This window comes from Sturnira hondurensis, unplaced genomic scaffold, assembly GCF_014824575.4.
Source record: "Sturnira hondurensis isolate 20B ecotype Veracruz unplaced genomic scaffold, ASM1482457v3 Scaffold0014384, whole genome shotgun sequence".
Classification (NCBI taxonomy): Eukaryota; Metazoa; Chordata; class Mammalia; order Chiroptera; family Phyllostomidae; genus Sturnira; species Sturnira hondurensis.
The window spans coordinates 39,703,330-40,197,894 of NW_028087015.1; the positions used below are offsets into that span (position 1 = coordinate 39,703,330).

The 494,565-nt window shown below is 42.5% G+C and overlaps 4 protein-coding genes, 1 long non-coding RNA gene and 1 other non-coding gene across 12 annotated transcripts; 2 read left to right on the forward strand and 4 right to left on the reverse strand.

The window, feature by feature from the left end:
• The first annotated feature begins 69,341 nt into the window (after positions 1-69,341).
• On the forward strand, positions 69,342-72,884 carry LOC118998791 (uncharacterized). The gene is made up of 3 exons (XR_005068949.1): positions 69,342-69,887; positions 70,302-70,403; positions 70,885-72,884. It is a non-coding gene; the product is annotated as an uncharacterized LOC118998791 (long non-coding RNA).
• A 19,313-nt stretch (positions 72,885-92,197) lies between these two features.
• On the reverse strand, positions 92,198-92,360 carry LOC118998891 (U1 spliceosomal RNA). The gene has a single exon (XR_005068975.1). It is a non-coding gene; the product is annotated as a U1 spliceosomal RNA (small nuclear RNA).
• Positions 92,361-122,857: 30,497 nt separating this feature from the next.
• OSMR (oncostatin M receptor) lies at positions 122,858-163,980 on the forward strand. 3 transcript variants are annotated; one of them, XM_037063213.1, is made up of 18 exons: positions 122,858-123,096; positions 132,789-132,872; positions 136,843-137,015; positions 141,584-141,755; positions 144,165-144,500; positions 145,715-145,844; positions 146,375-146,526; positions 147,324-147,466; positions 147,740-147,893; positions 148,775-148,851; positions 150,453-150,678; positions 153,216-153,395; positions 154,477-154,581; positions 156,285-156,458; positions 157,360-157,527; positions 160,437-160,518; positions 161,012-161,084; positions 161,381-163,980. In XM_037063213.1, the coding sequence occupies exons 2-18, from the start codon at positions 132,800-132,802 to the stop codon at positions 161,954-161,956; spliced, it is 2,994 nt and encodes a 997-aa protein (XP_036919108.1). In that variant the 5' UTR covers positions 122,858-123,096; positions 132,789-132,799; the 3' UTR covers positions 161,957-163,980. The 3 variants fall into 3 exon arrangements, with proteins under 3 accessions (XP_036919108.1, XP_036919106.1, XP_036919107.1); XM_037063211.1 differs by lacking the exon at positions 122,858-123,096 and adding an exon at positions 128,463-128,858; XM_037063212.1 differs by lacking the exon at positions 122,858-123,096 and adding an exon at positions 128,464-128,858 and having other exon boundaries at positions 147,743-147,893.
• A 4,455-nt stretch (positions 163,981-168,435) lies between these two features.
• Positions 168,436-271,967, reverse strand: RICTOR (RPTOR independent companion of MTOR complex 2). 3 transcript variants are annotated; one of them, XM_037063214.1, is made up of 39 exons: positions 271,875-271,967; positions 271,658-271,705; positions 243,035-243,132; positions 233,688-233,752; positions 232,548-232,679; positions 226,863-226,926; positions 220,860-220,986; positions 217,168-217,337; positions 211,975-212,042; positions 210,096-210,163; positions 205,721-205,803; positions 203,888-203,975; positions 203,256-203,346; positions 203,078-203,144; positions 202,861-202,941; positions 201,091-201,191; positions 199,763-199,928; positions 199,357-199,458; positions 199,188-199,234; positions 197,136-197,271; positions 196,559-196,758; positions 195,647-195,773; positions 195,119-195,283; positions 194,875-194,951; positions 194,383-194,461; positions 193,245-193,354; positions 192,706-192,793; positions 191,399-191,491; positions 190,703-190,809; positions 189,959-190,188; positions 186,649-187,651; positions 186,295-186,366; positions 182,993-183,170; positions 182,096-182,180; positions 181,055-181,288; positions 175,157-175,312; positions 174,721-174,844; positions 172,894-173,032; positions 168,436-172,776 (listed from the first exon to the last, which is right to left on the reverse strand). In XM_037063214.1, exons 1-39 carry the CDS (start codon positions 271,921-271,923, stop codon positions 172,702-172,704), a joined length of 5,193 nt encoding a protein of 1,730 aa, XP_036919109.1. In that variant the 5' UTR covers positions 271,924-271,967; the 3' UTR covers positions 168,436-172,701. The 3 variants fall into 3 exon arrangements, with proteins under 3 accessions (XP_036919109.1, XP_036919110.1, XP_036919111.1); XM_037063215.1 differs by lacking the exon at positions 186,295-186,366; XM_037063216.1 differs by lacking the exons at positions 271,658-271,705; positions 271,875-271,967 and adding an exon at positions 262,243-262,856.
• An 18,009-nt stretch (positions 271,968-289,976) lies between these two features.
• FYB1 (FYN binding protein 1) lies at positions 289,977-442,743 on the reverse strand. 3 transcript variants are annotated; one of them, XM_037063217.1, is made up of 19 exons: positions 442,649-442,743; positions 378,148-379,309; positions 333,515-333,671; positions 322,527-322,573; positions 321,170-321,189; positions 320,698-320,729; positions 319,993-320,113; positions 317,155-317,314; positions 316,523-316,667; positions 312,875-312,897; positions 310,717-310,780; positions 309,773-309,910; positions 308,184-308,209; positions 306,200-306,266; positions 302,958-303,048; positions 301,603-301,765; positions 293,109-293,142; positions 290,966-290,997; positions 289,977-290,230 (listed from the first exon to the last, which is right to left on the reverse strand). In XM_037063217.1, exons 1-19 carry the CDS (start codon positions 442,649-442,651, stop codon positions 290,208-290,210), a joined length of 2,508 nt encoding a protein of 835 aa, XP_036919112.1. In that variant the 5' UTR covers positions 442,652-442,743; the 3' UTR covers positions 289,977-290,207. The 3 variants fall into 3 exon arrangements, with proteins under 3 accessions (XP_036919112.1, XP_036919114.1, XP_036919113.1); XM_037063219.1 differs by lacking the exon at positions 442,649-442,743 and adding an exon at positions 395,217-395,340; XM_037063218.1 differs by lacking the exon at positions 309,773-309,910.
• An 8,369-nt stretch (positions 442,744-451,112) lies between these two features.
• C9 (complement C9) lies at positions 451,113-477,313 on the reverse strand. Its single transcript, XM_037063220.1, has 10 exons — positions 477,176-477,313; positions 476,650-476,794; positions 476,248-476,395; positions 471,059-471,197; positions 467,130-467,408; positions 462,511-462,751; positions 460,124-460,249; positions 457,990-458,168; positions 452,614-452,842; positions 451,113-452,219 (listed from the first exon to the last, which is right to left on the reverse strand). The coding sequence occupies exons 1-10, from the start codon at positions 477,296-477,298 to the stop codon at positions 452,197-452,199; spliced, it is 1,632 nt and encodes a 543-aa protein (XP_036919115.1). The 5' UTR covers positions 477,299-477,313; the 3' UTR covers positions 451,113-452,196.
• Between the last annotated feature and the right edge of the window lie 17,252 nt (positions 477,314-494,565).

Here is a 494,565-nt window from a genome sequence, read left to right on the forward strand (position 1 = left end):
TGGTGTGGACACGGGAACCAGTTGTCCTCACACACCAGAGGAGGTGGCACGAAGCCATGCTGCCTGTCTAGAGAGCAACCCAGCAATACTTACGCCCAATGGATGGCCCCAAAACCCTACTCCTGACTCTTATCTACCTGAGTATTTAGACATGTTAGAGGATGCTCAGGCTAAGCTCTTGGTGAGAGCAAGGACTTGGGAGCAATCTAAATGTCCAGGAATTAGGGAAACTGATAAAGAAAAAGCATGACAGGATATGATGGAACCCAGCGCAGCCATTGGACATAAGATTTATAAGTGACAACATGGATGGATCCCCAAACAAAGCATTGAGTAAAAAAATTTTAAAAGGATGAGATCCAAAGCTTGATAGCATTTATGTAATTCAAAAACACTGATACAAAACAACATTACTTTTTTAAAAAGATTCTATTTGTTTATTTTTAGAGAGAGGGGAAGGGAGAAATATCAATGTGTGGTTGCCTCTCACATGGTCCCCACTGAGGACCTGGCCCACAACCTAGGCATGTACCCTGACTGGGAATCGAACCTGCAACACTTGGTTTGCAGACCGCACTCAATCCACTGGGCTACACCAGCCAGAGCCACTTTTTAAGGATCTACACATCTAAATAAACATTGGGAAAACCTATCACAAAGATGTAGATTAAGTCCACTGTAGCGTTCGCACATGGAGGAAGGGAGGAAGATGAGGGTGAAGGGGGAAACTATAAAGACAGTCAGAGGGGCCTTGACTGGATTGATGTTGGTAATGGATCAGGAAGAGAAGGGTTTTAATAGCTCAATTCTGCATACCTGAGACCTAAGAAAGACAAAGTAAAGAAAGGAAAAGAAACCAAGAGTGTGTTGGAAAAACCTGTCTGATCTCTGTCTCTCAGGGTTTGGAAACGTCTGTCTCATTTCTCTAGAAAAAAAACTAACCACTACCTAGGACCTAGTCAAAGAAAAGTCATCTTCCTTAGGACAGCCACTTACCTCTGAAGGCTTGGGGTTGTTACTTGGAAGATAGTGCCCATCTGCCAGGCTGGATGGATGCATAAACAATGCTGACCTTGCCCTCCCCACACAGTGTCTGGTTCAGAGTAAGTGCTCAGTCCCCAGGCGTCACTATTATTTGAAATCAGAGAGTCTTAGAACTTGACCACATCTGAGAGGTGAATGAGTCAACTCTTGATTCATTACTGTGAGACTGGACAATGAGATGATTTAAGTGACTTGCCTAGTCTGGGGACAAGGGGGAGAACAGAAAGGACACGCCCACTCAACTCATTCCTCACTGGGTCTTGTCTCCACTGCCACACCCCCACCCCGACAGCCCCCCTACCCCCCCACCCCCCGCCCCAGGCTTTCTCGAGAAGACTCACACAAACTCGTGTTTCTGGGAGTAACAGGAATTTTTATTGACAATGTTTAAATCCACTGGACGTCAATGTTTCTGGCCAATGAAGCACTGTGAAGAGAATTTCTTTAAAGAAATATTACTATAGTCCTAGTTTTTCCACTCTCATATTTCAACTTTATCCCAAGCTGCCGCATAGCATTAAAATCCTTATTTTCTTTCCTGCTTCCTGCCATTGTATATGCTCAACAACCACAATGCAACCAATTACTGCCATTCTTTAAAAGGTAATCCTTAAAAGGCTTGTTTTCAACACCCACTTTTGCGAATGAAAGGCCATTCTCCCAAGTGAAAGAATAATCACATAGTAGTAAAGTTCACTGATTTCACTTATAAACATCAGAATCTTGCATCGATGAAGAGCGTTTTAGGATAATGTGTCTTCTCTGAAAAGAAGTGTTATTTGAAATAAAATAATGATGAGAACCCCCTGGAGTAGGGGACTCTGAATAGAAGATGACTCTTTTTCCAATGAATGACTTTGGGAAAAATCGTGCTTGGTATTTGAGTGTGCATGGAGTTGGCGATTCGCCCTTCATTACCCTACAAAGACTGGGCCTTTCTCTGAATTTTCACGTCTCCTGAAAGGATGAAAACAGATTACCAACAAAAAATAATACATAAATGATAATAACATATCAATTTTATAAGTACATATAATCATTTACCTATATATAGCTAAATGGATAAAGTGTTGATAATTAAATAATTGGTGATCTTTAGCTACATCTCTAACATTTTTGGTGAGGAGAAGGAGAGGACTTGGAAAAGGGAAGTGGGTCTCACGTTTGGCATTGCCTTATACTAGGGCATATACGGTAGAGCTGTTGCCATTGGCCCAATCCTCAGCGAGGTTTGTGGGGGAAGAACAACCCACATTTCCACAACAAGTTCTTTTCTTTCTTCGTTGTGATTGAGAAAGTACGTTTACCTAACAGTTTTTCTCTTGATTTCTAATCCTCAGCAAATGGCTCTTCTCTACACATGACCAGGCTAGTTTGTGCAGAAAATCACTCTGCATTGTATAGAAGCAAGCGAGTGCCTGAAGTGCCCCTTCAAAAGCAGCCACTTTCGGAGGCTATACGTTTATTCCAAGAATGCTTGGGAACGCCTCTCCCAGGACGGCCTTCAAAGAGCCGGTTCACAGGCCCCGGCCCCAGCCGGCCTCCGCGCTGCAGCGCTGCGCTTCACAGGCGGCCTCTTTTCTTTTTCATTTTAACCCCAAATGGTTATGCTCACGCCATTTACCAGATTGGCCTCTGGATGACTCTTGGCTCTTTTCAGAAATCATTAACTCCACTCCCTCCCATGGCTCCCATCCCCCACCCCACCCCAAAGGACAGAGACTTGGCACAGAGCAGACTCTCAGAAAAATGCTTTGCAGGCTCCGAGGACAATTCCACAAGAGGAGTTCCACATGCTTACAGGCAAAACAACACAATCAGACTGAGTATATGACCTCCCAATGAGAATGTGCTGAAAAGAGACGACATTCCTTTGGGTTCTAGGAGATTTTTTTTAAAGAATCATTTTATACTCCTACCTCATGATTGGAATATAGAAGTCTTGCATTTCATACCACATAACCAAGTTTAGAAAGTAATTTCACTTATGTACTATTTAATTGAAATGAAAGCCTTAAGCTTTTCTTTTCTTTCTTCTTTTTTTTTTTGAGAATAACCCTATAAACAGAAGGGTTATTAGCTAATGTGCTAACGCACATTAGCCAGAATCAGTGAAGTACAATGAATACTCAATCTCGGACTCTTTAGCCAAACAGTGAAACCATCAGTCCAAGCAGCTAAACAAGGGATGGCCTGTGAGCAGGGATGCGGCTTAGGAGCAATGGATGAGCGTCTAGGGTTAGCCACCTGCAGAGCTCCTGAGAGCTGCAGTCATATGGACTTGGCTCATTTGCAGGCCTGGTGAATGCACCTTTCCTCTTCCCTTCTGGCTCCGGCATGTTACATTGTCTCCATATATCACACTCTGGCTTTAGTCTCTGGGTATTGATTTTGTTAGGAATTCATCACTGTGCAGTTTTCCATAGTCTTCCAGCATGTAAGCTATTCCCTGTTTGGAAATGAGGCTTCTTTTCAAAACGCCCTTTATTAACTCTTTCAAGCCGCTGAAGTATCATTTAGTGAGTTCACTGAGGCAGTAATTTCCCAATAGGAGTAGCTGACCCTTTAACGGCTGTCAAGCTTGCGAGTTGACAAGATCCAATAAATGCAGACAAAATGCAGCCCAAGCCAGTTAAGAAATAAGTTACTTTGGGAATTTCAAAAGAGAAAGTGAATCCAGGGAAATTTGCTAATTCTTTTGGACAGAACTTGAAAACTAAGGAATGAAGGAAAACAAATTGGACTTCACATATTTGGGTATCAGAAGAACATTTGATTCAGAAAAGCAATTTTACGCTTAGATTAATTCAAGCTGGGTTGACTATTTGGAGACTAGAATGCATTAATTCTAATATGATACTCATTAAATTCACATTTCCCATTACCTCTGGAGAGTGCACAGTGCCAAAGGCAGACATTTCAGATAAGTCCTCTGACTGGGCAAAAGTTTGAGGAAACTTTTTTCCAGGAATTTAACCCAGAGGAAAACCCAACAGAAACAACAACAATCTGCAATTTGTCCACCCTGCAGCATTGATCCGGGTCCTGCCAGGCACTTTTTAGGTATCTCCGATCTACTTTTCACCCCTACTTCCGGCGCCCACTGCAGCAATACCAGACGCGGGTCAAACGTTCGCAACCGTCAAATGCTTTCTTGTCTCTGACCTGCATGACCACTGTGTGGGTTTAGATACACTCTCCACCTGAAGGTGAGCTCCAGGAGGGAGGAATGTGGTCTCTCTGGTCCACACCCTTGAGCCCGGAGGAGCTCTTGTCACTTGGAAGGCATCAGCAACAGAAGTATTGACTTCTGTAAGTGAGGAAACTCAGGGACCTCCCGGGGAGTGACAATGACATGTTAAGCCCCTACAGTCTTCAGACAGTTGTCCTATTTATTCTGGTTTTGCAGAATCCCATATTTTATGAGAACACTACCTTCCTTTTTTTGCCATAATTACACATCACACACCCACCCACACCCCCTCACACATCTCATTGTGTGGTGGTGGCCAGCAGGAATCTGGCTTTTAAGAATTGGTGGAAGCTCGTTAATTAGGAACATTTAAAACCAGAAGAGATTCAACATCGAAAGGAAACAAAGCCAATTTTGAAGTAATAACACTTCATGCTTATTCCTCTCATAGTTCCAAAAGAAAGTCATGGGTGTGTTCTTATTTATTCGTTGATTTTTTAACCCTTCATTATGGTAATTTTCAAGCATACAAAAATAAAGGTAATAGTGTACTGAATCCTTATGGACACAAAATACAGTTCTTAAATATTAAAAATGGAAAACTCCAAAACACAGTCTCAACACAGTGTCTCAGGTCAACCCTACTTCACCTGCCACATGGCCACATTTCTGTCCCACCTTTACCAGGTTATCACAAAGCAAATCCCAGATATTATGTCATTTCATTGATAAATATCATTTAGATATATATGTGTCTAGATGATAAGAATTATTTAAAAATTACATGTAAAAGCATTTGAAATAATTCCTTAGTGTCATAAAATATCCAATTAGTGTTCCAATTTCCTTTGGGTTTTTTAATCATATCGTTTCTACAGTTGCTTTACTGAAATCAGGATCCAGAAAGTTCCACCCATTTGCATTTGGTTGATGCGTCTCAGGCCTCACAGTCTGTAGGCCCTCTCTTTTTCCTTTTGTGTTTTGCAATTTATTTGTTGAAAACGCCAGGTTACTCACTCTGCAGAGCTTCCCACTGTCTAGATTTTGCTAATTTTGTTTCCATGCCTCGTAGGAGGTGTTCCATTGCCCCCTTATTTCATGTAAACTGAAGGTTGGGGCTAGAGGGACCATCGGATTCAGGTTCGATTGTTTGGTTGTGAATACGTCACAGAGGGTGTCATGCATATTCTTTAGGAGGTACATCATCATTATCTCTCTTTCTATGAAGTGAACAGCCATCATTTATTCTTACAAACTCTTTACACCCCAGTTCTTTGGGGGTGATACTATACATATTTTAAAAGAGTCATTAAAATACCTGCAAGTTTTATAGTGGTCTTAGCTCATTTTCATTTCCATTAATTATCTAACACTTTTTCTGGAAGCATCAGCTTCCAAAATCCCATTGATCGTGCTGGTGTGTCATTTCTTCTGCAAGAAGGTGGCTCTTCTTCCTTCTTCCGCTTCCTGTGCAGCCCCCGCGCTCCCAGGAAGGGAACATGAATGTCATGATGGCACAGCGGATTTTGCAACAATTCTTTTAGAATGTTGTCTTGTTTTCGCAGCATTTTCCTCTGTCTTTCCCATGGTGCCTTATTTCCTAGGCCATTAAACTCGCCTTCAAAGATTCTGCTCACTAATTCCCATGGGTCGGGTTTCCCCTCACACCACCAAGCAATTTTCTGACACCAGCTGTGTGTCCCCAACTCAACTCAGTTCTGACAACATCTGACAGCATCAGAACCCACAGGTTAAGGGCTCAGTCCCGCAAGATTGCCCCCTCCCCCACTGCAGATGCCAACTGCATGTCTGGGTGGTCACCTGTCCTGCCAGTAGACTGACTATAAATCAGAGGTTCCAAGACCCATTCTTTGGTTTAGACTGATTTGCTAGTGTGGCTCTCAGAACTCAGGACGCCCATTTACTCATTAGATGACCAGTTTATTACAAAGGATATTAAAGGATACAAATCAACAGCCTGAGGAAGAGATACGCAGGGCAAGGTCTGCACGGAGGAGCGTCTCTCCTGTGGCGTTTGGGCCCAGCACAGTGGCACACTGCAGTGTTCTGGTTCACCAACCTGGAGTCTCCCCAAGCCTGGAACTTTGGGTTTCTGTGGAGGCTTCTCTACCCAGGAAGATTGGTCACATCATTGGCCATCAGCGATGTACTCAACCTCCAGTCCGTCTTCCCCTACCCTCACCCCACAGGTCTGGGGCGAGGCTGAAAGTTCCAACCCTTAATCACAGAGTTGGTTTTCCTGGCAACCAGCCCCCATCCTTCGGTGCTTTCCAGAAGTCACCTGACTACCTAAACTCAGGTGTAACTGAAAGAAGTTTGTTATGAATATCTCTGTTATCAGAAAATTCTAAGGGTTTTAGGAACTTTGCGCCAGAAATGGGATAAAGACCAAAAATAGATTTCTTACTATAAATCACAACACCACATCTTCCTTTATTATTTTTATGTTTTTCCTCACACAGTGTTGACAGTATAGGACTATGTTTCATTTCTTCCCAGCTGATATCGGAAGGCCCACGCATCAGAGGGTTGGCTGAGCCTTCTCTTGCTTATTACCAGATTCTTGACTAATCTAGTGCTGGTGACCACTCCCTCCGTATTGGAAAGCCCTTCCTTTTCTAGGCACCCCGCTCCTGGTTTCCCCCGACCCCTCAGATCCCTCCTTCTCGGTCTCCTTCAAAGCTGCCCCTTCCTCTGCCCGTCCCTAACGTGACTGCTGCACAAGTGTTTGTCCTTGGCCCTCTTCTCCCTTCACATGAGGGTGAGTGATCTGACCCACCCACTTGGCTTTGACCACTGACGTAGGAGGATGACTCCCAATTCCAGACCCTCAGCCAAGGCCTCTCTTGTTGGCTCTGGAACTGTGTATCCAACTGTTCACTAGAAATCACTCCCAGACAATTCCTCCTCTAGGTTTGGAGCAGAACCCATCACCTCTCACTTCCAGCCTGCCGTCCCCCTAACCCAGACCTGTCTTGCTTCATTTTCTCACTCTGTGGATTATCTCCCTGCTAACCACAGCCATCAGAGAAGAAACCTGGGTCCTCCTAGGCCCCTCCTTCCTCTGCCAGGTGATCCATCACCACCTGCGCTGATGGCTCCCATTCCTGCTTTCTCTCACCTGTCCCCTTTGCTGTTCCCATTACCTCACTGCTGCCTAACTTGTTTGCCTGCTTCCTGAATTGTGCCCCTTCCATCCATCCATCATTCTGCTGCCAGAATAATCTAGAACACAAATCTGATTTACAGCATTTTTTTCATTTAATGTCCAAAGTCTTTGATATGACAGTCTTCTGTCAGCCTCTGGCCATGGTCCTCTAGCACCTGCTATGTATAACCCATGACTCATATGCTGTCACACATGCTAATTTACTGACCCGGAGCCTAGCTCAATCGATAGCAACTACTTTCCATTGTTGGCCTAGATATTTTCTCTTCCTCTTAGGCCGAATGCCATTCCACGCCGTCGTGTGTCCACCCTCTCCCGTTCTCCCCTCTCCCTCCAGGTTCTGTCTTCCACTTTCCCAGCTGGGCAGTGCTTACTTCATCTAGCCTCAGCTCAAGCTCATTTCTTTCAGGAAGCCTTTTTTTTGAGATGCTATGTAATTAAACACCTCTTCCCTATGCTTCGGAAGGTCCCTCCATTGCCTCTGTCGTGGTCCCTACATGGTTTGGTGTTGGTTTACTTGCCTCATGGACTGTAAGCAATGTGTGGCAAGTCTTGGGGTTTAATATTTGTACCCCTAATAACAGACACAGTGCCTGGTCCACTGCGGGTGTTCGGTGAAGGCGAAAACGAAGGAAGCCCGGTCATTTCTACCTCGACACACTGCAGGTGAGTTCCGGCCCTCATCGTCTCTGCCTGGACAACTGTAATCACTGACAAGTCTCCATCCTGGTCATTTCACCCCCTGGCTCAGATGCCGCCATCTTCCTCCTTCCAGTTCTGATATGATCCCTCAGAAGGCCGGTGCCTATTGAAAGCCAGGGGTTTATATTGTGTTCATAAATGGTGTGGAGGCAGAAAGTCGGTTTGAGAAACTCTAGCTTATGGAGCAAAACCCAGATTCCTCAACATGGTTCCAAAATGCCACGCGACCTGGTTTCCCTTAAAACCTCCAAAGAACCGTGGACTTGGCCATTCCAGGTTTCCACCCCCCGCACCTGAACTGAAATGCCCCGCACCTGAACTGAAATCTCCCACCTCCGGGCTTCTCCTAAGAAGGCACGTGACAAAGTCTTGCATTCCCTTCTTTCACACAGTCCCCATCCTTCAACGTCCATCTGAAATGCCACCTCCTCTCTGAAAACTTCCTTGACTCTCTCCATGTCCCCCACACGTTATAAGTCCCATTACCCCCCCACTTAGGGTCCAAACTCCTATTTTAGTGACCCCATTTTATATTTATGCCGTTCTGTGTCATGGTATAGAGTGAGATAGCACTACCTCGTGAGGGTACAGACTCCTTAGTGAGGATGGCAGGTGTTTAGCTTACTCATTTTTGCCGCATTATTCCTACTCACTCCCTTCTCTAGACCCAAGTGCCCAGCGCAGTTCTTGACTGTCAATATTTGTGGATCTAATGTGTGCTTTTCTCAGAGAAAGAAGCTTTTCCACAGCTCAGGATTAATGGGACTCACCGTTCCCTCCATTTGCGAATACCAGTTCTCTAAGTCTCTTGCTTCTCCCTTTGTTCTCACAGTGGACCCTTGGCCTCATCTCATCTTCAATCCCCTAAGCCTTGACATTGCCTTCTCCTAGAATTTTCTTTTGCTGGGAAAGTAATATGCTGTCCCGTCTACTTTTGGAAATATTATCATCTTATAACATGCTCAAGATTTCTTTCATCTTATTTCCAGTGTGTCTCAGACCCTGTATCTGCCCCCTTTAGGAAAGCCCTCATATTTTGAGCCATTAATGCCTCTCCATCTCTGCCTCCCACCCCCAATGAATCACCTCCATCTCATTTTTAGGTCTTGACTCTTTGAAACCTCTTATCTTCCATCTATTCTTATGCTGTCTTCCCAGCACAAGCCTGGAAAGCAGACCGCTCTTCTCTGATTTAACGACCTTGTGCAGAGAAAGCCCTGGCTCCCACATTACAGCTTCCTTGGCCAGAGCACAAGTGCCCTCACGGCCTTTAATCATGTTTATTTTATGGCATCCATAAAGCAATAACGTATTTCCATCAGCCCACTATGCAAACAGTTGGCTGCAGCCAGCAATGACTTGTGAAGATAACAACTGGTTCCTGAGCTCTTTATGAGGCAGGTGGCAGAGGACATGTGTCCTGGGCTTCTCCTGCCACTCACCTTCTACATTACGGTCCCTCTGTCGCCTGGCTTTCCTACATTTGCTCTTGCGACATACTTCCTCACCGTTTGGCTTCTCAGCGGGCCTTCCTTTCCCTTTCGTGCTCTTTAACTTGCCTCCGCCTTGCACATCTCAGGTTGCACTGATTCTCACTCCACTCTCCTCTCTGTATGCTCACTGCACGTTTCACATGGTCCATTTACAGAGTACAGCGTGGAGAGCAAGGCTCCGGGCTGGGGTATCAGTCTGCATTTGGATGCTCTGCTCTGCCACGTTCTACGTGTGTAATCATGGGCAAGTGTTCCACCTCTCTGAGCCCCACGCTCCTCATCTGTAAAGCAGGGCAGTGGGATACTCAGCTCATACTGAACAGTGACAGTGGCCGTCATTATCATCAACAGTTTGGCTCCAGCATTTTCATAACCATATATAGGCTCTTATTCAAACCACCCCCAACACCACCGCTTTTAAAACCAATGGGTATGTATTTGACACTGGGCATCTCTCACAAAGGAAAACACAGTAGGTTGTACAACCACCCCTGTTTTGAACCAATTGACCCAAGAACTCAAGGGGTTCTGGGTCAAGGGGTTCTGTTAGGTTTCTGGGTCTATCTCCAAACTTTGAAGCCACCCAGGATGCCTTTGGAATTTGTGCCTGTTTTGCTAAGGTCTCCTGAGAGCACAGGGGGCCACCTTCGTGTTTATGAGCAGCAAGGCTGAATGTGGGTAGAAAGATCCAGAGTCCTCCTCCCTCAGTGAGGTGTCACTGGTTTGTTCCTGCAGGAACACACAGAACACTCACTTCCAGAGGGGTCCACACGCCATGAGAACCTCCAGAGCTGGGTCCAGAATAAACACAAAGCTGGGTCAACAAGTGTCCTCAGCCAGTTTTCCAAGGGCCGGGAGGCTAGGCCTTCAGTTGGAGGGGGAACAATTCAGAAGGTTAGGTGACCAGGGCATATGAACTGAGGGACTCCGGGCAGTCGAGTGCCCTCTGGACCTTGGTTTCCCAATCTGTGGGGACAGGGCTGGAACTAAGGGGAGACGGGATCAGTTTTATTTATGTAGCCAGCACATACCTGGCATTTGCAGTATGCCAGGCACTATTCTAAGACAATATTGACATCAATTCATTTCATGTTCATAACCATGTGAATTGAGAACTTTTATTATTCCCATATTACTGATGGGAGCCGAGACGCAGAGAGGTTAAATAGATGGCTCAAGTCACACAGCCACTGGGTAGCCGGGCCAGGTCTTAGCCCTGCACCGAGGCAAGCCTGCCACTAAGCCGCTGCTGTCCGCTCCAGGCACGTGGAAGGGGCAGTGGGCACAGCAGACACTCAGTCCTGAGTCGCTGTCCACGTCCCGTCTCACCTTGACTGTTGCCAGTTTTGAAGGACCTGGCACAGGGACTGTCTTCACAGAGCTCAGGCTTCGGCCTCTTGGGGCTGTGGTCCTCAGGGACCACGGTCAAAACACATCGGTTGCATCCCTACTGCACCTTTCACCGGGTCTGTGGCTTCAGGCACCTGTCACCAGCCTCTGCAAGCTCCTTTTAACGCGAGGCTGTTAGTACCTGCTCAGCCACAGAGGGAAATCCCCTGGGACCACAAGAGAGTAAAGTGTCTGGAAAACTACAAAGTAAAGTATGAATGAAGGGATAGGTGTCAGCATCTGGCACCTTGCGTGTCACAGTCACTTAGGACACACGTTGGTTTCACTGACTGTAGACAAAGACAGAACATGAGGAGAGCACACTGATGTGTGACAATGTCTAGAAGAAGCAGCAGCTCCAGCTCGGTTCACAGCAGGGGAAACTCGACCCGTGGTTTCCCTAAGCCTCTGTCCCTTTAAAGTGATGTGCTCCACACGGGCACATTTTCCACCAAGACACTTGGAAGTGGGATGCTCTGCAGCCCGTGCGCATTTCCGTCCGGCTGGGTGCTGAGTGGGGCCCCAGGCCTGGGCTTTGGGGAAGAAAGCAGAAGGAGCTGCGGGTATGGTCGAGGAGGGAGGTCTGTGAACACCGAGGGCAGCAGTTCCCTCAAGCTGTCCCATGGGCTCGGTGACAAAGACCAAAATTGGTGCCAGCCAGAGGCAAGCTTTAGCTAAATCTAAATAAGAGATTTCAAACACCCATCTCTTTTATCCCTGAAAACAGAAGCTCGAAATCCATAACCCCAACTCCCACTGAGTCTGATGGTAAGGTCAGCCCAGGTGGTCCCACCCGATGACAAGAGTGAGCGCCCCAGCCAGGGCCGGGCACTGGCAGGGGGCCACGGGCTTCACTAAGGCGCCCGGTTCTAGCAACGCACAACTCCACGGACTTGAAAGAATTAGTGAGTCTCTGAATGTGAACAGTGTCCCACTTTGAATGAAAAAAAAATTTAAATAATAAAATAAACATGTCCTGCTGGTTTAGAAGAATCCTTGTGAGCTTCCAGGAACCAACATTCCCCAACTGTAGTTCATGTTCAGAGGGAAGCCTGGGCTGGTGCAATAGTGGTGACTTGTTTAGACACATCTGGTCTGTGTAAAGTTAGCAGGAGCGGGCTAAGGGGCAGCTGGGGCAGCAAGGGCTACTGAGAAACCACACACATATTCAAAGAAGAGAAAGTGTGGGCTGGAGGTGAGAAATGTGGAGTCAGCATCAACAATCCCCAAATATTTTTATAGGGGGGTTGAACGCAAAAAAATTCACCCCAAACTCCCCACAAGCCCAAACAAAGCCACAGTGTGTTCCCATTTACCGCCAGGCCCACAGTCGCACCCTGCACATCTCCCGCGGCTGGGCTGGAACTCAGCGAGTGGAAGGCACTTCCTGTAAACAGAGGCCGGCAGAGATCATGGCCTTCCTCCTCCTGCTGCTGCTCTTGCCCTGCCCCCTCTGCCCAAGCAGGAGGTCAAGCAACTGCTTAACCTTTGATGTTAATTAACATTTGGCTCACTTTCACATATTAGGAGCCAGAGATAGATGACAAGTAGGGCGACAACTGGAACTCATGGGGGCAGGCTGAGGACTGCTCTGTATCACACCCACCTGCCCCCGACACTGGGTCTGTGCATACTTCGCCTGGGGCTGATCCCACCTTTAAGCCTACAAAGCTTGTCTCTCCATAGGTCTCGGCATCACTTAAGCAAGGGGCCACAGCCTTGGAAGACAGTGGAAACTCTGAATTCTAACCCACAGCCAAACTGGGAGGAGAACTGCAAGCCCCTTCTGAAGCCTTCCTCCCGCTCCCAGGCTGGACTCCCCAAGAGGGAGACCCCTCCCTCCATTTCCTTCCCTGGTAATTTTGTGCGTCCTCCTCCAAACCCCAAAGTTGAGCTCAGTCTCCAGCCTTCCCACTTTTGCGCCATCCCTGAGGGCCCTTGTGTTCTCCCTCACTTCACGAGTTGAGTGACGTGGCTCTTGTTTGAGACTTTGTAGATCCCTCCTGCCATTTCCAGTTGTTCCCTTTGTTGCTTACCTCTTACTGTGGGGGAGAATGATTTGCTTCCTAGTGCTTTGCTCTCTTCAACCCCCCCTCCCCACACACCCCCCCCCCGCCCCCGACAACTAGTGTGTAAGGTCTGTGAAGCTGCTACATAACAGAATGTCTTATCAATATATATGCCACAGCCTATAAAGTATAACAAAAATTTTAAATTGCTTTCTAAAATTGAATGCTTCTTCAATCAATGTTAGCCATCCATGGCCTCTCCTTTTCTCAAGGCCAAGTCGGATCTGTTGCCCCGCTGCCACCCACTGGTACCCATCTTCCATTCTCCTATCTACCTCATTCCTGACCTCCTCGGTGCATCTTATCTCTTAGGGCCTTGCAAGTGAGGGTGGGGGTGGGGAGGGGCGGTCCTTGGAAGTCTTCTCTCTGCCTCTCCAGCAAGCCATGGACTCCATGGGAGCCAGACACTCACCTGCTGCCTCACTCTCTGTTGCTCCACAAGGTGTGGGGTTTTGTTGTGACAGCTGTTTTCTGTGTGCCCAGAAACTGTGTTTCCCAGAAGAGTATATGGCAGTCACTGTCGATCTTCAGCATGTTTAGGTGTCACTTAGACGCTCAAACACAGATTTTGGCCACCACCCACAGAAATGATAAGAGATACTTGGTCGAGTTCGGGCCTAGAAACAGAGGCTGGAAGACTGCAAGCTCCTTTGTGTGGGCCAGGTCTTAAACTGCACCTGTGTCATCCGTGGGGTCAAACAGCTGAGCCACCAGCTGGCTGATTCAAACGATGTCTACCGTAAGGTGGTCTTCTGAGCCAGCCTACTTTCCACTGCAGGGTTAAGAACTGTCACCTGGGCCTCTCCGGATTAGATGACCTCCACAAAGCACATCAGGAAAATCCCTTGGATTCCAGGCTAATTGACAGAGATTCCAAGGATAGTTAGTAAATACTTCTCCCTTCTCCACTGAGAATCAGCAAGCACAATAGTTGGCTCTCAGCCCATCTAGCGAATATCATTCCACCAGAGTTCTCTGCAACTTTTCGGTGCCTTACTGCAACATCTAAAAGAATAGAATTTCTCTAAAATAGAATTCCAAGCCTAAGCGAGACAATTTTATGATACCTGGAGGCAGACCATTCAGATGTTTTAAGTCAACTTGGCCTGGCTGAAAGACCTCTCACATTCACAAAAATATCAAAGTTCATTTTGGCCTCCAAAGACCTGAAACATAGCTCTGTTTCCCAACTCTAATGAATTTGGCATGAACACCATTTCTCAAAATGTGATTTTTGGAAAACTAAAAAAATGGAGTGTGAACTGATGTAATAACAGATTTCAGAATCACAGAATGCTGGAACCTAAACAATGCCTAGTCCAGACCCAATTTTTAAAGGTGAGGAAACCAAGGCTTCATTAAGTAACAAGCTAACAATAAAAACCACAGTTTCCAAAGGCTACATATCCTTGGTAGAGGGTTTAAGCAAAATGTAAAGGAAGTCTGTGTAAAGTTGGGACAACGTAGGACAATATAATATGAAGTGCTTCTAATGGGACAAGAGGCTCTGTGAAGGCAAGGGGCTCACAGAGGTTGTGAGGGAGCCGAAAGAATGCTAGATTTGGAGACAGAAGACACGAGTTCCACGTCCTGTGTTGGCCAAGACGCTGGGCAAGTCATGACTGAGTGTTACCACCTTCAGCTGCAAAATCAAGGTGATGATAACATGGGTGGTTTTAAGGGTGAGGAAAAGCATGTCTGTGAAAGTACACTCCACACTCTCAGGTGCCGCGATCTCAGTGGGAAACAGCCCATGTGGAGTTGCATCCAGACGGTCCGTCTTAGGGGTGAGTCTTCGAGTTCCCCCATCTAACATCCCTTCTGCCTAGTCACCAACATTTGCCTCCAGTTTTTGGATCCTGGTTGTTTGTGGGTTTTTTTTTTTTTTGTCTTCTCTGATCCCACTCTGTCCAAAAAAAAAAAAAAAGAGGCACCCATCAGCTCAGTGAGGCCCATTTCCAGTCTGATCCTGGAGAACAGAGAACAGTGCCCTTCTTCCATTCCCATCTCCCAGCGCCTACCACAGTTCCCTGACCTACCACAGTTCCTTAGTAGTTATCGAATTGTATGGAAAGGAATGGAATTGAATGGGAAGGAGAGAACCTGAAATCCTAAAGTGAGTTAAACTCGTTCCCTCCCCAAACTGGGTCCACCTTAAAGAGCAGACCTAACTTCTAAGTAAGAACTCATTGCACATCACCTACTAGCACCCTTATTCCCCCTCCCCCACCCCATTTTACTCGTGAAGGGAGAATGCTCAAGCAGCTTGAGAACGGTGCTGAGACTGGAGCCTGAGTTTGTCTCTGAAGACCTACTTTGTGCCGATCTCATGTACTTTAGACTTCCCTTCTCCACTCCTTTTCCTCCTCTTGGACCTTTCCGCCTTGGGAGGCATCCCACTGTGCTTTGCGGTGTTTCTGATCCTAGGGCCCCTGCAGCAGAATGATCTGAGACTCTGCCCACATGGGCTGAGTCAGAATTTCTGGAGCCAAGACCCAGGACTCTGCACTCTCACAAGCAGCCTGGACGATTCTTCTGCACCCGTAAAGGTTACAAGCCTCTGACCCCGACTGACCTACACAGCCCCTGCCACTGTTCAGTCCTCCCACTGTCTCCCTCACCCAGGAAGTGGCCTGAATCTACCTGCCTGCATAGCCTTCCTCCCCTGCACACCAGCCTTATAGCAACTCAAGAGCTGACGCCAGCTCACTATGGGCACCCATCATTGCAACCCACTTTGAATGATGGCTGGCTGAAGCAATAGCTCCTCTTGCCTCAGAGTCTGGCAGGCTGGTCAGAGAAGGTGGGGGGTAGAGAGGAGGAAGGAGAGGCAGAGGGTTGGGCTACAACCGCTCATACACAAGACCCACCGCATAAAAAGATGCAGCAACTTTCCACCTAGAAAATCTCAAGCCGAACCAGCATCAGTTGTACAAAACTAAGAATCCAGCTGAGCAAGCAAACACAGAAGAGGAGAAGGGAAATCAATATTATTTGCGGTAGAGTTTTATCTTATCTCATAAGCACAGCAGATCGCTTTCAGGGAGGAGGCCAGGTGTCATTTACCATCTGCTTTCACTTAATCCAGTTTTGCAAGGAACACTCAGCCAACTTCTCCCATCCCAACCCCTCCAAGGCTGCTGATGCTGGATCTGAGCACCTAACCCCAAGGCACGCGTTTCTGGCCTTCCTGTCATGACAATTATTTTCTTTGCCCAGTCTTCTTAAGAGTAGACTTACTCTCTGGTTCTGTAAACAACTCAAGATACTCTAATTGCTGAGAGGACGTCAAAGCTCTGCACTTGAGTAGGAGAAGGAGTTGAGGGGGTGGGGAAGGATGGAAGGAAAACAAGGATTAATTATTAAACACAAGAGTCTAGAAGCCATATACTGTTTGGCACTGCTCCGCTCTGCGTACTGCATCCCCATGAAACGGGAGGAAAGTCGGGCTTCTCGCCATGGCAAATTTGCCTAATTATGTTTTCTCTCTCCTCAAGTGGGTAGGGTTGCCATGGCCTGGCTGAAAAACACACTTCCTCTGGGTGTGTCTGCTCCAAATGGGAATGCAGGGGCCCTGTCCGTGCTGATTTGCTGCAGTTTCTTATTTTTACAGACCAGACTCGGAACCACTTAACAGAAAGTGACATGAACGCTGTGCAGAGCAGACCCCACCCAGAATCCTAGGAGTGCTCTGATGCCAGGACAGAAACACCACTTGGGCTCTGTCTTGCTTGCTGGAGCTTAGGGCAGGGGGCAGTGCAGGGTCTGGGTGTCGAGGAGAGAGAGGGGGATGGAAATGAAGGCACTCCTGATGTTCCTCCCTCTTCACAAGAGGGTGGGTCCAGGTTTGTCCGCCATGTTTGCCACGTCGTTGAATTTCTGGGACAGATTTAACGTCACTGTTACTAGATGTATTGTCACCTACTGGTTCAGACGACGGGGGCTCATTTGGAATTGGTAATCCAGTCTTTGCTGTCAGGGCCGTTGTCCTCCTGGCATTCAGAGCCCAGGTGGGGACCACCTGGGGAAGTCATGTTGCACAGCCCCTCTCAGACCACGGACAGCCACCCACTGTCAGAGGCCAAATCCTCCTCGGAGACCATCTCATCCAACTCATTTTACAGATGCCAAAACTGAGGCCCGGGGGCCCAGTGTCACTCTGATGCAGTGAGCTGGTGTCCACACAGAGCTGAGAATCAGGGCTCTGCGACAATTGGTCTGGGGACTACCAGGCTGCTCTTCAGGAGTTCATAGAGACCAGAGATGATACGAACACATTTCTAAAGTCTCCATCATCTTAAAAAGGAGAGAGACCAAGAAGCTAAAGGTAGGGAAGGAAGCTATATCTAACAGAGGGGCGGGTGGGCAGGGTGGTTTTGAGTTCAGGCTCTGAGATAAGACAGGACGTGGACTGCCACTCAGCTGCTGTGTGGGCTTGGCAAGTTACCTTGCCTCCCTAAGCCTTGCCCCTCATCTTTAAAACAGAGATAATGCTGCCTCCTTCGAGGGGTTGTATAAGGATTAAGGGGGATAATGCGCACACAGGCCCTGGCACACACACCAAGTGCTTAATAAGGGCTGGCTCTTGCTACAACCCCAGTGCAGACATCCAAGGACTCGAATCAACTGCCAAGGCATCCGTCCTGGGAGACTTGTCCTTACGGCAAACTTCCTTCCTGCCAGCGACTCTCTTGCAGCCCTGGACCCTGGCTGGCCAACCCCCACCCCTCCGTCCCTCTAGACAAAAAACAGGCAGGACAACCTTAGTACTCAGCTCCATAGACCTTTCCAGAAGAGTGGCAGGGCACAGAACAGAAACAAAGATGCAAACGGACCTGGGATAAAGGGAGCTCGGAAGGCAGGGACCGAAGGGAGAACCCCAAGCAGGGCTCCTCTCACCCATCATCACTGAGCTGGACCAGGAAACCGAGCTGTGGTAAGTGCAGGGAATGCGAGACACCATCCCCAGGACCCTGTCCTCTGTGGAAATCACACAAGTAGCAAAGTCGCTTTCCTCTCACCTCACATGAGTCATCCAACAGCCTGGGTTAGAGCAAAAGCTTGTTCTTCTCCCCCCAGGACCATTAAAATCATGTCCCACCAAAGCTGGAGCCAGTGGAGCTCTGACTCTCGGCTTGGTTCGTGTACCATGGTCATTAACATTTATAAAGCTGACCCTGACTCAACAAAGAAAGATCAAGTAAGAGTCCCTGTGATTTTCGTGAGAAATACATTGGCTCTGAGTCTCTGAAACTCGGCCATACATCTTCCGTGTCCGTGAATCAAAACGCCCTATTTTCTGTCTGTATTAGAAAATACAGTTCACGCTCTTCCTTAACTCTGGGTCTGCACTTTTCCTTTCGAGTCCCCATTTATCTTCTTGCGAAACATGCACGCAAAAGAACACAGGATAACATTTTCTCAAGACAGTGTTTGTTTTGCAGAGTGCGTCCCTGACACTGGACACCACCCAGCTGCCTGCGACCCTAGACGCCCAGAGACTAAGGTTTGGATAGGCCGCTCAAACCCCTAGAGCCCAGCGGATCTTCGTCCTGCTTTCAGAGAAGTCAGTAGCCTCATTTTTCCCTTCTGGACCCTGGAGCTGAGCCCCTGGCCCCTCCCCCAAGATAAGGACAAACAGAACGGGTTCTCTCTCCCCCAAGATTGCTGCATCGGCACATATTTCCCACTTAAAGCTTTTAAGCATTTGACTTCCACGTTTGTGAACACCCCCCCCAGTGGACTGTTAGGGTTTGGTTTAATCTCCAAGAAAACTGGCGTTAAAATAGACCTTTTCCCAGCAATAATAATCTCATTTACGATAAATTATTCTATTCTCAGTACCTTTGAGACACATGAGAGCTTTTATGTAATAGAGAAGCCATTTATTTCCGAATATTTTAATGCATGTTTCCACATTTTTCTCATTTTTAATGCAAGGGCCATTGACAGTATTGCAAGAGAATGTCTTTTAAAAGCAAATTTATGGCGCATGTTGCAGCGGCGCAGAGGGCCACGTCACTGCAGAGCCGGTCTGCTGGAAGAAGCGGGGCGGAGATGTTCTCTCATTCACGTGAGTCACAGAGTAACCTCCACAGAGTGAGACACTGCTCTCGGGTGAACTGATAAGATGTGGGCCACCCCGCTTCCCTTTGGGCCCCATCCTGTAATTTGCTGTGTGCGCTTACTTATCGCTGCATCTCAGACGCCTCTGCTGAAATGCAGGGAAATAGAACTGGCGGCGGAGGGATCCCGGAGGACTAGTGGGCAGAGAAAGTGAAGGCAGGGCCCTTGTGCGTTCACTGGCAGGAGGGCTGCCCCGAAACGGCAGAGAAGCGAGGAGCTAGCGTGAGAGAAGTTGGAGTGTTTCTGTCCTTCCAAGGTTCATCGCGGGCTGCGCAATGGGACGCTTCTCTCTGAAAAGCCACCGGGTGGAGGCCCTCAATGGGGAAGGCGGTCGCAGGGTCTGCAAGGGCACAGCGTCACAATCAGAACATGCACGTCCCTGGTGCTGGGATGTAATCCATGCTAGGCTCTTGGGGCAGAAGGTGCTCTGAGAAATCGCCTCAGAGGTGTGATTCTGAGAAACTGCCTGACCAAAACCACTGCCTGGTGTGAGTATGAGATTTAACCTCAGTCATATGTACTCACCGGAGATAGGAAAGCAGGTCCTTAACATGAGCAAGATCGCCCTTCCGGGATAAGAAACCAGCTCGTGGACGGCTTCCTGGTGTTCTTTTGAAACAGTGTGCTGTACATTCGCCGACAATAATACGGCTCATCGTAAGGGTTTTCTGCTGCCTGTGGGTCTGGCTAGTGCAAAGTCACTCCGGACACACTAGACAGGGCTGGGTGACGGGGCCCCAGAGCAGGGATCGAGTTGTAGTTCTGGGAAGGTGAGCTGCTTTGGCCTCGGAGCCGTCGCCTTCCAAGCACCTGAAAGAGGGAGAACGGATATAACAAGGTACGAGGTAGAGAAGAAGTCGGCCTGAGCGGGGACGCAGGGTAATGCATGCACTGGCCTCCTCCCACGCACCCGGCTCTGCGCTGCAGGCTCGCGGGAGAACGCAGGCCTCCTCTCGGCACGTGCTCAGTTCCGTCTTAGGGGAGCCCGCAGCCTCGTGCACCCACTGAGTGCCTGACCCGCGGCCAGTGCGCCTGACGATGTGCCCTGAGTGTAAACCCCACACCGGATTTTAAAGGTTCAGTACCAATGGAAAAACGGTAAGTTATCTCATTAATAATTTTTATATTGAATATATGTGGATCTGGTCATGTGTTGGATATTAGGTTAAATACTGTATATTATCAAAATTAACTCTCCTCCATTTTTTTTTTTTTACCCTGTTAAAAGCAATGTCACAGGAAGCTTGAGACGGCAGACACGAGGCTTGCCTGTGCGGCTCTCCTCCCACTCCCGTTGGGTAGCACTGGCTCAGACTGTTAATAGAACTCGGTGTGAGACGAAGCTGAGGTGGGGAAACAAGCGCTTCTCAGTTAAGGTGATAACTGAATCCCCAACCAAAATCCGGGGAGTCCTTTTCAGGATAGCGCCAGGGGCCGGGACCATGAAAAAGGAGATGAAAGCGGAGAGCTGGAGTTGAGTCTGCATTTTGGTGACTTGGGCACAATCCTGGAACAACATAGCTACTTAGGGTGGGACCAGCTACCGGGGTTTGAATCATGGCTCAACCACTTCCTAACTATGTATCCAAAGGCACAGCTCCCCCAGCTATAAAAATGGTTAATTCTAGTGGCTGCCTCAGAGAGTCGTAAGAATTAAATGAGATGTGTGGAAAGCGCTTAGTAAGTATATACAGTGAGTCCAGCAATAAATATTGGCGGTTGCAGGATAAAGTTCTAAAGTCTGGCTCCCCATCACCTTTATGGTGGCCTCACCCCCATAGGTATGGTGAATGGTAGGGTAAAGTTCCAAAGTCTGGGTCCCCATGACCTTCACAGTAGCCTCCCTCATAGGGCAGCGAATCGGCGTGTTTAGCGCCTATGAAATGCAGAAGTACCCCAGAGGAAGCCGGCTTTGGCCTGCGGCTGAGAGAACAGAAGTGAAAGGCAGGTGGTGAAAGACAAATACCATATGATCTCACCTTTAACAGGAACCTAAACAACCAAACAAGCAAGCAAGCAAAATCTAACCAAAGACACTGAAATAGAGAACAGGCTGGCAGGGACCAGAGAGGAGAGGGGAGGGAATTTCAGGGGAAAAGGGGAAGGGTTTACAGGAATAAGTATAAAGAACACATGGACTAAAACTAAGGGGGGTGGAAATGGGAGGGAGATGGGGAGCACGGGGCGGGGGCCTGGGATGGGAGTAGAAGACAGAAAACTGTACTTGAACAACAATTAAATTTAAAAAAGAAGTGAAAGAAAAGGGCTGGAACCTTGGGCCTTCTTCCTCAGAGAATGGCAGGAAGTTGAGATATTTGAGGTCATCTCCTATTCTCTCATCAGTGCAAGAAGTTGCGGACAGTGTGACCCCCTTGTCCAGTGGTAAAGAAAGAATCCTTTGTCCTAAATGGATGAACCAACTTTGGAAGAAAGAGGAGGATGTCCCAGGTCTCCCAGGACAGCACACGAGGCCCAGCTCCACGGCCTGGCAGAGCAGGGTGGGCCAGCAGGGTGCCAGGAACTGTATCAGATGCCACATGGGCAGGACCAGCATGAAGAGCAGAGCAAGACTGGAGGGCTTCTGCTCGCAGTGGTCAGGAAGGGCACGGTCTCAGAGGCCACAGAGCAGGAGGGACCCTGGGAGCTGCTAGAGGCTTCTGAATAGAGACCCCCTGTCTTTCCAGTTCATTCACTGCCCTTCCCTGTGTTTGAAAGGGATGGTTGGAAGCCAGAGAGACGTACGTGTGATTTCCCAGGGCAGGTGCGTCTCCTGGGTGCGCCCCTGAAGCTCCTGCCAAGATGAGCGTGGCAGGAAGTTTTATTCGGGCCAGTGGAAGTCAAGAGCCCTTCAGAACGAGAGCACTGGCTGATTTGCTGCGTGACGGAGGAGTCAGGTGGGGGTCCACCTCGAGTCGGAGCTAAGGAGAAAGGGAGTTTGGGCTCAGACCTTGAGAAGTGGTCTTTCCTTCCTTCCTGTTTCTCTACCAAAGATTACGTGGGGCAGGCAGCCTAGCCTCTGAGCAGAGAAATGCAGGCAGGCGCCTGGCTACCGCTGGCAAGAATCGCCACACCCCGTGGAGGAAGGCTTCTCTACCACAACAGGGAGTCTCGAATTAGCCACAGTCTTGGAGTGTGTCCTGATAAGTGAAATGTAATCAATTATGATAGCTTCTTTGGGGGATGTTACACGTCCTGTTCCTTTCTCTTTGTTTACTTTGGATCGTCCCTGAGGTCAAGTGCGAAGTTGTTGATTTCACCCCAACTGCCCAGAATCCACGAGCACATCTGCAGCCCAGGACACAGCACTCGGACGACCAGATGCAAACCGTGGTGCTAAGTGAACCAAACCATTGAGGAGACACAATTTGGCAACAATCTTCAGCCATTATGATGTGATTTGTACTTTTTAAAATGACATTTTAATGTCTCTGGTTATATTTTGCTGCATTAAATAAAGAACAAACTGACAGTAATCAGAGGGGAGGTGGGATGACGGGCTGTCAAGGACACAAGGACACAAGGACATACGGACAAAGCCAGAGGGGTGGGAGGTAAGGATGGCTGGGTTGAGGGGGAGAGGTGAGGGGAAATAGAGACAACTGTATTTGAACAACAGTAAAAAAAAAGAGGAAAAAAGCAAAATATTGTGTACAACTATTTACAGGAAAAAACCAACATGTTAAACAATTTAAAAAATAAACTGACATTTAAAAAAGAGATGGCAACACAGAATGTTGAAGCAACTTCAGGGTAAATACACGGCCACTTTAGAAAATCGGCAGACCTCCTGGGGCTGAACGTGTACGTCCATTGTGCTCCAGCTATTCCACTCCTGCGACTATGCCTAACGAAGCTACACGCACACGTGTGCAGAGGCGCATGTACAAGAATGCCCACGGCCATACTGTTCCAAAGCCAATAGGTGGACGCTTCTTTTGCACAACTTCGAAATCGGCTTGGCCCCACCTTGCTGTCACTACTGATTTCCTGCAGGCTCTGGCTTCTAGCAGGAGCAATGTGTAATGTTTGTGAAGGGGCCTGCACTACACGCAGTGGACTTCCTGCAATGTGGCTTCTCTGACTGGGATTTCCCTGGAAAACGTATGTATGCATGACCTGGGAGAACAGGAGAATGTTCTTGAAGGAGTTCTGGTGGTATCATCCTTAGCCAATGGGAGGTAGAAGCCAATGAGCAACAGAAAAACTCTGTTTCTACTCTCTGTTCCCCTGTGAACAGTTCCCCTTAGAAGACACGGGTGTGACAGAATAGCTGCTAACTGGAGAAGTGGTTAACTTCATAGCACACCCATATATGGGCCTCCCTGCCTCTCCACTTCACTTTCCCTGCCCTGCACACCTGCACCCAGGAAAAGTATTTCCGTGTAAAGTGTCAGCAGGCAAACTTCCGTCTTGGGTCTTCCTTGGGGGGAACCCAGACCGAGATAGCTCAGTTTGGAAACCACCCAATAATAGCATGCATACATAAATGATCAATATTTATAGAAAAAACTGTGGAACTCATCCCTTCAAAAAATAGGTGGGTCTCACAAATACAATGTTGAATCAAAGAGACTAGACATAAAAGGATATAGAGTCTAGATTCTATTGATACAAAATTCAAAAGCAGGCAAAATCATAGTGTTAAGAAGTTGGGAGAGTGGTTTCTTTGGGGGGGGCAGGAGGCAGTGGATGGGAGAGGTTAGGAGGGGCTTCTGGGTACTGTCAGCATTCTCGTCCCTGAACTGGACAGCGGTGAGCGGAGCTCACTTTATGAGACCTCCTCGAGCTGGGCTTTTAGGTTGTGCACAACTGTGTGAGACCTGAATTTTAAAACAGGCTTAAAGGAGTTTGAAATCAAGAGAGAGTGGCAGCCGACTCTTTTTCCTTACACACAGCAATGTGCAAGCCTGCTTTAGGGAGAGCACCATCCATTTCCTTGGTCTATTATAAGAGATGCAACTCTGGCTCCTTCCTTACCCAGGAGGTAATATAAATGAGAGAAGATGGCCCAGGAGGACTGTGTTCTCTTTAGTTCCAGCCAGCGATAATCGTGGGAAACCGGCACTCCAAAAAAAAAGCAAGTAAGCAAGTAAGAGAGGGCGGATTAAAGAAAGATGAAGGGAGAGAGGAGAGGAGAAGTAAGGAAACCAAAAAGGAAGGAGGGAAAGGAGGGCAGGAGGGGGAAGGGAGGGCTGGACAGGGAGGGGAAGGGGACGGAAAAGCCCTAATTTGTTGTTTGGCCAATGCCCATGGTGTAAATAATCTAGTTACGGCAAATTTCAGACTATCAACTGTTTAATAATTGGCTCACAACATTTCTGAACACTTTATAATTGGCTCCAGTGAGCCGCTCTGAGCTGGTCTCAGCACACCGGCTCCAGCCAGTAGCTGGCATCTGTGAAAACGTTTGCAGTGCGTACTCACCTTGGAGCTTTTCCAAAGAAGCCAGAAGTCTGGATTTGTATGTGAAAACTCCTGATTTTTAAATGTTATCAGCTAGTTTAAATTTTTCAAAAACACTTTACAAACCAGAGGTAAAAAACACATCTGCAAATTAGATTTGCCCCATAAAAATGCCAGTTTTTGAGCTGTGGTTTGCAGACGAAACCTTTTCAGCATGGACAGTGTCTCAGGCTGTCTGGTGCAGCATCGCCTTCGCATGGAATGGCGACTGTACTCGGAGTGCCAGCGTGGTGCAGTGACTGGAGTCCTGCCTGGGGGCTGGGAAAAGTGGGTTCAGTCCCGGCTTTACTACAGAGATTGTGTCAGTTACCTGGGCCTCAGTTTACCCATCTGTTTCAGAATGCCTTTTGTAGGGGTTTCCTCATACCAGAACTTAGCGGTTTGTGTTCATGGCTGTAAAAGTGTGGGAGGCGGGCCTTTGGGACCAGACATCGCAGCACGGCAGGAACATGTCCGGGGTGCTGGCACGGGACAGCCATTGCAGGGGGGGAGGTCACTGCTCAAAGAGGAGGTGAGGCCACCCATCTGACAATGTTCGTGGGCCTGCGGGGACGTCCTGTCCGGATGCTCTGCAGTGCCCGGGCTTCCCGTTCACCAGGCAGAACACACCCACTTTCTGAACACATCCTGGAAGGAAACGGGCAGCAGGGGACTGCAGCCTGGCAGCCCGCCAGACCTGGGCTCGTGCCGTGGTTCTGCCCCCTCCTGACCAGGGACTTCAGCCCCACGTCTGTGGGCTCCTACCTCACAGGAGTTGTAAGAAGAAGCATCAGCTGTTTAAAGTGTCTAACTCAGTCTCTGGCACACAGTGTCCAATCAATGCTACTCGCCATTGTCATCATTATGATTTATCAAGGCATCTATTTAGAGGTGCTGCACAGCAAACAGCCCATATAGTCATTAAAATTTAATCCTATGTCTCGCTGTGTTTCATTTGGTCTCCATTATGCTGTTATTTTAGATATCCAGCCAGAGCTAATATTTCTGCAAGATCCAGGCAGGTCTGGACATGGATACTCTGATCTAATACAAATTTACGAGCTCAGGAATGCTCACAGAGAGATGCTGTCGTACTCTGCTGGAGAAAATTCACATGCCGGGAAGAAAACCATTCAAACTTTGAATATCTGAGGAGGAAACTAGGTAGCTTAATCTGCACTATTAATTTATTTCAGAGTAATATGGGTAAGCTCCCTAAAGACTAAATCAGTAGCTATATTGGAGTTTGAGATAAAGGGAAAAATCAGTCATACTGAGCCTGTTTTCATTTAGATTTTGATATTTCCTTCATCAATAATTTTTTATTAACTTTGATTTTTAAAGCATTGCATTAAAGTATTATGTTGACCCCTGCATGTTTTCACAACCTTTACATTTGGTTACTTCCTCCACCTCCTCCCAGCTCTGCTCACAGGACTGTGAGGACCCGAAGCAAACAGTCACTTTGTACAAGATTTTCTAAATGTTTTTGAGAATTTCTAGTTGAATTGAATCAAGACTGTGACTCAAGTCTCCTTGTCTAATGAGGCAGGTTTTTGTAGAAAAAGAACAGCATGAGGAGCCAGAACACCTCGTTCTAGCTTTAATCTGGGCGTAACGCATCACTTGAGTATAGTACTAGGTCTCTCTGAGGCTCTGTTCCTGTAACTTTAAAATAAAGGTAAGCACATGTATCCATTTTGCCGGGTTGGAATTCCTAAATGCTCATTGAAATATTCATTTTGACCACTGACTTTTGGGGGCACCCCTATGTGTGCAGCGAGTATTAGCAAGAGTTCTTGGTGGTTCGTTGTAGCAGCCGCAGTTGTATTCACTGAGCTATACCAGCCAGGACACAGAGTGCCTGGAGGCCACTCGGCAGGACCGACACTCTAATGCCCTGGGAGAGACACTACTGTCACAGTGCTGCAGGGGACGGCCACTGGGTCCACCACAACCTCCGCAGCGTCTCTCTGTCACCCCCATTGGAAGTCTCCTACTGAACACTCTTGACTCTGTGAACGCTTCTCCTAATCAGAGTCCTGCATGGGTGCATCAGAGAGGGCCAGGCCTAGGCCTCTCTCTGGTTGCAAAGGAATTTGTGAAAATGCATTTCTGGCTCCTTCCTGGGGAAATAGAATCATAAATCTGAAAGTTTTCAGACCAAGGAAGTGTTCTGGAAAGTACTGGGCAGCCATGTGGCATGATGGACGTGCACTGGGTTTTACAGGCCTGGGCAGCATTCACGGGGATATGTGTGAACACGGAGGCAGGGGATTAAATGTACGCTTGGAAAATCACCTCCCTGTTCCCTGAAGTCACACTCACGCTTGAAGCCCTGCTCTTTCCCGGCCTCTCCTGGAAGCAAACGTGTGCACAAGGGACTCGGCTGATGCTCACTCCTGATGTCCCCATCGCTCGCTCACACCCATAGATTTCCCCATTTCCTTACCACCATCTGGTAATACTGTGACTGCCCTGCCCCCGGGGACGCTCTCTGCACTCATTAAGCCTGAAAATGCTTGGGAAATGCATCTGCAAAGGCCCACAGCCAACCGTCATCACAGTCAGCGTCCAGACACTGGGGCAGCAAACTGTTTTCGAGTTCTAAGCTCCAGGCCCCAGCCCATGCTTTTATTTCCACTTACCTAGGCTGGCTAGACCCTCTGCCTAGGCCTCATGCACTCAAAAGAAATGTCCTGTTGGCCTCCTTCTTAAAGGCAACAGGGGCCCACAGCACCAGCACAAGGAGGCGTGCCGTGAAATGAGACCGTGAGCTCCGTGGGGGGGTTTCCTCCTCTGAAGGAATCGGACTTCAGCTCTCCGAGGCTTTTCTCTTCTTTGGCTCCTGAGAATGGAGTGCAGGCCTGAGAGGCAAGGTCTTTTCATTGGTGGAGCCGTTAGTCTGAGTTCAAACAGACAGCTGGCGTTCACTCCGGTTTGAAATTTGAGGCTGTTGCATGTGCATGTGTGTGTGTGTGTGTGCATGGGTATGCACAGGTATGCATGGGTGTGTTTAGTTGCTCTGTCCCCTCTTTTGCATTGTGACTTGATCGACACTGGGGACCAGGACTTATCTCTGCCTTTCCCCCAACAATGACTCAGGAAAAATGCAGTTTAATGAATATTTTTGGAAATAACTGCAATTTTTATGTAATAATTTTTATTTGCTCCTTCCTTCCATCCTTTCATCATAAATTAGGTGGTTTTTCCACCTAAACAATGTAATAAGTGCTGATCATATCCTAAGGGTAACATCACAAATGGCTATGTAATGAATAGTATTGGTGAAAGATGTTTATTACATAGGAAATGAATAAGAAAGCCCTTTAAAAAATACTACTTAAACAAAACGTGTAAACAATAACCTCAAGGAAGACATTGTTTTGGAAATATTCTGTAACATGAAGGAGCGTGGAACTTGCAAAAGAGCAGGTGACTCCTAGGAGGAGAAAGTGGCAATGGGAACACCCGTGGGGACGCTGCAAGGACTCTCTCTCAGGCATGAGGTCTGTCCAGCCAGAAGACACCAGTGCTGGTTCTTAGCTTTATCTCATTTCACTCCTGACACAAGGGCAGTTAAGTGAGAACACTATTTATAGGTTTGTTAGACTTCACACAGCTTGTCTCTGGCTCACATATGAGACCAAGAGAGGAAGAGGAAAAAAATCACACACATTTCATTATGATAGGCAAGAGTTGAAAGAAAGTGGGAAAAAGATCAAAGTGTGCGTCTCACCACATACAAGGCAGAAATGAGCTGGGTGGCACTAACCAAAGCAGGAGGGTTACCATCATTCTTCTACTGGGTGTCTGGGCTCTGCCTGGCGTGGGCCAGGGCCAGGGCCAGGGCCTGCGAGGCCTTGCAGAATGTGGGCAACGAAAAGAGCGTGGGTGATAGGTGGTGGTTTACATTCTTGAAAAGATCCTTCTGGCTGCTGTGTTTGTTGGGGGTCAAGAGTGGAAAGGGCAGTGGCCTGGTCAGTGGCAGGGGAGGTGGCAAGCTCTGGTCATCTGCTTCATATATCTTCCAGGTACAGCCAGCAAGATTAGCTGGTGGTTGGTAGCACCTTCAGCTCTGTGGCTTGGTTAACTGCAGAAGGGTAGAAGGTAAAATAAGGAGGAAGCTCTTTGGCTGGGGTGTATGGAAAATGTGGATGCTGGGAGTCCTTGATTCAGGGGCCTGTTGTCCTTACTGACTCTCAGTGGCCTGGGGAGCTTCAGGGTTGTTAACTGGACCCATCCCCTAGCATGAGAGGAGAGAGAATACTCATCATTCTAGACTTTCACTCAATAAATACAGGGTGAGGTAAAAGTAAGTTTAGAGATGTTTGTATGAAAAATACTGCAATAATTAACAAATAATAATACAAGAATGAAAGCTGTTTTGTGTACTCACAACTGTGAACTGACTTTTGCCCACCCTGTATTTATTGCACGCCTCCTGCGTACCAGGCACAACGCTGAGGAAATGGCGCTGACACACAAGGTTTCTGGCCTCGTGGAGCCTACACTCGAACTACTAAATTGCTTTATGGGTCCGAGTATAAAATTTCCCTGCCTGACTTGTACCTTCTTACTTCTCAGTTTTTCTCATGTCATTTCCTCCTGTTAAAATGCTCATCTTCCTCTGAGGTCATTTTCACCTTTCAGAGAGGCCAGTTGCCTTCTTCATGAAACCTCGATTTTCTATCTTCAATTTCAAAACCCTTTTTGATTCTTTGCCTATAGTTCTCATTATTCTGGAATATGCTCGTTATATGAGCTCTGTCCATGGCTCTACCCAGCCATGTACTATGAAAAATAGATATTTATTGAAGAAGATACAGGACACATTGTACATAGGATAATGATGCCTCAGTTCTTTTAAAAAAGTAGGCACTTTGGGACCTCACACAGTTCTCCCAGTTACCATCGGCTGTCCATCATGTTTTCCCGAATCACATCAATGTTCTGAAATCTCTTCCCTTTCAAAGGCGATTTTACTTCTGGGAAAAGCAAAAAGTCACAGGGTGCCAAATCTGGGCTGTAGGGAGGCTGAGTCACCTGGGTGATTTGATGTTTCACCAAAAAACTGCACGAGATGTGATACATGAGCAGGCGTGTTGTTGGGATGAAGCTGCCGATCACCAGTTGCCCATGGCTGTGGCCTTCTGAATCATCTGAATAGTTTCCATGAAGGAGTGTTCAGGCTTAATGCAAAATTTGATGCAGACTCATTGCTCTACTGGACCAGTCATTTTGAATGCAATGGCCACACAGTACACATGCTCACTCAACAGTGTCTACCGCCCCCACTGACTAGTACAGTGAAGTCATCACTGTTCACGCATGTGCACTCCAGTCCACTCTCCTTGGCTGCCAGTTTACATCAATGTGGTGCAAACCATTCTCATTATATTAACAATGGCTGGGCCTTTTTCCAGACAGACCTTGTATACCTGACTCATCTCTCTTACTAAATAGTAAATTCCTAGAGTATAAGTCTGGCCGCCCACCTTTACATGGACCGTTCACATACCTGATGACCAGGAAGTGACAAAAGAAAGAAAAAACACACTTTCCTGAAGGACAGAGTGCAAAAATAAAAGTGCAAAGGGTCAAGGCTTAGGCAGTTTGATAGGGCAGAAGCAAAAAGAATTCAGAGGAAAGAGAGACAAGGAACAGTGCGAAAAGAGCAAGTACAGGAGAAACGGTGCTAAGGAAGGGAAGAGCAGTCACTAAGGTGAGTCCCTGCAAGGACGAGGACATTGGATATCAGTGATAGGACATGGGTGATGGAGCAGAGGCCAGCTTGTTGGGAGGCTAACAAACGAATGCAGCGAATGTGACCATGACCAAAGTAGCTGAAACTTTCTCCATGTACTATTTATCTGCAAGAGTTGTTCACTGCCATTCAAGACGTCTCTATTTCTCAGGGGCCAGTGCAGGACACAGAAACCACGGCAGACATTTCGGACCAGCAGTGCTGCAGGAGCAAAAGTCGGGGAGCTGCCACAGACTTTGGGTTTCAAGATCAATCTGCTGGTCGCATCCAGGGAACAGGCTGCTACAAGCTGCGAGCTGCTGTTCCAACATTCACATCTGCTGGAGGTGACTTGTCAGCCACCACCAGAGAGGACAGCTTCTGCTTCACGTCTCCCGTCCAAACCTCATGCCTGGGCAGCTCCCAGGAAGACTCTAATTCTCATGTAGAATTCCAGCTGCAAGGAGGCCCAGAAGAGTTTTTTCAGCCTTCCAACCTCTCCTTATGAAAGAGGGCAAAATGGGGTTTAAGAGTGCTCATCCAAAGATATTTATTATGCAGCACAGCATCCTAGGTGTCAGCTGAGAGGTGAGGGCCACTGCCAGGCTCTCGCCCCTTTGAGGGGCAGTTGGCTGTGCCTGGGCTGCTGACACAGACCTTCTTCAGGAAGCCTTTCCCATCCCTGCCTCCAACTTCAGGATTTACGTCTCCCTCTTGTGCAAGCTCGTCGCATGTTTTTCTTATAATATTGATTATATCCTCCTACACTTTATTGTTAATTAGATATATCTCATTCTTTCTTGCCAGATGACATTTTCCAAAACATACAAGGGCTCGCGTCTTAGTAAGTTCGGGCGGCTCTAACAAGAGTATCATAGACTGGGAGGCTTATAAACAACAGAACTTGTTTCTTGCGGCTCTAGAGGCCGGGAGCCCAAGGCATGATGCTGGCGGGTTCGGTGCCCGACGAGAGCCACCTCCCCTGTCGATGGCTGTCTGCTCACTGTGTCCGTACATGGAGGAAGGGACAAGGGAGTTCTCTGGGATCTCTCCAGCAAAGGCACTAATTTCACTAATGAGTGCTCAGCCCTCATGACCTACTCGTCTCCCAGTAGCCCCGTCTCCTAATACCATTACCTTGGGGGTTAAGTTTTAACCTATGGATTTTGGTGGGAAAGAAACACTCAGACCACAGCAGCTTGGAATGGACTTTAGTCACAGAAAGTGCTCTGTTATCATTATTAACATTGTCTCAATTCACCCCTTAATCTTAGTAGTCCTGTGGGTGCTCAGTCTTGGCTTGCTGCACGAATGAGTGGATTCCTAAGGCTCTGTCTCTGTAAACAGTGACTCTTCCTTCTGGGGTTCCTCCCCGACTCCCCAACAGCAACACACACACACACACACACACACACACACACACACACACACAACACTGTCTCCCAGAGCTTCCCTCCCATCAGCTCTCCTACCCTATGTACACGTTTCTGGGAAAACAATGGCGAGCATTACTTTACAAAGAAAATGAGCACATGTGTTTCAGTGAAATAAGATGCTTGATTTTCCCTGAGTGACCAAAACGTTATCGGGCCGCACTGACTCCAGAGAGTGACCCACTCCGAGTTGCAGGGCTCGACTGGCACAGCGGGACTTGCCGCCGCACAGCTGCTCCTTACTCTGCATTTGGGGGATGTTGCTAAGATTAACGAAGGCTTTATTGACATCAACATCCTCTCCCTTGTTCCACGCAAGACCTTGGTTTGGCGGCTAATATTTCTCAAATTCGCTCTCAACTGAGTTGCTGCAACATGTTTATATAAAACTGAATACTGTTTACTGAAAACTATATGAAAATGTCATACTCTGAAGTTCAATCAGATCAAACACATATCGTTCGCTGCCTGTGTGGCTGCCTAAGATGATCTTCCACGTGGTGAGGAAAGCAGAGAGCCCTTCGGAGGGTGGGGCCAGCCCTTGTCTGGTACGAGAGAGGCAGGGTGGTGTTTTGTGCATTCCGACTGCCTCGAGGGTGTTATGGGATGCAATGACAATACGCTGGCATCTGAATGCGGAGACAAGTCCAGACAGTTTGATCAGTGTGTCTGACCGAGGTGGCTGCTGTGCCAGTGTATAAATTTAGTTCCAGCTAAAAGTGGGCACTTGCTGTGTTTGAGGGCTCTTGACATCTGCTTCTTCAATGAAAATCTAGAGCAAAGGTGAGTCCATGGGAGGGCTGCTGGGAGAGTGGGCTTTGTCCTCAGGGAAGAGACTGAGTCCTCTGAGCAGGGAAGGGAGCCCACAGCCAAGCCGTGCAGGCAGAAATGAGGTCCAGCAAGTCCATGGGATTCCCACGCCAGCCGGCCCTCTTTCCTGTGACAGTCCCGCTCCTTTGTCCTCTCAGGTCAATGCAAATGCCAGAGAGGGAGTCAGCTGGCTCCTTCTCGCCTGCCTGTCTCCAGCTAGGTTTTGAAGGTCTTCCAGGGCCTTTCTGCAGCCGACATTCATCCCCTGGTCTGAAAAGGCGCATGGCTCCAGGGAAGCCCAGCAGGATGAGTGCCAGAGACGCTGAGGAGGATACGAGTTGGAACGAGAACTCAGCCCCATGGTAAGCCACCCACCAGGATGTTGCTGCTCTGAGCTGGCCTATCCTACAGAGCCCACTTACTAACCATTGCCTTGAATTATTTATCAGCTCTTGCAGGGAAACAAAAGGCAGAGTCATTTCATCTTCCCCAGAACTGATTGTCCTAGACTTTGACCTCAGGGAACCTTAAAATTCACCACGGGCATCCTGAACTCTCCCAGGCACCTTGGGAGGGGACAGCAAAGGGCTATGTCACCTTCCCCTTCCACACTGGCTGAGTCCTGCTGAGTGGGTGTCTCTTCCCACTTGGTGGTGCAGGCTGAGCTTTGTTCCTCTTCTCATGGCATGCCCGGTCCCCAGGTCTCCCCTTGGATGGCCTGGCACCAGGAACCGGGACAAATGTCCAGCTTTGACTCCAGGGCCATGCTCAGCCTCCCGCCCCCACCCCTAGCTTTCCTTTGGAGAAGTCCAGCACTCCTGGTCCTGGATGGCCCCACTTCACAGAATGACAGAAAAGGGAGAGACAAAAGGAACTTTGTCCCCATCGCTACTGAACTTAAGCACTCTCCCAACCCCACCCGCTTCTTCCAACCCAGTTCCTTGATGTCTACTTTACCAAAGACAGAGAATCCACCAGGCAGGCCCCGCCTTCTCCCTTTGCCTCGAAATTTACTTGAAGAGGCGCCCAGAGTCTTTGCACCATCACCCACTCTGTTCCTGACTCGAAGGAATCGTCCCTCTGGAAACACCACTGCTCCCCACTACGCCCAAGCACCCCGCCCTCGCTCACACCTGCTCACTGTGTTCCATCTCCCCTTAGAAGCAAGCAGTGCACATGCCACTTGTGGGGGGGGGCAGAGGCTTAGGGACAAGCACTGGTGTGGCCACCTACCAGCCGTGTGACATGGGGCTGTGGCACGCAGCACTGGGGTAGACAATTGTCTGGATCTCTGGCAATCAGAGGGGCATGTCACCAAGACAGAAAGTCTTAGACCAAATTCTACAGGGGCAAAGGTTTATCGACAAGCAGGCACAAAAATGTGCCCTCCAACCTGTGTTTCAAGCCCCGTGCAGCTCTGCTCCAACAAGCGCCTTGCCTAAGGGCCATTTGGAGGTGAACAGAGCAGGACCAGCCACCAGGGCTGGGGACAGAGGTCTGGGGAGCAGGACCACCTCTGGGGGGGTGGGTTCCTGAGTAGCAGACTTCAACCGCACCTACCCACCCAGGGGGGCAAAGTTAACTTACACATGCAGACGTCACACGCAAGCCTATATCTTAAAGGAAGTCATCATGCAAACATCCTAACAGGAGAAGGCTCCTCCCTGTGCTTCAGGCTGCTCACCCTGGTGAATGGCAATGTTGACGATACCTACCTTACAGGGGTGCTGGGAGGAGTGAGTGAGTTAACACATATAAAACATTCAAAATAGAGTTATACACACAGTACACACTCAAATTTTCTGTTATTATTACCTTTCTGTGAAGAATTCTTTCTTAGACCCTGCCTTTCCCTCAGTTACAACCTCTTTGCTCCAAAACTTCTCCAAAGACTACCGTTCCCCGTATGTCTCTACTGGACCAACTCTGTATCACTTTCCCAGTTGGTTCCACCTTTTCATCCCCGTTTCTTATTTAATCCCTCAAACATCTGTTGAACTCCCAGCACACCCCTGGGACGTGCTGTCCTAGCACATGCTGTGTGTGTGCGTGTGCGGGTGGTGCAAGAGACACATCTGATGCAACGTGACCCTCTAAGAAGCTCAGGGTAGCGCCAGGGAAGAACAGAATGCATGGCTGTAAGTTCCTCGGAGGCCAGGGCCTCGCCTTCAAATGTGATTTTAAAGTAGAGGTAGGGCCGTTCACTGTCACAGGCGGTAGTGACTCACTACCCTCGGGGAGCACACACAACATCTTGCTGTTCCTGAGTCGGGCGGTTCTAAACCAGGGGAGAGCGAACAGGGCAGGACTCTCTCACTTCGAGGGTGTTTGTTTGACATCAAGAACTTCTGCATATCTGAAGATCCAACAGAAAGCAAACCCCATCAAATGACCAGTTTTAGTGAAAGTTGACATTTCCTTAGAGCAGCAGCAGCAGAATAGTTACTGCCTGACTTGAGTGGAAAAGCCTCGCCTGGGATGCCCCGTGGAGGGTCCTTGATGTCAGGGCCCCAGGCCAGGGTCCCGTCGGGTTCCAGGCCACATGCACCTCTAGCAGGTGGAGACTGCAACCCCCGAATTCCATGGGAAGGCTGTCCCCAGGGTTTGGTAGGGTGATCTCCCCAAAGCATTCCCTAATTTGTCTTAGGTCAGAAAGAGTTAGAAATGAACATGGAAATGTTTAAGATTATCAAAACAATAAGTATTAATATTTTGCCTTGGGAACCTATGCATATTTGGTATTTTAGATGTGTGAACATTTAGGATAATCTGGCCTGAGTTATAAACAGTAAGTATTGAAATTTCAATTTAAAATGAGTAACAATAATTAGACTTTTAAGTTGAAATCTCACTGTTTTATATACTGTTGAAGCATCTAAGAAAAATGGAGCTTTATCACACTCATAAGACTGTGAGTTGTTCATTCTTTAAGAGGTTATTTGCATACTCAGGATGTTAAAAAAATTTATTCATTTATCTTTAGAGGGGAAGGGAAGGAGAGAGGGAGAGAAATATCAGTGTATGGTTGCCTCTCATGTGTCCCCCGCTGGGAACTAACCTGCAGCCTAGGCATGTGCCCTGACTGGGAATCGAACCACAATACTCTGGTTCGCAGGCTTCTGTTCAATCCACTGAGCTGCACCAGCCAGGGCTCAGGACTTTTTTGAAGTCAGGCAGCTGAGTTACTTAAAAAGGTAATCAAATGTGTTAAATTTATACATGCAGTTTTAAATGTTCAAAGTAGTTTAACTGAATTTGTAAGTGATACAACATATTAATCTAAGGTCTTCCAAAATGACTTTAAAAATTTTCCAGCTTCACCAGCCTTAATCTGTGTATAAGTAGAATTTAAGATGAAAAACATGGGTTTTAAACGTGTAGCTTGATTAGTGTCACAGCTGAGGCCCGAGACATGAGTCCCAACAGCCCTGGCCTGTGCCCGTCTGACGGTCCCCTTCACTCAGACTGCGTCTGCTCAGCACCAGTCCTCCTTGCCCAGAGCTTCAGCCTCGCCCGCTCCTGTCCCAACCTGACCCGCTCTGGGCTCCATGCAGAGAAACCTCGCGTCCTTCAGAGAGGAGCACAAACAAACCCTCCTTTGCCAATTTTCCTAATATTCGTGGCCTCCCGTAGAGTTGTTTTGCTGTGTGAGTCTCATATTAAGAGACCCCCTCCTCCCCTGGGTGGTGAAGAGGGAGGCAGGAGGTAAAGGGGCAGAAAGCCCCTGCCCCATATAATTGTAGAGAAGTAAGCCCTTGTATGAGTTTCACTGCTGTGGCCAGTGGTTAATGAGCAAAGTGACCTGGGCAGTACAGTGTGGACAGCTTTCTTCCTGGCCCTGCCTCAAGCTTCGGGTGACCTTGAGCAACTCACCCCCTCTCTTTGGGACCTCTTTCTCCAAATCCACAAAACAGGTGCTGAAACGTAAGCTATAAGGCTGCAATTCTCAAACATCTTGGTCTCAGGACTCTTTAGCACTCTTAAAAATCATTAAGACTCCCAAACAGCTATCATTCCATCTATGGGGTTGAATCTATGCATCTTTACCATCATAAAAATTAAAACTGGGATGTCTTTAGAACGTATGAATCAAAAGCACACATTCTCTTTGTCATCGGAGCAAAGATGTCACCATATGTCATGGGGCCTCTGGAAAAGTCCACAACACACTTGAAAGAAACCAGAATATGTCACCCCAGAATGTGCCTCCTTGGCATAAAACTTGCTTTCAGCTAAAGGCAATGAAGAGCAGTAAACACAGAAAAACTCCCCTGCGTCCGCCTAAAGGAAGGCTGTAAAATCTCCTTGGCCCGGAGACAGTCATCAGCCCAGGGAGGCCTCCAGGCGGGTCTGCGAAGCCTGCTTCAGCTACCCCTTCTCTTCCTAGTCACTTCTCCAGCGTGCCTGCCCATAGCTCAAACACCTCTGCCCTATCAGTCCTTTGCAAACGTCCTGTTTCTTTGTCTGAGAGGAGTAAGAACTTCTGCTGTGGTCAGTTCTTTGGGCTTTATTCTCTCGTGAAGGCTCCCATGCACCTAGGACAATTCAGCATCATGGGTGGGCCTTTCTCCTGTTAATCTGTCTGTGTGAGTTTAATTTTCAGACCCAGCCAGAACCCCTCACTGGAGAGGGCGGATGGAAGTGTTTTCCTCTTCTCCGCACTCTTAGAGAATAAACATTTAGGAGAAAATCTTAATATCATTATGGAAATAGTGTTAACCTCACAGACCTCACACCGGTACCCTCCCATCATAAATGCAACTTGGAGTTTCAATACGGAAACAGCAAACTGAGAAGGTTATTATTTTAACTTCTAACTGCAGAGGCCGCTTCACACACTCTCATGCTTTCTCTTTGACCTTCAGAGCTGTGGGGACCACAGGCAGAGGTTGTCCGAGAACTCCCTTCTTTCCACTTGCCAACAGGGTGTCTCAACAGGCCTGAGAGAGTCCCTCCCACCTGCCGTTCCCGCCAGGCCCCGCCCAGAGTCAACACTCCAGGACACAGCTTGTCCTTGTGAGAACTGAGCAGACCACACGGAATAACTTCTGGAGCCGCTGGGAAGCGACTGGCATTTACTGAGACCCAGAGGGCCCAGCGTGCCTTCTGCCCAAACAGCCTTTGCTGGCAAACATCTTAAGCCAGAGCTGATGGCCTGGATTGCTCCAGGAGGAGAACGAAATGGACCACGTGGGCGGTGCTGGCAGATGGGAGACAAGGTCACAGCGAGGGGCAGCCATCACCACTGACAGGGGACTGAGCCCCTTGCTGCTGGGGCGCCTGGGCACCTGGCACCGAGGCGCCTGCTCTCCGGCTCTCTGAGGGCTCTGCACCCCGAGGGCAGAGAGGATGACCCATGTCTCCTCCCCGTCCATCACCCACTTTCCACACCACATCTTTTCACTGAAATGCCGTGCCTCCCAGATGCTGGCACCCCGGGGGCTGATTAGCCAGCCCGAGCCACCTCCCACTCCAGCACCCGCCTCTCTAGTGGACCTGTGGCCACTACAGGATGAGCGGCTGGGGACACTGCAGTGGGGACACCGAGTGCAGGCCGTCGTGACGCCAGGCACACCTGAGCACACTCTGGGGGATGAAGTGTCATCTAGCTGAGGGTCTCTCTGTGTCACCTTCTCTTGGAGAGTGAGTCAAGACTTCCTGACAGCAAGGCAGAGATAGGCCAGAAGTGACGATGGGCCCAACGCTGCGTTCATCTCCCACCACCTAGGACGGACCCACAGAAAAGCTCTGTTCTCGGCTCGCCCGATGTGTGTACGACCTCTGGGCCCTCCTCACACCTTCTCGGGTTAACATGCACAGTTCCTACTATAAGTTTAAGTGACTGATAAGTATACACCTTCTGACACACTGACTTTCAAAACTGTTAAATCACTTGATTAAATGTACTGCATACACACCTTCATTCATTCAAAAAGCACTTTATCAGGAATAAGCTCTTTAACAGCCAGAAATCTTCCATCATTTATTATTCCTCTTGGTACCTATATTCCCATCTGTGTTACCCACAGAATTTTACCTGAGCATGATATACTTTAAGCTAAAAAGTTTTTTATTGGACATCATTTCATAATTCTCAGCAGTAAAATTCTAGACGAATTTACTATTACAATTTATATTAGTATGTAATTGGGTAAAATAATTATAATATAAAAATTTAAAAATAATCATTACACATAAAAAAGGAAACTTTTTTCTTAAACATTAATTTATATATCATGGATGGATATAGCTTATTGCTACAATAAGACAATGTTTTGTGGAAATATCAGCATTAACTGTGCCGAAAAGTTGAAGCAAGCAGGAGACTGCTCTCCACATTTAAGAAACAAATATGGATTTATAATTCAGGACAATTTTTGGTCATAAAGCTGAAGAAAATTGTTTCCCCATGAGTTTGAGTAAATGTCTAAGAAAATACTCCAGCCCTGGCTGGTGTAGCTCAGTGGATTGAGTGCGGGCCTGCGAACCAGACGATCGCGGTTTGATTCCCAGTCAGGGCACATGCTTGGGTTGCAGGCCAGTTTCCGGCAGGGTCAGTTTCCTGCAGGGGATGCATGAGAAGCAACCATTGATGTTTCCTTCCTCTCTCCTTCCCTTCCCCTCTAAAAAAATTAAAAAAAAAAAAAAGAAAATACTCCATACAATTTATTTTGAAACTATAATCTTAATCTTTCACCTCCTCCTACTCAAAATCAATGCAAAATATGGACTTGAGACACAGACATCAGTACTTCAAGGTGACCCTCCATGTGGCACCTGGAGGACCTCAGGGTGGCTGCCCCCATCAGGAGAGGTGGCCCTTGGGATGGGCAGCCCTCCCTCTTGAAAAGAGCCACGCAGCCTCGGCGAAGGGGGGAGATGGGAGATGAGAAGTCTCCTGGCACCGGGCTGTGCCTCTGAGGGGTCTGTTTCAGGAGTGGGCACATGTGGACAGGAAGTTGTCTCAGAAGGCCAAGCCAGAGCCGGGACAGGACGGGGCTGCCCAGAGCAATGGACACAATGGACTGTAGTCCTGGCGAAGTGCACCCGGCCCTCAGCACAGGAGACCTGAGAGCATGAGCCTGGAAGAGTCCCGGGCCTGCCATGCACCTTCTTTTAATTTCCTTTGAGAATGGCAGTGTTTACTACAACGGTCCCGTCTCTGTCTCCAGTGGTTTGTTGCCGGTGTGCAGAGCAAAATAGCTTGTCTCATTTACAGGTTTGGGATCCAGAGGGACCCCAGTCACCAACGTGTCTCACCTGCCCTTGGAGTTTGTAGAAATCACAAGGTCTGAGGCTCTGAACCTCACACCATAGTTGAATGAGACTTGTGGGGGGCCTTGGAAAAGAAAATGTATTTTGCATATGGGAGAGGCATTAATAATTAGAAGTGGGAGGAAGGCTGTGTTCTACCTCTGTGGTAATGGCCACCAGTGATTCATACATTCAGGTAGCTACTTCCCACATTGACGTTGAACTTAACCATGTGGTTTACTTTGGCCAGTGGGATATCAGCAAATGCAAAGCAAAGAGAAGCTTGCAGAGCTATGTGTACATTAGGGCTTGCCCTCTCTTGCTGCTTCCGGAGAATCTTTTCACCGCCACACAAAGAAGCCCGGTTTGACCAACTGGAAGATGAGAGATCACGTGGAGAGGGGCCCCAAGCTGTCCTGGCCACCTGAGCTGAGATATCAAAGATTGGAGTGCGTCCCACTCCAGCCCAGCTGGTCCAGACCAGAAGAAACATCCAGTTGTTCCAGAGAATCATGTTCGTTGCATCAAGTCATTGAGTTTTAAGGTGGCTTTTTAAACAGCTCATACAGGGAGGCTCACGCAGGGGTGAGTCCAGCATATGAAAGGCAAGGGGAGGCGTCCCTGAGGTAGAAAAACCTCGGAGAAGAGTGGACCCAGATTCACACAGGGAGACCGTACTGTGGTCAATGAGGAGCCAGGAAGAAGAAAACGGCCAAAAGTCAAGTCTAATGGGAAAGTTCAAGATGGAAACTGGAACCTGAGCAACAAATCTGGAAGTCTGAGGGATTAAGAAGAGGCAAAGCAGTGGGAGAAATGAACAGGTCAGGACAAAAGGTTCAGAAACAAAGCTCTGAATGGCTGAAAGACGCAGGCCCCTAACAGAACGAGCGTGATGTGCAGCAGAAACACTGACTCAGAGGCCAGGACGGCGCGACCCTGACATCTGCGTGCTCACCAAGAGCCCCAGGAATTCTCAATGTGTAATTTCTGTTCTGTGACCCAGCCTACACACCAAGGGGTGCCGGAAGGGGTAAATGTTGTTAAATTGACAATTCCTGTCACGTCCTTTCCCCAGGATAATGGGTACTCATTCACCGCAAACAGAACCAAGGAAGACCAGCGATTCTCAAACCGAGGTGATTAGAATCATTTGGAAAATGTGAAGAAAATATGAAGGCAATGCGGGCAGACTCTGGAAGTGTTGATGTAATCCCTAAACCAAGAGCCCATCAGGTTTCTGAGAAACGAGTAATAAATCTCTGTGAACTTCCTCCTTTTCATATATTTGGCCATTGATCTCAACTGATATTACCCTCAAAAGAGCAATGCTAGGAATTTTTGTGACTAACGGCTATTTCTGAGTCAAAAATGAAATAGCACTTATTTTCATGATGTAATAAAAGTCAAGGGAACATTAATTCAGACCCTATGAATCAGTGAATGTGATCATCTGAAGAATCTGAAATCATCTATCAAAAGCTATTTTGCTTAATTTGTTGAACAAGATTTCAAGATGTGTGTAAAAATGTTCAAACGATAAAAAAAGATTTGGTAACAGAAATGAGCAAACGCCAACGTGAAATGTGATCAATAAGGAGTAGTGGGGAGCGGTGGCAAATCAACCTGGCAGGGGAGAACTTCTGCAGTGGCCACATGTAAAAAGGACTGAAGGTCAAGGTAGCCCACAAGCTGCCAGAATGTAGACGTCTGAGTCATAACAGAAAGCATTTCATACAGAAGTGAACATAAACGTGGGGTCACAATAGGTGAGGGCTTAAGGGAAGGGTGACCATGGGAGTGTTTCAAAGACTGAGAATTTTATTTTCACATTTTAAAATAATTTTAGAATATTTCAAAATTTCTATTGAAATGACTTCACTTGCAAATACATTACAAATATAGTACAAAACTTTGTGTACTCTTCACCCAGATTCTCCAAATGTGTTAATATCTAATATAACTTCTGTAAAATAATCAAATTGAGACATTTTTCTGATATAATACTGTTATGCAGTCCTTACTCAAGTAGTAGCTATTGCCCCACTAATGTCCTATTTCTGGTTGAAGACCTAATCCAGGCTCACACTTTGCATTTGGTTGTCCTATTTCCTTAGTTTCCTTTAATCTGGAATTGTTCGTCTTTGTCCTTCATGACCTTGACATTTTGGAAACTGTCGATCACTTATTTTGTAGAATGGCCCTCAATTTGGATTTGCCCAATGTTTGCTCATGATTTAAAATTTGGTCATGTATTTTGGAACAAACACTACAAAGCTGTCACATGTCCATTCGAGTGCATTGTGACTGGAGATGTATGGTGACGAGCTGGACCATTACAGGAATGAAAAACTTTGACCACTAAATTAAGCGGCACCTGCCACATTTCTCCATTATAATGTTGCTGAGAGATACTTCGAGATGATTTAAATATCCTGGTTCCCATCATAATTTGTCCATGAATTTCAGCACTTATTGATGAATCATGGTACTGTGGCAGTTGTCAAATAGTAAAAATGGCTCCAGCAGTTTCTGTCTTCACACCCTCCCCCTCCAGTTCTGAGGGAAGAGCAGACGAAAAGACCTCAGATACCCAGACTTCACATCAGAGTCCCCAGGTTTACCCTGATTGGATTGTTTAGGTCATATGACCATTCTAAACCAATGGAGGATGGGGGATGTTCCACCTAAGGCAACCCATGCTCACCCATATGGGTGGTGTGTGGCAACAGTAGACAACTGATTGAAAACAGCATACGCCCTTAGAAAGGGAAAAGTGGATTCTAGCTAGATGAGTAATATTAGTCCATTACCAGGCCTTTTCAATTCAACTTGTTACCTGCCTTTTAAAAATAACTGCATGCCACCTTTTTTTAACAGCAGTAATCTCTATCTGAAATTATTTTATGTATATGTCTCACTTTAGAGAATCTAAGGTTCGCTGAGAACAGGGACCTTGTTTGTCTTGTTCATTTCCCTTGTAATGCAATGCCTGACATTCAGTAAAGATTTGCTTAATGGATGAATGAATGTATTGTGTTTATCCTGCATGTCTGAGACCTTTCCGCGTAACGTCCCAAACCTCCAGGGCACAGATACTTCATTTGAGATGCTTGGGCTTAAACCTCCACAGCTGGTAGGTGGGCGTCCAAAACCTGAATTCATACTTGCTGACTCCACACTGTGCACTTCCAAGTATTCCAAGATGATCCAATGTGTTAAAATAAGTCCTCAGGGCTTTAGCACAGCTGTGTTCAGAATACATGAAGGAGACACACAAAATATGCTGACAGTGTCCAGATAATAATTTGGAAGATTAACAGAAGCCTAAGACATGAATGGAGATTTGCTTTTCTGCTCTTGGGCTATCAACATCCTCCGAGTTAAAATCACGTTCTGCCTAACAGTATATGAAAGGATGGGACTACTCTGTTGCTGGTCTAGTTTCCCATTTTGGGGATAGCGATAATATAAGGCACAATATAATTTTTTTTTATTGAATGTTGCCTTTGTTGAAAAGAAACCCTTTTTATCTGACAGTGTTATTAGAGAGGCCTGATCAGCAGTAAAGAGAACATTAACGAATTGTCTGGATACTTCATTCACTCACTTCACTTACATCTTTTCATTTGTATCCACTCATCGGACACTACGGAGTCCCCGCCATGCGGCAGGCATCATGCAAGCACGCAGCCCAGGCAGGGGAGACGCTGTAGTGCACTAAGATAACGAACTCTGGGGTCAGAAAGACCCCGTTGTGTTTATTACCAGATGGTCCCTATCCTCAAGTTGCTTACAATGAGTAGAGGAAACAGACTTAATTTTCCCCAGAATGCTCTGAGATGTGTTATTTCTCCCATTATACAAGCACGAAATTTGAGAGTTTCAATAGTTTACTCAAGTCCCCAGTGAGCGAGTAAATGAAACAAAATTCAAAGACATCCTAGTCTGAAGCCCAAGCTCTGTCTGATGACCTGGGTGGGAACTGGAGAGACAGTGGTTCAGTCCCTGTTTAAGACCAGTGGTCCTCACCCCTTGAGAAGCTTTCTAAATTACCTCACCCCAGGACCCAGTGCTAATTCAGTTAACTCGGCCTCTCAGGATTGAGTTCCCCAGGGGAGTCTGATGGGTGTCCAGACTTGAGACCCACTGCTCAAGACTCTTCCAGGCTTAACAGTCTGACCCCTCTGTATTCAGCAGCATGGTCAGAATGAAGTCAGTGCTGTAGAAGCAGGGACATTCCAGAACTTTCCTCCACTGGGGCTCTGGTCGTCACTGCATACTTCAGGGAAAGGCCAACGCAGGCAGTGCTCCCATGGCTCAGGCTGCTTCCATAGGGCACACCCCACAGCTGCCCGGGTACCGGTGAAGGAGGGTGGTGGGAAGCCAGTCCCCGTCTTAGTACCGAGTTCACAGATAACAGCATCCTTCATACATGGAGGAAGGAGTAGCCTGGGACATGTCCCAGACAAATGCAGCTGTTTTTTGTTTCTGGAGAGGATGCCAATAACATTTTGTTCCTTGGGGTTCTCAAGAATGAAAATGTGTGCATAGTTATAAAAACAAACAAACCCACAGGGATAACAATCACACTAACCGATATGTCATCCTTAGTTAAGTAAATTAAGTGATAATATATATTCAGGTCTGTATCTTCTAATGGATTTTATATTGAAATCTTCCATACAAAGGGAAGAACAGTTCAACCACCACTGGACATCCTCTGTCATTCTTCAGTCACTCAGAGTCGAAGCTTCTGCCCCTCTCTAAACTCGGTTATCTTCAGGAAATCATCTCAGAGTCTGGTCCACATAAATCTAATCTCCTACCCTCTGATTTGCTCCTCATAGCAATTCTTTGAAATACAGAGTTGAGCAACATCATCCCCATTCTACTGAGTTGGAAACTGAGGCTTAGGAAGATTAAGCAAGTTGTTCAAAAATCAGAAAAATGCACAGCCTATTTTCAGGCGTGCATCTTACACATGTTACACGCTCAGTAGCCACACGGGGCAAGTGGCCCCTGCACCGGACTGTGCGGGTCTAGAGCATCTCGAGACAGACGTCAGGCTGGTGTGGTTCCTCTGTGAATTTGGTCTGATGATGCTTCCTCATTGTTTGAGGCTTAATTTGCAGCAAGATAGGTTCTGATTAAACATGAAAGGTACGGTTTTGAATGATGAGACAGCAGAGATTTTTACTGAATTCTGCTAGTGCCAGATGCTGTGTTTGGCTCTGGGAGCACAGAGGTGAGCAAATACAGAGCCCTGGCATCCTCTCAGTGGAGATATTTAAGCATAATGAGCCATCCATCGGAAATTCTCGGAACACAATTCTAATTGAGAGCTTGTGGAGATTTGGGGAGAGCTACTGAGTAATGGAGATAACTTAGAATTAAAAATCAGCCCTGGCTGGTGTAGCTCAGTGGATTGAGTGCGGGCTGTGAACCAAAGGATCGCCAGTTCGATTCCCAGTCAGGGCACATGCCTGGGTTCCAGGCCAGGTCCCTGGTACAGGGTGCACAAGAAGCAACCACACATTGATAATCCTGTCCCTCTCATTCTCCTTCTCTTCACCTTTCTCTAAAAGTGAATAAATAAAATCTTAAAAAAAGAAAAGAAATCAACAAGCACTTGATCTCCTTCTGCAAGCTCTGCACCTCCTATAGGTTGTGGGTGACACAACGAACATCTAAGACAATGACTATAAGGATCTAGGAAACTTACACACACAATAAAAGAGCTGTCTTAGTTTTGGTTCTCCCAATGCCCCCCATTAAAATAAGGATTAAGCTTATGCCATTTGTTTTGGAGGCGATCTTAGAAAACTGATGAGGGAGTGAGGAGGTGAGACAGAGAAGGGAGGCGAGCCAGTATACGGTGTGTGAACGCACGGGTGAGTGCTATAGACAGGCGGAGCTCCATTCCACCGATGGTCCTCCCCAGAGCATGCAGAACACGCCTCAGAATTCACCCCCTGAACAGCACGGGAGCTGGGGCACTTGTCCTCCAACCTCGGCCCTCACTGGTTAAGAGTTCCTTCTGGGGCACTAACTCCAGGAGCTTTTGACCTGCCTTGCACTAGAGCTAAGCTCACTGCTGCTGCTAGGAAACCTGCTCAGGAAAGGAAGGAAGGCACAGGGACCATGGGTATGCAGGGGGACGATCGAAGGCAGTTCTGGAGCAGGGATCTGACAGTGTCCGTGACAATGATGAACACTTCTAAGCGTGGACCACATAAGATGAGGTTCTAAACACTTACCCGTGTTACCTCACACAGGTCTGTGAGACAGGTACCCGTCACTACCCCCATTTCTCAAAGGACAAAGTTAAGGCACAGAGTGGTTATGCAGTTTTCTCAAGGTCATATAACTAAGAAGTGACAGAGCCTGGCTCCGGGTCTGACGTCTGCATCACTGTGCTCTTGGTTACCAAATACCAGGGGTTTGATTAGAGTCAACCCCGCCCATCAGAGAAAGGCTCCCCAGGAGCTTTCATTTCAACAGAAAACTTGCCTTTCAAGGTCCCACAGTACAGTCTGGACCATCTCCACAGCGCTGAGCGTCTGAGTGTCTGCGGAGTGAGTGGAGGAGAGCTCTTCAAACCCAGACTAGACCAGACCGTGTTACCAGACTAGGCAGACAGAGGTCTGCCCAGGTGTGTGCAACAGAAATGGAAGGAACAGTTTTACACGTCAAGAACCAAGACAGCTTGTCTCCAAAACTGAGCAGGCCCCTTGGGCAGGATCCTTTCAGGGCAACTAGAGCCCAGCTTTCATCCGAGATGTCCCCCTTGACCCAGGGATGACAGGATGACACCCACTCTTGCCAGCACAGGGGGGAGTGTGATTTGCTGTCCCTTCAGCCTTACTGTCAGGAACAATTCCATCGCTCTTTCCCCTGTAGACTTCTGCTGCCTCTAAGCCCTCCCACTTCTGCAGAACAATTGTGCAGCTACCGTAAGCATTCTCTCCAAATCCATGGCAGCCTTGGGTTTCTGCAGGCATGCAAGCAACTAGTTTGGGGGCGAGTGGGCAAGATTTAGTCTCCTCTCCTGGCCAACACCCCCATATCCCTACCCCTTCTCACCTCCTGTTACACGTGTCTTTTGAGTGGGAGGAGGGGAGGAGATATTCTGGGTCCAGGGAAATCCTCTCTCATTATCCTTCTTTCAGCATTGCTATCCCCTCGTCTATGTGAAGGTGAAGGTGGACGATGCACTGGTCCCAACTGCTACAGAACCAGTCTGCTGACGGTCCCGCAGCTGCTGCCCTTGGCTTTGGAGCCTGAGCCGTGAGGACCATCTTATTTCCTCTGGAAAGTTGTGGCTACACCTTTGGGCTGGCTTAAATGCAGTCATACTGACAATAATTAGATTATGTCAGGATGTCATCCACATTTGGGTTTAATATTCATAAATGTAAGCATTATTTGCTGTTTTTTCTAACCACAGAACAATTCCTAAAAATGCTTGAAAAGTGGGAAGAATACTTTTAATAAACTTTAAGTATATGAAAAAATAAGCCAAATATAATACAAAAGAGCAAATCAAGGACCCATAGTTCTACTACTGTAGAACCGTACCAACCAACTATAGTGCCAATCATTTAATAATAAATGATACCAAAATGCCAATCATTTAATGATAAAGAAGTCTTTAATGATAAAAAGTCTTTAACGATAAAAAGTGTGATCAGAAAATAAGCTTTTGAAAGCAGTCCTTCCCTCCCCCACTAGTGTTTAGCCACAGGAGAAACTTAAACTACTCTGAGTTCCCACACTAAATAATTTCTATTTCCGCCCTGGCTGGTGTAGCTCAGTGGATTGAGCGCGGGCCTGAGAACCACACGAACGCAGTTCGATTCTCAGTCAGGGCACATGCCTGGGTTGCAGGCCAGTTCCCAGCAGGGGACTCACAAGAGGCAACCACACATTGATGTTTCTCTTCCTCTCTCCTTCCCTTCCCCTCTAAAGATAAATAAATAAAATCTTTAAAAAAATAATTTCTATTTCCATTCCTGGGGAAAGGGAGGAAAGAACCAAGAGAATATGTTTTCAAGTGCTTAGTGAAGCTTCAAATTCAGAGAAATATAAATCTCCCTCTCTCTGATTTTATAGGTAAAATCTCCTCTATTTGAGTAGGTTGATCTCAAAGCCTTTTTTTTTCTGTGTCATGTTCCCCGCTGCTTACCCAGAATCCGTGTGAATCATTACCGCCATCAAAGTCTGTGACTGAACACTGATAACTGCATGAGTGTTAACTGGAAGAGAACAATAGCTTCAGTTTCCTGATGGTGCCATCCTACTCAGCCATAGATTTTGCTGTCAAAGTGCAGCCAAGAGTTGGGCTGTGCTAGTTAGAAGGGTTGACTGTCTGTCTTTGGGGGAGATTTAGGCACAGCCGACAAGACTCAGGGCCAGCGCGCCGCAGCTTCCCAGAATCCTGTTCAGACTGGGCTCCTGCCTGGCCACCAGGGCAGCCCTTTCCCGGAGCTGGCGGTGCCCCGGACTCCTGCCCCCCATGAGCTCCCCCCACCTAGAGCCCGATTCTTTTGCCTGAGCCTGGATGGCGGCAGGATGCCCAGACATGTAGGGACAAACCTTCCTCCCAGTGCTCTCACACGGCATCAGTCGGTACAAGAAGTACCAAAGAGCAGGAGATTGGTTCAATCACTGTGACTTAGTCTCCTCCCCCCAAATAAAAATGATGTGCCTTCAAAGGATAGGTTCCCTGGATCATACCGAACAGAATATTACAAAGCAGCAGCTCCAGCTGTGGTACCCAGCACAGTCCCCTCCTCCATGTGCTCTTACACACCTTAGCTCACTGCCTGCCTCGCAGGCCTGTCCCTCCTCCTGCCGTCCTGTGTGTAACAGGGGAGACTGCACCGTCACTCTGGCCCCTCTTTAAAGCCAGGACCCATGACAGTGGCCGTGCTGCTGCATGCGATGTGCCTGAGTCACAAAGCTAGTCCTATTCAAGGTCAGCACTGATGGCCGGGTTTCCTCACACTCAGAGACCTTGATTGAGGGGAAAGCTGCACAGCAACTGTTAAAAACTGGTTTATTATTTTTCAATTATGAAAGTAATTTGTATTTGTCAAAACAGTTGGAAAAATGCAGAAAGCACTAGGAAAGAAAGAAAACCCACCATGCCCGCAGGCAGACATGATGGCCGCTACTGACGTGCAGATGTGCCATCTCACATGGACACAGTTAAAAAGGGTTTAGTGCTGTGAGCGCTGTTTTTTAGTGATGTTTCTTTCACCACCTTTGCAGCTATAAAGGTAATCCAGGCTGGTACAGGAAAACCAGATAACAGAGACCACGTAAGGAACACTGAAATGCCCCCGGAGTTCCACCCGCCAAGAGGCAAGCAACAGAAAGTAGAGTGATCTAATCTGACATTTAGAGAGCCCATAAAGTTGCAACGTGCGGCTAAGGCAAGGGTAGGATGTTTTGGGGAAAATTAAGGAAATACTCGGCCATTATCCTTATTTAGAATCTAGGCTGATTTGTCTAGAATGAATGTCTCATTTCGGCTTTCCTATTCATAAGCATAGGCAAGAGTTTCCAATGAAGTTCACAAGAATATTTGGGGGATCAATAACATGTCATTGATTGGCGATTTTGAATGCTCGGAAAGAAATCAGTGATCTCCAGGCCATGACCCACACTCATGCAGTCTGAGCTTCTCCTTGCCAGGCCAGACCGCATGAAATTCGGGCCCCACGAAAGGAGGAAAAGGTGGTTTGGCCGGAGACACACCCACTCTTCAGCTCTGTCTGGGCCAGAGGATGAAGGGAGTGGACAGCACAGAGGAGAACTCGGGCGCTCCCGTCCCTCTGCACAGTCAGACCCACCCAGGCTACGTCCCCGTGCAGATGCTCCCGGTTGGGGGAGGGACAGCTCTCTTTGCTAGGCCATTCGTACTGGCTTTTCGCTGACATCTGTTTTTGCTTTTCATTTTGTTTTTTGAGATGTCTCTAAAGTGCCCTGAAAATGGTAGTTGGCGTGTGGCAAGGTCCACTGTCTGACTCAGTAGCTGTCTTCACGCTGTCCCTGTGTAAACTGAGAAGACACAAGGGCCGAACCAGCCAAGTGGTGGCGGCACCAAGCAGGAAGATGCCACAGAAGCTGAAGTCTCAATTGTAACTTGTAAGACAGGTGCATTTTGACCTTGGCCGCAGAGGGGCCCCAGGATCGAGCACTCTGGTGGGTGCCGCCCAGCTGAAACAGGGCAGACCAGTCAGACTGATGAGAGTGTCAAGTGCACTCACGCTGTGTGTCAAGCCACGGTCCCCTCACGCTGTCCTCACGCCACGTGCCTCGCAGGCCTGTCCCTCCTCCTGCCGTCCTGTGTGTACACGATGATGGCACCACTGTCCACCTCGAAGCCAAACTCCTCAGCATCATTCCTGACTCTGCTCTTTCTCATTGCCCGTATCTAATTTGTTACTGAGCCCTGCTGATGCTCCTTTCTAGATACGTCTCAAATCCTCCACCATTTTCCACCCCCACTCTCTCCACTGTCCAAGCTGCAGTCCTCTCTCACCCGTCCACTGAGAGCTGCCCTGGGCTGCCCTGTCCATTCTTGCTGTCGTCCCCGCCGGAGTGACCTTCTGGAAACATGGGTCTGACAGTGACACCCCTCCACCGCAAACCTTCCAATGGCTTCCTATGACCCTTCTAATTAAAAAGCCATTTTCATTCAGAAAAATTACTCTTTGGAGGGTATGATTATGCAGACTTTGGTAAACATGTGCAGCTACGTCACCAGCATGGAATTCAAACTATAGAACAGTTCTCCTTGGTGACAGAGAATAAAGCTGCTATGAAAACTCACAGAGGTTCCTGGGGGAAAGTAAGTTTTTGTTTCACCTGTACAATCACCTGGAGTGGTATTTCTGGGTTGGGTGACAAGGGCATATTTAACTGTGTGAGTAGCCACCATGCTGTTATCCAAAGCGGCCGCACAACCCGGCACCCCTGTGCTGCAGGATGAAGTCGCAGCCCCAGGGTAGGTCCTCAGGGCCCTGCACGCCTGCCTCTGCCTGTGTCTCCACCCACGGCGCCCTTCCTTACCTGCATTCTCACTCAGCCACACGCAGCTGCTTTCACTGCTGTGACAGGCCCTCACTCATCTCCAGGACTTCTGCCCCAAATCCGGGCATTCCCCGTCTCCTCCTGAACAGCTCCTTTATCTGACCAACTTGCTGACTTAAACATCACCTCTGCCAGAAAGCTTTCCCTGAACCGCATCAGGTTCCCACGTTTCCCCCTCGCTCACTCATCCAACAAAGGTCTGAAGAATAACACTCAGGATCTCAGCTGGGTTCCAAGTCCTGGAGAGCCAGCCCTGAAGGAGAGTCAAAAGTCCAGGTGCCAGGGAACTGCAGACAATGAACACACCACAACAATAGCAACAACAATGACAAATCTATACTAGAATGTCAAGTGCAAAAAATGATCAAGCAGAACCACAGGCAATGGAGAAGGACGTGGAACTGCTCTTTCAGACACAGCAGTTAGAGGACGCCTCTCCAAGGAAGGTGTGAATGAAAGAAATGAGCAGCTCTACAAATACCTGGACAGATAATTCCAGGCTGAGTGAACAGCCAGGACAAAGAAGTTCAGACAGGAAAGAGGTGGGCATGAAGAGGTGTGATGCGTTCAGGAAGTAGCTGGGAGACTTGTGGGGAGGACACAGGAAGGGGGGCACAGGTGAGGAAGCCGAAGCCAGGTCACGTGGTGGCTTCCACCGCACATGCACCCCTGAAGTCATCTGCCCTTCCCTCTCAGCTGTGTGTTCTCTGAGGCCCAGGACTGTGTTTATCCTGTGCATTGCTAATTGCAAGCACGTAGCACAGTGTTTGCTGGGTGGTAGGTTCCTAATAAACATCTGAATGAATGAGCCAGTGGATGAGCACCTCAGCAACATGAAGCATCTTGACAGAATGACTAATCCCCAAGCGGATGGCAGGAGCCCCATATCACCCGGGGAGAAAAGGAGGCTCCGATCGCTTTAACGACTCCACCAGAGGGGAGAGGCGTGGCAGCTGGAGCTGAGCATCCTCCCATCACAGCTCCCTCTCACTGCATCTGCTCTGCCTCGCCTGCCCTGAGAAGTAACCACGGTGACATGCATCCTCCTTCTCTGTCCCCTGCTAACCTTGGGTTTAAAAGAATACCTCTGGACCACCCTTTAGGGGAGCAGTTAAAAAATAAAAACAGCCCTGGATGGTGTAGCTCAGTGGATTGATCGCGGTTCGATTCCCAGTCAGGGCACATGCCTGGGTTGCAGGCCAGTTCCCAGCAGGGGACTCACGAGAGGCAACCATACATTGATATTTCTCTCCCTCTCACCTTCCCTTCCCCTCTAAAGATAAATAAATAAAATCTTAAAAAAAACAGCTCAAGACCCACAAATGTTTTTTATTTGACCCACAGAATGATTTCAAAAACTGGGAAATATCATCTTAAAAAATTAAAATTTCTGGCTTATCTTAAAAACCATCTGAAGATGTTGCAACGTTGGATCTTTGCTCCGCTCCATGGAAAAACTCTCGGAGCAGCACAGTGACGGCCCCTTTATGTAGCCTCTATCCTCTCCAACGGGCCACAGCCCTCAGGACTCTGTGGTGCCTGAGTGTGGTTGGATGCCCCATAACTCACGCAGCCACACCCAGGGTTTAGGGGGTTTGGAGGCGGGGCCAGTCCCCTTGTGTATTCCACCTCTCCTTCCAGCACGTTTGGCTGGTCGAATTCATAATGGAGTGACTCTCGGAGCAGCTTATGAGCCAGGAAGTCAGGGAGAGAAGCGCTGCCCGAAAGGACCCAGGGCAACGGAGGAGATCTAACAGGCCTGTAGGGGCGACAGAGGGGAGGCTGTGTTTCCCCACCCACAGCAGGCACCGGCGCTGGGAGTCGCAGCTGTGGGTCCTCCCTGTGTCCAAGCCTGCGTGGTGGTGGTGCGCCCGGCTGCCAGAGTCCCCGCTTCTCCTTCGACCATTGCACTCGGCACTGCAGCCATCCTACACAGCCTCGGTTAACGTTTCATTGAAGACACAGATGTACAACAGGCAGCAGGGATTCAATGACAGTCTGGCTAGGGAGCGCTCTAGAAGAGAGCTTGAAGGAATTTTCCACGGTGTGTTATGTAATCCGGGGTCTACCACAAATCCTGGCACGGTCACTTAATACTTGTTGAAAATGAATGAACCTTGGGCAAGTTACTTCTCCTCCCACTTCATTTAGTAACTGAGGGGTTTTCACTTAACTAATCCTTAGGAGTTCACAGAGCCCCAAAATTCTATAGTGCTGTGGATTTCCAAGTAGTCACGTGCAAAGTAGAGGTCCGCAATAAATACCAGGGGTCTCATCCAATTTCTGGGCTCAGCGAGACAGACTTTAACGGTGGAAGGAAGAGAATAAGGAAGGCTCTGGTTTTCACCGCTGAGCTGAAATAGTACCACCAGTCACAGCTGTGTTTCTCAGCGTGGGTGTGAGGGCGCACATATCAAGAGCTTGCATTTTGAATATGAGTGGAGTTTATTTGCCAGAACAAATTCATCAAAAATTTACCCCCACCACTCAAGAAGCGTGTCTGTGATGGATGCGATGCACAGGTGAGGCCAGCCTGCACAGACTGGCCAGGAGACCGGGGCTTCCTGGCCAACGTAATGTAGAGCATCCACAGGGCTCCGCCCAGTCATTCTGCTTTGGTGCCTAACATGTCTGCATTTAGTCACACCCTGGAGTTAAGGCCTTGAAAGACGCTGCTCCAGTATGCAGAAAAGGGTTTTAAAGAAAAACATTTGCATTTGTTACCACAATCAGAGAACAATTTTCTCAAACAATAATGATTCTTCCAATTTATCATTGGAACTACCCTTATGCCAAGCACTTTACACGCTTCTGAGCACTTTTTCATCACATCCACAAAACCTCCTATGTGGCAGGTGGCACGGTCGTTCTTGTTTACAGGCACAAACGTGGTCTTGGTGAGAGCAGAGGTCACCTAACTCTGAGTGGATGCAAACTCGGATCTGCTGACCCTAGATATTCTCGCTCTCTCTCTCAGGTATGACTTACACGCAGGAGAGTACACATGAGTACCTTTACACGCGCATGCCCTCACACAGCCCCACTCAGACCGACATGGAGAGCATTCCAGCACCCCAGGAGGCTCCCCATGTCCCCTCCCAGTCACCTTCCAGCATCCCCACCTGAAAAAGGGACAGCCAAGAGGACTCATGGATGTGGACAGCAGTGTGGTGACTGTGGGGAAGCAGGGATGGGGACGAAAAGGGACTAAATGGTAATGGGGAAAATGCAATAAAAATGAGAAGTCTAATGCTTAACTGTTTGGCTGTGTGAAGAAAGGTGGTAACCCAGGTAAGCACAGGAAGAAAGGAAATGGTCCAAGGCAAAAAAAGGTTGGAAGGAGGAGGGAGAGCTAGACAATATGAGGGGACTGACTGCCTCTGGAGAAAGGCAAGGGTTTGTCTCCAGGTGCCACCAGCCCCGAAACACACCCAGCTTCTGCCCAAGTGGCTGGGACCCCCATCAGCATCTCCAAAGCCCAAGGACGCCAGCGCACAGAGGAGCTGCGCCAGCTCCCCTGCAGGAGCTCGGCTCTTGCATGTTAAGCAGTGCTGGTCGCTCCCACTGCCGGGAATCCCAGTCTCCAGCAAGAAAAGGAACGCTGACAAATGAAAAGGAGATGTATTCGCTGGCATGGAGTCAACAGGCTGGGAAAACAGGCCAACACAGGGCTCCCACAGGAAGTTTCTAACCCACTTTCTAGCTCTTAGTTTAGCTACCACTAACTCTTCCCAGATCCAACGCTGTGTTTTTGTTTTGCTTTGTTTAAATCTATCTTCTCCTATTGTTTGCCCTGCCCTTCAGGATGCTAGTTTGAAATTTTATAGCCTCCTCTGGCTCCTGTACAGCAATGCGTCCATTCTCTCTAAGAGAACTCTTCTGCACGCCGTCAAGTGTTGACAGGCAGCTCGTGTTTGATTGTTCTTATCAGTTCTTCTTAAACATGCATCACCATATCTCCGGATCTGAAGTCTTGAATAGTTGGCAGACTTAGGGGACACACCTCAGGGAAACCCTATGACTTATACTACTTTAAAGATTACAAGATACGCATGAGGTTTCTGCTGATGGAGAGAGAGAAGTACGATTTTTCAAAGGGAGAGAAAGCTGAAGGAAGAGGGAGCAAGGGGGAAGGAAGAATAAAGAGTGGAAGGAGATAAGAAGAAGGGAACGGGGGAGAAGAAAAATAGAAGAAAAGAGTAAGGTGGGAGAAAGAGAGGAAAATAGTGAGAAAATAAGGAGGGAAGAGAGAGGAAGGAAGGAAGAAAATATAGAGACTAAGTTCAGGAAGGAGTGAGAAGATGTAGTTCAGGTTTCAGAAGACAAGAGAGGAGGCTATAAGACAAGCGAAATTGGCTTCTGAAAGTTTAATTCCCTATGATAATTTTCTACAATAACTAATTAACTGAACGCTGCCACACATCCGCCTCGATGGGTGCCTGCGAAAAACTGCCCACTGAAAGTTGCAAGTACGAAATGTTGTGAAAGAGTCACCCAAAGTGATGGTACAGGAAGACCCCGAACTCACATGAACACACCGAATATACACCTACACACACAGAAATTCCTCCTGAAATACAGCTGAGGGCTGATAGCTTCTGCACAACAAAAAAGAGAGAATAGAAAGGTGACCTATGGAATGTTGGGGAACCACAAGAACTCTCGGGACCTCAAGATATGCAGGAACTCCCCAAGACCAGAGGTTCCTGTGAGGGTCATTGTTTATGTTCCCTCTCCACTTACAGCCCTGTGCAAAGGTTCTGGATGGCCTGCAAGGGTGGCTCACTGTGTCCTTGGGTCCCCCGAACCTGAGCCCACTCTAGCCCCAGACAGCCAGGCCTTCAGAACATCACCACACCCACATGCCCTGGGCCTCCCAGCACCAAACCTGCTCCAACCTGGCCAGCCAGTTCCCCAGGGAGCTCCAGACACTGCACCCACCTCTCAGGCTCCAGCAGCCTGCCAACACCGCCCAGCACTCATGGTCCACATGGAGGTTGCTCATACGTACGGCCACTCCTTCAGGATCAGGAGAGGTATTTGTCTAATTCACAGACACAACCACAGAAAGTTAAATAAAGTGAGAAGACAGAGGAATATGTTCCAAACAAGGAAAGAAGAAAAACCAGAAAAAACCCTAATAAAATGGAGATAATTAATTAGGTTGATAAAGAATTCATTCGACCAGAACAGCAAGAAGAAACAATAATTTTTAAAAAACGAGGATAGTATAAGAAGCCTCTGGGACATCTCCAAATGTACCAACCTCCAAATCATAGGGATGCTAGAGGAGAAGAGGAAGAACAAGAAATTGAAAACTTACTTGAAAAAATAATGAAAGAAAACTTCCCTAATTTGGCAGAAGAAATAGACATAGAAGTGCAGGAAGCATGGAGGGGCCCAAACAAGTCGGATCCAAAGAGGACCAAACCAAGACATATTATAACTAAAATGCTAAAGTTAAAGATAAAGAGAGAATCTTAAAAGCAGCAAGAGAAGAGCAGAGAGTTTCCCGCAAACAAACACGCAAACAAAACAGGCACAGACTCATAGATGCAGCGAATGAATTGATTGTTGCCAGAGGGGAGGGGGTGGGGAAGACGGTGAACAGGTGAAGGGAAACGAGAGGCACCGACTTCCAGCTGTAAAGCAGACAAGTCATGGGGACACTGGACAGCACAGGGAGTGCAGTCAACAGTACTGTAGTCACTTTGCCCAGTGACGCATGGTTACTAGATTTACCATGGTGATTACATGGTAAAGTATATAAATGTTGAATCACTGTGTTAGAAACCTGAAACTAATATAATATTGCATGTCAACTATAATTTAAAAATTTATAAAAAATATTCTTCCCTGTCATGTTCATAAATATTCTTAGCAGATAATGGGGTAGATGGATAACTAGTTATACGAGGTCTGTCTGGAAAAAGCGCAGCCACTGTTAATATAACAAGAACAGTTTGGGCCCCATCAGTGTAACCTGGCAGCCAAGGAGAGTGGACTGGAATGCACGTGCATGAACAATGATGACTTCACTGCACTAGTCAGTAGGGGGTGGTAAACGCTGTTGAGTGAACGTGTGTGCTGTGTGGCTGTCCCATTCAGAATGACTGGGCGAGCAGAGCAACGAATCTACATGGAATATTGTGCTAAGCTTGATCATTCCTCTGTGGAAACTATTCAGATGATTCAGAAGGCCGCAGCCATGGGCAACTGGTGATTGGCAGCCTCATCACAACAACACGCCTGCTCATGCATCACATCTCGTGCAGAGTTTTTTGGTGAAACACCAAATCAACCAGGTGACTCAGCCCCACTACAGCCCAGATTTGGCGCCCTGCAACTTCTGCCTTTTCCCAGAAGTAAAATCACCTTTGAAAGGAAAGAGATTTCAGACCATGAATGAGATTCAGGAAAATACAACAGGGCAGCTGATGGTGACTGGGAGAACTGTGAGGTCCCAAGGTGCCTACTTTGAAGGGGACTGAGGCATCATTGTCCTGTGTACAGTGTTTCTTTTATCTTTTATCTTCTTCAGTAAATGTCTCTATTTTTCATAGCATGTGGCTATATACTTTCTGGACAGGCCTCCATACTTCCAGATTATATATATCTTGTTGGTCCCGTTCAGTGTCTGAGAAACTATGACCGAGGAGGGAAACAGGAGCAAACAGGAACGGTTCATGGTGGCCCACTCCCTTCCTGACAACTCCTACTGGAGAGACCGCTTTAGCTGTCACTCACTGTGCTAAATAAAACGGGGCAGTCTGCATGTTCAGAGCATTCTCACTGAGGAAAGCATGTGACGCATCTTGAAAAAAGTTCCACCTGAACTGCTTACAATTTTTGTTTGGATGTTTATAGGAGGCAAACCTCCCATCAGAGCTGAGCTTCCCCGAGGGGTGCACCCCATGCCTTCCCCTCCCGCAGCTCTGCAGAGCCTCCACCTTCCTGAGAGCATTCGCCACTGGAGCTGGAGAAGGCCTTGGGCAGCTGCCTGTTTGGCTCAGGGGCGATGCAACATCTCACTTTTTAGCATTGACTTAACGCTTCATTAACACCCCTTGCTCATCAAAAGATCCCTACAGTTTAACAAAATTAAACCTCTACAAATAAAGAAACTCAATTTAAAGCACATAAAAATAGTGGTATATTATTCTATTTGCACATTTTCTAAATTTCGAAACATAGATGTTAGATGTGCTCATATCATCACATAAGTTAGAATTCTGAATCTAGTAATCTAAGTTCCAATCTTAGAAAACCTATTTAAAAAAAGGCATCTTAGTGAACTAGAAAAACTAGAAATTAGGTGACTTTAGTTTTAGTACTTTCTTAGCCACTAAATGGATAATCTTCTGCCATACATTTATTTATTCAGTAATTCCAGAAGTATTTTATTGGGCACTTAGTATGTGCCAGACCCTTCTAATCCCGCAGGCTCCAGAGAGGGGAAGCTCACAGTTAACCATCCTGTACTTCCCTACAGAATGTACCAAATTGCACCTAATTATCCAGAACCAATTTATGTAACATCTGCCTCCCACACTGGACTGTACACTCCACAGAAGAAGCGCCTGCGCTGTTCTTTCTCCATCGGTTAGTTCAGTCCAGGCCACAGCGCATCAGCCCAGCAAATATCCACCAAGTGAATGCATCTGTCATGAGTCAACACTCACACAGCATTTGCACCCATCATCTCATTTAACCTGCACAGCAGCCCTGTAAGGTCCTGCCTCCTCCACTTGACAGTTGAAGAAACTGAGAAAGAGAAGTGAAGAAACTTGCCGTGGGTCACTCAGCATAACAGGGATTCAAATCCAGGCAGTCTGGTGCCAGGATCCATATCCGTATCCACACGCCATGTTGTCCACGAGTGTATCGCTGCATGAATTAATGAGCGCAAATGGACAGGTGGATTTAAGTGGTTCTAGGCTCTGGGCTTTAGGTTTGTTCATGGCGGTGTTGGACAGGGCTTCAAAATGTTCCCACCAAAGTTGAGTACAGGTGTTTTTTTAAACAAATCACTTCACCAGATGATCATCAGGTGCCCTCCGTCTGTTATTTAAGACGTCCCACCTGCTGCACGGGACAGCCGGTGGCCTGTATGCCCTCTAGCATGCCCTTGCACGGCCGTCCTGCCACTTGCGTTGTATCATTTGCAAACATGTTGGTGACTTTTGCACTTATTACAATTACAGAATTTAATTAAATATTATTGAAATGCACAGAATATGATTACAAAAAGAAGTAGAGCTGTTGCTTCTATGTAAACTATGCAGATTAATTGGTGGATATACAGGAATGGATTTTTGTTTATAGGTTTGAAATCTTTCAATATATATAGTAAATGCTGGAAAAACAAGTTAAAAACTTTGAAAAATTTAACAAATGCAAATCACTTGCATTTGGAAACTGCTCCCAAATAATGCATGAAAGAGACAAGTGAAAGAGCTATAAGACATCTTGAAGTGTTTCCACTCAGATGGTTTGGCTGGTGGCTTTAGATTCTTGCACAGACCAGGCGCTTAGGTATATAAGACAGTAAGAAACTCCAATCAAGCAACTCACTCTCATAGAAATCCCCTTAGACTAACCTCAAAAGATAAGGCAATGAATATACATTTATATATCTTATATACTATGCATATATTTATGTATATTAAAAGATAAAATATTTCAGGCAAGTATGCATCATTTTCTAGGATTCTCCTGCTTAATCAGTCTTTAAATGGAAGCACCCATCTTGCAAGCAACTTCTTCTAAGCCTTGTGTTTCATCCCAAAGTTTCCATGGGCTTTGCACCTCATTCTGTGGAAGGTGGTAATACTGTTCAGCAAATATTTCTAGTTCTTCTGGTCACATAGCAGGACTGCACTTCCCTGCCCCATTTTGAAATATATGGGTCAACATGGCATGCTTTGGCCAATGAAGTTCGTGTGGAAATGACAACCGCTGCTTTCAGGTGAATGTCTTAAGATCCAGCCCATGATTCCTCTAGCTGTGGGCAAAGTTCTACAGAGTCCACTCCATGAATCTGGATCCGGGAATGAGGACAGCAGGGAACACAGGCCCCCGCTGGCCCTCATGGGCCTGTAGCATGAATGAGAGTAAGCTTCGTTGCTTTAAGTCACTGAGATTGGGAATGTTTTGTTACCACAGCACAATCTAACTTATTGTGACTAATACATATTCCGTGACAGATTTGCACTTGTTTAAATACGTAAATGTACCTCCTTCCAAATTTGAGGATATGCTTAGCACTCCAGAGAGACACAGCACATTGACCCTGTGACTTTGTCCACTGTCTCCACTCTCTCCCGTGGGGGAGGCACACAGCCCGGCGTCTGCAGGGTCCCTTCAAATGCTCACATGACGCCATGCTGTGTGTGGGGGGAGAGAACAGGCACTCATGATGGCTGTACCTATGTCACTTATCTAAACCAAATAAAATAAAATTAATTGGATTGGAGAGTTGTTTTATCTGATTTTGGAGCAATTGATTAGATTTTCACAGAGTGGATCTGATTTGGTTGTTATTGTTTCCGTTGTCTTAATGAGGCAACTGGATTGTGCCTCGACCCTACTGATTGGCTGGGGAGGTGGCCTGCCAACCGTCGTCCATTCAGCCAGCACCACAATTTGACCCTGGGACAGGATGTGACATTAATCATTTGCACGCTAAGTTCAAGCAGTTTTTTCCTGCAAGCTGCTATGTGTCAAGTACTGTCATACAATTAAAAATATTTATCAGCTGTAAATATTTAAAATGTACAATGGCCCCTGTATACATGCCATGCCGAGGAGCCTAAATATTTTATGATGCTATAAACTTTGATTGGGTCACGCTTCCATTTCAAACTCTGTGCAAGCCTCTACTTCCCTTTAGGGCTTCATCCCAGCAGTCCTTAGGATCAAAAGTTGATTGTAATTTGCTCTTAAAACCAAGCAATTCTGATCCCATCAGTTCAAAATGAAAGTACTTAGGCAACGGTGGAAAAAAGGATGCTAGGCCCCAGGACACCAGCCACTCGTCTGTTCTACTTGCTGTTGGGTGCACTCAGACAATGCTTGGGCTTGCTGTGGGTGCTTGAAGATATTGGATGAATAAATAAATGAGCAGGCAACTAATGCTTGCGGAGCACCAATACTCTCTTGTTCCCTGTGCATTCCAGAAGTGGAGAAACTGCTCTCCTGAACACAGGAAGCCACCTCCCTTCATGGGTGAGTGCTTTGGGTTCACAGTCAGCGGAGTCTGGATCTGAACTGCAATCTCGCCGTGGCTGCAGACTGTGTTCCCCAAAGATGGTGATGGTGATCTCTCCTCCCCACGCGTTCTTAGGCAACACGAACTGGACACTCCCCTGTTACAAGGTAGTTGATTTCTCCCGAATTTGCATTCAATGTGGGTGAACTCAGTGACTGGTTTGAGCAATACAATTCATGGGAAGTGAGGATGTGCCAGTTACAGACACAGCCCTGAACTGACCTGGCCGCATCCGCTCCCTGCCTCTTTGACACCAGCCACCAGGTGAAAAGCTGAAACACCAGGGTCTGGATTGGATCATCACACAGATGATTAAAAACTTGGGGAAAGGACTTTTTTTTGAGAGAAAATAGGGTAGATTCATTATTGGATGTGTTGAGTCTGTTTTGCCATTGGGGCACAATTTTAGTGGGGAATTGGGAGCACAGGTTTGCAACTTTAAAGAGAAATGCGTACTGAGGACTCAGACTTGGGGGTTCACAGCAAATAGATGGCAACTGGAAACACAGACTCCAGGGAGGTTATCTGAACACACACACAATAAGGGGAAACAGTGCGCCTGGGGCGTAATAAACATGAGAAACACCATCGTTAGGAAAGAACAGCCCTGGCTGGCATGGCTCAGTTGATCAGGTGTTGTTCCAGAAAGCGAAAGGTCACTGGTTCGATTCAGGGCACATGCCTGAGCTGCGGGTTCAGTTCCCAGTTGGGGGCACGTATGAGAGGCAACCAGTCAATGTTGCTCTGTCACATCGATGTTTTCCTCCCTCTCTTTCTCCCTCCCTTCCCCTCTCTTTAAAAATGAATAAATAAAATCTTTTTAAAAAGGGCAGATGAAGACCATCTATAGAGGAAACTGAGAAGAAGGCCCAGGAAGGTGCCTGCCTTCCAAACCTTTCTCTGACGGACCCAGGAGAAGGAACTGATGATCTTCATTCCCCTCGGGCTAAGGCATGCAAGGTTAAAGAATTCGCTAAGGTCATAGCAAATGCAACCTTAAGACTTATATAATTTGCTACATAATTCTGGAGACCTCCCAAGTACACAGTCGTCTGCATTTTTAAAGGGTTCTATCTCATTGCATTCTTGTCACAACCCTCCAAGTAAAACAAGGCAAGTGTTCGTACTCATTTCCACTTTACAGATGAGGGAACTGCCATCCCAGAGAGTTCTACGCAAGTAGTTCACAGCAGGAAAAGCGGCAAGGCAAAGGCAGAAACTCGGCTTTCTCTCTCCTGGTCTTTCGGTGAAGAGTGTAGGCTGAGATTAAGGAGAATGCAGCTTGATCTTCAAAAGTTGGGAAGATCAACAGTTGTTGAGTCTATTGAATCCACAGAAAATAACCGAGAAACACACTCTGGGACAGTCTGGACTCTGAGGTCAAGAGAAATATCGGCGCTGTTCTAATCAAGCTGTGAAAGTAACAGCTAAGTTGATACACTGAAAAAACAGATGATCTGGGAAGCACTTTATCTGCCCCTCCATTCTAAATGGTAGCTTTGCTGTATAGAGCAATCTTGGAGGTAGGTCTCAGATGAGGTCAAGTTAAAGGAGTTCATCATCACCAAGCCCTTATTATACAAAATGTTAAAGGGACTTATCTAAGAAAAAGAAGATGATAAAAAATATGAACAGTAAAATGACAACAACTATCAACAACTAAACCTAAAAAAAACAAAAACAAACTAAGCAATCAACTGGAACAGGAACAGAATCACAGAAATGGAGATGACATGGAGGGTTATCAGCACGGAGGGGGATGGGGGAGAACAAGGGAAAAGGTACAGGGAATAAGTAGCATAAATGGTAGGTATAAAATAGACAGGTGAGGTTAAGAATAGTACAGGAAATGGAGAAGCCAAGAACTGGTATATACGACCCATGGACATGAACTAGGGGGATGGGGGCTGGTGGGAGGAGGGTATAGGGCAGAGGGGAATAAAGGGGAGGAAATGGGACAACTATAATAGCACAATCAATAAAATATATTAAAAAACAAAAAAAACAAGACAAAAACAGATGATCATGTGCAAATATAGTTGCAGAGTTCATGGTTCAGCACTGAATATTGACAAATGTCAATTAAAACCACCTCAATTTCTTTGTATCCCCAAGTTTCCTAGCCTGGTGTGAGGAGTATGCAGGCTCAGCGGGGTCCCCTGTGTCCCTCAGGAACTGCTCCATGCTAGCTTGTCTTCTCACTCGGCGGGCTCACTCTCCCGGCTCACTCTCCTCCCCTCCTCCCGTGACATCGAGTTATAATTCAGCACCGCTATGAAATACGCACAATCATTTTTCACTGCTTTTCCTTTTGCCTCTATCAGAGACCTGGGTTTTGGCATCTTTATTGTGCCATTAATTTTAGTTATGTGCTAAACATGGAGTAAGGAGGTTTCAAGGCTACGGGTGACTGACAGTGTTTAGACAAGTCCAATTAAGTTTCTTCTGTTTGGAGAGTCTTGGGAAGATAAATAAATCACTGAAACTTTCATTATGAAAACCATCCTTTGGCAATGGTGACGCTTCTCCTGGGGATGCATGAAGATTTATGCCCAGGGACGGTACAGCTGAGCACACTGCTGGGGGCAGTGTCCCTGTCATGGAATGTACTGGACAAAGCTTCTGGTTCGGCTCCGTCTCTGCACGTTGCCTTCACCCTGTCCCCAGAACACCTTTGCCAGCTCTCTTCCTGGCAAAGCTGGGGAATGAAGACACTTCTTTGGCTTGTGTTCTTCGCACCCGCTGGCGGGGAGGAGGCAGTGATAATTCCATGGCCAACACATCTGCATCCCACTGTTCGATTCCCAGGACCACCCACTCCCCCTGCTGGGCCCTGCCACTCCTGCCTTTTCCCAGGATTCCTTTCTATTCTAGGTGTAGGCTTCTATTCTAGGTATAAGTGAAAAGTTTGCTTATTCTCTTGGAATTCTCATGGAATTCTCGCCAGGAGCAGGCAGTGAACAGTCCTCACGAGCATGCATGCCCCCCGCCCCTGCCCACCTACCTCATTGCCTCCCTCCATCCCAAAGGCATCTGTGAATGATGTTAGGGAGATCTCAGAAGTCATTAGGAAGATCAAGCAAATCTGCACACAAAATAATTTTTAAACGGTGTTAATGCTGCTGTTTGTTTGCACCACTGGTGGTTATGTACATTCTAAATGCCTATAACTTTAAGGATATAGCCTGAGGCACTTACAGATAAAATAGCATAAGGTCTGAATCTGCTTTTAAAATACTTCAGAAAAAAGAAAGGGAGGAGGGGCTTACCAGTCAGGACCTGCCAGGGGGCAGAAGCCATGTCAGCCATCCTCGAGCAGACTTGAAACGGGTCACTGAAAGGCTCCCGGGCCTCTAAGGCCCGGACAGATGCCAGGGGTGCTCTGGTTGCTGGCTGGCGTGTCAGAGAAAGTGAAAACCAGGGGCTGCCATGGCTCAGGGTGAAGCCGCATCCTGGGGTAGGGCCCCTCTTCCTGCCTCACTGGCAGAGTCCCCTGGGGAAAACAGAAGTGGGGTGTGCAGAGCCCGGCCCCCAGCACCTCAAAGAACATGGAAGGAAAGGTCTGGAGCTGAGCTCTTAGCTTAACTGGGCTGCATGCATACTGGGGTCGTGGGTTTGAACGCTTTCTGTGATAGGAAGTTAACGTAAAAAACGAGGTGACAGGCTCACTTTAAAAAAATCTTTTAAACTGTTGGTGTTATTATAATTACAACTATGAACATAACAAAAATATCAAAATTTTCATTTAAAAATAACATTTAAAAATGTATCTACAATTCTGCCATTCAAGAAGTTTTTTTTTCTTTTTTTAGACAGCATGTTAAAGATTTGCTTTATTAAGAATCTCAAACCCAGGACAACTGGCCCCTCAGTGGGTTGAGAATTCTATTCTAATCCTCTCTATGTTTTCTCTATAGTCACTTTTCTACTTAAAAAATAAATAAATGAGTTCCCAGCCTTGATTTGCATTTAAGGGTATGACTTTGCTCACTGTCAGACTGCCAAAACTATAGTTTAACTTTTAAACTTTTAACTTTAACTTTTCCCCATGTATCTTTCCCTTCATTCTTTCACTCTTGCCACTCTGTCGAACCCCCTCCACTTAGCCCTGGACACAGCCTTCTCCCAGGGTCCCATGGGGTCACCAAGAGAGGCTGTCAGGGAAAATAACCAGTTAGCCCACACGACACCATCGGTGTCCCCCGGCCAAGGTGGGCATTTCGCTCTTTTTCTCCAGGCAGCAGGCTGCCTCCCAGGCCCAACATGGGAATGGGCAGAAAGTGGGCCGGGTCGCAACTGGGAGAACATGAATGATTCCAGGCAAACCCTCACCCGGTCACGTGTGAACAACTTAATGTTCTAGGAAGATTGTTGTTGCTGGAATGTGGAGAGTGGGTTAAAGAGGAGCAAGCCTGGGGCCCTGGAGAAAAGTCAGGCTTCAGAAACAATGATTCAGGCAAAAGTGTCCAATCACCTGGAATAAGCTGATGGTGGCAAGGGACAGAAAGAATTTGAGGGCTCTGAGAACTCAGACGGAGATGGAGCCTAGAGGACTTGCCCATAGCTTGGAAGCGGAGCAGTAAGACAGAAAACTCCAACATGGCTTCCATGTTTCCTGCTGGTGTGATTGGGTTAGGGGGTGATGCTCTCGTTCACTGAGAGAGAAAATGCTGGGAAAAAAACCTAGAGGGGGCAGATGCTGAATTTGCTTCAAGGGGACTTGAGGGAGAAGATTCTGCGAGATGTCCATGCAGAGGTGCACAGCACAGTTAGTTAGTATGTGGTCCTGAAGCCCAGGTTTCAAAGGATGTTGCATGCAGGTGTAGATCAAGAGTTATTCTTTGGCTATCATGACTCTATTTGTTTTTAATTCGACAAAGATACACAGATATATCTGAGTTGAAGCCAGTGTACCTAAAGTGTCTCTTGAATGCCCTCCCCCAGCCTAGTCTCTCCCTAAAGGTAGCTGTGATTGTCTCTTCACTTACACTCTCCCCAACTTTGCCCTGCCTTTCCATCCATACCTGGACTTTCAGAACCATGTGTTGTCAGTGTGCCTGAAAGGTATGTGGCTGTCTCAGGTCACGTTCTCCAGGAAGCAGACTCCGAGGTGGAGACGCGCATGCAGGAGACCTAGTGGGCCAGGGTGTGCCTGACTGGAACGCACTGGTGAGGGAGCTGGGCTGGGCAGGACGGGCTGAACTGTGACGCAGGCATAGCAGACACTGCTGCCACGGGAATGGGGCACTCTGGTACGGGGATAGGACGTCAGAGTGGACGCAAATTGAGACGAAGGGACCAGGCTATTGTACCCTCCCATTAAACCCAGTCACTGAGAGCTGCCCCTGTGGAGGGACCGAGGGCAATTCCTGGAGAGACATGCCCCTGTGACCCTCCAGAGGCCGATGCGCCTGCTGTTAGAGAAATGGGTGCACTGGCTGGAAAGGTGGACTGGAGGCACCTCACAGCATCCACCCCACAGGCTGTACATACAGTTCTCAAACCTGCCTGTGAACCTCAGAAGTGTCCTGGAAGTCATTCCTTGTCAGTAGTTAGATTGACCTTATTCTTTTTAATGGCTGCATAGTATTCCACCCAATGATGCGCCGCAGTCTCTATAATCATTCTTGTTAATGGGCACTCCAGTTGTTTCTAACTCTTTACTGGTAGAAACAATACTGCAGGGAAAACTGACTTCCAGCTTCTGGTGATGACAGAAAAGTCCCTCCTGAAGGCACCTGGACGTGGTACTGTGGGGAGACAGTGTGGTCAGTGTGTGCTTGGAGGAAGGCAGCGCTGTGGGGGACGTTCCCCATTTCTGTGGCCTGCAGTCTGGGGTTCATGTGGTTTCTTCGGCACTTGGCACCTGGTGGTGAGGGCACTGGTGGAAAAAGCCAGAGTTTTTCTGGGTAGCAGAATCAGACGAGTGAAACTGGGAGGCTGCGGCTGAAGTGATAAGTGAGCGGTGGAGTCTTGGAGGGGAAGTTAAAGAGACAGGGAAAGAACCCCTCGATTCTGTCTGCCCGCGTCTCAGGCTGGCCTATGGACCACGCACGCATGGGGCAAAATAAAGCAACTCAGCCAGAGCGGATGATGTGAATCTAGGCCGGTGCTGCTGTCCAAAGAACCAAAATGTGCAGTTCAGGCCTAACCAAGAAAATTGCTGGCTGCAGCAAAGGAAATAACACACATTAGAGAAAAATAACAAACACCAGAATCTTCATAATTTCACATCCAGAATACATGTGATACATTCCAAAATGACTTGACTTATAAAGAATCCAGAAAATGAAGCACATTTTCAAGAGGAAAGAAACCAAACCACTAGTACCTTGAAATGAACCGGATATGGAAATGAACTGATAAGGTCAAAGCAGCTGGTTTAACTATTCTCAATAGAATGAATGAAAACNCCCAGTCAGGGCATATGCCTGGGTTGCAGGCCTGTTCCCAGCAGGGGCAAGTTCCCAGCAGGGGATGCATGAGAAGCAACCATACATTGATGTTTCTCTTCCTCTCTCCTTCCCTTCGCCTCTAAAGATAAATAAATAAAATATTTAAAAAAAAAAAAAAAGAATCCAGAAAATGAAGCACATTTTCAAGAGGAAAGAAACCAAACCACTAGTACCTTGAAATGAACCAGATATTGAAATGAACTGATAAGGTCAAAGCAGCTGGTTTAACTATTCTCAATAGAATGAATGAAAACATAGAAAAACTCAGCAGAGATATCTAAACAACAAAAGAGTAGAAATTCTAAATCTGAAAAATACAATACCTAAAATTTTTAAATTGCAGGGTGAACTTAACCAAATGGAGATACTAAACAAAAGCAGTAAATAAACCTGAAAACAAATCAAATAGGTAAACAGGAAGAAAAAAGGTTAAAAAAACAAAAGGGTCTCTCAGATAGGATCAAATCACTCAACACAGTCAGTTTCACAAGAAAAGAGAAAGAATAGAGAAGGAAAATATTTGAAGTAGTAGTGGCCAAAATTTCCCAATTTTGTTGAAAAACAAATTTACAGATTCAAGATGCCTTGTCAACACTAGTTAGAATAACATGAAGACACTAACATTGAAATACATTAAACTGTTGAGCCAAAGATAGATAAAAACCCTTAGAGTAAAAGAAAAATATCGCATTACATACAGGGGAACAGAATGGAATTGAGAAGTGAATTCTCATCAGAAACCATGAAAGCCAGAAAGGAATGGAAAAATGTCTTTAAAGCACTGAAAGAAAAAAAAAACATTTTATCCAGCAAAAATATCTTTCAAAGATAAAGGCAAAATAAAAACAATCCCAGACAAAAGAAAACCAGGAGACTTTGTTTCCAGCTGATCCTATGAGAAAGGCTAAGGGCTGTTTCTTGGGCTGAAGAAAAAAGATTCAGGATGACAATCTGGATCTTCAGAACAGAGTGAAGAGCATCAGAAATGGCAAAAATAAATAGCTGGGAAATAGTAATGCTGAAGTCCTAAGCCCGGTACCTGTGAATGGGATCTTTTTTGGAAATTGGGTCATTGCTAATGTCATTAAGGATGTCACTGAGGATTAGGAGAAACCCTAATCCAAGGATGAGTGCCCTTAGGAGACGTGGGAATTTGGGCACAGGGACACACGAGGCAGGCTCTGTGAGGACACGGGCAGAGACAGGACTGACACATTCTCAAGCCAAGGAACACCAAGTACCACAGGCAACCAACAGAAGCTGGGGAGGCAAGTAACGGTCCTTCCCTGGAACCTGAGAGGGAGGAGGGCCCTGCCAACACCCTGGCTTTGGACCTCTGGCCTCTGCAACCAAGAGAAGTAAGTCTTTTTTTGTTTTAAACCACCAAGTTTGTAATACATTTTTATGGCAATCCTAGGAAGCTAACATGCAAATCAAAAAGAATTATAAAAGATAAAGAGGGATATTTCATTTTAATAAAAGAGTTAATACATGAGGAAGGATAAGGATTATAAATATGTACATAATAAGAGATCCAAAATACACGTGGGAGGTAGAAACAGAGTTAAAGGGAGAAACGGACAATTCCATAAACTCAGAGATGTTATCCATCTTCTCTCAGGAATTAATAGAATAACTGGACAGAAAAATCAGCAAAGACATAGAAGATCTGAAAAAATCGATACCAACCACATGCAAAGGAAGCCACACGTAGAGGAGAGAAGCGCTATTAGCCTCGGAACATTCTTTTCTGCCTTTTCTGCAATTTTCTGGATGTCCTCAATTACGGTCTTCATCTTTCTTCTGATATGCAACATGTTTACCCTAGTGCTCTCTCAAATTTGTGGTTGCAAACGTTTTTCACTGGCTTTTTAAAAATGTCTCTCATCTTACATCATTTATGCTGCATTTTTTTACTCTTTCTTCTTGGTTAGTCATTTTAAAGTTTCTGTTTCTTCTCAAGTATCTCTCCACATGTGGCTCTTTTCTGTCTTGCTCTAAATTCTTATTTCTTCTTGTAGATTTCTGGTTGCCTTAAAATAATAGAATAATAATAGCAACCACTTCCAAATTCTGTAAATACATTAGTCTTATAATCTTTGCCACAACCCTATGAAGAGGTACTACCATTAGTCCCATTTTATTGATCAGGACTACAAGGCACAGAAAAGGTAAGTAACTTACCCTAGGTCACACAGCCAGTAAATGGTGGAACCAGATTTTAACCAGGCACTTGAGTCCTAGCTGTGCTCTTAACTAGCAGGCTATGAAGCATGTCTCCCTAGATTGCCAAACTGAATATCTTGCTTCCTTTTTTAATAGTAACTTCTCTTTTATTTCCTCTTTATCAATGTCTTCATTTTCAAAGATTTTGCTCATTCTATCAGTCATATTACTGATATATATGTAATTTATATATGTATATACACTATATAATATATCATATGTAATTTATATTACTGATGTAAAAGTAATTTTGTAATTAAAATTACAGTAAATATTTGTAATTAAAATAAAAGTAATTTTGTAATTAAAATTACTTTTATTTTAACATAACCAGTTCCTCTGCTTTCTCTTCTGACCAGTTTGCGGCAGGAGAATCAGCAGCGGAGGGCTGGAGTCAGGAGCTCCAGGTCCCGTTTCCACGCCTCACGCACCCACCGTGGGAAGCAGGTTCTCCACAGTTCGTGAGTTTCTTGGGAGAACACACAGGACAAAACTGACATTTCTCCAGAAGTAGGTGTGGCCGAAATGGATGTCACCTTTACTCTCTCTCATTCGACCCTTAAACATGACCTTCGGAAACTGACTTTATTTCACTTAGCATAAATCTCTCCAGCAATAAGTCAGACAGTGAAAAACAAATATCGTATCTCACCTATGAACGGAACCTAATCAACAAAACAAGCAAGCAAAATATAACCAGAGACAATGAAATAAATCACTGACAGTGACCCGGGGTGGGGGTGGGCAGAAAGGACAACAGGGGAAAGAAGAGGAAGGGTCGTCAAGGAACGTGTACAAAGGACCCACGGACGAAGCTGAAGGAGGGTAGGGTTGAGGGTGAGAGGTGGGGGTGATGCGGCAGCGGAAACTGGTGGCGGGAAAATGGAGACAACTGTACTTGAACAACAATTTTTTAAAAAATAACTGACTTTAAATTTTCAGTGTCCCCAAAGCCTCAGGAAAGCCACTGTGCAGTGTTCCTGCCTCCATGTAAAAGGCCTTGGCCATCTCTAACGAGGGCATGACCTCACCACCCAGATGGACTGGACACCAGTGTGGGCAGGAACAGACCCTCCATCTCGCTGGTGCCCTGGCTCCCCAGCCAGAAGCTGCACATAAAAGGTGAAGGGAAAACATGTGTGTAAACAGCTGTGTTCTTTTTTCACTCTTGCCCTTACTGAGAGAGAAACCCATACTTCAGTGCATGTCCTGCAGTCTTAGTCCACGGGGATCCTTCAGCAATGTCTACCAATATTTCTTCACTCTCCTCATCAACATCATTCTAATGACGCGATATATTTCAAGTGCAAGAAAACTGGACACCATGCCTTGTGGGAGCTCTGAACTTGCCAAACCACTCTGAAGGTCAGAGGAAGCAGTTTGATAATAATGAGATCGAGAGTTAGGATGTATTTTTAAACTTTCTTTCCAAATAGAAGGCGGGAGGGGAGGAATACAGAGGTACAGGAAGTGGGCCATGCGCAGAGAAAATGGTGTCATTTCAGGGTACAGCTGGCTGTGTGGAGCCAAACCCCGGGTCCGCCTCGGTCTCACAAACACCCGGTTGGCTGAGCTCTACAACCCAGCTCTGCTCCAGAAGGTCTCTGTTTATCTTTGCAAGGACAATTAAGTGGCAGGAATGTGTAATATGGTGAAGGCTGCCAAAACAAACAGCTCTCTTTAAACATCATGTAAAAGTGGCTATTGTTGCTGGTGTTTCTGCAAGAGTCAGAAACCACTTGCTAATAGCTTAATTCCATTTCTCTGCAGACTGGCTGATCCTATTGCAGAAGGGGCCCATGTGGTCTGCTGGTCAGAGAGGAGCCCGCACGGCCCCACGTTTTACAACATAGCTGAGCCACTGACTCATGGGCTGTAGGGCTGAGCCTCATGGGGCTTGTTGGAAAGTTTGATAAGATGTGAGGCTGGACTGAAAATCATTTGTGGAGCAGCTGATTCGGCGGACCACAGGGCAGAGTTTGAGACTGCCGGGGCCGACTGAGTGACAGGGCTGGGGCTGCGGCTGTGACTGGGGCTGGGGACGGTGAGGCTCCCGCAATGCACACAGAGGTCCGGAGGCTGAGGATGTATGTGCAGGACAGGGACGCCTCTCTGCAGAATCAGTGGGGGAGCACTGCTCGTCTCTGGCCCAGCCTCAGCCAATAATCCTATTTCCCTCCCAAATGGATTCTATGGACAAAAAGGGGCCACGGGTGAACCCTGACAAGCACAGGAGAGGCCTGCGTGGTGGCCTCACAGACTCAGACTAAGTTTTCCACAGGACAGTCTGAAATTAAAACTTTCTAACTAAAAGCGGGTCATGGCAGGTAGTGACGTCCTAGGCCAGTATTTTTCCCTAACCAAGACCAGTCTTTTCCTTAACTGAGCTGATCCTCTTTTTGTGCATCTACCGTAACACACCTGGTAACAAACCTTTGGAATATCAAAGTAATTTCCTGCCCTCCCCGCCGCCCCCACAAAGCACCACCACTCACCAGAGCAGAGACCATAAATTCCCTTGTTGCTATTATTGCCCTGTTAATTGTTAACTGTTAAATATCCTATACACACCAATGTAAAACAAGTATGTGTCTATGTTTCACTTTTTTATCCAATTCCAGAGATTGTTTTTCCATTTTGCTTTCTCCTGCCTCTGGAATCTATCACCGATGAATTTCATGTAATTCCCCCACCACACCTCCCCCTGTGATTGAGATGTATAAAATAAGGGGCAAAACTGCCATTCTCCGGAGTATGTTCTCAATTTGTTGAGTTTTGCTTTCTGGCAATTGCCAGTTTGGCTCAAAGAAACTCATCAAAATTCTTACAGGTTTGAACAATTCTTACGTTGCAGATCTTGCATGGATCTTAGCTGTGTCCAATCCCCCAGCTCATCGCACAGTGACTGGGCTCACAGGGCAAGTGCTCTGCAGGGCCCTGTGCATTCCTTGCTCTGGGGTCCGCACAGACTGTGGGGACTTAGTGTGAGGTCAGCTATGCTGAGACAGGGGTAAGCTTGAGGGAAACAAGGAGCAAGCCTTTCTCTGGGTCTTCAAAGGGAAGAGGGTTTACATAAAACACATGCACCTAAATAGAAAGATGACTGATTGAAAATTGGTGAGTTCAGTTAAAAGAAAAAGCAATTCAAGGAAGGAATGTTTATCTCATAGGAAACTGACATTTGGTACTGCCAATGGGTTTCTGAACGACAGTAAAGGCGTCCCAGGGATGATGGCTTCAGATCTGGGGCTAGGAACTGACATTTTTGTCATGCAGGCCTGGCCTTTGACGGTGAGACTTCTGATAAAACCTGTGAAAGTCTAGATTAGTAATGTGTAGTTTACGCTAAGCCCCAAGGGAGTTTCCAAACTCCCTGGGAAACTGATAGAATGTGCATGAACTAACACTTTTACTTCCAAGGTCAATAATAGCGGTTTGTGTTTAAAACACCTTTTAGCTAGGCTAGCACTAAGCAGGTCAAAGGAGAATTGGTTTGGATGATTTACTTATAGGAAGGGATGAGAAATAACAAGCCAGACACGGCTGTTTGCCGCACTAACTGTCCACAGTCCCATAGACACTGCCTGAATTGAGTACACTTTCCCCTTCACCCTCTCGCGAATGAAAACTGACTTCTCTGCAAGAGGGGCTGAGAAGACCCCCCTGAGTGCCCAAACGAATCTATCCTCTGCCTGCTGGCTCTGGACATGACTTTCAGGGCCTGCCTGGCTCAGAGTTGAGAGCCCTTGATCTCTTTCCTGGAAGGGGCACGTGGTTCTACCATTAACTCCCAAAGAACCAAGAGGAAAACACGGCTATCGTTGTGGGTGAATGAGAATGATGAGAACTGATAATTAGAATAAGAAGATAAACTCAGAGGAAGCCGAAAGAATAGAGGCTGGGTAGTAAGATTTGAACCTCGGTTACCTGAGTAGAGGGACTAGGATGACAGAGGACCTCCCAAAAACCCTGAACTCACGGGGTTATGACTACCTGCCACTCACTCATTCATCTTGCAGACATTCACGGATTGCCACCCACTTGCCTAGCATTGCCATAGGTACCGCACAGGACTCAGAGGTGACAGGCAACTTGACAATCTGAAACACATGTTTGAGCACCTACCCAAAACACATATTCTGTATGATAATATATACATGCCAAATTAGTAATTCTGGGTGATATGAGCATTTTGATTTAAAGAGAGAGATCACTTATTCAAATGAGTTTGAATTGGGAAGAATAGAGAGAGAGCAGGTGTAATTCATGACAAAGAGAACAGCATAAAAAAGAGACCAAAAGTCAGATAGTGCCAAGCATGTTCTGTAGATAGTGGCTCCTATGCACAGCAGGCCCATTTAGGGGAATGTAGGATCGAAAATGAGTAGGAAGCCTTGAATGACAGGCTTCACCCTAGAGACAATGGGAATATTTGAGTGTTTGAGTCATTCATTTATTTGTTCATTCAACAGTCACTGCTGGAGTACGTCATATGCACCAGATCCTATTCTAGGCTTTGGGAATTGAGGAAAAACAAGAATTTGTCACTCCCTTCATGGCAGTTACATTCTGCAAATCAGTAATTTGCAAAAAACGATATAGTATGTGGTAAATACAGCCAACTTTGATGTCAGAAAGAGCTGGGTTTAAACTTCGTATATGCCACATACCAGCTATTGACCTGAACAAATTACTTACATTTGTCATCTGTAAAATGAGGTTAATAATGGTATCTATTCCTTAGGGTTGTCATTAGGCTTAAGTAATTAATATAAAGCATTTAACAATCCTGGGTACACGGAAATACTCAATAAGCATTTACCATTATCAAAATGATCATTTTCAGGACATTGGTATCTACAGAAAAGGAGAAACTGATGTTACTGGAGGGGGTAGAGATGTGTCTGTCAGGAAAGCTTTTCAGAAAAGATAATGTCATGCCAGGTTTGGGGGCAGAAATTGAAATTCAGCAAACATGGCTCAGAACCTTCTAGGCCGAGCACAGAGCATGCGTGGAGGCTGGGAGGCAGGTGGCCACGCATTCAGGGACTGATGGTGAGTTTTACGTTGCCAACGATCAGAGTACAGTGAGCAGCAGGGACTGGGGCTGGTGAAAGCCTTGAGCCTGGTAGGCCTGAAAACCAGACCTCAGCTTTTCAGCTGCAGGTCCACTCGCATTGGCCTGGGCTCCCCTTCCTCCGAGGGGCTCCCCTTCCCCGGAGGGGCTCACTGCTCCTCGTTGGCTTTCACCCCAGCATGCTGTCTGAGGTTTCGTTTCCCAGGGGACATAGGTAGTTGGCTCATGTCTTTTATCAGGGGGAAATCTACACCTGAGTCCCCAGCAGACTTCCCCTTATGTCCCATCACATGCTCACGACAGATGATCTCCTCTGGCCGGACACAGCACTGTCTGAATAAAGGTGGGGTCCCATTAAGAAGCACGGACCAGCGGATCTACCAAGTGCCCGCCACACTCTGCTATGAGACTATAGATTCCTGATGGCAGAAACGGAGCCGTGATCATCCTGTCTGCACCCCTGGGGCGGAGCACAGCACCCAACCACGAATCTTGATAGATGTTTGTTGAATGAATGAAAATAAGCAAGGATGGAGTAATGTAAAAAACACAAGCATGGGGAGTATCAAAGGTACAACATTGTACAGATTCATCTAATCTTGGCCTCTGATTCTCACTTGCCTTCATGGAAGGTCACTTAAAGAGAGGACTGAAGCCATAAAAGGTGTGTTATGTTTTAGGGTGGCAATTTGACATGAGTGAAATGGAAAGTGGGAAGTTTATAGGCAGAGAGACTGGTGTATCCGTTGAGAAGTTCATATTCTAAAGTGCAGACGGCTGACACGACTCCTAACGAGAACTGAGTAGGAAGGGCAGGTCCACATGCCACACACACACACACACACACACACACACACACACGTGGTACCCGGAGATCCCACTGCCACATCTCAAGGAGGCAAAGACCTTGACACATCTGTGTTTTATGGGAGCAAGAACACCTTTCCCAGAAGGTGCATAGTGGACATCTGCTCACAGAATCAGGTCACGTGCCCATTCTAAGCCACTGCAAGGGGAATGGACTTCATGTACCTGGTTCAGGTGTGCCATTCCAGAGGGGATCAGCACCAGTGAGAAAATCCACATGGCAGACTGGTCCATTCATGATTCATGGCCATCCTACAGGTTAAGAAGTTTCAAAAACCTGAACTTGCTTTACTTACCATGGTGAAAATAGGATGTCAGATATTCTGAAGAGAAAACAGTCATTAATCGAATAGACGGGAGAATCAAGGAGGCTTTGAGCTTGAATTTCTCCTCAAAATTGATCTATAGCAACAACAGAAAAATGGGAAGCCACTGACTAGTTCCAGAAACTTGGACACTATTCTCAGGCTTGGAGTTCAGTTGTGGCTAACAATGAACAAACAAACAAACAAAACCAAAAGTAACCAGCAGAATGTAGGACCCAGAGCATTTTACCACATGGCTAAGACAGGGCTGAATTCAGCTAAGAACAACATACGCAACACATTCTTCACATGGCCTCACAGAACCTCATCTCCCGGGAGGGTGAAGGAGTGATAAGGGGACCATTGTCCCACCCTGAATTTTGAACAGTTGCAACCATCTAAGGAGAAAAGAACAACCAGGCAGTAAGTAACAGCTTAAATCTTGGGAAAGGGCGGAGGGATAGCACCAGTTCAGTCACACATGAGCTTTCAGCATCAGTGGGGTGGGGTCTCAGAGTTCAGGGAAAACAGAACGGTACAGGCTCCCGTTAAGACATTCTGACTAGAATCCCACCCAGCACCCCAACACCGATGACCCAGGCCTGGGAGGGGTGGCCCCAGGAGCTTAAGTGCCTCACATGCTCTCTGATGACCCCAAATTTTAAAAGAATATCCACTGAAAGATGGAATGAGTCATCATCACATGGCAGATAAAACCTTGGCTGTGAAGTCACATAGAATGGGTGGGGGTAGATCCTGGCACTGACTCCTGGTCTCTGTGTGGCCTTAGACAAGCTGCATAACTGATCTGTGCCTTCTCTCCTCATCTTTAAGCTTTCCTTGGCTTCTCCCCAGGTGCCCCTGTCTTTCTTTCTCTTTCCGCTGTGTCACGCTGCAGGACGGAAGCTCACCGGCCTGAGAACTGAAGATCCATCCAAGTGAGGAGCTGGCCCGCGTACCTGGCAGGTCTAAATGAGATCAAGCAGCTGGGCCCTGGGGACCGTATCCCAGGGCGCTGGGAGAACCGGGGAGAACCGCTGGGAGAACCGGGGGCCGACACGGTGGAAACCCTGCTCGTCGTGTGTACGAAAGTCTGGCCCTGAGAGGGGAACTGGATCCCAAATTTCGAGAAGTGCACCCATAGGGATGCCCCCAAAGTAGACGGGCCACCTCAGTCAGGACCGGGAGCTCCCTTCTGGGGCAGGGCAGTGAAGGGGATTCAGAGAGCCCAGACTGCACTGACCTCATTCCCTCTCCTGCTGGGTTTACCAGACCAAGAGTCAGTAAGGAATGCTGCAGACTCGGTGGGTGTGGATGTCATGAGGCAGTTGACAAAGTTTCTTGTGCTATACCTTGGGAAGACAGAGACTGTGGCCTCGGGGCAAAGAGATCCACGTGACTTTGTAATTAGCTGGACGGCCAGAGGCAAGGGATGCCGAGGAATGGTTCACGCCAAGTGGAGGGCTCTGGAGGCTGGTGTCCAGGGAAACGTCACCCACGCCATTCTGCTAGAGAAGGATGCGGCTGGCAGGAGACCTCAGCCTCGTCTGATATCCCTTTTTGAGGGAAAACCTGCTTTAGTGCTGCATGCATGAAAAAAAAAATTTTAACTCATAAATATTTTTAAAAATATGATATAATAAAATACTTTAATTTTATAATGAATTTAATCATTAAAGTATAGTTTTAATAATAAAATCTCCTTTTGATATTTCCCCATCTTTGTCAAGAGAAATTCCAATCATCTAAGTTCCTGTGCTGAACCAACTGCAGAAATGGCTTTAACGACGTACCCCTTCCTGTGCACACACCCTTTGCAACGAGACCTTGCAGCATCTCCCACTGAGACATAACCCTGTCCCTTGAATGAAGTGGACTGGTAACTTCCCATCACAACATGGGGCAGATGTGACCGCATGCCAGTTCCAAACCCAGGTCTTAGGTGGCATGTGTGTTTCCACTTCCTTTCTGCCCCCAGTGTACAAACGAGCCCAGGCTATCCTGATGCATGAGAAGAAACACATGACCTTAACACCCAGCCGCCAGCCAGGGAACTGCCAGCGTGTGAGTGAGGCGGGCCGAGCCCGGCCCAGCCTGCCTGCCACCTGACCCCTTACATGTGAACAAGCCCAGTCAAGATCGGATGGGTCTGGGCCAGTTCAGCCGAACTTCCCAGCTGATCTGTTGACTCACAAGCATGAATAAAAGCTTATTGTCTAAATCCCTGGTTTTGGGGTTGGCTTGTTACATAGCAACAGCCAACTGTTACAGCCCACACAAACCTGTGCCTCCTCCTCTGTCTTACTGCCCTGGTGTTCTCATACTTTGCACCAGCCATACTCTGCACAACCCATCATCTCAGGTCCACAGCTCTGCAAGGGCACAGCCTCGGCCTGGCCTCCCACCTGTGCCGCCCTATTCGTCTGGCTGATTGCTACTCATCCTCGAAGACTCCTCTCAGGCACCCCTTTGGCAAGCAGCATTCCCAGAGCTCCCTTCCTGCAAACCTCTTGCCACCTCCCAGAGAGTACCTGCCTCTGATGGTCCTTGTCATGCCTTTGTCACAGCTCTTACCTTAGGTTACATTATGTGTTTGCTCAGCTCTCTGTTCTGTTCCACTCCGAATTAGTTGGAGGTAGAAATCTGGTCCTTTATCTGTCCTTCCAACAACTAGTGCAGGTCCTTGCAAGCAGTCAGTGCCCTCTAAATGCTTGTTAAATATATGACTTAAATGGAGAGAGAGACAGAGAGAGAATTCATCCTGAAACAGATAAAATGCAAAGGGGCAAGCAGATGTATAATAATAAGTAAGCCATTGGCTTGGGAACAGCTACAGGTTACCAATCTGATCTTCCTGGGTCTAGAGTAACCAGCTGATAAGTTTTGGCTGTTTTGTCCATCTACCCCAGTAGGTAACATGTATCCCTCAAATAGAATGTCCCCACTGATGACAACTGTTGCATTTGTAAAGGGTGGCAGAAGAGACGCTGTGAGCATCCACCTGAACTTCCAAGGCGGAAATCTGGGTATTATGGGGTGGCTGCCTTCCGACATGCTCACAGAGCAGCACTGGAAGCTGTTCTGCAGAGACACACAGAAGCAAGTGCTGACTGAGCAACGGCTAGGTGCTGGGCACCGTTCTAGGCATGGGAGCTTGCCGGAAACAAACCAGGCAAAGTTCCTGCTTTTTGAAACGCACGTTTAGTAGGGTCCAGGAAACAAAGAGGACAGGCAGAGAGAGCGAGCGAAAGATCAAGGCTGAGTTTCCTGGCAAGCCCATGGATTCTGTGAAAACTCCAGCGGTTCTCTGATAAACTTCCCACTTGCTTATGCCAACTGGAGTTATGCCTTCAGTTACTGGCAAACCCAAGGGTCTTAACAAAGACTCCCTACGAAATGCATTGGACTCCTTATGCACTCTCTCCACAACAGCTCTGGGGCATGGGAGAGAGGGAACTCTTTAAGGTCAACAGGTCAGAAGCCGGTGGAAGAGAATGAGAACATTTTTCTTGCCACCTTTCCACGTACCAGTTCTCAAATGTAGGGTCTCTAGGTTTCTAGTTTCCACAACAAGGAAGACTGAGAGAAGCTGCTTCCCTAGATATTCTGCACGGCCGAGCAAAGGTTATACACTAGGCCAGGTTTTATGGTCTCTACTGCATCCAGGTATTATTATTATTTAATATTTCTACACAACCACACGATAAGCAAGGAAGGACATTCTCCACCCAGGCTTACAATAATAAATAAAATCATTCCAAAACAAGAAGAGAGAAAAAAAGCTCTCTTTCCCCCAGGAGCTTACAGGGTAGAGGCAAGTCCAAAAACACAGGGCAGAAACATGGCCTTAGACGAGTTCAGGAAGTTTTAAATAGACCGTGTCGCGGCACGGTCGGGTTTCCAGGGGCTTTTGGAAAGAGCAAGGGAAAAGCTCTTTGGAGGGCGACCAGACTGGCACGCAGCATGGAGGGGTGCGGGCCCAGGACAGTGTGTGCCCCGTCCTCCAAGGAGCCTGTGTTCCTCAGGCTTTTCACTTCTGGAATCTTCAACTTACTAAGAGGGTACAGAGAGATAAAATAGCTTTGCAAAAGCACCTTGCCATGTGGCCAAATCTGCTCTTATTTTAATGACTCCTGCAGCGAGATGCAGATCTTCTTCCCATTTTCCACTCGCTGATTAATTTCCTGTTGACTCTGAAGGTAACTGAAAACCTTTTGGATGAAGCAGAAATAGCCTTAATGCGAGTGACTCTTAGCAATGGACTGAGTCACTTGGGGCCCGTCCTCCGGGGCTTCCTTTGAGCTCTGGGTGGGGGGGTGGCTTGGCGCTTGTTGACTTAAAGTGTGTCCACCAATAAACACATGCAACACAAAGCCGTTCTTTACCCCCTCCCAGTGTCCTGGACAGGTGTACCTCGTGTCCAACTCTGGGGACCCGGAGCTGGTCTCAGTTGTGAAATTGGCTCTTTCTGCTCTCCTCCTCCCATCCAGTCCCCTTCTTTTGACTTTTCCCATCAATCTGGATACCTTCTTCTCTCTCTTCACGTGCAAGTCCCTAAATTTCTCACATATCACTAACTTAGCATAACCAACTGAAAGAAAATACTTTTCTATGAGTCATGTATACTTGAATGTGAATTTAAGTCAGATCACTCCTGCAAAGGGCAACCACATATTAACTCTTGCATTTGAAGGGCAAGGAGGTTTAAGGGGAAAGCAATGGGCTGGTTGCTTAAAGACTCCACTCTTGCCTTGGCCTTATGCACAAAGGATGGGTTTTCTGGGCCAGACATGTCACTTCTCAGTCTTAATTTTTAAAAAATTTCTATTGACATCAGAAGTGCCACTAGATAAATTCTAAAGTTCACCCTGCTCTTAAAGCAGCGGATCCCCAACATTAGTTGGGGCTATCTGAGGAGAGCTGCAGCCTCCCAGGTCCCTGAGCCAATCACATGGTGTTCGGCCTCCCTGTCTCCCTGCCAGGGGACCCATGGCACCTTCCAGCAGCTGACATCCAGTGTCTGCGGGGCTTCCCTCTGGGTAACTTCCCGCCAGGATTTTATGCAAGGGAAGCTCCTTTCATCATTCTGAGGATCTACTCACACTTAAAATACCTAATGTTGATGACCTAACGTGACCTAACGCAGTACAACCACCACCAAGTGCATTTAAAACTAAGACATGCAGAAACACACAACCTTTAAGCTTCAAGCAGATCCCTTTCTGTGCCCCCCTCTCTCATCCCCTGGTCTGTGCTATGGTGGTCCCCAACCTTGGCTACATATTTATCCCCAGAGGGGCTTTAAGAAGTCCTGTGCCCAGGACCCCTCCAGGACATGTGCACCAGCCTTTCTCCCCGCAGCAGAACCAGAAGGCAGGACTCCACACATACTTGGGGTCTGTTTTCCTAGAACTGAGGCCTCCTTTCCCGATGACAAGGAGGACCCGGGCGACATCTGGGGTGGGGCTGCGGCTCCTGGCCCCCCGCCCTGCTGAAGGAGTTATTCTACCTTACCCTTCTGCTCCTTTTCCTCAAACCCTATGTGGACTGGGGCGTCTTCACTGCACCACTGTGTGTTTCACTGGGCAACCGCACATTGTGCCTTCCTCCATCTCCACCTCTTGCACCCACACGTCAGCTTCCTGGCGGCCCCCACCCCTCGGACTCTAGGGCCTTCCGGTCTGTCACTAGGCTGAAGGAGCCTCCTGCCAGCTTCGTATCCACCTAATGTACCCAAGGACTTCTGAGGAGCCCAAGTGCCCCAACGTCTCTCTTGCTCCCCCACCCCATTTTGCTCTGCTCCCCGCACGATCTCCAGCAACCACCAACCCCGTCGTCCTCACCGTTTTTCTGACCAATCAACACCTCCCCAAGTCCTTCATTCCCTCAAAGCACCACTAACAGAGACTGTGAGTGAAATCTGATGGCTGGTTTAGCACTGATGAAGGGCATGACCACACGGAATTGCAGGTGCCAGCGGAAAATCGAACATCCGATTCCACCAGCCTCGAATCCAGCAGCTGTGGGAAACTTTTTACTTTTGGGGTCACATCCACCCAAAAGAGTTTTTCATTTTTCTCTTGCTAGGAGGCCCTCTTCCCCCAAATTCCTAATAGCTTTTTTATGCAGGGAAACTCTCCTTTCTACATCCTGCGCTAAACTACTCTGGTAAGTGAAACTCACGCACGTGGCTAACCAGAAGGCCACAAGCACAGGGTCAGTGGCCGACAGAACATTTTCTTTTCAGCGTGGTCACCTTTGCGAGCACAGGCACACTCCTCGGCCATGACCTTCTGTGCCCACGCCCTTTTCCTGTTGTGCCCATTCAGGCCTGAGGCCAGTTGCTGCATTCACGGTGGGCTCTCTGCTTCCTGCATTCACATCAACGTGCACAGGAGTGTGGGCTTGGGCATCTTACTAACTCCTCTGTGCTGGTATTAGCTCTGCCTAAGAATAGAACCCATCTCAGCTGATAAAATACATGAACTAACGCAGGCAAAGTACTTGGAATAGTGTCTGGACACAGTACAACCTCAATCTCAGGAGGAAAAGCCAGATGCAGAAACCAAACCTTTCAACTTCCCATCCCTGTACCTCTCACTGTGCCAGGTGATGAAAGATAACACGAAGGTGAGTCCACAGGACCTCACCATCCAGCCGGGCACACAAAACCACTACCCCTGAAACCACCGAGGGCCACCATGAGGAAATGGCTGAAGGGACAAGGCAGTGATTCTCATCTTGGCTACACATTAGCATCCCGTGGGGGATTTTTCAAATCCTGATGCTCAAACCAATGAAGTCAGAATCTTTAGGAGTGGAGCCCAAGCATCGGTAAGCTTTAGATCTCCCATGCAATTTGAATATGCAGCCAAGGAAGAAAATCACTGGCAGGAGCCATCATGACAGCTTGCTATGCCCCCTCCACTCAAAGAGGTGACGCAATCTGCTTTTGATCACTACACGTACTTTAGAAGGCCTGACCTTGACCGAATCTTATGACTCCTCACCCATTCACTATTCTTTCAAATCTATCATTCATTGGGCCTTTATTATGTTCCAGGCCGGAGACTTGCTTCATTGACTCAACCCAATAATCCCATGAGGCCAGTCCTATACCTAGCCCCACTTTGCAGATGTGAAAAGTAAGGCCTGAAGAGATGAATCATTTGGCCAATGTGACACAGGTAATGAAAATGGGCCTGGGACTCCGACCCAGGCTTTCTGACAGAGAGCCCGTGGAACAGGACTGTGAGTCCTCACTTGCCCTGCCCCTGGAGGCCCCATTTCTCGGAAATGCTTCTCTCATCTGCCAGACAGTCTGAGGCCAGAACTCTCCCCAGCCACCACTTCCACCTTCTCCAGTACCATACCCCAAGCCCCAGGGCTGGACATTTTTATGAAATATAGCTTTTTTTTGTTGCCTTCGCTTTAATCCCCACCCTAAAAAAGATCAATCCCATTTTGCTGTCACAAACCCTTATACAGCATTTCTCTCGCTAATTCCCACGGTTAATGTCCTTTCGGGTTCTAGCTATTTTGTACCTGGGCTGTCGACCTCCCAACCTTCTTCCCAGCCGCCCAGCCTCCTTCCCCTTAAAAATATTCAGCACAGTATAACAGCAAACCTTCATCCTTAGCTGCTGTGCTTCCATCCCTAGTCTTCCAGGGTATAATTATCTTGCTCTAAAAAATCTTCCTTAAAGGAATTTGCATTTTCTTTTCCTTTCTGAGGCCAAACTAATTATAGATACATTAATCATCTATTGCAGTGTAACAATATTACCACAAATTTACTAGCTTAAGACAACACACATTCATTATCCCGTAGTTCCTATGTATCAGGGTCCTGGGAACAGCTTAGTTGGGTCTTCCTGCTTGTGTCTCAAAGGCTGTAATCAAAGTGTTGGTTGGGGTTGCAACCTCATCGAGGCTCAAGTGGAGAAGACACCACTTCTAGCTCGTTTAGGTTGTTGGCAGCATTCAATTCCTTGCAGTTGCAGGTTTGAGGACTTCAGCTTCCTGTTGGCCAGTAGCCAGAGGCTGTCCTGAACAACTTGTCACGCCGCATTCTGCACAAAGAGCTCACAACGATGGCAGCTTTCTTTTCCGAAGGCAGTGAAGGTGGGGGCACCTCTCAAGGTGGGAAGCACAACTGTCCAAGACGTGCTCACTTACACAAAATCTCAGTCTGATTCTGTTCATGGTGTCCTGTTGGTTAGAAGTGAGCCACAGGGCCTGCCCCCACTCAAGGCAACGGGTGAGGGCGTGAAGGGCAGGAGGCAAAGACCACGAGCTTGTCTGCCTCATGGGTCGTGGGCATGCACCCACCCTGCTGCTCCTTCTGAATGTTCCCTCTTTGCTCACCTCCTCTTCCTACCTCCCAGTCTTTGCCCAGGCTGCCCCAAATTTGGAGTACAAGGGAAGTAAAATTTCCTCCGCTCCAACCTTTACACTAAGGTTAGGGAAAGGCATTGGGAAAAAGCCCGTCATTGCCAATACAAGTTTTATAGTTTGGCAACGTAACCCAGAGCAAAAAAAGATCAAACTCCCCCTTAACATAAAAAGACCTCTGCACTAGTTTGCATGAAATAGAGTCAAACGTATGGGACAGAGGGCACACAGGTTTTTCATGCTAATCAAATGCTTTTAGTTCAAATTAATCCTCATTATAATGAGGTAGGTTTAATTTTGGACATTCAAACAGAGAATAAGTGACAAGCCAGAGTCTAAGCCCTTTCACTCTGTCCCACTGGCTAAAGCTCGGTCCCATATGGACACTGCCCCCTCCCCAAGCCAGTCATGTCAGAGACCAGAAATTACTCTTTTGTGGCCTAACCAGCAGAAATGAGGCCAAGGAGAAAGGTTGTTTGGAAGATGCAAACAAGAAAGTACCAAGTGATGTAGGATTTGATTATTTCTCTAGGGAGCAGTAACAAAAGGTATAGAAACAGGGATATGAGGGTATAAATCAGAATTAGATTCAGCTGTTAAGAAAGACAAAATTCCCAAATAAGAATGACTTAACCAAGAAAGCAGATCACCTCTCTGGCATTCAGAGGGTCTGGAGGTAGGCGCGGCAAGGCTGGTAAATAATTCATGAGGGTTAGACAAGCAGGCTTCTTCCCTATGCTGCTGTGCCATGGGCAAGCTGATGGTCAAAGTGGTTGCTGGATCTCCAGCCATTGCATCTGTCTTCCAGTCAGTGGGAAGGAAAAAGAGAAGAGAAGCATCTGATCCTCCATTCAAGGACATATTGTGAAAAGTCACACCTGACTCCCAGAGAGCCTGGGAAATGCAGCCTTTATTCTAACACACTTTATTAAGTGTCTAGATGAAAATCAGGTACCTAAAACAGGGTGATATGCCTACCGGTGTTCAACAAGTAGACTCTCACACAGGTGTGGTGACAAAAAAATGCACCCCCTTCCATCCCTTCAAGAGGGCCTTGCTGCCCCGGCTGTGGGGGGTCCCGCCAGTGCACAGCCCTCAGCTCCAGTGCCCTAAGGCCAGCCTCCGCTGCAGGGAGCTGCCTGGTCCAAGGGTTTGCTCACAATCAGTGACTTAGGTGGGGACAGGGAAGCAAGCACTCCTGCCCAGTGTGGGACAATGTGAACAAGCCATTTTAGCTCCAGAGCCCAGACATGAAATTGGCCGAGGTTATCATTGGGGAGCTTTGAAGTTCCGTTTCTCCTTCACCCCAATCCTGGTCCCCCTAATAAACAGCCAGTGCCCTAACCTCTGTTTCACAGGACCTCACCTGCACTAACAGCGGGGAGAGGACATAAAGATGAGAGACTATAGGAAGTAAAGAGAGAGGGGAAGAGGAAGGAAATGCGGAAGTCCACCAGGGACACTACTAGTCAGGGTTCTCCAGGGAAAAGAGAACCTACTGTGTGTTTGCATGTGTGAATATAGAGATTTAGTCTCAGGAACTGGCTTACACAATTCAGAGGCTGGTGAGTTCCAAATCTGCAAGGTGGGCTGGCAGGCTGGGGACCCAGGAGAGCTAATGGTGCAAATGAAGTTCAAAGTCAGGCTGCTGGAGAACTTCCTCTTGCTCGGGGAAGCTGGTCTTTTTGTTCTGCCTCAGCCTTCTCCTGGCTGGATGAGGCCCGACCACATCGTGGAGAGCAATCTGCTTACTCCAAGTCCACAGAGCGGACTACCGTCTCATCCAAAGCATCCTCCAGGTTGGCACATAAAGTTAGCCTCCAGAGACATTCATTCAAAGCCCAGGAGACTCCCTTGTGGAGCCCGCACGGCTCTCCCTTCACCCCCCAACACACACACAGGCCTTGGGTGACGGGAGCGCCGGCAGGCAACTGACTTCAGCCTCCCCTCCTGAGTCCTGCAGAGCTGGAAGACCCTACGCAAACTGTGTACTCACAACCGTAAACCTACTCTTGCCCCAGCCTGTATTTTATATAATGATCATGTGAGATTGAGAAAAACTCAATTGCTTGTCCTCCATTCCTTGTTAGAATGTATCCAAAATGCAATGAAAGAAACTTAGAAGACTCTGAAGACAATTCAGAGCTGGACAGGCTTGTAGTGATTGAAAACCCACTCCTCCTGGGAAGCTGAGACCCAGAGAAACAGGATACTTGCCCCTAGTCAAACAGCTAGTTCATTATACAGCTGGATTTTAAGCATGTCTGGACCTTATGATACACTGTAAACATTACTCAGGTTTTCTTGGCTTCTTAAGTCCTTTCAGTAAACCTGTCATTTTCATAAAAACAATATCACATGCAAGTGGGACTTTCCAGTGTTTTCTAATGGGTTGGCAGACGGTCCTTATCTTCTCACTGAAACCCAACTTCTCATTGCATCTGCAGTGGGGCTACCGGGGCCCTGCCGGGCACGAGCACAAAGGGGGTTCTTCTCACGCTTCCTGGCTCCTGGGGGTCATCAGCCTGAATTGTCCCAGCCTTTAGGAAGTTGCCCCAGCCTGACATTTCATCTGATTATATGACAGTCATCCCTCTCCACCCCAAACCCTCCCCCACCCCCTCAAAAGTGCAATCGCATAGGGAAAGATGCTCAAGATCACCAGAGAAAAGTCCTTCAAAACCACAAAGGGATGCCACCTCACACCTGTCAGAACGGCTACCACCAATAAATCCACACACAACAAGTGCTGGTGAGGATGTGCAGAGAACGGGACCCTCGTGCACTGATGGTGGGAATGCAGACTGGTGCAGCCGCCATGGAAAACAGTATGGAGATATCGCAAAAAATAAAAAATGGAACTGCCTATGATGCAGCGATTCCACTTCTGGGAATGTATCTGAAGGAACCCAAAACACTAATTTGAAAGAGTACAGCACCCCTATATTCACAGCAGCCTTATTCACAGTAGCCAAAATTTTGAAGCAGCCCAAGTGTCCATCAGCACATAAGTGGATAAAAAAGCTGTGTTATACTTACACAATGGACTACGAGTCGGCCATAAAAAAGAAGGAAATATTACCTTTGTGACAGCATGGATGGACCTGGAGAGCTCTATGCTAACTAAATAAGCCAGTCAGAGAAAGACAAGTACCATATGATTTCACTTAGCTGTGGAATCTAATGAACAAAATAAACAAACAAAATAGGGGCACTCACGGATACAGAGAACAGACTGACAGCTGTCGGAAGGGAGGAGGTTTGGGGGCCTGGGTGAAAAAGCTGAAGAGATTAAGCAAAAAAACAAACAGCTCCTACACACATTCCTCCTTCAGATAAATTCCGTTAGGCTTCTGGAGCTGCAAACTGATCAGGGCCCTCAGAGCCCCTCCCTCCAGGAAAATGAATAATATATAAGGATTTTCAGGAATTGCTAGAAGTATGACACCCACCCCACCCTTTCCAGATTTCCCGGAAGAATCCTCATTTCTTTCTGACAAATCAGTACATTAAGCATGTAATGAGATTTGCTTTGATTTTTAGACATTTTGTAAAGGTTTCGTGTCCATCAAACCATTCATCAGAAAAAAATAACCCTGCACTAGACCTTGCACTCTGATGGTTCCTTTGGAAATGTGGGCCCTGCTGTAAACAAGGACCTAGGACCTGGGAGGCAGGCAGGAGAGCAGCCTGAACCACTGGGCACCCCTCTGCCCCAGCCCCAGGCCATGGGAGGGCAAACGGAGCCCCACTGGAGCGCAGGCCACAGGGAGCCTCCGGCTTTCCACCCTCAAAGCCAGTTTCCTTCTGCCTTTGGGAGAAGATCAATCTGACTCACTTTCCCTTCTTAGGGTTACAGGATGCCCTGCTGCAGGCCACAGATTCAACTGAGTCATCAGGGCTGAATTGCCAGAAGTGCTCATTCAATCACATTGAACACCCAGAAGCGCTCGTCAATCCTATTGAAAAGCCAGAGGCAACACGAAACTGGCAGGGCAACCTGACCGCCGGCTGGGACCAGCTCCGCAGCCTGGGAGGGGGCGGGGGTGTCTCACTGCTGCCCGATGGGCCACTTTTCCTGAGCCCCACCGCCCGTGCCCAGCTTCTCCTTTCCTTCTCCCCACCTTTCGGCCTTCCCTCCCTCGCTCAGCCCCTGCGTTTGCAGTCTGGTCCAAGGGCGAGGCGGTACTTTCTGGCCGCAGGAGGAAGGATCTCACCGACAATCCCCAGCCAGAGTGCACTGTGCTCCCCACCCTTCCTTCCCGTCCCCTTCCGATTTACTTCCTGCAAGCTGTGACCCCTTCTCGGGAACATTAATTAGCCATGATGCTCTTTTTTATTAGAATTCTAGGAAAGTGATATCTGCATGACTCATGCCTTGCAATTCAAAACAGTATTTACTATAGGTGATGCAGGCAAATGAGTATTTTGCTAGATGCTTAAGATACGGGTTTACAACCAGCTGTAACCATTCTGGGAAAGGAAAAAAAAAATCAGCACCGCTGGTTCTTAATGAGGCTCTGCCGTATCGCTGAAACCCTGAGTGAAAACACATGGAATGAAAAATCTTTAAATGACCTCGTAAATGTCTCATTTAGGAAAACAACCCATTCCCTTAATAATGTTAGTTTTAAGAATAAAGCTCATGCCACCCTTAGAAGTTATATTTTACCGCTTTGTTTAGTGAAAGTGTTTTTACAAACTACACTGTTATCTAAGAACCGTTACAATCTATGCAATCACGAGCTCTGTTAAATAAACTATGTAAATTTACGTGGGCCAGGGTCAAAATTAATTCAGGCCTAAATAAATCAAACTCTACCGAGCCCATGATTTAATTAAAAATTGAAAATATGACTCACGGCACTTAAGTTTACTGATGTTTATTGCCAAAAGAGGCAGCCTTGCTGTGACAAGGACAAATGTAGGAAGGGCAGATAGGTTCTTCATGACTGGAACACACAGAGGTAGCAAGATGGACGTGGCATTGGACGCGTTCCCGCCACTGCTCAAACGCACGTCTTCATCGAGGGGGTTCAGAACAAGTAACCTTGCAACGTGGCCATGAAAATCCACAGCTGTCCATTTTTCACACACACACACACACACATATATTTCTCAAATTGTATTTTCATTACTGTTTTTACTTTTTATATATTACTTTTACAAAGTATTTCCTCCCTTCTATTTACACTGTCCGGCGGAAGTCAGGCCTGTGTGAGTGTGACTGGTAGGGTAATCATATGGATGTAATAATTTATAGATGTAAATGGAACATTTTACCTAAAACGTCAGATGGTGTGCTGGAGTGTGGTATGGTTTTGTTACAGTACTACTTGCTCACGATTTTGTAGTAAGAGGGGCGTTATCGGTGCTGGACCTGTGTCCTGAAGTGTGCCATCCGTTGGTGGCAGCCCTGCTTGTGTGTTGGGCCAGGTGCAGGCCTGGCTGCTCCTGGTGCTGCTGATGACCCTGCTCCTGGTGCGGGTGAACTGCCCCCTGGGCCAGGGCCTCTCCTCACCCTCCTGTCGCTGACTGCCAGGTGCCCCTAGGCCTGAAGCCGGGGAAGGCAAGCAGGGCCTGAATGTGTCAGAACCAACACGGGGACACAGGCGTGGGAGCTCATGGAGATGTCCGGATGGTACATGGAGGCCTGGGGACCTTTGTGCACACAGAGGTGTATGTGACTGAGGAAGCTGTGGCCCCCAGACACACTGGGTGTGTGGAGTTTGTCTCCATCCTGGAGCTTTCCTCTGGCCTCCTGCATCCCACCCGCCCCATCCCATCCACAACTGGCTGTCCCCTGGGGTTCTCTCTGAGCGGGGCCACAACGCCACGAATTTGTCCTCCAACTTTTCCAGTGAAAACTTTCCATCACATCTGTCATTTCAGGAGTCTTTCATGTTTTCTGGCAAAGGAGTGAGTAATCAGGGAATCGGAGGCCCCTGGCAGCGGGGAAGAGGGGTTATCTTAGGACAAAAGGACCTTGGTGTCCTCCAGACCACACGGAGCTTCGGAGCTTTGGGACCCAGCACTGCGCCCACAGCAGGGCCTGCTATTCCTCCGCCACAGGCTGGCTCTGGGAGCTGAGGGACAGAGGAAGGTCATCCCAGTCTCCCAAGGAGGCTGAGACACACCAGGCCCTCAGGGTACTCTGGAGATGGGGACGTAGCTGGTGCAAACCGTTTGAATCTTGTCCTGTCCTTCCATTCTTCCACAAGAGCTTGGCTCTTTCTCCCCAAATTCTTCAACAACTTCTGGGACATTCAGACAGAAAGGCACAGTATTTAAGGTCACGTTTAGGTCTCCAGGGTTTTCCTCAAGACCAGACAAAACTCAGGGCCTAAAACCCTTCTCACGGCCAACTGTGAGCAACCGGGAAGGTGAAAGGAGAAAAAAAGGGGACAATTCCCAAAATGCCAGAGGCCAGAGCCTTGGCCCCGCCATGCGGGGCAGCTCCTGTCAGTGAGGGGCCTGGCCAGCTCTGGAGAGGCCCAGAGCCCAGGGGAGCCTGTGCCCGCTCTCCCTCCCAGCCTGGGGGCCCATGTGCTAGCTTGGGGCGCCACCTAGCAAAGCCAGAGGGGACTCCAGCAACATGGAGCTGGGAGGTCCGGGTTTTCTTTGTTTTTGTTTTTTCCACAGCCAGAAAAGGGGGTTTCCATTTCATTCACCGTGTTCTGGGAAATGGAATTTGTATAAAACCTTTCTTGCATGTGATGGAAAATATTTATTAGCATCTAATGAGAAAATGTGGCCCAAAGGCAATTGTTATCAAAACTTGAGAGGGTAAGAGTCTAGCTCTCTACACTCACATCCCCACCCCCCGTCCCCGCCCCCAGGGACAGCTGTGACTGTGCAGTTTTTGCTACCAGCCTAACCTGATTTTACCTAAAGTTACAGATTTTATAGATCTTGAAACTGACAAAGAACCACCAGGTCTCCTGTGGGGTTTTCTTCCCCGCTTCCCTTTTTTTCTTCTCTCCCTGGTCAGATTTATCTCTGGGGGTTCCCAAGAAGTCTGAAGGGCTCCCTGCCCCTGGCAGGTTCTACTGGCAAACTCAGGCAGACTGCGGTCCAGGGTCACCCTGGTGACGTCATGACATCACTGTGCTCCTTTGGGTGCAGCAAAGTGGACTGGGGCTTCCCCTGCTACCCCAAACCCAGCCCCATGGGGAGACACTTGCCACACCTGCTGAAACTGCTGCAGAGCAAGAGACCTGGGCGTATCCTGACCGCCGTGGCCCTGCCCAACGGAGGACAGACCTTCCCACCCGAGACGCAAAAGCTTACAGGGGAACAGAAACTGAACCCACATCTGAGCTTCCAGGCAAAAGCTGTTTTGACGGCCACACTGGGATGAGACGCTCTTTGCCACCTACAGGGCCAGGGGAGTGTGGCGGCTAGACACGTGGGCCCTGGTGCCGATCCTGGGTTCCAGGTTTGCCTCTCTGTTGCGGAAGCTGCCCCTATGTTCTCTATTCAATGAGGGCAACTCTGGCACCAATTCCATAGGGCTCTGGTGAATGGTGAGATAAACCACGTAACATGCTCAGGATAAGGCCTGGCAGGCGGCAGGCACTTAATAGTAATGAGAGCTGTTTTTCTTTTTTTTCAGGGGAGAGCGTGAACACAGTCCTTCACTACCAGGAATTATGCAGTTAAGTTTCCCACACCTGGGGAAATCCCAGGCGTCCGCACACCCGGAGTGCAACGAATAAGCCTCACCCTGGGAAAACCACCTTCGTGATCACGGTATCTCCCTGCCAGGTACATATTTAACTAGAGTTTAATTACCCTAGCATTTAAAGGAGCAAACCAAGTCTCCCCGTACTCCAACCAACCCCCGGAGGTGTCTGTCCTTATTAGCTAGCACAGCAGATTGTGCCTACGGAATATGCTCAGTGGCAATTTACTCGACTCTCCCCACCCGGGCTACACAGGCAGGAGGAGGCAGACAGCTTCTAACACTTCTTGCAGGAAGGAGCAGGCCAAAAGGTTGACAGACCACAGCTCCAAATGGATGCTCCACTGAGGCCGCCAACACGGTTGTCTGCTTCCGCCCGCCACCGCCATCCTTTTCCAAACCGCAGGACCCCCTCGGGTTGATTCGGTGAGCTGTCCCCACTGGTCCTGTGACAATAAGGTTTCCTTCACGTTTTATTTATTAATTGTAAGTTTCTTGAGTGCAAGGGTCCGGCCTGGTCACCCTATGCCCCCAAACAACTGCTACACAGTTTGGTCAGTTGGGGTCACACGCCCACACAATTTGGAAAGTGATGCCTTTTCTGAATCGCAGTACTACGATGAAGAGTTAGATGTTATTAGTCAACCGGATCGACACGAAGTCAAGGGAACACACAGGAGCATCTCTTCAGGGTCAGCCTCTGTGTCTTGTCATTGATTCGGGGCCACCATTGTCCTCAGTCAATGCCTCACGAGAATCAGATTACAAAACAACACCTGGGAGGGCCGACTTCTCAGGGAGTGGCACATGGATGTCTTTTCCCGCACGGGGAGGACCTGAAGATTTACCAGAAAGCCTTTGACCCTTACGGGCCATGAGTACCGCCCACGAGACATGGGATACCCATCGACATACAGGACTTTTGAGAACAGGCTGACAGTGACCAGAAGGGAGAGGGGAGGGGATTTCAGGGGAAAGGGGGAGGGTTTGCAGGAACAAGTATAAAGGATGCATACACAATAACAAGGCGGGGGGGGGGGGGCGTGGAAATGGGGAGGGCTGTGGGGGTGAGCCGGGATGGGGGTGAAAGGCAGAAAACTGTCCTTGAACAACAATTAAAATTAAAAACTATATTTAAAAAAAAACCCACACAGGACTTTTAAAGGTGAAGCCACAGTGCATGGCCTCCTTGGGCTTCCCTGACGAAGATGGATGAGGTTGTACGCAGGCCTCGGTGGTGGGAAAAATGGCTTGACAAGTTTCTTATATGTAGTACCTCTAGGCTTCATGTGGCTTTTTAAAAATCAAGCCCTAACTGGACTGCAGAAATATAATTATTAATTTAAGAGCAAAGCAGTCTACACTCTATTTTTCAGTCTCATCCTGCAGCTAGGTGGCATAATCTCACTCTCATCTGAACTGAGTCAACAGTCCTTGATCAAAAACTCTTATTAGTAGTTTATAGGTGGGAAGACATGAATAGACATAAAAGGCTTTTTTTTTTTTTTTTACTGCTATGTTATACAGCATTTGCTTCCAGGTCCAGTTGCAGTGTTTTGTAATAGGCACACCCAGAAATAAAATCTTCATGGGTTCAGTAGTATATCGGTGATGTACTTCTATAATAGTAATTACAATGCCTGACATCTGACTCAGGCAACAGCACTTTAAGCAAAAGCCCTGGTCATGGTAATTTGGGCGCAAGTCCTTCCACGTTGTTGGCACACACTGGTACATGAGCGTTGGGGGGAGGAAACCAATGGCTCGTGCACCTCCACATGAGACCAGCTCCCGACCCTGACACGTACCGATGATTTAATGCAGTGTGATGCTGTACGAATGATCTACTGGTCTGCAAATGGGATCAAGTACATATGCACATACATGTGAAGATCCACGACTCTGTGAATTCATTATCATTCCAATCCAAATTCCTCTGAGCTTTGGAAGAACTTGGCAAGCTGATTCTAAAATGTATGTGAAAGAATAGACAAGACATGCAAAAAGAAGAACCACATGGAAGAACTTACTTTCCAGGTATGAAATTATCCCAGGGCTAAAGCAGTTAAGGGAGTGTGATATTGGAGAGAAAACACAGGGACGAACCAGTGCAGAAAAACGGAGGGCCAGGAGGAGTTGTAAATGTGCACAGAGAGGAATGAAAGCTCGTGGGCATGGACAACAGTGTGGTGATCGCCAGAAGGGGGAGGGTGTCAGGGAACTAAATGGTAAAGGAAAAATACACAATGAAGATCAAATTAAAAAAAACATGCACAGAAATCTGTTTTTTTCTAGAGCAGATTTTGCAGATGCCTGGGGGAAATATATGTATGTTTTAACATCTGGGTATAGCGGAAATGAATTACCTATGTATTTCAAACATAAAATTGAACCCTTCACATCATACATAAAAGCCATTTCTACTCTATTAAAACATCAGTGTAAAAGTAGAACTACAAAAGGTATTAAAATTATTAAGGGGAATGATTTTATGACTTTTCTGGTTTATAAAGATTTCTTTGAAAAAATATGTGCTATAAATAAAGTTATTCTTAAAATGTGATAACTATTGCTTGTGTTCCTTAAAAGACATCAATGAAAGAAAAAATAAAGTTAGAAACTAGAAGAAGGTATTTGCAACACAAAGAATTAATCTCCAGAATATATAAAGAATTCCCATACATCAGTACATATTGGTAGGTACAAAGTAGACAAGGGGATGTAAGTACAGTATAGGAAATGGAGAAGACAAAGATGCATGACCCGGGGACAAGAACTAAGGTGGGGGATTGCTGGAGGGAATGGGGGTATCAGACATAGGGGGACAAAGAGAGAAAAACTGGGACAACTATAATAATATAACCAATAAAATACACTTAAAAAGAAAAAGACAATCCAACTGATAAATGGGCAGAAGTGTTAAACATGTATTTCACAGAGGAGGAGAAAGAAATGGACAAACATATATGGAAAATTTCCAATCCTATTAGAACTTAGAAAAAAGACAAATTAAAACTACATCACTCAGGTACCATTTTATACATATACACACAAGAAATAATCCTGACAGTACCAAATGTTAGTGACAATTCAGAGCAATAGTTACTTTAGAAAGTACTTTACCATCGGCTACTAACTTAAAAACCAACTAAACTTTCTGACCAGTAATTCCACCCTGAGGTACAGTCCCGAGAAGAACTCCGGCTGCTGTGTGCTGGGAGACATGCAGAGCAAGGTTAGGGTGGTGCTCTTCCTAGTGGGGCAAATAGTTGAAACCAGGCCAATACACAGCGGCACAGATAAATAAATTGCCGTGTTTCACAATGAATACATCAATGAACAAATAAAAAAGATACATACAACAGATGGAATTCAGACAGGAAATACTGAGTAAAAAAGCAATTAGTGAAAGAATATATGCAGAATAGTTTCATTTATATAACATTCAAAACATGCAAAACTAAACAATGTGTTCTTTGGGGAGAGAAATGTATAAGGTAAAACTATAAAGAAAAGAAAAGAAAAGGGACTACGGAAATGAAAATGCAGAAGTTACTCCTGAGTGGGGGCGGGGGGTGGAGAGAGAAGCAGCCGGGACGAGTGCTCTGAAGGCTTTCAGAAAAATGGTAAAGCTCTTTCCTGAAGTGGGTTGTTACTGATGGATCTACGTTGTGCTCTTATGTTTGAAACTTTTTTTCAATTTTTGAAGCTTCTTATTTTAGAATAATGTTATAGTCACATAGAAATTTCAAAAGGAGCAGTGAGTTCCTATGCATCCCTGACCCCTCTTTTCCCATGACACCATCTTACATCAGCCTAGTTCAAATGGTCTAAGCCAGGAACTTCACCTTCGGGGCAAACTAGGAACCAACAGCAGACCTCATTCAGAGTTCACTAGTTTTGTTTTTGTTTTTTTAATGTACTCTCTGTGTGTTTGTGTATACAGTTCTGTCAAGTTTTATCTTGTGTGTATAGATTTGTGTAATCACCACCACATTCAAGATTCAAGCTATTCCATTTCCACACAGACACTTGCCATCTACTCTCTCCCCAACCCTAACCTCTGGCAACCATGTGGCTATTGGTTCACTATAGTTTTGTTACCCTACATATATTTTTAACGTTCTTTTGCATTCAGTTAATCTTAAAAACACTCAGTGCTTGGCCCTGGCTGGCATAGCTCAGTGGATTGAGCGTGGGCCTGTGAACCACACGATCGCAGTTCGATTCCCAGTCAGGGCACATGCCTGGGTTGCCGGCCAGTTCCCTGTGGGGGATGCACGAGAAGCAACCATACATTGATATTTCTCTCTCTTTCTCCTTCCCTTCCCCTCTAAAGATAAATGAATAAAATCTTTAAAAAAAACCACTCAGTGATTCAAAATTAAAACCAAAATGGAGACCCACCGGCACTCGGAACCATCAGAATTTGAGTTGAGTGGCAGTCCGACAACCACGGAATTAAAGAAACCGCATCCTTGCAAAATGGTAGGAGGGGCAGAGACTCGGGAGGGGCTGGCTCCACATCCACGTGTGGTGGATAAAACCTGTGGAGGGATATCTCAGAAGTGAGGGGTCCCAGCCCCACAGCAGACCCCCCAGCTCACGGTTCCAGTGCCAGGAAGATGAGTGAGTCCCCACAACTTCTGGCTGCAAAGACCAGCAGGGACTGAGTCAATGGAAGAAACATCTGGAGGCCCAGGCAGTTCCTTTTAAAGGCCACACACGAACTTATACCGACTCACTCCCTCTGACTTCAGTATCAGGGTAGCAGCTTGAAAGGCTAAGCAAACAAGAAGAACAGAGACAGAATCAGGGATAGAGAGCATTCTGATGGTTGCCAGATGGAGGGGGATGGGGGATGGGTGGAGAGGGGAGGGGATTGAGAAGTAAAAACAGGCAGTTACAGAGCAGCCATGGGGACTTAGAGTGCAGCATAGGAAATGGGGCAGCCAAAGAACTTACACACATGACCCACGGATGTGAACAGTGGTGTGGGGAATGCCTGAGGTAGCAGTGCTGGGGGGAGGGGGGCAAAGGGAAAAAATTGGGACAACTGGAATAGCATAATCAATAAAATAGAATTTTAAAAGAAAGCAAAACAAAACAAAGGGAAAAAAAGAAAACAGAAAAAAACCCAGTGCATGTAAAGGTGATTCCCAGCATCTACCCTGAGCTCACGTGGTAGAACTTCCCGGCGCCCACGGCACTTCATGTTCACCCCACCTCAGTCTGCTCGCCCCCTCCTATGGAACAAGGGGAGAGAGATGCATACTTCTACTCCCCCTCGGAGGGTCATCTTAGAATCAGAAGACCACCCAGCCTTCCCCAACCTGCCCCTCCCCTTGACCTCAGGCACCCCAACAGCATAAAAACTTATGGCAGTCTCTGCTTCAGACAGCGCAGTCAGCTCAGCACGGGGCCAGCTCACCGAACAAGCTGTACACAGAGGGGGAAAATACAGACACACTGAGAGTCGTCTGACCTTGCCTGACAGCCCCACAGAGGAGGTGTGCTTCACAGTCGGCATCCTTGCCCCCAGACTGGCTGCTTTCCCCCACTGAGCAGGGTCCCTGTGGGATCCCGCACTGCTGATTTCTAGCTGCTGGACGCCCAGCCGGTTTAGCTGGAAACCAAATGCCTTGGTGCTTGAGAACCCCAGTCCCACACCTGCTCTCCCCACCCCCTCTTCAACCTGCCTGCTCTCCTCCATCCAGCCTTCCGAGGATCAAGCATTCCCCTACTCCATTTTTCATTTAAAAACAAACAAAGCTGTTCTCCATTTGCGCCTTTATAGTTTCCCTTGATGCTTACTATATCTCTCAAATCGGTTTCAAACTAGCCTCCACCCCCTCCCTTATATGAACCTCCCGTCCTCCTTCCAGTTCCGTGTGTCTGGTTTTGTTTCCATGTTATAGCGCCTGACCAGACACGTACAGGCAGACCCTGTTTTTGCCACAGGCAGTTGTTGGAATCTTCCTCACACAAGGAATCACATTTCCTTGTGAGAACAATGCCTTCATTGGAGGCCGCATTCCTGAAGAAAGCCCAACCGCAGTTAAAGCGTGTTCCTGGGGGTATTATCCAGCGATCTGCAGGGCAGGTTGTGGACAACCACATCTGGGAAACACTGCATTTAATAACGTTAACCCCAGCCCCCGCGCTGCGAGAATTTGCATTTCTATGGGACCCACAGACCTTTTCAGGGGGAGAAAGAGGAGGTTTCTACAGACAGGCTCCTTGAGAGTGCGACCACCACCAAATGAAAGCATATGTGTGACAGTAATGTGTCCTTTTATTGCTATTAAATTTACTGGGATGGCAGATGAAAGAGCTGGAGGCATATTCTCCGACTCCTATAAAACGAGCCTGTGGTGATTAGCTCCTGCCTGATCCTCTGATCTACCCTCCACCTGCCATCTCCCCGCAAGGGCTGACCTGTAAGAATGGGCTACCCTGCTCCTCCCTCAGGCCTCTTCCAACAACGCTGGTCTCCAGAGCAGGCCCCAAGAAATGAGTCCAGACAACTCAGCCTGTGATAGCAGTCCAATAATTCTATAGCTCTGATGAGAGGAAACAGCCCTGTACACAGAGCCCAGCAGAAGAAGCAAGGCCTGCTTGAGTGTGGCTGGTAGGGTAATAATGTAGGCATAACAAATTATAGTTTTGATTTCAACATTCCACCTAAAATGTCATATGGTGTTCCTGAGTGTGATACTGTTATGTTACAGAATCACATGCTTATGATTTTGTAATAAAAAAGGGAGCGGTATTTGTGCCAGACCCTGCATATGGAGACAGAGAGAAAGATCAATTTTAATAAACGGACTCACGTGACCAGGGGGACAGTGAATCTGGGATCTGCAGGGGAAGCCAGCAGGTTGGAGATTCAGGTAAGAGTCGAGGTATCGCAGTTTTGAGTCCGAAGACCAGAAACAGGCAGAATTCCCATATTGTACTCTAGAGGCACAGTTCCTCCTTCTTGGGGGACCTTGGTCTTCACTTTTAAAGCCTTCAACCGATTGGATTAGGCTTAGTCCCATTATGAAGAGTTTTCTTCGTGACTCAGTCTCCTGATTTACATACAGTTAGTATCTGAAAAATACCTTCTCGGGGACATCTACACGGGTGTGTGACCTAGCTACGGTAGCACAAAATTACCGTCACACTCAGTGCATACCATCAGCTTAGAGCATATAATCAGTAGAGAATGGTGAGGAAGGGATCCAGGAACGCAAACAGATATCAAGCTCCGGATATATATTCCTTTTTCTTCTTTTTTAATGTCAACATATCGTCACTGCCATCAACCCAATGCCAACAGGAGTCCCTAATCTGGGGTCTAGTAGATGGAGAAACTTTACTCAGGCAAACAGTTTGCAAAGCGGGGAAACGCAACCTCTGGGGGGAACCTAAAATGCACCCGGGGAAGAAGGGGAGACTTGCCTGAATAGAGAAAATACCTGCCCTGTACCCTGATTGGTCAATTTTTTCACAATCTGATTGGTACAAATAGCACTGTCCTGATTGGTTAACATCTCAACCTCTGATTGGTTGTAATGGAGCCACTCTGATTCATTGGTGAAGATGCCAATGAGAAGCTCCAACTGTATGGGGCAGATCGCAGCCAATTGGTGAAAATATGATTCCAGGAACTCATTTATAAGGTTCAGCTGAGCTGGTGGAAATGCAGTGCGGGAGGCTTGGCTGCTCAGTGTGGTGAGCTGTCTTGCAGTGTTGGGTGTGTGAGGCGCCTCCGTAAACCGTGGCTGCTGGTCTTCGGTTATGAATCTGGCCCCTGTTAACCACAAGGATTCCTATTTGGCGTGTATATTCCTTCTCAGGGTCAGCAACACACAAGTAGTAATCTGTTATACGCAGCATTTTAAACCTTGCTTTTTTCATGTTTTATTTCTTGGAGATACTGTATTTTCACGTTAGCATATGGTTTCCTCATTCTTCTTTTCTGATGGACAGGATTACATGTTGCAGCTGTAAAACAGTTTATTTAACCAGTTCACTGCTTATAAACATTTACATTTTCCTCTTGGCAAACAATGCTATAGTGGCTACTACTGAAGCTGCCTCACTTGCATCTGTGTGGGGATGATAAATTCCCCAAAGTATAATCACTGGGGAAACGAACATAAATGTATTGTCTAGGGTCCCACCAATTTACACTCTTATCAAAACATGTGGTTTGTTTCCTAATATAAAATGTTATTTAGCTGTAGGATCTTTGCAAATCATCTAACATGGTATTCTGCATTTTAAGTAACATAAATATGAACTTATTACATCAAGAATCATAATCAAAATCTTAATCATAACAAGAGACTTTGCAATACATAGAATTGGGATTCTGTAGAATGGGATGGCCACAGGTCCGAATGTTCAAGGTCTTCTGAGTATTGTTGCAGATAAAACGCTTAGCATAGGATCTGACACACGGTGAGCACTCAATAGTTGTTTGCTTTTGGGATATTTGACGCTCTGAAGAATGAAAATAGGGTGAGTTTGCTCTCCAAAATGAAGAAGTGGGCATGGTTTTATAGAAAATCAAGTAAAAAGAAGTATGCTTACTGAGAGAATATTTTCTACCTTTGTCTCCCCATAAATACAATGACCCTTATTTTGCATATTTTGTAAACAGTGCACAACTAAAATATTGCCAGTGCCCAAGGCGCGTGTCAGCTCTTGTTTGGGCCTCCGCTCTGTCCTCTGGGGTTCGGATTGTCTCAGGAACAGGAAAAACCCCCAGGGGTTGCCAGGGGTTGGGGTGGAGCCCTGAGGACTGTCGGGGGAGTGAAAACACTGTATGACACTGTGTTGGCAGATATGTGTCATTACACATTTGTCCAAAGCTATAAAATGCACAACACCAAGTGAAGCCTAATGTAAACTATGGACTTCGCATGATTATCATGTGTCAGGGCAGGTTCATCAGCTGTAACAAATATACCACTCTGGTGGGGGGTGGGCGGGTGAGGGTGGAGATGCTGATAATGGGGAAGGTTATACATGTTACGGGGCAGGAGGCATATGGAAAATCTCTGTGCTTTCCTCTCAGTTTTGCTGGTCTATAAAAAACAGTGCTACAAACTTACCTAAGGAATTTGCTGTCAGCAGACTACTCATTTCCCTCCCCACGCACCACTTGGAGCCCACGGGAAGCCGAGTCACCAGCTCAGCTCGAACTCTCGCATGCCAGCCCGTCTGTGAAGAGTGGGAACCCTGTCACAACTTCTCAGCTGCAGGTGGAGGTGGTGGCAGGTGTGTCTGACAAGTAGCACAGCTGTGGCCCCTGGACCAGGCGCCTCAGACCTGCCAGCCTCCGCTGAGAGCCCGGGCAGCACAGGGAGGGCGTACCTGGCTCTCCTTTGCGTTTGTTGACATTTAACAAAAGAATTTAGGCCAAGTTTCCTCTTCCTCTGCTCATTTGAAATGGTTTTCCATAGACAGTCTGCTCTGGTTCTCCCGTTCCCATTTGTAAGGGGACATTTTCCACCGACAGCAGCATGTGCCTTCGATGGCGATGTTGAACCTTTTCCATCTCATGGCGCACATAAACTAAATGTCTAGGTTCTGCAGCACGCCCCCAAAATGTCTTTCTGGTATGACAATAATTAGGCATAATTTTAATTGAGCTATCAAAAATAATAATAATAATAGTAATTACCTACCCTTTATGCTCCAAAGGGACTTTTTAAAAAATCAAGTGCCTGTACTTGTATGTAAAGATTTCTGGTGCCAAGAATTAACCAATCAACCTCAACCTTATTATGCCACGTGATCAATAAGATGCAACTCTATTATAGAACCTGTAATAATAGATGGCTGTTGTCTTGTTGTCATTTTGTAATTCAACAATCTAGTTTGGCCATCTAAGAGAAAAGAGGTCGGTGCCCCTGACCAAAGAGTCAGGTATTGCATGTTTGACAAATTCTTGTGGCACACCAGGTGAAAATTGCTGACCTAAGAGAATCAAAACTGACTGTCGTGTTTGAACAAGACCAGTTAAAACTGAGATGGCGCCATCAACCTTTGGACCTGATTGGAGACACCATGTGACCAATAAACAGCAGGACTTGTTTTAACCAACTCCGTACAGATCTGTGGGCAGGTTCGGTCCTAATTTTAGCCTTCGCTTTCCATGTTTAATTAGCATATTTAATAATTGGGGGAGCAACCCTCCCCCACTGTCCCTTTAAAAGCCTTTCCCCCTCAGACGACTTCTCAAAGAATTTCTTCATGGGAATTCGTGCCCTTGTCTGGCAAAGCCACGGCCCAGCTGTGGGGTCCCTGCGCTCCGGAGGTCTCTGTCGTTGGCTGTTGCCATGGTTGCCTCTGCTGTGCGTGGTTAGCCTCTGGACTACAGCCCCATCTCCTGACCCAGTTTCCTCCTGGAACCCATGCTGGGGTCCCTCACAAAGTGGATTTCTAAAAATCGCTCTTCGCACACACACAAAACATAAATAAAAGCAATCTACCAAAAAGCAAATCCCCAGCCTTTTGAAAACGATCCATTTCATAGATGAGGAAACTGGGGCTGGGAACGTTGGGATGGCAACATTTCCGCTACCGAGACCTGGACTGAAGGGCGGGTGGAGAGGAGTCATCCTCGGGGCAGCAGGTGGGACGCACGCTGGACACTGGACGGCTGGCGGCCAAGGACGTGCGTCCTGGTGGAGTTCCCCTGCTCGCCCGCTGTCGGGAGCCCCTTCCCAAGTGGCCGCTGCCTGGCTGGGGGAGCGGCTGAGACTGCAGTTGTGAGCCCCCATTGCCTGCCAGGAAAACGTGGGGACCCGGCTCTTCAGAAAAGCACCTGAATGATGCCAAAGGTGCGGGTCACACCGGACCTGGGTAGGGTCCGATGTGACCCCGCATGCAATTGCACCAGCTACACCCCCAGCCCCACCTCGCCGCCACCGGCACACATTTCCTTCTGCTCGGCTCCGCCTCTCTCTGGCGAAGGGGAGAACCCGCCTCAACCTCCCCTGCTGGGCAGCCCTGAGCTCTCCTGCGCCCCCTTGACAGAGCTTCGACAGTGGGCAGTGGTCCCCAGAGGGCCTCTGAGGTGGTCCTAGGAGGGTGGTTCTGAACCTCGGGTCCGCTCCAAGATACTCAAGGGACAGGACACACTCCCGGAGCTGCCAGTGGTTTACTGAGGGGAACCAGAATCCTGGGGAGAAGTTGGGTGTGTAGGAAAAGCCTCCCAGGACAGATCTTGGCTCTCCTCCCTTCACCCCACCCTTACTCTCTGCTCCCGCCACAGAATGGGGGGAGGGGGGCGGTTTGAGCAGGGACCTGGGGACGCTGGAAGACTTCAAGGCTGGGAAGGACATCAGAACTCATCCAGGCAAGCATTTGCCCAAGAACTAGCCACACACCTCTTTCAATTTTTTTGAAACAGCAAAGTTTCAGGTACAGAAGGCAGAACTGTTTTTTCCTGAACCAGTTGAGAACCAGTGGTTCAGGAAACCTGAGGCAGCCTCTCACTAGACACAGGATCTGCCAGCACCTTGATCTTGAACTTCCCAGCCTCCAGAACTCGGGCAAACACAGTTTCTGCTGCTTATGAGCCACCTAGACTATGATATTCTGTTCTAGCAGCCCACACTGACTAAGACAGGGAATTAAACAAATTAGCAAAATGCCCAGCGTCAAGTGGACAAGCCAGGCAGAGAGATTTAGAAACTTCTAAGAAGACATATTTCTTCATTATGAAGACACCTGTCCACGTCTTCGTAATTTCCTTGTGACCGATGCAATAAAGGTCAGACTGTTCTAAAGAGAAACAGGAAAGAGTAGTGCCCTGTGGCAATGAAAGTTTGTCGCAATGACGGGTTTGTCTTTTCAACCAGTGGGCCAGCTACCAACGCTTGAGGCTGAGTGCTGTTCACGTCCTGAGTCTCTCCCACTGACTGCTCACCCCCTGCCCCACCCCCCACACACACCGCCTTATTTCCATAAGCCCCTCCAGGGACGCTGATGATAACAGTGTTAAGTGTCTTGGGATTTAAACCTCTGAAACTTGTTGAAGAGGCACCTACAGAAGCCAGAGTGGGAGACCTACAGTGTGCTGGCTGGTGGAACCACTGTGAAAATGTATCTTACTGTACAAGTGGAAAAGAAAGTCGGTTTGCAGGAAAGTGTGAGGCTCGAAGGACATTTTAACTGAGGTACGGGGGAAGATATTGTATTTGTAAGATAGATCATTCCCTGGGAAATTATTCAAGAGCAGTAATAGGAAGAATTTCACACACTGGCAGCTGAGCAAAGTGTGGAAACCTTTTGTTCTGAGTTTATTGAAACTTAGTAGAATCACGTATAACTGGAATCCAACGAACAAAATAAACCAACGAAAAAAGGATCTGAGACATGGAAACACCGCACAGACTGACAGCTGTGGGGGGAGGCGGGAGAGGGGGTTGGTCAAAGAACATGTGTGAGGGACTCATGGACAAGAGCAACGGAGGGGACGCACTGTGGGGGCAGGACGCTGGCTAGGGGGAGGGAAGGGAAAAACCTGGGACAGCTGTGATAAAATAATAAAGTAGAAAAAAGAAAATAGAATCAGACTGTTCCGATTAAAGCTGAAGTGACATGTTCAGTGCCAAGCTTTAAAGATTAATGCCTCTGCGGTCAATTTCTAAGTATCGGTAATCAGGTTCTGATACTCACAGAAGACGGTTTGTGTGGTTAAAGTGTGTCTTATCAAAAACAAAAGCAATCGGATGTTCTCTTTAACGGCAAGGCATACATTACACTAATTTAATATATAGCACTGACCCTGACAATGGTATCGGATATTTTAAAGAAAATCCAATGTCATTACCTTTTAAGGATTGCGTACTGCAATATTATGTTCATAGTCAAAATGACAGGATGTTTCAAAATTGCTTCAAAGTCACCCAGGGGAATGGAGGGAAGTGGACAGACATATACATGGTGTTAACACCGGCCAGGGGTAGGTAGACCACTGTTTAAGCTGGGTGATGACTACATTGCAAGAGTTTTCTTTACTTTTATATAAGTTTGAAATATTCCATAATACAAACTTTTTTTAAAAAATAAGGGGATTTGTGGTGATTTTGATGGTGGTCGTTTCTAGAGGGTTGAATTAAATTCATCTCTCTCAGGGGTGGCATGTTAGCCCCCTGGAAAAGGTCAATCACCAACCTTGGGCCCAGACTTGGGGGCCCTCTGCCTGCATCGTCCCATCGGCTCCCGGGACACAGCCCCTCCACAGCGCCAGTGTCCGTGGGCACGGGCTGCTCTCACCTGAGTCGGGTGTGCTCCTGACTCACCTGAAGAGGCAAGGCCATTTGGGAGAGGCAAACAGGGTAAAAAGAAATGCATCTATTTCTTTAGCAGATTGTCCAAAGAGAGCTTATTCCAAAGGCTTTATGTTTTCATCTGTGGCAATTCTGTACATTAGCAGAAGCTTTGGTTAAAAGTTGGTGGGAGGCTTCTGAACTCCCTTATTTTTCTCCTCTTCAGAAAAAAAAAATGCTCAAAATCAGATGCATTTCCAGAAGAAAACTTCATCAAACTATTGATACTTTTAACATTTAATTTGGGTGATTAATTTGAACACTTTGTAATATAATAAATGATTTCATGTTGTGTGCTGGCTTTATTTTTAAATGGCAAAGGAGACTGAATTTGTCTTCCAGACAAATACATAACCTCAGTATCCACACAAGACCTTTCTTTCCTGTTTTCGGATGGGGTTTTGTTTTCATTTGTTGTAGTCTGAGCTTAGAGTAGACATTTCTAGAGTGGAAATTGTGAAGGAGAAAACTGAAAAAGTAGACAACGGCTTGATGACCTCAGGCTTCCCACGTTGTGTATCACCTGTGTGCAAAGGGTCTCTAGCCATCCACCCACACGGGTGCCCAGCCCCCCTCGGAAGTGTCCTTTCTCTGGAGAAGCCTGCGTAACCTCTTCCATTTTCCTGCTTTATTTGGTGACCTGGCAGTGAAGAAAATGACAGGGAGCCCTGGCCCTCCATTAAGGCAGCCTAGGGAGCTGCATCAGGCCAGAGCAGAGGTCCCGCAGGCAGCGTCCAGAGAAATATTTATACGGGAAGCTGGAGTTAATTGTGTTAATTTTTAGACAATATGAACCTCCTTCTTCTCCCCCTGGAAGACAGATATGCCTCCCTACTCCACTGGCTGTGGGGCTTGGCCTGGTGTCTTGCTCTGGCCGACAAATGGTGAGCAGATGTGAGGCGAGCAGAAGCTCTGCATGTGCCTGGGTGACCTGGCTGCTCCCTTAGGCTTCTGTGATCTGTCATGGGAAGAGCATACCCCGGGGAACTGTCAATCAAGGGGAAGGCAAAGACACACAGAGCAAATCTGACCCCATTGCAACATGGTGGTCAGAGTCCAAGGCAGAGCTGTGAGCAAAGATATGAAAGCTCTGGTTGCAAGTCACTGAACTTGGTGGTGTTTTGTTACACAGCACTATTGCACCAGCGGCTGACTAACACAGAAATCCCCTATACACACAAACGAAATGTGAGCGCAGATAGCTTTTCAAAGGAGGCTGTGCAGAGCAGTGATTCAATCTACTTTAGGATTATGGACTTTTTTGAGAACCCCCAAATGTCTCGATCAGACTCTTCTCCAAGCTTTCTTGCGTTCCTCTGTCTCCCCTCAGGTTTCCAGGTGAGTCTGTCTGATCTGCAGAATCGAAAGCATGTCTGCAACACGAGCTGCCCAGGAACATGTAGCTTCTTAGCTTTCCAGCCTTGGAAACCCAGGAGAACATCACGATGGGCCTTGAGTGAGACATTCTACTCTTTCTGGCATCACAGCTTGAGGAGGAGGAGTTTAGGGAGGAAACGAGAAGATAAACCCAGAGAGAATTAAGAGGACCTGGTGTCATAAAAATCATGATGAGAGTGTAAAGAAGCGAACGGTTAATTGTTTGAATGATGTGGAGCAACCATGTAAAAATATGAAGAATCCACTGAATTGGGCAATAATCATGTCGAGGGAGGCCAGAACAGGGGCTGCTTCATTGGCATGGTGACGAGATGAGAAGGGAGAGACCATGAGTCCTGAAACAGCCCCCTTTCCAGGAGCTTGGCTGAGAGGGGAGGGGGAGGATGTGGTCGCCGTCCACGTGTACTTGTGTAATAGTGACTCATTCCTCACCGAGGGCCTGGGAAACTTGGTCTGCCACGGGCCAACCAGAAAGCGTCTCGGTCTCTCTCCTGGCATTTTCCCCCCTTGTCTTCTTCTTCCTCCCTGGACCAAGGAACCTTCTCCCTGGTTCTCCTAAGTCTTCTGGTGAGCCATCAGAAGTGACCCTCAGATTCCCTTTGCACATGCTGGTGGTCGGGTTGCTGTAGCCCACACCTGCAGGAAAGGGCCCTGAATCTGCAGCCCCTGGTGTGTCCGTGCTCTGCCTTCCCCTGGCCCCACAGAGCCTGTACCTCACTGCTTCTCAGTGTGGGCTGTGTCTCTCGCTCACCTCTTCTCCCTCCAATTCATCCTGGTTCCCATGTAGTATTCACAGACCTCGGTCCTCCCCATTTCCAAGGTTAAACCATCCTTGGCTTATGGCATTGGTAGAGGCTGCTAGTAATCTCCCAAGGTCCACTTTCCCTTCCTCCTTTTAGTCAAAGAAGCTCCTTTGAGCCAAAGAAGAGACTCATTGCTCAGCTTCCTAGGCAACTAGACACGACCAGGCAATTACACCTGAACAGGGGACTCTCACCGTCCCTTCCTTCTGGGTGGAGAAAGACAGTGGCTACAGCATCTCAGGAGCCGTGATTTTCATGCCAGAGCCATTGTGGATGCCCAGGCCACGCCCCTCTAGACTGTTAAATTACATACATTTAAGCTTTGGGTAAAATGCAGTGTTATTATACTGTACATGAAATAGTACTATGGACACAGGATGGGTGTTGGGCTGGTTTCACAGCGACCGCTGCATCTGTCAGGTCTGAACCCCAGAAAGAATTTGTCCTCTGCCTCTTATCAGTCTGCTGACCAGAGCAGGTAAAGATTTTTCTCATTTTGGCTTCATACAAGTTTTGGACAATTTGGGGCAAGAATGTATGGCGCCTGGTAGAGTTCCCCTGGTAGCTCCGGCCCCTTGCAGATGACATACACTTTCTCTGTCATCTCCCGGCACTTCCAGAATCAGCCTGCACCAAATCCATGCTCCCACTGAACAGTGATGCTACCTAACCTTTCCAGGCCCCGCTGGTAAAATGTGGATAGTAATTATACTTGCCTCCAAAAGTAGCTATGAGAATAGTTTTAAGTAATTGTATTTAAATTATCTTACTTTTGCAAATTGTAGGACAAACTATGACCATGTAAATCCATGTGTGGGTCCCTCTTGGATCTTGATAAAATCTGCATCACGCCCCGGCTGGTGTAACTCAGTGGATTGAACTTGGTCTGTGAAGCAAAGGGTCACCAGTTTGATTCCTAGTCAGGGCACATGCCTGGATTGAGGGCCAGGTCTCCAGTGGGGGCCATGTGAGAAGCAACCACACACTGATGTTTCTCTCCCTCTCTCTAAAAATAAATAAAAATAATAATTTTAAAAGTCTGCATCATGAGCTCCGCAGTAATCCTCCACTGCCTACCTCACAGGGCCATGAGAGGTGACGTGAGAGTCCAGGGCCAAGGCATATAAGGCATCTTTGTGGTTATTACACAAGGGAGACGCCTCCAGACTGGCACGGGCTCAGGGCTCGCCCGGCAGAGCAAGGCGGGATTTCAGCCCTCGCTCTTCCCCCAACTGGTGCCTTTGACCTTGCAAAAACTCAAAACCACCAATACATCTGTGCAGGTAGTGGACTCCACAAGGTGCCTGGCCACCAGGATGGACGTGAGTGGGAATCAAACTCAAGTCCCTTCTCTGGCCAAATCGTGTGTCAGCACACAGGGCCATATGCCTGAGAGTAGGGCATTTTTGGCTTCACACACAGACTCTCTCTGCCCAGCCCCCCCCACCCCCCCAACATTTTGCTAGTGTGCACAGAGGTCCCTAAGCATGGTGGGTGGCCCAGCACATGACGCTAGCATATGTGGTGGCCGTGATACCTGGCCCACAATAACTGCACATACAAACACTGCTCTGTTGCACCCACCCCTCCCAATCATTTTTCCTATCCATGTAAACTCCTCCTTACTTGCTCACTCTTGTCTAACTCAAGGTCACTTGAAAAGTTAATTTGTGCTCTGGCTGGTGTGACTCAGTGGACTGAGCCTGCAAACCAAAGGGTCACTGGTTTGATTCCCACTCAGGGCACATGCCTGGGTTTCGGCCAGTTTCCCAGTAGGGGGTGTGTGAGAGGCAACCACACATTGATGTTTCTCTCCCTCTGTTTCTTCCTCCCTTGCTCTCTCTAAAAATATTTAAAAAAAGAATTAAAGTTAATTTGCATATTTTCAAGAGAGCAATTGGAAACTTAAGTTGCTCCGTGGACTGCTTTACTGCTGTGTCCCTGTATTTTCTGGGGTGGGAGATCCATAAAAGACACCGTCTTTTGGGTTTTGCCCCATTCCTTGATTCTGCATTAACACGCTGGTGGGTAGGAATTTGAGGTTGCGCCAGAGAACGCCCAGATTCCAAGCAGATTCAAGCCAGTATCAGGGCCTGGGGGTGGGGAGGGAAGTGGCTGGAGGCGGTGGGTGGAGGGTACAGGGGGCGGGGTGTGGTCACACAAAAATGCCCCGTGATAGCCGACTTACCTTTGGCGCCAAGGTAGGAAGGCTTGAAGCAAATTCCTGAAGGAGCCTGTTTTCTAAAAAGCAGCCACTAGAGGGCTCCTCAGGGTTTCTCTGGGCAGCTTGTCCTGCTGGGAGCTGACAGGTTGGGGAGAGGCTTTGGATGTTCCCAAGACCTGATGAGGGACTGGATGCAGCTCTAGCGTCCAGGTCAGGGTGTTGAATCTAATTCCGTCGTCTAGGCCAGGACAGGAAGACAGATAGCAGGACATCAGAAGACCTCATTTCTGCTCAGTGAGTCACTCTGCGGCACAGGGGCTTCTGAGAAGCTCAATTTCTCCACTAAAGTAAGCATACATTTAGTATTTTGCTGATTAATGTTGATGTAAGAAACAGTGAAACCTGTAGAGAACGTTTAGGAGCTTGAACCAACTGGATAACAATTGCCAGTAAGCGACAGACTAAGAAAATGCTCTGGAGAATGGCGGTTTTGCAGTTTTTTAAAAACATTTTTATTAAACGTACTGGGGTGCCACTGGTTAATACAATTATATAGGTTTCAAGTGTAGAATTCTACGGTTCACCATCTGTGTATCGCCTCGTGTGTTTACCAGCCAAAGTGAAATCGTCTCCCATCACATTGCATTTGACCCCTTCACCCTTTACGACCTCCGCCCCTTTTCTCTGGTAGCCGCCATTGTCTGTGTCTGTCAGTGTTTGTGTGTCTGTCTTGCTCATCCGTTGCTTTCAGTTTTATATTCCATATATGAGTTTTATATCCCACACTTACACGGTTCTTGACTTTTTCCTTCTGACTTATTTCACTTAGCATGAAATTCTTCAGATCCATCCATGTTGTCACAAATGGCAGTATTTCATCTTTTTTATGGCTGAGTAGAACTCCACTGTTACATGAGCGCCATGTCTTCTCTGCCCAGTCCTCTGTCAAAGGACATTCCAGTGTCCTTGTCTGGGCCACCATGAATAATGCTGCAATGAACAGGGGGAAGGGCATGTATTCTTACAAATAAGTGTTATCAAGTTTGGGGGATAGATGCCCCAAAGAGGGGTTGCTGGGTCTTGTGGTAACTCTATTGTTAATTTTGTGAGGAGCCGCCATACTGCTTTCCCATCTACAGTCCCACCAGCAGTGAGTGAGGGTTCCTTTCTCTCCACAACCTCTCCGACACTTGTTATTACCTGTCTTATTAATAATAGCCGTTCTCACAGGTGTGAGGTGGTTATCTCATTGCAGTTTTGATTTGCATTTCCTTAATAGTTAGTGAGGTTGAGCATCTTTTCATATGTCTGTTGACCATTTGTATGTTTCTTGGGAGAAGGGTCTGTTCAGGTCCTCTGCCCATTTTTTAATTGCATTGTTTGTTTCTTGTTCTTGAGTTGTGTGATTTTTTAAATATATTTTGGATATTAACCTTATTGGAGGTGCTGTTTGAAAATATCTTCTCCCATTCAGGTTGTTGCCTTTCTTTTTTTGGACAGTTTCTCTTTTTTGTTGACAGTTCTCTTTTACTGTACATAAAATGCTTTTTAGTTTGATACAGTCCCATTCACTTATTTTTGCTTTTGCTTCCCTTGCCTTTGAGGTCAAATTCAAAAAATCCTCTTTAGGACCAAAGTCCTAACCTACGTTTTTATCTATGTAATTTATTGTTCCAGGTTTTATATTTAGGACTTTGATCCATTTTGAGTTAATGTCTGTGTATGGTGATAAGTAGCCATGCAGTTTCATACTTTTGCACGTGGCTTTCCAATTTTCCCAGCAGTGCGTATTGAAAAGGCTTTCTCTGTTGAAAATCATTTGCCTGTGTACAGGTGGGTTTATTTCTGAGCTCTCAACTCTGTTCTGCTGGTCCACGTGTCTGCTTTTCTGCCAATCCCATGCTTTGCTTACTCTCCCGTTGTAGTATTATTAGAAGTCAGAGAGTGCGACACCTCCTGCTTTGTTCTTTTTACTCAGGATGGTTTGGCTGCTGGGGGTCTCTTGTGGGTCCGAACAAATCTGATGATTTTTGTTCTACTTGATTAAAGATGCCATTGAGATTTTGACAGGGATTACATTGAATCGGTATATTGCTTTGGGTGATAGGGTAATTTTAACTATGTTTATTCTTCCAGTCTGTGAACACAGAATATCTTTCCATTGCAATGTGTCTTTTTCAACCTCTTTTAAGGATGCATTGTAGTTTTTAGCATTTAGGTCCTTCACATCCTTTGTTTATTTCTAGGTACTTTATTCACTTTGCTGAGATTGCAAAAGGGATCTTTTTTATTTCTTTTTCTGAAATTTCTTCTTAGTCTATAGGAATGCAGTGGACTCTTGTACATTGATTTTGTACCTTGTGACTTGACTGTATCTGTTTGTTGTTTCTGATAGTTTTTTTTTTTTGCAGCACCTTTAGGGTTTTCTATATAAGGAATCATGTCATCTGCAAAGAGTGACAATTTTACTTCTTCATTACCAATTTGGGTGCCTTTTATTTCTTTCTCTTGCCTGATTGCTCTGGCGAGGACTTCTGGAACTGTGTTGAATTGCAGTGACCTTGTCTTGTCCCTGACCTAAGAGGAAAAGTTTTCAGGTTTTCACCACTGAGTACATTAGCTAAGGGTTNTTGTAGTTTTTAGCATTTAGGTCCTTCACATCCTTTGTTTATTTCTAGGTACTTTATTCACTTTGCTGAGATTGCAAAAGGGATCTTTTTTATTTCTTTTTCTGAAATTTCTTCTTAGTCTATAGGAATGCAGTGGACTCTTGTACATTGATTTTGTACCTTGTGACTTGACTGTATCTGTTTGTTGTTTCTGATAGTTTTTTTTTTTGCAGCACCTTTAGGGTTTTCTATATAAGGAATCATGTCATCTGCAAAAAGTGACAATTTTACTTCTTCATTACCAATTTGGGTGCCTTTTATTTCCTTCTCTTGCCTGATTGCTCTGACGAGGACTTCTGGAACTGTGTTGAGTTGCAGTGACCTTGTCTTGTCCCTGACCTAAGAGAAAAGTTTTCAGGTTTTCACCACTGAGTACATTAGCTAAGGGTTTGTCATATCTGGTCTTTGTTATGTTGAGCTACTTTCCTTCTATTCCCATTCTGTTGAGTGTTTTAATCACAATGGATGTTGTATATTGTCAAATGCTTTTCCTGCATCTATTGATCTAATCTTCTAGCCTTCCTTCTTTACTCTGTCACTGTGGGGCATCTCATCAATGAATTGGCACATGTTGAACCATCCTTGTGCCCTGGCACGAACCTCTCTCAATTGTGACATGAGGGAACATAAGGACAGTTACCTGACACCCACTGGTGACAGATTAGGGAGGCAGGAGAAAGCAAAGCAGAGACATCTCTGGGACTGGGTAAAAAGGGAAACGGAGGGACCCATCCTTCTTTTCCACTGGCGCGAGCCGGGTGGTTACCGATGAACACTTTACAGCACCCAGAGATGGCGCGCGGGGAGCCAGACGGCAGGGAGGGCTCTGTGGTTTCCGCTCCAGTGCTGACAGGTCTGGGAAAGAAGATGACTCTGACACTTCAAAGGCGTGTTATCTTAGATGCAAATGACAACAGACAGGCTCACCCACGGTGAAGAGCGACTTTGTCAAGGAAGCTGCAGGCCTAGGAAGTGACTGCCCACCATGACCAGCTTTCCAAAAGGAGTCTTGGTGTTCAAACCATCACCTGTGGTTAATGCCTGGTCTCTGAGAGTGTAGGGCCCGCCACGCCAGCCTCCCCAGACCTGTCGGGTTTAGTGTGTGGCCGCTTTTCCATCCACACGATGTGAAGTCTGACTAATTCGCACTGGCATTGACAGCGCTGGAGAATGAGCTGTGCAGCTATGCCCTCATTAACACTGGACATGATCAGTCTCGGCAATGTTACCGACTCGACGGATTAAATACACGTACGGAGCGAGTGTTTGTAATGAGCTCCTGCAGTCTGTCCCTTCTGGTCGTGTCAGTGCTCTTTGCCCGATATGCACATTAATAAGTGATACATATTTTAATCCATACAGTCTCCCTGTATAAAGAAAGATGGTTTCCGTGCAGTCCTTTCCTCCGGGCCCATCTAAGGGCCCTGGCCCAGCCCGGGTTCTCTCCCACAAGCACCGTGGCCGTGTCCTCATGAGGACGCATCGCTGTGTGCAGCGCTCTCCTCTCTCGTTTCGGGACTGTCCGTGTGTTAGTGCCGCCTGCTGTAGGTTAAAACCTCCAGGAGAGGTGGACCTGCTGGGCTCATTTGCTCTGTTCAGCAAACATGGCCCTTTCGGTGGGATGCGATGGCCCAAGACAGCCTTCACACGTGGCTTCTCCTCCCGGAGGAATACATCTAACGCATGGTTTGACCACAGCGTGGGCAACGGGGGACATGTCGAACACCCATGCCATGAGAAAAAGCAAGCGCTGAAGCAGAGTGGCCTTGTGCTGCTTTAAACAAAAGTCCGTACTAGCATAACTTCATATTCATAGTCTGTAACAACTTATAAAGGAATTTTAGGTGTCAGCTCTGGTTTCAGATGATCTGAGGAGTTTGCTGGTCAGATTATACATATTTCTCTGAAAAGCATAAAGTTAGCTATTTCTTCAAAATTATAAAAATGACTTATAACCCTGCCATTTAGAGATAACCACAAATGACATATTGTATTCCCTTATGAGCACACACATACAGGAATATTGTGTTTTTCTAAAATTAGAAACATAAGAGTCTGTGTCTTGCTTTTTCACTTACCATTGGCATTTTCCTGTCATGAAATACTCTTCCAAACCTGATTTTCAACAGCTGAATGACACGCCATTGGAAAGGTTCTCATAACTTATTACCAAACCTCCTTCCTTCCCCAGACAATGCCCTCCTGCCTCCACGCTGCTCGTGTCTTCTCCCTGGGCACACAGGGTGCTTCCATTTCCCAGCCTCCCTTGCAGTTTGGTTAGGACCAGGCGACGGAGCTCCAGCCAATGCGGTGTGGGTGACAGTGACTGGCCCTGGCCCTGAAACTCACCCACGTCATCCTCCTGCCATCTCTCCTGCTGCTGCAGACACTTGGAAACCACGTGCGGCAGGTGGCGTGGCCGGAGCATGGAAGCAGCCTCCGTCCCCAGTGTCAGCCTGGAAGAGGAAAGAGCATGCGGTCGCCATCCGACTACGGCCTGAGTGCAGACCAGACCCCTGCGTGCTCCTGCCCACAGCCTGGCGATGCCCTGCGAAACAAGCACGGGTAAGACCTGCAGGCTGCTTCCGACCTTCCGTTATTGTAAGGGAATACCACCATTTGGGGTCTTGCCAGTTTTGTTGCTAAAATAAGTAAGACATATCAGGTTGGGTTTGCCCCCTATTTTAAATAAGTAAGTAGCCGTTTTTTCTTTTATATTTTGGTATGATTTTATAGTTCTCTGCAGAAAGTTATTCTTTAAAAAAATGTGTAAGAGTTAAGTGGAAGTGTCTGGAGGATGACCCACGAGGCTGAGCTCATCCGGCAAAGGACTGCCCCTGCCCGGCAGAGGCCAGTGAACAATGGTTCACTCTTCCCCTGGGAGGATCTGTGTCCCCACCTGGCCCTGTGGTCGGGGGCTCTAGTTCCCCAGGCTCTCAGAAGCCAACTTCTAAAACTCGCCATGTGCCAGGAGCCGGCACTCCCAGCCTGCTGCCGCATGGCCGGCATCTAAACGCAGACACCTGGAGCCCAAGGCCTGTCTGTCACCCTAGAGGAACCCCACTAGTTGACAAGCTTGGCCCCTACACACACTTCAGATCAGTGTCTCCTGTTCTTCATCATGGGGGCCGGGGCCGTATTTTACATTTTCTGCCTACTGATACCTATATTCATGTGGATAAAATTCAAGGAGTACAAAAGGAGAGTTGGAACTCTTTTAGACCCCTCAGTCCCCCAGTTCTCTTTCCCAAAGGCAATTGATTTTGTTCCTTTTATGAGAGAGATTGATTTTGTTCCTTTTATTTGTTCCTTTTTGGTCCTTTAGAGAGATTATAATTGATTACAACTTGTGCATAACAACCCTCCCAAAAAACAACAAAAAACCTGACATTCTTTCTGAATCAAGGAATGCATTCTTTGACTTTTAAAATTGCTATTTTTTAAAAGTGAAAAACACATGATAAAAACTAACCTGCAGTCCAAAATGAAAAGTGCAAGACTTCCTTGCACACCAGCCCCACTTTCAGACACTCAGTCTCCTCGAGAACAACCCCAGTCAGCTTACACTCTGACGCAACACATGCTTATGCGTGTATCTCATGACTATTAGCAAGTAGATGCATGAACATACCAAATACACATTTCTGGTTCTTACCTCTGTCATGTAATTATAGATCTTGGACATACTTCCATAACAGCAAATAATCTTCCTTCTTTTGATTTTTGTGAATCATAAAAGGCTTTCAGTCCCCCATTAGAAGATCCTCAGGTTGTGACCAGTTTGTTGTTATTACAATGCTCTTTTTTTTTCTGTCATCTCTCCATTTCTCCCACAATGGTTTCCTAAGGAGCATCTCTGTGTGTATTATAATTTTGCATATATGAATGTTTGCAAGCCTAAATTTTTAGTCAAGTAAAAATTCTTTTTTTCCTAATAATGGAGGGGGAGGGGCATTTTCAAAATAAATGATCTATTAGTGACCTTTTAAAACACATTTATACCTTTATCTTCAATAAATTCGAGGAGGACAAGTTCTTACGATTACTTTTGCTACAAGCTCTGGTAACACTGATTTAATAATATGTCTCTCCTTTTTGGGTATTTTATCTCATCCAAGTTTAGCTTGGTCATTTTATGTGGAGTTTGAATAAACATTCGTCCGTGGCTTGTTCCCCACAGAGTGCCTCAGAAGTGTGGACATTACCTGTGCATTAGCCCGAGTGACTGAGCATCTTCTGATCGTCCGCGGTAATAGAGTAATTGCTGCTGTGTTAGGACCGGAGGGGAGAGGATCCCCTTAGGAAGCTAAGGCTGCAGGTGAAAGTGAATGCCTGCAGGAAGTTCTCAGTTTAACCTAGACAAAATTAATTTAAGCACAGATGGAGTCAGAAAGATAAAGATGGAGCTAACTGAAACTCCTTCAAATAAAATTTGTTTTTGGCATTTGAACAAGTTCAGCAGAAATTCAAAGACAAGTAAACAGTAAAAATTGAGGATGCATATTGTAATTTCTAGAGCAGACACCAAAAATCCTGCAAAGAGGAATAACAAAAAAAGCTAATTGAAATTGAATTCTAAATATATATGTGTGTGTATATTAATATATATATATATATATATATTAAGAGAAGGCAGAAAAGGAGAAATAGAAGAATAAAAAAGAGGAAACAAAACAGGAAACAAACAATACAATGGGAGGCTAAACCCAACCATTCTAATAGTTGCCTTGAATGCAAGTGTGCTAAGCACTTCCTCCCACACTGAAGGGCAGACATTTACAGAGCAAACTTTTTAGGGTCCCGACTACACGCTGTCTGTAAGTGATGATGTTTAAATATAAATACAAGAGGGACTGAGCGAAAAGGAAAAAGGACTCACGGGCATGGGCAACAGTGTGGTGATTGCGGGGGGAGGGGGGTATAAGGGGGATGAGTGGTAATGGAAAAATACAATAAAAAAATAAACAGATGAAAATACAGCTATGCATATTTTGGATCAAACTTAGCAAATAGTTTCCAAAAGTCCCCAAAGTTCCCATCTAATTCCTCCCCAAAGTACTTTCCCCCTCACTGTATTAATGTTCTGTTTTTTAGCATTAACTACTGCATTCATATTTATTAATTCCCATAACCATCGGCCAAGAGAATCAAAGCAACTATCTAAACAAACATATATTCAACATTTTCCCTAAAGCTCAGGGGAGAAAAAAATAAAAGGTCCAAAAAAGTTCTCCCCATTGTCTGGCTTCCGATAATTTCTGGAACCAGGTGTGAACACAATTATAATATCTAGGAGAGGAAGAAATGTGTAAAATCAGTCCATCAGTTAGTCTTCAAATAATAACTACTTCAAGCAAGAAAGCCCTTTAGAACTCTTAAGGATGATGTTATACCTAATTTAAATTTACTTTACAGATATTGGAAGGGGAGCAATTCATAATGAAGTAATAACAGGAAATCCCTAAAATCACTAAATGTGAAAGTTCCATGCAATTGCTGGCTCCCTCCACCCTTTTGGGGGGAGAGGGGATATTTGGAAGTGATAGATGTCTCTTAACTGATGAAGCTTTATGGTATATTTTAGACTTAAAAAATTTCAGAAGGCCTATTTAGTTTTTCACAATGCAAAATAATATTAAGTTCATTAAGTTTTCTTAGAAATAATGCCAGTATCACCAACAGTCATAATCACAGCAGCATGCGTTAAGGCCTAAAAGTGAACCTTTAAAACATCAAATGTGATAATACGCGACCCCTGAAAAATTCTGATCCCTGTGGGTGATTGTCAATCGTCATCCACTACTTCCCTGATGAAGCCACATTCTTCAGAAAACGCTCAGTTCCTTCTCACTCTGTCAGTTTGGTTATCAAATCCTGCCAAGCATGTGATTATAAATATTTGTAGTAGATGAACAAATAGAATCATAATGAAATAGCTGATTTCATATATCTGCATCTATGTGTATACTTATACCCATATCTATATTAATATAATGTTATATCCAACATTTCAATTACAGTTTTAGAACGATTTTCCCTGAGAAGTTGGACAGGGTTGGGGGTATAGTCCACTGAGCCTCCTCTGTGATATGACAGTTACATATGTGAGACTTTCCCTTGAAAAATGAAGGAAGACGGAGGATGGATCAAGGATCATTCCCAGGTTGTCTGATTTGGTGTCGACATTAAAGGCTGGGCCATTCACATAGTATGAGAGAACCAGATGGGGGACAGGGATGAGTTTGTACTTGGCCCTGCTGACTTTGATGTACAAAGTTGGTCTGGGGTTCGGATGAGATAACTGCAATGGAAAGGAAGATTCTGGGGTCGTCAGTGCACAGGTGATTATGAAATCAGGACCATGCACGTGGTCATTTAGGAGACTGCATTCAGAGAAGAACGTCAAGGATGGAGTCCTGGAACACACCAGCACTTAAAGGACTCGTAGAGAAAAAGAACCCCAGGCAGGTGACAGAGAAGAGAGTCAGGGAAGTGGAGGAATGTGGGGAGAGTTGTGCCACTGAAATCGGAAGCAAGAGGGACCCCCAGAGTGCTTCAGTCCTTAGCTTGGTAAGGGGTTGGTGTCTTCATGTTTCCGCTGAGCCACACCAGTCAGGGCTCATCTTTCGCATTTCAGCTGTTTTCAGGCTAATGGTTAAAAGTGACCTGTAGAATATGTGTCGTGTGCACACCTTGCTAGAGATGCTGTTACAAATTACCACAAATTTAGTGGCTTGAAAAATACAGGAATCTGATTTCTTACAGTTCTAGAGTTCTACCATCTGAAATCAAAGTGAAGACAGGTGAGATCCTTCCTAACGGCTGGGGGCGGGGGTGTTGCGTACCTTTCCCCTAACTTCTGCCACTGGCCAGTGATCCATGGCGTTCCTTGGCGTGAGGCAGAATAACGCCAATCTCTGCCACGGTAGTCACATGAGTGTCTTCCCGGTACTCTTCCCAAGGGTCTGTGTCCAAACTGCCGTCTTCCCATGAGGACAGCAGTCATTGGATCCATCCAGTACAACCTATGTTGACTTGATTAAATCTGCAAAAATGATCTTCTCAAGAAGGCTCACATTCTGAGGTTTTTGGTGGACATGAATTTTTGGAGGACACTGTTCAACCTGCCATCCTAAGGGTGTGATCTCAAATTGACAAGTCCTACAGCAACTGGACTCTAGATAAGGGGATAAAGGGCAATGAGAACTGTTGTAGGCTTCTCTGCCTGGTTCTAGGAATTGTATCTCGACCCCTTGTGGCTAAGGGCGAGGGATGACCTTTGGAATGCCAGCAGCAGGAGACAAAGCCTGTCTCTGGTAGCAAAACCTGCTGCCTCAGTTTCCTCTCCCTGACCCCAAAGCTTGGGGGAAGTCAATGACAGGTAAGATCTCTCACAGTGGGGTGGCAATCTAAGCCAGACTCAATCACTTAGGAGGCCTTCATGGAAGGACTTAGGGGGGGCGCTGCAACAAAGAGGGAGTAATGGACTCTTGCCCTGCCCCCCCTCGGCTTTGACAACCGTTGGAGTCCCCATGTCCTCTGGGAGAAGCACTTCCTGACTCTAATCCCCTTAAGCCTGAATACCTGTTGGGAGAGGAGCAGCTCTTTGCCTTGCTAGAGTGTGTCCTGGGGAAAAATCTGGCATCACAAAGACTTCCTGAAAAACCTGTGAAATCTGCTTTGCTAACAGTGCTTTCATTCATATGTTAAGGGTTTGAGTAGGAAACCCTAAAACTCTGTTCCTGACAGACTCTGACTCACACTAAGCCCTCAGTTTTCTTTGAAATGTTATCTACTGTTTGATCCTTGCTGTCCCGTGTTCCTATGTATTAGAACCCAATAAAAGGCCCTGGAGGAGGGGGCTCGAGGCCTTTTTCTCCTTGGAGAAACTGGCCACTGCTCACGGCCTTTTTCCTCTGGGAAAATGGCCACTTCTCCTCCCCAAGTAGATCACATCATATCTCAGTCATGATTACTCTCACCCGTGGCACACGGGGGGACTCTCGAGGAAAGTCACCCCCACAGAGAACAGTGCACATGATGACTGAATTTCATGTGGTCACCTACTGGAAGTGGTCAGTTGTAGTGGACCCTGGCCAGCAGAGTCTGCCTGTTGTGGCTGACGATGAGAATCAATGCACAGGCGACAACAATCCTGTGGAGAAAAGGGGACGGCACGGCTACTCTCTCAAGGGGAGAGTGCCTGTGGGTGCCTCGGCCACTTGCCTAGACAGGCTTTTATTGTTTTCCTGGGGTCTTACACCATAGGAAGATTTATTACCTATCACATAGAACATCATTGTCTACATTCTAGGTACAATCAAGGAAATGAAAATAACATGCAGAGGGGAATGGCCATGAGCTGATTAGCTCTGTCCTTGGGAGAACTCACGCAGGCTTTGGATATTACCTTGAAGATAGACAATACACATTTGTTGTTTTAGACCAGGGTGATGGGATTTTAGCAAGAGCAAGCCATAAGAATCTGTATGCATGTTCTAGGCCTGATTCCCACGGGAAAACTCGGTTTGGAGGTCTGGCTCCTGCCCACCACTTCGCTTCTGTAAGTTTTCCTACAGAGTCACATTTGCCAGGCCAAAACGAACTGGTCCCCTACAGTCAGTGAGGGGACAGGACTCCCACTTGACCCCCCCCACCCCCAACCTAGGCCACCAAGAGGCTCCTTGGCCCTTCCCGTTTCCTTAGGAGACACCTACAAAGGACGCTGTCTTGAGAGGGGCTGTGTTACTGAGACCAAAAGGATGGAACACTTCACTGAGCCCATTAGGGCCTCCACATACACTCTTCAGATCCGGGGGTGGTGGGGGTGGGGGTGGATGTGGAAATGCACACACCCCTGGCCGGCCAGACAGCTCTCCTACTCGAGTTCCCTCACTTACTAAAGCTGCTCTCACCTGGCTGGAGTGGCCTGCCTCCAGGGTCGGAGGCCAGTTTCCTTTCCCTGGGGGAACCCCTGAGGCTTCATGCCAAGAGCGCTGCATTTTTTTTTTTGCACCTTAGTTTCCTTCAGTTGTGATAGGAGACCAAAGGAAGTTAAGATGCACTTTGTAGAAACTGTTCGCACTCAGCATTTTTCTTTGGCATCTCACCTGCTCTGGGAGACACCCTGCTGAACTCCATCAAGAGGAAAGTCACTTTTTTTTCCTCAGTGAAATGCAGAGGCAGAAAGCCTTTCAGGCCAGTGGGGACGGGTTTACCAGTGTCCACAGCCATGCAGATGGCTAAACTAATGGACCCTTTACGAGCCTTGAAGTAATGGCAGGTGTGGCCAAGGAGTGCACATTGATTTAGACAAAAGTACTTTTTCTTCATTATCATCAAATATTTACTATGCACAATAGTCTTCGTGGCACCACAGGTATTAAGTGTGTGTTCAGGCATAAAAGGAAGTCTTTCCCTGAGACGACATTAGGGAGGAACAAAATGTCTCGTCAAACAAAAAAGTAACGTTTGGAGTAATTCTGACATTAATTTGAGCCATCCAGTCAGTTTAAGAAGTCTTTCTGATGCATGATTGATTCATGGGCCATCCTTCTCTGTCAGTCTTGCCCCACCTCCACCACTGTCCCTGCCATTTGTGATACTTTCCAGGGTCCCCAAGCCCCAAGCAGAACCCGCTTAGCCCACCAAGAGCAGTGCCAGGACGCCGGAGACCCCGGCGCCCACGCTGCCTGTCTGGGTCCCAGCTGCCGAGGAAGCGTCGGTGTTCGGAGTTCCACGCCGGCTGCAAAGCCGATGTGACCCTCGACCGTCCGTCATACAACCGTAAAGAGAGGGCAGATCTGTATTTGAAAGGTGCTGGATTTGAAATGTGTGTCCCAGAGATCGATGGCGCTTGTTGGAGGAAAAGCCTCCAAGCGGCACCACAACTCCGTGAAACGCAGGCTGGAGGGGAGTTTCCAGACGCAGCGAGGACCCGGAGCCTAGGAATCCGTTCCAAAGCTATCACTTCTCCGAACACCCAACGAAGCCCGTGGGTCCTGCCCAGGTGGGGACAACAGGTGGCCCCGCGGGCTCCCCGACCCTCGCAGGCCTGTCACCCCCCGACCCGCGCCCCACCGTGGGCTCAGAGGACGCAGTCCCCACCTTTCCTCTCCAGGCCTCTCCCACTTCCTTTTCCACCGGCCCCCACGCGGCCTGCCAGTCCGGGGCCCCTCCTACTCCTCCCTCGGGGACCGACCCCTTCCCCCGGGAATAAGGAGGCGAATTCCTGCGCGTCCCAGGGGTGCCAAGAGTGCGCAGCTAGACGGGAAATTGCAAAAGTCTTAGGCCCTCCACCCTCCCCCGCGGCTTTCCAGTAACTCCCGCCCCTCGGCGCCCGTCCCGCGGCTGATTCATAGCCCGGGAGCCCGGCAGCCTCCCCGGTGTCCGTACTCGCCGCCCGCCACCCGCGCCCCGGAGGACTCGTCCGGTTCCAGGAGGCCCGGCCCGCGGGGTGAGTACCGGCCCCGCCACCTGCTCCTCCTCGGTGGCTCTCCTGACCGCGGACCCGGCGCGGTGCGGGGAAGACTAGGAAAGCCTCGCCGCCCCTGCCCCGCGTTTGCTTTGATCTGCGGGGAGACGGGGCTTGGAGGGCGGGCGCCACTGGCCCACTCACCTGGCGCGTCGCACTGAAGGACTGACTTTTTCCCCAGCGCACGGCGCCCGGCCTCCCGGCGTCCCTCCCTGCGTTTCCGTCCCCGTCCCACTCCCGCTGCCTCCAGTGGTCGGAACGTTTCTGAACTTCCCTGGATCCACTTACGCCTCCCACCCGACACACCGGGGGTTCGTCAGCGCCCCCAGACGTCCCCGACCCAGCAGCGACTCCCACGGACAGCCCCCTGCGCCGCACTGGGTCTCTGTTTACACCTGGCGGTGGGAGGCGCTCCGCGCAGGTGGAGCGAGCGCTTCCTGGGGAGGCTGGCGTCCGGGACGCGCGCCGCCTGGTTCCCCTTTTCTGCCCCGCGCGCGAGGCAGCACGGAGTTGGCGGGTCGGGCAACAGGGGCCTCGCGTTTGTGAGCGCCCCTTCCCCCGTTTTATAGACAATCCTGGGGGATAGGGGTTCACTGCCACTGGCTGTGGGGGCCCTGAAATCTCTGAGGCCAAGGTTTTTCTTTGGCTCCTGAGTCAGAGATTCATTTCCTGAGAGTCCTTCATCCACCCGCCCATCCGCCCATCCTGCCTGCAGAGAGAATGGCACGATGCCACGGGGACAGGCCTCTTGATAAGAGACGAGCTTGAAGGCCCTCTGTGGGCAGGCTTATTCTCCCGCTCAAGCGGGAGGAAAGGTAGGGGCGACGTAAGCCCCGGACAGGAAGGAACCGAATGTGGTGTGTGCTTACGGGGGCCACAGGGAAAGGGCTGTAGGTCTTGCTCCTGAACCTAAAACTGACCTTGGGACTTGGGTCAAGTTATGCATGGCCTCAGCCTCAGTTTCCTTGTCTGCAAAATAGTAATGGTTCATACTGACTGCGAGCCAGCGACTATGGGAAGTGTTTTGCATATGCTTGCTCACTTAGTCCCCACCCGTGAGGCAGGTGCTAGTTTTGACCAGCTCGTTTTATCCACGAAGAAGCGGAGAGAGCTCGAATGACTTACCGGTGTGTGCCCACACAGCTAGCAGGTGGCCGAGTCGAGGTCAGGCTCTGGAGCTCGCTGATCATCGCTATGCTGTGCCTCAAATTTAGGACCGTTTGGGATGGTTCAGGGGTTGGGGGCTCATTGTCGCTCAGCTTCGTCTCTCTCCTGGATTGCGTTTATATTGGCTGACACGCCCTTGAGGCTGAAGGGCTTCAAATGGTCCTAGTAGCCAAAGGTTTGCAAATGTAGCATTGCCTCCGAATCATTTCTGGAACTTTCAAGCCTTTGGAAAGTTCATTTCTGGACTCCAGCCTCGGCTGCCCATTCGGGACCTGCAGGGCGCGCTCCATAGGTGTCCCCCCTGCAGCTGGGCTGCGGCATTCAGCGCGGTCAGATCGCGCCGCGGGGAGCCCACCGCCTGTCGCGCTGTCTCTCGCCTCCTTGTGACTTTGGTCTGGGTTCCCCTTCTGCCTCCCGTTGTCCAAGCAAAGGGTCTGAAAACACTTCCTCACACACCGGGTCCCTTTTCTGTAATCCGAAAGAGCAGGAACACCTACGGGGCTGCGCGGAGGTGCTCTGGAGTCTCCGATGCCCTTGGGACCCTCCTGTCCTGACAAGGAACCAGAGCAGGAAAAGGATGCGTTGTGGTTGTGAAGGGCCGAGTGGACCTGGGACCCGAGGAGAGGAAGCAGCGAGCTCTCCTCGCGGGAATCGGGCGGGGGCACCACCGGGTGGCGGTCTGGCCCCTTTACGGGACCCGGAGGCCGGCCCTCCTTCCAGGTGGGGAACCGGGTGGGGAGGGGGGCTTCCTTGATTGTGAAAAGAAGTGGACGAAACGGGAAACGTAAACAAATAGAACCCGGTGAGAAGGGCCCCGCCTCTAAGCAGGCCTCCCGGTAGCTGCAGAAAGCCCGCGTTCCTTCCCCGCCGCTGTGCCCTCGGCCTCACCGCTTCCCTCCTTTCTCACTTTGGTTCTGTCTGTTTTCAGCATTTGTTTACTCCAAGGTCTCTCTGTTTTGTTTTCATAGTTTTAAAATCCTACAAGTAATAACTGCACACACTCACAATCAACAGAAAAGCACGTGGGATGGGTTGCGTGAGGGCCGTCCTCCTTCCTACTCGCAGGCAGAAGAGGGGCGGCTAAGTTTGGTGGAACCATTCCCAGACTTTTGTCTTTTCTATACATTTGCGTAATAGGTATAGATACATGCGTCTTAATATATGTAAATGAGATGCTGCTATACACTGTGCAGCTTACTTTGTCATTCCCAAGGCTTAGAGATTTTCCGGGTCTGTAAGGGCCTCTTTTTGGTGATGGATAGCTTTCATTTTCAAACAAGTGCCCTCGACCCATCCTTTCCCGTCTTAATGGGCACTTGGGCCGCTTAAAGTTATCCTGCATTAGCAACAGGACTTCAGGGACAATCGAGCCTTCACCTTCGGGCCGGAGTATTTCTGGAGATAGACTCCTAAGATGCTCTTGCGTCATAGGGCTTGTTTGTTTTTCAACTTAATAGATACAACCCTTCAAATTGCACCACTGCCCCGCCCCCCAGCAGGTGCTAATTCACACTCCCTGCGGGAGAATCTGTCTTCCTCGCCCTTCCTGATATCAGCTGCTCTTTTTTTCAATTTAACATTTCAAATCTGGTCAATTAGTGAAACCCGACGAGGCATTCCTGTGTCTGTGCGCCATCACCACCACCCTTTCCCAGAATCCCTTTCACCTCGCCAAACCGAGTCTCTGTGCCGGTCAAACTGAACCTGGCTACTCCCCCCTCACGCATGTGGTAGTCTCTCCTGTGGCTGGTTTGTTTCACTGAGCAAAATGTCCTGAAGGCTCAGCCAGGTATCAGAATTTTCTTCTATGTGTGTAATATGCTACATTTTGCTCACCTATTCATTATACTTTTATTTTCAACTGTCTTTTGCTGCGCAGAAATTTTAAATGTCTGTGTCATCCACTCTGCAATCTCATGATTTCTGTGCTTTTTTTGTTTAGTTTAGAAAGGTCTTTTTTAACCTAAAAATCGTTTAAAAATTAACTTGTTTCCTCATACAGACCTTTGTTTTTTACATTTGGTTCTTTAAAATATCATACTTTTGTGTAAGGTGAGAAACAAGGATTAACATTTTTTTCTAGAGTTAACCTGACAGTTTTATTTAATTATCCATCCCCCCACCACTCACTTGAAATCCTGTTTTCATAGTAAAATAAATTTCTACTTATAAGAGGGCCTGTTTCAGAACTTTATTCTGTTTCACTGAACATTTTTGACTCTTTTTATGGCAGTACCTCCCTGTGTTAAATGCTATAGCTTTATAGTATTTTTGTATCTATTAGCATGTATTTGTATTTTTTAAAAATTTAGGAATGATTCTTGTACCATTTCTCTTTCCTGCAAACTTTATAAATAGCTTGCCAAGTATAATAAAATCCCGTTGAAATGTTTCCAAAGATTTCTTTGGGTTTATCATTGTTAGTAATCTTTTCATCCTCAGCGTGCATTCCGGTATGCGCTCCAAGCACGCAGGAAGTGGTGCGTGGTGGAGGCCGGCACTGCCCTTGGGGGGAGCAGCTTTCCTGGTTTCAAGTTCCCCGTTAACTATGCCAGCTTCTGCCAAAGTTCCTTTTAACCTTTGTTAGCCTTAATTTCCTTGACAGTGTGTGGAGATAATAATAGAATCTCCTTAATAGTGCTGTTGTGAGAATAAATGCATGTAAAGCACACAGCCAAGCCCCCGACAGGGAGTCATCCTCCAACCTGTGCCAGCTGCGATGATCACCATAGAAGGCACGAGTAAACACTTCATTACATTGGAGGTTGGTGGTGTCCTAGGAGACGAACATATGTCCTAAGTACTGAATATAGATAGCAGTGTTTCTCAGACTTCAGTGTGCATGTGAGTCACTTTGGGGAGCTGGTTTAAATGCAGACTTTTAGCCGGTAGGCCTGAGATGTGACCTAATGTTTCACATTTCTCACAGGCTCATGGGAGTTGTCAGTGCCATTGGTCTTTTGTCCACTCTTTGAGTTCATAGTCTTTCACTGATATTTAAAATTATTCTGGTAGTCATAGAATAATTCCCTATGAGGATAAATGTGATTGGCAGGAATTGAAATTGCTTTCTTTTAATATTCTATGCTAAAGAATTATGATTATTTCCTTTTTCTCTCTCTTTTTTTTTAAGGAAAAAGGGTTAGTGAGAGCACTGAATGTAACACCAAGTTCTAACCTTATATCTGAAATCTTTGATCAGAGGTCACCAGTTAGAGGAGTCCCATGCTGGGCAGAACAGGCTTGGCTTGACTGGAAGCACCTGGTGGGACTGTGGGCTTGGACTTGAAAGTGCAGGTAGCCCAGGCACGCAGCTCGGGGGCCGAGTCAGTGGGGTTCCTGCACGAGGTTCCCACGAAGGACGCTCTCGGGAGCAGCAGCAGCATCCCCACACTTCTCTCCCAGAGGTGGTTTTCTGCGCACACTGTTCTGAAACTTGCTTTTCCATTCAATGTGTTTTGGACTCCTCTGTGTCAGTTCATATATTATCTCATTCTTTTTAACAGTTGCATAGTACTCCTTTGTAAAAAATGCAGCATGATTATATTTCCTAGTTTTTTTTGCATAGCTACTTGGGTCTTTTTTGCTTTTTCCTCAATGTAAACATCACAATGACCCTTCTTTAAAATATATTTTTATATACACATGAACACCACACACACACACACACACACACACACATAACCTGTAGGACAAAATTCCAGAAATATCAGTGGTAGCAAATACTGAAATGTTAATATTGCCAAATCGACAGTGATTTTCATTTTGTGCTTTGAGTAACAAGGCCTACTTCTTCACACTCATACCAACACTGGATTTTAAGACCTTTTTAGGCTTTGCAATAGGACACCACACAGACACACAGGGGGACATACACAATTACTATTTTAACTTGCATTATTTAGTTATCCATGATAGCATCCAGGTTTAGTTCTTCTCTTTTGGCTCTTAACATTTCCTTCTTTTTTATGAATTACATATTCATGTTGCTGGCATGTCTACAGGGTTGCTTGTTTTTCTTACTGGTTCCTAAGGGCTCCTTACGTGGTAGGAATGGTAACCCTTTGCCCTGAATATCGAAACTGCTGCTCTGTTTGTTGTTGGTCCAGTTACAGCAATAAACACTTAAAATGCGGAGTCAGGGCAGCAGCCTCTGTTTGTGTTGTTTTGGCTCTCACAGGGCGCTCAGACACAGGTAGTGTGGCTGAGGCTTCTCTCTCCGGGCACACGTTCCAGCATCTCGTCCTGTGTGAACAGCTTCTTTCTTCCCAAGGCTGTTTGCCCACGCCATTCTCAGGCACACAGCCAGTTTGGAGAGCTCAGCAACACACCCACGTTCTCAGGAAGCAAATCACTGATCACACTGCTCCTCACAGGGATTATTTGCAGTGGGGTAAGTTCCCAGGAATAAAGATTTCAGTAAAGACAGAACAAGAAGTGCCGGTAAGGAAGGGCAGACTGACACCCTTTTCAAAACCAGTGTTTTATCGCAGATGGAGTATTTACACTCGTAGTCAAAGGCCTCTTCATTCTGCAAAGAGACAAGATTTGAATGAGGAGTTCTTTCTACAAAATGGGTGCGTAGTTTTTCTTCTCTTCCCTCCCTGTTTCCCCCTAGAGAAGGGGTGTCAACAAAAGACTATGAATTAGGCAACAGTTGGTCACAGGAAAAGCAGAGGGGCCTGAAAAAGAATCTGTTTTCTTTAAAATTGAAAGCAAAGAGCGAATGTGAGAAAATTGCTGCAACTTCCTATTTATTTGCCAGGTATTTACTGGGTAGCAAATATGTTCTGGGCCTGTAACAGACGGTGGGGGACAAGATCCAAGCCACTCAGAGTCTAGCTGGGGATGATGGAGCTCTGAAGAACAGAGTGAAACAAAAAACAGATTTTGGGAAAGGACCAAGGAGTGCGGATCAGGCAGGGAGGTGGTCTTCCTTTCTGAATTCTGCTACTTTCTGCTTGCCCTGACTTTCTTCCCTTACTGCACATTGGAAATGGTAGCGCTGTTCACTGACAGCTGCGGGGAGACAAGAAGGCCTGTGGAAGGAGCGAGAGGGCTGGGGGGCCTTTCCACGCCAGACGCTGGGCTTTGGAGACCCGCCGGGCATAACGGGGGCAGGTGGGGAGCAGGCACTGCTGATGCCTGAAGGAGTCCTCCAGCCATCCCATCACGCGCGCAGGCCTTGCCCTTCAGCTGGTGCAGGACAGCCAGGCCTCCTTCTGGATTCCCTCTGCCTGAGGAGGGGTAGAGCAGGGTGTGGGGAGCCCCAGAGCTCTGTGCTGGGTTCCCTCTATTCTGTCTGTCCTCCTCGTCTTGACACTAGGCCGGCAGCTGAACTCATGCCCCGGCCAGGACCCCTCCCATGGACTCCCTGTGGAGTATCCGGCTTGTTCCTTGACATCTTCATCTCAGTTTAACATCAGACAAACCGAGCCCCGATACAGCCCGCTTCCTCTGTTCCCCGGCTTCTCTGTTGAAGGCAATTCCAGTCCTGGGGGGCTCAGCTGAAATTCGGAGCCATCCACGACGTCTTGCTCTGCCACCACTCCCTGCCCTGCTACCACTGTCTTTCAGTCCCCCTGGGAGTCCCCAGCTACTGCCACCACCCTGGTCTGACCCAGCGTCGTTCTCCCCAGATGACCACTGTGACCCCTGCAGTCTCTTGTCGTTCCTGGGTCCTCCCTGTTCCAGGGACGTTAGACCACGTTGCTCCTCTGCTCCAAGTTCCGTGTGGCTGCCTCCTTTCCCGAGTAGAAGCCACACTTCAGAACCGTGCCTCCTGTTTGCGCACCCCCCCACCCCCGCATGCCCCTGCCTTTCCCCCACCTGTCCCTTGCCTCCTTGCTCAGGCCAGCCCCGGGCTCTTGCTCCTCCACTCAGCCAAGCACTCTCCCATCCCAGGGTCTTTGCACAGGATGCTCGCTCACCTGCAGGGTTTGCACGGCGTGAGTCAGGCTCACATCCCCGAGCGCTCAGAGTCCAGAACTCGAGGGAGTTCATGTGTGAGGTGTGGAGGGGGTACCACGTGGGTCCCGCATTCAGTCCTGTGGTGCTGACAAGCAGCCAGGCTCTGGGCTTTCCCTGCACGGCACAAGCTTCTGTGCTGTCGGGGAACCTGCTCCTGTGGCGTTTCCTGGAGGGGGCTCCACGGGTGTCCCCGGGTGTTCCAGCTGCTGAGGCTCACTCTGCAAGTTCTGCATGAACTTTATCAATCTCACCAGAAGGTTTCCAGGCAACAGCTGGACTTGACGGTCCTTCTGCGAGGCACACCGTGGGAAAGAACACCCACTCTGCCGGGGTGCAGGCAGGGCTCATCGCGTCTCGGTGGCCGCCTGCCCGGTGTGAGTGAAATGGGAAATACAAGCAGAACCCATGGAACCCACAGAAATACAAGCAGTAAATCCGCACACATGGGCTGCGAGCCTGGCTGACCCTGACTTCGGGCTGGCAGGTGATGAGTGCGAGCAGGAACAGCAGGCCTCCTGGGCGACTGTCCTGCAACGCCCAGACCAGGGAAGCCGCCCTGCGCCATACTCAGCACATTGCGGCCGTGCTGCGTGACGATCTTCCCTCTTTAATTTCTGGTTCCCCAGAGCAGGCAGGTGGCTCCTGACGTTCAGTTTTACGTTTCCCTACCCCTGAGACTTAATTTGTGTACCACGTAAAACATTTTATTTGCTATAAGTCCAAATTTTTAGAAACATTTTAAATGGGGTTTTAATACAGAGTGTTTAAGGGGCCCGACTGGTGTAGCTCAGTGGATTGAGTGCGGGCCTGTGAACCAAGGGATCACGGTTCGATCCCCAGTCAGGGCACATGCCTGGGTTGCAGGCCAGTTCCGGGCAGGGGACGCACGAAAGGCAACCATACGTTGGTATTTCTCTCCCTCTCTCCTTCCCTTCCCCTCTAAAGATAAATAAATGAAATCTTTTAAAAAAGTGCATAAGGCTGCATGCCCACATCGCCTCCTGAATGACCCACATCTGAATTTGTGGGATGACATTCCCTCACCGTGGTGGCATCCTGCCTCCCTCAGGTGAGGAAGTTAGACCAGGACTGGACAGGTGTTTAAGCTGCGCAGTGAGCTCCAGACACTTCCCTTTGGCAGTTTTCCTTTGCCTCCCCTTTGGTTCCCCGCAGAAACTAGCTTTTTTTTTTTTTTTTGAATTAGTGCCCCTCCATCCCCCACAGACACAGTGATGTCCAGTTGTCATAGAACCAGTGTGAAGTTGTAAGTAAAGATTTTAGAGAGGTGTGAATGGGCTGTTGGCCAAATACAAGTGGCAGAAAGCAGAGCTTAGAGAATATGAACAAAAGTTGTCATTTGCAGACTCCCGCATCCGCTGCAGGTGGGTTCAACTCACCTGCAGGCAGGCGGGACCACGGCAGAGTGGGTGGTGGTTTGGCTCACCCTCTTCCTCTCTTCGAGGTTGTTCCCACCGACCTGCACGGACCATGAAAAAACAGTGTGAAGTGATGGTCTATTTCACTGACTTCCTAGAGATTGATGAGAGCCAGGTGGCTAGACAGAGGCCAGTTCTGACCGGGAATTGTTTGATTGCTTCTCCCTCTGACAAGCCAGAATTGGAAACCAAACAGTGAAGCTTCCCCTGACCAACACATTGATTGTTGGATTAGAAACTCACTGACCTTCTTGAGGTCATCCAGGCCCACTCTGCTGCCCCCAGACTGTCCCGTGGTCAAAGGACTTGACGAATCAGGGATCCTCCTGAGCTTGCAGTTTAAAACCCTCCCCGAAGGCAAGGAGAACCAGAAATTAGTTCAAACAATGAAGCACCGTCTTCGTAGGTAGAAGTGCCCCCTCTTCGCGGCTGTGATTTTAATGAAGGAGACAGGGGAGAGGGAAGATGGGGGCCCCCCACCCCCATAAGTCATTAGGTCATTAATTCAGATTGAGCCCTTTTGAGATTGGCCTCTGTTCTCTTGCTAATCAATATGTTTTTTTAATATTTAAATTTGTCTCTATGCTTCCCCTTTCTTTACCCACCTTTGCCTGATTCGAAGACACTGGGGGGTCAGGCATCTCTTGCCACACAGCCTGAGAGGCAGGAACAGTCTACTGCATTCTCCCCTGTGATCAGCTGGTCCTGGCTGGGGTGCGGCGGAGCAGGGCACCCCAGCCGGTGACTCAGCTCCATCTTTCCTTGTGGCTCACTCTCCTTGGGGCTCCAGTGGCCCAGCCCAGAAATGTTCTTTTCATGCCAAAGGCAGAAACACGAAAGAGCAAGCGAAAACACACAAGGTCTCCTTGCCAGCACGCCATCACTTCGGCCTCATGGCGACCAAAGCGAGTCACGCGGAGTGGGGGACACACGCAGTTCCTATCGGGTCGGAACTCCAGAGTCACCGGACAAGGGGTGAGGATGCAGGGGAAGAGAGAATGGGCAGCGTTAATGCCATTATCTACCACAGGTGGCGCGAAGAAAGCCCTCCAGAGCTACAACTCACTGAGGTGCCCCTTCTGGGCCATTTCCCTTTTTCAGGAAACAGAACCATGGCTCCCTTGGCGGCCCTTCAAGCGACATTCCTCCTGGCGCTGCTGTCCTTGAGAGCGTACGGCGGCAAAGGTAAGACGTGGAAAGAGCAATAAAGAAAACAGACATAAAGGAAACAAATGAGGTAGTTGGTGGCTCTGAAGAGAAGTTGCGCAATCCTTTTTTTCTCCTGAAATTACACGGAATTGGTGAGTAGCAGTGGTTCCCTCAGTCCTGGCCTCCTGGAGCGGGTGGGTCATCTGAATAAGCCGCCCTAGGGCTCCAGCTTCCCGGGTACTGGGGCGTTTGCCAGTGGACCTAACCCTGTAGGACCTCCAGGTCGATGTGTTGAAAATGACCTTGACGGGCAGAGTCCCTTCTGCATCTTGCTGGGGAGAGGGGGGTGAAGCAACCCAGGGCTGGCTGCGGAGAGCTAGAACAAGCTGTGATGTCCCTCAGCTGTGTTTACTGAGAGGCTGTTGGCTACAAGGTGGCACTGCTAAGAGCTGCGATGCGTTTGTGGATTTCTTAAAAAGCACTTGTGGCTTAGCGACTCCCTCCGGTGAGGGTGTTTTGAAGTAAATTAACTATATAAACAAAGTCACTAAGAATTCAGTTCTTCTGAAGTGTTTACGGGTACTCTGTTCTTTGAACCAGTGAGTCTCTGTTGGTTTATAAAGTTTCTGTTGCTGTGTCCTGTACGTTTCCCCGGTTTTGTGTTTGCTTTTCTCTGTACTCCTGCGGTGAGACGGAGAGAGCACAGGAGTGCGCTTTCTGTAGTGACCCATGCAGCCCTGGCTGTGCAGTCCTGAAATGACATTCGCGAGAAACATCCACAGCATTGTTCAACGTTGTCTTACAACTCTGTAAAAAGATATTTGGACAGGAAAAGGGACATTTTGTTCTCATAAGAGCTTAATTTCCCATCTGATACCCTTTAGGTCCAGGTTGAGTTCTTTCAGCTTCAGAGTACGTGGAAAAATGCTACTTTAATGGCTTCTTTAAAAGGACAGTTTGATTGTTGGTGTCTCCCCTAATCTGGAGCTGAACAGTGGGAATGGAGATTTCTCACCGGTAGCATGTGTGCCCTCCCTCCAGCTACAGTACGGATATCTAACCCTGACCCTATTGGGCTCCTGGTCCCAGCTCCCGGCCCCCCAGACGATCCCAGGCAACCAGCCAGGCTTCGGGCAGCTCCCTTCCCCAGTGAAGTCTCACCACCTGGCCTGATGATTGTTTACTGTGTGCCTTCCCCTTGCCCAGGCTCTGTGCTCAGCCTGACCGCCACTCCCCTCTCAGCCCCTGGTGTTTAGATCCGACATGCACTTACCTGTCTTTCTCTCACGAGTCTTTGTTTCTGCTTCCAGCTCTCTCAGCCTAGCATGCCTGCTTTGCTAAGTCTCCTGTGTTGGGCCTCACCTGCACTGCTTGGATTTCTTGTCTCAGTTTTTGGTACATCTGACAGGTGCCTACCAAACCTCCCCATGCAAACTGGTAGTCCTCCCGCTGGACCACCCGGCCAGGCTCAGGTGGGAGACTCCTTTCCAGGTACTGAGTTCCTCCCGGCCACTTTGGTGGCCCTGGGCTCGCATCTCCCTCAGCTGGAGGTCATGACTGCCCGCAGCGTCTGGGTATATTTCCCTCCCATCTCTTGTGCGTAGGTGCACACGAAGGTAAAGATTTGAGTGTGTGAACTTTTTTATATAAGTGAACTTATACCATATATACTGGGAGTATTTATACCTAAGTGTGTGTGTATATATATGTATATATGTGTGTGTGTGTGTATATATATATATATATATATATACTTGTTAAAGTATATACACTTCAGGCAACTTTATACACTTATTAGACTTTATAGACTTATTAAAGTACATATAGTATAAAGTATATTTATTATCTATAGTATAAGTATATATACTGGGAAAATATACTATATGTACTTAGTAAAGTGTACACACTTTAATATATACATGTTTACATACTTTAATATATACTTACCAAGAAGGTTAATACAACATACTGTGAGAGTTTTTACCTTTGATGTGACATGTTCTTCTAGAAATAACATTACATTTAATGGCTGCACAGTGTCCGGTCTTATGAATGGGCCATGGTTTGTTTCCTTAGTGGTGTTGGGGCTGGGAGCAGGGGCTGTGGTGGAACCCCTGCCAGCCTGTTCCCAGGCCCGATTCCCATCTGGCGGTGCTTCAGGGCCACGTCATGCAACGAGCACTGGGCCAAGGGCCAAGAATTTTGGGTTCTGGTCTAGTTGTGTGGTTTGGGGAAAGTCACTTCCTTCTTTCTAACCTCAATTTCCTCATTTGAAAAATAATGCAAATGCACTTTCCTCTAAGATCCCTTTGCTCTCTGGCTTTACCTTGGCCTTTCCCACTGTTGCGCAAGGAAGCCCTAGGTTGCTTCTAACCAGATTATTCCACTGACTGATGCCTCTCCAGTCCCTGAGTCACTCCACAGTCACTGGCACTGCATGTCAGTGTGCAGAGCTCCCCATTCGTCTAATGCAGCAGACAGGAGCCCTCTAGAGTTTCCAGAGTAAAGCTGATACTGGTAGGTAACGCATTCATTCAGTGACCAGTCACTGAGTGTCTGAGCTGTGACAGGTGTGTTACTGGTCCCGGTTTCATGGAGCTGAGTAGGTATTAGTCTCGCCCTGGCTTAGCTCGCAGTCTGCACGAGAAAGACACACCACAGAGGGTCACGGCCCTCTGCGGTCAGTGCTGGTACCGGGGCTTCGGAAAGTAGCCGCAGGGGGAAGAGGGTGCCCGGGAGGACACACCATGGTGTTTGCGAGGAGCTGCTTGTCGGGCACTTCGGACCTCGTGGGGACCCTGGGTCTCTGTAATCTGAGATGAACCTGTGCCATGGCCAAGACGTGCCAAGTGCTGGGGACAAGAGTCCAGTCAAAGACGTATGAGCATCGACGTCTGTCCTTCTGGAAAACTGAATCTGGAATGAGACCAACAGCAGCAAACCCCCATACAGGCAAAGTGCAGGAGGGCTAGAGACGGTGGGGTGATGTTGCAGGCACCCCGCTTTCTCTGGTGCCACCGGCTCCACAGTGATTAAAAATATGCCTCGCCATACCATGACCGTCAGGCACCAGCTGACCTCAGCAGTCTTCATCTTAATCCTTTCAGTAGCCTGGCACCATTCGCAGTCTCTTCCGACCCCCTCAAACCAAGGAGTAAAACCAGTGAGTCAGCAGCACACAGTTCCTTTTGACTCTGTGCGGTGTTTCCTCCACCTAAGTGGAAAGGGTGCTTCTCTCCTCTCCAAGGACTAGCAGGGACTCAATCACCCCATCAGGGCCCATCCGGACTCTGGGCTGTTTCCCCAGCACGCTGACCCCTGTGAGTCTGGTTCATGTTTGAATCTCTCCGCTTTCTCAGGCTCCGTCACACCACTAAACACTCTGAACTTGCAGTCTGCCTATTTCATGTGTCAGCTGTGTCTCTCCAACAGATGTCTCCAGCTAGGGACCTGTCATGATTATTCGATCTGACACTGAATGCCTAGTGCGTTGCTGGCACTGATCTTATCCACAGAGTTCAGTAACTTTTTGCTGAAATTCTGTTCTCTCCTGAAGTGGGATAATGCTCTACCATATAACTATATACTAAACAAAAAGATGCTGACTTTCAAAAATAACTCTGTTTCAACTTCCAGAAGTATGAAATTTATAGCAAAAGTTCCTTCTTTCTCCGGCCTTGCTGTAAATTTCCAAACCAGTTGTATTGTCTAATAAAGTGCTCCTTATTGTTTAGTTGTTAAATTAATTTGTGTCATTTAATTATTGTCTATTGCCTGTGTTGTTTGTTTAACTGTTAATGTCATTGCACTCATCTAGGCCTTAATTTCTTCATTCACCAAATAAGTTCTGAATTCCCTTCCAGCTTTTCAAGTTGTCTGATTCTAGGATGCTTATGTGAGCAGTGTTTTTCAAAGCTAAACGATGATGATACTGAATAGTAATGATCCGTGGCTATTCAATCGCACTCTATTGAGTGTTATTTGATATCTCATTTTGGTCTTGCAGCCCTGTCTGAACCTTCGCCGTTGACTCCCGAGTCACTGAAAGTTTCCATCAGTTCTTCACAGCAGAGTTTGCATTTACAGTGGAGTGTCCACAGCCCCACGTATCACCAGGAATTAAAAATGGTTTTTCAGATAGAGATCAGTAGAATGACGACATCCAATGTCATCTGGGTGGTAAGTATTTTTTTTTGATGGATCTGTATTTTAAACCCCCCTTTCCGGTGCCACGATCCATCTTCTAAAGCATTCAAAAACATCCCAGCATAGACATGCTTTTAGCGACTCAAAGGTTTTCCTGAGCAACTGCGTTTCTGTGTTTTTGGTGAAGAGGGTCTGGGACAACGTAACGTGAGCAGTTTGGTTTGTCAGGTTGGATGAGGGGCCTCAGGTAAACACACCATTTCTTCAGTTCTGCTCGGCCCCTGAGGAGGCTGTCGGGTCTGTCCTAGTGAGTGCCGACCCCCCAAATCCGTGAAGATCAACCGTCTTACTCCTCTGCCTTCTTCCTTCCCAGCCCATCAGATGTTTTCCTAATAGGATGTACTAGTTTGGCAACATTTTTCTCGGCACCGTGGCTTCCAGCCAGTGTCTTGCTTACACTGCTGTGGGAAGCCAGGAAAAGTGAGTTGTAGCACTTTGTGGCAAAGTGCACGGCCGGCAAAGAGCTTCTCCGTGGAGCCTGCTGGACAGTGACTCGTGGTACCCTCTGCTGCGTCACAGGAGGCTCTCTTTATAATGAATTAAACGAAGAAAATCCTTCATTTAATTCATTATAAAATCCTTTGAAAAAAGGATTCATTTAATTCATTAAAAAATCCTTTGAAAATCCTTCAAAGTCATACTCCTTTGCCTTTGAGATATTTGATGGAGTTTTCACTTGTCTCGGTTTCAGTCATGGTGTTTCCCCTGATGTTCCTTCAGCCAGCGCATCGGGGCACGTTGGTGGCTTCTTCCAGTGCTCCCTTGTGGTCCGGGGAACCGTAGTCACCCACATGTGCATGCTGTCCTTTCATTGCCATGTGACGCTGAGGGACAACGTGGTACTTTCTCACTGAAGGGGGATGGAGGAGTTGCCCGAAGACAAGGCAAATGCAGCAACGAGTCATTGCTGGGGACCCTCTGTTTGCCCAGTGGGGGCCACCTTTCTCTCAGGTGGTGGAAGCAGGGGTCCAGGGGTCCAGAAGCTTAGCCCCTTGAGTTAACCATAAAGACCACTGGTTTTAAAGCCTCCAGTCACTTGCCACATTCACTCTTGTATCTGAGGTGTAGCGAATGGCCCCAGTCAATGTAATCCTGGCTCCGTCGACTTTGGGGTGAAAGCAGGTCTGTAACTCCCTCAAAGGGCAGCTCCCCCAAATGAGAGCTGTTCAGTGTCCCGACTTTGGACACCAGCGATGCCTGCGGACAGCTGGGCACCCCCCAACGTCAGCACATCCTCCCGCCATTCCACCGCATGCTGACGTCTGTCTTTTCATAACTTTTCTTTGTATTTTTGATGGATACACTGGTTGTTGACTTGGACCTGGTAAAAGATCCAACAACAGTCTAAGAAAAAGACATTTGAGGGAAGCGCTGGAGGAATTTATGGAAAACTAGCACTTGATACCAGTAGTGAAGGTGACATCAACCTCAGACCCTGGGGATCCCATCCTTTATTTTTCTAAAAGACACTTCTTTCTGTTATCATGTTAGAGAAAATAATGACAGCCCTAGACCAAGTCAATTCCATTCTTTATTTCTCTAACAGGCAGCTGTTTATATCTGTTTTCCCCTTTGAGTCACGTACCAGTTCTCTTTTCAAGGTAAAGAACCTACTTCTGTAACCCACCGGGGCTCGAGGTCCCTGGGAGTAGAGCTTTGCCTCATCTGTGGAATTGTCCCCATAACTCCCAGCCCTGCCCGACCGCCTTGGCCCCTGTGCCCAGAGGAGAAGGCCAGGCTCAGAGGGGCTGGCTGTGCTGCTCCAGGGGCGGAGTCAGGGCACCCTTTGCCCCATGTCCAGCCGGGGACGGTGGCCACAGACGGGCTGCCCGGTCACCAGTGGCCCCGGGTCAGATGGTGCCATGGGAAGCCCTCTCATCTGAACCTCTCAGGCCTGAAGGCGGGAAAGACATCAGGGCCCCTCCAGGGAGAAGCAGCCAGCAGGGAGGGGTCACTTCCGTCTGGAGGCGGGGTGCCCAACCTTTCGGTGTCTCTGGGCCACACTGGAAGAAGAGTCGTTTTGGGCCACACATTAAATACACGATGACATGTAATCACAAAAAATCTCATAATACTTTAAATAAGTTTACAATTTTGTGTTGGGCCGCATTCGGAGCCATCCTGGGCTGCGAGTTGGACGCCCCTGAGAGACCATAAACTCCCTTTCGTGGGGCAGCGCCCCCTATGGCAAACCTGCTGAGAAGGGGCAGCGTGCTACGCTCATGTCTCAGGTGGCTGTGTTCCCAAAGCAAGATCCAGGTGCTGCAGAGTGACAGGGACCCTGAGCCGCTGCCTGGACGCTGCTGCCACCAAGGCTCCCCACTGACAGCCGCTCTGTGCGCGTCTCACCCTGGGCCGGTTCACCCTCCGCCTCTCTGCCCAGGGAGAGGCGGGAGAAGGCGGAGGAGGCGATCAATCCACAGCGGAGGAAGGCAGAGTCGAGGGACAGCTGAACGTGGAGGGGGCCTGCCTCGTGAGCCAGCCGGGCCTGAGCCCTCGCCGCCACACCCACTCAGCGACCTCGGTGTAAATCTGTGTCTGCCGGTGCCAATTAAACTTGCCCTTAGCAGCCCAAACACAGCTCAGCACATTTGCTTTTAAATCGCTGAGTTGATGTGTTCAGGGAAGTTTTATCTCCCCCACTGGGCCATACACACCACAAACATGAGCTGTAGTTGGACCGATGCTCACGGATCACGGATCGTGTCCTGGAGAGACGGAGCCCGCTGTGAGTGCGCGGAGGAAGTCATTCAGGGTCCGGGCATCATTCGAGGCCTGGGTCTGTGAAGGGACAAATGCACAAGCAGGGGCGTCCTAACCCTGTGAGGGGCGGTGTAGGGTGCTGGCGAGGTGCTGAGTGGTTGGGGCCTGACCTCCAGCCACTGGGGCGGCGGGGGGGGGGGGGGTGTTTGAGCCCAAATATGTTTTTATCCTGAGATCAAAGATGGGGAGAGACAGGATCTGACCCGGGGTTTTGAAAAGGCTTACTCCACCTGCACAGTGGAGGGCAGGTGGGCGAACAGGAGAAGGTGAGGAGTGACCAGTGAGAAGCGGGCTGTGGGTCCAGAGGAGAGGTGCCTGGAGTGGGTGGGGACAGTGGGGACAGAAGTGGCCAAATTTGAGAGAGAGGTAGAAGGTGAGATCCAGTTTGTGGCTTGTTGATATTTTAGAAAGGTCACCATTATTGATATTGTTTGTGTTCTTTTTTTGTATTGGCTCTAAAATTAAACAATATGCAAGCAAAACTGTACTTGAAATTTCCAGATTAAATAGTGGAAGTGGCATGGATCAGGACCCCAAAACTTGTAGTTCACAAAATATGTTTTATACTCTGGAAATAAAGTAACGCAATGCACCGAAATGAAATAGACATGACTGAGAAACCAGAGGTCCTCGTAGAGGATTTGCAAGATCAGGCGCTGCTCGGGTGTCTGCAATGTTCTCACTCCAGGGCTGAGTTTGAAGTCAGCACCCTGCGCAAGGGGGGTGTTCAGTGGAGGGACGGCCTCCAAGCCTGCCACCTCCAAGTGGCGAGAGACAGCGCGCTGCCTCATCCTCTTCACTGTAGGAAGTGCCATCGGTCCTTCGACTTGTGGATGGAACCTCAGTTTTCCCCAGGGAGTGCGAGGTCTTAGCTGTCACTGGCTCCCAGCTGTGGGGCCAGAGAGCAGGCATCCTGGTGGTCCCCCTGGGGCACACAGGTAGCTGGAGCTGTGGGGATGGGTGTGAAGAAGAGGGAAGCTCAGTCCCTGCTCTCTTGGGGCCACACTTGAGTCAGGAACACACCCGCCAATGAAATGCTAGCAGCTACACCCAGACACCGGATGGCTCCGGGAGAGGTGGGGGTGGGAGGAGACCAGAGCAAAGAGCAAGAAAGGCCTCAGGAAGGAGAAGGGATGTGACCTGGGCTTGAAGGATGGGACTGATTCCCCATGCGGAGGGACAATGGGGGTCACTGTGGGAGCAAACAGAAAGGTGGAAAAACACCAATTATTCCAGAAGCGTGGGGTGGAACACTGTGTCCAGAAGAATTTCCTGCAGGGAGCGGAGGGTTGGAGTCGGACTGTAGGTGGCTCTGAACGACAGGGGGAGCTGCAGAGGAGCCCTGAAGCCCATTGAATTACAGAAGTTCTAGTGCCTTAGATGAAGGCTAAGAGCTGTGCCAAAGGACCCAATCCATTCAGCTCTCAATTCCTGATTCTCCACAATTTTCTTAGCAGGCCCTACGTGCCCAGCACTGTGAGCACCTTCCATCTCTGATCTCATCCCCGAGACTTGAGTTGCTTCCGTGTCCCGTCACTTGCCCCCCAGAAGCCGCTGGTGTCGGAGGGCTGGAGCGGGTGGGAGCCGTGTGTTTGAGAAGCGCGAGGCTCTGGCTGGTCTCTTGCTGGGATGTCAGAGTGTGGGGAGCTGCCTGGGCAGCAAGGGCCAGTCTTGCCCGTATTATGGAGTTGCAGTGGGTGTGTGCGTTGGGATGAATCCGGGCAAGCCATTTTCCAGGACTGCATGGCTATGTTCTCAAGTTTTTCTTTTACTTCTAGGAGAATTACAGCACCACCGTGGAGTGGAAACGGGTGCTGCACTGGAGATGGGACTCCGAACTTCCTCTGGAGTGTGCGACGCACTTCGTGAGACTGAGGGGGAAGGTGGAGGAAGCCGGGATCCCCAGGCCGAGGTCCTGGAGTGACTGGAGCTCGTGGGAGGAAGTAGATGGTAAGAAGTGAGGTGCTGAGAGAGTGAAAGGGTGTAACAGGTAGTACTATTTGGGGACCAGCAGTGCAATTGTGGGGGCCCTTTTGGGGGATGCGGTGGACACCAGTGCTCATTTCCTTTGGCCCCCATTGAGACTAAAAAGCGTGGGAGTGAGGCTTGGCACTGGGAGGTACACTTCTGAGGTTTAGCCTCTGAATCTATTAATTGAAATAATTATGCAAATCCAGATGATTTTCGTCTGTTTTCCAAATGTGGAAGCGTGTTTATTACAGAATGCTAAGTGCACCAAGTAGAACACAAATTCAACATAAGTTTTCATTAGAATAACACAAAATGTGCACGCAGCTAGAGCACAGGCTGCAAACTCCGTTAGGACTATGCAACTCTGACCTCGTATTCTTGAAGCAGTCGTAAATGAATGCCAGTGGTCATGTTCCAATAAAACTTTATTGACAAAAACAGATGGTGGGCCAGCACTCGCCCCTTGCTTAGTTTGCCAGTATCCCTAATGTGGACGGAAGGGGCGTGAACGTATGGAAAAATGAAGGTTTAGTTTGAGTAATGAGATTGTGGATAAATACATATTAAATACGTCAATTCTGATTTAATTTTGTTGTAATTAAAATTGAGAGTGGGTGTGCCACCGTTTCTTATGGTCCAGTTAAGCGGTAGGCCAGTTCTCAAGCAGGAGGAGTTGCTTCTCTCACTACATACCCCGCCAGGTTACCCGGAACTCCGGCCAACGCAACCACACCTTTGTCAAGTGTTAATGCCAGTTTATGAGCTCAACTGATAACACATTTACTTACCAGTGGCCTTGGGAATTGGTTTAATACTAGATAATGGATTTAAATCTACGTTCGTTCTAGTTACTCTTTTAAACCCTATGCATCTTAACTTAGTCCTCACACCTGCCCAGTGAAATACGTGGGTTTTTTTTTTTTAAGATTTAGAGGGGAAGGGAAGGAGAGAGGGAGAGAAATATCAATGTATGGTTGCCTCTCGTGCATCTTCTGCTGGGAACTGGCCTGCAACCCAGGCATGTGCCCTGACTGGGAATCAAACCGCGGTTGTTTGGTTCACAGGCCTGTGCTCAATTCACTGAGCTACACCAGCCAGGGCAGAATTTGTGGTATCTTATCCCCACTTCACAGATGAGGAAACTGAGTCACAGACAGGTTAAAGAACCCAGGCAGGTTATCAGCCCTCTAATGCTGTGGCAGGTCGGAATGTCCCAAGGCCTTGCTCCTAATGGTCCTCCCTATTACTGAAGAAGGAACACACTCACAGACAAAGCAGAGATTGAAAAGACAGTAATGAGCACTGGCTGGTGTAGCTCAGTGGATTGAGCACAGGCCTGTGAACCAAACAACCGCGGTTCGATTCCCAGTCAGGGCACATGCCTGGGTTGCAGGCTAGTTCCCAGCAGAAGATGCACGAGAGGCAACCACACATTGGTATTTCTCTCCTTCTCTCCTTCCCTTCCTCTCTAAAGACAAATAAATAAAATCTTTAAAAAGACAGTAATGAGGAAAGAGCAGCTTTATTAGCAACGTGTCAATTTTGATAAAATAGACCACACTTCTCAAAACTGTGCTCTCCAGAGCAACTCAGGAGTAAATGGGAAACCTGGTTCTTCCCGACCCACACAGCACTGGTTGTCTGAACCACGGCCACATGTTAGAATCACACGGGGAACTTAAAAGACGATCCTGTGCCCAGGCCACACTGCAGGGCGCTGGTTGAGAGGGGTGAGGGGAGTGGGGCAGCTTCCCAGGGAGGCTGTCTGTGAGGACAGGCGGAGCGGAGGCCGGAGGTGTGCCTGGGGAGGACGGTGGCATTGCCTGAAGTGGCAGAGACGTGAGGCCTGTACCTGTTGGCGGGCCACACAGTGGGAGAGGCTGAAGCACAGGGTGACGCCAGAGCGGCTGGTGTGTCTGAGAAGTGCGAGGCGATGTGACTCACAGGACAGTGTAGAGATGACACAGGACGTGGGGCTTTGGAGCTGGCCAGACCTAGCGTGAGTGACTGTGGCTTTGCCACCTGAATGAACATGGGCTCAGTGCTCCCTGTCCCATGGTTGTGAGAGGTAAGGATGCCATGAGATAGTGGACATGCCACTTAAGACAGGGCCCCCCCCCCCACATGGCTTCGGCTGTCAGATCCCCTAACGCCAGCCACTCTGGTACAGCAGCCCTCAGGGGTCACAGTGCTGAGGCAGCAGTTTTAGCATGACCACAGGGGCAGAGGTGCGTCAGTGCTTATAGGTGGGCTGTAGAAATCTGGGCTCCCCTTGTCTCCAGAAGGTTGGAGAAGCTGAGGTTACCTGTTGAGAGTGAGGCAGGGGGCGGGGGGCTGGTTTGGATTTTGAGGGACTTTCTAACCAAGATGTCTTGTCTTCTTTCATAGCACAGAAGTCCCTTGGACCTGGCTCGTTGTTCGTTTTCCCCAAAGAGAAGCTGGTGGAAGAAGGCTCCAATGTCACCATTTGTTACATTTCCAGGGGCCATGAAAATAACGTGTCCTGTTGTTTGGAAGGTGCACAGATACACGGAGAACAGCTTGGTCCAAATGTGTCTGTGCTCACGCTGAGTAACGTCCCTTTCATTAGGAAAACGGGCACGAACTTCTTTTGTAAGGTGGACCAGACGGGCAAGAACTGTTGTAAGGTGGACCAGACGGGCACGAACTTTTGTAAGGTGGACCAGACAGATGACTTAAAAGGCCTCGTTCTCTATGTCTTGAGTGAGTTTGCGCCTTCTCTCGGCCCTCTGTCCCATTTCCTGAGGAATCGGTGGAGTCTTCTTCGCCAGAAGACAAAGGTTTCCACCCACGGCCTGGGTTTTCCTCACTTTCCTAAGTCTTACAGCAGAGATTTGGGGAAAGATGCTCTAGAGCAGGATTTCCTGTTGTTTTCTTGTCCTTGCTGACGGTTTCATTCCTGGAAACCGGGAGTGTTCAAGGGGAGAAAGTTCGGGGCAGGGCCTGGAAATGCCCTGCTGTGCCCGGGCCCTGCTGCCGTGAGCACAGGCTGCCAGGGGAGGGCGGGGCTGCTGGCAGAGGGTGGCGGCCCGGTGCATCTGCCTCCCGAGCTGGGCGTGTGCCATCTCGGCCCAGCTTCCCAGCCTCTCTGAGCTGGTTTCTGCCTCTGGGAGAGGGGGATGGTGACATTCGTCGGGAGGATTAATGAACCTGGCCTGGCCCTGCACAGATGGCTGCAGGTGGCAGACAGTTCCGAAGCCCTGCTGGTGGCCGAGGTGGGGCGGGGACACTTTCTGCTTTATGTAGGTCTGTGGGCACCTGCACGTGGACCTTCCCTGCACATTAGAGCAGAATCTACAGTTCTGGCCTCACTGCTTCCCCGGTAAAGGGTGTCTCCAGGCGCCGGGGCACTGTTTAGTTGTGCTCCTCAGAATGGCCTCTGAGAATGGCAGTGACTCCAAGGAGTGGGAGGTCTGCCCCAGTCCTTGGACCTCTTGGCTCTGGGTTGCTGAATTTGGCAGGCTCCCCAAATCTGACCAACCGCTAGCATCCCAAGCAGGACCCCTGGGCTCTCCTCAAGCCACAGCGGCCAACGTGAGGCACCAGGCGACCCGGACTTTGTTCTTTCCCTCTTTTGCGCACTGGGTCTGTTCTCGAGCCACGCTTGCTGAGTGCATTCTAGCAGGTGCTGGGGTACAACCCCCATCCAGTCCTCTCAGTGCTGACCACATGCAGAACACTGCCCGCCCGTCCCCAGGACACCCAGAAAAGCACAAGGGAAGGAAGGACAGGGGCTGCAGGGATGACGCATCTGAAACGTGACCTTCTGGGACTGCTAACCTGTAAAGGGAAAGGACCCATGTAACGGTCCTTTCGTTGTTCGGACTCACTCTGTTGCTCCGGACCCGCAGACAGCTTCCCGTTTTATTTGCTTTTGATTTAACGAGGTCTTTCACTTGTTTTCTTTTTATGGACAGAAGTACTTGAGGAGCCCAAGGGCTTTTCCTGTGAAACTCGAGACTTTAAGACTTTGAACTGTACTTGGGACCCCGGGACTGACACCGACTTGCCTGAGCATCGCTCCCAAAGCTACACTTTATCTGAAGCGTAAGTCAGCTCTGGTTCCATCCCTGACAGATTCTTCCTTGTTTGAGTTGCGCGTGACAACCTGACAAAGGCCACATTCAGATGTTGCATGAAATGTGAACAAATATTATAAAGCCACCCTGCCGGTGCCAGGACCTGCTCAGCAGGTCACAAGTGCACAGCTTGTCCTGGTTGAGTTTCACTGAAGGGAAACAGCATGAAAATGGTGAGACCATTAATGGTTCGTCCTGGTGAACATATTTTCACCTTTTAAATAGTAGTTCCACCTGAGTCTTTAGTTTCTAACTTTCAGGCTATCCGAAATAAGTTAAGGAGAGCTCTCACCACGCGCAAGGGGGAGTCGGTGACTCATCATTGCGCATTTAAGCTGTAAACCGAACTCACTCGGAGCAGTGCGGTTGTGGCTGGTGCTGGCTGGGTCTGAAGTCCCCAGGTGTCCCCAAGGGAGACAGGAATCCACATCTGCACATCTGCGCTGACAAAAGTGGTAACACTGAAGTTTTTGGTTTTTGTGGGGGTTTTTTTTTCAGATTTTCTGGGGAAACGAAATCGTGTGCACACAAAAACTGGTGTGTTTGGCCAGTAGCTGTGGACACACAGGAAACATACAACTTCACACTCGTGGCTGAAAACTCCTTGAGGAGGAGGGGTGTCAATGCTCTTTTCGACCTGGCTCATCGAGGTGAGACTCGGTGTTCGGACCCTAGAGGGACAGTTCGCCTGGTGGGGTTCGACCAGCATATGTCAACCTGCCTTTTGCCGGCTGTGGTTTCAAGGCCAGTTCTGTTTTGAAAGCCTTTGTAGCACTTTTCGGATCTGTCCCAGTGCCTCCAGGGGACAGGCTGGGCCCTGGGCAGTGATGTGTGAGCTGGTCCTCAAGGCCTGGGTGCCGCGGTGACTAAGGTCCGCGCACGCACAGCTGGTGGGTTCCCTGTCCCAGGCTCCTACTTCTCCGTGATCTGCCCGGTGCTGTTTGCTCTGCTGCGGCTCTACTTTTTTTCCTCCAGCCAGAACGATGGGACTCCCTTAGTTACCCCATTCTGACACTCACTTCCACCACAGTGCCAGGTATTAGGGGGGAAAGGAAAAGGTCAGTTCAGAATCGCTGCTCATTCCCGTCTCTTCCTTTGGTTAGACTCTGGGTCCTGTTGTCTTCTCCCTAGGGGCAGCTTCTCCAAGTTCGGGCGCCCCTCCACACCCTGCCTGATGTATTTAATTGTAAGGTTCCTCGGGGGGTTCTTTTTGTATTCTGTTCAGAGTTCCTAACGAAATCAGGGAGAGAGAAAGGCTGTAGTTGGCTTCCTCCATCCTGGCTCTAAGTCTGGTTTTGTTGGCCATTTTCTCAAAAATAAACAAAAACATGCTTATTGAATAAATGAGTGAGAAAATGAACTGCTGACTTACCAAAGTCTTTTGGATCTATGCTTGACTTTTTTTTTTCATTTTGTCTCCTTCTCCTTCCTCTTCCCCTTTTGGCAGTTCGCCCGATGACCCCCTTTACCATGCGCCTAAAAAGTGTCAGTGCCACAGATGCCACCGTGACCTGGAAGGTGCGCTCCATCAGGGGTTATTTCACATACTTGTGTCAGGTTGAACTCCACGGTGAAGGAAAAGTGATGCAGGTAAGGAGACTGCTTAATACTCTTCTCAAACATCTCTTTGTGTCCTGAACAGAGAGACTAAGGAATAAAATCCCTCTAAACTCTTATTTCTGTGTGGGTTCAGCTGGTGTGGGTTTTAAGCAGGGCACATCCTAGACTTTCAGAGTTGGGAGGGGGGCCTCAGAGGCATTTCCTTGCAAAGAAGTCGTCTTACCCCAAATCGGGACGTGCTGTGCTGTGATCCGACTTTGCGGGAGAGGGTACTCACCGGTACTTCTGTCTTTTTTTATCAAGCAGCACAATGTTTCCATGGAGGAGGACGGTCAGTACTCCTTCAGCGAGCTGGAGCCCGTCACGGAGTACGTGGTCCAAGTGCGCTGTGCCGCGGCCGAGCACTTCTGGAAATGGAGTGAATGGACGGGTCGGAACTTCAGCACACTCCCAGCGGGTGCGTGCAGACCCCCCCCATTTCACTAAGGGACCTCAGCTGACTCACAGGAGGGCAGCTGGCTTCCCTGAGAATGCTGGTGGTACCAATAGCTGAGGGGAAAATATGACAGAGGGGGCTGGGGGGTATCTTGAAATGTTTTTTAGAAATTTTTTAAAAATGGAGTAAAATGATTAATGAGATGTGAGTGGGAAGGCATCCACTTCAAACATTTGCTGTCAATGTGATTCTACTCTATTATCATCTTTCTGATCTTGGGTTTTGCCAAAGTGGTTTCTTAGCTTGGGAATCGCTGGATTCCTGCTAGGTCTACAGCTGTGCAAATCAGTGCAGACTTTTAACTTGGCCCGGGGGACAGGCAGAGGGTCCGAGCCAAGCAAAGCACTGGTCTTAGGCCAGATGACTTTGGGCCAGGTTTGGGAAGGCAGAGGTATTTGGAAACCCAGTCAGTGTTGGCAGGTCCCCTGTTCAGCAACAGTGAGCTGTGCACCTTTCCATTGTGCTCTGAGGGGTCGCTTCCTCAATGTGGACGGAACAGAGAGCTTTCCTCTCAAATATCTATGTCTCAGAGCTCACACGGGCCTCAGCGGATTAGGAGGCCCAGCCCCACTGCAAGGTAATGAAGTATTACCATGGCCTAGTTGACTGATGAAGCAACTTGGGCCCACAGACACTTGCCTAGTTTGCCAAGTTAATGAATGGCAGGGAAATATTAATAAATAATAATAATAATAATAATGGGCAGAAAAGTCACAAAGAGGGTAAAAGAGAGAAACCAGCCACGAGGACATTCACCGTCACTTCACTGACTGAGCTGGAAACAGGAATGCGTTGTTCTGCTCGCGCACCGTGACCCAGGAACTTGCCTTGGTTGATTTCAGCTCCCTCCGAGGCCCCTGACGTCTGGAGAGACGTGAAGCCAGCGCTGGGATCTTGTAACGTAACTTTATTCTGGAAGGTAAGGTGCACAGGTTCAGGAGGGCGGGCTTGCGTGGCCCTGCCTTTCACTGTGAAACAAGGGGGTCTGGGTGCTGTCTTCCACCCTGGGGCTCCAAGAGAGGGACGTCACCGCAAAGACGGCGAATGGCTCCCCCGGGGGAGGGCCCCGCCACACACCCATGTGGCGAGTGCTTGCCCTGCTTGTTCTTGGCAGCCAGTCCAGCCACCAGGGCGGCCAGTCCTTTGTTAGAACCCGCATCTCCCTACCTGTACTCAGCCTCCTCGAGACTGTCCAGAGCCCAGGGCACGAGAGGAACCCGGCCTTGAATGCCAGGTTCTTGAGCCTCCACGGCAGGGAAGCGGGTGCTGAACTCAGCGCCAGGTCAAGCAGGGGGCGATGTCTGAAAGGGGCTTGTGCACAAGGAGTCCGCCGGCACCGAGCAGTCGGCTCCCTGAGGGCCCTGGGGTGCGGATGTGGTCGGCTGTCCCATCGGTGTTCCTGGGGGGCACGGGGTCCTGGGGTGGCTACAAGGTGTATCCCACGGTGTGTGGACCACCCAAAGGAGCCTGTACAATAAAGCCTGTGCAGATATATGCTAGTTACCATTTCATTGACAAAACAACCATTTTGCAGAACATGATGTTGAGAAAGGACGTTACTGTGTCCACTGCTTTGAGGATGTGGTTAGGTCATTTGCACTGTGGAATTTTGCTGAAAGCCCGGTGTCACAGTCAGGCCTCGATGGAGCGCTTTTCGCCAAGAGTGAAAAAAAAGACAGTGGTTGCCCCTCCACTGTCTCACGGGTGTAACTGGAGAAGCACTTATTTAAAAGTATGACTACTTGAAGAGTCATGGTATTTGTGATGAAAAGTCAGGAGTCCAGCTAAGAAACCATAATGTAAACCACATGGTGTCCTTTGACCTTGATGGATGTGCTTCACGGCCCCGTGGGGGCCAGCCTTGGTGCAGAGCTCTGAGGCCCTCAGCGTTTGACACCACCACATGTCACACTGTGGGAGCTGGCCCCCAGCCACCACCCATCCCGCTTCCTTCCCACCTCCACTCTGGCTCTTGCAAGAAGCCCTGTGTGCACACGTGTGGACATGACAGTCTCTATGCCCGTGTTCTGGGCACACCCGAGCGAACAGCCATTCCCAGCCTGATCTGGTGGCTGGGGGGCACCCTGTGTCCTTGGGTGGGTAGGCCCGAGGGAAAGACCCTGGGAGCGGGCTGAGTCTGTGTGAGCAGGACGTTCTCCAAAACCTGGAGAACCCTCTAGCAGTGGGGCCATGGGCTCTGGGTACGGGGGTTCGTGGTTGGAGAGGGTAGGAACAGGGGTTGGGCCCTCAGCTCCCTTGGCTAGAGAGCCCCCTGTTCTCTCCATTCTTGACTCCGTCACTCTTCTGTGACAGACGAGGGGCGCATCCCTTAGCACCCCACTTTACAGAAGACGGCCTGAGGACATGCTTGGCTTAGCAGATTATTTTCTCCAGTAAACTGTTTTAATGTGCTCTGTGTGTGTGTGCATGCATTTGAGAGACAGAAAAGATGGCCAAGTAAGTGTGCAAACTGTTTTCAGAGGAAAGCTCATTTTGAAATGCCTATCAATCTTTTTTCAGCCACTCTCAAAATCGCAGGCCCGAGGGGAGATTCTGTTCCATAATGTGCTTGTAGAAAACCTGCACGGACCGCCGGGTTCCCAGCAGCTCTTCTCCATCCCTGCTCCGGCCAGTGGCACAGAAGTAGCCCTTGGCGGCTGTTCCCACCGAATCCTCATCACAGCTAACAACAGCGTGGGCACTTCTCCTGCCGCTATTATTGTCATTTCTGGGGACCCTGCAGACAGTGAGTTACGTCTTGCTTTGCTTTGATTCTCTAGGAAAGTGCTGTTAATGTTATTAGGTACATTGGAAGGACAAGGACTTGGAGAGACAACATGGCTAGCCAGCCAGCAAGCAGTGTCGAGCGTTTTCCTTTGGTCCAGGCGTGTCAGCGGGTTTCCGAGGACAGTCCTCCTCCACGAGGGGAGAATGAGATGTCAGCCACCGCTTTCTGCCCTGGTGTCTCTTCCACAGACTTGAGACATGACGTCATATTTACCCAAATCCGAGCAACACCAACGAACTGTCTTAACAGAGACAGGTAGTTGGTGAAAATGTGCTTTGTGGCTTAGGAAGCATGAGTTGCGTGTATTATACTGTACAATGTTTTGTCGACTATAATGAGCCCGTGAAACATTTCCAGAGACTTCAGGGAGAACCAGTCTCAGCTTTCAAGAGGGGCTTTGCCAGAGCTGTAGAATAGAACACGGTGACTGGCTAATCCCTTTTCCCGTAAACAGAGCAAAGGGGTGGAAACGACCTTGCAAGTAAAATCAGTAGTGATTTAATTTCTCCTTGGGAGAGAGCCATGTAAGCTCTTGGGAGAGCTGGCTACACTACGTCTCACTGTGAGACATGCACACCCGAACACACCACAGTTGACACCGTAAGGCCATTCATGAACCTCGCAATAACGCCACCCTTCAGTCGCTGCTATTAAACTTCTCAGCCCCTGCTTAAGGGATTATGTCACATGGTATTTTACCTGGTCATGTTTGCCTTACATTTGGGTAAGTGGACGAGACTAGAAGGTGTTGGTGTTTTAAATTTGTTTAAAGAACGATGCATGATGTCAAGTGAGAAAAAATGGGGATCGTGGCACAGAAGCAAAACTAACGAGTTATTTAACACTGCCGTGGCTCGTCAAGAGCAGCATCAGAGAAGGGAATGAGTGGCTGTGTTCTGTCCTCAATAGGACCAGCCCAGAAAAAGGGGGCCCTTCACGCTCCTGGGGGCAGCTGGGGGGTGAAAGAAAGGCCGCCTCCTGTGAGGCTCAGCCCGAGCACTGCGGGCACTCTCGTGGATTTGGGGGTCCCGACCATGCCTTCCACCGTGGTGCTCTGCCTTCAGACCCCTCCCCTCCTCTGTGAGTCTTCCCATACTTGAGCCCCTAGAGTGGACAAAGGCACAGATGTGTGGAGACAGACACCTTGGCCTCCACTCTGCAAACAGTTTTTGCAATTTTAAAGCAGCAGCTCAGCAAGACCTAGGACCCTCAGATCGGGGTGAAACTGTGGTGGGAATAAGTGACATGAACGGTGTCACTTCCCTTCCATGCGAGGCGATTTGTTCCTCTGACACAGGACGAGAGCGAAGCTGTGGGGGCAGGCCGCACAAAGGCATTCTTGGGGACCCTTCGCCGTACACCTGGGGCTGCACCTTCCTTTGGGTGCCCCTGCTGGGCAGTCACTCTGTGCCCTGGCACATTTAATAGCACCACGCTTTCCCACCGGTGGTCTGCCGGACAAAGTGCAGGGAGGCCCAGTTACACGGAGGCTGCAGGTAAAGGCTGAGTGAGTCATTAGTTTGCACGATGCACTGGTTCGTCCCCAGTGATTGTTTGCGGAGCAGCTGCTGTGGGCCTGCTCTTTGGTCGACCTGCCTGCTCTTGCTCACGTGAGGGACCAGCGGAGCCCTGGCCCTGTGAGCGGTGGCAGGCTGTGGTCGGCCTTCGGAAGGAGGCGACTCCCTCACCCGGCAAGGTCCGGGGGGCCTGCTCTAAGTCGGTAGGACTGGAGTCCACGGAGACCGTGTCACCTGGTTTCCAACTGTCAGGCCTCACGAAAACTGCCCTGGTGTATCAAATACGCTAAGGGGGCAGCCTGGGGCGCAAGTAGCGTGCACATCCCCGCATAATGCGACAGTACATATCTGAATTGGGTTTTTTTGCCCTCACTTCAATTTCTACACCTAACATCTGAGAAGCAGGAGTTAGTTCAGGAGCAGCCAGGGTTAAATGGGGGAATTCAGCCAAATTACCCGTTCATTCCACAGATAGCTTTTTCAAAGCAGATCAAGCACTGGATATGGTTCTAGGTCAAGGGTCAGCAGAGTTTTCAGCAAAAGGGCAGATAGGAAGTATTTGAGGCTTCGCAGGTCCTACTCTTTTTGTTATATACTCAGTACTTTTTTCTTTTTTCTTTTTTACAACTCTTTAAAAATCTTAAAATCATTCTTAGCTCAAGGGTCCTACAAAAACAAGTCTCAGAGGCTCAATTTGTCCTGCAGGCGGCAGTTTGCTGGGCTGTTTTAGATGCTGGAGTCTGGTTGGGTGCCAGGGGGTCAGGACAGGGGGCATCTGAAGGGCAGGTGTGAATATCTGCTTGGAAGTGAGAGGCAGGAAAACGGCTGCGAAAATTCCCCAAGTCCCTGTGGTGACTGAAGCCCTGGGGCTCTCGCCTGGTGGTGAACTGCATGTTCAAGTTTATTTTCTTCTTCAGATGCTTTTACAAAATGTCTGCTTAATTAAATCTGAAACATTGCCCTGTTTGTGATGCACAGAAGAGGCGGAAGAAGAAAGAGTTGAACACACGGAGCAGGGATTCTCTATGTCTTGGAAGCCCCCACCGGAAGATGTCGTAGGCTATGTTGTGGACTGGTGCGAACGTCCCAGGGACTCACCCTGTGGCCTCCAGTGGAAACACCTGGGCCCCAACAGCACGAGCACGGTCATTAGCTCAGGTAGGCAGAACCTTCCGCGGTCCCACCTTGTCCCATCCACCTCGCAGCGCCATCAGCTCGGACGTCCGCACCTTGAAGATGCTTTGTGATAAACGCGGAAGTTTGAAGTCACCGATCCAGCAGGGGTGTTAGGATTTCAGATTTTGCAAATGACGTGGCCTGAGACATGACTAAATCTACTTTGACAGAGAATATCTGGACCTAAGGCTGGGATAGGGTTTCCTGATTTTCACGAATTCATTCCTCTAAATTAGTGCTCTCAAGTGAATGGCCGCGGGACATTCTAACAGCTGTCCTGAGAGCTTTTACAAAGACATACATGGATTTGGCAGGCGTTTAGGACAGCATTGATGGGAGTCTATCATCTGTTTCTTCAGTTTTAGTGGGTTATATAGAATTGGTCTCTTATCTTCCACATTGGATTTGTAATTTCAAGATTGCTGTGTGTGCAAAATCCAAGGAGCCATGGTTTCTGGTTTAAGCAAGGGGGGGGTCAGTAGCGCCATCTGCTGGTCAAGAGAAGGGTGTAGGAATGGTCTGGGTCCTGGGGTGGCAGAGGCCCCTGGAGGGCTTTCTTCAGCCCTCAGAGCGTGAGGAGGTGGGGTCCCCCTTGGCTAGAGCAGCGGCCCTGCCTGGCTGGTGTTGCAGGGGGATCGCAGAGGTGCTCCCGTGCCAGGGGAAGTGAGGAAGAGGAAGCAAAGCTTTCCGGACACGGCCTTTGGCTTTCGTGGGCAGAGAGACGGGGTGTTGCTGGAGGGGGATTTGGAGTCCCAGGAGACGTGCTTCTGGTTTTCCGTCTGGTTTAACTGTGCCTGCCCCCCCACCCCACCCCACCCCCGGTGTCGTGCAAAGGGCTAAGGACATGTTTAAGAGCTTTTCTTCCGGGGGATGATGGAGAGAACTGTCCCCGAGGCCTCGTGGGGAGCAATGGAGGCTCCGAGACTCAGCGGGAGGGCGGACGATGAATGGCAGCAGCTCCGAGAAGGAAATTAGTAAGGGGACCAGTTCAGTTTTCCTTTCCAGAAGTACAAAGAGTGTTCTTTTGTGTTATTGTTGAAAATCTGTTGATTTCTCTCTGTAGGTGCTTTCAGACCAGGGGTCCGATACAACTTCAGGATTTACGGAATTTCCCCGAAAAGGATGGCTTATTTGCTGGAGAGAAAAACAGGGTACTCCCAGGAAAAGGGTAAGCTGACGGCAGGCAACGTGTCGACGGAGACTTGCCAAGAACAACGCAGAGGGGCTCTTAGTTTGGGGTTTAGAAAGATTTCAGCACCATCCCTAATGTTCAGTGTCTGGTTTCTTTTGGTAATTAACCCACCTTCGGTTCCTGCGTAATCCCCAACACTCCATGTCTCCTTTTCGTTTGCGCCAACCCCTTTGCGCCTTGTCCGAAATCACCATCACTGTAGCCACATCCCTGCCCAAATCTACAGTAACTGTTTTAGATGAAGGCCTAGAGCAAGACCCTTCCATCAAAAGGTGTGGGCTTCTTAGTTTGTCATCTCCTTTACAATGCTTAGGACTTCTGATGCATCTTGTGCAATCACCCCAGAAATTTCACTGCGACCCCACCTGCCGTGGAGGAGACTGGATCCTCCACGTGGTGCTCAGCCACCTTCTTGGCACCCGGGGTCTCACACCCACTGAGCCCAGGCCCTCAACCGCCTGGCACTTGCCAGACCAGCCCCCTGATGGGAGCTCTCCATTTGGAGGCCACTGACAGGCAGGGGCTACATGTCGGGGAGCCCAGACTGAGTGTCTGCGTGTACAGGATGAGACAGGCCCAGAACAAGGCTCCCAGGGTGTTGCAGTGGCCCGTGGATAACTTTGTGGGACTTCAGCCTGGGAACCAGACTTCTGCAGGTCCACACCGGCCTCTTTGAACATGACCCTTCCTTCTGCTGCTCTTGCCCCCACCTCAGTCCATTCTCTGGTCAGGTCTCCTCTCAAACACAACAGTTGACCCTTGAACACAAGTGTTGGGGATGCCAATCCCCACAGTCCAAAATCCACATATAACTTGGACTCCCCCAACTTAAGTACAGTGGTCCCTCCAAGTCTGCAGGAGACGTGTTCCAGGACCCCTGCAGATACCAAGCCCATGGTGGCTCGAGTCCCGTACATAATGTGGTGTAGAGCAGTGTGTATTGTTGGCACTCCGCATCTGTGGATTCAACCAACCACAGAGAGAAGGCAGTGTTTTCTGATTTCTACTTGGGAGTCTGCAGATGAGAAACCCAAGCCAAGGATACAGAAGGCCTGACTATTTAATTTTTAAAAATCCTCATTTAAGTTTACTGTGCAGTTCAAACCCATGCTGTAAAAAGTGTCCACCATATTTAGCACTTGGGAACAGAAGGAATTTTAAGGAAGCCTTTATTTATTCTCTTTTGCGCCGTTGAGTCTCTCTGGGCTTCCATTCAACATCTGTGAAAGGTGAGACTTGAACAAGAGGACTGCTCACCCTGCTGTGTGGCTCAGAGGGTTGGAGCATCATCCCATGCACCAAAAGTTTTCCGGTTCAATCCCAGGTCAGGGCACATACCTAGGTTGCAGGTTCAAATCCAGGTGTGTAGGGAAGGTAACTGATCAATGTTTTTCTCTCACATCGATGTTTCTTTCTTTTTCTCCCTCCCTTCCTTTCTCTAAAATCAACCAAAAAACGTATCTTCGGGCGAGAATTAAAAATAATAAAAAAATAAAAGAGGATTGCTCACCTTCCCAGCTCTCCTACATGATGTCAAAGCCTAACTCTTCTGGAGAAAAAGATAAAATTCCTTGTTCCAAGCCCCACAGTTTCCAGACTTGGCTGTACTTGTAGTTTACACAAACGCTCAGAGACGATTTCCAAACCGTGACCCTCTTTTTCCCCAACTTCCTTCCCAGCCCCTTCAGACACCCCTCAGGTGCTCGTGTATAACCTGACCTCCCACTCCTTCACTCTGAGCTGGAAAGATTACTCCACAGACCCCCAGCCTGGTTTCATCTGCGGCTACTACGTCTACCTGAAGTCCAAGGCGGAGCAGTGCCAACCAGATTTCCAAAAGACAGTCCTTCCAGGTAGCGTGTTTCTGTTGGTTTACCCCTTCTAAGACCTCATTCTTCGCAATCACGGGAAAGGCTCCCATCTGGGGCTGTGTCGAGGCTCAAGTCCATCCCTGTGCGCTTTCATGGTCAAAGGGCATCCGAACACGAATCAGTAGGTGGGCAGCATGGCGAGCGGGTATTTTAACTTCCTTAAAAAGCCAGGTGGCCTGGTTTTTCAGAAGCATCTGAAGTCCCATCACCTCCTTCAGAAAACCTGCCACTTGGAACTTTCTTGCTAACTCCTTTTTCTGTCTCCCTTTGACCCTATTCAAAGTTGTTACACAGTGATTAATTGTTCAATTACAGTAGATATTCAGTATTACTTTATATTAGTTTATGGCATACAGCCTAGTGGTTAGACATCTATATAATTTATGAAGTGGCCCCCCAATAATTCAAGTTCTCCCCGACACCACACAGAGTTATTAGTGTCACTGACTATATTCATACTCCCCATGCTGGACTTTACGTCCCTGTGACTATTTTGCAACTTCCAGTCTGTCCTTCTCCATCCCCCCCCACCCCGCCCCAGTCCGCCGGCCCTCTCCCCTCTGCCAACCATCACTTCATTCTCTGTGGCTGTGGAAGGTATTTTTAAGTCTCTAGCACGCTCTGGCTGCCTCTTGCGGAACCACGTGCTCTCCCCGGATCCCCAACATCTCTTGCTTAGTGGATGTTTCACTTTTCTTGCCATCTCCTGAAAACGTCACCAGTGTTCCTGGTGTGATGAAATGACGATTTAATTTCTGGTTGGTTTAAACATGTTGACAGTGCTGAGCCAACAAGAGTGGTAATACCCAACTCACAAGTCTCTCTCACACTCTTAGTACTTTTTCCTTCTTGTAAAAAACCAAAAAAATGTTTTAAATGACAGATGGTTCAGTAGGCTGCCGATATGAAATCAACAACCCGGAACAGAAGACGCTGGTTGTGGGAAACCTACAGCCGGAATCCTCCTACGAGTTCTCAGTCATCCCGTACACCAGGGCTGGCGAAGGCGAGATGGGTGCCTTCACCAAGGTCACCACGCCGGATGAGCACTGTGAGTTTCCCCAAGTCAAAACTGCCCCTTACTCGTTCCCTGCACACTGACAAATGGCACACATGTTGCTGCCGTGGGCTTTGTCTACATCAGGAATTCTTAAACTTTTCTTCTTTCTGTCTCTGTCTCTCTCTAGATGAAAATCTGTTTCACAAAACATGTTGCACATACTTGCACTCCATAAAGCAGACACGAGTGGGGCTACCAGCCTGATGGGGGGCCTGGAACCTTCCTCCCGCCTCACTCCAGTCCCCGGGGCACTTCTCTGTCAGTCAGTCTGGGGGTAGTTTGAAAATCACAGACGGTTAGTGCTGCTCCGGAAGGGCCCCGCGGCTCTGTCCAGAGAAGGCGGTGCTGGCACCCTCACTGCCTGCAGGGCAGGCATAAAGAGATCCGCATTTTCAAAATGCTTTTGGCCTGGAAGATGAAAAAAGAAGGAAGGAAGCACAGAGGTAGGAACTGGTTCAGGGTAAATAAGATTCTCCTGGTAAACCCTGACCTGCAACAAACCGGAAGGTTGGGGAGGAAACAGATTCAGATGGAGGAAGGAGAAAAGCAGGATTCCTCGGGAGCGCAGAGGCCCCCCCTGGAAGCTGTCTCTGGAGACAGTCCTGGGTGAAAAATGAGTCCCCGCCTGAGATGTCTGCCGGAAGTTCCTGGCTGTCCTGGCCCGGGGTCCCTTTGCTGCAGGCTGTGGGGGCAGGACAGGTTCATCAGGTACAACCGCTGACCCTGAGGGCCCTGACCAGTGACAGGACCTTGGCAGCTTGGGGCACTCACCACTGTTCACTGAAACACCGCCCAGTTCCCTAAGCCAACGGCCAGAACGCACACAGTCAGCTGAGGATTTCAGTCAGCGGTTCCCTTTATTTGAGTGCTTATTTCCAGGTTGTTTTTCTTCTATCTTTGGTATTTACACAGCTGGTAGAGGAGTGTGTCTGTGTGTACACACATATATGATACATAACATTATCTCAAGTATATTTTCTGATTTCATTTATCTCCCTGATTCGTGCTAAACCTCCTGAGCCTTGGCTATATTGATTATTCTCAAAATGGAAATAAGTTGCTGCCTAATTGCAGCAATGAGAGTGACATTCCACAGTCACAAAAAGGGTCTGGAGGAATCACAAATGTGACACTGAGTGACAAGACAGACCTGCCCCTTGCTGTCTGATTCCATTTGTAGGGGACAGAAAGAGGCAAGTTCCGCTTGTCATTAGAAGACAGACAGTGGTTAGCTCGGGAGGGGAGACGCCTGCCGGGGTCCCCAGTGGCTTTCTGGGGAGCTGGCACTGTTTGTGTTCTTCACCGGGGTACAGGTTACGTGGATGTGTTCAGTTTGCAAAAAGGCATCCAGCCGCACACTTCCGGGCACCTTTCTGTATGCATAATCATCCTTCAGTAAAAAGTTCAGGAAACCGCTCTGAAGTTCAGAAACAACTCTGGCTTGGTCTCCAGGCTTATTCTCAAGTACACCATGAAAGCCCAAATTTGACCACGTTTTAAAACTAACTGTAGTAGTCAAAGGTACTGACTTGGAGAGCAAGGTGTTTCCTGGGGGTGTCCCAGCAGAGGTTTCTTTCCTCTTCCCTGGCACCAGGGGTCAATGGAGGCCAGTTGTCAAGGTGCTGGGCCCCCTCCCCCCAACACCGGGTCCTTCTCTCCAGAGCCCTGTGCTGCCTGATAACCGTGGCTTGGGCATCTTCCCAGGCCTGCTCTCCCTTACAAAACTCCAGCAGTCCCCCGGGCCCCACACCCCTCAAATCAAACCCCACTCCTTCCAGGACAGGAAGTGTTGTGGCCAGGGCGTGGGTGGGTGGGGGGTGGGCACACGGAACTAGCAGAATCTACTGCCTGTGAGTGACCGCCAGCCTCTAAACCCTCCAGGTGCAGTCTGCATTTGTAGGAGGGTGTTGAGCGGCCCTGCTGCATTGGTAACTGGCGGAGCTTGCTCAGTGCGAACAGGAAGGCAGGCACCCAAGAAGATGAAGCACTGGTTCACTTACCTGGGAACTAAACAAGGACTGGACTAGAGACTGCATCACTAACTAAAAGACTATATCAGAGGCTTAACCAGAAGGAGGGCATCAGTCAATTTTGGATGTGTAACAAAATACCTCCAAATCCCAAGGGTGCACAAAAAAGTTCTTTTTCTGCTCCTGGCTTGGCTGGGCCAGGCAGGACTCCCGGCTTGGGTGAGGTCCAGGTCTGTTTCACGCAGCTTCCATCTGGGGCGCAGGCTGAGGGGGCAGTGATGCTGAGGAGCAAAGTCTCCCCCTCCCACTTTTTATTTATTGATTTCAGAGAAACATCGATTCGTTGTCCCACTTATTTATGCATTCATTGGTTGGTTCTTATATGTGCCCTGACCAGGGATCGAACCTACAACCTTGGCATATTGGATGATGCTCTAACCAACTGAGCTACCGGCCAGGGCACAGGGCAAAGTCTTGTCACGGTGGATTCCAGGCACACAAGAGGGCAAGCGAAACCCTGTAAATACACCGACAGCAGCTACTGACATTAACTACTCACATTCCATCAGCCAAACCCAGCCATGTGGCCGAGCCACAAGTGAGGGGGGAGAGGAGCACACCCCACCCGCCATGACGCTGTGGTGAGAGTGCAGGGTGGAATTCCAACACGGGGGTTCGGTGGGGGACCAACTGGGAACGATGACCCCCCATCAGAAGAGGTAACAGGGCTGGTCACAAGTGTCACAAGCAAGCAGTGGCCTGTGCTGGCTGACCGGATGCCCTGCCTTCTCTGGCAGGCAGATCTTACTGAATCTTGCATATGTAGACTTTGGAGAAACAACGCACACGTAAGGTTACACTTGTCCTTATTTTGCTTCCTTTGAGGAAGAAAGAGCGCTCCCTTGAAAAACCCTTTCCTCCCTCCTGCAGCCCATGTACTGATTCGTGTCTTACTCCCGGTGGCCGCCTGCGTGCTGCTCATCGCCATCCTGTGCTACGTGAAGAGTCAGTGGTAAGTGTGTGGGGTGTCATCCGAGAAGAGAGTCAGAGGAGGGTCTGGAAAGGAGTCTGACAGAACAGAAACCACACTGCACGAGATGAGGACTAGGGATGGGAAGGACAAGGACAGAGGAGGCTTCGAGGAACACGCGAGAAAGTTTTGAACAATTTTGCTTTTTGGATTGATACGTAAGAAAAACAATGGCCCTTCAAAAAGAATAAAGGCTTGTTCAAAGACAGCAGCGGGCACTCGGTTTCCCTTCCTGTGCGCTCGGCGCTGTTCCGAGTGCCGTCCGTGCAGCAGCTCATCGGGCCTCGGCACTGCCCTGAGCACCGCTGCCGTCTCCAGCGAACCAGCACGGACACAACAGCCTCCAAGGGTCACGCAGCTGGCGCATGGCCCAGCACAGAGCAAGGGCGGTGACCCAGGAGTCCCACCTCGGACTTCTCCCCCTTCCCTGTTCTGATATATTTCAAATTCGGTCTCACTCTCTCTGTTGCTGTAGGATGAAGGAGATGTGCTATCCTGACATCCCAGACCCTTACAAGAGCAGCGTCCTGTCATTACTGAAACCCAAGGTAACTGTGGTGAAACTGTATGGGTCCCACATACCTGTCCCCTTCTAATCCAGGGGCGGGGCTGTACTAAGCTTTCCTAGATCTCCCTCCTCTGACAGGTGTAACGGCGAGTAGAGCCACCTCTGCCCCCACAGCCATGAGATGGGTGGACAGAGCTTGGTTTCTTCTGTCAGGGGAAATCCTGTTACCCTCCACTAACATGTGACCGGGATGCAACGGGAGACGCTGAAGCTCCACATGCCCTTCCCATACCCGGCGCACGAGTCACGTTTGTGTGTTTCCTGTTTCTGTTCCAGGAGACCGCTCCCCTAACAATAATGGATGTCAATGACTGCGTTCCAGATGCTCTTGAAGTTGTCAAGAAGTCCGAAGGGAGGAAGATCCAGTTCTCGGGCACCAGGAAGTCACCCCCAGAAACTGCATGCACTAGGCCGGACTACATTTACCTCCTCCCAACAGAGAACTCCCCAGGCCCTGGCCGCTGCATCTGCTTTGAGAACTTGACCTATAACCAAGCAGCTCCCAATTCTGGTTCCTGTGCCCACGTCCTGGGACCTCACAAAGCCCCACCAAGTCAGCTGGGACTACTGACTTCACCTGAAAATTTACTGAAGCCCCTAGAACAAAACTACATGAACACCCTGGCAGAAATCCCACCTGGAGAGACGACTTTGAATTATGTGTCCCAGTTAGCTTTCCCCGTATCTGGGGACAAGGACCTTCTCCCAACAAAGCCCCCTGAGCCAGAGCTGGCCCCCTGTTGCGAGTATAGAATGCAAATGGCCATGCCCCTTGGCCTCGCCTCGCCCTCCCCGAATGAGAGCAGCAACTGTCCCCCAACCGCCTTCTTGGAGCAAGACCACCACGGCTAACCGTCCACACGGTTCGAACCTGTGTGCTCCAGAACAGCGAGGGACGCGTGCCCGACCCCATTCCATCGCCAGACACCCCAGCATTTGAACCCCAGTGAGCTGCCACCACTGGCAGGCCTGACTTCTAGGAGGCCATGGCCATCTGGCTAGGTTTCCAAGTGCAAGAGCTGGGAGACTCACCGGCCTTCCTCGCAGCTGGCTTGCTGTAGAAATGCCGGCACTGCCCATGAGCACAGGCTTAATTACCTTGCTGCCGCGCGTTCCAGGCCACCTTCGCTACAGCCAGCCACCCCGGCACCTGACGTGGGGGTGAGCCGATCTGCTCGATGACGGACAGGGCGGCTGTGGTCCTAGAGGTTCAGCGAGAAAGGGTTTTCATTAAGTTTTACCCCCGCATTTACTATTGTGAGGGTGAAAGCACTACACTGAAGGCTTTAATGGAGGCCACAGAAGGTTCCTTACTACGGCAGACGCTGTCAATGCTAATTTACTCTGGATGCACTTAATGAATAAGTCACAGGTGTTTGAGACAGATTTTGGACTTGTCTTGCAGTGGTAAGAATTTGCAGCTCGTTGGCACATGCAATGAACTCTCCTCCAGGGTGGGGGTGCGGGGCACAGGCCTCTCTAACAGGTAAGACACGTGAATGAATGAGATCCCCACAGTCGTCCTGTCTTGCTTACCAGTTAGAGTGGGGCTGGCAAGAACCTCTTGACTTAGTGTCAGAGTAATGGCACTCCTACTGAGCACACACCACACACACTGTTCTGCTGCAATTTTGGACGACTACCTCAGAGAGAAAAGGGAAAAGCACATCATTGAGTAACTCCAGACGCACTTCATGGCTGCTCTTTTTTATTTTTTCCAAGAACTGTACTGTATGTGACCCGCTGTCATTTAGCATCCTTTAGACTCTACAATAGGTGGTCTAGGCCCAAACACCACCCTCACTCTCACTCGTACTCTTGTCATGCTCACCTCATCAACACAGTGAAACCATGCTGCTGGACACTCAGAGAGGCTGCCCAGGGTGGGGCCTGGAGTACCCACTCCGCTTGGCTCAGCAGCAGCCGCCGTGCGTCCCTGAACCAACGAGGGCACAGCTCTGCATTGCAGGTGCTGCTCTCTCTTCCTGGTGCCCACCAGCCCCTGACGTTTACTGGTCGTGTGTCTGACCAAGCACAGACACAGGCTCCTTTTTGTGTGGCGTGGTGGACATGACACCGCCTGTGTCTCGGGTGCCGCATGCCCTGCCCGGGCTGCCGCCACCATCACGAGGAGTGGGAGGGCAGGACCCACACCTCAGAGGAAGGCGGCTGTCAGCTGGCCTGGACACAAGACACTAACCAGGACTTCTGTCCAGGCTTTTCAATGTCGTCCTCACATAAGTCTATGCCTTTTGCTAGGAAAAACTGGTTACGAAGCCCTCACACAGTACACATGAGTATCTTGACTAGCATCATAGTGTTGAGAAGACTGAGTCCAGATGGTCATCATTTACCCTCTTGGGTTGCTCTGTCATGAGGCAATTAGAAGTCAGTCCACAGAAATGTTGATGACAGCAATGACTTATGTAAACAGTATCTCTCACGTAGACTCTCTTTAAAACAACAATGCACGAAACCTTGAAGTTCCTTTTGTTGGGACAGCCTTAATTAAAATACTTCACCACTGCATTATTTTGTTTTGTCTACCTCGGTGAAATGGAAAGTCAGCAATGCTGAGGTCACCGCATGAGCTAATGCAAATGCCTGGGAACCACTGCAGCCTGCCCAACCCGGACGTCCAGGGCACAAGGCCCGGAGTCTGCGTGCTGCGCCCTGCCATCAGACGCACGCTCAGCTCTGAGAGCGGCCGGTCCAAGCGAAGCCAAGACCCTTCAGTAACGATAACAACACACCAGAAGGAAACGCGGGGCTACGAAACTCTGTGCTCACAGCTACCACTGTAACTGTAGTTTTGGGCATAAACATCCCTCTCTCATGTTCTTATTCACCAAATAAACTAGTATTTAAAACCTTAACTTTCCATACTATGTGCTTAATAGCATTGCTTTAAAAAATGTTACTCAAACTTTGAGGTTTGCATTCCTGTGCCAGAATTACTAGGCAGAAACCATTAACAGAGAATTCCCACTACACGCAAAGGCAGGAGGGTTGAAGAAACCCCCCTGTGCCGCTCCAGCCCCAACAGCCATGACGCACGGCTGTTTCAGCCCATCCACAGCCCTACCCACTCCCACTCCTGGTATTATTTTGAAGCAAATCCTATGATTTCATCCATAAATACTTGTGTTTCTCTACATGGGCTTCACTCTTCCTAACAGAAACATGACACCTTTATAAAATCGCACCTAAGCCCAACTTAGTAATAATTATCCTTGGAAATGGCAGGGTATTTGAACAGTGGGCAGGACTGGCATCAGTGACCTGTACGTACCACGTCAGCCTGGGGACTGGTCCTCGGGTGCAGGGAGGGCACCGCCCGGCCCTGGCCGGGACACCCCACCACAGCACGGGCTGGGAGTCTCTGCGGACACGCGAAGGCCTGACTCCTACTCACTCCAGTGGAACAGCGGCTTCACTGGAAGGAGCACTATGCAGAAAATCAAGTTGGATTAGATAACATCTAGGTATGTTCTAAGAGCTCCGTGGAGAGAGAAACTGGCTTTCATCTTAAAGAATTTACAAAACATATTAAACATTTTGCATAAAGTAGAACTTTAAAAAACCCTTGAGATAAAAAGCCTTCAGAATTAGCAGTTAAAATATTTACACACAGTCACTAAGTACACTAAATCTGAAGGACTAACGTAGTTGTCTTAAGTCTTCTATGAAATAATCCTTAAAGAAACAAAGGTTTAGTACATTTTGGTTTCTTTTTTCGAGTTCAGTACAATAGTAGTTGCTATTGTCTGAATGGATGTCCACCCCCCAAATTTGTATGCTAATTCTAATCTCCAAAGATGACGGTATTGGTAGGTGGGGCTTTGCGAAGTGATTAGGTCATGAGGCCAAAGCCTCCATGAGTCGGGTTAATGCTCTTCTAAGAAACCACACAAAGCTCCCCCTAAGACACAATAAGTCTGGGACTCGGAAGAGGGCCCTCACCTGACCATGCCAGCACTCTGGTCTCAGACTCTCAGCCTACATCTCTGTGAGGGATACATTTCTATTGTTTATTAACTCCCCCAGTCTGTGCTATTTTGTTATAGCAGCCCGAAGGGACGAAGACAGTACTTTATTCTTTGGTATTTTTATCAAGGTCTGTCCAGAAGGTATCCAGCCATGTAATATGAAAAAAGCAGAGGCATTTATTAAAGCAGATATGAGAAACACAGGATGGTGTACACAGGACAATGCCTCAGTTCCCTCAAGGTAGGCACCTTCGGTCCTCACACAGCTCTGCCCATTGCCATCACCTGCCTGGTCACATTTTCCTGAATCTCATCAACCATCTGAAATCTCTTCCCTTTCAAAGGCAATTTTAGTTTTGAGAAAAGCCAGAAGTCACAGGGCCCCAAATCTGGGCTGTAGTGGGGCTGAGTCACCTGGGTGATTTGATTTTTTTTGCCAAACTCTGAACAAGAGTGATGCACAAACAGGCCTGTTGTCATGATAAAGCTGCCGATCACTCATTGCACTGTCCCCGAAAGCCTTCTGAATCACCTGAACAGTTTCTTCAGAGGAATGTTCAAGCTTAAGGCAAAATTTAATGCATATTCGTTGTTCTACTCGTTCAGTCATTTTGAATGTGATGAACAGTACACATGCTCACATGCTCACTCAACGGCGCCTCCCTCTCCCACCACGTCACTGACTAGTGCAGTGACATCTAGTCTGTCACTGTCCACACAGGCAGACTCCAGTCCACTCTCCTTGGCTGCCAGGGTGCACTGACACAGCGCAACCCGTTCTCGTTCTATTAATGGCTGCACAGACCTCAGGTAGCAAAGAGTTTTTGGTGATTGAGGGGGGTGAAGGGGTAGTTGGAGGTGGAAGAGGCTATGGGGGGATAAATGGTAATGGAAAAAATACAACAAAAATGTTAAAAAAAGAGCTTTGAAAAATAAAACAACTTTCTGAAGCTCAGCTATATTATCACGTTTTTCAAAGATCAGCTGTATGATTATTAAGTATAATTTTTAGTTTATTTGGGGGCTTACTGTTTTTGTTGAATGACATATATAGTGAAAGGCAATGAAAAAATGATACACAGAAATGTGCTTAAAGACTAATACATCCAAAATAAACCTATTTCTAAAAGTGAGACAAACATTTCCAGCACATCTGACCAACCGTACCAGACCCTAGCTTTGACCCTGAAGTTCATTCTCCAGGCTGGATCATTCCCTTTGGGGTGCACTGTTCTGACCCCCAGTCTCTGGTTGCACACTACACCTTATCTGATCAGGTCGGTTTTTACGTAAGAATTCAAATACCGTCCCCTGGAGTCATCATACTATCATTTTTATTGTACATTAATTCCTCAAAATATTCAGTACTGTTCTGTCTAAAGATTGATCCATTTTTCCAAGTCCTTGATAATGATCTGAAGTTAAAATAAAATTGCAAAGGTAAGTTTGACTAGATTATTAAGAATGTTTAAGAAAATGGAAAGAGCTATTTTAAAACATCTGAAGCAAATCAAAACAGCATGGTACTGGCATAAAAATGGACATGAAGATCAACAGAAAATGAGAGACCAGAAATAAACCCACATCTTTATAGTCAATTGATATTTGACAAAGGAAGCAAAATATACAATGGGATAAAGATAGTCAATTCAGTAAGTGGTGTTAGAAAAATTGGACAGCCTGGCTGGTATAGCTCAGTGGATGCAGCACAAGCTGTGAACCAAAGGATCGCTGGTTCAATTCCCAGTCAGGGCACATGCCTGGAATGCAGGCCAGGTCCCCAAAGGGGGATGGATGAGAGGCAACCATGCATTGATGTTTCTATTCCTCTTTCTCCTTCTCTTCTCTGCTCTCTAAAAATAAATAAAATCTTAAAAAAAAATTGGTTATATGCAAAAAATGAAATTAAACCACCTTCTTCCACGATACACAAAAATAAACCCAAAATACGTTAAAAATTTAAATGTTACACTGGAAACCATAAAAACCCTACAAGAAAACAAAGACAGTAAAGTCTTGGACATTTCTTACAGCTATATTTTTCCTGATGTATCGCCTTGGGCGAGGGAAACAAAAGAAAAAAATAAATGGGATCACATCAATTTAAAATGTTGTTGCACAGCAATGGAAACCATCAACAAAATGAACAGAACCCACTGAATAAGACATATTTGCCAATATATCTGATAATGGCTTAATATCCAAAATTTATAAGGAACTTATAAAACTAAACACTAAAAAAAACCCAAAACCTCCAAACAATCCAATAAAGAAATTGGACAATGGACTTGAATAGACACTTCTCCAAAGAGGACATACAGATGTCCAACAGACATATGAAAAGATGCTCAATCATCAGAAAAATACAAATTAAAACCACAATGAGATATCACCTCATACCTGTCAGAATGGCAACCATCAATAAATCAACAAGCAACAAGTGTTATCAGAAATGTGGAGAGAAAGAAACCCTAGTGCACTGTTGGTGTGAATGCAGATTAGTGCAGCTGCTATGGAAAATAGTATGGAAATACCTCAAAAATTAAAAATGGAACTGCCTATGACCCAGTGATGCTACTTCTGGCAATGTATCTGAAGAAACCTGACACACTGATTAGAAAGAAAAAATGCACGCCTGTGTTCACTGCAGTGTTATTTCCAATGGCCAAGATTTGGAAGCAGCCCGACTGCCCATCAATAGACGAGTGGATAAAAACCGCTGTGGTACATTTACACAATAGAATACTACTTAGCTATAAAAAAGAAGAAAATCTTCTTACCTTTTATGACAGCAGGGATGGAGAGCATTATGCCAAGTGAAATAAGCCCATCAGAGAAAGACAAATACCATTACGATCTCACTTATATGTGGAATCTAATGAACAGAGTGAACTAACGAGGTGGAGACAGACTCATGGATACAGAGAACAGATTGACAGATGCGAAGGAGTTAGGGGCTGGGTGAGAAGAGAGAAGGGATTAAGCAAAGAAAAGAAAGACTCACAGACATGGACAGCAGCATGGCGACTGCCAGAGGGAAGGGGTGGGGGAGGAGAGGACGGTAACGCAGGATGAATGGCGGTGGAAGGAGAGTTGACTTGGGACGGAGAACACACAACACAGTGTACACCTGACACCTGTATAATTTCACTAACCAATGTCACCCCATTAAGCTCTGTTAAAAATAAATTTAAAAATATCTGGAACAAGTCACAAATGAAGTAGATTCTCTGTGTTGCCTAGAAGTCACTTTTAGGGGGGAACATCTCTATGTCAGCCTCAGGGGTATGTAATTCAAATCAACACTGACTGTTTTAAAATTTCAAATAGAACAACACAAGCTTAAGAATTTTAAGTACATTTTATTAAGAATGTATCCCTTTGATAAGATTATGTTTCAGGAGGCTTTTAATGCCCTTGACATAAACTGTACACATTATACAAAAACAAGAAAACCACAAAAAAAAAAATCAAGGCTGAGCAAAATCATTTGGGGACAAACCTTATTTAAATTATACACAACTCAATGAAATATTCTTACGGAAAATATATAAATACTTTTTCTTTCTATGTTACAGTTATACAATATAAATCATATTTCAATGTCTGTTCAGTGACCTACAAACACCAGAACCTCCAAATATGTAGCAGCGTGTACTAAATAAAAAACAAAGAAGAAAATCTGATGGTCAGGGAGTATTAATCTGAGATTTTTTTTACAACCCCTTACCATTTTCAAAACTAATTTACACTATCTGTTTTACAATGCAGCTTTAGGGTTTCTGACAGGCCAGTAATGGAATATTTTTCAACTATCATCTATGAAAAATTTTTATCCCCCAACCTTCTCTGCCCCAAAACTTTGCATTTTGTGCTAAATCAACCTGTTCAGTGGCAAAATTACAAGGTATACTTTTTGGCATAAATTATATTTTTCAAATTAAATATTTTATAAAGAACGTCAAACAAAATGTGCAATTTACGCATGATGTGGCATAGCTACCCACCTACATTACCAAAATACGCCGAAGGGGGAAGAATCCACATTCTGTGTGAGTCATATAAACCTACTATGAATGAAAAATCCCCCAGGAACCTGGAACAAAAAGAAAAAATGAATGTTCCAGAAAGATTCTCTGATTTCAATATTGTTTAATAAGCACTGCTATTAACTTCACTGGCATGCTTTTATACTGAAACTCGCATTTGAACCAGTAATAATGTACTTCCTGAACGGGGAGACAAAGGAGAACTTCCCCAACTCACATTCTGGAAAATCTGATGTATCCTTTTATTCCATAGCTTTTCTTACAAAACTCTTGGCAAATCTACGTTTTGTTTCCCCCCATGTTTTAATGGATGGCGAATTTGAGACAAAACTGGAAGCACAGGACAAGGGAAACCCCTCGCTTCCAAAGGGCCTCATCCAAGGCAGCTTACAAAGCTCATGTCATACAGAATTAGCACCTCACTCTCACCATGAAAAAATAAGTAACTGTGGTTATAATTTGGATGACAATTTGATTGGTTTTTATTGCTTAATTATCTGTGCTTTAATGTGGGGATAAAAGGCATCCTCTGAATGGAATGGAAATCCTTATCTGAACAGCAGTAGACAATTCTGAGTAAGCGCTGACACCTCACTGTTGAACACTCTGCTACTGGAATATGTCCTGAGAAATTCAGCTTTAATTATTTCAAGCTCTGGAGGAAAGAGCTGAACACTATTAAAGCCACCGTTTCAAAGGACTGGTACACATGACATTAGAATAACTAGTCTAATAATGTACATACCTAGCTCCAAAGAGCTTTCCTAATGTCGCTTGTCTTACAGGATGTCCATATGCTACCAATCTTTATTAAAAACTTTTTTATTAGAGAGAAGAGACTTTCCCCCTCAAATATATCTAAGCATAAACAGGAAATAAAAGTTTAGGAAATCTTAGATCATATTTAATTATGAATACTAATTTCTAATTTCCTTATTTATCAGTATTAACTTAGTATGTGAAGCTGAAATTTGTCCTTTAAGAAAATTTCAGTTAGAAGTAACAATTCACTTTACAGTGAGAAATTCACAGTTTACAACCAGCACAACTGTCCAAATTCCTCCAAATTATCAATAATTACCATTAGTACAAATTTATATGGACTAAGAATTCTAAAACCTTGAAAAACTATAATATTGACATTATTTTGGTATTTTATAGTCTGGCATTATTTATTATTCATAGATAATTTTCTCAAATTTCTATTACCACCAACACCTTTCCTAACCTTTTCTGCTATAATATTTTGAAACACCTAAGTTAATCACTTGGCACGCATGTGAGCTTTTTTCATCATTAATGTCTACCTTTATGCAAACAAGTACTCAAAGAAAACATATTAGACCTGTCAGTAAAATATGGATAAACCAAATAGCACTATACATAAGTACATTTTTTCTTAAATTACTGATAACCACAAAGCTCTGAGTATCTCCCCAAACTAAGTGCTACAGGCAAATATTATGATGTATACTTATAAGTCTTTCAAAGTAACTGTCAAAAAAACCTGTTCTGGCTAACAGTAATGAAGACTTCATTTCAGGGCGGATGAGTGAGTTTGGGTGCAGGGATGGGGTAATGTGTGTGTGACAAAAAAGAATTACTGTTAACTTCTGAGGGATTAAACCACAGATTACACTCTATATTAACTGAGGTAGTGTTGAAAATGAATGTCTAAAATACGTTAATCCCGTTGTCGATAAGATTACTACGGTACCTCCTCTGGAGTTTTTAACTACTATCTGGTCTAAGTTTCTCTAACGCTTGGTTCTCTGGAAGGCAATTTCATCATTCAAGACCAAAGACCAAGGTGACAGGCAATGTTCTTAAAAGTACTGTCGACATTTAAATAAACACTTGGGTTCAGTGATAAGTTAAAGTGTAAAAAAGTGTGTGTCTTACCTTCAACTGGGTGTATGAGAGAAAATCTGAAGAACCACCTTCTACCACAAGCAGCAGCTTCCAGCCCTCACCCGCTCTGCTGGATGTGAGCTGCTACACAGTGCACGTAAGAACAACTGGCTGAAGTGCAGTGAAAGCAGTGTTGGAACTTTTAGTGCCAGTACATTTTCTAAAAAGTATCTCTGTGAGTTATGTTTTCTAGTTCACAGGGTTCTTTACAGAGATCTCAGAGAAGAAGCCCATTATCAGAAGGATTCGTAATGTGGGAAAGTGTTCATCGATGTACGAGGACTGTGTCAAAGCTGATGTGTGACTAAAAATGGCATACACAAACGAATTAGAAAAGGGTCCTCATCAGTCCAGCTGGATTTTTTCTATTTACACACAGATCTAAAAAAAGATAATCCTTTCATTTATAAGCATTCTAATGAAGATGGCCATGCCGTTTTTATATACAAATTTGCATATATGTAATTCCTGTGAAGATGTCCAAGTATCTTTAGACACATACAAATTAAACACACAAATAAACAAAACCTTGCCCTCATCAACTTAACCACTTCACAAGTGTGATAAAGACAATTACTGTATGTATAAACGCACCTATCACTGCATTTAGTTTGTGCAAAACAACACTGATATAAAAATTAAATTACTGCTGCTTTAAAATTTGGTACTTAAGGCTTTTCACTACAATTTTTAATTGTAATAACAGTGTTATTAGTAATTTTTTAAAAGGAAATATGGCTCTTCTTTTTCCATGGAATGTACAGTACACTGTAGGTAATCTCATCTTTCCCTTAAAGTACCATTTAATGCTTTCTGCTGCATTATGTCCAAATTAATAGTGCTTGTTCAAGTTCCTATTTAAAATGGTGATATGGGAAGGTGACGGCAATGGAAGTCCACTGAACACATACATGCATTTTGTAAGTGGGAAACAGCTGAACTATAACACGATTTTCTGATTTTAATCAAGAACTGTAGTGAAAAACCTTAATCAGTTCAAACAGCCTATAACAACAACACATCAAGAGAGGGAAAACAAATACAAAATTTTATGCAAGTCTAATAACATAATAACTTATAAGTCCCGGGCTGCTGAGGCTTCTCTCGCTTTGAGGTCACAACCCTTGAAGTAGTGTTACAACATTAAGAAAAGCTCCCCGCTCACACCAGCAGTTACAGCACACCCCACCGTGGGGACAGGATGCAGCCTCAGAGACACTGAGTCCTGGTTTCCATGACTTAGTTAACAAACAAGGCATCTTTTTAGTTACCCTACAAAAAGAATTCGGAAATAACTGTGTGAAGGGTGCTTCTGCATATCCTATTATTGTTCCTCTGTGTTTAAAATGGAAAAACCTAAAACCTGTGTAGGTAATTCAGTGCTTGGCTCTTGCATACAATGGGAACTAAAACTTTTGAAACTGTGGTAATGAACAATGAACCCCTGATAGGGCTCAACGGGGAGAGAGGACGTTGCTTGGTACGGAAGTCTGCAGTTCCAGCTGTCCGGGTGCCGAAACTGCTGGTGCAGAGCACACGGACCCTCCTGTCCTTGCTGCCCAGTCCACCAGTGTCTTCCGAGGCATTTAGGAACTGAACAATGTGAATGTGTATACAGGATCCGTCTACACACATCGCAAATGTGAGGTCAGGACTCAGCCGATGGATCAACTACGGGTTGCTTTGGTGGTACTGCCAACACAGCCTCTGCTTCTTCATGCATCTGGTAAGAAGGGGTCTATTTTAATAACCTTCTAGTGTAGTAACAGGTACAATCTCTCTCTTAACACACACACAGAAATGTTTTTGAAAAAAAATCAGAAGTACAAATTCTACTTACTTGTAAAAACTGTACATCTTGAAATAGCTCTTGTATGAACCTCCGACATGGGAGTCTGAATGCGCAGTGTGCCAACAAGTGGGAAACCTCCGAGTAGAGGCAGATGTCGTCAAAGGTTTGTGGGTACTTCTCCTTAATTCTACAAGGAGAGGCAAGGCTATGGTGGGACAAAACTGTACCAATAACCATGTTTCCTCCTGAGTATCGCTTTGTAAATATTTTTCTCCAGATAATGATTAGATGTCAAATTTGGGGTGATGGTATAATATAAAATATTAAACATTCCTACCTCATACTTCAATGAGATATTTTACATTTCAGGCTATATCTTAAAATAATCAAAACCCAAATGTTTCTTGGATAGTTAGAAATATCCTTTTTTCACTGGCATGAGAAATTGCAAAATTTATTAGTGTAGGATGACTCAAACATTTTCAAAATTAAGTTTTAAAACAAAAGTTTTTCAAATTGGACTGAAGTTGTTAATATCCTTAACTGAACTCTCTCTTTACATCTTTCAAACTTTAAACAGCGGCTCTGAGCTAGAACAGTCCTTGAGAACTGGCGGTGGGCTGGGCTGGGCTTGCGCAGAACACAGGTTGAGGGGCCCTGGCTCCTGGGGCTTCTGGCCAGGTGGCCACAGTGAGACCCTGGCACCCATATTACTGTTGGGTTGGCTGAAAAGCCTGTTTAGTTCTTTCCGTAAAACAAGAGACATATTTTTCACTTTCACCAATAACTTTACGAATTTGGATACTTTTGAGTATGTCGGCTATCTTCCACGTGGCAGAAAGTTCACTGTTCTCCACTAATGTCTCAACGTGACTGTTACCAACTTGAACTGGTCCACCTGACTGTGGAGCATCATCCAGTGGGAAATCTCCAGCAAAAGTGTAATAAACCGAAAATGTCACTTATTTTCTTCTACCTTCAGTATTAAAATGACTACACAAAAAATCACCAATTTTGATGTTTTTTTAAAAAAATGCACACTGACATGACATCTGTCCCAATACAATCTAACAAAATTGTTTCAAACAAAGTTGAAGACAACTAAGCACCACTAGAGCCATCTTATGGAAACAAACAGACTTTCTGGCCAACCCACTATTTTGTTCAAAGCCTCAAAGGAGACCCCAAGGTGCTTCTCTTGAGGACCACTGCTTTAAATAGTATAGACCAAAAATGCTAAATATTCAGTCTGAATTTTCTTTTATCATGATACTGTGATTTGGAAAAACAATAAAAATTCTACAACCTTTATTAAGAACAAGTTGGAAAAATAGAGGAAGATTAATCCAAGAAAATATCACTTGTTTTATGTAGGTCAGCTTTTCTCAAACTTGAAGAATTCCCTTAGTTTCTTTAAAATTAATAAAGACCCCAAAAAGCTTATTTTTTGTGGGTTATAGTTATAAATAATTACCCTGTTAGAAACTGAAATAAAAAATTTTCAAAATATTTACGGATTCATTTAAAAATAAGCCAATTTCATGTTAACATAAATATATATATATCCCTATTAACAAAAAATAGATTTTCCAACACTAAAAATGTAATAGCAGTATTTTATACCTTTACAGATAGATCTCTTTACAGTCTCGCTTAATAAAGAGAGCTGGGTTCACATGCCTGCCTCTGCACTCAGCTGGCCACCGTATGTTATTTTGGTTGAAGTACATGAAGAAAGTCTGGCCTCACACAGACATGTCATAGCCTCACACAGACATGTCATGATGTAAGTTAATGAGTCTAACTTTTGATTTCAAGTAACTTTTTCACCGTAAGAAGCACAACAAAGGATACTCATGCTTAGTATTAACTTACGTTAAAAGCCCAGTTTCATGACATTTAGTTGAAACTGAACTACTCAAATTAATGACTAATCTTAGAACTTCTTTGCGAAGGAGTATACGGCACATTGGTGTATCATCTGGAATTGTTTTAACACCTGAAAAGAAGATTAAAATATTTTACCTATATCATAATAGAAAACACTTATGCTATGGAATTTGCTGTTAAATGTACATAAAGACTGCAAACTGAGACGAACTGCACGTGCCCTGCTGATCATCTGGGAGCCACGTTCTCTCTAACGAAAGCAGACCCCGAGATGGCGCACACAGGTGTTGGCACAAGGGCAACACTGGCTACACACGCCAGAAGTGATGTCACAGCTCTGAGACAACTTTAGTTAACACTGATTAAGAGCAACAACCACACTTAGGTTTAACAGTGCTTGGGGTTGAATCCGAAAACTTACCTAGCAGCAGCTCTGTGCTCTTGGTGCTGCTGGCTGAGCCTTCCTGAGACACCCCGTCACTACAGCCAGAAATCCCCGAGAACTTGGAGGGAACCACTTCTAAGGAATGGTGCATGCTCTGCTCACACCAATCGGAATATGGAATGTCTTGAAGATCTGAAGGGAAAAATTAGTTACTTCAACTGACGTAGTGCAACGGCTTAATGCCTATGTTTGCACTACATGCCACAGATGTTCCTTGTAACTTCTGTCCAGTTTTCAACAATTATTTTTCATGATGAAGATTTTCAAAATAAACTCAAGCTACTCAGATAATGAAATCTGTTAAATTCTGAAGACATTTATACATAAGATCTTATATTCCTAAATTATAAAAGTTTTAAAATATGTTAAAAAATTCAGGTAAAGGTGTATGTAGAGTAAGAAGAAGAAACTTTATTTATCCCTCTCCTAGTCTTTCCACCCCCAAACTAAATATCCCTCTCCATAGAAAAATACAGTTTAAAGTCCGTATATAATTTCAAGTCTTTTGCTATTATAAATTTATCTTTTTTGCTCTTTGGGTGTACAGTGGGATTATACTATATGCATTATTCTATGACTTACTTTTTCCCCCATTTAATAATTACCAACATATGAATCTATTTCCCTGGCTTACCATATTATTCCTTAGAATTAAATTTACTATATTACCCATGCATGGCAAAGGTACTCCAAGATGGGATTTTAAAGTAACCAAGTATCTTAGCATTACTAAAATAACATCAATTTTTTTTTTAACTTAAGAACTTTCTGGGCACTTAAATGATTAGAATAAGTGAAAATCAGAAGTCTTTGGTTATTGTTTTAAGGGAGCAACACTGGGCACCCTGTGAAACCACACAGCCCCAGCACCATAAACAGCACTGTAGTCAGCTAAAGCTTCCATCTCAGGGGAGAAGGCCCAGAGAGGAGACATGCACGGAGGGCGGAGAGACCTCTGGACAGCAGTGCAGTGCTCTTCCACCACGGCATGCCGTCAGAGTGGAGAAAATCGGTGCACACTCAAACTCTAATCCTCACCCAAGGACCTGTTTACTGACTTTAAAGAGGGAGAGAGAGACAGAAACACTGACCTGAGCAGCACGGGGCTGCTTTCCATAAGCACCCGGGCTGGGGTCCAACCCACAACCTAGGTATGTTCTGCCCTGATGGGAAATCGAATCTGCAACTTTTTGGTGTACAGGATGACACTCCAACCCCCTGGGCCACCTGCCCAGGGCAAAGAGTGTATTTTTTATAGTCCAGCAAATTAGACCAATGTTAATACTACCTCTCCTATGTTGTTTTCCACAGAACAAAAACATCACCACCTCATCTCACCTAATCACATCCTAAGATTACTCATTATGTGATACTAAACATAAAGGACTTGGATTCACTGGAAAATATCTATAAACTTAGCATGGTTTTAAAATTTCACTTATTAAGAAAATCATGTGTATGTCAGTTAGTGAAAAGTAAAACATGCTACTTAAATTATGCATTGATTTTAAAAATAAACCTATTGCCAAAAGATCTGACTGAGAACTGAAGACATACTTAAAAACCAGTACTGCTGAATAACCAGGGAAGAGATGAATGTATCTTAGACTCAGCTGATGAGCCACCCAGGGGGTAAAATGAGAAAATGTTCCAGCACAAGTAACAGTAAGGAAGTTATGCTTTCTTCCACTGATTTGTTTCTAAAAAGTTATAAACTAGCTTATTTAAGCTTCACTTTAAACCAATAACAACTGCTAATATTTCTAACTTGTTAGAATTGCATTCTATGTCTAAAGATGTCATTTATTCTAATTTTAAAAAATCATTTCTCTAGATAAGTCAGGTTCTAATACAGTAATTAGTTCATTCCTTTTTGAAAATGAGAAACAGCATCTTAAGTAAAATAATAACAGAAGGCATTTCTTATGTAGGATACATTTTTGTACATGTGAAACACATTAACTCATATGAATAAACTTTTTAAATGATATAATTGAGTGTTACATGGAAACTTCAGAGAACATGTGGGAAAAATGTGGACACTATTTATAAACTGGCAGGAGGAGAAGGAATAACTCTGGGAAATGGGTAAAGGAACACAGCTAGTAGGCCCACTTTTTCTCTTCTGGAAGGTAATTTACTATCTGAGTCACCTGACCACATATACTCAGTTAATGCCATTCACCTTTAAGGACCTTTATTTTCCATCTTTTCTTAAGAAGCATTCAATGCAATGAACCTTAGACACACTTTTACTCAAGACATTTCAAGATTATTTTTAATTTGGATGAAACATTATGTCCATAAACTGAATCATTTTATCTACATGATTGATGTTTAGCTACTTATCTATAGTGGTTTGCTTTTATTGTTTCCTCCATTTTTAATTAATAATATTCTAGTTTAGCTTTATCTTTTAATTAAAAATGCAGTCATGAAGTGTGTGGCAAAAAATAAAAAGCTCTAAGCAAAAATAATATGAATCTATATGGTTAATTCAGAAAAAATCACAAGCTTGTTTTTTCGTACCAGAAAGTACTAAATCCCAAATAGCTTATGGGAAATGCAGAAATACTTATTTAATAAAAAACTCAAAATTTCTGTGAGGAGCTCTACCACTAAAAATATAACCACCTGGCAACCAATCCTCTTGGGCAGCAGCAGATATAAAAGAAAGTGAGCAAAATTTTCCTTAGGAGCACAATAAGACTGAACTCTCAGAATTTATGAGAGTATTATTTCTAATATAAACAACATAAGCACCTATGTCTTCTGGACACCAAAGCTCACTGCTTGGCCCTTTCTACATCAGTGGTCCGCAGTGTTTCCGGAAGCCCTAGCTAGCATTTCCTGCCCCTCATCCCACCACCTTATCACTTGGGCAAGGCCAGACAGAGGGGGATCCACCTCATCATTCTCTTTCCTCCATCATCTGCACACCACTGGTCTTTTGTAATGATTTTGATTAAAACATGGGTTCTGCAAATAATTTTGAAAACCAACACTGTGTATTTATAAGGCCTTCTTCTCCCCAGTGCAGTTTCTACCTATTCCTTACAAATTGTCAATTGAGCAGCCTGGACATTCCAACTCATCTTGCTGTTGTCTCTCAGAGTTGGCTGACTCTCTCTAATGCTTTTACTCTCACAGATGGCCTGGTCTAATATATGAGGGTTTCCCACCCTTAGTTAGACACAGGGGCAAAGGTGGTGACATCCATAGAGTAGACCCAACAAAAACATAATACTAAATGTTGAAAGGCTGACACTTTGCCTTGCACAGTAGAACCACGCAGCACATGAATATCTGTGAAGGTGGAAGGCACAGAATAAAACATTCCTAAATACCGTGGTCTAGTAGCCTTTCCTCGAGCTTCAGCATTTTTTGAATGAAGGCCATCACTACCGCCACTGGCCTGAATGTTTTAGAGAATGAAATTTCTTGTGTTCAGATCTTGACATCCCTTTAAATTAAACAGTAGGACATCCCATTAAATAGTAAGACTATTCTTTAAAACTGCATTATTTATTTTTATTTTTTCCATGACCAGTTATCCCCCCTATACCCTAGTAGGACTATTTTTTTAGTCCTGCCATGGATGAGGACGTCTTCTTCCCCATAAACAAAACCCTCACTATGGCTGACAGCAGTGCTTCTCCAACGTTACTGTGTACATGAACCATGCAGTAGTCTTGTTAAGTGTAGATTCTGACTCTGTGTGGGTGGCGTTTGAGATTCTGCATTTCTAACAAGGTCTTAGGTGATGCGGATGCTGATGCTATGCTGCTGGTTCACTGATCACACGTCGGGTAGCAAGGGCTCTGCAGGGCCTGTTCTCTACCTGTCTTTCTAGGCTGCTCTGTATCTCCTTCTCCCTTGCTTTCTGAGGTCAATCCACACAAGTGTCAGTTTAGTTCCTTCTAGTACTGGTATCACTGTCATCAGAGAAGAAAGACTCAGGCTTTTCCCTCTGTCTTTTAAAATTCTCTCTACTCCAGCCTTCTCTAGTTAGCGTCTATTCATTTGTTACACCACAGCTCAGTATTAACTTCTTCAGAAGTTTCTTCTTTGACCTGACTATTTTGCTATATTCCTTTGCTAATACTTGTACCTACCCCAGATGGCACTTTCTACAAATGCAGGACTATATCTGTACAACTAACTCATCTCACAGATGGAGCAACCAATCAAATCACTTCTTTCCCCACTGAACTAAAGCTCAACAAGTACAAGAAGAATATCTTTACTTTTTTCTCTCCCAGTTGCTTTCCTGGCATCTAGTTTTAACAGCTGACCCGGGGCAGTGCTGTGATGAACATTATGTTGAAAGCACGGATGAGTAAAAGTTCAGTGATTTTTTAACAATTAGCCTCCTTCCCTTCGAACCCGAGATGGGTTTTGGCAGTAAACTGTAATCCTTTCCCCATTGAGACTCATTCCCCCATCAAACACGTCACATCCCTGGAACAACAATCCACGGGCTCTGCTGGAGAATGGAGAGCCTCTGACTGCAGCAGGTCTTTCACAAGCCCCACAGGTCATGACGCTGCGGATGACTCTCCCAGCTACGGACTATAGATGGACTAGCACTAGCTATGACTGTGACTGGGTACACAGGGGCTGGTCCCCTATTTCTTATCGGATAAATAAGTAGGAAGTATAGCAAACACCCACAGTCAGTGCTTCGTAAGTACTACTGAACGAGTGATGAAAAGAGCAGGACCCGCAGACGTGAAAACACTATGTACTTGCTGTACACCGCCAAGTGGCGTCCAACAGCACCTCCTCTATTGCATGCCGTACGGCCGACCAACGCTGCTCAAACCTGTTCACTCACAGGGCTGTTCACAGTGGGAAGTGCCTCCTCCAGGGGTTTGAAAAACTTAGGCCCCACTGGGGCCTGGAACCACGGAGGGCATGGATACCCCGGCACACCCCAGTCCCATCTGCAGCACATCAATGTGCTGTAGCCCATCAGCTGGGAAGCTCTGAATCGTAATACCAAGGAGGAAATAGGAAGGGTGGTCCAGAGGACTTGGGTCATCACTGGTTTTTTTTCTGAGGGTAGTTAAGTGATATCCACCAAGAAAAAGTATCTATGGTAATACTTTAAACACCTATATACTAATGTGAAATTGCTAATGTGTGTCACTTGTTGAGTCATATGAAAAAACTAACTCTGGGTCTGTCTTATTTACTCTCTTACCAAAAACATACTGAGTGCCTACTATACAAAGCAGTTTGTAGTTAAGTATCAGCACTATAAAAATTAAAGAGAGATAATATCAGGCCATACTCTGAAGGAACTTAGTAAGTACAAGGGAAAAAAGAACCAAGCAGTAATTACCAAAAGTGATCTATGTACAAGGGCAATGAGAGTGGAGAGGAAGAAGTGTGGACATGTAACTCAGATAAAACCCTCTGACATTCAGAACGGGGCAGACTTGCTAAACAGACAATGCGCTTGTGTGTGAACTGCTGTGTGTGTAGGAAGGGGGAATGAGAACAGCAGGGAAAACACTTATGCCATGCCTAGAATCATGAAAAAGAACTCAATTTGTTCAAAACCTTCAAGTCAGTCAGTAACGGTACATAAACTATGAGGAGAATGATAGAAAAGACACTACACAGGTCACACACAGGTCTTGGGTGCCGGGCGTGAACAGATGGTAAAGCACTGTCAGGGGATTAATTCCAGGCAATAGCATGAAAGTGACTGGAAGGAGCCAAATTGGAGACTGGAGCACCGACACTCCAACAGGGAGATTCTAAATGACTCAGACAAGGCTGGGGCCATGAAGATGTAATAAGAGGGATGACCGATACACTCAAGTCACTTCTGGTGGGCTCATCCGGAAGGACACACTCACTCACCTGAATGGCTACAGACTGCACTTAGTTGGTTACTGGGCTGAAAACCCAGAATCTGAATACAGACACAATAAAGGCAGTTATCATCCGTATGCTCCTGCAGTCCAGTGTCTTCTGTACTTTCTAAAAACAGAGAAGCGTCTGAATGGACTGAATTCATTATTTCCGTAAGACTCATCTGCTGTCGTAGCAAGTGAAAGGAATTTTTTACAAGACCTCCAGTTCCAGATGGAAGACCTGAATGTGAGTAAATATAAAACAGTCTGATAAAGAAAATATCAATGACACTTCTTTCAGGGTCCCTTAAACTACTTGAAATTTCAAAGGAGGGAAGTTAGGGAAGAAAACCAGAACTCTTTTTTTTTTTCGCTCAAAATGTAACCTTAACTGGGAAGAGAAAATAATAATTTGCTTTTATTAGGAAAATAATATAGCCAACAGATATTTAATATGAGGTTTTAGATTCAAAATGGAAAACTGTACAATTAAGGCATCATTTCAATTATCCTCAATATTTGTATAAAGAGAAGTAATAATTCTGAGTCTAAAGAAGTACTTATTTAAAAACAATACTCAAGATCATAAAGCTTTAAGCCTGTGGTTGAGATGCAGAAGTCATTAAAATATTACAGTTGATAGCAAAGAGAGTTCATGTAATGTGTAAGTACATTTTTATCTTTCTCCTGTGCCCAAATGGATATTTCTTAGACCTATGAGGATTAGTGTCACAGATTTTTCACGTCCTACTTTTTAAAAACACAGATAAAACCTAGTTTTTGTCTTCTTAGAAAATGGGGACTTAGTTGAAGAAACACTTTACGTCCCTGTCTCACACACTCTCTCTCTCACACATGTACACAACTTTGTGGTTTAGTTTTAAACAAACTCAAACAATTATTTTGGTATCATTTTAAAGATGGTCCAAATGTAAGCATCCCTGGCTTTGTAGTGTCATCTTACTAAAAAGAACATTCTTTTCAGCTTTCTTTCTTTCTTTCTTTTTTTTACTATACAGAGAAGTCTGAGAACAAAACCACACATTACCTCCCACATCAGGAGCAAACACTCTCGGACCTCGATCATCAGGGGGAGGTATATTTTTAGTCTGAAAATAGGGAATATCCTTTACCTGAAACAGATATAAATCATGGTAAATCCTGCTATAATAAATAAAATAGTTCATAAATAAGTCCACTTTATGAATTATTAGCAAAATCAAATGAAATGCAATTTAAATATAATTATTACAGCACATGAACCTATAACAAAAAATTTACTGAAGGTTGAATTATGAAAATTTGACAAAATAACAAACAATTCTTAAATCTTTATCTATTCTTGGTGATTTAAATGGATATTAAAATAATTATTTTAAAATCATCCAAAATGTCTTTAAACCTCTGAGCAAATGTGCACTCTCTAGTACTAGGTACCAGCTGGGGATCTGTGAGTGTCTCATGGGACTAGGGCGACCTCCTACGACTGGGCACAACATGTGCCATCCTGTGTGAGATAAATAGGACCAAGGGTTAAAAAACAAGGGATACAATGTACAGCTCAGACTTATACAATGTTATATGTGTCAATTATTTCTCAAGTTCAAAAAAACCAATAAGGAATAAGTCAAATATGACTAAAAAGCAAGGTTAGGAATTCAGTAAATTTCTATAGAGAGTATACTGATAAAGAAATCTAACAAGATGCTCATTAACAATTAAGGCATCAGAAGGGAAGATAATGTTCTGTGGACTTGGAGACACTAAATAATAACGCGTAACAGTTGAGAAAGGTAAAATAATTTTCATAAAATTTTTTTAAACAAAACTGCCTTTAAAATCACTTCCTCCAAATTAGTATTCACTCTATATTTTCTAGCCATCAGTTATAGAACATGAAAAACCAGGAAACCAACTGGTAAGAGAATGACAGGATTAACGATACCTGGAATATATCGTTGATGTCTACCGGCAGAGCAAGACCAATATAGTCATCTGAGCTCCCGCATGTTGCACTGGACACCATAGACCTCACCGAGGAGGATCGCTGCAGGGTGTTTTGATTAATGGGACTTAATAAATCTTCTTTATCTAATGAAGCATAACTTAAAGCTTTCATGAACCTATAACACCATAAAAAATCACTTGTATTAGCTTCTTGATTTGTAATGTGTATAATTACATAAAGAAATTTTAATTTATTTTAATATCTTTATAAAAGATAAACAGCTAGTAGCTAGCCAAGTATTAAACAGTGTCTTGTTAACTGAGAACATATAAACACTTGGAAAGGTTCAGCTGTTATAAACTGATATACAAAAGGTCATCATTAATGTTGACTTACCAAAAACAACTGTTATGATCACCCATGTATAACTCTTTTTATTATTTTTATGAAAAATGAGAAGAATTACTTATTCTCTGAATGGTTAATTACTTCAATGCTTCATCAACATTAGACTCATGTAACACAGAAGACAGATAACAAAATACAAAAACGGTGTCATTTGTAATTACAAGGTAGTCTTATGAAATACTGTTATTTCCTCTATGTACTCCTTACTAGTGATTCTCTAACAAATATAGCCTACTGATACAAGATACACCTTTCTCAGACAGATTCTTGTTTATGCAATAGACATGCTAAAATATTTACTGGACATCTGCTTTTGAGAGAATATACAAGGAACTACTCAAGGTTCCACAGTATATGTATATTGGCGTTTGCAAGCCCAAGTTATTTAAAATGTAATAATGTAGCCTGGTATTAAAGCAAAGAATTGTCTGTGAAACACATAAAACAAATGCTTCAATAAACAATTGCTAGTAAGATTTTCATATCAAACACCACTCTTAATTTCTACTAATCTCCACCTAAAAATCACTAATAAATGAGCTTTATGAATTTCAAAAAATAAGTCGGGGGGTTTTAAATTGTACTGTTATACCTCTCTAACTCCATAAAACTCAAGGTCTACTGGAGTGGATAGAAGGAATTATTGGACTACTTGCCTTTTCAATCTCTCCTTCAACCAGAGTAGCTCTATCTTTATCTATTCCACATACTATTGTGTTTCCATAGAAATATTTTTGTGAAGAATTTTTCTACTTAAAGAGCAACATTTAAAAAGCTTAAAACTTCTGACTTAGTCCAGTCTGTGCTAGAGGAGGCACGTGAAGTATAGATATTTACACAGATTTATAACGGGGAACAACAGACAGGTTTGTCTGGCTTTGTTCTAGACACTGAGGTTTGCAAAGCTGTAGAATTCCAGGAATATGAGACATTACAGCATCATTTAGAACTTCATCCAAGTTCCTTCACACATTGCCAGGATCAGAACTCAGGATTAAGGATTCCTACACCTCACTGTTTTTTGTACTACGAGCCAAGGTACTCTCTCAGTGAGATAAGGTTTTCAGGGTTGTCCAGTTCATTCCATGAATTACAACACAGGGATCAACATGCCTACTCTTCTAATGTTGTAAGAAAGTGAACAAACAAAAAATCTTCTCAGCCTGGATTCAAAACCATTATTTTAAAGCAAACTTGTAGTTATCACCCACTGTTTTCTTTTCTCTGAACTAATCCGAGAACAGAAACAGAAAGACTAACGCCAGCACAATTTCTTCCTCCATGGAACCTAGAGCAAAGGAAGTACTAAATACAATCTGAAGAATGAGCCAAAGAGACTCAATGAACACGAAGTTCTGGTATGGTCTCACACCTCTGTACAGGCTGTTCCTTTTTCTCTTGACTGTTTTTTCTTATTTTTATTTTTTCTCTCCCAAGAAACTAAAAACACTTATCCATTCTTTATAACACCAGTGATCTGGCATTTTACTCTAGGAATTTTCTGAATCTTCTTCTCCTGTTCTAGTTCTAACACAGAATAGAGGAACTAAGACCCTAAAAATTCAGACTGGTTAGAGAATAAACAACTTGGGGTTAATGTCTTTGTAATTTATTCCTATGAATATTTAAGCACTACAACTTTTTAGCTGCACTTTACTCAATGTGGACAAAAATGCCTGCTTCAGTGAGAGACAATGAGCTTCACTGGAAAGTCCAGAATGAACAGCACATTTGCCACTGTACTGCACTGTAAGGTGGTGGCACTCTTACTGTTGAATTTGGCGTACTGTTACTCACTGCCCCAACTGAATGCTACCAGGCTGCTGTGGTCTTTCAGTTCTCAAATGCTTTCTTGTAGTACTTAAGTTTCCTCCTCTGCTACCAATTTTGTCAGCTGCCCTTTGCTGTAAGAGTGTGCCCACAGGAGAAACTTCTAATTGTTGCTTCTATGGGCTTGAAAACCAGTACCTATGCTGTTAGAATAAATGTTAGTAACAAACTTTGAATTAAGTCAGAGGTACCTCCTTTGAATAAAATTCATGAACTTCACTGCACAGACTTATATTGGTGAGCTGATGAGGGGTTTGTTCTGAATTGATGAGGCTGCCAAAACGAGTGTGTTCCAGGTAAATGAGACATTATTGCATAATTTATAAAACTATACAAAAGAAGACATAATTATCTGCTACCAGGAACCCCATCTACTAAATACATTACCAATATTAAAACAAAACTTCTTAATGTGATTAAGATTTTGGTTATATAAGAGCCAAATGAATTACATTAAGAAAAGATTATCAATCATGATAATGATGATGGTAATAATAGCTAACTTTCAGTGAATGCTTAATACGTGCCAGGCATTACTCCTGATACTTGACAAGGAGTGAATACATGTAAACGAATAATCTCAAAGTAAAAACAGTTTTAGAACTATTTGGCCCAACAAGAAACAACAAAAATAGGTAAAGAAATTTTTTGCAGCAGATACAGCATTACATATCTAAATTGTTTACCTTGACCAGCCTGCTACAATCTTTAGATATGGCATAGAAATTCCCTAAATCAATGTTCCCCAACCTTTTTGGCCTCGGGGACCATTTTTTTTCCATGGCAGGGAGGGCAGGGGACACAGAGGTGGAGCTCAGGCAAGGAGCTTTTCTTGCAGCTGGGTTCCTAACAGGTCCCTGGGGGCTGGGGACCTGGGCCCTAACAGTTCATGAGCACAGGCCCATCTTGGTATTGCTGAATCCTGAGGGCCAAGTAATTCACTTAATGTTCATTAGATTACTACTTAATAATAATGGCTACTTAAACTAAAAAAAAATTTCACTGAAATTTACAGTTTTTTTTTAAAAAAGGTCAACTCTTGGAGCCTTAAATTGACCTACCTGAAAAGGTTGTTTGTTATTGTAGGTCTTAAGCTCCTGATTCCCCCGACATGCTTCCTTTTAAAATCAATCCTTGCAGAAGCGAGAAATAAATAAAAAAAAGCTTGTGACTTATCTGTCCTCGCAAAGCATATATGTTTACTTTCAGGGCCTAAAGGAGTTTCTTTTCCCCCCTCGCAGCTGCAAGAATCCATTTCAAATCATATCGGGTAACTAGGAGCTTACAGCCTACCATAGTAAACAATAGGTCAGTTCAGAGGCTTCTATGTAGATGTAAGACCTGGCTATGCTTTACATTTTAAGTCTGTTAAAATACAAACACTATTGTTCAGTTTTAAATGTATATTTACTCACCTGCTTGGTGTTAACCGGGACTCGAAGCTGTTGGCCTTCATGGTGATGGTATCAGTAAAGAGCACATCCTTTGCTGGAGATGCCAAGGCTTCAGAATGAGATAGAGATGGATGCATTCTTTGTTGCTGTAACCTTTTCAGTGTAGCATAGCCAAAGGCATCTCTGGAACTTGTGTAACTAAAGTTACAATCTGCCAGACTTTTAATTGTAGCGATAGAGGGTGCTTTAAGGGACTGTGCTCTTCTAGGAAGTGTATGAGAAGAACCCGGAGGCACAAGGGACACTGAGTTTGACTTGGAGAGAGAGAGATGGTTAGACTGTGGTGCCAAGTAGTGGCTTGTCTTAACAGTTTTAGTACTTACCACAGTACTCATACTGCCACAGTCTGTGTCCACAGTCGTAGCATCTACTCCTACTGTCTCTCGGGAAGGACTTGAGCTCATTGAACTTATCCCACTTGTTGTAGTGTCTGTGTTAAAACTTTGGCTACGTATCTTCATATGTGAACTTGTTGAACTTTCCACAACTAACCTTTCTCGGCTCGTGTTTTCTCTGTGATTCTCTGAACCAAGACTCTTGGTGAATTTTAAGTCGCTCTCTCCAATACTTGGAGTACTACCAGTGTCTTCAATGTGCCTATGCCCAACAAACGAAGTTTCTAATTGAAATGATCTCTGCACTGCGGGTGTGAAATCATCGCTGTGATTAAAGTCAACACTGGGCTCTGTAAGCGTTCTGACCCGCCTGTTGCTTGTCTTATTTTCAGATGACATTTTCCCTCCTTTTGGGTCACTGCTACTACGATGCTTTTTGTTAGGCAACGTAAGTGAATTTAAGATACGGTTCTTCACAAGTTTGCTAGAAGCAAAGAAAGGGAATGAATTTTTATCCTTTGCAGGTCCGGGCCGATCATAGAAGGCTGGCTCTGCATCTTCACTGATGTCGAGGAAAAACGTGCTTGTGGAGCTGCTGCCAAATCGGTCGTCCTCCATTATGAACATACCTGTGACCAAAGGACTGATTAATAAAAACACACAACAATGGCAAGCATGATCGTGGTACTTAGCAGTGACATATTTCCAGAAATTTTTAAGTCACAGGAAGTAAACACTGTCAAAAATGAAGGGGTAGGTTGGTGAACCACACAGAAAGAGCGTCCTTGACAGGGCTGCTCCAGATGTCATCAGCTGAAACTAGGTCACTGGAGGAGGGTGGCCCTCCATCCAGTATGACTGGTGTCTCTGTAAGAGGAGGGAACACTGTGGAGACAGACACACAGGGAGAACGTTATGCGATAACAAGGCAGGGATTCGAGTGAGGCAGCTGCAAGCTAAGAATGCCAAGGACTGCCAGCTACCCCCAGAAGCTAGGAAGAGGCAAGGAACCATTCTACCCAGAATCCCAGAGGGCCTGTGGCTCTGCTGACCCCTTGCTTTCAGACTCCCCGCCTCCAGATCCTTGAGCATTAACTTCTGTTTGAAGCCATTCAGTGTGCGGTGCTGTCCCACGGTCCCTAGGGAACTAATACTATCACACCGTCCCTAGGGAACTAATACTATCACACGGTCCCTAGGGAACTAATACTATCACACCGTCCCTAGGGAACTAATACACTCACCCACCTCGACCCCCAAAAGAATTCTGTTCTTTCCATTGTTACAAAAAAATTGTGCTCAATTAAAAAAATATTCTTGGGGGAAAAACAGAGCTTCCTTGAGGCCCAGAGTTTGGGCTTAAATAAAATGTAAAATTACGTCATTATGAGGTTCTCCTGTTAGTTCCAAAGGAAAACTACAGGATTACCCCTGGTACAGCTTACATGAAGTTTCTTTTAATTATTCCAGAGTGTTTCCAAAAACTCCAGATATTCAGGATAATATGAAAGAGAAAAAAATAAAAAGCACTTGACCATGGATGTTCACTTAATTGGTACAGATTCTTATGGTTTCTTCAAATCACAATAGGCAGGAGAAATTAATCTTATAATAAATTCCCAGTCTTAAAACAAAATATACTTAGAAAGAACCAAGTCAAAACACTGTAAATTCACATTTAAAAAAATTGCGCTTATTTCTCATTTGCTTTAGGTACTAAGACACTCATCTAAATCTAGTGCTTAACTCTGTAAAGACTCAAACCCACAGGCTTAATGACATCTGTAGGATTTTATTCTATTTCTATGTTTAACTATTCTATTGAAGAATTATAAAATACTTCAAATATATTTTAAAAGGAAAAAATGAAATCATACTGTGATTTCAAATGAAATCATACTGTGAAAAAATGAAAGCATACTGCACTATAGTTCCATATTCTGCCATTCTGATCTACATTTTTCACAATTAATTATCTCTAAAATCAGGATTCATCTTAAATCAGGGCTATGTCCTACTTTAATAGGCAGCATTTCCCCTCCCTTCTTTGTTGGTGGTATTAAAATACTGGTACACCTCATAATTCATGACATCTTAGATCTGGTGAAATATAGTTTGATAAATGTTGTACTATCATCTTTAAAAAAAGTCTTAGCTTTTATACATATAATAACATTTAGCATAGGGCTTAAAATCACAAACCACTTTTTCTTTAATTGATTTTTGACATTCCATTGTTTAAGTTTCACAGTTCAATTTTAAAATGTAGCTCTTTTCTCAAAAATGAACATGTGAATCTATCTTTTAATAAACATATTCTGAGTTAACAATCTGTGTATCTGAAAAACAAATTAAGAAGATAGGCAAATAGCCCTGGCTGGTGTGGCTCAGTGGATTGAGCGCGGGCCTGCGAACCAGAGGATCTCGGTTCGATTCCCAGTCAGGGCACATGCCTCGGTTGCAGGCCAGTTCCCAGCAGGGGACCCACGAGAGGCAACTATACATTGACATTTCTCTCTCTCCCTCTCTCTCTCCCTCCCTCCCCCTCCCTCTCTCTCTCTCTCTCTCTCCCCTTCCCTTTCTCTCTAAGATAAATAAATAAAAATCTTTAAAAAAAAGAAGATAGGCAAATAAACATTTATTTGTTGTATTACATGAAAAGCAAAAATGTGCAATGGTTCTTCTGGAATATGACTTATTATTTAACTCTCAAAGTAAGATTTTTCAAAGGCTACTTAGAAAGCAAAAGGAGAGAACAATGCAAGTTGTGGCTATATATTCTATTGTGAAAAAATATGCATTTTCCAAGAGGCTATTACTGCCAAATCATCTTAGAAAAGGTAAATTAGGAATATGACAAATACATGTAAATGTTGGTGACACAAATACAAGTGCTAACTTTGGCTGACTTTATGTAACTCGGTCACAATACTCACTTGATGGTGCAGACTCACTCTCACTATTATGTCTAGAGCTGGTGGACTCCGAGTTCAAACTTAAGGAGCTTGGTACAGATGAGAGCTCATTACAGAGTTGTTCCACATCATCTGGAACCACTGGCCACAGGTGTTTGCGACTGTGCCGCACAGCATCCCAGCTGTGACATTTCAGAATGTCACAGCCTTGTTTGGTTTTGGCTATGAGCCCAAGCACATATACACAGGTCCTGAACACAGAAGATGCAGTAATGATCATTTAAAACTGCAAAATGAGATTTCTTAAAGCAATAAAAAATCCTAGTTTGTTGGTATGCACATTTGATTTTTCTTCAAAGCTATTAAAATTGTTTAGCTCATGGGAAAATGTATTAAAACGAGTTAGGGATAAATTAGAAGTAATAAATAACATGAAAACCTTCCTAATAAAAATATTAATAATGAAATAATTTAAAAGAACATAATGCAATCTTAGAACAAAACATATATTGCCTATTTTTCTTAAGGAATAAATTTGGAATATTTAGGTAAACACTATAGTTTATTTATCTGTAAGGTAAACTTCAATATTATAATGAGAAAAATAGAATGATAACATTAAACGAGGATGTCCCTCACATGCCTAACTTAAAGAACTAACAGTTCTAATAGAAGACTCCGAATCATGAAATCCTCTTCCCTCACACCCGTCTGTGAGCAACAATATGTCATACACCGGAAAGACTTCTGAGTCAAGTGACATACCCTCTGATGGAAAGAACCTCACACTGTTTTGCAAGTTTGAGTATATCTGGAATTACATTTTCTTCCTGCAGCAAATTGAGACCCCAATTTGAGGAGCCAATATTTCCCTGAAAGAAAAGAAATCACTTTTATCCAACCTCATACAATAATAAATTTTTCAAGAGAGTTGGAAAACTAGCCAAAAAAGGATAATTTTAATCCCATCTATGAGAAAAATAAAATGTGAAATAAATCTTAAAAAAGAAACTTTAGAAACTGATGTTCCATTTGCCTTAGTGAGAAAACTAATAGTTTAATCATCTATTTTCCAGCTTAAAAAGAATATTTAGCCCCGGCTGGTGTGGCTTAGTGGAACAAGAACCAGCCTGTAAACCGAAAGATTACCAGTTCGATTGCCAGTCAGGGCATGTGCCAGGGTCACGGGCCAGGCCTCCAGTTGGGGGCCTGTAAGAGGCAATGGACTGATGTGTCTCTCACACATTAGTGCTTCTTTCCCTCTCTTTCTCCCTCCCTCCCTTCCTCTCTCTCTAAATAAATGAATAAAATCTTTAAAAAACAGTATTTAAACAATCTTAGTCTCTGAATATTAATCTAGAACAAGTTCCAAATAAAATGATTTTTATTTATTTAACATTAATAGGAAAATTAGAAAAATCAAAAAATAACAAAGATCTTATAGAAATGTTTATTACAAACCAAGGCCCAAAGAGATGCCTTCAGTTTTTTAATTTCTTCCCATTTATCCAAATCTGGTGTACGAACATTGTGACAGAGTTCTGTAATAATATTCTGGAGAAAGAAAGAAAAAAATATGAGGAACAACTGTTTTTAATGTGTTTCCTTATTATATCTTAGGACCTTATTTAAGGTTTGCCTTTAGTAAAGTTTGCATATTTAAAATTATAAAATAATCTTATGTAAAATATCTTGACAAGCACCATCAACTCTTAGCTAACATTCTAGAATCAGCACTTGTTAGCTGTGTGGCCTTAAGAAGTTACTTAACCTCCTGTGCCTTGATCTCCCACCTCTAAAATGTGAAGAGTAGCAGCACCTGTCTCACGAGGTTTGATTTAATGAGTCACTGCATAGGAAGTGCTTAAAATGTACTTAATACTTAGTATTACAGAAATATTAGTCAAAATTATCATTATTCATTTTAAATATAAAATAATATACTAATGCCAAGATTTTACCGTACTATGTAAGATACACTGAGCAAATAATAAATAATACAATAATTAATAAAAATAATATGAGAATAAAATCTGTTTCATGTACTCACAACTGTAAACCTACTTTTGCCCACCCCATCTATGAAACTATAGAGTATATTTGTGCAAAACTTCTGTACTGAGATGAACACCCGCATGAGGAGGAACTAAATGGCTATATTACAGACAGATACTTCTATCACTATTTCTAACAGAAGAAAAAGGTGATATTTATTGAAAACACCTGGTTATAAGACATATGCACAGCCACAAACCTGGCATGCATACTAGACTTGAAGAACTGCTGGCTTACGCCTTCACATTCCATGAAGTGTAAGAGAATAGTGAGACACTAACAAAGGGCAACTTACACTGTGCTTGTCACTGAAGATAACTGAATTTGGATCAGTTATTCAGGAAAACTTCCCAATAAGAGGAATGAAGAAACTCAGTTCTTTAGCCATGTTTTTACTAAGGAGATGAACTATCCCAATACACTCTAAAGGGGAAAACCCAGACCTTCACTGGGTTACAGGCTTTATGTAACAAATAAGCTTAAAAAAGGTGACACACATATCAAGGAAATGCATGCAAGCTAGTAATACATCTAAGGATTACCCACAAAGACTGCCAAAGTCAATCACAAGAATGGATGCTTGTAATTGCTTTTAGCAATTCTGTCAGTGACCTTAAGGCTTTTGAGACGTTTTCACAAAAATAATACTTCAACAATATTAAGATTTTTCCCTACTATTGTAGCTACTTAAAATAAGCAAATTATGTTTTTACCTGTACTTCCAACAAATGGCAGCCTGTTTTGTGGTGTACCAGTTGTCCATAAAGGTGTACAGGCAGGTAGACATGAGGACGCTGTAATCTAGTATAATAAAGTTGATTGATATACCTATTGGCTCAGTTTGAATATGTCAACTAAAACAATTACTAGTAACAAAGTACTAGGTAAACAGAATTCTTAGATATAATCCCCCAGCATAAATCCAAATATGGACGTGGAAAGACATGAGGATTTCTCTAGACAGACAATAGTTTATCTGGTCTCAGAGTTACAGCAAGGGAGCTGAGACTAGAGAGACTAGGAACAGCACAGAGGGTATCTGAATGCTGTCTGTAAGGGTATTCTCAGTGCACTATGGATGCCACTGAGTTTTTGAGCAATCTATTCTGCCCTTTAGGAAGATTTCTCCTTTTTCACTGTAAGAAACAGAATATCCAGGTATTCAGAAAACTTTAGAAGTAACTATTACAAACTGGTTTTAAATTTTTTATTTGAGGACCAACAATAAGTTATTCCATTAACTGGATGGTACCTTTGGTTACTCCGACGAACATAGTTATCACCATCAATCGGCTTCCGATAAGTAGTAAGTGCTTCATTAAGTTGTTCCTCAATCAAGTCAACATATTTTAAATTATATTCCTAGAAGATAATACTGTGTTAATTGTACATGGTACTACAAATTCACTAACTTTATAATATGTTAGGTACCTAGCAAATCTTAGAGCATAAATATGAGAAATATAAATATGTTTAGGAAATTTAAGAAATTTCTGAAAAGAGTAGACAAGGTACTATGAATGCAAATGTTCTAGCACACCCAAAATATTTCTGCTTATACTCTCCACCTCACTTTCAATGGAGTCCGTAGAAGTTAGTAATTTTGTTTTTCATTTTACTTGATTCCCTTTTCCCATAAAAAAAAACCTAGCTCCTTAATATTAAGCACTGAAGATATTCACAGGGAATTTTAGAAAGAAAATTAACTGAGTTCTGTCATTTGAGTACCTCTGGTAAGAAATAACACCTTTTCCCACTGATGTAAATCAGGTCAATGTAAAAAATGTTTCCAACCAAACACAGAAAACATTTGGTCAACCACACTGCCATCTTCACTGTAAATGATCCTCACTTCCGAGTGCTTAGAAGAGATTGGGAGAACCTCTTCAGAAGGCAGTTTGGCAGTATTTATCAAAACTTTACATTCATGTATGATTTGACCCTACAATTATACTTTTAGAAATTTATCCAATAGACATACTTGAGAAGTATGGAAAGATATATATATATATATATATATGCAAGAATATCCAGCAAACACGGCTTATAAAATTAAAAAGCTGGAAACAATATAAATACCCATCAATACAAGAGTACCTATAAAAATTAAGGTACATTCATACAATAATATACTATGTAGGCATTAAAGAGAATGAGATGATCTAAATTTCTACAGAATACACACAAACTCAACAGTTCACTATCAAATAACTATAGTTTAAGAAAGAATAAATATAAATACAATTATGTAGAATTTAAGACCTCATATAAAATTTAAATATTTAACATCTATAGTTTCAAATATCGATGAAGTAATAAATCCTCCAAATTCACAAATCTCTCTCTCTCAAGATAACATATAAATTGAATGTTACTCCACAGAAAGTTACCTTGTGCCACTTTTCCAATTGTTTTGCTACATAACCCCTCTCATTCAGATAGGAAAACCCTTTTGGAATGGAGAGAAATCTAAAAACAAAAACAATTAACAGTTTAATACTGGAAATGGCAAAAACTGTTAAAGACTAATATATCTCAAAAAAAAACCAAACTATGTTTAAGGAGTGAAAAGACTTTAGAAATAGCTCCTTCTTAAAACAAAAAAGTCAACTATTGTAACTTCAATTACAAATCCATTTTCACAATCTTTCCAAAAAAAAAAAAAACCACTTGAATCCAACAACAGTCAAGAAAATGCCCACAGAAATATACAGGGAACACTGAGTGTTTACAGGGGTCCAACGTTCTAACACAGACCTCTTTCAGAACTTAATAGCTGAATTCCTGCAGGTGCTTCTTCAGACTGGAATCCAGCTCGAACATATGCTATAGAGACAGCACAATAGAAAATATAACCATAAAAAAATTTCCTTAAAATTTACCTCAGAAGGAGAAGCAAACCTTTGTCCCCAAGGTGGGATAAAGCTGGCTTCATTTGAATAAGAGCATGAAGATTGGCCTAAAATAAATAATTATTAGGTAAATTAACAATTGCGCAAAGATAGTAAATTTTCCATTTTCAAAATCTCCATGATATGCACACTCTAGTTTCATATAGTTTTGTTACAACTGAACATGTAGTAACAACTGGCGTGCACACACTGTTTGAGAATCACGAACCCTCACCTTGTCTTCACACGCTTCATCCAGGACATCAAGAGCTTCAGAAGAGACTGTTTTGTTTTTATCATGTAGCTGGGTCACTAGTAATTCAATTCCCCAGTTATTGAAGAATTCAACATTAGCTCTCAACAACACTCTTAAGTGTTTTGTTGCATACAATCTGCAGGCCTATGAAGATGAATGAACATGTTTTAAAAAAACAAACTTCATCAGGAATAGCCAGTTTACTCTGTTTTGAAATAGTTTTACTACTTTAAAAGGGAGAAAAACTGGAATTGATAATGTAGCCCTTTATATACTTCTTTTAGTGGTCATAAAATAAAATACTTCTGTTTCTATCTAGCTGTTTCTTCCCCTTTATATAAAAATATGAATTCTATATGGAGTTCTTTTGAGGAAGTAAAATTTTATGGTAAGCTCAAATTCCATCCCATATTCTTATAATTTATAGTTAATTTTACTTGGTGGATATTTATAAAATAAGGAATTACCTGGTTACAAATAATATGGTATTATTGCTGTTATACTCACATCAGTGGCTGCTGTGAGGACTTTGGAGAGGATGACTCTGGCCAACCCATCTCTGCTGTAGTCCAAGCTAGAAACAGTCAGTTTTAGCAGGTGATCTTGGTTTTTCAAGGAGCAAAGGTTAAGGAGACTAAAAAATCCGAAAGAAAATAATGAAGATTATTAGAAATTATTGTATCAATTTGTTAATTCACTACATATTTTAAAATCCCAAGTATAAACAGGCATTTCTAAAAGAAAGCACTTAACGACAAAAACAGAATCACCACTGTTGTCGGTGTCCATGAGCTCGCTCTCTCTTTCCTTTGTTTGCTTGACCCCTCCTTCCTCCCAAATGCCCCTCCAGAGCTGTCAGCCTGCTTTCTACCTAGGAGTCTCTTTCCGTTTGGCTTGTAGTTCAGTTCATTCATTAGATTCCACATATAAGTGAAATCATATGGTATCTGACTTTCTCTGGTTCATCTCACTATGCATAATATTCTCCGGGTCCAGCCATGTTGTTGCAAAAGACTCATGGACATGGACAACAGTCTGGTGATTGCAGGGGGAGGAGGGGAAGCAGAAGAAAGTACAGGGAGGACAAATGGCATTGGAAAACTACAGTAAGAGAAGGACTCACGGACATGGACAACAGTGTGGTGACTGTGAGGGGGGTGTAAAGGGGATAAACGGTAATGGAAAAATACAATAAATAAAAACCAAAACAAATAATGTAAAAGTAAATCAAATAAATAAAATAAATTGAATAAATGCCCAACGCTGACGCTAAACCTTTGGTCAAACACCCAAAATAATGTTTTTCATTAAACTACTCATTTTCTTTGATGATTACCATTTATCCATTAATAGTCATGTCTGTTATTAACTTACCTCTTTTGTTTTTTTAAAAAAAGCAGACAATCTAGGGATGCTCACCATTGAAATACACTGCATTTTTCCAGCATTTTGACTCCATGAGGGTGGCAAGAAAGTGTTCCAATAAATAAAAAGTAGTGTTGGCTAAGAGTAGTCAATAAACCATTATTCTGAAGACTTCTTTCAGGTTTCATTCCAGATGAGGCATTGAGCCACTGAACAATATCCTTTACTAGATCCTCTAAGTATCCTTGCCCATCCTAAAAGCAAAAACATTGTAATAGTGTTAGAAAAGCACTCAGTACCTATAATTAGAAAAATTAACTTTAATCAAAGTCCACAAAATGTAATAATGATGAAGTTACTAATAACAGATTCTGAGTCACTGAGCACCTGCTGTTTTCAATCCCAGCAAACACAACGCTGCATGGAGATGGCGTTATTTTCCATTCAGTAAGAAGAAAACCAGGTGTTCAGAAGGCAAATTACTTGTCCAAAGTCACAAAAGTAGCGGGATTCAAATCTAGGTCTGCTCATTCCCTATGTTTCTAAACACAGTTTATGCATATTCAGAAATAAAAGGGAGAAAAATGAATGAAAAAGACTTGCTCTGGAAAAGGTTGAAAGTGCTTATTACCTCTTCAGACTCAAGAAGAAATTCAGTAAAGTGGCAGCCCACAACTGTCAGCTGCTTTGACTTGGCAAAATCCAGGTCCAGGTTGGCATATAATTTACTGCTGGGCTTGTAAAAAAAAAGTAGTCTTCGTACAAACCTAAGATCAAAATAAAATTAGAATCCAAGAAACCAAACAATTGCTTTAGAATCTTAACCATACTTTAAGGAATAATAAAGTTTTGAATGTTTTAGGTCTAAACCATTGAGGTAAATGGCAAGAAATTTAACACACACACAAATAGAAAACAAAACAAAAATCCTCTCAAACCCCTTCATTTTAAAGAATATCTGTGTAAAATAAGAATTTTACAGTGAGATGCCTGAAATAAATAGTGGAAAACAAAGGCATTAGCGGGAGAAATGCAGATATGAGACAGCTAGAGGATAAGGTTGGATAAATATGAGAAAGTCATCTGGACATAAATTTTCTTCTACTATATTTTATAAAAAATTTTGTATCATGACTCCATAAAATAATCTTACTCTAGATAATTATAAGCATGTTATCACACTATAATTGTCTCTTTTTTTCATAATTGGGCAAAAAAGCCAAGTATTAAAAACTGCAGGTAAATTTTTGACAACTGAATTTATGAAGCAATGAACATAATTTGTGATGTTTCAATGTTAGAGTTTTCAACAGTATATTCTAAGCTTCCATTTAATTTAGTCCAACTTAGTTTCATTCACTATAATCCAATCTAATAAAGGCGCCAGGGAGAGAGAAGCTGGAGAAACACAGGTGAACGAGACACCATCTCTACTCTCGAGGGTGTAAAAGTTAGTGCTGTGCTTCTTTAGTCCAGTGTAATTTATGTGACCTACATATTTCTCCAATTTCAATATAGATATTAAATAAAATATCATGAGTTGATAAATACAATCAAAACCATAAAATATCCCTGGCTGGTGCGGCCGAATGGACTGAGCACTGGCCTGCGAACCAAAGGGTCACGGGTTTGATTCCCGGTCAGGGCACATGCCTGGTTGTGGCCAGGTACCCAGGAGGGGGCATGTGAGAGGCAACCACACACTGATGTTTCTCTCCCTCCTTTCTCCCTCCCTTCCTCTCTAAAACTAAATAAATAAAATCTTTAAAAAAATAACACAAAAATCATGAAGTAAAGGCCCTCTTCTCCAAGGAGATCAGTACTGGTGGTTGGTTACCTAACTCTGATGCAGTAAAATGCATAAAAGCTTGAAGTACTATATTTGCTATGAATATTAGCATGTTTTGTGGAAGGTGTGGAGCAGTAACTCGATGAAGGCAAGGGTAAAGAGGAGGAAGAGGGGCTAATCCTTCAAAATCAGATGCCAATGAAGGTGTAAGTAGACTACTAATAGCGACCAGCATTTTGGGAGGGAAGCATTAAGTCCTTATTATGCCACCCTCATACATTAGGGTAAGATGGCTACAGGGTTGGTATCACCCAACTGGAGAAACTTTTACCTCAAGTACTTCATTTGTCCCCAAACTAAATGACTAGAAAGAGAATTAACTGAAACTTTCTGGTTATAAAATAAGACTACACATAAAACTGTACAAAAAAATTGGTCTCCGACTAACAAGTTTTCAACTTTACAATGGTGCCTGTACTTCAAATTTTGAACTGCCAACTTTCCCCAGGCTGGTGATACGCAGTACAACACTCTCTGGTGATGCTGGGCGGAGGCAGCGAGCCACCGCCCCCAGACGGGTGATCACCAGGGTAAACAACTGACACTCCAGCACAGTGCTGCCGGGGTTTCTGTACATGGTTCTGAGCATGTCTGAGGTAGGCTAAGGTATGATGCTCAGTAAGTTAGGTACATTAAATGAATTTTCATCTTTCAACTTATGACTTTATGGGTTTATAGGGATGTAACCCCAACACGAGTTTAGGAGCATCTGTATTTATGTGCAGAATACCCATTATTACAATGTAGGTATCTTTAAAGCCCTGATTATTAACAAATTAGGTATAATTTGAAGCTAAGTCTTTACATTTAAAAAGCAAAATAGTTCTTACATACCTGTGTAACTGTTCATCTTTATAGTTTCTTAGATTTACATTTGGCCACTAGAAAAACATAATATTTATATTGTAAATGTATTTACCAATGTCAAACAAAACTATGATGAATCAAAATGAATAATAAAATGAAGATGATCAAGTCATTACCAAGAAGCACCTTGTCATACCTTAAGAATGGTCCCTATAAGATTCCAATTCCATTCAAGATTCTCTTTATGTTGAAGGACTTGGCTATCTCTAAGGTTCATTAAAAGAGCTTCCTCTGTATCCTAAAATCATCAGAAAGTAATAAGGAAAATTAAGGCAAATTATCTCAAATCAGAAAACTATGCTTAAATTTTAAAAACAAAAGAAAACATTTTTCATTTAATAATAGATTATCAAAATTTTAACTTTAAAAGTTACAAAGACACAGCTGTAAACTGCCTAATCATTACAAAACTTGGAAGCCATCTGAAAATCCATATGCATGAATAAAATTGAAAAGTCAAGTAAGCATATGCATACTAAATCCAAGCAAGAATGTGCATACTTAAGACACCAAGTTAAAAATTGCAATTTTTGTGTCAGTACCTTAAGAACAAATATATCCTTCTGAACTCTGAGATATTGATCCCGTTTCTGGTGTGTTATAATTGCTTTCTGAATAATGTGGTCTAAATGAAGACTGTAAGGTTTAGGTCCTCGTTTCTTCATTTCATGGAAGCGTTTTAAACAGTTCAAGGCTGCACTGGCTCGCCTAATGAGAAAAAAATTTCAATTAATTACTGTAGTAAGCTAGCATAATTTTGAAGAGATTACTTTGGTAAACTACTCTATTAAAACATGCATAAATTTAAGTATGAAGGTTGTTATTAAAAAGTAAATTATTTAATCAAATTTGGAACCAAAGAAAAAGAAATTAAGAACACTACTAAAATGTATGAAGAAATTCATGGCCATAAACAGACCCAGTAAATTTAAGTCTATCAGGCTTTGGGAAAGTATACTTTTTCCATTATGAAATTACTGAAATAAAAGCTGAAAGTTACCATCACTAATGTAAGCCTAGAGTCAGGACTGAGATGGCCCATAAGACCCTCAGTTTATAATACATCAGTTTGTTAAATAATAGTATTTCCATCGACAGAATTAAAATAAGTAGAATATTACTATGAATTGTTAACAGAAATTCATAGTTCTGAACAGTTAATGAACTACATTTTGCTATCATTACAAAAATACACGAGGTTCAAAAATACAGATTTTAAAAATCACACCTGAACAACAGGTGCCCCTGGCCTAGACACAATCTTTAACACATGAAAGGAGTCCTACTAGCCCTTCCCACTCAAGCTGCTCTACCTTTACCCTATACATCATATTTTGTTATCAGAACTGGAATTCCAGCAAAGCAATAGCTATATTACCAAACTTTTGTTTATAGATTCCGTATTTGCAATATTTCTCTCAGAGTTTAGCTTACTCCAACGTCTACAGTGTGGGCTACAAAATTCCAACATTAATTTTAACCCCACATATAAAAGAAAACACGGTTAGTCTTTGTGCTTTTATTCATGTGAAATAATTTAAACACTAAAAACAAACCTTAATTGCTGCTCAAAACATAAAATAGTCCCAAAACCTCACAACCAACATTTTTATTAATTTGGTAGAAAGTTGATGCCCTGTCCAGAAAAATGCTAGAAAGAGCTGATTTTGCCAAGCTATAATACTTTGTGGCCTAAAATACAAATCATAAAAGAGAAAACTATTAATTTTCCTCTTACTGTACAGTTTCCCTGAAAGAATTTCCAAGCGTAGCCTATTCACGCTACTTTCTGAATAAAAAAGAAGAGAGGGCACTCTAACTGGGTATTAAAGATACCAGGCAAAAACCTTCCTCGAGCTCTGATACGTACACTCTTTTCTCCTTGGGGATATCGAAGGACGCTGCCATATTCATCAGAGTTGGCAGGCAGTGCAAATGGTGGCTATGTGAATGAGGAAGAATTGTGTTTGCCTAAAATGAAACATAACGTTTTGGAGAGCTGAGAAATATCTTATGTTCTAGATTATCTACAGATAGAACAGAAAGACTCTAAGGTTTTACTCATAAAATTAACAATGATTTATTTTACTATATTTATTTATAAGTTTATCTTATCTACTTTCAACAAAGAGATGTAACAAATATAGTTACACGTTAATAAAACTAAATTTCACAGAAATAGTTCATTATAACAATAAATTGTAATTTTCAAGTGGTACATAATTAAACTCAGTCTTTAAATGATCTCAAAAAACAATACAACACAACTTAGATCCAGCGCTATAATTTGCATTAAAAGTAATATTTAAAATACTAAATGCAATACTGTATGAATTGACTTAAGTTTTTAAAAGCACTTTCTCAAAAAAAGTTTGTCTCATATTCTGATAGTATTCAACATAAACTCATTAACTCCTGCTTTCCAAACAAAATTCTACCACTCAATCTGCTTTTATCCATGAAGATAACTAAATTAATTAAATGTGGAAGTCAGAAGAGGCATGAGTAGTAAGTAATGAACTAACAAACACCACTGTACCACTAAAAAGCACTTTTATATTTCAAGATAATCATAGAATTCTGGTGTGTAGACGAAAAGAAATAAAGTGATTCATTCATATAAAAGCAAATAGTTCTGAATATTAATATGCTTATAGGAAATGATATCTTGAGAACAGAAATAAAAATAATCAAACCTGAGAACCTGCAATATTACTTACTTAATTCCTTCATAAATGGGCTGAAGGAGAACAGAGCAAGTGGCTAAATAATTTATTGATAAACAAGACAGTTATCATTAAACTGTTTAATTCTGTTTACTTCACTCCCACAGCCCAGATGCTATGTGGGAAAAATAAATAAATAAATAAATAAAACAACTGGGGAGGCACAGTGCTAAAACAACTGAAACAAATACTCTGCCAATAACAGCAAGCCACAGTATAATTTTAAAAGACTCACCACTGGGCTGCTTCTCCCTTACTGAGTTTAAAATAGTTCTTTTAACTTAGCATTTTATTAACTAAGAGGTAGCCTACAAATAGGAACTTCTATCTTACAAGCAAAGCTTCCTCATTGTTTGATTTACTGGGAGTAAGGAATGATCAGATCACTTTTCTAGCTCCTTGTTTCCGGACGTTATTGATATCACAAAATCATGGTGCAAAAACAAAAACAAAAAAGATTCCCACCCCACGAACCTCTACAGGTACGTTTACAGACAAGACTGTGTCCTAACAAGGCAAGAGTAATTTGAAATCCTGCACAAAGTTCTCTAAAACTCAAGCACTGACTACTATATTCCATTCCTAGCTGAGTGAAGCAGTATTTATAGTTTTATAGTTCCTTAGAAAGTCTTTCTATGAGAGATTAAGATTTAAAGGACTGAAACTGTCAATACTGAAAGTCAGTGCAAAAATCCTTATTTGGTACTTTGTACTTTTTATATTTGTTTCATTTCTAAAACTAGGCAATACATATCAAAATATAAGACATCAAGGGTTCTTTGTAACAAAAAGATTTATGTCCAAAAACATGTATTTATAGTTTGAGATAATACAAAGTAACATTGTTAAAATAACCTATTTCCTAAGTTAAAATATTAATGACACCAGGCACAATCAGGAGTTGGCCAGCTCACCATGTGTAAAAGCTCCCCTAGAAGGATGGTGGCTCTCACTGAGATAAGGTCATCACTGTTTGTTATCACTTCAACCAAACCCTTTGAAAAGCAGAAGAAAACACCAGAGTCACAAAATAGTATACATGAACACATTTACGCAAATGTCTGTTGCTCTGAAAGAATTCTGTTATAGAAAATAAGTAAAATAGAATAAAATGAGGTTTGTAAGTCTTACCTCTAAAAGTCCATTATGAATAAATGCGGAAAGTATCAATGCCAAATAATTATCCATGAGGTCTGGCCTGTAATAAATACCGCACAGAAACAACGTGAACAACATTCCACACATTACGTAACTCAACATAAAAACAGTAATTGTAAACATCTAAATCATTTATATATCTAAACTCCACCTGGATCTGGCACGATGAGGAAGAATAGTTTTCGCCTCGGCTGCCACAAAGCCGTCTGCAAGCCTCCAACTATCCTGGAATCTGCCTGGATCTAAAATAGTTAAAATTAGATACTTAGAAGATAACTAGATGTTACTGAAACACTTTGCAGAAGTGTATATAACTACCAGCTAGCCAGGCTATCAATAATCTTTTTAAATACTAGTTAGAAAAAAACAGATTCAAAAATGCATACAGAAAAAAATGATTTATGTAAATGAATATAAATCTAACTTTATTTTGGGACTTTGGGGTCATTTGACTAAAATAAAATAAGAATTAGATTATCTAATTTGAGAATTACACAAATTTCTTATGGTCTTCTCTTCCATCCTTGGTCCATCTTTCTATTAATTTCACTGCTTATTTGAAAGAGATAGGGTGATAAAGAATTAATTAAAAATTTATTTTTAAAACTCTATTGCAGTTTTTATTTCTATATTAATTTCATGCCACAATGATTCAATAATAAAAGAAAATCATATTCAATATTTAGTTCATTACTTTTCCTTTAAGGGGTTGTATCTCAATTAGGTATGACATTTTAAAAATCACAACATTGGAATAGATGCAAATACACTTCAATAACTTACCTACACTGAGCAGTGCTTCTATGAACTCTTCAGTCACAACAGGTAGAGGAAGACGAAATATATCATAAAGCACTTCCAGCAGACCTCGCTACAAGTACAAATAAATACAGTTCATTTACTTTTCTGGAAAAAATATTTGCTTAAAGACGTTATGAATATCTTATTCACAAAATAAAAAATTGAAAAAACAGAATACATATTTCTGAGCTATGCTCAATAAAAAATTAATTACAAAATGATTACACACATGATTTAATCTTTTTTAATCACATGTATAACCCCATTATACATGTGAAGAAACAGATTTAAAGATTAAAAGTAATTATGCCCAAGGTCACAGAACTATAAATAATAAAACTAGTCAAACCTCAATCAGTCAGACTCCAAAGGCTAAGTTATTTCATCATCTCCTGAGTAAGAAGTCAACTGAATTGCCTCAACCTCTAGTTGCTTCATTCTCAATCTTTCCACCTATAACCACATCCTTCCATTCTCATTGTCTGAATGCTTCTTCAGTTTACACTTTAAGTGAGGCACCCCTGGCTGATATTTTCTAATAATACTGCTCAATTCCAAATTTGGTTTATATAAACAAAAAAATAGAAAAGAAAAAAATTTGTTCCTTTGAACAAAATTAAAACACACTGAAGAGGAAAAGAAAAAGTTAATGTTTTCCTCCAATTTCCATTTGGTAATTTGTTTTGGCTGTATAACACGAATTCTTATGCATTAATAATTTACAAGTACATCTAATAAATGAGCATATATATACATATAGACTGTCCAGAAAGTAGCCAGCCTTATACTATGAAAAAGAGACATTTATTGAAGAAGATACAAGAAATATTATACATAGGACAATGATGCTTCAGTCCCCTTCAAATAGGTACCATGGGAACTCACACAGTTCTCCCATTCACTATCAGGTGCCCAGTCATACATTCCCGAATTTCATCAATGGTTGGAAACCTCTTCCCTCTCAAAGGTGATTTTAGTTTTGGGAAAAGCCACAAGTTGCAGGGTACCAAATCTGGGCTGTAAGGGGGACTGAGTCAATTGGGTGATTTGATGTTTAACCAAAAAAACTCTGCATAAGATGTGATGCATTAGTAGGCACATTGTCTGTGATGAGGCTGCCAATCACCAGCTGCCCATACCTGCAGCCTTCTGAATCTTCCGAATAGTTTCCACAGAGGTATGTTCAGGCTTAAGACAAAATCTGATGCGGATCTGTTGCTCTACTTGCACAGTCATTTTGAATGCAATGGTCACACAGTGCACATGTTCATTCAACAGTGTCTACCACCCCCACTGACTAGTGCAGTGAAGTTGCCATTGTTCTTCTGGGCTGTCAAGTTATGTAAATGTCATGCAAATTGTTCTCACTATATTAACAATGGCGGGAATTTTTCCGGACTACACACACACACAATGTATATGTATATACTCGCACCCATGTATATACATATATACACAACTCAATTTTAATAAAAACCCCTTACACTATAAAACCATGTTAAAAGTTTGAAGATGCATAAATATCAGTTACTTTTTCCTAAATATAATTCTGCATTGCCTGAACCTTTTACAATGAGAATGCCTTTCTGTACTGTTTGCATATTAATGAATAAAGCATAATTAACATATTTTAACCCAATTTTAGTACAGTCTCAGTTCCTAACAGCAGTATTTCTAATGGTTCCTTAAGCTTCAACTAAGTTGTAAATATTTATTTATGTATTTTTAAAAATGCTCAATGATACAGATTAATAATTCTTGAGGAAGAAGCATCCCTGAAATAACCTTTTTATAATTAGCATAACTTTTACCTACCCTTATTTCCATATTTGGTATGCAAAGTACTCCAATTAAAGACTGAATGCCGGAGTTTCCAGGTTTACATAAATTAATAATACCTAAAGAAAATTACAAAAAAATCATTGACATAAATTTCAAAATTTTTTTTAGTAATATATCCCTAATATAAAAATCTGTGATGTTTTTCCAAGCTAAACTATACTATTGTATTATTTGGGTATCATAAGTGATAGTATATTTCAAACATTCTCTGAACTGCCTACTGATTAGAGATTACTGTAATTTTATTTTACTTCCTTCTTTTATCTGTTTTATACCCCCAAAAGTGTATAGTATCTGACTTACAACTCCCATCCATTGATGGGTGATTCTCAGGAAATAAAAATATTGGAGAAAGCAAGACAATGAATGGTCTTTCTCCCTCATTTAATGCATCCTTTAACTAAAGTGAAAAACTCTGCTTGGCATTAGTCTTTTAAAAGTTTAGATAACCAACCTATCAGATGTCAAGTTCAAACTACTGGTGATCAGAATGCACAAAGAACTCACTGAACACAACAAAAACATAAGGGAAACAATGAAGGTTACACTAAATGAAATAAAGAAAAAGTGTTCAATTAGAATAGCAGACAGAAAAAAGAAAAGAATTCAAAAAAATGAGGAGAGGCCTAGGAACCTCTGGGGCAACTTTAAAACGTACCAACATCCAGATTACAGGAACATTCAGAAGGAGAAGAGAAAGAACAAGAAATTTAAAACTTATTTTTAAAAAATAATGAAGAAAAACTTCCCTAATTTGGTGAAGGAAATAGATATCCAATCCCAGGAAGCACAGAGTCTGAAACAATGTGGACCCAAAGACAACCACACCAAGACACATCACAATTAAAGTACCAAAGGTTAAAGATAAAGAGATAATCTTGAAAGCAGCAAGAGAAGAGCAGAGAGTTACCTACAAAGGAGTGCCCATAAGACTATGAGCAGATTTCTCAAAAGAAACTTTGCAGGCTAGAAGGGACTGGGGCAAGAAGTATTCAAAGTGATGAAAAGCAAGGACCTACAACCAAGATTACTCTGCAAAGCTATCATTCAGAATGGAAGGGCAGGCAAAGTACTTCTCAGACATTATAAAGCTAAAGGAGTTCATCATCACCAAGCCATTACTATATGAAATGTTTAAGAGACTTATTTTAAAGAAAAGAGGATCAAAACTATGAACATTAAAAGGGCAACAAATTCACAACTATCAACAGCTGAATCTAAAAAAAGAAACTAAACAAACAATTGTAACAGGAACAGACTCACAGACATGGAGATCATTTAGAGGGTTATCAGTGGGGAGGGGGAAAGGGGAAAATGGGGAAAAAGGTACAGGGATTAAGAAGCATAATTGGTAGGTACAAAATAGACAGGGGGATGCCAAAAATACTACAGGAAATGGAAAAGCCAAAGAACTTTTATGCCCAACTCATGGACACGAACTAAAGGGGGAGATGCAGGAGGAAAGAGGGATACTGGGTGGAGGGGGACAAAGGGGGAAATTGGGACAACTGTAAGAGTATAATCAACAAAATACATATTTTTAAAAGTTTATTAATCTTAAAATCTAACTTTTAGCATAGAAAAGTGAAACTGACAGACTTCAAATAAATTGTATGGATCAAAATTTTAAGTGAGAGCACTGAATCAAATAATTTTAATCATATTAATATCATGTCACAAAAGAAGATGTATGAATAGTCAATAAACAAAGCATTCAATATCATTTGTCATTGGGGAAATGCAAATTCCATTCACAATTAGATACCACTACACACCCAGCAAAATGGCTAAGACTAAAGACCAGTAACACCAAATGCTGACAAGGATGCAGATCAACTGGAACTCACATACACTGATTACAGTAGTATAAAACAGTGTAAGTATTTTAGAAAAAAGACTGACAATTTTTCGTAAAACTAAACATATATCCACCTTGTTACCCAGTAATTCCATTTGGGTATTTACTCGGGAGAAATGAAAGTTCACATCTGCAAAAAGAAGTGCATAAAACTGCTCATGGCACCCCTGCTAACAATAGTCAAGCTGGGAACAGATCAGGTGTTCACTAACTAAACACACTGTGATACATTTACCCAACGGAATACTACTCAGCAATAAAAAGGAACACATTACTGGTATATGCAACAACATGAATGAATCTCAAAATCAAACTGAGTGTATGGAAAGCCTTACACTAAAGCAAAAATATACTATGGTTCCACTTATACGAAGTTTCAGTCAGAACAGGCAAAGCTGACTACTATGAAAATAAACAGAACAATGGTTACTTCTCATGGGTGTTGGCTTAGGATTAACCAGGGAGGGGCATGAGAGACCCTTCTGGGGTGATGGTAATGTTCTATATCCTGTAAAGGGTTTGGATACATGTAAGCATGTAAGCACTTGTGAAAACTCATTAAATAGACTCAAGATTTGTGATGTAAGGGGAAATTTTACCTAAAAACACAAAGCTACAGAAACAAAAAAAATAATCAGTGAGGGCCATAAACAAATATTGAATTCTAGGTAATAGTCTTCACACTCAAGTGTTTAGGAGTTGACTATTAAAATATGCAACCTCCTGTTGAATGCATTAGAATAATGTAAGAGGACTGATGAATTCAGAGGGATGGGCAGATGAACAAATAAGCAATGAAGTAAATAGAGCAAAATTTAGGTGGTAAAAGAATATGGGTGTTCACTGTACAATTCTGCTGTACATTTGAAATTTTCGATAATAAAATGTTGGAGGAAAATGTTTTTAAAAAGTCATATAGAATTCTGCCCTGGCTGGTGTAGCTCAGTGGATTGAGCACAGGCTGTGAACCAATGGGTCACCAGTTCGATTCCCAGTCAGGGCACAGGCCTGGGTTGCAGGCCAGGTCCCCAGTGGGAGCCATGTGAGAGGCAACCACACATTGACGTTTCTCTCCCTCTCTTTCTCCCTCCCTTCCTCTCTGAAAAATCAATCAATCAATCAATAAACTTGAAAAAAAAAGAAATTAAAAAAACTCTGAAGAACTCTGAAGTTCTATTACTTTCAAGCACTTATATCAGTATTTCTCAAACTTTGATGTCTGATGTAATGTGAGAGGTTATAGATTAAGATACAGTCTTTACAGATCATACTCTATGCTAATAGTTTTGGAAAGCAGGCAGTTGCAACTCCTGAAGAAACTGTGTTCCAGAGTTCATTTGTCGATCACTTATTTGGATTTTGAAATCTATTATATATAATAGAAATAACATCATGAATATAAAGAAGCTCATTTACCTCATAAACAGTACCCGTTTCTAATGATGGATCAGTATTAAAGGCCACAGGACAAAGGCAAGCACGGTAGAAAGCACATTTAAGAGAGGCAAGGGAAGAGAATGGCAGAGATTAGTGACAGTGACAGGGAGAGTAGAGTCTGGAGGGAGAATGAGAAGACGGTCACTAGGCTGTCCTGGTGGTTAAAGCCCGAGAGAATTCATGGTTTGGTGACACCGGCACAGCTCTAATGGCAAGGAAGGCAAAGGCCAGTCAAGGGTGACAGCCACAGCCACAGATAACAGAGTGAGTTCTGGAGCAAGGGCAGTGACAGCTAAGCTTGACAGGAGGGCTGTGTTGGCTCCACACTGAAATAGTGTGTGCAGGCTGGCCAGGCATAAGAAAGACTGTGTGACATCGGGCCCTCGTAAATACTAGTTTATTCCGAGGGTGAGGGAAATCGGCAGCCATCAGGCACACAGGGCATAAGTGGAGTTTTCAGCAAAGCTCAGAGAGGTCAGAGGAAGTCCCTGTAAACACACTGGCCGGGGGCCAAAAGGCTGGGAAAGTAATTTGCATGAAAAAGATAGCTGTTTGTTGGGTTATTTAGGTTCATTGAAGTGTTTCAGGTAAATCTTCTAGTTCTGCTTACTGCTACACTCTTTTGTATGCTATTCCTCAAATTACTCTACAAAGTCAAAGAGGAAGAAGGTAATTACTAATATAATTGGTGATATTATATTAAGAGAAATGTTTGCTTTTTATTCCACAGAAAGATAAAACATGCATAATCCATCTTCTAAAGCAATTTAAGAGTACTAATGGCCTACTCTTGCTGATATTTTATATTATACTTTTAGGTAACAGAAGTATAGATCATATTTAACTTTAATTGGCTAGGCAATTGTGAGTATATAGACTTACAAATAGTCAACTTTAATAATTTTGTACAAATCCTTTTAGCTCTAAAAATAACATGTAAGGTGAGATTAGAATACTATCTAAACCAGATTCTGCAATGATAATTTAACATGAAAGCACAGTGAAGTTTTTCTTACGCAAGAGAGTGTTACCTCGCAGCACAGAGTAACTTACCTGCCCATGACCGGAATGTTGCTATGATCCCCATTTTACTGGATAGAAACCTTGCTTCTCTGTCTTCTCTGGGTGTGGTATGTGGACGGCAGCAGGGGTGGGGAGGTCAAAGAAAAGAACAAAATGTTAAAACAAAAAGTGAGTTTTTCCTCGTACTATAGCAGAATGAGCACTATTGTTAGTTAACATTTAAGTATTTACACAGGAAATTAAACATGTTAAAAAAAACAAAGATCAGAACTGTCTCAGAGTGAAGGACCCAATAACATAAGAACTCCCTTCCAATTTCAGATCCACAACATAGTTTAAAGTAAGTTATACATTTTGACTTTTTTATTTAGTTCCATGTTTCCTGCTTATTAAAAAAAGTATTCTTAGATAGCTCATTATCACTTTTAATCAAGAACTAGATAGACAATACCAGCTTGCTTAATGAGCATTTCTGCCTGAACTCTAAAATACTCACATCAACTCAAGATTTCATGCCCTAATCTGTGGATCTTGAGTATATGATTTTACTGTCATGAGTGCCGTTCTGTTTATATTGTAGAGCCCAGCAGACCATAAGATAGGGAGATTATTGGTAGGCTTGACCTGACTAAAGAGTTTTTTCAAGCTGGTAAGTCTGAGAGTGAAACACAAGGATTTGAGGAATTCCTCATGTTTGAAGATGGAGGGAACCAGGTGACAAAGAAAGAGGGTGGCCTCTGGAAGCTGCGAGTAGGCTCCAGCTGACAGCACAGACCCGGAGTTCTAATTTGTGTAACAGCAAGAAAGTAAATGCTGACAACAATCTGAGTAAGGTTGAAAGTGGATTTCTCCCCATGACCCACACACAACGGCCACACCAGACTTCTGAGCTACTGAACTGGGAGCTGATAAAATGATGTTATTTTAACATGCTACGTTTGTAGTAATTTGTTACGCAGCAATAGAAAATGTGTATGCTCTGTGTCAATAAAGAGAATGTCCAAGAAACATAAGAAAAAGCCAAGAAAGGGGTCTAAAAACCCTAAATTCATAACTTAGCAGAAAGAGGTTTGAGAAGTCTTAAACAGAGAACACCTATTTTGATTTCTTAGCTCAGGTCATGATACGTGAGAATGTGAGGAGTCCACTGTGATGGAGGTGATTAAAGATGTACAACCCCTTTTTTTAATTCAAGGGGAAAAAGAAAACAACAAAAATATCCCTATTTCACAATGTTCCATAACTTAGTAATTTTGATTATTTACTATCTATCAAAATAAGTATGCCTGCAACCAACAATCCTACCAGAAAAACGCCTCACAGAATATTTACAGGAATTGTGTCATTTGCAAAATCTTCAGATAGTACATTACTTGATGTCTAATCAACTTAATTAAAAAGCTATCCCAGAATATCTAGTGAACTATGTGCTTTTTCTCTCCCAAACAACTCTGAAAATTATCCTGCCTCATTTGCAGAAAATAATCTTTACTCTATATCCTTTTACTTCCCTTTTAACCTTACTTTCAATATTCTACCTATGCTATCTTGCTGTTTACTCAACTTGTTAATAAGATAGCACTTCATTCTATCCTTGTTACTTTATTTTTTTATTCTCTCAATGTAATAATACTAAAAATACATAAACAATAAAAAAGACCTAGGTTTCTACTGCAGCCTAATTTACCTTTTTACACGTAAAATTAGTCTTTACATTTCTCAAAATTTACTTTTAATTTTTTTAAACCACAGTTAATTACATTATCAGAGACTTACAACACAATTCCATGAAATACTAAACAAACTCAAACTCACATTGCTCTGACTCTACATACAATCAGGCAAATTTAAAACTTGATTAGCAACATACACATCACCTTTTAAATTACTGGGAACAAATGATACTTACTTGAGCTGACCTTCAGCTGTATCTGGACTATGTCTGTAGTGAAAATCAGTATAGGGTGCCAAAATTCGCTGATAAAAAAAGCAGAAAAAAATAAGTGCCCTTATTGTAAAATGCATTCTTTGTGTAACAAGTTAAAATTAATTCCACTTCTCTATATCTCTAATTGGGTAAACTGTTTGAGAGACTTATTTCTTTGAACTTATCATCAAGAAATACACGAGTGATTTTTTAAAATATGGAAATTGGATTTCTTAAATTTTAAATTGAGGTGTAATACACATATACATATAAAACAATGCATAAATCATAAATGCACAGCTTGACGGATGTTCTCAAACTAAGTACTCCCCCGCAGCCAGCCCCAGATGAAGAAAACACCAGCAGCCTCAAAACCTCCTTACTTCCCCTCGGTACTCACAAGTCACCACCAACTCCGGGATCACTATCCTGACCTGCAACACTACGACTTAGTTTTGTCCACTTAGGAACGTTATTGAAATGGTTTTATTTTATAAATTACATTCTCCTCTGTTGCTATTATAAAGAAATCCAAGCTATTTTTTCGTGTATTGCCCCCATATTCAGCAAGCTTGCTACACTCACTCATTTTAGAGTTTTAACCACTCTATCTCATTTGCTAATTATCTGCTAGTGCCTACTGCATTATTGTGGTCTGAATTTTAATTTTAAACTCAATTTAAAATATGGAAGATGTAACTAATATTGCTTCTGACAATCAGTATTTTAAAAAATATTTAGTTATGTATGTACTTTTTCTGGCATTTTCCGTTCCTCCCTACACTTGTTTAGATCATATTCCTTTTGAATGAGGACTCCCTCTAGCCTTTCTTTCTTTGTGCCTGCCTCATTCTACAAATAACAATAAATATTTATTATCTCACATGGTTTCTGTGACTCAGGAATCTGAGGGGCTTAGCGCTGCAGTTCCAACTCAGGGTCCCCTCACAAGCTTCGAAATGTCGATCGGGACAGGGGCATTCCAAAGGCTTGACGGGAGCTGGAGGATCTGCTTCAGGACTGTTGACTCACACTGTGCTGGTTGTTGGCAACTGGGCTCAGTTCCTCCCAACACACAGGAAAGTGATCCAAGAAGAGTAATGTTTCTTTATATCCCCTTGGGTCTTTAGTCTGAAAAATCTTTATTCTACCTTTGTTTTGGAAAGTCATTTTCTCTGGGCATTATTTCCTTTCAGCACTCTAGAGATTCAGTTGTACTTTCTTCTGGTTTCCATTAATTCTGTCGGGAGATCAGCTGCCAGACTTGCTCCTTTGAAAGTACTGCCTTTTTTCCTAAAGATGCTCTCAAGATTTTTATTGGTCTTGGTTTTCAACAATGTTACCATAATGTGCCTACATATTGTCTTCTTTGTATTATCTCACTTAGAGTTTTCTGAGCTTTGCAAAGATGAAGTGAAGTTCTATCAGTTTTAGAAACTAAAGTTTTGGCCATTGACTCTGGATATTTGCTTCTGCCTATTTTGTGTCTCTTCTCCAAAGACAATAATTATGTTTTATCTCTTTTGTTCTGTTGCTTTCTTTTCCCACACTATACTTTACTCTGAATATTTTTAGTGACTTTTCTTCCAGTTTACCAGTGGTATCTTCTTGCCCAAAATGAATTTTTAACTTCATTGAGCTCAGAATTTCAGGTATTATGTTTTTCAGTACTAGAATTTCCATTTGACTCATTTTGTATATTACAATTATGTGGCAAAATTCTCCATTATCTCATCTATTTTCTTCCTCTTTTACTCCATTTCTTTGAACAAATGAATCACAGCTGTTTTCAAGTCCTTTCCCTCTAACCGCAACATTCTGGATCACCTTTGGGAGTATTTCTACACAATATTTTTTGTTTCGGTTTTCAGTCACACAGACATAAATTTATCTTTTTGTATGACATTCTGTCAAAGTCCTGATTGTCAGACAAGTTGAATTTTATAATCCAAGTGATGTTATCGCCATCAGGTGGTTTAGGAAGCTGATTGTTTTTTCTGATCACCAAGTTAAATTGAGACTATGTTGCAATTTTGATAAGATAGAGTGCATTCTGGGTTTCCTTTCCTCAGGTACAGCCCTCTAGTGCTTTCAATGGAGAGCTTACCAAGTATTTTTCTCCTTGGTGCTGACTGGATTTATTTTTTATTTCACAGGTTTTGAACTAAGATCTTTAGCTATCCATCTACAATAGCTTCAGATTTCAGGGAATGTCACGCATGGAAAATCAGATATGAAATACCCAGTTTTGTCACTTTAATACCACACACTACTGCTAAATGCTCCTCCAGTTTTTCTGATGCCAGCAAAAGCCTATGTGGATTTTCAGCTACTAATTATATCCTAATCAGTAAGTGGACCAAGGGAAAAAAGCAACTGCATAATCAGTGTGAATTCACTACTCCTTTAAACACCTTTACCCTTCTGCCCGTGGCCCCTCCTCCTGGGAGGCCTCTGCATCCTATGCATGGAGACTACAGCATACTCCCCTGTGATGTCCTCAGGGTTGGACACGGTAGCCTCTATCCTGCAGAGACGCTCATTTCAGCAAATGTCTGGGGGGATAAGTCAGACTTGGTCTAGGGACTTTACACGTCTCTAGGCTTGTCATGCCTTGTCACGACATACTCCCAGGACTGCCAAATACTCTGGTCTTCTACCTAGGCCTAGGTCACATTCTCAGCCTCTAGCCTGTACCCGAAATCTGCAAGTACCCCCAAGGGCATCTGTAGATCTTCAGGGAAACTCTCCAAGTACCTTCCTTCCTTACAACTTCACTCCCATCTGCAATAATGTCAGCAATAAAATAAACAAACACACAAATAAACTTCACTCCCTCTGGTCTTTCTTGGTTTCCCAGCTCTACACCGCTCGAAACAGACGATTCCCATCATTACCCAGCTTTGCCAGTTTCCCACAGCAGATGTTATGGACTACCCTACCCCACTCTGAAGTGTAAGTTTAACAAATGTTTTTTAAATTTACTATAAAATTACAATTAATTTACAACCTTTACACAGTCTCTACGCTATTAACATTATTGTACTAAATCTTCATTTCTTTTTCTGTCTGAGATGAAAACATATTACATGTAATATAAATAGAAGCCAAGGTAAATTTTAAAAACCATTTCTAACAGGAAGGAGATACAGGCCCAATAGACAGTAGCACTGAAATTGATTCCTCTGTATGCAGGAAAGGGAACCAATGATCGATTTAGAATGAAACTGATAAAATATAATTAATAAAAATGAGGACAATATTCTCTTAAGAGCAGATTCTACAATGAAGAAGAGGATGACGATAAAGTAGAAGATGATGATACTGAGTAATATCGAAGGTAACCAGTATTTGAATATTTATTATGTGCCAGGTACTAAATAAAATATTTTATGTATATCAGAATGCATATATGAAAAGCACCAAGACACACTGCCCAGCTCACTGAAGGCTTTACATTAGTGTTAGCTGCTGCTACTACTGCTGTTTCTACTAAATACGACCACTACCATTACTACCATAGTACTCACTCTTCACAACAACTGTTCAGGACAAAAATCATGACCTTCGTTTTACTGAGGGAATAAATGGGTCCAAGAGAGGCTAAGCCCTGGCCAGTATGGCTCAGTTGGTTGGAGTGTCATCCTGTAACCAAAGGGTTGCAGGTTTGATTCCTGGTTAGAGCATGTATCTCGGTTGTGGGCTTGACCCCCTCACCCCTCCCCACCATCCAAGCACCTATGGGAGGCAAGCAATCAATGCTTCTCTCTCACACTGATGTTTCTCTCTCTCTCTCCTATCCTCCCTAAGAAGCATCAAGAAAGTGTTCTTGGGTGAGGAAATACATACATACATACATACATACATACACACACACACACACACATACATAAAGGCTAATAACTAGCCCCAAATCATAAAGCTAGCAGGTCATACAAAAAAGTCAAAACTAGATCTGCATATGCTCTCGATTGCTATGCTATTCTCGGGGGATCTGAGTAAGAAAAAAAGAACAATTTTTTTTGTGGTTTTAAAAAACAAGATATAAGCAAAGATACAGTCATGTACTTAAACATCTAATACATTACTTGAAAATTTTTCACTTCTATAAAGTTTTAACCTGCTATACAATTATACAGGAACAAAAAAACAGGCTTATAAATATCACCTTTCTTCACTGTAATCTTCTCACCAATTTTAAGATTCTAGTTTTTCTACTTGATAAAATAAAACTTAAACATAAACATACAGCAAAATATGAAAAATGCCAGTTTATTCCCACTGGATTACCAAGAATAATGTATTTAAAGTCACATATTAAGAGGAATATTGTACTTATATTTGTTAGTATGATACAGGCTGATGTCACAATGTTATGATCTCAAATATCCTAATAAAAGCACAATTATAACATTTAAGACAAGTTTTACATAAAATAATTTAGAAAGACAAACTACAGAAAATAAATCTTTTTATACCTTGCATAATTTCAACCCAAATACAAACAAATCAAGCTCACGATTTGTAATGAGTAACAATATAGTACCTGCACACAAATAAATTATAAGAATATAGTTTGTGATAATTCTGTCCCAACCTTCACTATGTACTTTTAAAAGAGTATGTATTATTTTATAACTAGAAAAAACAATGAATCAGTAAAAAAAAATTTTTAAAGGATATATATATATATATATATATATATATATCCTGTTTCTTTCAAGTATACATGGTGAGTATTTGCTAATAAGCAGTTCTAAGTTCAAAGGCTTTTCGCATGGTTTAATAAATAAACAGTATATAATTAGCAGGAGCTATTTACACACAACACACTAAAGTCTTTAAAAAGAAAATAGTCTTCTAAAATAAATAGGTAAATGCCTATGTGACCTTGCTTGTGCTTTAATTTGCTTAGTAAAATTTTCATTGCTAAAAAAATAAACTTCATTTTACACAATGAGGAAATATTTTGAGAATATTTTTCAATCCAATTTTTTTCAATCCAATTTCAGTCCAAACTGAATGAGCTATAAAATACTGCTGGAAATAAGCCAATCTCAGAAAATTTAGGTTTGATAATGCTGTGCTGCATTTACTAACTTTAAAAAATTTCAAAGTAAGAGTTTGTATTTAAAGTTATATTTTAAAACTAAAAAAGAACATTAAAGTTCCCACCTCTAATTCTACATCAGCTCGCACGTATTTTCGGGTCTTTGGATGATTAAGGAGGTGCAATACTGTAGTAATGAGGGCCTCATTTATTCGACTTAACTGGCAATCAATCACATTTTTCAAGATGGTGTTTAGTCCACCTCGAAGGGCCACCACCTCTGGATTCTGAAGTGCTAAAATAAAAAAGAAAAACTTAATATATTATATAGGGGATAATTAATAAAATGTAATCAGAATCTGGGGTTTTATTTTAAAACAATTTCCTTTCTGACTTGAAAATCTTTCTAGTCAAGGGCATTGAAAAGGGCATGTGGATAAAATGTATCTAATAAGAGTCACCGAATATACTTCCCAAAACTCTTCTGTATGTTGCTGATTGTTTTTCCATATCCTTTATTCCTATTTTACTGAAATTGTTCTTCTTTCCCATGAATTGCAAGGACTTTTTATATGAGATTATTAGCCCTCTATTTGTTTCAAATTTTTTATTGAATTTAAAATTTTACTTTAGATTTTAAACTCAGATTTTAAGCTTAGGAACTCCTTTGTTTCAAAGATCAAGTACTTCGTTGTATGCGTGCACAAATATATGTGTTTTAATGAGTTTGTGATGAACATTTCAGTTTTCAATTTGTCAGAAAATTCAGTTTGGCTTAATACGACAAATTTATCTTAAAATCTTAATCAATTATCACAGCATGCTTCATAAACTGATTTTTATACTTTTGATATACTAAAGTTTTCCATATGTCAGGGTCTGCCAGCTCTTGATTCTTTTTCATTTTTCTATCTCTTCATAACTAGCAGAATAGTTTTTTTCTATCTCTTCATAATTAGAATAGTTTTCTTAAAATATATTAGAAAAAATACTCCTTTCTAATCCATTAAAATTTTTTCAAAAATGTTTTCATGGTTGAATCTCTCTTGTTAATTCTAGTTGAATTATAGAATTAGGTTTCTTTTCTGATTTTTTTTCTAAACTTTAGAATAGATAAATACAGTAAAATGAACACACCTTTATGATTACAGTTCAAAAACTTTTGAAAAATTGTCTACCCCCTTGTAACCAATACCTCAATAAAGGTATAGAACCTTCACCAAACCAGAAGTGCCCTCAGACCAGACTTTTATCAGTTCCCCTCCACCACAAAGGTAACCAATGTTCTCACTTCCACACATATAGATCACCTAGGTCTTCTTGATAATCGAGTGGACAAATTCAAAAAGTACAAAGTACTTCCCAAACACAACGTAAGTCATATACATTTCTTACCAAGTTTATTTGTTGTACATTTTCTACTTTGGAAATAGTACAATTTTTTTCTGTTAGATTTACTGATTATTGTTGAAACATGAAGTAAATCTACCAAACCTGTATTTTCCTCTCAGTATACCAAATCCTTAAATTTTGGATCTGAAACTTAACTCAGCTGAAATCTGATTATCTTTGTAACTCAAAATTCCTCTCCCATTTTTTTCTGTTTTTACCATTTAACTCTTTAATGCTTTTGTATTTAGAATTTTTTTTAAAAGATTTTATTTATTTATCTTTAGAGGGGAAGGAGAGAGGGAGAGAAACATCAATGTGTGGTTGCCTTTTGTGTGTCCCCTGCTGGTAGTTAGCCTGCAAGGAACCGGCCTGCAACCCAGGCATGTGCCCTGACTGGGAATCGAACCGCGATCCTCTGGTTCGCAGGCCCGTGCTCAACCCACTGAGCTACGCCAACCAGGGCTAGAATTTTTTTGTTAAAATACATAATGGACTGTTTATTTGTTTTTCAGGTGATTCGGTGTGTCCAAGATATACCATCTACAAGGTAAAAGAGTATTCTTTGCAATATGTAAACTCATTTACTACTTTGTCTTACTAAGCTGGCTAGAAGTTTTTAAACATTAATAGCTAAATAAAGGTAGTATTTGTTCAAATCCACAATTAAGTGTTGATTTTGGATAAACATTCTAGAATGTTATCCAAGTAGCCTTCTAATTATTTACTTTATATTTCTGTATAGGTATGTGAGTATATGTGTATTTGTGGGTATATGTAGATAGATGCTAGTTTTATTCAAAATTGGTAATTTCCATATTTTTACTCTCTCAACTTACACTATATAGGAATTATCTGTCCCTTGAATAAATTTCTTTTTAAGACAAAACTACCTGGATGAGTCTTTTTGGAGGCAATTATTTTATAAAGTACTTCAATGGCTTTTGATTATCATGTTTTATATCTTTTTGAGTCAACTGGATATTAAATTTTCTCTGAAAATCCATTCACTTCAGTAACATTTCCAAATATTTATAAAAACTACTCCATAATTTAAACACTATTATGTTCTCTTTATTTCTAAATTAACCTTTTGTTTCTCTAACCTTCTCAGTATTCAAATATTATATTTGTATATATATTTTTTTCTTCCAATTAACACTGACTAAATAACCTATCTCGTTCTCTAATTAAGACTCAATTTCATTGTTTCTTTCCCCTGCTTACCTAATAATTAATTTTTCCCTTCTCTATTTTGTGGGTACACTCAATTATATTCATTACTTTTTGCTTAATTATAAAAATATTTTATTATAAATGAGGGCCCTGGCTGGTGTAGCTCAGTGGATTGAGCGCTGGCCTGTGAACCAGAGGATCACAGTTCAATTCCCAGTCAGGGCACATGCCTGGGTTGCAGGCTGGTTCCCTGCAGGCAACTCCCAGCAGGGGATGCACGAAAGGCAACCATACATTGATGTTTCTCTCCCTCTCCTTCCCCTCTAAAGATAAATAAATAAATAAAGTCTTTAAAAAAATATTTTATTATAAATGAACTCTGAGTATAACTTTCTAGGCATCTCACAGATTGATATGTAGTCAAATTTTTATTGTCAAAACTTCCTTAATAAATTTTACTTAGGTTCTAAAATCAACAGGTATTATAGACAGTATTCTTAAATCCTTGATGGTCAGCTCTTTTGTTTCAGTTTAAAATTTTGTTATTAATTCATTTTTCATATCTAGTCGATTTAGCCTACACCACTTCTTTTAGTGGCAAAAAATTATCTTATTTAAAATGCATATCTTTGGTTATAAGTGAGGCTGAACTTTTAAAATATGTTGACTTGCCATGCATTTGAGGATTATTTATTTTTCCTATTGATCTACATATAAATAAGTTCTTTACTTATCATGTTTGTTACATTTATTTTTCCTTTGTTCTAGCCCTATAGTATGTTTTCTTGCCTCCTTATAATACAATCTATAGCTGCTGAAATCTGATTTCCTTTGTAACTCAAAATTCCTCTCCCATTTTTTCCTGTTTTTCCCATTTAACTCTTTAATGCCTTTGTATTTAGAATTTTTTTGTTAAAAATACATAATGGACTGTTTATTGTTTTTAACCTACATCATGATATAGAATAGTTAGCCAATGTCTGACAGCCAGAATTTAAGAAATTTCATGTAATTACCAAAATCTGGACAATTCTTATATACTACGTTTCATGATGAGGAAAATGCAAAAATTTATAGTTTCAAGGTCATTTTGAAATTATTTATTAAACAGCAAGTCCTCTACTCCCCTATGAGGAATGTCCTACTTTCTCATATCACTGTACCAGTAACTAAAGAATTCATGTATTAAAGGCATTAAGAAATGTTTTCTAAAATACTGTATTTATTTTCATTATTCAAAAAAAATTCGAACCTAGTTCACAGATAATAGCAATGCATGCTCGAACCATTCTGTCTCTCTCTTGAAGTCCATCATTTCCAACTGCTATCAACGAGTTGGCCAAGGAGCTAGGAAACAAGGAAGCATTCACAGTAATCATCTGTAACAGGGAGAAATCAGAAAAAAAAGTTACTTACTTCAAAATATATTTTTAAAACCTACTTTGTCTGAATTGAGATTTTTAAGACCATAGAGCAGGGGGGTCGAACTCATTTTCACCCGGGGCCACATCAACCTTGCGGTTGCCTTCAAAGGGCCGAATGCAATTTCAGGACTGTAGAAATGTAACTGCTCCTTAACAGTTAAGTGAGAGCTCAGCGCCTGCTGCCAGGTAAAAACAACAAGGTGCCGGGCCGGATAAAACAAGGTGGGGGCCGGATTCAGCCTGCGGGCCTGGTGTTTGCCACCTGTATCCTAGAGTATTTATAAGATTCAGGCCATCAATTTTAATCTTCAACTTCATGTAAACGTTTCAAAGAATATAAATATTAATTGATGTAACTGATGTTAGTAACATTACTATGCCAAAATGTTTTGGGTTTTTCCCCCTAATAGTACAGACCATAAATTAGTTGACCAACAAGATGTAACATTTCTGAAATTCTAAGCTCTTCTAGAAGAAAACCTATTTTTAAACAACCACTCAATGCCTAGACAAAGTAAATTAGTAGGCACAACAGCTGTCAACATACTACTGTACTATTACATTTCTGGCTCTCTTCCTAATATACCCATTTACTTCATTATGTGTACTCTCTCCCCCATCAAACTCACTGATTTGCTGTAATAAATGCCTAATAATCTCCCTATTTCTAACATCACTTATTGTTATACCAAAGGCAAACTTATGAATCTATAAACTCTTTAATATTTAAAAAAATCATGACAGAAATAGTATGCATCTGGTAATAAACTTTGGATGAATTTCACTTCAAATGAAAAGTTTAAATGGCAATAACATATTTGGAAAACTGAAAACAGGTAACATACATATATCTTCAGTTTGCAAAACACAAAGTAAACACATTGTGTAGTCAATGACTGTTTAATAAATAAAGACTATTTGGTAGATGAAGTATTGCAAAATAAGCCCTTGGAGTGGAAAGTAGAAGAAATATTTTCCTCTGTTTGGGTGGTGATAAAGTATTAGGGATAATTAACATCCTGTCCTGGATTTTATTAGACTTATAATCCTATTGAAAAGTGAGACTTGTGCTATGAAACAATTAGAAGATGTAATATAACTAAATTAAAGATAATTTAGTTATAAATTAATTCCAGTTAATTCCTATAAAGGGCCAAAGGAACGACCTGTATTGGCTCGAGTACTTATAAATGGTTTATGTTGTTTAAGAGGCATTATATAATATTACAAAGTTCAAATAAAATAATACAATATACAGCCATAAAATACATTTCCAGTGACTACGGAATTGACAAAAGTTTTCACATTCATTTCTGAATCAGTATTTCCCATTAATCAAAAATGTTGGAGAAAGAGAGAAAGAAAGGAAAAGGAGATATAGAAAACTGATCTTCCTGGATGAGGAAATTCTAACACTTATGATATTAATTTATATTCTAATACTATTATGCTCATTATTATTATGTTTTTAAGGAACTTAGAAAACTTCTCCCCAAATAAAACATAATGTATTCTGAAAAGAGCTAGCTAGGAAACCAGATCGAGTGGCTTTCAGAGCTCAATCTCAATTAGTAAACTGTTAGCTTGGCCAAATCAATCTTCTCAATACTTTTTTTTCCTCAATGTAAAAAAGGATGTATATAACCACATGCCTGCTAGAATTTAAAGTATAAAATCCTACTCTATAAAGCTAAAGTGTTATGAAAAAGGATACCTGTAATTCAATTTTTTTACAAATGAAATCTCCTTAGTTTTGTGGGAAATACATGCAAAGAAACTTTAATTCTGTGCAAATTAGAAAATACTTTTCTCATAAATCATTGAATACTCAAAATGTCATAGAATTTATTTCTACTGAAATGAAAGTTTAATAATCTTTTTGGGCATGACAGGACAGATCTACTGGGTTGGCCAAAAAGTATGTTTGTTTTCCCCTAACGTGGCTCTACTAGCACTTAGTTGTCTTTAACTTCATTTGGAACAATTTTGTTAGACTGTACTGTGACAGCTGTCATGTCAGTGCACATTAAAAAAAACCTCATCGAACTGGCTGGTGTAGCTCAGTGGATTGAGCGCGAGCCTACGAACCAAATAATTTGCAGGTTCGATTCCCAGTCAGGGCACATGCCTGGGTTGCAGGTCAGTTCCCAGCAGGGGACACACGATAAGCAACCATACATTGATATTTCTCTCCCTCTCTCCTTCCCTTCCTCTCTAAAGATAAATAAATAAATAAAATAAAATCTTTAAAAATAATGATAAAAGAAAAAAACTCATCAAACTGGTGAATTTTTATGCAGCCAGTTTAATACTGATGGAAGAAAATATGCAACATTTTTGGCGTATTATGTTTTATTATTTCAAGAAAGGTAAAAACACAACTGAACTGCAAAAGGAAATTTGTGCAGTGTATGGAGAAGGTGCTGTGAGTGACTGTATCAGAAATGATTTGCATAGTTCTTTGGTAGCACTGACATTTTAGCCAATAATTCTTTGCTGTGGGGCTGTGTTATGCTTTGGAAGATGTTTAACAGCACCCCCAGCCTCTACCCATTAGAAACCAATAGTGGGAGACAACCAACACACTCAAAATATCCAAATCAATAAAGTTATTGGTGAAGATGAAAAAAATGTGTCTTTTGGCCAACCCAATAAATTCAATTAAAGATCATGAGTAGGTAACAGTCCATAAACTGCTATAAAGGAATTAGAAAGACAGAGATCTGTAAGGGAAGTATCTGAAATCTTAGCTGAGACTGAAAAAAATATAACATAGAAAACATAAAAATAAAAGGGAGGGAGGTGGGGATGGCTGGGGTAGGGGGAGTTGTGGGTGGTAGATGCAGACAACTGTAATTAAACAACAATAACACAATTAAAAATAAATAAAAATAACAAAAAAGTGAAAAAATAGGAAAGAAATAATGTTAACAGTAGTATAGGAAACTAGTCTACATGAATAATGGCATAATGAGACAGGTCCTAATTATCTGTAACAAAAGTTGGCTCTGCATGCCCAAGGTAAGCAGATTGTGCTTAGTAACAAAAACAACTGTGGGTCAATACAGGTTTGGAAATCCAAAGAACTACGGTCTTGCACTGGATCTGGCAATATCTTGCTATGAATCAAGGGCAAATAATTTCCTTAAATGAATCTTTTTTCAACTGTAAAAAAACAAACAAAAAAAACTGATATATTAACCTCTTGTTACATGGATAAAGAAATGAGAGATGAGGAAAATGATGAGTTAGAATTTAAATAGGATAGTGAAAAGCAAGAGCTGAGCAGTGAAAAACTATATAGATAATTACAGAATTAAAAATCAGAAAAATTGCTTGGACTGAAAAGACAGGGAAAAGAGAGAGATATTTAAAAAGAAAGAAAAAATAAAACAAAAATGTTCCAAATGATTGAAGTAAGTGAAAGAGAAAGAAAACTAACAAGAGTATTCCTTAATTATTCATAGAACAAGTTGACCTAAAGCAACAAATGTTTACTTTTCTTATAAAACATAGGAGAAAAATCTACAGAAAAAATTTTAAATTTCTTTGAATGCATGTAAAAAATTGTCAGTGACTCAGCAGTTATATTATTATCATTAATTTCTAATAGCTCAGTTGCCAAGATGTTACTGAAAAAAAATAAACGTAAGCTTTGGTTGTTAAAAGTACTAACGAAATTATAGTTCTCTGGCCAATAGAGGACACTGTTTATTCAGCAAATGTGCTTTCCCTTCACCTGCTTTTATGTTTTTATCTTTTAAAAAACTGTTACTCTATTATAGTTGTCCCAATTTTTCCCCTTTGCCCTCCTCCCCCTGCTTTGACCCAGGGATTCCACTGCTGACAATACACCTTAAGAATCCAAGTGGCCAATTCAAAAGAACCTGCACCCTTACGTTGATACAACAGCTAAATGCTGTTGAAAACAGCCCTTCTAACTGCTATCAGTTAAACCAAGGGTGATCCCCGGGCCAGGACTCTTCTTCTGACCTGTATCTACCACCAGGCATGAGTAATTTTCCTGCTCCTGGAGTCACAAATGGTCTCTGCCATCAGTTACTATGTAGTTCAAAAGATAACATAATAGAGTGCATTTTTGTTATGGCATTAGTAAATTGTTTCCAAGAATCTGTTTACTTTGATTGGCTATTTTATAAATTGTAATGGGTACAAAGCATACTATAAAATAAAAATAAAATATTCTCTAAATAATTCAAATAGCCGAATTTCACTGTTTGAATCCATGTGGAGTTGTAATTTCTTATGAATGCAATTTCTAGGGCAACAGTTCTCAAAGTGTGGTCCAGGAAACTGAGGATTTCTGGGACGTTTTCAGGCATTCTGCAAAGTTAAAACTATTTTCATTAATAAAACAAAAACATTACTCATCTCTTTTTACTCTCATTCTTTTACAAATATATACTAAAGTTTTCCAGAGGTCCCAATGCATGTGAAATCACAACAGACTGAATGCAAGAGCAATATGATAATCCAGCTATCTTCTATCAAAACAAACATTACAGAGATTTGCAAAAATCTAATATGTCACCCTCCTCATTAATTTTCTTTTTAGCAAATAGTTATTTTATAAAAATGTTACTTATGTTTACATGTAATAAGTTTATAATTTTCATGTTAATATATTTTAATTTCTTAATTTATATCCTAGTATGATAAATATTGACACATATAATGCCAATAACCACAAAGTCATATTCTAGTTACTTCAAAACCAATTTTGTTTTCTTATCTTGAATTCTCAAAATCATGGTGGTAGGAGAGATTGTATGAGTAAGTAAAAATCATAAATCTAATTTTTACATTTAAATTGAGTCATAGTCTCATTATAAGTTTACCTATAACAGAAATTCATGATCTCTAATACTACTCTTACCAAAACTGCAAACATCTCTTAAGACATCTCATCCATTTACTTTTTCCTTACTATGTTCACCAGTGGATAATTACTAACCCCAAGCTAGACAACTGGAAGAAAGAGAAAAAAGGGAACCTAGTTAATGCACAAACTCAACATTGTACCATTCTGGAGCACGCACTGAATTCCAAGGTGGGGAAAGAGCTAGAAAAATTAATTGCTAAATAATTTTAGATGTTTTTACCTCAAAACACACATACACTTCATGAGTCTTAGGAATGTTTAGAATCAAACACAATACTTGAAACACGATGAAACTCTTACAGCAGCGATATCCTACCTAAGTTAACTACCTCTCAGTTCACTCTTCCTCTGCCCCTAGGACATCACATCACATTCAACTACAACAAAAATTCCTTGAAGGCCTCTCATTAGAAGCACTATGATTACTCCTAACACATCCTCTTGAGGAGTTTAGATCTTGACTTTTTATCATGCACAAAGGCCTGGCCTGCTTATTCCAACTGCCTACAGATTGTATCCAAATTCATCTTCAAAATGGGTGTAACTATCTGTGGCATTCATTTAACGGCATGAACTCAAAGCATACACTTAAGAGAAAATCAGAGGAGAGAGCAAGTAGTCCTCTTTTCTCAATAACATATCAAAGCAATTTCATTTACTTGTCTACTAAAGGGAGAAATACTCTTTACAATGTACATTTAAAAAATATTATCCTAGCTATACCCAATCACACAGAACAATTACACAAAATGTTTATTCTTACCTTGAAGTTTGACAGAACTATTTAACAATTTAAACAAAATGTTTAATGAGAATTTAGCCTTTAAATTTTAATAGAAAGATTTCACAAAATTGTGTAAATCTAAAAATGGAAAATACTTCACATGAAAACCACAAGTCTGCCTTTACTCTTAGACACGGAGCATACCTTTCTGACTAATCGAAGTGCTTGTGTCCTCTCCACCTCGTTGCTCTGCTGTATGTCAATGCACCTAAATAATACACAAAATAATTATTGATAAAAGTCTTATTAGCAATTTCTTATAAAACAATACCGCTAGATGAGACATATTCATGATGTCAATATGGAACTTCAGATTTTATTACATATGAATTTGTACTACCAGCAGATATTTACTTGGTTAGCTTACATATCTTTAGTGATAAATATTTGTTATAATAAAACATTTCAAAACTATTTCATTTACAAATCTAGGAAAGTACACAGAATATAGTAAATAATTCACAGATTTATGTAGTATCTATACAAAAATAATAAACACAAAGTACAAAAAATCTACTGAAAGAAACAGTCACCTGTTTTTGATAAAATTCAAATATTTTATACGAACTGTGAAAAAATTATAACTAAACTATAACTAAATTTTAAATTATAATTAGTTATTAATTATAACTAAATTATAATTAATTGTGATTTTAACCAGGCCTAAATTTTACATACAGGGTTTGGCAAAATTAGGCTTACAGTTGTAAAACACAGTTTATTCTTGCACTATTTATTATTGTATTATTTTTCATATGAACAATTGTAAACCTACTTTTCCCAACCCCTGTATTATAAGCTAAAAGTCTTATGTACTTGCCACAATAATTCTATTTTACCAAAATATAATTTGAAATTTGAATGCACTTCAAAACTTAACGTTCTATCAAATATCACTTGACACTTCCCTAAAATTTGTTAAATTTTCCAGTTTCTCAAGTCTTTATGTTGCATGATAAGTCACTGTCACTTTTATTTAGGCAGCTAATTTTTCTAATCAATATTTTATATATAAAGTTTGCTATTCAAAAAGCATTTCTTCTCTCTGTGTGTAATAAAATACTCTTTCTGACCACAGAGAGGCTTGGCTGAGACCAACACTCCTGCCAAAAACAACTATAAAGACTAAACAACATACTTTGTAAAGCCACCGTTAAAAGAACAGTGGACACTAATCCCTGGAAAGAGAAGCACAAACTCCACATCCACCCCAGGCTTTTCCATGGGGGCCTCTGTCAATACCCACTTTTAAGGAAATTGTCTTAGCAGAAAGCAAAAGTCTTATTGTACTGGAGAGACAGGATGAACTTTGGGGCAACCAAAGTGGCTGAGACTTGAGGGGAAAAAACCCCATAGGAAGAAAAAAGATAGGAAGGTGAGTACAAATCTGCATACAATCCCTTATTCAAGCTACATGCCAATTTCTATGTTGTGCAAAAACAGGGTTCGAATCCAAGAAAGCAAGCTAAAAGCTACTGCTGAGAAGCAGGTATTTTAGCAGGTACGTAATATTCTAAGACAGATGTTAGGCCTCAAGGCTGGTCAAGGTGAAGAAGTCTGGTCAAACATCAACACTCTTACTTGAGATCCAAAATAGCTACTTCCTAGAGCAAAGGCAAAGCTAAAGCCAAATGTTAACAGAATGATTGTTATACACCAACATTCTAGAATAAATCTCGACTCTCTGAGGGGAGAATAACATGATCCATAGCCAAAAATTTTGAATACACAATGTTTACATCCAATTGGATAAAAGGTATGCTTTAAATAACAAACAAAAGGCCAACAACAACAACAATAAAACTAAACAAAGAAAATGACTGGAAACAACACAGGTGATTCACATACTGAAGTCATTATTCAAGGCTCTATAAACAATTATGCATAATATGCTCAAGAAATCAGAAGGAAAGATGGAGAAATAGGTAGAGACCTAGAATCTTTAAGAGTAAAATAAATCATAGAAATACAACTAATGTTGTTAGTTATTCAAGAGACTGATTTACTAGTAAGATGAAGTAATTTAAAAAAATCATATTGAAGTGCAAAGATTAACAACAAAGGATGAAAATACAGTAACGGCATTAGAGACATTTGGGACAGTGAACAGATTCAACTTATATAGTTGGAGTACTAACTACAGTAGGAGAGAATATTACCAAAAACTTTCAAAGTAACCAGAGGGGAAAAAATACACATCACTTACAAGGAACAAGAAAAAGTGAGCTACTTACTGTTCAACAGGTTAAAGAAAAAAATTCGGAACATTTACTTGAAGCATTGAGCAACAGTAACTGGTCATAGAAACAGCCTTCAAATAGGAAGGCAAAATAGGAGCATTTATAGGCAAATAGAAGATGAGAGAATTCATTTCCCATAAAGCTGTCCTACAAGAAACATTAAAGAAAGTTCATCAAACAGATAGGAAGAGATCCAAGATGAAAGTATGGAAATGCAAAAAAGGAAGAACACTGGAATGCATAAATAATGTAAGTAATTATCAGTAGTTGCAGTTTAAGACATAAACAGTACTATCCTGTGAAGTTACAAATTTATGTAGAAATAAAAATATAGCAATAACACAAAAGAAGGGAGAGAATATAGTTAAACTGTAAGAGGTTTCCTGTATTGGGCTGGTTTTAATAAAAGAGACAGACCTTGATATGTAAAGAATACCTGTTGTAATCTATAGGGCAACTACTAAAGAAACATTTATAGAAAAAATATTGATTATTCCAATAGGAATAGGCGAAACACAAGAACAAAGGAACACTTATAGAAAAAAATTTGATTATCACAATAGAAAACTGGAGAAACACAAGAACAGATGTGACAATAGACTGCAACAGCAAGATAGCAAACAAACTCAAACATATGAGAAAACTGATAGTTATATGACAATCCCTCTCTCTCATATTTATGTGTGTGTATAAAATTACATTAGATAAAGCCCAGAGACCACATATATAAAAAAACCACCAGATGTAGTCTAATCACTCCAATTAGAAGATAAAGATGTCAAACCAGAATATTTAATGATATAATGTTTATAGGAGAGAATCTTCAATGTAAGGACAAAAAGATAAAAAGTGAAAAGATGGGAAAAGATATATTAAGTAAATGCTAAGTAGAAGAGAGTTACTGAAGCTATATTTAGATAATATAACCATTCATAAAAGTACTACTAGGATAAAGAGAGACATTTCATAAATATAAAAGGATCAGACAAATGTGAAGGTTTAATGTTTGTTATTACGAATGCCATAACAAACCTGCAAACTACATAAAGCAAGAACCAATGACACAAAAAGTGGAAAAACTTAAGAGTACTAATGGCCCCGTATCTGTTAAAAAAACTGAGTCCATAATCTTAAAAGTCCTAAGAAAGAAAATCCCAGGCCCAGACTTATTCTCTGGTGAATTCTAAAATTCATGTAAGAAAAAAAGCAATACCCATCTTATATAAATTCTTTCATTAAATATAATGAGGGTAAAGCTTGCCTAGTTGTTTTATAAAGCAATCATACTCTTGATACAAAACCAAACAAGGACATTAGAAGAATGGAAAAACATAGGCCAATACACATGAACATAGCTGCAAAAATGTGCCACAAAATATTAGCAAACCAAATTCAATTATACATGAGAAGGGCCAGACATCACAAACAAGTGGTGTTTACTGTAGGAATGCAAACAAAAAATAAGAAGAAATCCTTTTAAAGCCTTCAGCAAGTTTCATAAATAAGGGCGAAATACTGAACACTTTCAATGTGAGCTTAGGAGCAAAACAGACTTTCCACTATAACCATTTTTAAGTCAGTGCACTATTCTAGCCAATGCAATAACGCAAGAAAAATAAAGATATAAGGCCTGGAAAGGGAAACATAATATGGTCATCATTTGCAATTAATGCCTATATAATAAAAACTCCAAAATAATTTTAAAAACAATTAGAATTGAACGTAAATATAGCAAGATGACTAGATCAGAGGTTAATACACATAAAGAAAAAATCCAGCCCTGGCTGGTGTGGTTCAGTGTGTTGAACACCAGCCTGTGAACCTAAAGTTCACCAGTTCAATTCCTAGACAGGGCACATGCCTGGGTTGCAAGCCAGATCCTCAGTTGCAGGTGTGTGAGGGAACACTGATGAGATGTTTCTCTTCCTTTCTCTATTCCTTACCCTCTCACTAAAAATAAATAAATAAAATATTTATCAAATAGAGAAATCCAAAATCATGTTTCTGTATGTTAGCAAAAATCATTTAAAAATTAATAGAAATATATAAATCATATACCTTAAATAAACCTAACAACTATGTGCCAGACCTCTGCACAGAAAACTACAGAATGTTGAGAAAACTTAAGGTTCCAAATAAATAAAGGTTTCGAAGATTCAACATCATTAAGATGTCAACTCACCCCAATTAACCTAGAGCTTCAATGCAATTACTACTAAAATCCCATAAAGTTTCACGGAAATGGACAAGATGATCATAAAGTTCATATGGAACCCACAAAGAGCCAACAGTCTTGAAGAAAAGCAGATAGAGGACTTACATTAACAAGTGTCAACATATTATCATGCTGCAGTCATTAAAATAGTGTAAGAATACACAAAGAGACCTACTAAGGAGAATACAGAATGCAAAAATTAATCCATATTTATCTTGTTATCTTATAACAAGAGAGACACTAATCTAGATGTGAAAGAAAAATCTTTTCAATACATTTATTGGATAGCCATACAGATAAAAATGAATCGTTACTTACTGAAATGCATTGAGGAATAACTCTTTTGGGAGAAAACATAGATTATCATCTTTCAAAGAAACCTAAAGTATTAACTACAAAATAACCGACCTCTAAATTGAATTTTATTAAGGAAAGTAAAAAGGCAAGGCAGACTGATTTGGAAAAAAATATTCTCAGTATGCATACATCAATATGCAATATTAAAGGAATCATACATAGAAGACATCAAGAACTCCTACACAGTAAGACAGACAATCAAATTTACCAATGAGCAGAAAAATGAGGATACTGAAATAGTCAATAAGCAAATGAAAGGTGCTTAACATCACTACTCACCTGGAAAACTCAAATTAAAAGCACAATTATAATTCACAATGAAAAATAGAGCCCACAGGCTAAAATTAAAGACTGAAAATATCAAGTGCTGACGAGGATGTGGAGAAACTGGAACTCTCAAGCACTGTTGGTAACAATGTAAATCGGTACAATCATCCTGAAAAACTGTTGGCAGTATTTACTAAAGCTAAATATACACAAACAATGACCCAGCAATTCCACTGCTACATATACACCTGCGAGAAATGAGTGCATATTTAAGTCCATCAACAGAATTATATGGAATGTTCAGACACTTTATTCACAATAGCCAAACACTGAAAACAATTCAGAAAATCATCAACAGAATGGAATACATTAATTATAATCTATACATAACATGAAAAACTACACAGCAATTTAAAAAACACCAATATGGATAAATCTTATAGATAAGAGAGGAAAGAAAAGAGTAACCATGTACTTCTAATATATGATGTTCAAGACTGGAAAAACTAGTCTATAATGAGAAAAGTCAGAGTAATGCTTATTACAGTAGTAGTTGCAGATACAAGGAAACTTGACTAAGATGCTGAAACGTTCTACATCTTTTTAAGGGTAACAGCATACTTGGTTGTTTCTATTTGCAAAAAGATCAGACTTCACACTAAAAATATGTACAGTTTATGCTAAGTATGCTAAAACTCAATACACAATTTTCAAAACTTATAAAAACATAGACTACTCTCAGAAAATTACCTGGCTATTAAATAGTCCACTTTCAATTTAAGCACCTTCTGCAGAATACTGGAGTCTTGGATGAGATACCGAAGAGCTCGTAGCCCTGCTGCCCGTACTTCTTTTGCTTCGTTCAACAAAGCTAACCGCAAGCTGTTAAAAAACAAGTTTTGCTGCATAAGTTTCAAATTCATGTAAACTATGGTACCCAATTCTTCCTCAGTTGAAATAAGCAAAGCTGTTAGTCATTGTTCTTTTAAATCCTCACCCGAGGATATATTTATTTACCTTTTTTTTTTTTTTTTTTTTTTAAGAGAGAGAGAGGGGAAAGGGGTAGGGAGCGAAAGAGGAAGAGGGAGAAACACTGATGTGAAAAATACAGATTTGCTGCCTCCTGTATGTGCCCCAACCAGGGATCAAACCTGCGACCCAGGTTTTGTGTCCTGACTGGTGATCGAACCCACAACCTTCTGGTGAACACTAGGACACTCCAACCAAGACATCTTACCAAGGTAAAACTACTGGTCGTTTTACACATGTAAAAATAATTTGCTACAAGCCATGGAACTTCACTAATGAAATTTTTAAATCTGGACCTACTTGGTACATCTCACCAATCAAGAAAAAGTTACTGAGGTTTGTTCTACCTCCTGTACTTGATTTTATATAAACAATGAGACATTAAATACTCCTTTTTCAAGCTGTATCAAATACGCCACTATAATCAATTCCCCCTACCTGCCTACTTACTTCCACTCCTCTAAGATAATCATTGGTTTAAAACAATAAAAATACTTTATGACAGTAGACACAGGTTATTTATATCAACTTTAATTCCTAAGCATGCCAAAAAGATGGTTATTAGTACTATAACGTGATGCCTTTATTAGTGGGCTTGATCAACAAGTTTGCCATTAAGAAGTTTAAATTGGGTAAGTCCAGAAGTTTTTCAACTTTAGCTTTGGTTCTTTATATTTGATAATTACAAAACTGCAGAACAGGTAACAAATTTTGAAATCTTAAATTTTTCTAATGCTCAAACAATTGTTTTTTATAAGATCACATATGTGGTGTTAAAGTATCCCAATTTTAATTAAAAAAACCCAAAATGATAACACTAAAATCCATAAGAGGTGAGAGAAGAAACTGAACTATACTTACCAAATAATAATATCTTCATAGTTAAAACCCAATTTTTCTTCACTGTGGCCAATATCACAAAGAAGCTGTCAGAAAGACAAAACAAATATGTGTGTATTTGTTACATATTTTTGTCTCTATATATTACTCTTTTAGACTAGAAAATAAGATATTTTAAATATAATTTTAAAAATATGGTTCTAAGCCCTGGCTGGCGTAGCTCAGTGGATTGAGCACGGGCCTGCGAACCAGAGGATCGCGGTTCGATTCCCAGTCAGGGCACATTCCTGGGTTGCAGGCCGGTTCCTTGCAGGCTAACTACCAGCAGGGGACGCACAAAAGGCAACCATACATTGATGTTTCTCTCCCTCTCTCCTTCCCCTCTAAAGATAAATAAACAAATAAAATCTTTTAAAAAAAGATGGTTCTATAACTCAAATATGAAGATTTATTTCTATCATTTTTTATTTGATCTGTCAGTGTTAGGTTTGGCTTTTAATCCTCCTTTCTGGCTTTTATTTGAATTGAGCAATTATTTGGGATTATTCTATTTGCCCCCTCAATAATTTTATCATTCTTTTTGTGGTTACCATAGAGATCACAACATGCATTTTTGACTTATTACAGTCTTACAGAAATTATTACTTTATCCTGTCCTTAATAATGCTAGGCTCTTATAACACTTTAACTTCAGTTACTACCCTCACTTTTCACTTTGTTGTAACTGTTTTATCACCTCTAACTTAAAATCCATAAAATATTTGTTATTTTTTGTTTTAGTTAATATTTAGTTAATATCAATTTATACATATTTACTCAAAAATTCACCTTTTCCATTATTCTTTACAGGAAATTCTTCCTTCAGTCTGAAGAATCCTTTTTGTTGTTATGGATTTATTTGTATTTTCATTTCTTTAATTTTTAGCCAAGAATGCTAGTAATGAATTCTTTAAAAAATATTTTTTTATTTGTCTTTCAAGAGGAAGGGAAGGAGAGAGAGAGAGAAATATCAATGTATGGTTGCCTCTTGTGTGTCCCCCACTGGGAACTAACCTGCAGCCTAGGCATGTGCCCTGACTGGGAATCAAACCAAGATCCTTTGGTTCACAGGCCTGCTCAATCCACTGAGCTACACCAGCCAGGGCTAGTAATGGATTCTTTTGATTTTTGTCTGCCTGGGAATGATTTTTTTTTTTACTTTTATTTATGGAAGATATTTTGCTAGATTTATAGATTTCTTAGGTTAGATGCTATTTTCTTAAAAAGTTTTTCGAGATGGCTTCCACATTTCTGTTGAGAAGTTTGAAATCAGTCTTACTGTTGGGCTCCTTTGAAGGTCATAGCCTTTTTCTCGGGCTCCTTTCACAATTTTTTTCTTATTCTTTGGTTTTCTAAATCTTATTGTTCAGGTTTCTTTTATCTTGATTAGAGAAAACAGAAACTCCCAAATCTCTGGGTTGACATATTTTAATAGTTTTAGAAAGTTCTGAACATTATCTTTTCAAAATTACTTCTGTCCAATTCTCTCTCTTCTCTCCTCCTAGTAATTCAAATGCTGAATTCAAATTTTGTGTATAGTATAAATCTCCAAATCCCCTTTTCTGTTTTCGCCATTCTCTTTTGTATCTGTGCTCTGGTTGGATATTCTCTATTTATCTGTCTTCTGATATGTCTAATTTCCTATTATACCTAACTATTAAGTTTTTAATTTTAGATATATTTTCCTTCTTGAATTTCCACTTAATTCTGTATACATCCAATGCTATAATAAAAATCATTTTTTACTGTTCATAGCTTCTTCGATTTTGACAGCAATCATATTTCAAACATGTAAGTGCTCATTGACTAAGTGGATATGAATGACGGGGATCACCCCTCGGTGTGTTTCTATTATTTGGTTTTCCTTTTGTTCTAACCCTATACAGCCCGTCTCTTGGTGGATCCTGTCATCTTTGTATACAAAAACTTTCCCAGATTCCTGAGGATGTTGTCTTTCTCCACAGAAGGTTCATCGTTCTCTGGAAGGCCACTGGACAATGCTGAGTCCACACTGGGTCGCTGCTCTGGAAGACTGGCCTTCCTCTGGTCTTTCCTTTCCCTCCCTACCCCCAGGCTTCAACTGACAGTTTGTTTTTCAGGGGCCTAGATCAAAAAAGGACATATCTAATTTAGTAAATAAACTAAGCACTATATTAAACCCTTCTTTTCAATTCTTTTAGTTTTCACAACATACCACACACACACATTTATAATTATGCCAGAGAAGGATAAATATCTTCTAGTGGTTCCCTCTGGAGAATGGTATTTTTGTCAGAGGGGAGATAGATAGGAAGTATGTGAGAAAAGACTGACTTTTACCATTTATTGTTCTGTACCATTTTAATTTTTCATATTTAGTTTATTTTTGAAGTTTTTAAAACAGAATGACATAAAGATTCCTTTGAAGGCTTTAATATAAACATAGGAAGAGAGAACTTTTAGAATATAAAAAAGCTGAAATATTTTCATCTTTGATAACAGGTCTTCATGAGCATGCTGATAGTTTTAAAATAGAACATGAAGATTATATTCATCAGCAGACTGTTACATTATTACTTTACCTAGTAAAATGATGTCAGAAAGCAAGCACGCTGTACGACAGGCACATGGTCACAGGATCACATCGCTAGCACCCTCTCTCCATAACTTAAAAGGTTTAAAATTCTGGAGATGCAGTCCCCCTTATATAACATTTCACCCCACTGATCTACTAAATCAACTTAATCATAAGAGCTAGGTTTATTCTGAACAAAACAAAGGATAATATAATAAAAACTCATTTAAAATGCAAAATCTTCCCAATGTTAATATAACTTTAAGCACTCATTATGTGCCAGATTTTGGGATACAGAGGGATGTAAGAGTAGAAAAATAAACATTAACTATTTCTTAAAGAGACACTGTTCAATAAAACAGTAACCCACAACAGATTATAAAAGACTAGATAAAATTTACTAGATATTATATTATATAAGACACATTATATTATGATTAAATTTAGCAAGCATTTATTCTGTGCTAGGTATTTGGAGAAATTGTATAACAAAATCTACAGAGATTTATTTACAGCAGTGGTTCTCAACCAGAGGCAGCTCTGTCTCCCACAAAATTTCTGGAAATGTCTGACATTTTTGCTTGTCACTGCTGGTGGAGGTGTGTTCCTGGCATCTAGTGGGTAGAGGCCACGGAAGCTCCTAAACACTCTAAAATGAACAAGACAGCCTCCCAAAAGAAATCATGATCTTACCCAATATATCAATGTTGCTGAGGTTGAAAAGCTCTTTTATAATAGCTTACCAAGCTGTAACTCAAGCTATTAAGCAGACTTGTCCTCTTAGAGTTAGCCAAAACAAACACCCCCCCCCCAAAAAAACTAGAAAAGTGGAGAAAATATAATACAAAACTGAAAACAAACCCCACGTCGAAAGGCCCTACATGCTACGTGTCCAGCACTGTACACGGACCTCACCTCTAATGGCTGCAAGAGTACCTCAGGGTAAAAATATCAGGCCACGATGGCCTTGCTAGTCAGGGTCAGTTAGGCTGTAAGCCCTCTTCTATTTGATCTAAAGCTTGTATTGTTCCCATTTATCACCAAGCAGTCAAAACAGATTTTATCAAGTCCAATGTTTGTGGACAGCACCTCAAACCCCAACTCGTGCATATCAGCTCAGGTAGGGCCTATGGCCCCATCATTCCCAGCATTTCGGGAATGCCGCAGGGTGTGTTGGATTACAAAGGAATAGGGGTTTTCTTCCTAGGTCACCCTCTCTTTCCACCACTTTGCAACTGTGCCTTCTTTAGTAAGCAGGAGCCTTGGTCCCTCTCCCAAGCATTTGTCGACTAGGTTTAGGTTTGGGAGAAAGAGCAAAGACTTTCCCTTTATCAGTTTTAAGAACAGCAACTAGTTACAGGGCTATCTACAAGCATATCAGCAAACTTTTTCTCTCAAGCTGACTCTTGCAGCCTTATCGATTTTTCTCTCTGGCCGCCTGCGTAAGGAAAGGCAGATAGTGAATGAGTGTTTTGGTTTCGAGCAAACTCTTAAGATTGCTTTCCAGAACTTAGTGATAGTCCTAGGTTTTGTATGAGAGCCTTTGGCATTTGCTAAGCTCCGAAGACAAAAGGCACTTCCTCCCCCTGGCTTGAGAAATCAAGTGTTCCCACGTGAGTCGGAACCTTGCAAGGGTATCTGGGATTAATTCCCAAGACCTGCAGGGGCCTTATAGGGGCCTCCAACACCACCTAATCTAACTTTTGGCTTGTCCGGGAACCATGACATGAAGGTTGGTCGCCTAGCACTTTGAGCTCCCCTCAATTTTAAGTGCTTGGGGGAGTCTCTGAAACCCATAAGCAGGATTGGGGTAAGAGGGAAGCCTGCCCCCTCCCTGAATGTCTTACACCAACAGCACATTTCTGACCCACTACATTCTTTTCCTGAAGTAGGATTTAAAGGTGCAGATGGAGTGAAAGCAAAACTGAAACTGGTTCGGTAATCGTTGTGCTGGCTGCAGGAGGAATTTCAGGAGAAGTTCATCTAGTTATTCAGGAATTTCTTTAAAGGTTTCTAAGAATCCTCAACCATGGGGGACGGGCTCTTTCAGGAATAAGAACAATATTTTAAGTTAGTTCAGCAGTTATGGGGCTGCTGCATGTCTCTCTGATAAGGGATCTTTAGACTTAGTTATTTAGGGAAAAGTTGGGCAGAAGTTGATATAACACCAGGTGGTTTGGGATAAGATTCTAAGGTTAATGTCTCACTTCCTCTTTTAGAGGATTTAATTTGAAAATACTGGTTTGCTTGAATTTTGTATTTGTTTTTGTCTTAAAAGGAACAGCTCAGTTTCAAAATATTCTGATAAACCTCTGGTAAATAGAGTAAGATCTGTAATGTTGTTACATCATAAGGATTCTACTCAGAAAGAACTTAAATTCATTATTTAAAGAAGGAAAAAAGATCTCATTTCCCTCAGACAGTAAAAAGCACAGGAAGAAAAATAATGAGAGGATGTGTCTTTCAACCACCCTGATCCTCCTTCTGGAGGCCCAGGGACTGCTTCAGTCCTAAGAACAAGGTGTGTGGAGCTTAGCACCTCCCACCTTGCAGTAATCAATAAGAATTAACAAAAAAGTAAATGTATTTGCCAATGGAGAAAAAAATTGTTTCTAAAAGTTATGAATGTGTTCATAAGTTTGTCAATCTAAAGCTTGATATAAATGAGATAGTAGGTGAGACATGTTAAAGAAATATTAAGAACCCTCCTTCCTTACGCTGGAGCCGTGACCCTTTATTGTAAAACTGAAATATAGGTGTACTATCTCCCAGGGAGAACCGGCCCTTCTCCATAGAAGACTAAGCACCATTTTTAACTCAGTACCTGTAAACACTGATCATTTCCTTGGGGAAGAACTGGCTATCCTCTCAGAGGAAACGATTAGTCAGTCGAGTCACAAAAGGCCCTTGGTGTGTAACCATTTTTTAAATTATTAAAGAATGTCCAATTTCAGGGGAAACGGGGGAGGGATTTAGAAGAACAAATATAAAGGATACATGGACAACTAAGAAGGGTGGAAATGGGAGGGGGGACTACGGAGGGGTAGGGTGGGATGGGAGTAATAAACAGAAAACTGTACTTGAAAAATAATTAAATAAAGAATGTCCTGATTGGCAAGTCCTTACCAAGGGACCCCCATTTACAGGAGTTAATCCTCAAGGACTAAGTTCTCAAATAATTTGGCAAACAGATGTTACTCATTACGCTGTCTTTGAAAAATTCAAATATGTTCATATTTCTATTGATACTTACTCTGATGCCCTACATGCATCTGCTTTAATAGGAGAATCTGCTAAAAATATACAAGCCCATTGGCTTGAGGGCTTTAACCATTTAGGACAGCCTCAGCAAATTAAAACTGGTAATGGCCCTGGACACCTTGACCATTCTACTCAAGTTTTTCTTCAGCATTGGAATATCCAATATAAAACAGGAGTATCTTACAGTCCAACTGGTCAGGCAATTGTGGAATGGGCTCATCACGCTTTTTAAAATCTTAAAAACAAAAAGGGGGAGTCATGATCCTTCCCCCACAAAATTTGATTTTGTTGGCCATGTTTACCTATAATTTTCTAAATTATGATGAGTTGCTCTGTACTCCAGTTGAGAAACATTTTCAGACAGAAGACCAAAACCACCTTCCCCTCAGGTTTTATATAGAGATCCGTTAGGATATGGCACTTAGCAGGGCCCTGTAGGCCTCTCAACTTGGGCAATAGGGTATGCTTGTGTTTGCTTTCCAGAATGACCTGTGGAACTGCCAGCAAAGAGGGTAAAGCCGTATCACCGAAAAGGCTTCCCTGACGACGACCTACCTCCACCCACTGGACCCTCCCAATCCAGACTTCCCCAGGCTGTGTGTCATCCCCCTGAAGTGGAATTCCAGCCAGCACTCCTGGAGTGGTATTCAACGTCACCTAAGAGGGGCTTTTTCTACCAATTTAAAGGGACAAATAGATAAATTGCAGCTACAGCTATATTAACAGCTGCAGGACATTCAATGCTTAACCATGCAGGAGGTTTTTTAGACCCTCCATGATAACTTTGGCTAGCTGAACCCCCAAAATTGGTTTGATGGACTAAATCTGAGAATGTGGGTCTTTGGAGCCACCGGTTGTTTACTGATTCTAATAACGCTTTGTGACCTGCTCTTGCTAAAACTCTCTCACCCTGAGTTCAGGCACAAGCCCTTGCTGCGTATCTTTAAAGTAACTTCCTGAAGTCTGTGCTAATTCTCCCAAAGATTGAAATGTAACCAGACCTGTTATTCTTGTTATTCCACTGCATTTGTAACATTTTTCAACAGACTGAATTTAGGAGCTTGGGTCTTGGCAGCCCTTAAGCTCCTCCTTGTCTTAATCCTTATTTGTGCTTATGTACATACACATGTATATACACACACACACATATACATATGTTATTTTCTTAAGATTGCATTTAGGAACAGCAAATAGTAAGTTTCACAGGCCTAACAGCTACAATTGATTTAAAAAACAAAAAAAGGGGGAGATGTTGGGAACCACCCTGCCTGGTTTCAGGAGCTATAATTGCCCCCATGGCTAAGGATAAGTAAGGGGCCTTCAGACCATAAGCCATTAAGGAGACAAAGCTTATCTCCCTGGCAGGAGTGCCGCTTCTGCTCCTTTTTTCATAACTGGCCCCCAATGCTTAATCAGTTAGCCAATGACGGGTTAAGATTCCCCACGGGGGGGGATGACCTAAGACAGGCATGATCATGTGGAGGCCCCAGGGAAGGACTTGGGGGGCTATGGAGAAAGGGGGTGATGGACTTTCACCCCTTGGCTGTGACAAAGCCTGACTCCCCTGAGTCTACCAGAAGTCTCTGAAAATCCCTTGGCTATCTGCCTCCTCTGCCTGACTTTAGCCTGAAACAATGACAGAAGGTGGTGCAGCCCTGTGCTGGAAAGGGCAGGCTCCCCGGGTGATCAGGCCTGAGAGAGAATATGTAAAATTCTGTGAAGCCTGCTTTGCTAAGAATGCTCTTAGTTAAATGATAAAGGTATGAGCAGGAAATGAGTTTGTTTCCCAAAGTTTTATAGCCTTTTAGCGGACAGACTCTGACTCAGAAGAAGCCCTCATAGTTCAGTGTACGCTATCTACTGTCTGATCTTTACTGCCTGACAATGATTAATGAGCTATACCTGTATTCCTGTGCAAATTAAACCCAATAAAAGCCTATCTGGGCAAGGGTCAGCGCTCTCTCCCCTTGAGAGTGTGGCCAAGTCGCTCTGAGGTACTCTCCCCTTGAGGGAGTAGCCGTGTGGTCCCTTTTCCTCCATAGGACTTGGTAGTTCAAACAGGACAGAAATCTCTACTAATGTTTTTAATCATTAGATCCAAATAAGTTATACTTATTAGAATTGAGTGAATGGTGAAATAAAGCTGGAAATTGAATAGAGGAGTTAACACAGGAGATGCCACTGGCAACTCTGGAACAACTTTGGGTCTTAAAGACTTGCTATCATCTGATCAGTGCAGTGAAGGAGGTTACTGAATAGTTTCATTACATTCTTAAAAATAAAAGCATACGTAAGAGTAGTTTTGAAAATCCCTTTTCACATACCTATTCAATGTTTCTGAAAGTGGTTTTTAAAAGATCCCTTTCTCACCCCTCATATAAAACAAGTTTCTCATCTATTATTTAAATATAAATGCCAGAATATCTCAAAACTTCACTAAAAATGCCTATGTACTCTCTTCCCTAACTATGAAAAAAACTAACCTATTTTTTATTTGTTGCACAAAACCATGTTCACAGAATCATTTTGTTACATAGTGACTATATTCTTATACCCTTATATTTCTATAAAATCAAATCAAACCTAAGCCACAGCCCAATTACCACAGGAAAGAATTAAAGATTTTAGAGGGTAAAAACAGAGCCACTCCAACTTTAACACACATAGAGATTTACTGGAGAATCTTACTGAAATGTCCATTCTGACTCTGGGGCTGAAAACAGTGTCTTTCAAACGAGCGCTAAGTTGATGCCAATGACGCTGGTCTGTGGGTCACACTTAGAGTAAGAAGAGGTTAAAACATACAATTTATCCTTACATTTAAAATGGAGCAGAACAATTTTTATTTAGCACACTAAAATGGGAAAATAATTTTTTTCCCAAAGGATCCATTCTGATTTATATTTATGGCATCATCTCAAATAATAAGCATTTTAGTTTCCAAGAGTTGGCTGTCCAGAATTACCAGGTTTAAAAACATACCAATACATCAAACTCAGGAATTCTTGCCTGCTAATAGAGATCAAGTCAGTATTTATTTGGGATGAGGGTCCCTACATTTATCTTAGGCTCTAACTGAGGTCCAGACAATGGGAAAGACCATCAGAGAAAGAGACAGTTCTATTATTTCTCTGGGAATTATGGTCATGCCTATGAAATGAAACACACACATGTACTTATATACAAACATATCATATATCAATAAATAAGTACAAAAAATAAATACATTAATATGTGAATAACTGAAGACTGGATATGGACTTCTCAGTAATTTTTTCTTTATTCTTTTCCAAACACATCAAATTCTCTACAAGGATATAACACTTCCATTATTCAAATACACTTTTAAACTTAAAAGCCCATGACAAAATCCATAAGAAGCATTACAAGAAAGCACTAATACTGAGTGAATACTCAAGAGTTCTTATTAATGATGATTAAGAAACATCTAATAAGTATAGTAAGGAAAAACAAATTTCAGATGATAACATGAATAAAGATTTGAATTACTTACCTTAGTAAAGTTATTCAAATGGCCCAGCTTTCTCATATTTGAAACCCCTTGCAATTTGGCCACATTTTGGAGAATCTCCCTTAAGTTATCAGAAGGCTCTAGAAGAAAAGACAGATAATTTAACATAATTTAAAAGCGTATTTTCCTAACCAAATACATATAACATGCAGTATTAGAATTTTACTATTTGGCTTTTGGTTTACATTCTTACTCCCTATCTCACATCCACCCACTTGTGTGACATCAAAGTCCACATGGATGACTCATTCAATGTCCTCCACATCTATATCCCACCTAATTCTGTGGTCCAACTCTGTGTGTCATCACCTGGAATTATTCAACTATTAAATCTTAAAATTTCAACACCCCAAATTTCATTCCTAGCTACAATGCAGTAATGGGCACCGAAATTACTATTCTATTTGAACAAACAAAAAAACAGGACAAAACAAATGAAACTATAGTTCAAGACACTGGACATCAGCAAGTAAAGAAGAAATGACCCCTGAGATGAGAAACAAGGGGATTGCGCTCTACAACAGTCCCAGCTTACAGTCTTAACAGAGTCTTCAGGCCTTGGTGCTGACAGGGGAAACCTTGGTAAACTGAGATGAAAAGGAGAGCAAGAAGTCCAAGGAGAGCAAGAAGTATTAGAAAGCACTGGAGAGAGAGAACTCGAAAGATCTTGCAAAGGGACGCCTCAAGGAGTCAGTAGAGCGATGATTGGTGTGCGTATGTGTGTGAGGAGTTCCCACTCAAAAGAATTAAAGGGAAGAGGACTTTGCATTCATACAGGACAGAAAACTGTGCTTGTTTCTAAAAGCCGAATTGAGAAATCTTAGCTCAGTAGTGGTTAAAAATTAGATGCAGACTAAATAATTCTTTGATCCCCATCTAACAAATCTTGAAAGCTAGTTTTGAAAACTTTCAAATGATTCCAAGTAACTAAACTGTGTCTCAGACCAAAGCTCAAGATTTATAAGCAGAAAAAAACTATGAAGCATGTAATGGCAAAATTTATGATGTTTATCATCTGGTCAGAAATTAGAGGTATGCATGACAAAGAGGCAAGAAAACATGACCCACAATAAGCAGAAAAACCGTTCAACTGAAAATTACCCAAAACTGACACAAACGTTAGTATTAGCAGAAAAAGACATCAGAACACTTTTTTATAACTGTAGTCTACATGTTCAAAAACTTAGAGAGAGGTATGCAAGGGGTACAAAAAGCTATAATATCTCAGTTGGGAATAAGAGCATAATACCCTTTATACAAGGTATGATCTGTGAACTTGAAAACAAAGCAATACAAACTATCTAAAATGTAATACAAAGAGAAAACAATAAAAGAGCATCAATCAGTGAACTATGGGACGTTAGGCCTAATACAATTACAGTATGTGTAACTGGAGTCTTCAAAGGAAAGAAATGGGAGACAGTAAAATTATTTGAAATAACAGATGAAAACTTTCCAGATCTGATGAAAATAAGCTAATAAATCCAAAAAGCTCAACCAACCTCAAGCACAAGAAATATTAGGAAAACTAGACCAAAGCACATCTTAATCAAATCAAATTGCTCAAAACCACTGGTAAAGAAAATCTTAATGTAACCAGATCAAAAATTTGGGGGAAAAAGTTGCATAGAGAAGAACAAAGAAAGGATGACAGCAGATTTCTCATGGGAAACAAACCAAGTTAGAAGATAGTAAAACACTTTCAAAATACTTAAATTGAAAAATGTATGAAAACCAGTCTTAACTCACTTGCTTTACAAAAACAAGCCACAGCCAAATATGGCCCCATAGTCAGTATTTGGCCAACTCCTGGTATAGTGTCAATTTCCTCAGGCTTCCATAAACTACTTCTATAATAACATATTCAGCATATTTTTTGTTTTAAATAAAATGAAAACACAATCTAAAACAATGTATCACGTTGCATATATTTCAGTTCAAGAGCCATTATGACTTACTTTGAGGTTTTTATGTAAACACAAACCAAAGAACTATTTGTTTAGAACTAGTGCTTCCTCAGCAAATGAAACTTCATTACGCTGCTTTACACTTAGCTTGCATCTGCCCACCTCCCTCCATTCTGTTATACTGGGTGTTAGCCATGGCAACCACACATCGGTCTGCATCAGACCCACAAGCACACCACATATCCCAGCTATTTCCAATCACTTTGAAACTGCAGCACACAGAAATTGTTCCTTTGGTGTTAGAGCATCTCCCATACATTTTGAATAATATGCATCGTAACTCCAATAAAATTCAACTTAATTTTAAGAGTTGTTGTAAAATTTTTATAAAGTTCTCAAGGATAGTTAAACCACTTTAACATCACTGGTTCACTTATAACATGGTCCCTTGCAATTCTTTTTAATGAGATCTGATTCTACCCAATGATGAGCTGTTTTCACTCTTTAAGATACTCTCAAATCACTAATTATAAAGACATATTCTAAAACCACTTATAGTAATTTAAAGGCTACATCAATTTGCAGAGTTAAGGATCATTAAAGCCAGTGTTAAATTTAGCTAATGGAACTATATAATCTAACCATTTTACAGCAATATAATTAGGATGCCAGGCACCAAACAAAAAGTTACACTTAAAGTGAAGACACTACAATGTATTAATCTGATAGGACTCATAGTTAAGATGATTAGTCTGAAAAGATATATACTCTATAAAAACTGGCAGGTTTCTAATTATTGCCTATTTTCTAGGTACAAAATAGTTGCAGACTTTTTTTATTTAAAAAACCCACAACCACATTACAATCATCTTATACAATCACGCTCAAAATAAAACCTCATATCTGAGTTCATTCATTCAATGAGTATTAACTATATGGTCAGGTACTTTTAGGTACTGGAACACATCAATAATCAAGACAGATGCTTCTTAATTAACCTTATAAGTGGAAGAAAATAGACAATCAACAACAACAAAAACAAGAAAAAAGAAAAAGACAGGTACACAGTTTGAAAACTGACCGGTGGTAAAGAAGCCAACACTGGGTCAAATGTTTGTTTCATGAGTGATGATATAAAATGAACTTAACACACTATAATACAGATGTTATTGTCAATATAACCAAAATGAACTAGCCTTTCTACTTCATTTCCACCCCACTCCCTTTTTCTTTTATGTAATTAGTTACAGGAACCCCCAACTATGGAAGAATTTCAAAGTTTCTTCATGGAATATTAATTCAAGAGTATTAGGGCCATTTCAGACATAAAATGCTTTAATGTTCCTATCATAATGAAATGAGAACTCCCTGGTTTCTTCCTTATTGGCTAGATTAAAAGTCTGCAAGCTTTTTCTGCAAAGGTTGTATCATAAGTATTCTTTACTGGCCATAAGGTCTCCATTGCAATACTCAACTCTGCTGTTGTACCAAGAAAGCAATTGTAAAAAATACAAAACCAAGGGGAGACAACTGTACTTGAACAGCAAAAAAATAAATAAAAAAGAAAGAAAATACATAAATAAATGAATGTGGCTACGTTGCAATAAAATGGGCTCGGCAGGACCTGTAGTTTGCCAACTCCTATGCTATAGTCAGAACTTAGACTGTAAGAGCAGTGAGCAAGCTGAGATCAATGTGACTTTTACTTGGGCGGGAGAGATGGGGAGAAACAAAAGGAAATTTAAGGAAAGGTTTACCTCTATTTCTTCTTGCTCTCATGTAGTGTTTCCAATTTAGCGTCTCCAAAACTGTCCCAATAATAGTGGTATGTGAGATGTACAAAGCACAAATGCTTGATAATCTACTAGGATATTCTCTGAATGCTTGAAGTTTAGGAAACCCACAGCTGCTTAAGGGAAAAAGAAAAAAAATTGTGCCTAGCTGACTGTGATGACTAACCCTTCTATGGCAAGGAAGCAAAACACAAAAGAACCAGAAGAATTACGGTGGCTCTTTTCCTCTTATTGTATAAACTCTAAGTTCCTGACATATCTCTCTGGAGGTAATGAAGTAACTGATGTCAAATACAAATAAATACTCAGCAATTTAATATTTTATAAACACACACATATACACAGAAAACCACCAAGAGAAAACTGCAGTAAATAAACCCTTCTCTATCTATATCAACATATCTACACATGCACACACAATTCCCCCTCCCACATAATTCTGTATATATGCATTATCTATGTACATGCACTCACATAAATGTATATATGTGGTCTGCCCAGAAAAAGCCCAGAGTTGTTAACATAATGAGAATGGTTTGAATGACACTGAAATACCTAGCAGCCAAGGAGAGTGGACTAGAATGTTCAAGCGTGAACAATGGTAACTTCACTGCACGACTCAATGGGGGGCAGTAGATGACACTGAGTGAGCACATGTACTGTGTGGCCATTGCATTCAAAATGACTGAGTGAGTAGAGCAATAGATGTGCATCAAATTTTGCTCTAAGCTTGAATATTCCTCTGCAAAAACTATTCAGATGATTCAGAAGGCTGCAGTTATGGGCAACTGGTGATTCGCAGCTTCATTATGACGACATGCCCACTCACGCATCACACCTGATGCAGAGGTTTTTGGAGAAACATCAAGTCACCCAGGTAACTCAGTCCTCTACAGCCCAGATTTGGTGCCCTGTGACTTCTACCTTTTCCCAAAACTAACATCACCTTTGAAATAGAAGAGATTTCAAACCATTAATGAGATTCAGGAAAAGATGATGGGGCAGCTGATGGTGACTGGGAGAACTGTGTGAGGTCCCAACGTGTCTACTTTGAAGGGGACTGAGCTGTCATTGTCCTATGTACAATTTTTCTTGTATCTTCTTCAATAAATGTCTCTATTTTTCATATTACATGGATAGATACCTTCTGGACAGACCTCGTATGTGCAAGTAAACATGCGCTAATTTTTTAATGTCTTTCAGTATATGCTGCTTTAAAACATGCTACAATGGACTATATTAATATATTTACCTAATAATAATAATAATTATTATTATATTGTTATTATATTGTTATAATTATTATTATTATTATGTTATTATTATATAATAACATAATTATTATTATGTTAATAATATCAACATACAATAGACTTTTATATAAATTTAGGTTCCAGTACACATAGTAAATTAATGTCTACAAACTACTGGCATACAACTATTTGGGAATAATGGAAAGAACAACGATTTTGGAATGAAAAAGAACTGGATTCAAATGTAGCATTTTTGTCTTCAAACCATGTAACCTCATGGGCATCCATTTCCTTGTAATGTATAGTGACAAGTATAATCACCTACCTTGGAAGTATTGTCACAAGACGTCAGACAGAACTTTCCTAGCACAGTGCCTATCCCATAACAGACAATAAATAATAGCAACTATAATTTAAAGTTATTGTTTAGCAAAAACAATTGTTATGACTTAGTCATGTGAAAGTTATGTGGTTAGCCTAAGCAAATGTTTAACTCACATATCAGTGTCAAAATTAATGAATTTTTGTTATAAGTTTTAGAATATTACTTTTAGGATTCAAGATTTCTCATTTTAAAGTAGAAACTTTTATCACCCTATTTGCCTTAAAAATATCAGATGAATGAGGAAAGCAGAGATGAGAAATATTTTGTGTGACTTGTTTAGGAAATCACAGAAACAAATGCTACATAAGCAATGAGCTAGAAAAGTTGGGCACATAAGAATTTAATAAAAGAAAATTAAACATGGCCACATAAATCTGATACATACTTAATTACATCTTTAAGAAAATTAAACATGGCCACATAAATCTGATACATACTTAATTACATCTTTAATATTATGTATGACTACTGCGAGTAAACAAAAATATGTGGAAATTACCACAGCCAGTATAATCTCTGCAACCGCCAACAGTCAATGCCTCCTCCACCAGCAGAGACACTAACAGTAAGTACTATTCCTCTTCCTCTTCCTCACCTGACCCACAGGTCCACAGGTTGAGGAAGCACTGCCTCCAACTCTCTAAGGGGTCCTGTAATTCTAACAACTATTGTATCAAAGAGCTATCTAATTGAGTAGGAAAAGGACCTATCCCAATGATAGCATCCTGGAGAAAGGGTCTTCCTTTTACTTCTAATGCAGAAGTCAGGATTTCCCCGAGATCTTCCACTTGGAGAGCCTATTCCATCTTTGCATAGAGCAGAACGTTTTTTTTCTTATAATGTTATCTTTGTAATTTTCACACAATTTCTTTCTGGTGTAACTATTGGAATGCAGAACAAATATTATCTTCCCTCAATATGCTGAAAATAACGTTTCATCTGAAAACAACCTTTTCATCATTGGTATATCAAATATAAAGACTGTAGTGGACATGAGCAAAGAAACCTACCAATGACTACAACAAATAAATGTTTTTATAATTTTCTTAAGAATTAGGTTTATTATAGTAAAAACTAACATTTTAGTAGGGCTGTTTTAGAGGAATGATAGACATGAATCACTTATTAAGAGGGAATGATTTAAATGGAGGCAGGGCTACAAAGACAGCAACAGGTTTCTTCAGCCCAGCACTCCCTGTTTCTCTGCCCAATTAGGGGGAGATCCCTCTCAATCCGTAGAACTCTGGCTCAGAGGTGTAAATGTTTTCCCGAAGTTATAAGCGCCCCTCTTTATGTTCCCACAACACATTCTTCAGACCACTATTGCAGCAGTTTTGACCGTATGCATCTGATTTGACTGGACTACAATGTACTCTTCTTGTGCCATTTATTATACTACCTCCTTTTACTCCCCAATGTATTTCAGGCTGTATTATAAATGACATGGTCATCACAGGTATAGTTACATATCAACTCATATTTGTCAGAGTTTCTTACAACTACATCTGCGTTCCATCTCCTCCCAGAGACAGAAAAAGAACAGGTCTTGTCCCAGCGTTCTACTCTCATAACAATGATGGCAGTAAGAGGTGAGGTGACTTTCGCTGATGGCTGCCACTGTAAGACTGTCTTCCCCGTAACCCAAGGTTACAGGTATCTTTCTCTCCACGTCAATTTTGGATTAAGTAATACAAAAATACATCTTTATGTAATGTCAAAATATTGCTCATTTTCAATGCTTTAAAGGGGAAAAAGTTCATATACTAAGGCGGGAGAAAAAGGTCTTTGTTGGAGATTTATCATTCCTTACCTTCGATTAGATATATTAAACAAGCAACATCTATCAGTTCACTGATGTGAGTGCTTTAAACTTCTACAAACAAAAACCATGTCTTTAAGTTGGTTTATTATGAGCATTTTATTATGTAACTATAAGATACAGACCAAGGCTGATCTAGGTATAGAATATTGAAAATGAAGGAAGTCAGTTAGAAATGGTTAATAACTCATTTGAACTGAACTTCTGTGAAAAGTTATATGAATATATAATCTTAATAATTAGAAGCTATAATCTTATTTTAAATCATTCTTTTGAATAAATTATAAATAAAATTGATATACGTGGCTTAAAATTAAACTTTAAATGACAGAACATTCCTCTCAAATTTCTCAAAGAAAAGAGTACAACCCTGACACTATGCAGGGGAAAAATAGAGCAGGCACACAGGTTTCCCTCTAGAGTGTGTTTATTAGCTTTATTACTTACACAATTAAAATATACATATATTTTATAAAGGATAGTTTTGAAATACCCTGGGAGTAGCTTTGTATTTAGATATTTAAGTTTTACTCAATTGCACATTTCAATTGAGTAAATGAAATGTACAATTTCAATTACTGCAATATATACCATGCCAACTGCTAGTGAGGAAATTAATAAACATAAGATATGGTGTCAGCCCTGGAGATCAAAATTCAGTGGGAAAAGAGAGGCCATTTAACATTTAGCAGTAATATAAAAGAGAGGCAGGTGACACTACGCAAAGCAAATCAAAGAAGGACACTAGACAGAGCGTGCACTGGACTGTAGGACGAGTGAGGACGGGGAACGTGTCTGTCTTGTTCACATAGGCATTCCCGGCCTCTGACAGAATGCCGGGCTCTTGATAGGGTCTCAATAAACACAGGTTTATTGAGCAAGAGAGTGAGACAGCTGTTATCTGGGAACAGATTAACATGGGAACTGATTCTTGACCATAAGCAGTAAGTCTTCTAGGCACATAGATAGAAAAGAGCAGTGATGTAAACAAGGAAACATGAAAAAATACGGTATTTTTCTCAAAGAACTCAAGGAACAGCCAGAAAGTCTATTATTCTCAGCAAATAAGATGATCGGGAATGAAGCAAAGTGCAGTACACTGCAAAGACCTTATAGGATATACTAAGAAACTTAGATATCTTTGGGCAATGGGTAATTGCTAAGAATGACATTTATGCAAGCAGATAAATACAACCAGGTCTGTGTATTAGAAAGATACTTTAGAGAATACACTGCAGGAGAGGATAAAGCCAAGTCTCAATAGAGGTTACAAAAATCTTCCATGCAAGAAATTTCACCAGTAATGGATTGGAGATGGTAGGAAAGATGAAAGTAATCAAGGATGAATCCAGGTTTACCAAATAGGTAAAATGAGGTACAATATTCTGATTGGAATCATGGGGCAAATACAGACTTAGGGAAATTTTTTTACCACTTGCAGAAAGCATTACACAGCAAGAACAATCAATAACAACAAAACAATACCATACAATGTTGTATGTTAAAATAAATCAAAATAAGCCCTGGCTGGTATAGCTCAGTGGATTGAGCATGGGCCTGTGAAGTAAAGGGTTGCTGGTTCGATTCCCAGCCAGGGCACATGCTTGGGTTGCAGGTCAGGTCCCCAGTAAGGGACAAATGAGAGGCAACCACACATTGATGTTTCTCTCCCACTCTTTTTCCTTCCCTTCCCCTCTCTCTAGAAATACACAAAATATTTAAAAAAATAAATCAAAATAAATTAGCTATTTGGCCTGCATCAATATATATTATTATAAAAAATACTGATTCCAGAATCAAACGTGCCTAGAAAGTGACCCAGTACTCTTCATATATGAGAGACAGCCACTGATTCTTATACACCCTGAAATTTGTAAAAACATGATATAAAGACTGCCAGAGTGTCAAATAGGGAGGTTCCGATAGCCCTTTGGATTATTTGAGTAATTATCTTAAGTCTAGAAGAGGTAAGAATCTACTCTATGAAATATACTTCTGTACCATAAATAAGAATGTTATAATGTGAAACAATACCCACTGACACAAAAATAATAATTACAATTACATATAGAGAGCCTTTAATACTAGACATTAATATTTTATATAAATAATCTCTTTTAATCTCCATACCAACCACAGAAGGTAGGTACTATTATTTTCACCATCTGATGTTAAGAAATAGGTCTTAGAGACATTAGTTCTCATACCTAAAGTCACCATAATACCAGAAATGACAACATGATTTGAACATAAACAATCTGACTCCAGAGTCTAACCTTTCTTCACAATATGACACCCTACAGTGTACTTCATTACACTGCCTTTCACAGGACAGTGCGCATTCAATGTACATACCAGTTTGCAATTACTTCACTTGTGTGACTATATGATGTTTATTTCCCCACACAGAAGTCTGCTTTAATTCACCACTGGCATATCATCCTAACGCCTAGAACAATGGCTGACACACAGTAACCACTGAAAAATGTATATTTAATAAATACACTATTCAAAATAAGTACATAAAAATTCTTAAGTATACCAATCTGTTGAACTAGATGCTGGTTTCACAAGTGTGTCAATCTGAATATTCATTGAGCAATATGCTTGTAACATACTCACTTCCCTCTAAATATAATTCAGTAAGTAGTTTAAAAACAAAATAAACACATTTTTGTTATATTTTCAAATATTACAGATTACATCTTTTATTATAGTAAATAAGGATTTGTTACTTTAACTTGATTTTTCACAATCTGGCATTTATAACAAAAGACGTCCCCGGGTCAGAACTATTAAAATACAAGAATTTACAATGAAATAATATTTTGTGATCAATTATAATAACAATAGCTATAGTACAGAAGAATGTAACAGAGGAGTAAAAAAGATCATGCTGTTTTAAAATGAATCTATTTTCAAACTCTGAGAAATATTAAAAAATTATTTCCTCTAAATCTAACCAAAACATCTTTCTACTGCTTTGAAAGGGAATCTCGCTTTCTAAAATAAGAACAAACTCATTTAATATAATTAACAATGTACTTGCCTTGGCCTATTCAAACCTGTCACAGAATTTTTTTTTAAATGACAATGCCTAAGAACACCAAAGTAAAGAGGTAAAAATTTAAGCCTGCTATCCACCTTCAGAAAATCACCTTCCTCAATCCTTCTCTACTCCCTACTCCTCTCCAAGCATTTCTGAGGATTTATTTATTTATTTTTTACTTTAATCTTTATCATATTTTTCCATTTAGTCCCCTTATACCCTCTTCCCCCCAGCAAAGAGCTCATGGACATACATGTCCAAGCATTTGTATTTACATTCATGGCAGTGCCAGAAATCATGTTCCCAGGTTGTACTAGTCAGATATAGAACTAAAGCCTAACTTTTACCTCGCTAATAATCCTCTAATTATTCCATCCTATTTATTTTTTATGTTATAAGTAATTTGTGAATTTATGACTTTTCTGGTAAAGATGGCTTAGATGTCTGAGGTAGAAAATGGAGAAGAGCCGCTTACAGCTGGGTGCTGTCTTAGAGCTCACTCATCTCTTTCCCCTTTTCACTATAAAATTAGAGATCAGTGGAATGCTTGGGCTTACAACACTTGTTATGAGCTGTAATAACTGTGGTAAAAAACTGTAACCAAATTCACAAAAACCTTTTACTTCTACACAGGTACAAAGTATACACAAGTCAATACAAAGAATATGTACCAGGCTACAGAAATGGCTTTCAATAAAGAAATCATAACATTTATTTAATGTTATTTTTCTGCAGAAAAACAATATAAAAATGCAATCTAAAACTAGAACATTTTCTGAGTAAAAATAACGAAAAGCAATTACTGTATAGAGATTACAATCACTGAATGCTCTGCTAAGTTTTGTCTTAATTTATCATATTTTACAAAGATATTAGTAAAATCATTGGTTTCCGCAGTCCCCTAATTAGGAATCATTTATTATAAGAGGAAAAAAATCTACCTCAGAAACAATTAACCATGTAAATGAACCTTGTAAAAGAATAGAACAGCTGTGCCTAAAGGCTGACAAAAGTGTGATACACACCCAGCACATTAGAATTATTTACACGTTGTACATTTTGCTTGTACAGGTACTTTCATGTTTCTGTTTTTCTCTATGAAACATAACTATTTATAGTTCAGATCACTTGTCTGACAGGTAGCTTCTATGAATGTAATTAAGGGCTTCCCTCTCCTTAACTAATAAAGGAACAAAAGTTACAAACAAATACACTTTGACTGTGGGACACTCAATTTGAGTGTGGGTTAGTTATTATGATTCTATTTGCTAACCCTCCCATTTGCATTCTTTTTTTTAAATTCTCACCCAAGCATATGTTTATTATTTGAGACAGAGAGAGAGAGAAACATTGATGTGTGAGAGAAATGTGATCGGTTGCCTCCCATATACACCCCACTGGAGATAGAACCCGCAACCTTTTGCTGCATTGGACAATGCCCCAGCTGAGACACCCAGCCAGGGCAGTAACTCAAAATATTAGAGTAAGTAGGGTTAGACATACACAGCTTACAAAGCAGCGACATTTTAATACATTCACATAATGATGTTTTTGCCGCTTTCTCCTCCTGAAGAGGGTACTAAGTCTCACGGGATTCAAACTAGATGTAAAGTGTAAGGATGAACTCATTCACTTACTCAATTTAACGCTGACCTAGTGCCAGGTGCCATGCAGAGCTTGCTCCAGGGCAACAGTCCATTCTCCACAGTGCAGCCAGAGTGACCTAAACTTAGAATCTAAATAATCAGATAATGTCACTCTCCTGCTTAAAACCTTCTGACATTCCTTAGCAAACATAATACTATCTCCAGGTTATTGCCTGCTATCTCCAATCTGGTATTGTCCAGTCTCCTCCCTCATCAAGCACTAGCCACATAGGTTTTTCCTGTCTCTAGTCCTCTGTACTCTATGTTCTTTCTACTTGGAAGACTTGGTGGCTTCTAGGTAGTCCCGTATCAACCAAATATCACAGCCAAGGACAATCTTTCTCTGACAATTCTCCCAACCACCAGTCAACTTCACATATCCAATTTTACATTATTCAGACCACTTATTATTAGTTAAAAGTTTGTATTTATATTTTTATTGTCTGTGTTCTCCCCACTAGAATATAAACTCAAGGGCAGACTCAATTTCTCTCGACATTCAATCACTAGCAGAACAGCAGTACCCAGGCACACAGTAAAGGTTAATAAGTATGTGTCAACTGTGAACAAATTATAGCGATATTATAAGAAAGGTAACATAACGTTATAAAAGCCTAAAGAAGGAATATGCTCAATGCTGCTGGGAAACTAAGACTGACTTTGTGGAAGATTTGTTGCTGACTTCAATAAAGATAGTAGATTGGGAAAGGCCAGAACTACAACAGAGAGAGTAGACAGGAAGTCTGCACACCCATACAGGAAAGGAAACGAGAGCCTTAATAATGGCATGACAGCAGAATGGAAAAAAGAGATTGTGCAGGTACCTTGAAGACAAAATCCTTATCATCATTATTAGCACTGGAGATCTGATGTGTAGAGTAAGGGCAAGGAATGAGGCTCGGCGATCTCCAGGGTGTCTGATTTGGCCCCATTAAACCACTGCTCTTAAACCAGTGGGAAATATGGGAAGACTTTCAGCATAATAAGGTAACTAGTAAGTTTGAAACAGGAAAGTTTGATATATGTGACTACATGGTTAAGATGCTGATTAAGCAGTGAAAAAAACTGGTCTAGCAAATACCATATGCTCTCATCTTTAACAGGAACATAATCAACAAAACAGACAAACAAGAAAAGTATAACCAAAGACACTGACATTAAGAACAGGCTGACAGTGACCAGAGGGGAGAGAGGAGGGAATTTAATTATAAAAGACACATGGACAATAAGGGCGGGGGGAGGAAGGATGGAAACAGAGGAGGGAGGTGGGGAAAGCTGGGGTGTTGAGCTAGGATGGGAGGAAAAGGCAGAAAGCTGTACCTGAGTAACAATAAAAAAAATTGGTCTGGAACCCTCAAGCTAAAAAAAAAATTTGATAGTCATTTATTCAACCAATAAATATTTACCAAGCACAATACAATGTGTTGGAGCTGTTCTATACACTGAGGATACAATGGTAAAAAAAAAACAAAGTAGCTCCTGTCCTCACAAAGCTTACATTTCAGGGAGACAAACAATAAATAATCCTGTAATGGGAGTACTGACAAGGGCTATGGGGAAAATATATAAAAGAATGGAAAGTGATGAAGAGGGGCTACTCTAGACAAAATGATCAGAGGAAGCTTCACATACAGTGGTATGTGAACAGAGAGTTACATGAAGGAAGGAAGCAAGCTTACATATACTGGGGGAAAAACAATCCAGAAGACAAACAAAGGCCCTGAAAAGAGAGTATGAGTAGACAAGACTGTCAAGAAGGCTTATTTTGAACAAGAAGAAAAGTTAGGCAATAAGAATAGTTGTAGAGGGAGCCAGGAACTAGATTATAATGACTCATCCCAAATAGCAGAGGTATGTTAGAAAACTTATCTTGTCACACATTCTAGTATTTAATACAGTGCTAAGAATATAACAGGTGCTCAACTAATTTTTTTCAAAGTAATGAGTGAATGGATTAACAAATGCTCATTATATCAGGTTGTTTTGTATTTGACCATTTCCCAAATTCCAATTCAGCTTCAAAGAACAAACCAAGCAACAACTTAAAGAACTGTATTATAAGCTTTGGAAATCGTCAGAAGCAGAATTTTTTAAATGCCTTGATCGGTGACATCACCCCTGGAACAAGTACATGCCTTTCTAAGAGGACTGCACAGAAGGAGACACCTACTTCAAAGTATAGTATAAAAAAACTAGGAGACTGTCTGCTAAAACAACAGTTCATCTGATAAACCCTTCACATCTGGTAATGTTTTAAACAATCAAAATATAATTTCAGACCAAATTCCAATCATGTTGGATGGCCAAGAGTTTACCATACTACTTCAGTTCTAGGAAAAATAATTTAAAATAGTTGAAAAAAAATAAGCTGTGCCAGTATGTTTAAGAGCAATAGTAATATCCTTAAAAACATGGTTTAAAAAGAGAGATTTACTGCATTCTGCCATTCCTAATTAATAGAATTTTATAAGCAATCACTCAAAACTCACCACTAAAAACAAGTATTCTTTTGGTAGCTAATAATCTATACTTAGTTTAAAACTGCTCAGTGAATTAAATAGTCTAGACTCAGAATCAGCAAGGATCTTCAAGATTATTAAATGTTCTCACCTTCAGAGAATTATGAATTCACTGTTTTCCATACTTCCAATGAACAAATACACAGTGGGGCAAATGTAGGTTTACAGCTATTCATATGTAAAATAATAATATAATAATAATACAATAATACAAAAGTAAACTCATTTGCATTCTCACAACTGTAAGCTTACTTTCAGCCCACCCTGAATTTAAAATGAATACCAATATTTTTTAAATGATCAACATTTAGAAAATATATTTCATCAGAAATTTCTTCACCTTTAGTAGAGTTGAGTATTTTTTGTTTTACTTTCACATTTACACTTGACAGTGCATAGAGAAATAAGTGTAATGTGCTTTATTGTACTAATCTATGCCAAGCACATGTTGTCAAGTATTAATCAATTTCCTATGGAATACTCAGTTCTAATTTCTTGGATATAAACATAAAGAAATGGTCTATGAATAAGTTTTCTACCAAATCATCACCAACTAAAATCAACACAAAATTAAGTTTAAAAAACTTTAAAAATTAATTTTCTTTCAAGTCAAGGAACATAAAACACTATCACAGCAACAGAAAAACGTAGTGCATTTCTATAGCACGTCCTGTTATTGAACTCTTAAGAAAAAAGAATTGGACATTTAAATATGTACATTTTTTCAAGAAGAAGCATTTCTTTTTTATACTCTAACAACTTTTCCACTCTGATGTATATTTAAAACTACATGTTGTAAATATAACACAGTAACAAATATTTCCACATAAGCATGTTACTGTCCACATGTACATGTTACTGAAATGAAGACCAAGCAATGGTCATCACACTCCATTTTTCTGGGTGGAGACACTAAACCAATTTTGGTAACCATTCCACCAACTAAAGTAGGTCAACAAAAACTTTTATTGGATTGAATTTCTAATTTTTCTAAGTTGCTTTCTAATCTGTAGCTCTGAACTTTTTTAAAAAAGATTTTATTTATCTATTTTTAGAGGGGAAGGGAAAGAGAGAGGGAGAGAAATGCCAATGTTTGGTTGCCTCTTGTGCATCCCCTGCTGGGAACTGGCCTGCAACCCAGGAATCGAACTGACTGGGAATCAAACCACAATCCTTTGGTTCACAGGCCCACGCTCAATCCACTGAGCTACACCAGCCAGGGCAGAACTCTTTATGGAGATCTGATTATGCTTCCTTTTCATTAAATAGTTATAAAAAAATTAAAGGAAAAATTCACTCATGTAGATGTGTTAACTGGCTAAAGCCTATTAAATTAAAAGGTCAGGCTGAAGATACAAAAGAGAGATATTCAAAAAACTACTGAACATTTTTAAAGAAAGCAGGAGTTAGTGTGATTTGTCCAAACTTTACCCACTCATACACGTTCCTGCCCATCCAAATAATCCCTGTGCATCATGACACCCCAACACAGAGGGGCAGACTTGGTTAAAACAACATTAACGCGACATCCATGGTGATGAAACAGCACAATATTGGGCAAATAAAGTCACACACAAGAGTACAGACTTATGAGTACATTATATAAAGTTCAAAACCAAGAAAAACCAATCTATCATGTTATAAGTCAGAACAGGGGTGTGTCCTTGGCGGGGGAAGCAGTGCCTGGAAGCAGACAAAATAGGAGTTTCTAGGGTACTGCAATATTCTGATTAACCCTGTTTTCAATTTGTCAAAATTCATAGAAGTTTACATTTACGAGAACCATTTTGGGGTCCATGTTTTCATTCAGTTAAATATATTTTTAAATAACGTTCACTGTTCTCTCACTACATTAGGTATTTTAACATGAAAAATAAAAAAGGGTCTAACATCTCCACTCAGTTTTCAAGGCCCTCAATAACGTACTCCTCCCTACAAATTCAATGTAAATGCTAAAATTCTATGTGCTTTTATTCCTGTCCCAGTAACATATTTCATGCCTTTCTCATGCCCTACTCTTCTTGATTTAACTGCATCCTAATCACTCAATGTTGAAACAATGCCCCACTTTTATTTTTTCCGGTTCAGGCTTATCTCTCCCTTCTCTTATCTCCTTTGCTTTAACTGACAACATAAAGAACACCTGATACCTATTCATTTTTATCTATGTGTCCAAACTAATAAATAACTTATAAACATTTTTACTCCTCGAATAAGTGTTACCTCCAATAGACATGAGAAAAGGGGGGGGGGGTTAAGATTCAAATGCAGATCTGTCTGGCTCCAAAGCCCATCATGGTCTTAGCTCCAGGGCTAGAATGTCTTTGTATCATGCAATTAGTATGTTATTAAATGTTATTTTGTACATATTAGTTATATGTTGTACTTTGTTATCTATGTTTATATAATCCTACTGGTCATATTGTATACAGATATACCAACTTTATCAAGTCATACCTCACCTACCTTGAACTAGGCTATGAGACAATTACCTATCTGGAAAATAGCCAGAATACGAAACAAGCACTCCAAAAGATGGCCATAAAAATTCAAAGTATGTATCATTCCAAATTTTACTCACTGCAATCATATATATATTATTGATAGTAGACCCCGTAATTCCTTATAATGACAACCCACTTATCTTTATTTTCCATATAGATTAACCAGTCTAGGTACAGCTGTTATTTTATAACACAGTGAAAGTAATAACTAAAGAATTTAAAGACTGCTAAACAGAGAAACAATAGTGCAATGTGAAGCGAGAGCTGAGGGGAATGAAACGGCACATAAGATCAAAAAGAGCAGTCGAGGTTCCATCGGGTGGTAATAAGCACAGTAACTGGTATCATAACGATGCCCCTAGCCAAAGAGAAATAATTAAACTATAGTTAATATTTTCTTAAGAAAGGAGAGACATATGTAATAGTTCTAGAAATAATTTCATCCAAAATGTTTAAAACATCTATTTCAGAGCTCAGGCAGTAACTTGCCTCCTTAGTGCTGCAAATCAACAGTCCTACAATATACAGAATACTCATCTGCTTACTAATTATTCCAGCAATATGGGTTACCTTCTTTTTATAAAAACTGTGAAGGGTTAAGTACACGAGTTTTAGCATCAAAAACAATAAACATGACCTGAACCCTACCTCTCTTTCCTGCTGCCAAGGGACCTGGGGCTGGTTAGACAGTCCCTGGGCCCTTTCTTCACAGGAATATTAATATGTATTTCCTAGGCATGTAGAGGATTACATATGGGAATTTAAATAATGTTTTTAACACAGTTCCCAACATTTTATAGTAAGGTTCAAAATATGGGAGCTGCTGCTGCTATTTTTTGTAATTAAAGATCATGTCTTAAACACCTAGCAACCAGAACAATACCGGACACACTAGTGGTATTCAATAAATACTTGGTGATCAGCCTATAAAATGAGAGGAAAAATGTAAAAGTCTCTCTAATAGCATATGACAGTGCACAACCTGATCAGATCCACTACTTTATATTTGTAAATACTTATAAAATAAAAGAACTGTTTCAAGAACTAAAGCCAATTACTAAAAAATTATTCTTTTATTAAATTTTTGGTTAATCTGATAGGATGATTTTATTAACAAACATAGCTATTAAAAAAAAGAACAAACCTCTTTGAATAAGCCACTTATCAGTGAAAGGTCTGATAATGAATGACATCTGTCAGATAATTTCTAAAGTAGCTTCCAAATATGCTTAAAGATATACACAATATTTATATGCACACATACCTCTTCCAATATACTCACATTCAAGTACCACAGGTGAATATGTAATGAATATGTACCCCAGGCAATATAATTACTTGTTTTAAAAATAATTACACTGTTTTCTGTGGTACTTTATAGAAACGATTATTGATGTAAGTGAAAAACTTTTCCTAAAACTCAAAAATAAAGTTGACTCTTTTGAAAGAGACCAGGTAACTATTAGAAAAAGCAATAAAAGCAAAAGATTAGCTGTGACAATTTATCCAAATGTCTTAATCTTTTCATTTCCTTTTGAAAAATAGCCAGCATCTTTTAGTATATCTTCCATTTTTCTATGTAAAACAATATATTCATATATTCAAAACAATGCTGAAACATGAACACAGTGAACTCTCCCCAAGGAAGGAGCAAATGGCTTTTTTAAGGTTCTTATTAAAATATATAAAGGGATTTAAAGGGATTTAAACATTTTTAACACTATACTAATCTAAAATTCAATTCTTTAAAAAGCCACAAAAATCTTTTGTTAAAAATTTATATGATACATGAGCCCTGGCTGGCGTAGCTCAGTGGATTGAGCGCAGGCCTGCGAACCAGACGATCGCAGTTCGATTCCCAGTCAGGGCACATGCCTGGGTTGCAGGCTGGTTCCTTGCAGGCTAACTACCAGCAGGGGACGCACGAAAGGCAACCATACATTGATGTTTCTCTCCCTCTCTCCTTCCCCTCTAAAGATAAATAAATAAATAAAATCTTTAAAAAAAAAATTTATATGATACATGAAATCTTATGACATAAGATTAATCTAACTTACTTTATACCAAATTAACTATGCCATTCAAAAATAACACTAGAAGTTACAACCTAAGTTTAAAAATAAGCGTCAAGCCATTTTAAATACACAAGGTACCCCACTGTCATGACTGTATGCTAATACCACAAGTTACAGATACAATTAAAAACTTATCTACAACACATGTGATAAGTAACATGTCCACAATATTCCATCTGCCACCCGGTCACACACAGACACTGCTGTATAGCTAAACGTCACAGTGCACAGCTCACCTACCTCCGACCACTGGAGTCTTCTCACTCTTTCTGCAATTCTACTCAGTTTTTCTCTTTTTTTTTTTCCTTGGGGGAGAGGGCTGATGGTGATGGTGGTGTGGTGAAGGTTAGGGAGTGTATTATACGGAATTATGAGTAGAAAAGAAAACAGGTCAATTAACACTTTTAGTATATGAGGGATGAACATCAAGCATGGAAATAATTAGCATTATTATTTAAAATGTGACTTTTCAAAGTATGAAACTATTGGTAAAAAATATGTATGTGCACACATCTAAAAACAGGGAAATGTACTTTTTTATCTGGAAAGCTGCTCCGTCTTGGTCACCATCTTTGTTTATAGTTTTTGTGTCTCTTCACTCTACCCCATTATAAGAAATACATAAAACTACACTGGACTGTGAACAGATTACTAAAATCCCTGAAAGTGGCAATTCAACTCACAGTTTGCTATTTTAATAGAGCAGTATTTACTGAAATAACTAGAGGGCTGGGTAGGGTATCTCGATTTGGCAATGAAACATTCCATGTTTTTTCAGGATAGTCTTTAATTAAAATACTCTGTATCACTGTCAAGTCACATGTTTGAATTTTTAGTTCAGAAAATATGATCATTTTAGTGTAAAAATAACAAAAATGCTCCCCATCCCATTTATAGTCTCTATTGTTAAATGGCATATATCAAGAAGCAAGTCTGACAAATTTACAGAGCCCTCTGAACATGCAGTACTAATGAAGGGGAGAGGAGACACGTATACTACAAAACAACGCAAGAAAGAAAACCATTGATGCTTGGGTTTGGAATGCAGCCAAGCATTTATATACTTATAATCAAAAGCACACAATTACTTTACAATATGCCTACATCTCTCAGTCCAGAACTGCCTTCAAAGCTTAGAAGAACCCTATTTTAAAATATAATCGGTCTCCAGAAATAGAGATTTACATGCAGAAATCACGGACTTTTTCTTGAGGTTTCTCCATCAAATCCTGAATAATATGCCAGAAACATGTTAGTTCAGAAAATTAAACTACGATTTTTAAGCACTGAGCTGGAGCTCTAACTATTCAAATGCTATTCTTTTACACCAGGGTCTTACAGGTGTCAGCTCTCTGGGAGGTTTTCTTCCCTCTGGGTCATCCCTTACTATTCCATTCTTGTCGAAATCCTCAGTGTTTGATTCCTTCATACAGATAATCAGCAGGTGCTTCAAATACTACAGTCTTAAACTATGCTCAGACACCGGTACATCCCAGCTGTAATGTAAATTCATAAAGCCAAAACTATGCTTTCCTGATTTACATTATCACTTACTCACCTAATTATAGAATATATTTATCTAAAATATTCTCAGCAAAATTAACAAGCCACCATAAATTCAAATTTCTTCNTTGATTCCTTCATACAGATAATCAGCAGGTGCTTCAAATACTACAGTCTTAAACTATGCTCAGACACCGGTACATCCCAGCTGTAATGTAAATTCATAAAGCCAAAACTATGCTTTCCTGATTTACATTCACACTTACTCACCTAATTATAGAATATATTTATCTAAAATATTCTCAGCAAAATTAACAAGCCACCATAAATTCAAATTTCTTCAACATACAGGGGTAAAAAATGGTAAAGTAATTGAAGGAGCCAGAGTCTTTAAAATTCAAGTAATTAAGGTTAAAACTCCCTTCTGTATTTCTTACTAATCGATTGACTCCTTAAATAGGATATGTTTGAATCTTCAGTATATCCTCAATTGTATTATATTTTACACAAAACTCTTCATTGCCAGGTACATTGTTTAGTTTATGCACTCTGTGGCTGTATAACTCTGTAAAAAGAATGTTAAGAATGTACTCAGATTCAGGTTTTATTTCAACCCTATGACTCAAGATATATGAATGTTGTATTTAGTTAGTTTTACATAATTATTTTCCTTTTATTTTAGCATCTGTATAATTCATCATAGAGATACAATTTTAAAGTAGCTAATCACTCTAACCTGACCACACTAACAAAAGCACAAATACAAAACAATGGATGATCCAAAAAAGCACAGCCAACTCTCAATTATTCACATGTAGATCACCTAATAAGTTCTTTAGTCTGTTTACTTCCACTGTTTAATAGTATTTGCTCGGGGAATAAAAATTGCTGCTAATAATTCATACACTAGATACTTCAATTTACTATAGTGGAGGAAAGAGTATAAAATCTTCCCAAGGCACACATAAGTAATGCTATTTAGATTATACATTTAGCACTCTTCCATGATTATTCACCTTATATCGAGTGCAGATAACTGAGAGTGGACTGTATGTAGCTTGGTGATGGTCAGAGGTACAGATACACAGGCATGCAAACCATTCACTCACCCCACTGTGCTTTTCACAGCCCTATTTTCAGTAGCCTGAGACCTGGGAGGGGGAGGAGGCAGCAAGTCACTGCAGATAATCACTTAAAAGGAAATTGATAGCTGACTATAATTTACATTTAAAGTGCTATGAAATAGCATCACTCCTACATGTATTCATTGCTGTTTATGGGAATACCTCTCACAGTGACTTAACAGGACTATAAATGCTTTCTCTTTAACCTTTCAATACCCCAGAAATATAGTGATATTTGAGAATCACAAAGACAGAAAGTGAAAGTGCTACAAATGGAAAGTAGTATGTATTTTAGAGATTAGGAAACTGATACTCAGAGAGGTTAAATAAGCAATCCAAAACCATCCTCAGATTAAGGGAATAGCATAACTCAGTTCTTCTGACCCCAACTGCAATGCTACAATCTCATCGATCCTTCAACCCAAAACTTCCTTCTTGGCTTCAGAGAGCATATCTTGCTAATTTTCTCCTCTTCTGTGGACCCCTTTTTTGTACTCACTCCTCCACTACGCCATACTTTCACCTAATACTCAAATCTTCAGCTCCTTCTCCCCTTTACTTTCTTCCCTCTCTCTAAGCCTATGCAGAGCACAATCGGATCACAAGTTCAGAACAACTAAAATCTCCATTTCAGTATTTTCTGCTATCTCTTACACATTTCTGACAGTCAATCGCCTTAAACTCAAAGAACAAGCAACTCAATATCATCTCTCCCAAAATGATTTCTTCATTTCATGGTATCATCAAGTTCATTGTTCTTCAGGACTGCAAACTTAAAATGCTCTTACATCTGATCTCCTTAATACAGTACTATACTACCCCTTTCCCATCTCTCCATTTTTCCACTTAATAAATGCTTCAGTTATTACTGTATAATAGATGGTAGAGAAGATGCTTGAGGCCCAGTGAAGGAAAAAAAACTGGACAAAGAACTTAAGTAAGGCAATGGTAAGTGATATTGAGAAGGTAACAAACAGATGTGGAAGAGTAAAGGAGAAAGCAATGAATTCCCACTGGAATGATTAGGAAGGATTTCCAGAAGTGGCGTGTGACCTAGACCTTAAACTAGGAGTTTGATAAATAGTGCTGCAAATGGAATTCTAGGCAAAGGAAACAACCTACGCAAGGTCAAATAAATAGAAAGCGCATGTCATGGGCAAGGGATAATACACAGTCATGTTTGACTAAAGCAGTAATTCTCAACCAGGGGCACAGCATGATCTTCAAGGGGAAAAATGAGAAAAGGGGAGGTAGGTACTGACTAGCAAACTCTCCCCAAACCCTCTGAGAAGCACTGTGTATAAAGGGAGAGAAAGTAATATATAAGTGAACTATGCCGAAAGACAGACTGAGAATAGTATGGTTAAGATAGTACAGGAAAAAATTTTGAAATAAATCATAAAAGGCCTTCAATGCTAAGCAAAGACATCTGGACTCTATTCAGTGAGTAAAAATGGGCCTGTAAGGTGTGAGTGTGAGTTTCTGTGTGTGGGTTTTTTGTTGTTGTTGTTATTTAAGAAAATCAGACCTAGCTTTCAGGGAAATAACCCTGGCAATCATACAGCAGGGGGATTAAAAACAGGTGAGAGAAAAGAAGACTGGACTATCATCCAAATGAGACAATGAAGATGTGAACTAGACTAACGACAATGGGAAAAAAAGGGAGACTGGATTCAGTAGACAGTTCCGAAGCAAACTGGAAGAACTTGGCAACCAAACAAAGAAGATGAGCTGTACACCTCTAGCTTGAACACCAGAAGAAGGTGGCGGTTCCTAAAAAGGAAAAAGTACATATGCTATGGAGTGTAACATATCACACAGCACGACTGTGATCACCAGACACAGATATTGATGGGTTTTGCAAGCTTAGAAGAAAAAGTCTGAATAAAAATGTAATTATTCTAATGATCTCAATTTATGGATTTTTGAAGTCATAAGTGAAAAGGCTGCTTAGGGAAGTAACACCAGTAGCAGAGAACAGAACAAGACAGGACCCCAAGGCTTGCTTGCTTAAAGGGCTCCAAGACCAGCCAGTAAAGAGAAGCAGCAGCATAAGAAGTAGAAGAGCCAGGAGAATATTTCACCAAAGTCAAGTGAGGAAAGAGTTGCAAGAATAGCAATAATATATGGCTATAGTACATGATACGTTAGTCACTCGCTAACCCTGTGACCTTGGCTGAATTACCTTTCTGAGTTCAGTCCTTTAGAATTTCAAAGCCTTTATCTTCAACTGTAAAGTAGGCATAATAAGAGAACCTCAAAAAGTTGCTGAAGATTAAGTGAGATAATACATTTTAAATACAGTACTACTACTAACAGAATGGGGAACTTAAAAATGCCAATGAATTTTGCACGTTATTAGCATCCTCTAAGACGATTTTCGGAACAGGGGGAGACTTGTGTTTGTAAGACTACAGTGGTTAAGGAAGAAAGCTGTGAAATGAGGATAAACTGTTCTATCTGTAGAGCCAACAGAAAAACAATAGTTATGTAATCTTTGTCTTTATCTTTCTACATTTCTCGTCTCTTGCCCAGTACAGTTTTAGTGCCTGATCCATACGAAGGACACAACATAGGTTGCTGAACCTGAGAAAACTGAGCCAAAAAGGGAATAAAGAACCAAGAAATCATAGTTCTACAGAGAATATTAACTAGTACTAGAAGCATAAAATTCTGTTCCAGGTTAGCCTTGGAAAGGAATAGAGATGCTTTATTCTCTGACTCAGAAGCAGAAGTTAAGTAGGGTAAAAACATAAAGGGAATATAAGAAAACACCTATTAGACAGCTTCTACAATCTTAATAAAGAAATAAAAGTTCTCTGGACAGAGTAGGAGGACTCCAAACTCAGTCTGGAATTTGAACAACAAATGAGGTGATCCCTCCATGCCTATATTTATTCAACTTCATTTATGCCTTCAGCACCTTGGCCTAGGCCCCCACCATCTCTCGGATTACACCAGTGGCCTCCTACACAGCTCCTCCTCCCGACTTTAGACTTCACCTTTCCTAAGGTGTGGCACACTCTCCGGAGAGGAGAGCCCGAGTCTCCTTCTGCTTTGTCCAGGACTATCCTCACGAGAAGTCAACCGCTCTCTGAAGTTGTCTCCGATCCTCTACCCACCAGATTATAATCATTCTCTCCTCAGGCCTACTTCTGCTCCTGAAACAGTTCAATTACTTAATTTATTGTTTCACATTGTAAACACTTTTTGTCTGTTCCAGTAAACTCCTAAAGAGAGTAACATCTTCCTCATCTTTATTTCTCTGGCACTTAATTCAGCATTTAGTATACAATAGGCATTCAGTCAATGTTTGTTTTGTCTAACTGAAGTGAGTAATTAAATAACATTGAGTAATGTTCTAACTAAAAGAAATGAGAAAACAAGAAGTCAGTGTTCAAATCATCATTCAAAAAACCTTTCTACTTTTCTAAGTATTAAACATTAAGACAATTTTTCTATTCTTACTAGTGTAAAAGGGTTGGATAATTTTTTAAAAACCTCAATACTTTAAAAAAAATTATATTCTAATAATTGTATTTGAATGTAAGCATGTCCATGTCCTCAAAATTCACTGTGAACACAATGAATTATTGTACTGTTAAATTATACTAGAAAGGGCCTACACAGGAAAAATGCTTTGTCTTTTCAAACTACTCAATACCAGGAAGAGATACACAACTGGACCAATAAAAAATAGACTATTCTCCCAGCAGAAGTAGCTAATGGAAGCCTCTGGGTTTCAAAGTAGATTCTGACACGCAAAACTGAGGTTATTTAATAGTATCAATAGCAAATATCAGAGACTTTCACAAACTAAGTAGTTGTCCGGATAAAACTGAAAGCAACAATTGCCAATAAGCTGACTGGAAGACCTGCTACATAAGGTTCCTAAATTAGATCCAAATTAGTCCATCAACAATTTTTAACATTTTAGTATTCTCCTAGGCCTCAAGAAGCCTTTTGCAAGGCTGGCCAAGTTATTATTACTAGGAAATTTTCTGGAGTCAGTGAAAAAAATTCGAAGGTTCTATAAAATAAAATATTTTATCTTATGTTCACTAATAGGTTGCTCTTTGCTTAGATCTTATTTACTGGAATCTCACATTACTTTTTTGCAGTTGTTACATTCAAGAACTCTACTTCAGATTATATCCATTTTAATATGTTATCAAAAAACCCCTTCAAACACATGCCTTATTTGTAAGTTTATAATATTCAAAACAATTATTTGAAATTTTTTGAATGTGATATAAATAATTTTGAATTCAGTGTAGGAAAGCAACTAACATTTAGTTAACTTTACTCATGAAGTATCAGGTCTTGTGCTGAGCACTTTCGGAGTGCTAGTCATTCTTTTCTCACAATGTAACAACCATGACAGCTGAGATGACAACCCAGAACTACTTGATTTTACAGTCTGCTCTATTTTCCTAAAATAACTGCAAAGACCATGATCTTTACTTTATAATGAATTTTGTTAGATATCTACACACTGAGTTTCTCAGATTATATAAAATCAGAATAAGAGCAAACACTGCCTCACCATTGTACACACCCATACACAGCTGACCACCTAAATTCGATCTAAAACACACTGTAATCCAATCCACAAACAGCTGCCCTTCAGCTGCAATCTGGAGTGTCCCACAGTTCTCAAAATATTACTAAAGTTCATTCCTCATGAAATTTCTTCACATTAGATCCACAAATCTTCTTTTAACAATGAAATGTTTGTCAGAACAACTTCTTAAACAAGTGTCACTAAATAATGAATCTAATTCAGATTATTATTTTTTATTCTAAACTTCCTTGGGATTCAGGAATACAGTTTTCATATAACCCCTCACTCTTAGCTGCATATTGCTTTTGCCATCTGTTTCAATGGGCTGTGTATATTTCATTACAAACAAATACATTTTGTCAAGGCAAGCAGAAATAGCATTTTCTGCACTTTTTGAATAAGCTAGAGCCCCCCATGGGCATAGGGGTTTACTAAATGTTCAGGGAACACAGTATTTTAAACAGTGAATGTGCACAGTTATCTGTGTATCTGAGTAAAACTGGGGAGAACCAAAGGCATTGAACCACATTTGTATTGTACATAGCTTTTCCAACCCAAACCTTGGACATCAACCAGAGAAACCACTTTACCTAGGAACTCGGCAAACTCAGTGAAAGCACAACTATAAATTATTTCTAGCACCATATCCAAGCAGGCTTTTAATGAACAAACCAGACTCAAAATCTAATAAATGCTCTTCTCACCTCTATCTAAAGCATATATTCTCATATATAAATTAGATCACTCATAAACTGTGTGTCACAGAACTCAAATGCCAATTTTGAGCCCTGGAAATTTTGCTTATTTTGTTAGGAAATTTACTAGGAAACTTTTCCCCACATACATTTTATATACATTTTTCCTGTGTGCTTTATATGTGCATTTTATATAATCAAGTTTCCACAGTTACACACAAGTCAAAAGCTTTCCATCTTTAGTAATATTCAAACCCCACCTGCTGAAAAAAAAGTTCCAATTTAGTGATCTAATTAGTTGCTATTTCTATTACTTAAACCCTTTTGTATTACACAGGGTCAAGCAGAAGTAAGAACTGCTTAAGTGTGGTTGGTAGGATAATAATATGGGTGTAATAGTTTAGTTTTAATTTGAACATTTCACCTAAAATGTCATATGGTGTGCCTGAGTGTGATATTGTTATATTACAGAATTACATGCTTACGATTTTGTAGTAAGAGATTTTGTAATAAAAAGGGCGTTATTTGCACCAGACCCTGTATTTGAGTCTCTCCTTCCTGTAAAAGAATCTGGTTCACCAAAAACTAAGTCCTGGAACTTTCAGAATAAAATATTCTCACAAAATATGTACTCTAGTAGCTAAATTAAAATTAGCCCCTTAGATTGTAAACGGTAATCTTGCCTATTGATGCACAAAATAAATCAGAGATCACACTACGCTTTACATAGAGATGAGCTCGCGTCTAATACTGTAGATAACACTATGTCAAGCATAACATAGATTTAAAAATTAGTTTTTAGATAGGGTGTTTACAGTGACTTTTTTGTGTGTTTGTGTAACTTCCCAAAGTGTTTTTCAGATCTCGAAAAGGAAACTGACTCTGTAGAGCTGGCCCAGGTTAGTCTCTAAGCAAGCTGCGGCCAGTGAGCAAGAAGACTTCTCCGTTTTGAGTAGACCAATTCCGGTTTACGGTGGGGGGGAGAGAAGAAAAGCCTCGTACACAACAACTAAACCTGCAGCTACACTTTGCCAAAAAGTCCAGCACTGAGCCAGATAGAAGAAATTCCCGGCGGAGGCTGGGTCAGGTCTTTAAAAATACCCCGGGGGGTTGACGCAGTTCGAAGGTGTAAACAAACCCAGGGCCAGCAGAAGGTAAACAACGAACCTGCGGCGGCGGGCAAGGCACGGGCTCCGCCAACTCCGGCCCGCGGCCTGCCCAGAGGACAGGCGGCAGGAGACCACGGCGTGAATCACACACTTAGCAGTAATCGCCCTCTCGCTTTCAGAAGCGAGTCCCCGGGCCGTGGGCAAGGAGCAAACAGGCAGGCGGCGAGCCGCGCAGCTCCTGCTTCTGCTGGGGGGACGGGGAAGGCAGGATGTGGTCGCTCTTCCCACAGACATCCTCCCGCAACCTAAATAACAACCTCCAAGCTTCCACCTCCCTCTGGCCGCCCCAGGATTCGGCTGCACCAACTCTGGGACAGAAGTAAAACGCTTCCTCGGGGACCCACGGATCCCCGAGAATGGCCGGCTGTGCCGAGTCCTGCGCGGGGCTCCCCGGGACCCACGGCACCCAAGCCCCGGAGCAGCTCTCGGGGCGAGGGAAGCGGGCACCACCGGGAAGGGGGATGGGCCGGGGGAGGCGGCCCCAGGCTGGGGTTCCCGCACCCCCGCGGGTCCCGTGCGAGGTCCGCCCCTGCCGCCGGCCCCCAGCCTTGGCTGCACCCCAGCACCGCACCCTCCACCGGCCGAGTCGCCCCGCGTTACCTCGGGTCAGATCCAACGGGACGTTCTCCTCGCCGCTGTCATTCCGCCCTGCACGAAACAGACACACAGCCCCAATTAGGAATCGCTGGCAGGCCAGCGGCGCCAGCCCTGGCTCCGGCCAGCACCCCGACTTGCTCCGCAGCCCTGAGCCAAGGAAAGGCATGGGCCGGGGATGGCAGGCGCCCGGCGGTGAGGGCGAGGGCTACAGCGGACTTACCTCGTATTCGGAGGTTCTTCAGCGAGCGACCGCGGCCGATCGCCGCCATATTGACGGGTTTCAGTCACAACACCGGAAACCTCGCCCAATCGCGCGAGAACCCCTTCCCCTCCCTGCGCGCCGCGCCCGCCCCCCGCGGCATCTTCCCCGCCCCTCCACAGCCACGGTTCGCTGCGGGCGGTGTGCGTTCTCCTAGCCCGCCCTTGGTTTGAGTGCAACTTGCAGCTCCTGCGTCCTCTGCTTTGTCAGTCGGAGGTTGCGACGCGTCAGGCCCTCCGGGAGCACGCCTGCTGGGAGTGGGTATCTCCCACTAGGGGAATCCCATTGATGCGAGTTTACGGCGTGGGAGATGCTTCCCCTTCTCCGCCTCGGAAACCGTGGTCGCAACCCCAGGCAGCCTGGGAGGAAGCCGGGATGGGGCCGGCTGGCTGGCCACCTGCGGAAACTATCCTGTGTGATTCTCCTGCTTGCTTTCAAGCCCTGGAATAGGACAGGCACCCCCCTTCCTTATTCATCAATTAAAACGATTTTTACTAAGAACAAAAGCAAACGCTGTGTATTGTTAACGTAACTCAGTGCCCTGCTTAGAGTCGCTATGCTCCAACCAAGTGAACACGTAACAAAGTTTGTGTTCCACCCCCGCTCTGTTCTCCCTGCTAAGCGGCCTTGCATTAGATCTGCAAAGCCACGCTCGACCCGGGGCTCCCACCAGTGGAAGTGGTCGGGAAGTTCTGTTTAGCTGGAGTGCGGGGTGGGCGTCGCTGGCGTTGGGTTGGGTCGTCCTGCCTGCGGATGCCAGGAGGCCCCGGGGAAGGGTTTCCTTTCCTCCTGGAACTGAGAAGGCTGCTGTGTCCAGATTTTCTGTGTGGCTGCTAAAACAGTGGCTAAGATAAATGTAGTTAATACTTTTAATGTGTAAGCCTAACAGTTGTTAACGCTGCAGAGTCTAATTCTAGAAACCGCTTTAGCTAATTAACATAAACACCTGGCCTCTGACCCAGCAACTTTTCCTTAAACTACATTTACTTTAAAGAGAGGATGGACGTTTTGTTGCCTCCTACTCCTCAACACTTGTGTTTTTATTCTGGAGACTGGAAATTAATTGATCATGGAAAACTTGCGTTAACCACCTCTCTTTCCCAGTGTCCAAAATGTAATGTCCGGCACAAATAAATGTTGGATATATAATTAGTTGGTTGAGTAAATGCCCGGATGACTTGTTCCAATGCTCTTGCTTGAAGAAAAAAAGAAAGAAAGAAAGAGCAATATTGGAGATTCTAATTGCAGTTGTTAACAATAGTGAACAATTGGAAACACTTAAATGCCCAAAGGTAGGACTTATGAAAATTATTGCAGCCATTAAAAATGATGAATTAGGTCTAGCATATTTAATAGGAAATAATGTTCATGATATTAAAGCAAGTGAGAGATTACAAAATTGCCATTTTTATTAATGTTTAAGAATATACATCAAAAGTATACTTCATAAAATATTTTACATGTCTGTGTAGGTAGAAAAAGCCTGAGGTAAATACATCAAAATGTTAACTGATTTTTCCCTCTGTAGTGGAATTACATATATACAATTTTTGATTTTCTTTGCTGCTCTGTGATTTCAAAATGTTTTTTAATTAACATACAGGGTGGGGCAAAGTAGGTTTACAGTGATGAGTATGTGTGACAATTCATCTTTGTATTATTTCTTAATTATTTTATTATTTTCCAGACTAACAGCTGTAAATCTGCTTTTGCCACAGCCTGCATGTCAATTGTAAAATAATTAAGTTTTAAAAAGAAAAATAAAAGCAGTGTGGAGTCGTATCATCAGGAAAATAAAATAGGCACCCTGCTTCCTTAATACACCATCCTCTGTGCATTCCAGATCATTTTCTTGTTAGATGTTCAATCATATCTGCTGCTGATACTGCACTTAGATTCAAGGATGCACCACAATTAGAATACTTTTTAAAAGTATCTCCTGACATCACCAGTAATAATTTTAATAATAACCAATTTGCTCCCTCTGTTGTAGGTTTTACGTGTTGGTGCAAATGACTCGTTCTTACAGCCTCAGGCAAAAATCACAAAACTTGAGGTCTGGCTAGAATGTTAAAAATGTGTATTTCATCCCTCCTTGCATTACTACATTTCACTATTTTACAAGAGTTGAAATCTCTCAGTGTAAATTCTATCAGATCCTTAACATTTTTTTAATATTTTCAAACTCTTTCTTATCCTTCTCTATTCTAAATTAACTCCTTCCTAACACAATTTAACTTTATTTTCTCTTTCAGTCTTTCATGAAAGTTTAGTACAATTGATCCACTTTCACATTATTTAGGATACAGGGGAACCTGAATTCAGTAGCCTTTTATCTTTATAACGGTATGTTCTTGTGTAAAGAGCATTATTCAGTTACTCCATCTCTTCCAGAAGAAAAAAAAAATCATCTCTTTAGTCTTAAAAATGAAACCGGTTTTCCTTCTGTTACTGTCTCACTCATTTGAATGGCTGTGTTCTCCACATGTGTTCTTATGGTGAATGGCATTTCTGGAGAAAAGAACAAGTTTTTAGTGTTTGCAAATGACACTCAACTAAGAAGCAGGACTTTAGATAAATTTTAGTAAAGAACACATTTCATAATGTTGTGTTTGCTTTTTAAACAATAGCACTACATTATTTTTTAACATGTCTTTTATACTGGCCAATTACTAGCCACGCCTCCTCTTGAAACTTGCTTTTCTTCCCTTTTTCCCCCCATTCCTGTTTCTTACTCATTTTGTTTACTTCTGACTACTCCAATTTTCCGGGTCATTTCGATTCTAATCTGGTCATTGAGAATGTGACTTCCTCTTCTTAGTTTTCATTCCCCAACTAGGTTTCATTTTCTGTGTGAATGAATGTTTTTTCTCATAGTATTAGTCATTGATAAAAAATGTTATATGAGATTAGGTCCAGGACCACACCTCAGAGAGATAACTGCTGGATTCAGACCATATAAAGACTCTATTGCTGGTCACTCTCTGGGGTCTACTTTCTGTCCTATTGCACACAGATACTATTCTAGCTGATAAACCAAATCGCATTGGTTTCAGGTACAGTGGTAACAAGGATCAGAAACGAAGTCTTGCCCAAATCTTAGTTCCCTTTATCTGCCTTATGACCTAGGCCATTCGAATGAAGATAAAGCAAGTCAAGAAACACATTTAATCAGTCTTTTTTTTTTTTTGTAATTTCTCTTCATAGTTAAACCACACATGTAGCATTTAGATAAAAATTATTAAAGTGACAGGCAATGGGGTTCTGGCCAGGAAGCTCAGCTGGTTAGAGCCTCATCCTAATATGCCAGGATTGCAGGTTAAATTCCAGGTCAGGGCAGGAGGAAGAAGCAAAACGATGATTGCCTAAATAAGTGGAACAAGAAAGTGATGTTTCTCTCTCCCTCTCCCGCTTTCTTTCTCTCTCTCTCAAATTGGTCAATAAAAATAATAATAAAGTGACAGGCAATGGGCTCAATTCAGCAAATGTTATAATCCGACACAGGGTCGTTTATAAAGATTCAGCCTCGGTCACAGAAGGAAGTAGCCTTTTAGTATTATTGCCTTAAATTTTAATTTCTGTCACAAAATCTTTAAATTTCATTTAAAAAATTCTGTAAGATATAAAGGCCCTCTAAGAACACAGTTTTAAATGAAGAAATGCCTATGTCTGTGAAAGAAGAGACATATTTGTAAAATAAAATTTGGAAGTTTGTGCACTGAAATTTCAACAGTGATTATCGTTGGTTGGTAGAATTTTCAGTGATATTTTTATCTTTCTTTTTATTCATTTTTATTGTCCTAAAACAAATTTTTACCTGTGTAACATTTTAAAGGAAAACATTGTAGAGAGATTTTGTTGGTGATCCCCAACCACAATTGTATGTATATGATTATAATAATTTGTTCAGTAAAGGACTCATGAAAATTGTTTGTCTGTGAATCTCATTAAAATAATTTGTCCACATACTCCAACATATGTATATTTACTTCTTTATTAAACAAAACATAAAGGCAAAAAATAGTTAAAAGTAATTTGTAATGTTATATTACTAATGGCACAAAAAAGCAATGGTGCTAAATATATTTCATTGTTTTTAAAATTTCTTGCACAATACTTTGTGATACAGCAACTCAAAAGTCTAATTCCAAGAAGGGTTTATTTGGATGTTGAGATTTAATCGCCGAAACTACAAAATATAAATTAAAAAATGGAAGAACTGTTTTATTGGCTGCTGTTTGTAAATCATAACATTCGTTTTTTTTTCAATTCTATCCATCAGTAATACAAAGGTTTTTTTTTAATGTAACTTGGCTAATAAATGTCTATCTTTTTTCAGTATCTTTTCTTGATTATGCTATTACAGTTGTCCCATTTTTTTCTCCCCTTTCTCCCCGCTCTGCCCTGTGTCCCACCCCACCCTCTAGCATTGCCCCCTCTGCTTAGTGCATGTCCATGAATTGTACATACAAGATCTGTGGTTTCTCTATTTCCTACACTATTGTTAATCTCTCCCTGTGTGTTTTATGCCTACCAATTATGCTTCTTATTCCCTGTACCTTCCCCTCCTCCCCATTCACCCCCTCTACTTCCACACTGAAAACCCTCCATGTGATCTCCATTTCTCTGATTCTGTTCCTCTTCTAGTTTGTTTGGTCTTTGTTTTTAGATTCAGTTGTTGATAGTGAGTTTGTTGTCATTTTACTGCTCATAGTTTTTGATCTCCTATTTCTTAGATAAATCCTTTTACTATTTCATATAATAAGGGCTTAGTAATGATGAAGTTCTTTAACTTTACATATTAAATGTCTATTTTTCTTAATGTCAATTGGTTTTCATAGGCTGGAAGACGTAACATTCAAAAATTTTTAGCAAATGGTTTTAAAACTCTTGATCCAAAGGATTTTTAGCTGGTTAGAAAAATCTGTTTGCAAGATTTTTAAATGTGCTAATATTATAGAGGTGACATTTATATTTTTAATTGTTTCAGAAGGAAATCACAAAACTGTGGAAATATTTTTAAAATATCTATTTTTATAAATGCTCTGTATACATTTATTCTGATCAGTAATAACTTTGTTATTGTTATCACATATACTTTGAAGGAAAAAATATTTTTAAAAAATCCACTAAGTAAACATGAGACTGGAAACCACCAATCATCATGAAAAAAACTTTGCCACTAAATAAACATAAAACATTTGCATGGTGCAAAAGATTTTCATAGTCACGCCCCTTCTCTTTGCATAGTGTGAAAATTAAACTGCAATTTAAAGGTCTTTATTATACAAAATTATCACATGTACTATCTCTGTTTTTCTGTGAATCTCTAATTTTTAAATTTCATTTAAAGTGACTGTTTCATCGATTTTTCATAAATCATGGCTTTTATTAAGGAAGCTATTTAGCGATAACGATACACATTCCTTGGAACATCTTTACTTTGGGGGCACAGAACTAGTTATTTGTGTATTTCATTGCTGAACAGAATTTAGCAAACACCCTAAGCTGGGGCAAGTGTAGAAACTTCTATGCTTTCATCTAACTGTACTGCGAAAATTCTATAATACTTGTTTGTCCAAATACCTTTTTCTTCAAATCTTCAGCTATTTTTTCCTTTTCCCATCTTGGTTGACTAATGTTCCTGCATTTTAGTTTTGTCAACAAATTGTTTTCTTTGTGGGTTTTTTCCAGCCATTTTTTTTTTAGCACAGCAGGAAATGCCGATATATTCCCTCTTGTTATATACCTTTTGATCTGTAAGATGAAGTTGCTCTGTTTTGCAAAGCAACAGATTCAATCAACACTTCATGACTTGCAAAATCACTGAAAAATATAGAAAATTGTTTTCATATTCCCAATGCTTATTTTTAAATACTTTGCTAAATAGTTTTATATTATCGTTAGCTAACATCTCAAGAAATAATATACACTTAGAGTTAAGTAATAGTAAAAAATTCTGTACAAAAATTCATATTTCACATAACCTAATTTCAATTTTTAAAACAGTGGCTGATGTTGCGATGCCTGATTAAATTATTGTGGTTTTTTTAGTGTGTAATGACTTTGATGAAATGCTAATATCAGTGGTAGAAGAATCTGGTCTTTCATATTTTAAAACCTTGTGCTTGTTCCTTCATTATTTATGTTACATGCAGGTTTTCATGCAAGGTTCTTTTTAAGCCAAGCGTCCATTTCAAGAAGGACACTTTAAAACACACTCCTTCAGCCCACTTCCCGCCGGTAGTATGTGGCCCTGTGCCCAAGCAGGAAGGACTCCTGAGGAAGTGCTGTGGGCTCCTCCAAGCCTCGGAATCTCCAATCCTCCCTGGGGCCACTTCATATGGCTCCCGCCAATTTAACCCACTGACCAAATGACAGCTTCATTGTTCGTCTGTATAATAAACATCAATAGTTTATTTTTTTCTTTCTTTCATTTTCCTTTCTTTTTGGCTGAAAAAAACTTCCCCAAGTCCTCCTTCAGAAAACAGAAAAACAAAGCAGTCACTCCAAGTAAAGAGACATTGAGCAAATAGAAAACTGGAGCCCTGGCTGGTGTGGCTCAGTGGATTGGGTGCCAGGCTGAGAACCAAGAGGTCACCAGTTCAATTCTCGGTCTGGGCATATGCTTGGGTTGCGCATGAGGACCCCCAACTGGGGCATGTGAGAGGCAACTGATCGATGTATCTCTCACACATCCTCTCCTTCTCTTTCTCCCCCTTCTTCTCTCTAAACATAAATACATAGAATCTTTAAAAAAAAAGAAAGAAAAGAGCTATCCAGTGCACACCCGAGATCTGAAGACTAAGCCAGTGCCAGTACCAGTACCACGAGGTAGAAAGGCAAAACCGGAGATTCCAAATTAAGCCCAGCTGACCCAGGTTGGTAGCGACCCCTGGCTTCCAGTAGCAGCAATTACAAACCCTGTCTGAGGAAAAGTCCCTGGCTCTTCACAAATTAAGATGAAACAAATAAAAACTCATGTTCAAACATCATCAAACTCATTGGAAAAAGTCACCATGAGTAATAATAAGAAATAAAAATAAATATAGGGCATGAACTTCAAATACTGTTAAGAAACAGAGTAAAAAGTAGCCACATATGAAATGACCTTTAAAATGAAGAATTTCTGATTTCGTCCATGATAAAAAAATAGATACTGGCTTTGCTTTCTCACAATAAACAGCTATTCATCTCGACAAAACGTATGGGCAACGTTTTAAGGCTTCGGACAATAGATAACATGGCACTGTGCCCTTGAAGTAAACCAAAGAAACAAACGAGGTGAGCTCCACCGCAGAATGAGCTCTCTGGTTTTTACCCGAGGACACCTTGCGAAATATGACACGGGCTCTGGAACCCAAACAAACCACATCAATCTCACCAGTTGAAGGGAAAAAACAACCCGAAGTTCAGACATAAGGAGGCAGGCGAAATTTGAGGATGTCGGAGGGAAGGTAGCTAGACGGAGTAGGAGCTCTGCTCCAGAAACGTGTGCGCGGATCCTTCTGATTATTTAAAGGATCTGAAGCTGTGTAACCACAGGACGAGTCCTCGAGAGGCCCGGCGGAGAGCAACTACTGGGGCGTTCCAGAAGTTGCAGATTGCTAGGAGATGTTAGAGTTCCAAGCAGGAGGAGAAGAAACTTGGGTGAACACTCTGAACATTCAGTGAAGACCCCCGGAAGGCTATTACTGTGTTTAGGGAAAGAGCTGCTGGAGACCCTGTAAAGGTCATAACCTAGGGGGAAATCTGCGCTACTCCTACAACAAAGGCTGCTGTAGGCACATCCAAACAAAACCCGAAACTAAGTCTCAACTGGAAGAATCTGATCTGCGAGTACACTAACTAGTAATGGGGGAAAACCCTACACAACCCCTTAAAAAGAAAGCAACAACATCTCAGCTCTCACATTTATAATATCCAGCCTGTCATAAAACTACATTAGATGTAAAAAAATCAGGAACATGTGACCCATTGACATGAGAAAAAATAGTCAATAAAATAGGTGCAGGGGTAACATAGGTGTCGGGATTAACAGAATTTTATAAGTAGGTTTGAAGATTTAAAAGGAAAGTTGGACATAATGAATGAACAGATGGGGGTTCTGACTAGAGAAATGTATGGTCTAAAAGAGAATCAAGTGAAGATTCTAGAAGTGAAAAAAACAATATAAAAATGTTAGAATCCATCAGAAGATAACACATGGGACACTAAAAAAGAAAAAGGACCACTGAATGTGAAGCTAGACCAATAGAAAAAAATATGAGAAGACTGAAAAAAAAGCCTTAGTGAGTCAAGTAAAAATAAATAATCAAACAGTCTAAAAACACATGTATTTGGAACCCGAAGAAAAATAAAAGGGGAGATTAGGACAGAAAAAATATATTGAAGGAATACTGTCACGCACTGCATTATGACATTTTGTTCTATGACAAACTGCATCTATAATGGTGGTCCCCTCAGATTATAGTCGAGCTGAAAATGTCTTATTTCCTAAGGATGTCATAGGTCTTGTAACATTGTAGTGCATTTTGTCCCTCATGTTAGTTGCAATGCTCCAGAAACACACTGCACTCTCTGACATGTAACAGTACACCATCACAATTATGTACAGAACAGTACTTGATAACGGTAATAAATGACTATTGCTGGTCTATGTATTGACTATACTATACTTTTTATCATTACTGTGGAGTGTACTCTTTCTACTTAGAAAACGTATTTTGCTATAAAACAGTGTACCGTGTTTGTTACATTTGCAACAGCCGCATGTTGTGTTTACCACATCTCTAGATTGCATCATTTTCCCTGGTGCTTGATTTAATTTAGTGTTGTTTTCCACAGTAACATGCTGCACAAGCTTATAACCTAGGAGCTATAGGCTATACCATATAACCCAGCTGTGTAGTAGGCTACACCATTCAGGTTTCTGTAAATGCACTATGATGTTCACATAATGAAATCGTCCGATGAAATATTTCTCAGACCATTTTCACATCATTAAGTGGTGCATTACTAATGGCTGAAATGTTACAGATTTGATGGAAACTATGAAAACACAGATCCAAAAATCAGAAAGAATCATAAACACAATAAACATAAAGAAAAATACTCCCAGGCATATATATTAGTCAAATTGTCAAATATCAAAGATAAAGAACAGAAAGATAGAATAATCAGAGAAGAAAGCAAAAGGCCAATGAACTATAGGCAAAAACAATAAGAATCACTGTTGACTTCTGGTCAGAAATGATGCAAGCCAAAATTCAATTAAATGACATTTTTAAAGTGAAAAAGAAAAGAAATATCTATAATTTAGAGTTATATATCTTGTAAAATCAAATTTCAAAAAGAAAAGTGAGGTGAAAACATTTTTCAGGTGTAAAAATTTCAAAGAATTTGTCACAAGCAAATTTGTTGTTTGATAAATATTAAAGGAGGTCTTGTAGCCTTAAGGAAAATAATACCAGATGGAAATTCAGATTTACATAAAGGACAAAGAATGCTTTGGTTTATATATAAGTAAAAAAAAAGGTCAATATATCAGTAAATAAAAAAGATTTTTTAAAGACAATTACTTATTTAAAAGGCAATAACAATGTATTGTAGGCTTAACTTGTAGAAGAGAAATATATAGAAAATTAGACAGAAGGTTATCATTATATGTGATGTAGTGCAATATTAGTTTAAGATATATGATGATTAGTTAAGAAGTTTGTTATACAAATATCTACATAGGAGATTAGCTGCCCTCTCATACTAAATATTATATTAAAAGTAACTTAATTATGTACTTCCTGATTTTAAAACTCATGACAAAGCTGCAGTCATTAAAACAGTGTGGTATGGCTATAACGAGAGACAGAAACAGGAAGCAGAAACAGCAAACTGCAAGGAAAAAGAGACAAATACAGAACTAGAGTTGAAGACTTCTCTTTTCTCCACAATCAACAGGACAAGTACACAGAAAAATCAGTCAGCTTATAGAATATCTGAGCAATACTTCGAACTACTTTACCTAATTGACACTTATAGAATGACCCACTCAACAACAAAAGAATACCCATGTTTTTATTTTTAAAAACATTTTATTCATTGTTTTTGTAGAGAAAGAGACAGAAACGTTGATTTGTTGTTCCACTTATGATATGTAGTCTTTGCTTGATTCTTGTATGTGCCCAGACAAGTGATTGAACCTATAACCTTGGGGTATCAGGACCGTGCTCTAACCAACTGAGCTACCCGACCAGGGCAAATATTCTCAGCGGCAATTTAGCATATACTCAATAGAGAAGCCCTCATAAGTACGCCCAGGGAAACCCTGACATAAATGTTCATAATAGCGTTGTTTTTGAGAGCAGAAAATGGGCACTTCTGTAGAAAAACAGGACTTCTGTAGAAAACCAGAAATCTCTGTGGTTTGTTCATTCAATGGAGGGCTATACCTTTCCCAAGCATAACAATGAACAAAAGTGACTTGCAGAAAAGTATGTGCAGTATGCTACTAGTTCCATCAAACATTAACTAGTAAAAAACAGTCCTTTAAAAATGTCGGGATACATAAACATGTAATGAAAGTACAACAGAAATGCATGAGAATGATAAACACCAAAAGTAGGTATGCCGGTGTCCTTTGGGGAAGAGGGAAGGGTCTTCGGCCATAGTGCCCTGAGTGCACCTGATCTCGTTTGAGAAGGAGGGAAGAAAGGAATAAAGTGAAGTACACAGGGAGCTTTAAATTTATTTCTATTTTATTTAATAGTAAATTAATTTTTAAAGAGTGATGAAGGGAGAGATGGGAAACTGTTATACTATCACTTATGAACTTAAAAATTAAATATTCAATGACATTGATCTTTAGATATTAAGAAAGTTTAGAGGCAATTGAGGACGAACAAGAATCTGTCATTAACGCACAGTCAGGTCACAGAATGTCACAGGGCTTCTGTGACACAGAACGTCACAGGGCTTGTTTGCCCTGCTTGTTCATCCACCTCGCATGGCAGATGAGGTTCCAGTACTTTTAGCTGGTTTGTAAAAATCGAACCCACTTTCAAAGAATAAATATTTATTATATTTTGATAACAAAGTTCTTGAAATAATTTTTTTTAAGTTCTAAAGGCAGACTTGAAGGCCAAATCCCTCCTTTTGGCATAGTGAATCTTAGCCTTAAATAAACCCCTGCAATGGATCCCTACCACTGACCACTTTGAAGGGGACAATGCTACCTTGAATACGTAAGTTCTGATATGTTTGTTAAAGAGACAATTATAATACATTGCCATCGCTTTTTTCTGAAGTTCCTGTAGACTTTATAGCTCATATTCTTGAATTTACCTAGCATTAATTAAATTAATTTTTTTAGTCTTGTAACTACCTCTCGTGAAGCTGGGCTCCTCACCTTATTCAACAGTGACATTTCCAACTGTTGTCTGTATTGTAATGGAAAAGGAATCAACAGTTTTCCAGATTTCTGGCTTTTTTGTGTCTCATTGATATTTTTTGTGCTTCTTTTTGCTTTGTGTTAATTATTCAGAAAGATTTGGGAGCAGTGTGTATCATATACACATGGGAAGCAAGATAACCCCAAAATTAAGATCTTGGACATGGAGTATAAGCCTAATATTGGCCATGTAACCTGGGCAAAGCATACATGGTCTCTACGCCTCCTTTATTCATAGTAAAATGGCTTGACTTGTAGCACTGGCATACATCTAAATGAGACACAGCCCATAAACACCCAGCAGTGTCGAGTACACAGTCAGCCCTCAGACAAAGCCAGTGCATGGTGAAGATGATGTGACGATGCAGCCTTTGTATGGAATTGACTTTCACCCTCCAGCTGCCTCTCAACTCACATGCCCCATGGAAATTTCGTTACCTAGGTAACGTTGCAATGGAAATGATGCAGGATGCGGACAGGACCTGACAGTCCAGGACAAGCCCTTATGATGAGAGAAGGGCCAGCTTTAGGATTTCATATAATATTATGTCTCTTCTTCGTTGAAGTGAGAAGCACTATTTCTGCAGAAAGTTTACTTCTGATCTGTCCCTGTTAACTGGCAGGTGCACTCACCCCTCAGCTGCTGTAAGAATTGGCTGCTAGAGCCCACTTGTTGCACCTTACTGCAGAGAATTGTCCTCAGACCAAAGGGGCAGTGATGCTCAGTTCAGATACGCCTAGCAGAGGAGATTGGCGTTGGAGGAGGAGGAAGCCTCTTGTAGCCAAAGCCTACCTAGAGGAGGGGAGGGGTACGGCCCAGCCCCCTCGCCTCAGTGTGCCACGACTCAGCGGAGCCATTCCTGCTTCAGTGTTCCTTCTGGAATGAGGCTGACCTTGGGCTGCAGCTGGACCCACATCTTTGCCAACTGCTTTCCCGGAGCTACCTTGCCTCCTCACTCCTTACAGGGGTGCCCTAGGCAAGCCCCTCCACAAATCCCTCACGGAAGGACTCCAGTCTCAAGCTCCACTTTTGGGAACTCAACCTAAGAAATCTTCTTGTACATTTAGTCCGACGGCTGTCTTAGGAAGAACAGAGTTGTCAGTGTTGTTTCTCTCTAGATGAATGCCGAAGAAACTTTTATGTGTCCTTGAATACTTTGTGGTTTTGGTTTGTAGTCCTGCACATTTATTTAGTCCTCAGAAGTTAGTAACCATCACAGCTTGGTAGACCTCTTTTGGATCTGTACGTCTGAGAGAGGAGAAACCAAGCGACTATTCTAGTCCTCTGACATATGTGGGGGGCGACAGCATTTTAATACTTTTCTTAACACAGCTCCTACCATCCCAGTAGGAGCCTTGATGAGCATATCATATTAGCTCAAATACAATAACCTAAATTTCATCATAACCTAAACACTTCAGTGCTGCCGCTAGAAACACAGTGGACAGTTAAGCTTCGGTCTCCGTTGGCCTGCTGTGAGATCATGCATTGGAAGAGAAAGAGATCATTTACATGCCTGAATAAAATTCTCTATCAATTAAAGATTTCGGAAGATGTCACAATGTTTCAAAGATCTTTTCCCAAGAATTGAGATGAAAGGCCCGACATTGGTGGTCTTAGAAGGTATTTCTTAGAAGGTATTTCTTTGCTCTCATTTGCTAATAAAGATATGGCCACAAACAGCCTATATGTTAGCTATTGACTATCATTCTCATTTGGGCAAGGGCCAAACCCCAATCTGACTTTGAGTTTCTGTTCTATTCCGGGCCACGGCATTTGCAACATATCAGGTGCCGAGGACTTTGTGGGCAGCAGCATTGGTTTTATGATTGCATTCCTAGTAGACCTTTCAGTGGCATTTGGTGCTACTGACAGAAATGGAATCTGGGTGTCACAGGCACTAAATACATTTTTTCCATCACTCACCCACACAAAGACTCATAACTGGCAGGTTGGATGGCTACAGAGTACCGTGTGATTCATCTGACAAATTTCCCGTTGTAAATGGCCAGCGGTGCAGACTCACCCCACGAGTCGAATCTGGCATACAGGGATCATTTGTTTGGTCTGCCTAGTTCATTTCGGGAAAATTGAGTCAACTGGAAATAGTAGAAATTATACAGATAGACCTTGATAATCGGCTTCTTTTGGAAACAGAAGGCTCTATCAATACTGGACTCACAGTTAAGAGTTAAGTCATATTGACACTAAGGCACAGATGGGAAACGAATGGCAAACTGAAGGCGGAAAGCCTGAGAACTGTTTGTGAATGTATGGGCGGTGTGTAGAGAAAGCCCGTAGTGAGGGGCCATCCCCTGCAACTGGTCACCTCAGGGGCTGGTGGCAAACCCAGAAGGAACAGGTAGAAGAAGACCTGGAATCCAGAGAGTCAGCATGAGGTGAAGGAGCCTGTCTGACAGAGCGGTGACCTTGGGTGAAGGACACAGCCACCCCTGAAGGGACCTCAAGGAGGAAGCTGGAAGAATGAATGCCCAAACCTCACTCTCCTAGCCCTCTGATGGCTTGCTAGTGCCCCTGATTGGAAAAAAAAATGGGAGCTCCGAGGCAAGGGGGCCTCTTGAGGCAGTTTGTGGAGGTCAGTCTGGGGGCACAGGGCAGAACAGAGAAGGTCAGAGAGAGGGATCTGGGGGCCCAACCCAAAGTGGCCAGGCCCCTCAGCTGCTCAGTCTTGTACACAGAGCTTATATTGCACTGTTTGCCACAGCCCCGCCCCAAAGCTACCACCACTCGCCTCTTACCACTTATCATGCTGACGCTACAGTGTTTCTTGTAGGAAAGAATCGCTTCTCCACCAACGTCTCTAACCAAAGAGAGCCAGGAAAAAAGAGAAGACCAAATTCTTTAAGAAAAGCTGTGAGAGTGTATGTATATGTATATATATATAAAATGCGTACCACATTTTTTGTAAAAATATTACTATGTGTTGAATATATAAATAAAATACACTTGGTGTATGTGTATCTCTCTCAATGTATCTACATCTCTATCTATGCCCACGATCTCCCTACAGTGTAGCTGCAGGAAATACCAAGTGCAAAATGCTACGGCACACTGGGACTTCATGCTCAGATGTGGAACCTGGACCTGGCAAGGACATTACGCTTATTACTCAAAAATTTTTATTGTGTTTCTATAAAAACCTCAAGAGTTTCTACATTACCCTCACATATCAGCTGGCAAGTAACTGGGACTCAGAGACAGTTTACCGCCACTGAAGTTACGCCCCTGTTGATAGGATTTCATGGCTCTGACACATTCAAAGTGCACAACAGCCAACAAGCAGGCGGGATGATAAGAGCGTGTGTCAGACGGCACTCTAAATGGTTGACTATGTACAACCCTGTGAAGTAGAGAGTTTCACATTTTATAAATGAAAATTCTGAGTCGGTTAGCAAAGTTCAGAGTCTTGTTTGAGGTGACATACCTTACCTGATCATTTGAAGCAGGGGTCAAGAAATGATGTACACAGTCACTAAAAGGAACCTTTAAACACACAGCACAATTGTGACCATAGAGCCAGCATCAGCAAGTATTTCAAAATTAGTAATAATAATGATGATCATAAGTGGTGATATTTGAGTCCTTAGGATGCGTCCATTCAGTTCAATGCTTAGCATTTCACAGATGGAATAATAAATAAATTATTAAGAAAAATTGCATATCTATCTTTTCAAGAAATTTAGATCTTTGATTGTCCCTCATCTTTTGTATGTTTTCATCTTTCCTCTCCATTAGATCCTTCTCATGAGCTTTTGAATAAGCTTACGTCTTCTCTGTCATAGAAGACAAACCATTCCTCAAAACAAAATTTAAAAAACCTTTTAAATGTTCCCACCTGGCTATCACTGACATCATGTTTCTAAGTTTTAGGGTATAATTCCTAGAAAGAGGCATCCCTAGTATCTGCCTCAGGCTTCTCAGCGGCCCTTTCATTTGTGGACGTGGCCTGCCAGACCCTGTTCAAAGAAGGGGCGAATTACTGCATGCAGCTGGCCCCGTCAGCCGTCTGCTCCGTCGGGGTGTCTCAGCTCCCGTCACCTGGCACAGGGTTATGCTCTTCCTGGGTGGCCCGGGATGGGCATAAGAGAGGTGGGAGCCAAATGGCTGGCCATTTGGGCCGGAAGGCAGGTATCTCAGAAGGGCAGCATTGACTCCCGAGGTCCTCATCTGGCTGGCTGAAGACGTTTAGTGGCTAAACATTAAATTCATATGAGAGTGAATTAAAAATTGATGAAACACTTCTTTCCCCAGAGATTCTGATCCAGTTGACCGGAGGAGGAAGATGTACATTTTACAAACTCTTAGCTGTGCTGTATTCAGTGCTGATCCTCGAGAACGCAGACACCAATATGAGGTGAAAATGCATTAATTTTTTCCCCCTGAACAAAGTACATGTGTGAGAGGAAATGCAGAGAAAGCTGGGAGGGCTGGAGGAATCATCAGAGAACAATGCCAGTCTGACCCCAGTGTAGGGAGGGACAGGTGGGTACACAGGGCAGGGGGGGTGTGGGTGAGAGAGAGAGAGAGAGATTNAAAATTGATGAAACACTTCTTTCCCCAGAGATTCTGATCCAGTTGACCGGAGGAGGAAGATGTACATTTTACAAACTCTTAGCTGTGCTGTATTCAGTGCTGATCCTCGAGAACACAGACACCAATATGAGGTGAAAATGCATTAATTTTTTCCCCCTGAACAAAGTACATGCGTGAGAGGAAATGCAGAGAAAGCTGGGAGGGCTGGAGGAATCATCAGAGAACAATGCCAGTCTGACCCCAGTGTAGGGAGGGACAGTTGGGTACACAGGGCAGGGGGGGTGTGGGTGAGAGAGAGAGAGAGAGAGATTAAAAAAGGGAAAGAGAATAAATGAATTGTGGAGCAAGAAAACTCCAGAGCAGGCAAGTGGAAGAAATGGGATAAAGGTTGTGGCTTTGAATTGGAGAAGTGACACCTTATTCTCTACACTAGTGTTTGGATAAAGGGCAAGGGTTGAACACTATTGGAAGTTGAAGGAAGTTGCCCTTGGTTATCTCAATGTCTAGAAATGAGACAAATTATTAAGAGCACTGATGGAAGGTTTGGTCCTGAACAGGAGGTATCCCCTCCTCTGAGGCTGAAGCAAAAAGGTAGAAGGGCTCAGACGTGGCATCAAGTTACAGGAGAGAAAGGCTGAAGGTATTATTTATTTGTGGCTCTTCTCACGTGACAAATTCCATACATGAGACTATAACAGAAATAACATTTAGTATATTAAAGTTAATACTTCAAATATTTATTCTATATTAAGATGGTTGTTTACTACATAAATCTTTCATAGTTGTGTGTGTCTATTTTGGGTTGTGCAATTCCAAACTCTAAAATATTCCCTTGACTTAATTTGGAATTTTAAAAACTGATACTCTGTTGAGTATATTCTGTTCTCAATCAATCAGAAAAAATAACTGGAAATATACTGTCAGTGTGTTATATCAGTGTGTTATCAATTTCAACAAACAAAAAACATCCTGAACTATGTGACTTTATCCGCTATTAAATTCATCATGTGAGCATAGACTGGTTTCCCTACCAAAAAGTAGACATCAAAGTATTTCAAAATTGGCGGGGATCTTTGAGGTCAGTGGCTTCTCTTTTGGGGGCTTCACTCTTCCAGAATCTACAAACTGAGCAAAAGAAGTTGATCTATTTTCAAATTTCAGTGCATCGAATGGAAATTTCTAGTTATACTAGAATACTATAACTAGTATTCTCATTCTACCCATGAGAATGCTTTGAGGTTCTTTACAATCATTTGAAATCATTTCAATTCCTTGAGGTCATTCTTCAGAAACTATTTTCTTGAGGGTCAGGATTTTGTGCTCTGTATCACAGTACTTAGTGTTCTCAGCGTCTGGGGCCCCGAGGCTTCACGTTTTGCTTCTGGGCTGCTTTGGGAAGAGAGTGCTGTGACGGGGACGTCCCAGCATAAATACCAGGTGCACTGAGTTGCACTCCCTTTGTTGCACAACTTTCCAGTAAAGTGATTTCGGAAAGAGCTCCGCAGAGGTCATTGAAAAACACAAACAAAAACTTAACAAGGTCTTCATAGTAAAGAAGCGCTATGAGAGGGTAATTTCAAAGCCCAAATCTCATTCTGCATAATTTTAGGGTAACCCACCTTCATTTCTATTTCAGTTACCACAGAGCTTTAAACAGAATACAGAATTACCCTGTATATGCATCTGCAAAAGGAAACTCATTTTAGATTCTTCTTTAGTTTTAATCTTAGGTGTGCGTACCTAAATGCATGCATTCTTATGAAATAACACATATTCACAATTAACAAATCGGGACAAACTTTATACAAAATTTCTGCTACTAGTATAACTTCGATAAACATTTAACCCACCAGCAAGAGAGAAGAGACAGCCAAAATTAGAGGAGCAAACAATACTTTTCTCCTTGTGTATGTCTTAAAATTTCCCCTCTTATGTTTCTTTGTGCATCTTCCTTATATTTCTTTAGACAACACAGTCATTTCTTCTCAAATAATTTTTTTGCATGGGGGTTGCTACTGAAGTCCTACAAGAACCACCTTTGTAAGTATAGCCGAGGCAGAAATGGGATGTTTAAATATTTAATAATCCCTACATTTCATGATGCAGTCTTCCCAGATGTTGATTAAGCAGAGAGATCATTTTCTAAGTCCACAATGTCAAAACTTTATCAAGATAATCATAATTATATAATAAATGATAAGTAGCTTTGCACATCTGTTTTCTGTGATAACCAATAACATAGGCCAGTTCAAACCCAGACTTCACGTAGGTATCAGGTGACCAAAGATGGGGCTTAGTCATTGTCGTAGATGCAACCTGAAAGAAAAAAACACAATTAAATTAATGCCATGCAAAACATACCTTATGGGCATCCCAAGGTTGGAAATACGGTTGATTCAGATGCTCCTAGTTTAGGATTTTGAAAAGTAGAAGGTCATACACTTATTTAACTACTGCTCAGTATTCAATTCCAATAAAGTTTATGGACAAATTTATTCTCTATCAGAACGAGACTCACGGGTACTTTATTTTATTTGGCACTGAATTAAATGTGCTTTGTGGAAGTCTCTGTGAGTGAGGTTGGACATATTAAATAGCAATGAGAATAAATTTAAAAGGAGACTGAAGGCAACATGACTAGCACTATGCTTTGTGTCATTGAGATTAATTTTTCATATCATAATTTAGGAATAGATAAGGGTTGGGGAATGCAAATTTTATAGGTTATGAAATAAGCACCAAATACACACATTTTTTGTGGGAAAGCAGTTGGGCAAAAACGTGGGTCCATAGTACAATAAAAATTCACCAACTATTTTCCTACGCCTGTTTGCAAAGAAAATAAATGAGATTCTCCCTTGATTTCCAGTCATGTGTAAAAACAATTTTTTGCGTTATACGAGCACAGGTACCTCTTCTCACATTTTCAAGTGATTTGAATTCTGATCAGCTTGGAAGATTCTAATTAATCCAGCAAGCTACTTTTAGTATTTGTAAGAACGGGGACTTTGCCGTTCCTGTTCTCTGCGGCCGGTGCCATGGGAGACTCACCGTCAGCAATATCGTCATAGATTTCTCCATCACTGTAAGAGTAGAGAATACATTTTATTTTAAAGAAAGCATCTTTTTAACATTGAAGCAATATTTAGAATAAAAGGTTAATATATGATTTTATATGACACTGGCATTTAAGGGTGAGAAGTTACTGTGATTTATAAGTGGGAAGAAATTTCCTTTTCATTTGCACCTTCTTTCACTGGCTTCACCCAACCCTTTGTTCCATTATTTTTCAAAAACCCCACAATTTATTTCTGATTGTCAGACACATTGGATGATGGAAACATACCTCAGGAGCACAGACCACACCTTCTCCTGACCCACTGTTCCTCTCCAGACCCAACAGTGAGCCTAGCACACAGCCGAGCTTGGCAGGAAGTGCTTGGGTTGGACTAAATGAACCGACAAATCCTGGAGCATTAGAACCGCTGGAGGTTCTAATCAAAGGTTGTTAACGGATTCCCTACACCTGTTAATGCCAGATTTATACTTTCATTTGAATTTCAAATGCTAAATGAAATACAATAACATTTGACATAGGAAATATATGCATCATTTTTGTAGGTTTGTAAGTATAATTTACAAATATTAACTATAAAACACACACATATTAGTGATAAAATGAGTAGCCAAGATATAGTTACTATGGTGATTCCTGTATTACATAATTCTGAAGGTATTTATGGGGATAGGCGGCATCCATAATAATAGTTCGGGTTATTTTTACATATTTTAGGTTTTACCTGGCCCTGAACTTTTGTGAAATGGTCTGTTCTGTTAGACTGAGTGCCTTCTAAATTCCAAGAGATATAAATATGAGTAAGACACAAGCTTTGATTTCAAGAAGCTTATAATCTAACGGAGGAGGAAATGATAGACACATAAAAATAGAAAGTATTACAAATATTAATATAGCCTCGGAACGTAGGGTGCAGTTTCAAAGCTGAGAAATGTAGGTGACTTTGTCCCTTAGACCAGACCGCATTTAGTCCTTGTACTAGCTCTGCAGTTTTGCCACCGAGCAGCCGCGGGCCCTTCCACACGGTCAGCGGAGGCAAATGCTCTGCATTCCCTATGTCTTCTGTTTGGACCCTTTCTCTGAGATGGAGGGCGGCTGTGGCTAATGAAATCTGATACAAATGCAAAGAGCACAGATTTTCTCATCCTTCCTTCAAAAGAATCCTAAGTGTTCACTTTAGTACGTGGTAAGCCAACAATTACTTACAGAGTACACTTTCTAAATTCTTTCTTTGACATTTCTATCTTCCATAGAATAAAACCTACTGAGAAGTCCCAGAGCCAGCACCGTGATTAATGCTCTGAAGAAAATAAAAGTATTACAAATATTTTTCTTTTGACTCTATTCTGGTTTACAGACAGAGCCCTTAACCCTGATGTGTGTCTTTCTGCCGGCGTTGGGTGGCTTACGGACACAGGTTGTGAATCCTCCTTGATTACTTTTAGGCTGAATTCTGTAAATCTTTGTATTGGAACGTGGTGCAGCTGATAATGGAGCTCTTTTCTTGCATCAGTCTACCAGGAACAGAATCTCATAATGTTTGGGGGGACTCTAACAGCGCACCACTACCAGACTGTGACAACGTCTTATTCATAAGAATAGAAGAATCATTGACTGCTATCTCAACCCTGGCATGCCTCCCAAAAGACAACTTAATGCTCTACTATGTCTGGTCTGAGTAAAGAAAAGTCCTCCAGTTAAGGGCCAGACTATAAACTGGTGAGAGGTGACACTGACACCGACTGCGTAGACAGATATTGGTCCCCGATCGTTCAATTCAACCAACTGCAGTAATCAGGAAGTGAAATGCGAAGTATTGATGCATGTGTTAGTGGCTTTGACCCGTCTCCCATGTTTGCAATGTGTCTCCAGTGAATACATCAAACTATGAACTGTAGAATGATGAGTGAGAAGGGTTTCTTGTCCATTTAAAGGGACGCTTCGTGAAACCCTTAACTTTATTTAGGGTGCTGACACGCATATGACATTAGTATAGCATACTGTTTTAGAATGTATAATAGTTCAGTAGGCCATATTATTTAAACAATATTAAGAATCTTTCCTAAAGCAGAATACAAATTTATTTACAAGTATAATAGGAGAAGAAAAAAGGCTTACTTGTCCACCAAGTTACTCCGAAGAACGTAACCATCTATGAAAGAAAAAGGACATGAATTTTATTAGTAGTACAGACGTGAAAAATCTTCACTATTTCTTTTAAGGTAACATAATATATTGAATAATTGTATGTTTTCAAATATGACCCATTTTTGTTGTGTCTACTTTTCTCTCCTTCCTTCTTTTCTCTTTCTCTCCTACATGTCTCTTTTTCTCCATTTGCAATGCTTCCTCCTTTCCCCTATGAATAAAAAAATATTTTTACTTCCCTAAACTACTGCAGGTTGTAGTGTAAGGTTCTTTGAAATTTTAATCTAGTTCTTAAGGTGACACCCATGTGATCCATTTGAAGAAGAATTTAGTAAGCATAGTTTCTGTAATTATGAAAGTAGTTCATAGGTAGGCATTTTAAATACCACCACATTGAAGACTTCACACATCGAATGTCACAATAATGAGCAGAATCAGGCTGCTTTCAGTCACCAGCTCGCCTGGGGCTGCTCGGGGGGAGTAGCATCCCAACGGTTTCAACAGAACTCTGGGATGTGTGGTGTGAAAGATCTTCCGTTACTGCTCGTGCCATTTGACAGTCTCAACAGTGGCATTTTCATCTGTGATCGGACAAACCGTTACAGAAGAACACATACAGGGGATTCTAGGAACTCCCTGGGTCAGCAGCAAATAGACCATATTTGATACAAGAAGCAAAAAATATTTTTGAGCACCTTATGTTTGCCCTTCATAGTGTAAAATGCTCTTAGAAAAATATGGACTATTTTGTTCAGGAAAAACATCTAATTATCCAACATCTGACATCTAATTACCACTAACCTTTCAAATGATTAGTTTTGTGTTATTACTGCATGAACTCCCTTGTATTTGGGATGTCGGCATCATTTCCTTTCTTGCCAAGACAGCCTCCAAAGCACATCTTTCACTGACTCAACTACAGGTCTTGATCCACCTAACATATAGTTTGGGTTCTAAGTTAGAGCAAATATGTAAAAATATATTCCTGCAAAGCAGGAAGGTCGTAAGTGGAGATTTATACAAGTGGTAATGAACTTGCTTAACCACCTTGATGTCATATTATTATTGATTTAACATGCAAAAACATATTTTTTAAATGTTACAATCATACAACTGAAACTGTAGATTAAAACTTAAGACAAGGAACTTTCCCTTGAAATATTCCGGCATCAAAAAACTTCACCAAAATATTTTATCCAGAAACTCACCACCTTCAGACAAAAACTGTTTATAAGAATAATACTAGAAAAAGAAAGAATCAAGGTTTTCTTTGAATTCCTGTAGTACAGTATGGAAGTAAATGAAGCATGTTTCAAAATGATAAAAGGACAGTGAAGTACTATTTTATTACAAGTATGAAAAATTAGACCATGGCATACCTTCTTTTTTACTTTGGTCAAAGCAAAAGCAGCAGAAATTATTAATGCAAGAACATCTAAAATTAATACTCATCATCCTGGGGCAGTCTTTGATATCACAGGTTTTTCATTCATTTCATGTTAACAGACTCGAAACAATTACGGTATATACCATAATTCAAAATAAATATACTTGTGTCTCTCAAATAAGAAAACGGGTGTAGATCACCAGGTGTTAGAATAAACGGCGGTTTTGGGTCAGGTCCCAACGACTGACATCTGTCCTTCCCTGCGCTTCTGTCTGGGGCCCAGATAAACCGCGAGCAGCTCTCTGTGGACAGTAAAAGGCCCCAACTTTTTTAGTTCAAATTTGTGGTTTTATTTTCATTTTGAATTTTCTCTTAAAAATTGGAAAGTAAACCAATACAACTTTGGTTCCTTGATACATTCATGTTTAAGTTAAAAATTCAAAAATAACTACACAATATGAACTGAAGCTTTTCGCATGTACATCAATCTCATTGAGATTGTTGGGGCTTGCTTTATCGTCTCTCTGAACTAAATTCAAGGGCAGAAAATTAGAGAAATACAAAAGAAATTATAGTGTTGTATGAGACTGGAAGTATTCTGGTATCAAACATATTTCTGGTTTAAAAAATCTTTGGAAGATTAACAGCAACAAAGATAAAGAGAATATAATCATAGTTTTAGAAATCAAAGGTTTTTATTTTCCTGTGCTGTTAGGTAAACTACTTTTTAAAACTCAATTATGCAAAAATTGTGTAGACCTGGATAAAACACGATCTGTAAGCAAGCACTAAAACAGACCTTTACATGCCAAAGTTAGTAACTCATGATGTACCTCTGAATTATCTAACTTCATAAATAAATTACAAAGACATATTCTCTTAGATTCTCAAAGCCCTCTTACATTTCCTTCTACGTCCTGACTGTTCAAGAATTCTAAGGAATGGCTTTCTCTTCTGTTGAGCACTCCATTTTCATGGCTGTTCTACGTTTGATACATAAACGCCAGTGATGGTGAATCTTTTCAAGAAAAATGTAGCAAGGAGATTAAATGAGGGATGGGACTGCACTGCTGTATCTTAGCTCCCTAACATGATGTGATAATTGGGGGTTCGTTAGCTGTAAAATGACTATTGAATAGCATCTTTACAGGGCTAATGACTTGCTACACAGCACAGTTTTTGCTGCACAGTGTGTTTAAAACCCTGTGTGGAATCTTCCTTCTGCAGAAAGCGTGAATCACGACAGTGTCCACACAAGTGACTTGCCATGAATTTTGTAAAAGATTTTTTAAAATTTATTTATCTTTAGAGGGGAAGGGAAGGAGAGAAGGAGAGAAATATCAATGTGTGGTTGCCTCTCGTGGGTCCCCTGTTGGGAACTGGCCCGCAACCCAGGCATGTACCCTGACTGGGAATCGAACCTTGATCCTTTGGTTTGCAGGCCCTCGCTCAATCCACTGAGCTACACCAGCCAGGATGACTTACCATGAATATTTATATAATCTCTCCATTAGAGTTTCTAGAAATACTTTCTTTGCAGTAGAAAAATGTTCCCTTTGCTCACATGTTCCATGTGCAACCATCATAAGAGAATGATAATGAAAAGCACAAACGAATGAAATTAATTTAAAAAACCACCTTGTGGCTCTGTCTCACAGGGAATAACTTCCATGTCTAGTTAGCCCCGTGATACAGTGGGTTTGGGCAGAGATTCTCACGGTAATAGGAATTCATTATTTGGAATCCTCACATTCACAGAGCAGAACACAGTGGCCTGAAACAAATGTTCTGAAATATGTTCTGGGGTAGAGCCAGTTAAGGAAGTGACGCCCACCCCCAATATGTGCCGGTTCTGTGTTCACCGAACATTCGCTCGCTGCCGTGTAGCTGGGAGTTCCAGGACCGATGGCTCGCCTTGCAGAGGGGGCTTGTGAGCATGAAATCACTAAGGAGGTAGAATACCATCTTTCGGAAACGGACAATGCCTGCATTCTAATACTTTCCATTCTTTTACTCAATAAAAATGACAACTTTTATTATATCCTCATTATTTCACTTGTTGTGAGCAAGGCCAGATATAAAATTAAATTTACTCAATTTGGTCTCATGCAGTTTAAAAACAATGAGATCATATTCCATAGACTAACCCAGGCAAGTAGAACAATGTCCAATTTCAAGGAAAAATGCTCATAATGTAATAAAATAAAAAAGAATATGTAGCATAGAATACTGAATATAAATTGTTATAGTATCCTAGTTTTATAAAATTTCTCTCTCCCTCTCTCTGTCTCTCCCTGTCTCTCTCTCCCTCTCATTTCTGAGGCTTCAAATCAGGGTGGCTTCTCAAAGTTCTGAATTTAAAATATTTTTTTTTTTCAGTGGGGACGTGTTGTTTTCAAACTGAACACAAAATTACTCAAGCAAAGAAATGATAGTCTGGATTTGGGAAAACTTAAAGCACCTTTAAAACCCCCCTTTCTCTGATGCTTCAAAGAAATGGAGGACATTTGGGCCACAAATAACTCAGCTCATGTATCAGTGCATATTTTTGTAGAAATTATTTCTCCAGTGACAAGAGGTGGGAAAACTCACAGCTTAAGAGACATTGAATTGTGGGATATGCACCAATAATAGAGAGAAAATCTAAACCTCTGGGACCACGCCAGAAATACCTCCTGCAGGTCTCCATGCCTCTGCGGAAGCGCCCACAAGTCAATGAGTGAGACCCGGTCAGATGGGACACTGCCTGCGAAATGGCGTGTGCTCTGATCCACATTGGGGAGGGATTACGGTTCGTGGTTTAGCCTCTAGTTGCTATTGTTACCAACCTGAGGTTTGAGTAAGCGATGCTTTCTTTCCTTGGACAGGTTAAAGAAGGGACAGTAAGGAAAATGCTGGGGTCACCGTGGGGTTGGATTGCAAATGCCTTTGCTGCTAATCACAAGATGTAGAAATAAGGAACTGAAAGGTTTAGAGGCTCCCCAGTGACGTGCAACAAGTGAACCACATTACTAAGGCTCAGACAGAGGACTTCTGTTTTCTAACCAGTTCAACTATTCAACAGACATTTTCCTGGGAGCGTTTGTGCACCAGACTTTTATCTGGTTCTCTGGCTGCAGTCTCCAAATTGTCAAATGCAATTCAGCAAGCCCTAAGCAAGGTGCCAGGCACTGTAGAATGTGTTGGCATAATAATGTTGAGAAGAGTTCATTGAAGCTACCCTCGGAGTCTAATAACAGACTGGTGAAAAAATAAGGCAATTACAGCAACAAAAGTAGCAGTAGTAGCTCGGCGGAGCGAGGGAGGTATTCGTTGTGGTGGGGTGACTGGGGAGTACAGAGTAAATGTGTTTCCAATTGGACGTGTCAAACGACAACTGTGTTGTTTTAAATAGACAATTTTGGACATTCCAAGAATAAAAATAGCATAGAAGGATGAAACAGCATAATTTGTTGAGGAAATGACAAGTAAGTAGTTTGTAAGGCTGGGGTGCCAGTTGCTCATGGGAGAGTTGGTGAGGATGAGGCTGGATCAGGAAGAAGTACCTCTGCGCAAACGCTGGGCTGAAAGGGGTCTGGAGCCCTGTTGACCCTTTATCTCCAGGAAGGCTTCAAATCTGAATACCACACTCCACCCGCCTTTTATCCTTTGTACCCACATTCCATTCTCTCCTTATAAAAGCCAACCACACCTTGTCCAAGATAACTTAAGATCTATTTTTTCACCCTCATCACTGTGTTTTGTTCTTTTTCTTTTTTAAAAAATATATTTTATTGATTATACCATTACAGTTGTTCTATTCCCCCCTTCATTCCCCTCCACCTGCACACTCCTTCCCCACCATTCTCCCCCCTTAGTTTATAACCACGTGTCTCAAGTTCTTTAGATTCTAAATTTCCCCTACTATTCTTGCCCTCCCCCCTATCTATTTTCTACCTACCATCTATGCTATTTTCTGTGCCTTCTCCCCCCTTCTCCTCCTCCCACTCCCCTGTTTCTAACCCTCCATGTGTTCTTCATTTCTATGGTTCCACTCCTGATCTAGCTGTCCTCTTGGTTTGCTTTTGTTTTAGGTGTGGTTGTTAATAACTGTGTGTTTGCTGTCCTTTCACTGTTCATATTTTTCATCTTCTTTTTCTTATATAAGTCCCTTTAGCATTTCATATAATAAGGGCTTGGTGATGATGAACTCCTTGAACTTGACCTTATCTGAGAAGCACTTTATCTGTCCTTCCATTCTAAATGAAAGTTTTGCTGGATAAAGCAATCTTGGCTGTAGGTCTTTGGATTTCATGACTTGGAATACTTCTTTCCAGCCCCTTCTTGCCTGTAAGGTCTCTTTTGAGAAATCCGCTGACAGTCTGATGGGTACTCCTTTGTAGGTGACTGTCCCCTTATCCCTTGCTGCTTCTAGGATTCTCTCCTTCATTTTGGTCTTGGCTAATGTAATGATGATGTGCCTTGGTGTGTTCCTTCTTGGGTCCAACTTCTTTGGCACTCTCTGAGCTTCCTGGATTTCCTGGAAGTCTATTTCCTTTGCCAGACTGGGGAAGTTCTCCTTTATTATTTGTTCAAATACGTTTTCCACTCGTGGCTGTTTCTTTCCCCCTTCCGGTACCCCTATAATCCAGATGTTGGAACGTTTAAAGATGTTCTGGAGGTTCCTAAGCCTCTCCTCATTTTTTTGAATTCTCATTTCTTCATTCCTTTCTGGTTGGATGTTTCATTCTTCCTTCTGGTCCATTCCATTGATTTGAGTCCCAGTTTCCTTTCCATCACTAGTGGTTTCCTGGACATCTCCCTTCATTTCAATTAGTTTAGCCTTCGTATGTTCCTCTAATTTGTGACTATAATCAACCAGTTCTGTGAGCATCCTGATGACCAGTGTCTTGAACTGTGCATCTGAGAGGCTGGCTATTTCTCGATCACTTAGAGTTATGGGCTCTGGGGCTTTGAGTTCTTCTTGAGCCATCCTTTGAACTGTTCGTGCCTGTTACGTATCAGGATCGGAGACCTAGGTGTTCACCAGAGCAGGGCAACTCAGTCGCTGGGTCGTGACGCTGTATGTGGGGGTGGGGTCAAAGAGGAGCAATGGCAGTCTCATCTGCCACCTCCCGCCGCCACCGTCACCGGTGCCGCAGCTGCCACCGTCACCGGGGCCCGTGCTTTTCGTCCCACTGCACATGAGTGTGCCACCGCTCCTAGCCCTCCACCACTGGGTTCGCCCACTGGGGCCTGCGAGGTCCGTCTCACTGTGCGCGAATGTGCAACTGCAGTCAGTCTGCCCCGCACCCTGACTGGGTCTGGGCTACCTGCATGCCTAGGTCGGGGGAATCTTTCCTGCCCGACTCTGCTCTGCTGCTGGCTCCGCCCCTCTTACCATCCCGGTTGAACGGTTCATTGTTGTCGGACTTCCGTATAATTCAATTTTCTGTTCTTTGGCTGTGTCTTTGTGTACTAAACCTTTGTTGTAGTCAAACTTGGTTGTGGGAGAAGGCACAGTGTTTCCACCTATGCCTCCATCTTGGTGGAAGTCTCTTTTGTTCTTTTTCTTAATGTATTAGTAACACACTTAGCTTGTTCTTTTTTTAGTTTATTATTTTTTAATTAATTATTTATTCATTTTTAGGAGAGGGGAAGGAAAGGAGAAAGAGAGGGAGAGAAACATTAATGTGCGGTTGCCTCTTGCATGCCCCCTACTGGGGGCCTGGCCTGCAACCTAGGCATGTGCCCTGACTGGGAATCGAACTGGCAACCCTTTGATTTGCATGCTGACACTCATCCACTGAGCAACACCAGCCAGGTCTGTGTTTTGTTCTTAAAGCTCATGTCCCTGAGCCATCTTCCTGTGTTTAAAATTCAGTGTGGAGTTCACATTTCCTCTGCAGACTAACCTAGCTGATGTGGGTCAGCCATGCTGGCTGGCTGTCTCATTTTAAATACAAGACAACAAAGTTTTGAATTACTCTTTCCTCGACGTTAAATTAAATAAGCTTTTTAATAAAAATTTCACAAAACATATTTCCATCTGTCTGCTTTAATAGCTGACAGAGTCAAAGAGGACAGGAAGTGTCTTTTCATCATATGTCATATTACATGCGTCCAAATAGGAAATGAAAAGAGAATTTGCACAGCAGGAAAACTGGAAATTCTGGGCACAACATGACATATGTTATAAATCTCAAAACCAGGCCAGAGCTGGTGCCCCTCGCTACTTTTGCACCATGATTCTTACATGAGTCCACACGAGAATAAGCTGAGGACAAGTTATGACCACAGATGCCATCTGACCCCACAAAGCGCACGACTCAGGGAGTCGAAGGTGGGTCCAGGCCACTGCAATTTCAGTGCACCCCCAAAGGCCTCCTGATGCTGGGTGTCTGTGGGGGCTCAGTTTTGAGAAGCACCAAGCTGGCTCTGCAGTGTGAGAGATAGCGGGTGGGGGATGAAAAGAGATGAAAATCAAATACATTGCTTGCCACACAGCAAGATTTCTTAATGTTTTCCATAATGAACAAAGCACAGAACAAAGGGTTCATGAAAACAGCAGTGATCACAGAACCTTGTGTGGTTGTTAAATTCTGGAGGGCTATGCAGAGTGCCAATTTTCAACCAGAGTGCTGCAAGAATTTTTAAAACATGCAATAAGTCAGTCAGGGGCACTGACTTATTTTGCCTTAAATGGTCAAAAAAAATGACATGGCCAACACAATAGCCGCCGTCTGGTGTGAATGTTCTGTCTTGAACCATAAATACACAGGTCATATGAGTTGCATCTCCTTGGTCCTGTCACATAATGAGTTTGCATCTGGTTGGTTAATTCTTAGTACCGGAAATCTCTATATACACCTGATTTTTAAAAAAGTCAGTTGGGAGCAAAAAAGGTAGGTAATTACTGTTATTAATTTTTTGTAAAACAATCAAAATTATGTCTTTTTCTCAGATTGGCTATATTTTTATAACATATAAAGATGTGTTACATGTTTTGCTGGGCCACAGAATTTTAGTAATTAGTTTAGGTGCACCATGAGATGAAAAAGGCTGGAAATCACTGATGTACAGTCAGCAGCAACTCACATTTTCCTTCATCGTTCCTGCAGAGAACTTTTGTGTCATCTGTGTTCTGTATAACTTCGAGAGATTCACCAGGCTTCACTGGTAGGTCTCTGTTCCCCCACTTCTTAGAGGTTAAGGACGAAGTAACTGTGGTTGCATAGAGGACTTTAATTTCACCATCATACTGGAAAAATAAAAACATTGTTGATTGATGAGTATTATTAAAGTAATTCATTTATTGATATGTTTATTAAGAAAGTCTTTGCTAAATAAATACTAATTGTTCCTTGTTTTTAAAAGATAATGTAAGAACACTAAAGAAAAGTTTTTTGGGGGGAAAATTACCTATAACTTCACCAACCTAACATAATATCTATTTTTTAAATTAAAAAAAGAATCCAGCCCTGGCTGGTGTAGCTCAGTGGATTGAGCGTGGGACTGTGAAGCAAAAGGTCACCTGTTTGATTCCCAGTCAGGGCACATGCCTGGGTTGCAGGCCAGGTCCCCAATAGGGGACACATGAGAGGCAACCACACACTGATGTTTCTCTCCCACTCTTTCTCCTGCCCTTCCCCTCTCTCTAAAAATAAATAAATAAAAATATTTTTTTTTTAAAAAACCAAAGTTTAAGGTGTATCTTTCTTACTTTGATACACTCATCTATGTCAAAATTATTACCATGGTATTCAGCTGACCCCTCCATCTGTTCATGTAATTACCATTTCATTTTTGCAGTGAGAATACTTATGATCTACTCTTCTAGCAACTTTCAAGTCTCTAATACAGTCCTGCTGGCTATGACCACAGTGCTGTACATCACATCTCCAGAACCAGCTCATCTTGTAACTGAAAGTTTGTACCCTTTGACTGACATCTTCCCGTTTCCCCACCACCCTAGCCTCTGGTAAACCCCCACTCTCCTCTAGGTTTTCATTAGTTCAGCTTTTTTCAGATTCCATGTTTAAGTGAGATCATACAGTAATTGTCTTCTTTTGTCTGGCTTATTTCACTTAGTGTAATGCCCACAAGGTCCATCCATGTCATCACAAATGGCAGGAGCTTCTTTTTCATGGCTGAATAATATTCCATTATATACGTATAGCACATTTGTTTTATCCATTCTATTTTAGATTACTTTCTTATCAAAGTTTAAAGAATGGCTTAATTTAGGTGATTATTAATATGCATATATTATACATACATGAGTTTTCTTACTTTGTTATAAGAATAAATTGAAACCTAAAATAAATTTTATAGAAAGGAATTATGATGCATTACTGTGATATTGATAATTGCACTGCATGTTGGAACTTAAAAATCAAAGAATTTTTTTCATTAGCACTTTGAACTTCACATAATATTTTAATGTGACATACTTTAAATTTTTTCCTGAAGTCTTTTTCTTCTTTTTCTTGCTTTTTTAGCTTCTTAGGGTCTATATCTTCTGTTTTGGCCTTGGATCCTTGACTAGGGAGGCAGAACACATGTAAAATAATAGTTTAAAAAATAGAAAAAGAATAATGTATAATAGAAACTTTAATGATAACATGAAATATTTGTTAAATTTTGTTTTTAATTCTTTTTCTTAGAAACCCACTGTAGTCGTAACAAATGATGGCATTTCCTAATGCAGAAGAGGTGCTTCAAGAGAATACAGATTATGAGTTAAAATGGGAGGAAGAGATGATCTATTAGGTCGAACTATATAAGGTCTCTGTGGCAGTTTAAACATGGTCACGGGTCAGCAGTTGCATAGGATTCAACCTATTCTTGAACCCCTGATATTCTTCATCCCTTTCTAGGAAATTAAATAAATTGGTCAATGTCATAGAAAAGACTTTTACATTGTACATAGGACAGCGATGCCTCAGTCCCATTAAAAGTAAGCACCATGGGACCTCACACAGTGCTCCGCATCGCCATCAGCTGCCCTGTCATATTTTCCTGAATCTCATCAATGGTCTGAAATCTTTTCCCTTTCAAAGGTAATTTTACTTTTGGGGAAAGCTAACTAATTGGTACCCTGTGACTTCTGACTGTCAATGAGATTCAGGAAAAAATGATGGGGTAGCTGTGTGAGGTCCTATGGTGCCTACTTTGAGGGAGACTGAGGCATCATTGTCCTATACAATGTCCTATACAATGTTTCTTGTATCTTGTATCTTCTTCAATAAATGTCTCTAATTTTCACAGAAAAAAAAAGAATAGGATTTTTTAAAAAGAACACTTCTTAAAAAAATGAATTTTCATAGCTTAAAAAATTTACTATATGTAAGTCTTTCCTTATCTACTTCAAGTGAAGCCAGGGTGGTATGCCATTGACACCAGTGGGCATAAAGCCAATTGTTATAAGAGGCTAATAAGCCTATGACAGTGACTCTCCAGCTTGGCAACACACATTTTACAGAATAGCATTGCCCTTGCCCAGTTCCTAGCGATCCAGATTACATTAAGTTAATTTTAAATTCTAATTAATTAGGCTAATTGGGGTCCATGCACTGCCATAATTTAAAAGTTCCCCTGGTGACAGGAGTGTGTGGCCAAGGTTGAGAGCCACTTGGGAGGGTTAAATAGGGTTGGTAGAGAAACGTCCTGAATCTCTGCAGAAGGGAATTTTAAAAACCAGAATATGTGTGAATGATGAAACGTTTTAAACACTGATAGTAATTTTTATGTAGATGACCTAAGATGAAGTTTATAACTGATTTGTTTAAAATGTTGATTCTTAATGGTTAAATCCGAGAATTTAGTTCCTTCCCTGTGAGGTGAGTGAGTACAGCACCCCATCTCCCCCCACCCCCTGTTGTCAGCGTCTCCCATCCTGGGGTCCTCTGGGCAGGGGTGGGGTGCCAAGGCCCCACACTCTGAAGTCATTGGAATATACATGAAAGGTAAATATTCCCCGCAAGCTATCTTTGAAGAGAATTTACTGACATTTATTTTAAACTAGAGTATTATGTTAGAGAACATAAAACTGCTTTAAACTCTGGAAATCAGCAACTGGTAAGAAAGCAGTTACATATTATGTTACATTTAATCAATTAACGTGTTTTTGCTTGAAGAACAGAGTCAGCGTGTGAGTCTGGGTTCCCAGAGAGCTATTTGATAGGGTGCAGAGGCGTCGCTGCAGTGATACGCAACGGAAAAGTGCATTAAAAACTGTCAGGGATGGAAGTGACTTCCNTGGGGTGCCAAGGCCCCGCACTCTGAAGTCATTGGAATATACATGAAAGGTAAATATTCCCCGCAAGCTATCTTTGGAGAGAATTTACTGACATTTATTTTAAACTAGAGTATTATGTTAGAGAACATAAAACTGCTTTAAACTCTGGAAATCAGCAACTGGTAAGAAAGCAGTTACATATTATGTTATATTTAATCAATTAACGTGTTTTTGCTTGAAGAACAGAGTCAGCGTGTGAGTCTGGGTTCCCAGAGAGCTATTTGATAGGGTGCAGAGGCGTCGCTGCAGCGATACGCAATGGAAAAGTGCATTAAAAACTGTCAGGGATGGAAGTGACTTCCCAAGGGTGAGGAATATTCAAACTTAACATACTGCTGAAGACCACATTTTCCACTCATGAAGAGCTGAAAGGGGAGAATGATTCTCCTTTCATCTTTCTTGTTTGTTTCACCTGTCAAGCTCAATGTTCATATATAAATGACAGCATATTTTCCCTTCCGTTTCTTTAACCCTGGTACTGCCTCTTGTTTGGTGAGATTACTTGAACAACCTTGATAACAAACAAGTACTTCGAGTTCATTTATGCATTTTTACCAGTACAGGTCGGAAGAGATCACTTATCGTATTCTACTTTTGTTACTTTCATCCTTCAACAAATGAAGTCCAGAATCTTTTTATTCACCTTTCTTTTTTCTTGAAAAAGCTAGAGGGGTGTTTGCTTTTGTACACTGTATGTATTAGATCTTCTCCTTTGTTTACTGAACTATAAAAAAGCACCCTACCATGTTATCTTCCATTTCAAAAGAGTTTTCAAAAGGTACTCCTCTTGTATTAACTGATTTTAGCCTAAAATTAAATAGAAACCTTAGGTGAACCAAAGAATGTAACTATTTACTGCTTTTTAAAATTTGAATAGAACCTTTCAGAAACTGATGCTTTTGTGAAAAAGAGACATAGTGGAAGTCCTATTAAAGAAAAACTCCTTTTTCATAAAAGAAAAAAGGTCTTGTGGAGGATAGAAGAGGCTTAAACAAGGTGGGTGAAGGCTGACATATAATCAAGAAGTGGATTCAAGACAAAATGGTATTGTGAAAAAAAGATAAGTTGTGATCGGGCTCTCAGATATTTTCCCAGTGAATGAACGAAGGAATGAACGAACAAACTAATGAATGCAGACATCAGTGAGTTGGTCATGGAGCAGAGGATAATCGGGGGGGTGGGCAGGGAGAAAGGCGAGGGAGGAGAGAGGCGGGAGAGGAGGATCAGGGTTATCCACTCGCAAACCTGGCCCGAGTTAGAGCTGGGATCTGGGAGAAGACAGAGCAAACAGGACCTGACAGGGTAGATCCACACCCGTCAGAGTTTGCTTCTACTCGAATTTTCTTGAGCAGTCTGATTTTCATTACTTCATTGTAACGAGAGCATTTTAATTACCTCATCTCAGCTGATGGAACAGGGTAATCTGAGGCATCGACATCATCGTAAACTTCCTCTCCCCCTTCTAACAGAAGACAAAATAGCAAATGTTGAAACACTGTTAGTGTGCATTTTGAAATGAGCAATTCATGCTGCAAGGACCACGAAGTAAGTTTCCTTGTGGTCCCTGTACATTTCTCCTGGAATCACTGTCTCTTCCCTTAAGGGGCAAGCCTCCTTTCTCCTTGAATGCCTGTGTTAAGCCTCCCTGAAAAAAACCAGTGACCATGATTGTAACTGTCATCCTCAGAGGAAAAAAAACCCAGCAGCAAATTACTTGAAGATTCACAAGTGTGAATGTCAGGATTAGTAGGTTACTGACTAAAAAAGTTGACATACTGGTTGTTGGCAGTAAGGACTGAAATCAAGGTTCTCTTGGGATTTGGAGTTATAACAATGCATGTTATTTTATTTTTATGTCTCTGTCTGTCTACGTCTACATCTAATCTATGTCCGTCTATCTGTTTCTCGATCGTTCTTTTTTATTCACTGATCTGTTCCTCATTGACTTTTTGGCTACAGCAATATTAGGTGTATTAGGTGTGGCACCACTTTAGAATGGAAAGAATATTACATTAATAAGATTTCTGAAACCAGGAAGTACTGAGAATCAGTACTGGTGGAGAAGTTCAATGGTTTTTCCAACCTGTAATGACTTCCCCTCCCCCCAGACTTCTCGTTAATAGAGATCCACAGCAGGTGAAGATGAAGAGATAGGTGGAAGAGTACAAATGTTTTAAGGAACAATCATCATAGAAAGTTTAAATGTTCTCTAGTTCTCAAATCCTAGTGGCAAGGATTTGAATCCTTTTAAAAGCTCCTCTCCCTCTGCACATATGCATCCTTACAGAGTTCTTTCCCTACGCAGATTAAATAATTTCACGGGATAAAACTCGCTTAGCTATGAAGAATCCATATTAATATGTAGAAAAAAATGACCTATTGGTTTTCAGATAAGGAAGACTTAGTATTCCATTTACATGTACTTAGAACACATAAAAACAAAAGAAAATTAAAACAAAAAATATACTTTTTACTTAATTGATCACATTTGTTACATTTTATACCTGTTCTTCGTTGAGCTGTTGCTTGAATGTGTTTTAAAAATTGTAGATTACAATACAAACTCATCATTATTTACTGATTAATTTGAATTAGTTCCTTACATGTTTTCAAATTTATAACTGAAAACAAAGATCAGAAAAACATCCTAGAAGAATATATATTATATTTGTATTTTGTTTGCTCTTTCAATTTATTCACCAATTAAAGTTTTTAAAAGCCCTGAATATTTTTGTGAGATATTTTATTTTGTTTAAGTAAATCTAAGAAAAATATTTTTAAATTTGTTTCAGTACAAGTAAAAAAAATTAGCTTATTAAACTGTACAAAGAAGAAAATTTTGCATTTAGCAGTAGCAAAATTTCCAAATATAACAGAAATTATACATTTTAAAGAATAAAAACATTTTTAGATTTGAAAGGGGCTTGGCAGCATCTAATCTGGTTTGTTTTTAGAAGTCTTTCTGAAGAAGTCCAGTGTATCCAGCTCTGATGGAACTGGGGTGTGGGGGGTGTGGAGAAGGCTGGTGTCCACCCTTGCTTAACTATCCCTTCCTCCCCCGTGATCCTCACCACTGCAAGAACTCTTTATTCCTTTTTATTAATTTTATATTTTTACTGTTTATGCTATTACAGTAGTCCTCATTCTCCCCCCTCCCCGCCTGGCTTTGCCCATCTCTGTGCAGCCCTTGCCCCCTTTCCTTTTCCTCTTCCCATTACTTCATTGTTGAGAAACTGTGGCCACCCAACATGAAGTTACTTGACAAGGTTATATAATTTATTGTTTTCAGTCAGGGCTTTAATCCAGATATCAGTGATTTCTCACTATCTTGTCTGCAAGGAATGCGATATAAAATATACATTTGGTTTGTATTACTTACCCAAGTGTTTAGGAGGAGGAGGGAAACTGGAAAGGAAAGGAGAACATAATTATAATCAGACCATTATAAACATAGCAACTGAGTCCTTTATTTAGGAGACATGTGAATGAGTAATAGCCCGGAGGCTTGCAAAGGCTAAACAAGTTGTCAACTATCATTCCTTTCTCATCCTCCATTTCTCCACTAAGTCCAGTTTCGGTTCATGGCTTTGGAATTTGGCAAGACTTTTTGGAACTCCAATGTTAGCCCAAAAAGTCAAGAGTCAAGACACGGAGTGATTTGTTTGCCCATAGCCACTGGACCACTGTTTTCAGATTTGTTTTATGAGGTTTGGGCACATTACAACGAAGTAAATTAAATGGCCTCAGTATTTCGGATTCATTGTGGCATAGCTCCAGCCAAAACTGTTTGTTCGACTCAAAGGGCAGAAATGCAGAATTGTAATTTACAAAGGTCATAGCAATCTTTATATGACCATGTTTTCCCATTATGTACATATATATCCCCAAACTGGAGAATGGTGAATGAGAGGCATATCCAGGGAAAAAAGTGAGGAAGAGCTTATTAAGAGAAGTGATTTGAAATCAGCATTGGGTGGCATTTAGTTGCAACAGAAAAAGACCTTTTATTACTTTCTAAATTTTAAACACACACACACACGTCACTAAAAAAAATGGTGTGCAGTTTTGTGAAAGTGTGAAGGGTCATCAGTTAAAATTATCCAAAATCAGAATTAGGTTTCATTTAATGGAAGCAGAAGATATAATCTCTGCTTTTATTTCTGAGTAAGGATTATATTTGAGTAATGCTTCATCAAGATTTGTAATGTTTACTTGTAAGTTTAAGTGTCCTACTTATTGAGTGTTGTCTTAGGGTCACATGAGAGTGTTGAGTCATGGACCTGATAACACGATTAAGATCCTTTAGAGTCACATGCATAGAATTTGTACTAAAGGGTTATTTTTGGATGGGAAGAAAAATTAATGCATTAATTTTTATTTAGACAAACTGAAGACACGCTTAGAATAACTTTGGTATAGGACAAATATATCATTCAAATAGAATTAATACGTCACTGTGGTGGAAGAGAGTTACTAAGACTTTAAGCACTGTGTTTAGAGAAAAGAAATTATAAATGGTGTCCTTTATTTCAAGCAAATTAATTTTTTCAAGAATGTATTTTGAGGAGCAGTTGCTATAAAATACTACATAACAAAACGTGGAATTAGAATTGTGAGCTTTTAGATATGATGTTACAGTTTAAAAAAGTCCTACTAGGTAGAAGGTGTATGAGTATGTGAAGGTGTGTATGTGTACATGTATGTGCCTGTGTGTGTGCATATTTGTTGAGAAAACAAAATATATCTTAATATTATGTGATGGCTTTTAAATGCTTTGTGCTTCTGTTATGTAAATGCGTGAGTTTAAGGGTGAGAAAGTTAATGAGGCTAAGATGAATAATTTAAAGTAATATTAAAATTGTGTAAGCCTGTCAGAATGTGGTTATTGGCCATAAAATATTAGTAGCATTTGATTAAATTAATATTAGTGTAGTTATTGTGCACTGCATTTGGTTGGTTGACTCTTACGATAAACCTTCATTATTGTCTGACTCAGAGACTTTAGGTTTCTCTCGTATACTTTTCTTTTTCTCATCTTTTCCCTTTAACATCTTCAAAATCCCCCAGGACCACGAGTTACTCTTCTCTTCACCCTGTAGCATGGAGCTTGGGAGCATGCAGGCATTGGTCAGAATGGAATAATCAGTGGAACATGAAGACACTGGGTGGACGTTTAGATTTGTTACAATTATCCTCTGTATCATTTGGGCAATGAGTTACTCATTCTAGGCAACAAGAGGTGCTATTAAACTTACCGGTCATGAGCTTTGAATTCTAGGTAAGTAGCTGCTACTAGGTAAGTAGTAGGTAAGTTGTATTTTGTTCTACTTGGTGAGATTTCTATCGGTTCTTAAAAATAGTCGGCTAAGTCAGGATTAAGTTTTAAACATCAGCTTAGCTTTATTTTTTTTATTACAATTAGGTAACAAATGCATCCAAAATTTTAAAATATACCATTTCAAAAGTTTCAACAATTAAAGGGTAGGGTATTCAGTACTGGTTCTGCCACAGGTAGAATATGGTCTCAATTTATTTGGGTTTTCTGTAACTATGATTATTATACAAGGGATAGCCATACAACCAATAAACTCTTCAGAGATCGTTATAAAAATAAATTATCAACTGATAAGTAAACAATTGAGGAAAGTTTGGAAAATAAAAACTACAACCCCTATAATTCTTTACCTCTTTTCATTTGACATAGTTACCCAAACTTTTCCCAACCATATACCACTTCATTTAAAATGCGGTGAAATTATACTTCCTGATTTACTATGGCTATTAAAGATCTAAATCACTTTTGTTCATGGAATAAGGACCATTATTCTTTGCTCTTTAGTCTAACGAGAAATCAAAACTAAATTTAGTACATACAGTAACTTTCGAGAAGGAAATTCACTGGTTATTCTTACCCATCAGCAGCCTCTTCTTCTTCAATCCCATCATAGATCTCATCATCTGGGGGAGGTGGGAACCCTTCATTGGGACAAAGGGGGGAAAATCTCCTGTTTACTGTGTAATTTGGTCACAGAGTAGTCACTCAACAGTTGATGATAAATCTGCCTTATTTAACCGCAGAAAGCATCCCTCTTTCATCTTAACTATTTAAACAAAAATAATTTTACTTTCCTCCTTTCTTCTAGAGAGTGGGCAAATTTTTCTGTTGACTATTTTATGCAGAATTCTTAGAGGTAAAATGTGGATGTAACAATATGAGAGATAAAAAAGGTGTGGTGTACCGGAGATGAAAGGAATGGATAGAATTACTATTAGAAAAAGAAAAAGGAAACGAAAATAGAATACACTTTAATATTTATTGTTGAAAAAGAGAAGGGTGGAGGTGATATGAACAATTTAATATTGAGAAGACGTCTAGGAAAAAGCTATTGATCAAGATATAAGAAAAGCAAAGGTAATAAAATGTGAAATTGTAAATATTGATGGCAGCTGAAACAAACCTTTTATTTCTTCTATTTCATTTCATCAATGTGATATTTTAAAAATTAATCCCTTTCTTGCTTGACTTGTTACCCTACAATCCTCAGGAATCTTGGTATTTGACAAATCTTAATTAACAAATGTTTATTGGATGCCTTCTCTGTGCAAGAATATGTACAGTGAGGAGGAATATATCTGCCAATGATATATCTGATAAGGAGTTAATATAAAAAATTTATAAAGAACTCATAAAACTCAACACTAAAAAAAATTCAATTAAAAAACAGGCTAAAGACCCGAATGAAAATATCCAAAGAGGAAATGCAGATGATAATAGACACATTAAAGGGTGTTCAAACATTCCTAATCATCAGAGAAATGCAAGTTAAAACCACAATGGGATATCACTTCACACCAGTCAGAATGATTATTATCAACAAATCAACAAGAAATAAGTGTTGACGAGGATGAGTAGAAAAAGGGAGCCCTCGTGCACTGGTGGGGGGAATAAGACTGGTGCAGCCACTGTGGAAAGCAGTATGAAGTTACTTCCAAAAGTTAAAAATGAACCTGCCTTATGACCCAGTGTTTCCATCCTGGAAATGTATCTGAAGAAATCTGAAATACTAACTCAAAAGAATATACGCACCTCTATGTTCTTGGCAGAACTATTTACAATAGCCAAGAGTTGGAAGCAGCCAAGTGCCCACAATAGATGAGTGGGTAACCAAGCTCTGGCACACAATGAAATAATACTACGTGACCATAAAAAAGAAGGGAATACTACACTTTGTTTGCAACAGCCTGGATGGACCTGGAGACCATTATGCTAGACGAAGGGGTTAAGTAAAACCAAAATAACCTCCCCCTGCCAAAAAAAATCCCCCCCAAATCTGTGTCTTATAGACACAGGCAACAGTATGGTGGTTACCAGAGAGGAAGAAGGGTGGGGAGGGTTGAGGAGGGTAAAGGGGGATAGAAGGAGATGGAAGGAGAGTTGACCTGGGGTGGTAAACACACAATACAATATACAGGTAAGGTATTATAGAATTATACACGTAAAACCTATGTGATTTTATTAATCAATGTCACAACAATAAATTCAATTAAAAATTACTGAGGGTAATGGGGGATAAGGGAGCCATTGTGACTGAACAACAATGAAAAAATAGAATATGTACCATGAACTTGAAATTAGACTTTTGGGATGAGAGTGTTAGCACTTCAAGGGGTTAGTAAAATTCCCTTGTTTGGTTGATGAGAAGACAAGGGTCTTTAGGAGTCATCACGGCCAAGGTAGCCATGTAAGTTCTCATCCAAACAAAGACACTTCTGAAAGTGAAGGAGACTTCTCTTAATAATCACGCTAGGATGACTGGCATAAATCAAGACTTCCCTGGGTGCCCTGAAAATGGGGTCGCCCTAGGAGTCAGAGCAAACTTGGGAGAAAGAAGTGAATTGCTCAGGGTCACTCGGTGGCCAGGACTGAAATCCAGGTCATTGGTTTCAGTCCGGTGCTCTTTCTACCACTTTAGTATGCTTCTTGTTAGATGAAAACGAAGCACTTTGTCATTAATATACACACAAATGTTTAAGATTTGGAGAAATTTCTGCTGAAAGTGTGTGGCTTACCTCCACCTCCACTGTGACTGTGGCTAGAAAAAAAACCAGACAAATTAAATTCATATGGATTATTTAGTTATCAGGAACAGAAGTACATGTACTGAGCAGTTATACCAAAAAGAAATAATACCTAGTTAAAAGTTTTTAGAATGTTATGTGTGGCCACATAATAACAAGGCAAAATACAAAACAAAACACACCTAAGAAGAATTGAGTGAGTTTTGGTGCTACATCAAGTATTCAAAACAATGGTGCTGTTTGCTTCTCACATTTCCCATAAGGCACTTTTCAGATTATACATGACATCATTCCACAGATGGACTTATATTTTGAAAAATTAGTATTCTTCCAAGAGTCACATAGAACCATGATTGCATTAAATTCAATTCTCTTTCAACAGCTTATAACCACAGCATTTTACTCTTTGTCCCATAGCATTATAGTTTATTTTGAAAGGGAGAACTTTTGAAAAATTTACGTCTTAGTCATGGGACTTCTATGAAGTGTGGTCCCTGATTTTCTAAATCTAGACTGCTTATACTAATATTTCTCATTTCTTTCTATAACAGTTGATATCCTATTTTACAATCATCTGTTTTCTTGACTGTGTTCGCCACTAAAATGTTCGTTCTCTGACAGCAAAGGAAGTATAAATGGTGAGAATGGGAAAATCTCAGAGTTCATCGGGCTCAATTCTCTTAATTTGCAGAAAAGAAACTGAAGCTCTGAGAAATCAAATGACTTGACTGAACCTTTTCAGTGGACTGAAGAGCTGAGGTAAGAACCTCAGCATCCTGCCTTCCTGGAAAACGTTTTGGGTGCGCCCAGCTGTGTTCCTGGGACCACCACAAGTGCCCATCGGATAATTCACCCGTAACAGACACCAGTCTGATGTTACCACGGTACAGTATAATTACATACTCATATTTGATGCTTCAACCTTAAAGTCAGATCAAAGAAATTGGTCTGACGCAGTTCTAAGGTCAATTTAGAAATAAAAAATGCTCTTGCTAATGGAACTTTACAGAATAACATGCCAAAAATGTTTTCATATGTAAATGAAGAATTAACTTGAGGATGTTTAAGTATCTTCTTTACTTACATACCATTTTCACACTCATTTCCTCGGACACTTCCTTTTGAGCATAATGCAAAAAGAATAATGTGAAGAGTTTCATTCTGGTTGACTGACACCCCTGCCAAATATATCCCATCTTGGAAATTCTCATATTCAATTCCCAAAAAACAAAGCTATAATAATCAGGAGCAAAGCTGCCACACATTATTTCATGCCTAGAGCAATGTGTCAGCTTTCTAGAGTACTGTGTGACAGATGAAGCAGAGATAGAGTGTGAAAAAGGAGAAGGCAAGAGAAAAGAAGAAATGGAAGGGAAAAAATCTGAGCAATCATACGTAGAAAAATGTTTGCCATATGATGGAGGGTGGGAGTTTGCATTAGTAATTTCCTTTCCTTCAATTTTCATTTTCATTCCAGACACTGCTTTACATGAAAAGAAAGAGAGGAGGATGGCAATTGGAACGTTCTCAGCCTTTCGCCTGCTGAGTCAGCTCTGTTTACCCTGGAGGCATCCGGAAGGAGCAGGGGCCTGGAGGCCTGTGGGGCGGGCGGAGAGGATGGTGTCCTCTCTTACTCTCCTCTTACTCTTGCCAGGGCAAGCTGCCGGCCATTGTCAGCGCCTGTCCTGTTCTAGGGAGGACAAAGCCTGTTCTGTTACAAGACCCCGGCCAGTGGCAGCTGTAGTTTCAAAGACAAAACTCGTGTAGAAATGATGTCTCCTCTTTCACTTTCTTATGAAACATACATGTGAGGAGTAGAGGCTGGTAAATACTGTGGTTCTCTACCTGTTTGAGATGGGGAACATGAAAGCCGTTCACCTCCTCCGGTTCCACTTTATTAAGTAAAAGACCCTTCTCTGCCACGTGTTCCCTCACTGAAGCCTCTCATCAGAGTCGTGCTGTGTATGAACCTGATAGCACATCATTCATTTCTGAGAATTGACTGTCTTTCTCCCATATGTGCTTCAGGGCCCGTATGTATTTACTAATTTGACTGCGGTTCAAATTTACTAATTTGACTGCGGTTCTTCAGCCCCCAAATAGGAAAAATTTATTTTTGGAAAAATAAGTAACACATAGGCATACTATAACATGATAATATATGTGGAATGACACGTGTTCAAAAAATTTTGTAGACCTCTGACCATGACCGTTTAGAACTTCACCTGACTCAAAACTGACATTTACTGACTCCTAACCCCGGTCAGTGGGTTTCCAATGACTAATGCCTCTCCGTGGTCTGTACATTCCAGTGTACTCATTGCACGCTGTCATACACTGTTGCATAATCTATGGTCACAACAAGGTAAGAAGGCACTGTAGGCTATATCTCATTTTAGAAAGACAAAACTGCCAGAAAGCCACACAACCAATTTCACTGATGACAAGAGCTAAGAGGCCACAAGAGGGACATTTAATTCTTCTTGTGTCTTAGAAGCATGTTCCTATTTTGATAATCTTACATTTTTTCAATGGTTGATAATGAACACATTTTTTTTTGAAATCTGAATGAGGAAGAATGCAGACACATTTTTGCCCAGGGGAAGATCCAGTGCAGTGTTCTGGGAACCAGTGGCCGATTCCCAACACCGCAGTGCGGGCCTGAAAAGACAAGGGCTCTTTTCTGGGCCGGAGGTCATTTTCCTCCTTTCCCTGCAACTTGCAGACACTGTGATTTTTACCAAGAAGGAGAGATATTGGAGGAAAGAAGAAATAAGAGGAGAGGGGAATGGAAAAGCAAGAAGCAGAAGAAAGGACGAAGAAAACCAGAGTTAGGGAAAAGAGAGAAGAGGAGGCATGGAGAGAGGAAGTGGACAGCTGAGAGGGGACATAAGAGAAGGAAAGGTACACAGAAGATTACCACTCTCCCCTCTCGGCTCCTCCAGAAAGGAGGCCTTGTTCTGTTCCTCTGCCCTGGGAAGGTGTGCCCACAGTTTGTGGGAGGAACTTCATCCTAAGCCAGTGGAATGAATGGGCGATGGAAAGTTGGCCCCTTCAGTTGTTGACACACAATAATAGGAGGGAGCTGAGTTTTCATGTTTATACTTTTGAAGAGCAAAGTAGAGTTGTAGTAAAAAGCATTTGTTCCTCTGTTATATGTTCAAATAAGAGCAACAAATATTTTATAGTCAAAGATTTCAGAGCAAAAGTTTTATATTTCTTAGAACTAAATTTTATATTCTTATGTCTCCTATTTTACAAAATTATATTTATTTTTAGGCTTCAAATCCTTAAGATCAAATTAGAATGGATATTATAGAACAGAATTTTAGAATGACAACACACTTGGCCAGATTCGGCAATGGCCTTTATTTTTTAAGTAGCATTTGATACATATAACCAAAGAATAAATGAAAGAGTCTGAGGCTTTAAATGAACCTGCACCTATCCTGGAGTTACTGTACACAGATAAACAACTGCTGTGCATAGTAACTCCAACACAGGTGGCACATACGTAAACTCAGTTTAGTGGCAGAGAACAGTAGGACTTCTGGAAGGGTAAATACGGAAGGACCTTAAAATCCACAATTTCCGGCAGGGAGGCTGTCTGATCTTTTCACAGGTTGTTCCTGTACATACCTGCTGGCCTCATCCTGCTCCCCCACGTCATCGTACACTTCTTGGTCATCTTCCATGGGTTTCGACGAAAGAGGACCCAGAGAGGTTTTTTTCCGTTTCAAGGAATCGTAGTCAATCTGCACAGCAGTCGTTTTAATGTAGCCATCTGCCAAGAGAGGAACAACTTGTGTTCAGGTAACAGCCACTTAAATCTGTCCAAGTGGTGAACAAAAGTTAATCGAACATTTTCTCTTTAACATGGCCCGTTATTTCTTTGCTTGCAATTCTGATTGACAGGCTTCCCAGGTAGACACACACGTTTTATGCTGCTGTGGTTTGGAGTGAGCTTGGAGTTTATTTTCAAGATTCCCAAGTGATTCATTCACATGACTCATTTTTCCCCTTTTAACATTAATGAGAAACCTAATGCCCCATTTCCTCCCTGGAGTAGTATCAACATTTACGTTGTTCCCCCCGCTAAAAGACAATGAGGTGAAGATGGAACTCCACCTGTCATTTTAAATCAGCCTATCTTTGTCTACTCTGAACAAAACTCCTTACTCAATGCTCGTGAGTAATTCTGCAAACATTTGCACGTTTCATTTTAGCTCAAAAGGATGACAACTTGAAGTCACAGGAAAATGTGCACTCACATGACCCCCTGCTGGTTCTGCCCAACCATTTTCCCTCCGGGTTGTCTGTGATGCGGATTATTTCAATCTGCTCTCCTTGCTTGAAGCTCAGCTCATTTTTTCCCCCTTTGACATCGCAGCAAGCTTTGGCTTGATGGATGACTTGAATAGGGCCCGTTAGCTGCAACAAGAAAAAAATAATAATCACGACAGGCTTTCTTGCTCTTCAGAAAGTCTTTGAGGAGTGCAGTTTTGGAAGCTGGTATGTTCACAACCTGCCAATCTGCCTACTCCCAACAGTTACAGCTTTGAGCTAAAAACGGGGTAGGGGAAGTTAGGGAAAATTCACAGGGGCCAGCAGGAAGAGCAAGGGGCATGTGCAAATGCATGGGCTCCAGCAGAGAGTGCTGACCTGGGGACCTCAGCGACTCTGAAAGACTTGTGAAGGAAGCCCCCGATAAACAAATGCCAGTGATGTATGACAGTTCACTCTCGGCGCTATGTGTTTCTATGGGAGGTGCTGGTGGTCTGCTTGGTGGGTGAAGGCTTTTCCTCACTTGGCACTGTGAACTTATTTTGATGGTTCTTGGCAGGCCCAGAACCCCAAAGGGAAGGGTAGTTGGTAGTGGTGGGTGTACGCCTGGGAAGAGCATTTTCCTTTTCTTTTTTGTCTTTAACTTTGTGATATTGTCTGTCTACACCTGTGGGGTAGACATTACCTGCTATAAACAAAATAACATTTTAGAAATAGCTTTGTAAATTAAAAATAGCAAGCAAATGTTGTGAGGTTTTTAAAAATTAATGTCCTGAAGAGCATAGTGGTTTCTGGAAAGCAGGGGAATGATCTGGTTTGGACCATGGATCCTAACAATCAAATTTTCGAGTCTCGAACTGATGTCTTCTAAAACAGGATTTCTTGGATCTTCTGATGTGCAAATACGCACTGGGAGTTCTGAAGAAGCTTTACCTTATTTTACTGTCTTATGATGCTGTGAGTTGTGAGACATGCCATTAATTATCTGCCACTGAGAAGGAAAGCAAACAGCTTAATTTAAATTATGATGTGCCACCAATGTCAAGGTGCATCCTAATGTTAGAATTCTAAAGTGTGAAATATTTCATGTCTTAGAATTAATGGAATATGGTACCATGTAAGAGTTCTTACATTTATTCAATTTATTTACTTTAACATCTACGAATATTTTGTGGAAGAAACATAGCTTGTGAAGTCTTGGTCTTGATCAACTTTTGAGTTCCTATGTAGTGATACGATTCTCACACACTATTTTTTTCTAACTAAAAAAGCCATTTGAATAACTGAGTGAAACATTGCAATATTGACTTATCCAATGAAACACAAGAAAAACTTCATATAATTCCTTTAAAATTATAAACAATCTTTTCATAAAATGTGTGTTGTAAAGATTTTCATTAACCAAATTAATTACTCATATTTTTCACTCAAAAATATAAATGTTGGTAGCCATATATTTTGTTGAGTAAAATAGTGTAATATTCACATTGTAATCTTAATTTTACTTATATATTTAGTAAGATTTCTAAAATAATTTAATGAGAACCAATAATAGATATGTGTTTTATGTGCATTATTTTATTTAATTCCACACCCAAATTTTAGGAGAGGTATCATTTGTTTTCACCTTAAAGAATAAGAATCTGAAGTTCATGGATGTTTAGTAATATATCCATGATCACATATCACACATGTAGAGCTGGGATTTGAATTCACATCTGCCCAACTGATTAGGCTTCACATTTTCTCAGTACCATGCTGGTGAATCTTTGTTTTAATGTAATACATGTACTGAGAAGTTACATACAAGTCAAATTTTTAATAATTTAAAACATGTAGTGAATATTTCGGGGGAATTAAATGTTTTTAAAAGATTTTATTTATTTATCTTTAGAGGGGAAGGGAAGAAGAAAAGGAGAGAAATACCAATGTATGGTTGCCTCCCATGAGTCCCCCCCTGCTGGGAACTGGCCTGCAACCCAGGCATGTGCCTTGACTGGGAATCGAACCACAAGCGTGTGGTTTGCAGGCCCGCACTCAATCCACTGAGCTACACTAGCCAGGGAGGGGAATTAAATGTTTAAAGAAAACAATATGAATTCTCTTTAAAGAAGAGAAAAATTTTGTAACTCACTCTAAAACATAGCTGACATACCAGACCCACATTAAATAGGCCATGTCATCTCAGATGGTACAGCCAAGAGAAGACAGCCTGCAAGGGTAGTGTTGGTGGTGGTAACACAAGTCACACACACAATTAGAAAGCAGACACTAGAGGAGACACAGGTCAGAGATCCAGGTAGATGAGGAGGGATGAGAAACAGCAGGTACCAGAAACCAATGTGTACATAGACTTAAAGTCAAGGCAAAAATGTAAGCCGGGCCCAGACACCAGCAGTGAGAGCGTCTCATAGAAACTTGGCTCAGAGACGGGTCTGGCTGATCTGGAGACACACATGTCCCTAGCGCCACTAAAATTCATGCCCCAGGGGTGTGTGTGGTTCAAAGCTCGCAGCATAAGCAGTTTAATACAATGGATGTGAGTAACTGAGTATTCCTTCACTCAGTCAACAAATTTCCTGGGTGCCCACTAATTATAAGCCACCATATTTTGTTTGAATTTTATCTTATGATACTTTTAAGGCAGGGATAAGAGAGTACATTGGACCAAGAAAAGTCTGTTGTGGGGATAGTTACTCTTTAGAAAACAACAATTAACGACACTTAAGTAATTCTCCAACCAGGCAAGCTTTCAAGAGTGGTGCCCCTTTGGTGGGAAAGTTATAAAAAGAGGTTACGCCACCTATCAGCAATCAAGCTCTTACTTTAAATTTCTTCTTTATCTCTTGTTCTTTCTTTTCTCTCTCTTTCTGTTCTTTTTTCTCCAGCTCTAACCTCTTCTTTTCCTCCTTTTCCCTTTTCTTCTCTCGTTCTTTGGATGCTTCTCTGCAGATAAATATTGTTAGGCTGTTTCATCAGTCACAGGCATTGACATGGTAAGACTCCCTATCCAGAGAGGTTTCTGCCCACGACAGCAGACAGTATCTGATGTCTAGATGAAAGTAAAAAGCTAAGGGTCGTCAACACTCCTGGGTGTGTGAGACTGTTCTTTATCCCAGTAGGACACAAATGAGGATTTCTTCTAAAAGCCCTGCTCCCCTTACAGCTGGTGCCAACAAGTGGAAGACACCAATTATAAAGACCCTCTTCTTGCTGCTTGTCAGCATGACTAGAATTAATCTCTCTCTCTCTGACAACCATGCGCTCCTGTGTACAAGAGCACAAACATGCTGTGTATCTAGAGGCTAGTCTCTGGCACTTTCCAGCATTTTACAGAGTCCTCTGTGAAATCCTCTGACAAGTCAAGAATCTTTAGTCCTTTGTATTAAAATAAAGGTTAGCACTAGATGTCAGTCATTTGAACAATAAGGTTTTTCTGTCCTAGTGCTGAATATCCATCTTCTCTCCCTCCTACAAACCATTATATTCATCTTAGAGGGAAAATATCATGTTAAAAAAGCAACTCATACATGTCTTCATATGTTTCTCCTTCACTTTCTTCCTGTCAAAAAAACATGAATAAAAATTAATTTTAATTATTCCAAAGGGAAGCATACACATATTACATAAATTGAGTACTTAGTAAAACAAGCATAATTTTAAGTGTACATAAATTTGGCTTGTTTAAAATATTTTTTCCTTTTTAGAAATAGACTAGGAAAGTAAATTCCCAAAGATTTCATTTTGTATCCCCCTGTAAAATTCAGATGAGCTACCAGACTTAAGTCTATGTTTAGTGTCACAGAATTACCATGAGTTGGCATCATGATTGGTATGTAATGTCTCAAGCATTTTAGATGAATGAAGATCATAAATGGGAAAATACTATCTTTACTCATAAGAATTTTCATTTGTTGGTTTATACCAATAGGAAATGCATCATAACACTTGTTAAATGTTCTAGTTACAACAGTAAAATATGAGAAGAAGAAAAAAACTGACCTCATCTAGGTTTCCAGAACCTTAAGGGGTTAAAAAAAGAATAACATACTGTAATAAGAAGCACTTTAATATAGTGTTGTTATGTGTAATATAATATTCCACACAGTTCATAATCTAACAAAACTTATGTTTTATCAAAGATATAAATTAAACAAATTATGTAGTTTAAATCCTTATGTGTTTTGATACTTGTGATTTAATTATAAAATCATTTCATTGGCTTCCATAAAATAATGAAGACACCCTTTATTCTTCTTATGAAAGGCATGCACATTTGCTTTTCTGGGCTTGTCTGGAACAAAGGTATTATCAGAAAATCACAACTAGTTTGCACTTTTTGACTTAATTTGATTCACTTTCATGTATCAAAGAAGACAATTTACTGCTCCAGTATTCAGTAATATCAATGACCAGATATTAAGACATAATCTAAAACAATAATAATAAAATAGTATGGTGCAGGTGTAGAAACAGACTAGTGGAATAGAGAGCTCAGAGATGGATGCATAAATTTACATGTACACATGCACTGCACACACAAACACACACAGAGTTGATAGGGTATAAAGTGGCATTATAGGCTGATGAGAAAAGGGGGGTTTCAAGGGACGGTCATGGGAAAATGGGTCTCATACGTGAGGCTACAAATCTGGATTCCTCCTAACTTCCCAAAGGTGAGCTGAGACAAGGTTAAAGATATAAGTATAAGGGATAAAGTTTATAGAAGAAAATAGAAGATGATTGTTTTTTATTTCCTAGGAATAAAACTTCTTTGATAAAACTTATAAAGCATAAATTATAAGATAAAAATTAATAATTTTGATTGCATTATATTTATTATATTCTGGCAGCATGAACTAAACTAATAGCCTGAACAGAATGGGAGAAGGTATTTGCAATGTCTGCAACTGACATGGAATTAGTATCTGGAATATAAGGAACTCCTGCAAGTCAACCAGAAAAGGACACCGATCCCCACCCTCCCTACATATAGCAACATGGATGGGTCCCCCCAAGCAGATTATATTGAATGTAAAAACATCAAAGTGAGTGCTAACATAGTGTTTATGTGAACTGAAATATATGCACATGTACAGCAGTATGTGGAGAATATGTACAGACACACACACATTAAGTACATTAGAATATTTGTCCCTGGTGAGGGGAAGAGAGGAAAGGGAGTGGGTCATTAAAATGAATAAATAAATAAGTAAAACCAGAGAAGGGCCTTGCATGGATCAATGATGATGCAAGGTTATTAATGATGACCCATTAATAATCTGATGAGAATGATTAACTTAAACTTCTGTAACATGAGGTACCAAAAAGATAAATTAAAAATCTTTTTGCCCCTTACCATCAAAGTGCATGCCCCCATCTCGATTGTCTTCATTTGCAGAGCTTCTGGAAAAAAGAAAGAAGAAAACGTGAAAATGGAATGAGTAGATGCTTACCTTACAGTAAAAAAGAGAAAAAAGAATAAAAAGATACTTTTTAAAAGTTATTCTTTTCTGTTTAATAACTTCTCCGACGCAAAACTTCAGAGGCCATCGGAGTGATTAGAACATTCCTTACGCTGCTACCACTGCCCCAAACGGAGAGTCGGGGAACCAGAGCACAGAACGGGCCTCTTACAGGGAGCACAGGCAACGAAGTCATTGCTTCAGGGCAGCAATGTGTTTTTCGTTACAACTGCGTGTGTCAATAATTCAATTCTAGGGTTCTGAAGGCATCTGATTGGTTTTATGGTGTGGATACCCCAGAGAATTAGTTCCAGTCCTGACTCCTTCCTCTTTTCCAAATGTTCCCCACATGGTTTCACTCCCGTCATTTGTGGCTTGGACTCCAAGGCGCTTCATTCTAAAGCATTTCACTCCAACTGCTCTTAACAGTTATTAATACCTGGGCCTGGAAGGTCCCTAATGATTTATGGAACCATCTATGTTTTCTATTTATATTCTCAAGTTGAGTAGCACAGCTGGAGAGAATTGCCATTTTATTGATTTCAGATATTATACATAATTGACATTTGATTCCACTATACCCTCTACACTATTCTATAATCTCATAACATTTTTTTCTAGACCATCTTCTCTTGCATCATCTTTCTCAATGGCTATTCAAAATGTTCACTGCTTTCTTTAAATCTCCTATTCCTCTCCCCTATAAACAGATGACCTTGTTTCTCACTTCACTGATAAAGTAACAGTTACTGGGTGTGAACTCTCATAAGAAAATACATTCTTTTAAACCAAAAGCTTAACTACAGTTGTGAACATCCTTACCTTCTCCCTACCAAAAATTTTCTTTCCACCTGTGTTCTTAATTCCATATGAATTATCAGTGATTTTAATCATTGTATCACCTTTCTTTTGCACCTTGGTATATTATTTACATTATTATTATTATTATTATTGTTGTTGTCGTTCCGCTTCTTTCACTATCTCTAAATATCTAACTCTTTGTTTTCCTCTTCAGCCTAAGTAACTCTCATTTATAAAGAGCAAACACTTCTCTTTGCCTTTTTAAATCTTCCGTATCCCCCCCAAGATAATCCTGCTTTTTCCAGCCAAAGTAGAAAACAATGTCTACAGTCACTGACTTTACTTCCTCTCCTTCCTCTCATTTCTTCATTGAGAACAATCTAGCTTCTATTGCCAAGCCTTCCTGAAACCACTCCTGAAAGAGTTAACGACCAAATCCACTAGACATCTCTCAACCTGCATCTTACTTCATTGATTGCTTTGTGGCCCTTAACAGCATCCATCATTTGCCTTCCCTGAGTCTCTTTTGTTGCAAGGACAAATCTTACCTGTCTCAACTCTTGTCTCTCTGGCCACTATTCCACTATTTCCTTTGTGGGTTTATTTTCCTATAACTTCTCCTTTAGGAGATGATGTTTCTTTGTGTTCTGGTCTTGGCTTTCTTCATTTTTTTTTCACTCTACATCTGACTCTGAATGTCTCCAATACCCCCAAAGCTTCACTTATTATCTTAAACTTGGTGATTTTCATATTGAAATATCTTGTCCAGGACTATTTTTTTGAGTTTTATTCTATCTATCTAGCATTCTCTCTCTTTCTCTACCTACCTACCTACTTATCTATCTCTCTATTTCACTACTTACCTGTCTACCTATCCTTCTTTACTCTGATGTGCAACTGCTTCATCATTTTCCTCCTTCATCTCAGCCTAATCTGTTTTTCTTACTAAGTTTCTTACCTTGGTGAGTGGCACCACAATTCACATATTCACCTAAGCCTCAAGTCATCCTTTATTTCTCATTCTTCTCAGGCTCACATTAAGTTAATCAAGCTTTGTCAGTTCTACACACTTAATGTCTTTCTTTCCTTTTTCCTGCTAGACACGAGCACAGCCCCTTCTGCACACTGCTGCCAAAGTGATCTTTCTCACACAAAAATAAGGTTCTATCCCTCTTAGGTTCCATACTTAAGACACCTAAAGAGCAAGGAAAGAGTGTTACTTGACTGTAAGAGATACTGGTGGAAAATTGAACCTATTTAAAGAATGTGAGGTGGAAGCTCACTATGATCACTGAGGCCATAGAAAGAGCTCAGTGGGTACTTGTGGCTCAGGAGAAACTACCATGGACATATGTGCTTCCACCTCAGGTGGCAAACATGTGACCATAAACTGTTAGTATAACAAACTCACTCTTTTACATTTAAAATTCAACTTGCATATGCATAGATTTCTATTTAGCTAAGTGTAGATTGGTTGTGACAAGATGTTTGTTTCTCTTAGTGAGCCTTTTTAGATCCTGAAAGATGGAGAATTAAATACAGATTTGATGGAGTAATTCAAACCCACGGCACAAACATTTGTGGAATAAGTTTTATAATCATTGGGACAATATACACATGTTTGATATTTTTAAGTGTTTATAATATTTAAGAGATTAGTTACATGAGGAATATTCAATTGGATGTGCCACATCATTTAAAGTTTATGAGTTAGACTTTATTTTAGTTGAAAAGAAAGACTCTAGGTGTTGATTGTCAATGGTGGCTGACATTATTAAGAAAGTCAACCAAACATTATGAACTCCTGACAAAAGAATCCCCCATCACGAGGAAGGAGTCATGCACACAGACACACACATACATAAATAAATTCGATCAAGCTGCTTCTACATCCAACTACTAATTTACAAGAAATATGTACAAAAGGGGAATACATAAGCTATATGGTAGAAAAGCAATCAGCACAGTCTAAACTGTGGGCAACTACAGGCCCACAAACAACTCGATTTGTTCAAGCAATAAATTTAAAAAGTGATAGAGGATGAGCTTATAGCTTAAAAGAGAGTTATAAAACATATAAACTAATGCAGACATTAGACTTTGTTTGATTCTTATTCAAACAAACAAAAAACCCATTTACAGTTTAAGAGACAATAGGGAATTTGAACAATAACTTGAAGCTTTATATTAATAGATAGAGTCTATTTTTATGGATACTCACTAAAATATTTGTGGACACCCTGACTGGTGTGGCTCAGTGGATTGAGCACCAGCCTATGAACCAAAGGGTCACCAGTTCGATTCCCAGTCCGAGCACGTGCCTGGGTTGCAGGCCAGGTCCCTGGTGAGGGGTGCGTGTGAAGCAACTACACACTGATGTTTTTGTCCCTCTCAATCTCTCTCCCTCACCCTTTCTCTAAAAATAAACAAATAAAATCTTTAAAAAATAAAATATTTATGGATGAAATTATATAATTTTTGGTATTAGTTTCAAAATAATGTGAGAAGAGGGACAGGTGGGTGGGAGTGTAGATGAAGTAAGATTGGTGATGAGTTTATAATCGTTGAAGTTGGGGACATGGAATTGTTAAGGGGACATGGAAGTTCATTATACTGTTCTCCTTCTGTTTTGTATGCTTCAATGGTTTCACAATAAATATGTTTTTTAAAAAGCATAAGAAAATTCAATTGCAAATAAAACTCTAATATCTCAGATGAATGGTTGTGGTTTAATAGACTGTTAAGCATCATTGAGCCTCTTGGAAGGGTTTTTGCTTAGTAGAGTTATTAAATTTGTTCAGTCAGGCATTTGAAATGCTTAAAAATAATGCTTAAAAATTCAATATATAAAGTTTTACATTCAATGTAAACCATGTAAGGGAATTAACTAAATTTATACATAAAACTATTGATGTGAGAGAATTTAGTGTGAGTTATCCACTCATTAACCAAAGATCCCCCTAGAAATAGTTACTTAAATAAAACTTACTAGCTGTATAAATAGAATAGCAAGTTAGATTATGTAAATTTAAGTACTTAAAATAAATTGGGCCTTTGCATAAACTTTAATGAATTAAATATTAATTAAAAGTACAATGTATAAATACCATGGACATCAACATACACTGACTTCCCACAGAATCACACCTGCAGCCCTTTTCATGGTATACAAGGTTTGTACCATTGGGCCTGCTCTTCTGCAGTTGTACTTCTCCTAGTTCCTCTCCTTCCTTTATTTTTTCCACATTTTAATAGTGAACTGACTTACTCCGAATACTCTCTGGTTTCTTGTTCTTCCATGCTTACCCCTGTTGTTCCCCTACTCATTGTCCCCTGCCTGTGACCCTTCCTAATCTCTAAGCTTCTCCTTAAACACTCTGTCTTCTGTGAAGTCATCCCTGACTCCCCTAAGCCCACACAGTCGCATCTTCTTTGCAATACATTGTTCCCTTGTAGTGATTATTCTGCGTTACTGTAATTACAGAGAAACTGACGCATGTTTCTCTTCCTGCTCTGAGACCATAAGCCCCTGGAGGAAAGAGATTGTCACTCTGTTAGTTAATTTATTAATATGACTGTCATTTTTAGCAAGCTATTGGAATGATTTCTGTCATGTATAGGATTCTTTGGATGAATTAATGATGTCTTAGTAATAGTAAGAAACTAAATTAACTTTCACTATTTAAGTGAATTATTTATTATCATTTATGAAGAAGAATATTAAGTAAAAAATGCTACCAGACTTGGAGTTTACTTGCTAAAACACTTGGATGAATAAGAAATACTAGCAAAACGAAGGCCAGCTGCCTATCACGTTCACACTAATGTCTACACGTTATGTAAACATTTGTCACTTGTAGAGCATGTTTGCATGCATTCATTTACTCATGGATGATAGCATGTAAATCTTAGTTTGCTTTACATAGGTCTGAATTCACAAACGTATAACATGGAAACATCCAACAAACACGGACTAGTGATAAGAATAGGGACGCTAATGAGGACTGAAAGGGAAAATGAGGAGAACTACATGAATGTCAGGAGTAAATCCAGATCAGTGCCCGCATTGGCTCAGAAGAAGGGTTGGTCCCAGGCAGAGAGCACAGCATCCCGCGAGCTGGAGAGACAAACAGTGAAGCGAGTCACAGCGCAGGGCCTGGGCCACTAAACAGAGCTAGTGCGTAGAGGGGAGGCGAAGGGTGCTTATCCATTGCTCTAACAGCATGTCCTGTCCAGAAAGCCCTTCACCCTACGGCGAGCAGAATTAAACAGGACGAGTGATGTTACCGCCGCCGTCATCGTGAGTGTCCCTTTGGGAAAGCCCTGGAGCTGTTGCCTGACTGTTAAAGAGGTGAGCCTGTGACCTTTCGGCATCTTTACATTCGTGACTCCCGCTCCTGACTTTAGCTTTTGTCAGTGTGTGTTTTCAAAGAAGGAAGAAATCCAAGTGGCACATAAATCTGCATTCTCCCTGCCCTTACTGAAGTGAAAGCCCGTGAACGTCACTCTGGGACAGGTCTTCTTCCCACGTGACCTCCCACGCGTAGAGCTAGGAGACTCCCGACAGCTCCTTAGATGCAATTAGAGAAGGCGATGTCAGTGCGCATGTGATGGGGCAAGTCTGAAATCTTTAATCTCTTACTAATTAAAGCATTTCTAATTAATAAGAAGGTTATAATGGTAAGTTCTTAATTTTCCTCTAATTTTAGAGCCACACACACACAAACAAAGCTTAAACTGACTCCGCATGACCACAGGGAAAAACACTGTTAACCTTTCCTTTTCCCTCCTTAGTCACTTCCCATTGTTTATTATTTCTCATTACCTCACTCTTCCTGTCTCAGTACTATTAATAACCGTGCAATTTGTTCTGTATTCAGAGTATTCAACCGTTGATTCTGTTTCCTCGTGAACAATTAGTCATGCTGTTAAAATTTAAATTATTTTTTTTAAAAATCACACAGACACGTGTGTGACACTGAAGATGTTGATCTGAACACTTGATAATGATAAATATACTCTTTTGGTTCATTTTGGTTCCTTCTGAGATGTCTGAGTGAAATGGTAGAAACCAACACTAGACGATTTCTGACCACTAGGTGGGGAAACAATACAATTTAAAACACAAGATAACCTTGGCCTCCACCACTTTATTTTTAAAGCACTTCTTACTTCTAACTTTTACCTGCCTCCAATCTTTTCCATTCCTGTGGCATCCTGACCTGAATGACGATATAATTACAAGTGACTTCCTGGGAGAAGGCAGGTGATAAAGGCATCCTGTCTCCTGAAATTCCTTCCTCCTGAGACATTTGTTTTCTTGCCTTAAGCAATGCAGATACGCCCGGAGGAGAATAAGGATCATTGCTAGCTCATCGTTCCTCCGAAAGTCAGACCCTCATCTGAGCACTCGTCCCAACTGCTCTAGTTCCTGGTTCCAGGAATTCTTTCCTTCCTTTGCTATTACCATTTCCCCCTCTTTATTGGATCTTTCTCATCAGCATACAGACACACTCCTATTTCTTCCATTTTAAAACAAAAATCTTAATTCTGTTTCTTCACTGGTTACTGCCCTATTTCTTTGCTTCCCTTTTCTCCTTTAACAGGCTGTCTATCCATTCCTTTCCTTTCCTGCTGTTTTAAAACTCTTTCCGTCAGGCTTGTGTTCCCACTCCTCCAGGAACTTCCATCCACACCGACCTCCTCCATAGTCCTCACTTGTTGGTCTTCACGACTTCTGACACAGCCGATCACTGCTTCCTCCTTCAGAATACTATCTTGGTTTTTTCCCTAAACTTTAGGAACAACTTTATTGGTTGTTCCTTTTTATTCTCGTTCCCTGATTTTTCTTCTCCAAGGCCCAGTAGAGTTCAAGTGTGCGAGGGCTTGTTTCTTCTCTCTAGTTATACTCACTCCCTTGGGGGATTGCAACAGTCTTGTGACTTTAAGTGTGGAATTTATGCCTATAACTCTCAAATTTATGTTTTTAAACCAGACTCTCCAAACCGCGTCACTTCTTATACCCGATTGCCTCCTCCACATCTCCACTGGGATGTTTCAGAGACACTTTAAGCTTCACAGAGCCACACCCTGCAGCGCCCCCCACCCGCCCACTGGCTCTCCTGCAGCCCCTCCCAGTTCAGTAGATGGGAGGGGCTCAGTGTTGCTCAGGCCAAAACCTGGGAGCCATCTTCAGTCCTCTTTTCTCTCATACCCTGAATCCAAATTCTGTTTCAAAATATATCCAGAATCTGCACACCTCTCACGACTCCCCCCTGGGTAGAGCACCCTCTACATGTTGCCTGTGTTTCTGCAATATCTGCCCACTTTCTCTGCTTCAACATTTGCCTGCTGTCTCTTATTAAATGGCTGTGAAGGCAATTTTTTAAAAACACAAGTCAGAAAACATCACTGTGCAACCTCTTTCTGTGGTTCCCTTTCACTTAGGAAAAGAGCCACAATCTCTATTATGTCCTGCAAGGCCCTGCACGAGCTAAGTCTTTTCCTGCTATCCCTTCCCTTGGTCCACTCCAGCTCCTTCCTAGTCTTTGAACATCCTAGGTCTTCATTCTGTCTGTTTTTTCTGCCTGGACCTGTTTCTCCCCAAATACCTGCATGCCTAACTCCCTCACTTTACCGAGTCTGCTGAAGCACACCTTACTGTTAAGAGAGCTAGCCTGACCCTGGGTAACGTTGTAACACGCTGCCCCCGACCCCCACCCTCACACTGCACCACCCAACCCTGTGCTGTTTTCTCCCACAGCAATCGATGCTTCCTAACACACTGTATCTTTTACCTGTTTATCATTTTAGTTCCTTTGCTCTCTTGCCCCCGATTTATGTGGGCAGGGGCCTTTGTTTTTTTTCACTGCTGCCTCAACTCTTACTGCAAAGGCACAGAGTAGTGACTTAAAAATAATTGTTGAGTGACTGTAAAGTAATGTCTTTGATCTTGACCTGAGAGCGGCCACTGATTGGAGAAGAGAGGGACAGCCTTTGCAGCCCAGTGGCGGGAGCACCCGGGACATGCCCAGGTGTGTGTGGAGGGTGGTGTTGTGAAGCACAGAAACACCCATACCTCACAATTTTACTCAAAGACCAAGCCATAAATTTACCTTCTGCATTACACATAGAATTTTGAGCCAGGCTATCAAGATCCATTTTGCTTTCGTTTCCTCTTTGGGTCTTATCTAGCTTCCTGTACTTGGGGAAAGTTTCTAACCGAGATATTTCTTCATTTTGGAATTTGCTTGAGCTCTTTGATGAGAACCCAGAAGTTTTCACTATATACAACATTTTTCTTTTTGAAAAAAATATTATCTCATAGATGTGCTTTAGCTTTCATTCCCTCTATTCTCTCCACTTAACCATTAACTTTCAGATGCTCCAATTATAGTTGATCTAGGCAATATAAACCTAAGACTCTTGTTCCCCTCCCTCTTTCTTCTGAGAGTATGCATTTTGTGGAGTTGACATCTCTTGGATGAATCAGACTTTCCAATTAGAAGTCCTTAATAAGATGGAAACAGGGGTGAGGTAAAGGTCATTACAGTTGGTGGTTTTTCAAGTGCTTTCTTCAAATAAGAATTTGAGCCTAACTGGTCTGCAGGCCCTTTTCAACTTTCCCAGAATTCCCTGCAAAGCTGGGAAACTGACCAGCACGTGTATGAAGCAGCTTATAGGCTAAAGGACTATTTTTGAGGTCCTTTCTTCCTTCCACAACTTTTTACTCCACACCTTACCACAATGGATTCTAGACAGGAGGTTCGCAGAAAAGAGTCAACACAGCAGGCCCGAAACTGTTCTATTTAGAAGATCCTTCTACGAAGGTTGGCCCTTGGCTTGTACTCTGATACGAAAAGTTACCTAATTCCTAAGAGTGGTTGGCCACTCTTAGACTGTATGCGCAATGTGATTTATGATGGACATCTGCTTTTTTCTAGAAGTCTGGTATTTTGGAAGCTCTAGGTAGCAAGTGCCTATGTGACTAGCTCTCAATAAGAACCTGTCTCTAACAGGCTTTCTGGGGAAGCAGCATCACATATGCATTGTATCTCCACAGCTGGGGGCAAGAGCACCCCCACTGTGTCTGTTCCTAGCCTCAGAAGGAGAGTGTTACCATGGTAAGCCTTAGCTGTCAGTACTACTGTATGGAGCGTCTTGTGATCCCCTTAGGAAATCATCAAACATTCATGGTCTTGGGGGTCTGCAGACAGCAGGGATGGTGCCACATACTCCTTCTCTCCCCAGTTTCTTTGATCAAACTACTATGTACCAGTCTCCATGTCTTGTAAATGTTCAGGAATTCGTGCTCAAGGTATTTATTACAATTTCCCACTAGAATTACACAGAATCCAGAAGTCTGTCGCTGGGATAAGGTTGCACAATAAAATTCAAAATGCTAAGTGTGAAATCTGGTAGGTTAAATTTATCAAAGTAGGAAAGAAATTAGGAAAAAGAAACAGGATTAATACATGTGAAAGGACAGCAATTCACACTGAAATCAGGTGTGTTGGAGAACATAAGAGTAGTTAGTTGTTTTAATAAAACTAATATTTGCCCTGGCTGGTGTAGCTCAGTGGATTGAGCGCGGACCTGCGAACCAGATGATCGCGGTTTGATTCCCAGTCAGGGCACATGCCTGGGTTGCAGGCCAGTTCCCTGCAGGCCAACTCCCAGCAGGGGACGCACGAAAGGCAACCATACATTGATGTTTCTCTCCCTCTCTCCTTCCCTTCCCCTCAAAAGATAAATAAATAAAATATTAAAAAAAAACAAACTAATATTTATCGAGCATTTATATGTGAGTAGGCAGATGGCTTACCCTCTTATTTGGTAGTTGCATGTCATGGGGTATTACAGACTTTAAATTAAAATTTGTAAACTTACAAGTTTGGAAGGGTGTGTAGTTAACATGGACGTGCGCTGCAGGCCTCATAGAAGATCCTACTCACCACTAAGCTCCTCCAACCCTCTCTGGTTCCTGCCTTCACATCCTCCCCAAAGCATAATAAGGTGAAACACTGGAGGTTACTCCTGACTGACACACTTGTAACCCCTGCTCTCAGCTGTAACCTTCAAAATTTAGACAAAGCTGTCAATCAGATGAACAGATGCTATTGTATGGGTTACAGATATTAAGACTTTGAATGTAAAGGACATCAGTCCGGTAGGAGCTTAAAGTGAAGGGAAGGCAAACTGTAGTTAAATATTTGGGGATATTACCTATTCATGGCACAGGAGAATCATGGACAGCAATTTTCTAGAAGAAGAAAGGGAAGATCTAGCCCCACCAGCTGTAGGAGGCCGGTTTGCCACTGACTGAATATTTCTTTTTAAAACAAGATTGCATTCTATTCCAATCTTCCACTTGCTTTTTCCTCCCTTCTCCCCACCCATCCTGGTAAATCACGAATAAAGAGCCTGTATGGAAACCCATATAGTTTTAACATTTCTAGAAAGTACCATCTAAGAAAATTTAAGCTTGAATAAAAGTGTTCTAGGTTTTAAAAAAAGCCCCAAATCTGAAGAATGGGAGAAAACCTGCTTAACTTTGGACTCAGCCTGACTTTGGCTCAAATATCTACTCTACTCTTGCATGATCTTGGAGAAGCTATTTAGCCTCTGTAGAGTCCACTTCCTCATCTGTGAAATGATAAAATGCCACACACTCGATAAGGTTATAGGGCGCGTGCATGTAAAATGCCCAGCGCTCCACAGGCTGTCAGTAAACCATGGCGGTGGCGGTGGCGGTGGCGGTGATAACCACGGTGGCCATGCTGCAGTGACGATAGTAACGGCGGTGGCTGAGGTGATGGTGGTGGTGCTGAGCTGTATCGGGCAGCGGAAATTTTCTCCTTCTAAATGCTCAAGGGGAAAACTACTGAGAACACAGATGAACAAGACTGGCTGGGGGGCTGGAGCTAGGAGGGCAGCCTGCTTAGACGCCCTGTCTCCCCGCTAGTGGTCCACTTCTGGGACCCCAGCAGTTCACCACGGAACCCGTAGCATTCAGCCAAGCGCAGTTTGGAAATCTATGGCAAGAAGCTGACCAAGACGTGACAGATAACCTTTTACTTACTTTAGATCTAGAGGAGGTTTAATGTTTCTGGGAGGTAGACTTGGGACCGGCGGTTGTGTCGGGTGAGAAGCTGGCAAGGGCGGTTGGCTGGCTGGATGGGGCGGTGGAGGCGGTGGTACGGAAGTTGTTGAGTAAGGTGTTTGGCCTTTGCCGGTACCTAAAAAGCAAAACAAACAACACCACAAATTAAGACGAGTCTTCAAAGAACAAGAAATGGTTACTCCACTGTGTAGAAATGAGAATTTTAAATATAAAATGTAAGAAATGCATCTGAAGTTGAATGAATGCTTTGGAGGGGCTAACATTCTAAGTATCATTGGACATGGCATTTTTAATGTTCCATTTCTTTTATTTTTCCAGTTTTATTGAGGTATAATTGACAAATAAAATTGTGACATAGTTAAGTGTGCAACATGATAATTTTATACACCTATATATTGTCTAAGGATTCCTTCCATGAGTTAATTAACACATTCATCACCTCACATGCTAACTTTTTGTGAGGGGAGGGGAAGAATATTTATAGTCTATTCTCTTATTAAATTTCAATCACACAACACAGTGTTACTAACTATAGACACCATGTTAAACATTAGATCCTCAAATTTTACATATCTTTTAAAAATACTTATTTATTTATTTTTAGAGAGAGGGGAAAGGTAGGAGAAAGAGAGAGAGAAAAATATCAGTGTGTGGTTGCCTCTCATGTGCCCCCTACTGGGGACCTGGCCCAAAACCCAGGCATGTGCCCTGACTGGGAATCGAACCAGCAATCCTTGGTTTGCAGCCCATGCTCAATCCCTTGAGCCACACTTGCTAGAGCCAAACTTTACATATCTTATAACTGAGAGTTTGCACCCTTTTACCTACCTCCCCCTATTTCCCCCACCCTTAGCCCCTGGCATCTACTTTTCTACTCTATTTTGATGAGTTCAACTGTTTTTTAAAGATTATACACATAAGTTATATCTTGCAGTATTTACCATTCTCTGGCTGATTTTACTTAGCATAATGCCCTCCAGATTCATCCATCTTGTCACAAATAACAGGATTTCCATTCTTGAAGGCTGAATGACATCCCACCATATGTATTTACTATATTCTCTTAACCCATTCATCTGTTATTGGACACTTAGCTTGTTTCCATACCTCGGCTGCCGTGAATAACATGGCTACAACCCTGGGAGTCCAGCGATCTCTGTGAGGCAATGACTTTGTGTTCTTTGTGTAGATACCCAGCAGTGGGGGTGGCAGGTCACATGGTATGTCTAACATTATCTTCCCGAGGAAACACCACAGTTTTTTCCATAGTGGATGCACAGATTTACATTCCCACCAACAATGCTCATGCGTTGCCTTTGCTCCACTTCCTGGCATTTCTCATCTCATGTCTTTTTTTATGACATCCAATCTAACAAGTGGGAGGTGATATTTCACTGTGCTTTTGATTTGCATTGCCCCGATAATTGATTACTGGATAAATGTTCCATTTCTTGAGGTAGACAAATTCTTTAATTCCTGGTTGCTCTTAAAAATATGTTTTTACCTTGTTTAGGGAAACCTTGAAAATTATTAAATCTATGTGTAGAGTATATGAATGAAATATTTCATAATAAAAAGTAAACAAACCAAAGGAAATTCTCTTACTTTTATAAACCTTAGTTTTAATATTATGAATTTTGTGAACAAGCCTATATCAACTTTAATGTCACATTCTTTGTTTTACTGATGTAGATTATTTTTCATCTGACCCATCATTTTCTACCACAGAGCTTTAGCTTTTGTGTCTGTTTTCATAGATAACACATTTTTACCTGTTTTTGATGATCTCCTTGAATCTTTAATAAGAAATATGTTTTGTTTGAGGTGTGATTTTAAACACTGAAACCTATTTAAAATCTCACAAGTAAATCATATATATTGTAGAAATTATAACATGGGACAAGGAAAACTAAATATATATGAATTACCTATAATTCCATCACCAAGCAGTAACTACTGATATATATGTACTTTAAAACATTATGAGAGGGGTGTAAAGTGAGAGCATTTTGCTACTTTGCTATCAGCTTTTTATTTTTCTCAATATTCATAAATATCTTTTCAGATTAATGTAAATATACTTTTAAGCTATTAAACTATTTTTCTTCATGTAGCTCCACCATGATTTAAAAAAAAAATAGAGCTTTGAGCCCTGGCTGGTGTAGCTCAGTGGATTGAGCACGGGCCTGTGAACCACATGGTCGCGGTTCGATTCCCAGTCAGGGCACATGCCTGGGTTGCAGGCCAGTCTCCAGCAGGGGACACACGAGAGGCAACCATACGTTGATATTTCTCTCCCTCTCTCCTTCTCTTCCCCTCTGAAGGTAAATAAATAAAATCTTAAAAAAAAAAAACACCCCCCCCTAAAAAACAACAAAAAAAACCAGAGCTCTAATATTAGATATTTATATAATTGTTTTCTTTTCTTTTTTTTTTGCTATTACTATAGCAATAAATGACTTAGTCTTTGTACATTTCCTTAAAGTTTTTTCTTAGGTTAAACTCCATTAAGAAGAAATGCTGGTCAAACAACATTTTTTTATTAAAATATTTTATTTATTTATCTTTAGAGGGGAAGGGAAGGAGAGAAATATCAATGTATAGTTGCCTCTCGTGAGTCCGCTGCTGGGGACTGGCCTGCAACCCAGGCATATGCCCTGACTGGGAATCGAACCGCAATACTCTGGTTCACAGGCCCTCCTCGCTCAATCCACTGAGCTACACCAGCCAGGGCCAAACAACATTTTTAAGGCTTTTTATTTTTTATTTTTTTTACAAAATATCAAATTATCTTCCAGAGACATACCAACTAAAAGCTTCCTCTGTTAGTATAAGAGAGCTCATTTTCATTCATTTTGACAACATTGGCATTTTTGTTTTGAATCTTTGACAATATTATGGAAAAATTCTACCTTTCTTGTTTTAATTTCATTTTTATCAAACAAATACATGTTTAGGAATTGGCGAGTCAGCAACTAACATACAACAACACTTCCAACATCTGAGATGATTCTTTTGCATTTACAACATATATACTGCTTGATTCATGATTTTTAAAAATACTGTTGACTTTCTGTTTAATAGATGTGGGTTTTTGCTTTCCTTCCCTTTCCTTTCCAATATAGCAAAAGCATGACTTTTCTAAAAAAAATTAAATTTGTATTGATTGTTTTTATTCTCATGACTAGGCAAATAGTGTTCTTTGCTGAGTCAGGCAGTATACTGAACTATGATTTTCTTTCTCATTCAACTTACTCTTTTCACAGAGTAAGTTTGTCATTTGCAAAGTTTTCTTTGGAACTCTTTCTTCTTTCCAATAGTTTGTAACATACCTTTAAACACTTTGTACAAGATTAAGCTTGTCATTTAGCCGACCACTTGCAATATATTGCCTCTTTCCATTTGCTCTAACTTGATCTAGTTGCTTTTCAGGGCGGTCACACAGCTGGGATTTCTCTCCGCCAGCGTCATGGCTCTGGCACACCGAGAGGATCCACCGTGCCGAAGTGTGCCAGCTCTAGAGGCAGAGTGCCTGGGTCTGGATTCCGGCCTCACCACTCACCTGTTGGGTGACTTGGTTAAGTAACTTTCTGGGTTCCTCTGTGACACAGATCATAACAATGCCACCCCATAGGGTTGTGGTGAGGACTCAACATATGTAAGGCACTTGGGATCGTATCTGGCGTCTAATGAGTTTAACACTTTATTTTTTATCTAACAAGTATTCATTGGATGTCTACCATGTGTCAAGCTCTGTTCTAGGCACTAGGGACACAACAGAGAAAGAATAGATCAAAAATATTCCTCTTATGGACTTGGGAGATACATACAAAGGAAATGAAGTCAAGTGAAGCATGTATGAAATTGTCATGAGCAATTCTCGGAATTGCTATATGTAGTTATATCATAACGTAAATTGTCATGAGCAATTCTCGGAATTGCTATATGTAGTTATATCATAATGTACTATGGCATCTCTGCCCAACTGTGCATTCAGGGGTCATGTAACATGGACTTACTATGAGTGTGTTAAACTTTGGCATGATGGGAATACTTTCATCATAAAAACCAGCAAGAAGTACAAGTTTGAGCTCGATTTATTGTTTTATTGATTATTAGACTTAAAGAAAGCCATAGAGAAAGTGCTGATAATGCAGATTAAACTTAAAAGTGTGTTGTTTCTCTAGATACTGCATTGTGAGTGGTATACACCATTGAGGACGTATTTCCCAGTATTTGAAAACTATTATACAACTCAGCAAAGCAGTCACTAGATCACCAGGGAGTGAAGTTCTGATACATGTCTCTGTTGTTTCACACTCATTAGCATAAGTGAAAATGTCAATCAATATTCAGGTTGGAGCTACTCTCCTTCATTAACTACAACCACAGGTTGGCTACAGATGTAAACATCAACAATGGCTATAAGGAGTTTTCAATAAAAAGTACTGGATATTTTATTATTTGCACATTATGTGTTGCAAACACTTTATATCAATAAAATTGAATGCATGTATGTATACACACATAGTACACATACACACTGTTTTTCCTGGAGAACTTGTTCAACATTTGGCAGCATATCCTGGCTTCTGTCTAAAATAGGTCTGGAAGTGAATGGAACCACTTGTCTCTATATCCACCTCCTTGACTTTGACCCTCGTTCTGTCTGTCAGCACCCCATTCACTTTCTGATCTCACATGTGATGCAGAGGAGTTATGCCTGTTGCTTGGTTTTCCTGAATGTGGAGTTTATATTGTTTACCCTCTTTTGTTTGGGGGCAATTTTTTGAAATGGATAGGGGTGGCTTGTGGAAAAATATTTTGTTTTAATTTTACACGTTGGAACACTAGTGAGGTCCATTTTTTCATCTTTATAACCGTTTTTAATTTTCATTGTATTATCTATTTAAATTCTTTGCCTATTTTAAAAATAGCATTTCCTTTTTCTTACTGGTTTAGGAAATGCCTTTATTAAAATCTTAATCATTTTGCTTCTCATGTGGATGGACTAGACATAATAATTTGGCTGCTTTGGCTCCTGCTTCTGCATATCCATACCAAAAGCAAAATACTCAAACTAACAACAAAACACTTTGCCACAACCAATCAAACCTTAAAAATTTTCAAAACCTTTAAAGAAAATGTGGCACTTTGCAGTAAACCTCCTTAATGAGCCAATGGCAGGCTTTTCAATGACACGTTGCCACATTTTGTTGTGTATAACGTACGCTCACATTGTTGGGCCACACATTCATGAAAAAAATTCTTTCATTTTAATTTTTAAATTCAACTCTTTATTTGTATTTAGATATTTTTTATATTAAAAAAGTGTCTTATTGTGCATGCAGATATCGTTATTGCTTCCCAGAGTTACACTTTTAACACATAAGCATAAATAAAAGAATTAAAAACACTTATATAGATCCTGAATTAGTACTACCCTTGTATAATGCACATTCTTATTTTTCCCTCAAAAATTTGTACAAAAGATGCTCATTATACACGACAAAATATGGGTATACAAAAAGCTTCCTAATTCTGAATTCCTTTTCGATATTTCTACCTCTTTCCAAAGTGTTTCTTTCACCTAAGGTAATAAAACTATTACCCTCTGTCCTCACTGTCACAGTCCTCTTCTTGGAGCTTTATCTAGAGTTTGCTGAGGTCTGGGCTCCTGCCTTGGGCACTCCCTGCCCGGTGCCTTCTCACAGGGACAGCTCCTTGCCTTTGGCAGCTGTGTTTTGAGGGGAGTTGAGGTAGGTAGAATGAGTTCCCCCATAAGGCTGATATGTAAAAATCTCCAACTGCTGCTATTTTTATTAGAAATGTTTTGTCCCCTTCATTTGTGTCCTAAGTGAAGTTTAATTTTCTGATATATAGGACTTTCTGATTTTTCTCTAAATCAATGAACAAGTTCTTTTGTGTAATTTCTATCGCTCGCATTGTGTTTAGAAAGGTCTTTCCTACTCTGAGAACATATAATTATCTACCTTCTCTTTCCTCCTACTTCTCTTGGCTTTATTTACTTATTTACATTTAACTCCTTAAAACCCCTAGTAATTTACTTTGGAGTCAGACGTGAGAGCAGGATCTACTTTTATGGTTTTTCTTGTTATTGCTCTTAATCCTTTACCCGATGTCCCAGCACCATTTAGCTATTACTGATCAGAAATGCCTCTTCTCTCATGGGGTGACTACTTCAAATCCCATTGGATTTGACAGATGAAAATGATATCTTGTTATTTTAATGTACAAAGAATGTGATTTGATAGACTCATAAGCGATTTGGTCGCTGTACACAGAGAGTAACTCACTGTGAGTGGATGTTATAAACTGTCACCAGACTAGACAGAAAAGGTGTTTATTAGCCATTTGTGACACCTTTTCATGAAAAAATGTGACTAGCAGGAGGCGATGCCACAGGAGAATAATCTAAGGGATGGAGATGAGACACTGTAGCCAAGGTCTGGGGAAGGACGAACTGCAAACACTAAAAACCGACTTGCCGCCAACCCACAGGCATTTTCGCCTTTGCACGGACTCACGGGACGGTCTGAGTGGGCATCTGCGGCGCGGCCCTGCTGCTGCGCTTGTGCCTGTCCTCCCTGTGTGAATGACAGAAACTGGAGCTCCAGGGAAGGGCGTGCTGGCTTCTCCACTGGTCTGCAGGCAGCCACCAGGGGAGGGCTTGCCTGAGAGTGCAGCAGAACCAGTGGACAGCAGGGCTGAGCGGTGGAGAGGGACTGGTTGGATTTTTTAAATAAATTACCTTTGAAAAATTGTTAGCGATAAATTGGGAGGCTTAATGAGGCTCTAAACTAATTGTATGCATGTCCTCATCACACTTGGGAAAATATACACCAAAATCTTCCTATGCTCCACTAGTGTGAAGGACATTTTGCTTTGCAAAGTCTGTGGTCACTTTCAAATACTCCAAGGAATATATTTGCATGTATACAAAGTAATTCTGAGAAAAAGCACCTCACCTTAGGGGAAAAACAGGCAGACTGACATTAATGTAAAATGATTGGTTCTAAAATCTCAATCCAGGCTTTTTAAAGGATGCCAAAATACAATGAGTAATACTGGAATTCTCAAAATCAAAAATCTAATCTGTGGTGAGGAAGAGAGGGGGTGGATTATAATAAAATAAGTAAAAAAGAAACAGAAAAAGTACATCTATAGGAAATTTCTGAGATTAATGGTAATAATATAAAATAAACACTTTTTGCCAGGTGCCATTCTGGGCATTTTACTAATGTAATCTTATCCAGTATCCATAACAAGGCTAAGGGGTATATCTCATTATTTAATTTCTATTCAATAGTTAAGAAAACTATACAAGTTCAAGGATGCTGTTAGCAATAAAAGTAGGGGGTCCAACTCGGCCAGAATTTGAACCCTAGTCAATTTCTTGTGATGTCTTTGCCCTTCTGCTGCTCCTCAAAGCAATGAAATGAAATTGCCGACAAAGTCAAAGGGACACACTAACGTGCTTTTCTAAGATCCGAGTGGAAGTCCAGCTTTTCCGACGGTACCTTTCCTGTTTGTGCAGCTTTGGTGGACTTCTCAGTGTTGGGCAGAGCAGAATGAGCTCTGGAGGATGTAAAATAAGCCTGATGGATATGTTAATGCCTATGGGTGTGTTAGGTGTTGAATTTATAATTTACATCAGAATTTGATTTTGGAGGCTAGATAGCAGGAAAGCAGACATTTACGAGCTGGCGAAAAATGGTCCCCAGAGATGTATGACCGACGTGAGCCGGCAGGGGGAAAAGTCTCAAGAAATGGAATTTGAAATAAAGTCATGAAAGAACTTAGACGATATAGTATAAATAAAATGGCAAGCCAGAACAAGTTCGGAGTTTAGCTGTCATCAAGAATTAGGGATTGCCCTGGCCAGCATGGGTCATTGGTTTGATTCCTGATCAGGGCACATACCTGGGTTGTGGGTTTGGTCCCAGCTGGGGCGTATGTCAGAGGCAACCGATTGATGTATCTCTCTCACATCAGCGTTTCTCTCTCCAAAAGTAAATAAATAAATTCTTTAACAAAAAAAGTGTTGCAGATAAAAATGGAGAGATAATACCCCAAGCTAACCAGGGAGTATTGCCAGTGGTTTTAAAATGCTGAAGTGAAAAGACCACTTGGAATTCCTTCCTCAAAAATGACAGACTTGGGCCCCCGAGCAGTGGGCAGAGCTGGTCCCCCGGACAGCACAGGATGACTCAGTGACAGGGAGCTAGTCAGGTAAATTTGAAACTTCCTGCCTACTCTTCTCTCAAGTCAGACCCGGGAACTGTTTTTGAGGGCATTTTCACAGTAGCTTGAGAGTTCAAGAGGGACCTGGGGCAGAAAAGGCTTTCCTCTACTGTCCAAAGTTCTTTCAGCTGGTCTAACAGTAAAACCTGCACAGAATGAATTAACAAGAGACCACCAAATTCCATCACAAGTGCGATGGAATCCCTGTATGGGAACTGCGCATAGAGAAGTTCAGAGACAGGAAGGAAAGACGAGGTATACATGACATTCTGATCTAAGGATGAGGTCAGGCACCTTGGAGCTACCGAGGGCAGGAAGGTCACTTACAGGACACTAAGAAGAGCAGATGTTCAGTAATTAGGAGTTTGTGCTGCCTTCTAGACAGGCCGAACTGTCTACAAAAAGTTATTTCTGTAGATAAGATAACTTCTGTTTAAATTAGAAGCAAGGCCTCTAAAATTTAAGATCTTTAAGGGAGAGATAAAAGTTTCTCCTGGGCCTACAGGGTCTCGATTAGCTTTAGCTCAGAATAGTTCGCATGCCAAAGTGCCATGCGGGGGGGGGGGGGGGGGGGGGGGGGGGGGGGGNGGGGGGGGGGCGGGGGGCTGTCCTGCACCCTGCAGGGAGATGCCGGGCAGTGTGCCGAAAAGGTCAAGTGGGAGCTTGGCTTACATTTTGCTGTAACATCTGAACTTTCACAAGACACATCATAATTTTCATACTATAATTCATAACTATAATAAAAATGTGACCAATGGCAAAAATAACAGAGAACTGACTGTACTTCAATTAGGGAGCAGTTCATACTGGTTACAGGGAAAAAAAAATGAGGTAGGTTGGGAGGGAAGGGGAGAGAAATTGCAAAACCTTGTAGACATGCAAACAGCTCTCAAGAACCTGGAAAGTTAACAGCCTCTGATTCAAACTTTTCATCCTCTTTCATTTTGGAAGCTCAGAAGAGGCTTTGCACCAGTCCTGTGCCTTGGCTCAGGCGCACGCGGATGGGTGGAACTCCAAGGCTGTTTTATGAGCAGGAAGGACTAGGAGGGGCCTTCGTGAGTCAGCGGGACCCAGGAGTTATCTGGCCCTGCCCCAGGGTGGCTCCAGATTCCCTGAAACACAGACTCCCCGAAGTGATGGCATTTTGCCAGTGCCCAAAACTCTGTAAACAGAGAACTAGCATTGAAGGGAAAGAAAAGAAGGAATGAGGAGAAGCAGACGGGGTGATAATGAACACACAATGAAGGTACTATATATACTCAATGGAAAAGGAAATTGTATTAATTTCACAATCTTAGCACTTTAAATTTTTCTGCAAACCACATCCTGGTTCTAGATATAGTCACAGTACCCCTGTAACATGGAGATCTGTGAGGACCCAGGAGATCTGCCCAAGGATTCTGACATTGATGACCTTTGACTAAGATGGTACCTAGAGCCTTCACGTCACAGGGGTCTAAGGAGCATCTGGAATTGTGGTTCTCGATTTCCCTTTAAATCTCTGGATTTCTTGACCAAATCAAAGGTATTGTATCATATTGCCCCCAATTGCCACAGAATCCTGACTCCAGGCAGGGCATTTCTAATACTGGTTTTGTTGGGGTGTCTTAGAATTAAGGCAGGCATTCAAAAACTTTGATTTTTACCCCCAGCTCTATCACCAAAGAGTTCTTTGTCTTTGGCAAATCAGTTAACCTCCCTGGGATTTGGTTTTTCCATCTGTCAAGTGGCAGTAATTCAGTTCCACCCACCTCTCAGGCATTTAAGGATTAGCAGAGCTGATAAATATGAAAGCACCTTGGAAAGTCTGAAGTGTTGCATTGTTGTAGACCGCTCTGCCTGGTTCTAGGAATCGTATCTCAACCCCTTGAGGCTAAGGGCGAGGGATGACCTTTGGAATGCAAGCTGCAGGAGACAAAGCTTGTCTCTGGTACCAAACGCTGCCTCAGTTTCCTCTCCCTGACCCCAAAGCTTGGTTGGAAGTCGATGCTGGTTAAGACCCCTCGCAGCAGGGGGCAACCTAAGCCAGACTTGATCACTTGAGAGGCCTTCATGGAAGGACTTGGGGCGGGGGGAGCTGCAACAAAGAAAGAGCAATGGACTCTCGCCCCCCAGCTTTGACACAGCCTGAGTCCCCATGTTCTCTGGGAGAAATGCTTCCTGGATCTAATCCCCTTAAGCCTGAGTGCCTGTTGGGGAGAGGTGCAGCTCCTTGCCTGCTAGAGCGTGTCCTGGGGGAAAATCTGGCATCACAAAGACTTCCCAATAAACCTGTGAAATCTGCTGTGCTGAGAGTGCATTCATATGTTAAGGGTTCGAGCAGGAAACACTAAAACTCTGTTCCTGACAGACTCTGAAACCCTCAGATTTCTTTGAATTGTTATCTACTGTTTGATCCTTGCCGCCCTATATTCCTGTGTATTATTAGAACCCAATAAAAGGCCCTGGAGGAGGGGGCTCAATACCTTTTTCCTCTGAGAAACTGGCCACTGCCCACGGCCTTTTTGCTCGGGGAAAATGGCCACTTCTCCTCCCCAGGCAGATCACATTATGTCTCAGTCATGATTACTCTCATCTGTGGCGGTCAGGGGGACTTGCAAGGAAAGTCGCCCCCACATTGCATTAACATAAATGATGATCACAGAAAGGAGTGCTGCAAATAGAGTTATTATTAGGTTATCCCAACTTAAACTATTTTGAAGTCATTTGCATATTTATTCTCTGGGAGTTGCGCCTGCCCTTGGATTTAGCCGGTGCACCGGCAACTGGAGGCGTAGACTTTCAGTTTCTCTGGGTCTGGGTGGCATTTCTGGAGTCTGGACTGGTGAACTCCATGTTCAGTGACTTGTACAACGATGGAAGGGCACCCATCGGGGAATCCTTAGCACGCTCACTCCCACCTAATGACACGTGGGCTTCCTCAGGACTGAGTCTCACAGAGACCTTATCACATTTGCCATAACGGATGGTTCGACCCATGTTCCTGAGCTGTGCCCATGCCTCCCTTGTCCACTACCGATAGCCTTGCCTATCATTTTACTAAGCCCACGAACAGCACGCCACCCAACCATCCTTCCCTATCCTTTGTTAAAACCTCCCTATGTCTTGTTCTCCCTGTTTCCTTTTCCCCGGTTCACTGGGAAAATGTCATTCCTTGTTACCGGCATGAACAGGCATTCTTGGCTCTTATCAGTACCCACTTCCTTAGAGATGCTCCTTTCATTATTAACACCTTCCCTTGCATCAAGCAAGAAACATTTAGCGTGCACTTACTGCATGCTCTGGACTGTGTGTTTCATCCTCTAAGATACATTTCCCATCTTAAATGTGGTCTGAGCTCCTCTCCTCTGAAGCACAGGCAGCAAACACAAGGCTCGGGGGGCCGAATCCAGCCCAGCTCGTTGTTTCTACCCAGTGGCAGCACCAAGCTCTCACTTAATCGTTAAGGAGTAGGTACATTTATACAGCCCCCAAAACTACTTTCGGCCCTTTGAAGGCAAACGTGAGGCTGATGTGGCTCCCTGCTCTAAAGGAACACAACAATATCTTTTTTTCACCCTGTCTCCCACTCTGGCCATGGGCTGCTTTGTTTCCTTCCCTTCAGAGCCAAACTTTTTGGAACAAAAGTCTGTATCTGTCACTTCTAGATCTTAAAAAAAATCTTTTGAATTTAGATAGAGAGAGGAAGGGAGAAAGAGAAACATTGATTTTTCCACTCATTTGTGCATTCATTTGTTGCTTCTTGCATGTGCCCTAACTGGGAATCGAACCTGCAACAGTGTATCAGGACGATGCTCTAATCAAATGAGCTACCCAGCCAGGGCCTGCCACTTTTATATCTTTATTGTACTTGGTGGCTTCATGGCAGAATAAAGAATAAAAGGGTTCTGGGATAGATAAGCTTGGGTTTGAATTCAGGCCCCACCACTCCTTCGTTAACCTTCATCTGTTTATTACTCAGTTTGTGACCTTGAGTAAGCTGCTTGACTTGCCCAAGCCTTCCTTTTTTCATCGGCAAAATGGTCATATACACTCACCTTGCAGAAGCAACAGACACATTCTGGCTCTCAACCAATGTTCACGTCCTTCTTAGCTACCCCTTGGTCTGGCTGCATCACTGATACGGCGGTCTGCCCTCCTCAACCGTAAAAATCCATCAACCAACCAAACAAAAAACCTTTTCCCCAAACCAGTCACGCCTAACACTGGTTCTGTTAGAGTATCTTAGAATGGTTTAAGAATGAAGAAGTTTAACTTTCCATCCATCCCATTAGGTACCAAAACAAACATTACTTTTGCTTTCTTGATTCCTAAGCAAACCAGGAGCAATTTTAACACGGGAAATTGCATGGTTTGATAGAAAGAATACTTGTATTGGCATTATTCAGACCCAGGTCTGACTCCTAATCTCATTCTACAGTCACAATAAAACACTGGGTATTCATTTTGCTTCCTTGGGTTTCATGTTTCCTGCTTGTTAAAACGGGACTTCTGATTCCTAACTTGCAGGATGACTAGGAGAATGATAAATAGTATGTGCACCTGGCCCACCTATTATAGGTGTTCTCCTTATGAATTATCCCAGAACCTAACCCTGTGTTCTTAATGGAACAGGCCCTTCCTGAGCTCTCAGGGCACACAGACTTCTATCTCTGTAGAAAGGCTGAGCTAATCCTACTTTTAACAAGTTAAACACCTTTTCCCCCTAAACTGCTGCTTGTACCTGAAACACGCTAATTGTCACACATTCTGCAGAAGGCAGGCCCTGAAAAGCCATGGGCCCTTGTGAGCGTAGTGTGGCTGTCTGTCCTGTCTCCCTCAGCAATATGGCCCATGCAGCCGAACGCTCTTCAGAGAGCTTTTACTCATCTGTGCATAGAGCACTCACATGTGGTTTCTTGCACTAATTTTATTTTTTTTAATTCCTGTAAACTACTTTTCCATTTATTTATTCATTTTCTTCCTAGTTAAATGGTAACCTTCTAAAAGCAGGTCTAATGTGTCAACTTCAGGCCACAGGGCTTGGCGTCTACCACACATAGTAGGGCATTTACTGCTTTATTGATTTGGACTTTCTTTTTCCATTCAGAGGAAAAAAACTAATTTAAAATATTTTTGTTACAAAATAAATGTGTAAACAGTAAAACATTTAAGAAAAGAGGGAATCCTGAAAAGAAAATATAACAGATCCTATTTCATCAAGAGATATTTCATCTATTATTATTTTTTATATAAATGGGACCACAGTAATACATCATGCTGTACTTTGCTTCCTTAATTTTAAAAGGAGATTGTTTAATATTTTTACAAATAGGGCAATCTGTTTTTGTTCAGGGCTGTGGAGTTCTCTAGTGCATGGATTTACTATAATTTATTTGGTCAGCCCTATCACTGATAAAAATTTAGATTACTTTTAATAGCTTTATCAAGATATAATTTACATAAATACGCTGGTTTAAAGTATACAATTCAGTGGTAGTATATTTACAGTCGTGCAACCTCCATCAAACCCAGTTTTAGAACGTGTGAATCAACATGAAAATAAAGCCCGACCCTATCACCAGTCACTCCCTGTTTGTCTTCCCTCTCCCTCCCCTGGGCAACCACGAACCTACTTTTGGTCTTTATAGATTTGTCTGTTTTGGACATTTCATATTAATAGAATCATATAATATGTGGCTTTTGTGACCGGTTGTTTTCACTTAATTGTTTTTGTAGTTTAATCCTGTTTTAAGCAGATGTTGGTACTTTGTTCCTTTAATGGCTGAATTACAGCCTGCCGTGTGAATACCACATCTCTCTGTCCACCCATCAGCTGGCGGGTGTCTGACTTATTTTCAGTTTTCAGCCATCACCGACAATGCTTGTGTGGACATTCCCGTTCATGTCTTTGCACAGATATACGTTTTCACTTTTCTTGAGTATGTGCCCAGAGTAGAGCTGCTAGGTAACTCCATGCTTCACTGGAGGTTGTTTCTAATATTTTAATGTTTTTAGATTATTAGATCATCACATTTACCCAATTATTCTTGTACTCCATCCTTTGACCATTAATATAAAGACATTTTAGAATAAATTCAAGAAAGTGAAACTGGTAGTTCAAAAGAACCAACATTAAAACATTTGGGGAAATAATGCCATTTTGTGATATTTTATCCAGTTGTATGTCATCTAACACAAAAGGTAGACACCTGTTTTACCATAACCGCACCACCGTTGTACATGATCGTACTTCTTTAGTTTTAACATTTCCGATGGGTAAAAAATAATATGACATTTCAATGTACATTTGTATGTTTATAAGTGAGGAGAAGGGTCTTTTCATACATTTATAAGATATTCTATTTGTGTGTGTGTGTCTCCTTTATACCGAATGTTAAAGGTATAGTATCCTATTTAGTTAAGTAGCTGAAAAGAATAAACAGTGTCTCTTTAAAACTGGAATTTGCTCTAATGTAGAATATAATTTACAATATGGGCATCAAAGTAGATATTGACTTATCTATGTCAAAGTATCTTAGAAATTTCCAGAAGATCCTCAGCAGCCTTCAAAGGTAAGAACTTGAAACCTCTGGGCCACTGGTTTAGAAAATCTAGTTTTAGAGAAATTTTCCTTGCCCTAACTAACAGTCATCTGTTTTTATCTTCAAAGGATTTTTAAACCCATAGTGGATGGGAAATTTTGAAAACTAATTTAGTTAAAAACAAAAACTAACTATATTAGTAAGAAACACTTGGCTTTGAAAGCAAGCCGCCAAGAAAATGTTGGTTAGCTTAGAAGAGTCCATCAAAATGGAAAATAAAGTAATACTGAAACATTAGCTTTTGCATAGATAATCAAAGCAGAAATTAGGATGAAAGTGAAGAAGTAGAGATCAAAACAAATATAGTGATCAAAATTGATCGCTATCTTAAATTTCTCCAACTGGGACTTAACTTTAGCATTCAATGTCTCTGTACGTTATTTTAATTCTTAAAGATTCGCTTCCCCAGGAACTTTGTTAGCTATCCATTTGATGTTTGTACAATTATTGGCATAATGATATGTAATGAAGAAATGTAAATTATTTTTATAAGTGATTTTATTTACTTTCAATTCATAAAATAACATGAAATTAAATCAGGCAGTTATTTGACGGACAATTTCTGACTTAGAATCTTTTCTTTAAAAAAATACTAAGTATTATTTTAAAAGGAAAAATTTAGTGCGTAAAAATCACTGTTTTGGTCATATGCTCAGAGTTTACAGAATGCCTCTCTTGTTCCATGATAGATCATAATCCGCAGATGATAGTAATTGAATTTCTTTCCTTCAAATGCTAATGTTGTTTTAAAAGTACACCAACAACTTATAAAGGAGGAAAGAAGTACTGGAATTCAAATTTTCAAAACTTCCTCAGATGAACTGATCCATGTGTTGAAGGAATGCTGAATGTTTGGGGTGAATGAAAACTTTAAAAATAAAATCAGTCTAACCCAGAAGCATAGCATTAATGAGCAGGGAAGGAGTACATACTACAGAGGCAACATCACAACTTTAGAAGATGGGCAAACAAAAATGGATGCTCCAAACTCAACCCATCAGTGGAACCCAGGTAGGAACCTGTGTCTGTCCTCCCAGCTGAGAACGGGACTGGGGAGCCCAAGGTCAATGCCCCGTCTCAATGAGATGGCTACCGAAGAGCTCCAGCCACTGTCAATATGAAGGACAAGTCTAGATTTCTCTACAAAACCTTCCCATTTTTTGAATGTTGACAAGCAGGAAGTAAATAAATAAATAAAACAACCAGCCCCCCATGCCCAAACTCTGCACGTGAAACAAAGCACATCTGCAGGCTGGATTAATTCATGAGTGAAACATTTCATTTTTTAAGTTAAGGAAGAGGAAGTTGCCATAAAGAAAAAGTTTATTAAAGGAAATTGCCTAATCATAGGTTCACCCAGAAAGCCAGTTTTGTGTCTGCTAACAGACACTATGAGGTTTTATAATTTATTTTTTATTTTAAAATATATTTTATTGATTGTGTTATTACAGTTGTCCCATTTCCCCCCTTCATTCCCCTCCACCCTGCACACCCTCTCCCTCCCACATTTCCCTTTAGTTCATGTCCATGTGTCTTAAGTTCTTTAGCTTTTATATTTCCCATACTATTCTTGCCCTCTTCCTGTCTATTTTCTGCCTGCCATCTATGCTACTTATTCTCTGTACCTCCCCCCGTCCCCTGTTGCTAACCCTGCATGTGGTCTCCATTTTTGTGGTTCTGTTCCTGTTCTAGTTGTTTCCTTAGTTTGTTTTTATTTTAGGTGTGGTTGTTAGTAATTGTGAGTTTACTGTCATTTTAGTATACATGTTTTTTATCTTCTTTTTCTTAGATAAGTCCCTTTATGTGTGGCTGTTAGTAATTGTGAGTTTACTGTCATTTTAGTATACATGTTTTTTTATCTTCTTTTTCTTAGATAAGTCCCTTTAACATTTCATAAAATAAGGGCTTGGTGATGATGAACTCCTTTAACTTGGCCTTATCTGAGAAGTGCTTTATCTGACCTTCCATTCTAAATGAAAGCTTTGCTGGATAGAGCAATTTTGAATGTAGGTCCTTGCCTTTCATGACTTGGAATACTTCTTTCCAGCCTCTTCTTGCCTGTAAGGTCTCTCTCTCTCTCTTTTTTTTTTAATAGAAGTTTTTTTTTAAAAGATTTTATTCATTTATTTTTAGAGGGGAAGGGAAGGAAAGAGGGAGAGAAATATCAATGTATGGTTGCCTCTCGTGCATCCCTTGCTAGGAACTGGCCTGCAACCCAGGCATGTGCCCTGACTGGGGATTGAACCGAGATCGTCTGGTTCGAAGGCCTACGCTCAATCCACTAAGCCACACCAGCCAGGGATGTAAGGTCTCTTTCGAGAAATCAGCTGACAGTCTCAGGGGAACTCCTTTGTAGGTTACTGTCTCCTTATCTCTTGCTACTTCTTGGATTCTCTCCTTTATTCTAATCTTGGGTTTTAAAGGGGCAACTGGGGCCATCAGACCAGCTAGAGAGTCCCAGGACAGCCACGAGAAGTCAGAGCCTTGGACAGAACAAGCGCTCCTGGTACCACTCCGGGGGAAGGGTCGAGGGGCGACAAAGGGACCACAGCCCAGAGGGACGGTGAGAAGCACAACTGTGCAGACAGATGGGTAAAAGGGGAGGTGCTCAGTTCAATTAGTGTTTGCACTTCCATGACGATGACCATTATTGTCGTTGCTGTTTTTGAAAGATCACCTAGGCAGAAGGAAGGAAGGACCCTGAGTGGAGAGATGGCGCAAAAGCATCACATGACAAATCAAGACCTTGAAAAGAAGAGAAGGCCCAGAAGAGAAAATACAGAAACCACAGTGAAGTTCCAATTAGAGCCATGAACTTAGGTTTCTCCCCCTTTCTTCTTTTCTTGGAAAAAAATTATTTTTAATTACACAGATAATATGCTAAGCATTTTTTTTTAAAAGTGTCACAACACAGATAGAGTAAAATTTCACATGAGTTCACACTTGCTATTCCCCTCTCCTTCCCTGAGGCAGCCAATGTTTTATCTTTGCTGAACTTACTCTAAAATATTCTCACCTGTGGATGTACGCATAGAAATAGCTGATTAAAAACCCAAATATTTCGGTCCCCTGAATGTTGTACGCACCTCCGTGGAGCCCACCCCATTCTCCGTGACTGCGGAGTGTTCTGGGTCCCCCACAGCTTGCTCGCCTCCCCACTTGCCTGCTGACCACGCGGCCACAAGGAGGTGCTCACATGCTCTTCCGCAGACCGCTGGCCGTGGTTCTCCAAAACAGACACGACTAGCGTGGGTTTGTCGCCGTGGACTTGCCGAAGCTTTGCCTTCCCATAGCCTCTTTGCAATTGGACATTTTAAAACATTTTCAATATTGCCAACACAATGACTTAATCTTTCTGAGCCTTGTTTAATCTATAAAATGATAAAAATTTTACTTCACAACAATGTTATGATAACTATGTCAGTTAACAGAAGTGTTTGTTAGAAGTACCTAGCTCAGAGTAGGCACTTCATAAATATTCATTCCTTTCCTGTATTATAGCTTCCTTAGTGAGGGAAAATTCAGTCAGATTTGACATATTTGCATAATTTTCTTATGGTGTTGATAAACCTTTGCTGTTAGTAGCATGTGTTTAACCACTGAGTAAATTCACTTTTTTAGCTTATGTTCATATTCTATTTTTAATTGAAGTTTTCTAATTAGGACTATCTCTTTACAGTTTAGCATCAGTGTTTTATTATGTCCTGCGCTGTAACTCAGCTTCCCACTACATTTCTTTTTTCAGTTACTGTAAACCTCTGTTTTTATAGTTCCCTGTGATATTGTTTGGCCTTTACTTAGTGTTTTTCATTCATCTCAGGTGACTAAAGCTGTACTGTAGTGAAAATCAATGTAAATATAAGCTTATGTTAATTTTTTAAAGGATTTTATTTATTTATTTTTTGAGAGGGGAAGGGAGGGAGAAAGAGAGGGAGAGAAGCATCAGTGTGTGGTTGCCTCTCATGCGCCTTCTACTGAGGACCTGGCTCCCAACCCAGGCATGTGCCCTGACTGGGAATTGAACCTGCAACTTTTAAGTTTGCAGGATGACTTCCAACCCACTAAGTCAGGGTAAGCTTATGATAATTTTTAAAAAATTTTACTGAAATGAAGACACAATTTAAAAATTGGTTGGGGAAATTTAGGATTTCTGATACTGTTCAAAGACCTCAAATTCGAATACGCTGCCCTGACTGTCTGCAGCTCAGTCAGGCTTACCAGCTGAACATAAGGGCTTCTCCATCTCATTGATCTCCTCTGTGTCTTTGCTCAATGATTCAAACCAGTCAAATACTACCAAGTTTTATAGTTCCTAAATCTAATTCACAAACTCCATCACTGTATTATACAATTTGAAGTATCATCACAGTTACACTGCGTGTCATGTCCAACTATACCAGTAAATTGGCAGAATTAAAATCTCACGAACAAATGTTTTATGACTGCTCATACTGATTCCTCTTTCATTTTTTTCTGACCCTACATCTAACATGTGAATAACTCCTACCAATGCGACCTCTGAAACGCATCTCAAATTCACCTACTTCTCTCCCTCGCACGGCACCACCCTGGTCCAAACCACACCATCTCTCACTTGGAAGCCTTCTAACCAATTTTTCCACTTCATTCTTATTTACTGACATTTTATGCCCCAAACAGCAGTCAAAGAGAAGCCCTAAAATGTTAACCAGATAGTAATGGTTTGAATTTCAGTGGCTTGCTATGACAAGCTCCGAACTATGACCTTCTAGGATGTATAGGATTTGGTCAGTCAGTGCCCACTATTGCAGCCTCTTCTTGAACCACGGCCCCTCATCCTTGGCATTTCGGTTTGTGCGACCTTATCAGGCTGGTTCTGACACAAGGAATTCACATGGACCGCTCTCAGCTCAGACAGCTCTTGTCTTCTATCACTGTCCGGTCGGACCCTCTCACTGTTCACGTATCTGCTTAAATATCATCTTCTCAGGGGGGTCTTCACTATTGAGCTCATTTAATGGCTTCACCTTGTCTGCCACCTGCTCGGTCACTCCATAGCATCACTATTTTTTCACAGTTCTCAGCATTCTTTGAATTTGTTTATTTGTGTACTTCTCTATTTTCTTCTCCTCCATATTAGGAAGTAACTCAAACCCTATATGTCCATCTCATTGCTATATTTTCAAGCATAAACACATAGTCGTCAGTCATGAAACATTTGTCGAATGGCCATATAAATAATCTTATTTTTAAAAAATTATGAAATATCAAACCCTCTTGGATCATGCCTTCTTTTAGATCAACACCAAAAATTAAACACCATAAAGAATTCATATGTAATTTATATTTATCATTAATATTCACAATAAGGATTATTGTTATTTTTAGTACAAAGTGGTGGAATTGAACGTTACAGGGCACTGAACAGAAAGAATGATGCTTAAATATAAGCTGAAGCCATATAATGAGTAGAAAGAGTAACATTTAATATTAGCCATAGAATTGGAATTGGAATAAGAAGTCATCTAATAGAGAAAGTCTCTGGGTCTAGATTTAATTAAAATTTAACTCAGAGACTTGGCTGAAAGAAAAAAAATCTTTGGCAATAAGAGAGCAGGGACAGTCAGAAACATAAGCCCCAAACTAAAGATTCTGAGTAGATATTCCAGAACTGGACTGGTCAAGTTCATTCAGAAAGATCAACCAGAAAGGAGGCACCAGAGTCCAAGTTAGCCAGTCAATATAGTATCAGTTAAGACCATATGCTCTGGTCAGACTTTTAGTAAAACCCCCTTGACCTTGTAGATTTCTGCTGCCCTCATTCATTGACTGAACGTTGTCACTTAGTTGCAATGTGCCTATAGGTATCTAAGTTAATCATTATTATACAACTAGTGAACAATGAAGCAAGTCAATTCTAGTGCCTGACTAAGAAACCAAACACAAAACAACAATATTAGATCTGGATAATATGAGTTGCAAAATGCAGATCTTTACAACCATGAAAGGGATTGATGCTGGAGATGTAGTGTGATAAAACTGTGCTGGGTTTGGGGGGGCAATAAGAGGCTTGGTTAGTCCCCACTTTGGACTTTCCACATGTGCCAAGACTTGCCTACCATGGACACCAACCCAAAGTGACCTTGAGGGGCTGAAGAAGTGGGAGAAGCTATCCCCACCTAAAATCCCCCAGCCTGATTTCTTCTGGAAGGCTTTGCTAAACCTGCGTCACTTACACTTATCTCGGTAAACTTTGACACCTACAAATTGTGTCTCAGTGCTCATTTTGACCAAACCTTCAGTGCAGTCCTTCATAGGACCACATGAAAGATGCACAGTCAACTCAGATTATTGATAACACCTTGTTGAAGGACCTTTCTTTAGAAGACATAATCATATGTAAAGAATCCTTAGTACATTAGAGACATATGACCAGAACAACATCAAACAGAAAGAAGTATAATTACTTAGTGACAAAAAATTTAGTACACTGCAAGGAGAAAAATCAACTCTGTACAGGAATCACAGAAAAAATTTTCAGGTACCCTTATGTCATGGATAAAATATTAATAAATTCTATAATATAGTTGCTTAAAAGATAAAGTGATATTTTACATTTTAGATAACTGAAATATAACTCCTAGTTCCTGAAAAGAGTCATACTTTTGGTTCTTATTAAATCGTCAGAATTCAGCTCTTCAGACACTGTTGTCGTTAAACTTGGGTCTATGGCGGTAGTTTTCACCATTTAGGGTGTGTCAGCATCATTGGGCTTTGTGTAATACATGGGTCTAGAAACCCACCCTTAGAGGCTCAGATTCAGATGCTTTGGGGTGGGGCTCAGGGGTCTGCACCGCTGCTTAGAGTCTCAGCAAGTTCTGGTGCTTGTGGCTTACGAACCACACTTGGAGAAACATTGACTTTTTTCCCTCTCCTTTAGATGAAATACTAGCTAATGGTGGCATTACTGACATAGTAAAAGGTATAAAGAGATGCTTTAGGTTGATGGCTTAAAAAGATGAAAAAAGTAACCTGGAGATGGCATATATCCACTTTTGCCTTTAAGCCCAGAACCGACAACAGCAGAAGCCCCTGAAAAGTTACTAGAAATTCCGATTCTCCGACCCCATCCCAGATTTACTGGACTAGAAACTCTGTACTGGGGCCCAGCAATCTCAGGTAATAGGTCTTCTAGGCGATTCTGTTCCATACTAACTCTGAGCATCACCGGTGTAGAATGAATGGTGGGCCTTGTTTTATTCGAAGGTCAACATAAAAATGAAGAGACGAGTAACTTGAAGAAGTCATTGTACCCCTAAGGTGGGCAGCTAGATGCCTGAAATGTCCAGGTGAGGCAAAAGTCGGTTTACAGTAGTTTGCATGGAAATAATACCATCATAAATGACAATACAAGAATAAACTATTTCATGTACTCACAACTGTATTATTATCACAACCTCTCTTTGTTCAGTCTTAAAGCACAACGTGTTTATTTTTGACCCTCAATTACATTGTTTCAGTTACTAGCTGACACTGGTTAGTACTCATTCTTTGAAAGCCCCTCCTTGCCCTTTCTACAAGAACCAAACTCTGTATGATCCAGCCATAGTTGAAGTAAGAGCCTGGTGGTTAGGAAGTGGGAAAAACCTCATTAAAACGCCACAGCACTATTCATTTAGGAACTGGATGAATGTTTGAGGAAGTGACAAGCAGGGGTGAGGAGAGGCAATGGGGCCAATTAGAAGAAGACTTGAGGGGCAGGTTGGAAAGACGGTAAAACAGTAGACGAAGGGGTGAGGAGCAGTCTTTAACGTGCTGTTCATAGAACGCTGACCACCAGCTTTCTAGCTAGAAAGGGAACAGAAAGGCGCTACGCAGATCCACCAAAGGCGGTAGACTCCCTTTTGACCACTTACAGAGCAAATTGCCAAGGAATTAGAAGTTGTTTCTAAGGACAGAACCATAAAACCATGAGACTGAAAGTTCTTGTGAGTCACTATTCCAGCAACTTTCATGTAATTTGGCATAAGTAAACCTGTTGATTCTGCATGAAGCCATCTTCCTGTTTCCGCACGGGATTTTAGAACAGAATGAGAGAATTGCCTAGCTTGAGGGATGACACAAAGAGGATAACTCTTTAAAAAGTCCCGTTATTCTAATCAGAGATAAGAAATCTGAGGTCCAGGTAAGTTTAATGAGTCACCAGAGTACATAAAGCTGCAAATTTTGAGATCCAGGGACCAGAATCCTGTTTTCCTTATTCAAGTGTTATATTCTTTCTACCATCCATCCTGTGAAAGCCCAAATAGCCCTTTCTCTTTCTCTCTTCTTATTTGTTTCAAAATTCTAAAAAGATCAAAGATAAACAACTTCCTTTTGTAAGTTTTTTCAGCATCTTAGTTAGTGATGAGATAACAGAAAGGTACATGTTACTCTCTAAGATGAAAGAAGAAACTAAGGCGAGACAAAGCAAGACAGAAAATCAACAGCCAGTGGATTAAGAATGAACACAACCAGGCACAACTTGTCCCCCAGACAGAAATAGTGGTCCCGGTTTTTTTGTGAAGAGAAGAAACGTAAGGTTTCCTACAAGTCATGGCTGTATGTCTGCTTGTTCTTACGTGAGTGTGTGCGTGCATATGTGTGCTGAGATGATTCTGGAGGTGAGTGAGGTTGATAATTAACTTCCTGGAAGGGAGAGGAATTGCTGATAGTCAAATCTCTGAGCTGGGGGAAGGGAGAGGGGGTAAGGGTGGGAAGAGTGAGCAGAGTGGAGATTCATCAGGCCATTGCTACATTGATGGTTTGGGCTTCTTTATGGAGAGTCCAAAAAACCATCAAAGAAGGGACCCAGTTGGTGGGGCAGGGGGTAGGACAACAGCGACTCCAGACTCCATTATGTGGGTTTTGATGAAGGTCCCGCCTGGCCGATGAGCCTGTTATCAGCAATAAACTGGGTTGGATTGAGCTGAAACTGGGCTGAGATAAGAATGGCTCACAGGGTCTGAAGCTGGGGTTGCTCCATGGTTGTAACTAGCTGAGGGCTTCTTTTGACCTCCCTGGGAAAAACCCTGCCTTCTTCTTGAGATTCAAAGAGAAGCATGACCAGAGTTGCTGTGAAAGAATGTGGAATTGCCAGTCTCTTATTTCATAATGCCCCAAAGTGTTAGTGTGCCTTTCACATGCAGGTTTCCTGCTGTGTGGGACGTCTCTGAGAGGTTTGGAACTGCAGATCCGCAACAGCCCAAGGCTCTTCCTGTCCTCCCCTTATGGAATGCTGGGCAGAAAGGCATCCCAGGATGCCTCTGCTCGTGTGCAGACTGGGGGGTGGGCAGTCCCAGCTTCCAAGGGGACATTTGGAACTGGGGGTGCATGTGGGGGTGACGGGACTGTTTTTGTTTGTTGCAACAGGTAGTGAGCAGAGCTGGCTTTTCAGTGGCGAGAGGTCAAGGGAGCTGACATCCCTGTACTGGGACAGACAGTTCTGCGCGGTGAGGTGAGGGGCAGTGTATTCCAGATGGCCGGGGGCATTCTGGGAAACGGAATAGCTCATTTTATGCATGAGATCCAGAGTGTTAAGTGCTCAGAGTTAGGTGCACAGCACAGATAAGCTTCCTTGAAACACACAGCGTAATGGGGCACCCCTCTCACAGGGCTCACACTGCTGCCCACAGCGGCCTCTTCATGGTTTCTGTCTTGTATTCTGAGACGCCTGCCATTTTTATGTCCACCTAAGGTCAGTGAGATTTGAAGGGCACACTGCTGCTCTGACACTTGGCCTCGTCAACAAGAGCAAATCTGTACCTTCACATACCTAAATATATAAAAACTTGCAGGCTGAGATGATGGCCAGACGATTAGTCTTCATTTGGCACCAATTTAGAGCGGCTTCAGCCCTGGCTGGCACGGCTCAGTTGGTTGGAGCGTTGCCCTGCAAAGTGAAAGGTCGCAGGCTTGATTTCCAGTCCGAGCACCTGCCTGGTTGTGGCTCTGTCCCCTGTCGGGGCTTGCAGGAGAGACAACGGGTTGATGTGTCTCTCTCACGTGGATGATTCTTTCCTCTCTCTTTCCCTTCCTCCCTCTCTAAGATCAATAAGCATGTCTTCAAGTGGGATAAAAAAATGTAAACACAGTGCCTTCACTTTGAAAGTGCCAGTCTTTGAAAAAATAAATGCCGTCTGCCTCGCTAGGCCGTCATAAATGGCGGGAAGAGAAACAAAGATGGAAACAGCAGAGTTTTTCAGTAATGAGGCTTCTTGTCGAAGTGAAAAGCAAAGTAAAAATAGCAGCACAGCTTCCTGATTTTCTGATTCGATCAATCTGCGGGCCTGTCATTTGGTCTGGCTTCCTGATCCCGTTTTAACTGAGACGGTGGAGGCGGTGGAGATCAGGGTGCCAGCATTCTCGCGGTGAAGCTTCAGAGGCAGGGGGGAAAACAGGAGGGGAAGAGGCTGGCGTTGGCCTCGTTTCCAGACCCGGACTGGCCCCTTGTCACGAGGCCTTAGCACCTATGGGAGAAGGGTGCCCATCTTCATTCTTGTAGAGAATGTATTTCAGGCTTTGAAAACTGTGGACTATCTCAGGAATGCTGGCCCTGGTAACACCGGAATACAACTTTTTGTCAGCTATCATTGTTTCCTGGGCTTCAGGGCCCACACTTACTATTTCAGTACCACTGCAAATTCAGTAACATCATACAGTGGCCCAGCAGGCTAGCGCCAGACACCTGTCTGGTCTCAGAAGGACCGTGGCTAACTTCCAGTTAATTGTTTTTGTGGCTGCCTTCCCGGTACAATGTCTTCGTTATCCAGACAGGTCTCTAGTCATCAACAACCAGGAGAGTCTGTAATGTACCCATTCCTTTGACCTCACAGAACCCAGGAACTAGAAGGCACCCGAGAGGTGATTTAATTCACTTCTCTCATTTTGCACATGACAAGGCAGTCAAAGAACAGTCAAGCAATGCCCTAGATCACTCCAAATTTACAGAGCTGAGCCCCAGATGGAGTCTCTTGACATTAAACCTGACCACACTGTCCAGGTTAAGAACTACGGGCCGATTGGATTCACGGGGGCTTGCGGTGCTCAAACTGCTGGATGGGATAGAATTCGGGAATCGTTAGAATGCAGGAAGATTTTTTCCCAGCAAGGTTTTCAAACTTTGCAATTGCATTAATTCAAACTTGTGAACCTTAAAATGTATATATAAAAGGAGGCTGCAGCCCACATCCCCAGCATCCTTCACTGCCTCTCCCACGTCCGTGAGGCTGTGAGTGCGCTGGCGAGTGAGTTCTGAGATAAGGTGCCTTGTAGCAGCCCCAGCTCTGAACTACAAAGCCAACAGCTCTGTGACAAGCTGCAAGAATACCCACTTCCTACTCTGCTGGTGACATATTTTTGCAAAGCTGTTCTGAGCTTCCCCATCTCAAGCAAGTTAAGGCCTAGAACAAGGCCTTCAGGTTCCTTTTTATGCTGCTTCTGCTTCGCACAGTAAAACAGCCTTCCTAGCAAACATGAATGGTTTTTCACCAGTGAATTTGAATTGTAAGTATTATCTGCTACTCTGTATTTATCTGATGTAGCATTTCCTTCAAAGTTAGTTCCCCAGGACCACTGGCCCTACTAAGCTATTTTGAGAGGGAGGGAGGGGGAGAGAGGGAGAAAGAGACAGGGAGAAGAGCTCTGTGATCAAATATGACTTGAGAAATTGCCACAAACTATACTCCACTTTTGATATTCATAATAATTAGCAGTGTATCAAAGAGTATAAAAATGACTCTAACTTTGCTTCAGCCAGGATTTCCCGAACACTTGCCTTCTGCCCATCACACTTGCTAACAACCCACAGAGCTCTCAGGAGGTGGACACTGTTGAGGTGACAACCAACCTTTACTGAGCACCTTCCTATGTCTTCCAGGGTCCCAGGTATTTTACGGAATGTAATCTGTTTTAAGAATCAAATACCCAAGGACAAATCTAGACTCCATAGTCGGAGACTCGGGATTCGATTTGGGATACACCTCTTCACTACTTTGATAACTGTGGATAAATTACAAAAATCCCTGGGCCCCGGTTTTCTTCCTTGCAAAATGGGGAGAAGAAGAATAGATTGTGACATAGTGTGTGAAAGAAAAGAAACATATCCTGGTAGAACATCTAAATAGAAGCACATGAGCAACACTTCAGTTCTCTAACTGCACCAAGAGGCTAATGTTTTTTTAATCCTTAAAGAAATATCACCTGGACGTGTATCATGGGTGTGGTAAGGCAGGTTTTCTTCCGGTGGATCTTGGAACGTATCACAATCGTTTTCTGAGAGGCACCTGATAATTGTCTCATAAGCCTATTATTTTAGGAAAAATAATCCTTTATTTTAGGAAATATATCTTGCGGAGCACACAGAAAATGTGCTAAGTTTTAAAATCTTTCTAGTCCTGATTCTCAGTGGGTCGGGGCACAGAATAGTTTGTACGTTGTTTCCTATGGAAACGTGAGCTTGTTATCACACTAGCTAGTAAGAGTCTTTTTAGCCTGTAAAACTAATAGCCTTCGTGGAGCATTTTCTTGTTCTAGATGCTGTTCTAAAAGCTTTGCTTATGGAAATATTCATGTAATTCTTCAAAAACCTTAGGAGACAAGTAACATTATTTTTCTTTTTATCGGTTATGAAACATGCAAATTACTAACTTGCCCAGAATCTGACAGCTACTGAGGGGCGGAGCTGGGGCTCGAACCCAGACAGCCTGGCTCCGGAATTGGCACCTGGACCACTGGGCACCCCAGCCCCTGGTGCAGCTGAACAGTCGTATGGGTGCAATTCTGGTGGGGGAGCAGGGAACATGGGGTCCAGTAGGAGAAAAGAGATGAGACCGTTTTCATTCTCAGGGGACAGGGAATGATATGTAGGTTTATCTTTACAGTAACCTCTTACTTCCTGCTTCTGTGGCTACTCTAAGTCACAGAGAAGTTCACTTTGCTACCCCACTAGGCCCTCCCTTCTCTCCCGCAGTCAGCGCCTGCTCACCCATCTCCCCCAGCCCTCTCTCCTCTGTCCTTTCTGGCCTTGGCAACACCTACTGTCTCCGGGACTCTGCTTAGGTGTCAGTTCCAACAGGAAGGCTTTTCCTGTGACGCTTTAGGAATAGTTAAGTCTCAGAGCACCCAGTAGGCTTCACTTTCCTTATTTTAGCCCTTATGGGGTGGAGTATAAATGCTCATTGACTTGTCCAGGGCTCTCATTACAAGTCGGGGTTCAGGAAAGCAGGAATTCCCTCTTCCCGGCACATAAACAGGAAAAGTGTACCACACCCATCACGCTGCTGAAAGAAGAGCGTGTTTCTACTCAAGCTGTGCCTCTCCTTTTATTTTCATGGGCCTCGTCATTCCTCCTGAGCCTTCCACCAACACATGATCTCTACTCCAGTCCTTCCACCCTTAGGGGTGACTAAAGCATCTCTTGTTACAACACTGTGCTGACCAAGACTGTCAGGGAAGTCCTTCGTGGGTCGCTGACCATTCCCAGGGAGACAGTGTGGGCGGAGTCTCACCATCACTGTGGTTATCTGGCTGGTGGCCTGGCCCTTTAGGAGCGGAACACAGGAGACATGGAAGTGGTGATGCTCTAGCATCAGGCGCCGCTGCAGCTGCCGCCGCCGCCGCCTCCATGGGTGGGAGACGGTGGCAGGTGTTACGCACAGATCACTGGTCAAGTTAACACTGAGTGCGGTGGGGGCAGAGGCACGATGACCTACTCTCTGCCTCTCCTGCCTCGACTCTGATTCTGTCGTCGCTGTGCACAATAAACCCTCTTGCTGCAGCTGTCTCAGAGACCAGGCTGTATCACTTTGCACTTTCAATTTTGAGTAGCCACTTCATTAGAAGAAAGCCAAGAAATGACCTAAGTGATTGATTATTTTTCTATATATTTTTTGAGCAGAATTGTAGGTATCGACTCCCTCTGTGGCTCACTCACTCATTCCACAATGCTTGCCAAGCACCTAGTACAAAGATGTGTTGCTGAGTGGAAGGGCTGTGAGGATGATGGGGCATGGTCCTCACCTTCACGGGAGTCACAGACACGGGAGGTCAGGTGCAGAAAGAATGAAAACCATATGGGGTGTAATGTGCACAGTATTGTAGGGATGCTACTTAGTTTCAGAGACGCGGCTGAGTTTCCAGCAGGTCGTCAGATCAGGGCTGTTAAGTACAATGTCCTGGGATGATGGGCATGTACAATTCCTGTGCTGTCTTGTAGGGTACTGACCAGCCATAGGTGGCTATTGAGCATTTAAAATGTGGCTAGAAGAACTGAATTTTCAGTTGTATTGAATTAGCTGAAATTGAAATAGCCCATTGTGGTTAGTAGCTACTTTATTGGACAGTACAAACCTAGATAGTCACTTATCAGACAGGTGGATATGTAAAAACTCCACAAAGCGCTGGGACCCAAGGAGCAGACTGGAGTGTCAACAATGTAAAGAGAGAACTGAAGCTCCTACAGGCTCTAGACTTTGTAACTACCTGCCTATTTGACATCTCAGAGCTCCTCTAACTGCCCATGCTCAGAATAAAGTCATGGTCCTCCCACATAGCCAACCCAATTTTCTAACCAAAGGACCTGTCAGATCCACCCTCTTCCCGTCTCCACTGACCCCTCCTCATCCAGGATCTTATCAATTCTTTAACTGACCCTAGAATGTCCTCTCCAAACATCAAACATGACCAGGTCACGGCCCTGGCTGGGTAGCTAAGTTGGTTAGGACATCATCCTGGTACTCCAAAATTGCCGCTCGATCCCCGGCCATGGCACATACAAGAATTGACCAATGAACGCACAACTAAGTAAAACAGCAAATCTCTCTCCCTCTCTAAACATCAGTCAATGAAAAAATATGACCAGGTCACCCTCATAGTTAGGCAAAGGCTCAAGTCCTTAATATGACCTATAAGGTTTAGCTTTTGCCTATGACCCTGGTGCCAACTTTTATTGCTTTTACTCCTTTCTCTCCACTGCAACCTCACTTACCTTGTTACTGCTTATTGTTCATTTCACACTGTACCAAATGGAGGGCCAGAGGGCATGTACAAATGCTAGTGGTGTGTGCAGGAGAGTATGTGTGAGTGTGTGTGAGTACATGCCAGTGTGTGTATGCAAGCATGTGTGAGTGTTTGTATGAGAGTGTTCATGTGAGTGGGTCTGAGTGTGTGTGGTCAAATATTATATATCATTGCCATTTGGTTTCACCAACATTTAAGGGCACTCTTAGAGACACTGTACAGATGCCTCTAAGCAATAACAATAAATGCGTACATTTAGACCTGTGGTCTGTGTTTGCGTAGTGAAAGTTTTAGTTAAATGGAAGGCTCTCAGAGAGACTCTGGCCACATACATCATGTTAACTGGGTTAGTGGGCCACGCAGGTACAGTATGGGGAAGCTGAGCTTATTTTGGCACCATCAGGCTCCTTGCCTGATAGCTCAATTCAGGGTAAAAACAAAGGGCCACGAGTCACCTGCTTTGAAGGTCAGAGCACTCGGCATGCAGCAATGCCAAATACAGGGTAAAATCCGGTGCCCGGCGGGAGGCAGAGGAGTGGAAACGAGAAGGCTTTCTTCACGCCACTACTTCCCCCACGGCAGCTGGTACCTCTGTCCTACCCACTTTTGTGTCCTTGTTTCCTTCTCTCTGTTTTTATTAGCTTTCTAGGCATTTCAGGGAAATGTCACTATTTTCAAGTTGTTCAGGGCAGAATTGTCTCCTTAGAAAAAAGAGAACAAGCTGCAGGCCAGCCCGGCTGTAAGCAAAACTCAGGTGACAAAGTTTGTCTTCAAAGGTCCCTATGCCTCCTGTTGGCGTTTGTTCCCCTTTTTAGGTTTTCTGGGACTCTGCTCCGGGAAAGAAAGGGATCGTCTCCAAGGTATCTCTAGTCACTAGTGCAAGGAAGCATGCTGTACGCATGTGAGCTGTGAGGACCTGTTCTATGAGTACTTGTGAACTCTGGCATGTAATCCTGTCTATACGTGAGGCTGGTTGAATATTTTATGGTTTTCTGCATGGTGTAACCCAGACTTCCATGTCTCTGTTAAGATAACCCATTAAGTATTGTCCTGATAGATGGTTTACAGTAAAATGTTTCCCCTTAGATACATGATGAGAAGTTCTTGGTCAAGACAGCAGGCTGACAACGTACCACAGCAATGCTGCTCACCCCAAATCGCTATAAAATATGGAGAGTATATGTGACAACCCCCCCCCTAAACACGCTGAAAAACAAGAAAGGAAACCCACAGTGGACCAGAGCCACAAGGGACCTCTAAAACGGGGTGTTGAACTCATTTTCACGGGGGGCCACATCAGCCTCGAGGTTGCCTTCAAAGGGCCAAATGTAATTTTAGGCCTGTGTACATGTAACTACTCCTTAATGAGAGGCAAGGAGCTTGGTGCTGCCACCAGGTAGAAACAAGGTGCCCGGCTGGATGAAAGAAGTTGGAGGGCTGGATTCCGCCCTCGGGCCTTGCGTTTGCATCTGTGCTCTGAAAGCTAGGTCTGCAGGGAGCTCAGCTGAACGAGGTCCCAGAAGCCCAAGCAGAACACATAAGGGTGGGTTACAACGAGTGGGCACCCACTGAGAGCACCCCACACTAAGAGACGGAGAACGCTGGGGCAGGAAGGGGTACGGGGAGGATTTGGAGGAGCCTTTACTACCAACACGTGCACAAGTGCAGAACCTCTTAACATTCAAGAAAAACCGACACTGAGAGAGGGGGACTCTGGAGTCAACACAGCAAAACTCACACCCGAGGAGACAGCAGTGCAGCAGGAGAGATGCGTCTGAATGAGGACCAAGCTGACGCCGTCAGCTGACAATGAAAATATTTTGTGCTGTTTTTAAACAAAATAAAGTGCGACAATGCAACAACTGGATGTCATTGTTCCTAGTGTTGACCGATACCTGGGGCAAATGCTGATGGTTACCATCTACCACTTGTCTATTCTTCAGGGGCTTGTTATTTGAGCATTATCACCTTTTCATAAATATAATTAAATTGCTGTCAATGACTTAAATCTTTATGGTATATCAGGAACTTTTAAAATATTCTTGATACTTGTATTTCATCCTCACAATCCCCATAGGACAGAGTTGACATATGGTAACAGATGAGAAAACTGAGGCTTGGAGAGGCTAAGGACTATGGTCCTATAGTAAGTGGCGCAGCTTGTCCTGGACCCTGGGGCTCTCCAGAAAGAGAGCATCTGCTCCAAACTCTCCCTGATGAGAAGCAATTGTGTAAACTCTTGCATTTTTCAAGACCAAAAAAAGCGCTCCTGTCATCTCACTTCTCCTAGATCGGGAAGTGTTGATAGTGTTTTCAGCAAGCTCTCTCGTCACCTTCACAGTAAGATTAACAAAAGTTTCCAATTTACGAACACACAGTGACAAGCCCGAACAAATTTCATGTTTGTCAAGGCCACATCCACGCTCTCCTTTTACCCGTGGGCTCACAAATGCAGGAATCTGCAGTGTCAAAATCTGAGAGTGCTTTTCTGCAAACACGCATACCTTTGAAGACCAGCTGAAAGGTACCACTTAAAATAAGTGCACCCTTTATCTGAGAACGATGGACTAACTTTCTTTTGCGTTGGCTTAATTCCTATTACGTACTACATGAACACAGGCCTAGGTGGAAGAATAGCTACTTTACTACACTAAACTTGTTGAAGAAAAAGATGATGGTTGTGACCATGTGAAGAATAATTGGGCAGCGGGGTAATGAGGCCAGTGCAGTTGCACTCGGGGCTGATCAGACTCAGAGCATAGAGACACCCAGTGGTTTAACTCTGCTCATCCCTTAGCTCTCCCGGTCAGTTTGGGTGGAGGGGAAGGGGCTTGGCTACACCAAGCACCGAGACTACCCAAGGGAACAAACGTGGTCACCTTAGGCAGGATGCTGGGCTCCATCATTGTTCTGGCCTGTGTCACACAGCAGCCATTCTTACAGTGACACTTAATGATTCAGGTTTCAAAGTCTATTTATTTTACCCTGTAGGTTTTTTTCTGTGCCTTGAGTACCACCCTAGTACAAAATGTGACTTTTTAGTTTAATGAATAGTAATTACATGTGCCATGTGAAAAACTCTGTGCTGAGCTAACCCAAAGGCCACTGCAAGGCAGGAAGGGAGAAAAGAAATCGAAATAAAATGGAATGGAGAACAGAAGAAGGGCAGGGAGGAAAGGGAGGGGAGAGTGGTGACGCTGTGATTGCAGATGTTCGGTCGGGGGCACCACACTCAGTGACTGTCAGCCTTCTTCATCTCACGGCTTCATCTCGTAAACTAATTACTAAAATTCCATGGCACACCAAAAAATACATTCTTTGCTGATCTAACAAAAATAGGCGGAATTGTGATTCATTCACACCAGATGGCTATTGTTGTATTAGTGGTTTTCACTTTTTTATTTGACAGCCTAAAGGAAAAGAGGTCAGTGGCCCTGACTAAACAGTCAGGTATTGCATGCTTTCAAAATTCTTGAGGCACGCCAGTTGAAAACTGCTATTCTAGGCTGATGGTCAAAGTATGACCAAGTTAACCACCAACTGTTAAAATTGTGAACTAGCTGCGTCCCTCTAAGGACTTCAGACATTCCTTAGGGGTCTCTGGACCTCTTTCTGATCCAGCAAATAAAAGGTTAAGCCTGACATAGCAAAGGACTTTCGGGACTTTAGCCCCAACCACACAGCTGTTAGAAATTTGAAGAGCACTTTGGCATCTATTCTAACTAAACAAAATTTTAAGATCCACCATTGGACCCTACTGTTTACTTCAACAGATCGCTTACTCATGTCCACATTTGCTGTAACCACTAACTTCTAGCATCCTGTCTCCTGGCGTTTTGTTTTCAGAGTAATACCTATGGATTAGAAACCCTATCTCTTTCCATCACCCCTTTTACCACCCCCCACCCCGTGCAACTGTGCTTGGTCCCTTAGGCTGCAGTATTCCTCAGCGTGGTCCAAGAACCACCTGCGTTAGAACCACCTGGTGGTGGCGACAGCTTTTCCAGTTCTTGGCATCCATCCAGGCTTCCTGAACTAGGAACTTTGGGGGCATTCTCATGCAATTTAAAGTTCAATAGCCTTTGAAAGATTAAGCCCCAATTTTGATGTTCTCTTGCTCCTTCTGAATATATGATGTACACAATGTCGGTCAGAATGTCTGTCCATTTTGGCCATCTTCCTCCTTGGAGGCCCATTTAGGGTTACAGGGTCAGGAAGAATTGTAAGAGACAGCGGTTTGTTTGCATGGGAGTCCTTGTAACATTTTAATTCAGGAAAGAATCTGAAACCTTTCAAATCCTAAAGGAAAGCTGCTCTTCAGCACTCTTATTTTCTTTAAGAGGGCAAAACAACCTGATCATCACACCCATTTGGAATAACTCAGTTCCTGCACTTGTGTCGGGATCGACAAAAGTCTCCTGGATACATTCTATTCATCAGTAATCTGTTTCTAGTAATGTAACGACTATCGATAGCAATATAAAATAAAACCACTTCCTCTCACCTGGTCAAACCTTTCAACTAACTCCTTCTACTCTCAGAACAGGTCGGGAAGAGATCTTTGAATAAGAAATATCTACTTATATGCAAAGGAAGAAAACAGCTGTGTTTAAGAGTTTGGGTTAGAGGCAGCTGGACTATTCTGAATTAAAAAATGGAAAAAAAAAGTTGTTTTTCTTTGCTATTGAGAAAGAGGAGTCAAAAAATGAGGAAAAGAAAGGACAGGGTGAGCCATAGGAGAGGGGGCGGGAGCCTGAGGTGCGAATGCCCAGCTGCTTTGGAAGAAGGGTTGCAGCCATAATTCGTTTAAAGTTTCTATCTTCACTGCAATGTAAACCCTTGCCTCCTCACACCCTCAGTAAAGCCTGTTGTGCACACAAAAATGCCTTCAGTAAGTGGTTTGCAGCGAAATCTAAGGAAAAGCGGCAAGTCTTGTTCGGCTGACTGCCGTAGAGCCCATGGTCAGTGAGGCAATTCCCACACTGACCCAAGTCTGAAGAAGCACAAACTGAGAGTCAGACGTGACCTTGAGAATCCAAGCCACTTGGCCATCTACTGACCTTCTGTGGAGGCCATTAGATTTTTTTCCTAAGACATGGCTGGTGGTATCCAGATTTTAAAGACCACACTGGCTGCTTTTCTATTTCCTGCCTTAGCTTTTCCGCTTTGAAGTCTGGTTGGCACATGGGATTTGCCACGTTTTCCTAGTAGTTCAGAATTCAGCACCCTCTTTGGTCCACAGGCCTCCATAATCCTCCGTAGGGAACCGATCCGCATGGCGGTGGAGAATGTAGCGCAGCCCTGATTTGGAGAACCAGCACGGAGCCAGGCGGCACACAGGAGCCAGGCCCGCGGATCGGCTTTCCCGTGGGAACCAGGCCTGCGTTGTACCTAGGCTGCTTTGAGGTTTGCCTTTACTAAAACTTCCTCACCCTGAAGCAGCAAATGTTTACTGCATGTCTTTAAAGTAACTTCCTAAAAATCTATGCTAAACCTGCCAAGGATGGAGTGTAACCAGTTCAACTACTTTTCCCCTTACATTTGCAGCATCCTTTCCTTTGTTATCTGTAAAAGGCAATCACCTAAAGTGAACCTGTGCATAATAAATAAGGACCATTCTCCATGTACTGTGCCCGGAGAAGCAATGGGGAGGGGGGGGGGCTCTCACTCAGAGAGTGACTGTGTCGTCCCCTTTTCTCCACAGGACTTGTGGAATCCATGTGAATTTGTTCGTCGCATCCACAACACACAGACACCACTGGTTGGAGTCCGAAGAATTCATTGGCATTTTTTTGTGGGTTTTACTAGCAGGTTTCACTGACTCAAAAGAAAGGAGATTAGTGGTGATGGTACGGAGGAATGGGAAAAAATAAGATCATAAAAATCATAGCTTAGAAGATGAGAATAAAGAAGAAAGCTAGAAAATAAAAGACAGACAGATATTTGGGGCAATAGTGGAACGTCATTTCCTAGGTCTGGTGGCATAGGTTATCTGCTATGGACCTAAGGTGTGGTCCCCCCAGATTTGTATCTTGAAACCTGCCCCTGAAGGTGATGGTGCTAAGAGGTGGGGCCCTGAGGAGGGGATTTGGTCATGAGGGTGGCGGTCTCCTGAATGGGGTCAGTGCCTTTGCGTAAGAGACTCCAGAGAGCCCCCTGGTCTTGTCTGCCATGTGAGGGCACAGTGAGAAGACAGTCATTTTGTGGCTCTCACCAGACAATGAATCCGTTGGTGCCTTGATCTTGAACTTCTCAACTTCCAGAACCACGAGCAATAAATTTCTGTTGCTTCTAAGCTGCCCAATATATGGTATTTGTGTGACAGCAGCCTGAACTGGCTAAGATGCTACCTCACCTTGTAACAGTCTGCCCCAACAGCCCGTCCATTACATAACCACCCAGTGTGAGGGGAGAAAGCAGAAGCTCCCAGCGGGGCGGTGGGGACCTAGTAGAAGGTTTTGAAATATCATTTGGTCGCATGCCACTCAGCCAGAGCAAGGTTCATTTCTCCCCCTGAGGAATAAGAACTCAGGGCGTGGGAGACATCAAAGCCAACCTCTTCACACAAAATAGGGAGGTTTCCTGCTCATTAAACTGCTCATACTGGGGCTAGAAAAAGTTCTTTAATTTACAGTAACATGAAAGACTGAAATGTGTATTACAGACTGGCCTTATCCTCCTTCCACATACAATGCTTTTGAGAAAATGGCTGAGGAGTAAGTCATGGTTATATATTTGTGTGTGTGTGTGTGTGTGTGTGTGAGAGAGAGAGAGAGAGAGAGAGAGAGAGAGAGAGAGAGGCTTTCTTACCTAATCTAGAGGAAGACGCTGAAGGCTGGAGAAGAGAGAGCGCAGGCTCCCAGAGAAGATGCCGTCTAGATCTGCAGTAACTGAGGGTATGTGCGTGGGGTGCCTCAACTTCATTTTTTAAATTTATTGATTTGAGAGAGAGAGGGGTTTGCTGTTTCACTTCTTTCTGCATCCACTGGTTGATTCTTGTACGTGCCCTGACTGGGGAGGAAACCCGTGACCTTGGTGTGTTGGGACGACGCTCCAACCAGCTGAGCTGCCTGGTGACAGTTTGGAAGAGAAATGGGAGATACTGTAGGATTTTAAAAGAAACTACTTAGCGAAGGAGGCTTTTACAATCTAGGATTCTTTCTCCACCTAATAACAGTCGAGCAACTTATATTCCAGAATGACAGGAACAAATACTCAAATACATTTCGTATATCTGTGATATACACCTACCTGCCATTTTTTTAAAGGCAGAATTTTAGTTGCCTGGTTGCGCTCATCCTACCCCCCCATGGACGGCTTTGGGAGCTACCTGACTGTCTGGAGAATCATAAGAACATCAGGAAAAGAGGGCGGTGTTATCTGGCGAGAAGCTTTCCCCGTGCCCTCGTTGCTCCTTGGCCTGCGGCCATCCCTGCATCCAGGGCTGCCGCCCCCCACCCCCACTCCCCACCCCCGCCCACAGAAAGCGTGGTTGGGTGGCCAGGAGCTGCCACTGGCCCAGCTGGCCCTGGGCAGTGCAGCAGGGCAGCTCCTAGGACAGGGACCGTTGAATAAACACAAACAGCTGACTCGGCGTGTGAGTTCTTACTGTGGGGAAAGAAAAAACCTCATGTGATTTTTTTGTTCAGGAGTGTTTTTTCTATAAGCAGATGTCTCACCTTCGGTTGCTTTCTCCTGATTGTATCTACCACTACCGGGTGTTCTAGGTGTTTTTTCTGTCTTAGCTATGCCAGGCAGAGCAAAGTCTATTCTCTTGTCTTCAGCGGCGATTTAAACGGAAGAGAGCCTGTTTCTTGTCTACTTGCTAGTGGGTGACATGGCAGTTAAATTCTGCCACTTCTGGATTCTTTTTTTCTTCCTGCTTCTTCACATATTGGAGAAACAAGTAATTTAGTGATCTAGATGGTTCTCTCGGCTTTAGAGACATGCCATCACCATCATAATTCTGCTTTCTCTAAAAGGATACACCACACAGTGGCTGTGTGTGTGTTTTTGTAGATTTCCAGGTATTTTTGTAAAAACAGATGGCTGGATTTCTGCTCTTTAGGCATAATTTTATTCTTCCAAACAACTGGAGTTATTCTTATATAAAAATTCATTTCATTTTGTTTTTTAAATAAAAAACCGTATGCACAAAGCAGTGCTTTTAGCCTATGAACCCATGTTCAGAAACAGTTTTCATCAAACCAAAGAAGGACCTTCAGTGGCAAAAGCATATTATGGGAACCCGATCCTCTGTAAAGAATTTTATCTGGCGTGGCTCAGACAGTTTTTCAGCAGATTACATGAAGCGGAGCATCTCCTGCCGAGTGTGAAGACTGAATTACATACCATGCACATTTGCCCCACTCTCCTTATCTAGTTTTTAAAAGAAAACTTTTACATGTGTGAGCACAACTGAAAGTACATTAGAAAGAGTTTTTATGTATTTGGTTCTTAGACCCGACTTTCCTTTTAGTCTCTGTCCTTTCTGAAGTAATCGAAATTTCACTTTAATGCTTTTACTTTTATGGGTTGCGTGACTATTTTAAGAATGGAATGCTTGTGGTCAAATTTGGTATGTGCTGTGTAATCTCATATGCATTTCCTACTCCAGCCATTGTGAAATAAAGTACTTATGTTACAAGGGGCCATGTCCTATTGGATGTAGCACAAATGCTACTAATGTTGATAAATGCCAATTGATTGGGCATTTTCCTGTGTAAATGGCTCAAAATTATACCAACTCTTGCCTCCTGATCACGAGGAGATTTATTACAATAGGGTAAATCATGGCATGTTGCTGCCAACTTGGATTTACAGAAGTTTCTCTTCCTATAACTAAGAAAAAGGATAGCCCTTATCCTATGCAGGGTAAATATCTCTGTAAGGAAACGTTTCCCTGTCAATTAAATGATATGTGGATTATTGTTGCTCTACAATGGATTTTAAAGACTATCTGGTGCCTGAGAAGTTAGGGGAAACAAAACTGAAGGCCAAGTAGAACTCTGATCTGGGAACCAGGAACCTAAATCCGCTGAGGTGGCTTTTCAATGGCCAAGTGACTAAGGGCTGGGAGAGAAGGTGTTCGATTTCCCTGTACATCAGCCCCACTAGCCTTCTCTTTTCTCGGCTCCTTTTCCTACACAGTATTCTCTTCCTCTCCAAGTCTATGTATGAACTGATTGGCTGGTCAACGGGACTATTTAAAACAGGACTATTGTCAGGAAGTATACGGGGTAGCAGAGGTCAGAGGCCGCCCTGGCTGGTGTGGCTCAGTTGGTTGAAGCATGGTTCGTGCACCAAAAGTTGCAGGTTCCATTCCCAGTTGTGGCACGTATGAAGGAGCCAATCCATGTGTCTCTGTCCCCCCCTCTCCCTCTCTCTCCCTTCCTCTCTAAAATCAACATGCATATTAAAAAATGAAGTGAACTCAGGGATGACCGGGCAGTCTGGTGGAGGAGCAACCTACACCAGGAAAGCTGTAACTACCACAACAGGGTCACGGCAGAGGCAGGAGAAGACTGAGCTCTTGTGGTTGGCCTTTCTGCACAGAACTGGGCACTGTACGAGATCTCAGGCAATGGGACAGGACCCGGACTCTGGCAAGGACTGCCCTCCAGACCAGCACAGCTGCCCTTCATTCTACAGAAGAAGAGCAAAGCAATACCAGGATGGAAATCACAGCCCCCAGGGGAAGAGAAACTTATCACCATGGATTAGTGCAAGTAGATGCATTTGTCATCCATTGGGCAGATTACAAAACAAAACAAAACAAAACAAAAATGGTGTGACCCCTATGCATGGGGATTTGAAAATCCTTGGACACAGAGGGACGTTGTCTCTCAGAAAATATCAATGCTAAAATAATTGGCTCAGGTTTAGAATGATGATAAGTGATTGGCAATGGTGGCAGAATGATTGGCTGTTTTTAAACCTTAAGGACAGAGATTTCTTTAGGAACCCAGACAAAAAACCAATCATTTTCAAAGAGAGAAATTCAGGGTGGTCAGGCCGTTCAATAGGGTTTGACTGGAAAGTTAGTTTATCTTAGCGTAGCAGCAGAGAGAACTTTGGAAGAAAAAGAATAGGCAGCTCCCAAGATCTGACCACAAATGAACTGTGTGATTAGGAGACGGCAGACTCCTCCTAAGTCATTTTCTGTTATGGAGCTAAGCCCAGGTGAGCTGCCAATGAGCAGTGTTTCCTCACAAGTTTCAACCTAAGATAGAAGGAAGGCCTTCTTCTATCTTAAGAAGAAGGTAGATAGATCTAAGGTAGATCTATGTTAGATCTACCTTAGATCTCAGGAAGATTAGATCAACCTAAGGTAGATGTGGGTCTTTTCATAAGACCCACGGGTCTCATGGAAAACTGTTCTCCCAGGATCCAGGAGAGCAAGTGAAATAGACTGGGCCCAGGCTCAGCAAAGGGTGAGGGCGGCTGTCAGCCACAGCACACACCAGGTACTGGGGAATAAGAGCAAAGAGTGTGGTAGTTTCTTGTTGCCACTGGAGGCTGAGCCAGGCTGTAGGTGACTTCCCATCCAGGCTGTGCACCCACAGCTTTGCCTCTGGTTTCCCTGTGTGCTGAAGTAGCCAGTCTGTGCGGTGCTTCAGAAAAAGTTCCTGCTTTTTAGGCAACTTGCTCTTAGATTCCTAGTGCACACTCATGTATCAATGCTTGTAGAAACCCTGTTGTAAAGAATCCCCTCAGCCCTGTGTTTCTTCTTGTTTTAATCAAACTTATTGGGGTGACACTGGTTGTAGAGAACATGTTATGAATTTGTCCCCAAAGACAAGGGAAGTTCAGACAAAAATAAATGAATGCTAAAAAGCTTCTGCACCGCCCCCCCCCAAAACAGACAGCAAAACAAAAAGTCAACCAATCAAATGGGAGATAATATTTGCAAACAGCCCTGATAAGGGGTCAGTATCCAAAATATACAAAGAACTCATACAACTCAACACCAAGCAAACAAACAAACAACTCATTTAAAAAGTAGGCAGAGGACCTGAGTGGACACTTCTCCCAAGAAAACATCCGAAGGCTCATAGACATGTGAAAAGATGCTCAACTTCACCAGCTCCCAGGGAAGCGCAAATCAAAACTGCAATGAGATGCCACCTCACACCTGTTAGGATGGCCAGCCTTGACCGTCCTAGGAAGCAGCCTGGAAGTTCCTGCATATCTTCAATGTGGTTGAGCAGCGAGTCCCTGTCCCCTGTCATGACTGGGAGCAACACACTGAGCTAAAATGTGATCTTTAAGTATCTGATAAGGCACTTTTCAGATAGTGCGTGTGAAAGGTGATTGCAGGGAAGTAGGAAGGCCACAGCTTTGGGATCTATGGATCTGTGAAGGAAAACCTCACTCCACACCCCTCTGCCCCCAGGAAAAAAGTCACTGGCTGGCAATAAGAGGGCAAATGCCTTTTGACTCCAAACTGCTGCAGGTAGGTGAGTTAAGGTGACACACAAGCGGATGGCAAGGAGTCAGTCACACTATCAGCCCATTGCTAAAGCTGTCTAGGATGTTGACCTTGCCCCTCAGTTGTCAAAATGCTCACCCAGTCATTCTCAGAGTCAACACAGGAAAGATCAGCCTTAGTTTCTCACCAGTGCTAAGAACGAGACTAGGAGAAAAACAGCTGGATGGAATATTTCCCAGCAGGTTTTACTAACTCCTACACACAAACCCACCATCAGGTCATGGGTTCGCAGCACCCCAGACTTTGCTGGGGAGGCAAGCACCATGGTGCTTGGAAGGGGGTCCTTTCACGGCTGGCTGGGGGACCAGAAGGAACCAGGAAAAAGGTTAGTTCATAGAACATTGTGATACTTTGAATTTTTAAGAAAAGTTTGGCCTTTTTAAACTTTAAATGGTTCTGGAAAAAACCTCTTTAGCTCCATATTCAAAAAGCAATGTGTTGTATTTGAGCTTCTGGTTTATGAGAAAGTAAGCTGCAAAGATCTACAATATAGACTCTGAGTATAATATTCATTTTGCATAAAAGCTCATGCCATTTGCATGCAAGTCGATTGGCAAGGGTTATCTCATTTGTTAGAAAAATGATTGTGGAACTATACAGAGTATTAATACTAAGTTCTGACTACAGAGACTTTGGTGGGAGGACAAACCTGAACAACTAACAAATATATATCATTTCTGCACCAGTCCTCAATCCATGATGGACATTGTTAATGGCAAATGTGTTGGACAAAGATGATGAAGATGGACGGCGGGTCTGAGGACGAGGTTTAAGGAATGGGACACGGGTGGGGAAGGGAGGGACTCAGGTGGAAGGCTAGGAAACGAGCTTTAGAGTTTTGAAAGTCGACACGATTATTAGATGTAGCCTTAGCTTTAGTTAATTTGAACACTGCACACTTTCTAATTCTGGTGTTTTTTTAACATTCCTAAATGGCATTCTAAATTAGCTTAAAGAATAATCAGTTACCCTTTACTAAAATGTGAAAAAACATATAGGACTTATTAGTTTTTTTTTTAAAGAAACAAGGATCAGTGTTACATACAATATCTACTTCTTGAGTAAAAAGTGAGGGGGTTAGAATCTGTATTTCTGCTTGGTTGTGTGAACATATGCAAACTTTGGGGGCCTTGGAAGTTCGAAGAGGGATTGTTCATTGTGGACAGAGGCTGGGGAGACCCAGCAAATGGCAGAAAAGGATGAAAGGTGACTTTCACTGTGTCTCACTTTACACTTGTTTACACCTGCTGTTTTTTGGAGCTAGATGTGATCTCTACTTAAAAAAAAATAGATTAAGAGGAAATGTGTACTTTAAAGGGGTCTTATTCAGGATGTAAATTTATGGAACAGATTGCTTTATCCTGACACCAACCTGAGCTCAGCTTCCCTTGTGAAGGGCGGAGTTCTGATTTGTGGAAGAGACCAAGGAAGAGGGATGTGGTCCGTTCTGGACTGCAGCACCTACCGAGGGGTCAGAGTTGGAAGCAGGGCGCACTGATGAGAGGGCTTAGAATCTAGGCCGCGTGATGGGGCACCTGAGCAGTGGGGGTGCATCTCAGGAGGTGGGGAGGAGTTGCAAGGGGAAGGACAAGTGCAAGCATCCAGTCTCACAAGAAGCAGCCATGCCTGGGTCCCCCGGAGCAGTGCTGTACTGAAAATCAGCTCAGCGTTGACTTTGACAGGACTGGAGAGCCAGTAGGAGGGATCCGAGAGTGTGCGTGAGAGCTCCTCCAGTGGCGTGCCACCGGGTCACCAGTTTCCAGTGCCCACACCTGGGAGTGGGGTGGACACTGGGTGGAGGACGCAGAAGGAAGCTCCCAAGGGTGTCTGCTGTACATCACGACAGTTTCTTTGGCATGAAGTAGAGCTCCGGAATGGAGGCTGGGATAGCAACATTTTACAATCTGAGGAACAGAAGGACTAAGAAGGAGAGATAAGGGACCTTTTAGAAGGCCTCCCAAAAGCAACATTTCTGAGTTATAGATTGGTATTAAAACGAGAAGGTGACAAGTGAGACGGACACAGTGTAACAAGCCCAAGTCTTTCTAGAAGGTCATGGGGTCACCCCACACCTGCTTTCCCACATGATGGATTAATGGACAATTGGATCACAAGTCTGTTGATCAACTCTAAAAATATTGATGCCAGGAAGATGCCATATTGCAAAATACTTCTACAGAACTAGAAGAGAAAAACAGCCTGTATGCCTGAAATAGCTTTAATGGGACCAAGTTTTGTAAGGAGAAAAATGTGTCTAATAGTGAATAGTCACTCATTAGCCTCCCACCCCCTCAGTAAACAACAGTGACACATTATTTGCCTAAACTGTGTGAGTTTACACCCTGCAGGCACCTGTGTGTTTCCCTCATCACTATGCAGAGTTACACACCTTTACCAAGTCTCTCAGCACCAAATCATGGCATGTGCCACAGTATTGTGGTAACATCTCCGGTAGAAAATAAGCCACTCACTTGGCAGAAGATACACCCATTTGTCTGGTTGTTATCTCAGCTACGTGCTGCTCTACGAATCAGAGAAGTTCAGAAAGCTTTACGCTGAGAAGTAGAAAGCAGCTACAGCAGGCAGAGTATCATTCGCCAGAGCCCAGCTGGTCTCCTATTTGAATACCGGGCTTAGGAAACACATGTGAGGTTGTGGGCACTCACAGTCACTTGGAGGCGGGTTCCTGAACCCCTACTGACTTTGGGGCTGGGTGCTTCTCTGGTGTGAGGGGCTGTCCTGTGCACTGTGGGATGTGTGGCAGCACCCTTGCCCTCTCCTGTCTAGATGCCAGTGGTACTGTCCTGCTGGGACAATGAAGAGTGCCTCCAGACATCGCCAAATGCCCCCTGGCTGCCAAAATTGCCCCACCTGAGAATCGCTGCCGCAGTGTCTTGCTCATGTTTCTGTTAAACTCCTGAGTGGTAGTAACGAATAACCCACTGCCGTCTCATTCAACAGAAATGAAACCAAACTAAGGAAGTAAATGAAATGATTATCTTTAAGCCAAACCACACACCAAATCCAATGGATGTGTTTCCCCCACCCCCCAAACCAGACCCACCTCTCAGACCTCTCGCACCAAGAGGAAATCATGCCAAAGAAGCCACAGCGGATACCGATGGAGTGGTCCCTGAGGACACACTCCCCGCCAGGAGCTAAAACACCCTCTGCAGCAGAGCAAAACGCGTTAGATAGACACCGAGAGAACTCACTGTTTCCAGAAGCAGCTTTGTAGAATTTCGTCAGGTTGACATTCGGTGGCCTGCTGGGTTTCAGGGGCGGCGGTCCCAGGACAGACAAGGAAGGCAGGGGCTTCTGCTTGGGGGTGGCTGGACTCTTGTCGCCCTTTTCCTTTTCCTGACTTTGGCCCCAGGGCCCTGCCACTGCCACCTTAGATGGTGTCTTTGGGAACTTGGCAGGCGGGGTTCCAGAGGCGGGATCTTCTTGGTTCATTTTGCTCAGGAATACGTTCTTGGCAGCATCTATCCGCCCGTCTTCTCTTCTTTCTTCAGCACTTTTGGGGAGGCCTGGGCCTCCCCTGCTGGCAGCAGGTTTCAGAACTACTCCAGGAAAAGGTGAACTCGATGTCTCAGCTCCATGGTCTTTATTTTCTGGGTCTTCCTTTGCTGGCTTTAAAGGGCCCGTTTTGGACTTGATGCCCAGCGGAGCCAAGGCTCCCCTCTGTAAAGCTGCATTCTTAGAGGGGCTCTCAGCTTTGTGGGCATCATCCACACTCAGGGATGGCTTCTGGCCAAAGACGGGTTTGGGGAAGAGGGGCTTGGGGTCATGGTCTTGGGAGGCTGACGCAAACTTGCCTTGAATCCCAGACAGCTTTGGGAATGCTGGCTTCTGTTCATTTTCCTGGGCTGGAGGATTAAACTTGGGCTTCAGACCTGGTGGCTTCAAGTCATGGTCTTGGTTCGCACCAGGAAGGGAAGGCTTGTTTCCAGGAGGCCAGGGAAAAGTAGGTTTGGAGTCTTCTCGGGGCAGGCTGGTGGGCTTGGGGCCTAAGGGTCTGGGGAATCCCACCTTCACCTCGGGGTCCCTGCTGGGCGAGGCTGCTGATGAAGGTGATCCAAATCTTGGGCCCGCTCCTGTGGGCTTCAGAAAGGGGGGCTTGGGCTCCATGTCAGGCTTGTCCTCAGGAGAAGGTTTCACTGCCAAAGGAGGCTTTGGTGAGCCAAACTTTGGGACGTTGCCGGGTCCCGCTGGAGGGCTGGCATTTCCTTGGGTGTCGAATAAGTTCTTCTTCGCTTGTACTCCTGACGGCGAGTTTTGCCCCGCGACTTTGAAGGGCCGGCTGTTGACCTCCTGTGTGGGGTTGCCCAGTGTGTTAAACTTCGCCATCAGAGACTTCACATCTGCTTTCCCATCCTACGAGTATAGGGAACAAAAACTAGCTGAGAGCCAGAAGCTGCACTCACACAGTTTAAAACACTGCACTTTAGAGGGTTTCCTGGTGTGAGGCCGCAGTGCTGCTGATTGGGTAGTGAGCTATTGTAACATTTACCTTCCTCTCTGGCAAAATAAGCTGCGAGCGCTTCTTGAAGGGGCAGGGCTACTGTGCGCACACTCTTGGGGTTGCCTTAGAGTGACAGGCTTACTGTTTGTCACCACTTACTGTTCCCCTTTCCTGTCACTGCTTCTCTGGCTATCTTGTTGAGGTTACTCCTCACTTGGTAGTTGTCCATTGTGCTTTGCTTGAAAAAATGTGGACGTTTCTAGCAAGTGACTTCTTCCATATTTTACAGAAAGTGCCCTTCAAAAATGAAAGCAAGCTCTTAGGTCGCATACCCTGCACTGCATGGCCGTGTTTGACATCTCTGTGGTTTGTCAGAGTTCTCTTTGCCCATCCGTGTTTGCTAACAAAGAGATGTAGCAGAAAGAGCCACTCACTGTATGTGGGAGTAATACAAAGTTTTTCTGCTTACTTGTATGCAGTGATAGCCCTGGAACCAGACTAGCAGGCAGAGTGTGTGCCCTTCCAGGGTGGGTCCTGCCTGGGGGGACAGTCTAGGGCACTTGGAGGAGGGGACAAGGATGCAGAGACTGGCTGAGAAGTCTCGTCATCCAGACCTCTTCTTTCTCCAGTCTTGTCTCTTTGGTAATGACATTTGTCACTCCTTCTCTGAAGTCCTGCTCCACAGTGTCTGCCCTTCTTGTCTAGAATTAGGGTATTGCTTAGTAAAGAGAGCAGCCAGCCACCCTCTTCTGTGGGTACAATCCCTTCTAGTCTGATAGAGTTCATGCTTGGTCTATCTCTTATAAGCAAGGTCTTCCAGAGTGTTCTAGTTCTTTTAGAACATTTGAAAATCTGCAGCCTTAAAAAATAATTGAAGTTACCTGTCTGGTCATCACCATTTCTATTTTTGTATTTTAAAACTGACCTAGAAATGCTGTCTTACTCTCCCAGCCCCATGCTCATTGCCACACACCCGACTGAGCTCACGTTATCTCCCAGGGCTTGGCTTGAATACCACAAAACCAGATCCTGTCCGGCTGGGAAGATTCACTCTGTGCTCTCAACTCACGTACCACTCCAGTACCTCTCCAGGCTCCTGAGCAGCTTCCTTCCTAACAGTAAGCACCACCATTTAGTGCGTGACCTGTGTGGCCCATCTTGTGCTTTGGGAGGATAGCACCATCTAACTTCATTTCCCAGAAAAGAAAAGTGAGCTGAGAACTGCAAGACCATGGAGAGATCATGAGAACCAGGCTGGAATCCCAGTTTATTAGTTGGGCCTCAGTTGCATCATCTGTAAAATGGGGACAATAACACAGGCCTGCCAGAATCGTCATGCGCATTAGAGATGGGATTTGTAGAGCATCTGCCTGGGCCCCCACATGGACTCAGCAGATGGAAACTGTTATTCAGAGGAATGTTAAGAAGTGAATTCAAGAATTCTCAGCCAGGAACCATGAGCACAGGGGAGCAGACTCGGGACTGTCCAAGTTTCCGAAACCCAGAAACTGTCTCCTCCCTCTTCATGTCCCCACAACGCCAGGACCAAGGCCAGGGTTTTAATGTCTGTTTGGGGAGTGAAGGTTGGCACTGGGCTGAATACTGTGAACAGCGATTTTAAGGGAAAGAGGTCCTCAGCAGGAATTTGTCTCTGCACCAAACTGCGGTGCATGAGTACTCGTGGGTTGAAGGTAAGGAACCCGAGCAGGAGATGAAACTGGATGAGAGCAACATTTTCCAGCTTGGATTTTGCTCCTTTATTTCTAACCCTGTATCTGAGTTGCTAAAATTATCTTGTTTTCTACCTTGCCTCCCTCGACTGTGTTTTGTAGTCCCTGTGATTTCCTTAAATCCTCAGTCAGTCCCTGAAGGCCTCGGGGCGGAGGACAGTGGACCAGGGAGAGTTTAGGTGTTGGGAGTGGGAGTAGGGGGGGGAGAGGTGGGGGAAGATGGGCCCTGCTCTGGGCCCCTAGGGGGAGCACAGCCACAGAGAACCCCAAACAGCATGAAGAAGCAACCTCACAAAAATCACTCCCTGCCTGAAGACCGTCTGTCTCTGGGGAGGAATTCTTTTATGTCTACACTAACTCGACATTCTGTCATTCACGCTTTAGGTCTAGAATTTATTCCACACTTCATAACCAGAGGCTGCCTAGCGGAGAAGTTAATGACACAGTGGGCCTTGGACTGTTCACCTCTGTCACGGGAATGTCCTCGGGCTGTTAGGAACCATAAACAAATTAATATCCCTAAAGCACAGCACACTGCACCTGGTACAGAGCAGGGTTTTCTGTTTTTAGGGAACTAGTCAAGCCCTGGGGATCATCTAGTCCATCTCTTCCACCATGCTGGGGAGGAACAGAAACCGAAGGCTTTCAGTGACATCCTACTTAGTTACAGCGGTCTGTCATCTCGAATTTTGTGGGGGAAATCCCAGGAAACACTCCAACCCATTGTCACACTCTGCATCCTGGTTTTCATGCAGAAACAATGGTGGGGTTGATTTGGAACTGGGACTTGTCTCTTAGATGTCACCCCCAACCCAGGGGACAGGGCAACATCTTGGTTAATGACACAGGTTCTGGGATCATTGACTTGGGTTCAAACCTTGACTTTGCCCCTTATTAGCCATGTGATCTACCCCTTTGGGATTCAGTTTCCTCTATTGATAAAATGCAAAGAATAAGAGTGCCTATTTCCCACAGGTTTTGTTTTTCAAAAAAGGATTGAATGGGTTAATGTGTGCCACGTTCAAAGATCAGCAACTTCATGTCTGTCATTGTTGTTTTTCTAATTCACTAGTCCTATAATAACATTTTCTCCAGGTGACCAACTTGTGAAGTTACAATTGCTAATGTTATGTACTAGTTGTAAGTCAATGTGGCTGAAACGAGCCCAGCACTGGATAACATGATAGAGTCACTGTGTTCGAATTTAGTTTAAGCACACTCTGAAACTTCTCACTGGGTGTTGAAGGACAGGCTAGGAAAGAGCCAGTTGCTGTGGAAGACACTGAAGGAGCAGGAACGACACCTGAGCTGACTAGTATGTCTGGCGAGTCAACAGCCTGAACTCAACTATTTAATCACTTACACTGACTGCTTAGCTTTAGGTTGTTATCATTGTCAGGAGGTGTATTAGATAATTTTAACACCCGATTTTCCCTTAATCCTAGTAATAATAGCCATGTTTCTTCCCTAATGATGATAACAGAAAATCAAAAATGATGAATTTTTTTGACATTCTCCCATTCTGACTTCACTGTAGGTTGAATACCCATTCAATTTCCTAGGGCTCATTTCGCTTAAAAGATAAAAGTAAAAGACAGCACAGGAGCAGTGTGTCATTGTGCAAGAGAGTAAAAAATAAGCCTGCTCCATGCCCCGAAGCTCCAAGCCCTGCTCCCCCAGTTCTAGGGAGAGCATACGTCCTGACTGACCAGCACACCACAAGCTGACGCCAACTGCTCTGGGGTAACAGTGGTGCTCCCTCTCACTCTCAAAACCAACCTGCTGTGAATCATAAATCAAATGGTAAACTCACCCAGCTCCTCACTAGAGACAACCATTTCATCAGTTTCTTACGTGTATATCTAAGATATGCATGTACAAATACATATACCATAAATACATATACCATAAATACGTATACCATAAATACAAATACACACACCGTAAGTACGTATACAACCTGCCTGTTCCCACTTTTTGCACAAATGGAAGCCCCAATTTTGCACTTTGCTTTTTTCTGAACTGATAATCCGCTGATACACACCAATGCAGCTGGACATATGCTCAGAACCATTTTGATTGCTTAATGCCCATACAATTCCAGTCATTAAATTTTCTACGTTAACTCTGCTTATTTCCTGTGCCAACTGATCTTTACCAGCACATATTATTTGCAGAATCTTTTAAAAATAGACTTTATTTCTTTATTTTTTGAAAGGTTTTAGACTTATGGAAAAATTACGAAGGTAATGCAGAGAATTCTCATGTACCATCTGTCCAGTTTCCCCTGTACATGACACTTCCCATTAGTTTAACTTTTAATGATTCTAAGACTGAGCTTCTATTTATTCTTAAGAAGATGTATTTCATGATCTGGAAAACTGCAGAGCTTAAGATATTTTAAGTAAAACTAACATTTCATCTTAGATTGTTCGTATTTTTTCCTCCAACGTCATTTGAAGCAATTCATGAACTATTTCCATCTATGTACATACATAATATTTAGCCCAAACTATAACATTGCTTTACCTTCACACAGATGCAATTGTAGAGATGCTCTTGATACAAATAAAAGTTCTTTAGTCCTCCATATACTTCATACTTCCCCAGAATTTTGTACCTTCTCTGGTATGAACTTACCGTACCTGTCACAGCCCCTGGGAAGAGGACTGTTAGCAAACACTTCCTCTGATTTCCGGCAACCCTCTCCAGAATCCAGGAATCTATTTTTGTCTCTAGCAACCTACATAAAGGTAGGAAACCAAGTACTTACACAAAGGCCGAGGTGGAGTTTAGTAGAGACATTGGGAAAATGCTTCCTTTTATAGCTAATTCATCTACTCATTTTCCTAGGGAAGATTAAAAATACTCTTTATTATTGATAACAGGGTTTGGGGTTTATTTTTATAGTGTTCGTGCTTTTTAGTCTATCTTGGACATTAGGCAAAACCAGCAGTGCTCAGCCAGGGGCACTTTTGGTGATGTCTGCAGACTTGTTCCGGTTGAAATGACTGACAGAGAGAGTGCTCCGGGCGCTTGGTGCGGATGGCGCAGGGAAGCCGCGCACACCCTCTGGTGCACAGGACAGCGCCCCCCAGCAGGGAGCCGCCCGTCCAAACTCTGCTGTGGTTGAGAAGCCCCGAGCCAACCCTACTGCTCCCAAATCACTGAAAGCACCTTACCAAGATGCTTGCTTCGTTAAAAATAATATACATTTTTAATTTTTCAATTCCAGTCGACATACAATATGATGTTCGTTTCAGGTGCACAACATAGTGACTAGACATTTACATAACTTACGGAGTGATCACCCTGCTAAGCCTAACAGGCCCCTACACACCACGCACAGCGCTGCTATTGACTGTATTCTCTCTGCTGTGCTTTGTCCCCATGATTTCTTGTATCAGCCAGTCTGTACACAGAAAAGTCTGCTTTTACTTTTTAATGCTAGAGTACACTCTAAGACCTACAAATAGACTAAGTAATACACAGGCTACTACTAGAGGTTGTTTTTAAATTTCCTGGTCTTTAAAAGTCTCATCTCTGTAAAGTTCGATGTTGTAAATCACAAAAGAAATAAAACATCTGTAGGTCATGGATATCGAATAAATTTGAGGTAACTATGAAGCCTGAGTTCACCTCCTTCAATTGTGTCTGTGTCACTTTTGTGATTAATGCATGAGGAGCACAAACCACTCTAATGGATACTGGGATTTTTCCTGAGAAAAGAGTGAAGATAGGGAATGCATAAAATGAAGTCACTCTACCCAAGCCTCTCAAATTATCAGCATTATGAAGGTTGAGGCATGAGGAGAGACCATACTCTTTTTCTAACTAGCGTGGAAACTAGTTTTTGAACTTGCCAGTACCGTGACAAGGTCTGGACGTACATCCGGACATACCTCAGGCCTGCAGGTAACCATCTGATCACACCCCGAAGGACATACGGATCCAGGCCCCTGATGTCTATTATCCAGACCAACAGGTGTGACCAGACCACCTGGCATCCCTTACCCAGACTTACTGATGTCTGACTGATAACTGTCCTGGACCAGTCTTGGGCTAATCAGTGCAGGACTGATGATGCTCAGGAATGTACTTTTTACAATAAAAATAATTAACTTTTCTTTCTTCTCTGGAACATTTCTGGGCTTTTGCCTATCTGTGTTTTCAGTTTACAAACTCTAAGAGCCTTCAGTAAATCTCCATCATTTGTTTCTAGCCACAACCTACAGACTCTTTTTGAGTCCATTCAACATTCTCTACGTGAAACCCGTAGAAAAGAAATTAATTTTATTTGAGTGCATGCAATGCTTTTAATTAAGAGGGAGACAGTAAGTAACAATAGTTTCCCCAAACTGGTGTGTCTCGTTCTCTCGTTCATTCCTTCCTTTCTTCTTTCTTCCTCTTTTTCTGTCTCATTGTCTGTTTGTCTCTCTTTCACTATTAATTAATTTTGGTATATGTGGGTTTTTTTAACTGTTATGTTGAGATAACATGTCAGTATCTATAGCTATTTGGTCCAAATTGCTGGCTCATCTCATGGAACAAAATTAGTTCCTACCACCACCACCACTGCCCAGAACAGGACCTGCAGGAATAGTGGCCTCAGGGGATACCACGAGGCTGCAAGGAGGCACAGTTGTAAACAGAGAAGATTCCGGGAAACTAGCCCCAGATGACTCTTGCAAGTCATCAGAAAGTGTAACCAGGTGTCTGGAACGGGGAAGTAGGCAGGTGAGGGCTGCTGGGGTGATGGCTCCTGTTGCTCAAACTTACGGTCCCCGCAGCCAAGGGTTGATTGACCAGGGGGCATCACAAAAAGGCTGAGAAGATAGAAAAGTTCTCCTGGGAGCCAGGGAAACTTACCCTCTTTGAGGCAGAGAGAGGCTGGAAGAAATTTGTAATGGACTCAGGCAGCTCAGACTTTCACTGAGCAGTAACGTTCAGCCTCACTGGTTTATGTTGCCCAGGTTCAAGACAAGAACAGCTGTGTTCCCCATGATCATGTCCTCTGAACACACCCACCCACACAGACATGCACCTCTGCACACACATGCAGGTGCACACACACCTGTACACATATGCACAGGTGCACATGCATGGGCACACATACACACCCACCCCACCTTCCCAACACAGTAGTAAGTTGTGTTTTTTCTAAAGAGACTTGATTTGCTATACTTAGTAAACTTGGAACAGAACTGTTCTAATTTTAAAAATCAGCCTCTAAAAACCTCTATATGGTTAGGAATTACATAACAAAACTAGTTGCTTTTGTTGTAAAGACAGAGCCCGTGGGAGCTGGCTGAGGAGGAGTACTTGTGTCCAAACTCTGCACGGGATGGTGGATGGTAAATCCCACTGCCATCCGTGAAACTGCCGCGGACGCTTCCACCCTCGTCGGCACTGTCTAATGATGGATGTGTTTCCTGTGCGTGCCTGTTTCCCTGAAGGGGTGGAGAGGCAGGGACCTGGTTTTATTTTTTCCTCAAAAACACACCCTCTGCACCCACCCACCTGAACAGGCACCACCCTGATGCCGGGTGGGGCAGAAGTAGGCTTGCACTCATTCCCATGAAAACAATACAATCATTAATGATGAAAATGCAAGAACACACTGCGTTTCGGGTACTCATGACCATGAACTGACTTCTGCCCCACGCTGTGTGTGTTAAACATAGTGGCTCACTTCCCGCAGTGGCTAATTGCACCATACTTGATCACAGAGCTAGTGGTCAGAGAAATGATTTCCCAGGCTTCCTAAACAGCGTTGGAAGAGCTCTCTCTCTGACAGCCGCTGCTCCAGAGCTGGAGGGAGCACCAGGCCCCCCTTTGAGAGGATGTGGGAACGTGTCTCTCACCGCAGGCCAAGCTGCTGGGGAGAAGCGGCCTGCTGCCCACGGGGCAAGGGCATAGGCCGGAGGCGCGGGTGCTGCTGGTACTCGTGTGAGCCCTGACTGGGACAATCCCTGACAGTTTTGTCGGTGGTCTCTGGGGGTGGAGGCGGAACACCAGGCAACCTCAGCAGTGGCTTGGTGCTGTCAGGTGCCATGTGAGAAGAAAGCAGCAGGCAGGCAGGGGCTCTCTGGGTGCCGTGTGTGTGGCTTCCCTCAGGAAACGGCCTGGGCACCTTGGCAGAAAACCTCCGCAGATGTGACTGAGAATCAGCATCCCCTTTCGAGTTATCTCAGGCCCCTGCTGCTCTGATCCTTTCCTGGTCCCCACTGGGTTCTCCTGAACCTTTCTTTTCGAGGGTGATTTGAAACAGAGGACACAAGATGGTTCAGCAGGTGGGGAAGCTGAGGCCGGATGGCCCACCCTCGAAGATTGCATCATCCCGAACTCTCAGGGTGTACTGATCAGCCAGGGTTCGAGTAGCCTCTATCTTTAAAGACCGAGAGCCTGCAAATTGTCATCACGATACAAATTTAACCTTCGAATCTTCTCTTTGTGGTTATCCCACCAAACAGCTTCTGCGCAAACACGGCCTGACTTTGCTGCGGCCTCCCAGCGAATTATGAAGTTATATGTGACTTTGCATGGGTTTCTCAAGCTAGTTCTGCTCTAAGTTTTTGACTTCTCTGGGCTGATGGAATGATGATAGGAAGTACAGAGAACATAGATCATAGAGAATAACAGAACAGCCCTGAAACCATTAATTTTTGTTATTCTGTTTTAGGTAGTGTTTCAGCAAATTTAGCTTATGTTTGCTTAGGACAGAATTCACTTAGCCTGCGTTAACTAAATATACCAAATTGGAGAAGAGCTATTTATGTTTTGACTAATGCACATGTAGATCATTAAAACAGATACATTGCTAATGGCATATTTGAATTTTAGCATAATATTTCATGTCCACACACCATAATACAATATAAGTCCTTCCATTTTTTCCTGTACCTTCAACTCTGCCACAGCAAAGAGATCTTAATTTCATCTCTTACTTCTTGTGGCTATTTTATTTTCATGTAGAAATATAGTATGAAGCACCAAAAGAAAACTGACTTTGCTAAAAACATGAAATTTGAAATAAAAATTTTTGATGGCAGAGAAAGGTGCACTCGACATGGGATAAACAAAATAGAAATATTATGCTGCCTCTTTTCCACCCTCCATATCCCACTGAACACACACACACACACACATACACACACACACAGACACACACACGTCTGGGCTGTGAGTTCCTTCTCTGTGCTTGACAAGAAGTTAGAAACTGAAAGTGTATGGTCTGCATGGAGTGGGGTGGGGGAGGGGGAATGAGGCCATCTGTGGGGTTTTCTAGAGACTTCCTTCCCAGTATGTGAAAAGTTCTGTGTGAAGTAAACGGCTTAGAGGAGAACTTCAACCAACGAGCAAGGCAGGTGGCAGCTGCTATTCAATGCGGTACCCATGGTTTGAGTAGAGGAAAGTACAGATTAGACATTGGAAATGGAGGGCCCTGGGAGGTTCCACAGACAGAGGTGGGTGATGCTTTGAAACCTCACCCTACAGTAGGATGACATCAGGCCCTCCCCCAACGTCCTCTATTCTCATTCTGCCTCTTCTCCTTATAACCTTTGGAGAAAACACATTCACTGTTGAGTAATCAGGATGAAAAATAGAACCACCTCACACCTCTTCCTTCACTGTTTCTCCCTTACAAGTCACAGTAACAAAGACTCCACCTCAAGACGAGCCATTTCTGCTCACCTTTGTCACTGTGGGGCTCTTTACCGTGGGTCGCAGCTTTTCTAGTTAAAACTATGATGTTTGAAATTTGAAGCTTTTCATGGTGTATATCCTGTTCTTAGCACATAGCCACCCTTTTCCCATGGCTCCTTATGTTTCCAAGGGCCTCGAGGGCTTCAGCTACTCTGGGTCTTCACTAGCCTTTTATTTGTGCATTCCTTCATTTTAATCTGAGATGGCTGGTGACTCCTTATATATGTGATAGTTCTGGTATGTGGCACTTTGCCACTCTCTAGTTTAAAGTTTATGCTTTATTAAGGTCACTTATTCCAGAGTACAAATGACCTCAACACTTCTCCACCTCCACCCACCAAAAAAAAAGTACAATTGTATAGTTAGCAAAAAATGCTGGAGTTTAGTATTACATGCCGGAGGCTAATTTTATTACTAGAACTATTAATCATTTTAAAATAAAATTGTTCATACAATATCTCATTTGTTTCAAAGTGTGGTTATTTTTGTAGAAGGGTAAACCAAATGGGAGCATGCGGTAGAAAGGAGAACTAAACCTAGACTTTCTGAATCTAAATTCTGTGTTTGCTCCAACGCACCATAGAAATCACCACTGTTTTCCTTGTCTAGTTACTATTTTGAGTTTAAATGCTCAGCTCACACAGAAAAGTTTTAACAGTTTTCTTCTGATCCCCAAAGGTTTCCATTAGCCCTAGTAATTGCCCCTCCGTCCAAGAATGCCTTGTTGTTGCAGGTGACATGTTAGCAGTTTTGTCCTGACCCCAGGGCTGCTCCTGGCACATCTGCCGTGAGCAAGGGAACAGGGCATGGCGTAGGGGACAACGGGCTCTGAGCCCGAACATCCTGATTTACTTAGAAGCCTCAGAGGCAATCTGGACAGGGAACAAAAACTGAGAGAAGACGGTTTTGCTTGCTGTTCTGATGTGTGGTCTGTGTGTGCTGCTGAGAGGTGGCACGTGTAGGCAGATGATTGTATCAAGGCTCTTTCCCCCAAACTGTTCCGTAGAGTCACGGGCTTGAGTCATCAGCTGGCAGTTCATCGGCCGGGGGCACTGTTCTGGCTCAGCCTTGGCCACCTGGCCTGGTTTGTTGTTAACCTGGCTTTAGCTGAAGACTCATTACTCGAGAGAGGCTGAAGGGTGTGAACCAATACAACTAGGGAATGAGACTATGATTCGGGAAGTTCCGTGGCAAAAATCAGATCGATGTCAAGGCATTCATACAAAATAACCTTTGCTGTCTCAATGACGGACAAGCAAGAAAAATATGCTTTACCTCTATGGTTGATTCAAAGAACTGAAATATAAAGTAAACCCCAAATTCCTTTGTGTTCAATAATTTTTTAACACTAAGTGTTTTTTTAAAGAATAAAAATACCAGAGATTTGCATATTGTTTTAAAAGAATTGTTCTTTTCATGAAACATTTTAATCATGATGAGACACCAGTTCACACCCATGAGGATGGCTATTGTCAAAAAACAGAAAAGAACAAGTGTTGGCGAGGGCATGAAGAAAGTGAACCCGGGGCATCGCTGGCGGGAGCAGGCATTGCGGAAACAGGGTGGCGGTTTCTCAAAAGACTGAGAGTACAGTTACCACGTGATCAGCAATCCCACTTCTGAACATATGCCCAACAGAAGCTGGGACTCAAGTAGATATTTGTGTGCCCATGTTCATAGCGGCATTATTCTCAGTAGCCAAAAGGTGGAAGCGATCCAAGTGTCATCAATGGAGAAATTGATGTGAAAGAAACAAAGTGTGTTCTCTGCATGGCATGGGACACTGTCCGTCTTAACAAGGAAGGGAATTCCGATGCATGCTCCGACATGGATGAACCTTGGAGACAATGTTGGTGCTAAGTGAAAATCGCCAGTCACAGGAGGACAAATGCCGTATGGCTCCACTTATCCGAGGTGCCTTGAGTAGTCAGACTCATAGAGACAGAGAGCAGAGTGCTGGGTGCAGGGACTGAGGGGCAGTGGGGCTAGGAGGTGGGGTTTATGGGTGCAGAGTCCCAGCTGGGCACAGTGAAAATGCTCCTGGTGCGAAGGTGGTGATGGCCACATGGTGTGAATGGACTTAAGGTCACAGAGCTGTCCACTTAAAATGATTTAAAAGGCAAATTTTAAATTTGTTACGTAAGTTTGACCACAACAAAAACATTTAGAAAACATAGTTAACTGGCATTTGGAAAAATCATTAAATTAAATGAAAACTTTTTATAAACAATAAAGTTGCTTCAGTGTTTTCTTTCTTTTTGTCTAAGTTGTAGTGCTTGGAGGACAAAACGGAAGTGACTCAAAAGGGAGCAGGAAGCGGCATTTCAATGAGTCATGCTTATATGTGGTCATTTCATGGTCCAGAAACATTTTTATTTTATTCAAAATAAATTTTAGAACTTGTATCATATTCTAAATGACTTAAGTGTGGCTATCATGTAACAATGGACCAATGCCATTTTTATGCCGAATTTCTAATATGCATAAAAACGATAAAAATACTTGCGCGGTATACGTGCACGTCCCTGATGGAAGTGAGTTCTGGACAGAGAGGGTGAACAGGGCATTTGGAATGGTCTTTTGAGGTGAAGACAGGGAAGGCAGAGGGTGTGGTGGGATTACCCTCAGGGGACATTTTCCGAACTGCACATGCTCAGTGGCCCAGTCCATCTTGCTGGCCCTCTCAGGGTTCTCTTTGGAGGACGGCCAGCCCCACCAGCCACGGCTGCTACAGGGAGGGCAGGCATCTCGTGGTGCATTACAAATGGTTAAGAAAGCTGTGGATCATCTGGGATCCTGGATCTTTTTCGCTCTGATCCTCACATCTTTATCGATCAACTCCTACTAAAAATGTTGCAGAAATTTAATGGCAAGGACTGGGGGTTTTTCAGGGCTACCTGGATCCAGCTCGGGTGAACAGGACTTGGGTACAGATGTCCACTGCTCTCTAAATTTTTTCGCTATCTTCTATACTTACTAAGTGGGTTGAACGGTAGCCCCCTAAAAAGACAAACCCATGTCTCTAAATCCATGACTGTGATCTTATTTGGAAAAAGGAATTTTGCAGATGCAGTTAAGAGTCATATGAGGCAATCATCCTGGATTACCCTAAATCTAATGACGAGTATCCCTGTAAGGTACACAAGACAAGGGAGGAGAGGACAAAGCCACGTGAAGACCGAGACAGAGATTGGAATGACGCAGCCACAACGCCTGGACCCACCAGCCGCTGGCTTCTCCCCCAGAGCGTTTGGAGGAAGTTGGCCCTCTCAACACCTGAGTTCAGAATTCTGCCTCCAGGCCATTGCTGTTGTTGCAAGCCACTGAGTTTGTGGTCACTGGTTACAGCAACCACAGGAAAGAGTACCCCCCACTCTTGCAAAGGTCCACAGTACTTTTGTGTTGTATTTCTCTGGATGTCCGAGCACCTGCAAGGATGAGGTTCAGGATGACAGGCAGAAAATCTTGTTGCCTGATCTCCTTCTCTGGGCTGCCCTGCTGGGACTGCCCCCCACTTGGAAGGACGGAGTGGGGAACTAGTCACATGCAGCAGGAGGGCTTTGGTGGCACTGAATCTGCTCTCGGCAGGTCAGGTCCTAGTCTGACCAACACCCATGGCATGAACTGAACAAATATTATTAATAAGCGTAGGTTGAATTAGTACAGCTCAATAGCTTTGCTGGTTTCCTTTCTGTCTATGGAGGCTGGTTAGCAGAGGCAGAGACCATCAGGACAAGCCCTGAACTCTCCAAATCCATCAGAGAAACCCCAGACCAATTTCTGATGGGGGGTTCTCATTCCGGCGCAAACACATACTTGGTTTATTCCTAGAGGCTGATACAGAGGTAATTTCAACCTCCAATTTTTACTAGTCAGCAGGAGGAGGGGAGTCCTTCAGACCCCGTGCTGGAAAAGGGAGCCTCTGCGGCGATTTCACTAAGACAAAGAGCCTGTACTAGAGGAGAAAGAAAGCCTTTGTTGCTGTACATTATTCCCGAGGTTTAGGAGCAGAAGAAGGAGGTGGAGCCTAGAAACTGACCAAAGTGTATAACCCTTGAACCCCAATAATTGGCACATCAGATTAGCTGAGTGCTCACTTGCGGCCTTGGCTTAAGTGTACAGATCAAACTCACTAACAAACTCAATAACAACTTTATTTCCTCCATACGAGGGGCATTCAGACTAGCCGGGTGCCTTCTGGCAGCTTTGCACCCATACGGGTTTCATGAACAAACTGGCTATCCCATGTCCACCATACGTGTTTCTCTCTCCCTTTAATTTGTCTCTAGTGAGGGAGGCAAGAACCGAGGAGCAAGCTCGAGGGAGGGGGCCACTCCCTGACTCTGGTATCTCCCCTGTCGCAAAATGATCTGTCCAAAGTCGCACAGCCATTAGTGGCAGATCTGGGTGCTTGTCCATCCACTGGGCTTCCCACCATCCTGTGAGGGGGGCGGGGGCCACGGCTTCCATGGCAACTTTCTCTTCAACACCTCCCGGTGACAGCAGGAGTATCTCGGATTGCCTCCTGTGGTTGGAGCTCACAGAAACCAGGAAGGAGTTACTGTTTGCCCCACTTCGCAGATACAGAAACCAAAGCAGGGGGCAGTTCAGTAATTCACCCAAGAACCACAGTTGCCCAGCGGCAGAGCCCCCCCCGCCCCTCCCGCCCCAGTCAAACTCAGATCTTCATTCTGGAGCCGCTGTCTTAACCGAGGCCCCTGGGACCGAAGCCTAAACCAGGCCCGTGGGCCACTGTCTTCTCCCCACACTCCTGTTCTTGGAATGTCCACCCAGAGGCGGCCCCTGCTAACACATCAGAAAAGTGAAATATGCTGTCCACTTCCCCTGCGCTCTGCCTCTTGTTGACATGGGACACCAACTGGCCGAAACACGATTTTTAAGGCACACGAAGACTAGAAAAAGCTTCAAAGCAATCGCCTGCGCTTGGCATTCGGACCACTAGGTGTCAGTGTGACTGCCCGGTGAGGCAGCCCTCACTTTCTGGGATGAGGAGCTTTTCCAGAAACCAGCTCTCCAGAGCTCAGAGTGCAGGAAACGGGCCTCTGGGTTTAGGCTGGAGCTGGGAGCATTTGAAACAATGAATGGCACTTAAACACATGGGGAGGCGTGACAAGCAGGCAGGTGGGGGTGAGACTTTAAAATAAATTCCCAAGAGACACGAATCCTTCCCAGGCTTTGCTGCTTGCAAGTTGTAAGACCAACTTCTCCAGGGTGTCTGCTCATTACGGAGCAATTCCCTCGACATTCCTGATCCATCACCCTTAATCCCCCAAAGATGTGATTTTTATTGGAAAGCACAGGCTCCCCCTCCCCCGCTTTCCTACCACTTATCATTAATTTCTTGGGGCATTATAATAATTAGTCTGTGCCTCGCCAGACTAATCATTGTAGGTGCACGAGCATTGGTCTGCATGGCGCCTCTGCCGACGGCCTCAGCAGGGGCCGGTGAGCACAGTCCTCACTTTGTCTGTGTTCACGTGCCCATCTATTTTCCTGCACAGAATAATCTCTCTTTGATGACACAATATTTAAATGGCAAATATTAACAATCTATTATCACAGGGGAACACACAATAAATGTATGAAGTGTTACACTAACAACAGCCATATGAGGTTAGTACTATGCTTATCTTCATCATTTTAGTGGAGGAAACTGAGGCACAGAGAAGTTCAGTGGCTCACCCGAAGTCACACAGCCCATAGGAGGCAGAGTAGGAGGCTCCTCCTCTTCTTTTCATCACCTCACTATCAGTTTAGTTAGAAGGCGGGGGCAGGTTGAATTCTTTAGAAGAGGTGGCAATTTACATGAGAGGGCCAATGGCTCTAACCCTATTTTGGGAGGATCTGTACTCTTCTGTCGTCCTGGTTTCCCAGCATTCTTTGTGAGAAGGTAGGGTTGATGGCAGCTAGCCCCCTTTAGTCTATGCAGAAATTTTGCGTGAAACCCCACCCCCTACCAGATCTTAAGGTTTGGCAGGAAACTGAAATTTGCTCCTTCTCCTCAAAAAAGATGGATGGGCACACGCTTGTCAGGAGCAGGATGAAGTAAATTGTCTGTGCCCAATAGGATTACGTGTCTGGTTTCGAGGCAAGACTTCATTTAATCCCAGAGGCACCAGAGGTTGGACCAGTAACATGTGAGCAGCCCTATCCAGTTACAAAACAGCAGATGACACACTTTTATCTGCTTGTCACCCTTCTGGCTGGGCTTTCCTGTCTGCTGTCTACCTCTCGTGCTGTTCTCCAACAGAATGTGCCTTTCTGTCTGTGCGGCCAGAATTTGGAGGGTATACCTTTTCTTGCTGTAAAAAAAAAAAAAAGGCACATTTATCTGAAAAAGAAATCTAAACACAGTTGTTACCTGACTCCAGTAGCATGAGGTGGGGGCAGGGCCTTGTTTAATGGGTCTTCCTGGGCGCAGGGGCCGGGCACCTCCCCACCTGTGGCTGTTGTGGCTGCTTGGCACCCAGAATCCAAGGACTGTGGCACTTTCTGGTGCCTGGCCAGGGAGATGCCCAGGGGAATGGCTGGGGGATCCTCCCCACCCCCCTCCAACTAGAATGACTGAGACGAGAAAAGCTCTATTATGTCCTCAGGATATTGAGCAAGAAGGGAGAGAAAGAGGGGAACTAAAAGTGTCTGTTCAGCCTGGACACTTCTGCTGACATTCCCATCAAACATGTGATATTTAAAAGGGCAAAACCAAAACCAGGGTTTTCCTGCCAGCCACCAGGGCTTCGGGGGAGAAAATGTAAGGCCTTTGGCTCTGGAATCAATTCGAATAACCAGGGTTGTCCCCTGCAGTGGAGGTCAAGGAGGGGGGCACTGCCAATTAGGGAGGTGCACCCCAACTCAGAATATTCTGGTGAAAGTGCAATAGTCAAGTGAAAATCCGTGTCAACAGACTACCATTGGCATAAAGTGGGGCTTTAACAAATTGTTGGTGGTAAATGTACCTCCCTTACCACCCATCCATCCATTCATTCATTAATTCATGCATCAGTTATCAGTCATAAACATGTGCTTACTACGGGTCAAGCGCTATGCTGAGACTAGACGGGTGAACAAGACAAGGCCCTTTCTCTCAGTGGTTTATAATTGTGTGTAGGTCATGCCAGAGATGGCCACACTCCTCCTGGGATACTTGGCTTTTTGTCTGCAGTGAGGATTGGAAAATTACTGCCCCATTGCCCAATCTGGCCTGCGGCTTGTTTTACACAGCCCCTCAAGATAAGAATGATTTTTCTATTTTTAAAGAGTTGCAAAAAATTTTTTAAAAACCTATAAAAAGAAGAACAACAACACATGACCAAGACTGCATGTAGCCCAAAATATTTACTTCCTGGCCCTTTGCCAAAAATGTTTGCCAATGCCTGTCCTATAGTGAGAGCACTCTTGCTTTTGAGTCAGACGCACAACTAAACAGGACAGGACATTTTCTAGCCTTTTCGGCTTCTAGAGGTGGCCATGTGACTAAATTTTGGCTATGGGATCGAAGCAGAGGAGGTTTCGGTAGCTGCGGGGTAGAGCATCCCCTCCATGCTGGCTGCACTGCTGTGTGGGCCTGAGCCTTCCAGTTCATTGATGGCTCCGGGCAATGCTCTCGGGAAGGCAGAGGCAGAAGAGAGAAGGAGTCTGGGCACCGCACCAGGGAGCGACTCCACTGTCTCTGGATTTTGCTCAGTGGTTATGAGGAAGATAAAGAAAAGAAAAAGAGAAAGAAAGATTCACTTTTTAAAGTCAGCCTTAGGTTTCTTTTCCCCCCTCACCCCCTCCGCTAACCTCCCCATGATGCCAAAATAAAAATCCCCCGAAATCCAGAACTCGCCAGGCCTTCATGGAATGCACCACTGGGCTTTTTCCCCTCCCCACCTGGTTAGCTCCTGTGCGTGCCCTACGGCTCAGTGCAGGTAACACCTCCTTCTGAACTCAGCCCCTGCCCACGGGGCCCAGCATCCTTCTCCTGGCTTCTACGGTATCCTTTAGTATTTGGAGACAAGTCTGTCTCTCTCACTAGAACTTGCGCTCTTTGAGGGTGGAGATGGCTACTTATTTGTCTTTGATTCCTAGCTCCTAGAAGAGTGCCTGCCACACTAACAGTGCTTTACAAGAATTATCGAATGAGTTAGTTTGTCATAGACAATTAGTTTGTCTGGTTTGTGGGGCAGTTGATTTCTCACACATTGAACCCAGGAAAAGACGAGTCCAGAAATTTGTACCTCTGCAGGGAAGTACATTTTGCTTTCCAAAAGAAGAGAAGAAATGTACAGAATTACAAAGATTATATTTTCAAAATTGAATGTTTATATGATTTGGGTGGTAGTACTGCTTGCCAGCATTGTCTGAAAAGGTTTGAGGATTTAATAAAAAGCCATGAGGAGAGTTTAGCAATAGAAAGGCATGTTCCTGAAATAAATGGAATTGTAGATACTTTCTCAAATCTATCTTATTATGTAAAAACAAATGCATTTTCCTACTTTCATAAAACTCTTCCTCACAATGAAAAATTGTACAATATGAATGATGATAAAATTTTTATTTTTTCTCCCTGTTCCCCTCTATGTTATGTGGCTTATGATCAATGAATGCAAAAGCGCTGTTCTTACCATAAGCCTATTTTACTATATACCCTGGGTAGATGCAACCAGTTTTTGGAACCAGCAAATTAACGTAAGACTTTTAAAGCAGTAATAATTTTACCTTCATTTGGAAAAAAGAATAAAAAATATGAGGGCCATATTATCTTTGCATGTAAGTCCTCTTAGGATGGTGTTAATAAAAGGCAGAGTTGGAAAAACTTACTTGCACTATGCAATACTGGGTTATTATTTGAATATCTCCATTTCATTAAATTTGTAGTGACTTACTAAAGCTTTTTATAAATTACAAGGAAACCTGATCAGTAAAATAAAATAAGCCTGAGGTCTCTTAAGTCAAATATTAGATCTTGCATTACATATGCTGAAGAATCATAGCTAACACTTGAATATTTCTGGATATTTTATTGGATGTTTAAAGCTCTCCCCTTCGACCAGTAAGAACAATTTTTAAGCAAACGATAGCCTCCATGAATAACTCATTCTTTGTGAACTTGAATACTAGGCTTTTTCTTCCCCATCCTGCACAGCACAAGAAAATACAATACTATAGGAGGAAAATGAGTGAGTTATGTAGTGAGGGTGGAGGAAGTCAGCTTACCCAACTCCAGTATCAATGTAGTATACCACAATTTCTGTCTTCATAATCCAGGCAAATTATTTTACTCTCCCTATCTCATTTCATTCTCAACTCTAGCCCAGACTTCAGGAATCTGATGTTAATTATGCTGACCTTATTTCTATCTGGTCATGCTTGTTTTTTTGTTGATCTCTACATTAAATATGGTACTTATTGTTCTTACACTTTAGCAATTGTAACACTTATTTCCCTCAATTAAACATGATGAAGTTAATATTCTAGTTCTTAAAGGAGTAAGTGACGTGAAGCCAATGTCCAAGCTAGCCATTTTCAAGGAGAGAGAAGTGATCTGGGTCTGAAGGCTATGCCAGCTCTGCTGTGCCATTTAAAGCCTCCAGTGACTTATTCAGAAAGCAAATCAGGCTCTGGCGCAGCCCTGATGGCTTCCTCTCTGATAAGGATCTGAGTGTAGCACAGAGACAGTTGAGGTGGGCTTTAATCTGCTAGCTCAGCACCGGAGTGCCTTTGGCAGAAGAGGTCAAGTCTGGCCACTGTTCCAGACTAAGGAGCAGCAGATAGAGCCCACAGGAATCCATACCCTTCTGAAAGCCCACCATTGCCCTGCTGATGTAGGTCTGGTTGTCAGCAGCTTTGTCTTTACCCCAATCACATCCCAATCATAGGTCATCAAAAGTGTGTGTATTCCTAGGTGAGTTCACTGCCTGCTGTCAGAAACCTATGCCCATATGTAGGACAGTTAGGATGAAGATGGATCACCATGGAGGAGAGAAGCCAAGAAACAGGCTCTGCTTGTTGTCTGACTTTAACAACTACTTCCCCTTCTTCTTGTCAAAACTCTGCACACAGATCCAAGATGGCAGCAAGTTAGGCAGAAGCTATACTAACTTCTTCCCAGAACCAAACTAGAATTACAACTAAGTTACAGAAAAACCATCTGGAATAAGCAACTGAAGGCTAGCTGGAAAGAAGCCTCATAACTGAGGACTTACAGAAGAAGCCACATCGAGACTGGTTGAAAGTACAAATACATGAATGGGCTGGTCAGGCTCCTGTGGGCAGCAGTGAAAGTTCTGGAGGAATATCTCAGCTGTAGGGGGAGGTCCCTTCTGAAGAATGTGGGGTCTAAACCCCAAGCTGGACTCTGTAGTCTAAAGCAGCTGGTGAAAAGGCACCCATATAACATCCAGCTGTGAAAAGCAGTGGTTTTTCTGTCTGCCAGGGAGAGATGGCTAGAGATGTAGCCACCCTCTTAAAGGACCAATGCACAACATTTCATCCACAACTACTCACCCTGGACTGCAGTGGAGGTAGCACAGAGCCATGTGCTTCTGGTAAGAGAACTGAATGGCCAGCTGCCAGGATCCTGTGTTTACTCATTCTCCATACTGGAGAAGCAGTCTTTCTCAGGCAGACCACTCACCTTCATGCAGCATCAGCCTGGGGGAAACAGCCCCACCCTCAAGAATACCTTCCACCCCACCTGTGGAGCTTGAGCCCTGCTGAATACAGCTGCGGGTTCTTTCGGTGATTAAACCTAATAGACAACCTGTAGGCAGAGGCAGATCTCTGGGTGTTTTAATACTTTTGCTGATCTGTCACTAAGCCTTATGCTGTTAAAAGCCAGCTCTGATGCCCAATTTATTTCTTTCCATACACACCCAGGCCCAGCAGAGGAAGCCACAGCTTGGATCACTAATAGATCCAAACAGGTTTCCCAGGGCCAGTCACAGGCAGTGTCTGATGTAGGACTGAACCAGAGTCCTTCCAAAGAGACCCAGAACCAACATACCCAGTGGCCAGCTTCAGATAATATCAGAGCAGGATCCATTAAGTTTAATAAGCAGTATATCCACAAAAAGATCTCAACAGGCACTGAATCTGGCTAAGGAGAATTCCAGTTCTTGTGATTAATACTTGTACAGTAGCTTGTGCACTGTGTTGGGGCTGGAACCTCATAGTCAGCCAGCCTGACAGTCAATCCCACACGTGAAAATACCAGTAGCAATTGAGACTCAATAACAACAGGAGGGTCCACATAACATACACAAAAGGTATTCCTAAGGCACCCTGCTCAGGTGAGCAGGAAGACTGTACCACTGGGTCCCATAAGACGCCTACTACATAAGGCCACCACACCAAAACTGGGTCATAGCAGATCTACCTAATACCTGGACACAAAAACAAAGAGGCAGCCAAAGAGGCTCCAAATAGAAGAACAAAAAATTCTCCAGAAAAAGAGCTAAATGAAATAGAGGAAAGCAACTTATCATATAAAGAGTTCAAAGTAATGACATTAAGGATGCTCAACAGCATGAAAAAGGACATAGAAACCACTAGAAAGAATAAATCAGAAATAAAAAGCACAATATCTAAAATGAAAAAATACACTGGAAGGAATAAACAGTAGGTTTGACGAAGCAGAGGATCAGAGCACTGATTTGGAAGATGAGGTAGAAAAACACACCCAATCAGAGCAGCAAAGAGAAAAAAAGAATTAAAAAAAATGAGGATAGTTTAAGGGACCTTTGGGACAACATGAAGTGTAACAACACCTGCATCATAGGGGTACCAGAAGGAGAAGAGAGAGAGCAAAAATCAAGAATCTATTTGAAGGAATAGTGACTGAAAAATTTCTTAATTTGGTGAAGGAAAGAGACACACAAGACCAGGAAGGACAGAGAGTCCCAAATAAATGGACCCAAAGAGGCCCACACCAAGACACAACATAATTAAAATAGGAAAGGATAAAGGCAAAGAGAAAATTTTAAAATCTGCGAAAGAAAAGCAGTTAGCTACCAACAAGGGAATTCCTATAAGACTGTTAACTAATTTCTCAACAGAAATATCTTAGGCTACAAGGGATTGGCATGAAATATTCAAAAGGATAAAAAGATAGGACTTCCAACCAAAGCTACATTATCCAACAGGGCTAACATTTAAAATTGAAGGAGAAATAAAGAGCTTCCCAGACAAAAAACCAACCAAACAAAAACAAAAAAGCAAAATAACCCCCCTTCCCCAAACTAAAGGAGTTGGTTACAACCAATCATTATTACAGGAAATGATAAAGGGCTTACTTGAAGAAGAGAAAGAGGAAAAGGAAGAGGAAGAGGAAGAGGAGGAGGAGGAGGAAGAAGAAGAAGAAGAAGAAAGAGGAGGAAGAGAAAGGAAGAAAAAGGGGGAGGAGGAAGAGGAGGGAGGGAGGGGAGGAAGGGGAAGAAGAAAGGAAGAAGCAGAAAAAGAAAAAAAGACAGAGGGACACAGTTTTGAAAATAAAATGGCAATAAATAAGTACCTACCAAACAAGCAGTTTAAATGTAAGTTACTTAAATGCTCCAATCAAAAGATATTAAGTAGCTCAATGGGTAAGAAAACAAGAACCATATATATACTGTTTTCAAGACACCCTCCTCCAAATTAAAGATACACACAAAATAAAAGTGAAGAGATGAAAAAAGATATTCCATGCAAAAGAAATGTATAGAAAGCTGGGCTATCGATACTTATATCTGAGAGTTCCGGCCAAGATGGAGGTGTAGGTAGAAATCCTTTACTTCCTCACACAACCAAAAGGAGGATAACAACCAATCTGAAATCAATAAACAACCAAAATTGCCAGAAAATCAAACTGCATTCTTTTGGTTGTTGAAACTCCAACAACCAAAGAATTAAAGGAAAACATCAACCAGAACAACCAGACCAGTAAGGAGGACCACACGGATCAGACCAACTCAGAAAAACTGCAGTGAGGCGGCTGGGGGGCAGGGCTGACTGCCAGAGCTCCAAAGAGCTTTGTGGGAGGGACTAACTTAAGGGGTAAACTGAGACTCAGAGCTGACTGTGGGCTACTGCTGGGGTTGCCCTGGTGAGAGATACTTCCAGTCTGATACCAGAGTCTGTTGGAAAGAGTGCTAGAGATAAGCAGACAAGCTGCATTGTTCCCTCTCTGGCCCCTCCCCCACAGGCAGTGCAGCAAAGATGGTTGCCCTGCCCTGGGTGAATACCTAAGGCCCTGTCCCCTTACAACCTATCAGCTGTGCCAAGACAAAGAAATATGGCCCAAATGAAAGAACACAGCAAAACCTCAGAAAGAGAACTAAGCAATGAGGAGATTGCCAACCTATCTGATGGAGAATATAAAGTTCTGGTAATCAAAATGCTCATAGAACTGATTGAGCATCAAAAAATGAAAGAACGAATGAAAGATATTCAAAATGAAAGAAAGCGAAATATTCAGGGAACCAACAGTGACAAGAAGGAAACCAGGATTCAAAGCAACAATTTGGAACAAAAGGAAAAAATAAACATTCAACTGAATCAGAATGAAGAAAGAACCCCCCAAAATGAAGAGAGGCTTAGGATTCTCTGGGACAACATGAAATGTACCAATATCCGAATTATAGGGGTGCCAGAAGGAGAAGAGCAACAGCAAGAAATTAAAAACTTACTTGAGCAAATAATGAAGGAAAACTTCCACAATCTGGTGAAGGAAACAGACTTCCAGGAAATCCAAGAAGCCCAGAGAGTCCCAAAGAAGTTGGACCCAAAGAGAAACCCACCAAGGCACATCCTCATTAAGTTACCCAAGATTAAAGACAAAGAGAAAATCTTAAAAGCAGCAAGAGATAGGGAGGCAGTTACCTACAAAGGAGTTCCTATAAGGCTATCAGCTGATTTCTCAAAACAAACCTCGCAAGAAATAAGGGGCTGGGAAGAAGTATTTGAAGTCATGAAAGGCAAGGACCTGCATCCAAGATTGCTCTATCCAGCAAAGCTTTCATTTAGAATGGAAGGGCAGATAAAGTGTCTCCCAGACAAGGTCAAATTAAAGGAGTTCATCATCACCAAGCTCTTATTATATGAAATGTTAAAGGGACTTATCTAAGAAAAAGAAGACAAAAAATATAAACAATAAAATGACAACAAACTCACAACTACCAACAAATGAACCTAAAAGAAAAGAAAGACAATGAAAAGAAAAACTAGGCAACCAGAACAGGAATAGAACCAGAGAAATGGATGTCACACAGAGGGAGTTCAGTGGGGAGGGCGAAGGGAGGAATAGGAGGGAAAAGGTACAAGGAAGAAGAAGCATAATTAGTAGCCACAAAATAGATGGGGAAAGATAAAAGTGGTATAGGAAACAGAGGACTCAAAGAACTTATATGTACAACCCATGGGTATGAACTGGGGGGAGGGGAATGCTGGAAGGTTGGGGGGGGGAGGGTAGAGGGGGAATAAAGAGGAAAAAACTGGTAAAACTGCAATAGCATAATCAATAAAAATACTTAAAAATACTTATATCTGAAAAAATAGACTTTAAAACCAAGGCTATAGTAAAAGACAAAGAAGGACACTACACAATGATAAAGGGAGCAACACAATAAGAGGATATAACCCTTGTAAACATTTATGCACCTAAGATAGGAGCACCTAAATATGTAAAATAAATCTTGATGGATGTAAGGGGAGGTCTTGACAGTAACACAATCATAGTATGGGATTTTAACACCCCACTGACATCAATGGATAGATCTTCCAGGCTGCTGTGTCCTTATTGAATTAAATCAACAAGGAAACAGCAGCCTTAAGTAACACATTAGATCAAATGAATTTAATTGATATCTTAAGAGCATTTCAACCCAAAGCAGCAGAATATATATTCTTTTCAAGTGCACATAAAATGTTTTCTAAGATAGGCCACATGTTAGAACACAGAACAAGTCTCAATAAGTTTAAGAAGATTGAGATCACCTCAAGCATCTTCTCTGACCACAACGCTATGAAACTAGAAATCAATCACAAGAAGAAAAGTGAATGACACACAAAGTCATGGATGCTAAATAACATGTTACTAAATAATGAATGGGTTAACAATGAAATCAAGGAAGAAACAAAAAAAAATACCTTAAAATAAACGAAAGTGAGGATACAACAACCCAAAGTAATCTTTGGGTCACAGGGAAAGCAAGTTTAAGAGAGAAATTCATGTAATTATCAGACCTATCTCCAGAAACAAGAAAAAGCTCAAATAAACAATCTAACTTGACACTTAAAGGAACATGAAAAAAAACAACAACCAAGAACAAACTGACAGTGACCTGAGGGGAGGGAAAAACAGGAAAGAAGCAGGGAAAGGCAAGCCAAGAAGTATGAACAGGGAACTCATAGGCATGGATAGCGAGGGAGATTGACTGTGGGAGGTGTGGGGGATGGGGCAGGAGAGAGCAATGGGGAAAAAGGCAGGACAACTGTAAGTGAGCAACAATAAAAAAAAAAGCAAACAAAGACCAAAGTGAGTAGAAGGAAGGAAATAATAAAGGTCAGAGCAGAAATACATGAAATAGAGTCTCAAGAAACAACATAAAAGATCAATGAAACTGAGAACTGATTCTTTGAAAAAATAAATAAGACTGACAAATCTTTAACCAGACTCATTAAGAAAAAAGAGAAAAGACCCATATAAATAAAACGAGAAATGAAAGAGGAGAAGTAACAACTGACACCAAAGGAATACAAAGGATTATAAGAAAATATTGCTAACAACTATATGCCAACAAATTGGACAATCTGGGGAATATGGATACATTCCTAGAAATATACAACCTTCCAAAGCTAAATAAGGAAGAATCAGAGAATCTGAATAGACAGATTCCAACTACTGAGCTTGAAGCAGAAGTAAAGAAAACTCCCAACAAAAATAGCCCTGGACCAAATGGTTTCACACATGGCTTTTACCAAACATTCAGAGAAGAACTAACACTTCTCAAACTATTGAAAAAATTCAAGAAAAGGGAAGACTCCCAAGTTCATTTTAAAAGGCCAGCATTATCCTAATTCCAAAACCAGGATAAAGACACTACAAAGAAAGAGAATTTTAGGCCAATATTCCCAATGAACATAGATGCTAAAATCCTCAAGAAAATATTAGCAAACCAAATCTAGCAATATATTAAAAAACTGTACACCATAATCAAGTGAGATTTATCCCAGGGATGCAAGGTTGGCACAATATCTGCAAATCAATAAATGCGATAAACTGCATAAGCAAAATGAAGGATAAAAAAACACATGGTCATATCAATAGATGCAGAAAAAACATTTGATAAAATCCAGCACCCAAAGAGACATACCAATAAATGCAATACATACATCTTGTTTGGATTCTGACTTGAACAAAATAATTAAATAATTTTGAGACAATTAAAGACATTTTCATGTGAGCAATAAAATGATGGAGAAATTCTCACTATTCTTAAGGTGTGATGATGGTATTACAGTTCAAATAGAGAATGCCTTAATTCTTAGGAGATGCATCCTTACATTTTTAGGGGTCATTTGCCATTATTTGCACAACTTACTTTCAGATGGTTCAGGGAATCACTTACACACATGTATATAATGTGGCAACATGTTAACAGTTGGGTGAATCTGGCTAAACGGAAGGTATATAGTTATTCACTACATTATTGTTTAAACTTGAAATACATACACAAAATAAGGAAATGTGAAAACTAGAGTGATTTCACCTAATGATTCAGATTTGTGGCTTTTCTTAAAAAGTCTGTTTTCCCAGTACAGAAACGAGCTGTAACTACATTGCTTTTTGAAGTCATTTGTGTGGTCCCAGGGTTTGCAACCCATGAGATGGAAGCCAACAGCCCTTGAAATTCTCTTCCCTGATTCTCTTCATTGGATTGTTGCTCTTAAATCCAGAAGAATGACCTAAAGTGCCCTTCCACTGGGGAAAGCCTCTCCCTGTGAGAAGGTGAAATGGGAACTGGGGAACAGGAGGCTTGGGCTAGCCATGTAGGCGGTGTCTTTTCCTGATACACACTCGGCCTAGTGCTTTTCTCCAGTATCAGTGACCAGATCGAAATATGAAGTGAAAGATCAAGTCAGTAGCAGGGGGCGCAGTGACTCTTATCTGGAACAGTCATTCAGCTCCATCTTCTGGGGTTTGGTGTCCCAGCCACACAAGTCAGGATGAGCAGAACTGACCTTCACTGATGAATAAAAATGCAGCCCCTAAGAATCATGACAGAGACTGTCTCTGTGAAGCAAAGCTGTGAAACAGAACTAAGGAGGAATGGGGACTGATGTCAACTGTATACACGAGTGTACTATTCGTTATACTATTTGTTTCATATGAGAAAAGACTTCAAACAAACGACAAAATTCTTGGTGATGAATCCATTGGCATTTGTTATATAAAATCCAGTGCTTTTTCCCCTATTTTTAAATTTCTCAAAAACCGAGTTCCCTCTGCCTCACACGGGACAGAAGGATTTCATGTATCCACCCCACAGACATCTGACTTTGGAAACATTCTCACCCACAGCAATGTGCGGCCAGTCTCCTTCCAGAACGAAGGGAGAGGGAGCAAAATCAAAAGGCTGTAGTTTTCCTGGCTACTAAGAACCACAGATATTACTTTGAAATCATCAGGATGAAAGCTTTTGACCCAGTATTTCCCCTTAATTTCCCAAATGGCTAGAGAAAGAGGCTGGCAAAGGAAAATAGAAGACCAAAAAATGTATGATATCTTCCTTATGTATGGCATAGTTTTTCTTCTTTTTGACTCAGGAAGCTGATAAAGCAAGATCCCTTATGATGTAATCCGCCCCCCCCCCCCATTTTTGATTTTGGAAGCTAGTAAAATTGAAAAACACAATTGATGAATCCTTCGAGATTTTAGCTAAATAGGCTTTTCTCACTAAAATTAGAATGGTTCTTTCCGTTCATTCTAATCTTCAGCATTGCAAATGGGGGAGTAAAGGGGCACAATGCGGAGCATGTCATCTCTCTGGGGGACAGGATGTGGCTGCTACACAGGACTGGGGTCAGTCCCACCTCCTGGGCCAGGATGGAGCTGGGCTGATGAAAAGAACCTGGGACTCAGGGTCCCAGGAAGAGTGAACTGAGTCTTTGAGAAGACAGGAGCTGATACTCTTACACGAGGAAAGACTTAACACACCAGTAGGACCAGCAACCCTGCTGGAGTAAGACTGAGTTTGCAACATCCTGCAGGTTGACAAATAGAGACTGCTGGCTGTCTGCACAAAACGTTACACTGTTTTGTCTGGTGGGCCCAGTCCCTAGAGTGCCAAGGGAAAGTCTACGAAAGGAGCAAACCTGAGGAAATACGTGTGTGTAGAATTCTGTAGCGTTTTTCAAGTCGCAAAGTTGGTGAGTCAGTTTGTCCTCTACGGCTGTGTGGCTGGCTCTGGGGCTGTCCTGCCGAGATCAGTGTTTGAAGTCTTTGGTCCCTACGGCATGGGAGAGCCAGCAATGACTGGGCAACATTTGACCACCTGACTGAGAGTGGTTCCTATGACACCATAGCATCCAAAGTCTGAGATTGAGATACAGCATGTTTCAAAAAAATTTAAAGCTGTACAAGACTTTTTTTTTTACAAATGAAATCTGTGTTTAAAATAAGTATATAAATTCTAAAATCACTCTAGTAGAGGCAGGGGTGGGGATGTAAGAACCAACTACTTTCTCTACCCCAACCCTCTGATACATCTCTTTTGAGTTCCCAGGACTCATTAGAGCATTTCAAAATTGCTGGTTAAAGTATCCGTAGAGACAGTGGAAGGACTGATTGCTCTAGGTTGGCCATAATAAGCGATCGAGCACAATCCTGTGCAGGTAGCTTTGTATTTTAAAAGGAAAACAGACTCGTTTTACAACATGATACTGATTGATAATGAGTAGGAAAAGGAGGAAGGTGATGATGAAGAGGAGTAAGAGCTATTGATCAAGAAGGACTTACTAGGGGAGGCTCTGCAATGACATAGAAAAACACGCTTAGCTCAGAGCCAAACGAACAGTTCAGGCTGCCAGCCCCAACTGTTGTTGCCTCAGGTTGCTGTGTTAACTGGACAAGCCTCTTCATCATTTCGAGCCTCCAGTTCAAGCACTGCATTAGATGATATACACAAAAGCATCTGGCACAGAGCTTAGCATGTGGTGAATATGGAATAAATGTTGGGTCCACGTCTTGCTTCTGAATGTATGTGGTACCCTTCAAGCTGCAGGGCACTATGTCAGGCACTATGGTCAAGGAGGAATAAGACACATCTCTACTCTCAAAAATCTCAAGGCTATTTGGAAAAAAGAAACAACATATTTCTGGAAAATTTATAGTACAATGACTATTGCAGGGCAGTTTATGGAAAGTGCCAGATAAGCTGTTCAGATCTGAGCAATTATTGTTCATCGAAGTGATCCTGAATGCTGCTTGGGGTATGGATGGGATTTGGTGAGATGAGAGACCAAGAGAACAGTGTTAACCAAGTGAGAAAGAGGGCTGATAAAGAATAGCATGGAGGGTACATTATACTCAAAATCTTGCCACACGGCTGGGAGGTAAACAAAAGCACAGCTAAGTAGTTCTCCTTCACAAAGTGGGGAACTGAGACTGGGAAGGCTCAGTTCTCACCAAGTCAGCAATCCCCAGCTGTCCCCTCTCCAGCTCTTTCAGTCCTTAGACCACATTTGCCATCAGCCTTCAGGGGCATGCCATTGAAAGGGTGTCTAGGTAGGGTTGGGTCACCCGAGTAACAATAGATTTTTACATGAGTGATAGGACTTGAACAGTGATTGTAAGTAAGATGCAAGACAGAAGGAAGCTGCAGGGATGGATGCAGAGGATTACACATTCAAACTGTTTGGCCTAGATATGAGCTCTTGAGAGATGGATAAGTATAGAATAATGAGGAGTGGTGAGCTTTCTGAGCCAAAGATAAGAGAGGTTAAAAGATGGAGACTGAACAATATCCATTTGAGAACTCACACACCAATGCCCTTCCACAGTCACTTTTTACTGTAATGGACATTGCATTCTTGTACAAAAAGGGATCAATTTAATATAAATCCGCATGTGAAAATCCTAAAAATGTGGCATGTGAAGCTAAACAAATAAGCCACTGGGAAGATAAATCAGGGCTGATTGTGGCCCCGGTCTAGCCATTCTCTTTGCAAAAACCCACAGATGATGTGCGTCAAGTCTCAGAAATGGTATCGGTGTGCTGCGACCACACGTCCAACCTCAGCCAAGGCTGCCAACCACCTTCTCAGATTAAAACAGACTCAACCACCTTCTCAAATGAAAACTGAGTCCTCATTTCAAACCATTGTAAGTGCGACTTTTAAGAGTAAATATTTTATGGAACAAAACAATTTGTATGCAACTGAAAAGAGCTCGCAAATATTTGGCTGGGCAAATGAATGGTTTGGTTTATGAGAGAAGGGTGAAGTGAGACTTGGATGTAGCCTCCAAAAAGCCAAGTGCAGTCAGCTGGTCGGATGAAGGGCCGTGGTCAGCATCGTTAGCGGGCTTGTGGGCGGCTTAGAAGCAGGGTCCCACTCGCCTTTCCCTCGGTCAGTGAATCACTGTCTGGGAGCCTGTTTCTCTGTTTGCACGCACCACACTCTAGAGCAGCAGCTCTCAGACTCTGGTTTCCAGGCCACTTCGCATGCTTAGAAATTACTGGAGGCCCCCAAAGTGCTTTTGCTAAAGTGGATAATAACTGAGAAACGATCACTTATTTATTCATTTAAAATGACAATAATAAATGATTACATAATAACACTTTCATGAAAATTCTATTTTCCAAAACAAAACATTTAGTCAGAGACACAGCACTGTTTTATACTTTGGCAAATGTCTTTCATGTGTGGTGTAATATAAACCAGTTATGTTCCCATGTTTGCTCTGCATTCAATCTGTTGTGACATGTTTTGGTTGAAGTATAGGAAGATATGACCTCAAAGGAAAGAATATCTTCATAGCCTTTCTATATAATTATGTAGCCTCTGAAAAATTCCACCGAACATTTATGAAAGAATGAGAATGAAAAAGACTCATAACATCTTAGTATTATCATGTATGTAGCTTTGACCTTGTGAGTTCATTAAAAGGCAATTGGTCATCCCCAGGGGCTTGAGACCACACTGGGAGAACCCCTGCCCTGGCCTTTCTCTAGCTTACATGGGCCAGATGTATTTCCAGGGGAAATGGAGTTTCCTGTTACCTGTGGATTTTTTCAAGTGGACGAAGTACGGACTCCAAATGTTTGATATTCAACCTTATTTCTAGGTCTTCCAAAAAAAAAATCTCCTACCTTGTTCCAAAACAACTGCCCCAACGCACAGCACACGTACACTGGATGGTCTGACTTTGTGTGAAACTATGAGGAATCTGTGAAAAGGTCACTTATCAAGATTGTTTTGTTTTTAATTGTACTTGTGTCTTTATTAAAATATTGATACTTAAAAGCCTTAACACCAGGCAAAGAGATGCATTTGTTAATCTTATTTAATTCATATATACAAAAGTATTTACTGGTTATCTCCCATGTGGCCAAATCCTAGGTAATCGAATTGTAGTTGACCCTTGAACAACTTGGGGGTTAGGGATGCAAACTCTCCACTCAGTAGAAAATACATAGATGACTTTTGAGTCCCTCAAAACTTAACTACTAATGGCCTACTGCTAACCAGAAGCCTTACCAATAATATAAACTGTTGATTGACGTATCTTTTGTATGTTACATATATTAAATACTGCACTCTTACATTAAATGAGGTAAAAGAAAATATTATTATTAAAATCATAAGGAAGAGAAAATTGCACTGTAGTACAGGTATCAATACCATAAGTTTATGCTGTCTATTTACAAGATGAATTGTGTGTCAGCACCCACATCAATATTGTCTTATATGATACAATATATTGTAGATATTACATGTATAACAAACACTAGAGATCAAAATAAAAAGATGATGTGAAAAATAAAATCATATTTATTTACAGGTATAACAACTCAGGCGTTGATAATGAAGAAGTAACAGTATAGCCTAGTGTAGTCTGTGTGATTGCCTCTTAGTAATAAGGAAATTTCCAAACTTTTTTCCAATATATTTATTGAGAAAAAAATCTGTGTATAAATGGACCCGTGCAGTTCAAACCCATGCTGTGCAAGGGTCAACCACATAAGAGTGAATCAAACAGTCAGTTCAGCCAAGAAGCTCACAGTCCTTGAAATATGAAGAGATAATTACAAAATCACACAGCTCACAAGCACATTCTCTGGAAGAAAAGAGGCCAACATGGCTTCTTGGCAATGGAGTTGCTTTCCTGTTCATATTAGATGTAGGAATGAAGGCAAGAACTGATGACTGTCAGAAAGTCTGCAATGAAACAGGAGTTACGATAACACCCCAAGGAACAGCTATTCCTTTCACAGTCAGCTTAGGATCTTAAAAATATTTTTCTTGAGAAATGAACAAAGGTGACATTTTTACCCTCTGGACTTAGAAGTGGGTCAGTGCACGTTTCGAAAATAAACAACTACTGGCTGACTTGATGCAGATGTCATGCACAGCTGTCCAAGCAGGCACAGAGCGGTGTCGACAATTCACTGTGCGTTTACATTCAAGAATTTTGGCAGAATTCATGAAACACAGGCAACTTGTGCACAAAATGGTTTGCTTCTCTTTCTGCTGTTCAAATCTTTACTTTTAAAAACATATTATGGTACCAGATAACAGTATCTGTATAGGGGCTGCCATTTTTACTCAACCAACACTTGTTAAAAATTTTTGAATACTTACTAGGTGTGAGGTGTTATGTTGAGTGAATAATGATGGATAAAGCCCTAACTTATGACTGCTTCTTATTGACAGGAACTCTGAGCTAATATGCCATCAGCTGCTATGAATTACATCAAACACATGTATTTCTTAACAAAACTGTTGATATGCTTCCAGAGTAGTTCTGCCCACAGGATTACTAGTAATGTAGACATGTCCTATATCTGCCTTGTCCAATATGGTAGCCATTAACCATATTCTGCTACTGAGCACTTAAAATGTGGATAATGCAATGGAGAAACTGAATTTTAAATTTCATTTAATTTTAATTAATTGGAATTTAAATAACCACACAGGCTAGTGACTATAGTACTAAATAGTACAGTTCTAGAGGACCAGAACTATACAATGTATAGAGGTTTTTATTCTAAACTTCTCAGCCACATGAATGCTAGGCATGTGATGGGATTTTAAAAGATACTTTTATGTTGAATTATATTATTCATATTGTTTTTGAGGCTCAAATTTGGGTTAATGTGAAGATCAACAGGCTACTTACTTGGCTCTAAAGCTAAGAATAGATTTGAGAATAATGACTAGAAGTTTTATGTGACTAGATCTCTGAAGTGATCAGGGCATTTTCGGAAATCAATTGAACACCGTGGGCTATCATAGACTAAAGAAGGCTTTGGGGTTTTTTGATATTATAATAATCTATGAATTGAAAAATTAAGCAAATACCTCCGGTGAGAGTGGAATAGCAAATGCAGAAATTAAAGACCATGTGTGGCAGACAAAAATCAGGAGGGACAGCCCAGGTACAGAGGTCCTGCTTGAGGAGCCAAGTATCCCAGCTCTGTACCAGGACCCCTAGCCCAGGATTCTAGCACCTGGAAGAGAAGTCCCTATAATACCTGGCAGTAAAAATGAGTGGGGATTGTGGCTGAGTGAGACAGAGTTCCAGGAGTTCCTCTTAAAGGACCCCCATGAACAGACTAAATGGAACTCACTCACCCAAAGTTCCACTCCTGGGACACCTGAACACACCAAGAGGAGCTGAGTTGTACGGTATTGGGTGAGAGCTGGAAGGACAACATTCTCCCAGGCAGAAATGCTGGCAGATTGTTCCTTTTCTGAGCCTTCCCATCACAGAGTTGGGCATCACATCTGAGTCTCCATCAACCTGGCTAATGGGTTAGCCCCACCCTGGTAATTCCCTGAGGCCCCATCCCACACAACTGGTCAGTCCACTCAAGCCATTTCCAAATGGCCTGTCTTGGTCTATGCTTTAGACTTTTCTAAAATCTCTCAGGTAGGCAGAATGGGGCCCTGGCATGCTGTATATCTCTCACTAAGTGGCTCCAGGACTGGCACTCATGGAAGCTATTCCTGGTTTTCAGCCTAGCCTCCCCTGGGCACCTCCAAACCCAGCAGAACTAAAAGTCATTGGCAGGTCACATTGTAGCTTATGCCGGGTGGCTCCAGACAGAACACTGGCAAAAGGTGACCTTGGCCTACACCCCCCTAGGGGCCCCAGAGCCAGCAACCCAGGATAGCTTCAAATCACATTGCAGCACCACTCAACCATCTCCATAGCTGCACACTCAAGGGGAAGACTCAGCAAGCACCAGAGACCCACCAAAGCAAGTCCTGCTTCATGAGGTGGGCTCCAGCACGGCTGATCCTCTGCAGTGGTCATAGCCTGTCCTCACAACTGAATGGCCTGGGGGCAAATCCCTCCCATAGTAGTGCCAATAGCACCAACTACAACAGGAGGGTGTACACAGCCCATGAGTTTTGGGGGATGTACCAGGAGAACCCAGCTCAGGTAAACAGGGAGGTTGTGCCACTGGATGCTATAGGACACTTATGACATTAGGCCACTCTACCAAGCTCAGAAGATGTAGCAGCTCTACCTAGTACACAGAAACAAGGACAGAGAGGCTGCCAAAATGAGGGGATGAAGAAACATATCCCAAATGAAAGAACAGAACAAATCTCCAGAAAAAAGCTGAACAAAATGGAGACAAGAAATCTAACAGAGTTCAAAACACTGGTTATAAGGATGCTCAATGAACTTAGGGGAAGGGTAGATGAACTTAGTGAGAACTTGAATAAAGAGATAGGAAACATAAAAACAGAGATAGGAAACATGAAAAATAACCACTCAGAACTGAAGAATACATTAATTGAAATGAAGACTACATTGCAGAGAATCAACAGCAAAGTAGATGAAGCAGAGGATCAAATAAGAGATTTGTAAGACAAGCAGAAAACACCCAATCAGAACAGCAAAATCAAAAAAGAATTAAAAAAAATGGGGATAGTGTAAGAAGCCTCTGGGACAACTTCAAGTGTACCAACATTCTCATCATGGAGGTGCCAGAAGGAGAAGAAGAAGGGTAATAAATTAAAAACCTGTGTAAAAAAATAATGATAGAAAAATTTCCTAACCTTGTGAAAGAAATACACATGCAAGTCCAGGAAATGCAGATAAAACAAACAAGCTGAGCCCAAAGAAGGACACACCATGACACATGATAATTAAAATGCCAAAGGTAATTAAAATGACAAAGAGAAATAGAGAACAGGCTGACAGTGACCGGAGGGGAGAGGGGAGGGAATTTCAGGGGAAATAAGGGAGGGATTTAGAGGAACCTATATAAAGGATACATGGACAACAACTGAGAAGGGGTGGAAATGGGAGGGAGGGGGGAGGATGGGGGGTGGGAAGGGATGGGAGTAATAGACAGAAAACTGTACTTGAAAAATAATTAAATAAAAAAATTGGAAAAAAAAAGAAAAAAAATGACAAAGAGAAAAATATTAAAAACAGCAGAAGAAGAGCAGTTAATTACCTACAAGGGAGCTCCCATAAGACTGTCAGCTGATTTCTCAGCAGAAACTTTTCAGGCCAGAAGGGATTAGCACAACATATTCAAAGTGATGAAAAGCAAGGATTTACTAAAGATTACTTCACCAACCAGAGCTATAATTTAGAATTGAAGGACAGATAAAGAGCTTCCCAGAGAAGAAAAAGCCAAAGGAGTTCATCACCACCAAACCAGTATTATAAGATATGTTAAAGGGTCTTCTTTAAGAAGAAGGAAAAATAATAAATATAAATAACAAACTGGTAATAAATATCTATCTTTACTTTAAATGATGAAATCTTTTCATCTGCAACAACATTATAGACCTGGAGCAGTAGTCCCCAACTCTTTTGCATCAGGGACTGCTTTCATGGAAGACATTTTTCCATGGATGAGGTGGGTGGGGGAAGACAGGTAGCAGAGCTCAGGTGGTAATGCAAGCGAAACTTTGCTTGCTTGCCCGCCCTCACCTCCTGTTGTGTAGCCCAGTTCCTAACAGGTCACAGACTAGCACTGGTCTGTGGCAAGGGGGTTTGAGACCCCTAAACTAGATAGTATTGTATTAAGTGAGTTAAGACAGACAGAGGAAGAAAAATGCCATATAGCTTCATTTGTATGTGGATTCTAAAAACCAAAATAAACAAGCAGAACAGAAACAGAAATAGTAGATACAGAAAACAGTTTGATGGTTGCCAATGGGAAAGGTTTGGGGAGGATAGGTGAAAAAGGTGAAAGGATTAAGAAGTACAAATTGGTAGTTACAAAATAGTCATGGGGGTGTAAAGTACAGCATAGGAAATACAGTCAATAATGTAATAACCATGCATGGTGTCAGATGGGTATTAGATTTATCAGGGTGATAACTTAGGAAATTATATACTGCCCAATCACTGGTTTGTATACCTAAAACTAATATAATACTGTGTGTCAACTTAATTGAGAAATAAAAAGAAGCATGGAAACATAGAATAGGCTGATGGCTGTAAGTGGGGACAGAGGAGGTGGGACTGGTTAAAAGAAGGTGAAGACATTAGCCAAAGAACATGTATGAATGACTCATGGACAAGGAAAACGATGAGGGGATTGACTAGGGAGTAGGGGCTGGGCTGGGGGAGGGGCAAAGGAGGAAAATTGGGACAACTGTAATAGCATAAACAGTTAAATATTTAAAAAATATTTAAGGTAAAAAAGAGATTAACACATGATAGCAAATTATTCACTGACATATTAGAAAATTAGAAGTTTGCAAAGAAATGTTATGAGGTAGAGAAAGATAAGTTCACATTGGGCAAGGGCAGTAGAAAGAGTGTGCTGTTCAAAGTCAGGCTGAGGCCCTGATTTGTGGGGCTCAGTTAGCTGGGGGTCATCCCACAAAGTGAGAGGTCACTGGTTTGATACCCAGTCAGGGCACATGCCTGGGTTGCAGGTTTGGTACCTGGGTACAGTTGCGTACAATAGGCAAATAATCAATGTTACTCTCCCTCTCTTTTTTTCTTCCCTTCCCCCTTCTCTAAAAAAGATAAATAAATACAATAATCTTTTTTAAAAAATTTAATTGTTCAAGTACAGTTTTCTGCCTTTTACTTTCATCCCAGCCCACTCCCCCAGCCCTCTCCACTTCCCACCCGTTTCCACCCCACCACCTTGTTTTTGCCCACGTGTCCTCTATACTTGTTCCTGCAAACCCTTTTCCTCTTCCCCTGAAATCCCCTCACCTCTCTTCTCTGGTCACTGTCAGCCTGTTCTCTATTTTAGTACCTTTGGTTATATTTTGCTTGTTTGTTTGTTTTGTTGATTAGGTTCTCAATAAAGGTGGGATCATATGGTATTTGTCTTACACTGCCTGGCTTATTTCACCTAGCATAATGCTCTCCAGTTCTATCAATGCTGTCACAAAGGGTAGGAGCTCCTTCTTTCTCTCTGCTACGTAGAATTACATTGTGTAAATGTACCATAGTTTTTTTTTAATCATTTACTGATGGGCACCTGGGTTGCTCCCAGCAGTTGGCTATTATAAATTGTGCTGCTATGAACATTGGGGCACATAGGTTCTTTTGGATTGGTGTTTCAGGGTTCTTAGGATATAATCCTTGCAGTGGAATTGCTGGGTCAAAAGGCAGTTCCACTTTTAGTTTTCTGAGAAAATTCCATACTGTTTTCCATATAAATAGAATCTTTTAAAAAATAAAATGAAGTCAAGCCACAAGACTTGAACTCTAAGTTCTGTCACTTTTATCAATTTTGCTTCTTGGCCAAGTTATTTAACCTCAGTTTTAACTTTCTTATCTCTAAAACCAGAATACTATTAGCTAACATGCAAGATGCTGTGGAGGTGGCACATGGCCTGGCACACAGCAGGCACTCAGGACTATCCTAGAACTCCAGTAGTGACAACTATTAATGACTACTGCCGGGATCTTCTGGACACAGAGCAAATATGTGAAATATGATGATGTTTGTGATAGGCAGTGAATAAGTGAATTTAACTTGAAAGAATTTTTAGAGGAATTAGGGAATAAATTTAATAGGTAAGGCAGGCCCACATAATTTCTTTTGCTTGAAGTTTTGACAAGAATTTGGATTCGACTGTCATAGGTAATGAGAAACAATTGAAGACTCAGGCCAAAAATAGTGAGTAAATAGATTAATCAAAGGCAAGGAAGTTAGGAGTATGTTACAATAATCCAAGTAGGAGATAACGGCACTGACAAAGTTGGTAGCTGCAGAAATGGACATAAAGGGGCAATTTTAAGGAACATTTTGAAGAAAGAATGAGTTAAATTTGAGTTTCCCAGCCTGTGCGCCCAGGGATCACAGGTGAGTGGAGATGCTGATCCATCAAGGCCTTGGGGATGGGGGGAATATTCTGCTCCTCAACAGACAATTAGTTTTGGACATAAGCAGCCTTTGTTTACCCAACTGACTTAATATCATCGTTTTCTGTGTGGGACATGACATGAAAAACTCACATTAAAGTGCTTAGTGCTAGACAGGATATAAAGAAAGAAGGAGAGAAAGAGTTAACATGACTGCAATTCTTTTATTCTTCAAGACAGGATGGGTGGTGCTACTGGAAATGGTGGAGGTGAGGAAGGGAACTGGTTTGCAGCATTTGTTTTGGATATTCCAGTTGCAATGAATATGAAAAATTCCTGTGAATAGGTCATTGGAAAAACAGAATTGAAACAAAGACGAAAGGTGTCTTAGAACTGAAGATTGTTTTCACCAATAATGGAGTATAGTCAACTGCATTGACTCAAAGGAGGTGGGTTGACATCAACTTGCCTCTATCTTCTTTGTCTTTAGGTCTGTTCTATTCATTATTTTCATCTTCATGACAGACACAGATCTATAGAAGCATTCTGATAGTTACAAATTATACACATATGGGAGGACTAGCTAAGACACTGGCTGATATAATCAAGATTCAGAATAATTTGTTGACCCTAAACTAAGAAGATAAAAATAAACAAGTGCACCCAACAGTGCAAATATATTCAATGCCACTGAACTGCTCTATCATCTATCTATCATGTATGTATGTATGTATGTATCTATCTATCTACCTACCTACCTACCTACCTACCTACCTATCTATTTAATTACTGCAGGGGTGAGTTTTAAGAAAGCCTGAGAAGATCAAAGAGAATGCTTTACTCGTTGTTAAACGAATGTTTAGTTTCTTCCTTTGTACCATTGCTCAAGATTCAACTGTAACTTTTCAAAGATCAAAACATTGAATTAAGCCAAGATCAATTTGCTTGCAATACTTTTGTGGGCCGAGCCACCTGCCTGGTGAAGAAGGGACAATAAAAGGCAGCTATTATACATGGAGAAGCTGGGTGAGGACAATGAAGTCTCTGTAGCTAAACACAGAAGGATTGATTTATTACTGGGTGCAGGAAGAGAAAAAAGGAGTCCTCAAGCCCTGTAAATATTTGTGTGTTGTTTCGACAACAGCCCCATCATATCAGTAGAAAGTATTCTAGCAGCATATCAAAAATAACTAAACAAACAAAAATTAACTAACAGTGTTAAGAAAGATTTTTTTTTCAGCTCCTAGGAAAGCCACGAGGGTATCTGGGTGGGGCTTCAGGCTTTGCTTACCTCTTGCCTCCAAAAGCTAAGTTTTCAAACCACTTCCCTTTCTAACACATGAAAAAGGCTTTGTTGTGCATGAGAACCTGCTGCCGGTTTCTGCAGATGCCAGCGTGCTGGTTTGGTCAGCTCAGGCTGTTTACAGAAAGTTGGGCATAAGGTGGGGGGCATATTCATCATCTCAGGTCTCCTAGGCTTGATTCTGGGGAGATGAGCAAGGTGGGAGGGGACATAAATTTCACTTCCACTCCCTGGCTTTGGAGCTGTGTAACCTCAGCTCAGCTTCTCCCCACCCCCCCACCCTTCCCAGTTGTGCCCATCTTCTCTTCTACTTCCCTCTTTCGTTTGTTCCTCAAAACCTAGAGTGGTGGAGAGGTGGTAAAAAGGGACAAGTGAGGTCAAGGTGGGCAGTGGGTGTGGGGCCCCACCCCATTTTCTTGGTTTTCCTTTCTCTGGGTGCCTTAGTGTGGGTAAAGGAACAGGTATGTCTACATGGTGGTGCCCTGAACAACCCAGGGGCATCATTCACAACATGACTTGTGATACAGAGCGCTTGAGAGTGAGAAATTTGCCTCATTTGAAAAGCTGGTGCATTGAGAAGGGGCCTTGTGGTTTTGGCTCATTTGAATTCTTCCTGCTACATTTTAAGCTTTTCTTTGTGCCCAAGGGCGCCTATTTACAATTATCTGCTTAGAGGATTTGTTATTTAAAATTCAAGTCTCTTGGAAACTTACATTAAAGCCCCAAAGAAAGTTTTTATCAGGCCTAGGATTTTGCTTCATGCTCCTTCTTGGCCATATTTCCCCCCCTCCCCATTTTCAGTCATCCTGAGGGTAATACTTCTGAAAACCTTCAGAATGCCTTATTATCATGTCTCATATTCCATTGATTCTTTCTTTGAAAACAATCTAAAATCTCTTAGGTTAACTCAAAGTTTTTCTTTTTGATCTATATCTACAATTTTCTTAAAGCTGTCAAGTGCTAGAATTTAGAATTCATTAGAAAAGGTATGTGTCTGTTCTACTGCAATTTAAAATAAGTCTATGTGCCACTGGCAAATATGTTTTCCCTTACAGTTGGCTCTGTTTTCATTTTAATGCTGTTTTCTTTAGCTGTGCAGAAGCTTTTTTATTTTGATGAGATCCCATTTGTTTATTCTTTCCTTTATGTCCCTTGCTCTAGGGGTCATATCAGTGAAAATATTGTTACATGGAATATCTGAGATTTTCCTGCCTATAATCTCCTCTAGGACTTTAATGGTGTCCCGACTTACGGTTAAGTGTTTTATCCACCTTGAATTTATTTTTGTGTATGGTGTAAGTTAGTGGTAGAGTCTCTCTTTCTCTCTTTTTTTTTGGAAGTAGCTGTTCAGTTCTCCCAACACCATTTGTTAAAGAGGCTATCTTTGCTCCATTTTATGCTGCTGCCCTCTTTGTTAAATATTAATGGACCATAGAGACTTGGGTTTATTTCTGAGCTCTATATTCTGCTCCATTGGTCCATGTATCTGTTCTTATGCCAGTACCGGGTTGTTTTGATTACAGTGGTCTTGTAATATAGTTTGATATCAGGTATTGTGATTCCTCCTACTTTTCTATTCTTTCTCAAAATTGCTGCAGCTCTTCAGGGTTGTTTATGGTTCCATATAAATTTTTGACAAGGGTTTGATCTCCAAACTATATAAAGAACTCACAGGACTCCACTCTAAGAAGACAAGCAACCCAATTAAAAAATGGGCAAAGGACTTGAACAGACACTTCTCCAAGGAGGACATAGAGGGGCCCAGAGATATATGACAGGATGCTCAGCATTACTAGCCATCAGAGAGATGCAAATTAAAACCACAATGAGATACCACTTTACACTGGTCAGAATGGCCATCGTAAACAAAGAAACAATCAACAAGTGTTGGAGAGGTTGTGGAGAAAAGGGGACCCTAGTGCACTGTTGGGATTGCAGACTGGTATAACCACTATGAAAAATAGTATGGAATTTCCTCAGAAAACTAAAAATGAAAATACCTTTTGACTCAGCAATTCCACTGCTAGGATTATATCCTAAGAACCCTGAAATACCATTCTAAAAGAACCTATGCACCCCAATGTTCATAGCAGCACAGTTTACGATAGCCAGGTGCTGGAAGCAACCCAAGTACCCATTAGTAAATGAATGGATCAAAAAACTATGGTACAGCCCTGGCTGGTGTAGCTCAGTGGATTAAGTACAGGCCTGTGAACCAAACAACTGTGGTTTGATTCCTAGTCACGGCAGCACATGCCTGGGTTGCAGGCCAGTTCCCAGCAGGGGGTGCACCAGAGGCAACCATACATTGACATTTCTCTCCCTTTCTCCTTCCCTTCCCCTCTAAAGATACATAAATAAAATCTAAAAAAAAAACCCCGACAGTACATTTACACAGTGGAATTCTATGTAGCAAAAGAAAAGAAGGAGCTTCTACCCTTTGTGACAGCATGAATGGAACTGGAAAGCATTACGCTAAGTGAAATAAGCCAGGTAATGAAAGACAAATACTATATGAGCTCACCATTAATAGGAACCTAATCAACAAAATGAATGAGCAAGCAAAGTATAGTCAAAAGCATTGAAATTGAGAACAGGCTGACAGTGATCAGAAGGGAGAGGGGAGGGGATAATGGGGGAAAAGGGTGAAGGGTTTACAGGAACAATTATAAAGGACATATAGACAAAACAAGAGGGGGTAGAAATGGGGGGCGGAGGCGGGGAGGAATGAGCTGGTGGGGAGGGTTGGGGGAAAAGGGCAGAAAACTGTACTTGAACAACAATAAAAAATTACAAAATATATAACAATTAAAAATAAACAGTTTGTGCCTTGGCTGGGGTGGCTCAGTAGATTGACCACTAGACTGAGAACCAAAGGGTTGTCTGTCTGATTCCTCCTCAGGGCACATGACTGGGTTGCGGGCCAGGTCCCCAATTGGGGGCATGTGAGAGGCAGCCACACATTGATGTTTCTCTTTCTCCCTCCCTTCCCCTCTCTCTAAAAATAAATAAATAAAGTCTTTTAAAAAATAAAACAAGTGTATGTGTGTATATAAGTGAGGTGGGGGCATTGTTTCTTCTAATCTGTACAGTGATATTTATGCAACTCAAATGAAATACATATTCCCATGTCTCTGCATTAAGTATGTAGTCAATAAATATTTGCCAATGTCTGTGTAGATGTGTGTGGGTCTTTGGGAGACTGATGTGGAGGGGACAGAGAGCAGAACTGACTGAGCTTCTCTGAGACAGAAGCAGGAATAAGGTGACGGTTGGTCTGAGGGGTTGTCGCTGAGAATTCACTGTGATCTCAGGAGCCCGACAGCCCCTTAGAAGTGAGAGGACAGAGAGGGGAGTTGCACTGAGGAACACCTAAGAGAAGAGGTGTTCTGGACTGGGATGTCCAGGGGAGTAGAGAGACAGGCTTTTATTTGGCTTGGCAAGCAGAGTTGTTAGTGACTATTGCATCCATCTTCAGAGAGAACGACCTCATGAGACTTGGAAGGGGCTGTTTTGTTTAGTTCTACTTCTTTTTTTCCAGAAATTTCACAGAAAAGCTGTTGTGCCAAGAGAAGAAAGAAAAGAAATGTTTTCTTCTGTTTCATTTTGTTCATGCTTAATCTAGAATAAAAACATAAAGCAGTGCACTTCTCTTTGCGGGGAACAGATGGCCCAGGGGGATAAAAATGGGAAAACCCCAAATTAGGAAGGGAAGCTTAGAAGCAAAGGGGAAAGGGCCCAGCAGCAAAGAGAGGCCCCAACCTCAGAGCTGTACTATGTGCTCTTCACTTTGTCTGCCAAAGCATGGCTCCGAAGACTGTTAGAGGCTGAAGTTCAAGAACTCTGTTTTCTCTTGTATGATAACATGCAGATGCAGGGGCAAATATTCTATAATAAACAACGTTGTATGATTGCAGCTCAGCTTGGAGCTGTTGCCTGCCAATCCCATTTTCATCATCATGATAAATTGGCGTGATTAGTTAATCTTTACATGACAAAATGTTAAACCCTCTGAGATGCTATTGCACAATTTTTTCCTAGGGGAAATAAAATACCATTTCCTGTCACAAGAACCCTAAGTTATACTGTCCACACATTTTTCTCCACACAGTTCCTTCTTTAGGGCACACAGGCAATGGTTCGGAGAGTAGAGCGTGACTTTGATAGTGAGGAAGGAGAAGTTCAGAGTCTGCGGGAACAGGTGAAATGGCCGGGGGCACTTCTAGACCAATGAATACCATTCTGCTATGAAAATGGTGCTATGGGTCCATATGAACTGAAACAAATGAAAGCTCATGTTATGGAGTCCTGTGAGGAAGGCATGGCAGGGAACAGAGTGGAGACGCTCCTTCCCATCCGAGGCAGAAGAGCATCAGGCAAATTCCTTCTCTGCACCTTAATTTTCCCACCTGAACATGGGAATAATGATGACAATACCACCTACCTGGCAGAGTCAGGTGAATACTGGTCAGTACGCATGCACAAAATAAGACCTTAAAGCTCAGATGCTCTTCAAAAGTGTGACTTCAAAAATGCTCACTTTCTCACCTAATGGATCATAGTTCTCAGATACTAACTTTTGAAATATTTAAAAGATTTTCTATTTCATATGTCTTTATTTGACTTGGAACAACTGATAGTATTTTCCACCAATACAAAGTATATGTATGAGAAATTTATCTCCACATAATTTTGACACATAAAAAATCTTCAGTTTATATTTTTCAATGGCATCCAATATTCTACTTGTCTTAAGGTCTTGTTCCAAGATTGTTAGTTAGATAAAAAAGGATAAAAATTCACAGTTTTGGCACAATTTAATAAACTAGGTTCATGTCTGTAGGTGAACACTCTAAACAGCAAGAACTATGATTTAAAAGGCAAAACCTGCCCAAATAAAGAAATTAAAATATAGCTTTTATAAAATATCATTTATATTAGACATTTTGTGCCCTAGAGGTATATTTATAGATACTTTATACGTCAACTGTGATATGTTGCCATTGTAAAATATACTACTGGGGAAATATACATATCCATAGCTAGCTTTAGCAAACTTCATTCACCAAACAGTTGTTGAGCTTCTGGTATATGCCAGCACCAGACTGTGCTTTTTAAAAAATCTGTTCTTATAAACATTTGAAAGTTTAATTTATCACCAAGTTTTCTTTTGTAAGTTCTGGGCATACTTGATCTTTTCAGAGTCTGTTTTTCCCCCTCTGAGGTTTTGGGAATTGGGCGCAGCAGCTGAGGACCAGTGAAATGAGCCTTTACTGGTTGCGGAGATGGAGTAAGAGGAGAGTTATTCCCGCTGAAGGGGATCCCTCCTTCAGCCTTTCTCTGGGTGGGTGAGGAGTCAGGTGAAAACATTCTCCACCAGCCATGATTTCCACAGCCTCAAAGCCTCCAATACACATGTCCCGATGCTATTTGATTTTTTCCTTCTCCCACGTCTCCAAAGAAATCCAGGCGTTTCTAAGACTTGTTTGAAAGTAGGTGATTGAGTTTTTTCTCTTTAAGTGAGAATTTGGAGCCCCCCCCAACTTCTTTGAAGAGATTTAAATCCTTTTGATTTTAAACTAAGGTTTTAAAAGCATTTGCACAGAGGATTGAAGCATTTTAAATAACAAAGAAAAGGGGACCTCCGAGAGTGGAGCAGGTAGCGAGGGGCAGAACTGGACTGTCTGGCTCTGGAGACTGGTCTTAACCAGCGTGTGGATCCATTAGACAGGCCATCCCCAGGAGTGTGCATGGGCAACACAGACTACTCTGTTCTCCTCACACTCGGCTATGATACCAGTACAAACAGAATACAAGAGCTTAAAAACCACTCGCTAGGGGTTATAATCATGTGATTTGAAACCTCAGCCATTTAAAACATGTCAGTTTTGAGAATGTGTAAAAGCATTTTGAAATAATATATTTTAAAGGGCTCTTAATTTCACAGTGGCAACAACAACAAGAGCAACACGTCTATAACTCGTCAGTATTTAAGTAGGAATGCCAAAAATGAAGTGCATGAAGTTTTGCTTTGATACTTGGAACCCTATGAACATGAGTAGTTTTGGATTCTTGGCTGACTCTGAAATCCACTTATTGGATCAAATTCTCCAACCTTCCTAGAACTGACTGACATGTTTTGGCTCCTCCTTTCAAGGACTGTTTTTTGTCATAGGTGCCACACGCACCATTTAACAAACTGGGGCCGTGCCTGTGGAAAACTCAAACTGCAGATTCCCTATTGTCCTTAGGGTAGATAATAGTAAAATCTGCTGGGACTAAGAGCAAAGCAGTTAGCTGTGGTAGCTAAGGGTTCGCACAAGCCATGAGGAAACAGTGTGTTCTCAAACAAGACAGTGTGGACCAATTTCACTGAGGTCCAACCAGTAGGCTGGCATGACAGTCATGGATTCTGCGTTACTGCTTTTAGAGGAATATGGTGCTTTGGACTCTGAGTCCCAAAGATGCTGTTATGAAAGTGAAGTTTAAGCTGTGTGACTAAAATCAGGTTGCTGAGGGGATCATCATCAGTTCTTTTTCCCAAAGAGAAATCCATATATAATGGGATGAAGGGGAGGTGGGTTACTAGGATACTTTAACACTCGCAAGAGCAGTCAGAGAACGGAGGTCTTACCTGCCGCCCCATGGAGATCACACTTTACCCACTAGGCTGCTCATCAGCTAACTTCTTCTGTAAAGGGCCAGGTTGTCAATATTTTTGGCTCCTGGGACCACATGGTCTTTGCCAAAATGATGCAACTCTGCTGTAGTCGCTTGAGATCAACCATAGACAACACATAACGAATGGGCAAGGTGGTGTTCCCATAACATTCTCTTTGCAAGAACTGGTAAATGGATGGGTTTGGCAGGCAGACTGCAGCTTTGCTGACCCCTGATCTAGGCCATTAGGAACCACATGAAAAGACTTTGGAGTCAGAAAGTTGTATAACCAGGCATATGCTTTACAAAGAGATGCAAGACTGAAACAGCCCCATGAAAGTGGACAAAGGCCTGAGTTCTGAATGTTACCCATTGACTGTGCTTGGAGAAAAGGGAATGTGTATGTGCTTTTAAATCAGGTTGCAGAGCACTGGTGACAGTAGAGAAACATTCAATGACATAGAAGGCTAAGGCCTGAGTTAGAGAATATAAGAGTGGGAACAGATTTGGGGAAGGATGGTGATTTCGGCTTGGGTCTGGTGGCATTTGAGGTGTCACATGTGTGAGCCATCAGCAGAGGATTAGCAGTGAAAGCCATAGAGAGTGACAGCAGATACCAATGCTGGAGCCAGAGTGAGAGGAATGCAGATGAGAGTTCCTTGACTACTACCAGGTGGATGGTGCGGGGTTAAAGGATGGAGAACCAGGGAAGAATGGTATCACAGAGAACTAGAGACAACTTTGAGAATACTATTGAGAAGACTAAAAAGATTCCATTAAGTTTGGTGATTGGAAGGCATTTTGGAATGTTACCCAGAATAGATTTCACAAAACAAAATTATGAAATAAATTGTCTGGAATCTCTTTAAAAATTATGTTAAATGGGCTGATACATTTTTATGTCCTTGATTTCTCTTCTAGCATTAAGTGGTAGGATTATTTAAAAATAGAAAGATGATTGGGGTCCTGTGCCTCTCATCTTATAAACAACTTGGTCCAACAATCACTCCAGGTAGAGTAAGATCTCATCTGGTCACCCTGAGGTGGTCTCTGTGCTCATTTCTTGAGTGAGCTTTGTGCTATGAGTATTGGAAAATGGTTAAATGACTTCTTAAAATGATAGGGAGTGCTGATTTTAGGGTGTGTGTAAACAAAAGCAATGGACTTCTTAGGACAAGGGACCCCAGAATTTTAATTTGCAATAACCATTGGACACACATGAAGGCTCTATCCTGAAGTCACCTCAATGAAGAAACTGAGTAGAAGCAGCTTTAAGATAGAATCATATGATTTGGGAGCGTTCTGCGTCACCATCTAACAGTCAAGGGATTAGTCATCCTCTCAATGGTGGAGTTTCCAATGATTTATGGCCACCGTTGAAAAACTTTGTATTGGGAAAACATTTTACATGCCTCATGGATGAATGTATCTCATTCAGACTTTGGGTGATCTGTTGTTTAAAACTTTGTCTGGAAACATGGAAAAAGTAGCAAAATCATGCTCATGGTTTTCAGGAGTCCATCTTGAGAGAATTAGTATTTCTTGCTGAAGGAATTGCTTAATGAACACATGAAAAGCTGCACAACACACGTGTCTGAATATTTTCCATTAATTTGCCTCTTTAAACCACATCAAGGGAGAGTGAAGCTGAATGACAATAACATCACAATAATTAACAACAAAAATAAAAGGAGTCCCTTTCTCTGTTGTGACTAATTGGCTCACTAAGTGAGACTGGAACACAATTTTAACTGACACTACAGTTTTGCCATGAAGTGACTTGGTTCTCTCTCTGTTTCCTGTTCCTTGGCCCGACTCTGCTGCGGTCATCCTGAGAATGCACACAGCTACTTGGGTAGGTGGAAAACCTCCAAAGCACCAAGTGTGAAAAGCAAATTTGACAGCTATAGAGCAATACTAAAATGGAAAGCCAGTTACAAGATACCAGCCCACGTTTTTTAAACTAAGGGAATTACAATTGGATTCACAACTGGTGTTTTTTAAGAACTTAATAAAATCATAAACTTCACTTAGAAAAATACTTGGGGAAGGACATCAATGAATATTGTGAAAAGAGAAGCAATGCTGGAAAGAAGATTGGCCCTTTTGGATATTAGAATAAATTACAAAACTATACTTAAAAGGGCATGATAATGATACAAAAATAAAATGGCTCAAAAGAGAGTCATGCTATATGATAATCTAAAAGTAACAAAAAATGGGAAAAGAGGATATCTAAACATATTACTTTAAGAAGAAAAATCAGCAGAGTATGGACTATAGTATTTATCCTAAAAGGTATGGATTTTTAAAGAAATTACAACAGAGAATATGGATTCAGGTAAAGAGAGATTTAGGTGAACTCATTCCTCAATTTATGAAGCAGCAGGTTCCTATGGTACCCCACCTCTAGGCCACTGTAGTGCCATTCCTGTGTGCCCTGGAGAGTCAGCGAGTGCACCGGTTTAGATGGAGGCCCTGGGTCCAGTTTGCGTTTGGGTCCTAGTTCGACCACTTCCTCTCTGGTTGCCAATTAATTACTTAACCTCCTTCAGTTTCCAGATTCATAAAACAGAGTAAACCCAGTGCATCACTCAGGTTTGTTATGAGAATTTAATGAGTTGATATTTAAAAAAAAGCAGTGTCTAGCATATAGAAAGCATTTAGTTAAATGTTAGTTATTGTTACTGTATTTTATATTTTCTCAAATTCAAAGTTTGAAAAGTGATTTGAACTTTGATATATCTCAGGACAGGGCTATGCAGAAGGATGAAGAGAAAAACAATCTGCTTTTCTATCCTTAAAGAAAAGTACATTCTTTATTGCTCAGATCATCTAGTTTAGTAATCTATTCTCTGAACTTCTCTGAAAGGAGTTTGTGGTGGAAATAACTAAGATATTTCTATAAAATCAGGAAACCCTTTCTAAAATTTACAATGCATGAAAGTGACTCATGGAAACTCCTTGAAGTCGATGTATAGTATAAAGATACCTCTCAAATATGAATAAGAATACTTCTTTTCACTTTTTGGAGAACCCAAATTTAGTCTTATTTCCATGAAATAAAAGTGTCCATAAACTCTGCCAATACCCATTTGGAAGCCCAGAACATTCCTTACCCTTCAGAAAGTATGCTGATCTCTTGTTCTGAATCCTTGGGAAATGCAACAACAAAATCCAAGTGAAAACTGCATGAGCTGAAGTTGGTTTATATTTTCTGAAATAAGAATTCTGTGTGTCCTGGCTGATGTAGCTCAGTGGATTGAGTGCTGGCCCGCAAACCAGAGGGTCACTGGTTCTATTCCCAGTCTAGGGCACATGCTTGGGTTACAGGCCAGGTCCCCAGTAGGGGGCATACTCTAGTATGAGCAACCACACATTGATGTTTCTCTCCCCCTTTCCTTCCCCTCTCCAAAAACAAACAAACAAACAAACAAACAATTAATTTAAACAAGAATTCTATGTGTTATTATTGTAATCTCTGTGTTTCCTACAGGTTAACAGAAATGGATTGGCATACATATCCTCATTTCTATCTAGGGTGAGAATTTTGCTTTAAACTGTATATTAAGTTAGAGGATGGTTTTGCCTTAATCAGATTGGGCTTTTGTTAAATTATGAGTCCACAGCAAATATATATCGATTGCTTGAAATATGCAAGATAGCAAAATAATTGGGGAGAGAATGCCTTTGATACAGATGCTTGTTGAGAATTTCGAGGCATTGGCAAGAGACACTGCAGGCAGCCATGCCGAATCCAGAGGGATTCGAGTGAATGGACGAGAGTGGAAAGGGGAAGCTTCCCTGAGGGGAGAGAGTTGGAGCCACGCATTACAGAGCTGCCAGCGCTCATTTGGCTGCGCCGAAAGCAGAAGCAGCGCAAACGCAGCTACAAGAAGCACATATGGAAGGTCTGATCTTTTGTCTGGTAATGTGTCTAGGAAATAGTCATCTATTTCCAGTTACAAAATAAGTCATGGGATATAATGTACAACACAAGGGGCAGCACCAATAATACTGTAATAACTATGTACAACAATGGATGGTCATTAGACTTAGTGTGAGGATCACTTCATAAGGTATATATACATGTTGAATCACTATGTTGTACACCTGAAACCAGTAATATGGTATGTCAATTATAAGTTTTTAAAATGTTAATTGAGGTTTTGTTCAGAGGGTAGGGTTTTTACTTTCTCTGCATTCCCCTTTATGCTTTGAGAAAAATTTATTATCATCATGCATCTCATTTTTACAAGAAGAAAAAAATGTATCTATTTACATTTTTAGGGGAATTTTTTTGGCAGATATCTCCTTAGTGAGTAAACAGAGGCTGTACAAATAAATGTACTGGTTAAGAACATAGAAAAAGAAAATAAAAACTATAAACAGTGAAATGACAACAAACTCACAGCTATCAACAACTGAACCTAAAAGAAAAACAAAAACAAACTACGCAAACAACTAGAACAGGAACAGTATCACAGAAATGGAGATCACAAGGAGGGTTATCAGTGGGGAAGTGGGGGAATGGGGGAAAAGGTACAGAGAATAAGAAGCATAAATGGTAGGTACAAAACAGACAGGTTAAGAATAGTATTGGAAATAGAAAAGCCAAAGAACTTATATGTACGGCCCATGGACATGCACTAAGGTGGGGGAGTGCTGGAGGAGGTGGGGTGCAGGGCAGAGGGGGGTAAAGGGGAGAAAAAATGGACAGCTGTAATAGTATAATCAATAAAATATACTTAAGAAAGAATATAGAAAATGGAGTATTAAACTAAAATCGTCAGCTCCATTTGCCCAGTATATGACATTTAAGCTCCCCCCGAGTTTTTATTATGAAAAATTGCACATACATCATTCAGAGCTGGAATTGAAGTTGAAAGCTAACAATGATTACCTATATTAGAGTAGATAATTGTTCAAATTTTGCTCTCTTTGCTTTTGCTTTATCACATTTATTGATGAATCCATTCACCTTTGTTCTTTGATGAATTTCAAAGTAAGTTTCAGACATTAATACCGTATTTCATACTAAATTTCAAACATTCCCCAGCATTTTCTCAAATATGTTTTCTCAAACATACTCAAGACAAGTCCAGAACCTCCAGCAGGGTGTTCTGCATTGAAATCGGATCTCCCCCCCACCACAATTTACATGTTGTTTCCAATCCAAACGTGTCCCATATCAGATGCTTACCCAGAAGATAAAGTTTACCTTGACTCCTGACCCTGACTATATACCCAGAACTGTGCAATGTATTCAATTCATAGAATATTAAAGCCAGAAAGGGAAGCTAGATGAAGGGGAGTTGCCAGTGAGATAATCAGGTGGATCTCATAATGGGGCTGACTGGGCCTCCCTGTGGGGAGGGTGCAGAAGAAGCAGGGCTTCTCAGAGAGCCTGCCAAAATGGAATCGGAAGTCCGGACCGGCTTCCAGCCTCGGCCAGGGGCCCCAGGAGCCCTGCATTGTAAATAACCATTATCTCTCCTTTGGGCTCCCCTGTGGGTCTAGAACACTGAGAGCTACACATTTATTAGGATAACTAAAAGAGTACACTGTTAAATGAAATCTTTAAGAAAAACAACTATGGATAGCTGTACTTCTAAGCCACTCAGTTAAATGCAGACTTTAACAATGGAAACGGTAGCACAGATACTGCAAAGGCAAAAATGTGGAATGGTTCTAGTTTTTGTAAACTACGTGCCCAGGAAGACGATATTCCCCACCCTCTTCCCACCCCAGGACTGGATACCTTTCTGTAATGAAGTCAAAGACAGGAGAAAGCAGTTTTCTTATGGATCAAAGAGTAGGTAGGTGCAGCTTCATTTCTCAGGAGTATGCTGGCAGACCTGTGCGTGTGTGCGTGTGTGTGTCTTGCAAATTAAATGCAAGGATTTACCCCGCAAAGGGAAGAACAGTGAGGTAAATGCGGATGTAGAAGAGTCAAGATGCATAGAAACTATATTGGGATTTTCTTGCCTAATTAGCCATCAAAACATGGTTATTCTTTCTGGAACTTCCTCCTACTTCCCTTGCTCTGCTTATCAAATACTTGCTCGGATGGTCTAACTTTTACAATGACTGGGAACTGAAAGCACCTACGCTATGTGTGTTCAGTAACTACAGGTAGACCTTTCTTAGAAATCAGAAGTTACCACAATTCCACCCTCACACCCTCTGTTTGCTTTATAATTACCAACAGAAAGCTTGGAAACTCCCCACCCCTCCTCAGATGACTAATTTAAACAGTGTGTGTCTCTGCCCTATTGTGTTGGGGTAGCTCTGTTCTGCTATCAGAAACATTCCACCCAGCCCTGGAGTGCTGTCTCACTCAGTTGCGGCTGCATGTGATAAAATTAGTTTCTTTCGGGTGAATGTCCACTTGTGATAAAGTAAACTCAACTACTTTTCTTTCAAAGTTCTAATAAACAAAATTGCAAGTAGTTATTTTTGGACAATGTCCACACACTGACAAATTAAAATGTATTCATGCAAGTTAAACCTCCCAAATGTCTATCTGTTAAAGTGTTTTTACTAGATTTCATATGAATTCTTTCAACTAAATGTCTTTCATAGATTGAATTCAGCAGATGTTTATTTCAAGTCCACTTCTTTTAATCTCTGCCAGAATTTACATAAGGGTTGAATTTATTGTTGGCTTATCAGTTTCTGTAGCTAAAATCTGACGATAGAATAGTGCTTCTGAGCTCTGGTTTTACAATTCCACTAGCTAATTTTAAAAGGCATGTAGTAAAATTCTGAAATTTTTAATGAAAAAAGGTAATTTTTACTGAATCAATACTTTGTAAAGACCATATAGCATTTGGGGGGAAAAATGAGCTTTATGAAACAAAAGGTCCCAATAGGAAAAAGAGAGAACAATTCTTTAAACACTTTTTAAAATTCCCATTCTCAAAATACTTATTTAAACTTAAGTTTGTTTTTCAGGTCCTTTGCAAGGTTTATTTATAACATAAATAGGTTAGAAAAATTCTGTATAACTTTTGCTGTTATAGGTATTTTTTAAGGTATTTTTAAAGGCATTTATATATAAACCTCTGTAATCCTTATAATATCCTTGGTAGGTAGGTATAATTATTCATCTCTTTTTTACACACAGAGGACATGGGGTACAGAAAGGGTACATTGTCCAGAGTCACGTATCTGGTGATGGGCAACACTGTGATTCCAACAAGAGAAGTCCAACTCTGGATTCATTTCAAAATTTGTGCAGTTAAGGTTGACCAATTGTCACTTAGCATTCCAGAAACACTGGGTAAGAGTTGGCACAGTGGTTGTCCAAATGGGGTATGCAGTAAATTAATAACTAAATTAAGCTTTGACTGGATGCTTAAATTACTTGGGGAACTTAGAAGGAAAAAGTACCTGAGCCCCACCCAGCCAACTGAATTGGAATCTCTGGGGGTGGCAGGTGGTTCCAGTGTGCGACCAAGTTGAGAACCACTGAGCCAAACCTCTTTAGCTGAGTCTTAACACAGGGAACTCAACCTTGTACCTGCATCAGAATCACCTGGAGGGCTTGTTAATACACTCAAGTCACTGTGTCTCACTCCCAGAACTTGTTCTTCAGTCTTGGATAGAGTCCAAGAATTTCTATAAAGTTTCCAGACAATGTTGATGCTGCTGGTTTAGAGAGTGTACTTTGAGATTTACAGTCCTAATAGGTTGGGATAGGGACAAGGGTGGGATGGAGACCTGGAAGAAACTGGACAATTTGCCCAGTATCTCCCTGATGCTCACACATGTCCTCTACTTTGTCGATTTACCCAGTGTCACTGCTGCAGAATAAAGAGAGAAAAGAAAAAGGAAAGATGTGAAGCTAAAGGGAAGTGAGGGAAAAGCAATAATGGAATCAACTTTGGTCAGTAAATGAAAGCTTTCTAGTTCTCTCACTGACCACATGTCAAGGATGGATGGACTATACAATTAAAATATTTAAAGATGTCCACACTCAAAAAGAAGATAAACCATTCTAGCTCAGAAACAGAACAGTAAGGCAAGGCAGTGAGGGGCACTGGAGGACTGGGGAGGCAGGCTGTGGCTCAGGATATGGAAACACGGGTTCTTCAGCTCCTATAGGGTGACCTGAAAACCTGAGCTAGGGTCACTCTTTGAAACCAAGGGCAGAAAATGATATCCTTTTCCCATCATCCTTAGTACCATGAAAGGAGGACAAATGATTGGCCACTGAAAGTTGGGATGGACAAGCATTTCTCAACTGAGCATGATTTTAGTAGAGCATGGGTGGGGTTGTAGGGAGAACATTTTGTAATATCTGTAAATGCTTTGTGTTGTCACAATGAGGGGGTGTGCGGGGGTGCTACTGACATCTATTAAGTAGGGACCAGAGATGCCTCTAGACATCCTAAAATGCATCCTAAATGTGGTGAGGTTGAGAAACCCTGGGTTAGATACAGCCCCAGAGCCAGAACCTGGACCAAGATGCCAGTTTGCTTAATGATAATTATGCTAAGTGCAACATTAGTGTGGGCCTGGATCATGCAGATGTCAATATATACATGTGGTTCAAGGCTGGACTCCTCAGGGAGAATTAGTCAAGACCAGCCCAACATCAGAGAAGGTGTAGTAGAAGCAGGTGGAAAGGGAAAAGCAACCAACTAATCAACCAACTAACCAAACTTTCTCAAAATGTGTCTGCAACGCAAAATTTCAAAATACGAGAAAACTGTTCATAAGAAATAAAAACCCAACAAAATCAACAATTATAAGATGGGTTTACCTATCTTATAGGTAAATTAAACTTAAATTAAACTAAGAGAGCAATCTGAAAATGACTTCAAAATTCAGGATTCATCAAGAAACAAATAAGTGAATAATATCTACATGAGAGTATAAGAATATTTGAAACAAAATAGGCAGACATTAGACAAGAACAGATGGTTATGAAAAACAATCAATTAAAATATTGGAAATAGAGACTTTGGCCAAGATGGAGGCATAGGTAGATATACTTTGCCTCCTTGAACAACCAAAAGAAGGACAACAACAAATTTAAAAACAAAATATAACCAGGACTGCCAGAAAATTGAACTGTAAGGAAGTCAGACAACTAAGGAGTTAAAGAAGAAACATTCATCCAGACCTGTAGGAGGGGTGGAGATAGGAAGCCACACTGAGAGGACTCACAGCAATGTGGCGGCTGGAGGAGCAGGGCAGGTGAGGCAGTGGCTGGTGGAGCAGGTGGTCCCACATTTGTGTGCAGATAAACCCAGAGGAACAACTGGGGAGTGAGACAGACCTTGCAACCCACAGTTCCAGTGCAAGAAAAGAAAGCCTCAAAACCTCTGACTGAAAAAGCCTGTGAGGGTTGAGGCAGCAGGAGAAACTCCCAGCCTCACAGGAGAGTTTGTTGGAGAGACCCACAGGGTCATAGAATGTACGCACAACTACCTACATGGGAATCAGCACCAAAAGGGCCCAATTTGCTTGTGGGTAAAGGAGGAAGTGACCAAAAGCCAGTGGAGAGCTGAGCAAGTGCCATTGTTCCCTCTCGGACCCCCGTCCCCACCATATAGAGCCACAGCCTATTTGGCAAATACCTAAGGCTCCGCCCTTTATTACATAACAGATGCACCAAGAGAAAAAAATATGGCCCAAATGAGAGAACAGATCAAAGCTCCAGAAAAAATACAGCTAAGCAATGAAGAGATACCCAACCAATCAGATGCACAGTCCAAAACACTGGTAACCAGGATGTGCACAAAAATGGTTGAGTATGACCACAAAATAGAGGAAAAAGTGAAGGCTCTGGAAAGTGAAATAAAGGAAAATGCACAGAGAACCAACAGTGATGGGAAGGAAACCACAACTCAAATCAATATTTTGGAGCAGAAGGAAGAGATATACAGTCAACCAGAACAGAATGAAGAAACTAAAATTTTAAAAAATGAGGAAAGGCTTAGGAACCTTCAGGACAACTTTGAAAGTCCCAATATCTGAATCATAGGGGTGTCAAGAGGAGATGAGGAAGAGCAAGAAATTGAAAACTTATTTGAAAACATAATGAAGGTGAATTTTCCCAATCAGACAAAAGGAAATAGACTTCCAGGAAGACCAGGAAGCTCAGAGAGTCCCCCCAAATTTGGACCCAAAGGAGCACACACCAAGTTACATTGTAATTACATTACCCAAGATTAAAGATAAGCAGAGCATCTTAAAAGCAGCAAGAGAAAAGGAGACAGTTATCTACAAAGGGGTTCCCATTGGACTATCAGCTGATTTCTCAAAAGAAACCTTGCAGGCAAGAAGGGGCTGGAAAGAAGTATTCCAAGTCATGTAAGGCAAGGACCTACATCCAAGATTGCTCTATCCAGCAAAGCTATCATTCAAAATGGAAGGGCAAATAAAGTGGTTCCCAGATAAGGTCAAGTTAAAGGAGTTCATCATCACCAAGCCCTTATTATATGAAATGTTAAAGAAACATATCATAGAAAAAGAAGATAAAAATATGAACAGTAAAATGACAACAAACTCATAACTATCAATAACTGAACCTAAAAAATAACAACAACAAAAATGAACTAAGCAAACAACTAAACAGGAACAGAATCACAGAAATGGAGATCACATGGGGGATTATTAGTGGGGAGGGGATGGAGGGAAAATGGGGGGAAAGGTATAGGGAATAAGAAGCATAAACGGTAGGTACAAAGTAGACAGGGGAGGTTAAGGATAGTATGAGAAATGGAGAAGCCAAAGAACTTATATGTATGACCCATGGACACCAACTTATATGTATGACCCATGGACACGAACAAAGGTGGGGAAATGGTGTTGGGTGGGGTACAGGGCAGAAGGGAAAAGGGGGGCAAAAATGGGACAACTGTAATAACATAATCAATAAAATATACTTAAAAATTGGAAATAAAAACTTAATTAGTGAAACAAAAACCTCTGAATAGAATAAAATCTGGACTGGACACAGAGAAGGTGAATGACTCCTCTGATCTGCCTGGGACAGAAAGGTCTCCAGGATATGTGACATCAGTGTTAAAACCAGAAAAGCACTCAGCAAATAGACAGTTGGTCACTGCAAATACAGATGAAGGAAAACTTAGTAAACTGGAAGATAAAGTTGATAAACTGATTTATAATTTAAAAAGCCACAGAGACAAATAGTTTAGCAAAGCATTTAGCATCATGGATGATGGGTTGGGACTGTCTAACTCTTATCTAAAGGAAACTCTACAGAAAATAACTAGGAAAGAGGAAATGGTAGAGTAATAGTTTTTCAAGAAATAGCTAAGAACTTCAAAGAATTGCAGAAAGTTATTAGGTTTTAGATTAGGCAATTACTGCCATAGACCAAATCCAGGCTGCCACCTGTTTTTATAAATAAAGTTTTATTGGAACACAGTCAAGATTTTTATTGGTTATGATTGTGTTTGCTTTCATGCTACAATGGTAGAACTGAATTGTAACAATCTTCTACCTGGCTCTTTACAGAAATGATGTAGATTCTGCTTTAAAATTATATTCTGAAAGTATCGTGGTTTGATTCCCAGTCAGGGCACATGCCTGGGTTGCAGGCCAGTTCCCGGCAGGGGACACACCAGAGGCAACCATACATTGATATTTCTCTCCCTCTCTCCTTCCCTTCCCCTCTAAAGATAAATAAATAAAATATTTAAAAAATTATATTCTGAATATTCAATAGAATAAATGAAAATAAACTCACATCTTTGAAGTATAATAAAGCTGCAGAACATAGATAAACATCTTAAAACAAACGACAGAGTTTGACCTATAGGAAATGACAATTAGACTTGATACCACACTTACATCAGCAACAATAGAACTTGGAAGCCATTGGAGTAAGTCTTTAAAATGCTGAGGAAAAGTTTCAGTTTACAATTTTTATATAGAGCTAGCTTATCATTTAAGAGAGAAGTTAAAATGAAGAGATTTTCAGTCTTACAAAGAAGACCAATATACACTGTAGCATGTTTTACCTTTCTTCCAAATTAGTACCATCTGGGTCATTCCCCTGAATGCATGAGGTTCATGCATTTCTACATCTCTGTCCTGCATAGCTGAAGCAGGACTATGCCACTTATTTTGGCCAATTAAAGGGGAGTGAAAGTAGTATACATCTCTTCCAACTGGAAGTTTTATTTCTTTATTTATAAAATTATTTACTTATTTTTAGAGAGAAATGGGAAGAAAGAGGGCAGAGAAACATTAACGTGAGAAAGAAACATCAGTTCGCTGCCTCTTATATGACCCCTCACCAGGGACTGAACTTACAACCCGGGCACGTGCCCTGACCGGGAATCAAACCGGCCAGGTTTCATTCTGTGGATGATTCTCAACCAGCTGAGCCACATCAGTCCCAGGCACAAGTGGAGGCTTTAAGAACTAGAAATGGGGTTGGAGAATTGTGTTCAATGGGTAATCACGTTGGATTGAAGTCCCTGTCGTGTTTGGGAGAACAATAATAAACACTAAAGAACTGTAGAAATTGTTGGACAATGGGTAAGAGCATATGTACCTGGGTATGAAGGTACATGAATCCAGGCCCGTAGAATCAGATGGAAGAAACAATGATAGGCATGGGAATTTTATGAATACCCTTACCAGCATGACAGGTGGGAGCCCTAGAAGCAGAGCCACCAGATGTGGGAAATGGATCTGTGATGGCGGAGTCATCGGAAAGCAGTCGGGTGGAGAGCAGGCTGAACTAAGTGACGCTAAGCTGATTATCCAGTCAAGAACACATTAACAACACAACCATAAATAAAACTTGAATAATTAAAGACCTAAATATGGAAACCAAATCTTTAAACCATTTCAAGGGAAGATTAGGAAAATATCTTTAATTTTCAGGGTAGCAAAAGTAACTTCCTTTAAAGGCCATCAAAACCAGAAATAATAAAAGGCACATTTTAAAATTTGACAGCATTACGATAAAAAACTCCTTTATAAGAAGAGATGGCAATAGTAAAGTGAAAAAGAAAACAGAAATTGGGGACATGAAGTTCACAACACATATAACTTACACAGGATTAATGCTGAGAACTATTATGTAAGGATTGCCTACAAATCCACATGAAAAAGTAGTCCATAAGAAAAGAGTAAATAAAACGCATGGGAAGGACATACAGAAGGGGCCACCTGAATGGTCAATAAACTCATGGAGACCTTTTGTCTCAGCAGTAATCAGGAAACTTAAAACAACAATGAAGTAGAGTTTTGCATATAATGAATTTTCAAAACTATATCAATACACCTGACAATGCCAAGTTCAGGGATGTTGTAGAGAAGCGGTAACTGTCATACGATGCTGGTGGGAGGTGAATTGTTACATTGACTTTGGAGAACAATTTGCTAACATTCAATGAACTTGAGTGTGTGCCTATACTCCCTATGTAAAAATACTCCTTCTAGTTCTGTTTGAAATTGAAAATGACAACAACAAGTTAAATGTTGGCAAATAGGTGAATACATTGCAATATAATTATGCAGCAATTCAAGAAACTGAACAAGAGCAGCATGTGTCCAGATGGAAATAGCTTGAAAACATACCAATGTAGAGTGAAAAACAACAAATGCAGAAATCATAAAAATAAAACCGGGTAAAAGCAACACTGCCTGTCATTTTATAGATATACACGTATGAAATAAAAATGTAAAAGTGTGGCTGGGAAAGTGAGATGCCACATCCAGCGCCGGTGGTCCTGTGCTGTCGGAGGAACGGGGCCTGCGAAGGGCAGAAAGAGGCTTCAGCTCTGTCCTTTGTTATGTTTGGAAAAGATGGCAAATGGCAGTATTGTGACAAAATGGTAATATGCGTGAGATTTGGGTGGTGAAAATGTGAGCGTGCTATTTGTTCTATAAGGTAACCATAATTTTTACTGTATTTATTATACCATAATATTTTAAAAGGAGAAGGACAGGAGAAGAAAGACAGGGTGGACAGAAGGCACTTCGAAGTATTAGGGAAGTGGTATTGACATTGCCAAACGCAGAGCTGGGGCCCCACACCCAGCCCCTTCAAGAACAATGGTGCTGCACACTTGCTGGGCACCGCATTCTGCTCTGAGACACGGACCTCATTTCCTCCTGCGTGCATCGACATGTACAGGAAAGGGGTCTCCTGGGATTCAACCTCTCATCCTTGGCTTAAAACCCACTTGTCATAGAACAGAAGAAAATTTTAACACACTGGGCAAGTTCTTGCTACAAAAGCTGGGGGAATGGCCACTTTTGCTGTAGGGCAGGATAAGAAGAGGCCAGGGAATGGGGGTGGGGGGTGAGCCAGGTGGAGGTGACTGGATTTCTATTTGGGGTTATTAACATACAATTTAGGACTGTGACCCCCTCCAGGTTACAAGATGAGGACAGGAATCACAGCTCTACTGGGAAGAAGTGGGTTGGAACCCAGCTCTCAGAGGGATCCTTCTAGATCAGATTTTACATATTCTGATTTCCCTGGGGCCACCAGCATGCCACTGGGTTTCCATCACAGCCCCTCAAGTTATTTGCAGGTGCCCAAAACCATTGTCCTCAGAAACCCTACATTTATTCTGTAACATGGCTGCGCTCAGGTTTGGGGCCACAGTATGAAGGATGAGGGAGGAAAAGTCAATATGTAAGTCCCAAGCCACAAGCCAGCTGTCTGGTGAGGATGCATGTCACTTCAGAGGTAGCCCTGCTGTCAAGAAGTAGATAGGTGGGAGTGGCACACACTCCTTTGCTTAGGAGCCCCTGGGGACTGCCAGGTGAACCAAATAAGGTCGAATTCCTTGTGGTATTCGTGACTAATCCATTGAATGGCCGCTGCCTCATTTCTGAAAGCACCTCTTGCCACTGTCCTCTTGCTCATCCTCTAGTCCTGGTCTCCCTGCAGGTCCACTCTCTTCTCTGCCCCCCTTCTTCCCCACCTGCCATTTCCTCTGCTGGACATGGTCTTTGCCACCACCTCCCCCAGGCCCAGCTCATTCTCACACTGATACAGCAACTCTCAACCCTCATTGCACCCCCACCCCTACCATGGCCAGGTTTCCGTGTAACTGGCCTTGACAATGGTTGTGACTCATAAGCTGGTGAAGTGCTGTGAATGTGCAGGCAGAGTTGACAGCCACTGCGTTAGTCTGCATGTCACCTCACCAGAGACCAGACCCTTTCCCCAGAGGACATCTCTTCTATATCTCTATCTCAGCTCCTTAGTCACTTCCTCTGAGGTCATTTACTTTCATTAGCTTTTGGTCTATCCATTTCCAGTAAACAGTGGTCTCCAAGTACCTGCAGTGTTGGTATCCTTGGGAAATTTATTAGCATTATGAATGATCAGGCTGTGTCCCGGACTGTGCAGGTGACTTAGGTACTCACTGACATTTGAGACCCACTGCAGGAAGTGTAAGCCCCAGGAAGCTGGGACCTCACCTGTGTGGTTAACCCTGTGTTCTCGTCTAGCCAAGCCCCAGCATGGGGTAGGGGTGCCAGAAACCTTGGTGAATGAATGAGTAATAGCACATTTCTTTAGTCAGTAACTCACATGTGAACTGAAAGGTGAATGAAAGGAGCAAAATAAACTAACAAAAACCCCAAACACATATTTTACTTCTTTCTTAAAACCTTCGAAGATTTATGTATAAAAGACTTTTTTTTTCCTCATTAAGCATGAACATACAAAACATTGTGCATTACTGGATATCTTCTCCTACCCAACCTTTTTTTTCCTTCAAAAAAATTCTGCAAATTGGAATGTACCTAAAATGCTGATTTTGTGAACAGGTGTGACTTTCTGCTGTTCCCATTCCCGGACTGCGGAGTGAGCTGATCTAAAGCAGCAGAGCAAGTCAGTCCCCAAAGGAGCAGATGTCAGAGAGGCAGAATCCTGGTGCCCTTGGCCTTTCGCGTCTAAAACATGGAATCATACTATACGGAACATGGGGGAACACCTGACTGTACTTATCTGAGCAGTTTGAGAAAGAGCTGGGAAGACTGGATTGAGGTCGTTCAGGGCATTAGCGGAGGCTGGGCCTGGTACCCGACACTCCTTGCTGCTACATGGCTAATGCCCATCCATCTGAGTAGCCACTGGGCTTGTCCTCACAAAATCCCATGTACTTTTGTGTGTCATTCCCACAGGTTTCCACAGTAATTAAGGTCCAGCTGTTTTCTAAGAATCTGGGACCTAAAGATCCAGTTTGGAAACACTGAAGGGACTTATCAGCCCCACCTTTATAGGTGATTGCCCTCCTCTTCCAGGTGTGGCGGGAGGGAGGGGCCTGCACTGCTCTTGTCTTTAGGGCTGCACATTCCTTTCCCCAAGACTGCAACCCGGACCCCAGCTCTCCTTCTCCCCTTCCCTTTGGTGAGACTACACTCTCTCACTTCTACACTTGCCCCTGCTGGCACAGCGCTGCCAGACCTGCTTCCTCTGAACCCTTTGCCCTCTCTGTTTTAATGCCTGTAGTGTGTCCCAGCACCGCACTGCTTCCCCCGCCCCCCTAGGACCCGAGAGCCATTGTCTCAATCCCCATCTTCCTACTAGGAGCTGGTAGGAGCAGCCTCTTCCCCGTGAGAGAAGCCACAACCCATCTCCAGTGTCTGGGGCTGTGGGGTAGAAAGTGGGGGTGTAAGGACGCCACATGTATAAGAACACAGCCAATTTTGACAGAGACATAATAGGAAACTTTGTAGCACAGCATAATGTTGTAGTTCAGCTACATTATAGGTTAAACTCGTTTTCGTGGTACCACTGTGGACGCAGCCATGATTTTAAGTGTGCCCTGAAGAATGATTTTCCATTAACTTCGGGAACGCAAGCAGCCCCTGAGGTTTGGACTATTTGCACTTTGTTTGCTTCTCAATTAAAAGCATGAAAACACATTTTTTAAAAGCAAAAGACCTCGTTTTGTAAAATGCACTGTGTTGTCAAAGTGGCCCTCACCACCAGCAATACGGCCCAACACAGCTCGCTGGACTTTCTTCTGGGACCCAACATACTCATCATAGGAAACCCAACGACGTTGCTCCTTCTGGCCCCCAGCTCTCTTAACAGGTGAAGATCCCAAACAACCTTTCTCTCTCTACAGCATAGTTCTTCCTCTGCCCTGAAGGTTAGAATCAGAAAAGGGAACTCCCAAAGCCACAGTCTCTCGATTGGTATAATGAAGACTCAGCAGCTTTACTAGCAAATGGAACAACACGGGAGAACCCGAAGGAGGTCTGGCCTCGGCGCACCCCTGCCCCCGTCTGCGCTGCGCTGCGCAGATGAGCTGAGCTGAGCTGAGCTGAGCTGACTGCCCGGAGACCAGGGAGAGCCGGGAAATCCGTCACTCACCATTTTTACTGAAAAGAGTCGACGTGCTCAGCCCACGGCGACCCCGAAGATGCTGTAGCTGGGGCAGTGAATGTGCAAGTTAGCTTGGTAGAGAGCACTTCCTTTTTTGAACTGTGTGGTCTGTCCAGTTTTCACGCTTTGATATGGAGGGTTGATTTGCATGTTATCTTAGCTCGCGGAGCATTTGTATAGCTGGCCAGGATTATCTGGTTTTTATACTTTAATAACAGGAGAAGAGCTGTAGGTAAAATTTTGAAGTCAGAAAATTGACACAAATTTTTTTTTTTAAAAAGTGCATGGGTGTTAAAGTCTGTGTGTGTTGTTAAGCTGGTTTATATAAAGTCTGTGTATGTGGATCTGTCTCTCTATCATCTGCGAATGAAGGACCCACTCTAAAATGTTAAGAGTGGCTTGTTTGGGTGGAGGGATTATTATATATAATTCTTTATTGTACTTGGGTGACTCTTTGACTTTTCTGTTTGGAGTATATGGTACTTGTTAAAAACATAACCATAATTTTAAAAGATCAAAGAGGATCACAATCATTTTAATCACCACTTCCAAATATATTTAAACCATTCTCGATTAACATTTAAGTGTACTTTTAATTCATTTTTCAGTAATGTTTGTTAGCATCAAGTGCCTCAATGGCTCACACTGGTGAACTGGATATCTTCAGTTAAGAGCATGGTATTTGTTGCCAGGTAGTTAGATTAACCACCAATCAACTGCAGTACCTACCCAAACATATTCTGGCATGTAGATTTATTTCTTTTATTTTGAACATGTAGCCTGTTCCTAAAGTAATATCAAAGACAGAGGATCATCTTTGGTTCCATTGCAAAGGAAAGCCAACTGAGTCCTTCATCTGGGGTTGCAAAAAATTTCTAGAAATTCTTGTATATACTACCACATTTACCTGGTGCAGGGGCACCAAGTCCTCCATTTGACGCTGAGCTAGTACTTATTATACCATGGCAATACAAAATCCTTTATTCAAAAATGTTCCTCATTTATTCCTTAAAATGAAAATGTTTTTCAAAGTCAAGGTGTGGCAGGAAATATGGGTAGAATCACACCCAGGGCGAGGCAGGATGGCAGGGCAGGGGTGGATGTCAGGAGTGGAAAGGGGCCTGACACTGCTTAAAACATAGGCGTTTTAAGGAGAGGTGAGGCTTTAGGAGCCGTCAGGAGCTGGGAGGGTGGTTAGCACTCTGAATTTGCACAGTCTCGGCCACATAATAAACGTGCAATGAAAGAATGAAAGAGAAAGATAACACAGGCGTGGGACCCAGGCATGCCATTAGACAAAGACCACCGCGGGAAGAAGACGATGGCAATAGAGATGTGCTTTAGCTTAACCCCAAAGCCTCTCATTTCACTATCTGCTGGACCAGGGATTATCACAGTGATGGGACACCTTAGAGGCGAAAGCAGTGGGTCTCCACCTGCCATTAAAGTCACCTGGAAGTATTTTTAAAGCCCAGTTCCCAGGCTTTTACCCCAGGCTATTACAACAAAAATCCCTAGTTAGGAGATCAAGGCATTAGTATTTTTTTAAAGTTCCCAAGCTGATTTCATGGTGCAGGACTTTGGAAGGAGGGGCACCCAGGTAATTCACCAAGCAAGATGGTAAACAGGTCACTAGGTACACCTTGTGGGTAGAAATAATTCTACACTCTGATACTGTTTACTACTAAGTTTTTCAACATATCATCACCATGCACTACATGATAATTACTCATTCTTGGGCATTCTATGACTTTCTCTCTGTACCAGTAAGCTGGACAAAAACTGCACGATAAACAGATATCTAGCAATTTCCATGAACAATGTAGCCGATGGGACAAACTGATGAAGAGAATTTCGAATTTCAGTTCCTTCACTTCGATTCCATTTTAGTCCCCGCTTATCTCTAAATGCAGATTATGACAATTTTCAGTGATAATTGACATGAATTCCGCAGTCTCTCAAAAGCATACACTTAAGAGAAGTATTTTGGCTAAGAGAAAAACAGGTAAAGTCTGAAGCTCCCACCATAGCTCAATATCCACCCATAAGTTTATATTTTTAGTTTTTGGAACATAATCACTTTCCTCCAAAGAATCCCTTCAAATCCCTCATAGTACCTACACGAGTGCATTTTCTGTCAAGTCAACGAAGTAAGTCCTTGAAACAGGAAATGAAATAAGGATGGCAATGTACTGACACCCTCTGAAGAAGGTAAAGTTCTATTATTCCGGTTTGGCTGCCGCCACTGTTTCTGCTCTGGAAGGAAGAAGTAGGTCAGAGAAGGCGACGGGGGTTAGAACTCTCCACGCACTTGGGCATGTGTTCGCTCATCATAAATCTGCATTCTAGAAAACTGTTTTCATTCAGGCACTGGTAAGGTCAGTCCGTCCCCTTGCTGTTCCCTGAAGGTGACAGCTAGGTGGAGACTCTGTCCCAGAGACAGTGCCGGGCTGGCAGAAACCAGCTTCATTTAAATTAAAAAAAAAAAAAAATCCTTAAAAAAATAGTCAGTTGACAGGAAAATAGAGGAAGATAGCCTTAATGAAAACGTAGGTAACACTATCTACTGATCATTATTTAACAGTATTGTCGAGGTTGTATCTCACAGCCTTTAAAAAGCACACAGTGGAAGGTTAGAAATACTCTTTTATACAATTTCTGCTTTACCACCTGAATGGCTAACATTTTAGGGCAGAAACACAAGATCATCTACTCGAGGGGCCCAATACCAACACGCCCAGATAAAACCCTGGGGAGAACAGAGCACGGGGAGGTTGAGTCTCACCTCTTCCAGCAAGCCTTCCCTGCTTCCTGCTCACTCATCTCCTCGTTTCTCTGAACTCTGGCAGACTGTATCACGAAGTGAAGCTCTTTGCTCCACTTACCTTTTACAGTTCTCCCGCTGAATCAGCTGCGCTGAGTTTGGCTCCCTAACTAGATCTGAAACTTGTTCAGCGTGAGCTAATTTTTATGCTTTCCTCTGTGAACCTAAGGTCCAAGAGCAGCTATTTTTTTTGCTCATGATTTCCTTTCAGAATCTGATCTCTTTGCACAGTAATTCTGCATGTACAGCCACCCCTGAAACCTATCACTTATGGGAAGCTGGGGGAGAACTTGTGGCTGAGATCAAGTCAGACGCCAGGACGGGGTCGCTCCATTGTGCTCTTTGACGATGAAACGACAGCACAGAAATGTGAAGGGACCCCTCTAGTTTCCAGAGTAGGAGTCCAGTCAGCTAAAACGTCACTATTTTGTATGCTTGACTCTTTTTATAAACATGCTTTTGAATTCTGCCAGCAAAAAACAACAACTCAGACTCACAAAATAGATTCATAGAAATTCAAGGAAATTCTAGTCTTTCTGCTTGGATAGATATGGAACAGCCAAACAGAGTGTGGCAGCGAGAAAGGATGTGACCAGGCGTGCTTAAAAGGTCGTGCAGGGGGAAACAGGCAGTTCCTTGATTTGGCTTATTTCTCTTTCACTTTTTGTTTTGAAAAACACAGTGGGTATTTTTCTCACTTTTGTACTATCTACTTTTAATAAAAGGAGGTCATATGCCTTTTAGAACATCAGTGCTCCTGCAGAAATAACTTATTGATCCACTTCAGTGAACTCATCCTCCAATAGGAGAGTTTCCCCTGTATTCAATAGGAGGAGGAAATTCCATTTAAGCTCAACAAAAGCAGGGAAGAGATGTCCTTACAATTTAAACCCAACCCCAGGCAAAATGTTTACTAAACTCTAAAAGAACTGTTGAAGTAAGAAACTGGAAAAAAACCCTAAAGTTTACTTAAGAAGTCTTTTGAGAGCAAAGAGAATAAAGAACAAAGCTTCTAGAATTCTGTTACATGTTAATTTACTTATTACTTTCTTCTGCTATTTTGTATCTGACCCTCTTCTTGGGTTTTCGGGGACTCAGAACGTTCAGTGAAGTCCCGTAGTCTCGCATTTTCCTCTCCTGGCTTTCTTCTTCTCTTCTCAAGGCTTTTCACCTCTACATTCCTTGTGTGTTCTTCCCCAAAGCAGAATCCAAGTTGTAATTCTTTTAGTCCTCTGGATTTCTAAGACAAAGATTTAATTGACATTATCAAAATACAGCTCTCTTTGGGTTGGTCATTGTGCTTAATGATTTGTTAGGGGTAATTTGAATTTTAATGAATGAAAGAAAGCAAAGGCCCTATATGAAAAAATGGATCTGTTTTTGTTCATCCATCCATCCATCCATCCATCCATCTGTTCATTTATTCATTCATTCCCAGTTTGCTTTCCAACAGAAAGATTAGGCCAGAAAGTTTGGAAAACCAGAGACATGCCCGGGGATTTTATAGACCCAGAGAAGATGACAAAGGGACAAGCAGATGACGCCATTGTTCCCAAAGTTCTTCCCCTTTCCCGCTGTTGATTAATCTCAGGATTGAATATACTAATGTTCCTTAGCTGTTGACTGGTGAATTTTAAAACAGGAATATTTGTTTCAGCCCAGGATGAATATTGGCGAGGACACACATCTTTTTTGTACTTTTAGAATATAATTTGAGGTTTGTTTAAAATAGTAAATTTGAAAACATTTCCAGATTTTACTTTTTGCTTCAGTTTCTTTTGTCTTTTTTTACACCTCAGAAGGACCCTGTTCTTTCTATTTGAAAAGTTGGTCAAACTTAGTCCTTTTTATACTCTATTGCTCAGATTTGAATATGTCAGGTAGGAAGTTTACCTAAATACAAAGTTATTGTGTCCTAATACAGATTAGCCGTGCCTGAGTGTAACCTAATGACAATGTTTTCTTTTGGTCGGAAGAATAGGAGTATTTCAAATTTCAATTTTACAGTGCTTTTTGGAACTTCATACTATTACTTACTAATGCTGTCAAAAGGACTTTGGAATATTTATACTAGCTATAAAAGCAAATTTATCGGAACACAATTTGTGATTCAGTGGCATCCTAACCCTCTACTCTATTGCTGCTTCCAGGCTGGTTGGCTTTCGTAGGACTAACACAAGGTTTAAAAATCACTGACCAATGAATGATCCTGGGAAAACTGCCTATCCACATGTGAAAGAATGAAGTTGAAGGCTTTATGTCATACAGAAAAATAACTCTAAATGGGTCCCAAACTCAACATAAGAATTAATAAAACTGCAAGATTCTTCGAAGAAAACATAGTGGAACAGCTTAGGACATTAACTCAGACCCAATGATTTCTTGAATATGACATCAAAAACATAGGCAATGACCAAAACGTAGATCAATTAGATTTCTTCAACATGAAAAACTTTTTAGGACTTCCAGCCAAGATGGAGATGTAGGCAGACACACTTTGCCTCCTTGCACAGCCAACAGAAGGACAACAAATTTAAAAATAAAAAAACAACCAGAACTGCCAGAAAATTGAACTGTATAGAGGTCCGACAGCCAGGGAGTTAAAGAAGAAACATTCATCGAGGCCAGTAGGAGGGGTGGAGACGGGCAGCCGGGCAGAGAGGACTCATGGCAGGGTGGGGGCTGGCAGAGCCAGGAGCTCCACATCCACATGCAGATACACTGGGAGGAACAACTGGGGAGCGAGACAGACCACATAACCCAGGGCTCCAGCACAGGAAAAGAAAGCCTCAAACCTCTGACTGAAAACACCTGTGGGGGCTAAGGCAGTGGGAAAAACTCCCAGCCTTACTGGAAAGTTCATTGGAGAGACCCACAGGGTCCTGGAATGTACACAGACCCACCCACCTGGGAATCAGCACCGGATAGGCCCAGTTCACTTGTGGGTAGCCGAGGAAGTGACTGAAAGCTGGCTGAGAGTGGAGCAAGCAGCACCGTTCCCTCTTGGACCCCTCGCCCACATACAGTATCACAATGAAGTGACGTGGGATGCCCCGCCCTGGTGAAAATCTAAGGCTCTGCTCCTTACTACATAACAGGTATGCCAGGAAAAAAGACATTTGGCCCAAATGAAAGAACAGATCAAAGTTCCAGAAAGAATACGACTAAGCGATGAAGAGATACCCAACCTATCAGATCCACAATTCAAAGCACTGGTAATCAGGATGTGCACAGAAATGGTGGAGTATGATTGCAAAATACAGGACAAAGTGAAGGCTATGAAAAGTGAAATAAAGGAAAATGCACATGGAACCAATAGTTAAAAATTTGTTTTAGACACCAAAGGTCTATCAGTAGTGTGAAAAGACACTCCCTAGAGTGGGGGTAAATATTTGCAAATCATCTATCAATAAGAGATTAGTATCTAGAAGTATCTAATAGTTCTTTATATCTTCTAGATATAAAGAACTATTATTGCCGCAAAACAAAACAAAACAACCTGATTAACAAACTGGAAAAGGACTTGAATAGACATTTCACCAAAGAAAATGCACAAAAGACTAATAAGCACTTGAGAAGATGCTCAACATCACCAATCATGAAGGAAGTGTCAGTCAAAACCACAATGAGATAACACTTTATACTCATTAGGGTGGCTCTTATAGAAACAAGAACAACAAACAAACAAAAACAGTAAGCATTGTCCAGGGTGTGGAGAAATTGGAGCCCCTGTGCACTGCTGGCAAAAACGCAAAATGATGCAACTGTTGTGGAAAACAGTGTGGAGGGTCCTCAAAAAATTAAGCATAGAATTACTACCTTACGATCCAGCAACTCCACTTTTGGATATATACTCAGTCGCATTAAAGGAGAGACACAAAGAGATATTTGTTCACCATGTGCATGGCATCATTATTACAAGTAGCCGAAAAGTGCAAGCTACCCAAGTGCCCATCACCAGAGAAATGGCCAAACACAATATTCTATAGATATACCACAATGGAATATTACTCAGCCTTTAAAAAGCAATAAAGCTCTAATATATGCTGTAAGACAGTACAAGAAGCACAATTAAAGGACAGATGTTCCACGGTTCCACTTACATAAGGTACCTGAACTGGTCAGACTTGTAGAGACAGAGAATGGAACAGTGGGTCCAGGGCTGGGGAAGTCAGGAGTGGAGAATTGTTTACTTGCCACAGAATTTCAGTTCAGGGTGGACTGCGGTAATGGTTGCACAGCAATCACCAAGTAAGTAATGTCACTTAAAATGGTAAAAGAGGTAAATGTTATATTATGTATATTTTAGTGCAATAGAAAATATCTCCTCTTACAAAGATGAACCAACTAATTATTTAGAGAGCGAGTACTAAGCCACGTTGCCATAGGCCATTGTCCTCAATTTTCAGATTTAATCTTCATGGTTGTCATCTCATTTCACAAATGTGAGGGTCATGTTTGGGAGGATTTGTACTAATCGCCTTGGGTGCCAACAACACTAACATTTACCATTGATGGCTTGTCTGTCAGGTGACATGGTGATTGTATTCATTATCTTAAAGCCTCGATGTAACTTGTGAAGGAGATGTCATTGTCCTGGGGCTTAGTGGTTCTGTAACGTATCTATCGTTAAACAGTTCACCGTTCTCTTCTCGTGGGCCTGTCACTGCTCCCTAGCCTGGCGGTGGGGAATAAACAGGCGGTGGGAGGGGGAGGGCGGTGGGACCCACAGATGGTTCTCCTAAGAATTATCTGTGTGTGTGCATGGTGGGCAGAGAGAATCATTTCAGTTTCTTTGTAAATAAACAAAACTGACCTGGTCTTTTATCCGTCATTCCTTTTTTTTTCCCTAAATAAACCACTGGGAAATGAACCCACCAGCTACTGTGGTGGCGGTTGCGTGCAGTGCCCCAGGGCATGAACAAAGGACCCTGGGGGAGACAGCAGTGAACAGCTGGGGGTGGACACGGACCCACAGCTCAGAGTTATTAGCTGGTGGGTATGTGTTGTCTCTCTACCACGTGGTCAGCAGAATAAATAAGCAACCTAAGTTTTAAGTACAAAAAGGGAAACATGAAGCAAGGCCCTTTTCTATTTTTTCCTATTAGGCCCAAGGGAACGTGAATGTCCATCCAGCTTCTCCGGGCTCTCCTGATAATGACTGGGGTTCAGCGCGATGGTCTGAATGTCTGGCCAGCACTTCGGAGGACTCTTGGCCTCACATGTCCCTTTCCTTGAATTTGTGGGGTGCCTTGGCAGACAGCATGAGGGGGAGGGGGGCAGATATACTCCACCAAACTAGGACTTGCCTTCTCAGGAGTCTGCTTCTCCCAACCACAGTCTAGGCCGAGCCCTGTCGTGCTCAGTCGCCGGGAGGTCCTCATCACTCACCTGAGAGTTCGTGTGCACCCAGCATCCTCATGCTTCCTGGTCTACTCAGGTTTCCAAAGGCAGGGAATTCTCTGGAGGTCTTCTGGCTATCCCATACCCTAACAGGCCCAGCACCTTTATTTTTAGAGGATCATCTCTATAACAGACCTAATACACTAAAATGCATCCCATATCTAATAACCTTTTCCTGTGTTGTTAAAAAAACTTGGAATTTACAAAAAATTTTAAAAACTTCGCTTGCCAATAAGTAATTTATTTACTGTGATCTCTTAGTAATCATGTGCATTCTTGAGAATTTCCAGAGTGAGAAAAACTAGTTTCAATTGCTTAATAAATGCATGAAATCTTTATTTATGAATGAGAATGACAATTAATGGACTCAATGTGATACATGCCATTGACATTTAATTAAACATTTATTAACTTAGATTTTGCATTTTTCCTTCTGTACTTTGAGCTTTTTTTCTTCCCTCCTTCTCCCATTTCTTTCCTTCCTTCCTTCCTTCCTTCCTTCCTATTTTTTCTTTCATTCTTTCAGTTATCAGATCTTTTCAAAGATCTCAGGCTTCAACTCCCATGCTAGCCAATGGATGAAACAGTACAACCAGTCCCCTCAAAGTTTCTTATGTGTAGCTTTATTTTATAAAACTCATAAGAGTAGGTATTAAGTTAGATCATATAAGTCACTGTTTTCATTTCTTTTTTTCCTGGTAAAGCATGACAATTTAATCTACCTGGCTACAAATCCAATAGACTTTTTCCTGTGGGCAGGTAGAGTTAAACTGGAGAGCTAAGACCAAGGAGCAGGGCCTGTGCCTGTGACAGGTGCTCCATGAGGATTTGCCAAGTGAATGGATGCGCACACATTCAAATTAGGGACCGAAAAAGATGAAACTAAATAAACAGAAATGAAACCGCATGGCACAGACTGTGGTTGCGGAACTCGCGGAATACATTAGTCCTACAAAGCACTTTGGCAGTTGCTTTAGTCTTTTTAACCAACATTCTCTTTTCAACTTAATTTTGTTTTGTTAGCAAGAGATTGGCATTGCTTGTGGGAGCAAGCAGGCCTGGCATATCTCACTGCTGCCTCTCCTCCTTAGTGAAAAAAAAAAAAAAATAGAAACATCCCAGGAGTCGAAGGAGGAAAAGAAGCATCGTGGCTCTAAGAGAGGAGACTGCAGAGGTTGGTAGAAATTTCGTGAAGCACGTTGCTCTCCATTTGGCAGCGAGGATGATCTCCAGGGGCAGCACCTTCCAGCAAAAGTCCTGGTGTTCCTGATCTTTCCCCTTCCCCGTGATCCCAGAGAAGCTGACAACTCTATTTCTCTCCAAGTGACAATGCTGGAGAAAACAGAGGATGATCAAACCTTAAGGATTCATAGGCCTTCAACTTGGGGTCCATCCACCCATCCATTTACTGATCCCCTTCAGTCTGTTATATACCGTGATGTGCCCGATTCTGTCTAGGTGCTGGGAAGCGGGTAACATTTAAGACCCCAGACACATTCCCAAACTAGAGGGGATATTCACCTTGTGTGGGGAGAATAAATGCGACTAGTGATAGAAGCAAAAACAGACAGGAAATGCAGGTCCTGCATTTGGGGAGAAAACAAGTGCTTTTTGGAGTGCAAAGCATCAGGTTGACACTTAAGATAAATGACACACAGAATCGTCAGATTAAGTAACTCCCCAATGCATGTTATTGTCCCTAATGATACAAATCGCTTGTTCTCACCTGGAGGAGTTTTTCGTTTACTGATTTCACAGGCAACTCCCTCAAATGTGAGCGGGCAAGTACACATGCATTTTCCGTCCAGCAGAAGCACAGTACCCCCGTTTTGGCATGGCTGGCATTTTCTTGCACTGTACTCATTGACATAATCTTCAATGGCTCTTTCCAAGTTTTCTTTCTTTTGGTCTGCACCTTTCATTGTCAATGGAACCAGATTATATATAGGAGATAGCTGCAAGAAAGCAAAACATTGAATTTTAGGTCTTTTTCTACTGATGGAGTTTCTAACATTCTTCACAGAATTATTTGTTCATTAATCAATGAATCTGGCAAAGGCTTAGTGAAGGATTGTTATCACCAGATATCATTTTAGGCTTTAAGACTATACTGATGATGAAAGTTAGTCATGCTCTCTCTGGTCATGGACATGACATTATGGAAGTAAGGAGACTGGTATTAAAATAATCATATGATACATTTAAATGGGAACTACGATATTGCTATAAAGGATGGGTGTATGTGTTTTAAAAATGAACAATCATGGATTTAAGCTTTTGGCAGTATAATTTATTTATTATACTATTTTCTGAGGTGTTTTTGTGTTCCCTCCTCCTCTCCTCTTTCAGAATATAGCCAGGGGTTTATTTTGTTTAAGAGGAAGGTTGTCTGCAAGGCCAAGTCCAGAATGCCCTGAAAGTCAACTCTTTATTGACCTATTTCTCTAAAAGCTTGAACTCATGGGGAAACTTTTGCTGGGAAAAGTATGAGAAGAATGCCAGTGAAGGAGGCGAGTCTTCTAGACCAGGAAGGTTAGCATGTACCTCAGGGAGCAGGAAAGCATCATTAGATCTCGACCAGTTATTTTGGCCTGGAAGGCAGGGAACCACCTGACCTCAGGTGAGCACACGAATGCAATCAACAAGGTTGTCAGGGTGACCACAGTGGACTGTACCCGTACGGATCTCACATTCTCATTTCCCCAACAGAAGTATCAGGATTCTTGTATTAATTTCAACAACAAGGAGGAACTTCCCTGAACTCCATCCAACACACGAATGGAGGATAATTTTTCCTTCCTTCACGGAGGGCTGGGATCTCCATGTCAAATTTAATTAGATTAATAAGAAAACAAAGTGAAATGATTTATTTTGCATGCTTAAATTTCTGGAGTAAGACTCAAAGTTGCTACACCTGAATCAGGGAAGCTTGGACAGGCTTTCCTGAGAAAATGACCATTGAGCTGAGATTTGAAGGTGTTAAGCAAGAAAGAAGAGTATTGTATAGTGGAGATACCCTTGCTTCTTGGCCTTTTGGCTAAGATCAAGTGCATAATGGAGGTACTGTAACATACATGAAAACTCAGAACGTATGTCCATTAAATGTAAGCAAATTTAATTGTGTGAGTATAAATAGCTGTTTGAGTGAAAGAACTGTAACAAAGTGAGGCCCTTTGGTGGCACAGCACTTTGAAAAAAGAGACCCCAAAATTAAAAAAAAAAATTGGAACCTAACGATTCAAGAAAGACTATATAGCAGGAATTCCTGCAGAAGAGTAATGACAGGGTAAATACTGTGAACTAATCCTTTTACTAGGCACAAAGAGAGAGCTGAACAAAATAAAACCAAAATGAAAAATCTGCTTGAAGGCCCTGGAGGACAAAGGAGGTGACAAAAAAGTGACAAGGTAATAAAGATCTGGGAGGCGATGGAAATCCAGGGAGAATGAGCCCAGTGTTTTGGGTCCTTCAGTCCCCTCGGCATATTTCCTAACTGAGGGAGAGGCGGTCAGACGGCTAAGTGGCAGACAAAACGTATTACTGGACTCGGTGGCGGGTAAAGGCTGGGACTCAGGACCGACAGAGGGTCCCAACCCAAAGGACTACAGTCCTAGAAGCAAAAGGCAGGTGGAAGTAGCGTAGCCCTGGTAAAGACTGCATCCTGGTTGGGGCTAAAACAATCCTGATTTATTAGTACTCTGAAGCTTTCCAGATGTAAACATATATTTCCTTGGGAGGAAAATAAAATCATCTCAGGTCTCATGCTACTTCTATAACAATTTTTAAAGTATAATCTCCAACCCACAATAAAAATAACCAGGTGCATAAGGAAACAAAGCAACATGATTGAAAAACATAGAAATAATAGAAATTGAGGGATTAGCCAAAGGTAATAGGGACATCGGTAATGGTGTCAACAATAAAAATAAAGTAAAAAAATAAAAATAAATAATAGAAACTGGAGACAGAGTCGGGGGGGGGATGAGCAGATATAAGCTATCAGACATAGATTTTAAAATATCTTCCTAAGTAGAGGATAACACCAGCTTGCCAATGGTAGCAGAGAACAGGAAACTCTTTTCAAATGGGAGGTCTGGAAAAATAAGCAGATATAGGAGAACCTGAAACTGTAATAAACAAATCGATGCACTGGTTTGAGGGCAGATGTGGTACAACCGAAGGAAAGTTAGTGACCTGGATGGGACGCAGGTTGGAAGAAAAATGATAGACCATGAAGCATGAAAAGCTAAAAGTTCGGGAAAATCAGAAAAAAAGGCAGAAAGCATAAAAAAGTGAGAAGGTAAGAGACATATATAATTTGAGTCCCAGAAAGAGAGAACATATAAACAAAAATTTTGAAAACTAATAGCTGAAGACACTATAGCTGTGGCAACAGGCATCGAGATACCCCCCTCATGAAGAGCCAAGATTAAACACTTTTCTTTTTGCACTTAGGCACATCAGAGTAAAACTGTTTCAAAAAATCAAGAAAACTCACAAACAATGATAATGAAGAAAATCTTAAAAGCAGCTTGGTAAAAACCCCCAGTACTTTGAAAGTAGACTGACCTTTGATTTTCATAGATAGAAAAATATGCCACCAAGCAGAAATACAATTTAAATTGTTCTAGAATAAAGAGATAGCCATAGGAAATTTTTTTAAAGTGACTTTCTAACTTAACCTCCCCCCCCCCACACAAAATAACTCTAGGCTTATTGTAGGTAAAAATGTAAAAGCAAAACAGTAAAATGTCTGAAGGTAACATATAGGAGAGCATCTTTAAGACCTTGAGGTAGAGAATGACTTTAAACAGGACACAAAAGTACTAACTGTAATGAAAAGAAATATACATTTAACTATATCAAAATAAAAAAAATCAATGTGATAATTTCTGACATTGGGCACTGAGAAGGACGTACCATTGCTTTGGGGGTCTTCTTACCCAAAATGCACAACCTTAATCTACTCTGAGCCTAAACTGAGAGGCATTGGATACCAATGACCAATACTCATGAAAAGTGTTAAGGTAATGAAAGATAAGAAAAGTCTGAGGAATTGTCTCAGATTGGAGGAGACTAGAGGAACATGACCACTAAATGCAGTGTGAGATCCTGAATGGATCTTGGAATAGAAAAGAGGACACTAGGGGAAAAAACTGGTGATATTTAAATAGGGTCTATGGTTTAGTCAATGAGAATGTTTTGAGTTTGCTAAAAGGCACCATGGTTATGTAAGTTGTTAACATTTGGGCTCCTGGGTATAGGGTCTATGTGAACTCTGTGCTGTTTTTGCAGTTTTAATGTCTGCACTATTTGTGCAATTTTATGATAAGTCTAAAAGTATTTCAAACTAAAAAGTAAAAAAGAGGACATTGATTATCAAAAATACCATTAAAGGGTGAAAGTCCTCAAGTGAGAGAAGACATTTCTAACACTTCCAAGTAGAATAGTCTCGTATCCAGAATATGTTAAGAACTTCTACAAAGTCAATGACTGTCCGCTGGTATAGCCCTTTATAGATTAGTGCATAGGATATGAATTTCAGCTATGTCATATTTACTTGGAAGAAAGAAACCACTCACCAACATTGCCACATTGGCCCAAACAATGTAAGCACATGGTGGAGTTCTTTTGATTTTTAAGAGAAGAAATTCATCTTGTTTTACCCTTCAAAGGAAAGTCAAGGCCAGATAATCTAAGATACAGGAATAGGGGGTCATGGAGACAACACAGTCTGGATGAAATGCATAAACAGTGTTCAAAGAGGCTGAGATGAAGGACATGTAATGACAGCAGCTTTAGAAGAACCTCAAACCCCAGAGCCAAAGAATCCCACAGGAGGACAAACAGCAGTTCCCATGCACTTCGTGAAGTTTTCCTAACAGCCACACCTTTTTCTGATGAACTCTGGCCTTCTGTTATGTAAGAAAATACTTACAAATTTTCTCCTATTTTCACTAACCCTATCATTCTACCATTTGTAGATGAATACCATATTTTCAGTGAATGTAGTTGATCATGAAACTTGCTAAAAGACCATATAGTTTAATATTAAATACTTGGGATATTATATTAAGTATTATATTACTAAACTAAGTGCTGAGGTTTCTTACAGGCTTCCAAACTAACTAAAGTATAAGTACCGAAGGTAGTTTGTTGATAGGATGAGTTATTTCCATCCCTCTATAAGACAGTTGGGAAGGATTTTCACTCTGTGGTTAGAACGATAACGACTATGGCACAGAGCATTGCAGCCCTTTAAAAAACTGATGTTCTTCAACATTTGGTGCATCATTGTCAAGGTGCACAATATAACAAAAATTGTAGGTTAATTGATTCATAATTTTTCAAATTGTTCCAGAAAGACATGTGGGTAGACAAGAATGGTGCAGGGAAAAGAAAAAAGGAGAACTGCAAATAGAAAGGGCAAGATGAAGGAAAAATTAACACAAAAGCCCCCAATTCAGGAGAACCCACCCTTTTGCACATGGTGGGTCACAAATTTTTGAGCTCATTGAGTCAGACAACTGAATTTAATGATCACATGCATTTTAAAAAAAAAGCACTTCCTGATTGCCAAGAGAAAGAAAATAATCCTTGAAACTGAGGTTAAGGAGTCATATCTCCCCAGAGTTTTCATGGAGGAGACCTTGTGACCTTCTCTTCCTAAGGCCTTAATAAATACTTCTCTGTGTCAGAAGTGGTAGTGGGGTGCCACCCACAGACGAGGACAACCAAGGGCAGACAGAAGACAACTAACAATTTCTGAGAACCTATTTTGTGCCAGTCTGTGCTACAGGCTCTGCATGTGCAATCTTATCAAATCCCTAAAAGAAACCCAGAGCCCTGGAGAATTTTGCGTTGCAGAAGTCAGAAATGAGCACTTGTCTGGTGAGGGACAGCGACCCAAGCTCAGCCTGGGTTGGTCTGATGCCTCCCACTCTGCACCTTCCTTCTCTGCCATGCTTCTTTCTGGGGACAAGAGGGGCATGCATTTGAATGCCCACCTGTCTTTCAGGTGAAAGAACTGTTTGTTTGAACCAACAGTGACATGTCATAAGAGAATGACAAAGTCTTCTATTTGAAAATACGTATTCCTTACCCTCTCTTTTATCAGCACGGGAGCATCACTTAAGGAAGATGCCCAATTTACAAAGTCAGTCACATCCACCGTTTTGGCTCCTCTGAGAAGCTTCTCTTTCAGCTGTAGGGCATATTGTTTGGTTCCTCCTCTGATGAGTGAAATCACATCATCGATGATGCTCTCGCTGGTGATGTTTACTGAGAAGAGACAGAGAATGTCAGTCAGGGATTTTTCGTTCTGTGATGCTTGGTAAACATTTATTGAGCCCCTTTGGTATAGTCTAATATATTTATTGAATTTTACTTACGAGTATTATGTATGCAACTTTTTCAGCCCAAGTCTCCCAGGGCAATTTTTATTAGTAGCTGACTGTAGACTTCAATCATCTTTTTCTTTAAAAAATGGTACCATGATGGAGATACATCGGCAATTCAAAGTTAATCACTTATGCATGTGCACATATGAGAACTAAACATGAATTTAAATGTACTATGTAATATTTTTGTTGCAGAATTGCCTTCATAATTATATTTTATATTGGTTTGCCTTAAATTATGTTAATAGTATAAAAAATCAAAGGGTACAAAAAATAAAGTGAAAAGCAAATTTGCTTTCTACTCCAAATTCCTACTCATTTTCTCCCCCAGTCTTTCTCTCCAGACTAAACTACTCTTAACAAACTTTTGTGAATCTCTTAGACTTCTGAATTTTTTGAACTAGAAAACATTTTCAAGGTGATTTTTTTAACCTTCCTTGATTTTGTGGACAAGCAAGCTGAGGCTCAGAGAGTCGGAATGACTAGCTCAAAGTCACACAGTTAGTTTAAGGGTCAAACATTGAAATTACGGCACGTGATGGAAAGGTCCGTTTTCTTTTCCACTCATCGGCGGTTTCCCATCATGGCCGCAGGTTAGCAGTTGCTGTGCTTTAAGAAAACCGGGCTTTTCCGTTTTCTGCTCCCCCACTATCTGCAAAGGCGAGTCGTAAACATCTGTGTTCCAGAAAACGCTCTCAGGTTTTTCTGGTTAGAGTAAAACTCAAGAGTTCCAGCACTGCCTCATTAACAATGGAAGTAATATTTGTACTACACATATTGTATTTTTAAAAGGCTTATGAACTGATTTAATGTTAAGGATGGATGAGGGATTTCTTTTGTCAGTTTTGTTGAAATATAATTGACACATAACATTGTATCAATTTAATGTGTATATCATAATGGCTTGACCTATATGTATTGTAAAATAATTACCAAAATAAATGTATTTGACATACATCATATCATACAGTTACAATTTTTTGTGTGTGATGTGAACTTTTAGGATCCACTCTCTTAGGAACTTTCAAATATACCACATAAAATTGTTAACTATGTATAGTCATCGTGTCATACATTACATCTCTGATACTCATTTCTCTTAAAATTTTAAGTTTGTACCGCTTGACCAACTGAGTGAAGGTGGATTAGGGACTTCAAGTCAGGTGGAAGGCTGAGCTAGAAAGAGAGTTTTGGCCTTCTTTCTTAACATTCAGTACTGTCACTTGCCCTTTTAGAAGCTTAGTTAAAATTAGAGAAAAAAAGAAAATTATTTCTTCAACACAGTATTCTCCCATTGCGATCACAAATGCACAAATCTGTCATGGCTGCCGAGGGAACAGCCCCCGTGGAACTGGGCACTGCACACCCTGTATGGCGATGGTGCCGGGAGCACGTGTCCCTGGGTCCCTGGTGTTTATAGCAATTTTGGAACCACTGTAAAGGGAGGATAGTTTTTTAGCACTTCTGTTTTTTTTTTAATAAAGAGGGTAAACAATAAGTGGGCTCATAGTGTTAGGGCAGTGCTAATTGATCTATCTTTTTCTTCCTTCCTTTCTTCCTTCCTTCCCCCCTTCCTTCCTTCCTTCCTTCCTTCCTTCCTTCCTTCCTTCCTTCCTTCCTATATAGAGGGGAAGCAAATGAGAAACAGAAGGAGAGAAACATCTGTCTGTTGCCTATTGCACACCCACAACTGGGGACATGTCCCACAACCTAGGCATGTGCCCTGACAAGGAATCGAACTGATGACCCTTCAGTCTGTAGGTCAGCACTCAATCCACTAAGCCGCACGAGCCCATACCTTCTATTTTTTAGCTTAATAAGTAAGGCCATACTTACCAGTTTGACCATCACCCCTCTTTACACAATTATTTTTATGAACATGTCCTTCGAGTTCAAGTCCGGCATTCACAGATGCATCCAAATTATACCCGAGACATCTCTTCACATCCTCTAGTTCAATACCTGTTTAATATATTTAGTTGAACATTATTAGATAGTAACAATATCATAAGCAAAAGTCAGTTTTGCTCTTTTGTAAGGAACACACTTGGATTTCTATGCGTGTTTATTAAACACAAATGCAGGTTCTGTCTCTCCCACTTTGTTCATATATTTAATTCTAGTGCCTCCTTGGACTCTGCTTGTCAACAGCAAAGGACATATACACTTACCTCTTGTGTAGAAGGGAGATCGCTCGTACTAGGGTGGTTACATTATTATATGTAGTTAGCTAGTTACACATAAAGGAAGGGTGCAAATGGACTCAGACATTAAGTCACATAAACTAGGCAGCTGAATCAGATATTAAGCCTAATCTATCAGGGAGCTAAATCAGACATTAACCCTCATTCACTAGGAAGCCACAGCATTCACCGTCTCTCCAGGGGGCGGCCACAGCATCCTTCTCCAAGGGGACATGATCCTTGAATTGGGCAGGAAGAATCCATTACTGGTTGTTAACTGGGATTGCCTAGGGAAGCGTCAGAACAGCAGGGGAAGTTCCTTTGCTCAGTGCACATGCCGTAGAAAGCAGACGGTGCAACAGAACGATGGGGCACGTGAGATGGGAGCCAAAACAGTGACATAAAAGGGCAGAATCTAGCCTAGGAAAATCTGGGGAATGAAGTGGATTGAATGAGGGTGTGGAACTCCAGAAGGTCCAGAAAAGGAATTCGTTTAGGGGGACAGCCGCACAGGCCTGGGGAAACCCAGGAAGTAGGTTGGGTAGTGTGAAGGCAAGCCTGCTCATTCCCCGAAACCAAGGAAATATGTGGAGGATTCTCAAGGATCTCGGAGCAGTTGCTCCCAGAGCCTGCCCACACCTTCCGCATCCCCGAGGACACAGCGTTGCCTTTCACCCATACCGCTGGCCACTATGCTTAAACGTCTCCCACGTGTGCACCCTTTGAAATTCCTTTCTCGTGTTTTCACCACAAGAACTTGTTTTCACCAGTGACGACAGTTACAGTTCTAAGATGAAAAATTTTAGCCCTTGGAGCTAAAAACCCAAAACTCATAGCCTGGAGGGTTTCTTGTGTTTTGATCACCTTTGTTGAGCCTTTTCTTCTGATTTTCAAGTTACTCAAGACACAGGCCTCATGTGTCCCTTACCCCCAGTGGCTATCCGTGTAGCTTACCAGGCGGTACTTAGAGACCTGGTAATGCTATTTTGCAGGCTTGAGCCTGGTAGGCAGTCTAAGCCAAGAAACTGCATATCTCCCTTACCCAGGTTTCTTCTGCCTGCCCAAACTAGACTGAGGCATTAAGAGCAACTGGTTCTGGCTACGACCTATTTATTTCATTCATAGTGTGTTTACCAGCAGTGTGGACAGTGGCGTTGAGGTCAGAGATGTATCTGGTTTTTCACTTTATATTGCCAGGGACTCCAGAGAAGGAGCCCTGGAAACGGTTTTGGTTAACACCTCCCTTTCAGAGATACACCCCCAGATTTTGAGGGCAGAGAGAGGAGATATGCTGGCATCGATCACCTCTTTAAGAAATATAACAACTTGCCATACTGGTAAAATAAATAAATAAAACTTATTAACAAGTCTTTTGCATCTACTTAAAAGCTTTGTCCTTAAAAGCTTTCAATAAAGCCTTTAGGCCAGGATGGCAATTATGCAACACACAGGACTAACCTGTACCTACAGCAAACACGGATGAGCAACCGTGGCCTTCCTTCTATGATTTCAGGTGTGGTAGGAAGCTACCACAGTATGATTGGAATTGTCATCCCACAAGGTAAAACTCATTTTCTACCCTTGCTTTACATGTTAGTTGTATATGACGTTAACATTGTTTCTTTCCTCCCAATACTGTAGAATGCTTTGGAAGAAAATTATCATATTCAATAGCCTGGTTCAATTTCTATATGTAATAAATGAACCAGGCTACTGAGTAAGAAATAGGTTATATAAATGATGTCTCTTATACTTTCTTTCGCCTTTTAAATAGGACTTCACTAAAAGCAACTTTACCGCATATTATTAAATAGCAACACAATTTCTGTTGCTGACTAGTTCAAGACCAAGTCCTCTTGTTTGAGGTAAAAGGCAATTTGCTTGTTTGATGGGGTTTTAGATGCCGAAGGCCAGGGAGGATATTCTCTCAGGGAAGCAGGTTACATTATTCTAGAGACTTTAACATTGAAAGAGGTTAGCAATAAAAATAATGGTGGGTTAAAACATCATTAGAAATTAGACCACTATTTCTAGGTATACCTTTTTTCCTCATGGCAGCTCTATCCAAAACATATATTAGTTCATATAGTCCTCCTAGAGACCCAGAGCTACTGTAGTGAGTTCCGTAGGTTTCCAAAAATGCAAAATATTCCCCCTTTTCATAGGTGGTTGGCAGGTTTTTTAAGTCATCCAAGAAGGTTGATGTCAGCACAACATTCCGGCTTCTCATCACAAATCTTCCCAGATCAACTTCTCCTTTCACACGCAGAAACATTTTTCCCTTTGTTGTAGACCAGAAAAAAATAAATGTGAGTTTAAGCACTATTGTTTCAAATTTAAAAATCACAAAATCTGAAACTTTCACAGGTGATACATTTTTTTAGCAGTGACTGTATGACATCACGTTAACCCCTTAGAATGGCAAACTTCAATGGCCGTTAACATCACTGTTGATGAAGACGGACAGCAGCTAGGACCCTCTCACACATTGCTGGTGGGAGTGGAGTTTCTTATCAAAGTAAACACACAGCAACCCTATGGCCATCCCACTTTTACATATTTATTTAAGATAAAACAAATTGTAGAAGACTGTTATAGCAGCTTTAATCAGCATAGCTTAAAATTGAAAATGACTCAAATGTCCATCAACAGAGAAATTAATAAACAAGCTGTAGTATATTCACACGAAGGAATACCAGTTAGCAATAAAAAGAAATGAACTACTGATAATATACAACAACATAGGTGAATAAAAAATATTGTGCTGACTGAATTAAGTCAGACACAAAAGAATATATACTCTATGGTTCCATTTTTATGAAGTTCTAGAACAGCTGAAACTAAGTTATGGTCAGAGAACTCTCATTGTTTGTTGCCTCTCAGGTGACGGGATTGACTGCAAAGGGCATGAAGAAATTTCTTGAGGTCATGGAAATGTGCTACATCTTCTCTGAGGAGGTAGTTACACAGATGGATACAATAGTCAAAACTCCTGGGATTACATGCCTAAAATCTTTGCATTTTATTGTATGCAAATGATACCTCACTTAGTTGATTTTAAGATGTGAACAATGGAAAGAAATGTAGATGTTATATATGAAGCCCATACTTTGCAGATGAAGAAACAGATCAGAAGGTATCAAGTTATTGGCTCCAGATGACACAAATAGTCTGTGACAACAATTGGTACCAAAAACCTATCAGGTGTCCCTCTTCCTTCTACTATGTCCTCTCAATCTTTGATAACTGAGATGGAATAGACAGTATTTCAAGACATGGATCTCAAGTCAACCGAACACAGCTCAACAGCTAAATGTTCCCCAGGCTGATGGCTTACATTACTAAGAGAAAACTGGGGTAGTGATACACTATGTGACTAAATCTAAACTGTCCTAGCCAAAACTGAATTGAAGTTGTCACCTGTAATTCTGTACATTATTCTTTTGAAATTCTCCTGCTGTAGCTGTGGTTGGCACATGCTGGTTACATGGTTGGTTAGATGTTGGTTACAATTAAAAACATCTTATTTTTTAAAAGGTATGTCTCAGTGTATGTGAACATCACACCAAACTTTCCATATTATAGAAGCATAATTGGTCACAGTGCGTGACGTAACTGTAGGCGATAGTGGGTGACTTGTTTCTAACAAAAATCCTAAAGCAACCTACTGCACATATACTAAGTCATATGAGTTCTCCATCTGATGACATGCATAATAATTCTCAATGAAGCCTCAAAAATGCCCAAAACATATTTGGATTCCTTTGCATGTTGCTAAAATTGTCAGAAAGATGTAATGTTCTTTGGCTGAACTTACTTTGGAGGTAGACCTTAGGTAATTCCTACTCAAACATCCTGCAGTTTCTTCCAGCTACAGAAATTTACAAAAATCTCTTGACGCCTCTTATCCAAATATTGCTACTTGTTTCTTTGTCCTCGTTAGAAGCAAAATTTTCTTACAGAGCTTTCTATACAGTCAGTTTCCAGTTCNCTCAAAAATGCCCAAAACATATTTGGATTCCTTTGCATGTTGCTAAAATTGTCAGAAAGATGTAATGTTCTTTGGCTGAACTTACTTTGGAGGTAGACCTTAGGTAATTCCTACTCAAACATCCTGCAGTTTCTTCCAGCTACAGAAATTTACAAAAATCTCTTGACGCCTCTTATCCAAATATTGCTACTTGTTTCTGTCCTTGTTAGAAGCAAAATTTTCTTACAGAGCTTTCTATACCATCAGTTTCCAGTTCTCCTTCCAGTTTCTCTTAAATCTAACCCAGTCTTGCCACTGTCCTTACAACCCTGCCAAAGCTTCTCTTGTCAAGCTCACCAATGACCTTCAAAAGGCTAAAGCTGGTGGCTTTTCTGTCCTCATCTTCTCCAACATAAATGTTAGCATGCTGGACACAGTCTCCCACTCCTTTCTTTTTGGTAGGGTTTCTTTTCTTGTTTTCAAGGGCAGCCCCTCCCAGACTGTCCAGTGTGAACAAATCACCTAGAGAATCCTGTTAAAATGCAGTTCTGATTCAGTAGGTTGGGGTCAGGGTCGGCACTTCTCGTTGCCCAGGGATGTAGGTGCTGCTGGCCCATGGAGCACACTTTGACTTAGCAGGGCTCTAGGACATTCCACTAGCTGCACCTTGCTTTCCTTTGCTGCTTCCTGTTCTTTCTCCAGGCTTTCTGTTGGAGTTTCTTGGGATTAGTCTTTGATCTTCTTCTCTTTTCTATGTACATTTACTCTTAGTGGGCTCACCAAGCCCTATGGCTTGAAGCACCATCTGTGTACAGTGACTCCCAAATTTGTAGCTCGGGCCCATACCTGTTTCCCAAACTCCAGAATCAAAACACCAACTTTCTGCTTGACATCTATTGGAGGTCCAGTGGACATCTCATCCTTAATTGAACTAAAACCTAACCCTGGGGTTCTCCTCCAAACTTGCTCTACCTGAGGTCATCTCCACCTTAAGTTGACAGCAATGCCATCTTCCAGTGGCTCAGGCCCAACGCCTTAGACTCACGTTTGACTCTATGACTCTCCTGCCTCAACTGCCATTGTCTCTTGCCTCGATTCCTGCAATAACTTTTCAAAGCCTTCTTGCTTTTGCTGTTAACTCTCACGATCTCTTCTTAATCAGGTACCAAGAGTAATCATTTAAAATAGATTAGGGTCTATCAATATTTTCTGAAAGCCATTTCAGTGACCTCTCCTGTCACCCAGAGAAAAACAAATGCTTAGAATGGGCTGCGAGACCCTTCATGGTCTGGTTCAAGGGAACCTCTCTAACTTCTTCTCCTTCTGGTTCACTTTGGCCCAGTGGGCAGGTGTGTTCCACCTTACAGATTTGTCTCTAAAAGCTCCTTGTGCCAGAAAAGTCACCTCAGATATAACTATTTGGCTACCTACTCTCCTTCAAATATTTGCTCAGATCTTATCTCCGTAATGAACTCCACCCCGAGCTTCCCTTTGAATACTGCCATCGGTCTAGCGCTCAGGGTTTTCCTTCTGTTACCCTATTTTTCATTTTGTTCCATAGCACTTATCCTCTTCTAAACACCATAGAGCTTCCTTTTTGGCTATTGTGTTTATTGTTGCTGTCCATCTCCCCTGGTCATCTTCGTCTTGTCCAGGAGGACTCTTTGTTAGTTTGACTCAAATGGCTTTTAAGTACCTGGAGCAGTGCCTGACCACCTCCTAAGTCTACAATTAAATATTTGTTGAATGATTTCAAGGAATTTTCAACTGCACACTTTAGGTGGGTATTCATGTGAACATAGAGGCAATGTACAGACCCATAAAACAATTATATATCATTAGGCATAACATAAGTACTAAGAATGAATTATTATTATTGCCAAAGTGGAGAAAGGTATCTAATAGGATTGTGATGTCAAAAAAGGAAGAATGAGCATTTTACAAGCATCGTATGGATTACAGAAAGTATAGTCTATACTTCCAAAGATAATGAAACAAACATTGAAATCTGGCTTAAATATTAAAAATGCAAACACATTTTCAAAGTCTAAAATTAAAGGTACAATTACAAAGCAAACAGAACAATTTCATATGTAGCGTGCACAATTTAAAAAAAAATTTTACTTATTTATTTTTAGAGAGAGGAGGAGGGAGGGAGAAAGAGAGTGAGAGAAACATCAATGTGTGGTTGCCTCTTGAGCATCCTCCACGGGGCACCTGGCCTGCAACCCAGGCATGTGCCTTGACTGGGAATAGAATTAGTGACCCTTTAGTTTTCAGGTTCGCACTCAGTCCACTGAGCTACACCAGCCAGGATGCAATTTGCACAATTTTAAGGCATTGCAGTGAATTACCAAAATTATGCAGTATGACTTTGCATTGTAATTCTGAAGATAGTATACATTGAACACTCTATTATTACAATCTAAGTCAAAAAGGATGCTCTGAATTCTTAATACACCTTTTCCCTGTTCACTACCACCAAACATCTCTTACTATTACTGAAGATCCTGTGTGGCATTTTTCTCCAGTTACCATTCTTCTTCCTGATCTTCTAGTTATATATTGGAGGACTTGTTGAGTATTAATCTTTTCTCTCTCTTATGAGCTTCATCTGCTCTAAACACTTAAATTTGAAAGAGGAGTTTAGTTTTGTATCCATTATATTTTCTATATGAAGTGTTCTTACCTGCATAGAAGAATACGACAGCAACAGATGGTAAGATTCATTTTTGGAATATGTAAATCTAAATGAGCTTTTAAATCTCTCTGGCGGGTCACTCTGTGGCGAGGAGCCTTCTTTTTCAGAACTTTGAGGCTGAACAACAGGCACCCTTAATTTTTCCGTCGGTGTGAATTTTAGAGACACACTCGCATCCAGCTGGGATGTTGTCTCTTGGATGACAGATTTTAGTGCTTGAAGCTGTTCTTCATAATGTTCAGTTCTCATATTTTTATCAGCTTTGGTCTAAAAGACAATAACAAAGTGTTGTTAACACAGAAAACCCCCCTTAATTACTGGAAAGGCAGTAGAGCTTTTAAAGGAGGTAAGAGTGAAGGCCCTGAGATGAGACCGCAGGTTCGAATCCAGGCCCCCCGACCTGGAGGGCATCACCTCTGCATGTAGAGCCTGATTCCCCCTCTGAAACAGGGCTGCCCGCCGACCGAGCCCAAAGGTGGTTCTGAGGATTCAGTGAGATAATACAGACGAAGGGTAGAACATAGCCAGCTTTCGAAAGTTAATATATTCCTAATTAAAGAGCAAGTGGTGTAACAGATGCACAATATACTTCCACTTGGGTGAAAACAGAGAAAGTGAATAAAGCTAACCCTTCCGGATGGCCCTTGGGTCAGGAACTTGTTTGTGTATCTCACACGTGTTAATTAAATTAAGTAGAGAGGCCTGGGCTTCAGCCTCGAACTGCCTCCTAACCTTTACGCTCTACTGCCTGTAACAATAAAAACAAAACAAAATAAAAAAGAAACAATTACATACCTACGGGAAAATGACTGGAAACATAGACAAACCACAGAGAATGTTTGTCCTTGAGCAGAGGGACTGTGGAATGAGAATGTAGGGCAGAAACATTTTTTCTTTGCATAATCTGTTGCATAAATTTCCCCCCCACATTCATTTTCGCATGAACTAATAACCTAGACGAAAAGTAAAACTTTCAATGAAAGCATTCCTTTCCAAGTTGGCTATTGTCAGGTGTCCATGGAACCGCCGTTGAAGCTCCGTTGAAGCTTCCTCAGTGAAGCTCCGCCCAGAGGTCCTCTGAAAGTGGATGTGATGCCCGGAAGGGGACGTGACCTTCGTCAAGGGCGTAAGCCAGACTTTGTAGCGCGCACTGAATGATTGTTCTGCGTAGGGAACGCTATGGCCGGAATGTTTACGACCCATCCTTTCTAGACCCATCTGTTAAAATCCTTCTGCAAAATGGGATATTAGGAGTGGACAGGGCTTAGGGAGGAGCCTGCGTGGGTGAGATTAGTGCTCTGATAGAAGCAACCCCACGGAACCCCCACCCGCTTCCAGGGACGAGCACGCAGCAGGTCTGTGCGCTAACATGATCCCGCCAGCACTCTTATCTAAGACTTCTGGTCTTCATGATTGTGAGAAATAAATTTTTGTTGTTTCTAAGTTACCTCTTCTCTGCTATTTTGTTATAACAGCCTGAACAGATGAAGACGGGAAACCTAAAGTTACCATCTAATGGGAAAGACAAAAATGCATCTAAGGTTCTTTAAAGAAAGGCATGCTGGGAAAAGGGTTCAAAGTAAAGGGGAAGAAGAGGAACCTAACCGACTCACTTCCCTGCTTAAAATGTTTCCAAGTCTTTCCACTGCCTAGAAGACAAAGTCTAAACTAGACTTGTTCCACGTTAGCTCTCTCCTGATGGTACTCACGCCCTCTGGCCACCTTTCCACCTGTACAGACTATGCTGTTTCCCATCACAGGGCCCTTTCATGCTTTCCGGAATGTTCTCTGACACCCCCTCCCACCCTCCCAGAACGCAAACATGGTACACACTGATGCACACTCGCTCACACACGTGCACACGTGCATATCACTTCCCTCTGCCTGGTTAATCTTACTCCTATTTCAAGTCTCAGCTTAAACCTCAGGGAGGCCCCTTCCGATCTCACAGACTAACAAATCCATTTTCTATAAGCTCTTATGGCTCTTCTCTCACAATAAGACCAAATGAAAAACCTTCCCCTGTTAAAATTGCTCATTTGAACAGGCGTTCAGATGGCGGACTCCGTGAAGTCAAGGGCCCTGTCTGTCTTGCTCACATGCTGCTATAGTGTCACCATTCAGTAAACTGCTTGTCACAGAGTAGATGCTAATAAAAATTTATTCAATTTAATATGCAGATCCAATATAACTAATGATAATAACTAGTGTTTACTGGGTGCAAACAAGCCTGACTGTTTACTCTCTGGGGGCAGCACCAGCAGGAGGAGCACCAAGGAGTCTAGCTGGGGGCTTTAGCAAACGCTCCATCTGCATTCTTCCTCGGACGCCACCAAACACACACTTAGGCCCACAGTCCCTGTCTGCTTTTCGTTTTACCTTGATGCCAAAGCTCGTTTGAAGGCATGAATCTGATCTGAAGTTATACATAGTTAATTACAGTCTTTATTCTTCCCACTTTGTGTGAACATGGCTCCTTCTGGGGCAGAAGTTCTGGCGTGTTTGATTATGGGATGCTTCTCCTAACTCCACTGGGATGTAAGCAGCATACGTGGAAAATACCACATCTCCTTCGTAAAATTCAAGGCATTTGAAACAAGGAAACACATCTGTGTCCAGGGTTGTAGGTAAGAAAATACAGGGGGCTCACCCTTTAAATGTAGCTTCGAGAGCCATCCCAGGCAGCTCTCCAGCCCGTAGCAGTTCCTACGCCCGCAGAGAAGCTACGAGTTTGGTCCCAATGAGTAAGACAGGAAAACTGTATGCTGTACACCTGAGAACTAAAGACACACCAAAACAGCACAAGACGGACCCTTCTTCCACAAGCAAGCACAAGGGTCACCTTTTCTTTGTTATACTGTTTTAAAGAAAGGGCATGGGTAATTCTTTCTAGAAAAAGGATCAGTTTTCCCTCAGAAATGTGCTTGAAGAAAATAAATCTGGCAAGATAAGGAAAGATCATGATTCAGAATGTTCCCTGAGAGATTTGTGGGCAACTGATTCTCTTGTAAATTTACAGGTACCAAAAGTATGACAATGAGGTCACATGGGAGAAAACGGCCAGTCAGATGGTCCAAACATGACCATCTTTAGTGTTTGAGAGAGAACATGATCATTTCAGGCTCTAATGGGTAGGAGTTGGTTTCCCACATTGTTAGAAATAAAAGGAATATTAACAATACTTATTTAAAAGTATATGTGTTTCTCACACTTATGGAAGTAATGACAATACGAAAGGACTGTGTCGTCAATGGGACTCTTTAAAGAAACATTATTTTAGCTCCTGGTTTAGAATAAGCTAATCATTAGTCTTTGTTATATCTTGCTTAGACCGAGGAAGGCATCTGTAAAGGTGACGAATATTAATCCTTTCAATGGGTCCAGTTTGTAGGTGGTTCTAGAGAATTCAGGCGACTTTCAGGCAGGTGGTAAGCTGGGGTGGCATTGTAGGAATAAAACTCACTTTGAGAAATAGTTTCATAAGAGCTGTGAGTTTGAGGTGAGTGAAAGTAGCCACTCACATTTGCCAGGTAAGCTTTACAAAGGGCAGTATTGAAGGGAAACGTGTAAAATTTTCACTGATAGGCTAGCACACACACTGACCTCACATAGCACGAAAGTAGTGTACTCAATACTTAAATCAGCACCAATTTAAATTTTAGTTTTATCAGCACCTTAGAAAATCCTTTTAAGGACTCTAGGTATTTGCCAAAACTCTACCACGAGGCAGGTGCGTGTTGCTGAGGGTTGCTTGTAGACTACTGTATGTTTTCTAAAGAGATCCACATTATGCCTCCTGTTCTTTCAGTCAATCTTATATTCCCATTACTGAATTTTCCACCTTATGTAGCATTCAACTTATTGAAACCACTTTCAACTAAAAGGGGAACAGTGTCTTTGCTTTTGAGGAGACTTACTTCATAGATCAGAGTAGCCACATTCCAGGGCTTGCGGTAGTAGGTCAAGGTGTTTCCGTCCCGAACACGGTCACAGAGGCCATTGTAGAACTCATTGTCGAAAGGCGTGCTCAGGGGGACCATCCCTAAGACGTTGATCCTGAGAACAGACACAGGAGCTTCAGGTAGGGAGATTCCAGGAGCAAGCGCAAGGCAGCCCTCTGTAGCTGGGGAAAGAGAGAGCTTCGGCTCATGTCCCTGTCACCAATACGTGTGTGATACGACCAGGAACAGAGGCAAGAGCCTGTCCGGCTCTGCTCTGTGTCTCTGGTAGAAAGCATACCTTAGAAAGGCCTTGGGAACTTTTTTAGGTGACCAGAACACTGGCAAGCACAAGGAAAGCAATGCAATAAATGAGGAGCCACCTGGCACCTAGAGTAGCGTCCTAACTCATTGCTGTAACTCTGAGCTAACCCCCCTTAGTGAACTAAGAGCTGGTGGTGTAATACCACCTATTTAAGTTATTTGAGAACACAGTACCTCAGAAGGGGGCAGTATAACACATGCATGTAACTTTTAGCCTGTCAATCAGCATTGGGGCTCTTTCTCTCACCTCTCTTTAAACCTAAATCTTTCCTCCAGTGGTCTCATGGCCTGCCAAGACCCTCATTCCCTCCAGGCTTATATTGTTCCTACATTTCTAAAAGGAAGTCCCCAAAGTTCAGCATCCTGGAAAAGCATTCTTGGAAGTTCTACTCCCCCCTCCCCCCCAAAGTATTTTTAATTTGCAAACTTTAATTAGAAATAGGGACCTTGTTCAGCTTTCACAAGTTAAGTTGGATTTGTAGTCCTAAACAGATAAACAAGAAGCAGTTCATTCTATGTGAAGTTCACCTTTGTTCATTAGAGGGAGTTGATGCTGTCTAGGCTGTATCTGGAATGAATGGCCCCGGGCCAGGGAGGCCAAAATGGAGGTTTGGTCCTGAAACCTGGAACTCAGTTGGACACAAAAGCATAAACTCTTCCAGGGCTCTAGACCACACCCCTGACTCCCATGAGCTGGATTACAAATTCAGGCCACGATTTCAAGAGCAATTTGTCAAGAGTTGTGGATGGTTTACTATAAACCCATTGCTAATACATAATATTAGTGATAATAATAAAAGGGTACCCTATCACCAGTGGGTTGGTTAAAAACAACCTCTTTAGATAAACAGTGCACTCTTAATGAGCTTTGAATCTATAAAGAAAATGAACATTATAGCTCCACTTTAGTGGGAAGCAAATTAAGAAAGTAATTCATGAATATCTTGCTCAAGGCTGACCATATTAAATGAACCATCATTAAAATTATGGTTTGTGGATGGAAATTACATACCTATTAATTAAGGAGAACAAACAAGGCTCAGCACCAATTTTATTCCTACTTTATATATATAGTAGTAAAAACTGGGGGACTTTACTCACATAAATAAATAGATAAGAATAAAAATCTTTGGCAGAGCAATGTCAGTCAGTTCTTTGGTCTTCGGAGTTTCAGGCCAAGAAAAGATCACATAATAGTCTTTCATCAAAAATTATTTTAGAGTCCATTATCTGACAATTCACTAGGATATCTTTAATGTTATTGATAAAAAAAACTTGAGACCACTTGACTTACCAAGTGTGAGAGTCCAACTGGGTACTAACATTTGGCGTTGTTTCTGTTTCCTCTACCCCACTGTACAGTATGAGGTGGGGCAGGGGTGCAGTGTGCTTTTGGGAAGTGGGAGACAGGTGATTGCAAAGGGGAGGTGAGACAGGAGAGTGGGCTTGACAACTCGAAAGCCACTGAGTCATCATGCTTATCAATGTTATGAAAAATATGTGTATATGGAATGGAGGATTTACTGTGTGTTAGATAGATTAAGGAACTGATAGTTGAGGAAACTATTATCTTAAAATGTACCAGTCTCCCTCCCCCTTGGAAAGCCTTTTTGCACTGTGTGATACCCACAGCCCAGTTTGAAGGTTCTTGCTTTACAGATCACCAGGTTGACCAGTTGGCTAAATCCATCTGGAAAGTTTCAATGAAGCCGATCCACGGTCTAAAGCACAACTAAGGAAGAAATGTTTCAAAACTTTTGACTTGGTTCCACTACTACAGAGACAGCCAGTCTAGTCTAGAATGAGCCAAGTTTTTTTTCTGCCAAGAAACACGAAACTTCTCATAGATAGAATATCACTGCCTGGGAAATTTTTGGAAAATGTGTTTTTTCTGCAGCACTCACTGCTGTCTGTTTTCACACCCGCATCTAGAACCACAAGCAGCTCCCTCTCACTGGTGAACTGAACAGAAAGGCCCCTCTACCTCAGTGTTGTTAGGCCTGGATCGTACAGAAAAAGTCATTTCTCGCGTATCGTACACCATTTGCAGCTGGTTTGGATATGTATTTTCTCCAACGAATGGGTTGGGGATTTCCCTAAACATTTCTGGAGAACCCCAGATGTCTACAAGGTGTGAGGCTGAAACATTGGTGATAAACGTGAATTCTCCCAGCACAAGAATTTAAATGAGAGTTCCTCAAAAAATAAATAGGTAAATAAATAAATCCTTCAAATGCACAAAGAAGTATACATTAACTACTACGAGTACTTGTCACTGTCATGTGTATAAGAACATGACTGGATATGACTGTTGATCAGACTTGCTGAAGTTTTTCAGACTGGATGGTGGAGGAGCAGTTTATATGCACATTGCTATGATTACTTAGGACGTTAATGTCTATTATGTCTATTTCACTATCGTTCCCCAGCCCTGTGTTAGCATAATGGAGTTGCATAGTGTATACATATGTAGTATTAATGGTATGGAAGAATATCATAACTATAGAAAAGCATGTTATTTGGAAACCTATTCTTAAATATTAATCACTAATTTATATACTCTTCTATACTCTTAATTAAAATAGTGCTCTTTGAGTTTTGTTTTCTAAAGCTAGTTTTGCTTTGAAGTTAGGGTGTCCACTGTGCGCTGTGCTGTGATGTGGGGGAGGTGATGAGGTGGTGAGGAGGTGGCGGGCAAACGGGAGGAAGAAAAAGGTATGTGGCGTGGTAGAGAAAAAACACAAGCTTGTGTAAGTCAGAGACACTTGGGTTTATGTTCCCTGTCACCAGCCCTGACTGTGGAAAAGCACGAGGTATTTACAGAGCTCTCGCCAGCTCTCTGGGACGCCTCGATAATGAACTCCCTGGCAAACTCTACATAACAAATTTTCTTTTCCCTGAACAAAGGAAACCAAAAAATTATAAATAATTGTTTTTCAGCTAAATGGGCCAAGATTTCTGTATCCCTTTTCTATAAGAAACCATGTAAATTTGCATTAAGTGAGAATATATAACATATGTAATTCCCTGCCTCCAGCCCTTTTGTTTAGATTAGGAAGAAAACTGTTTCTTGGATCCCAAATCAAGCAAAATAAAGTAATAACGGGCTTTTTCCATTCCCATTCTCTCCCTGGAGAAAGCAGTAAGAAGAGTCAGAATGCATTGGAGCATGCAGTGATCTGGTTATATGGTCTCAGCCAACTCCTGTACCATTTCCGCCAATTATTAGGAGGGCCTGCTGAGTCTGGAAGCCAAGATCATTCACTTGATTCAAAATTCCTACCTTTGGGCTTAGGGCCAAAGGCACTGTGTGTAATATTTGGATGCTGCTTGCTTGGGAAGATTTTATAAAGTGAATAAAAGATGTATTAAATGCCTCATGCAGGGCCTGGCGCTTGGTATTCGGTGCCCTGGAATATTTCTCTTCTGTGATTGAAGTGGATGTTCGTTCCAACAGAGGGAGAGGGTATTTTCCTTTTTACAGAGGTCTTAGGAATGGTCCAGTTTCTTAGTGGAGGGTTTCTTAGCCTTAGTACCCTTCACATGTTGGGGCAGGCTGTCCGGTGCATTGTAGGCCCTCTAACCGCCGGACATCACCCCCCAAGTCTCCTATGCTGACACCCCATAGCAGTGATCACCAAATCAAGCGGATGATCCCCAAGTCTTCAGACATCACCAAATATGCCCTGGGAGGAAGTCCCCTCTGGTTGAGAACCTCTATCCACCTTGCTCTTACCGTCACCCCCAGCTCCTTTCCTCACCGCATCCCCAGGACGGGAGTCCTGAACAGGAATTTCTTTCTAGGGACCCAGTTTCAGACTTGCCTGATGCCAGACAATAATATTTTCAAAAGCACCCATGTTCATTAATTTATTCACCCATCCGTATTTGTCAAGCACCTGCTATAAACCCTGCACTGGGATTATGAGGACGAAGAGCCACTTGCTTTCAGGGGGTGAAACAGAGCTGTGTGCTGTTTCTGTCAACATACTACTAGGTGGGGAACATTTATGTCTCTGTTGGGGATGGTTTGCCAACAAAGCCACCCAAGGGATCTTTTCTTCTCAGAACAATGAATGGAGACAATGCCGTGGACATCCGTGGGATGTCCTCTGACTATAGGGAACAGGACTGTCTAGGACTTCGGTCCTGGGTCATTTTGCCAACTCCTAGAGCACACATTTCTGTAAACAGTATCTATTCTGTATAGCTCTGAGTTCTTAATTGTCTGAGACTTTTCATCAGAGCTTACCTGGCCAGATGTTTTGTGTGGAAAGTGTGAAGCCTCAGCTCTGTGATGGGAACCACAGTCTCAACGATATCCCCAGCTGTCCTCAGAAGGGCTTTCTCTGTTCTCCTCTGGGGTCAACCCCAGAATGCTGGAACCCCCTCAGAACTTCTACCCAGGGAGAGATCCAGGATAAGTTCCAAGGGAAGACAATCTTCCTGGCCATTCAGACATTTGAATGGAATTGCAAGACCTACTACTGGCAATTCAATTTGCAGTGGCAATGTGTGATTTCAACTCTGCTGTGGCCTTTCAGAGGCTCATAAATGAGGGATTTCATCTTTTCCTGCACTCAGAAGTAATCACCTAATTTTCTGATAGTTTAGCACATTTTATAGACACCTACTGAGGTGCTAGGCAGTGTGTCCAAATTATCTTTGTACTTGAGATACTTATTCAGCACTAATGCTCTTTCAAGCTCAAACATAATTCAAGCAGAATACAGACCCACAGGCTACTCTTTCTACTAATTCAGACCCTGTACTACTTTAGTGTGGTGAGAGTGAGACATTATTTTCACTTGTGTTCCTCCAGAACACTCACGCGGAATACTGACCCAAAGCCAGCCGTCCGCGCCAGCTCAGACTCTTCCACCACTCTGTCACGGCAGGGTTTACGGGGGTCATTTTCACAGTCGTCCTCATCCGAATAGTCTCCACAGTCATTATCACCATTGCACAAAAGTCTCCTCTTTATGCACCTGCCTGCAATTAAAACCAGGAAGACACCGTGTGTCCAATGCCACATTTTCTCTCTTTCAACTTATCAAATGCAGTTGAATGCCGCAGTGCAGGGTGCACACATACATTTGAGTCCAGAATATACAAAGCTCGTAGACAGCCCATTTGGGGGCCCCTTTCACATTTGGAAACATGAGCGCCTAGAAGTGTGTTTTGTTTCTGCCTTTTACCCAGTAAGACACACAGGAAACCATAAAGAGTCAGAGTGCAGGGATTACCTGTTCCACATTTAAAGTCGTTTCCACAATCCTCATCAGCGTCTTCACAGTTCTCAGTGGGCACACACAGCCGTCTGTCTCCCAGATTGGCCAAACACTTTCTCCCATTAAATTGTCCAAAGGCTTCAATTGTCCTGGAGCGAAACTATACAAAACCAGCTGGAAATATTAAACTTTCTAAACCCAAAAGGGATTGTGATCTAAAACTGCACACATGCAACCGCAGCCCTCCAAACCCACACAGTGTTAAGACAGGAGCCACGAAAGGAGTCACCAATGTTACTCAAAGGCACACCTCCCATCCTAGGCTGGTGGTGTCCTCGGGAGAGGATGGTTCCTCATGACACTCATTTAGTATGCGCGCAAAATTCAGATTACTCAGCAAGTGGTCCCCACTAGATGTTTATTTTTCCTTCTCAGTTTGCAGCTTGGCTAGAGGCTCCCTGCCTTACAGCATTTCCCTGGGGATGCTGGCAGCACAGTTTTCCTACGGCGATGTCAGCAGGGAATAGTGTTGAATGCTTACCGACTGTTTCAGGCAGGGGTCACACTGCGACCATTCGCTCCAGGGGCTCAGTCTGCAGTCTATGGGCCGTGGGGTGGCAGTCTTTTTTTCTGGCTCTGTGGCAGAACTGAGATAAGAGAACATGTCAACTTATCCTGACCATCGTGTGTGCCTGTTTCCCAGTTAAATTTACTGTCTTTTCCCTTTCCAAATCATGCCACTTGCCTTTTTATTCTCTCTCTCATTACTTCATCACTTTATCATGTACCATTTTGTAATTTCAACTAATTTTTTGTTTAATTTTTGTACTGAATTGTAATTTAACTTTCAACCCAACAACAACCAAAGATAAGGGTGATGAGGAAAACTAGCTGGGCATCCTGCTTGGTGTCTCACAATGACCAGCCTTATATTTTAAGTGGGTTTATGAAGACACTGAAAAGACAAACCTTGTTTGATTTTCCACCCTGCTCCCCACTGCCTTTCTCTGTCCCACTGACATTCTGGCAAAGCCTGGAGTTGCCTGGGTCTCCTGCAAATTTAAGCCAGCTGGGTCTCCAGCTGGCTTAGTCAATCCAGAAGCAAGGGCCTTGTCACCCAGGCTTCCCCACCCTGCATTCTGCATTTCCTAAACTGGAAGCCCTTCCACTTCATAATCCACTTCAGGACTCATTGCTCATCTTTCTGCATCTTCACACATCTGTCTTGGCACTTACAACTTTCCCTTCCTTTCCCAGACCCAATGCTTGGCAGTGCTTTTCTGGCTTTGAACTTCTCTTTCTCTTTTGGTTCATCATTTGGATCTCTGCTGGTTGTAACACCGCCTCTCTCTCATTCAACGACAGGGGGAGGCCAAAACGGAAGCTACCGGACAAGATTCTATCAACCTCCTGTTCCCACATCCCTGAGCTGGCAGCTCCTCTTGGTGCGGTGCAGCCTCTTGGTCCAGGGGGTTGACCAGGTAAACCTGACCACTCCACACAAGCCCTAGACCCTAGCTCCTCATTGAGACCTTGATCCACTGAGTATCTCCTCCGTTTAAAACTCGCCCTCATTTCCAACTCCTTCCCATTTGCAATAGATTCTGTTCAAGTCTCTGACATTAAACATAAACAAGCAGATGAGTGAGCACGTGAAACACTCTTCCTGAACGTTACATTTTCTTTCAGCCACCCTTACCTCCCTTCACAGGGGTGCTTAAAGAAATCGCCATGGACATATTTATGTTTCTCTCTCAACCAAAACAAAAATAGTCTCATCTCCCCCTTCGGCCGTACATGGTCTTTTAGCTGCCTCCCAAGTCCTCTCATCTTCTTAGCCACCTTTCTTGGAAAAGCAGGAGCACCCCGGTCTCTTGTGCCTTACCTCCCCACCACAGCTCCACCCTCCTGCCTCAAGGATACTGTTCTTGCCAAAGTCAAGGATGACTTTCAGGGGGCTCACCTGGTTCCTTTCAGTCCGTATCTTGTTGACTGCTTCCCAGAGGTCAATGTAATGGACTACTCTTGCTGTTTAAAAGACCCCTTTCCCTTGGATGAATGATCCGAGACCCCTTTCATTTCTCCTGTCTCCTCTGCCCTCTTTGCCAACTCTTCTATGCAGGCTCTTCCACCTTTGATAGTCTCTGAAAAGTGGGGCTTCCTCCAAGTCCTGTGCTTGGATTTTTTTTCTTTCCACACTTATTTTCGTATATATGCTAACGACACTTAGAGATACGTATGCGGTCCAGACATCTTTTCTGGATTTTAAACTCTTGGACGTGACTCCCGATTGAGCATCTGCACTTGAATGTCTTTGTGGCTCAAAGAGCTCAGTGGATTCCAAAACAAACTATTTTTCCGCTTCTCTCAAAGCTGCTCCTCGCCTGCATTTATTGTCTTGGTAAACAGCACTTCCATTTGCGCAGTCACGCTAATGAGAGACTTGGGTGTCACTTGTGTTTTCCTGAATACCCCGGGCTCCTCTCCCATAGCTAATCAACCACTAAAGCCCGTGGCTTACAGTCTCCTGAGTGGTTGTCAAATCTATCCTTCCTTCATCTCATCTAGTGTAGACATTTCTCTGGTCTCCACTCATACTGCATCTCTCCTCCATGACATAAATTTCCTTCTAATCCAGTTTCCAGAACACACCCAGAGAGGTTTTTTTAAAATGCAAATCCAGTCATATCATTTCCCTACTGAAAATCTTTCAGTGACTTCCCTTTGCTTTTAGGGTAAAGTTCAAATTTCCCAACACAGTGTGATAAGAGGAGTAATGACGCCAAGGTGTCCTAATCCCCAGAATTTATGAATATGTTGCTTTACACAGAAAAGGAACTTTGCAGATGTGATTAAGAGGAGGTTATCCTGTACTATTTGGGTGGGCCCATTCCAGACATGTAAGCTTGGAAGCAGAAGACTGGTTCAGAGGGATGTGATGACACAAGAAGACGCAGGCAAAACTTGAAGCAAGAGAAGAGACTGCACTGACTGTTTCTGGCTCTGAAGATGGATGGGGGCCACAAGCCAAGAAATAGAGGCAGCTTCTAAGAGCTGGAAGAAGCAAGAAAATGAATTCTCCCCAAGAACCTCCAAAAAGAAGCACAGCCCTGCTGGCACCTGGAATTTAGTCCAGTGAGACCCATTTCAGACTCCTGACTAATTGAATTGTAAAATAATACATTTGTGTTTTCTTAAGTCATTAATATGTGGTAATTTGCTACAGCTGCAATAGGAAAATGAGACACACGGTCTAGAGCAGGGGTCCCCAACTTCCAGGCTATGGGCCTTACTGGTCTGTGGCCTGGGGGGCACTGGGCCGCACAACCCAAGGTGAGCATGAACATAATGTACTTGATTCATCTTCACACCATCCTCTCCTCACCCTCCCTCCCGCCACCCATCTGTGGAAAAACCGTCTTCCGCAAAACCAGTCCCTGGTGCAAAAAATGTTGGGACTGCTGGACTAGAGAACTGTACATAGCTGTATCTCTTTAATTCTTCAACTTCATGTTTTTCCATTGAATTTCCAGCCCCAATGAACTTGACATTTCCAAGATAAGCTGCTTTTTCCTCATACCTTCAGGCCTTTAAAAGGTCTTTTTAAAAAAAGATTTTATTTATTTTTAGAGAGAAGAAGGGAGAAGGTGAGGGAGAGAAACATCAGTGTGTGGTTTCCTCTCTCATGCCCCCAGCTGGGGACCTGGCCCACAAGCCAGGCTTATGCCCTGACTAGGAATCAAACCTGAGACCCTTTGGTTTGCAGGCGCTCAATCCACTGTGCCGTATCGGTCATGGCTAAACCTATTATTTCTGATTTCCCATACTAATGCCATGTTGGACATACATTTTTCCCCCTGAGAACCTTCTATAACTTCTAGTATAATTTACTTTTCTGTGTACATAGTCTTATAGCATCTTGTTTTTCTCTATGTCATAAGCTCTTTCATAATAATATATACACATGGGTCTGTCCAAAAGGTATCCAGCCATGTTATATGAAAAATAGGGACATATTTCAAAGAAGATACAAGACACAAGAAACATTGTCCATAAGACAATGATGCCTCAGTTCACTCCAAAGTAGATACTTTGGGACCTCACATAGTTCTCCCAATTACCACTAATTGCCCGATTGTATTTTCCTGAATCTCATGGATGGTCTAAATCTCTTCCCTTTCAAAGGTGATTTTAGTTTTGGGAAAAGCCAGAAGTCACAGGGCACCAAATCTGGGCTGTAGGTGGGGCTTAGTCAGCTCGGCAAGCTGATGTCTCTCCAAAAACCTCTGAGCCAGACATTATGCATGAGTGGGTGGGCATGTTGTCAAGATGAAGCTGCCAATCACCAGTTGCCCATAACTGTGGCCTTCTGAATCATCCAAATAGTTTCCATGGAGGAATGTTCAAGTTTAATGCAAAATTTGATGCAGATTCACAGTCATTTTAAATGCAATGGCCACATAGTACACATGTTCGCTCAACAGTGTCTACTGACCCCACTGACTAGTACAGTGAAGGTGTCATTGCTCATGCATGCACATTCCAGTCCACTCTCCTTGGATGCCAGGTTACATTGATGTTGCACAAACTGTTCTTGTTGTATTAACAATGGCTGGACTTTTTCTGGAGACTTCATATATCATTTAATTAATTTATTTTCACTCATTTATTCATTCACTTATTGATTAATTAAATATTTATTAATTGTCTACAACTTGCTAGGCATCAAAGATACAATGGTATGCAAAATAGCAAAATGAGGTAAAACAAAACCCATGATCCCCAAACTAACAGAGCTCATGTTCTAGAAAAAAATATTAGGGAGTTAAGGAACTTTTAAATCTTGTTCAGATTGCAAATATCTACTGCCTAGAATGTAGTAAGTGCTCAGTAAATTTCTTTAAGCAAATTAACTTCAAGAAAGGGAAATCCTTCATCATTTTGTCTTGGATAGTCTTTTATTTCTCTAGGTTATGCTCATGGTGAACCTCTGTGAACCACCCACCTGTATTTATGCAAAAATTGCTTGTCATTAAGGTCGGCTCTATGATTGGAGACAACATTTTTGTAAGCCTGACACTTGCCTACACCATCCAAAATATTGGGAGTCCTGAAAAGCATCAATCCTTTAAAAATACAGATTAAGCCCTGTCTGGTGTAGCTCAGTGGATTGAGCGCGGGCCTGCACACCAGATGATCGCGGTTCGATTCCCAGTCAGGGCACATGCCTGGGTTGCAGGCCAGTTCCCAGCAGGGGACCCACGAGAGGCAACCATACACTGATCCTTCTCTCCTTCCCTTCCCCTCTAAAGATAAATAAATAAAATCTTTAAAAAATACGGATTAAAATATATTACACAGGTTGCCGAAACTCCTTGAAGAAGTTGCTTTCCTGGAAGTCTGATCATTAGTGTTCATCTGAAACCACATGACTGGGAAATTATCTGCTAGAACTTTTCCATAAAACTAAGGTGGCCTCTAGAACCGGCAGGCCTCATCGAGGGGCACTGACAAAATCCCCTGTATGACCTAGAGCATTGGTTTACAATATTGGTAGCATTTTATGTCCCTCAGATATTAAACACAGGGATTATAAAATTATGGTTCTTACTCCAAATCAATTAAATCAGGCCTTCTGAGGCCCGGCTTTAGGCAGCAAAGTTTTTAAAAGATATGCCAGGTGATTCCCATGCTCACACAATGATGAGAAATGCCAGCTGGCAATACGCATGCTCTCCGATGGGATGTTATTCAAGTGGGAGTTCATTACATGAAAATGACCCAAGGCAGGGGCCACCAATGAGCTGGACCACAGTCGTTTTCAGGAATTATGTTAGGCCAGGGGTAACAAACTCCTCATTTTCAGTGGGGGCCACATCAGCCTCACAGTTGCCTTCAAAAGGCCGAATGTAATTTTAGGGCTGCATAAATGTAACTGCTCCTTAATAGTCAAGGGAAAGCTTGGCGATGCTGCTGGGTGGAAACAAGGTGCTGGGCCTCGTGTTTGCCACCTGTGCCCTAGGCTCTGCCTATTAATGTCTCTATAGAGTTTTTCAATATCTTCTAATTTCTTCAGTGTTAGTGTTGTTGCCTTCAAGTGGGTTATCTCCTTCTGTCTTATTTGTATTCATTACTTTCTTAAATGATTGTATTATCATTTTGTTTTAGCATCTCCCTGTGTCTTTACCTGGGCTTTCCTCTATGTCTGTGTTCAGATTTACTTTTCTTCTAAGTCTTATACATGTATATGACTATTGGATTAGAGCCCAGCCTAGTAACCCCACTGACCTCATTCTAACATTATAGGACCCTATCTCCAAATACAGTCACCTTCTGAAGTACTAGGGATTAGGACTTCAACACGTGAATTTGGTGAGGGAAGGACAAACATTCAATGCATATTTTTTGAAGCCTTGTCTGGTATGACTCAGTGGATTCAGTGCTGGCCTGAGAACCAAAGGGCTGTTGGTTTGATTCCCAGTCAGGGCACATGCCTGGGTTGCAGGCCAGGTCCCCAGAAGGGGGCGCACAAGAGGCAACCACACATCAACGTTTCTCTCCCTCTCTTTCTCCCTCCCTTCTCCTCTCTCTAAAAATAAATATAATTTTTAAAAAAATAAATAGTTTTGATAAATCAGTTTCTTACATTTGTTTACTAGTTTTACTGGACAACTCTCAAAGTTCATTTTCTTATTAAGTCTTTATAGCCTTGAGGATATTAGTTATGCTTTACAGATGGAGGACTAAAAGTAGAAAACTATAGTACTCGTCTGAAGCTAGACAGTTAGCGGCAGAGAAGGATTTAGAATCTGCATCTCCACACTTGTAGTTCACTGCAATTCTGCCCTGTCCCCTATGCTGTCTTTCCTTCTCCCTCAACTTACTCATAATCTCTTTGAAATAACCTAAAAAGTCGTAGCTTACTCAATAATTTATGGATGTAATAGTCTCACCATTTTTAGACATTGTGAGATAATGAGGACAGTTGAGTAAATAAGGATTTCTTTTTAAAAGTATAATGGCTCCAGGTAAAGCACATCTATTGGTCAACCTCATTCTTGCCTGGATGTATTTTAAGCTTACATCTAAATGATGTCAAGTAGGCAAAAATAAACTGAAAATTTATTTCATCTGGCTGTTTTGCCTTCATTGCACGAGGTACCTGGATATTTAGAGTTAAAATAAAGGCAGGACTTCAGGAAATTATTAGGAGGAAATGAAAGATTATGCAAAAGAAATGTGTGCACTACATGATTGCAAGGAAAAAGGTGAGTGATCTTGCATAGCTTATTGTGAACCCTACACCCCTCTCCCCAGCCCCCGTGACTCACTGTGCAGATAACTTTCATAGCTCAAGGACTGCACACGTGCACACTCACCCTCTGCCTTTCACCATGCTGAGCTATTAGACTGAGTGGAGAAGCATTTGTAAACCACTTTCTGGATCCTTAGATGCAATGTGTTTATCAAGTGAAACCTGTCTCCAAGTGTTTCAAGCTCAGCTTGATAGTCACTTCCTAGATCAAAGTGGGGTACATCAACACAACCCAAAGTGCTCCTCTGGGCCTGAAATAGAGGACATCTGATACACGCCTAGTCCCATCCTCTTGCCATGAAGTTTCTCACTTTAGAAAAAGAAAACCTCGGGAGCAGCTCACACTCCAGGATGCTTGGTTATAGGCAGGAAAACACCTGCTGTAAGAAGGATGCTGATTGTCAGTATATAAGACAATGTGGCTCCTTTGAGTGGAGAAATTTAGGACTGTATTCTTGACCCATAGATCTACCGGTTTGTCTAGTTCATGTAATTCATCAAGACAAAAACAGCAGTGTCCTACACTCTCATTTTTCTCAGGACCTTCCTCAATTTTCCAAGTCTCAGTTAAGAGCCAGTGTTCAAAACTGTCACAGAGGGTCTGCTCTGTGTCATGAATTGTTCCAGTGGCAGGGGCCAAAGACAACATCCTTACCATCGTGGGGCCTACATTCCAGTGGGTGAGAAACAGTGAGCACCACTAGTGAGCACCACCAGCAAGCATCACATGCAGTATACGTTAAGATGTAGGAGTTGTGAAGGAAAACAATGCAGGGCAAAAGGAGAGAGATGGTGCTGGGCCTGGGGGATGGGAGGGCGATTTCTTACACTGGGTAGTGCAAGCGGCCTGTCAGGGGAGATGTGGTGGTTTAAAATATGTCCCCAAACAAGACAAGACAAACCAAAGCTCATAGACACACACAACAATACGGTGATTACTAGCGGGAAGGAGAAGAGGGCGGGTAGAAAAGGGTAAAGAGGGTCAGAAAATGGTGATGGAAGGAGATTTGACTTTGGGTGGTGGGCACGTTGTGCAATATACTGATGATGGAACTGTACCTTCAAAACCTATATAATTTTGTTAACCAATTACATCCCAATAAATTTAATTAAAAATATGCTCACAAATTCTTTGACATTGCGCCCATCAAAGTGGGGGTCAATGTGCCCCTTTCTTGAAGTGGACTGAATCTTCATTGGTGCCTTGACTGGCAGAGTGCGGTCGAAGCAAGCCTACGTGATGGTTAAAGCCAGGTTAGAAAGGCTGTCCCGGTGCCGCTCTTTCATCTAAAGACTCTGGTGCTCAGAGCCTTTCTGTACTATGCATGAGTCTGCACGTGCATTCGCGCATGCCACGTGCACGCACACACACACACAGTGAGATAGAGAGAGACAGGAGAGATGCCTAATGAGAATCGATTGCTCCAACCCTCAACTCTGTGGGTCTTTCCAGAGCAGCTGACAGATGTGTAAGTGAGGAAGCCATCCTGATGAACCCAGTCCCAGACACATCTGCCTACTCTCATGTGGGAGACCCCTGGCGACCGACCACTCCTCGGAGCCCAGTCAGCCCCAGGACTCATGAGCCAAAGAAAGAGTCCACATTGTTTTAAGCTACCATCTTGGAATGGTTTGTTAAACAGCAAAAAATGACCAGAGCAGGAGGCAGTATTTGAGTAGGTACTTGAATGAATTCAGAGAGAAGCTGTGGGCGGGGGGAGGGGGGTTGGAAAAAGAATGTGTTAACATCAGGAAAAAAAGCCAAAAGCCTGAGGTGGCGGCATGTTGGAGGCACAGCAAGGATGGTGGCTGAGCAGAACACACAAAGGACAGTGGCCAAGGTGCCCGGGGAAGGAGGCGCAGCTCATGCTTCGTGGGCTGTGGAGGAGAGTTTGGATTTGACTCGGAGCTTGTTTAGAAGCCTTACAAAACTGTAATAGCAAGAGTAACCTCAGATTTACACTTTGAAAAGACTGCTCTGGTTGCCGGATGGAAACAGTTGTGGTTTAGGCTAGAGCAGTCACAGTGAACGTAGACAGAACTGGGAAGACTGGGACCTAACTGAAGGGGAATACCAGCAGGATTAGCTATTAGATTATATGCGGAAATGTTACAAATGAAGTAGTCACGTATGATTCCCAAGCTATTACCTGCGTAAGTGGGGGAACAGTGATGCCACGTGCGTGAAGACGGGTGGAAAAATCAGTGAGTATGCTTTGGACACCTTAAATTTATGATGCGTGTTAGGTTTTCAAGGAAACATTATCTAAGTGGGTAGACATGGGGCTCACGGGAGAGGCGTGCACCACAGATACAAATCTGAGAGCTGTTACAATACAAGCGGTGTTTCACACCATGAGGCTGGGTGTGAGTGAGTGTGTCTAGAGGAAGGTGAGGCCCGAGCTCACTTTTAATGAAAATGTCACAACATGCCTGTATGCTGGTGGCAACCAAGGGAGCTATGGATGATGTCGGAGAGGGGACAGAAGCCAAGGAGCAAAGTTCCCGATCAGGCCAGAGCAGAGGAATCTGGTACACAGTTGGCTGGTTAGGTTCCTGGGGATGAGTCTGTCCCAACATCATGGGCTTCACTCAGAGAACTTGGATGAGTTGCAATTGCCATTTGCCTATTGGTATTGCTCACTGGATTGACTGTGAGCCCAGTGAGGGCGGGGACCCTCATAAGACATTTGGTGATGCAATGTCTAGTCACGTTGCAAACTCAGTAACTGCTGCATTAAATGGATGAATAAACAGATGACCATACTTGGCTGGTAGTATTTGATAAATATCTGTTAACTTGCATTGAATATGGATATTACAAACACAGGTGGCTACAACCAAAGAAAGAGGGAAAACTGACATTTTGGATATCTTCAATTTAGTACTTAAGCCCAACATTTTCCATCAATGAGTGTTTAGGTATTTTTTCCAGATTACTGAGGCAAATTTAATTAAGATAAATTGAACAATACTTGCTGTCATTTACGTGTGCTTAGTTTATGTCAGGAATTCTTTCAAGCCTTTATACACATTATCTCAATTTTTACACCAGCCCTGTGAGATATCTACCACTGGTAACACCACACTTCAAAAACACTGACCCGAGCCCAGAGATGGTGAGTCATTTCCCTCCTGTGACCCCGCAGAGGGCACTTGGTGACTACCAGGCGGTCCCCATCCCGAGGGCACATGCTGAACCGGCCTCCGGATTTCTAGCTCCCGGGTTCGGACTGCTTAATAAAACTGACCTGAAAGTTATAACTCTACTGCCAACCCACCACCTAATGGCCAAAAGATGAATGACAAACCCCGGGAGAAAATGCTTGTAATTCATCCAACAGATCAAGAACGAATTTATGAAGTGATCATAGAAGTCCCTAAGAGAGAGACAAGGAACTCCGTAGGAAAATGAGCAAAGGATACAGACAGTTCACAGAGGCCTTTTGCCAGGTGAACACTTGTGCCACCTGACTCAGTAGTAGAAAAGCAAATTGAAACTATTCAGAAACACCTCTTTTTTGTTTATAAAATTGGCAAAAATAAAAAAGCTGGCCTAGAGCTCCCATTCGCAAGGCTGTGGGGAAACAGGCATTCCTTTAAAAAAATTATAAAAATTTTTCCCATCACCCCACCCCGCCCCTTTGGCAACCATCAGCTTGTTCTCTGTGTCTATGGGTCTGTTTCTGTTCTGTTTTGTTTATTCATCTATTTTGTTTTTTTTAAAGATTCCACATATAAATGAAATCATATGGTACTTGTCTTTCTCTGACTTATTTCACATATCATAATACCCTCTAGGTCCATCCATGTTGTTGCAAATCAAGACTTTCTTCTTTTTTATTCTCGAATAATATCCCATGGGAGGTATCTACCACATTTTCTTTATCCATTCATCTACTGATGGGCACCTAGGTCGCTTCCATATCACTAGGCAGAACTAGAAGTTCTGTGACGAATATTTAGTTTTGTGTATGGTGTAAGAAAGTGGCCCAATCTTATTTTTTGCAGCTTTGCCAACATCACTTATTGAAAAGGCTGCCTTTACCTCATTGTATATCTTTGCCTACTTTGTTATAGATTAATTGACTATAAAAGCAAGGATTTATTTCTGGGCTCCAATGATCTATTTATCTGGTTTCATGCCAGCACCACAGTTTTCATTACTGCAGTTCTGTAGGGTGGTGTCATGTAGGGAGTCTGACACCTTCCACTGGGTTCTTTCTCAAGGTTTTCTTGGCTATCTAGGGCCTTTTGTGGTTTCATATAAATTTTAGGATTATTTGTCTTAATTTTGAGAAGAATGCTATTGGTGTTTTCACAGGGCTTGCATTGAATTTGCATTTTACTTTAAGTTGTAATGACATTTTTATAATATTCCTGCTTCCCACCCTTCAGCATAGTATATTCTCCCACTTATTTTTTATTATCATATACTCCTGGTGAAAGTGCAAAGTAACACAAACTCCCCAGGACCATGGGGCAATTTGGGGGAGGTCAAAAGGTGATTGACTACCTTTTGGCCCAGTTATATCGCTTCTGGGAATTAGCCCTCAGGGACAATAATCTGCTTGCAGAACCATGTATGAATAAGGCTATTCATTGCAAAAGATTGGAAGCAGCCCAAATGTTCAATAAAAGACGGTTATCTGAATGGTGTAGCCAACAACGGAAAATTAGTCAGGTGTGAGGATGAGGAAGTGCCTTCTATACAGATACAGAAAGGTCTCCAGCCTGTGTCACAACCTAAAAAGAAAAAAGTGAAGTACAAGATAGTTCATATAATATAATACCTTTTAGAAAGAAAGGGAGGGGGATTATAGACTAATCAAGGTGGTTACCTACAAAGGCAAAGGGTGAGGTAGATGCCAGGAGTGTTCTGAGGACTTGCCCTGGAATCACACGGATCTCATGAAAGTTGTGAGTAAGGAATCAAGACTTCTCAATACCTACCTTGTTACAGTTTTTGATCTTTGACCCATGTAAATATTTTGGTATTTACACATTAAAGATAAAAATGTGTAATGATAGCTATACTTGTTGTGCACGTAACCCCTGCTTGCCACTGGCTGAGTGCACCGCACATGTTGTCTCAGGGATTTCTCCCAGCATGCCACAGTTTTATTCCCATCTGTAAGGTGAAGGACAGAGATGGAGAAGTTAAGGAATCTACCTCAGGCCACATAACTGGTGACCTATGGACCTGGAATCACATTCAGGTCCTTTGGCCCCAGGATCTATGCCATGAGCTATTGTTACTCTATCAGCACAGTGATTTCTGACATTTCTAGTCTACCCCGAGTAGCATAGGAGGTGATGGCCCCTTCAGGACCTATTCTCAAAGGCACACTCAAGTTTGCAAACAAATGGTCATTGAGAATCTCCCACAGTTCACCAGCAGCAATAGTTCTCAGGAGCTGTGGCTTTAAGATGAAGTGTCTGCAGCCATGTGGATGCTAGCTGTAACCCCATCCCTTCCTCTCCTGAACCAGAAAGCACATCACAGTGAAAGGAATAGCAACACTATTATTTTGAAGCATATTTCACATTTACAAAGTTCTTACCACGTGGCAGGGACGGATATTGTAAGTATATCATATGTAAATATGATATTGAACCTCCACAAAAAACTTCAACAGGTAGGTGCTGTCATGGTCACTGTTCAGAGCTGACTTGTTGAAATGTTAACCCCCTGACCTTAGAAGAGGAAGAGCAAGAAATTGAAAACTTATTTGAGCAAATAATGAAGGAGACTTTCCCAATCTGGCAAAGGAAACAGACTTCCGGAAAATCCAGGAAGCCCAGAGTGTACCAAAGAAGTTGGACCCAAGGAAGCACACACCAAGGCACATCATAATTACAGATGAAAGATAAGGAGAGACTCTTAAAAGCAGCAAGAGAAAGGGAGATAGCTACCTACAAAGGAGTGCCCATAAGACTGTCAGCTGATTTCTCAAAAGAAAACTTACAGGCAAGAAGGGGCTGGAAAGAAGTATTCCAAGTCATGAAAGGCAAGGACCTACATCCAAGATTACTTGATCCAGCAAAGCCCTCATTTAGAATGGAAGGGCAGATAAAGTGTTTCCCAGATAAGGTCAAATTAAAGAAGTTCATCATCATATAATAAGTCCTTATTATATGAAGTATTAAAGGGACTTATCTAAGAAGAAGAAGAGAAAAATACAAACAGTAAAATAACAACAAACTCACAGTTATTAACAACTGAACCTAAAACAAAACCAAAAACAAACTAAGCAAACAACTAAAACAGGAATAGAATCACAGAAATGGTAATCACGTAGAGGGTTATCAGCAGGGGATTGGGAGATGGGGAGGAATGGGGGATAAGGTACAAAGAATAAGTAGCATAAAGGGTAGGTAGAAAATAGACAGAGTGGGTTAAGAATAGTACAGGAAATGTAGAAGCCAAAGAACTTACATATATGACCGATGGACATGAACTAAAGGGGGAGAATGCGGGTGGGAGAGGGTGTTCAGGGTGGAGGGGAATAAAGGGGGGGAGCAAAACAATTGTAATAGCATAATCAATCAAATATAGTTATTTAAAACAATAAAATAAATTAAGAAGAAAAAAAGAATGTGACCTTATTGGGACAGAGGGTCTCTGCAGAGAAAAATCAAGTCAAAACAAAGTCATCAGGGTGGACCCTAATCTGATATGACTGGCGTCCTTAAAAAGAGGGAATTTAGCCTTAGACGGACATGCACAGAGGGAAGGGGATGTGAAGATGGCCATGCGATGACAGAGGCAGAGATTGGAATGTTAGCTGCAAGGCAAGAAATGCCAAGGAGTGCCGGCTACCACCGGAAACAAAGAAGGCTCCTTCCCAGAGTCTTGGAGGGAGCATGGCTCTGCCCCCACCTTGATTTTGGGCTTCTAGCCTCCAGAAAGGTAAGGCAATACATTTCTGTTGTTTGAAGCCACCCAGTTTGTGGTACTAGGAAATGGATACAATCACTATCTCACAGACAAGGGAAGGAAGGTATGGAGAGTTTGAATAGCTTGCCTACACCTGCAGAGTCAGTTTGTAAGTCATGACCTTGAACTGAGCTTGGGAAGCCTAGTGCTCCATTCTAATCAAATTTGCATCTTAAATAATTCTTTGTAATTTTAGTTCTTTGTTTGAACTGTGTGTCCAACTTCATGGTTGATCTGAACACTCTGTTTCAACCTCAAGCCTGTATCAAAGGACAGAGCAGGGCGTGCTCAGAGCAGGGCCACCCTAGGGAACTCACCAGGGCACAGCAGAGTGGCACACAAAGCCAAGTCCAACTGCGCAGTCCAGCTGCTCAGAGCTGGGGGCCAGCCAGGGGGCTCCCTGGTCCTCCCCAGAACAGCTGAGTGTGGCCAGGACGCAGGGGGTACAAACTTCAAAGCAGTGGAAGCCTTCCCCACAGCCTCTCATTTTTAATCAGCAGGAGTCACAGTCTAGGAACGTGGGTTGTTTAAATTATTTTTTTAACTTAAGAAAAGGTTAGGGTAAGTAAGGGGGCTAAAGCAACTTTCAGGAACTGGCTTCTTCATTCCACTTTGTACTCGATGCCCAGTAAACGAACATGCTAACTAAGAGAACAATGTTTCTTAGATGACACGGGAAGAGGAAGAGATGGGATGAAGGAAAGCCTGGGGGAACACTCAAGCCCTTGCTGGTCTGTGTAGCACCTCCCAGTGCCTGCTCCTGGAAGATGGAACCCTGTGGGCAAACCCTGTCCCCCGGGGGTCCAGGCAGAGAAGCATCCTCTAATGCAGCCAAGAGGCACGCAAAGACACACTTGAGATGGACCCCAGAATCCAAAACAGAATTTGGTTGAACCAAGGGCCAAATGACTGAAGAAGAATTGAATGCGGGGCACAGTTACGTCCAGGCAGAAAGACAGTGTTTGGGAAGATATTTTCCCCCAGCTCTCCCAGAACACTTCAATCCCACCGTCAGATCAGATCATGCTGGGTCGGGTCACGCAGCCCTGCTCTCTAGCAACCCTGGGGACAGCGTAGATGTCAGCGTTGTCTGGTTGATTTATTTTCTGGATCAGCTTGTCTTGGGCTTTGTGGTTCCAGTTAGGATCAGAGCAAAAGGAGAGAAAGTAAGTTTCTTTGCTGGATGCCTGAGCACCAGGTCTGTGCTACGCTGATTCTTCTTGAACAGAAGAAGGGACAAAAGGATCCACCCTGATCCGAAGGACAAAAGTGTGTGCCTTGGGGCACAATTTGGGATGTCACGGAAGAGGAGCAAAGATGGCGACCCTTTGCCTAATGCGGGACACAGGGGTAGTGGATTCAGAGGTTCAGTGTTAGACATGGAGGCAGAGCGTGGGAAAGATTCATTTCCTTGGCTTTTAACCTTCTCGGACATTTGACACTGATAAACCCGGGTTTGTCATGCTCTAGAAAAAGCCGGCTTTGTTTCAGAATTCCAGGTACTGAAAGATGATCTCACCGTTAACATTGGAATTCCTTGTTTCAAAGAAATCCCTGGAAAGGGCAGTGGGTTTCCTCAGAAAACTCTCTCAAAGACACACCTCTTGCCTGTTCTTACCCTTTTTTAAGTTTAAATTCTGGGGCTACCTATCTCAGTGCAGGTCACTTTAATTTTTTCTACCTGCTTTCTGTTAAGAAGCGCACCCTGAAGTACCGAAGCCCACAGTGGAATTGCAGAGACAGAGAGAAGAGGGCCTCACCTGGGCGTCGGCCCCGCGGACAGGACACTGATTGCTAACGTGCATATCAACACGGCCAAGGCGAGCCTGGGGCCGGCCGGCATCTGGTCTCGGTAGGCAGCTCCGCGTGTGATGGCCAAACGCACCTGCAGACGTATTTATTAGCAAAGGGTGAGCGTACCACAGCAGTCGTTTGGTTTTGATCAGGGTTTCTGTTGAACTGCTTTCCTGGGTGCAGAGTCCACTCAAAGGAGAGGCATTGCATAATTCTGGGCCCACTCGTTTCCTGTGTTGGCAAGTATGGGCAAGCCCTGAGCCTGTGAATGATACATTGGCTGGGATTAGAGATGATGTTGTGTTAAAAACAAGACAAAGAAAGCCCAGTGCCGCTCATCTTTGGAGATTCTGAGAGGGTGCAACGGGAGTGTGTAACGTGGGATAAAGAAGTCTGTGGGTGGTCTCCATAGAGGCCTGAACTCAGATTAACCAGAGAACGGCACTCCTGGGAAGGGCATCAGACACATGTTCCAATGGGAAAGGCAGCCATGTGGCTTATTTGCACACGGGGGAAAGGCAAAGTGTCCAAGGCATGTACAACCTGACTTTCTTTATAGGTAGAGCACATCCTTGTAAAGAATTCAGACCCCCCTCACCCAAGGCATCGACATTATCCTCTCAGAAGATCTATCTGAAGAAACATGATCGATTCTGTCAGCCTGATGGATTCCGAGATGGAACAAGTTGCTGCCAGCAGAAAGGATGCCCCCAGACCCGACTTCCTGACTTCCGTGTGCTCTCCAGGATTTGGGGGAAGGGTAAGGTGTTTTGGAAATTACAGTAAGTGAAAATGTGGACATCACATCTGCTTCTACAACACTGGTTGCGCAATAGAATGACTTGGGGACCCGAGAAAACCCATCAGTACTGGCCCAACTGGCCTGATTCTAATGATTCATCTGGTGTGAGACCTTATATCCATGCTTTATGAAGCTTGCTGAGTCTCGCAAACATGTGGTCAGGGTTGAGGTTTAGAAAGGCCTGTCTGAGAAGAAAGACGTGAGATTTGACGTATCATTGAATGTGTTTTCCAGGTGCTATCGTAGGACTTGAAGGGCCTTCAGTCGGCAATTTTCAAGCATTAAGGCATAAGGCCAACAAAGTAGGGGTAGATGGGAGGTAACAGATTGAGAGCTAGTTTGTTCAGCACTGACTCACCCTCTCCAGAAATGGTCCTCCCTGCAGTAAACGTTATCTACTCTCACCGTCCTTTCTTGCCCTTTCTCCTTTTTGTGCAGAGAGTTTGCGGTGCCTAATGGGATTTGTGTCATTGAATGTCCTGGCTCCCTGAGCTTGCTGTTTATGCCTAATTTATATGGTCTACACGTAGGCCATGCTGAATTGCCAAGTAAAAGGTGATTCAAATGGGTGCAGTAACTACATCAAGTGAGTAAATCTATGCCCAAAGGACGCTTCTTGGGAGTCTAAGCTGAAGACAAATGGGCTGTATCCAGATATGACAGGCATCTGTCAAGTACAACAGAGCAACGCTGAAGACTCTGGATACAGACAGGACACCTAAGGAGAAGACAGGGAAGCAGGCAGGGTCGGACGATGTTTTCTGCTAATTAGACTTCATGCTAATTGCTTAGATTTTGTGATAATTGACTTGATAAATAGGCATAACTGGAAACTGAAGAATTACCTCTTTCCTTGGAGACTCACTGGAGGGGAGAGAGAGGAGGTGGAGGTGAGAGGGGATTTCTTAGCTAACTGACTTGAATGCGGAATTGCTCTGTTGAAGTAATATTTCTATATTCTCCCTGGTTCAGGATGAGTGTAATGTGACAAAGTAATGAGATCAATAAATTATAATAATAGCGTATTATTACAATTACCCTGTAATGATTATAAATAGTATAATATACCTGTTCTTCTTT

Excerpts from the sequence above, each read along its gene's own strand:
- OSMR (XM_037063211.1), top strand. The coding sequence starts at position 128,834 with ATGAGGAGTTCTTTCTACAAAATGG. Across the intron at positions 128,859-132,788 it reads GAGTTCTTTCTACAAAATGG|GAAACAGAACCATGGCTCCC; the intron begins GTGCGTAGTTTT and ends TCCCTTTTTCAG. Across the intron at positions 147,467-147,739 it reads GTGAAGGAAAAGTGATGCAG|CAGCACAATGTTTCCATGGA; the intron begins GTAAGGAGACTG and ends TTTTTTATCAAG.
- RICTOR (XM_037063214.1), bottom strand. The coding sequence starts at position 271,923 with ATGGCGGCGATCGGCCGCGGTCGCTCGCTGAAGAACCTCCGAATACGA. Across the intron at positions 232,680-233,687 it reads TATGAAGATATTATTATTTG|CTTGCGGTTAGCTTTGTTGA; the intron begins GTAAGTATAGTT and ends GTTTTTTAACAG. Across the intron at positions 187,652-189,958 it reads GAGTGAGTCTGCACCATCAA|GTATGTTCATAATGGAGGAC; the intron begins GTGAGTATTGTG and ends CTTTGGTCACAG.
- C9 (XM_037063220.1), bottom strand. The coding sequence starts at position 477,298 with ATGTTCTCTTATCTCAGTTCTGCCACAGAGCCAGAAAAAAAGACTGCC. Across the intron at positions 476,396-476,649 it reads CGACTTTAAATGTGGAACAG|GCAGGTGCATAAAGAGGAGA; the intron begins GTAATCCCTGCA and ends TTTTAATTGCAG. Across the intron at positions 460,250-462,510 it reads AGCTGCCATGAGGAAAAAAG|GTATTGAACTAGAGGATGTG; the intron begins GTATACCTAGAA and ends TATATTAAACAG.
- FYB1 (XM_037063217.1), bottom strand. Across the intron at positions 322,574-333,514 it reads AAACCTCCTCTAGATCTAAA|AAGCTCTGCAAATGAAGACA; the intron begins GTAAGTAAAAGG and ends TCTTTTTTCCAG. Across the intron at positions 309,911-310,716 it reads GAAGAAGAGGCTGCTGATGG|CTCCATGCTACAGGGTGAAG; the intron begins GTAAGAATAACC and ends CATGCTCCCAAG.